General features: G+C 39.0%; 3 protein-coding genes across 6 annotated transcripts in view; 1 reads left to right on the plus strand and 2 right to left on the minus strand.

Moving 5' to 3' along the window:
- The window catches only part of PXDN (peroxidasin), a 103,244-nt gene extending 88,586 nt beyond the window's left edge, over window positions 1-14,658 (plus strand). For both annotated transcript variants that reach the window (XM_060752735.2, XM_060752736.2), the window contains 3 exons: window positions 5,485-5,617; window positions 7,667-7,780; window positions 9,162-14,658. In XM_060752735.2, coding sequence (XP_060608718.2) covers window positions 5,485-5,617; window positions 7,667-7,780; window positions 9,162-9,287 — 373 coding nt within the window. In that variant the 3' untranslated portion in view covers window positions 9,288-14,658. The remainder of the gene's footprint in view (window positions 1-5,484; window positions 5,618-7,666; window positions 7,781-9,161) is intronic.
- A 78,886-nt stretch (window positions 14,659-93,544) lies between these two features.
- Window positions 93,545-187,195, minus strand: TPO (thyroid peroxidase). The gene is made up of 16 exons (XM_060772190.2): window positions 187,174-187,195; window positions 156,468-156,529; window positions 154,987-155,080; window positions 153,411-153,483; window positions 149,066-149,235; window positions 147,314-147,446; window positions 144,974-145,103; window positions 143,525-143,731; window positions 126,204-126,716; window positions 115,202-115,460; window positions 113,823-113,993; window positions 113,104-113,341; window positions 111,869-112,077; window positions 110,281-110,451; window positions 105,210-105,341; window positions 93,545-93,648 (listed from the first exon to the last, which is right to left on the minus strand). Exons 1-16 carry the CDS (start codon window positions 187,193-187,195, stop codon window positions 93,545-93,547), a joined length of 2,688 nt encoding a protein of 895 aa, XP_060628173.2.
- Window positions 187,196-190,713: 3,518 nt separating this feature from the next.
- On the minus strand, window positions 190,714-454,230 carry SNTG2 (syntrophin gamma 2). 3 transcript variants are annotated; one of them, XM_060752731.2, is made up of 17 exons: window positions 453,696-454,230; window positions 344,635-344,772; window positions 325,917-325,973; window positions 325,754-325,811; window positions 313,899-313,942; window positions 313,747-313,788; window positions 292,425-292,512; window positions 287,957-288,048; window positions 271,222-271,349; window positions 254,177-254,306; window positions 242,678-242,716; window positions 236,206-236,322; window positions 222,744-222,815; window positions 213,714-213,923; window positions 203,944-204,036; window positions 199,183-199,293; window positions 190,716-192,054 (listed from the first exon to the last, which is right to left on the minus strand). In XM_060752731.2, the coding sequence occupies exons 1-17, from the start codon at window positions 453,777-453,779 to the stop codon at window positions 191,923-191,925; spliced, it is 1,635 nt and encodes a 544-aa protein (XP_060608714.1). In that variant the 5' UTR covers window positions 453,780-454,230; the 3' UTR covers window positions 190,716-191,922. The 3 variants fall into 3 exon arrangements, with proteins under 3 accessions (XP_060608717.1, XP_060608714.1, XP_060608715.1); XM_060752732.2 differs by having other exon boundaries at window positions 344,695-344,772; window positions 453,696-454,229; XM_060752734.2 differs by lacking the exon at window positions 453,696-454,230 and having other exon boundaries at window positions 190,714-192,054; window positions 325,917-325,968; window positions 344,635-344,750.
- Window positions 454,231-576,716: the final 122,486 nt, after the last annotated feature.

Consider the following 576,716-nt stretch of genomic DNA (forward strand, 5'->3'; position numbering starts at 1 on the left):
ATTGTCTGTATAATAATGCCCATATAGAAGCACTCGTTGTTGCTAAAGATGTTGTGAAAGCCTCACGGAGAAGCCATAGGAAAGAGAGTCCCTGGAATGAACTATGCTTGTGATGTACAGATGCATTAAGCTACAAAAGTCAACAAGGTTAGAGCAAAGGAGGAAGCTAAGTTTCAGAGAAGCAGGAGAAACCAGAATGGGCCAGTTACAGTAAAATGCACTCATATCTTTGGGATGATGAAGAGAGGCTCCATAGACAAGTATAGTTGAGAGTCTCAGAGAAGACCACTGATTCCCTAAATGGTTGTTGAGAGATAAGAAAGATTTTGTCCATTCCAGATGAAAGAGATACCCCATATGCATTAAGAAATGCTTTGCCTGAATATGATATGGAAAAAAGTGACAGGTGTCAGCTCCTTGTCACAAGAACATCCCTGGACAGAGTGGTCCTGGTGTGAAAAAAAAAGAGTGAATCAGTGCAGGAAAGCCTCCAGCCCTCCAATATGCAAGAGACCCAAAATGAGAAAAAGTGCTGATGGCAGAAGCCTTCGTTCCAGCCCTGAATAATGGCCAGGAAGAGGAGAAGTAACAGCTTGTACAAGCACGCACAAAGAATCCCTATGTACAGAAGAAGCCAAAAAGATTCCTCTTCCCAAATTAGGAGACAGAACAGAGAGAGTAGAGGCCCCCAAATGAAGAAACCATATGTATTTCATAGAATTTGTTTTAGGTTTCTTTCTCTGGTTGGGAAGAAAACAAACAAGACAAAGTACCCTGTGCACATTTATATCATAATTCAGCAAATTACTCAATACATTTTCATAATCAATTTGAGGAATGTTCATAACTACTTAGCCAGCATTCCTTTGAATATCGAGTTTATTGTGCTTCCGGAAAAGACTATAGAAAAATAATTTTGGGTTCTTAGTGCTGAATCCTGTATTTTTAGGACTGTACCATTCTAACATGTTAAGTTGAGCATATGTTCCTAAACCTACTGTGGAAACAGGAAACATGAAACCATGGGTAATAGCTAACCCTACTGAAATGAACACTTTCCATGAGAAGCTACCATAGAGTCATGATCGGGGACCTAGAAATTCTTAGAGAGCTATCCTCTCTAGGAATTTGTGAGGTCCTCCAGGGAGACTCTATGGTAACTTCTGACAGAAACGTTTTGTACAATTTCCCAGAGGATATATTGCACAAATGTGAATAGGGGAAACCAGATATTATTCTCATGGATATGGGGTTGTACTGTATTACAGTAACCTTGATGAATAAAATGTAGTTAACATGTTTAAATACAAGTGTTTTCTAGAATAGGCAACATTCATTCTGCTACGAATCAGGACTATATTTCTCATAAGAGAATAATAATACATACATTATCCCCAAATTAAATGTTTCAAATCTGTGTTCCTTTCTCCTGGCCTGGGCTGACTTTTATCCTTTCTTATCTCAAGTAACCTAGTGGGATGAAAGATTAAACCATTTGTTAGACAAAACAGCGGCAAGTCTAATGAATTCCAGGAACATAATACTGATTTTTCTATTACACCAACAGAATATAATGCATGATAAAAAGAACACATGCCAGCCAGTGTTCTTTTCAAGTTAATGCCAAATCTTCACGGTGTGAAATAGTTCTGTTCTAGATACATCTGTCATCTGGTCTGCACTGTATGCAGTCTTATAATTTATATTAATTTAATCAGCTCAGCATGTTGGTAAGAATTAAAGATCGTGTTATCATTATGGGGGTCGGGGTGGCAGGTTCTATTTCTTTTCCTAACCTTTTTGGTGTCCTCCATTGGGATTGATGCCATTTGACCTGGTATATCATTTTACATTTAATGACAAGGACTAATACTGCAGCAATGCACTCGTTGAAACTGTTATTGTTGGCTGCTGCTGTGTGCCTTCAAGACATTTCCAACTTATTGCGATCCTAAAGCCATCCTATCACAGAGTTTTCTGGGAGTGATAATGTGTGAATCAATGGGTTTACATGCTCAAGCAGGGAATTGAAACTTGGTCTCCAGAGTTCTAATCCAGTGCACAAATGACAATACCACATTGGTTCTAGAACCAACCAAGATCTCCTGAAATAATCGCAAGCAATGAAGAAGAACTGATGTAAGAACTAGACTCATCATATTTGTGCAAGCAAAAGTTTTAAGCAGCACTAGGAAAACTAAGTTTTCCAATCTCTGACTTTAAGATCCTCTTAATAATCTATGCATGAAGTCCTTTGCTGATAATTATATAACCTTGAATTAGATGGTTTTACAAAGGTAGGAACAGATTCCCTTTGTGACAGAAAGTATTCATAAAATATAGATGTATTTTGGTTGAAGTGTGCGTTTTAATATCTGCCTAAAAATAGGTATGTTGAACCGGCAACAAGAATGACATGATGTACATGATGCAAGACATTTCTGTTTCATGCTTTTCCAAAGCGATATTAAAATATATCCCCTGGACTCTATCATGTAAGCCTATGATGTCTCATGAAAGCAGCAGGAAACAATAGAGAGGCAATAGGAGAGTTTGGATGGGCTTCTTTTTCTGGCTATGTTTCAACAGAAAACATTCAGCATTTGAGATTTTCACTCTCCTGCAATGTTCATTACCTCGGAGCTTTATACTGATAAAGCCCCACTACTAATGCCCGTAAATACTGAATTATTAGTTTAGCATCACCCAGTCCATGTATTGAGATATTACTGTAAAACAATTCAGATGCTTAAGTCTGCTTCACTTCCTTCCTTTTGTGGGTTTTTAAAATGCGAGTCAAAATGTCCAGCTTTACCAATGCAAAATCATTTCATTACAGTTTCTTTGGTCTCTGCTGACCAGCATTTTATACTTTCAGCCTACTCCACCAATGTCTTTCCTCCCTTGCTTTCTGCATACCTAAACAAGGTTCCAGGACTGCTTTTTTATCATGTCAGAAGTGACTTGAGAAACTGCAAGTAGCTTCTAGAATCATAGAATCAAAGAGTTGGAAGAGACCTCATGGGCCATCCAGTCCAACCCCCTGCCAAGAAGCAGGAATATTGCATTCAAATCACCCCTGACAAATGGCCATCCAGCCTCTGCTTAAAAGCTTCCAAAGAAGGAGCCTCCACCACAGTCCGGGGCAGAGAATTCCACTGCTGAACGGCTCTCACAGTCAGGAAGTTCTTCCTCATGTTCAGATGGAACATCTGGTGTGGGAGAATTGGCCGTCTGCAGAGACATTGCCCAGGGGATGCCCGGATGTGTTACCATTCTGTGAGAGGCTTCTCTCATGTCCCCACATTGGGAGCTGGAGTTGACAGACAAAAACTCACCCTGTCTTACGGAATCGAACCACCGACCTTCAGGTTAGCAGTTCAGCTGGCACAAGGGTTTAACCCATTGTGTCACTGCAGCTCCAGGACTGCTAAAGGCACATGACAACAAATTCACCACACAGGGTTCTGCTATCCCAGTATGTCTTCGCTGCCAGAGCCAATGAAGAACAAAGAAGGGTTAGGAGATTGCATTTGCGCTACAGCACACAAAGAACTTGTGTGTGTCTTTATTAGACTGAATAGTCATAATTATTACTGCTTCATAATTTTATTTATTTATTTATTTATCTTGCCTTTCTTCCAGTATGGGATGTGTGGCAGCTTACAATATAATTTAAAACAAAATATTAAGTAGAACTATATATAAAACACAAAAGTTAAAAAATGTAAACAGATATACCATATAAAGCAATTAAGCAATTAAAATACATTCAAAACTCAGAAAATATATGTCATATTATTGCTGTCTGCGAAGATCCACATAGTTAAAGCAATGGTATTCCCCATTGTAACCTATGGATGTGAGAACTGGACCATAAGAAAGGCTGAGCAAAGGAAGATAGACGCTTTTGAACTGTGGTGTTGGAGGAAAATTTTGAGAGTGCCTTAGACCGCAAGAAGATCCAACCGGTCCATACTTCAGGAAATAAAGCCTGACTGCTCATTGGAGGGAAGGATATTAGAGGCAAGGATATTAGAGGCAAAGATGAAGTACTTTGGCCACATCATGAGAAGACAGGAAAGCTTAGAGAAGGCAATGATGCTAGGGAAAAGGAAGAGAGGCCAACCAAGGGCAAGATGGATGGATGGTATCCTTGAAGTGACTGGCTTGACTCTGAAGGAGCTGGGGGTAGTGATGGCTGACAAGGAGCCATGGCCTGATCCATGAGATCATGAAGAGTTGGAAGTGACTGAACAAATAAACAACAATAATTGTTGCTGTCATGTGCATTCAAGTTGTTACCAACTCACTGTGACCCTACAACAATTTTTTCTGAGTTGATTTGCCCAGGGTCGTTCAGTGGGTTTTCATGGCTGAGCGGGAATTCCAACTGTTGTCCAGAGTAGTAGCCCAACACTCAAACCACTATATCATACTGGTTTCGTTAAGACATATAACATACCCCAATGAAAATGCTTTATTGGAGTCCTGGAGACTTCTCTTTAAATTGTAGGGATATGTAGTAAGTTGTATTCCAGTGTTCTGGGACCTCTTATTAATCCATCACTGCTATTGACCAGTGATGGACACCATGGTTTCATTCCACCAATGTTCTGGGGAATGTTGCATCCCAGGGTCCTTCTAAATAGCCCTATATCCCAGATTATCAAGGCAGAAAATCCCGCAATATCTGCTTTGAACTGGGTTCAAATAATGTGGGATTTTCTGCCTTGATATTCTGGGATATAGGGCTGTGTGGTAGAGTGACACAAAGAGTATTGTCTTAAATGAGCTTCCTTCAGCACAGTTTATTGAGAATTCTCCTACTCTGCTGCCTGAGAACTGGGCAATGGATTTGGAACAGCCATTCAGTCCTTCTGCTGCTGTTACTTTTCTATGCTTTGGTTTTTTTAGAATCATGGAGATGGAAGGGGCCTCGTGAACTATCAATTCCTAGTAATCAAACAACTCACTGTGCAATACTGGGAGATACATTTACATAGTCATAAGTGGACTGAGGACCTCACCCTGTGGGAACTAGCAGCTTACAATTACTGCCATGCTGATGTACTGAGAAGTGATAACTTCACTGATAATTTTTGCCTCTGTTTGAGAACTGCATGCCTTCCATCTTTCCCAATTATTTTGTCATGATTTCATGCAATATGAAAAATATTTTGGTAGAAACACATTTCAAGCATCTCACAGCATCTGCAGAGAAGAGACTGAACTACATCATCATGTAATTTAGCATTATACTAGACTACACTGGTTTTTGGTCTTTGTATAGCTATCCTCTTAAGACTAAACAACTCTGTCTTGAAACATTCAGCTGTCTCAGCAGGACAAAATTCATTCACTATGGGAAACTGTCCTCATGATGCACAACAGAGACCTGCCAGCCTTTAGAAACTCACATTTTGTAGAACAAATTTGGTGCCTCTTCCTCTGTAACAAACTGGTTACTTTTTCTCATTTCAGTTTTGCCAGAGAGGATAACCTTTTAAATAGTTCAATTTCATCCCTTGTTGAGCGCAAGAAAGGACCTGTAATGAATGACTTCAAAGAATTTGTTGGCGATATGCAAAAAACTATTACAGACCTCAGAAAACAGGTCAGCACCAAAATAACACTATGATAATAACACTATGTAACACAATTTTTGTCCCTGGGTTATAAATGTCATTTCCTAATTGATTCTATCATAAAAATATGGGAAAGGTTTATTAAACTGCAAAAACTTTATTTTTGTGGAACATCCTGCAGGGCATTGTTCTATATTTTTTATGACTATCTCATTGAGTTTTAACCACTTTAACATAGTTTGTGCCCGCCACAAGAACAAAGTTTCTCGAGTACAACAACTACTTTCAAACTTCAGTACCACACTATTAAACAGGAAATAATTTCAAACTAGGAACAGAACATTTTTCAAATTTTGTTACATAGTGTAATCAACCTCGGAAATATTTATTCAGTGTAGGGGAAAAACATGAAATGTGAGCATGCATGCAGAGTTTAAGACCCATTGATTCTCAGGTAAGTGAGTATTGGATTGCCAGTTTGTTTTATTAAAATAGGATAGATATGAAGTTGAAAGGCTGCCTCTTACTAACAAAATATGATGGCATTTTCAGTGATCCCACGGATCTTAGGAAGCTATTCCTTGAGTTAACGCATTGGCATGCTCGCTGATACCCGAACAGGGGATGGGCCGGAGATATCAGTGCCTTGGTCCTTTCATTACTGGCCGCTACTTCCTGACAGATGTCAGGTGGCACAATACCAGCTAAAATGTATAATTTCTCCAGTGTTGTTGGGTGTTGACATCCTGTGATAATTCAGCATGTCTCATTAAAAGCAACATCCACTGTTTTAACATGGTAGAATATATTCCACACTGGGCATGCGTATTCAGCAACAGAGCAGCAAAGCGCAAGGACAGATGTCTTCACTGTGTATGGTTGTGATCCCCAGGTTGTGCCAGTCAACTTTTGTATGATACTACCTCTAGCACCCACTTTTTGCTTGATATTCAAGCAGTGCTTCTTATAAGTCAGAGCACGGTCCACAGTGACTCCCAGGTATTTTGGTGTGCTGCAGTGCTCCAGTGGGATTCCTTCCCAGGACGTCCTCAGTGATCCCACCTTCCCTGTGTCTCTAAAATATGTGCTAGGCACTTGGTTTTCCATCTGCTACTTATAGTACAAAAACAAGATATTATTATTATTATTATTATTATTATTATTATTATTATTATTATCATTATTTGATACACATCAAGATTAGTACACAGCAAACAAGGTCACTATACTGGCTTTTGTATTCTATCACACATCTGACACTTTCCAAGTGTCCAGAACTGTGTGATGTATCAGCAAATGATGTGTTCAGATCCAAGTACGGTGGCCTATTGCAGCTTGCGCCAGAGTCTTTGCAGTTCGATCTTTAAATCCTCATATCGTGTCAGCTTTTCCAGTTGCTTCTCATCAATTCTGCTGTCACCTGGGTTTGCAACATCAACGATCCATACTTCATTTTTTCTGCAATCATGAGGTCAGGAGTATTGTGCTCCAAAACTCTGCCAGTCTGAATGCGAAAGTCCCAGAATCATTTGGTGTGTTGTTGTTCTTGTTGTTACCCACCTCTCCTTGTGACTCATGTTATGTATGCGTTAAATGGCTACAGTTTTATCATATATAATATTTGGCTTAAAACATCCATCTAACTGAGTGGCTCAAGATTTCCATTTAAGATTTTATATTGTCTGAAAAATGCTAGAAAGAAATAGAACCTGAGAGATATCACATGAAATGATCTGGAGCTTAGCAATCAATAATAGATTCTCTGTGGCCCAGAGAATAATCTGGGAGTTTTTTTTAGCAGTCTGAGAACATTGGGAGAAAGATATTTGAGGTACGAAATGTTTCCTCATCTATAATGGTTTTCAGAGTTAAGAGCCTTTATAGCATTGTCATAATGTAATACCATGTAAAGTATCTCTCAGTATGTTTATTGCTTAGAGTGTAGCATATCAGTAACTTTTAAGACTTCAGTATTTAAAAGGATAAAGAATATTTCTTGGGCTATGTTTTACTGCACACAAAAAGCCCTGGAAATCCTTTTAGCATAGATGACTAAACACAAGATTTCTTGTCTTCAGATAAAGAAACTTGAATCACGGCTCAGCAGAACTGAATGCACTGATGAAAATGGCAAATCTTATTCCAGTAATGAGACCTGGAAAAAAGACTCATGTACCACATGTGAATGCAAGGTGAGCAGTCATGACTTTCATGTCAATTGTTTAATGTGGCTTAAAGCACTGGTTGGTCATATATGCAGGAATTAAGCATGCTTACAATTGCAGCCACAGTGGCACAGCAGGTTAAACCACTAAGCTGCAAAACTTGCTGACCAGAAAGTCGGCAGTTCAAATTCATGGATGGGGTGAGCTCCCATTGTTAGCTCCAGCTTCTAGCAACCTAGCAGTTTGAAAACATGCAAATATGAGTCATCATTAGGTACCGCTTCTATGGGAAGGTAATGGCGTTCCATGCAGTCATGCTGGTCACATGATCTTGGAGGTGTCTACGGACAATGCCGGCTCTTTGGCTTAGAAATGGAGATGAGCACCACCCCCTAGAGTCGGACATGACTAGACTTAATGTCAGGAGGAAACCTTTACCTATACAATTACACCTTGCTGTTTTGGCCTCGGCAGTTTCACTGGCAAAGAGGCAATCTACTGTTCAATTTATTGGCTTGCTTCTTCACCAAAATAAGTACTTCCAAGGAGTGTAAATTGAGCACATCATTTGGCTTCTTGAGAATGTCAATTCTTATGTTTTGTTTTGTTTTTTTAAAAAAGGGGGAAGCATAATGGCTGTGCCGATATGCTTGCTGGTGTTTCAGTATTGCTAATGAGTTGTATTACCGATATCAAGTGTGTCATTTTTACCATTTGCAGAAGTCCATTTGCATCAAATATCACATTCAATAACTTGAGTCTGCTTGTGCAAGGCACTGCCTAATTCATTACAGCTTGATTTAGCAAGGCGTTGCTTGAGTAGAACAAGAGTAAGGCTTGTAATTTTCTCACTAGCTCAATGTTTACTATAATCAGTGCTTTAAAAAACAAGGAATAGTTGAATTCATAATGGTTTGAGAGGCACGGTTTTAGTGGCATGTTTGTTTTATGTCACTTTCCCATGACTATGAAACTCAGAATAATTCATATAAATTATAGGACAACTTGTGTAGTTTATATAATTCATTCTGGTTGGAGGCTGTGGTCAATTATTATAAATTTGTTTTAATAAGTTTTCAGGATAAACCAAATACTGTATCCAGAATTTCTATAAAGATACAGAATTTTAGCATTATAATCTTTGATTTCATCGACTTATATGCAAGCTAGGAACAATTATTTTCTCTAGGCCCCAGATTACTAAAATAACTGGTTTAATTTTTTTTATTTTGGAAAGGAAATACATCATATTAATATTTAGAATTGTAGTAATAATGTATTTGTGTCTCAGTAGTTCAAGCCATAATTCCTATCGTGAGGACTTCATAATGCAAATATTGAATCTCTTTTGCTAATTTATTTAGTAATGTTTATATGCTAAACCATTACTACAATTTTCCAAACACAGGTCGGCCAGATAACCTGTTATGTGGAATCGTGTCCGCCCAATGATTGTGCTACACCTGTGAAGCTCAAAGGAGTTTGCTGTCCTGTCTGCTTAAAACAAACTATTAGAAAGGCGAATAAACCTTAAATCTGCTTTGCAACTGTCACATACCAAGTCATATGGATATCTGCTGATGGCAAATACAGGTAACAGTAGGCTTAAAACCACAACAGCAAATCAAGACAATGAAGGACAGCATTCAAATGATGGTGTAACAGTATCGGACGATGTGTCATTTTACTTGCCAACCCACTAAAAAGCCAGTGTGAAAGTATTGAAAGGGAATATAAAATACAGGTCAAGATAACTTTGTGTTAAAATTTCTCAGGTTCTGCAAACTGAAAACTGGTACTACTTTTCAAAAAGAAGCCTTTCTCAAGTAGTTTGAGTCTCCCAGTGTCGTTTATATTTCTGCACACACTGGTAGGCAAAAGCCAGGGACCATGCCATTGAAAGAAAAGGGGAGCCACAGCTTTGTTGTTGTTTTATTTAAATATTCTTTCTGGCCCATTATTGATACCTTTCTTGCCAGCTGTCTTGGATATTGATGACAATGGTATTAAACCTTCGTGAGATGAACATCAGACTAAGTAAAGCAGCTAGTGGTGCTATAATGTCAGCCAGTCAGTCAGTTCCTCTTCCTATGGCAGTTCCACATCTAGGGAGAACACACATTTTGCAATAGATTTTTCCCTGGATTAGTGGCAGTATTAATGTCTTAACCTCTACCCTGTCTTTAATTATCCTGTCTTCCTTTCTTAAAGTAGTGCCTAAGAGACGGATGCAAAACATGTGCCTGATTACAAGTGAGCCGCTTACTGAGCCCTGCCACAAACATTTATATATCAAACAATATATTCACACTGCACACACCTATATAGTGAAGTGGCAGGGAAGGACACTGCTGGAATACACACAATTGTATATTTTTAGCGGTAGATTGTGGAGAAGACCTCTATGGACCAATAAGCAAGATAACTTTAGCCTGAATTGCAAGCCTTTTTGTGGTTATTCTGGATCTCTCTTGATTCATTTAAATGTTAACTCTTTACTATGAGAGCATGTTGTTTGCATTAGTCCATCAAAATGTCCTTATCTTCCACCTCAACAGATAGGAATAGCTTCCAACCTCTAGCACCACAGGGACACACTGAAGTGGAAGGAGCGACCTTGCCCAACCTTGGAGTTTAATTTCTAGAGAAAAGAGTACAGAAGCCAGGTCTGCGGGAAACAACTAAATGATCTTTCATGTTCTGTACAGAGGCAGGCAATCTATTGACCACCCTTATGTTGTTGGATGGCTACCATGAGCTCTAGCCAAAATGGCAAATGGTGAAGGATAATGGAAGTTGCCTTCTACTAACTCCAGAGTAGGAAGGTAGAATCCCCCTCCAGCTCTTGGTAGAGCCCAACTTCATTAATTCATGGCACAAATTAAAACCGCTCCTCACAGGTACAGGTTCTTGGTTCATAACTTTATGTGCTGGACAGCAGTTATTCTGGAGTTACTGAATAACCATGATACTGAAAAATCTAGTTTGGCTTAGTGAAACACAATATTAGCATTCTGGCATTCTTGCCCATATCTGAATCTATCATCCTTTTTCTGGATGGTGCTAACAATTAAAATCAAGACATCATGGATGGTGTCTATACTTCCCACATACACAAACCCTCTTCATGCTACGGACAGTAAAAGCAAACTTTTAAAAAATGTTTTCTAGAAGGCAAATATTATTACAAAGATAAATCAAATGATCATTGAAACAATGACATCTATTGGTTTTAAGGGGGGATCTCACAATACTGTGCAACAGCTAACATCATTAACTTGGGATTATTTGCATGATGACCTCCCATAGTGTAATTTAGCAAACACGTTGCTCCTGCCCCTGGAGCATGCCTTAGTAAGCTATTCAGATCTTAATATGGACCCCAGATTATATCCAAGGTTACACCTATTGCACTTGGTTAGTTGGTTGGAAGGCAGATGCCTTGTACCTTTAATTATTACCTGTCCATGGGTACAGCTTTTCCTGGTGTTGTGATCAAAGAATGGAGAAAAGGCAACTGTCTGTTCTACAGTTGTTTAAAAGCCTTATTCCTGCCCCACTTAGTACAATGCCAACTTCTCATACTACAGAGCATTTCCCCATTTATATGCACATACATATAGCACTCTGTAGCACTATCTTGGAAATGTGAAAAACAGTGTTACAGACCGAAATTTTATATAAAAGATGCAGGCTTTAAAATGCTTTAAATGAAACCATTCAGTTGTAGTCCCTTGGCAAGGAGCTAGTGATGACATTCAGTGAGGACGCAGGCATGTAGCCCCCCCCCCCCCCAAATTCTCATGGTGGTTTGCGAAAAGGCCTTACTGGTGCATTATTTAAACTGTTATGTTTATTCTATCATGATCTGATCACCATACTCAATATATCCCATATGCATGGAGGTATTGGGGTAACAATACAAAAGGTTTGCTAGCGTAGACACTCTTTCACTCAGACTCAGCCCCTCCCGAAACAAACTCAGCCCCCCCCCCCCCCGAATCGAAATCCTGGCTATGGGCCTGAGTGAGGTCTACTGATTTACTCATCACTGAATGTCACCACTACTCTAAAACATAGCTGTTGTTGTGTGCCTTCAAGTCATTTCCAGTTTACAATGACCCTAAACTTTTCTAAGATTATGTGGTTTATCCAAGGTCACCCAGTGGGATTTCTTGGCTGAGTAGAGATATGAAACCTGTTCTACGGTTGTAGTCCAAGCACTCAAACCACTACATCACACTGGCTCCATTCATAGCTATGCAAGGCAGTCCACAAGTTATGAACAAGATAGGTTCTGTAGATTTCTTTTGAAGCCTAATTTGTATGTAAGTTGGAACAGGTACATTTTTGAAATGTAAATCCAACCATATATATCTTTGGATAGCACAGGGAAGAGTTAACACCCCAGTGGTGTTTGCTTTGCTGTCTGTGCCCCTGTTCAGAAGATTTCACCTCACTTTCTGTCCCTGTGATCATTGGATTTTGAAAAAAATGGCTTGTTGTGCAAACAAGGATTGATGAGAAAGCTTCAGTGGAGACACCTTTTCCCCATGATAACTCTTCCAGGATTGAATTTCCCTCCGGAGGGATAGATTTCTCTCACTTCCTGTTGTCTCACCTCCATTCTTAACTATGAGTTGTTTTTCAGTCAGGTGTTTGTAACTTGGGGACTGCCTGTATTATGGCATAATTTAGGAAAAAAATACATGAGAGAGAAGCCTTGCCGAATCTGAATTGGCTGCTCCTTCACATTAAAAACTTACTAGTTTTATTTTTAAAGTTGATTTGTTTTGCATAGTACCAGTTTTCTCCCATTGTCATTATATCAGAAATCATGTTAATAATTACCATTATGTGAATCTCTGTTCCTAATCAAGCTTGTTTGAATGCACTGTCAAATATATGTCTGTGTTGCCTTTGTTTACTTTTAAAAAAATCTTCCATATTGCTTCTTTACAGCCAACAGGTATTATTACACTATGTGAAGGAAAACACTCATACCTCATTTGACAGAAATGTTTGGCTTTGTTTGTGGTGCTTCTTACTGAGAACCAGTCTTGGTTTTCATGGAATTTAGCAGTGTGTTTCCATGAAATCCCAGGATATTTTTAATGGTAAAAATATAGCTGAAGTAATTTGAGTTTAAATCATTAGCATTTAGGAATCAAGGTAGAAAGAATGAATGCCGTATGCAAAAAAGAAATTACCCTTTTCAGATTGCATGTTAACATTTTATGACAATGCCAAACATTTTTCATTTTAAAAACTTAAACAAAAAACATGGGGATAGGAACAGTATCTGAAAATGGCACTGGTAAGCAAAATGTGTTGTGGCCACACATGGAATGACAAATCATACTTTAATGAATTGCTTAGGGCTGCAATTGCTAATGAACTCACTTGGATGTAAGATACATAAAACATGGATGAAGAGGCTGAGATCCTCATAAACATACACATTATAAGGCAATTTCATAGATAATATGCCCATGCATTAAGATGTGCATTTTCAAGTATCATAAATTATTTTAGAGATTATCTCTTTTAATAAAACTTTTCTGATTTCCCAATACACATATTAGGTTTTATTGAAAACGCACATTATGCTTTTGTTTTCAAAACTGTTACATTTCCTACATAGAATAATAGAATCATAGAGTTGGAAGAGACTTTGTGAGCCATCTAGTCCAACCACCTGCCAAAAAGCAGGAAAATCTCATTCAAAGCACCCCCAACAGATGGTTATCAAGCCTCTGTTTAAAAGCTTCCAAAGAAGGATCCTCCACCACACACTGGGGCAGAGAGTTCCACTGCTTAACAGCTCTCACAGTCAGGAAGTTCTTCCTAATGTTCAGGTGGAATCTCCTTTCCTGTAACTTGAAACCATTGTTCTTCATCCTACTCTCCAGGGCAGCAGAAAACAAGCTTGCTCCCTCCTCCCTATGACTTTCCCTCATATATTTATACATGGCTATCATGTCTCCTCTCATCCTTCTCTTCTGCAGGATAAACATGCCCAGCTCTTTAAGCTGCTCCTCATAGGGCTCGTTCTCCAGACCCTTGATCATTTTATTGGCCCTCCTCTGGACACTTTCCAGCTTGTCAACATCTCCCTTCAATTGTGGTGCCCAGAATTGGACACAGTATTCCAGGTGTGGTCTGACCAAGGCAGAATAGAGAGGTAGCATGACTTCCCTGGATCTGGACACATCTAGAGAAGCTTTCAAATGAGAAGCAGTTCTATTATTGAAGCATGTTGCTAGCTTTAGGAAACCAGATGAACTGTAATCATACTTTTATTCCCAGTGCTGTTTTGTTGCAAAGAAACTGCTCAGGTATTGTGTAGCTCAGTCCTATTCATGTTTATTCAAGAAGTAAGCCCCATTTTAGTTCAGTGGGGTTTGCTCTCTGGTTAAGTGGATATAGGATTGCAGCTTCAGTCATTTAAAAGTATCTTTTCCACTGATGCATTAACCAAACATACCTCTGGTTTTCCTTGTTGAAATAAAATGGAAGTCCACATTAGTATTTCTTCAGATAGTATGTAAATTGATATAAATGTCAGCATGTGTTGCTACTAAACATCTGGTGGCAAACTGGATTAGGAAATAGGTCTGAGTCTAAAATTTTAAAAGAAATTGTAATTTTTAAAAATATGTTCTGTGGATTAAAACTGCATATAACATTTTTCAGACAGTGGCCAATGGCTGAATGATCATTTTCTTGGTATTTTTTCAGTTGTGGTGTTTCATATTTATTTTCTTCTTTTTTTAAAAAAAAACCAATCTCCTACCAAAAAATGAAATTTTAGTTAATTTTTATTGTACTTAAATAACTCTACCAAAGAATTGTTTGCACTGTTATGAATGCTTTTCATTTACAATAAACAGGTCACATTTTTAGCTGGAGTCATGTAAATTATTTCAAAAATACTATCACAACTAGTAGTGGGGTGTGTGCATGTGTGTGTCTTCAAGTCACCTTCAAGTGAGGATCCCATGAATGCCCATTGGGTTTCTTAGAGAAGGAATCCTCAAAATTGGTTTTGCCATTTCCTTCCTCTGAAAGATAGCCTACAGCACCTGGGATTCTTTGGTGGTCTCTCATTCAAGTTTTGACTTGTGTTTAGCTTCCAAGAACAATTGGGATCTGATTTAGGGTATTAGAGATTTTCACATGGCCTAAGCCTTCAAGAGGCCCCCTTGCCCTCCTATCATGAGATCTGTAGCTCACTTTCTGCGAAGTTCCCAAAAGGAGAAGAATGGTGACAGTCATCCTTTGCTTCAACAGCATGCTTAAATCTCAAGAGCTTGTACAGTTATGTATAAGAGACACAATGCTGCTAGTGCAAATTTATTTCAAATATTTTTACCCTGCCCTTCTCTATTCCCGAAGGGGGACTCAGGGTGGCTTACAGCCGGCAACAATTCGATGCCCTCCATATACAAACAGGTAAAAAACAGTTACATAATAAGTAAAACATTAAAATTAGATTAAAAACTATTTAAAATAGTGCAGATTGAATTAGTTGGCATATCAAGTCCGAGTTCTACAATCAACAACTTTACCCGAAGCCTGTCCATAGTCCATTTTCCATAGCATTGTCGTCATTTTATTGTCAGCCTGTTATCCGAATGCTTATCCAAATGCTTGGTCCCATAGCCACGTCTTCAACTTTTTCCTGAAGGAAAAGAGGAAAGCCGTTGACCTAATTTCGCTGGGGAGCGAGTTCTACACATTTAGAATGGAACTTGGCATAAACCTTCAAAGGATCCTTCTTCAGATTTTTATCACAGTTCTGTTTAATTTACTTCCAGATAAGTATCATAGCCATATAATGAGAAAGACACAAATCACTAGAAGACAATGATGTCTGGTAAGGTAGAAGGCAGAAGGAAAAGATAAAGACCCAGTTCTAGAAGTATAGAATCATTCAAGGAAGTTATGGACCTGAGTTTGCAAGAATTGAGCAGCGTGGTTGGTTACTGCATTGTACTGCATTAGAATTGTCCATAAGTGCAACTCAGAAAGGAAGGGGGGGGGGTTCACCTTCTAATTCTTCCTCCTTTGTTGATTGTATGGGCTCCAGAGTTACAGCCTCAGCAAATACAACAGGTAACAGCCAGGCTCTCCCAGTCTGCCTTCAAGTAATTTCAAGTAAGGCCATGTTCTAGAATCATTATCTCCTGACATTCTGACTTATTTATTTACTATACTTATATCCTGCTTTTCTCAACCCCAAGGAGGACACAAGGTGGCTTACAGATAGACAAAAATTCAATGCCTTAACAACAATGTACAATTAAAATAAATGTTTAAATTAAATTAAAATCAAAATTAAAATACATTAAAACACTTAAAAAACATTACAGTCAGTATAAAACCATGCTATCCACAATCATCATCCCCGTCATTCCGATAGTTGTGCCAAAGTCAAGGGCAGGTGTGGTCTCAAGAACAAGGAAAACCTAAGAGCTAGCAGTAAGAGCCTAGTCCAAGCATAACATGTCATCATGTCCAAATTTCTGCTTCATAGACAAATTCAGAGCAGGAGCATCCCAAACAAATGCCTGTGTAATTTCTACTTGAAGACTTCTAGTAAGAGATCCCATATTCTCTTGATAAATTTGTCCCATTATTGAACTATTCCTACCATTAAGAATTCTCTCATAGATTTATTAAAAGGATGAGTGGGAGACAATTGCATCTTGAATCAGTACAGAATTTATGAGGGGGAAACCCCGCCAGGACCAAATTAGTGTGTTACTTGGCAAGCAACCTGCAACAATCCATTTCCCATGCTCCCAGTTGCAAGTGGTGGGGATCAGGCCTTTAGCTGAGCTGGGGAAAGTAGTGGAATCCACACAAATCATGTTGGGAGTAAAGACAGCTAAACTTCTCTTCCTCTTTCATTCCAGAACACATTCCTTCAGTTAAAGAGAAGCCGTGTAGCTGCATGCTTTATGCTTAGCCAAACGCTAATTTGATCCTGAGGTATATCTCACTTAATCATTCCTCCTCTTTTTCCTTTCTTCTTACCACAAAATTTACAAGGACTACTGCCAAAAAGTCTAAACCTTCTTCCCTTCCCCCCTTCATTAGCATTCCCTTTGTGCTACTTGGCTCTCTTTCTATGTGTTTTGAACGATAACCTCAGTGTAAAAGTGCTGCTGGTAAACTTCAGAGATCCTTTTCCTCTGCTTCCCTTCGGAATGTCTGGTTTTCTCATAACATGTTTTCCACTCGTCCTGAGAACAGCTTTCTGCTCCAGCTGTTGCCATAGGGATAAGGAAGACTTTCAACAAACCACTGCTGTAGCACGGAGCCAAGCATTTTCTGCACAACCTGGGTAAAAGGATCCCATAACTAGCTATATTGCTGAAAGCCTTACCCCAGGGCACACTTGGATTCATTGCCAAATATGACAAGTGATGGACATCTCTTCATTGGCTTGTTCTTTCCAACCTTTGTCCAGTGCTTTGAAGAAACACAGCTTCAGCATTTTTTGTTCTTACACAGATCTGAAAGCTGAGATTCCCCAAAGGTCAGCTTTCTTGTCTTACCCACAGTGCTTCCTAAGTTCTACCAGATGTTTACCAGGTTTATTCAAGTTTAATGTAAGTCAGCGCTTAATGTAAGTCAACGCTGGACCGTCCTCCCTCGCCTGTCTTCCACGAGCCCTGTTTTGGGAAACCCCTAGCAGCAAGAAAGCCATCCAATCAAAGGTACAGAATTGAAGAAAGCACTCTTCCCTAGTGAAGGCTACTGTAACAGAAAAGCTAATTATAATGGAGTTTTTTTTGTCTAGATTTTTTAAGTGTTGATATTATGGCAAGGGCAGTCAGGAGCTGGTTACATTTGATTGATTGTTGTGTTACCAAGGATACATAGCCTTTGCAGTAGAAATGTATCCATTTTAGAGTAGCTAGCAAGAAAAGGGGTGGGACTAGATAAAAAAGGGGAACATTTTAAAAATAGTTGAGTCTCTAGCCAGTAGCTAGAGGGAAGAGGATTGGTATTTAAGTTTGTAGCTTCCATTGTTATACTGAAGTAAAGGAAAAAAAACTAATATGTCTGAATTCTCACTTAGGTAAAACTGAGAGACAGAGATTCCTTTGGGACTAAGTTTTTAGTCAAATTATTGATGGAAGAGTTGGCTAAAAGTCATAAGCTATCCAGTCAGGAGGCTGAGGAGAAATATATTTTGAAGGAGAAGAAAGTGGCTTAACAGAGTAGAAATAAATTAAACTGTTTTGAAAGTTAAGTAGTAACAATTTTCATGTATTCAAAGGAGTGAAAGACAATTGCAATAACATTCAAGTGGAACTGAAGTAAAGTACTTTGTAACAGATAAGTTTATGTGCAAAAGAATTCATAAATAAACATTTCTTTGCTTCAACATATATATTAAAATCTCGTGTCAAGTTGCAGGACTAAAGTCTCATGGCTAAAAATCAGTTGGAGATTACATTGATGTAACCTGTGAGGAGAAGTTGGAAGCTACATATTGACTCCAGGTTTGGGTTACACACTGAAGAAATATACACAGACATCTAAAAATTGCATCCTGTAACAAATACATATAAAGAAAGGCAACACAGACAGAGATAGTGTGTTTCAGGCATGAACTACAAATCACTGAGTTTGTGAGGTTCAATCCCTCATTCTCCTCGTATTGCCTCATCGCCTCACATATATGTGCAATATAGGCAGAGGTGGGATATCCAAGGTCTTGTTATACAGGCCCTTGGGAATGCCTGCCCTGGCCCGTTACAGCTACCTTTTCAGATTTGCATTTATGATTTATACTCAGTAAAAGGGCACTGCTGCAAAGATAAGCAAGCAGGAGGAGATGCTCACACGAACCCAATCAGGATATGAGTCCAAATACCTCTTGAACAATAAGTTCATAATCAGTTTGTGTGTGTGTGTGTGTGTGTGTGTGTGTGTCAGTCGCTCCTGGTGTGAGAGAATTGGCCATCTGCAAGGACATTGCCCAGGGGACACCTGGATGTTTGATGTTTTACCATCCTTGTGGGAGGCTTCTCTCATGTCCCTGCATGGGAATCTGGAGCTGGCAGAGGGAGCTCAACCCACTCCGACACACAAGGGTTTAACCCATTGCACCACCGGGGGCTCATCCTCATCAGAGGATGGAAGCATTTCTTGCGTTTTTGTGAGGTATCTGCTTCCAAAAGGGCCTACTCACTTCCTATATGGAGGATTTTTGCTTGAAATGTGTCCCAGCAGAACTATTTGGCAAAGCAGCCAAACTCCATATCAAAACTCTTATCTCTCAGAGTAACATTGTTAATGCCTAAGCTAGTAGTCGATAGAACATAAATCAAGAGCAACTGTTAAATCTCTCAATTGTAGTACAGCAAGAAGTGTTTCTAACTCCATTTGTCTAATCCTAACAATAACTGGGGGTTCTTGCCTACCTTGAATTTTGCTGTTGGAAATCTCCGGTCTGTATCAAGACAAATGTATACATAGATCATAATAAGCCTTATTCTAAAATTATGAGGTAGCCTCAGAAGATGGCGTGGGCAGCATAGGATGTGATTTAATGGGCTCTGGTATATTGAAGTAAATAAAATAAAGATGTGAAGAGGAAGAGCACATTAACATCACCCTTGCCATACTCATTTCACTAATGCCTCACATGGAGAATGTCTTCTTAAAAAGAACAGCCTCCTTTGCATATAGAGACTCTCCATACAATTGGAAATGTTGGCTGGAATCCTGTTTGGCAATTGTCAGTATGAAATCTACAGTGACATATTAACAACTATTATGTCCATGATCCCAATGCAGCCCCCAGCTTAGGGGTGATATAGGGACTCTGAAAGTCTCCTGAACCCCACGTACCAATAAACAGCTGCTGGATCAATGGAGGTCCATTCCGTTGTCAATTGGAAAGCAGCCTCCTGATGTTCCCTCCCACCCTTATGCAAGTGATCTCCTATGCACTGGGGACTGCGACAGAGCTAAGTGAGATTACACAGGAATTGACTATGTATTATGATGCCATGTAGTACATAATGGTTGTATAGAATCATGACAACTGAGTTTTCCCTGAGTGTTCCCAATCATGTGGAAAGTCTCCATGCATAGAGAAGAAAGCATTCCACTTCAGGAGAATGATCTGGATCAAATGGGCTTAGCACACTTTCCTTCCTTGTGTGAGAATGCTTGAGCAGGGCTCTAGTATATGATTCATGGAATACAGTGAGTAATTTTCTTGGTCCCCCAAGTCATTCGATTATATGCTTCCGCTGGAAGTTATCATGGAATCGCCTGGAAGACCTAGCACATTCCTAGGTTATATACATTTTTAGGAATGCTCTAGATCCTTATGTAAGCCTCCTCAAGTCCCTTCAGGGAGATTATGGCAGGATTATTATTATTCTTATACTGACACAAAACACAGTATGTCACAACTAACAAGATCTATATGCTGGATTTCATATCACAAAATCACAAGTCGAACACTTCCCAAGTGTCTAGCACTGTGTGATGTGTTTTCGAATGATGCGCACAGATCCAAGTAAGGTGGCCTCTTGCAGTTGACAGATTGTGATTTTATCAATGTTTATTGTTTCCAAATGGCAACTGAGGTCTTTTGGCATGACACCCAGTGTGCCAATGACCACTGGGACCACATGTACTGGTTTATGCCAGAGCTTTTGCAGATCGATTTTGAGGTTTTGATAATGGCTGAGTTTTTCCTGGTTTTTTTTCCGTCAATTTGGCTGTCACCTGTTATGGGGACATCAATAATCCAAACTGTTTTCTATTATTATTATTATTATTATTATTATTATTATTATTATTATGTTGCATGGAAACTTTAAGCAGAAGTCATAATTTTCATAGAGCTTGCTATTATCCAGTCTATTATTTCCATTGTAAGTTCTCAGCCATATCTCACATTGCATGTAAACATAAGTAAAAACCATTACTTAGAAGGGATTCTGCCCTCTGATATGGAACCTAATAATTTATGTAGACCTTGGTAACTACAATGTGTAGGGCTAATAGAAGAAGAGTATCTTGCGGTTATTGTTGCAAAGAAAAGATTAGGAAAATACTGCGGGAAGGAAAAAAATAGCTGTGTGAATCCATTATGTTGCACTGTATATTTTATCAACATTGTGTGGCTTATTTGAATGGGATCAGGGCACTACAAATATCTAGTAAAAAGATGACAGAGGGGATTGCTGGGGAGGAGGGGATGTCAAAGCCCCTGTAGTTGAATAAATAATTGAATTGACATCCCTATCATCCAAATGGACAAAGGGATATTTGTTTTCCTTTCAGTTCTCTTGGTGGCACAGCTTTTACGAGCATTACAGGCCAAGGTTACAGCTGTATGGGATTGGCAGCCAGCATTAGCAGCCAAATGGCCTGAAGTGATCCATGAGAACATGTCAGCCTATACAATGAAGCAAGAGTTACATGATGAATGGCTTTCTGGGAGGTCGACATGAGGAAAAGATAATCAAGGGGATCATGGAAAGGCCCATATAGAAGGACTGACTTGTTTAAATTACACTGACATTCAGAATTAACATCTCAGCTTGAGGAGACCAGAATTCTCTGTGTATGTATGTATGTGCCTTCAAGGATAGAGACACACATACACGGGTAGGGCTGGAGAGAAAGAGAGAATGAGAGAGTGATTACTGGTTGCTTCAATTGGAGTAGTTTTGAAAGCCAGGGCACTCACCCTCTCTTTCTCTCTGCACATTCCATGATCCCTTTGATTAACTTATTACATTTCCCTAGCATTCAGAACTAACTTCTCAGATTGAAGATACCAGGCTTGTAGCCGCCGGCATCTTCCTGTGTGAGAAGGCTTTGCCTTTTCCCATGACCCATAGGATTTTTGGATTAGAAGTCCCACTCCATCTCTTGGTGGGCACAGAATTGCCCATTCTCCTTAACAAGCCTCTCGATTGTTACCCTCCTTAATCCAATGCCTTCTTGGGAGGATCACAGGAAAACAAAAGCAGTGCCTCCTCTGCCATTGAAAGAAATTGGCAGAAAAAAATATTTTGCTTCTAAGGCTCAGGAATTGATACATGTAATACTCCCAACAAACCAATATCCAGAAGCTCATAACTAAATTAATGAAAACCAGATGGTTTTAAAAGTAAGATTTGTAATGATTCTCTATACACTCATCTCCCACATTTGTGGTTTTTCTTGACTTTTGCCAATTTGATTATTCAGATTTGGTTAAAAGTACCTGGAGAATCTAGAAATCTCCAGATCCTTCAGTGTGAATGTATTGTCAATTTCCCCTGGACATACTGAGTGACCCAGATCAGTGGTTCTCAACCTGTGGGTTCCCTAGTTGTTTTGGCCTACAACTCCCAGGAATCCAAGCCAGTTTACTAGCTGTTAGGATTTGTGGGAGCTGAAGGCGAAAACATCTGGAGACCTACAGGTTGAGAACCAGTAACCTAGAGATTTCTCTATGGTCAGCTTCCACTGAAATTCAATCATGTTGGAAGACCCAGTTTCATTGAGTGGTGTTCTCTCAGGTAAAAAAAAATAGCACTTTCTTTATTTGCAGTTTTTCACTTTCATGGACGTTCTGTGCCCCTAACCATAATGAATGTGGAGGGTCGACTATAATTTGATTTATGTGTTGGATATTCCTAAAGGTAAAGGCTTGTATTGACAGGCAGTGAACATACTGGTTATAATTTAAAGAGAACATCTACCCTGCTACCATTTAGGGACTATTCTGAATGCCGATAATTCTCCCCCAATCTGGTGCTTTCAAATGCGTCTAAATAAAACATCAATCAGCCCATATTATCTGGCAGGTAATAGAGGAACCTGCAAACTATCAACCACCAAAAAGAATGCAATTGTTTAGGCAATTGCCAAATTTTTATCTCTTTCCCTCATAGGTTTTCCTAGCTACTGTGATCAAAATAAGTTCTGTGTTGAATGAGCATCTATTAGAACACGAAACATTTGTACTAAAATGAATGTGTGATAACATGAACAATTTACAGAGTCAACCTTCATGTTGCATATCTGCCATCATTGTGGCTACTTCTGTTCTAGAAAACAGCAAGATGGCTTCTGTGTTCCATGACAGGCCCAGGGTTAGACATTTCAGTCTCAGGAGAAGATTCCCATATAAGTTTTTATGACTTCAACAAGCATGTAGACATACCACACACACAGCATTTTCAGGAATGATATACCTAGAGCAGTGGTTCCCAACCCTTTTTTTTTTTTTTTAACCAGGGACCATTCTCCAATATTAGTACCAAAAGGGTTATTAATCAGTTTTTGGTCGACTTTGGATTTGGTTTGGTTATTTGGGGTGCTGATTCAGAAAATTGCATTGGATAGACCACATCAGCTCTAGTTTCTGATACAGAACATATGCCATCCAGTAGTCACCATCTGCTCACCCACAGAAAACCCTATTTAATAAGCCTTGACACTGTAAGAAGGTTTCCCGAGACCAGTCACTCTCATTGCAATGGTGTAGTAATGGTGAGGCTGCAGACCATAGCTTAGTCCTTGCGGACTACTGGTGATCCAGACCACAGGTTGGGAACCACTGACCTAGAGCTACACTTGTTTGTAGTAGAGGAGGAAGGAGGAAGTAGCAGTCTAATGACAACCCAGTCCAAGAGGACAGTGCCATCCAAAGGTACAACCACAGGTCAAAGAGAACACCTAAGATGCTTAGGAATAAGAAAACACATCTACAAAGGTCTCTTGAAGAGCATAAAGACTTCTGGTTTGCTTGCTGCTGGTTTTGGACAGGACTTTGGAGTTCTCTTCCTGAACCTTGGGCCCTATGTCTTACATATGTATGATCTTGGCTACTCTCTTGGCTCTGCCTTTGAAATACTATCACGACTTGATTGCTTTTTCAGATTTAGATTACTCTACTGATCCAGGAGAGCTTGTTACTTCCAAATTCATACAGAACGTTATGGATCTGTATAATCTACAACCCATTTTTCATTTTTATTGGCACTTCTTAGACACAAAGATGAGTTAATTGGGTCTTTCTGTCTACGTGTATAATTTGAAATGTTAGATCTTAGATACACACAGGCAATTTTAATAAAAAGAGACACAGTAGAGTCTTGCTTATCAAACCTTTGTTCATCCAACGTTCTGTATTATCCAACCAAGTCTGCCTCCCCCCCCCCCTCCGGATCCACAGCTGTTTCAATAAATCGTGATGTATTGGTACTGTATTGGTGCAATTACTACATAACGTTACCATGGACTGAACTGGTTTTTCTATCGATTTGTTGTAAAATATGATGTTTTGGTGCTTAATTTGCAAAATCATAATGTAATTTGATATTTAATAAGCTTTTCCTTAATCCCTCATTATTCACCATTTTTGCTTATCCAATGTTCTGCTGGCCCATTTATGTTGGATAAGTGAGACTCTTCTGTAGCTTCTTTCATCATGTAATTGTATTGTTGTAGTGTGCCCAGATCATCACAGGGTTTTCTTTCTACATTTGTTGCTTTTCTCTGGGGCTGAGAGATGTCCAAGGTCATCCAGTGGGTTTCCATGATCTCCAGACTTGTAGTCCAGGGCTCCAACCACTACATCACACTAATGGTGTACGTATGATGGATATACAAGTAAATCTACGTTCAATTTTACTAATAAAATAAATGGGTGCCATTCATTTATGTGCATAATTTGTAACAAAGTGACTGCAAATTCCTAATAGATTCTACCCGTATTTATATACCAGTTGCTAGAGCCTCCTTTTTTAAAGTAAAACAATAAGCACTTTGACAACACAATAAGTACTTTTCATTTCAAGCTGGAAGTTTCATTGTAAGATAGAAACAGTGCACAAACTTAAGATAGTAGCTGCATTTGCAAAGAAATAAATCTCACTATTGCTTCCCGAGCTTGCTTGTGTTTTGTTTTTAAAAGCAGCAGCACATTACATAAACACATGCTGGAAACGGATGCTCCTTTTGAGGAAGGGCTATCGGAGCCTTTGACGTCAGCCTAACATTTTCACTTTGTGTTTGCCAAAATTCTCAAAAAATTGAGATGAGATAAATATTAGCAATGGGCTGAATCCCCATGGGGAACATAAACAGCTATCACATTTCTCTTCAGATCAAGTCAGATCATAAAACAAGGATTAGAGAATATTCTATAAATAGCCTCGAAGTCCTCCCAAACTCTTACATTGGAATTTGTAGATGTTGCTGATGAAATTCTTGAGCTCGTGTGGTGTAGTGGTTTGAGCATTGGAGTATGACTCTGGTAACTACCACCACCACCACCACAACAATCATAATAGTAATAGTAATCTTAATCATACTCATAATCATAATACATTGATAATCATGCTGCTGTGATGATGATGATGATGACCATGATAAAAATGCTGATAGCCATAATATTTTGGTAGTCATCCAAGTTCCAGAGGCCATTGTTGAAATTTCAAATTGTGATGATGGTGGTTTGGGGGGGGGGGGTGTTACCTAGTAAGGCTCCTGGGTTTCTTTTAAGGATGGGAGGAGGAACAAGAAAACAAAAGACCCATGCCCACTGTTTGGGGCCTTAGATACAGTTCTCTGTAATACCAGGTACAATTCAGTTAATATGCAGAAATATAGATATTTCTATTATGCATGTAAAATGTATAATTATTTTGTGGCTGGAATTATGTATCTGCAACTGATTCTTACGTTATCATGACTTTGTTACTGCCTTCACTAATTATCAAGAAGGTGGTGGCAGAAATGTCCACTTCCTCCCTGATTTCCTGTAGATGTCATAATGGGACACCTATGTGGCCAGCAAGGACCAGGTAGATCAATGCCCTTCTTCTTGCTGATCCCGTTGGTACTCCGTTCTGACATCACAGGTGCAGCTGCATTAGCCAGGTGATTGGTTGGAGCTCTGTGACTGGTGGGGAGAAGCAGCAGTGACATAGGGACAAGCCAGCCTCTTTCCCTGTACAGGGAAAGGGTAATGATGTAGTGTCCATTTGAGCAAGGGATCAGGCTGAATTGGACCCAGTCTAGCTGAGAACCCCCAAGATACTCCAGAGTTTACAGCAAACTCTAGATTATCCCCTATTCTAAAGTCAGATTCAGGCAAGAAAACCTGGGATAGTCACCAGAAGTCAACATATGAAACTTAATTATAATTCATATTACCATTCACCATCATGGCCTGTGAACAGGGACAATGAGAATTGTAGGGCCAAACATCTGGAAACAGCTGGTTTAAGGGTATTCACAAAGCTGTTCACTGACTCTCAGGCCCGTAGCCAGGATTTTGATTGGGGGTGGGGGGGAGCTGAGTATTACCCCAATACCCCCATGCATATGAGATATATTGAGCATGGTGATCAGATCATGATATAATAAACATAACAGTCTAAATAATGTACCAGTAAGGCCTTTTCACAGACCACCATGAGAATTTCGGGGGGGGGGGGCTGAAGCCCCCCCCCCCTGCTACATGCCTGCTGACTCTAGGGGCCCTTTCATATTACAGATTCCTAGCACTATAAGTGAGCAGTGTGAAGGAGCCCCTTCAGTCAGAATCCACTTTGTCTCTCATGGCTACAGTGTAGAGCAGGGCTCCTCAAACTTTTAAAACTCAGTGCACCCATTCCTAAACTGCAAGCGTAAAGATTCCATGGGATGTTGTCACTGCAGTAAAACGAATGCTATAATTGCATAAGGCATGTCCCGGCACAGTCTGGCTTTAGGCCGGGACATGGTACCGAGACAGCCTTGGTCGCCTTAGTGGATGATCTGCGCCGGGAGCTCGACAGGGGGAGTGTGTCCCTGTTGGTGCTGCTTGACCTCTCAGCGGCCTTCGATACCGTCGACCACGGTATCCTTCTGGGACGCCTCGCAGGGATGGGTCTTGGAGGTACTGTTTTGCAGTGGCTCCGGTCATTCCTGGAGGGTCGATCTCAGAAGGTGTTGTTGGGGGACACCTGTTCAACCCCACAACCATTGTCTTGTGGGGTTCCTCAGGGCTCAATATTGTCTCCCATGTTGTTTAACATCTACATGAAGCCGCTGGGGGAGATCATCCGGAGTTTCGGGGTACGGTGTCATCTGTACGCGGATGATGTCCAACTCTGTCACTCCTTTCCACCTGCTACTAAGGAGGCTGTCCAGGTCCTGAACCGGTGCCTGGCCGCTGTGACGGTCTGGATGAGGGCGAACAAATTGAAATTGAATCCAGACAAGACAGAGGTACTCCTGGTCAGTCGCAAGGCCGAACAGGGCATAGGGTTACAGCCTGTGTTGGATGGGGCCGCACTCCCCCTGAAGATGCAGGTTCGCAGCTTGGGTGTGACCCTGGACTCATCGCTGAGCCTGGAACCCCAGGTTTCAGCGGTGACCAGGGGAGCATTTGCACAGCTAAAGCTTGTGCGCCAGCTGCGCCCATACCTTGGGAAGTCTGACTTGGCCACGGTAGTCCACGCTCTGGTTACATCCCGTTTAGACTACTGCAACACTCTCTACGTGGGGTTGCCTTTGAAGACAGCTCGGAAGCTCCAACTAGTCCAACGCTCGGCAGCCATGATTTTAACAGGAGTGGAGCGCAGGGAGCATACAACCCCCCTGTTGCGCCAACTCCACTGGCTACCAATCTGCTACCGGGCTGAATTCAAAGTGCTGGCGTTGGCCTTTAAAGCCCTAAACGGTTCCGGCCCTAGCTACCTATCTGACTGCATCTCTGCCTATGAACCCACGAGGAGTTTGAGATCTTCCGGGGAGACCCTGCTCTCGATCCCACCTGCTTCTCAAGCTCGGCTGGCGGGGACGAGAGATAGGGCCTTCTCGGTGGTGGCTCCTCGGCTGTGGAACGCCCTTCCTACGGACATTAGACTAGCACCATCTCTAATGGTATTCCGCAAAAAGGTGAAGACCTGGATGTTTGTGCAGGCGTTTGAGTAATTTAGTGCAATCTGGTAATGGAACATAGGAATGGAACAATGGACGACGAACCTGGACTACGCTTGGATGATGAGAAGATTGGGTACGGTTGTTTTTTGTAATAATTGTGCATTGTAATTGCTTATTGGTAATTTATGGATAATGTGTTAAGTCAATTGTTATATGTTGTATGAACCACTGCTGTTTCTACTGTTTTTACTGTTTGTGAACCGCCGTGAGTCGCCTTCGGGCTTGAGATACAGCGGTATAGAAGCAAAGTAAATAAAATAAATAAATAAATAAGGCAGACTTGTTCAACCCATGGCCCATGGGCTGCATGCAGCCCAGGATGGCTATGAATGCATCCCAACACAAAACTGTAAGGTTACTTAAAAGCTTTTGAGATGCTTTGTGATTTTAATTTGTAACTCGGTTGCGTGGTTCTCAAATGTGGACTTTGTAAATGACAATGGAACAAAATGGAACAATCAGACTATTTTACATCCACAAATAAATTGCCCTTCATTTTAAACACAAGACCTAACTGTTGTGACTTATTTATTCCCCATGGCAATTCCTTGAAATCAGTTTTTTAAACCCTCCAATTAATTTCAGTTATCTTTATTATATTACATCTTTCGATGAAAACTCTGAGTTGGCACCAAATATGTCAACAGGCAGTATTTGAAGTGATTTAGCAAAAATGGACTTAATTACTCCAAAATGTGAAATGTAAAGCTACATTGTTAGTTATTATTATTTTAATCTCCACAGGCTGTGGAGGCTTCCTGCTGAAAGTTTGGGGAAGGGAATTCCAAGTTTGATTCCCTTGCGTATTTTCTGTAATTATCAAAGAAAGATCACAACTCCATTAGTGTTTATGGAAACCAAAGCCGGCCAAGATAAATATCTCTGAAGATATTAAAATGTTGGCGAAAGAAATATTTGTTGCTACATTTGTGGAGTATTTTGAAGGCATAGTACCTTTCCTGAATTTGTATCATTCACTTTATTGTCTGAGCAGTTGTCATTCAATATCATATAGGCAGGATAATACCAGGTAGATTGGTTACGTTTTCTATATACCATACTGTAATAATTACAATGGGGAAAACTAGGCTAAAATACTGTGGGAACTTGGAATCTTTTCTGAACCTTTAGCACAGAATTGGGTAAAACGGTATGATGTATGTATGTTTAGACATCTACATTCTTTTAGTTTGGTGCTTGGACTTTTTATTTCTTTGATATCTTTCTTAACTTTTTCATATTGATGCCATAGCATTTATTTCCTTTGTAATGCAAATACAGATCAATAACATTTTGAAAATGATTAACAATTAACTAAAAGCATCAATCCTTTTCTCTTAATTTCCTTTTTATCTCAATGTATATATCCATGTTGTTGGTATAATGCAGAAACAAAGACAATGGGCCCTTCCAGACAGGCCCTATATCCTGAAATCTGACCCCACTTTTTCTATTCATCTCAGATTATCTGGCAGTATGGACTCATAATCTAGTTTAAAGTAGAAAATCTGGGATCAGATGCTGGGATATAGGGCCTGTCTAGAAGGGCCCAATTTCTTTCCGTCTCTGTAATGTCTTTTTTAAAAAACCCAAAGAATTCGTTAATGTATTTGATGACATGGAATCCCGGAAGGGGTGGGGGATCCTGCCACTTTTAAAGGCTGTTGGTGCAACGTAAGTTGTTTCTGAAAAGGTAGCATGTGTATTTTTGTGCATGAATTAAATTCAGCTCTGTAAAATCCTTGATCTGGCAAAGGTACAGCGCATACATCTGGGGAAGCGGGGGAAGCAGATTTACACTACGGATTACAAAGAAAGCATTGAGTAAGCTTATTCTGTTTAGTGGAGAAGGACTAAGAAGGATTTCAAGACAGGGTATGACTCAGTGCAACAGTTAAACAAACGTATCTCACAGGAAATGCATTGTTTCTCACATATATGAGAGACTTGTCTGGAGTGATAGTGGCATTGCTTACACATGTGGATCTGGAAAAGAATAATGTGCTGAATTTGCAAGAATGGAAACAGTCTCTGTGTGAGATGTCCTGACCATCCTGAGGAATGCAACTTACAAATGAGCCTTCAATTTCATAGCGCTGACTCTGTTGAAATGAGTATTCAATTCTGTATTATTTAATTGCTTCTATTCTAATTTCACATAACTCCCAGCACTGAAAAAAATAAATTAAAGAGGTGGGGAAATCTACAAAAGAACTTGACTTAGGACTTCATCAGGTGGAGCTGAAGAAAATGGGGGAAAATGGGGGAAAATTTATAATCATCTTCTTTGCATGGGATTTTGTCTTTGAAGAACATGGAGAATTTACTTACCTCCATTACACATAATTGCCTTCTCCTGCCTCTAGCTCAACCATCCCTAGAGGAGACACATGACATTGTACTTAAAGCAGACACCCCTTCTCTGAATCCCTCTCCTTTTCCCCCAATCTCAAGGAGAAAGAAAGCATCGGCCTTAAGGCAGACACCCATTGTCTGGGCTCCTATCCTTTCATTCCCAATAGAATAAGGAACACATGAGTGATGAGCTTTCAACTCTTGAATTAAGAACATCCCTTAGATGGAAGCCAGAGCTTAATTATTGCACAATAGAGAGACAGAGAGAAAGAGACAAGGAAAAAAGGAGGGAAGGAGGATTGAATATGATTGAAACCGAGAACAGCAGTTACCATTTACCAGCATTTACCAGGTGTCCCCATCCTTTCAAAGGCTAAGCAAACAGAAAAATCCTCTTTCTCAAGTCAAAATGTATGGACTTCATCCCATAAAGAGGGGAAAGAGGGTGGAATTGCCTTCTTTTCATAGTGTTCTGTCTTTAAAGAAGATGGAAAATTTACTCACTTCCACCACACAGGGTTGCTTCCTCCTGCTTGCAGTTCAACTATCTGCTTTGATTCCCATCACACAGGTGAGCAATGTCTCCTCTTATTTCAAGGAGAGCACTGCACTTTTAAAACTTTTCTATCAATGGAATCTTCCTGTGTGCTATGAACCCCTCCTTAAGGAGACCAGCAGACTTTTAAAACACTTCTTTCAATTTTTCTCCATGTCAGGAGTGACTTGAGAAACTGCAAGTTGCTTCTGGTGTGAGAGGATTGGCCATCTGCAAGGACATTGCCCAGGGGGCGCCCAGATGTTTTGATGTTTTATCATCCTTGTGGGAGGCTTCTCTCATGTCCCCGCAATGGGGAGCTGGAGCTGATAGAAGGAGCTCATCCGCGCTATCCCCGGATTTGAACCTGTGACCTGTCGGTCTTCAGTCCTGCCAGCACAAGGGTTTAACCCATTGCGCCACCGGGGGCTCTTTCAATGGGATCCACACAATCTTTCAATCACTAGTGATGACAGAAAGAGCATTGAGGAGCATTAGCAGATCACCCACATGAACGTCCACACTGAAACATCACAAAATGAACAAATCCACCACTTCCCATCCCAAGAAAAATATCCATTTCAAGTGTTTCAGCATGCAGAAAGAAGAGTGGATTTAGTTACTGTCTGTCTTTCAAATCCATTTCTATCCCTGCTGCGGAAATGGAATCCCAAGGACAATCCACAAAATGGGTCATGGGTCCATCTTTGAAGTGTGTAGAAACAGAAGAAAATATCTGTCTGATGAGGTCATATGATAAGTTATACTCCATTCTGTCTAGAAACACAATGACTTCAATGGGCCTGTTCTAAGGATCGGGCTGTGGCGCAGCTAGTTAGTAGCCAACTGTATTAAATCACTACTGACTGAGAGGTCAAGAGTTCAAAGCCAGCCTGAATCAGAGTGAGCTCCCAACCATTAATAGTCTAACTTGCTGTTGACCTATGCAGCCCAAAAGATGGTTGCGTCTGTCAAGTAGGAAATTTAGATACCACTTTATGCGGGGAGGTTAATTTAACTAATTTACAACAACATAAAAACTTCCAGTAGTGTGTGTAAGAATGGGGAAGTACTCCATCAAGGACTCGGTGTCACAGGTGGACAGTGAAGCGGCAGCTCCCCCGTGGCCACAATTGAACATACCCTTATGAAGCCAGAAAATATTAAATTGCCTCTGTGTCTGTCTATATATGTTTTATGTCCAATGGCATTGAATGTTTGCCATGTATATGTGCATTGTAATCAGCCCTGAGTCCCCCTGCGAGGTGAGAAGTGCAGAATATAAATACTGTAAATAAAGAAATAAAGACTACTGATTGCAAACAAGTGATTTCAAAGGTGTAAATTATGTGCCCATGTTGTACTTTGTGACATATAAATACTCACAGATCAATTCTTGGACTTCTGTGTTGAAGTCTGGGCCCCACAAGGATAGAGGTAAAAGTGTAGCACGTACGGAAGAGAGCAAACAGTTGTGCAGAAACTGAGAAACTTATTTTCTGTTTCTGTGTTGGGGGAGGAGGGAATGTACTGAGCCAACAGCAGAAACAACAAAAAAGCAGAAACCTATTGACACTTAACAGTGCAGGCAGCAGAATGACTTGGAAAGTAGAGGGCATTCCTTCCAAGGAAAGATGTATGTAGGGTGGTAGGTGCAAAAGAGGCCAGGGCTTCATTTCCAGCAGTTATGTAGGAAAGGGACTTCCAGCACATTATGCTTTTCATGCTAGCCAGTTGCTGAAAACCCCACTTCTTCACTGATTAAAAGTGGCCTGTTCTCTTTTAGTTCTTGAAATAAGAGGTTTGAGTTTAATACCCATAAGCTGTGTTTGATGTCCTCACGACACTGTAAATCCTGCACAGAGTTGAGTGTTCAATTAAATGACTTTCAGCTCTAAAATCCGATGAGCGCCCATAGACATATTCTGTGAAAAGGACGACAGAGTCTGTGTTGAGGACTGCACTCCAAAGCACAAGTTCTGCTGTGAACAGAAGGGCTAAAGTGAGCTGTGAACAGATGTGTAACACAAAGGAAGGCCAAAGAAGGAAACAAATAGTTGAGTCTGAACACATGTGGGTGAGAAGAAACTTAAGGACAGTCTGAAGGACAAAAGATGATGTCAAGGCCAGAACACAGGATGTGCAGTCTCAGGAGTATGCCTTAGCTTGGGTTTGAAGAATCTGACGTTTGCCTTCTTCTTCTTCTTAGTTTATATATGCTTCTTCACAAGAACTAGCGTCAGAAAGGGAAAACTAAAAACCATTTCTGACATGTTTACTTATTTTAAAATGCTTAGTGATCTTGGTTCCAAAGTAGTAGGAGAAATATAAAAACCACATGTGGAACACACACACATACACACACACATTGCAAAGTATAACCACGACTGTTGCAGTCTAGAGGAATTTGAGACTTGTTCTTAAAGGGACAGTTCCATCTGCTCTATAGTATTCAGAGTACACTATTATAAAGACAGGATCCCTAACTAGCATTCTGAACAAGGAGGTATTATTCAGAGGTGGTGAAATCTGTTAGTATGCCCTCCAACATTTAATGGGTGCAAATCAAGATATGTTTGACCAAGCAACACCAGACTGTGGCCAAGGTGACAAAAGCTTTCAATAAGAAAGAACACCCAAGAAAAGAGAGGCTCCAGCAGTTTGCTTTTGCCCATGTCAACTGGGAAGGGCTAGAGCTTCGCCTCTCCCCTTTGCTCAATTAATGGAGTGCAAATTACTTTTACACTTTGAATTCAGTTTGCACCAATGGTCAGTTGGGGACAAAGGAGATAAGTGGAAGAGGAGAGAGTAATTTTAAAAGCAGTGAAGAGGTGGGACATCAGAGGACTAATTGGGACTGTACCTGCCAAATTGAGGCATGAAGCTGTCATGCGCTAGCATGAGAAGCATGCGGATAGACTCTAGCCCAGTAAACAGTGTGTGATGAATTGGCTCATAAAAGAAAAATACATGAGACGTTGACTTCAAGTAGAAAAGAAAATATTGTTGTATTGGCAGCATACAAAATAAAGTAGCAGGATTACTGTTTCCACAAATGTAACATAATACAATATCTTCTGAGAGATATCACCACTCAGCTGAGATAAGCAGGAATCCTTGTCCTCTTCTCAAGGCTGTGTCTTCACAGGACATCTGCAGCATAGTCCCCGACAGAACGACACAGAGGCAAACACGCACAATGGCATTAAGGCACAATGGCAAAAAACTAAACACACAGTAGCTATCTTTATACACATTAAAATAATACTTTCAATTAACTCTTCAATTAACTAAAACAGCTGTAACACAAACAGCCTTGAACCTTACAGTAAGTTAAAGGTATAGCACAAACAACATTGATCCTTACAACAACTTAGATAAAGTACGTTGCAACCTCTTAGTAGCAACATGCCCCTTCACTTTATCTAAGTTACATTATTTACAAATTTTGTTTTAATTCTACTAGGCCTAACTTTCTGGTTGCTTCACCATGCTTAGCTGCCGTTAGAGGTTTTGTAAAAATATCTGCCAAGTTATCTTCAGACCTACAATAAACCATTTTGATAAATCCTTCCTTGATTAAGGTTCTTATATTTTGATACTTCACTGCTATGTATTTTGTTGTATTCTTTAAACTTTCGCTTTCTGACATGGCTATACACGTTTGAGAATCGTCATACACAGTAATAGGCAATTTACATTCTACACCTAAATCATCAAATAACTGTTTAATCCAAAGTAACTCATTTGCAGCTTGAGACAACGCCGCATATTCTGCTTCAGCCGTAGAAACTGCAACAGTTGTTTGCTTTCTGGACCTCCAGCAGATAGGAGATTTTCCATGTAGCACTATGTATCCACTTATAGATTTTCTATCTTTTTCATCAGCAAAAGAACTGTCGGCGTACATTACCAGTTCTTTGTCAGCCTCTTTAGAAAAACACAAACAATAATTAGCAGTTCCTTTTAAATACCTAATCAACCTTTTTAATGCTAGCCAGTCACTCATAGTTGGTTTTGATACTTTCCTACTAAGTAAACTCACTGCATATGCAATATCTGGACGAGACCAATTTGCAATGTGCAAAAGACTTCCAACAAAAGAATGATATAACTTTGCGTTTTTTAGTTCTCTTGTGTCTTCCATTCTTAAGAAATCTCCTGTTAAAGGAGTTTTAACAGCATTAGCATCTTGCAAACCTGCTTTGGTTACAAGGTCTAAAATCTTCCTTGTTTGATTTAGAAATATCACCCCTTCATTGTTTACTACTTCGATGCCTAAATAATGTTTCAAACATCCCAAATCTTTTAGCCTAAAATGTTTTGACAAATACGTATATACAGTTTGTATTTTAGAGTCAGTTTGTGCGGCTATACATAGATCATCTACATAAATTAACACAATTATCTTATCTTTGCCTTCACCTAGCGTATAAACACATGCATCGGCCACACTTTGTTTAAATCCTAATTTCACCAATACTTCATGTATACACTGGTTCCACCTCCGGGCCGATTGTTTCAATCCATACAATGCTTTCCGAAGCCGACAAACCTTTCCTGCTTGAATTTCGTATCCAGGCGCTTGCCTCATATATATCTCCTCATTAATTGTGGCATTTAAATACGCTGTTTCAAAATCAAAATGTTTTAACTTAAATCCTTCTTGCTCAGCTAAAGCAATTATAATTCTCATTGATTCAGCTTTTGCTGTAGGAGCAAAGGTGTTATCATAATTTACGAATTGCTTTTGCGCAAATCCTTGAGCTACTAGCCTAGCTTTATATTTACAACTTCCATCGGGTAATAGTTTCTTCCTAAAAACCCATCTGCACCCAATCACTGGCTTATCTATGGGAACATCAACAATATCAAACACTTCTAAATTTAGCAAAGATTCAAATTCATCGTCCATTGCCTTTTTCCAATTTCTTTGTTCTTCTGGACTACAATTATTTAAATCCTGAAAGGTTTCAGGTTCCATTTCAGGCTGACAAATCATTACCCCCTGAATCACGAACCTATCTGGAGGTACACCTTTGTTAGATCTTTGTGACCTTCTTGGTATTACAATTTGCTCCTCAGCATCAGCTTCCTGTAAACTTAATTCAGGCTCTTCTTTTATATCATCCTCACTTTGTTCCTCAATGTGTTTTTCAGACTCAGGTTTTAAATCTATCTTTGATGGCGTATGTTCCTTTAAATGAAAAAACACTTCACTATTCTGATGAACATGTTCCCAACCTGTATTCTTTTCAAAGTTTGCACTTCTTGAAATCACAATTTTATTATTGTCTTTAATAAAACGATACCCCTTGGTATCATCCTGGTAACCGAGAAAACGTAGTCTCTGCCATTTTTTCTGACCTTTTGTTCTAGTTTGTCTAGGTACCAGCACGTTAGCATAGCTTCCAAATATTCTAAGATGTTTTAGAACTGGCCTTTTCTTATGCAACAAATAATATGGAGTATTATTTACACATGAACTCCAACTTCTATTTAAGATATATGTAGCAGTGGAAATTGCTTCTGCCCAATACCTATTAGACATTTTCGCATCTACTAACATGCAGTCTTTCATAGTTTTCAAAACGCCTATTTTTCTTTCTGCCACACCATTCTCAGCAGGTGAATATGGGTTTGTTTTATGGTGTCTAATTCCTCTCTTTCTTAACCAGTCTTGAAATTGTGTCCCCATAAATTCTCCACCACGATCAGTCCTTAAACATGATACCTTAAAAGGAAATCTTCTCTCAACCATGGCTACCCACTCTTTGAATTTACTGAAAGCTTGAAACTTTGATTTCAAAATAATACAATAAGTGAATCGCGAAAAATCATCCACTAATACAAATATAAATTTTGCATTTCCAAGTGAAAGAGGAAATGGTCCTGCTAAATCAGCGTGAACTAATTCAAATGGTCTGGTAGTTGTGTTTAAACTTTTCTTAGGTATTGGATGTGCCTTTACTTTTGCTTTAGAACACACAGCACAGTCTAAATACTTTTGACATGGCTTTACCTCTAAATCAGTCACTTTTGATAATTTTTGTAGATAATTAAAGTTCACGTGACCAAAAACTCTATGCAAGTAATGAATACAATCATTATGTATAGGTTTGTTATTTACACAGGAAACATTTGGTGAACTATCTTTGTTACTCATCACATATACTTTGTTAACTAATTTACCTTTGGCACATAACTTATTTTCTTTCCATACAGTACACCCAGAACTATTAAGTTTGATGTCATATCCTTGCAGACACAAACTTGATGCACTTAATAAACAAAAATCAAGTTTTTCAACCAACATAACATTATCTAAATATCTTCCTAAACTAGGAACAAATGCTGAGCCTACAAGCTTGCACTCAGCTAATGATCCATCTGCTAAAGTAACATGATTAATATCTGGCTTTTTAGTGTCCTTTAACAATTTTAAGTTATTAACACAATGCTCTGCACACCCAGAGTCAAGTAACCATGTGGCCTCATCATACTTAGCCTTTGATAACACAGTCATTACATCAGCATTTCTTCCCCTTGCATTTCTGTCATGCCACCCAGGGTTCCTCTTCATTTCTTCTTTCTTCTTCTTCTTCTTCTTGGGACAGGCCTTGACAAGATGATTCACATCTCCACAACTGAAGCACCTCCTTACATTAGACACAGCAGGGTTCTTTCTGCATCCAACCCCTTCACAAGCTGCATTTTCTGAAATGGTGTTTGTTTCTTTAAGAAACTGCTTTCTTCTTTCTTCCTCAAGAAGCCTTGCAGAAACCAAATCCAAGGTTAATTGTGCTTCAGGCACACTCTGCATACTGAACACAAAATTGTCCCAACTAGAGTCCAAAGAAGATAACAAAATGAAAGCTTTATGTGTTTCAGTAAACACCATTTGTCTATTTTCCAACTCCATCAACAAATGCCTGAGCTTTTGCAAATGCTCAGTTATGTTGTCACCTCTTTTCAGCTTCAAATTATAGAGCTGCCGGGTCAAAATAATTTTTATGCCAGAAGTTTCAGTTTGATAAACTTCCTTTAACTTCTGCCAACAGTCTGCTGCAGATATAGTGTCCCTTAAGTAAATTAATTGCCCGTCCTCAACAGCGAGAAAAATGCTCGCCCTGGCAATTCGGTCTTGTTTTTTTACCTCTTCACTCGAAGCTTCTGTGGGTGGGGTTTCAACCACAGTCCACAAATCTTCTCTTATGAGAAAACTCTTCATTTTCACATTCCAAGCCATGTAATTGTCAGCATTTAAACGCTCAAATGGTAAGCTTGCCATATGATGAGCCATAGCTGCTTACTTTTCTATTTAAGCACAAAAACACACACAAAAAACTCTCCCAAAGTCTCAGAGTTATGGGCTTTGGAGTCCTTATGCCGCTATGCTGGGCCCATAACCTATGTCATGCGCTAGCATGAGAAGCATGCGGATAGACTCTAGCCCAGTAAACAGTGTGTGATGAATTGGCTCATAAAAGAAAAATACATGAGACGTTGACTTCAAGTAGAAAAGAAAATATTGTTGTATTGGCAGCATACAAAATAAAGTAGCAGGATTACTGTTTCCACAAATGTAACATAATACAATATCTTCTGAGAGATATCACCACTCAGCTGAGATAAGCAGGAATCCTTGTCCTCTTCTCAAGGCTGTGTCTTCACAGGACATCTGCAGCATAGTCCCCGACAGAACGACACAGAGGCAAACACGCACAGTGGCAAACACGCACAATGGCATTAAGGCACAATGGCAAAAAACTAAACACACAGTAGCTATCTTTATACACATTAAAATAATACTTTCAATTAACTCTTCAATTAACTAAAACAGCTGTAACACAAACAGCCTTGAACCTTACAGTAAGTTAAAGGTATAGCACAAACAACATTGATCCTTACAACAACTTAGATAAAGTACGTTGCAACCTCTTAGTAGCAACAGAAGCAAGATGCACAACTGGGTCCTTCATCTCTAAAGACCTCTTCACATGGGGCTAAAATTGGCGACATGCGCTGGTTTAGCCCAGGTCATGCATGGAGCCGGCTGACTCCCATCAAACGACATCGGTGTGGCTCTGTGGGTGAAGAAGGGCAGAACCAGTGCATGCCACCTCCACAGCAACATGGGAGGCTTCTAGTGTTGCGATTGGAATCAATGGGAGGAGGACGTGTACTCCATGCATGCTCCACACTTCCCCCCATGTGATTGCCCTCAGCTGGAGCTGGGAGATTCAGAGCATGGAGCGCTGGGTTCCCCACACCCCCCTCCCCTCAATGAAGTGGAGTAACTGACCCCATTACACCCAAATGCTATGATTCTTCCATTCAGTAAACACTGCATTTTGTTCCATCACACTACGGAAAGTTGGCTCCTCCCTAACCATTGGAAAGACTCCATAATCACTCCTTGGCCTTTTTAAAAAAATCTTTGCTGTGATGTAGCCTTTAACTCCTGGACTACCACATTCATGAGATTTGAAAATGTGCTTGTGTCTGTGCAGTAAATCATTCACCTGATCGCTACCTTTTGGCATGAAACGTGGTGTTCTAAATAGGCTTGGGCGGTTTTGTTCGTTAATTTCGTAATTCATTATTAATTCGTATTTAAATTAGCTTATGATCCAATATTGAGCCATGCAGGAATAGTGTGAGGAGTAAATTAGATTCGAAACAATTTTTTCAATTTATTTCGTAATTATTTCGTAATTATTTTCGCATGTCTGGTGCAAGTTTTATAGTTGTTGTTTGTTTTATCACACCAACAAACAACAGAGGGAGAGGGAAGCTTCAGAAGTTCCCCCTGTCCCATTTGGAGGGTTTTTTAGCATATTGCGCAATCGCGTCCGCCATTAACGAATCGATTCATAATTATACGAAATTTTGTAAATTTCGAAAATTTTAAAAGGAAAATTTTGGAATTCTTTAAAAAAACAAAACGCGATGGACCCCTAAAAACGAAATGAGTTTAGAAACAAATTTTTCCGTTGTTACCCAAGCCTAGTTCTAAGGGATCTGATATGGAGTTCTGGGGAATCTAATGCTACAGAGGATGAAATGGAGATTTTAGCTATGTTTAAAAAACTGAGGAAAAGCGGCAATTCTTGATTTGCTTATTCCCAGAGATCTTTCGCCTTTGACATCCCAAACAGAAATGGCATCTGCTCCCAACACAAACAGTGTGGGGTTACGAGACTCCACCCACTCGACATGACCCCTGGTGACGTGATGCATATTAATTTCCTGAGCAAACACAAAAACAGCAGTTCAACGACAGAAAACTCTGTAGTATATCAAATACTACAATTAGAATATCGTCTAGAAAGACTCAATTTCTGCAAGGTTTTGCAGACTGATTTCAATAGATACTGATGGGATAGGGTAAACGCTGGGTGATGGGACCCATTGGAAATCGTCCTCAATCAGAAACTCAGTATTTCCTAATGTGATGAGGTCTTCACAGAACAAGTACAATGCTGAAAAGGGAGCAGGGATTGAAAAATGTCCAGTCTGGCAGCCAATGCACTAGCCCCCGGTGGCGCAGTGGGTTAAACCCCTGTGCCGGCAGGACTGAAGACTGACAGGTCACAGGTTCGAATCCGGGGAGAGGCGGATGAGCTCCCTCTATCAGCTCCAGCTCCTCATGCGGGGACATGAGAGAAGCCGCCCACAAGGATGATAAAAACATCAAATCATCCAGGCGTCCCCTGGGCAACGTCCTTGCAGACGGCCAATTCTCTCATACCAGGAGCGATTTGCAGTCACTCCTGACATGACAAAAAAAAAAGCCACTACACTAGTGTGTCTCCAGTGGATCTATATCAGCACACCAGGGCTTGTCTACACTTGCAAAAATCCCCCAAACTTACTCTGAATTGGAGTTTGGCTGTCCCTGCAACACTCAGCAACCTCAGGTGAGTATAGGAGGTTTTAGATGATAATGATAATAATAATGAGGAGGATAAATATGCTCGGTGGCATATTTATCCAAAGATAACCTGGTGCAGATGAACCAGGACAGAAACAGGATGATTAGTGCTGTTCTTCCTTGCTCTAAGATTTTGAATGGCCTGTTTGCTTCCTATCAGTATTTCTCTATTTTGCCTCAAAGTTTTACTGCTAAAAGCAAAGCGAGCTAAACCTGAATTCATTTTTCTCCCCCGTGTGGTTGCTTTCCAACTGGCTGCACTTGTTTTGGATTAAACAATGGGAAATACTTTTCCTACTGTGCGATTTACTGCTCCTAGAATGTCTGAGAATGAATGTTGGCAGATGCTTTTCCATAAAGATGCCAATAATAATATATTTTTTAAAAAAATCCAGAGGAGTATCCATGTTAGACACTGGTAACAAAAACAACGGAGTGTCATGTAGCATTTCTCAAAGACTGCATGCAGTGTGCATTTTCACAAACTACAATTTACTTTGCCAGAGGCATGAAAACCTGCTCTCGTATAAAACCTGTGTAGAATGTGTAGACACAAGAATCTGTGTGTCTGCTCACTTACTTACTTACTTACTTACTTACTTACTTACTTACTTACTAGACGATCCCTCATTGTCTGAGTAGGATAGTCTTCCAGGGTCAGTGTCCTGGCGGTGGGTCCGTGGGTGACTGTGGAGCCCTATTCTTGATCTGCATCTTCTCCCGCAGTGAGGACATTGGTTTCCAGGTCCCAGTCGGGGTTGGCTTGACATGCCTTCCTCTAGGCACATTTCTCTCTTTTGCCCTCCATTTGTGCCTTTTCAAATTCTACAGCACTGCTGGTCACAGCTGACCTCCAGCTGGAGTGCTCAAGGGCCAGGGCTTTCCAGTTCTCAGTGTCTATGCCAGAGTTCTTAAGGTTGGCTTTGAGCCCATTTTAAATCTCTTTTCCTGCCCACCAACATTCCAAAGAATAGGCTAACTCTACTGTGAACGAATAAGGCAACTGAAGACTTAATCATATGGGCGACTCCCATCTGTGCAATTTTACCAGTCTCCATGGCAAAATGGCAGGGATGAGGGGGACTCTGTTGCCCCACAAGCTGCTTCATTATAACAATGCTTCTCCCATCACATGGGGGAAGCATTACCGAAACGGCGCGGATCTGTGCTGGCTCCATTGGAGCCTCCACAACACAAGTGGGCTCCCATGTTTGGAGAGAAGCTTCCTAGGACACTTCCACTCCTGTTGTGGGCACTGCCTCCACTGGAAGTGTGATGGGCAGTATGCCCATCCATCACTGGACTGGCAGGGAAGTGTCCTATGATGCTAAAAAAAGCCCCGTGTGATGAAGTGGTCAGACAGCAGATGTTGGTGGCTAAGAAACAGTGCTGAGGTGTTTGAGGATGGAGCTGTGTGGATCATATATAGATGGTCAGATTAGGCAATCTAAGCAGTCCTATCATGTTCACGTGACTTGTAACACACTGCCTCATTGTAACTGTTGACATAAGTTTCCATTGGCAAGATGGTTGTCTTTCATATCCTGCATAAACATGCCTTATTGTCCTTTAGCTCAGGTAGCAAATAGCCTTGAGAGGGATTCCACACATGCCCATTTTCGTAGTTAGCCATTTCCTTCTATGCAAATCCATAGAGCATGGGCTGACAGCTCCCTGATTTCTTAATATTGACAAGATTAGCTACAAAGCATGAAACTGGGACATTGGCACTACTGAAATTGACTGAGAAGATACTGCACACAGCATTTCACGTTGTTTACTACACCTTTGTGTACAATGGAACCTGAGTTATGCAGAATTAAATCTTAGGATTTGTCCTGCTCATTGTATTGCCGAATCATCTAAATGTCTGTTTCTTAGCTAGGGCTATACTGACATATAATGCAATTTGAATCTGTGTTATATGGTTATTGTAGACTCATATAAAGCAGTTCAATGCAGTTAAAATGAACTCAAGAGGACACAATGGGTCTTTATATAAATATAAGCAGTTATGTAAAAAAAAAGTCTACGGAGTTAATTTGTGTGCTGATGTTTGGCAACAACCCATCTCTGGACCCCCTCAGGAAGCTAGAAAACTACTTTACATGATGGTATTGCTTTCATATGCTGGTATTGTCACTTCCTGATGGCCCCAGTCTCACAGTAGGTGGAAAGCCAGAAAAACCCCTCAGATACACATATAAGCACATTATATTATCTTAGTTTCTCAGGAGATAAGGGCTGGGCCGTATGAGTACAGATATGGCACATCCAGTTAATGAACATATACATTGAGATCACAATAAATTATGAAGCAGACTATGTGAGCTTTACAAGTGATTCTCGGAGATGATTGATGTGTAGTTTTGAAACTGGGCAAACTCCTTCTGCTAAAGGGCATTTAGTATAGACATAGGAAAGGTTTCAGCCTGGGGTTAGTGCGGTGATTCTCAACCTGTGGGTCTCCATGTGTTTTGGCCTACAACTCCCAGAAATCCCAGCCAGTTTACCAGCTTTTAGCATAGAGTTGAAGGCTAAAAGATCAGGGGACCCACAGATTGAGAACCACTGGGTTAGTGGGTACACATTTTGTGTCTAGCTCCCCTGAGGTGATCTATTTATGAAAGATCAGTTAATCCTTTTTGGTATGTATAGTCTTCCTACTCTTCCTGAAAAGGTTACTGTAAGTGCGGCAAAACGCAAGAAGGAGGAATGCAACTTTTTCAGAATTGCACAACTCTATAAAATGTAAAATAAAATACAATTCATATTTGACTTTGGAATTCATATCAAGTCCATCTTGGCGGGGGGGGGGGGGGGATCCAATTTTTCGACAACATAGGTTTGCCCTAAATTAGCTTGTTGGACTATGGCATTAGATTCAGGAATTTGGCAGAATTCAGATGGAAAATCTGGTTTTGTTACATTGTTTCTAGAGCATACCAATGCAGAATCTTATTTCTAGTAGAAAGACAAAATGTTACATAAATTAACATGTACACACAATACGTTTCTCTACTTTGCTTATATTAAAACATGCCTGCCTCTTCTATCACACGAGGAGCATGACATCTTATTGTTGTGGTCTTTCTTAGCTTATATACTTTTAAAAAAGATAGAACACAACTTTCTAAAGTAAATGCATTCGACAGTATTAAAGGTCAGGAAACGATATTCTAGAGGGAACAACAAGGAAAATAGCTGCTGCTTAAACACTGTGTTTACTTCAATTTGACCCTTAGGGAAAGATCTTTTATGCATTCCTTGTTAAAGGAGTGTGTTTCTTAAGCTGCATTTTTCCTTGCTAAAGCTTCAGAAAAACATTCCTCATTAAGAACACGTTGCCTTCCTTGACCTTCCTCCCTTCCAGCCAGAATCATTTGCAGAAAGAGATAGCTTCTGTTTACCATTTCCTTATCACTTCGAACCAGGAATTTCTTATTCCCGAGCAGACTATGGTTAAAATGATCTCACTTGGGACAATGCGAGTTCTCTGAAAAGTTCACTGGGAAAAATGCCATCATCTCCAAGGCATAGGAATCAAATAGGATTTAGACATCTTCAGCATATGGGAAGCATAAGGCAAAATAATATAGTTTAATTTTGCTGCAGCTGTACAAGTGTTTAAAGAAGAGAGTTTTAAGAAGAAACCAGGGGATGCAGTATATTATTTTTATTATTTTAACTGTTTTTAACTGTCTCAAGTGGTGTTAACTGATCTGTCTGCTTAATTCTATTTTAATATTTACGAGCTTTGGGATCCGGCAATGCCCGGGTTCTTTGAAAAAGGCATTGTTTGTTTTGGGGTGTAAGGTAATATCATTTAGTTAATTAGTAGCGCTATTTATTATGAAAAGGCCAGTCCTTGATTTTGTTTTTTATTAATGTTTCCACTAGAAAATACATAACGATGTGGGTGAACTACAATTCCCAAAATCATGGGTCAATCCTCCCCCAAAACAGGCCTGTATGCACAGTTGGCCAAGTTTGGTCCAGATCTGTCATTGGCTGGGTTCAGTGCTCCTTTGGGAGGGGGGGGGGTTGTCACAATGTTCTGCCATGATGCAGGGTGAACTACAACTACAACTCCTGTTGAGCCAGCCCCCCAAACCCCTCCAGTCTCTTCAGTTGCTGATCAATTCCTCTCTGTTTGCTATGTGCCATAGGAAAGGGTAGGAAAGGGTTAAGGGAGAGGCAATGGGCAGGGTTATGCAAATTCCACACAAGGAACTCTGGGATGCCTGCCGGTCGTGGAGGAAACATGTCAAATCTAGGATGAAATTCTCCCCGGATGAAAGCATTCCTTGGGTGGTGGGCCATAGTGCTTGGGGAGGACATTGGCAGTGTTTGGGCTATGAATTCATGGTGCTTGCTATAACCTGCAATGTCAGTTTAGGGCGTACCTTTGGAGGCTTCTCAGCCCTTGGAAATTTAGTCTATTTGTGGAGGTGGGAGGATGTCTGTGTAATGTCTGTATCTTCCATACACATATTTCACTTTTGTTATGTGTATAGATAGACTTTAAATTGTGTTGTTTTCAAATGGCATGGACTACTTTCTATATTAATCAATCTGTATATTAGATATTTATCGTTCATATTCAGATAAAACCTGGACTGGATTCACAGCCCTGCTGACATGAAAACCTCCCACACTTCTTAAAGTTCTTTTGGAAAGCTCTGACAGTTTAAACTTACATAAGCCCAGTATGTATTCATAGTATGGGTATGCCATTACTGTTTTGATTGCAAAAATGGAATGAGTCGTGCAAAAAGATTATAGTTTAATGTGGTTTTCTACTTAAATAATTGTTAAAGAAAGTGGTGCCTCTTTTTCCTGTCTACTTTTTATGGCTCTTGCTAATAGGTTTATTGTCTAGGGGAAAGAATCTATTTGCCTGCTTGAAATTACTTTTTAAAAAGTAAAAAAAGTGTTATTTTAAAGCTTTACAAAGTGTCCGACAGGAAAAGAAAACAACAATTTTAGGATAGAGAATATCCAATGCACACATACAATCATTCCAAGTTGTACTAAAAACTATTCAGCATCAAATACCTGGAAGTCTGATGCTCCTTTCACATAACTGAATAAAATCCCACATTATCTGCTTTGAACTGGGATATATGGCAATGTGGACTCAGATAACTCAGTTCAAAGTGGGGTTTTCTGCCTTAATATTCTGGGTTATATGGCTGTGTGGAAGAGCCCCGAGAATTCCTAGGCCCATTCTACACAGCTGTATAATATCCAGATTATCGGCTTTGAACTGGATTATATGATAGTGTAGACTCAAATAATCCTGTTCAAAGCAGATAATGTGGATTATCTACCTTGAAATTCTGGATTATATGGCAGTGGAGAAGGGCCCTTGGGCAAAAGTATGATAGCTGGGACCCTACAAACCCTACGCTAGTTGTGCAACACATGCCAAAATCAATGAAGGGAAGTCCGCTTGGACTGTTCCCAGCTGCTGAGGCTGCTTTCTTTGAAGGGCGGAAAGTGTGTTGGCAGCCGGGGAAGGTTTTTACAAAACTTAGTATGAACAGAGTGGCAGGAACAGGATTCTCCTCCTTCCCCTCTTATGCTTTTTCCTGCCCACTTTCTAATAGTGGAGGAGCCAGAGCTCCGGGAGGGCAGGATGTGTGAGCCGTAGATCCTCTCCTCCCTCCCTCTCAGCTGCATCTCTCACTTGCTGCACTGTCTCGCGCATGTCTTCCCTTCATGAATTCTGACCCACGGTGTGCAACCAGCGTAGGGTCCCGGCTATCATACCTTTGCCAGCCCTTGATCAATTTGGTGTGAAAACCCATGCATGGTAGTCTTTGGAAGTTTTTAAGGAGAGGCTGGATGGCCATCTCTTGGGGTTTGATTGGGTGTTCCTGCATGGCAGAATGGGGTTGGACTGGATAGCCCCTGGTGGTCTCTTCCAACCCTATGATTCTAAACACACAAAACTTGGGAAATTTACCATTCTGGCTAATCACGGTATGTGAAAGTAACCATGCTGTTTGGAAGATACAGACAAACTAGCTATGATTCAGAACCCAGGCCACCTTAACATCAGCTGCGTAATTTGGGGCCAATCCACAACATTATTGACAGTGCCTGCAACTGAGCACCTCTTACTCTAGAGTAAAAACAGCAGGTGCCAGGTAAGAAGAACGGAAGCCTCCTTAAAGCACACACTGAGAAGAGGAGCCAGTGAGTGGGGAGTCCCCTCCCCCCATAATGGTCTGATTTTTTGGGGGGGGGGGCAAACCAACAGGTGTCTACCCTCCCAATTTCAGGAGGCTTCCAAAAACATGGTTTGGGGTCCCCAATGAAAGCTGGGACACAAAATGGGACAAGGATTACCCTAAAAGCACCACCCTGTTAACCATTACAATTAGCACTTAGAATTGGAAGGCTGAGTGCTTAGATTCCAAAAAAATGAATCCAACTTCCTTGTTAGAGCCCCTGTTTCCATTCTGTCTTTGCATACAGCGGTTTTGAGCAGTTCTTCGGGTCAGCTGCTGCCCTCTCTGCTTTTTTTGCCTTGTATTTTATTTGTGCTGTACTTTGAAACAGTCATGTGACTGGTCAAATAAATAAATATTAATTATTATTAGTTAGCTGTTTGTATCTCTGCCTTCAGGTTACCCATTGACTTACCACAATCCCATGATTTTCATGTACTTGATATCAAGTTAGTTTATATACCAATGATTTAAATACAGGATAATCATTTATTCCACCACCCCTACTTGCCTTTAAAGCAGGGTTGGAATGTGAAAACTTTCAAATATGGGTTTATGGATGATGACCTATCAGCACAACCAGAGGTCAAGGATATTAGAAATTGCAACTCAGCAACATCTGGAAGCCCACATCATTTTACCTCTGCTGTTTTCCTGTGATTTGTGGAGTAAAAGCAAGGCAGATTATACGTACAAACTATGAACTGTTTAGCAAACATATCCAATTCTTTTAACACATCCATCTTGGCTCCATTCCCCCCCCCCAAAAAAAATGGCACCCAGCCACTGCCACCTACCAACTATTTTGCTTCTTACAAACTCTCCGATTCATCAAATGATTGCTCCATTGACTTTGATTCTCAATGTATTGTACTTGTAGCTAAACTGCTATTTTTCAGTTCCAACAGTGAGAAGAATTACAACTATAGTTCTTGTGTGGGCACAGCACCAAAGCACCAATCGAGAACAAGCTGTTTTGATGAGACTCCAAACAGAAACAAAAGGACCCTTTTTTGTGTGAGGTAGGCAACTGGCCAAAGGGTAAAACTGGAAGCGCCTTTTTGGTGTTTGACAAGGTCTATAGTAACACTCTTGGCAGATGGCCCTTTTCACATAATTTGTGGACAGAAAGTCCACACAACAATTATGGTGGATGTTAAGTCTGTCAGGTTCATTCAATCTGATGTTAAAACATCTATAAAACAAATTAAGAATGAAAGCAGGGCGATGGACAGTGTTATTTAAATCAAACCTCATAATACCTGAAATTGTCACTTTGGAGGTTGGTCTGTTAGAAGTCAGAAAAGTTATCTTTGGGAATGAAAGTTAACTGATGACATTTCTAGTTGCTTTTTTGTGGGGGTTTTTTTTCCGGTGGAGTTTTTTGAGAGAGAAATCCCTAGGAGTATTCAGAACATAACAAAACACTTGAAAAATTATATTCAAAGTGCCAAAGCTTTCCTGTAAACACAATGAGGAAAGGATTACTCATTCCACAAAAATCACTGTAGGATTGTTAGGTGAAATAAAGAGGAGAATTGTACATAGAAGAGGGAATTTAACTGGCTGTAAGTTGTGTGACAAGAAAAAAAGGTAAATGTTTCCTCTGACATTAAGTCTAGTCATGTCCGACTCTTCGGGAGGCGGGGGAGGGGGGGCTGCCCACTAAACCTAGTTATGGGAGTTCTGCATGGCAGTTTTGGTTGGATTCCATTGTTGGGACAGTTCAGAATGCTACTGCAACTCCCACATGTCTGAGTGTGCCAAGTTTGTTTCAATTCCGTCGTTGGTGGAGTTTGGAATGCTCTTTGATTGTAGATTAACTATAAATCCCATCAACTACAACTCCCAAATGACAAAATCAATCCTCCCCAACCCCACCAGTATTCAAATTTGGGCATATGGAGTATCTGTGCCAAATTTGGTCCAGTGAATTAAAATACACCTTGCATATCAGATTTTTACAATATGATTCATAACAGTAGCAAAATTACTGTTATGAAGTAGCAACAAAAATAATGTTATGGTGGGGGGGGGGGGGTCACCACAACATGAAGAACTGTATTAAGAGGTTGCAGCATTAGGAAGGTTAAGAACCACTGATTTAAGTTCTGATGATGGATTTTGCAAACGTTCCTTTCCACATCTCTCATAGAAGCCTGTAGTATATCCAAAAACTCTGGCTAAGAATTGAAATTACTTCCTAGATGCAATAATATAAAAATACTTGGAGCAATGCAGAAAACTAGTTCTGTCTGGAAATAATTTTCTATGTATTAGGAGCGCATTTCTAAATTTTTGTGAAGGGCACCTCAGAGGCACATAAAGCCAATGGTTAATGATGTTCTTTGACTTAGAACAAATAGTTCAGTTCTTGCAAAATATCAGGGGATAGAATTGAGGGAACTGCATAAGCATTATCTGTACAAAGGCAGGTTTGACAGACAGATCATTTAGGAGTTTCATGGGGGTTTTAGGAAAAAGACAAGAATGTAAAACATTTCAAAAGATGTAGCTGAGCTTCTTTTACATACAAATCAGTGTTTTGTGTGCACATGCTCTACGCTTCATGAATAAAAGTGCTAAGAAGGATGCAAAACCAAAAGGTTTGCCATGCAGTTGGGGAATATACATGTTTGATTGAGCAGCAAAAGTCTGCTAAGACAAAACAAAAGAATAGAAACGCCGTCTGGAGATAAGCTTAGGAGGCTACCAGCTTGCTGCATGCTTGGGAGAGAAAGTATCAGTTTATTTAAAAGCGCAGACTGACTGAATAAGACATAGGGGAATATTCAACTAGGTCTATGTATCTCCACCATTATTTCCCCTGCAGACAAAGAGTCCTTGTTGCATACTTTGTTTCACTTTCCCCCTCTTATCACCTAACCAGCCTGAACACACCTGACCTTGTCAGCTTTCAGAAAGTGAGGAGGTTTGGGCCGGTTTAATATTGAATGGGAGAACTTCTAAGGAGGACCTAGGACCTGAAACAAATCCTACCAGCCACTGTTTGACAATGTGAAACAGTGACTGGTTGAAATCGGCATAAGGTAATTTCCAGCTTAATACTATATGTGGCAGAATAAAAATCACACGTAGTTCATGTCTTTACTAACCCACACATTGTCTGGCTAGAGAAAAGATATGTCAAACAGATGATCAGTAAAGAATAAGGTGTTTACTCTTTGGTATGCGGAGCAACATATACACAGTCATCTGAACAGTTGCATTGACTCACACAATGATCTTTGAGAGAGATTCAAATGGTCCTTAAGTGTCCATGTGAAGGATCTTCTTCTAAAAGCCCAGAAGCAAAAATACAAACTGTATTGGTAAGCTCCTGCACAGAAAACCTAAACATGTTGCCAAAACTCCCAGGCTCAGCTAGGTTCTCGGGCATAGCTCAACCAATCAGCTTCATGCTTTGCATTTTTCAGTTAACACACAGACCAACTGATGTTTCCAAGGTCTGACGCAATGTACTACAGTCATTTAGCAGAACAAGAACTAGGCTCAGTAAGTGCACACAGGATTGCAGCCTCACTGAATCCCACATTCAGGTTTTTTTTTATTGCAATACTTCTTCTAGAGAAGATTCAACAGCAAGGCTGAATCTTTAGCAATTGTATATCCACATATTCTTTTAAAATATACTTCTGTGAGGTGGAATTTGACTGAAGGTCAATGTTGTTGGGATCCTACATGATTTTACTGTTGCAAAAAAGCTTTATTCTCTAATGAAGGCATGGGCAAACTTCAGCCCACCAGGAGTTTTGGACCAACTCCCACAATTCCTAACAGCCTACTGACTTTTAGGAATTGTGGGAGATGAAGTACAAAACACCTGGAGGACAGAAGTTTGTCCATGCCTTCTCTAATGAAAAGATCATCTATAATTCAGTAGTCAATAGATCTTCTTCCTCTTCTTCCTTTTCCTACTCCCCACTCCAAAGGGGTGCCTTAGGTACACATGACCTAGTGTTGGATATTAGTCTCATTCTTCTCATGAATTTTATATGACTTGGAGGTTGTGTTTCTCTATTTAATAAATGCCAATTTTCCCCACAGTGAAGATATCTATTACCTTGGAGGAGAACCTTCCATGCCTTTCTGGAAGATAAAATCTCCCTTGAATAGTTGTATAGATGAGCGATTTTCAGCAGGTGTAGCTTGTGTAACATGAGGGCTTTGCTTCTATGACAAGAAACATCTGCTGATGTCTCCCTTTCTACTCAACTATTAAAGAGGCAGAAGCTCTGTTTCTTATTTCAGTTGGGAACCATATGTCTTTTATAGTTTACCTGTTAACTTACTGGCATTTTAAATGGATTGGTGAAACCTCTCTAGATGCGGAAGAAAAGATAGTTGAAGTGCCATCTCATGTAGCACCTCATTGTCTGTTAATGGGTATTATTTAGGTGGTTATGAGATACCAGGAAAGTGCTTTTCTTTTAGCCACATGTTAGCAGTGACTATTAGAGTTTCCCCAGGACAATCTCACTCCCTTCCAGAACTCACTAATTGTCACATTAGTCTCATAGATGGGGACGACATGGGCAGAAATAATGAATATGGCCAAAGGTATCAAGATTTAGAGCTTGAAACCATTCATGGGCTATGAGTGAGCCAGGCCCTCATGTAGCACTGAAACCTGTTTGTGGGCCTTATCATATTGGCCTCTGGAATTGCCATGCATCGTGGCGAATCTGGCAGTGCCTGGTGTGAGGTGTGGAGGACCTGTTGCCCCATGCTCTGCATCGCCCAGATTTCCCCCTACCTGATATCACAGGTAAACGTTCGCCACCTGACTTCCCCTCGTTGATCCCTATGCAACATGGGAAGGCTTCTGTGTTGCCACTATAGAGGCACATGCTGGTTCTCCTCCATTTGCGTAATGGAGTCCCGCCAGAAGTATCCTGTATGATGTCTCTACTTGCAATTCTCTACTCAAGCAACATTGGAGATTTCCCAGTCCTGGGTGCCCTCTGAAGTGCCACTTCAGTGCTCAGTCACATGACCTGTACTTGTGTATGTGTGTGTAAGAGAGAGAGGTGCAAATGTAACCCTCTCCCAATAAACACAAAAAGCAATAACAACTATTAATGACCATCCAGTCACTTCCAATTTTTTCCCATTCATGCTGATTTTGGCAATAGGTTACGCTGTGGTGGGTTCTGTGGTGGGGTAAAAATGTAGGATTTCTAGTTCTGCCATAGTTGCCAAATTTTAAGACTATACTAAAAGGACAAGCAGCAGTCCTCAACGTGGCACCAAGACTTGCTCCCAAGAATAAATCCAACCTCTTGGTATGTTTCTTGAGTAACTGATGAGCATGAGTCACACTCCTCTGTGGCTATCTGCATCCTGTTGACATCTAAAGAAGGGAGAGTTTTAAACTGATTCAAGCATTTTCATCCTTTGACTCTGTTTGTGGTCTGGTTGTGCCACGAAAGCAAATTATGATTGAAAACATTGTTCTTTTATTTTGTTACATTGACAGTATATCCCATAATTTGTACAAAGGATACAGAACACAGTATGAGTGCAAAACATTTATACTATGTCACAAATGTTAATCAAACAAAAACAAATTGGTACTTGTTGGTTCTGTAAGTGTCTACACATGTGCACAGACATTTCCTGAAATTTGCCTAAATTGAGCACCTCCAGATCCCTTACTCTTGTTGAATGGAGTCCACCTGGTTGCATTTTTCAATGCTATATAATCTCACATTAAATAAATTGTTGTTGTTGTTGTGTGTCTTCAAGTCATTTCTGATTTATGGCAACCCTAACACAACCTTTTCATGAGGTTTTCTGGGGCTGAGAGTGTTTGCCTTGCTCAAGATAACCCAGTGGGTTTCCATCACTGAATGGGGAATTGAACCCTGAGCTCCAGAGTTATAGCTCAATGCTCAAACTACCTACACCATAATGGCTCTCATTAACCAAATATGGAATCCCTTGGAGTTTTGTTGGAGAGTATATCAGAAGGGCAAGATGGATGGATGGCATCCTTGAAGTGACTGGACTGACCTTGAAGGAGCTGGGGGTGGTGACGGCCGACAGGGAGCTCTGGCGTGGGCTGGTCCATGAGGTCACGAAGAGTCGGAGACGACTGAACGAATGAACAACAACAACATATCAGAAGTATATCAGTCTCAAGAAGTTATTTACAGGACTTGGAGCTGAAGAGGGGCTGCCTAGCAGTTCAGTGAAGTAATTTAAGACTCACAACTTAATGGTCTGGTAAGGTAAGGTTTTTTAGATAGTAACTTGTATTAATTAGCTGCCTTCCAAGTGCAGTAAGCCAACTCTTTGGACACCCTCCTCTTCCTTTTGCTGACCTGGGATTCTGGGTCTCCACTCTTTACTCGTGCTCTAAAGACGTAACTAATGATGCTTGGACACAGGCAATGGTTACTTCCAAAACTGCCCTGTGGAACTACTAGTATTAAAAGATAAATGCTTACCACTTAGAACTTGTAATGTGAACAGCTGACACTAAAAAAGATCCTGCCCATTGACTCCAAGATAGTACAAAGCTTCTCAAGGGTTCCTGGCTATAAACCTGGGACAGAGGGCATTCCATGCTTGAGCAGGAGCCATTCCTATCATTCAGCACAACTCAGATCACTTGCATTCTGCACATTCTTGCAGAAGATACATGCCATGCTTGTGTTTCCGCCTCCCTTTTTTCAGCTTTTATCCCAGAGTTTGAGACTCAGGGTGGTTTTCCATAGTCAAAACAGGTTAAAAAAATAACAGCATACAAAAGTTTAAAAAATTCAATGATCAGAAATGTAAAAGTTTTCAAACCATGAAGCATTGAAAAAAAATAGCAAACAGAACATCTGTCACATTGTAGAAGGCCCATTCCCCTGAAGCCATCCGTCTTTTCAGGACTCCCAAATTAATAGGATTGTTGCTAGAAATTAAACTCTCCAGAGAATGACAGATGCAATTTAATTTCCCCTCTAAAGCATAATGGCTTGCAGTACTGATAATACATTCAGAGAGAACAAGAGATGTTGGGAAGATAGGGAACATGAGAATATCAGCCCCCTCCCCTTTCCATAATTAATTGGGAAAACCATTCTACAGCATTTATTCTCTCAGCCCCATTGCATCACTGTGGAGGCATCTGCACTGCAGAATTAATGCAGTTTGAGAGCATTTTAACTGCCATGACTCAATGCTATGAAATCACAGGCATTGATGTTGTACAAGGTCTTTAGCCTCTTCTACCAAAGGCTGCTGGTGCCTCACCAAACTATATTTCCCAAGATTCCATAGACCAAGTCATGGCAGTTAAAGTGTTCTCAGACTGCATTAATTCTACAGTGTAGATGCAACCTAGGGAGGGAGAGTAAGGGAGGGAGAGAGAGAGAAAGAAAGAACTTCTGAAACTTCTTAACTGAGGACAATATTATCCTCACTGTTTTTGGAGCGCATGCTTCTTGTGCTTCCCACTCCTAACAGAAGGTGGAGATGTTTGACAAAGAATGCTTCTACATTTGTATCAAACTGATCGAAGCCATGCCTCACTGCACCATTTCCCCCATGCATCACCTTTCCACATTTCACTCCACTGTATTGCTATCCCTTCCACATTCACTCATTTTGACTCCTCTGCATCATGTATTTCCACTCCAATCCACCAGGGACTTAAATTATATTTGGAAATATTTTTGTTTGTCATTTTTCTGCAGGTCAAAATGGCCTCATGAAAAAATTGTCACCTACTGTAAGAGTTTTAATTTTGTATTATATGAGAGCAAAAAGGATAACATTTTTCAGAAGCAGGTTGTATTTGCACAAAATCAATCATGCTTGTGTAAAAAGAGAATTCTGATTTTAGGGAGAGAAGGAAAGAGGCCCAAGCTATGAAAAACCATCAATACTGTGCAATACTTCTCATAATCTCACCTAGTGGGGAGAAAACTTTTGAATTTTGTCTTGGAAGAATGAAATAAACTTAAGCTTACCTCCCTCTTCCATTCTACTGTGTTGCCTTTCCTACCCACATCCTGTTACATCATATTTGTCTTATATCCAACAATTCATCTTCCTTGTGCTACTTTTCCTCTTGCATCCATCACACTTCACTCAACTGTGTCAGTTTTGAAGAGAACAAAACTTCTCAAAACTCCCTAGGCAAAGAACTCTTTTGCTTTGATTGACTTGCACCGCCTGCTTACACTTCATGCTTTCACACACAAGGTGGTGATGTTTGACCAAGAATGTCCATGTCCTTTACTTGGACCAAAATTATGTCTCACTTTTCACTTCATTTTGGCTTCTGAGTGAAAAGTAACATGGATAACTAGATGTTTACATGTAAGCTCAGAAATACAAACTACTTTGGAATTCATTTTTAAAAAATATTTCTATAGTGTTTTGCTCTAGAAACAGTGGTAACATGCCATTAAAGTGCTTAAATAAATCTATTAGTGGCAATTTTCAGTGGGCATCAGAAACACTGTTTACTATTGATCCATTTGCAGTACAATCCTGAGCATGTGTCACTATGTGGAAACATAGGACCAGGCCAAATTCATGATTCTTCTGGATAAAGTAAGGCTAGGGGGTTAGATTAGCTATCCTTGGATGGCTGTACCTCCAACACTACACACACATTGAAAAAAAAATATCAAACTTTTGTTTGAGCTGTGGCAGCCATTTTTCTTGAGGACCTCTTCACATTGGGCTAAAATTGGCAGTATACGACGGTTCAGCCCAGGTCAACCATGGAGCTCATTGGTTCCCATCAAACAATGCCGGCACAGTTCTGTGGGTGAAGGAAGGTGGAGCCGACGCATGCCACTGCCACAGCAACTTGGGAGGTTTCCCATTTGCCATTGGAATCCATTGGGGGAAGCTGCACACTCCATGCATTCCCCCATGTGATTGCCCTCGGTTGCAGTCGGGTGATGGGGGGATTGGGCTGCCAGGTCCCCGTTCCCCCCAATGATGTGGTATGTTCTTGGTGGCCATTGACAAAGTTGTAAATTTTTTTTTTACATTTTGGACCCACAGGAAGTGGTGGCAGCAGACCCGTAGCCAGGATTTTGATTTGGGGGGGGGGGGGGGCTGAGGATCTACCCTAGCAAACCTTTTGTATGAATATCCGAATACCCCCATGCATATGGGATATATTGAGCATGGTGATCAGATCATGATATGAATAATCATAACAGTTTAAATAATGTACCAGTAAGGCCTTCTCATGGACCACCCTGAGAATTTCAGGGGGGGGGGGCTGAAGCCCATCAAGCCCCCCCCCCCCCCGGCTACATGCCTGGGTGGCAGCCACAGAATATGACCTATAGATAACCCACTCCTGATTTAGCTCAATATTGGCATCAACTTTCTGGAGTGTCAGAGATGGGTTTTTCCAAGTCCAATTGTTGTCAATTGAACCTGAGACTTTCTGCACTGAAAACTGCTGAAATACATTTGCAGGTATCAACTAGAATAGATACATTGAATCTGTGAAATATATATATATGTGCTGATTCAGGCCCCTTCTAGAATGCCATATAAAAACTAGATTATCTGCTTTGAACTAGATTATATGGCAGTGTAGACTCATATAATCCAGTACAACACAGTATAGAAGGGGCCTCAGTGATTCTACTCTGAACTCTGTGCCAGAATTTAGATTTCACCCAGCTTTGGTTAATACAGGGCAAGGCATGTTAAGGTCACCTCACCTCACATTACTCTGGGTCAGCTTTGTGTGGCATTTGGCCACCATGGAACCGATTCAACTCTGCACTGTGAGGTCAACACAATTTAAGAATGACACAATTTAAAGCACCCAGCCCTTTGGAGAGGTGAATGCTTAAAGAGCCGGCCTTTGATATAAGAAATGGAATATGGTCATGGCTTTTAACGCTATTTTTATTGATACTGTATAATGTGTTTTACTGCTTTTAGTGATTTGTCATCTGGTTGAATGTTTGTATTATTTATTTGTAATTCTTAATTTATTGATGTATTTTTATGGCATTGAATGTTTGGCTTTTTATGTTGTGAGCCACCTGAGTCCCCATGGGGAGATGGGACGGGATACAAATAAAATTTTGCTTACTTACTTACTACACTGACCAGGCCCATAGCCAGGATTTTGATTCGGGGGGGGGGGGTGCTGAGTTTGATTCGGGGGGGGGGGTGGCTGAGTCTGAGTGAAAGAGGGTCTACCCTAGCAAACCTTTTGTATCATTACCCCAATACCTCCATGCATATGAGATATATTGAGCATGGTGATCAGATCATGATATGAATAAACATAACAGTTTAAATAATGTACCAGTAAGGCCTTCTCATGGACCACCATGAAAATTTCGGGGGGGGGGGGGGGCTGAAGCCCCTCTATCCCCCCCCCCCCCCAGCTACATGCCTGACACTGACCTAAATAATCAGTGTAAATGTGGCCCTTGTTTTCCTGATTAAATTCGCATAATGCAGAAATTTACCACTGGTATTACACACCAATATGTGTATTTTTAGGAATTCTGCAGAAGAAGTTATCAAACGTGTTCTTGGACAATTCACTGATACTTATAAATTAGTGGTTGTGAGAAAGTAGACCAGAATTCTGGCTTATGTTGTGTAGCCACTCCCCCAGATCCCCAGGTATACTCTTTTCCAGAGATCACAGCTTCATGAGCCCAATAGGCCCTGCTTGGGTGGCCCATTTCTGCCCTGCTTCTGGCCATCAATGTTTCATGATTATATTGGGAGAAGAAGCACAGCATAAAGTACTTTTTCCCCCTTGACAGTATTGGGTCAGAGCCTTAGTTTCAATGTCTGAACAATGGCAACTTTAAACTAAATGGCTAGAGTAGAATGGCTTTTTCCATTTAACACAACCATAATCTTATCGAACGATGGCTGGCATCCTGTTGGTAAATTGTGATAGCATGAGTTGGGTTTATGCCATTACAACTCATTTGTGGGTGGTTGTTATGGAAGTTGGAATTGTTTGGGGACTTCATAATGACCTTCTCAACCAACATTTTGTCTGTTGCATCCCCCACTCCCACTCCAAATCCAGTTCTTTTCTGATTGCTGGAGAACAGGGAGAGCAATAAGCACACATCAAGCTCTTTTCTTATACCTGCAGAACAATGTCATCTTGAGGAACCTTCAGAGAATGTCTCTGTGGATGCCTGTCATTGTGTGTCCATATACAGAAGATGAGCCAGATGCTCCTCTGTTGATCCGTCTGCTTTCCACTGACCAGCAAATGGCTTGGTTGGGAAGCTACAGCTGAGAAAAGGTTGAATGGGATGTTATCATAGCTGCCTATCATGGTTATGTCTCCGTGTGCAGGAGCATGACTGATGCTATAAGTCATGCTCCTGCACTTGCTAAAAGATAAGTTGGGAACTGATTGGCAAAATCAATTCTATGGAGTTAATTAAGAACGGGCTTCTGCTTTCATTGCTTTTAAAGTCATTCAGATAACTCTACCGATGCTTATGTGTGCACTATTTTCTAAAAATGCCTGTGTGTTTTCTTTAAATGTCCTTTTATTTATCAGATTTTTTTGGACTAAAGATCCACACATCTCTCTTTTCGATTTGGAGTGTCAACAATCAGCTTTATTATTATTCCTGTAAAATGACATCCTTTATGGAGAGCCGTGTGCCTCTTTGCTTCCCCATCAGAAGGTTAAAATTGCCTAAGTAAAGACCCATTGCAATCAAGGTTCCTGAGTGGGCTTAAACCTGTCTGGCTGGCTATTGATCTATCTATTCCATCATCTGGCACTGTAATAATGTCTGACAGTAATTGCGTTTTGCTGTAATTTTGGTGCTATTGTAAATTTAAGTGTGGGCATACTCCTATTTTTGAAAGAAATTACCTCAGACTAGATTTCACAGGTTTTTAAACTCAGTGTGGAGCTTGCCTTCATTACACAATGCCAGGCACAATATGAATACTCCAGAAGACGTTGGCTAGTTGTAGCTAGTGTGCTATCACACTCAGCTACAAAAGCATGCAAATCTTATTTGGAATGGCATTACACAATTTTACCAAGATACATCCTTGTACGTAGAACAGTGAGTGAATACAAATGGGCAGCTTACTATAAAAGGAAAATGCAGCACTTTAAAGGCAATCATTACTTAAGACAAGAATTAATGACTGAAAGCAGCTATTGGAGACAAGGAGCTTTGAGCTCAAAAAGAGCACATCTATTTAGAAGTACACTACTAATAAGTCTTTTGAATGTGTGTGTCTACTGACATTAAGAGTAAATTCCTAGGCCAGGAAATACAAAAATGTGTATTTATTCCAATCTAACTGTGCATATGCTGAAATAAAAGCTTTTAAATATATTTTGATGATTTATTTTATTATTGCTTATTATTGACATCTTGAGCTGGATGAAGGTATTCTTGGACCTTACCCAAAATGCCACCCAATAGATGTCTTGGATTACAAATCCCTGTATTCCCAGTCATGATTAGAGTGATGTGTGTGGCAGTGCAACACATTTCAACTGGATCAAGATAGGAATGGCTTTACCAACTTAAACCATGGTGCTTAGCAATTACTATATCAATCCCAGCTGCACTGAAAAGGGATGAAGACTGAAGCAAAGTGTGAATGAGGAATCATCTATGTGAATAACAGAATGTGCATGGGTGTATGTATCCGTCTCAAGACTATGAGCAGTGAAATTTGCAAAGGATGTTAAGGAAGTTCTCAGGCTGCATAGACAGGGTTATTCTTTTTTGAGTTAATTTAAATTAATTAAAATTTGTTGGGATCCATCAATATCATCTTCAGTCACTAGGTGATAGATGCCCGCAACCTCGTTAGGAAGAAAGGAGGTTTCAGTAAGATGTGATATATTATTTTTCTAGAGACTGCTAGGCAGCCCCAGAGGCATGGTGGGAAACAGGCTAGACCTCCCAAAATATCTTACATTGAAGATTCCTTCAGGAAAGCAGGCACTGGACAAATAAGTTGATTGAAACTGGCAGTCCTCTCCCACAGCGATTAGTATGAAGAGTTGATGTGTTTATATCTATACTGTAGAATTAATGCAGTTTGACACCATCTTAACTGCCCAGAATCAATGCTGTGAAATCGTGGGAATTTTAGTTTTACAAAGTCTTTAATTTTTTCTGTCAAAAAGTGCGAGTGCCTCACCAAATTACAAATCTCATGATTTCATAGTATTAAGCCTTGCAGTTAAACTGGTGTCAAACTACATTGATTCTACAGTTTGGATCAGTGGTTCCCAACCTTTTTTTGTTTTTGTTTTCTTTTGTTTTGTTTTTTAACCAGGGACCACTTTGACTAGGGACCACTCTCCACCATTAGTACCAAAAGGGTTACAAATCAGTTTTTGGTCAACTTTAGATTCGGTTTGGGGTGCTGATTCAGAAAATTGCATTGGATAAACCACATCAGCTCTAGTTTCTGATACAGGGCATATGCCATGGTCAGTGACAGGAAAGGAATGGCAGGTGGCATGAAAGGAGTGGAAATAAAATAAAATAAAGATGAAGAAGGCTTGTGGTCCAGATTTTCATTGTCGTGTCCCACTGGTGGTCTGCAGCCCACAGGTTAAGAACCACTGGTGTAGATGCACTCTTTGTCTTACTTTCTTTGCAGCAACGATGGCTGTGACCTCTCCTTTTGAAGAGGATGATTTCTTGTTCCTCCTTCCAGCTAGACAACTGCAACTGGGACAAGCGATGATTCCTGCTGCTCTGTTGCTTCCTTCGTCCCTTTAGCATTTAGTGGTTATGGTAGTACTCTACAAGGCCTGATAGCTCCTAGGGATAAGGAAAGGGCACAGAACATCACATGTGGAACATTATACTCTGCATTTGTGATGGAGAACCTTGATGCATGTGTTTTCAAAATGTTTAAATAAAATTCCATATGCTGCATTCCCAATGGTCACACCAGAGCATGCCCATCTATGATTAGACCATCTCTCTTTGTAACTCTCTTGCTATTAGGTATTCCATCTCCATTCTATTCTAGTTGTCCCTGATATATAGCAAGTTGTTCAGAAGTTGTTGCAGTATTAGATATTTTGATGTGGTTGTGTGTCTTCAAGTCATTTCCAGCATCTGGTGTCTCTAAGGTGACCCTATCACAGGATTTTCTTGAAAGATTTGTGCAGAAAGGATTTGCCATTGCCTCTCTCAGTGGCTGAAAGTGGGTTTCAGTGGGTTTCATGGCCAAGCAGGGGTTAAAATTCTGGTCTCCAGAGTCTTAGTCCAATGCTCAAACTGTACCATATGGTTCAATTATCACAGAATTATAGAATCAAAGAGTTAGAAGAGTTTCCAAAAGTCATCCAGTCCAACCCTTTATTATGCAGGAAGGTAAAACCAAATCACTCCTTAAAAGGGCCATCCAACCACTCTTTTTAAACCTCCAAAGAAGGAGACTCCACCATGTTTGGAAGCAGCATATTAAAGCAGTTTTCTCTGTGTTACATAAAATTTCCATGTCATTTAATGCATTGTGGTTCAGCCACACTTTCCTGGTGTCAGTAATTGAAGTTTCCCCTTCCCATGTTAATCTGATCTATTAATACATGACCACATTTGCAATGCTAAACATGAAAGAGTAGTCAAATTGCAAGGCTGTGCCTAATCTGTACCTAATCTGTATCTGCATGGTCATTTGATGATGCAGGTTTCTCACTACATAGGCAGAGAGGAACATTGGTGGATGATGGTGGGCTTTCCTGCCACTCCAGCTGTCCTGCAATTGGTATGCCATAGAAAAAAAATATTTCAGGAAATATCATGGCCATTTTGCATACTCTCCCAACATTTCACAGATGGAACTGGGACACATGTGGCCATCTAATGTCAATTATTCAATGGTGAGCACAAAGTAACATCCTGTTCTGCAGTCAAACCAGTTAAAACACACGGTTCTCATTCTGAACACTTTGCTGCCACCTTCTAGCAACTATAGCCTGAGATGACAACCTGATTTCCCCCCTCCTATGGTAGAGGAGACCTCAGTGCTATTCATTTCTAGGAGAACATATGTACCCAATAGCAAAGATAGCTTTGAAAGGGATTGGAAACTATACTTTGCCCCAGGAGTACAGAGACTGGATTACCATGCTTACATAGCCTTTTTAGCCGAGTCTATTATTATATAACTGTGAGACAAGTGTGGAAACACTACCTCATCCCATCATCCCTCTTTGTTGGAAAAAGGAAGAGAGAAGGAGAAATCAGCTGATGTTAGATAAGCACTGGTACTAAATGAGAATTATTTGCTGAAACAGATAATGCATCAAAATATGCCGAATGCTCTGGCACTACATATAAAAATGTATTTGGTCCCAACGTTTTCACTTATTTATAGCAGACACATTGCTTTCATAAAAACAGGCAGTTTGGATTTATCTGAGATGAGCTCCAAGCTCTGCAAATTCATAAACCACCAAAATCTCAAGGGAAATATGAAGTTAATTCTTATCTTCTTACAGCAAGTGGGGGCTTAAGATTTGTAGTATGTTTCATGGGTAAATGTGGGGTGGGAGCAGTTACATCCTCCCCCTCCTCAATAAAGAATGCATACCCATTACTTCAAAGTGATTAATTGTGAGCACCAGGAGTGTCTATAAATTTGTTCTGCAACACAGTAGGCAACCACTTATATTTTGAAATGAATCTAGAGACAATTGTTGCACCATTCTTTTTGAAAATGTGTCACACTGGTGGAATATGAAAAGCCAAAGAGAAGATCTAAAAGACTATGATGCATATAAGGAAGCTGGGTGGGAGGCACACACATTTGTTCCTTCATAACGCAAAGCTCTAAAGACTAGAATAAAACTCCAAGACGAAAGCAGTTTGTTAGATTTTCCTGCTTAGGTTTAATATTTGAAAGCCATACTTACCATATTTTAGTTAGTACACACTCATTATGGCATTCACTTTAGTGCAGTCTTTCTCAATCTTCCTAATGCTGCGACCCCTTCATACAGTTCCTCATGTTGTAGTGACCACCAATCATAACATTATTTTTGTTGCTACTTCATAACAGTAATTTTGCCACTGTTATGAATCGTAATGTAAATATCTCATATGTAGGATGTATTCACTGGACCAAATTTGGCACAAATACCCGATATGCCCAAATCTGAATACTGGTGGGGTTGGGGGGGGGGGGATTGATTTTGTCATTTGGGAGTTGTAGTTGCTGGGATTTTTAGTTAACTTACAATCAAAGAGCATTCTGAACTCCACCAACAATCGGATTGAACTAAATTTGGCACACAGAACTCTCATGACCAACAGAAAATACTAGAAGGGTTGGTGGGCATTGACCTTGAGTTTTGGAATTGTAGTTCACTTACATCCAAAGAGCACTGTGGATTCAAACAATGATGGATCTGGACCAAACTTGGCACAAATTCCCAATATGCCCAAATGTGAACACTGAAGGAGTCTGAGGGAAGTAGACCTTGAAATTTGGGAGTTGTAGTTGCTGGGATTTATTGTTCACCTACAATCAAAGAGCATTCTGTACCCCACCAATGATAGCATTGGGCCAAACTTCCCACACAGAACTCCCATGAGTAACAGAAAATAGTGTTTTCTGATGGTCTTTGGCAACCCCCCTGACACCCCCTTGTGACCTCCTCCCAGAGGTCCCAACCTCCAGGTTGAGAAATGCTGCTTTAATGGATTCTAGCTCAAGTCATAAGGAGCATGAGGTTATACTGGTTTCTCATGACATGAGGAATCTTCACCAGAGGAAAACCACAAAACTTGTTTTGTTTATGGGACTTAGGACTTCATTGCATGAGCAAGGCAAATCTGTATTTAGTATGAGACCATAGATTGGCACACTTGTGTAAATGAAGAGGTGTACAATAAGGACAATGCTCATTCCTGTATGTATCCAGTATTGGTGATCATGCCACTACTATGGAATAGTAGCTTTGCATGATCATCAGTAGCAGTTCTGTCTTTTGGTTTTAACTATGTGTTGTTGGGAAGACCTAAGGAGAACTAATTTCTCTTGCCCACAAATAGAGGCTGGGAGCTCTTTCACTTCATGTTACACTTGAATCCAGTTAAAGGAAGTCCCATGGGAATAGTGGTAAAACTCTTTTTTAAAAACATCATTCACTAAAGCAACAAATTTGCTTGCAATGAGATAAAAAAGGAAAAAAATAGACTTTCAGATATTTCAGTGCTCTTTAGTTAATTCTGATCCTGAAAGCCATTAGCACATGGATGTTTAAAGAATGTTTGATTCTTCTCCTACCACACTTTAAGGCTTCTGGGGAGAAGAGATTGCAAAGCCTCTGGAGAAAAATGGGAACCATCTAAATGAGTGATGGAGTTAGAATGATAGAGGGAGTTAAAACATGTGCTTTTTAACTGGAAGGAATTATGGTAGGCTCTTTGAAAGGTGAAACACAAGGCATTCAAGTGAGAGTGAGCTACTTCAGAGCTCATTCTTTTAACTGGGGGCAGATTCCAATATTGCAAAGGGTGTTGAGTAGGAAATATATTAGAGATTAGTGCTTTTGAATCTCCTGCTAGCAAGGAAGAGAGAGAAAAATCACATTTCAGTCTTGCAAAATCTCTACTCAGCAGCCTAAATCCAATCACCAGTCCCAAATAGTAGACCCCTTCAATCCATAGAGGGCATATAAGTGTTGGGTTATCAAATTTCCACTATTAGTCAGTCTAGTCTAGCTGGGACTCACAACTGGATTTAAACAACTCAAGTGTAAACATTTTATATGCCCTGAAAAAGAATTAAGAGCAGAATAACCAACCAGGTAGGATGGTTCCAGGCAAAAAGATCCTAGAGCTCACAGTGAAAAGGCCCTCCATAAAAAGTCCAGCTCTGTTCTTGTAGCAGGTATGACATTATTTCACCCTTCAATGAGGTCTATTGGGGACCTCCAGAAGTTTAGGCTACAGGGGCATAGTTATTCACTTCCTTGCTCTCTCAACACTCTCACCGAACATGGAATGATCACGGAGAAGGACTGTAATGAATGATTAGATGGTAGGTCTTTGCTTGGTGCAGAAGAAACAGCAGAAGGAAAGGAATACCAATTTCTGCATCAGCCAAAAAAAGAGGCATATGTAGCCATAACATGAACATATGCCTTGTCTATGGATGCTACTAACATGATACCTGCCAAAGAATCATAAATATTCGTGTGTGAAACATTGGGATGTTTTCTGTGATGTGGGTGGCCCTTTTAGGTTTCATTTGAATTTGTTTCTAAGAAGCTATACTACTGCTGTTTGGTGAATGTTCATGTTGCATAATTCTATGACTAATCTAGACTTGTGGCCAGAATACTCATAGAATTATGAAATCTTAGAATCATAAAGTTGGAAGAGCCCACAAGGGCCATCCAGTCCACCCTCTGCCATGTAGGAATATTATCTATCTATCTGTCTATCTGTCTTCCTGTCTATCTATCTATATAATAAAAGTGAAAATGTGTATGTGGCAGAGATGTCCACTTAAACAGACAGCTTCCCACCTCCACAATCAGGCTATATTTCCAAGAGCTGAGAAGCCTCCAATGGCACTCCCTCAATTGACATTGCAGGTTTTAGCGAGTGCCATGAACATGTAGCTCAAACACTGCCAATGTCCTCCTCAAGCACTACGGGCAACTACCCAAGGAATGTTTTCATTTGGGGAGAATTTAATCCTAAATTTGATGTGTTTCTGCCAGCAGAGGCAGGCATCCCAGGGTTCCTTGTGTGGAATTTGCATGTCCCTGCTCACTGCCTCTCCCTTAACCCTTTCCTACCATTTCTTATGGCACACAGCAAATAGAGAGGAATTAATCAGCAACTGAACAGATTGGAGGGGTTTGGGGGACTGAGGCCAACTTTAAATACTGGCAGGATTAGGGGTTGACTGCCCTTGGCATATGGGAGTTGTAGTTCACCCTTATCCAGAGAGCACTGAACCCAGCCAATGACAGATCTGGACCAAACTTGGTAGACACCCAACATAGCCAACTGTACATATAGGCCTGGTTTGGGGAGAATTGACCCATGATTCTGGGAACTATCATTCACCCATATCATTATGCATTTTCTAATGGGAGCATTAATAAAAATAGCATTACTAATTAATTAAATGATATTACCTAATGCCCCAAAACAAACAATGCCTTTTTCAAATAACTCAAGCACTGCGTGTACCCAAGCTAGTATAATCTATAATATTAATTCTAGTGATTCTAGCTCAGGGGTGGTACAATGCTAAAAGTAAGCTTGCAGGTGCAAGTAACAACTTTATTTGCATACATTGGCTTCTCCTTTTTTGGATAATGAGCATGGTTGTAAGTTTGAAACAGCCAGTAGTGATGTCACAATTTTTCAACTGCCTTGGTTGAAAAATGAATTAGTCAGGGCCGTAATGTTCAGAAGTATTACAAATCCTCTCTTCTTCAAGAAGCTTTTCTCTGGTTTGGAAACTTAAGATGAGATTTGGCACAAGGGCTTTGTGTTTGGTCAGACCAGCCAGCTTTGCATCTTCATGCATAACAGGTTCTTCTTGACACAATTCTGTTGAAACTACCCTTGAAACACTCACTGATGATCTTGGATCAACATAATGTATGTAGGTACTCTTTAGGAACATAGGCATAAATTTGTTAAGTGTAGAGATTAGTTTCTGTGATCAGCAGAGATTAGTTTTTGTGATCAGCAACTAGACCAACTACATAGTAAGCTTAGTTGGTCAAATGTTTGCCCTGGTACATTCAGTATTTTAAAAAGATGCTCTTGGCACTATATTTTACAAATAATAGGGATATCTACTTTTATAGCATTTTCATTTGAGGTAGAGACACTATACGCTTCCAAAGCAGCAAAAGGCCAAATGAAAAACAGTTGTGTCTCATTTAAAAGCTTTTCAGGCAATTAGAAAAGAAAAAGGGGAAAGATAACTAAAGGCTGCCATGTATACATTCCATTAAGGGGATAAAACAAAATGTGATATTAACACTTATGCGCCTTTTTTAGTTTATAAAATAGCAGCTGCAGGTATATGATCACAACTACACTGTAATTAGGGAAGAAATGGTTAACCTTTAAGCTCTATTGTGGGTCCAGATGAGATGTAGAGCTTGATAGTAGCACATTAAAAGTAACCTACTGTATTTACTGATGTATAAGTTGACCCCCTGTATACATCGAGGGCAGTTTTGAGGGCCAAAATTATGGATTTTGATATGACCCATGGTTAAGTCAAGAGTAATTTCACAAAGGACCTTTTCACACGGGCTTGATTTCTGCAGCCACACCAGGCTTTTTTTCTGTTCAGCCATGGAGCCTGAGGGCTCCCATTACACTCCAGAAAAATACTTTCGGGGCAGCTTTGTGGCTGAACTGCAAAAAACAAACAAACAAAAAAATTGCTGGTGGTGGACAATGGAAAGCTCTCTGTCTTTCCATAAGGAAAGATGGGTTGAGCAACATTAAACAGGCTTCCCACCATGTGATGAGGTATGGTGTGGGGCATGGGGTGACAGGTACCCTTGCACCCTGGGTGGGTGCTGCCAGAACGTAGTGAGGGTGACCAATTCTGGTGGCACATGTGACAAGGTAGAAAGAGAGGAAAGCACCGATGCCACCTCAGGAGCCCCTAGCCTCTTCTGCCATTTCCTTCCTTGGACATTCAGAAAGGACAGAAGCCACAACATAGCAAGTATAAAGAGGATCGATACTTCCTTTATGTTCTCCTGGGATGGACCTACCTTGGTAGTGTCTCAGTCAAATAGGTTTCAAGGTACTGCAGTTTGGGCCACTGGAAAGCAATGATGCAGTCTTCTTGTAATTGTTAAATGCATTGAGATGGGTTGATGGAGAGAAAAAACAAAGATGGAGAGACCCCTTAGGATCCTAGCATGGTTGCTTTTTTCAATGAGTACCACAATTAGAAAACACTGCAGTCATCATTTCCTAACACACTGATCAACAGTGTCCTGGATATCCTTTAGATGGACATTGCATGGTGCAATAAGGGAGTCTGGAGAAGATAATGTTCAGTTATTAATGACAAAAAATGTGAATCCCCAAAGTTATGGGAATTTATACAGTCTCATAAATATTGAACAAGATAGCTTGGGTTATTAGACTAGACCCACTGAGTGAAGGGGGCTCAATAAATTAACATTTACACAATTCCCATTGAATTGACTTTATTTGGAACTAACTTCTGGATTCAATCCTTAATGTTTGTTTATATCAAAAACCAGAGTGACTAGATTAAATGCTAGAAATTCCAGAATTGAAGATGAAGATACACAAAGTTCAAGACAATTAAAAACTTTCTCTTTACATTCTCATTCTGTGGCAGAGAGGTAGGAATGAAGAGAGATCTCTTGGCACTTTGAAAGGCAACTGTCATAACAGAGGATATGTATCTAAATTTGTTTTATAAGACTGACAGACTAAAGAATAACATAACTGAACACAGGGCCTTAATGAACAAACAAAGATTACAGGTGTTATGGATTCTTTTTTCACTCTAAAGATAAAGAGGTCTGGCACATCTTTGGATCATTTATTCAGTTGTTCTAATCGAAGTTATCCTTTTCTTCCTGTTACAAAGCACAGCCTCAGGGTGCCTCCCAAGGTGTTTTGTAACAGCTTACATGCAGAGGAGAAGGCATGGACTACTGGTAGGATCCTAAAGGGAAGAAGAAAACAAAAATACACACACATTTCTGATTTAGGTTTGGCCATGCTAACCAGAATACTGTGCTGTTCTGAATCCCTAACAATAACATCAGTGGTCACTTGGAAGGTTAATCATAATACAGAAAAACAATCCTACTCGTATATCTCCAAATCAAAGTATGTATTTTTGCTTTGTGCTTGTGTTATGTCAATCCAGAGTAATTTCATGGCATCTGTGCCTTTTTGACAGCATAAACACAAACTCTCTCCCCGCATCTTCTTTACAGATTGTAAACAGACTCATTTCTCACTCTTTGCCCTGCTCTGTAATAGGTTTCGACTTGACTGTCCTAATAAACCTCTCTTCCAAATAATGGAATAAAATGGTGCCGATTCCAAACACCCATGACAGTATCAGTCAATCACTTATAATCTGCCATTAAGCATTATTTGTTTATTCTGTTTTAGAAGCTAATTCCTACAACTATTTCACTTAATTGAGAGAGAGATATTAATCATCACTCTTATTTGAGTTTCCTTGTCTGGAAAGAGCAACTGCAGGGAGAGCAAGGATGGGAGGGGGCTCTTGCTCCTGTGCTCTGCTTAAGGGAACCTCAAGGGCATTTGGGGGGTCCTTAGGAAAAGGGGGAGCATGACCAGATTGCCCTCTGGTCTGATTCAGAAACATCTTGGTAGAAAACTGTGATGAATGAATGGGTGGTTTTAAAGGTGGGTTAAATAAATTACATACATAATTTTTACATATTAGTTATGATATCTGAGAAGAATTGATGGCTAAGATAATTTCAGTTCTTTCTTGAAGCTGGTGATGGCTGTTGACTTCTATGATTTACAATCTCCCTTCCTCATAAGAAAGTTAATTCCAGAGATAATGCATGAGCCCATCATGAGGTTTTGAGGCCTCCCCTTTTATCTATGTGTGTGCATAGACTCATGGCCATACCACATTGTGATTCGTTTTTTATGGAGAAATTCAAATGTGCATTTTTCAAAAAGATTGAATGGGACACATTGTTGAATGTATTCTCTCATTTACTGAATGTGGGTATACAGTTTTTCTACATGCATTTTGAAAATATACACATGGCTGAACACTTTTATGCATTGCTAGACACGAACTTTGAACAGCAAATCACATTCCTTCTGTAGGGTGTAGGAATTGGTTATCAAAGTATGAACACAGTTTCTTGCCGACTCATATTATTAAACAAAAAGCCAGCACAAGATATCTATGCAGCAGAAAAATCTGGCTAAATTTTTGTTTGTGTTTCATGCATGTTCCCATTTAGACATGATTAGATAATTTTGTTCAAAAAAGAATTATTATATACAGGTCACAGTTGTGTTTGGCACCATTGTGTGTAAATCTGTGTTGGGTATGGACATGCACACACCTTATGCATGGATAGATGTTGTGGATTTCTTTTATTTCTAATAATATTTTCTAATATGTTCCTTACCTTATCAACTGGTTTAACTAGTGCATTTGATTGTAGCTGTGATGCATTCATTTCAAGGCAGTTCTTGCAATTTGCAGCAGAAAGATTTCTTTCATCTTTTAACACATGCAAATTAACTGAAGTGCTTGCTGAGCTGGGCCACCTGTTAAATATAAACAGAAATTAACCCCCTATCAAATGAACATATACATTTGCTTTGCAGAGGGTCACAGTATTGATATGTTGGCATCTCTTTTGCTTTTTTACTGAATTCAATATTCAAGAACACAGACAGATGCATCTGTCAGATCCTTTCATATGAACTCATTGCCATGGGCATGCAAAACATGCACTATATCTTTGAACTATGCATACATTGGATGATATAAACATTTATGCATGTCTTAAACTCAAAAATTAGTGTTCCTTTCACTACATTTTATTTGTTAATTGGGCGCAAGGCCAGAAACGGTGATAAACTGTAAATCATTTCTTTAAAAAATAATAGAAATAATACTTATATAAATAAGTCTGAAATAAGAATAATCTTGGATACGTGTCTCTTCACAAGTAAGCCCCATTGTTTTATTCCAACCTTGGAGCCGGAAAAGTACTGAGTGCCGACCAAGTATTGCTAATTTGTTGCCCAGACTTCCCATTGCAATGATACTATTAATCATGCTGCTCATGCAAAGTGCTCAGTCATTAGTTGAACGGAGGTGTTTCATTGTTTCTTTCTGCAGAGCCTTCCTAATGGAGATAAGGTTTAGACTAACCACAGGGCAACAGAAAAATTTAATCCCAGGGAAGTCTCACTTATCATCATTACATATGATTTGACAGGTGGAATAATGTAACAAACCTCAGTCGGGCAGCGAGTGCTCAGCGGAAGAGATGAAAGAGATGCATTTAGTGGGAGTGCCATGTGAAGTATGCAAATGAGAGCGGAAGAGAGCAGATGCAAGGTTAAAAACACTCCCTCCTCCCACTGTGCAATGTTCATACAGAGCGTACATCATGATATTCCAGAGATGGACTGGGCCTGACAGCTGTTTTCACCTTTATGTGTTAGCCATCTCAAGTGACTTCAGACATCAAAATCAATTTAGCGCACATTCATTTTGCAAATGCCCGTTTCCTCCTCCAGAGAATGTGCTGCTTTGCAGATCATAGGCTTGATCTAGTTTCTGTGGGCACCACATCAAATAAAATAAGTAAATAAAGAGGTGCTGCTCCTAATTCAGAGAAGTAAGAGCATAAAAGAATAGGATACGTAGCCAAGATGGCAGTTTATTTGAGCAAGCTCTGGACAGCCTGTCTGGATGTTCATGTTGAATTGAATCCTGGTTGAATCAATAGAACATATACCAAAATTAGTATTACACTATTTTCACTGAATTTGGAATGTTGTTTCCAAACTGCATTATACTATGTTGATAAACTTCAAAAGATTATGGAAACCTTGAGGAGCACATTAGCTGCCCATGCCTGAAGGATTACATTTCCAAAGGGCAGGCATACTGAGACTGTTGGATTTGTTAAGTGCTAACATCCTGACACTCCATAGACAAAATGTACATTTGCGTTTATCTAATCTTTGCTCTTGACTTTAGTATTTTATTTAGTCCCTCATTTATTAAAGTATTTATGATATCCTTAATACCCACTGATCTCAGAATGAGCTGCAATCATTACAAACATATTAATGGATTCATTTAAAAATAATTTTAAACACTGAAACATTTTAGCAATCTACATAAAATCAAACCAGCACAACGAAAGGTCAAAAACAAAACCATGATCTTGCAAGACCCAGGGTACTTCAGTGATGAACTCTCAGGTTTTTGCTTGGTTCCATAATAATGGCAACACTGGGACTCTTCAACTACAGAAATACAGCCAGGAAATTCAAATCATGGATCTTTACATGATGCACTATGTGGGAGAACACATAGTGCATCATGTATGATCCTATGTGGGAGAACACATAGGATCTAACTGGCACATTTAGGGAGAGGTGTTTTTCTAGATGTCTATGTCCCAAGCCATTTAGGTACAGGCATTCCCCAAGTTATGAACAAGGTAAGTTCTGTAGGTTTGCTCCTAAGTTGAATTTGTATGGAAACTGGAACAGACACATTTTTAAAGCATAACTCCAGTCTAAATTTTGTAGCTTTGGATAGCATCGGGAAGGGTTAAAACCCCTGTGTGGGATTTGTTTGGCTGTCTGTGTCCAGATTTAGAAGATTTCACCTCACTTTCTGTCTCTGTGATTTATTTATATACAGTAGAGTCTTGCTTATCCAACATAAATGGGCCAGCAGAACGTTGGATAAGTGAAAATGTTGGATAATAAGGAGGGATTAAGGAAAATCCTATTAAATGTCAAATTATGTTATAATTTTACAAAAAGCACCATAACATCATGTTTTACAATAAATTGACAGAAAAAGCAGTTAAATACACGGTACCATTATGTAGTAATTACTGTATTTACGAATTTAGTTGTATTGAAACAGCTGTGGGAGGCAGGCTGCGCAAGATAATACAGAATGTTGGATGAGTGAAAGTTGGATAAGCGAGACTCTACTGTATTTACTATATTTGTACCCCGCCCTTCTCAACCCCTAGTGGGTCTCAGAGTGGCAACAATTCAATGCCTTACAAACATACAGTTAGTAAAAACATCTACATTAAAGACAGAGAATTAAAACACAGAAAAACAGTTACATCAATTATTATTATTATTGTAAGAACTGGATTTTGAAAAAAATTGGTTCATTGTGGAAACTAGGATTGTTAATAAAGCTTCAGCGGAGACATCTTTTTTCCATGGAAACTCTTTCAGGAGTGAATTTCCCTTCCAAGGGGTAGATTTCTCTCACTTTATGTTGTCTCACCCCCGTTTGTAAGTCAGATGTTTGTAACTCAGGAGCTATCTGTATTTGAAAGTATATAAGCACTTTGCACTCAGACCAGAATTACGTTGGCAGCCAGTGCAATTCCTTTAAAGTTTGTATCATATCCTTTCTACATAGTGATCCTATCAGCAGTCTAAGTGACTCATAGTGCCCTATTCACAGCCTCTGTGTCACCTGCAAGGGCAATCCCATGGAGAGTGCCTTGTGATAATCAAAATCTGGCATTTTCTGTAGATGGAACATCCTCAAAAAGGGGACAGAAATGTCATTCTTTTCAACTTTCCAAGCTTATATTAACCCCAGAACAGATTTCCTCTGTGTCATGTTCTGATCAAAATGCTTCTTTTCCTTTCTTCTTTGTTCATTCTTCTTCATGTCCCTAACATTTATTAGCGTACCACCTCTATGAAAAGGCAGACTTCTTGTATATAACTAAATTATGCCTGGATCTACATACCTTTCACCTCAAAATCTGCAAGCACCCCTTTGCTAAATTGCCTTCCAACGGTACATTAAAAATAGATGCCCACCCTCAAACTGCATGTAGTGCTCCTGGTTCAGTGATCTATTAGAGATGAAAAATGCAGCAACCACCCCTGCAAAGGGAAGGGCATTCTTCTTGCTGTGGTGATCAGACGTTCATATGGTTGAAAAATGCAGCTATAGACACAAAGTCCTGTATCAGTAGAAAAGTTAACAGGTGATCAAACTTTTTTTTTTCTTTCAGAGCCAGCTGCCTACCTATAATTTAAGCCTTGTTCAACACTCATTTTGAAAAACACACTTTGGTGTCTGAAAAGCATCCACGGCTGCTATGTAAGAAGAGGGTGCTTTGTACAATATTTGAAAGAGAATAAAGTCAGGGAGGTGATTGCAGGCAGAAACAGAACAAGTTGATTCAGTAAAAAAAGAAAGAGAAAGCTAATCTTGTGGACTTGGCAGCTTGTGCTTATTGCACTGGTTCCCTCCCTCCCTGCTGTAGGGCATGAGCTATGGGATGCTGACCTTGGCCTTTCCTCATTACAAAAGAAAGTCACACTGCTATCCTTTGGAAACTCTCAACAGTGTAAATACTTCTTGTATATTTTATTTAAAAAACAGAGGTATGAACTGTGTTAATTTTAGAAAAGGCCACATTTACACACCTGGGGTCCATGAACTCTGTACCTGGACAGATTCTTATAGAGAATCTGGGCTTACTGATTATTTGTTATCAATATGCTTGCTTATTTTTTAAGGATGTGTGTCAGACTCGTAACCATTTTTGATGCAATTCTGCATTCCTGGAATGGGGCCCCTGGAGACCACGGGATTGGTTGGATATTTTAGTTCTTGAACAGAGAAAGAAATTCCATGTTGGTGAACTATGACTGAGAAATTTGGGAAGGAAATTGGACCTTGGATTCATCTTTCCTGCCTCTGCAGAAATATCTGCCACTTTTTGGAGAAAACTGTACTGTAATTGTTCGAAGAATCAATCAAAGTGGCAGGTACTGTACTGTAATTGGGAATTTGTGTTGGGTAAAATTCACACATGGCTGATTTGCATAGAAAACAGATTTTTTTATGAAGAAAAAAGCATTTTCTGCATAGGATATTAAAATTTCAACTCAGAAATATTAATTGCTATACAGAAACTGTTTACTTTGCAAGAAAAAAAGCTGTAATTGGGCATTTGTTCAGGGTAAAAAATTTCACATGGCATAACAAAGAAAACAGTATTTTTGTGTAGGAAATAAAACTTCTGCACTGAAATATTATTTTTTCTGCAGAAAATGCTGTTTCCAGGGCAGAAAATACCATTTTCAGCAGAAAGCAACCACATACAAATTGCGCACAGAGTAAGTTGCGAATTGTGAAGAGTCTTCAAAAAGAGAGTGATTTTTGAATCATTTCTTGCAGTGGGAAAAAATTACTGAAATCATTGATGCCTTCAAGAAGAAACTTAGAGAGGAATTACATTCCTGCCTTGAAACTGATTTGTAATCTCAGCTACAATAGACCCACTGAAGCAATACTCCCCCTTCAACAATTGCTTCTATGGATTTACTGCATTTACATCCTCGCAATCAAAACTAATGGACTGGATGGCCCATGAGGTCTCTTCCAACTCTTTGATTCTATGATTCTATGATTCTAATGCATCAGTTGTGCTTGTTCCTAGAGATGTCTTATCAGTGTCACGATGAAACATACTTTGTTTATATTCTGTCTGGATTACTATATCAGTCCATATGCAACTTCTGAAGAGTGTTCAGAAACTTCAATGGGTTCCAAATGCTACAGCCATTTTTTAAAACTCAGTTTGGTGATGGGGAGCATCTAATTCTACTGCCCACCGTCTTTCTTTCTCGTGCTCTCCCTCCCTATATTATAGTAGTCCTTACTGAAGATGGAAAAGGAGGATGTTTTCTATTAACAAAAAGACAGTCTCTGGTCCACATATTATACAGGGTTAGTCAAAACGAATAGGCCAATAAGAAAATTAATTGTACCCGAATTGGCCTATTCATTTTGACTAACCCTGTATTTATAGCTACATTTGATTTCCATGTTGGTGAACTATGACTGAGATTATGAATCATGACATGTACAAGTACAATATAGTTACATCTCCATAGATATCTCTCTGAATGTTACCCCCCCCCCCCACACACACACCTCAATTCACCTTGCAAGCAATACATTTCTTCCATCCCAAATATGGCATTTTTTGTGTTGTCAGAAAGCAAGGAGATAGTAGGGTTTCATTCAGTTATTTCCTGTATCCCCATATGGAGATCTCTGGACATCTTCAGAATGTCCTTGAAGATGATGTTCTAGTGCAGCATGTTTAACGCCAGGAAAATAGCTGGATGCATTGCCTCGATGGATCCCCCTTCCTCATAAGAACAAATAGCAGCTTATGAAGAAGGTTCTAGGAGTGGTTTTTGTTGTTTTGTGTTTGGAACAGAATTCTGACTGATGACTAAAATGGTGATCTGTGATGGCATATACAGTTGTGATTCACAAACAGGGTGTCATCTTATTTCAGCAAAGAGCTTTGCACTGAGTGAAATAAATCTTTAGCTGGCATGAATATAATTTCGATGGGTCCATTTAGTTCATGAGATTGCCTATCCTAATGTGAGGCAAGAAGTTTTGGGGAAGAATGAAGGAAGAAACACACTCTAGACAAAGTGTGTAAATCTACTTTGTAGAGATAACACTTTTCTACCCATGTCAGAATTAATTTGTTGAACTCTCTCCCAACTATTGATTTTGGCTAAAACTCAAACACTTTCTTGCTCTTATTCCATTTTTTAAAGATTTTTTTTTTTTGCAAGATCCAGACAGCAAACGCTCAAAGCTTATTAGAATGGTAGTTAAGTACACTGTATAACACTTTTTGGAGAGCCATTTTCATACCTCAGGACTACAAAGGAGAGTTTCCTGAGTCACCTTAACTGAAGAGATATAACGAGATAAAGCCACAGCTTATTGTATCTGATTTAAAAAGTGAATTGAAGATATTCTCATTTTCTTATTAACATTATCATGTCATTTGTTCAGTTCTGCTGAAAAGCAAAAAATTGGATTTGACTTTAGACCAATGCAGCACTGGGCATATGGATTTGTGCTGGATATTAATCAAAGCGGATTTCTGTACTCTTTCTGTGAATTGTTTTTTAAGCAAAACAGGTTCCTTAAATCTCTCTTATTTGAATATTCTTAAGAGGTCAGTAGAACAGCATTCTGGTGCCTTATTAAAGTCTGCTTATACTGTTAGAAGTTGAATATTCCAAAGTGATAAGTTAGAAGTTTTTCATGGATGTGGGACATGCAAATGTTAAAGATAAGTTCAGGATTCTTGTGTAACTGAATACATAAATGAAGCTCATTCATTTGAAAACAGATTCCATGGATTTCAATTATTAAATACCAAGAAATCAACTAATTAACTGCACTCTTTATCAAATGTCCCACACACTTCAGTTATGCTGCCCAATAGCTGTGCCTGCCGCAATCTAAACTAATGGTGGGAAATGAGTACTTATTACATGGAAATTCCATCTGTGAACAGTTGGTATAATTAAAACGTTTCCTGTTTATGTATACACTCAGGGCACTCTGCACTGGATTATTTATAAATGGTACAATTTAACTACCTACACATTCATTTGATTTTAATAGAATCATTAATTTTTTTACATTTAAATTAATGGATCATAAATATTAAACATTCTTGACATTGGCTAGATTATGTCCATAGATTTCTCGCTCTCTAACCCTTTTCCGAAGATGCTGTACACTAACATCTATTTAAATTGTAATAACAAACTCTTTAAAATAAAACTCTAAAATATTGATATAAGCACTTTACACATTTCATCAGATTAGATCTTTCTTGACACACATCAGCTTCTAAAATGGTTTTAATATGCTGGGTCTCCAAAATAAATTTAAGATCTCTTCACACACGCCACAAGAATCACCCAATATTGCTGCAAATTGTGGCAATATCAACCTGTTGCCCTGTGCCCCACACCACTTTAGTATCTCATCACATGGGGGCAGCCTCAATAAGCCTCCAATTTTAATGGGAGTCCTGGCTGTTTCTCCCTTCACTCTCCTTTCCTCTAGGCTGCTTTTCTCTCTTGGCTTTCCAAGGACCACTTCACAGGCTCTGAATTTCAGACTGTGTGAAGAGGTCCTTCACTCCCTCTGCTACATTTGTGCCACTCTTTCTGGAGCAGGCTGGCTTGAGGGAGGGAAAAACAGAGAGCCAGGGAGGTGCCTTGCTATGGGAAGCCAGCCGCCTTGCCTTCTGCCTTGCACAGCCCTCATGCCCCGCATGTGGACAGCTGGCCCTGGAGCCCCACATGGACTGTGGCCCCTCATCCTTACTGAGAAAGTGAGCCCCCCTCTCTACACACACATACAAACAGTGCCCCTGCTCAACAGGGGCTGGCTGAGGCCATGAGGTGGCAGGGGACTGGTAGACGGCCGTCTCAGCTCCAGACCCAGGGCCCTTGTGTGAAGTGAGGCCTCTGCTGCCATAGCACCCCCCCCCCTCTTTTGACCTGTTTTGAAGGGAGATGATCGGGGAATGGTAGTTGATAGAGTGGAACCCCTCTCTTTCTGTCTTTGAAGGTGGCTGTGGTGAAGGGACAAGGAAACAGGAAGACGTGCCAGGAGCAATGGAGAGCTGCCACCTCACACTTCTGGTACACAGGGCTTCCTCCTGTCTCTCTCCACTCGCTGCTGTTGCTTCCACTCCCAATGACTTCTTTTCCACTCTTTTTCTCTCTGGAAATAATTCATGTATCTAAGCCCGCCTAGGAGGTATGGGGACCTGTCACCCTGCACTGTCCTGGCTTCCCCCCTACTTCATCACACACAGAAAAGCCTCAGTAAAGCACCCTAACCCATATTTCCTTATGGAAAGACAGGAAGCCTCCCATCATGCCAGCGACCTTTTTTGCACTTTTGCCATGGAGCCCCCTCCCTGCCCCCCAAAGTACATTTACTTATTTTCTGCAACAGTTTAGGGAGAGGGTGATGGCACCAGTGTCCCAGTTAGACTATGGACCAGTTTGAATTGGACCTGATCCAGCTGTGTATGCTGTTCCAAAGCTGCAGGATGCCATAGGGTTTCCAGTAAGCTCTGGAGTATCCCCTGACTTTGCCAGAAGTACCGCACTGGAAAACACACATTCTTGCTCATGTAAACTCACCCTTAGACTTACTGATTTTTTGTTTTTTACATAAGGTTTTGTGAATATAACCCCACTTCTTTGAATGCAGTACTGAATATTCTCATGTCACTTTGATTGATTCTTTGAACAAGTCCCTCACCAAGCCTAGCATCTACATTAAAATCAGCAATCCAAAAGAAAATATAGAACTAGCAAGGGAATGTAGTTGTCAGTAATTAATGAAACAAAGACATCACCAGCATCAGGCATATATTTTCCTACAGTATTTGAATAGTTAAATCATAATGGCACCTTCCTTCCTTAATATTCTTTTATGCAGATGTCCTAAGTTGTTATATAAAAAGACTATAAAAACAGATCAGGGAGGGGCAGGCATTGCTTTGATGTGTGCCCCCTGGGAACCCATCCCAGGAGCAAGGAGAGATATTAAATGAGTTCATCAATCTATCAATAAATAGATTACATAAACAATGATAGGGCCATTCTGATGTAATATTTTGGTATCATTAAAATCAGTATAGCAGAGAATAGTTTTTAAAAAGCATGATCACCACGTTATTGGAAAAGCGAGATGCTAGGAAGAAATGAATGCATTGTGGAGAATGGGATGAATGATCCCATACTCACACTGTAGCCTTCTATTTTTACAAAGCTGTACTTGGCATGGTAAGATTCTATTGGGGGACGTGGATCCTATCTTAGAAGCCCATACCCACAACCTACACAGAAATCTACACCATCCTAGGTTTTAATGTGAAACACTGGTTTCAATAGGAAAAACCCATCCCAAAATGAGTGTGCCACAACATTTGATTGCCCTGTATGGAGAACAAGAAGCCACCATCAGGAAAGCGCATGGAGAAAGTGAATGGTTTCCAGCTGGCAAGGAGGGTAAAGAAAGGTGGCACTTTATCACTCTTTCTGTTTAATTTCTATGCTTAATGTATCACATATTAAACTGGATTAGACTTGGAGGAAGGAGGCATAAAATTGGCGGAAGGAATATTAACAATTTAAGATACGCAGATGACTAAGTGGAGCTCTTGAATACAAAACAGTTATAGATGAGTAGATCCGAGTAACTGGCTTGAATTCATGATGGCTGCTTTGTCAGAATTGTTACACTTCTGCCATGATTCTAACTTCCTTCCAAACCTACTTTACTGAGCATCAACTACATGGGGAGAAGGAAATCTTCTCTGACAGCAACTGGAGTGCAGGTGAATGACATTTCCATCAGTTTGAGAAGTAATTGAAGTAGGAGGCATTATACATGACTTCATCAAATGGGCAGCTGGAATTGCCATGTATCGTGGCAAATCTGACAATGCTCATTGAGAGGCATGGGGAAATGTTCGCCCTACATCTCACATCACCTGACTTGTCCATCACCCTAACCCCATCCCACAGGGAAAACGTTGGATGCCTGTCTTTCTCCTGTTGATCTCAATTGAACATAGGATGCCTCCTGTGTTGTTGCGGTGGTGGCATGTGCCAGTTCGCTTTCCCTTTTACCGTGGATCACCGCCGGAAGTAAATGTGCAATGGGAGTGAGAGGGCTTCATGGCATAAGAGGAAACAATGCATGCTGTCAAATTTACCCCTATCTGATGAGGTCATTAGCTAAGTAGCTGATACAGGATTGCAGCCAATATTATTTTTAAACCATGGTTAAAGACAGTTAAAAACATGTTTTAAAACGTAACTACCAATAAAAAGTTTAGAAATGCAGCATTCAACATACACACATACAACGCACACTACTGCTGCATAATTAAACTTCAAAGACCTGCGGGTACAAAAAGGGTTTCACTTGCTGGCAGAAAGACAGCAGAGAGTAGTTCAACCAAAATGATCAAAGGTCTGAAGACCATGTCCTATGAGGAGCAACTTTAAAAGCTGGGTATGTTTAGCCTGCAAAAGAGAAGGTTAAAAGGAGACATGACAGTTAAGTATAAATATGTGAAAATATGATATAAGGAGCAGGCTTTTTTTGCTGTCATTGGAGCAATGGATTCAAATTACTAGGGGTGTAAAAAATTCCGGGGGTCAATTTGGATTTCAGATAATTTTGGCTATTTGGCAAATGAACTGGGAAGGACCCCTCCAAAGCCTTATCAGAACAAAACACGAACTGCCAAACAAAATACAAGCTGCCAAATGTTTCAGCTACATTCAGGAAGGATGAGATATTTCACCGCCCTGGAGATGGGGCTGCTGCTGCTGCTAGCATGATTGACAAGAAAAGCTGCACACAGTTTTTTTCCTCATCAGTCTAGCCATGGCCAATCAGAAGAAGAAAGTGGATCACATTGCTTTTAGCCAATCTGGTAGTCTATATTATATAATCCACATAGAGCATTTCCATTTTATGACATGGTGGTGTGTTGTTCAGGCCTCACAATCTCTGAGGATGCTTGCCATAGATGCAGGCAAAATATCAGGAGAGAATGCTTCTAGAACATGGCCATATAGCCCAAAAAACCTACAACAACCCAGTGATTGCAGCCATGAAAGCCTTTGACAAAACGTGTAGTTCTGTTCGCTTCTTTTCTGTTACTTCTGTTCCTGTGCGGTGCTGCTGCCTGTGACTCAGGGTTCAGAGTGCTAGCAGTAGCGTTTTAAAAATTAAATTCCTTCATTTTCTTTCAACATCATTCTTATCTTGTCTTCTTATTTCTGCCATTTTGCACACCACTAAAAATTACAGTAAAGGAGATTCCACCTGAACATTAGGAAGAACTTTCTAACTGTAAAAAGTTGTTTAACAGTGGAACTCTCTGCCTCTGAGTGTGGTGGAAGCTCTTTCCTTGGAAACTTTTAAGCAAAGGCTGTCAGGGGTGCTTTATGCTTTTCCTGCATGGCAGGGGGTTGGACTGGATGGCTCACGTGGTCTCTTACAACTATGACATGAGATAGTTTTTATGATTTTAATAGGTATTGATGTTTCATTTTAATTGTTGAACTGTTATATTTTGCATTGTTTGTTGTGTGATTTGGGCATCTAATTGTGCCTTCTTTGTAAGCCGCCCTGAGTCCCCCCCGGGGTGAGAAGGGTGGGGTATAAGTAGATGAAATAAATGAAATAAATAAATAATACAACTATGATTCTAAAGTCAGGATTGTTTGTGCCATCACATTTCCCATCTGATAGCTATGTGCCATCAATTAAAATGTTTCAAACGTCATTACAAAATTAGGGGATGCTGGCATTTAGTTTCTAAAGTGTTTCTAAAGTATGGTGAGTGAAAATTTCATTACTATAACGAGAGTAACAAAATTTTGTTCCTTTTGTTATAGTAATTGCATATAATTATTGTAATTGGGGAAACTTCAGGAGCTTCTTTCTCCCTTGTTTTTACAGCTATTGGGGTGAAACTTGCCAGAATGGTAGAACACATTTACCATTGTTATCTCATTAAATTTCAGACGTTTCACTTATCCACAGACTTTGGGTAACTTTCAAAGTTTTTATAAATAACATTTTTTAAAAAAAACCCACAGGAACTATCTTCTTAAATTTTCTATACATTGATACAAGATAAAAAGGGATTATTTTCCCCAACTTTCAGAAATATTCATACATCTACTGATTTTACGGAATTGTTTAAAATTTTGACATTTTTTTTAAAAGCCACAACAGCTATCTTATTGAATGTCTCTCATTTTAACTAACAGAAACCAATATTAACCAATTATACATTTTCATAGAATCCTAGAGTTGGAGGGGACCCCCAAGGGCCATCTAACCCAACTCCCTTCTTTCAAGCAGAAGGGCACCATTCTTCTGACAGATGGTCATCCAGCCTCTAAACCAGGCATGGGGAACCTTTGGCCCTCCAGGTGTGGTGGACTTCAACTCCCACAATTCCTTGAGGCTCGGCATTCGCCCCAAAGGCTTACCTTGGCCCAACGAGGTTTGTTTGGCTCTTTTTCATGGAGGACGGGCAGCAAAGGGGGAGAGACGAGCGTAACGTAGCTGTGCAGATGGCGAGGAAGGATGCGGAGCCCACAGACTGGCCTCGGAGGGAGAGAGCGGGCGGAAACCCCTGCGGGCAACGAGCCTCCTCGCCGCTTTGGCCCTTAGCAACCGCCCCGTATGGACCCCCTCCCTAGCAACGACGCCGGCTGAGTGACGTAGTGCAGAGCTTGTTGGGGAAAAGGGAAGGCGAAGGCTGGAGGGAAAGGGCTATAGCTAGGGAGGGGGTCCATGCGGGGCGGTTGCTAAGGGCCGAAGCGGCGAGGAGGCGCGTTGCCCGCAGGGGTTTCTAATGATGGGAGGCCATTAATTTAAAGAGGAATGGGAGCCTTTTTAGCTGCTTACCATGGATATTAAACTCCCTTTGGAAGACTTCTGAGCATTACAAAATTAAAATGAAAAAGGTTTGGGTAAGTTTTGATTTTTAAGTTTTAGGCACAGGCCACACCCACATGTTGGATATAGAAGTACAGATTTAACAAATTTTACAAAACTTCCAAAATGTTTGCACAAGCCTAGCATGTATGCTTGTGAAAGCTGGGCAGTAAAGAAATCTAATATGAAGAAAATCAACTCATTTGAAATGCAGTGCTGAGAAGAGTTTTGTGGGTATAATGGACTGCCATAAAAAAGACAAATAATTGGGTCCAAGAGCAAATCAAGTCTGAATTCTTCGTAGAAGCCCAAACCACAGTACTTTATGGTACTATACAATATATACTGACCTTAACACCTCATCCCCAATTATCAGGAAGTAGCTGCTATGATCAACAGCATCTTGCTCCCTTGTTGCTCAGGAAAGAACTGGCTACTCTTTTCACCCACTCCATGTGCTATCTCAGGAACAGTTGACAGAAACAGGCTTCTTGTTATTATTCTCTGTCATGTCAGAGACGCTGTTAGGCATCTACTTCCCAATCCCAATAAATTAAGATCGGGGGGCTTTTATAATGCCCTATGTCACTCCTAAGCTATGTGTTACATAGAGATCATGAATATGGAAGAGTCATGAACACATAACTCCAAGTGGAGTTATGTGTTCAAGATTCAATGGTTTCAATCAAGGAAGCCACAATGTGTTGGCTACTGGAAGCATACAGTAGCCAACACTCCACTGGCTGCCAACACATTTCTGGACACAATTTGAAGTTCTGGTTTTGGCCTACAAAGCCCTATATGGCTCTAATCAAAGTTATCTAAAAGACTATATCCCTTTCTATGAACCTAGTAGACATCTGCTATCTACTGGGGAGGGCCTTCTGTCTGACCCACCACCCACTCAAGCGTGTTTAGTGGAAACATGGAAGAGGGCCCTTTAGTGGCTTCTCCCAGACTGTGGAACTCCCTCCCAAGAGAGACCAGAATGGCCAGTAGACATTTGGGAAAGGATAAGGGGCATGCTGAGGAAGAGTGGGTGGGATTTGGTGGGAATGGAGACTGTGAGTTTTAAAGGCTATTTTAAATGTATTTATTATATTTTAATCTGCTTTTACCACACTGTACTATTTAATTGTTTTATCTGTTATACTTTTAAAATTTTCACTAAAGTAATAATAATAATAATAATAATAATAACTACTACTACTACTACTACTACTACTACTATCAGTACTACTCTCAGTCTGCAAGACCAAAGAAGGACATTGGATAACAGAATAACTTGGATTTCACTCATTTGTAAGATTGCCGTAAGTCAACGTCAATTCTATTCTACTGTAGTTAACAGCAGCAACAAGGCACATTTCCTGCAAGTTATAAAGACATTCCAGGTGGTGTAAGTATTTATGTAGGTAGCTTACTCCTTCCTTTCCAGTTATGATAGTAACAGAGATTCTGGTGAGAAGCAACTAGATTCGATCGAACGTTCTTGTGTTTATTTGATGTATTTATTTATTTCATTTTTAACGATGTTGAATGTTCCTGTATTACTAATGGACACTGACCTATGGAATCATGTTGGAGGACCTAGAAAAAGGCCTCCAGAAGTGATCTCTCTAGGTATCACTAGGTCACCCAGTGCAACTGTCAGGATCCGCTGGATCTTAGAAAGGAAACTCGCACTCACAAGCAGGTACTCGGATTTGGAGTTTATTTCAATCCATACAGAGCGAAAACAAAGCGAGAACTGAAGTTTCCCGCCCAGAAGCCCCAGATCTCCCCTCCTGGCTTTGCCTCCTCCTTCTCCCCCCTTCCTTATCACAGTTTAGTCTAAGATCCCTTTTCCCACAGCTTCAAAGCCAAAACCTATGCCCAGATGTCCTGCCATAAACCCATCCATCATGACTGCCCCCTCTAGTGTCAGGAAGAAGGCTTCGTGGAATCTCAAACATGAAGGCACATCCTGACATATCTCCCCCCCTCGGAAGACGGCCCCCATCTGAAAAAGAAAGAAAGACACAGAATGAGACACAAAATTCAAGGCTTGGGTTTCAGAGGAAAAGCAGAGTGGAACCGCTTCACAAGGCGAGGGGCCTTGACGTGTTCCTGTAACACCCATTCGGGATGGATGGCCTTAGAGGACCACTGGACCAAATAGTAAAGTTTTCCTCGAGTCTTCTTTGAGTCTAAAATGTCCTTGATCTCAAAGTGAGTGTGAGCCCCCACCATGATGGGGACCGGTTGGGAGTCAGCTTCCGACCACTTAGGGGAGGCAGTTGCGGCCTTGAGCAAACTCACGTGGAACACCGGGTGGACCCTCTTCCACGTGTGGGGCAGTTCCAGTCGGACCGCGACAGGGTTGATCACGGCCTGAACGGGAAAGGGTCCAATGAACAAAGCCGACAATTTACGTGAAGGCTGAGTGGATCTCAGATATCTGGTGGACAAGTAGACCAGGTCACCTACTTTAAACTGGGGCTGAGGTGACCTCTTCTTGTCAGCGAATTTTTTGTAATCCATTTTGGCCCTGTCTAGAGTCTCTTTGATTAGTGGCCAAGCCGCTGCGATGGATTCTCCCCACTTATTGGGGGTCTCTCCTGGGTCGGGGGGCGTTAAGCCAGGGAAGGGAGGAAAATCTCTACCCCCCACGATTTTGAAGGGCGAAGCACCTGTGGAGGCATGTTCGCTATTGTTATAGCTATACTCGGCGAAGTCCAAAAGGGTAGCCCAATTGTCTTGCTGATAGGTGGAATAGCACGTTAGGAACTGTTGCAATGTCTTTTGGACCCTCTCGGTGGCACCATCAGTCTCAGGGTGGAAGGCCGTGCTGAGTGCCCGCTCAGTCCCCAGCATAGACAAAAAGGACTTCCAGAATTTGGAGGTGAACTGTGTGCCTCTGTCACTTATAATCCTGCTGGGGCAACCATGCAACCGGAACACATGGTGGAGGAACAACTTAGCCAATTCAGGGGCTGAGGGGAGTCGTTTTAAGGCCACAAAGTGGGCTTGCTTAGAAAACAAGTCAATCACGGTCCATATGGTATTGTAACCCTGGCTATCAGGCAGCTCCACTACAAAGTCCATGGCAATCTCTGACCAGGGTTGTGAGGGGTTGGCTACTGGTTGTAACAACCCCGTGGGCTTTCCCACTTTTTGTTTGTTCCTGGCGCATGTTGGGCATTCTTGGGTATAGTCTTTTATATCTCTGCGCATATTGGGCCACCAGAATTGGCGGGCTAAGAGCTTGAGCGTCTTAGTGAACCCAAAATGACCTGCCAGCAGCGAATCATGGCCCCTTTTCATAATGTCTTTTCGCATGGAGGCCGGTACGTAATATTTGGACCCATAAGTCCACAGCTCCCCCCTCTGGGTTAGTTCCTCTTTGTGGTTTTGCAGCCACTCATCCTTTTCAGCTGCCTCTTTTAACCCCTGTAGCACCTCGGCTGGCTGGCTGGGCGGCGAGGGCTTGTCCCGGAGACTGGCCCGTGTCTGTACTATCAGACCCAACTGTTGTTTGTCAAAGAGCGTGCCTGACTCGGTGGGGGATGAATAGTCTGCCTCAGGCATACGCGAGAGTGCGTCAGCGACTTGGTTTGTCCTTCCTGGGACGAACTTAAGGCGAAAATTGAATCGCTGGAAGAACTGGACCCATCTGAGATGTTTGGCGTTAAGTCTCTGTGGGGTCTGCAGGGCCTGTAAGTTTTTGTGGTCCGTCCACACCTCAAAAGGGGTCTGGGTGCCCTCAAGGAAATGTCGCCAGTGAGCCAGGGCCGCCCGCACTGCGAAAGATTCCTTTTCCCAGACATGCCAACGTTTTTCTGTCTCAGAGAATTTTTTTGATAAATAAGCGCATGGCTTAAGCTGGCCTGTCTCGTCGGCTTGTAACAGCACTGCCCCGTAGGCTGCCTCTGAGGCATCACATTGCACTACAAACGGCTTGGAGGGCTGGACATGCGTTAGGACGGGCTGGCTTGTGAATTTTGCTTTCAGGACCTCAAAAGCCCTTTGGCACTCAGGGGTCCATTCCAGCCTTGCCCCTGGGGTCCTTGCCTTTTTAGTTTCCCCCTTCCCCTTTGTCTTCAATAACTCGGTGAGGGGCAGCGCCACCTCGGCAAAGTCTTTGATGAATTGGCGGTAAAAGTTTGCAAACCCCAGAAACCCCTGCAGCTGTTTTCGGGTACGGGGAGGTTCCCAGGCCAGCACGTCCTGTACCTTAGCGGGGTCCATGGCCAGCCCCTCTGTGGATATTCGGAACCCTAAATAAGTGAGTTCGGTGCTATGGAACTCACACTTCGAGAGCTTAGCATAGAGCTGGTTTTCTCTCAGGATTTGGAGCACCTTTTGTGTGGTTTTTATATGTTGGTCTATTGTGTCTGAATATATCAACAGGTCATCAAGATAGATCATAAGGCCGTCATATAACATCTCTCGGAAGATGTCGTTTATGAATTGTTGGAACACCTTTGGAGCTCCCTTTAGGCCAAAAGGCATTACAGCCCATTGGTACTGCCCATAACAGGTGTTAAAAGCCGTTTTCCAGCAGTCCTCTTCCCTCACCCTCAGGCGGTAAAAAGCCTCTCTAATGTCCAATTTTGTGAAGATCTTGGCTTTGCCCAATTGGCCCAAAATCTCTGACATGAGCGGGAGGGGGTACTGGTTGGTGGTGCATATGGCATTTAGGCCCCTATAATCTACACACAGCCTTAGCGTCCCGTCGGCCTTAGGCCTAAAGAGTACTGGGGCTGCCACCGGTGACGTGGAAGGTACTATGAACCCCCTTTCCAGGTTCTTGTCCAAGAATTCTCTCAAGGCTTTTCTCTCTGGCTCCGACATAGCATAAAGCTTGGGGCTGGGCAGCTTAACGTTTGGCTCAAATTCTAAAGCACAGTCCGTCTTCCTATGCGGGGGCAACTGATCACATTCGGTCTCGCTAAAGACGTCTGCCCACTCCCGATAAGCCTCTGGGATGTTGGCTTCTGAGCCCTCCGGAGTCGCCTCTGCCTGTGCTCCCTGTAACTGCATGGGGGGAGGGGGGCCTTGTGGCCGGCTGTGTCCCTCTGGTTTGTATTCCCCATCTGTGAAGGAAAGCACCCCCTCCGCCCAGTTAATCTGAGGGTTTTGCCACCTCAGCCATGGGATCCCCAATATGACTGGCTGGTGGGCCATGGGGGATATTACAAATTGCAAAGTCTCTTTGTGAGTTCCCATTTCTAAATGAAGGTAGTTTGTCTTTTCCCTTACGGGGCCCCCATGTGCTGCTGTCCCATCCAGTTGGGAGAAAACCACGGGGGTCTTTAATGCCAGGGGCTTGACTCCCAGTTTGGCGGCCAGGGAGGGGGTGATTAGGCACCTGGTGCACCCGCAGTCCAGCATTGCCACAGTTTTTACTTTCAGTCCCGTGTCGGGGTTGGTCAGGGCCACAGTCATTTTAAGCACATCATAGTTCAACTTTCTCAACTCACCGCCTGTCGCCTCCACGATCTTCCTGCCGGCGGTCCTCACAGGAGATCTTGTCCGTTTCCCGCCGAGTAGAAGTCTCGGTCTGCGCCCTCCGGCTCCGTCTCCTCCTCCGTGGGGAGTTGATACGGGGCCAGCGCGGTCTCCACGGCCGTGGAGGCTTTTCCCTTTGCTGGTTTGGGTCCTGGCGCTGGCCTCGGGGGCGGGGGCGTCTTGTCAGGTCTGGGAGCGTTGGGAGGGGTGCGTCCTCTCGAACATTCCGCTGCTCTATGTCCTTCTTGGCCGCACGCAAAGCAGGGGCCCCTCCTCCCTTTCCTCTCACGGCTAGCCGACCTTCCTCTGGGCGAGGGGCGTCGCGGCCCCCCCTGCGGGCCCGCTGCGGGGTGCCGAGATCGGCCTCTCTCTCTCGCCCTGCGCGGCATCTGCTCCTGGTCACACTCGACCCTCCCGGCCAAGACAATCCATTCTTCGAGCGTGGGAGGGTTGCTCCTGTGTAGAGACCATTCCAATACATCGGGGCGCAAGCCCGCCCGGAAGTACTCGAGCTTGGTGGCATCCGACCAGTCTCTGATCCGGCCCGAAATGGCTTTGAATTCCAGGGCATATTCAGAAACAGTCTTGTTGCCCTGGGTTATCCTCTTGAGCTGGCCCTTTGCCTTCTCTTCCGCCAAAGGGTCCTGGAATCTCTCCCGCAGCGCCCTCAGGAAGTCGTCCAATCTCCTCAGCTCCGGTGCCCGGGTGTCGTACATCTGCATGAGCCAATCGGCCGCTGCGTCTTTCAAGTTGGCCCCCACCGCGTGGATCATGGCCCCCTCGGAGGGGAAGGAGTCCCCATAGTCCTCCATATAGTGTCTCACGTTTGTGATGAAATAGGAGAGCTGCTTGGGGTCCCCGTTGAACTTCACACGTAACTCTCCTCTTCCAGGGCCCCCTTGGAGATGGCTTCTCCCTCCCCATCCTGAGGTGAAAGTGGAGGCCCCGGGCGGTGGGTGCGAGGGTTCCCCTTCCGTGGCGAACGCCACTCTCCCCGAGGGCTTCTGGGCGGGAAACTTCAGTTCTCGCTTTATGTCAGGATCCGCTGGATCTTAGAAAGGAAACTCGCACTCACAAGCAGGTACTCGGATTTGGAGTTTATTTCAATCCATACAGAGCGAAAACAAAGCGAGAACTGAAGTTTCCCGCCCAGAAGCCCCAGATCTCCCCTCCTGGCTTTGCCTCCTCCTTCTCCCCCCTTCCTTATCACAGTTTAGTCTAAGATCCCTTTTCCCACAGCTTCAAAGCCAAAACCTATGCCCAGATGTCCTGCCATAAACCCATCCATCATGACTGCCCCCTCTAGTGTCAGGAAGAAGGCTTCGTGGAATCTCAAACATGAAGGCACATCCTGACAGCAACTCTTTGATCAACTACTGTTGGAAGTTGACTATAGAGTCAAGTTGGAAGACATGGAAGAGAGAACAACAACAACAACAATCTTTATTTATCCCACCCTATCTCCCCATGAGGTCTCAGGACAGTTTACAACAGGCAGTGGCAAACATTCAATGCCGTGAGGTGCTAACAAAAAACAAAAACAAAAAAAAACAAAGGCACCCAAATCAAAAACAAATCCAGCATCCACATATTAATTAAAGTCACGAACAATCACATCCTCAGAAGTTACAACCTGCAAATGTGAAGTGTTGACAATACAGACATACACACTGAATCTTTTATCTGCTGAAGTCAAACATGACAAAATGTGTGAATGCACTTCACGTTATTTATTTTTCAAATTTAAATATCTAATGCAAAATCAAAGCTATGTTGAAATATGCTGTGATATGATATGCAGAAAAAATAGTTCATTTTTTTTAAAAAAAACATTTTTAACAAAAAGCATTAAAATTAGTATACTAGCATACTTCTATGAGTATAATGCTAATTTAAAAAGAATTTTAAAAATCATTTCCAGTCATCACCTCCATTTATCACCTTGTAAAATGGTAATGAGTGGATTTTTTTTAAAAAAAATGGAAGAGTGGAGCGATATCACTAGTTTTATATTTTATTGGGCTAGTGGAATTTCTAGGATACTAGAAAAAAAATCTGATATTTGTGCCAAAGACTAGGTTATCTGTCCCCTCTTGTTGACTGGGTTGCTAACCTTGGCAGGGCTCATATAGAAGACATCATAATGGTGGTGGCCGTGTTTGCAGCCTGCTGTGATAAGTCAGGACTGGAGGTAATGCACCCCTTGCTGTGCTCAAAAGTAAAATGTTTTTTTTAACCTTACAGCAACTTCGAAAGAAATATATGATCAGCCTCTAAGACCCGTTGACATAACATTAAAAACAACAGGGAGCAACGATAACAACATTTCCCCCAGACTGAGATATTGACGTGAACAAAAAAAAAAAAAATCCCGCTGAGCTAAAGGAAAGACTTTATGGGTTTCTGTATGGCATACAGCAAGGTATATCTAAATGCTAGAATCCCAAACAAGCGAGTCACAATGCTCTGACGCCAATCCTGAATTACTTCCATAGACTACAGGGTGACTTTTCTATAAGAACAACTTTTAAAAAACTCCAAACCCCCCCCAACTCTAATCCAGTTTGATGTTGTAGCTAAATAGCTTGTTCCACAATTCAATCATATTGAAGTATTTGTTTTGAAGTCTTAGTCCTACTAGCATCAATACGACTAAATTGTCTTTATATAAACATTTCACATGACCCACATTCTATATTGGTCTGAAAATGTACAATCGATCGACTCTATGGTCTTGTTTGTACAACAACACACTCTTCTATATTGTTGATTCCTAAGTGTAGAAACACTGGCTTTATTTTAAGTGATTCAAAAAGATGTTTTTTACTCCATTCTATTTTTAAAAACTGGAGATGTTAGTATCAGTATCCTCTTTATGAACATCTTTTCCAGTTCTTCCAGCTGCCCTGAGCCTCTATATTGTGAGAAAGGAAGGATACAAAAATAAAGTAAATAATTCCATTGTTAAAGAAGGTTGGTTTACTTCACAGTGTATGGTGTTTGAGCTTTGGGTTAACTTGATTTTGGTTTTCCATTTGGTTTGCTTTATTCTGAAAGGCAACCAGCACAAATAAAGTCTCATGTAACAACTGTGGAATTCAGTCATTTGTTTCCATAGTTGAGCATAGCGATTGAGAAAGACTGTTGGATAATGTTTTTCATTGCCCATGAATACATTTAGACTTTTATTCCTATTAGCATGTGCATGTTATTTCCTTTTCAAAACAATATGTCCTAAAACAGAGATACCGACTGGATTGCAATCTTCATGGTAAAGTGAAGATTCAAACTAGAATCTTTTCAGTCCAACTCCACTACACCACCCTGAGTCCCCTAGGGGAGAGAGGGTGGGTTAAAAGTAAAGTTTATTAACATATAATAAAAGTTACCCATAGTTAACCCACAATGTTGTGTTGACTCTTGATTCCGGGGGGGGGGGGGGAGAGCAATTCCTTTCCTGCCATCAGCATGAGGCAGGGAACCACTTTGCTCCCTTCCAGTGAAGGGAGAGGCAAAAGAGTCCTGACTGGGACTTGTTGTGGGTGGGTTCAGCAAAAGAGCACTCCCCGCCCAGGTCATTCCTTTGAAGAAGTTGACCCAATCACCTGCCTCCTCTATAGTGTACTTCACAAGGGTTGCCTATTGGGGCCGGATAGGATTTTTCCCCCCATGTTCTGGGGGGGGGGGGAGTTCAACTTATCCTACACTGTTTAATTCATGGCAAATTGGGTCAGGGTGGGTCCTAAATAGGTTTCACATATGTATAAGGGTGTTAGGTACACATCGGTGTTCACTACAGGAGGAGGGAGATTGATGTTGATGTCTCCACCCATTTACCATGTGAGTTGCATTCAGGGACCATGGTATCTCACCATTGTTTGGGAGTGAGTTGGTCTTGGAGGGCCACTGCCTCATTTTATTACTTAACAAATTCAAGTGTAAGTTCAAATTCAATTTCAAGTTCATTTGCAAGTTGAAGTTTATATTCGTAAGTTTATACCCTAAAATTTAGTTGGTAGATCGCAGAGAGATTGATTGGTAACATATAATAAAAGTTACCCATAGTTAACTCACAATGTTGTGTTGTCTCATGATTTCACTGATGGAAGAGCAAAGGGCAGACACAACAACACGGAAAGAGGGTAGAGAGGTTTGGTGCTTTTTAGGTTCTTCCAGAATGGGCTAAATGCTTGCCCTTGTTATGGTACTTGAGAAGGAGACAGTTCCTTTTTTTAATATAAGAGTTAAGGTACAGTACTTACACTGACCCATGGATTAGTTGACTCACTTTTGTTGGGGGAAGGGAGTGGCAAATTGATTTTTTGACTAAAATTTCTAGAATTATAAATGAGTGTATAGGGTATGTAAAATACAAATATGAAAAAATCATATAATTTTTCAGCTGTATTCACTTCCACCGTTTTTTGTAGAACCCCCAAATCTTTTTGATCATTCCCAGATATCCTATACTTCTCCAATTCTATTTAGTTTTTTTTAATGCAGACATATTGCTCCTGGAAGCTTTGTAGTATAAAAGAATCTACTCTTATTTCAAAAGCTCTGCAAGCCTGTCAGTGAACTCAAGAATTGAAATTGAGTTCACTGATGTGATGGCAAAATGCCTGATGTGACGACCAAATTTGAGGTGCTGCTGCCCACAATGTGCCTATCATAACTGCTCATCCCCGTGCAGTCTGGATGCCACTGGCCCAAATATTGACAATCTTTAGATAAAACTTGAGATGTGGAAACAGTTCACAGTCTAATTTCAATCCGTGGGTGGACATGAAATCCAGGTAGAGAAAACTGCACTGCCTATTCATAATCTGATTTTACAGGCTGTTGATATTCAGATACATATGCTCTCTCCTCTGCTTCCTTCTTCCTTCTCTCTGCCTCTCCCCCTGTCCTCATGTTGTATCATTGCTAAATGTTTTTTATCAATGCCTGGAAAGTTACTTGAAGAAAATAAATAAATGTGATGCCATGATGGAGCTGTCCACAATTCAACAAAAAAGTGATATTATCCGGGGTTTTTTTACATGAAGAGAACAAACATCTTATATAAAATTATTAAAGAAAAATAGTTACGGCAAATAACAAGAAGAACAATAATCACAAATGGATACTTACCACCAGCAGACCACAAGCCAGCTTAACAATGCCAAAAAACTGACGAGAATGGCACCCAAAATGATGGAGACCAGAGAGCCTTTGGAAAGTTTCCCATAATCTGAAATAATAAAATGTTAATTTTTAATTTTCATCTACAAAATTGAATAAAAACTTTATTTCAACAAATTTCAAAGACAGCTCATCACCCATCTTAAAGCTATTTTGGAATATTTTTACTTTTTGAAATTGATTGTGCATAGTGCTGTGAGAACTGTTTTGTATTATCATTCTTGCTAATCTATGTCCAGCTGTGTCAATTTTGCAGTTCAGATTAGAGATTTAAAGAATAGTTGTAACTATACTTTTCCCTGATGGAAAAAAAAGATCTCATTGCACTTCAACATGCTATGGGAATTTTGTATGACTGTTTTCAGGTTGTTGGTCTGAAAGTAAGAAGCCGCCTATCCTGCTGCTGTTGCAAGCTGAGCACCTCAGAATCTGTTGAAAGTTCCCAGAGGGGCCTCCACCGACATCCAAAGACGTGCTGCCTGTGAGTGGCCATGGGAAGCCTCAGATAGGCTGCTGGCAGATCGAGCTGTTGCCAGTCCCAGCCAATCAGAGGGTGGGGTGGGGCCTGCTACTGATTGGCCAGCTGGCTGTGCTGGGAAGGAGAAACCCCCGGCAGGTACAATGGCAAGCAAGAGGACGCTTGCTGCCGAAATATCTCCTCCCAGTAATTCAGGCAGAGCATTGAGAGGTAACAGCATCAAGGCTCCAAAAACCAACCAAACACATTATCCAACTACAATTACTTCACAATTTATTAAATGTCTGTCTAAGCTGCAGAAATAGATTAGTATTGCTTCCGTCTTCCAAAAGCAACCTTATAACAGTAGTCTTGCTTTTTTTCTAGCTTCCAGCTGTCAAACCTCCTACTTAGTTTGGAAGAGGATTCTATAGACAGAAGTATGAGGTTAAATGCTCCTCCTAGACAGAACTTGAAAATATTCTGATTTTATAGTACAACTCCCATAATTTTCCAGTAAGAATGGCCACGGGAACTGGGGAATTGGGAAGATATATCCTAAAAAAGTAATTATTCACAGGCTCTCTTCCTAGGGAATCCAGAAATTGTAGCTGCCAGTCAAAACTGCCATACTGTTGATGAGCACAAATAGTTTCCGAAAGTTAGAAACTGTGTATTACACCTGTTAAAGTACTGGAAATTGACTGAGAAGGCCTAGATTCATAGCTCTGTTTATTTAAAAATATTGGTTAATTGTGTCCTTTCTTTAGACCAAGTGTGGTAACTGTAGTACTCCAGATGTTTTTGGCCTTTATCAGCCATAGCCAGTATATATGATGATATGGGATAATCCTAGTAAGAAAAAGACCTGGAAAGCCACAATTGCCCATTCCTGTCTTCGAGAATTTACCATCTCATCATGGCTTATTTAAGGAAGGTAGTATTGATGGATACCATGTAAGTGGCTCCATGTTCCTTGGAGAAAGATCGAGATGGAATTGTAATAAATAATAATTTAAGTCATCTTGGTAAACCTTATGTATAAAAGGGAAGGAAGGTTATATAAGGCTACAGCATGAAATTTTACTAGAACTATCATAGATTTTGTGAGCACTTTGGTTGGAAGACTGAAGTTGCTTGAATGATGTAACACATGATGAACTGCTCAAATAAACCAGTAATATTTACATTCTGAATGCTGTTTTTAGAATAGTAAGCAAATTACAACTAGCTCAATTTTTTTTTTAGATATTTCATCCAAATCTCCTTTGCTATAATTTTACTTGGAGGCAAAGGTTGATTTCCCACATTGTGTAGGTGAAGTGTGACATTCTTTCTGCAGAGTTCATGCCATAGGAAGGCAGCTCCCAAGTGTCTGGAGTCCGGTGGTAGTATTCTCCAGATTTGGCTATTTACTGTCTCTGATGAGGAGGGAGAGATGCAGCATCCAGCTATTATGCAGTTGGAATAATCGCTCTTCCAGATCTTTAATACTGGATATCTGAAAAGGTGGGTTCAGTACTCCCTGCTCTATCCCTGGTTAGTAAATGGTGTAGCAGCATTTTTGGAAGCTGTCAGGGATGTTGCAGAAGGAGGTATTGAATACTTATCTCTCCATGGCCCAAAAGGGGGCATAGCTACAGGTTATGCATATGAATGTCTCAAACAAGATTCCAACTAATGTGCAGTTCACCAAGCTTTTGTATTGTACTTGTCATTTTAGATTCTTAGATTTCATGCTTTTTAAAACATAACTTAACTGCTCAATGCATTCCAGATGCCATAGTCCATTTGCTTGTCAATGATTGTTTTTATCTGTTTTTAAATGTTAATTTAAGATGTTATTTTATATTGTATGGGACATTGAATGTCCTCCTTGTTTTGGAAGCTGCCTGAGTCAACTTGGGTAGAGCGGGTGGGTTAGAAATAAAATTATTATTATTATGTCATTGTTTTTCAGAAATGTAAGGCCAGAATTTTGAAACTATATAGCTGGTAAATTGCATTTATACTGTAGAGCAGCTACTAACTTGGTAGCTTTACTGGTCTCCTCTTGTTTTTGGTAGCTACCTTCTATTGAAGGAACATAGGATACTACAGTATTCAAAGTCAGATTTGTTACTGTTGGCATTGGCAAGAACAAATATTTTCACATTTTTGCTCCACTTTGAGAGAATCCTTGAAAAATGGGCAGTTCTGAGAGCTATTTGCAGTTTGGAAACTGTTTTGTGAAGAAAATGACACTTTTTGCACATAAATATTGCTTTCTGTGCAGCAAACATGTTTTGTGCACAAAACCCTCCATTTTGTGTGCCATCCCTTTTTGTACATAGAATAAGCCTCACAGTATAAAAAAAATCATTCTGTTCATAGAGCTGGGAAAGGCCTCAGGGTTTTGACCGTATACCATATGCACTCCATGAGAGGTGATTTCATCAGGAAAGAACAGTCATCAGGCTATTTTGCTATAAATAGAATCTAGATTTTTCCACTATTAATCATAATGAAATAGACCTGGATCATGTTTGCACTTAATAACAAAGATAACACATTTTTCAATTCTGTGTAGCTCTAAAATTGTGGCTTTTTGAGTAAACAGCACTAAATAGTTGCTGACTGATTGAATATAGTGTGGTTGAGGCATTTAATCGAGCACAAAGGGATACATGACATATAAAGGAATATGAATGAGCCCCAAGGAAGATTGTGTGGTCTAGCCAACCATTCAGAATTATTAGCAATTTAGAACTTGCCCCTAAGGTTTATATTGAACTTTTATAGTAATATAAGTCTCAGTCCTGAGACCAGGATATGCGTGGCATAATATTTTTTAAAAGTTTGTTCATTTCTCTCTCTTCCTGATGTCTCACTCTTGTTCTTAACTATGAGTTGTTTGTAAATGGGATGTTTGGGACTTCCGGTGGACATGGCGACGGGATAGCCTCGTCGAGAGGGAGCTCCCGACGAGGACCAGCGTGGGTGGTTAGGTAGAGCTAAAAAAAAAGCTCCCCCCTTTGCCGGATTGAGTGCAAAGGTGTCGTGAACCCCAAGGACGCTTGAGGCCCCAAAGATCTCTCCCCCCTCAAGGAGGAGAAATCGAGAGGGTCCGAGCGGGAAGGGGAAGCGAGCCACCCCGCAAGGATCAAGCCGCGAGGCTTGTCTAACCGCCGCCAAAACCACTCAAAATAGAAGAAGAGGAAGACAGAAGAAACCCCGGCTGGGGAAAGGAAAAAAGAAAGACCCCAACCCCAGGTAACGGGAAGGTGTTCCCAAATTAATAATATTTGAAGGAAGGGAGGAACGGAGGGAAGAGAAAGATAAGGAAGGCTGAAGAAGGAACAAACAATAAGAATAAAGAATAAAGAACCAAAGAATAAAGACAATCAAGGAACATAAATTATATATAGGTGATTTGATAACCTGGGCAAATTGGACTAAATTGGATAAGAGGAAATTTGGCGAAAATAGATCAAATTAATGGAAAATAAGCTGATCTATGGAAATTAATCTTTATATATATACTATAATTTACTATAAAAGAAGTAAGGAGGATAAAGAGCCCCTCACGCAATCCTAGTGGAGGTTCCTTTTGGAACTAGAGACGGAAGAAAGAAAGATAAACAATACCGACCTTGACGCCATTATTGTTGAGTCTACCCCTGCCTTCTTTATAAACAATCTGGCTGCATGAAGTAAAGGAAGTGACGGAGCAGGAACAGGAAGGCAGGAGACTCTGGAGGACTAAGAAAAGAGAGGAACCAAGAGGGGTCGGAAAGGAGTGAAGGAGGAAGTGACGGGGCGGAAGGAGAGCTGGCGCCATTTTGGATCATAGAGAAAAAACGCTATAGACTGGCAGAGAAGGAATTTGTGCATTTGGAAGACAGGGAGAATTGGAGGAGCAAAGGAGTGGCGGTGCAAGCATAAGAGTCATAAATAGAAGTGACGGAGAGGAGATACGAGGACGAGAAGAAGACGACGACGGACCAGGAAGAGAAGAAGACGGCGACGGACCAGGAAGAGAAGAAGACGACGACAGACCAGGAAGAGAAGAAGATGACATCGGACCAGGAAGAGAAGTAGACGAAAATTACTATAATTGGGAGGAGAACTGGATGATAAATAACCATTGAAGGAACAAACATAAAGAGGAACAGATAAGTAAAGGACTAACCTAAAATTTTGGTGCCCCCAAGTGGAGGAAAAGAGTTTGTGCTTCCTATTAGAAAGTTTATATTTTAGAAATTTTAGATTGGTGATAAATTGATAACCCATTGTAGTCAATATACTATTACATGAAATTGACTTTAAACAAGATAGTGTCATATCCTTTTTAAAAGGGGGAAAATTAGAATAAAATAAATAAAATTAATTAAAATTGGTGAAAGTATTAGATTTTAAATATTAGTGGGTAGATATACTATGAGTGAATGAATTAACTTTATAATTTGTTAATAATTGAATAATTGAAGACCTTTAAGAAGTAAGAAGTAAGAAATTGATTTATATCACAATTGGCTATGAAATTAAATTAAATTGATGGACTTTTGCTTTGAAAATCAATACTATAATTGATAATAGATGTAATTAGAATAAAGATTTTTGGGAAATAAGAGGCAATTGGGAAATGACAACTCCAGGTAAAGCAGAGTCAAGAAGAGGATCATTGGATATAAATCCTAAAATGGATAATCTTTTAAAAGAGATTAAAAAGATATCAGAGAAACAAGATGCGTTGAAAACAGAATTGAAGGAGGAAATGAAGACTAAACATGAGGAGTATTATAAGAAACAAGAAGGAATAATTACTAAAATGACAGAAGAATTTAAAGTAATGAAAACAGAAATAAAAGAGGAATTTGGACAGATAAGGAAAGATATAACACAGCTGGATGGAGAAGTAAAGGAATTGAAAGCCTCTAAAGAGAAAATAGAAGGAACGCAAAAGGAGATGACACAAAAAATAAAAGGACTAGACAGACAAAGGGAAAAAATAGAACTAGAACAAGAAAGACTACTGCAAATGCAAATGGATTTTCAATTGAGACTCAGAAATATAATGGAAGATGACAAAGAAGATATAAGATTATTGATAATCAAAATTCTGGCAGATTGTTTGGAATGTGAGGGAGATGAATTAGAACAGGAAGTGGACCAAGTCTACAGGATATCATCATTTTATTCTAGAAGAAATAAGACAGATAGGGACGTGATAGTGAAATTTACAAGAAAGAAGGTACGAGATGATGTGCTCTATAATAATAATAAAAAACCAATCTTTTACAAAGGAAAGAAAATTGCGGTTCTGAAAGAATTCCCACAGGCAACCTTAGCAAGAAGAAGAAAATACTTTTTCTTAACAGAAGAATTGAAGAAAAGAATGATAAGGTTCAGGTGGGAAAGAAAAGAAGGGATAATGGTGACATACAAGGAAGAAAGATATTGGTTGACAACAGAACACAAGGCCAAGATTTTTTATGAAAAACTTATGAAAGAGAAGGAAGGAGATGAAGAGCAAGGAGAAGAGGAAGAAGAAGAAGAATTAGGAGAAGAAGAAGAGGAAGAGGAAGCAGAGGTAGAGGAAGGTGAAGAAAGAAGATTATCTACACCAAGGAAAGGAGTAAAGGCAAAAAAGGCAAGATATAAATCACCAAAGGATTATGGCTTTTTAGGAAAAGAACCAAAACCACAGAGAATGACACCACGGAAAAAGGAAGAAAAAGGAGGTCAGAGTTCGGAACAATCGGCAACTGAAACAATGGAATTGGCTTTTGGCGACACAGGATTGGGACCAGATAAAGATAAATAAAATGATGGAGAGACAAATAAAATGTTTTTCGAATAATATTAACGGTATGAATTCCCCCCAAAAACGGAAGAGAGTATGGAGGAGTCTGAAGACACAGAATTTTGATGTAATAATGTTACAGGAAACGCATATCTGTGATAAACATGTGGCACACCTTCCGAATAAAAAATTAGGAAAGGAATATTATTCGGCCTATGAAAAAAAGAAAAGAGGAGTGGTTACGTATGTAAAGGACTCAATAGATTCAGAATTGGCATTTAGAGATACAGAAGGAAGATGTGTGGCAGTGAAAATAATAATTGGAGATTCCAAAATATTGGTTTGTAATATATATGCTCCCAATGGACCGAAGAAAAAATTTGCTGAATTCTTAAATACTAAGTTAAAAGAAACAGAATTTGATGAACTGATTTTGGCAGGAGACTTTAATGGGGTCGTCGATTGTCAGATAGATAAAAGTTTGAAGAAAAAGAAGTTTAAGGGAGGGAAACTCCCCCAGAAATTCATGGACTTACAAAAAGACTTCGATCTTGAAGATGCATGGAGAATTAGAAATAAAGATAAAAGAGACTTTACCTTCTTCTCGAATAGACATCAATCCTGGTCAAGAATTGATATGGTTTGGATTACTAAGAATCTCTCTACTAAAGTGAAAGAGATTAATATTCTGCCACGAGACTTATCAGATCACTGCCCTCTGGAAATTGTCGTAAATCAAAAAAATTATCATAGAAAATGGAGATTAAATGAGAACTTAATAAAAATGGAAGATGACAAAGAATATTTCAAGAAGTTAATTCAGGACTACCTACAAACAAATAGACTAGATTCAATGGAGCCACGAGTGGTTTGGGATGCCTTTAAGGCAGTCATGAGAGGGCACTTTATTCAACAAGGAGCAAGAAGGAATAGAGAGAGAAATAAAAGAATAAATGAGCTGAGGGCAGAAATAGCAGTAAAAGAAATGGAGTTAAAGAAAAACCCATCTAAACGAACAGAGAAACAATTGGTGACACTGAAACAGGAAAAAAACTACGTGGAGCTGGAATTCCAATCAAGACAGATGAAATTTCTAAAGCAACAGGCTTTTGAAAATGCTAATAAACCGGGTAAATGGTTGGCAAACCAGGTTAGAAAAAAGAGGCAAACCAACCATATTGCTAAAATAAGTACCAAGGACAAGGACTTGAAAACGGATAAAGAAATTTTGGAGGAGTTTCGGACTTTTTATACACAACTATATACAAAGGAGGATATAAAGAAAGAAGATATTATGGAATATATTGGACAAATGAAACTGGATAAAATAACAGATGAAGATAGAGAAGAACTGAACAAAGAAATAACAGAAGAGGAAATCGAGAAAGCCATTAGTAAAATGAATGCAGATAAAGCTCCGGGACCGGATGGGTTTACGGCAGGATTTTACAAAACGTTTAAACAGCAGTTGATACCTATTTTTAAAGTTATAGCGAATGAAGCTTTAAAATCTCGAAAGGTTCCAGACTCCTGGAAGGAGGCAGAAATAACTGTGATACATAAAGAAGGATCACCGGAGAATGATATTAAAAATTATAGGCCGATCTCCTTGTTAAATACGGATTATAAACTGTTTGCAAATATCATGGCCACAAGATTAAAAATTTTTTTAAGTAAGTGGATTGGAGAAGAACAAACAGGTTTTCTTCCAAATAGACATATGAAAGAAAATATACGCAACGTTCTAGATCTTTTGGAATATTATGAGACCAATCATCAAAAGGAATTTGCCCTTTTGTCAATAGACGCCGAGAAAGCATTTGATAATTTGAATTGGGATTTCTTCAAGATTTTGATACAAGAGTTGGATATGGGAGAGAAATTTAATAATGCAATTAATGCTATTTATGAATTTCAAAAAGCTAAGGTAAAAGTGAATGGGCAAGTGACTCAAGAATTTGAAATTACGAAAGGCACGAGACAAGGTTGTCCACTCTCCCCATTAATTTTTGTTATGGCAGTGGAGATCCTGATGAAGAAAATCAGAGAAGATGAAAAGATCAAAGGAGCAAAAATTGGTAAATTTGAATATAAAATACGAGCGTTTGCAGATGATTTAATAGGTACAATTGAAAACCCGGAGAAAAATTTACAAAGTTGGATAAACAAAATAGAAGATTTTGGAAAGGTGGCAGGTTTTAAGATGAATATGAAGAAAACTAAACTTTTATTTAAGAATGTGAATAAGGAGAAACAAATAAAGATTCAACAACAGGTTGGAATTGAAGGTGTCAAGAAAATTAGATATCTAGGAGTCTGGATCACAGCCAGAAATGGACAACTTTTAAAGAATAACTATGAATTAGTTTGGAAGAAGGTCCAAAGGGATTTGCAGAACTGGGACCGGCTGAAACTATCTCTCCTGGGTAGAATATCCTTGATAAAAATGAATGTATTACCAAAACTTATGTTCTTGTTCCAGAATATACCGATAATAAGAAGTCAAACTCTGTTCAAACAGTGGAAGAAAGATTTAATGAAATTCGTTTGGAAAGGAAAAAGACCAAGAATTAATTATATGAATTTAATAGATAAGAAAACAAGAGGAGGATTGGGATTTCCCGATCTGAAGACCTACCATGAGGCCTGCGCACTGTCCTGGATTAGGGATTGGATGACTTTAGACAAAGAGAAGTGCCTAAATCTAGAAGGTCATGATTTAAGAGTGGGATGGCACGCGTATATATGGTATAATAGAGAGATGAAGGAGAAAAATTTCGGCAATCATTTCGTGCGAGCCTCCCTATTACGGACATGGATGAGGTATAAAGCTCTTTTCTATAAAACAACACCATTATGGATTTCAGCAATGGAAGCGCATCAAAGAAGACTACTAGGATGGAGGACATGGCCAAGATACAAGGATATATTGGTGAAGGGGACAATAGAGATGAAATCATTTGAACAATTAAAGACTTTATTTAGCAATATAACTTGGTTAAATTACCTACAAATTAAAGACTATTTTAAACAAGATCAAAAAACAGGTTTTGATTGGAACGAGAATATATGGGATAGAATACTAAAAACACAAAGGAAAACGGTTACAATATTATACAATAAATTGCTCCAGTGGATGACAGAAACAGAACAGGTGAAAACCTCTATGATTAAATGGGCGGAAAATATAAGAAGGCCCATCCACTTTGGGGAATGGGAAAGGATGTGGAATAAAAAATTGAAATACACATATGCTATGGACTTAAAAGAAAATTGGTATAAAATGTTTTATAGGTGGTATTTGACTCCGAGTAGACTGAGCCATATGTATCAAAATGTATCAGATAAGTGCTGGAAATGTAGTGAGCAAGTAGGCACCTTTTACCACATGTGGTGGACATGTAAAGAAACAACAAAGTTCTGGTCTATTATTCATGAGGAGTTACAAAAAATATTAAAGAAAAGCTTTAAGAAGAAACCTGAATATTATCTTCTGGGATTTACAGATGATGACTGTAAACTGGATGAGAATGAAGATAAATTATTTACCTATTGCACAACGGCGGCTAGGATGGTTTTTGCCAAATACTGGAAGAATGGTGAGGTTCCGAGTATTGAAGACTGGTGGAAGAAAATTAAAGAAATAAGAGACATGGACGAACTAACTTTTTTGTTGAGAAGAAATGAAGGAAGAGTTTTGAGGAGGACAGATTGGTCCCTGATATATGATTATGAAAAGAAAGCTGAAAAAACAATGGGATGAGAATAGATATTAAGGTGAAGAAATATCTTGAAAAGATCCTGAGGTTGGAGTGGAAGTCATTTTAGAATAGTTTGAGTAGTTGTGTTGTATGTATTAGATGGTAGTTAGATATGGTGGGTTTCTGTGGTTTTTTTTGTGTGTACCTCTCCCTTTCCTACTGTTCTATCTTCTTGTTTTTTGTTCCCCCTCTTTCCTTGTGTGGATTGTGAAAAACTTAATAAAAATCATTTCAAAAAAAAAAAAAAAAAGTAAATGGGATGTTTGTACATACCAGAGATGTGAACATGGAAACAATATTTATCTAGGGTGAGTCAAACTGGAATCTGCATATTGCTAAGTACTGAAAGATTCTTAGGGATCTGGATTAGAGTGACACAAACACTCTATCTCTATGACTGATGCATTCCCCCACAAGCACTTATATAAAGAAAACATGATTGAAGAGAGGAGAAGAAAGAAACTCTGGAGCGTATTTGGGCAGTTCTTGTTTTTCATCACGGTGACTTGTTTTGCCATGGTTTTCCAATCTTTATACTTTATGGGAGAGATGAGAAATAATATATAGTTTAATCCATTTTTCTAGATCTCTCTCTGAAGACTAGGAATGTCACAAACATTTAATAGAGTCTATAGAAACTCAAGAGTCTATAGCCCCAGATGTTTGTTTGGAAAATGCAGCTGAGTGTTCAAGTCCTTCTGCCTCCGGCATTCTAGTCTCCACATCCATCACCCATCCTGTCCTATGGCACTTTCTGCAGCTTTGGTGTTGACTGAGCAGAAAACAAAAAACCTCTAAGATATTTCATTTATTAAACTCCCTAGCCTTTGCACTTATCCTTCTGACATTTTGCTGGTTTCTGGCCTAAGGACAGCCTTATTAAATATCCAATTGTCCTGGAAACTGGATGGAGTTAGGAAGCAAATCATTTCCTTCCTTCAGATTGTACTTCTGTCTCTATCTTTCTACCCATCCTCATAGTTTCCTAAGCAGGGCCACCTCTCTTTGGTCATTTTCCACAACAATTTCCTACAAAGAGGAGAAGGGGGTCTGCGTGCATAGTTTTGAACTCCCTGAAACTGCAAAAGCTGCTCTTTTTTTTTTTTTTTTGCAAAATTCCTTGCAACTATTCTTTTGAAATGTGTCAGATATGAGCCCCACTGGAGAGTCAATTACCTTGCAAATTTCATACCGTTTTGGCAAGAAAAGACTAAATTGTCAGTTTTCCCCTTAAAGCTTCCATCACCACCACAATTTGCTCTAAAGGCAGGCAGCACTACAACCCTGACACCTACTCATATAAAATATAGTAAGCATTATATGTTCTGAAGAGGCTACTGTGACAATACTGAAACATAATGAGGTTCACATGCATATCCATGAATAAAGCATGTGTGAATCACAGATTCAGCCCTAATATTCCATGTAGTTGTATGATTTAAAGCAGGAATCAGAATATGCGGCCCTGTGTTATTGGACTGGAACTCCCATTCAATACTAGTCAGCAAAGCCAATGGTGAGGAATGTAGGGAGCTGCCATTCAACAGCTTCAACCCCCACCCCACTGGTTGAACATTTTTGTCCATAAAGCAATGTAGTCATCTTACCTGTACAACTTTTCCTATCTTCTGCTAGTTCATAGGGATCTGTACAAAGACACTGGAAAGTTCCCTTAAGGTTTACACATTTAGCAGAGGAATGACACGGTGGATTATCTTTGTTTTCACATTCATTAATATCTGGAGACAAACACAAAGGCAATACAATTATAAAATAAGAGTGCAGTCTAAGAACCAGATTCAGGGGCACAAAAAGGCTACAAAGCTCAGTACTGAACACTGCATCCTCCGTTGGCTTCTCTTTGTTATAATGATATCTCCCTTTCCCTTTCTCGCATATCCTACAACCATCCTGTTTTGTACTTTTCACTTATGAAGTCCCCTTGGGGACTTTCATTGCATGTTTTACCTCCCCTTCAAGTAGAAGTGATCAGAGGTTATTTTAGAAAGAAACTCTTCCTGGATCTAAGAAAAGACATCCAGCCATGTTGATATTGTTCCTGTATGATATTAGAGGACGTGAGAGCTTCAAAGTCTAAAAATATCACAAAAACATGTTAGAAGTAGTGCTGGGGGTGCAGGTTTAATAAGGGGCTGCACTGGTGGTCATATTGTACATCCTAGCATAAAACATATAGAGATTATCTCACATGTGCTCAATTGAATTTGATTGTTCTATTCATCTCTTCTGCTATGTGCTACAATGGGAATGCATTGCATAAATACACATGAAGCCAAGAAAAGTGGGCTGTTGTAGGTTTTTCAGGCTGCATGGCTATGTTCTAGAAGCATTCTCTCCTGATGTTTTGCCTGCATCTATGGCAGGCATCCTCAAAGGTTGTGAGATCTGAGGACCTCACAACCTCTGATGATGCCTGCCATAGATGCAGGCAAAACTTCAGGAGAGAATGCTTCTAGAACGTGGCTACGCAGCCCGAAAAACCTACAACAACCCCGTGATTCTGGCCATGAAAGCCTTCGAAAAGCCAGGAAAAGGTTTGATACTGTAAAAACTGGACAAACAGCTACATAAGCAGTGTGCGGTAGCATTTTTCTGGTCTCAGTTCGTACATGTCTCATTATAGTTTTTATTTCCATAGAGCAGACAGATTGCAGCTTATTTGCATTCTTTAGAATAGTAACAGAATTGGTGAGAATGATTCACGCAATTTATTCATTCATCTTGTTTCCAGAGCATTAATCTGCTTGGAAGGGGTGGGATGTTATTAACATTCATTTAACAGCTTTATTCTGTTATGAGGCACTTAGGTGGATCACATTCTGGAGGCCACATAGGATGTGACTAAAAGAGAAGGCTGCAAGGCCCATTTCAATCATACCATTATTTCAATCATTTTCTTTTCCAAGAAATGTTGATAAAACAGGGTTCATCACTGGTAGCTCATGCATGCAAATGAAACCATCGCTTGTTAAAACATCTTGAATATGGGCTTGTTAAATTTCTTCTCTCGGTATATTCATCAGGGTTGAATATGCATGTGCATGCAGAAGCTGGGGGACGCTGTGTACCGTGTACCATCACTTATAAAAATGCAGTGTAAGAGGAGTGTGAAGTGATGCAGTGCATTGGAATGAACTCACACAATTTTCACTTTCATTTGGAACCTGGATTCAATAAATTCTGTCCTGATGATATGTGAATATGAAGAATGAGGTTAGATCGATTCATGCCTCTCTTTCTGGTTTCCACCTTAAAGTGGTCAGGCCAAAGAAAGCGAATGTTCTGCCCTACAGTATGTGCCAAAGCTTGAAATTAGTTCATTAAAAATAATTTTCTATTTGTACTTGGTTAATTTTTAAAACAATGATTAAAACGTTGTTACTTTAATCATTAGTGATTATATTTATGGGTTAAAGGAGGATTAATGGTTCACATTATTTATTTATTTATTTATTTACGGCGCTTATATGCCGCCCTTCTCACCCCGAAGGGGACTCAGAGCGGCTTACAATATATATTTTCATACAATATTATATTCTTAGCAAAGTACAATATCAGTATATATTACTATATTGCACTATACCATTATATTGTAATATTATTAGTAATATTACATGTAATTAAATATATAATTATAATTATAATATTGAATTATTATTACTAGTATTATACTGTATTACATTATAATATTATAAATATTATATGTATATACAATATACTATATTACATTACTCCATTACTATCGAGTGTAATGAGGGGTTTGGCATTTTTAGTGATTTCAATTGGTTTTCTGAACTTTAAGCTAATAACAATGTAATAATTTTTCACTAAAATGGTTAACATGAACAAATTAATTTCTGATTTAACAACAGCATGTCACTGTTAACATCAATGCTCTTTTACTTTCCCATATTTCCAATGACTTGAACTGGTGATCTCAATTCAGGCCACATGAGCACAGTGGCTGAACCTACTTGGACACTGTGCCTCCCTCCTTATCAAAGGTGAATGAAGGATCACTAAGACAACAAGTCAATTGACACAGCTAATTGTTCTGCCACCAATAAGCAGTAATGTAACAACAACTGGTATATAATATCCAATGGCTTTGCCACTGCATTCAGATACTTTATCTCCAACCTATCTTTTCTGTGGTTTGCAATGTCACAACGAGATGTGATGTGGCAAATAACACAAGGCACACCCTCTGTTTAGGAGCTCTATCCAACACCACTCACTACTCAAATATTAATCCTACTGGCTTTGACCCAATAATATTTCCATATGCCATTTTGGATTATTTTCTCCTTGTTCAATGTATTTATTTACTTTATTTATATACCACTTTTCTCAGCCCTCAGGTGACTCAAATGTATGTTTAGGGATGACTGTGGGACTTAGGGTGCTATTGCTGCATTTTTAGGTAGTTTAGAAGATTCTGGTCGATTGGGGGAGGGCAAAAACAAATCAACCCCACCCTCCAAATTTCAATTTATGTTGTATGTGTGAACTTCAAGTGTCTTTTTGGATCCTAAGGATGGTTTTGCCCACCTCTCATCTGGTTGCTCAGCTCTGAACCATCTCCACAGATTGGTCAAAGTGAGGTTCCTTCGAGAACAGGCGGAGGAAAGCTTGGCTAAGCATCCTATTCTTTCCCAACTACTGGTAGTTTGAAGATTGAGAGAAAAAAGGGTTCCAGTTAACGCACCATAAGAAAACTTGGCATAACATTGCATCTAAGCTGGTTTTTAATTTTTTCTTTGAAGAGGTATATTTCAGTTGCATTCATAGAACTTTCTCTTACATAGCTCATGGATAAACGGAGCAGAGTAATTGTTGATGATTATGATCATTATTTTTTTTAAGAATTAAATCTGCCAAACGAGACTACTATGAAATCACAAAGGATAAAGGAATTCAAGTCATAGAAATGATAATTTTATGTGAGATCTCAAAGCTATTCCAGAAATTTAGTGGCGCACATAGACATTTCAAAGCGATCTGCAATTTGCTTTACCTTTGGCCTCAATTAGCTTAATTCTTAGGATGAATAAATCCTAATACTCTATAACCAAGAACTATAAGGATAAGTAGCTAAAAAAGAACATTTTATATGGTAGCATTCACAGTGAAGGACCTTGTGCATTTTCATGATAGAGAAAAATATACAGATACAGTGGGGCCCCCAGTATCTTCTGGGGTTTGGCTCCAGGACCATGAAAATAATAAATCAGTGGATGTTCCAGTCCCATTATATACAGTGGTATAGTGAAATGGCAACCCTTGAACAACATAAATGAGTGCTGGAGAGAGCCTGAGGATCTGTGAAAGGACTGGAGGCTACAGTAGGGTATTTCTGCATATCATCATACTGTTTCCTGTGAGTCAAATCAATGTTTGTTTTGCATTTTTTTCAAATATTTTCAAGCTGTGATTGGATGATGAATCCATTGGTACAGAACTTTTAGATAACAACGGCCAACTGTGAATTCTGCCCTCTAATAGGTGTTGTTCATTCATTCAGTCGTTTCTGACTCTTCGTGACCTCATGGACCAGGCCATGCCAGAGCTCCCTGTCGACTGTCACCACCCCCAGCTCCTACAAGGTCAATCCAGTCATTTCAAGGATGCCATCCATCCATCTTGCCCTTGGTTGACCCCTCTTCCTTTTTCCTTCCATTTTCTCCAGCATAATTGTCTTATCTAAGCTTTCCTTTCTTCTCATGATGTGGGCAAAGTACTTCATCTTTGCCTCTACTATCCTTCCCTCCAATGAGCAGTCAGGCTTTATTTCCTGACTGCTCATTCCTGACTGGTTGGATCTTCTTGGTGTCCAGTGCACTCTCAGAACCTTCCTCCAACACCACAGTTCAAAAGCATCTATCTTCCTTCGCTCACCCTTCCCTATGGTCCAGCTCTCACATCCGTAGGTGACTATGGGGAATACCATTGCTTTAACTATGCGGATCTTTGTTGTCAGTGTGATGTCTCTACTCTTCACTATTTTATCGAGATTGGACATTGCTCTCCTCCCAAAAGTAAGTGTCTCCTGATTTCCTGGCTGCAGTCTGTGTCTGCAGTAATATTTGCTCCTAAAAATACAAGGTCTGTCACTGCCTCCATGTTTTCTCCCTCTATTTCCCAGTTATCAATCATTCTTGTTGCCATAATCTTGGTTTTTTTTATGTTTAGCTGCAACCCAGCTTTTGCACTTTCTTCTTTCACCTTGATTAGAAGGCTCCTCAGCTCCTCCTCACTTTTGGCCATCAAAGTGCTGTCATCTGTATATCTAAGGTTGTTAATGTTTCTTCCAGCAATTTTCACCCTAGCCTCTAATAGGTATGATGTTGAAATATTCCAATATGCAATGGAACACTGGCCATCTCATATGGTAAATTCCAGGCAGTGGTGAATTTAGTGCTCTCTGCTGCTTTGTGTGGCTCTCCAGAATTTGCTATACTGCACAAAACCATGGATAGTTGCCTATCTCTGATACTCCATGTGGAGTCCAAGTATAGTTTTTAAAAAGGAAATGGTTGAAGGAGGGAGGGGGAGAGGGAGAGGGAGAAAGCCTAATATGGATTGCACCCATCTTCTTATAATGTTTTGCTGGTATTCTTGCTAAAAACTAATGAGATAAGTGAAAAATAGAAGCACCTTGGCAAATGGGTGGTTTTGAATTCCATGTTTCTTTGGTACAAAACAATTGTTCTTCTCCTAGTAGCATGTATCCTTGGTCGCATGAATAGGTAACTATGGGTTTTTCTGCTTTGGAGCAATAAACAAAGCCACCATCTTCTATGCCTTTTGGGAAACCACAAGGCAGCTCTAGAAATAAGCAAAGTAACAAGGAAAATTGGTTAAAATACCTTTGGAGAACCTACATGTATAACTTTAGGGAATTAAAAAACTTGTTTAATTAATGTTTAAAACATGGCTGGAAAATCAAGCAGAACAATGTCCAGACTCAAATATAACCTTATGCCCACTGAAACAAGCCGCATGTTGTTGGAAGATGTCACACTGAATTTACAGACTTTCTTTGGTTTAGATATGTATGCCATTGCATTCTCACTCACTTCTACTTCAAGTTTTGATGTACTGATATTGGACATCTAAAATGCCTTTTCTGGTCTGCTATAGGTTTAGGGGCACTTGCTCACCTATAAGTTTTTTTTGAATGCATCAAAAAGAAATCCCAAACTGGATCAGAGGAGATGGACTAACATAAATATAAATACCTCTATTTTAGGAAATGTATGCAAATATATTTGTGTTTTATTACCATAAAAATGACGTTATCATACTATTACAATAGAATCATAGAATCAAAGAGTTGGAAGAGACCTCATGGGCCATCCAGTCCAACCCCCTGCCAAGAAGCAGGAATATTGCATTCAAATCACCCCTGACAAATGGCCATCCAGCCTCTGCTTAAAAGCTTCCAGAGAAGGAGCCTCCACCACACTCCGGGGCAGAGAGTTCCACTGCTGAACGGCTCTCACAGTCAGGAAGTTCTTCCTAATGTTCAGATGGAATCTCCTTTCTTGTAGTTTGAAGCCATTGTTCCGCGTCCTAGTCTCCAAGGAAGCAGAAAACAAGCTTGCTCCCTCCTCCCTGTGGCTTCCTCTCACATATTTATACATGGCTATCATATCTCCTCTCAGCCTTCTCTTCTTCAGGCTAAACATGCCCAGTTCCCTAAGCCGCTCCTCATAGGGCTTGTTCTCCAGACCCTTGATCATTTTAGTCGCCCTCCTCTGGACACATTCCAACTTGTCAATATCTCTCTTGAATTGTGGTGCCCAGAATTGGACACAATATTCCAGATGTGGTCTAACCAAAGCAGAATAGAGGGGTATAAATAAATTAGAGTTAATTTGAAATTTGATGGCAAATCTAAGATAAACACATTTCATGAGACAAAATGGAATTTGGTTAGGTACCTGAGGACACCTCAGACAGTTAACATGAGATTTATGGGAAATGCTAGCTTTTGGAAATGCTCCTTCTTTGCCTTCCAGCTCCTTTCATATGGTGCTGGAAACAAATATTGCTTGTGCCTGACATTGTGTCACGAAGAAGTCAAGATCACTTCCCTCTGAAGCTTTCAGCTTGTTCCTCATTTCCAGTATTGATCATGGAAGGGAAGCCATGGAGATTATAACCCTGTTCTTATTTACCCGAGAGTAATCTCCACTGAGCTCAGTGGGGCTTTCTTCTGAGTGAATATGTCTTGAATTACCTGCTTGTGGGGTTTCCTGCCAGGCTTCTAAATTAATACTGGGTATATTTTCACAAGGCTCAAAATCTTTAGGATATTTTCCAGGTTTGAAGACATCATGAGGTATTTCAGTAATGCCTGTGTTATCACAGATTAGTCTGGATAAAGAATATTTTCTGAGTTCACATCTTTGAGCTTCAGTAAAGACATCATCATTTTCCCACCAAAATCTGTACAGGAAGCAAAGCAAGACTAATTGATTCATTGATCAAATAAATTATAAGCTAGCTATTGAAGCCCAATAGACAATTTGATGTTTTGAAGGCCCTTAAGTTCTCTGTCTTGCTTTTTGGCCAGATAGTTTGTAGACATGTTATCAAACAAGACTGTGCCAAGAAATAACTTCTCACGTATGGACACTATTTCACTATGTATGGAAACCAAATGGAGAATGAACCTCACATACGTTTTCCCAAGTGCCAAGTTGTTTTCTCTGCCTCCCTCTCTCACACTCTTTCACATTGTTGAAAATGCACTGTGCGTCCATTTACCTCCCCATAACTCCCAAATGAACTTCCCCACTTAGCTAATAAAGGAGGCTTGGCCTGGCCATTAGATTGAGGCAATAATGACATTAGGCAACAGAAGCTGGAAGGCAGCAGTGCCAAATCCACAATTTCCCCCACAAATTTTCTAGCCTGTTCTCTCCCTTGGTGGATTGAACTGTGTGTGCTACTAAATCAGTCCCAAATTTCCTGAACTAGCCTGCTGTTTTCAGGTTTTAGCAGAGGAATGTGTCCAATTGCCTGCATTCAACTGCTTGTTCAGCAAACTTCTGTACATATAACAGTGACATTCATGATTTTATACTTTGTCTCAAGTAGAGCTATGTCTTGGACTGCCCCTACAAGGCAGGCAAAGTGGACAGGCAGTGAAAAATGGAAACCTGGGAGGAATAATTGCTATTTTGCTGCACAGATCCTTGTAATTTTTTGTAACATTTCATTTTTTTCATTTTAGAAAAATCTAGTTAGGAGTCCTAGGATATAATGATATGCAAGCCACACAATACCATTGCACTCTGCCTCATGTTGTTGCTGTATTTATTTCCCCCCCCCTTTTCCCCAATAATGAGACTCAAGGCAGCTGACAACGCATTTAAAACAATTCAAATTAAAATCTGTACATATGTACAGTTTTGAGATTGGGAGGGAAGGGTCTAAAGAAGTATTATAAAACACACTAAGCAAACTTACCGATCACCATCTCTCAGTGCTTTCATTTGTTTTCCAATTATACATGCAAATAACGGACCTGTTCTGGCATCTGGAAGAAAGTTTTCCAATATACCCCCAAGCCAGACATCAATGTTATCAGGGCTGCCATACAGTTCCAGAATATTTTGGACAACCTTTTTGTTTTGTATTGCTTCTGTCAGATCATTTTCTGTCTTTAGCATTGGCAAATCACAAAAGTTTCGCCAGTCATTGAAACCTAGAAAAAAATGCAATCATAGTAGTATTAAAACAGGTTTCTGTAATAACCTTTTTTACTCTGCCAACACATATTAACATCTAAAGACCTGAACCCAAGCCTAGATGAACTTTGATTTGGTAACCCTTTTAAAATTGATGGCAAAATCTTGCATGACATCAAAGAGAAAATATACAACATGTTTCATCATAATGCAATCACTTAGTCTATAGCAGGGGTTCTCAAACTTTTCAGTTGCAGATCCCTTTTTAAAGCAAGTTTCTCATGGAGCCCCGACAAATATTTATAAATTAAATTATATATTATATATAATGTGTATGTATATCAGACATGGGCAAACTTTTGGACACAGTGCCAAGAGGAAGGAGGAGGAGGTGGAAAGCAGCATGGTGCCATGGAGCCCCTCACTATCACTTGCAGAGCCCCAAAGCTCTGTGGAGCACACAGAGCATAGATTTTTTTTCTTAAAAAAGCTATTGACCTGGCAGCCCATGATCACGTCCCCGTTGTAAATCTAATGATGCCAAATCCAGTGAACCATTATTGGACAACACAAAGAGCTTCTTTGTTAATTCCTCATTCATCAGTTGATCTTGCAGTGGCAGTTTTGCAGCAGTTGCCAGAGTTCCTCTTAGAATGGGGTCCAGACCACCTTAGAATAGAATGATAAGGTCAGTGCAAGCTTTAGTAGGGCCAATAATTTGTCATCAATCCAAACTTATCTCTAAATATACACTTAAAACTTTGCATTGACTTTTCTTCTCAGGTAAGTCAGTATAGAATTGCAGTTTAAAACATTATAGCAGAGTTGGGAACCATGTGGGCTTGAAGATATCATTGGACCCCAAACTCCTAGCAGCCCTAGGGTACATCCACACAATTTGAAAAATGCATGACCTCCTGCACATTTACCTGAGGTGTCCAACTGATGTCTCAGGTAAAAGCAAATTAATTTGAGATAATGTAAGAAAACCCTGCTTCGTCCCAAATTAATTTGACACCTGTAAAGACCCGGGTATTTCCTGGTGTGGGTCCTGTGTGGATTGGGCCAGGGATTGCGTCGTGCGACTTCCAAACCCAATCCAAAGAACTGCCTCAGGTTTTCCAGGCTCAAGATAGCCTCCATCTCCTCCCAACCCCCCTTCCCAGGCAAAAAGCCACCATTAAAGTGCTGCCAGCCCTCTCCTGGCATGTAGAAATAAAGTGCCAGAAGAAGGAGGAGGAGGAATATTGCTCCTCACCCCGCTTCTCCTGGCACCTCATTTCTACATGCCAGGAGAGGGCTGGCAGCACTTTCATGGCAGCCGGGTATTTTTTACTTTTTTGCCCCCCCCTTTTTTTGGGGGGGGTTAATTTGTGTCTAGACACCCCCCCCTAAAAGCACGAGTCATGGAGGAAGCATGTAAACTTTAACCTATATATCCCCCCCTTTTTTTGGTTTTTAATACCGAAATTGCATAATTGAGCTAAAATAAAACTAATAATTAAAAGTATAGGGAATTGCAATAGTGCAGTAAGGACTGGTTATGAAGGTGTGTGGAAATATGACTGGAAGACCATAGAATGGTGAGTTACCATAACTGCATTATTGAAGTAAAGTGTAATTTTGAAGGCGTTCAGCGCAGTACATATTAACTATCTATGTTAGCTTGACTGCGGTGGAATAATGTGTTGGTGTGATAAAACCCTAAGAGTGTGGATAATTTTTATTTTGCTTCTTACATTACTTTAAAACAAAATGGGACACAGCAGTCAGAACAACAATGGAATTAAAACAAAATATGCCTAGTTTTTGCAAAACTTCAGCTACTAACAGCTTTACAATAATTCATGAAAATATAATCGTATTAAAGAGAGTACCTTCATTAATGAGCCTCCAGGGTGTGAAAAAAACTTCATGCAAATTAAGATTAGGCAGACTTGGGTCATGCTGGTAATGTGCATTAAGCCGCTTTATTGTTGGATGAATTGCAGCATGAGCAAAGCGAAAAGCTGCTGTTGAAAATACATTGGAAACTGTAGGATCAATATTGGAATCATAGCCTTTATAAGGACCAATGTATTGATTGAAAGCTTCTGGGCCAATGATTTTGGGGACATATTCCTTCATGGTAATAATCTGGAAAAAGAAATAAGGAAAACTGAAACACTTCACAGCATTTTCATTAAAATCTTGAATTTGTTTTAAGGCAGTCACTGAATGAGAACAAACTTTGGAACCTCTTTAAATTTCTTTGTTTTCTATTTATTTCAGTACTAAAAAGCTTACTTTCTGAATAAAATCCTGGACTCTTAATATGATACCAAATTATATGATACCAAATGATACCAAATTATATGACACCAAATTATATTTTGTTCTCAAAGGAAGGATCATCCATGTCATTTAGTCCTTGTTCTTGCTGAAGGCCATGCATTTCATGTAGAAGTCTCAGACCCCTTCTACACTGTCCTTATATCCCAGGATCTGATCCCAGATTATCTGCTTATCCCAGATTATATGGCAGTGGTGATAATCCACATTATCTGCTTTGAACTGGATTATATGAGTCTACACTGGATTATATGACTATACACTGCAGTATAATCTGTTTCAATGCAGACAACATGGGATTAGTTCCTAGGATATAAGGACTGTGTAGAAGGGACCTAAGGCTTCCATATATACACTCCAGATTATTTGCTTTGAACTGAATTATATTGCAGATTCATATAAACCAGTTCAAAGCAGAAAATGTGAATTATCAGATGGATGATCTGGATTTTATATCAGTGTAGAAGGGACCTCAGTGAAATCTCATAGAGGAGGTATGTATGGAATGCTATTTTCCAACAGTAAGCATGTTGTCCATTAGGTTACATGCGCACTTGGAAGCCAGAAATGTGAAATATAAACAAACACAGAAATAATATTAATATGCTAATATGATTGGACTTCGTCAGTGTGAGTCAGTGTCAATGAGAAGTATTTTCTTCAACAACACAATTTGAGCTAAATCCTCACAGGTATTCACATTATAGAGAAGCTTAATTCCTGAACATGGAGAAGTCACGTGTGAAATCATTTAAAGAAATGTTTGTTGAGCACATTTAGTAACCATGCAAGCAGCCAACTTGGCACTTTAGGTGTAATTGCAATCTAACCACAGTACAACCTCCATATCTGCAGAATTTATGTCTGTGGTTTCATGTATCCATGTCGGGCAAAATCTGTCCTTTTTTTATTGCTTTTATAGGTCAGTGTAACTCTATGATGCTATTCTTGAGCCAATAAAGTTCATTATTACATGTGCTTCCTTGTATCTACACAAAGCCTGAAAAGGTACAGTATTCTTGCTTCATGCATCCAAGTCCAGATCTGCCAAAATAGTCATAAATTGTTGCTTGTTATCCCTGTAATATCTTACATTTTGGATTCAAAGGCCAAGGCTATCTATATCATCCACACACATGCATGCACCAGAAACTACCTTCTCTAAATAAGATGCATCTTGAAGCAAAGTCATGGTGATGCACCATAAGCAAAAAAATCAACTTGTTGCTTGCTTTCAAGTAATGTCTGTCTTATGGCAACACTAAATCAAATTATCACAGGTTTTTTTTGGTAAGATTTGTTCAGAGGAGATTTGCTTCTGAGACTGAGTGAGTATGAGTTGCTCAAGGTCACCAATCATACCAGATGGCCCAGTGGGCTTCCAGAGAATTCAAGTCTAAATCTGCTGAGTTGCACTCCAACACTTAAACCACTACACCATGCTCACTCTTCCTACTAACAATACACTTTAAAAAATCTGTTCCAGCATCTTGCTCTTGATTTCATCAGTCACACAGGTTTTGACAGCCTGATTCTTTTTTGTAAGTAACATTGGCTAGATTTTAAGATAATGTGCTCACAAAATGTCTGAAGGACCTATTTAGAACTATCTACAGACAATTCATAGTTACCTAAAACTATACAGTTTGTTATAGGAATGCTGATAAGTGTTCCCTGGCAAATGCTTTTTTGCCATAATAGGCTTACTGAAGCATACAGAAAAAGCTTCTAAGTAACTGATCAAAAGAGAGGAAATGATATATTGCGATGGATAAAATGAAAACTGCATTGCAGATTTAAGATTACCTTGGACTTAATAAAGCATAATGGGATAAATATGAAGTATAGAGAACTAATAAAATACATGATAGGTTTGAGGTAATATGCAATAAAGCGAACAGAAAAATACACTATGCACTTTGATATAGTGCATATTGAAAACCGTGGCAAGGATGAAATAGTTTTATCAGATAATGCCTTTCCTTCTTTTTGGGGGATGGGAGGTGGGTTTCCTCAAAAAGGCAAGTTCAGACAAACTACAGAAGATGAGGGCCTTGCTAAGCTGGCATTGCTCACTTTAGAGGGCTGAGCTTGGCTTCCTTGCCTTCTTACTTTTAGTATGTAGTGACGACCTTTGTAAATTATCCATGTTCAATCCTGAAAGATGATAGATGATTAAGAGGTTGCATATGTGCTATTGACAGTCAAGTTTGCCTACCCAGTGCCTGCCAGATCATTAATTTCCTGGAAGTAGGAACACAGATGCCATTTTGGACTCATTTGCTGAGTGTAATAAAGCACTTTGATTCTGATGCTTGCCAGTACGCACTTTAAGATAAAGCAATTTTTCCAAACACATTAAATTTCTAACATCATTCCCAGGACCAGAACTGAGAATGTTGAACTTCAAATTGTGTGCCATGCCTTTTTCCTACAACGCTATAAACTTCTTTAAAAAGTTGGAGGGGTAGCCAGGAAAAAAAAACCCAGAAAGACATGTAGCAGGGAGCAATCTGGGATAACTATAAAACAGTTGTAGACTAGATTTGTAGGGAAACCACTAGGCTTACTGAACCAGATGGTTTTCAAAATATTGAAAGTAGTAATATAGACTGATATTTAATAATTAAAATATCTATAGGTACCTTTGTCCTAATTTTAGTGATTTACATGCACATAAATACAGTGTTAGTCCCTTTATAGATGGGGGATGAAGGCCATTTGCCCCTATTATTATTATTATTGTTATAATTATTATTAACAATAGTGTGACCCTATCTATAACAGGGTACCTTCCTATTTCTAGATCTGTCTTATGGCTGATCAGAGCACCACCATCCCGTCTGGACTAAGCTTCAATTTGTTTTCCCTCATCCAGTCCATTATAGCTGCCAGGCACTAGCATAGCATAAGAACAGTTTCCTTGGATTTAGGTGGAAAGGTGTGATAGAGTTGGGTGTCATTTCGTTATAGCCAAGCAGTCGAACAGGAGTCCCCCAGCATCACCTTCTGAGAACATCCCTTCAGGAAGGAACGGAGCCACTGAAGAACAGTACCTTCAAGCCCCATCCTAGAAAGGTGACCCAAAATAATACCATGGTTGATGGTATCAAAAGCCGCTGAAATGTCCAGAAGAACCAACACGGACACATTCCCCCTGTCCAGTTCTCTATGCAGGCCATCCACCAAGGGAACCAAAGCTGTCTCTGTAACCAGGCCTAAAACCAGACTGAAATGGATCTACAAAATCTGCTTCATCCAGGAACATTTGCAGTTGCAAAACCACCACACGCTCCTTGCCTTGCCTAACAATGGGAGCTTGGAGACTGGTCAGGATGCAGCAAGAGGAGAAACAAACCAGTCATCCCTTTAAATTAGGTGAGTATTTTAAGCTGGGGCTCACAAGTGTCCCTCCAGTGTAAAGCTAACCACACAAGGCACAATTTAAGACTCTGTCTTACTACTACCAAACATCCTAATTCAGCTGGCTTTTGTTGCAAGAAATGGTCTGTATTGTACCTTGGAGACATTCAGTCCAGTTAAGAGGAGAGGAAAAAGTAAGCAGCTTTTACCTTTAACAATATAATTGTGACATGAATTGAGCAGCTCTGGCTGAAAGGGAAGCAAGAAGAATAAGCTGGAAGAGAAACTGTTTACCTCTTGCAAGCGGAGAGTCTCCCCATCAAAACTAGTCAGTGCCTTGGAAATTAAAGAATGATTTGGAAGAAACAGCAAACTGAGGGCAGAGTTGGTCTTGCTAATAAATGAGAAACCAAGTGCTATTAAGATGCTTCCTGAAGGGAACACGTAAAGAAAAGTGAACAGACAAGCTCTCTACAGCAAGCAAACACACAAAAATGGAAAAAAAATATCACAACAGAACAATCCTGAAGCACTGCGAGACTCTGTCTTCCACAAGATACACATGGCTTTTTCAAATGAGCAATATGACATGGTGAACCTTCACACAGAAGATGAGGGAGGCAGGCTTGTGTTGTGAGGGGAAATGGTAAATTGTGGCACTTGTCCTTCCAAGTTTCATTGAGCACCATAGACAAGTGCCTGCTTGGGTGAAGTTATGTATTGCATGTAAGGTCCATGATATACAACATGAACTAGAAATTCATAAACATATATAAGATTGATAGCATGGTAGTGAACAACATTTGAATTCTGAAATTTAACCACAATAATAAAATAAAATGTATTGTTTAAAATATATTTATGGCAATCATAACTTATCAGGATATTGTGCTAGATATCTAAACACATGACAGAGTGCTTTTTGGATGTTATCCAAGTTGTAGGAGTCAGTTCCCAAGATGAATTCCCAAAGGAGGACCTTGGCCATCGATTAGCAACATCCAGTATCCAATCCAATATGTACTGCAGTTTTCTGCCCAACACCAAACATATCTATCTAGGACTCCTATCTCCTTTTCAGATAATGACCTGGCATCTCCATCCCTCCTATTAATCCAGAACATATCTATGTTTGATGGTTTTATCCAACCAGAATCAAATTCTTTTTGTTAGCCACTTCTTTTTTACATTCTTGTTTCTTAATGCTAGACTGTGTTTGGATTAAGTGAAGTTGTTGAAGAGTGGTTTTGTACAGATGGTTCCTTCCAAAGAATGCATAGAAACATGGATATGTTCTCCATGCATTCTTTGGAAGGAACCACCTGTTCATATTTTGCTGGGTTTCTGCCCTATTGACTTTGTGTGTATGTTGTTGTTGCTGTTGTTGTGTTGCTCAACTTCAAGTCATTTCCAAGGGAACCTATTATGGGGTTTTCTTGGCAAGATTTGTTCAGAGGTTTCCTCTGATGCTGAAAGTGGGTAACTTGATCCAAGACAATCAGTGGATTCCTGTGGTCAAAACCCTGGTTGCTCAAAACATTACACCACACAGGCTCTCTTAGGACCTCATCATATTGATGAGGTCCAGTGTCATGACTCACCAGCCTCCATAGTGAATTTGGGTAGCAGTGGGCCAATTTCAGCACCCCAGCTGCCAGCTGATGCTTCCCCATCTTATGTCGGAAAGAGTTGCTACTCTGCCAAAGCCCCATTGTGTCTTCTGTGTTGGCAGTGGCAGCATCCCACAATGCTGCTGCCCCAGTTCACCCATGGAGTCCCAGCAGAAGTCGTCCTATGTCATTTGATGGGCAGCGTGAAGCTCCATGGGTGAATTGGGGTAGAACCATCCTAGGATGTTTCTTTTGCCCCGTGTGGTAAGGCTGTCATTGCAGTGTATTTTATTCTGGCTATCTCAGTGAATTAAGAATAGGTAAAACTAACAACAATCCTCTCTGTTTTTCATCCTTGACATGCTGTCCTTCATCAACCCTCTTTCTTCTGAGATTATTTTCAATTGTGATTTTACATTGTAATGTCTTTTTAATGTAACATAATTTTCTGGGCTATATCTCAAAAAGCTCAGCTTTATTTCCCTTTACTGGGAGCCCATCAGGGACATACCACTATTCAGACCAATTCTGTGCTCTTGCTATTTTGATGAACTCTGCTCATTTCTGGCTCAGTCTCCAGGGCACATCTACATCACTTTAACTGCTGTGGCTCAATTCTGTGGAATCCTGGGATGTGTAGTTCTGTGAGGCAGCAGCACTCTTTGGCAGAGAAGGCAGAAGACCTTCTAAAGTTACAACTCCCATGATCCCACAGCATTGAGCCATGGCAATTAGTGTCAAATTGTATGAATTCGACAGTGACTGTAGATATACCCTTTGAGAATTGAAACTACCAACCATGGGAATTGAGGCTAAAGGATAAAACTTGCTAATCAATAGATTAAGGAGATATGGTTCCAAGAGGCCTGGGTATATACACTCCATTTTAACTGTCATGGATGAGCCCTGTGAAACCTGGGGCTTCTAGGAGATTTCCTAAATGACAAATCCCAAGATTCCATAGGATGGAATCATTGCAGTTAAAGTGGAGTCATCACCTCATAATTATGTTATGTGTTGTATAAATCCTCACTACCATATTGTCCTAGAAGAGCCTTCTCTCACCATTTTGTTACTCTCCTCAAAGCAGCTAAGTCTTAATTAAAAATGTTGATAAATACTAGCTTGCTCACTTTCTAGCTTTTCATATTATTAAACAGAAAATATGCAATGTTGATTAGTCCCTCACTCCTGTCCTCTTCTTTTCTTTTAAATTTACTTGTGCTATTCTATTTTTTTTCTAGCTTCCTGATTTATTGTTTCCAAGGCTGTAATTGCTTGGAAATAAGTTTTAGTATGAAAAAAATGCTTGGACAGCTTCAGTTCTAGAGGCTTTCATTGTAATATTCTATAATGTAAGGAGCCGAGTTGCATACTAGATGGAACGTGTGTCCCTGAAGTGACCCGATCCACTCCAAATCATTTCTAATGTGCCACAGGCTGATCTCATTAATCTGTGATATTCAGACAGATGATGAGTAGCCCAGAGTTATACACAGAAAGTGCCTTTTGGAAATTATTTTGTCTAGGGGCATGAAGTGCCTGGTTCCAGGCCACTCATATGTGAACACCCAGAAGCCTACTGCACATATCCTCCCTCCAGATTTGTCCTCCGTTAACAAGTGCCAAAACTCCCATTCTGAATCTCTCAAGGCAATTATTATAACACAAGCAGCACATTTAAAATACAGGAACATGCATAGTGTATGTTCGAAAGCTATAAGGAGGACAAATGCTCAGGTTGGTTAAAATACCTTTATTAAGACTAAATAAAGTGTGCAATGTTTCCCCTCCTATCTTAGCTAGAATTCTTATTCAGAAATGTGAACATTTTCAAGAAGAGCATCATGTGGGTGTTCTCTGATTGTGAGAGAATACACAGGTAGAGTACAAACTTTGCATGCACAAAATTATTAGAAACGTTGCATAAAATTACCTTAAGGCTATATGTATAAGGTGTATATGAACCATAAATCAGTTTCATGTTTAGACATGGCCTTATCTCCAAGATAGCTTATGCCATGTATATATGCAAATTGTTGTATTCAAAAATCTGAACTCCAAAGCACATCTGGACCACAGTCTTTTTCTCCCAAGTCCTGTTTAAATTAAATTGCACTAGCATTTATTGCTGAGGAGCTTCTCACCATAGATACCTCATCAGGAAATTGATGAGGCATCTATGGTGTAATTTGATCAATATGATTAAGCATGCATAACAATATTTTTAATACAAGAAACTCATCAAAGCCTATGAATCCATCTTTTTCTTAGAGATGGCATCTAACTGTGAAGTAGACTAGATGGAATTTCCAGCTGTCTTAAAATTATTGCAATGCAATTTATCCTCAATGTATCAATATAGTTTGTTTAAGACAATTTCAATGCAGTTCATTTAGGACCTTAGTTAAGTGCAACAATAGTTGGTTATAGTAATCATAAAGTTTGATAGTAATTTGCCATAAGGATTACTTTAATCATATGGAAAGTGTTCTGAGATTATGACACTGTGTGGAGATATTTTGAATAGTTTCCCGATGACAGCCATAATGGAAGCCAAAATATAGCTATAATAAAGTAACAGCCGTGCCTAAACATAGCTGATGCAATACTTACAGCTTTAAGTTCATTTTGGTTGAACTCAATGAAAATAACAGTACAGGCAGTTCCCAAGTTACAAACATCAGACTTACAAATGACTCATAGTTAAGAACACGGGAGAGAAAACAGGAAGCAAGAGAAATCTACCCCACGGAAGGGAAATTCACTCCTGAAAGAGTTGTCATGGGGAAAAGGTGTATCCATTGAAGCTTTATCACCAATCCTTGTTTCTACAACAATCCAATTTTTTCAAAATCCAGTTATCACAGGAACAGAAAGTGAGGTGAGATCTTCTGAAGAGGGCCACAGACAGCAAAATAAACACCATGGGAATGTTAACCTTTTTCTATAATTCCCAAAGTGTCTCTCTCTCTCTCTCTCTCTCTCTCTCTCTCTCTCTCTCTCTTACACTTAAAAATGTACCTGTTCCAACTTACATACAAATTCAACTTAAGAACAAAGCTACAGAACCTATTTTGTTTGTAATTCGCAAACTGCCTGTGTACAAACTTCTTCATGCCACTGAGAAATAACTGCTGACTACTATTAAGCTCAATGTGATTTGTTCCAAGTATGTGGTTCATCATTCTTGCCTGAGGACTTTATTGCATGATGCCGCATGGAGAGATGGCAGACTGGTAATGGGTTGTGCACAGCATCATATGACAGGAACTGTCACTAAAAGTGATAGTCCTGCTTCAGTGCTGATTTACTGCCTTCATGCAATGAAGTCCTAAATCACTGTAATCGTCTTGTTAACTTACTGAGCTATAGACTACAGATTCATTCAACTTTTCATGTTGAACAGAGATGTGGCTTAGATTTTACAAATGTACATAACTGAGAATGGCTCTAGATTTTAACAAACCATATGTATTGAGAAAACTGATTAATGTTAACATTTCTGCTGAAACAGAAAGAGGTTTTCTATAAACAGAATAGAAAACAAGATTTTGTTGAAAAAGCAAAAAAAGACTAGATAGTGCTGTAAATATAATGTTCGTTTTAAGCCTTTAATAACTTCCTATAGTAATTATGTGTATCTGTCAACTTATTTATCTAATGAAAAGTTGTAAATGAATAATGATGAGTCCAAAAATTGCTGAACATCCAGCATAGAAATATTAGCTGGAATTCACTTTGGTCGTTATGAATGTGTAACCACTGATGTAAGTTGGCTATGCAGTGACTCCTGGCGCAATCTGTTCAGTCCTCACTTACCAGGCCGCAGTCACTGCAATCAAAATGGGTCTGTTTCTCTGTTGATTGGGAAGCAGATGCTTAATGGAGCCACTTTCTCCTGGGGTGTGATCTCTGGTGCAAGACACAGAAGCAGGGTCCCTATCACTTCTCTGTCATACCAGAAGTCAATTCTGTGAGGTGAGTACTATTGGTGGGACCATTCGTTAGCTACTTCCCAATGACAGTGCAATGGATCCTGTTGATTGCAGCCTTGCCTTGACAAATGTGTACATGCTGAAGGGTGCCTGTCAACATTTTAAAAATCCTAATGCTTGACAATTTATTCTTAACCAATGAAGCTCATATAACCAACTTGAAAGAGGAAAATATGATTTCCCCCCATGCACAGGCACTGAATCATGTGTACAAGTGGATCAAACTCTATGTAATCAACTCTTAAATTTTTCTTTTTTATATTCAGAATTATTTATTTTGTGTAGTTAAATGACTTTCTAAAAATTTTCAGGTTAAAAAAAACCCCCTGGTTTACTCATGAATTTTAACTAGTTAACCCAATCCCCATGCTAAGTCTATGAGACGCAAAAAATTAAGAGTCCCTCCAGAGCTGCAAGCCCTATCTCAAGCAAATATTGACAATTTATTCACACTGTCATTACTTGCAGCAATAGCTGATGTAGCTAAGCAACCAAGTTGGGGAGGGGGGGGAGTGTTGAATGCTCTTATTAAGGAGGCCAGACTTGGTGGGGGTGGTTGACAGGGGTGGAGCTGCAGGCTATTGAAGGCTGCTCTGCCCCTTGCTGTGCTCTTTGCTTCAGCGTGAGCTAGGAGGCAGGTTTCAACCCCCCCCCAGAAATGTTCAACCCCCCCCCCCCTGAAATTTTCAACCCTCCCTGAAATCTTCAACCCTCCCCAAAAAATTTTTCTGGCTACGGCCCTGATTGCTGACTATTCCAAACAGAAAAATAAATTGTGATAAAGAAAGAAAAACACACAGAAAAAGGATGATGAAAAGTCAGTAATTTTTCCCCCCAAAAAGTTAAACAGTGTAGGTCAACTGTTGTTCCAGGAGAAAAAAAATCACTTTGGAGAAAAGGAGAGTGCATACAGAATAGGATAGGAAGTGTGTAGGAGGTGAGAAATTCAAAAACAACATGGGATGGGCTGACACATAGTTGTGTCATGGTGTGAACATTCAGAAGACCAGGATTTGAACCCCCACTTTGCCAAGCAAATTCATTGGGTGACTTTGTGCAAGTCACATTCACTCAGTCTCAGAGGAAAGGAATGACAACCTCTGAACAAGTCTTGACAAGAAAATCTCAATTTAGGTCCAGACTTTCTGGAAGACTGTAACTTTCTATACCAGCCTTATAGGACCTTGAGATCTACAGGGGAAGGTTTCTCTTAGGCTCGCCATAATCCAGGCTCACTTGGTGAGAGAGAACCTCCTCAGTGACTATTCCCATCCTCTGGAACTCCCTTCTGTGGGAGGCTAGCTTGATCCCTACCTGCTGTTGTTTCAATGGCATGCAAAGGCATTCAAAATGTATTATCATATGGTTTTAATTTGTTTTAAATTGTATGATATATTTTAAACTAATTAATTTGGAAGCTGCTTTGGGTCCCAATCTGGAAGAAATGCCACATATTGCTGGATGAATGAATGAATGAATCCATGGTAGGGTCACTTGAAGTTCACCATAAGTCAGAAATTACTTGAAGGCACACAACAACAACATATGATATAATATGTTAACCTGTTTCATCCTACCTGATGGAGAGCCCCCACAATTTTGCGAGCCTCTTGATAGATGATTTCAGGACTCCAATGCATGTTCCGCTTCTTCAGTTCTTTTGCAAGGCGATTGTGTTCTCGCAACCAAAGTGTATGTACAGCTGTCAAGGAAATGACTTCGCTAGACCTGGTGTCTCCTGCCATAAAGCATTCAATCCTTTCTCCATTGTCTGTTTTGGGGTCCTGAACACAAGCTGAAGGGACTTGGTTGACAAAGGGAAGGTATTCACGACCATTGTCAAAATATTTCACATTTATTCTGAGGAGACCTTCATTGCCAGTCAGATTCCTCAGTTTGTTCTCTGCTGTTGTTGTGCTGCCATAAACAGTAGACGCATCAATGAAGGAGGTTAGACCATTAATCTGTTGTCTGGGATTTAATATAGAAAGATTTCCTATCAGGATGCCCTGAAGACCGGTGGTGCATGCAGGGGATGAACGGTAGAAAGGCAAGCAGTCCATTACAGAGAGTGTGTCATTGGCAAAAACCTGTGAATAAAATTAAGATTTTTCATCTGGGAAGCAATAGAGCGGAATTGCCAATTTCAGAAATAAAGTGTATACAAAATTGTCACATATTGGTAGAATAGAGTTTCATGTCTCCCTCAATCCATTGTGATTTCCAATACTTTGATGCAATTTTTAGTTGAAATTCATGTGGTCGTTATCTTAAGACTTAAAGTTTATTATCCATACTTTCTGGCGTATAAGATGACTGGGCATATAAAATGACCCCCAATTAAAATATAGAGTTTGGGATATACTCGCCATATAAGACTAACACCAAATAAATATTTTTTAAAAATCAGATTTTGTTTCAATTTGGTAATTTTTCTATCATCGTACTTCCTACTCTGCCTCCCAGATCTCACACATGCGCACCTGTGCCACTTCACTGCAGTCCTCAGGAGTGTGATCTGATAGGCAGAAAAGGATGTATAGTAATAGGATACAAGGGCAGGCCGGATGGGTGAAAGAGGTGTGTTTTTCTGGGCACAGCACCCCTCTATCTCTTTTTTCCATACCCCAGGCATCCCGGACACCTGCAGCTTGCGCCGCCCTTCACTTACACCTTCCCAGTGAGGCACCCCTTCACCTTGTCATCAGGACCATACAATACAATACAATAAGCCTTTATTGGCATAACATGGCAGAGAGTATAAAACACAGTACACGTAATAGAAAAGGGGGCTTCTCATTTGCTACACATTCAGTTTGCAGACTTCATTCAGGAATCTTGCCACTGAAAGGCAGCAGCTAAAGTCCTGGCAATTTAAAAGCAAAATCACTTTGTCAGAATCGCTGCGGTTCTTCAATGAATCTATGGCTTGTGTTAGCAGGCTGGATCTTAGCTCCTGGTAGAGTGGACAGTGCAGGAGAATATGCGGTATGGAATCTAGCTGTCCTGTGCTACAGAGGCAAACCCTCTTGTCGCTCGGAAGGCCGTTGAGTCTTCCTCTGTGGAGCGGCGATGGCATGATGTTAAATCTAGCCAACATGTAGGCTCTTCTGTAAGAGGGGTTGGTGAGCTCTGTGATGTAAAAGGCTGGATTTCCCTGTGTGTATGGAATTGCCATGTTAATGGGTGAGCAGGATTTGTTTGCCAAGCTCAACAATTGGTTGTGGTCCTTTTCTAGCAGCCTCCTTTTGATGAGGGTAAAAATCTCGGAAAAAGATAGTAGGGTCAGGAAATCGCTGTCGTAGCCCAATTCCCCGATCTTTGCTAGGACAGTTGAGCACCATTTGGAGTGGTGGAGTTCGCTCAAGGTGAGTTGAGTCAGAGAGTCATCAGGACCATGTTAAGTCACTTCTTTTCATGAATCCTGATGAGTGGATGAGTGCATACTTGTGCAATGCCACTCTTGCTGCTTTCATACGGTTGCCACATACGGCAGGGATGCGACCGCAGCTGTTTTTGAGCTTCCTCCACCATATGCGGCGACCGCAGATTTTCTAGTCCGGCTTGGAAGTTTCAGCACCCACCCTATAAGACGATACCCAGTGTATAAGATGACCCCCGACTTTTGAGAAGATTTTCCTGGGTTAAAAAGTAGTCTTATATGCCAGAAAATACAGTATATATTTTGCATTTAGGCAGAATGGGTTGGAACCAGGGGCATTCTGGGAGAACCAGAAAGGTCAGAACTACCCTCTTCTCTCTGCCACATCACTGCTTCTGGCCTTTTTGGATGCTGCAGCTGGGGCTGCCGATCCCCTGAGTCAGCATTGGTGTTTTACCTCTTGTGGAACTGTTGGGGTTCAGCCTGAGTTTGAACTTGAACCTGATTCTCTGTTTGTTCCTCCTGATGCTAATGAAAATATATTTACTGATGCTAGTGGAAATGTACCTTTTGATGCCAATGCTCCTGAAATTAGTGAGGAAGAAACTGCTGTAGGTTTGGAAAATGCCAATGTTCCTGAAATTAGTGAGGAAGGAACTTCTGTAGATTTGGAAAATGAAAGTACCAGTGTTCATGAGAATGTTTCAGAGGGAAGCCTTGACCTTTCCCTCCCTTCTGCACCTGTTAACTGTAATGACAACAGAAGGGGCCAAATTTGGGAAGACAGAAGTAAATCACTCAGTTTGCGTCGATCCTCCCGAATTCAAGAATTAAAAACATTGGCTTCAAAGAAGAAGGGCGGTTCATGGAACCAATTCTTGAGCTTTAATTGCCTTACGCTGGGCTGACTGTCTCAGTTCAGGCATCGTTTCAGAATTGATGAAGACCTTGGCAGTTCTCCCGGTTCCCTGGCCATAGTTTGGGAAGATTTCTAGGATATCAAGTACGGTTAGTGGATTGCTAACAGGTTCCAGTATTTCACAGTGAGGCTTTTGGTTTTGCTTTGTCCATTTAAATTCATGTTTGCTGATTTTGCTGTGGCTTTTGACTTGCATTTTTCCTTTATTTTGTAACCATTTTTCTTCAATAAAAAAGGATTGTTTTTCACAGTCAAGTGTGGTGGATAGTTATCTTAGGGCCTCGTTCCCTGTTCTGGATTGCAACAGGAACGGCCATTGAATTATCCATTATTTATTTTATTATTTAGGGCATTTATATCCTGTCATATCTCAACCTCCGCAGAGGAACTCAGGGCTGCTAACAACCAGCACAACATGGGGCCCACAACAAAAACACACAGGTATACATCTATATATATAAATCTGTAAGGGGTGTTAAACAGGATAGCAAAACTCAAAAAACCCCCAACGAAAATTAACCAAAATTCCCATGCACATACCTCAACCCACAAGGTATGAACAAATTGAATCAAAATAAAAAACAACACAACAACACACTCACAAAAGGACAAAACAACTGAGCATGCGCAATGGCGCAAAGTCCCCGGCGCACACACATGGCCAAACGGCCAACACACCCTCTGCACCTCCCACCCCCCTCCGCCGAAGCCCCGCCCACACCCACCGATGCCCCACCCCTGCACTCCTCCTCCTCCTCCCACCCCCTCTGCTGAAGCCCTGCCCACACCCACCGACGCCCCGCCCCTGCACTCCTCCTCCTCCTCCCCACCCCCCTCCACTGAAGCCCCGCCCACACCCACCGACACCCCGCCCCTGCTCCTCCTCCTCCTCCCACCCCCTCCTCCGAAGCCCCGCCCACACCCACCTACGCCCTGCCCCTGCACTCCTCCTCCTCCCACCCCCTCCGCCAAAGCCCCGCCCACACCCACCGACGCCACGCCCCTGCACTCCTCCTCCTCCTCCCACCCCCTCTGCTGAAGCCCCGCCCACACCCACTGACACCCCGCCCCTGCTCCTCCTCCTCCTCCCACCCCCTCCTCCAAAGCCCCGCCCACACCCACCTACACCCCGCCCCTGCACTCCTCCTCCTCCCACCCCCTCTGCCAAAGCCCCACCCACACCCACCAATGCCCCACCCATGCACTCCTCCTCCTCCCACCCCCCTCCACCGAAGTCCCCCCACACCCACTGATGCCCCGCCCCTACACTCCTCCTCCTCCTCCTCCCACCCCCTCTGCAGAAGCCCCGCCCACACCCACCGACACCCCACCCCTACACTCCTCCTCCTCCTCCCACCCCCCTCCACCGAAGCCCTGCCCACACGCACTGACGGCCCGCCCCTACACTCCTCCTCCTCCTCCTCTTACCCCCTCTTTTATAGCTGCTGGGATTTGTAGTTTACCTATAATCAAAGCATTCTGAACTCCACCAAAGACGGAATTAAACCAAACGTGGCACACAGGACTCCCATGACCCAACAGAATTATGAGAAGGGTTTGGTAAGCATTGGGAAGGAAGAAAGGAAGGAGCGAAGGCAGGAAAGTAGGAGGTACCAAAGGAAGGAAGAAGAGAAAATAGAAAGGAAAGGAAAATAAAAGGAAGGAAAGGCAGGAAAGAGGTAAAGAAGGAAGGAGAAAAGAAAATAAAAAGTGAAAGAAGGAAGGAAACAGGGAGGGAAGAAAGGAGGCAAAGGAAGAAAGGGGGAAAGAATGAAGGAAAGAGAGAAGGATGAAACCAAGGAGTGAAAGAAGGAAAGAAAGAAAGAAAGAAAAAGAAAGGTAGAGAAGGAAGAAAGGAGAGAAAGGGGGAGAAAAAGGGGGAAGGAATAGGTAGGTACCTCTCTTTCATAATACTCCAGATATCTACCTCTACTTTGAAAAGATTTCCTATAGGCCACAGCAACGCATGGCAGGGTACAGCTAGTATTATAATAAAAACATTATAAAACATTAAAAACAATTGCTGATTTGAAGCATTATCCTAAAACCAGTCCATCCTAGTCCATTAAAACCATAACTTGACCAGCAACTCAGTCTAGTCTGTGAAGGCTGATCATATAAAAGCCATAATTTTGGTCTGCAAACCTTCCCTTGACCTATACATAAAGTCGACGTATGTGAGTATATACAATATGTAATAATCTTATCAGTATCTTACAAAGTGTATTATAAATCCATAAATTTAATTCCTTGTTTGGGGTATTTTTGAAAATCAAAGTCAAGAGACACAAAATCTTACATTGGTGCAGATGAAGAAAGAGAAAGATAAACATCTTGAATGGGGGAGATGCAAAAGGTGAAGAGATGAAATCTGAGATTTTAATGAGCTGATGAAAGCCAAAGGACACTAGTAAAGGAGCACTAAAATCTGTGACCTAACAGCATTTTTGAAACACTTATTCAATAGGCCATCTTCTCTCTCTCTTTAAAACAGCACTGAGAAGCTCATTACTGCAAAGAATGTTATCAAGAAGGCTATTATGTTAAATACTTGCATATCATCTAAGCTGATTAAAACTTGTTTGATTAATAAATGTGCCCACTCCTTTTCTCATTATTTGAGTGGAAACAGTCTGCAGGAGTGATCTTCTGTTTTGAAAATGAATATTACATGGGTAACTTGTCGACTTTGTTGCTTCTGTTGGGTATGCCAGTGTTTTCTTTGCTTGAGGTTCCTCTGAAGTAGCATTTGCCTCCTTTATTATAATTTTCTTGTTTAGATAGATCTTATTTTAAATTTCAAGAGAAGGGAAGGTACTGTCAGGCTCCATTCTAAGCCTAAATACACGTAACTGCAGCTGCTTATATTATTCTTTAAGTACCCATGCTTCTTTCTAATCCCTTTGTGTCACCAAAACCACCAACAAGCATGGGGATCTAAACTATATATCCTTTAGTGAGCTGCATCTGTAGTTTTAGTCTTCATCCATATTTCTGTGGAGGAGGTGTTAATAACAAGCCCCAAGGAGCAAGTGGGGCTGCCTAATGATGTCTCCTCATTTCCTTTTTGATGGGATGACAAGGGCTCCACTATGAGCTGAAAATGCAAATGAGGATTTCCCTGTGCTGTCTTATAAGTGACATCAGCATGACCCATCTTTTTTTTTATTGTAATGCAAAACAATTTGCCATAGGATTGATGAAGAAGCTTCATATGAAACCATTTTCTTGGCACTATATGATTACAGGGGAGTACAGCTATTTTAGCACCTTTAAATTTCCAGAATTATTTCTCTTCTAAATCTGTAAAGCATAATGCAATCTGCTCACAGAGAAGGAGGAGAAAACATGCTAATATAGTTTGGGAGGAAAATGCTAAAAGACTCAGCTGCATCAAAGAATCAATAATGAGAATTATATAGCTTTCTAATTTTTGTATTCCCATTCTCTTCTCTGTTTGTATTTACAAAAGCCAAGATCACTTTCTAGTTGACACCACTGTGCATGTGGCTATGTGGCATCCCCCTACTCTGAGTATATCGGCAGAGACTTCCGCTATGAAGCTTGACAGTCCAGAATGAAGCAAGGACGGCTTTTTTTGTTGCTCTTTGACATGTCTAGCCAGTATCACATCATTCTGAGCTTCGATTTTCTTTATATTATTCCTGCCATATCTGCAAAGCATGATGTAAACTGCTTACAGAGAAGGAGGGAAAAGCATGCCAATACAGTGGGTTGTTGTAGGTTTCTCAGGCTGTATGGCCATGTTCTAGGATACAGTTTGGAAGAAAAAGTGCTCTGGGCATTTGTGACTGGTTATGCCTTCCATTCTTTATACATACTCTTTTTTTCTTTCTCACTTTGTCTTTGAATTTGCTGAGCAGTCATATTGGCTTTTTAAAAAGATGTTTCCCATTTTTCTTCTTCCATGGGTTTGTTTGTGATTGTGCTTTTGACAATTCCTTCTTCAAGAACTCCCATCCTTACTAGCTGTCTTTTTCCTTTAGCATGTTTAGACTCCATCCAGTTTTCCCCTGAACTTGTTAATCCATGAGAGATGCAATCTACCATATAGTCTCAGCCATACAAAATGTGATGCTGTGTGCAGATTCAGAAACAATTCCAATGCCTTCATGAAAAAAGCACAGGAGGGGTCTCTGCCATGCTGAAAAACATATTTCCTAGCGGTCTGGGAGACAATGGTCTAACAGCACAATGTGCAGGTCCTTACCCATACATCCAACTGAGGAATAAGTTCTTCACAAATTGATAAAGGAACTCCCCACAGACATACAAGATCAAATCCACATGAATGTACCTTAACAGATCCAGTCCATAATGATCTGGAAAATACTTTCTCAGTACTTGTATTCCAAAACCCATTTTCTACCTGAGATACTTCAGTGATATCATTATCATCTGGTGTCAGAAAAGAGTATCACTTGAAATTTTCTACAAAATTTTAAAAGGTTTCATCCATTCATCAGATTGAGCCTGGAATAATCCACACAACACATTACTTTCCTGACAAAATAGAATAAATATGTAATGGACATATAAGAACCATGTTCTACTGATAATCATCTGTGCTAACACCATTCTATCAGCAAAGCTATTGTCTTCAGTCAAGGTCTCAGCTACAACTTTGTCTAATTGTATTCTTGGGTTAAGAACTCTACATCTGGATGTATAGCATATATCAGTGGTTCTCAACCTATGGTCTCCAGTTGATTTTGGACTTCAGGTCCCATAATTCCTAACAGATGGTAAGCTGCCTGGGATTTCTGGGAGTTGAAGCCTAAAACAACTGGAGGACCAAAAGTTGGGAACCACTGGCATACATACCTCAAACTAAAATAGTCATGCAATGAGGTGGGGGGGGGGGGAACAGATCAGAAAGATATGATTGTTACCCAGACATAAGCTACTGCAAGAGAGAATTACAAAATATAATTTGTTGCCACCTATAGCTCTCTGCTGAGAGAACTCACATTCATCATCAATGAATCTCATGTTTTTGGGCGGCAGGCCTATACTTTATTTATTTATTTATTTATTTATTTATTTATTTATTTAAAACATTTATACATCATCCTTCTCAATCTCTGCAGAGGGACTCAGAACAGCTTCCAAACAGGCAATAATTTGATGCCAAACATAATATAAAACACATAATAAATGCTTCCACAAAATTAAAATAATTCTAAATATGCATTAAGAACCCATTCGCCAGATTGAAATCACCAGAACTAAAATCGTCATCCAAAGCAGTCCAAGTCTGGTCCAATAAATCTTGTCTTTCTCAGTAAACAAACTATTCTGTGAATGCCTGATCCCATAACCAGGATTTCAGCTGCTTCCGGAAGGTCACGAGGGAGGGGGCAAATCTAACCTCATTGGGGAAGGAGTTTCACAGCCAAGGGGCCACCACGGAGAAGGCCCTGTCTCTCATCCCCACCAAAAAATTACCCTGTTAACGACATGTATGAAAGTACAGGAGACATACCCTGCTACAAGCCCAGAGGCCTGCTTTGGTCCCATTTACATGGGCTACATTTATCAATGCTGATCTAGAGTGGGGCACTCCAGATCAGTTGCTGAGCTAGTTGCTGAGCTGGTTCAGTGTCTTCACTGCACTGTACTGCACAGAGCAGCTCCAGCAGGTGGATGGCCCAGTGGTGCTGAACCTTGTTCTGCATTACTGGACCACCATCCTTATCCCCTTTCTCTCATATTCAGCTGATTGATTATTATGTAGGCGGTCTCTTAGTCTCCATGCCTATTTTGGCAACACTGTTACAGGTCCTAATAATGTCACTAACATCATGGTGCAGCCACTTTTTCTAATGTGATATATACCATCCCCTGCCAGCAGTGTTCCTCTGCCATCTACATAGGGCCAACATTACAGAGCATAATAAATGGACACACATTGCTAGAAGTAGTAACATTCAGAAAACAAATGTCAGAACCCTCCATTCTCCCAAGATGCTTGGCCAATCACCTTCTAAAAAAGATTGGAAAGGGACATAGCTGCACAGAAGTACACTAACAAATTCCAATCTCTTAGCAGAGATTTCAATTGGCATATTAATAAAGACTTTATAATAACTTTATTTTTATATCCCGCCTCCATCTTCCTGAGGGAACTCAGGGCAGCTTACAGAGGGACAAGCCCAAGGATCACAAATAAAACAGACACAGTAAAAACAATAAATAACAACAAATAATAAAAAAAACATTAAAATAAATTAACATCATAAAATCAATACCCTGGCTGGCCAATTTGAAACTGAGTTCAGGCTCAGAGTAAGTGCAATGATTCCTTGGGAGAGCTGAGGGAAAGTGCAATAGTCAGAAGGTTGGATTGCTAGGATAGTGCCCTTGGCCATGAAAGTGTCATAAGTACAGGAAAGGGGCCAACCAAAGTGCCAGAGCTTAGATAAGGTCAGGATAATTCTCAAGTGAACCACCTAGTCAAAGGTACAACGGAGCAACCAAGTTTTTAATTCCTTGTGGAAAATGGAGAGAGTAGGGATCTGTCTGGTCTCCCTAGGAAGAGAGTTCCAGAGCCGAGAGGCCACCACAGAGAAGGTTCTCTCCCTCTCCCTTGAGACGGTGGTGGGAGCGAGAGAAGAGCCTCCCCAGAAGATCTTAGAGTATGTGCTGGTTCATAGGGGAAGATGTGATCATGAAGATAGGCAGATACTGAACCGTTTAGGGTTTTGTAGTTGATCATCTGCACTTTGTATTGGGACCGGAAACTTATTGGCATCCAATGGAGCTGTTTGAACAGGGGGGTTGTCTGCTCCCTGTAACTAGCTCCTGTTAGTAATCTGGCTGCAGATCTTTGGATGAGTTGTAGTTTCCGGGCCATCTTCAAAGGCAGCCCCACGTGGAGTGCATTACAGTAATCCAACCTGGAGGTAACTAGGGCATGGACCACCATGGCCAAGTCAGACTTCATGAAATACGGGCACAGCTGGTACACAAGCTTGGCTTCTTTGCATTGCTTCTATCAATAGGCAAGTTTTCATTACAGTTGAATATACATATAGAAATAAATATGCAAACTTGTATATTAGGTCACAAACATCCGCTTTTAAAAATTGTTTACATTCTGATCCCACTTCCATAACTATATACAAATACCTGAAGCTTGGATTGCAATCCATGAAAGGCTATGCTAAAATAAACCGGTTAGATGGCAAAATGTTCCTTTCTCTCTATTTCCCCCCCATTCCACTTATTCTTTTCTCAGCCAAACAGACTACTATAGTTGTCTCTTTGAAAACCACTGCATTTTCTATCTTTGTAATAAATAAGGAGATAAGAAGGGCTTGACACAGTTAGACAAAATCACAAGCTAGTTAATGCCTGTGAAGAGCATTGCTTTCAATTTGCCAACACATATCTGAATGCTTAAACATCTTTCCTGTGCATAACTGTATGGATAACATCGCCACAAGTGAAGATAAAGATATGTCTGAGGTGAAGATATAGCTCTGTGCCAACAATATCCACTCCTTGAGGTGACTACCTCCCTTTGCCTAAGAGTAAAGCCAGTCCTGCTTATTCCATGTTCACTCAATATCAATGGATGACAAGGAACTGGTATTAATGGTTATTGATTGAAAGAACCATACTGAACAGTCTTCTAGTGCAATCTGAAGGGCTCAGAGGTTGACTACTAGCCCTCCAAGTGCAACCAGGGATGCAGAAGAAATGTCATTGTTTGTATCCCCAGTTGTGGTATGTTGAATATATTCAAAATGACATACAAAACTCTTGCCTATTTTGCTGATAATAATAATAAGCCCCGCACTAGCATTTTACTGCATTTTAAGCAATCCAGGGTTGCTTCTTCTCTTTAAAATTAGAGTGAGCATATTCATAAGATGCTTCACACTTTATAATCATGAGCAGAAAATATTTCCAGCAATTTAATTATATTTATCACCAGGGCTATTTTAAATAAAATATCATGACAATGCTGGCTTTTTAAATTAATTATTCCAGGGGCCATCAAATAGCTACCAGCTATTAAAATCATAATTAGCATCCTCAAGAGGGTTCTTCTGTTTGGAATAAAGGAATCCATCACTCTGAGGGTTATTTCTTTTTTCTTAAACTTCATGAAACTAGCATAGGGAAATAAAAGTTGGATAAAACAAACTTTAAGACCTGAATTTTTGCAGTGGCACAGAAACCTTTTCATGTTGTTTCTTCTAGCATCTTTCAAAACACAATCTATTCAAAGGTCTTGATCAGATCAGGAAATAACTTTTAAATTCCCAGTCATGTACCACTGCTTACACTTGTGTTTTAAGAAATATAAAATAAGAATGTGTGTTTGTGTTTAAAATTGTGGTAGATCACTGAGGGACATTTGGTTTGACAAATTAGCAGAGTAAGTGAGGAGGGTTCTGATGGCCTTCCAAAAGTTATTTTATTTTACCTACACCAGTCCTTTGAAGCATGGAAGGAGTGGTATTTCTGAATATCTCAAGGATTGCACACCCCCACCTGAGAAGAGCAGTAGAAAATTCCTGAGTTTGATACTGAAGCACTAAATCTAATTTTCAAAGAAGTCATGAAGAACTTATTACAACTATCCAATGATTAGAGTGCTGTCTTGCCCCTTGGTTGTTCATTCCCATGTCCTGATGGTCTTCCACCAGATCTAAGCCCAAATTTCAAAGACGATCTTCACAGTGATGACTCCATTCCCAAAACAGCACAATGGATAGCTCATTTAAAGTTCAGGTTAAAACCAAGAGCAGATTCATATTTCTTCCTTCTGTCATGGATGCTACCATTTAGGAGCCTTTCACACTACAATGTTCAACATTGTTGTTGTTATTGTTTATTTATTCAGTCGTTTCTGACTCTTTGTGACCTCATGGATCAGCCCATGACAGAGCTCTCTGTTGGCTGTGGCCACCTCCAGTTCCTTCAAAGTCAAACCAGTCATTTCAAGAATACCATCCATCCTTCTTGCCCTTGGTCGGCCTCTCTTCCTTTGTCCTCCCCCCCCCCCAGCATCATTGTCTTCTCCAAGCTTTCCTGTCTTCTCATGATGTGGCCAAAGTATGTCATCTTTGCCTGTAATATCCTTCCCTCATGTGAGCAGTCGGGCTTTATTTCCTGGAGTATGGACCGGTTGGATCTTTTTGCGGCCCAAGGCACTCTCAGAATTTTTCTCCAACATCACAATTCAAAATCGTCTCTCTTCCTTTGCTCAGTCTTCCTTATGGCCAGCTCTCACATACATAGGTTACTACGGGGAATATAATTGCTTTAACTATGCCAGTGTGATGTCTCTATTTTTCACTATTTTATTGAGATTGGCCATTGCTTTCCTCCCAAGAAGTAAATGCCTTCTGATTTCCCGGCTACAGTCTCTGTTTGCAGACATCTTTGCACCTAGGAATACAAAGTCTTGTCACTGCCTCCACGTTTTCTCCCTCTCTTTGCCAGTTATCTATCAGTCTCTGTTCAACACTGTAGTACTCTTATTCCATTTTAACTACCTTGCTGACATCCTATGAAATCCTGGGATCTGCAGTTAGGGAGCTCCAAGGCCTCACTTCCAATGATGGAACCATGGCAGTTACACTGGAATAGTAGCACTGTAACTGTGATAGGCCAGAATTGTGTGCTCTGACTAACTAAAGAGTTTCACATTGCCTTCTACCAGGAAGTGAGCCTCGGATTTCTATATGCAAAGCAAGTGCTCTATCGCTGAGCTGCAGCTCTTCTTCAGGGTACACAACTTATAACAAATGAATCCTAAACGACCTTGCCTCCAGCACATTTCTCATACCTAGTTCTTCCTGTCTTCCTTTTTGTATGATTTGTAAAATGTATGTGTTTACTGTCAGCAGCTCTTAATTCTGTCAGCATTTATTATTCAGAGCTCATTTGTTTGTTTCAGAAAATATGGTTCAAGTTCAGTGGTGGACTTCTCCCACAAGGAGGTGGTTAACTGGCTCCTTTTCTAAGCTATGATCCAAAACACATGAAAAGGCAGCAGCAGCTTGTGGTTTCCATGTAAATAGAGTGGGAAATCTGTTCTGGATTCTAGTTTGAACTTTAAAGGAGACATCTAAGGCAGAGTTTTCAAACTGTGATTGGACTTCAGCTCCAAAAATTCCTAACAGTTGGTAAGATGGCTGGGATTTCTGGGAGCTGAACTCCAAAACACCTGGAAGAGCAGAGTTTGAGAAACACTGATCTAAGGTGATCAGCCCTACCCTCAAAACCATGTAGCATGTAGCCCCCTTCTACACTGCCATATAATACAAATTATCAAGTCAGATAATCCACATTATATGCCTTGAATTGGGTTATTTGAGTCTACTCTGCCAAAAAATCCAATTGAAAGCAGATAATCCGTATTGTATATGACAATGTAGCAGTAGCCTTTGACAGTTCTGTTAAAGCTTGAATTAAAATTCTGATCTGATTCATTGCAGCACTGACATGTGGTCAATAGTTGCCATTGTGTGAGGTTGGTAATCACTTTTTAATCCATGTAAATCAGGTCTGCATAACTTGCAGCCCTTCAAATGTTTTGGACTTCAGCTCCCAGAATTCCTGGCCATTAGACAAGCTGGCTAGGGCTTCTGGGAGTTGGAGGCTCACAAATCTTGAGAGCAGTGAGTTGTGAAGGCCTGATATACATGTTTGATGTAGTGCAAGATGTCAGCTCATCTTTCTGTTTCAACAGAAAAATGCTCCTGTTTTCTAAGGTTACTCTTAGCATTACTTCAGAAAACTCGGCACTACCTTGACGGCCCCAGAAATAACTTGATTCTTGGAACTTGCTCTAATCTTATCATGAGAAATTTAAAGGAGAACAATTCATCTTTGAAGCATTCCTGGCTCAGTGTCAGCTATATTTCTTGTTGTGGCCCAATGACTTTCCCAATGATACAACAAATGTGGCTTTCATAATCAGTCTCTTATCAGGACCTGTGCCTAATGAGCAACTCTCTACATGATCCAAGATAGCCATTTCTTAAATGATTTTCAGTTTTCCGTCCAACAAATGAGGCAAACATGGGATGACTCAGCAAAGGCAGAAACCAATGATAGGAAAATCAGCTAGCTGAATCAAGGCAAGGGTCTGTGGTAAAATATACTACATCTTTGAGATTGATGGCCCAGGATCTGGAATTGAACGATACTTCCATAAGTGACCACTTCAAGGGCAGTTTATCAGAGGAGCTTCTGGATGAGCAAGCTCAGTCAGTTCTGCCCACAACTTTGGATTGAGATTAGTCTGTGCTTAGGTGGGCATCTGCAAACATGCAAGCTAGCTCATGGGCAAACTTGCTGAAGAGTTGCTTCCAGGGAAATCAATCAGTCTGCAAGTTTGGCTTCCAGAGCTCTAGATTCCTACTCTGCTGGTCATGGACTTTCTAATGAGTCAATGCAATTTGAAAATGTTTGGTCAATGGACTGTGATTGCATTGCGGCAATGTTGGTCACTAGACAAAGATCTGTCCAGCTAAGGGAAGGTGACCTGTCCCTTTGGGAAACAGATGTTCCAGGCTTGAAGGGGCTTAAAAGCCTGGTTGGAGGAAGACTGGAAATTGCTTAGTCCCTCTGTGATCCCAGATGGGATGTTGGCAGAGGCTTCTACATTGAGGCAATGATAGACAGTGGGGCATCCAACAATTTCATGGACTTTGCTTTTGCCATATCTGGCAAAATTCTGATAAACGCCTTGCTTGAGTCATATCTGGTCAAGAGCTTTAATGGGCAACTCTTGAAATCAGATCCTGTGACTCATCAGACCTGCCTGCTAACAATGGAAATCCAGGGCCATGTAGAACAGCTTTCCTTTTACTTGGCAGTGGTGCCTCACTTCCCGCTAATATTGGGAATGCCTCAGTTAGCTCAATATGATCCCCGCATCTCCTGGTTCTGGCATGAGGCCCGTTTTGTTTTGCAGAGTTATTGGAGTGGTCATGCAATGATCAGGTCTTCACTAAATTGGACTCGCATGGGTCTTATAATTTGATATGGATTTGGGCTGGAGATGAATGGAAGACTGTTTTTCAGACCCACTATGGACATTATGAGTACATATCCATGCCTTTTTGACATTGCAGGGCCTTTGCAGTCTTTCAACTAATCCTGGAATGATGTATTTTGGGATAACTTAGACAGGGTTTGTTATCATCTATCTTGACAACTTCTTGATTTATTCCCTAAATCAGCAGGTGCATGACATGCATGTTTGGGTAGTCCTTCAAAAGCTGCAAGAACGTAATTTGTATGCCAAGCTGGAGAAGTTTGCCTTTGGCCTCTCTGACGTGGGCTTCTTCGAGTATTGCATTTTGGCAAAGGGGATAGGGATGGACCCTGCCAAAGGGGAAGTCACTGTCTTCTGTCTAAGAACCGGAAATAAATCTGGCATTCCTTGGCTTTGCTAGCAATGATTTATCCCCAATTTTGCCAAGCTGGCGGACCTATTCAGATAACTTGTGTGAGGTAAAGTTCCTTTCCAGTGTACTCCTCAAGCACAACAGGCTTTCCAGCAATTGAAGGATCAGTTCATCTCAGAATCAATTTTGAAGCTTCCAGATCCTCTCCCCTCTTTGTAGTTCAGATGGATGCTATGGATGCATCTCTTGGAGCCATGCTTCTGCAGCCTTCTGGAAAACACTTCATACTGTGTGCCTTTTATTCTTGACAGCTACCTGCATCAGAGAGGAACTCAACCATGTGGGAGAAAGCACTGATGGCCATTAAAGCTGAATTCAAGGATTGGTGGCATCTTCTCAAAGGGGCCATGCCTCCAGTAGAGATGCACATAGACCATCAAAATCTGGAATATTTACAGGTTGCTTGGAAATGGAACCAATGACAGAGACATTTAGCCTTGTTTTTGAGAGGTTTAATTTCAGGGTAACAGATGTCTCCCACACACAAACCAATCAGGCAGATTCCCTATCTAGAAAACTAAACAATCTGTGCCAACAACTGGACCAGGCAGTGACATAGGGGAAAGAAGGCAAATTTTGCCTAAAAGGGCTAAGATCTACAAGGGGGCTTCTACAATAACTGTCTCTCTATGGAGTAAATCCTTCCCTGCTATTTTTTCCACCTGGTCAAGCATTCTGCAAGAGGCAGGGATGGATGAACATTTCTCTCATCTCTCATCATTTAAGCAAATGGAAATTTTACCAAACACCATCTTCCAGCTTTGTGCTACTTGGAAATCAGTCATAATCAGCATTGGAAACCAAGACTACAAAATCTTTCATGCAATTACAGTTTCCACAATCTGAATTCTGCCTTGGGGATGAAGAAGAGGCAATTAAATGATTGGCTCTTGTGGAGGCAAGAGGGAGTTCCTGACTGCTCAGGCCCAGCAGCAACCCTTACCAGAAACCATTGTGATATGGAGAATGAGAGGGAACAGTATGTTCCATCCTATGTCTATGGGCCACCCAAGCCCAGGTAATATGGGATGGCAGTGCAGACAGTTGTGGCCACTTCCATCTTGGAACCAGTTCAACTGTTCAGACAGGCGCAAAGTCAGGAGATACTTAAAAACTGTGCCAGAATTCAGAGTATCCACAGTCTTTGGTGAATGTAGGTCCAGTCTGCATTAAGACAACCTTGCCCTGTGTTACCCTGGATCTGCTCCAAGTGTTTGTTCACCACATGACTGACCTGAGGCCCTTCCACATTAAGTGATTAGTACAGATGTGATCCTGAAGCCAACTATGTATATTAACTGATGACAGGTGGAACAAGGTGGTGAATATTCCCCCTCAACCTATCTTGAAGCTTTGGGACATCTCTTTTGTTGGCCACTGGCTTTAAAGGGCAGGAAGGTCTTTGAGAGGCAGAAACAAGAGATTAATTCATTCATGGACAATGTAGGAGAAGGACAATCTCCTTCTCCTGCAGATGATGCTATTTCTGTCATTTACCACAGTTGGAAAAAAATTCAATGTGTATATCCTTATTTTAGATCTAGTAATACAGCCAATATTATACATTGATTAGATATATTATTATAATGATTCAACATCATCATAATAAAGTTTATTTCAATAAATAATTGAATAATTTTGCTGATGCCTATGTGACCTATTATGCTATGGAACTTTATATATATCTAGCTATGTAGCTGAGATGGTAAGAAACCTTAATGAGTAGCAAAGAGGTAAAACTGGACACAAATGTGCATTAGGTCCAATGCTATTCACATCAGGAATAATGTGATGACCGCATTGATCCCACTGTGTTCAATTGTTCATCAGGCACAAGTGTGCATAGGGCATTTCACTGATTCAGCTACAGAGTAAAGTAAAAGCAACCTTCTACTGGATACCAATATACACAAAGAATTTTTATTCCTGTATATGTAGGCGAATTTTTGAAAGCACAAGTCCTCAACAAGATTCCTAACATATGATCTGCTACAATGCTAAATATTAGTATCAGCAAAGTGTAAGGAGGTCTGCCTCTGGCATTGCAGAAACGGTCTACAAATGCCAGGACTGGCATTTTTTTCTCCTTATCCTCCTGTTTTCACATTCCCTAAAAACAAAACAAAAATGAAAAAATACCTGTATTGGAAAACATGGGTTTCTGTTTTCACATGTCATACTGCAGTCTGCTTCTCCTAGGATTGGAGGTCGGTTTATACTCTGTGGTGTGAAGGCAAGATCATGATCTATGTATTGTCCCCAGACAGTGATCATATCAGAATATTGTTCGTCTTCAGTGACAGCCTCATTAGAGACCTCAATAATTGTTCTAGTAACTTCACGTACCTGGAGAAACAAGAGTTCAATCTGTTGCCATGGAGCACACTCTTTGCAACTCATATAATGACAAACTAGTGAAAAGGAGCAAAAGGAGCAAAAGGAGCAAAGAACTCATCACTTTTGCCAAAGTACTTAATGTCACAACATTGTTCTAAAGGAGGTTTTGTTTTGCTTGCTGCTCCTGGCTTTTTTCCTTTAAGTTTTTGACAGCCTGATATTTCTGTTTGGAAATTTAAAGCTGAGATGCCATTTTCTCAAAGGCTGTTCAAATAGAGTTCTCTTACTATTTTTTTCATAACTTTGCTAAACTAGAAACTGATGTTTTAACTTCCAGTGAAGTAGCCTTGTGTCTGCTTAAGTAGCAGATCTATGAGATGTGAGTTCAACTAGGAGAATTAAACTTTTCCTCTGCTTACTTATACCTGAATTCATAATTTGCATGTTTCCTCTAGATACTTGCTTTAACATTAGATATAAACTATACACTATGCAACAGATGCATTCATGGATCTGTGGGTGCCAGCAGAACCGAACTACTACATTAGAAAAGGAACAATATATCTATGGATGCTCCTAGCCACATGCAAAGTGCACTCTAGCCTTAGTGATGCAGGTCAATGCAGTCACACCTCATATATCCTATGTGGATGAATGTCTATAACCTTCCAAGGCCTACACAACCATTCAAGTCTTGGCTTCAGGAAAAGAAAGATATTATCTGCTGAAGGTCTATCTCTTTTTAAAACAATCTTTTGTGAGCCTTCTACTTTCCCCTACACAGTTCATTTTTCTTAATAATGGTGAGGAGAAATGCTCTTTGTTATCAGGGACCCTGATAAAGCAGTGTGGGCATCCAATTTTAGATTTTGCATTCAATGCAGCAATGGCAGGAACAAGAGAGGCAGAGGCATACATGCAAGGACATTGGGGCAGGGGATTCTGCCCCTTACAGGTACTTCTGCGCTGCTGAGGTTTAATGCATGTACAGGGCTTTTGCAGAACTGTTTTGGATGCCAAATGAAGACATCTCTGTTCTCGATGACTTTTGAAACTGCTTTACATCTTTTTATGCTGCTTCTGGTTCCTGTTTAATTCCAGTTTGGCTAACATATATAAAGTTTTATTATTGAATTTTGCTTTTCATTGTGCTTCATTATTTCTGCCTGCATGAAAATCTTTGTTGAAAGAAGGCATAAAGCTTATTAAATAAATCAATAAATAATTTTAATAATTGCACAGTCTACTGACCGGAGGCAATGGGAATCCATTATGTAAGAAACCAGGATTCCATCCTTTTGGTTGACTTAGTCCATCTTCATAAACTGGAGGAAGCCATCTAGCCAGAGCTGTGTTAGAAGCTCCCCATCTGGGATGGTCCCTATATAAGTAAAAGATGATTTGGAGCAGAAAAAGTTGTCAACATGGTATAATGGTTTGGGTGTTGGGTAGACTCTGGGAGTCAAGGGTTTGAATCTTTGCTCAATCATAGAAACCTATTGGATAACTTTTGGGCAAGTCCAGTGCTATTACCTTTAGGCGAAGGCAATGGCAAACCTCCTTTGCATAAATCTTGCCAAGAACATCTGGGGCTATGGTCCCCTTAAGTCAGAAGTGACTTGAATGGTCCTCACAGCAACAAATAAGTAAAAGAGTAGCATACCTTCCAAATGTAACAGTTTTAAAATGTTTTTTGTTCATATGTTTGCTTAATGAATTTGTTTGTTTGGCCCTCAAGGGAATTTCGGACTCATCTGTCTGTAGCTAGAAGTTAGTGAGATACACCTGAGGGAACATACATGACCTGTCTCTTGTGTAGGGTAATTTCACACTTGTACATATTTAGTGAAATGGTGTCAGTGTTGCAACAAAATTACAATCTCTTCATATATTAGGGCAAGGTTTATCAAGCTCTGGCAACTGAATAGTGAGAAGGGAGACGGCATAGGGCAAGAACCATTGCGTTATTTCATCTCCTGTTCTCCTTCACTTATCACTCAGCCCTTGGATATTGCCTCAGGGCCTCATTCCTCTTACAGAATTGTAGTACTATTACTCCACTTTAGCTGCCATGGCTCCATCCTATGGGGTCCTGGGATGGGTAATTTGGTGAAACATAAAGCTCTCTAGCTGAGAATCCTTAGGCTTCCATAGGATAGAGTCGTGGCTGGTAAAACTGAATAGTTATACTATAATTCTGTAGAGGAAATAGGTCCCTTTTTCTCTGCTGAGAACCTCATGTGACTCCTCAAACGATAGCAAATGAACCAACTAAACATACAGCAAAGTACTATGAAGCGTGTTGAATGAGGGACCTCATAATTCCAATCAAGCTTCTCTGAGGCTTTAAAGATGACTAATGGAAATGTGTGACTTGAATAGTACTGTGAAAATTCAAATCTTGGTAACTGATGTTTACTGGAGGATATATGCTAAGTGAAAAACATATACTGGGGGATGTATGCAAAGCACAGTCGAATACATAATACTTTTGGTATATAACAGTTCAGAAAGGCAGAGAAAGAGAAAGTAGATATTCAGGCTGTTGGTCCTACACATACATTGCTGTGGGACACTAAATAGGGAACAATTAATTTATTAATACTTCATTGATTTTCAGTATACCAAAGGGCTCAATTTGCAAAGCCATGTGAGACAGTTGTATGTTTAATTAATGGCAGTAATTCACACTTGAAGTTTGACGTACGCTTAATAAAGCATTCAAATTAGTTACAGTTGATCGTCTTTATTGAAATGGCATAAAGTACTGCACATAGTGTTATTTCACTCAATTAAAAGTAATGATATGTTAATTTAACAGCTTAACCAGTGCTTTTCTTCCTGATTGCTTTAATATTTTAACAGATCACTGGAATGTTACTGGGTCTTTCCATGAATTTCTCTAACAAAAGGAAAGGAAATAGGAAAGGAAAGGAAAGAAGGCTTTCCCATTAATTCACTGAGCCACCAGTACAGTAGTTACATGCCTTGTGCAGATGAATTTGTTTCCTCGTTGAAAATGGCATGACGATTTCTAATGGTCTCTCTTGTGAGGATCGAGGGAGAACTTCAGAGATACTTAGGTCAGGTTGGGAAGATAACAATAAGTGAGGAAGGGGATGTCTGGATCTACTGTGTCCATAGGTATTCCTAATAATCCCCATGACATAGAGATAATGTGTTATGTCCTTTATTTCCAATGGAAGCGTTGCAAAATGAACCGAGATATTGCAAAATGAACCCCATGGGCAAGGAAAAGGAGCCAATAATTATTTGACTGCAACTTCCACCCTGGAGGCAAGAGTTCATTAAGGCTTTGGATGAAATGGAGCCTCCAAGAGAAGATTGAGCTTGCATTAGGAACCACATTAATAGATGTGCAGTGAAGCATATCTTGCTAATTTGAAATTTCCTTGAGCAAACTAAATTTTGAGCAATCTCAAATGACGTAATTCTTGAGAGTTTCAATGAGAAGCAAAGCAAGACAATGGAGAAGAAGAGAGATCAAAATAGAAGTGAGGAAGGCAACCCTAAAACCAAATGTTTGTCACTCAAGGTGATGCAGAAACATTCTTAAACTATACGGTATACCTGTTATTGCAAGCTCCAGTGATATGTCTATATTTACTAGTCATGCAGTTCTCTACACATTTTGGTGGTAGCATATAATGAAGGCATCCAGACACATTAGAAAGCATCATGAGAACATCAGTGGACAATAGGCCTGGAAACAAAGACAAAGTTTTTAATGTCCACATTTGACTAACTGGGTCACATCTTGAAGTGGATTTGATTGTCATTTCTTTAAGGTAGCAGATTGCACCTGGCTACATCACTGCAGGATATAAATAACCTTTCTCTGCAAGCCTGACATGATGAAGTGTCAACACAAGTGGTAACTAAGGACAAATAATCCATCATCATCATCACCATCGACTCTCCGTTTGCCCCCTCCTGTTCCTGGTACCCAAGTGCAACCAAGAAATGACCAACTTAGGTCTTAAGAAGACCTTTAGTTCCTTCCATCCCTTTCCAGCTGACTCTTAACAGTAGATAAACAGTATCAAAAACTATGTTTTTGAGCACATTCTTCATGGGGATATTAATGCAAGTATGTGTGCATTACCAAATTGCTGTTGTGCTGCAGTATACACACAGTCCCCAAGTTGCAAACAAGATAGGTTCTGTAGTTTTGTCTTTAAGCTGAATTTGTATGCAAGTTGGAACAGGTACATTTTTAAAGTGTAACATAAAGAGAGATAGATGAGAGAGAGATGTATGCAAGTTGGAACAGGTACATTTTTAAAGTGTAACATAAAGAGAGAGAGATGAGAGAGAGAGAGAGAGAGATTTTGTGTGTGTGTTTTGGATAGCATAGAGGAAAGGCTAAAACCCCTGTGGTGTTTGCTTTGCTGTCTGTGCCCCTGTTCAGAAGATTTTGTCTCACTTTTTGTCCCTGTGATAACTGGATTCTGAAAAAAAATGGCTTGTTGTGGAAACAAAGATTGGTGATAAAGCTTCAGTTGAGACTGCTTCTCCCCTGAAAACTCTTTCAGGGATGAATTTCCCTTCCGAGGGGTAGACACTTCCTGTTGTCTCTTCCAATTTGTAACTAGGAGTCGATTGTAAGTTGGATGTTTGTAACTTGGGGACTGCTTGTATACACATACAGGGTCTGGTTACGGTATCTTATATCTTTACTTTTTTATTCATTCATTTTTTTTCAGTTATGAGGATAAGATCACATCCTGTGTTTTTATTCTGAATAGTTTACATATTGTCCTGGTATTTTCATGGAAGAAGTCAATACATTTTAATTTGAGGATGTTTTGTTGCTTTTATTGGACTATTACAGTTGATTTTCTTTTATCAGACAAAAATGCAGATGAAAGCATCAGTTACAGAAACAGCTTTAGCAGCTCAGAATGCTGATTTGCCTATTTGCATGAATTTTCCTGGAAATTGATAGAAATAGAAGGTGTTCCTAAAGCCAAGTACCTAAGGCATCAAATATATCTGTGCAAACTTTAGTTTCTAATAAACTGTATAAAAACCTAACCAACCATACAGTTTTAAATAGTCTCAAGAAGAAGTTGAGACTATTTTCATGACTGACACATGGATACAAGTGTCCTTATTATATGGAGAATCTGAATTTCTTTTCTTGAATGCCTTTTTTAACAGTTCAAATGTGATCTGGGGGTTTAAAGCCTGCATATGAATTTAAGTCCTACCTGAAGCAAAATAACACTAAAATAAAACTGGGTCTGCCTTCAATCTAGAAGACTAATTTCCAAGAATTCACAGGGACCATTTCTAGCATATTTTTGTGTATTTATTTACCATTTGGTGGCAGTGAACGTTTATACTTTGAGTGAAGTTTTTCTTTCAGGTCTTGTATTGAAGCTTCCATTTTTTCAGCTGCTTGAGAGATAGCCCGAGTCTCTTCTTCTAGATATTTGGGAAAAGCCAGAAAGTAGCTGGGAGCCTTTGTTTCCTGTCTTTGGAGAAGACTGCAAAAACAGATGGAAATACTATTGATTAAGGAATGGACAAGTCTTCATTACACTGACATCTGATTTGCATGGGGAAAAGGAAGAAGGAGAAAGGGCTTACTTTGTTTGCCTGAACAAGTGCTGTTCTATTTCCAATAGAAAGGATGAGATGTACTTGCCACTTCATTGCATACCTGAATAGCATTTGGGAAAACGAGCTATTGCTTACGTACGTCTTATCAGGAGTCTATGTCTTCTTTCCATGATCTTTGGCACCATTTCTGCTGATACTAATTTTCTTTTCCTTGAATGGAATATTTGCGGTGGATATGTGGAGTTATGACAATCATATCAGAGAAGCACAGGTGTTGATGGACTGGCACTGAACAACTCTACAGAAAATGTTAAGATGTCCCTTGCATACCTAAACATAAATATGCACATACACCCACCTGAGTTAAAGTATGTTTCTCAGAGAGGTACTAAAGTATGCTTCTTTGAGATGTAGTAGTACTTCAGAGCGTTACTAAAGTATGCTCTTTACAAAAGTGTTAAGGATCTGAATATGCTCCTTGGAGATATATTAGTACTTCATGAGGTACTAAAGTATGCTTCACAGAGAGGTGCTAAGTACCTTGGAGGAGTACCAAGCCTCCTTCATGGGGGAATGTAGATCGGATTCTTACTATCATGGATCTAGGGTGCACTGTGCTGGTGGGCAACATAACCTGACTAAAATGTCCAAAACTATATGCCCCTGTCCCTGGGCCCAAAAAATAGGAAGCAGATGGACATTTACTTCTGGCTTTGGATTTTATGTTTAATGTTAAGCAGAGCCAGGATATCTATTCACAAGGTGAATCAGTACTCTTGGGGACTTTGAGGTGGTTTACTTTTGGGGGCTAGAAAAGAGGCAGTTGAGTGGCTAAGGCCACATGAACAGCCTAAGAGAGCTGTATGTGGCTCCAGGATTGCAATTTGTATGTTGGACTTTTCCCATTCATTTATTTCAGTCTTAGTGATTGTGTGGAAACTGACAATGTTTACTGACATTCTCAAATAGTGGTTTCTTCTCTTCAATTTCCCATTTCTTTAAATATCATATAGTCACTGATTGCCTCCTGCACCCCATCCATTCCTCAAAATATTCCACTGAGCACTCTACTAACATGATAGGAAGCAACATGGATAAATTCAGCCCATACAACTGCAAATTTGGGGCCATGTACATCTAAAAAAAAAGAATAATGATACACATACATTTATTTTAAATCTGAGGGCCCTTCCACAAAGTCCTATATCCCAGAATATCAAAGCAGAAAATCCCATAATATCTGTTTTGAACTGGGTTATCTAAGTCTATACACATATAATGGGGGATTTTCTGCCTTGATATTCTGGGATATAGGATTGTGTGGAAGGGCCCTAAGTCACATTCTTCCTTCAATTACAAGTGAGAAAATTCTGCTTAGGTATCATTCAGATAGGACTATGTCTGCTGCTGGCATGTTATTTCTAGAGGATTATTTAACCTTTCAACATTGGCAGTGTCTATGATTATTGTAGCAAAGGCAGTGTACTACCAAAGAACTATGGTTTGATGTATGAAAGGGGGGCTAAAATAATTAAACGACTGGAAAAAGGCACGTTTATTCACATGACCACTATTCAAGTTCAAACATAGGTCACAAATGAAATCTAATTTTGTTCACTCAGGGAAAGACTTTCAAAACTTAGTTCATAAAATCAGCAAATATGACCCCGAAACATAACTGTATATGGAATGAGTAAGAGTTTCCCAATTTAAACTGGATGAGAAACTGCCTCTTGAACGGAGAAGTGCTTTTTTGTTCTCAAGGACAGCACTACAGCTCATTTGTATTGGACTGCCACTTTCTTCAATTATTTGTGAGCTAAACATTTGAGTGTTCACAGTGCTGGGAATGAGGTTACTTTTTCAAGATCAAATCTTCTGAAATAGTACATATTTTCTCCCTCCTTCCCATTCACACTGCAGCATTTGGTACTGATTAAATTCTTGATCCCAAAATAGCCTTGATGCTTCAGATCACAGTTTCTCAAAATTTGGTAAAGCAGACTTTTCTAGGACTTAAATGTTTTGGAAACTCTTACAAAGAACATTCTTGGTTATAAAACTGATGTTTTGTTGGATAGCCTGAGATTACTTCAAACTGTATACTGCAAAGTGGAAAAAATCACTCTCAGATGTAATTAAAATTGTTTGCAAGGAGTGAAGCAGAGATGATCCCAGATGGCATACTGCGAGCTCCAGCAATCAAAAAAGCATTGTATACCTATGTTATCTTTTCCCTCTGGTATTTTTTCCTGCTGAGAAAAGAATGGAAGGAACAATAAGAATACATGGAAGAATTAAAAATGGAAAGTCAAAGCAGTGTTGACTTGTATAAAATTCTGTGTCTGCAGGAAGAAGGTTGTACTGGGAAGCGTCTTTAAATATGAGGACAATGCTGTACTTGAGAACAAAGCAGAATGATAGTCATTCAGTTTCTGGTCCATATGATATTCTGTTCCAGGGGTAGGAATCATGAGACCATCCAGATATTGTTAAAGTGGAGCTCACAAGAGCTTATCTGGCATAACCGGTGGTGAGAAATGCTGAATGCTACAGTCCAACAATTTTGGGCAGGCACCATGTTTCTTAACTGTCTTCTATTCAGTGTTTTATGGGCAGGATAAAACCAATGAGAATAGATATTCCATTATATAAACTGAACCCTTTGCACAGTTGTGGGGTATCTGAGTACTCCTTGTATTGTTCTGAAGACATCTGAGTAATTGATTCATCTATGGTTAATTCCAATCTAATCCAAAATAAGACTGGTGGAAAAGGAAGTAGCTATTTTCTGGGATGTTCTCTCTGATGGTAACATAGCAGATTCCAGATATACAGATCCTACCATTCAGTATTAAAATGCTATTCTACATTTTCCCCCTTAATAGATTTTCCCTGGTAAAGAAAATACATGGGGAAAACAGTGAATGCACACAGGAGTCTCCAAATAGAAAACATTGACAGAGACACCCATTCATTTCTATGAATGAGTCAATGTAAATGCACATCTCTGTGTTCCTATTTTCACTCACCTACTCTCCATTGCGTTCCACTGCCCAATTTGCTTTAATTCTTCTTTTAATTGACCTCTGCCTTATTGCTCATGGAAGTCTTTAACAGCCTTTCACTCTTCCTCCCTAATATTTTCTTTAATTTTATGGTCTTTCAAAATATATTTATTTATTTATTTATTTATGGCATTTGTAGCCCGCCTTTCTCACCCTTATAGAGACTCAAGGCGGCTTACAAAAATTGGCAGAATTTAAATGTACATTCATAAAGTACAATTAAAAACATTCAATCTAATATGATAAAAACCATATAAATCATTAAAATCATTAAAAGCATATAACCAGCAATGTCGTCATGTTAAAATCATTGTCCAGCAGCATTGTCTAGTCATTTCGTGTTCATTCTTCCTGTTTCATAATTATTTATTCTGCTGCATTTCCAAACGCTTGTTCAAAGAACCAAGTTTTACTCTCTTTCTGAAGGTCAGGAGGGAGGGGGCCGATCTAATATCCCTAGGGAGGGAGTTCCACAGCCGAGGGGCCACCACTGAGAAGGCCCTGTCTCTCGTCTTCACCAGACGCACTTATCCACAGTTTCCTTTCCCACTGTGCCCCCTTTAATTTTAACAAAACCCGATTATAATCAGAGAACAACCTGGGTAATATTTCCACCTTTTGGTATTAATGGCCTGCTTCTTTGTTGCATTTTGTAGATTTGAGTTAATGAATTTTAGGTATGGGAGACCTCTGTTCATGTAGCCTGCAAGTAGCACTCATCTAAAACTAGCCTGAGATATTTTGCTGCCTGAGCTAAGGGACAAATGGCATTCTTCCCATGTTCTGTACATGTATACCATGTACAGAACATTATTAGGATGAATGTTAAACAACACTTCAAAACTGGCGATGGACTGGGTCACTCATGACTGGATAGAAAAGGCATGCTTATTGTACACAAAGACACACAGAGCTCTATCCTCAAATACTTTCTGTTGTGCTTCCTATCTTCCAACATTGACACTCTAGTTCAATTGGCCTTATATGCCACTTATTTCCCCACTTATATACCTCTTATTATTATTTTTTACCTCTCTTTGCCTTTGTTTGTTTCTTCTTCTGTTTCCTGTGCAGTCCTTTTAACTTCATTTTCTTTTGTTTCTCCTACACATAGAAAAGTAGAATTAATACAATATTAGGGCACATTTGTAATAGCAACTGCATTATGCTGTGATAAGGATAAGATTAATTTGGATTTATGGAATGAAAAGCTAGTGTCATGTGATTGTATCAGAAAATGATACGTTTTTCTCTTCACATGTTACTCACCAAAGTATCCATTATCTGAGATGCTTAGAACCAGAATTATTTTAGACCCCCCCCCCCCATTTTGGAATATCTGTATTTCCATATATATACATAATAGGATAATTTGCAGGTGGGATCCAAGACTAAACAAGAAATTCATTTATGTTTCAACCGCACCTTATATGCATAGTGTGAAGGCATTTAATACAATATTTTAATAATGTTGTGCAAATAATAAGATAGGTATAGATATAAACGTCAGAAGGCAAAGATGTCATTACTCTAGCCACCCTTCTGGATAATTTCAGAGTTTGAATTACCAGATAAGGGATACTCAACTTATCTAGAATTCTCTGTAAACAAGAGCCAATATTATGCAGAGGAAACCAGGAAATTTCAAGTAGGATGATGAGTTTCACAAGATATCAGAAAAAAGGTAAACAACAACAAAAAAAGCATCTTCTTCAGTAACTCTATAGCAGTGTTTTTCAACTTTGGTCTTCAACTCCCATAATTCCTGACTTTTGGCAAAGCTAACTGGGTCTTCTGGGAGTTGAAGCCCAAGGTTGTGTCTACACTCAGCAGTTCTCTGGCAGAGCTTCCTGGTGAAACCACACTTCTGATAACATGGCACAAGGCCTGGCATGACATCACAGAAATGCAATATCACAAGCAAGTCTTTGGAAGAGAGCATATTGCTGTTGTTAATGTAGACAGTGGCTCCGGGGGAGTCAATGCTCTAAATCCAGTTGCCAGTTAAAACCCATAGAATTTAGGAGGCTTGCATCCATGTCAGTTTTCTATTTAGCAATTTGCAATAGCAATTGTTATTTAGACCTGTGTCTTTAATATAATAGCTGCAATGCTCCACTTATTTGATAACACAAGTGAACAGAAACAGGAATGTTACTCTAACATTAGGCCTGCTTAAACCCGAAGAATGACATCCAACAAACTGCAACCATTACATTTTACCCCACTCCCAAACTGTATAAACATGCTTTATAGCCTGAGGCTTTAATATCACTCTGTACTGCATCCAAAGAAGTAGGTTTATATCCTCAAAAGGTCACGTTAAAATAAACACCAGTTAGTGTCTCTCCCTCCCTTCCATAGTTACTTCTTTGAAAATTAAGCAAGATACTTATATCTTTTAAATGTTCTAGGTATGGAAAAGAACTTCACTCCTCCTGCTGCAAAACCTAGGAAATAAATCCCTTAAAAAAATCTCAATAGAGAAAAGTTTTATTTCTTGGAAAAATTGAGGTTTTTGCAAATATATTGATTGCTTCCTATGACACAGTATTCTATCGCTGCCCCACTGCAAAAGATATGAAATATTTTCTTTTTTTAACTTACCGAATAACTCATTTCTGCCCTCTGGAACAAAAGCAAGGAAAACAGCCATGGTGGCCATTGTTATTGAAATCATGAAGAAAATGAATACTTTCATCTGAAAGATAATGAAAACACTACAGCAAATGTCTGTTAGGATTACGGTTTAGCAAAGCAGTATATGCATGCATGCAAATTGTTTTCTGGTTGTGTACAATGTGATCCTCTTTCAGGCTCTTTAAATATTCAAATAATCAGAAGTTTAACATTCTCTTTTCAATGTCTGTGAAAACTCAGATCAAAAGAATTTACGACAAACAGAGTCTGGGACTTGGGTTTCATCAACATAGGAATCACAAACACACAGGGGAGCTCGAGTGACAAGCCATGTTTCAAGTAAGAGGCTTCCCATTTTCACAAGAAACTTTTTACAAAGTTTAAAAGGTTAGTTCATTATGTCTTATCTGCTTTAAAATTGCTTGAAAACTTTTTAGATTGGAAACTCATACAAGATCTCAGTTCTAGAGGAATCCCATTAAAGTTAATGAGCCCATCCTTGAAGAAGTAGCTTACAGATGGCAGTAAATAAATAAAGTTCCAAATGAATTAACATACTTACTGCTAAGCCTCAAGGTCAGACCAAGACACATGGCAGCCTGAAGCAAGGTCCAAAGTGACATTGTGGCCCCTGCTTTCCACCAACAGAAACAGCTGGACTGGCAGATGAATTTTCCTTAAATTTTATTAATGGAACAATGCGCTGCATCTCACTTGAAGGCATCACCCAGCATCTGTCTCTCGACTTGTCCACCTCATTCCAACTAGCAGTAGAGCTAGTTTTGCTGAACATCATGTACATTATATAATTAAACTTAAAGATGCTTATCTTTGAAGGAAAATTGGTTCACACATGCATTTTCATCATTGGGGTCCATTCAACATCAAATAAGAACATGTATGTCTGAATAAGCCATCAAAATGATAGATAATACTACAGTCAGACCTCTATTGCTGTCTGAAATGCTTTTCAGGTGAGCTCATATATGGAAGTATACATTGACAAGTCTATAATAATTATGCTATAATCAACAAATATAGCAACAATTGTACCAATCTGAGATTTTCATTTTACAGTTACAGTCTATCAGCCTCATTAAATCCACTTAAAATCCAGTTTCTGCCTCCTGCAGAATTCTGGGGTTTGTAGTTTAAGGAAGAACTTTTAACAGCCTCACTAAACTACAAACCCAAGAATTCTGCAGGAGGCAGAAATTGGATTTAAGTGGTTTTTTTCTCTAGTGTGATGAATATGACATCTATTTGCATATTTATTTGAAGAAAGGGTACAATCAGTCTTGAGTAACTGCCAATAGAAAACCCAGTTATCAGAAATGAAAATCCCTAAATTTTATAGTGACTACATAAAGCATAAGACGCAGCACAAAGTTCATGTAAAAATATAGACTTTCTTCCAGAAATTGAAAGCAAACATGCTGTAGTCTGACCTTTTTTTTCTTGCTGAGGTTACCTTCTGCGGTTCTGTCATTTATCACTGGTACTAACTCTCCTTAAACACCACCGTGCAGTGCTTTCCAAGGCTCCAGTCTTCAGTATAAACTTTCTCCTCGCATGAATACCCATTCAAAGTGATTTGAAACACTGCTTTTGACCCCACACATTTTTCATATACAGAATACAGCATTTCATCTCGGCGGTTTTAGTTCTGCTAGTATTTCTCTTCTGCCACCGTACCGTTGCATGGCCAATTTTGTTTCTATTTAGAATTCTGAATCTACCAAGTGACACAGTTTGGGCCGAGGTGTTAAACCCAAAGCAAAATAAACCTTAAATCGAGCATTTCTCCCCACTAGAGAAAAAGTATACCAGAACAATACTGGATCTTGGGTAACTTGATCTGTTGAGATGCTTTCAGCTTACCATTGCATATAAAGTTAAAGACCTTGCAATAGCTGTACATATGCAGAATATTTTCAGTCTGTTTTCATCCATTTCCCTTTCCTTTGAATTAAAATATAAACCTGGACAAGGTACAGAGAATAGTATGGACAGTCTGACATATGTCTCTGGCACAAATCTGTTGTAGGAATGTATACAGTTAGGTGCTGGAGGACCTAGAGATTCCAAGAAAAGTGTTCTTTCAGGTAAAAAAAATAGCATTTTTTATTTGGAGCTTCCCCACTTTTCCCACTCCTAAATAGGCCTTTGTATGAATCATGAAATACAAATGAGCATATGTGCACCCTAACAATAGGGCTGAAATGTGTAAGATATACTTTCAGTTGATATACTTAAAAGACCACAAAACATAGTAAGAAACCCACCCACATATATCTGCATCAAAGCATTCTCATTTTAGCTAAAGGAGTATTTTTATATGTGTCAAGCTTTTTGTCTGCTAAGAGCCTCGGCTCCTTCTTTATTGTTTGAGGCTGAAATGTGTTTATTAGTTCAAGAAGAGCTCAAGGGGGGAGGCTTGACATGGCAGCACTAGGCACCTGTTTTTAACTAGTCTTGTCAGGCCCGTAGCCAGGATTTCGATTTGGGGGGGGGGTGAGCTTTTTCAGGGGGGGGGGTTGGGGGTGAGTTTCGGGGGGGGGGGTCTGAGTCTGAGTGAAAGAGGGTCTACCCTAGCAAACCTTTTGTATCATTACCCCAATACCCCCATGCATATGAGATATATTGAGTATGGTGATCAGATCATGATATGAATAAACATAACAGTTTAAATAATGCACCAGTAAGGTCTTTTTGCGAACCACCATGAGAATTTCGGGGGGGGGGGGGGCTGAAGCCCCTCAACCCCCCCCCCCCCCCGGCTACATGCCTGAGTCTTGTGGAATGGAAAGCCTTCCACATTTAGTTTCTACTGGAAGACAGCAAGGAAGACATAAAAAGTAAACTAATTTGTAAGTTTTATGATTCAAAACCAGCAAGGAATGACAACAGGTGTAGAGCCCCCAAGAAATGTATTGTGGTTTTGGGCTGTTCCAACTGATCACCTATTATTCTCAGGTCTGTCCTGAAAAAAACGTTGTTGTGTGATCCAATACGATAATTCCTTCCCCATCCTCTAAATCCAAGTTGTAAAATGAAGCAAATTATTTTGAATGATTGGGGCATAAAATTCCTCAAGGACCTCTCCCTTCTCCTTAGCAGTAAAAGCATGATAATTGCCAATTATGCAAGAAAAAAAATGTGTCCTTACATAACACTGCCTGACAACTAGTTAGGTACATACACATGTCTAAATCACACATGGGAGATAAAAAAAAAATCACCATTGCGCGATAGATATAAATGGAAGTGGAATTACATGGACAACATGTTCCTCTTGTCTATGCTTTCACATTGCATTTGCACATTGTGAATTGCATGTTGTGCATTAAATGCGATTTATTATGCACTCCAAAAAAGTACCTATTCATGGACCGGCATTGTTCAGTGTCACTGTTTTCGATGGTAGTTGCATAGTAATTGTGTCATGCTTCTCTCTGTGTGGACATTTACATTATTCTGAAGAGATGTTAGATTGAAAACATAATATATTCTGAGGCAGATGATTCACTCTGCCTAAAGCCCTGCAAGAAACTCCCTTTCCCACTGTTTTTCTAACCATGTTTTTGACTATTGAAAAATTAAGAGCCAAATCTCCCCAGGAACGTACTTTCCCACCCAGGCCAGCTAATCAAATTTGGTTTGAAACACAATTTAGCTCCTCAAGTAAGCAGTGTATTGGAAAGTTTGCCCTTCAGGTACTGCACATTGATTCATATTTTATAGTTTATTTTTTAGCATTCATTTTGAAATATGATTTATATTTGAGTACATTCTAATGTTTTGGCTTTGGTTATTAGGATGAATATGTGGGACACAATTGCCAACATTTCATTGATGGTAATTCTTTATCTTTTCTGATTGAGGAGCAGAGTGTCATGGCTAGACACATAAGTTTTGCTAAAGGATGGATTCACTGCTTCTAATGTTGTAGCCCAGCAAGCATCAGAGGATTTTTCTAAAGGTTCATACGATGAGGGGGATGATGGGTTTCAAAGTGAAGAGTCTGTGAGTGATCAAAGAGAATTGCAGGCACATGAGGCCAATGTTTTGGATTCCTGTGCTCATTCAGGGGAAAGCAAAAATTCCAGTTCCCTGGGCAGATGGGGACGTTTCCAGGAATGCTAGATTAGATATTTGAATGCAGGGAGTGAAAACCAAGCAAACTAGATATTCCTAGCAAATCTGAAGTCCAGACATGTCAGGCATGATCTCCTGGGTGACTTTGGCCCCTTCTACACAGCTGAATAAAGTCCCACATCATCTGCTTTGAATTGGAATATATGGCAGGGTGGACTCGGATAACCTAGTTCAAAGCAGATATTGTGGGATTTTCTGCCTTGATATTCTGGGATATAGGGCTGGGTAGAAGGGCCCTTAGAGGGCTTAAATTAAGTGGTTTGGTTCCAGGCCCCTCAGGAGACAACATTGCTAGAGAAGATAGTTCTTCTGTTTCTGCTCACAAGTTCTTATCTAAGTATTCTCAAGTTTCCTCTCTCTGCTCATGCCTGTGTTTCCTTGGAAAGTTTACCTTGGAACAGTTCCTGTTTCATGTTCATGGATTTATGTTGGCAATACTGCTGTGGCTTTTGGTTTCCTTGACTTTATGATCCTTGTCATTTTTGTATTACCGCTATTTTGTATTTGCTATGCTACCAATCTTTTTGTAATTGCCCTTTATCCCTTTTTTATCTGGTTTCTTTAATAAACATTTTTAGATAGAATTACTGGACTCTGATGTGGTGCTGGGTAAGAAGGTGTTTCAGTGCTAGAGTGCAACACCTGCTGCCATGGATACACTTTCTCCTTTTCCTTTCATGGCTTGATCTTCTTGCAATAACTGGTTAACTGGGTTTTATACAAGTTCTGGGCCTATTTACCTAGACTGTCATCATGATCATTACTGCAATCAGAAGCAATTCTGGCCCACCCATTTAATCCTTTTCTTCCCCATTTCTGTGACATTACAAGGATTCATCTGCTGGGATACTTTTGTGCTATACAGTTGCAGAGCTATGATCCCATTTTAACTGCTGTTCCTGCATCCTATTGAATCCTGGGATTTGCAGTCTAAAGAGGATTATTTAGAATTTCCAATTAGAGAGCTCCTCTGGTGTCTCCAAGATTCAGCCAAGATCTTTAAAGCAGAAACATTGTGCTGTAATTATTCAGTGTGAATTGACCTCGGATTTCAAGGTCTTTCCATGAGATTTCAAAAATAGGATACTGCAAATCTAGCAACCTTTTGTTACTATATGCCTTCAAGGTTTATGACTAATGTATTATGGGCTGTCTTGATGAGATTTGTTCCGAAGGGTTTTGCCTTTGCCTTCCTCTAATATTGAGTGACTGTGGTTTGTCCATGATCACCCAGTTTTTTTTTTGATCACCCAGTTGACTTCCATGACCAAACCAGGATTTTGAGCCCTGATCTCTCAGAGTTCTAACCCAACACTCAAACCTTATCGATTTACATAGTTGGATTCTGAAAATCACTCATGTTTATGTTCACATTTGTAGCATTTTTGATTTTTTTTCTTTCTGACAAATTCTTTTCTTTTCAGGACTTCTATGATTGGCTCAGAAATAATGTGTCTACAAATTATCTGATTTACAGCTGTGCCTTCCCTATTGTTTTTATATTGGAGATATAGACAATTGAGGGAAGGGTTAACCAAAACTTCTTTTAAAAATAGCTGAAGAAGCCAGAGCCATGGGGTTTCTTTAGCAAGGAGATAATTCCCATGTAGGTTAAGTAATCTCTTTTTCAATGCTAATGACTCAATTTATTTTGGAGCCATGTATTGTTCTTTTTAACATTCTGTTTTCTTTTGCCCTGTGTACTTTAATTGAAAAACATTGATTCACAAAGCACAAACTCCTGCAGCTGTTAATGGAAAGTTAGGGTGCAGGAAAAAAATCCTATGATGAAAATCAACACCTAGATTTGTGTTGTGGCGAGACAGCAGACATTGATACCATGCTTCTCCTTATTGCTCTGTGCCTTCAGGTCATTTCCAGCTTATGGAGACTCTAAGCAAACCAACATGGGATTTTCTTGGCAAGATTTATTCAGAGGAAACCTTTTCTGGGGCTGGGAGAGTGTGATGTACACAAGGTCACCCAGTGGGTTTCTGTGGCTGAATGGGGAATCTTACCCTGATAGAGAAATTGCGTAGTACTCAAGTGCCAGTTCACCTCTCAGAATACCACACAATTCCGATTCTTCTTCATTCTTATAACAGGTGGGGGGATGAGTCTGAGAAATAAAGAGTCATTAAACAGTAAGGATTTTAATACTGAAGTTCTTTCAGCCAATGCATGTGTGGGTGGAGATGTGAGTGAATACTTTATTTCAAGAAAGGAGTAAATGGCAAATCCATTGCTTTAAAAATAGAATCAATGAAAGAGAAGCCATCAATAGCTGTATATCCAAATGTTACTCTTTAGGACTGCGTTTTCCAAAATTCTCCAACCAGCCTGTGTAATGTTATACTGGCTGGGGAACTGTAGGAGATACAATCCAAAAAACTCACCAACACCTTCATTTTGCTTTTATCTTAAGATGTGAGTCATTAGAAAATACAATTATACTTGTAAGGGCAAAAGAAGGAATACCAAGAAACTTCTGGACACAGGGGCCACATTGCATTTTAAAATTTGACAGATGGACTGAGTCAGTGGCAGATGGATGTTTGTGTGAACAAATTGAAAAAAAAATCAACAAATTCCTATGGACACTGCACATATCTTGTTTCTTGTGCAAAGAAAGAAAGAAAGAACAATACAAAACAAAATTTAAAATGAAAAACAATTTTGATTAATATAAACTTAACAGTTTTTCAGTGGAAGGCCCCAGGGGCTATCCAGTCCAACCCCCTTCTGCCATGCAGGAAAAGCACAGTCAAAGCACCTCCCAACAGATGACCATTCAGCCTTTGAAATAAAATAATAATAATAATAATAATAATAATAATAATAATAGCAACCCAGTGGCCACCCAGACCTATCTGCTTTTGCCTTGCAGGAAAAGTGCATTCAAAGCAGCAGTGGGGAGGGCTTGTTGGCTGGACCAGTGGTGGGGAGGCCCCATAGGCTGTGCCAGCCACAGAGAGGCCCCACAGGTTGCACAAAGAGCAGCAAGGTTCCACAGGCCACATGCTTCCTAGGCAGGGGAGAGCGGGGAGGTGCATGAAGCCCCCCAAAGACTCTGACTGTGCTTTGCAGAGCCCCAAGGGCTCTGCAGAGCACAGTTTGAGAATCACTGCTCTTATGCAACAATTAAATGAGGAAAGGTAAGAAACCAATTTTTGAACCCCAAAAGAGGTGTGTGGCTACTACATGGTGGTAACTATTATGCAGTGAAATATGGTGTGTACCGGTAACTAGGTGTGCATGATCCTGAAGGATGCCCAGCAGATCTCATTGCTGGGCATCCAGCTACAGACATATAGCTGGATATGTCTCTGATTTTCACTGACCAAGAAATAGAAATGTCAGGGGAGCATCATGGAAAAAATAGTTTTTGTGAAAGTTTAAGCTATTGTGCAAGTGAAAGAAAAAAAAGAATTGAAACCTCTGAAACAACTCCTTGAATGCCTGTATAAATCATACACTTGTGTACACCACTAAGAGCATACCAGGCAGAGTCCTTCATAGTGGGGAGGTTAAAATCTCAGTCCATGTTTGAATATTCCTGTATCCTTTACTTTGTGACAGACATAAACTAAAATCCACAGTTTAAACTTTAAATCCATTTGCCTCCTTTTATTAGGCTGAGATTCATCCATCAGCATGAATGTTAGACCTGTATGGGCATCATTGATCCTTTAATCATTTCCTTTCCTAAAGGGAATTTTGTACTGTCAGCTTAAGGTTCACGATGATGGGAAGAGGAGGGGAAAGCGAACACATGTTCCTAATCCTCTTTCAAAATCCCAGACTTTGTAACAGCATAAGAGAATAAAGATACGAGTGGTTACTTCAGATGAAAAGCTATGCAGTCCTGCCATTATTAGCCTTTCTGCTGTTTTGCTCAGCTTTTCTCGAAATGCCAACCCTGAGATATCATGTTCTCTCAGACTGACTGTTTCCGAAGGTAAAGGATCTATAAAAGCTGAGGCCAAAATCCCCGGCATAATGACTTGACAAAAGGTGCTGCTTAATCAATGAGATCCATGCCCATGTAATTGGCCTCTTGCAACACACAGTGAAGTATGATTCAGTCAATATGACTTAAGCACACTTACTGAGGTGCTTAGGACTGGAGAGGAAATGTGATGCTATTCAGATGCTAGAACCGTACATCACAGGCAGTCTCTGGAACACTTACTGCTGGAGTGGCCTTTCTAAAGGATAAACAAAATAGTTTGACGTCATGAAACTCTACAAAAGCAGGACTGCTAGTTTAATGCTCTGCTGCATTTGCAATATTTCTTCTTGCTAATACTCTCCTGTACTGAATGAATAAGCAAGAACTGTTTGATTTTTTTTACAAAGCCCAGACTAAACAGTATTATGTATTAACAAAGAATAAGCAGAATGTGTATTTTGAATCAGAATGTATTTATCTGAAATTCAATAAACAATGTGGATGCTTTGACGGGAAAGATGCTATTATTAAACAAGAAAGAATGAAATGCTTCCTGTCAAATGCTAGAATGTTGAGTACATTTTTCAAGTAGATGTATTTACGTTTATGGTGACTCATAGTTAATTTTTCCACTCTGTATTGTTGTGCTCCTTATTGGCTGGGGTGTCATGCAGTAGGGTGCTTTGAACATATAAGATGATCAGACCTAAAGAAGGCTAAGGAGATATTTTATATGCAGCCCTTTGCAATCTCATGTTTAAACATTAAGTTTCAGTGGTATGGGTGTGTATGTGTTGTGTATGAAAAAAGCAAGCTGGTACTCCAGATTATTTCTTTGAGGGGCTTTTGTGGCTAAATGAGTATTTTAATAGAACTGCACACAGCTGGACTAGTTATGTGTTGTCGAAGGCTTTCATGGCTGGAATCACTGGGTTGCTGTGAGTTTTCTGGGCTGTATGGCCATGTTCCAGAAGCATTCTCTCCTGATGTTTCACCCACATCTATGGCAGGCGGCCTCAGAACTTGTGAGGTCTATTGGAAACTAGTCAAGTGATGTTTATATATCTGTGGAATGTCCAGGGTGGGAGAAAGAACTCTTGTCTGCTTGAGGCAAGTGTGAATATAGTAATCGGTGACCTTGATTAGCATTTAATGGCCTTGTAGCTTCAAAGCCTGGCTGGATGCTGCCTGGCTGGAATACTTTGTTGGGAGGTGTTAGCTGGCCCTGATTGATTCTTGATTTCAATACCCTTGCTTTTTGAGTGTTGCTTTTTGAGTGTTGGGCTAGTTATGTTTTTAAAGATTTAGGGAGAACATCCTATGCAAGAATGCCGCACGAAACACACTTTGCTCTTATTTCTGTATTGAAGAGTACCAAATGTATTTTCATAAGCAATTATTTAATTTTTAAAATTAATCTATTTAGTCAAGATCCAGAAAATCCCTGTTTCTCCTGGCTGTTAATTAGAAGTTTCAAAGTAGCTGCATTGATCTTTCAAGTAGTGGAATGCCCTTTAATGGGCAAAAGCACATTGAGTCATAAACAAGAAACCCCTCTGTTAAATGTTATGTACAAAAACCCTGTTTCTTCAGATGCTGTTTGGATTAAGAGATACCAAGAATATGGTAAGAACAAGCCAGTCCCTTCTTCCGAGGCCCAAAGATTATGTATTGGAAATCTTTAAGCAATTCTCCAAAGGACTGATTTGGAGAAAGTATATTCAACTGGTATACATCCTGCTTCACACTGCAGAAAAATCAGTAAAAAATATAACCCAACAGATTCTGGTGTGCAGGTGGGAACACCTCAAAAAATACTTCTGTGGCCCCATTTACATTGCTATATAATGCATTTTGAAAAACTTCAGGATCTCCTGGGGATATTTGACAAGACTTATGTCAGAGGAGAGGAACCCCCGCTCCTTCCATATGGCTCCATGGGCATGAAGAATGTTGAATGCAAATTTACAATTAGTGAAAATATTAACAGTTTCCCCAGGTGCCAACTCTGCATTTTGGATATGGGCTATGACCTTAGTCTTCTGGGCTGAGGTGCCAGGCGGAAGCGGTCCCAATTCGACTGTGTACCACGAAGTAACAACCATATAACCTGCTGCCCTTTGCCCTTGGTGCGCATCGCTGCTGCCATCAGTAAAGCGCTCTATATCAGCCTCATACAGAGACAATTATTTGAGATTGAGGCAGCTGGAGTACACCTGCTTAATGTTGGAAACACAGTCACAAGAAGCCTCTTCTTTCTCAATCATCATCATCATCTTTATTTTTAACCTGTTCTCTCTCCCTGGAGTGACTTAGGGCGGCTTCCAAAAAAGAAAAATGGCAAACATTCAATGCCATGTGCAATAATAAAGTAAAACCATTAAAGCAAACAATGAATAAACAGTTAAAAATAGAACAATTGAACAGCCTTGGCTAAGACATATAACTCAATAACAATTCAATGCAGCTATAATATATTATATGAGCCTACACTGATTATATAATCCAGTTTCAAACTGCATTATTTGGCATTGTAGATCCAGCTTGTTTCACAGACATGACCTGGATGATCCACCCAGAAGCGTGGCCTTTCAAAATGGCATTAAAATCCCTGTATTTCACTAACAGGTGCTTATGAGAGAAAGTAAAATAGGAAGAAGATGATTATAGTTCTTTAATGCATTCAAGGAAGAGGAGGTAAAGGAAATGTGAAGCCCTTCACATTTTACTATGAGAAGAATGCTGATTTTTGTTATGTACAGGAATTCCTGGCTGTTTTAGAAAGTAGGAAACGGAAACTGGTTGTTTTCATTTCTTGCGGAATAGAGTCTCTGTTAAAGTATTACAATGAGACATTGGAAGTCTGGGATTCTGATCCTGATGGACTGAAAGGTTCCTTGGGTCAGTCACACTTCATTAGCCTGACCCACTGCTTATATGAACCAAAACCAAACTCCTGATATATAATACATACCATGCAGAACTGAGTTATGTGGTTTCACTTATCCACAGTTTTACTTATTAACTTAGGCCACCTGTACAAGCTATATTTTCCTCTCAGTACTTCCATAATTTGTCTCACTGAAAATAATAGGGTTCGCTATTACCCACTGTTGCATGTATCCATGCAAAGTCTTTAAATGTATCCCCTGTGGATAATGGAGGTTGTACTGTATTAAACATTTCTTGACCTCACAGTGGGTAATTGCAACTCAATTTGCAGTAGAAACAAACAAACAGAAAATGTTGACATCCTTTTTTAGTTCATCAGCAGCATTAAACTTTGGGTTTTCATATTCTTAAGCACTTTAACAATTCTGGGGAAAAGTCCCTCTGATACTTTATGTTTTAAATGCTCTGATTATTGGTTAAATGTGTTTTCATTCAATGAAAAAAAAGCCCTTTCCTCCCACGGTTCCTGCCCAGTATGACCTCACATTGAGCTTCACAACAAGGCAAATCAAGGAAAATTGTATTTAGAAGAAGGAGTCCATAACCAGAATAATCATAACATTTGTGGTGCCACTGGGAAAACAATAGTTTTGGCATGTGTAATGGAAAACCACATACTATCTGAGCAGAATGCTTCTACTGCCTGCTTTTTTTCATTGCCTATTTCAGTTCAAATTAAAATGCGCCCTTAGCTATGGATGTGCTTTCTAGCTTTCAAAGCCTTTCATCTGTTCCGTGTTCTTTTTAATGCCATTCACCAGGCCGCCAATGGTACATGAAACAAACTTTCAATTCCATCTTTCTCGTTTCTCCTACAAAGCTGCATTTTGCAGAAAGACTCCCACCTGTGCACTTTCCAAAGCATTTGGTCTTTAATTTAATGGATGTTTACAGAAGGAGGAACCTTTCTGAATGAGCTCCAGACAACCATGTTTACTGCCCAGTCACTTTCGTTTAAGAAGCACTTGAAATGAAATAACTGTGAGTTGTTGAGGCATTTTATTGTCTTCTACTGAATATGGCAACATTCAGCAATGCAGTCATGGATTTTAAATCTAGAATTATGGATTTTTTACTGCTCTATATACATGCATAGACTTCAAAGTAAAGCCCTACATGGTTTGGGTATAGGTTATCTACAGGATCACCATTTCCCATACAATCCATCCTTCACATTTAGGTTCTCGGGGGAAGGGGGACTACTCCAGCTACCAGATCCCGACTGGCGACTGTCACCCAGAGGCTCTTTTCATCAGCTGTCTCAAGACTGTGGAATGACCTGCTGGAAGAGTTCAGCAGCTAGACCAGCTGTCGGAATTTAAAACTGATCTAAAGATCTATCTGTTTCAGCAGGCCTACCCAGCCAGTTGTAAGCATGAATTTTAAACTCATGTCCTGTGTTTTAACTTCTGTCCTGGGTATTTAATATGTATTTTATAGAAATACATTTACTATGTTTCTTTTGTAGAACTACATTTTGCAATGTTTGTTGTGCTTTGACTGTGTTGTGACCCACCTCGAGTCCCAAGGAGAGACTCGAGTCCCAAGGAGGGTAAGAAATAATAATAATAATAATAATAATAATAATAATCATCATCATCATCATCATCACCACAATTATCATTAACATCACCATAAACATTATTTGCATGTTCTTCACTGCTGCCAATGTTCAGAGCCATTTATTTATTTATTTCCAACATTTCTACCCCATCCTTCTCAACCTCCTCCCAGGGGGGAGGGGACGGGGGACTCAGGGCAACTTACACTTGGCATATATTCGATGCTGCAACATACAACAAATACAACAAATGAATCAATTTTAAAACAATAGATAAAAACATTGAATTAAAACAAGTTAAAAACATTATTGCCAAACCATTTAGCAATTTCCAGTCCAAATCAATATCCAAAGTGCTGTTATCCCTGCTGTCCAAAAGCCTGATCCCAGAACCATGATTTCAGTTTTTTCCTGAAAGACAGGAGGGTTGAAGCTGACCTAATCTCACTGGAGAGTGAGTTCCACAGGCGGGGGGCCGTTGCCGAGAAGGCCCTGTACCTCGTCCCCACCAAACGCATTTGCGAAGCTGGCAGGACTGAGAGCAGGGCCTCCCTAGATGATCTTAAACTGTGAGGTGGGATGTAGAGGGAGATGCATTCAGACAGGTAAGCTGGGCTGGAACCATATAGGGCTTTATAGGTCAATACCAGCACTTTGTATCCATCTAGTGGATCAGACAAAGGAGGTTTGTTCAGCTGGTGATGGGGGTGCCCTCTCACCATCACATTTCCTCTTACCAACAACTGAAATCCCTGTCACAAGTTGTTGGGTGCATCTACTCTGTTGAATTAATGCAGTTTGACACCACTATAATTGCCATGGCTCAGTACTATAGAATTAATGTTATTTGAAAGAGAAGACTAAAGGTTTTAAAAATGACAACTCCCATGATTTCATACTATTGAGTCATAGCACATAGGCCCCATCCACACAGGCACACACACGCACAGCCTTTATTGGCATAAAACAACAAAATCACAGAACAGGCATATAGAAAAGGAAGTCACAGATAAAAAGGAAAACATACTTAATAGTTACTAACCTCAAGAATAACATTTGCAACAGTCTCACAGATGAATGCATCAGTATTGTTCAGAATATATGGAATTTTTTAAACACCGTTGCTATTTAGAACACTGAAAAAAGTGGGATTCCTGTATATTATCATATTTGGGGCAAACAAACAGAATGGTGAAAGTGTTTCAACAGAGACCAAGTCACAAGAACAAACCCTTTTGGAATGCTCCACATTTTTATATCTTGCAGTTGCCAAAGCTCTCCTCTGGGTAGGATTAATCACATTGCAAAGATACGCTGCCATGACTCCACGCTTGCATGAAATTAATGATGTGGTAGGGGAACAAGTTGTCTTTGCTGCATAAGTCAGATTATTAAAGTCAAGATCCAAAAATCTGCTCTTGACTGAGTTGTAGGGTTCCACATTTGTAAGCATTAAGAGTGCTTACAAAGACAGGGCAATTGGTGTGATCTTTCTAAGAGCCAAAGCATACCATTCTGAAATAAAATTATCTGATAACAGAGAGAAAATATAGCTATCGGTGTCCGCTTGGAAATGTGAATGCAGCCAGAATTTTATAGCTCTCATCCATGCCAAGATTTCAGGAGTGGATTGATTTGCCACAATGCATAGCATAGGTTTAAGGCACTCATCTAGGGAGCCCAATCTTAATCTCTAAAGCTTTGAGGACCAATCTTAATCTCTAAAGCTTTGAGGACAGCAGGGATATATTGGTTACTCTTATGGTAGAAAAATGATATATTAATGCAGTGTTAGTATGTGCAGAAGCCATTACTGATTGTCACTGTAAGAGCCATGACAGGCTATATCTGTGGCAAAAATACCAAGATATCAAAAGTAGCTGACCTGTTCAATTTTGTGGCCCTTGATCTACCAAGACATGGGATTACACATTTTGACAAAAATGAGAATTTTGAATTTAACATAGCTAATTTCGTGTCTGTTTATTGCATGGTAATGGGCAAAGCAATGCATTACGGGTTTAAGGCCGATACTAGATAAGGATAATAGTACAGCATCGTCTGCATATAAGTTTAAAGGAACATGGCTAGAATGGAGCTTAGGACTATGGGCATCCACCAACAGTAAAGCCTGAGGTAAATCATACAGGAAAATGTTGGACAGGTTAGAGCCAGTAAGCAGCCCTGCTTGATCCTATATGTAGCATTAATTCTAGAAGTTAGGTGGCCTTCCTCAGAACATCTAATTTGGCAAACAGTATTGGTGTACAATTGTAAAATTAGAAACAAAAGTCTGGGATCAATTTTCAAAGACCTCAACACGTCCCACAGCAGGTTTCTTGTTACAGAGTCAAAAGCCTCTTTGGCAAAAGTATGATTGCTAGGATCCTACAAACCCTATGCTAGTTGCGCAACACACATCAGAATTAATGAAGGGAAGTCCACGTGGACTGTTCCCAGCTTCTGGGGTTGCTTTCTTCGAAGGGCGGAAAGTGTGCTAGGGGCCAGGGAAGGATTTTACAAGACCCTAGTGTGAACAGAGTGGCAGGAACCAGATTCCCCCCCTTCCCCTCTTCTTCTGCTTTCCTCTTCCCGCTTTCTAACAGTGGAGGAGCCGGGGCTCTGGGAGGACAGGGCATGTGAGCCGTAGACCCCCTACTCCTCCCTCCCTTCCAGCTGCGTCTCTCACTCACTGTGCTGTCTTGTGCATGTCTTTCAGGAATTCTGACCCGCAGTATGCAACCAGCGTACGGTCCCAGCTATCATTCTTTTGCCACCCCTTTTAGATCAATGAAAGCAGCAAATAGCTTGGAAGCTTTATGTGCATCTACACAGGCACTATCTGGAAGCCAGTTCAAGGTCAGGCTGCTGCAAAATGTTAACCCCCAACGTGACCTCAAACCCACATCCAGCCAAAAACCGTGTGTCAAAAAGCTCACCAGAAATTCTGGATCACACCATAAAATTAACTGAAGCAGAAGAAGCATTTGGAGCACTTTTCGTGAAAGGGTTAAATCTGCAAGAATCACAGACAGAAGCAGATAAATAGTTCAGAGGAAATGTAAACAAGCCCGTCCTCCAACAAGGAAAGGGCAGCTTTCTATTGTTTGTCCTTCTGCAGAAAAATGTTGCTATCAACCAGCATATTTGTCAGAGGAGCTGAGGAGAAAAACCTCTTGGATTATCGGAGTTCTGTGGACTCTATGGGAGCTTGCAGTTTGTTCCCTGGGTACATATGTAGGTGCTCCAGAGCAAAATGGATCTCTTTCATCCACATCCTGAATAAATGGCTATGTAGATGGGCCCTTAATGTGGTTTCAGACTGGATTAATTCTACAGTGTAAATGTACCCACTTGTGAGGTTTATGTGGAATCACAGATGTTACATTTCACCAATGTGGTATGTGGACAGAATTTCCAATCAACAGAAAACCATATTTGAATTGGGAGCTGTAGGAAATTCATAGGTAATATGAAAAATAATCTGCAAGGCTTCAGATAGGTAGTTAATCTTTTATATATATAAAAGAATTATGCTCTGTGGATAACAATATATTACCTATAGGGAATATTCATATAAAGTAATGTAAATCTTACCTGGTTTATTAAAACTGTCTCTGCATCGAGTCATAGAGTGTAGAAGACCTCTTGTTTAAATTATATTCTCAGACAGTAAAGAATTATTAACAGCTGTGCTTCAGCTTTGGGGAACTCATAGAAAAGTCCCAGTTGCATTACTGCCATCTGCAACAGTCTACATAAAGGTCAGAAGGCATGTGAAACTGCTCTTATTTCTCTTCAGAGAATAAAATATATACAGGAGAGGAAGAGATCTGGACCTTGTCTGACTCAACTTCTGTTCCAATGTAACAGCAATTACTGCCTTTGAAGGAACCATTCTTTTGTCTGCCCAGAAAATGGTTGTAGGACCCAAAAGGATTGATTAGGATTCCAGGGTGATATTGAAGAGATCCTTTCACACATGGAGTTAGAACACCGGTTCATATGCCGCCTACTTTGATTGGCCTCAGGTTTCTGGAACATCCACTGCTTTAAGCAAGGACTTCTCTGAATAAATCCTACTATATATATGTTGTTTGAGATGCACTGGATTATTATTATTTTGTTTTAAACTATTTTTCCTGCTTTTTTCTCTCCTGAGGACATATTCTTCACTTATATGCTTGGAATGGCTAAGCATCACCTTGAAAAAATTAAACCCAGGAAAGGTGGACAGGGACTTTGAAGAATTAGGGAAGTTAGAATGATAAACCATATGCTTCATGTTCAAAACTATATTAAAAGGAGATCTGGCAGGGTGCAGTGGTTTGAGCATCCTAATGCCATCATGGATAGCCATACTGGCCTAAGACATTTGGGCTCCTTTTTTTTTGCATCTTGGTGTTTTTTGATGCTCAGCTTCATAGTCTGGGTAGGAGCTGCTCTTCAGTGGCTCCCATACCATTAAGGTAGCCTGGGAAGAGAGCTCTGCAGGTTGTGATTAAGATGTCAGCAGCTCTTAGTAAATAGCTCCAGGCTTAGCTTTCATCTAAAAATCTACCTTTCCTGTAGCAAAGTTAACAATTGATGCCACCGTTTCAGAGTACTGAAGCCAGTGATGACCGGTTTATCTGTTCTTTTTCTATTTATGATTTGCTCTGTGGGTGATCTGTAATACCTTATTCATGAATTCAGAGTTTAAACTGCAAAACTGGAAAAATCAATTTCTTTAGAAAATGCATGAGTGATGCACTTTCTTTCCTTTCAAAAAGTTCTGCTTTTGGTTCTGGCATTTATTCCCCCCCCCCAAAGTATTTCTGCACTTTAGCTACCCAGCACCTTGTTTTTCTTTAATTATGGCAGGAGCTGGGACTCTGTGGTGAATCACCTTAGCTTTTCCACTTCAACAAATTCGTTCATCACATCTGCCTCCTGTTCGGCTCATTTTCCCTATTGCATTCATCCATGCAGCCAAGTAAGTGATTTTGCCCTTTAAGAAATTTATTTGTTTCTTTCTTCTTTGGGTTTCTGTGGGAGGGTATTGAAGAAGTTTGTGCTTTAAATAAAGGGACCATAGGCCCCGCCAAGCATATAATGTCACTGCCACCCAAATTAGCTGCAATGCATACCTAGGACCCAATATGTTTCTGCCTGTGTTGTACATCTTGTATCTACATATATACAGTAGAGTCTCACATATCCAACCTCCACTCATCCAATGTTCTGTACAGCTGTTTCAATACACTGCAATTTATTGATGCTATATTCATAAATACAGTGTATTGAACGGTTTTTTTCTGTCTATTTGTTGTAAAACATGATGTTTTGATGCTTAATTTATAAAATCATAACATAATTTGACATTTAATAGGCCTTTCCTTAATCTTTCCTTATCAAACATTTTCACTTATCCAACATTCTGCTGGCCTGTTTACGTTGGATAAGCAAGACTCTACGGTAACTATTTTTCAGTTAGTTCAGTTAGTTTAGTATTTCTACAAACATAAGAGTGCAATTTAGGGCCCTTCTACACAGCCCTATATCCCAGAATATCAAGGCAGAAAATACCACATTATCTGCTCTGAACTCGGTTATCTGAGTCCACATTCAGACAATTGTAGCTGTGTTCCTGCTCTGAAACATGTTCCTGGTCTGGTCTGCATCTTAACTTTTCCCTCACTCAATTTTTAGTTTGCTCGCACCTTTTGATCTTCTGCTTGTAGATCTTAGACAGTAGAGTACTCTGTCAACCAATCTTCACAATCAGTAGAGGAGTTCTGCTATCACAGAGAATATTTTTACTGGCTGAAAAGACATCTGACAAATCCTAAACCCTCTACAGTCAGCACACATTTGCATTAGGAATATATTGTCTGTGGACCACAAAAAAAATCACCTACTTAGCTCAATTTAATTTAGTTATCATGTCAATATTTCTCCACCACTGTTTTGACTTGCTGGCTAAGAATTTTAAAAGGGCACTCTGTGAATCAAGCTAAATGATCAAAATGTGATTCATTCTTGACTCCTGTATCAATCAGTTAGCATAATAGTTTCTTGCATCTTTCCATTGTGTCTGCTCTGCGTTGTCCATCAGAGCTGTTTGCAATCATTAAAGGCTTCCCTGGTGAGGGCCCTGGGATAGAGCAGCTGAAGCCTTGAAGGCCCAGTGTGACCAATTTGCAAGACATTGTGCAGGTAAAACCACTGGTATTGGTGTTGACCTGAATGTGATTTTTATGAGAGGGTCAGAGATGAATATAACTAGCAAGTCTTTTATTACGGAAACCTTTTGCCTTGTGCAAACCAAACTACTGGGAGGGCCACTTATAATCTCTGGATCACTTTCCCCTTTTAATTAATTGATTGGTTTAATTTTAACATTCTCAATACAGTTCGCAAACAAAACAATATACATTCAGATAAAGAAAATACTGGAAAAAAAAAGAAAAGAGGGAGGGAGTAGGAGAGAAGACATAATAGAGCTCTGCATTCTAACTGTAATGAGAAGAATAAAAATAAAATTTATTGTTCTATATTTTTAGATGCAGCTATAAAATCATACTAATTACTAATAACAGTAACTACTGTTATGAAATGGCCTAAAGTAAGTGTGGCAACAAAACCGCTGGCCTACAACATTTTCACCTTAGACCAAAGCACATGTGAAATTAAATACAATCGGTCTTCCATGTCCATGGATTCTGCATCAATGGATCCAACCATCCATGACTTCAAAAGATTGTTTATGCATTTGCGGAAAAATAAATAACAAAGAAAACTACAGTAGCTAATATATGACAGGAAAGGTATATAGCCCGATTTTCTAAAAAATTCAAATGATCACATGAATATAGTGATTTAATTCATTTTATATGCATTTGTTTTTTTTATTTTATTTATTTTATTTATTTTTATTTCATTATTATTTATTTTATTTCACTTATTATTTATTTTATTATTTATTTTATTATTTTATTTACTATTTTATTTTTATTTAATTTTTCATTTTATGTACATGCAGCCTGCTCTTTGTCCTTATGTTTGGTTCTTATGTTCTATATATATTATTTATATGCTTTGATGTTTTATATTTTAATGTTATATTGTTTATTTTATTGTAATTTTGTATTTTTGTATTATAATCTGTTGTTCAGGCTTGGCCCCATGTAAGCCGCTCTGAGTCCCCATTGGGGGAGATGGTGGTGGGGTATAAATAAATATTATTATTATTATTATTATTATTGATGCTGATCAAATAATTCCACTGATTTTTTTCCTGTTTCTACCTGACTCACACTGACTGTAAACATCATAGTGAAAAAACTTAATTTTAAGAGGCTCACCCCATTGCCTTTTGCTTTCCACTATTCTGCATATACCAGGTCATTAGCATAATGTAGCTAGCTACTCACCATTGTTTTAACTGCATGAGCCTTCTGAAATTCTTATATCTCAAACTCTATCTTTGAAGAAGAAGCTCAGGGCAGTAATGTTCCATGAAAGGAAAATTGCAGAAGCAGAAAAATATAAGCCATGTTGAGGCTGTGTGTGTACTGTGTAGATCCTGCTCTAACAACTAGAATTGAACAGGCAGCACTAGGTGATGGATGGGACTCAAGAGTACCATTGCAGGAACTATGTGTGGGTGCAATTTCAAATCCAGTGGAGATGTTTCCTTGGATGCCTGATACATATGAATATTTCTCTTCATTGAGTGATGATTTTGTAACATGAGATGTGTGTGTGTGTGTGTAAAAGTATGGATTCTGTAATGAGGTGAGCAACATGTGGTCTTCCTGACATTCTTGGAATACAACTGCTACCATCCCAAACCGCTAATGGAGAGTTTGTCACAATTCTGCACAGGGAGCTGGAGCATAATGTTCTGCCAAACTAGAGTTGCCTTTCTTCTTCTTTCCTGTACCTTCCTCAAGTGAGTCCCATGTAGTGGCTGGAAGTGGTGGCTTGGAGCAGCCAAGTATCATCTGGTTATGTGCTTATAGGAGGACACAAGAACAATGTCAACCTCTAGGACTTTGTGTGATTCTTGTTGCTTGGCTCACTAAAGGAACCCATTTGCCTTCCATCTGCTTTAATCACTATTTGGCAGTCTCGGGATAGTCCCTGCAGAGTATGGTGATTCTTGAAGAGGTGGGGGGCTATCGCATAAGGGAGCCAGTGAATGCTTCTCTCCATAATGACCATAAAATACACACATCACTGGAAGAATGCCATCTAGTATCTGAAGGCATTACAAGTTGCCCATTCTTGCTATAGAAGTATATGAATTATGCTTTTGGATGTGTTATAATGTTTAATAAGGAGGTTGAAATTATCGTTGAATTGAGCGTCTGTATTGTGTAATTTAGCCCTTGGAAGAAGTTCCTAAAGTTAAATTGTCCTCAGAGGCAGGAGAGAGGAGTCACGCCATGTGATTTTTCTTTTTGAAGAATCGCTAATACACAATTTTCAATACTTTGGAACTACATTGGGAAAGGAGCCCAACTATTATTCCCCATCCCTCTGCTGTCTGATGACAAAAGACAAAGGACACCCAATGACATGCTAATCAATGTGCTGCTCATCTGTTTTATTTTTAGTGTTCCTTTGGAATGGGCAATCTTTCTTTCTTATGGCAACATTACTGTCATACCCCCTATGTTAACTAGGTATATTAGACTGTTTTCTTTTTTTCCACTCAGCAGTACTACTGACTAACTCATGAAAATATAAGTACTTCCTTTCCATTCTAGCTGTGGGAAAATGATATAAACATTGCATCTAATGCAATTGTCCACTTAGAAAAATATTGGCTGATCTACCAATCATTCCGGATGCTTGCTAACCATACTTCTTAAGTGCTGTACTGTCTCCTCTTCTCTTTACTTATTCTCTCTGTTCATACTAAAATAAATCTATAGGGTAATAAAATATGTTTTATCACAGGCCAATCACTGGCTGCAGTGTAGCTATAGCCACACTCCATCTGTTGTAAACTGCAAGAGTGAATACATCGTATATATAATTTCACTGGTTTTTAGAGTGTCTGGCAGTTTAGAAATTACTGTCTAGGGAGAGTAGATGCAATCCAGAGAGATAGAAAAATAAGATACTCTTCATGTCTTGAACATTTTCACAAAAATTCTACACTGGTTACATATGTGAAGGTAATTGGACAAAGGAAGTCCTTTCAAGATTATGTTTCTTGTACTGTCCCATCAGGAAGCAAAATTGAGACAAGGAATTCTAACTGGGGTTCTGTTTCAGAGTGTCACAGCTTTGCTCATTGGTATGAAGGAGCTGAAGAAATCCTATTCCTTGCAATCTAATCAACAGCAGATCTGCTCTGGAGCAATCCTGGAGTTTCAGATCTGGCCCAATCCACTGTCCATACTTGTAATGAACCCACTTCTCATCACCGCCAGCAAGCAGCTTTCTCCCAGAGGCTTGATGGTGATGTCACATCAGAATGCCTAGAGATTTGACATCACCATCAAGTATCTGGGAGAGGACTGCTGGTGGTGATGCAGCAGTGGTGGCAATAGCCTCAATGTGCCCTCTGACTAGTCAGCCATATGTATGGCCAAAGAATTCTGGGGACCCCCCATGCTGCATAGGGGCAGCTCCAGAATACTTTAACCCAGTTTAATTCAGTAGGCATAGTATGCCGTCTCACCTGGGGGCTATAGATCTTAGTTAAAGAAACATGGACGTGGCATCTTTTCCCCAGGGGATTGTTTCTTGCCATCCTTTAGAGAACTGGAACTCTCAAGGATCAAAACACTATAGATAACTCGAAATAGTTTTTATTGTTCACAATGAGTTATCTTCCTTAGGCATAAACTTGATGTTTCAACAGGGGCAAAGAAAATATACGTTACAGTCTCTGAAGTCTTGGGTCCAAGGAGTTTTCCAGCTGAGAAGCTTTCCAAGTTTCCTCTTTCTCAATGGCTGTGAAAACCTGAACATTCACAACCCCAGTCCAATGACCTATATTTGAAACCACAAAGTCTTCCTCTTGATGCCAAAGGATTGGCTTGAAGGCGCTTAAGATTCCACAATGTTGTCCAGGGTGAACTGGATATGAAGAATGACATGAGAGAAGCCTCCCACAATGATGGGAAAACATCAAAACATCCGGGCGTCCCTGGGCAATGTCCTTGCAGATAGCCAATTCTCTCACAGCAGAAGCGACTTGAAGTTTCTCAAGTCACTCCTGACATGAAAAAAAATTGTTATTGTACATTGTGCAACAAAATTAAATGCTTTTCCCAGCCTCCACACTCCAACCACCACCACACTCCACACTCCAACCACCTCCAATGCCACATCAATGTGAAACCATGGAATTCAATATAGTTACAGCTCTAGGATAAAAGCTATCTCTCAGCCTGTTTGCATCCCTGTACTGTCTTCCAGATGGTAATAATTAAAAAAAAAGTATATGCTAGGTAAGATGGATCCTTAAGAGTGCCTGAGCTTTTTTTTAAGGCTATGGGACTTCCAAAGAGGGAAGAAGGCAAACAATAATTCTCTGTACACTAGTGGTGACCCTTTGGAGTGCCTTTCTATCTTCCACTGTGCAGTTACCAAACCATATGCAGATACACTCTCTATAGCACAGTGGTAGAAAGTCACCAGCAGTTTTTCATTCAGTTGTTGGTTCCATACAAGTGTCAGATAGTACAATTTTTGCTGGGCCCTCTTAATCAACACTACCATATGAGTGGCCCACTTCAGATCATCCATAATAGTGACACCCAGAAACTTAAAATTGGTCACCTGCTCCACTCCATTTAGGACTATTTAGGATCAAGGGCCAGATCTACATTATTAGTCTACAGTGACCAATAGGGCTGGGTAACCATGGAAAATTTTGTTTCTAAACTCGATTCATTTTTAGGGGTTTTTTGCATTTCGTTTTTTAAAAAAAATTCCGAAATTTTCCTTTAAAAAAGTTCGAAATATACGAAATTTCGTAAAATTACGAAACAATTACGGAACGATTTCGAAACAATTACGAAACGATTTTGAAACGATTTTGAAACAATTACGAAATAAATTGAAAAAAATCGTTTCGATTTTTAATTACTCCTGCATGGCTCAATATCGGATCGTAAGCTAATTTAAATACGAATTAATAACGAATTATGAAATTAACGAACGAAACCGCCCAACCCTAGTGACCAATACAAATGCAAGCTTTATTATATGATAATGTAGAATCTACCTTAGTCAACTGCGAGTGATTATGGTTTCCTAAAGCATTGAAGGAGAGGTCTTTTTAGCCATGCTGCAAGAAAAACTTTGTATCGAGATGAGCACATAGAGAAGGTAGCTCCAACTGAATGCAGAGGAGGTTGCATACCAACTATCCCCAACATCACCAGGCCATTCAAAACAGAGGAAAATAAATACTGTATTTTATCTTTAATGGGTATCTTTAAAGGAAGGCATATCTTACTTCTGATAATGGAATCCAAGCTGGCACCATAAAGGGGTCCTTGGGATCCCCTAAGCCTTATGATATTGGACACATTTGGCTCATGTTGGCAAGCCAATACTGCTGTCACTGTCTGCACAACTAGATGCAAGATTGCTGTTTCAATGTGGTATCTCAAACAAAAAAATCTCATCACGTTTCCCTGTGTCTTAAGCAAGAATTGGATCAGTGTTTAATCAGGAAAGGATCACCTTCCACACCTCTCTCTGTATTGTTCTGAGTAGAAAAGTAAAATTGATCTTCCAATGTAATCTTATATAAAGGTGACAGTTCTGCTTCCGTCATTGCTGCAAGGAGTTGCATTTTAGTCAGCTGTAAACTGATGTTACTTTAAAAGCAATTCCAAATCAAATGGAAATATCATCCCCAGGGCCAGGTTATTTTTTCAAGCCTAGTCCTGCATGCCGAGTAAAGCACCATTAGAAAGCCACTAGAGTGCTGTGACTAAAAAGCAGGTGGAGCGTGGAAACTGTCAGACAACCACTCAAACAAGGGGTTTCAAGCAGTTATTAACACTTGATTGGTGGAAGACACCCTAGATCGAGGTTATTGAAGGTGGTTAGAGATAGAATGGGAGGTTCTGGGCATTTTACAGATAAAGACTGGGACACATGAAGCCAAACAAGATCAGGCCCAAGAGCAAGACTCAAGTAAGCCGAAGGCACAAGGGGAAAGAAGCTAGGACATTTTACATGCAGCAGGACAAGTGGGACAACAGTGAATTAGTGGGTCGGAGAATCCACTCAAGGCTTTATTCTGAACTTTAAAGGTGCTATACAAGGTGCTAAATCGATTTGGAGACTAAGCTTGGTTAGTTCCTTCAAACGTCATACTAACTCTTAGAACAGATTAACTGTCCAACTAAGGAAGCCCCCAGTTATCACTGAGTTCTGAGAGGTCTGTGACACAATAAAAGGGCACAATAAAAATGAGACGAAATAAAATGAAATGGGGCTTAGTTCCTGATCTTTTGAAGACCTAATAATAGCTCCAAGTTGCAACTAACAAGATGCAGAACTTGGAAGGCAGACTGCTGAAGAAGGCTCAAGGGAAAGGTGTCAGAAGCAGTCTGATGAAGAAGTCTGGAAAAGAAAGCTAGGGACTTCTGAGAGATATGAACAAGTATTGTGGAGGAAGACTGCAAGAGAGTCAGCATTAAATGAAAAAAAGATATCTCAAGTTTGGAAAGAATTGAGGCTAAGAAGACTTCCTCAAAAAGATCCAATGAATCAGAACATTGTCTGGAAGGAGAAATTATTCCATAGAAGGGAAGCTCTTTTAGTAATATTTCAGAACTGCCAGATGTAGTTGACTTAAACTTTATTTTAAATTATCTGCTCCCAGTAACATTGCCCAAGTCTGATAGAAAAATGTCAAATTCAGTCATTGCTAAAAACTTTTAAATGAACAAAATGTGGCCATTTATTGAGATATTTCAATGGAGTGTGGTAAATCTCTACTCCTAGTTGGAATCTGGTACATTATGCTTTGCTTGTTACCAGTCAACAAGAAAAAAATGATATACTGGAGAACAGGCATTCATTCATAAAGGCTATGATAAGAAGGGGAGAGCCACAGTTAATGATTCAAGCTGAATCTGCATAAAAGTTCAACCCATCAAGAGAGAGAAAGAGAGAGAGAGAGAGAGAGAGAGAGAGAGAGAGAGAGAGATAAATACAAAAATTCAAGTGACGTTCAGGTTTAGCACAATTAAATGAAGTTCTTTAGAAGCTTACAGAAATAAGTGTTATGCAGCCACTCTTCCAGAAATTATTTTGTTTACGACTGCACAAAAAAATAGTGTGGATGTTTGGAACATGAGGCAAGATATAACAAGGGAAATATTCTTGAATTTTTGCAATCCCTGAATCTTGGCCAAGAGATGTACTCTATCATGCAGTGCAAACTGATCCAGTTCAAGCTACATTATTTGACACCATGAGGGAAATTGTCCCAAAGTCAATTTCTCATGAAGTAAAGGAAGCTGGCTTCTTTACCTTAATTGCAAATTAAACTAAGAATGCATATGAGTAACAACAAATGTCAGTAGCTTTCTGTTATTGCTACAGTAGCAGCAAATAGGAGCATTTTGTTGGTTTCTATCCATGCCTTTGACCTGATGCCCTTCACGAAAGCATCCTATAAGGAAGAGGAATCGAGTGCCACGTATGAGTATAGACCTATTATGGTGACAGCGAAAATGTAAATGATGCTGCATGAAACTTTATTCAGTGGACACCTGGGATTCAAAATTTCCAGTAGCTCAGTGATCATTTCATCCCATATTAATAAATGTCAGTGATATGTGAACATGCTGAACATGTGAGGTGTGTGTGTTCACGTTAACACCATTTAATAATATCGGACATGATTCATGTGCACAGTGAGTCCCACTGTATGCCCACTGTTTCAACAAAGGGCGGAACTTAATTATTATGGAAATTCATTAGGGCATAGAAATGGTTAAAACCTTCATTAGTCTTTTTCACCAATGGAATTTATTTATATCCTCCTTTTATGTTCCTCTTTCATTGAATTGCAAAGACAAACAGGGAAAAGTATAATTGGACTAAAAAGAGTGTCAGACACCCGCTGGATGCATCACATTGCGTCAAACTTAGCTGTTAAATCAGTTCTTCCTGTAATTTTATTGCTCCTGAATATAATCAGTAATGAATCAAATTCTGAAAGAAACATAGAGTCTTGCGGTGTTAGTAATCAAATGGATGTTGGCTGTTTTGTTTTGCCTGAATGCTTTTAGCTATGTCTTTCTTAAAATGGCACCAGTCTCTTTACAAAAATCGAATTATGACAGGTCTCTAATTTTCTTCTCACTGATTATCTGATTCATAAATTGCAGTATGTTTGCAGAAAAATGGCATTAAAATAAGAACCAAGACAAAAGCTATGATATATATATATATATATATATATATATATATATATATATATATCTCCATCCATATCCCTAAGCAGTTTCAAAGTTACGATACTTAAAGTGTCCTATTATCAATCACACTTAATGATTTTAAGATTTACAAACAATTTTAAATGGAGTTAGTCCTTTCCATCTCATTCTTGATCCAGAAAAACTCAGACTATTAGAGACACCATGGCTGAATGGGAAAGACAACTTACTTTTCCAAATTTTCCACAAGTTATGAAAAAGACAAACAAGATTTCGCAGAATGAAACAAAACTTTAAGCACTGAAACACTCTTTCAGTAAACACCACAGATTCATAATAATTCCACCAGATGCTGATTGTGAACAAGCACTCTCCTATGTGTGGCAAATTAAGACTTATTTGAGGAGCCGTCTGGGTCAATAATTCTTAAGTAAAATCACTTTACTGGCATTGGGAAAGAAATTATCGGAAGACTTTTTGAACCTGAAAGTGTTTTCAATCATTTTGTAAAGTGCATAACAACAGGCTCATTCAGTTTCTTGAGATCTTTATATTCCTCAATTCCTTATCAACAAGTAACAACCCAATCAACCAGAAATGGTTTATTGGAGACACCTCAACATGAACTGAAAGTACAGTAAACAGGAGTCTTTTACTTTTCTTACCCTAAGCATCTGTGCTTCTGTTTCTACCTACTCTTGTTTTGAAGTAGTGTTTCTCAACCATCCTAATGTCACCACCTCTTAATACAGTTCCTCATGTTGTGATGACCTCCAACCATAAATTATTTTGTTGCTACTTCAGAACTGTAATTTTGCTACTGTTATGAATTGTAATGCAAATATCTGATATTCAGGACATACTGGATTAAATTTGGCACAAATACCTGATACACCCAAATTTAAATCCTGGTAGCGTTAGGGAGATTGGTTTTGTCATTTAGGAGTTGTAGTTGCTGGGATTTATAATTCACCTAAATCAAAGAGCATTTTGAAGCCTGCCAGTGATGGAATTGAACCAAGTTTGGCACAGAGAACTCCCATGAGCAACAGAAAATATTGGAAGGGTTTGGTGGGCATTGACCCTGACTTTTGGAGTTGTAGTTCACCTATATCCAGAGAGCACTGTGGGATCAAACAATGAGGGATCTGAACCAAATTTGGCATTAATACTCAATATGGCCCAAAGGGAAAAATAGACCTTGACATTTGGGAGTTGTAGTTGCTGGGATTTATAGTTCATCTACAAAGAGCATTTTGAACCCCACCAATGTTAGAATTGGGCCAAACTTCCCACACAGAACCCCCATGACCAACAGAAAATACTATGTTTTGTGATGGTCTTTGGTGACTCCTCTTATACCCCCCTCATGACTCCCCTAGGGGTCCCAGAACAGTGTTGAGAAACACTGTTCTGAAGCAACTGCTTTCTTTAAAAAGGTTTTCTGTTGAATGTGGGTGCCAAATTAATGTCTGCATAGCAATTTGGAAATAAAAATAAATAAATAAATCTGTAGCAATGGCTTGTTTGAAACTTCCTTTACTCACTGCAAGTAGGATCAAGACAATATATAATATATGTAAAACTAATTTTTAAAATTAATCAATATGATTTATTTTAGAGAAAACGTAAGTTGATGGTTTTAGAGCTCAGTCTTATTCAACAGCATAACCACCCTAGCAGAGCAGAAAAGGAGTAATGTTGCTTGGTACTGAATGTGACACATAAACACTGGGGAGGAGGAGACCCAAGGAGGGAGAGAAACAGGAGATAGTTCAAAAAGGGCTGATGAAGGAGGAGTAGAATATTCAGGTACCATCAAATTTAAAAGAATGGGAATTTCTCGTGTGTGGTTGATCCTGTCTATTCTAGCAGCACTATTCTGCACTTAGCTGACGTTTCTGGGCCCATATAATTTTCAAGGGCCCATGTACAAAAGACAGCAGTAGTTCTACTTAAAATTCATTAATGCATATGGGATCATGGCAAAGCCTGCAAACAACAGCAGCAGAAAAAGCTGGCGCAGAAGCTAAAGTCAGGCAAAAGCTAATGTGTGTAGGTCTAATAACAGGGACACATGATCTCTTAAGCTGCAAATCTGATCTTTCAAGGGGAGTGCATCCCATCCAGGTCAAGATAATAGTCTGTTTCCTAGACTGGCAGGCTTCTATCTTATTTGGATTTAATTTTAGTTTGTTTACCTTTGTCCAGTCCATCACAGATTCAAAATTTTCTCAGCATCCCCAGAATATGAAAGAGACGTAGAGCTAGGTATCTGAAGAAAACTCACTCCCTATTCCCTGATTACTTCTCCCAGTGGTTGCTGTTTGAATCCCAAATCTTTCATTTCTATATTTTTCAATAAATTTCATGTTCACATACAAATACCATGGAGACAAATAATTAATTACAAAATCCACAAAAATAGAAACTGGGATCATACAATGCTTTTGTGGGGCAAAGATTGAGTATAGCCTAATGTTTTGTGCAAAAACATTTCAGACTTTTTATTTTTTTTCAATGTGCAAACTATCTTTATTAGTAAACAAAAATGTTACAGGATTTTTTGTAGGTACTGAAAAAATCATAACGGTTTACAATAAACCTCTTTAGAAATGCCAGATATTCCTTTAAGGAAGCCAGGAAAAGGAAAGTCTTTTAGAATGCATTGCTTTGGATAGTTAAAACATGTAGTAAAGGTGAAAAGCTGATTTAGTGGTAAAATATTATATCTGAAGATAAGAGCCCTGTTTTATTCTTGGAGTAAATAAAACAAGTGATGGGGAAGCATGCCCATCACCTGTCATTTGTATTCATCACCTTCCACATATGGATTTTCACATGGAGAGTCTCCCCAGACAAAGGAAGCTCTCTCACTCAGAAAGACACCCTCTGGGAAAAAAATAGAGATGCACAAGTACTGTTGGAACTGTGTTTTTTGTCCCAATAGTATTAGTCCTTGGTACACACCTACTGAAGAGGTCCTTGCAGCATGTCAATCTGCAGGAAAAAGCTCACTCATCTCCCTGCTCTCTGACAACACTGAATTGATCATATGATTGCACTCCTACAAAGATTTTGAAGGGTTTTTTGATCATTCCATGATTGGGACAGTATTCTTAACCCCTGTACTAACTGAAAATGGGATTTGGAATGGTGCAAGTCTAATTTATGTGAAAGGATAAAAGGAGATTCCTGAACAAAGATCTAAAACAGGAATTTCCAATAGTGGTCATCTCAATGTTTGAGACCTGTAAATCCCATCTGGACAGCATAGGCAATGATGCAGTCCAAAAACATCAGGAAAGTTCTAGCTGCGCATTCCTGATCTGTAAGGGTCCTTCAACACACCCATATAACCCAGACTATCAAGGCAGAAATCCCACAATGCCTGCTTTGAACTGGGTTATCTGTGTCCACACTGCTATATATTCCAGTTCAAAGCAGATCACCTGGGATTTTAATTCAGCTGTGTGGAAGGGGTCTAAGACTCTCAGAGGAAGAAAACTGCCTCTTCAGTTCTTCATACAGCTCTGTACTTTTGAACTAGATGTGTCGTAGTGAAGCAAATAGTTTCTACTTTTTGATGAGGAAGAACTTCTACGAGCAAGCTGAATTATATATGCAAAGTTTATATTCCTTATACAAGTTTCTATCATGAGCTTCTTGCATGAGAAAAACAACAACTCCCTTCTGAGCAATTGACAGCTTCCTCATCTTGTTGAAAATCTCTCAATCTTAGCCCAAATCTCTAGGTAAAATTGAGAAGAAAAACAATTTGAAATAATTTGTTCTTTTATTTACTCTTAATTATTTCATCAGGGTTCTGTAGATAGAGTGGGATTCCTTACTTATTTTGACATGTTTTAAGAAGCATTTCCAAGCTATTTCAAGAATTGAATATTTTGAGCTGCATAATGAACAATAAGTACTGCAGCAAAAAGGTGATGTAAGTGCAGTTCCTTTTACTATGGCCTCATCACTCATGTACACTGCTATATAGTGCAGTGTAAGTCTCATATTGGCTTGGGTGTCCAGATGATACACCCAGGCTAATGTGAATAAATCTGTGATAAACATTTTAATCCGGTTTACCCTCAGGTTGATATAGCACCTGCAAAGACCTGGATCTTACATGAAGGTCTTAATTTCTGTGAGTGCCAAGGCAGTGGAGACTGCCCTCTGGGACTACCATCCATGATCCCAGGTGGTGTCCCAAGAGCCCAGGGAGCACAATTCTTTCTCAGCCTCTCATTCACCCTGCTGCACCAAAATGTAGCAAACACTTATTTACTGTTAAAGGAGGCTCTCCATACCGTCGACTGCCCTCAGTGATGATTGACAGATCTTTGGAGAAGTGGGGGGGGGGGTCCCTCTCCAAAGCTTCATCACATCATCATTGAGCATGATCCAATTAACTGAGAACATCCTGCAACAGTTGGGAGGTTAGGGAGGCACCCACATGTGACCAAGATGTGGTCCTGAACCAGGATTAAAATGCCAGTTCATCCTGCATTTTGTGTCAGTGTGGAAGAGTTCTATATTACTGAGCACAAAGTTTAAAAAGAAAGGAAAAAAAACCCAACTACAAACCCAGTTGACTCTTCTGGATGCTGTAGAGAGAGTAGACTTTACAGTCCCCCCTGTAAAATCTATACCATTTTTAGAGATTTCAATCTCTGCTCTGTTTCTGTGCCTCCGGGGAAAGAAATAACATAATATTTCAAGAAGCCTAGATTTATCTACTATCTCATCTTTCTTCCCAAGCAACTAATCAGCACATTTCCTTTTTTCCTATAGTGCTGTGGTCATGTACTGATGTGGTTCTTAGTGCTGTTGCCATGTACTCTTGTGCTAAGCTGGTTAACTGACACATTACACTATGTCTCCCGCCTGCAAAAGTCTAATGCATAATCAAGCAACAATTCATATTTTACAGTTCTATGTTCAAGTTCAAGGTCAAGTTCACTTTATTATGTTCAATGACCAGCTCATTACAGTTCTATGAAAATGTAGATATGGTTAATTCACCAATTCCTTTGTTGAAAATAGGAGCACATCTCCCAGGGTTAATAGTAGGTGAGGAAGAGGAGATTTTCACTGGGACCTTAGATTACCTTCTTGCCCATCATACGTCATAGTTCCATATATAAAATCTCAAATTTAATAAATATGAATGGTTCCATGAATAAGTACTTGTTGCATCTAGGAGACAGAGTCTTATTTTAGTTCACAAAATACATGTAGTCCTCAACTCATTCATTGGAAGGGAATATAGTATAGGGCCTCATCCCACTTAATGTGCTTACCTAGTAAAAGCCCAACCTGGTATTACAATTCTAGTGCCATGCAGTGAAATGTAATCCAGGCAAAGCAGCGAAGAAGCATTCCAGAGATATAATTTGCTTGTGTTGATGCTGTAGTCCTCAGCTACCCTAGACGAAAACGTTGGCTTGAGTTGTTTTTCTTCAGAGTCACAGTGAGAATCCATCTCGATGATTAAGCAACTCCTCCACCCGTCTGTGTAACGTATTCATTTTTATTTAAGAAATATCTCCTGCTTTTTATTTTTGCAAAAAATAAAAAGAACTTGTGGTGGCTTACAATAATACAGTAGCATTTTTTAAAAGCCACAACATTAAACCACAATTATAGTAGAACATAAATCAGCAGAGGGAGCTTTAAAAAACACACACAGAGACAGCAAGCATCAAAAGCAGCAGTCCATGATGCTGCTCTAGGAGACTGTGATTTCCAGTGAACTAGGTTGTGATTTGAAGATAGTAGTCTCAATATCCCATGACAGTGATTCTAAAATTTTAGCCCCTACATGCAGACATCATGTCCCCATAAGGGATTACATGAGGACTCTTATTGGTGGTTGAGGAGCATCAAAGGGATGTGCATCAAGTGAGGAGGTGATGTGGCAAGGCAGACCCAGTTTAAACAAATGAGTTCAATAGGAACTGCTTCCATAAAATGATTTCATGATATGAAATAACAATTTAATATTTTACCTCTTTCTCTGTAACTACCATGTACCCAAGAGTTGTCTCCCACAGTTTGTGAACTGCTGTCCTATGGCCTATCCTTAGCCCCCCCTTTGCTTTTAAATATGTCCCATCACCATTATGTTTCCACATAATGGAAGTATCATAAGTTCCAAATTCATATGCTATCAATTTGGGTTTTTTTATGTTATAAAAGCAATAATATAAAGTTAAAGCAATATATTTTGAACATTTTAACTTTTAAAAATAGACTTAGGTTTGTGAAAAGCATAAATATAAAATGAACATGGCATTTAAGAATATTATATAATCAATACACTTACTTTATATAAGTAAAATTTTGCTTTCTTTATTACCTTCTGTGTTAGCAGTTTCTTAATGAGTGTTAATTATTGTATCATTGCCTACTCTTTTGGCTTAACTACACAAAATCTGTACATAGAAGCAGGCTCCCTTGTGCACATCACTTCTCAGATTAGAAACTGGGAGCATAAAACTATGCATAATCATTGCATTTCTTCACATCCTGACTTAATTAGCTTTACCTGTACAAAATTAGAGATGAAATAGAGCATTATTTCAGGGGCAGGAATCATGCAGTCATCCAGAAGTTGGACTGCAGTTCCCAATATGCAACCCATCATTGGTAATGCATGGTAGGAATGCTGGGATTTGAAGAGTTGCAACAACCCCCCACCTTGTAATACTGTATGGTACTGAAGGTACTGAATACACCTTCTGGGAGTACATGGTCATGGTGAAAGGGGATGATAGGATTTGTAGTCAAATGCATCTGAAAACCACCCAGATATGAATGCTATCCTGTGTAAGAGTAGGATTATTCAAGTCGAAACCATATTCTTGCACTAAACTGTTTTCTTTAAAATCCTTTTAAAAAAGAAGCATAGGGTGTATTAGAGAGCCGAGAGGTAAACTAATGTTGAACATCCTTGGTTCAAGTATATTTTCAGCCACAAACTTACTGAGTCACATTGAACAGGTAGGCATCTTCTCCTTGTCACCAGTGACACCTCACTTGCAATATACAGGGAAAGAAATTAAAATGGATCTTTTTTACAGGGTTTTCCTAAAAATTACTGATAAAGTATTTTGAAACAGATGCTGATAAAGATACAGATGTGTGATATGAATGCAGGAGGCACAATAAGCTTGAGGCGCAAGTATTTCTTAAACATATGGCCAATAGTTGCTGGTGCTTTCCATGCCAATAGGGCACTATATACATTCTAGGTTTAAGTCTAAACTTGAAAAGGGATATCCAAAGTGCTACATGCTATTGCCAAAATATCTTCTTTGACATTTGGGACTAAAACTTAGAATGGATTAATTGTCCCATTGATATGTAAGCCACCAGTTGCCATTGATCCTGATGTAGTTGTTTACTGACGAAGATCATGCTTTATGCAGCATACACTACTTTCTGCCTTTACAACAATGGGAGTTGCTGGGGTGAATGGACCAGCCTGACTATAGTTTTCTTCTGCCAATGTCTATAGATCACTATATGTAACTAAATAGGCTCATAAACCTATCTTTAGGCTCTATTAAACTGCTTATCTTAGAACAATAATTAACAAAGTTATCTAAAAAAAGGATTTTGATATTGTGGCTTTAAATCTTAGTGAAATGCTAGATTGCCTGTGAAAGTGATCCAGTAATATTTCTGAGCTATGGCAACATTGCTGATAAAGAGAATTAAAGTTAATATAATACAACTTGTAATGCCCAGCAGTGTGTGGATTTCGGTAACATTGCATTAAAGTGTAACTCATTGTTGAATAAATGCTTGGGGGGGGGGGCCTAAATGGGGTAAATGAGATTTGAAATGCACATATCTTGAATGCAATCTTCAATATTTCATTTTACATGGGACAGAAATTAGGGATGAAAAGAATGAGAAAATATTCAAAAATGGTAAAATAAAACCTATTTTTTAATCTCAAGAAACTCTGATAAGAAAAATCCTGGACTGATGGGTATCTTCATAGTTCATGGTTTTTCTGGGCAAAACTTACATGTGATTGTTTGGCATAGGAAATAGTATTTTCTGCATGGAAAATAGTATTTTGACCCAGAAATGTTAATTTCTGGACAGAAAAGCATTGTTTTGTGTGCAGAACAAAAACTATCCTGGAAATTTGTTCCATCTAAAATTCAAACATTTTGCATAGAAAGCAGCATTTTCTGTGCAGGAATTGCTATTTCTGTGTTGAAAAAGTATCATCGATGCGGAAAATCCGGTTTTCTGTGAAAAACAATCTCATGCAAATTTTGTGCAGAACAGTCACCTAAGTATACCTTTTTCTGTGAAGAAAACATTTTCCTGTGCATGAATTGATATTTCTTCATTGAAATATTTTCCATGCAAAAAATGCTGTATCCTGAACAGAAAATACTACTGTATTTCTTCAATTACGCTATGTAACAAAATTTGAAAAAAATCTTTTTCTGGTTTGAAAGTTATTCCTGTCCAGTTGTGAGGTACTTATTTTAAAGTAATTGTTGTACTCCAAAAATTTTATTATTGTGGCTGCCACAAAATATGTTGAATTGGTTGAGACTTGCTGAGATATTCATTGAAAAAATATAGCAAAATGCTGTAGGATGTCCCACAAAGTTTTTGGAGTTTAATTAATGTTTCCCAAGTTTTTATGCTAGAATCAATTAGGAAATGATATTCATAACCCAAGAACAAAAGTAGTGTGACATAGTTATAAAATACAAATCAAATTGTAAGATGCACCCTAATATCAATACTTCAGCCACCAATACATATAAGATACACCGATTCTCATGCACCCATTTTAGAAAGCTTATGTAGAAAAAGTGTATCTTAGAATTAAATAGAGTATTTTTGCACAAATCAAGCACGTGCAGATTTGCACAAAATAAGTCACAAATTGTGAACAGCCATAGAAAATTGTGTAATTTTGGAGACTTTCCCACAATGTGAAGAAACTGCTGAAATTACTCATTTCTGCCTTCTAAAAAGAACTGAGTGAACAATTATATCTCTAGACCGAATCTCACATGGTAATCCAAGTTGACAATTGTGTGTTATGACTTGCAGTCCTCCTAAACAACTCTGTTAAATACTTTATGTAAAAAATTTAACGAAAGACAATTGCCTGTATGTGATTTGATTTTCATGTCAGTGATTACCAGAGCAAGTTTATGTATAATTGCTTAGAAGTAACTCCAAGTGGATTCAATGGGATTTATTCCTAGATAGGTGAGTGAGCAACCCAAAATGCATAACACTGCTTAAAGATCAAACTTACACCTCTGGCATGAAAAAACAAATGAACAGTCAAATGCAGACTTTTCAGATCAGTAAATGTTGATGTAGCAAGGCAGCAGGTTGTTTTACTGGGAAAGTAAGACTTTTCTTTTCAGTTTCACATCAGTTTGAATAATCATAAAAATTAATGATAAACAAGACTCAACATGAGAAGTTTATGTTCCACTGTATTCTCAATGTACAAATGTAGTTTCAAGATTTTGAAAAAAATATTGGTTATCTGGTTTTATTATTATTATTAAAGTTAGTAATGTGTAATGCTGGACAACGAGATTTAAAATAATAGTACAGTTTTATTATAGCGTGAAAATACTCATTTAGGCATTTTGGCACAAACTGATTCAGTTTGAATAAATGCTTAACTCATCAGTTTTAACAATGATGACTCAAATGTGAAAACTAGTAACTTTTATTTGTAACACAACTATAGATCTTTTATAAAATCACATGGAATTGCAATATTGTGCATGAAATAACCTTTTTTTCTTTAAGAAAATAATTTAATTTTTTTATAATCAGAACATACAATTCTCTCAATTGCTGTAGGTATATTTTCTTGCAATGCTCTGGCCCTCTATAAATAAGGGATCCACTGAAGCAACTTTAGCAGCTATAAAGGAGTGGATGCAGTTTAAAACTGCTGTCAAATCCTGGAATTCTAGTTCCTGAAACAAGAAAAGGAGAAAAAAACACACTAAAATAAGATTTCACATATATTATAAGTCAAAATGCATTAAAGGCCATAAATAATAGTTTGTAGTCTTGTAACCTGGGATTCAGCCTATTGTAACAAATGTGACATTGTAATATCTTGATCCTTCAATATTTGCTTCATCCAATGACAGCAGGTGCAAAGAGAAATGGCTTTTCACTTGTAGATCTGCCATGCCGGCAGTGCAAAATCTGCCATGGAAAATAAAGAACTTGTATTTTGCCTTCACCCTTCCAGCACATTGCTAATTCAATGCACCTGGTTCTTTCTTCTGCTTGTCTAACTGATGTTTAAATATTCTTCAGAGAGAGAGTGAGAGCTTCTATAGAAACGTCTTGAGTCATGATGCAGGAAACTGTGGCTAGAATTTAGTCAGGGCAGCTATAAATATATAATCTAGTTGTGCATTCATAGCTGCGACATTTTCATGATCTCCACTTAATCCTTAATGTGAAAGTTCTCTAAACCTTACTTATTGATGAGCAGCCACTGGGCTCAATGGAGGTCATAGAATCATAGAGTTGAAAGAAACCACAAGGACCATCCCTTGTTGATCAAGAAGCAACTGCCTCATATTCCCACCTCTCTCAGGTGAATGATTTCTAGTGTGAGGGAGATTTGCAACAGTGATTTATTTTGTGTCTGATGTGCTACAAATTACTTATAGAGGTGGGAATATCAAGCAGCCACCTTGAGCTCTATCAATCCCACTGGCTGTTTATCAGAGAATTGTATCGGGAAGCCACTGTTGTAAAATGCGATCTTTCTGAGGGAGTTTTCAGCACCTTAATCCTGGTACCGTATTTTCCCCACATAAAGATTAAACTGACTGCAGAGTTTTGTCTTCTGGCAAAATATCTAATACATTTCAAAAGATGCCAAAAACAATTTTAATAAGCTCGCTAAAAAAACTTTGGGAAGTTTCTCACATCCTCACTGCTTATATTCATTTTATATATGACTTCTTCATCTCAGTTCTTCATAACATGGTGATTAAAAGAGAATAGTTCCTTTGTTCCATGGATTCCCAAATTGCTAAGACTGGGCCATACACAGTTAGATAACTATATCACACACACATACATACACATTGGTTGTATGTATGTGATATATATATATATATATATATCACAAAACAAAACAAAGAAAAAGCCAGCTTACTGTTCCTGAACACTTTGGTCAGTGTGGAGGGGCTCTTAGGCTCAGTCTATATTGTCATATGATGCAGTTTGAAACTGAATTACACGGTCAGTGAAAACTCATGCAATGCAGTTCAACTGCACTGAACTACACTATACAAGTCTTCACCACCCATATAATGCAGTTTCAAACTGCATTATATGGCAGTTTAGATGGGACTCAAAGTATTCAGAATCATTAGACCTAAATTTGAAATGCTTATTTCTCTGAACAGTGGTTTTGCAAGCTATGGAATTCTGCAAGTTATGGTGCACCTTATAGTACTTATTCTGAAAAATGGAAACATTTACTTAAATTGGGGATGATATATGTGGGGATTGTTTTCCTTTAAAACACCAACATGCTCCACCTCTCAGGCATCTATTGATGTTCATTAATGTCACCCTAATCTTCCTATCTTATGCTTTGCTTCTGTCATGGAACATCACTCCCTATGCAAATTGACCTTGGTGATAATACTGAAAAAAGCAGAAAAACACATCACAGCATGAAAATACGCTTTAGATTTTGTTAGACATACAAGAACTGTGATATCAGTTCAGCTGCAATAAATATTTTTCACATTAGGAGGAAAAAACTTCCATTTTTAAGAGAATCTCGATTATGCATGCTGGCAATTTCATCAAGTGGTTGCTGTACACAGCCCTTGATTTCTACACAAATCAATATGCTAGCAAATTGTTTTTCAAACAACCATATTTCACAAATATTATCCTGCACAAAATATCTCATACAATTTGTTTGTAACTCAAGGTTAGTCATTCTGGACCAAACTAATCAACAAGCTTATTTTGTATGGGGCGACACATTATTGACCTTGAAAACATGCCATATTTTACAGCTGTGCAATCAAAAATACAGAAATCCTCTTTATTGTGAAAAGTCCCAACTATTTGAGCACAATTCTAGTGATTTTATTGATCCGAGAAGCCAAGTTATGAATCAGAGAGTTACTACCGATCTTAAATGATATACATATGTGAAATAAAAAACATATTAGCAAGTTAAGCACAAACTCATGAAATCAGTAACATTTTCTATAATAGCAGGAGTGTGAGGCCAGGGTTTCACAAGCACCTCAAAGCCAGCATGCAATCAGTAAAGCACAGTTTGCTAGAAACCTGTCAAGAAACAATGAATTCTATAGCATGCTGCAAGTAATGTATGATTGAAGTTATATTGCCAGTCTTAGGGTCATCTTCTTGGTACAGATTAAAAGCACTGAGAGAACAAAACAGTTGTCATAATACTTGGCATATCAGCAGATGAATAACAACACTTGAAAGTTTGTCTGATATTTAATCTAGTTTGAACTAGCAGCAGTATTCAGATTTGGATGCACACAACTGTATTGTCTGAAGCAGATGTCTTCAATCCATCCTCTTCCTTATGGCACTCCCTTAAACATTCTTGAAAATGGGTCAGGGAACCATGGTGAATGGAAAATGCTTTAGTGCAGAGAAAGTGGTTATTGCCTAAACTGGCCAAAATCACCTGTGTAATACTTTTTTAAACTTCTCAAGGGTCTTATGCCGATCAGAACTGTCATAACTATCCAATTATATGCTTTGAATTATGTGATTTTTGTCTGCACATACTACAATCATACAATGCTGTGATCATTGCTGTTCATTTTTTATAGTTACTGATTTTGTCAATTTTTTGTGAGGAGGTCCATGCAGGTGACACTATGACCAACCACACTGGGGCCTTTCCCCACAGCCATATAACCCAGCATACCAAGGCAGAAAATCCCACAATATTTGCTTTGAACTGGGTTATCTGAGTCCACACTGCCATATATTCCAGTAGATAATGTGAGATTTTATTCAGCTGTGTGGTAGAGGGGCTGGGAGAAATCAACCCTAGTGATGCCACTGATGTAATAAAAATAGTGTCTTAGTTTTTGGACAACTGAAGTAGGATAAAAGAAATTGTAACATTAATATGGATTTTAATCATTGCCATTTGTAGATTCTGTTTTCAGCATTATTCACATAGAGTCAAGACAAAGCTATTGAAAATGTCTTTGATATCTTGAATCACAAGAACTTTCCTTTTTTTTCTGTAAATTAGGGCTGGAATTGGCTTGGGCAGTTAGAAATGTGTAACCTACAGTATTTGTTACTGTTTTTAAAATTCATAACCCTGGTTTATGGGATAGTTAGGGACCTCCTCCTGTGAGCAATCTCCATTCTGTCAGCCAAAAGCAGTTAATACATAGGAATCATGAATCATAGAATTGAAAGAGATCTTGTGGGGCATCCAGTCCAACCCACTGTGAAGAAGCAGGAAAATTGCATTCAAAGCACCCTGACAGGTGGCCATCCAGCCTCTGCTTAAAAGCCTTCAAAGGAGGAGCCTCCACCACACTCTGGGGCAGAGAGTTTCACTGCTGAATAGCTCTCACAATTAGGAAGTTCTTCCTAATTTTCTTCGTAATACAAAGCAATCACAAATTTGTAGTGCTAAGTCATGTATTCATATGTCTTAGTGAATTCTGGAATGGGGAATCAATCCTGTATCTTCTCTACCTCCTTCCTAAAAGCTCTTCTGAAATGTCAGTGTTTTCCCAAAGTTCTTTCATTTCCTGCCTGCAATTTTTTAAGAAGAATAAGTACATTTGGAATAATAGCATTTACCTTTACTAAAGTAAATGTTGGTTCCTGAGGTTGGGTAATAACCATATTTTATAGAAAACATAAGTGCACCGTGGAACTACCGTATTAATTTCATTTGATACTGACAGCAGAAGCCTGTTGGCATTAGTAAGTAGAGAAGGCCTTTTCAATCAATGACATTCACATAACTATTGACTTATCATTCAGGGGGTGATTTACTGCAGTCCTATTCACCCTATGACATTATTGAGTTATTGCAAGGGACCGCTCTGTGCAATCCTGGGTTTTGCATTTCGGTGAGACACTAAAGGACACTGGTTGAGAATTATAAATGTTTCTCCTCTAGCTGCAAATCCTAGGATTCTATGGGATGGAATGACGACAGTTAAAGTGGAAGGATAGTGCTATAATTATGAAGTGTGAATGGACCCCATGTCTACTGCAGTTGGGACTACTAACCGAATTTAGGCCAGGGGAAAATACAGTCTTTGAGTACATTTGGATAAATCATCTGAAGCTGAGATAATAATAAAACATCAAGGGAGACAAGAAGTCCAGTGAGTTGGAGTTGAGATATAAAATTTACAGTTGAGTCAGAGAGCTCTATGGGTGCACCTACATTGTAGATTTAATGCAGTTTGGCACCACTTTAAATGCCCTGGCTCAGGATTATGCAATTGTGGAAATTGCAGTCTTACAACGTCTTCAGCCTTACCAAACTACAAATCCCGGGATTCCACAGCATTGAGTCATTGTAGTTACAGTGGTGTTCAACTGAATTCATTATACAGTGTAGATAGATACACCATCTGTGTTGTGAAAGGGCCCCGGACAAATGTTGTAGCAAAGAACTGTTACTGATTTCTAAAAGAGAATTTCAGGAGAACTGGGGTATCTTTTCCCATTGCTGCTTTGAGACACGTTTTTGTTTTGGTTCCCTCTTTTGTCTCAACAGCATGACACAAAATATTCTTTAATGCAGGCAAACAATGATAAAATCAGAAGCTTTTTCATTAGAAAACAAATAATGAAAAACTGAATCTCAGCAGGGAGATATTTTTTCCCTATATATAAAAAAATATCAAACTGGAGAAATACTCATAAACTTAAACATGGTGTTTGCTTCCAAGTAAATGCCGAAATACTTCTCTATTAGGCTACTCTTGACATTTACTGGCTTATCTACTCAAGCAGAATGAAAGTTGTATTATTTGATGACATTTTGTGTTTCTTACTGTTGGCCACACTTTTCTATCCACCACTATCTGCCTTACTTGCAAATCTTTCATCCATATCTCAGACTCAGTCATTGCTGTACTACAAACTGCATCAATAATAAATTTTGAGGTTATCAACCTTTCTTTCTCCCATATTCTAGCAATGTATCTGAATCCAAAACTGTTCTTGAAAGCCAAGTCTTCTTTTGCCCCTCAAGAGAATCCGTTTTATTTCATTTCGCTCTTCAGGCAGAATATTACATTCTGCATGTACATGAGCATTTGGACAAGGACAAATATTTTATAACACTCAGGGAAATATCAAATTACTTTGTAAAGGTGATGAATACCTGTGTCAAGGAGGAGGGAGAGGAAAAGGGGGGAGGAGGAAGTGAAGAAGAAATGGAAGAAAGTATGAAATGATTACTCAGGAAAAACTACCTCTTGAAAATTGAAGTCAGAATTTTAAAAATATAGGATTTTTATGAATGTGTATGAGATTGGGATTGTGTTTTTTGATTACTTCCCCAATTTTATGAGTTGCAGTCTGTACTGTGTGTATCTGTGGTATATGAAAAAAAGGTATGATCATTTTCTTTGAAGGCTATTTTTCTCAGTTCTCCCTGAGCTGCTTCTTTTGGAAGTGAAAGATATAGTTGAAAAGCTCCATGAAGAAGTGATTCAGGGTTTTCATAACTTTCTACTGGAACCCCAAAAATTAGTGATGAAAATCCCTAATAGGGAGTGGTTTCCATGTTGCTGAGGTTGTCTGGGTTTTAGTCCACACTTTAACGATGTGATTCAAGATTCTCAATCCTATCCCCAAAATGGGTTCATTGTTTTGGATAGCTCCTTTAAATGTCTGACTAAAATTCAAAGCCTTCCCATTGACAAAAAAGCTACTAGTTGCTATTCAGGAATATAGCTATAGCACTTCATCCCTAAATAAAAATTCTACTCCTGCCATGAATTTTCCCTCTAAACTGCAAATTTCTAGCATTATAGTAACTTCAAACTTCAACTATTTAGGCCTCCAGAGAAAATGGACAGACAAGTTTACTGAAGGAAATAAAAGAGTTTGAGACATGAGCCATTTCCTAAAACTCATTTCCTGCAATGCTAGAAAACTGGAACTGAAGCAAAATTTAACTGGGGGGGGGGGGGGGGGGGGGTAGAATTCCTATCAGAATTGTTCAATGCTTTCCTCCCTCTCATCTTTCGTAGCTACGTTCCTACTACTACTACTAGTGAACAGGGATGAAAGGGGACCTAATGTTAGGTGTATCACATGGGCAATATTTGCCTTGATTCAATAGTCTGAATGACATCATCGTTGGTATTGCTAGGATTGCCTACCTAGTGGTCAAGATATGTGCCTTCAATGCTGACCCTATGCATTTCAAAGGGCATTATAGAAGAACTACTCAGTGGTGGTTTGGCCAGTTCCTTCCTCTGAAACATTGCTTAATCATCTGGCATTTATTTGTGGCCACACATTCAAGTTCTAACCAGAATTGCTTAAATTCCAAGTTCATATGGGATTTGATGTTACATATATACATATTAATGACACAGCAATGTTCCCATCCTCTTTCTCTAGGGCAATATGTGATAGCTGTGTGTCATACACAGTTTCTGTAGACATCTCTTAGATATCTTTTGAGGGAGTTTTATCTAAAGCTGTTTTGAATTAATAAACACTTTATCTGTCATTTATAATGGATTTCCTTTTAAAACTATTGTTACTTATTCACAGCACTCAAAATCCTTTCACTGTTCAACTAAGTGCTGTACACTCAAGGCAGGAGCGTTTGAAATTGTTATATATCACAGTTTATCATAGCTTGGCTTACCTCAATAACAATCCCAGGACATGTCTAATAAATCTTTGAGCAGAGCGGGGTGGTTATTTGTGACCCAGCTCATATGAGACAGAAAAGAGATAATACAAGACTGCAGAATACTTGTGAAATGTTAATCAAAATCCTAGATATACTTGATATAAATTCAATTACATTTAGCACACCAATATGCATTACCCACCTTTGTCTCAATTTGTTTTGTTTCTGTGTTCTGGAAAAGCAGTTTAACTCGCGTTTTCCCATCATCTGATGACCCCTTCAGCTGAGAAAACTTGAATCTCCAGAGGACATTCTGGAAAGAAATGCAAAATACAACAGTTTTGTTCAAATTGCTCTATATTTATAGGCTGGATCCATATAAATATGCTTAAATGGGAACTGTAAGAAGCAGGTTTCCATCCTCTTCTCAACTTAAACGGTTCTCCAACTACTCAAAAGCTTACTCCAAGGGCCAGAAGACTCTATGGAATAGATTTGGCTATAAGGCAGAAAAGGGGCCACGAGGAACCCAAATAAATAAATAAATAAATAAAAGCAGGGAAGCTGGCTCCCACAAGCCTTCTTATGCATGTATTTCTCTTTGCATGGAACTCCACATATATGGGTTTTTATGAAAATTGGGTCTAATAATAAAAAATGCCATAGAAATAAACTGTGTGCGGTTATCATTTTGGAACTATGACAGAAACATGGAATTTTGTGTATGTAACTATATTCACCTGGAGCCCCCGGTGCTTAAACCACTGAGCTGCTAAACTTGCTAACCGAAAGGTTGCAGGTTCGAATCAGGGGAGCGGTGTGAGCTCCCGCTGTTAGGCCCAGCTTCTGCCAACCTAGCAGTTCGAAAACATGGAAATGTGAGTAGATTAATAGGTACCGCTCCGGCAGGAAGGTAATGGCACTCCATGCAGTCATGCCAGCCACATGACCTATGAGGTGTCTATGGACAACTCCGGCTCTTTGGCTTAGAAACAGACTTGAACACTGACCCCCAGAGCCAGACACAACTGGATTTAATGTCAGGGGAAAACCTTTACCTTTAACTATATTCACAAGATATTAATAATATAGCCAGTTAAATAAGAAGCATTTTTTTTAAAAAAAATGCTTCAACTTTATTCAGCTTTATTTAATGGAATATTGCATACCCTTATTTTCTGTGTGAAAGTTCATTAACAGAATTTAATGAAGGAGGGTGAATTGAAAAACCACTTTTTTCTAAGAGAATCATAGGGATAGTTAAGCTTATAATTGTTTTCACTGTATCCAGATAGAAACTGTATTTTCCACAAGTAAAATGGGAGTAAAATATGCCGCAGCTGGGATGCCTAGCAGAAAAAGAAATGTAGGAGAGCCTAAAGTGTGGCATTTGGATAGTACCTAGGTACTAATCCCCTTCTGAAGGCAATGGAGGTGGTCATTCAGAATAACCCAAATATCCTGGTGTCTAGGAGCAAAACTGATGATTAGAAAACAAAATTTCCCCTGGACAGCATACATGAAGATCAACCGCACTGCAGAATTATAGCAGTTTGAAACCACTTCACCTGTTGAATCCTGGGGTTTGTAGTTTGTTGTGGTATTTATTTATTTATTTGCTACATTTATATACCACCCCTCTCAGCCCGCAGGCAACTCAGGACAGTTTACAGTACCAGAGTTTTCTGACATAGAATGGTAATTATTTCACAAAACTACAAAGCTCTGAATTCCAAAGCATTGAGCCATGGAAGTTAATGTGGTGTCAAATTGCTATAATTTTGCAGTGTAGATATAGTCTCGGTTAATTAAGAGAGACTAGATACTTTTGTTTGAATGAGAACTCTGCCTGAGCAGACCTGCTTATTGTTCACAGCAAACAGATATGGTGAAAATCCTATTATCTAAACTAACAGAAGGTCGATCTTCACAGTATCTCTCTCAATGTCCTTTTTTCTTACTGCCATAATGTAGTCTCCACTTCCTCCTTCAGTTTTGTTTAAAGTTTTGTTCTTCCTATTAGAGAATCGATATGAGCAAATTGCTGTGCTTCAGCACTTCACAGCATTTTCTAATAAATGGATTTAGTCATAGCAGTATGTTATTGATCAAGTGTTCAGTTCTATCATTAAACATTGACAAAGGTAATGTAGATGTAATAATCTTCTCTTCCTGAGTGTAAGTGTATTGGCTAATTTCACATCAGTAAGCCTTCTTCCCTTAAATCAAGTTTGCAGTTTTAAAATCTAATTGAAGCTGTTTGAGGAAGGCTTACTTAATAGGTGGAGCCATGTTTCTATGAGTTTTTTTAAAAAAAATATTTGGTGTTTTTTTAAGTGTTGGTTTTGTGCTCATTATATATTTTTCACCCCTGGGGAAATTGCATACCAACTGACATGTCAATTTATCATTCAATACATATTCAGTGCAATACTCATGTAATTCATATGGATGCATGATTTACTTGATTTACAGAATGGTGTTACCAATGGTAGATAAGACTGCGTTGTAGCCATAACTGAGTTCTAATCCAGAAAATTTATCCAAAGCCTGTCTGCCAAAAGATTTTCCTATCCTAACTTGTCATTGTTCCAACAGGAGGGACATTTTGTATGCTTGGTTTTGATCTGTTATACATTTTCAACCTCCCTTCCCAACATGTTTATATCAACAACTCTGATTAAAGTTCAAGTTTTTGGCTCCTGTCTGATTCATATTAAGCATATTAAGTTCCTGGATTAGTTATAAATTGATTTCATTTGGGTATCATCAGTACATCAATGAAACTTTAGTGTAAATGTTTGATGACTGCACCCAGTAGTTGTATAAGATAATAATCACCATCATACTTTATTTATATTCTGCTTTATCTCCCTGAGAGGATTCAGAGCAGATTACAACACACACAGATAGACAAACATTAAATGCCTTTATTACAGTGGAATAACAATGACATACAAATACACCAAATAAAGATAAAGGTTTTCCCTTTCATCTCCGGCTTTCTGGAGGCGGTGCTCAAATCTGGCCATAGGGAGGTGCTCTTGTTCCATTTCCAAGTCAAGGAGCCTGTTGTCCGTAGACGCCTGGTTGTGTTGCAGGCATGGCTGCATATGTGCCTTTATTACCTTCCCATTGACGCAGTGCCTACTGATCTACTCACATTTGCCTGTTTTCAAACAGCTAGGTTGTTAGGAGCTAGGGATAACAGTGGGAACTCACCCCGACCTGCAGCTTTGAACTGCCAACCTTTAGGTCAGCAGATTCAACAGTTCAACACATTGTACCACTGCTATCCCTGTATGTACCTGTTAGATATTATTGGAGCAGCAAGATTAAGCCCATGAGGTTGAGATTGCAGTTTACTAATTCCACCTCCTATGAAAGCAAGAGCAATACTGTCTGAGATTGGCTTTCAAATCCCAACTACTTAATTTGGATTTAAAAGAACACATTGATCCAGGGTTTGGAACCATGTGGCTAAAGAAATGCATGCAATTTGAACCTCGAATACTCACCCTTGTTGCTAGAGAGAAAAGAAAACATTATTTAGAAGACCAAAAGACCAGACACCTCTGTTTTCATTTTCTTTTCTTTTTAAAAACGATTTTGGGAACAGTTATTGGGGATTAGAAATTGCTCCCTGTATGCTTATCCACCTGGTCTAACGAGTAAAAAAAGCCCACTAAAAATTCAAATTATATCCACAGTATAGTGCCTAGGGCTGGGCGGTTTCGTTTCGTTAATTCGTAATTCGTTAATAATTCGTTAATTTTTTCAATTACAAAACAATAACGAACCATTCTGGAGCAATTATTTAAAAAAACGATTTTTCAAAAACGTTTTGTAAATGCTTCGTATTTCGATATTGTATTCGTTTCGTTATTGTTTTGAGGTCGTTTCGTTATTATTTCCGCATGTCTGGGCCAGTTTTATGGTTTAATTAGTGAAAAAAAAATTATAATATCACACCAACAGTCAACAACAGAGGGAGAGGGAAGCTTCAGAAGGTTTTGGAGGTTTTTTAGCGTATTTCGCGGTCGCGTCCGCCATTAACGAATCGATTCGTTATTGTTTCGGAAATCGATTCGTTAAATTTTTACCATTTACGAAATTTCGTAAATATTGAACTTTTTAAAAGGAAAATTTTGTAATTATTTTAAATATCGAAACAAAAAAAACCCCCAAATACAAATCGATTTTAGAAACAAATTTTTCCGTTGTTACCCAGGCCTAATAGTGCCTCCTCTATTTGTTTTCCCACATCGACAATACACGTTTTTAAAACCTGCAGATTCCTATCCCCTAACCTCAAAACTGGTTGACAATCTAGAAATGTGTTCAAATTTGGAGTTGTTTTATCATTACCTGCCCAACTGGTTTGCCAAGAGAAGAGCATTAAAAATAGATTTCAATACTAAAGGATACAGAGCCTTCCTATCAGAAGAGGGTCCTTTGAGTGATCTTTGGCATGAGTTTCTGCTGCAAAGTGTTTGTTGTGATAATGAAGAGGGGATGCTGTCACTTGTCAGCTGGCCTTCCCCAGAAAGATAAGATAAGTGACACCTTGTCCACTTTTCCAGACAACAGCAGTTGAAACTGATCCAACAAGATCAGATAAATTCCAGAAATGACAGCATTTACATTAGATGTGACAAGAGTGTTTTAAAGGGTAAATACTTTTAAAATGTATCACAGTTAGCTGTCATGAGTTCATCATTATTAATTGACAGGCACAGTTATACAATGTCCTTTACCAAGACAATTCCATTGGTCAGCATCCTGCTGATGGGCCCAAGGCTGTTTGCTGCCATCACTACCAGAGAATATAAATTTAAGTAAGCTGCAAGATGTTCTTGAGCTACATTTATGGAATTCCCTATAAACAATAGTGCTATCTTTCTTAAAGCATCAGTATGTATATCCATAATATGTTCTAGATTTGTTTTCTGTTTTTCCTTACCTTTGTTTTGTTGTCAAAGCAGGTGAATCCCAAAGTAAAGTCTAACGTAAAACATAAGCTTTCTCCTTGCCAGCTACATGTATAGGTTTTAGACTAAGGAAAAAATAAAGACAGAATAGATTGTAGTAAATAGCATGTTTGTGTTGTTTGAAATATCAGTCAATGTGACCTAGAATAAACGACTGTTAATTAATTTAACCTTGAAATTTATCTACTGTTACTCAGAATTAAATTATTTCCAATGAATGCTAATTGTTAAAATCATGGGTGGAAGCATTCTAACATAGCTTAAAATTGTATGCCCAGTTTATAAGGAATTTGCAAAGAGTAAATACATAGTGACAGTCCAAGCAAGATTGAAAGGCAATACTAGAAAAGAGCAAATACAGAGCAGGTGCAATGTGATGTAAGCAGGTATCTGCATTATCATGAAAACCAAATAGCATTATATTGCTGCAGTAGATTATGAGTGAAACTAAGGGTGCATCTACAATGTAGAATTAATGTGGTTTGACACCACTTTAACTGCCATGACTCAATTCAAAACTTATGGGAGTTGTTGTTTGGTTCCTACACTCTTTGGTAAAGAAGGCTGAAGACCTTGTAAAACAACTCCTATGATTCCATAGAACTGAGTCAGGACAATTAAGGTGGTGTCAAATTGCATTAATTCTACAGTGTGCATGCACCTGGAATCTCTAGATGGCAGAGGACCAAAGCTTCAGGAATGTGCTATCTTGCACAAATGAATGGTGTCCGTATAGGAGCGCAACATGTGTTTATGTGAGTCTTCTAGTGGCATTCTACTATATTTTATTATAACCCAAAATGTCCTTAGGAAGTATCCATTTCAGCACTCAGTTGAAAAAGCCATCCATTCACACACCGTCTTTGGATCTTCTTGACTGTTGGAACTACTTGAGGAACAATTGACATTGTTCCTCAAAAGCCACAGTCAGCCCAGTGAAGCTATACTTCTTTCTCAGGGCTCCGAGGGAGGATGGCATGGAGCAGGTGAGTGCGGCAATGCAGCTTACAATCTACAGGGCTTAGCAACATCACCTTGTGGGACGGGAGGAGAACTTCTGAGTTTCCTGCACCGGGAGGGAGAAAATTGCCTATCCAAACAGCTAGGCATTGGTCAGCAAGTGTTATTCAACTGCTTTACAGGAAATAGAAGAAAAATGTGGGGGAGAGGTTTGGTTATTATAAAGTGGGCAACCTAGGAAAGAATGAATGTATCAGACATGGCCCAAACCTGGATCCATGCTGTGGTCATGCCTTATTTATCACCCAGTATACATTTTATGGAATCTTGTGGCCTTTTATGATGAATAATTTATTATACATTTGTAACCAACCCTCCCCTTTGCTGGGATCTGCTGCAAGACTGGTTATGTGTGCAGACTATTACTTAGCCAGGCACTTGCAAAATAGACATATCACAATGGAGTTAATTGGGCCCTGACAGCAGGAGGCCAGGTTGGGAAGCTTATATTGAGTTTACAATAGCTTCTTCTGTATTGACAATTTAGGTCATGGGATTCTGTTTGCATCACCCGTACAAATTACAGCATAAGTGCTCCATTTATACTGAATCTTATTCCTTTTGGAATTGCCACTGAACAAAGTGAAGAGCACAAAACATAGGGGCCAGAGTTTAGGGTGATGGGGTAAGGAGCTTGATAGCTACTTCCTAAAGGTGTCCATTGGGTTGGATATGCTAGTTTCATGGTACATGTCTACAAGGACATTTCAGATGTCAATATATGGGATGGTTTTAAGCTTTAGTATTTCTTTGCAGATTTTCCATATCACTCATTTATGTTTATGGCAATTCAAAACCAGTTAAGCTTATAAAACCCATAGTTAGGTAACAGATTGATAGGGAGGTTCATCTGGCAAAGTTTATCAGGCTTAGAGAAAGATGATTCCAAGCAGGTCTTTTGCTTTCTCCTAGTTCATATCAAAACATTTTAAATATTTGGTTTGTCACTGGGTGGTCACTTCTACATGTATCAGATGCCCCTGGGGTGTGTGTGTGTGTGTGTTTAGTCCCATATTCTGCTTTTGCAAAGTTCAGTGCATGGTCCACTTACCTTACCTGTTGAGGTATACAAATGGCTATCAATTAACAATGTTGTTATCTTGCAAATGGCAAATTATAGGAAATAAGGAAAGTCACTGCACAGCTTGCAGGAGCTAGCTGACCATCTGGTGAGGCCTTTCTGCATGTTTTTACTGATGCAAAGCCAGGGTGCATAAACCTTAGGCCCTATCTATACTGGAACATTTAATGTAAATCAAAGCTAGCTCCAAACTTCAGAAGAACAAACTACCAGAAAAGTATGAAAAAGACCTTAATGTCCATCAAGTCTCCATAGTTTGTGTTATTAATCCAGGTCGCAAACTGGTTTTAGGATTTCTTAAGTAATGATCTGCACAGCAAAACCACTTTCTTCAATACTGGTTTCGAATTGCATTAAGTAGTCAGTGCAGATGAGACCACAGTCATAGGTTTAGGTCCCGTCCCCCCCAATGTATTGGGCATTGAAAATCTTTAGCTTTCAAGATATATAAAAATCTATCAAGATATATAAAATATATATTTCAAGATATATAAAAATATTGCTACTAACTAATGCTTTTTAGTGTTAGGTTCTAGGGACTATTTGGAGAGACGATGGTCTTGATCTGCAGCCATAGTACGGTTTACCAGGTTTCATGACAGGCCCACCATTGCCATATTGGCACTCAGCTAGGGTTCAGTGAGTATGCCACAGTGGCATGGCTTTATCAAACAAATGTGTTGCTTCTTCTATTTGAGAAGTGTACTAGGCTTCTTTCTCATGTTTTAATCATTTGCCTCAGTGGGAATGACTTAGGCTTTCTTATGGACAAGTCCTCATTTCTACAAGATCTATGTGATATTTCAGGACATAAAGAGTAGATGTTCAAGTGTTGATGACTTTGTCATATCAAGTTGGTCAAGGGAAGGGGATTCCAGATGCCTTGACTTTGCCTGTAGAAATTAAGCAAGTCATGGATGTTATGAATAAGAGTTGGGGCACCTTCTATCACATCTCATCACCTGAGCTCTAAAGAGCTGATTATATTCATTCCTCAAAACAGGGTAACATGCTATTCTGGGAGGATTTGCAAGAAGTTCACATTTGCTTTATAAACTGAATAAACTGGTCCAATTTCTTTGTATTGTATAATAAATGGATTGAATATTGCCATAGTGGACGTGCAAATTGCGAGGCCCATAGCCCCTCACAATTGGTTATGTTGGTTAAGGCTAATGGGAACTCTAGGCAAAGCATTTCTTGAGGACCACTGTTGCCCACACATGCCACATTGAGATGTGCTACAAGAGATCCATGTGGTCCTTAAGATTTTGAATTTCTAAAATGAGATTTTAAGTGAATTGGACCTGGTGAAATGACAAACAATGACCATGAAAACGAATAATGCAATATGTTCCAATACATAATGAAAACAATCTACATCTTAATTGCATAATTAAAACTGTTCTTCTGGTAACAAACAGATAATTATCTTTTAATGACCCTATAAATCTAGCCTAATTTAACTGCTATTAATATCTCACTTGAATTTATAGAGCCCATTACAAAGACCTTTTTTCTTTTTTTGTTTTCCAAGAGAAATCATCATTTTTTAAAAAGTATAATCAGAAGAAAGAAAGAAAGAAAGAAAAGAAAAGAAAAGAAAAGAAAAGAAAGAGAAATAATTTTAATTATTGGGTTGCTGTGAGATTTTCAGGCTGTATGACTTGGTTCCCACCTGAAAAAACTCACAGCCACCCAGTGATTCTGGCTATAAAAATCCTTTCATAATTTTAATTATTGCTTGGATTTAAAGGCTACTTCCCATCAGCAATTGTGGGCTTACTACTGGATTACATGTGGAATTCACTGTGACATGATATAGTGATGGCCACTAGCTTACATGCATCAGTCAACCATATCCATGGAAGATAAATGTGGATTTTCCACATGTTGAGCCAGAATGTATATATGTGTGTGTGCATGCACATATGCCATGCTGGGTGATATATACAAAAATATCTATTTCTGTATTAACTGATGTCATGTGTTGTGTTATTTGTTATTGTTCTCTATTTTGTCTCACAGGGAGAGGCTGGGAAGTTTTTCTTGTGGATGTTGTTGCCTTTGACTGTGTTAGAAGTAGGACAATGTGCCATGTTGCTCACTGTCATTGGGTGGACAAGAATAGACTTCATATAGTTCCTGTATGTGCAACTAATGCATTTCAGTAAAGTATGTTTCCTGGATTGTGGTAACAGTGTTATGGAATGACTTCAGATGTAATATAATATAGTTGTGTTGACCACAGTAAAGTACAGACATTAGATATAAGAGACACTCGCTGGAACACCTCAGCAAGCGAGAGTTCAAAAGTGGCAGGCTCAAACCCAGAACCTCAACCAATGGCTGACACCAAATGAGAGACTCCCCCCTGGGCACACAGAGGACTGGGTGACTTGGAAGGCGCTGAACAGACTGCGCTCTGGCATCACGAGATGCAGAGCCAACCTTCAGAAATGGGGCTACAAAGTGGAATCCCCAACATGCGAATGTGGAGAAGAGCAAACCACTGACCACCTGCTGCAATGCAACCTGAGCCCTGCCACATGCACAATGGAGGACCTCCTTGCAGCAACACCAGAGGCACTCCAAGTGGCCAGATACTGGTCAAAGGACATTTAATTAACTACCAAACTCACAAATTCTGTATTTTGATTGTTTGTTTGCTTTGTTCTGTTAGAAATGTAATATAATTGACTGGGTGCCCTGACACAACAAATAAATAAATAAATAAATAAATAAATTAGATATAAGGAATCGAAGCATGTTTTAGAATTGATTTTCTACTTGGATTTCCCATCTGCTGAGGACTCTACTTTGTTAATTCACAAACAAAACTTTGTTTTGTACATCTGGAGGACCATGTTTTCTCGCCATCCCAATTTATGGACTAGTTTAGTTTAATAAGACAAGGCAAAAGAAAACAATGGATAGTGTTTATATTATCTCCTATATCCTTGCATATGGCCATAAATTGGACCTAATGTTTCAAGAGGTCTCTTAAATAAATCGTGTGGTTTATTCAGCATTGTATTTTGTCAGAACACCATTCTGTGAATGAAGCAGAAGGTCAAGTAGAAGGGCCCCTTTCCATAGCCTCTCAACCCCCAGTGCCATAGTCTACAGCAATCAGGAAATCCCCTCCCATCTTACAATATCATCATACGAGCAAATTTCAGTGTTGTAGGATGCTCCTGCCCCAGTTGAGCCATGAAGTCCCACACTACTCATCAGATGACGTAGGCTCACTTCTGGTGGAGCTCCATGGCTCAATTGGGGCACAAGCATCTACAATGCTGCAATGGCAACACAGAAGCCTCCCCATATTCCATTAGGAATAAAGAGGCCAGTGTGGAGGGAAGCAGCATGGCAATGCTTCTCCACTTGTGATGGGGAAGGGTCACTGCCAGTGAGGCAGGACACTAGCATTGCCACGCTGCCCCACTGATTCGTCATGGAGGCTGGTGAATTGGAACGTGGGACCTCATCAATGTGATGAGGTTCTAGAGAGAGCATGACTGATGGGAGAAGAAGAGGCATAAAAATGCTTCTACATGCCCCCACCCCTACATTGGCCTTTGTGGACAGATATCTAATTTAACCCAATGTCTGCAAGTTATACAGAATCCTTTATTCAACTATGTTTATGTTTTTGTGTTATGAGCTGGTAAGATTAGTTACAGTGATTTTTTTTTGTTAAAGCATATCTATATGAACATTTCTAAATGTTTATGAGTATGTAAGAAAATATAGCTATTGTATTTTATAGAGGCAACTTTAAATTTTTTGTACCACTAGGTGATAGTATAATAATATGCAACAGTGGAAAACATCAGCAGGGGTATATAATTTAGCATTTGATGTGCTCCAAATGGGGCAGGCAGTTAAAAGAACATGATTAGTACAGACCATGAAAATGAGATCAGCAACAGTACTCTGGAATAGACCTGCAGGGAAGTGATGTTTGTGCCAATGAAGTTGCGGGGGGGGGGGGGGATATATTAGTCAAGATGGTTATGGATATATCCTTGCCACCTCAGTGTTTGCGCTATATGAGAATTCAGATTAAAAAGTTATGGGACATAAATTTTAGCTTTCATGTGTGAAGACTTTTAGATTGATCTACTGGGTTTGCACAATCACAATTAGCTTCTTTGGTTTAAAGGCTGAGTTTTTTGTTGTAGAAAGTTATGTGTAACTAGTTTGAGTTCATAAAAATATATACATCATTCACACTGCAAACAAGTCATAGGGAAAATATAATGTCTTCACGTATATTTTCAAGCATGCAAGAAGTGAATTATTTCTTTTTCCTGGATGCTAGATGCTGTTGAATGCATGGGTCCTTCGGCACAGCAACTTCCCAGAATGCCTTTAATCTTGGTAAGACCTGATTTAGAGCCTGACAATTATATGAAACTGTCCAATCCTTCTTGGTTGGTTCATGCATTAAAAAGGCACTGTATTTGGGGCAGGAGTCCCTTTGCCTAGTGACTGAAAATGGCAGCCTTGGGGTGCTAGGAAACATTGGATATCTAAATGCCAAACAACTCATCAAATGTAATTTGGCTAATTGCAGAAATGAGTATAAAAGTATAAAAAGATGGATAACATTTTGAGGGATAACAATCTAGCACCTCAGTTCTTGTGGGTTTTTTCGGGCTATATGGCCATGTTCTAGAGGCATTTCTCCTGACGTTTCATGGTGAAACAGAGCCGTGATGTCTTCTGGGAACCTCTGGTTGATGAGTGCCATGGTGTCTGCTACCGGGACCATGGTAAATAGAGATACCACATCGAAGCTGATCAGTTTGTCGTTTGTATTTAGCTTGAGATTGCTGATTTTTTCTATGAAGTGGGCTGAGTCCTTGATGTAGTGTGTAGTGAGCCCAATATGGCTTTGTAACTGTGCAGCAAGAAATTTTGCTAGGTCGTATGTGGGGGATCCAATGGCACTCACGATGGGTCAGAAGACATCACGGCTCTGTTTCACCATTGCCTCACCACCAGTTACTTTCAGTGGGACAATGAATTCTACGAACAGAAAGATGGAGTAGCTATGGGGAGCCCTCTCAGCCCAGTCATAGCTAACTTCTACATGGAACACTTTGAAGAACAAGCCCTGGAGACAGCAACCAAAAAGCCCACGATATGGTTCAGATATGTGGATGACACCTTCACCATTTGGAGCCATGGAGATGAAGAACTCAACAGGTTCCTGGACCATCTTAACAGCATCCACCCAAACATCCAGTTCACCATGGAAAAAGAAAATGAAGGAAGACTGCCTTTTCTAGATGTCCTAGTCATCCGCAAACCAGATCAACAATTGGGTCACACCGTCTACAGAAAACCCACACACACAGATAGATATCTACATAAAAACTCCAACCATCACCCAAGTCAAAAAAGAAGCACCATCAAAGCCTTGGCAGACCGTGCAAAAAGAATCTGCGAACCCCACCTCCTCCAAGATGAACTGAACCACCTCAACTGGGCTCTCCAGGCCAATGGATACTCCACCTCAGACATCAGAAGAGCTGCAAGACCAAGAACAAACCACGAGAGTAAAGATGAAGATCCACCCAGAGGAAAAGTGTTCCTGCCATACATCAAGGGAACCACTGACCGCATAGGGAAGCTGATGAGGAAACACAACATACAAACTATCTACAAACCCACCAAGAAAATCCAACAAATGCTACGTTCAGCAAAGGACAAGAGGGATCCTCTCACCTCTGCAGGAGTCTACCGTATACCATGCAGCTGTGGACAAGTCTACATAGGGACCACCAAACGCAGCGCCCAGACACGCATCAAGGAACATGAAAGGCACTGCAGACTACTTCAACCAGAGAAGTCAGCCATAGCAGAGCACCTGATGAACCAGCCTGGACACAGCATATTATTTGAAAACACAGAAATGCTGGACCACACCAACAACCACCATGTCAGACTACACAGAGAAGCCATTGAAATCCACAAGCATGTGGACAATTTCAACAGAAAGGAAGAGACCATGAAAATGAACAAAATCTGGCTACCAGTATTAAAAAAACTCCAAAATTATAACAGCTAAACAACAGAGAGGAAGAAACCAGGCACAGATTAACACCTCCCAGCAACAGATTTTCCCAGGTTCAGGCAGGCCTTCAAATGCTAATGAAGGTGATTAGCTAAACATTCACACCTAATTGCAGCAGGGAAGAGCTCCTTGCCCCACCCCAGCCATTCCACAGATATATAAACCCACTGTCCTAATTCCAACAGACCTCTACCTCTGAGGATGCTTGCCATAGATGCAGGCGAAACGTCAGGAGAAATGCCTCTAGAACATGGCCATATAGCCCGAAAAAACCCACAAGAACTGAGTGATTCCGGCCATGAAAGCCTTCGACAATAAATCTAACACCTAATAATTAAATGAGAACTACTGCACTGCTGTGCTGAAAAATACTAAGTAAAATAACTATTTATATTGTTATACTAAAAAAAAAATGCTTATTATTAGGTATCCTCATGTCAACTCCGACTGAGAGATATCCTTTCATTGGGTTTTCTTAGCAAGGCTTATCTAGAAATGATTTGTCATTGTCTTCCTTTTATGCTAAAGCAGTGCGACTTACGACCTCATCACATGGACAAAACTGCCCGTCCTATGATAGTTTCACCTCAGTTCAGAGATGAAGCCCATCAGAACCCAATGATATAGGTCTACTTTCAGGGGCTCCGTCCCTGAAATGAGGTGAAACTGTAATAAGAGGGAGCAAAGAAAACATGGGAGGCTTTCCATGTTCTCATTAAAAAGAATGGTTAGAAAGCCCAGCAGCAATGCTTCCCTCCCCCATGGGTTGAGGTAATGGGCAATGCTGAACATGGGGTAATGGGTTTCCCTGATTTACCTGATTTGCCACGAACCATGGCGAATCCCCCCACTATCACCTAGCTTACTGACTTCAATGTGATGAGGCCCTTACTCAGGGTCACTCAGTGGGTTACAATGAATGAACAGGAATTCAAAATCTGGCCTCCAAATGTCCTAGTTCAACACTTAAACCCGTTACTTAGGTTGGCTCCCTCCAAATCTCACTTTACTTTCACATCATACTTTTTGAATCAAAACATTGAGAGGTCACCACTAATCCAAGAAATGTAGGGACATGAGTACATTAGATTAGACTTCTATACCTTTACCTGGGAAAAGTTACCAACCTTTGTTTGTCCTTAATCATTTTCACAATTATGTACTTAGTCACAATTGTGATACTATTACCACAAACTCTGGCCTGTGGGACCCTTTGAAAACCATGTTCCAATGAATGCAAGGAGGAAGACATAGATATATATTCCCCTTTCCCACTCAATAGATGAGTGTGTTTTCTATGCGCAATTGTTTCCAATATAATGTTATATATTTTTTAATTATGGCAATAGTATTCACTTTCAGAGCTTCAGAGATAGTCACATAGCAGGATAACTCCCCCACCCCCACATAGTCTGAGCAAGCTCACACTATTCCTAGGTACATTAACATTCTCATACAATTTTAATATTGAACATATTCAGAATGCATTATAAAACCAATTATAGTTATAGAAATTCTAAGTGTTTGAGCCATGTACCTTATATTATACTTACCCCTGTTCTCTGTACTTCTAAAAAAATCGCTTTTTGAAAGGATTTTTCCCATACGGCCAGCTCACTTCCCAACTCTACATTGAAATAATGACTCTTGCAATGTCCAACCACGACACTGAAACAATATGGTCTCTGGTCTTCAAGTTCATAGTCTTGATGGATACCTAAATATAAGTTTGCTTGAAGCCAGCAATCATCATTAAGCCAGAGCTGAAATATACAGTTCAACAAAAATTGATTAGAATGTCATCAGAAATTGATATTTTTCATACTGATATGATTCATATGTAATGGAGGAAGGAGGATAATTGATCAATTGGATAGTTGGAGGTCATTTTTGTTATTTTAGATTTTGATAAAGAAGCTTAGTTATTTATAATTGTAGCTTGCTTGCCCCCCCACCCCCACCCCCCATTTTATCACATCATTTATGTTTATGCAATATTGTCTTTATATGTTTTATATTATACACATTTTGGTTGTTAATAAAAATATTTTTAAAAAGAAAAGAGTGACTGAAACAGAGTCATCAGTGGAAATCATGGCCAAGTGGAGTCCATCTTGAACCGCAACCCCCACTTTGCTAGCTTTAATCATATTGTGTTACAAGGTAATTATTTTATGTGTATCTGTTGGTAGGAGGATGGCTATATTAGAAAGTATTCTGATGTAATAAAACTATTTTGTCAACAGTCTTAATTGACTCTTCTGTGCTAATGTATATATCTTTTCCTTCTGGTCAGCTTTAAAAGGAGAGGTGGTATTAGTGATCTGCCCCTCTCTCACCTCATAGCTCCTTCCTCTTTCTGCCACAGAACGACTTTTCTAGTGTATGTTGTTGAGCCATCACTTATATAGTTACCACATGCTAAGATTAATATGAGCACAGCATCTGCACCAGCATCTTTCAAACTGTCCAGATGCTTATTGAATGAAAAATCTTTGCTGACCTAGCTGTCATTTATTCATACCTATGACCCTTTCCTCTAAAAAACAACCCAATTGGTCTACATGCCAGCAGCCATATGCTTCGATGGAAATGCCTTGGGGTGGAAGCAGCTTTTTTGGTAGGTAATCTGCAACTGAAGGGCACATTCTGTTTATTTGTCATTGACACATTCCATTTATATTTATAGGTAAATTTTCTCAGAAATTCCACTTCACGGGGACATCATTATGGATCCTTCTCTGCCCAAAGTGGAAAAAGGAAGAAGCTTCCTATATGCTATACCATGATATTGAATGCACTGACTAAGGGCACATCTACATGGGCATCAAAATGGGTCAGAGTTGTCTCTGTGGTTATTCTATTATGCACAAAGCAATCTCACCCACAGTTGTGTCCCATATTAGGAAACACCAGGGAATGCTCCTTATCTACCCCAAACCTCTGGAGCAGTCCTGCACTTTGGGCTAGTTATGATCTGGAGCCCTCGGTGGCACAGTGGGTTAAAGCACTGTGCCAGCAGGACTGAAGACCGACAGGTCACAGGTTCGAATCCGGGGAGAGGCGGATGAGCTCCCTCTATTAGCTCCAGCTCCTCATGCAGGGACATGAGAGAAGCCTCCCACAAGGATGATAAAACATCAAAAATCATCCAGGCGTCCCCTGGGCAACGTCCTTGCAGACGGCCAATTCTCTCACAACAGGAGCGGTTGCTCCTGACACAACAAAAAACAACAACAAAAAAACAAAAAAACAGCCCCATTATTCACATAGGCTAGTGCTGCCATCCTGTTTCCCCCATATTCGGCAGAGTGGGGAAAACTGAGTTACACTTACCTGTGTATGTCCTTATCATTGCAGTGGCAGCTGCAGAGATTAGAAAACCTCCTGGTGGTAATTGGGCATTTTTGCCCATACAAGCAAAGGTGCCTATGTGACTCAGAGAGTGAGAGGGAATGCTCCCTCCTTTCTCCTTCTGCTCTCTGAGTCGTGTGGGCACCTTTGCTTTCCTTGGCAAATGGTTCCAGAAACACAGAGCAGCTCTTTGGTGCTCTGTGGCAACCACTATGGCGATGACAATGTGATCATAGTGGTCATCCAGTGGCTGAAATGGGTTCAGCCCTGCTAGGTGGTCTGGATTCCATTGTGTTACTGCAGAGGAAACAAGCAATGTAGCTGCTCCCAGGGATGGTCCAGAATACTGCCACTCTGGACTGATTCCATGTTAATTGGTCTGTGTAAATCAGAGGTTCCTGATTTACACAGACCAATTTAAAAAAAAACAGGGACCACTTTGACCAGGGACCACTCTCCAACATTAGTACCAAAAGGGTTACAAATCAGTTTTGGGTCAACTTTAGATTTTTGGTTTGGTTATTTGGGATGCTGACTCAGAAAATTGCATTGGAAAGGTCACATCAGCTCTAGTTTCTGACACAGAACACATGCCATCCAGTAGTTGCCATCTGCTCGCCCTCAGAAAACCATATTTAATAATCTAGAGCTGATGTGGTAGTAGTCATCTTCCATGGCTAGTCAGCCCCTTCCCTCCTGATATCCCTGTTGCCTCGGCACTACAAGAGGGTTTCGCGAGACCAGTCACTCTCATTGCCGCGTGGTTTTGAGGCAATGGTGTAGTAATGGTGAGTCCATGGACCATATTCTCATTCTTGGGGACCACAGGTGTAGATGGGCTCTGAATTTAGGCCAGAACAAAATAGTCTTTGTGTGTATCTATATTACAGAGTGAATGTAGTTTGATACCATTTTAACTGCCATGATGCAATGCCATGGAATAAGGTACTTGTAACGTTTATAAAAACTTTAGCCTTCTCTGCCAAAGAGTGCTAATGCCTCACTTCAGTAAAACTCTCATTATTCCATAGCATTGGTAATGAAATGGGTATCAAACTGTATTAATGTTACAGTGTAGATGCACCTTAATGGAACAATGCAAGTGTAGAATTTTAAAGGGGGGAAAGGATTAACACTCATAATTCTTTCTTTACATTGCATTCAGCTTACAAAAAGATTTAATAGTACTGTGCTAAGTGATTTTCATCTATATTTTGTAGTGGTAGCAGTGGAGTGTGCATGTAAATGTATGAACAAAAGGAGTGGGAATGACAGGACATGTATGTCACTAGAGCACATTGTGTGAGAGAAAAGGGGACAGAGGAGCATCGCATCTATGTGATCCTTAATGAATATGGCCCTGGCGTAAAAACTTTCCCAACACTGATTTAAAACATTCTGCTTAAAACAGCTTAACATTAGGGCCAGTTTCTAAAATGATATGCAACTGTTGACTTCAGGAGTGGGTGACGATAGAAAACGTGGAAGATTATTGCTATACATGACAATGGCATCAAGAACTATCTATGCTCAAAGATGGAAAGACGCAATGATTCTGACACAAAAGTATTTGCTTATGAAAATAAGTGAACTTGCAGAAATTGATACACTTATTATGTTTAATAAGTTCAAGGAGAGATCTCTAACCAACTTTAAGAAAGACTGGGACCCATTCATTACATTCTGCCAGCAAACATGGGGTCAGACCTCCATCAGTGGTTTTGGGACTAGTAGAGTATTATTATGGGCAAAGGATGTATCAATGGTTCTTTTTATGTAATGGGTGTAGAATATTGAGAGACTATAGCCATCAGACAAAGAATGTAAAGCCCTTAGATTGGATTGTATGTAGTGAATGTTTTCTGATGCTTTGAATGTAGCAGCAATGTGTTCTCTTTTATTCTAGAAAAAGTATTGTAACTTTTTTTGTTTGTTAGTTAGTTTGTATGTTTATATGTAGGTTTTGAATTAATTTGTTTTAATATAAATTAATTATATAAAAAGGGATGGGTGACTGCAACAGGGAAAGGAGACAATGTTCACTTCAGTGTATCTGAGATAAGTCTTCCTGATCTTTTGGGCCAAAGACTGCAATCAGAAGTAACTCCTGGCTTCTTTACACTATGTAATGAAATTAGAAGAAAAATATGGTCCTGGTTTGAAAATGTTATTTCCTGTTTAATTGTATGTTACTTACTTGGAAAGTAGGTGTTATGGCTCCAGAAACTTCATTTTTATGGCCGAGGGTAGTCCTATTATTTCCTTCAGTCTATGCACTTTGTAATTTTCCTTAATGAAAAGATGCCGTTACCCTTTCAATGGGCTTACCGCAACAAAGTTTTTGCAGTTTGATAAACTTTTTCCATTTTTTAATAATAGAACTAATTAGGAAATGACATTTATAACCCAGGAACAAAAAATATGTTACAATGTGTTGTCTAGGAGTTTTATAGAAGTTCTAAGGCTTTGGAAGAGTGTCTTTAGCAAATCTAGCACACCTGGAGATAACTGATCTTTTCAAATGTTTCACCTCACTTTTTGATATGTAGGTCAAAGGTTTGGTGCAAGGGGCACTTGGTTTACAAAAAGCAGTTGGTGAGTCACTTGTGGGGCTAAAGATCAGACTTTTACCAGCCTTGGTTTGCTTCAAAGTAAGTTTCCCCCTGAAGCTCAAATGCAAGGTATATTCATAGGCTGGAACAATGCCAGGTAAGATAATGTCTTAAATGCTTCTATTTCTTATCATTTAAATGAGAATTATGATTATCTACTTGACATCTGTGCTGTGAAGAGAAATGTGATAAATATTATTTAAAAGAATATGATCACCCAAATTGTGATACTTAAATGACAATGAGAACCAGCAACATAAATAATGATGTACCCATACCCATGTGTGTTTGGTTTATTAATGTTGACTGATGCAAACAATACTGCTGTGCTGATATATTTCAATAAAAGGTATCTCGTTTGAAAATCCTGTAAGCCACAATGTACAAATCAAACAAACAGCAGTTTTAATTATGGGCTCATAATATTTGTTTTATGCTTCACAGGTTGCTTTGTTTAAATATCTTCATAATGACATCCCCATGAAGCAAAAGAGCCAAGGAAATTTACCACTGATGAAAAAGCTATTAATAGGAGTGGAAACACAAGAGAGAAAATATAGCTTAATTATATTTTAATTGCACATAGAATCATAGAATCAAAGAGTTGGAAGAGACCTCATGGGCCATCCAGTCCAACCCCCTGCCAAGAAGCAGGAAAATTGCATTCAAATCACCCCTGACAGATGGCCATCCAGCCTCTGTTTAAAAGCTTCCAAAGAAGGAGCCTCCACCACACTCCGGGGCAGAGAGTTCCACTGCTGAACGGCTCTCACAGTCAGGAAGTTCTTCCTCATGTTCAGATGGAATCTCTTCTCTTGTAGTTTGAAGCCATTGTTCCGCGTCCTAGTCTCCAGGGAAGCAGAAAACAAGCTTGCTCCCTCCTCCCTGTGGCTTCCTCTCACATAAACACCATACTCTTGAAAAACATATACAGAGTTACCTTTTTTAATTAAAAAATATAACTGAAGATATGCTTATTTTGAAAAGTCTAAAACATATTTGATTATAATTATGTGACATACTTGATTGTAGAACATACCAGTTAAAAATATCAAATGAATCCAAAATAAAACTTTGTCCTATAATTATAGTGGATCCATGCTATAAACAATAAGACAAAGATGTGCTAAATGCAATGGTATCTGGGCTCACTGCATGACTACATAATCTCAGGAGGATCGAGACAAATGCACACATTCCAACAGTCATAATTTGACAATGACAGTCCTGATTAATCCTCTGTTGTCCTAATTCATGTCCCAGTTTCTCTCTCCTCTTCCCATCTTTCCATTTGTCCTCAGCCTTGTTCATTTTCAGCAAACTAAGTTAAAAGTGCAAAAATTGTTTACATTACTTTAACTCAACAGCTGGGAAGGAGATTGTAGGGGGGGGGTAGCATCTTGCCCTTGCTAATTAGGCCCAGGAAAAAGCAAATTGCTGCATCTTTTCCTAGCTTGTGTGTGTTTTGTCATTAGTCATATTTGCTGTCTTGACTGAGGATCTCATCGGATGGTGGTCCAGTAGCCAGGAGTCAGCAAAGGAAACCATGGGCCAGTGGGGGAAACCATGGGGCAGCGCCCAACTTTGCCCCTTACCATTCCATGGTGTTTCTCGGCTGTCCCTGTCTTGTCAAATGAAGCTACAGGTAGTCACCCATATACTCAGGGCTTCTTCTGAGCACAATGTTGAGACAAATCTGGGATGGAGCTCTGCATCATATAATGGGCTCTGTCGGGCTCTGTCCTGGCTCTGCTTCGGCAGCAATCTAGGATGGGGAAAAACTCTGTCTGATGAGGCCCCATATGTAGATGTTGCTTGGCCACATATGTCTTGGTTTACACCTGAGAAATGTTGGATGGTATGCAAACCCAATGCAACCACTATTCAACACTTCAGAGTCATTGGCTGAACAGATAAGAAGCAATTACTTGCACTAGGTAGTATTGGTAATTCCAAAACTTTGGACAAACATTTTGATTCCTGGCCTCAGATTCTATTTAGCACTTTGCCCAAAAGTCCTACATTGCCTTCCATAGGTGCATGAAATCTTTCTTCTTATTGTTGTTTTAGCTGCAGTCAGAACCTCACTCTGTTCGGCCTGGTTTTATGATTCCAAAAATCACAGTTTTTGATTTTTCTGACAGGGAACAGTCTGTGTCCAAGACCTTGAAAGATTTTCCCATTGCTCCTCATCCTGTGCTTTAGGATCTCTATTTCATTTGCCACACTAGATACAAAATCAATGGCAGTGAAAAGAATAAGCACTTCTGAATGCCAGTTTCTGACTCTCATTCCAAACCGACACATACACAGCATTCCAAAGTTCTGTAAAAAGATATATCCTCAACCACCCATTGAATTGAGACCTGGCTTTATGGTTTCTCAGACAATTCTCAGAGGAATTCCATACATACAATATTTAATCTGTATATGCAGATACCTCTTTCATTTGGGGATTTGCATTTTGCTTTTGTTTACACACAGTCCAAGATCTCAAGTTCCAGCTGGCTAGCCCGTCATGTTTCTCAAGGAAGGCAATCCAAAACTCTTCTATGTATTGTCGAAGGCTTTCATGGCCGGAATCACTGGGTTGTTGTAGGTTTTTGGGGCTGTATGGCCATGTTCTGGAACCTTCTAGAATATGGCCATACAGCCCGAAAAACCTACAACAATCCAAAACTGTTCTGTTTTGGAAGATTGGCTGTTTTGGAAGATTGGCTGTTAGGGTCGTGGCCTCTGGGATTTTTCTTTTTCTTTTTGGATGCTTATATTTGCTTTAATGTAGTGATAGCTAACACAAGAGCCTTTATGGACTGACTGACAAAAGAAAGGGAAATAAAAATAAATGCATATTCATGAGGTATAAACTCTCTATTTTAAGGGTCTTCACCTTAAGAATTTTGGAAACTGGAAGTGTTATGAGTAACAATTATTTTCAAAACTGAAGAAAAAAGTCATTATTTTTTCCAAGACGGTTTGGTTTATGGTGCTTAGATGGAACAGAGAGACAGTTAGGTATGGTGCTTAACGGCATAATAGGTTTTATCAAAACCGAGTCCTACTCTATTCAGTTTGGCTCACTCCAGCAAGTGAGTTTAGTCTCAGATTGTTATATAAATCTTTTTGTTTTGTTCATCTGTAGAAAACATTTTGAAATGATTTGCCTTTGAGTTATGTTCTCTTTTCTTCAGACATGACTAGCTACTAACTGTTATATCTTATATAAATGAATGGCTAAGCAGTAAAATTGACTTTCTGTCACAAGGGTCTGCCACCTGGTTCTGCTCCAGGAATAAACCAGGGCTACTTAACCTTTCAATCTTAAACATATCTCAATGATCACATATTTTTTGAGGAATCAAGTGAGGGATGGGAAAGAAACCACGCGGTATTCTACACTGGTGGATTGGGACCAAATATATAAAATGGTTCATTTTCTTTTAATTCAGATATGTGATGACAAGATAGTGAAGAAAAATATTCTTGTTATAGCAGCTCAGAAGAACATTTTCTGTAAAGCAAATTGAGCTCTTGAATTTGTAATGGAGAGGCTTTAATCTCTTCTAAAAATTAAGTTTACTCCAACATAATTGATTTGCTCTAAGTTTCCTTCATTATCATTTATTCTGAAGTGTCAACAGAACAGAGGGTGTAGTTGTACACTGAAGCTTTTGTGTTTCAGTTAATGTATTCATCAAGAGTGGCAATTAAGTGTTCATTTATTAAAACGTCAGGAACATAAAGGGCTGAATCTTGGGTAGATCATATTCAACCTTTCCTCTCACCCCCTGAAATGCAGCGACAAAATTGTTCTGAAATTAACCTTGTTAGAAATTTAAATGAGTGGGGGAATATAAGAAAATGAATAAACATGAATATTTTGACATTGGCTAATAGTCAAGCAAGGTCCATTGCACATAGTCCTTAATATTCAAACAAAAATGGAATTGAAGGTACTTGTGCCTTAAGAGTAAATGCTAGATATACATTTCTCCACTTATAGATTTTGGGTAATTCGAGAAAGGAGTACAATCCCAAAACCAAAGCATGAAAATTCTTCTTCTTTACAGATTGAACTATTCAGGATTTTCGGTGAATCGACTTTTGTGCATATATATCCCATTTAAAATGTGGACTTATGTATACACTCGGACATACAAAACTGCCTTATGTCTGAAACAGTCTGCTGAGCCATCCCATCTTACTGTTACCAAAACTACAAGGATGTAGTTACCAAAACTACATGATCTTTTTTTCTGGAGATCCCTAAGATTAAAACTGGGAATACATGTGTGCAGAGTACATGCTCCTGCATAAATCTACAGATAGACACACTAGAGGGAAGAACCAAAAAGGTGCAAAGTCACAGATATCAAATGTATCAGAAACAAAGTTAATCAGAATTGGTTCAGAAAGTATCAAGACCGAGTGGATGAGTGCTTATAGCAATTATTGCTATAGTTCACTGCTATGATCTATTTTTATAATTTTGACTACATTTCAGCTGACTTGGCTCTCTAAACTGAGATTAATCTGAATGCATCATTGATTCTGTTATTATGTTAAATGTAACCTTACATACTAAGATGCTTTTGTTCTAGTATTTGGGAGACTTACCTTGTGGACTTTAAAGAGAACCTCACAGAGGTTATAGATTTTTTCAGCCCGTACCCAGTCTAATGTGCTTACCTATAATGACAAAAGAAAGTATTATTAAATGTATTTAGGCCAAGTTCTTTTTGCCCAGCAAAAACATTGTCTTGCCGGTTCATATTTTTGTTCCTTTTTTAAAATCTTAATTTATTTTTCATTTTTATTGGAGGCTATTGTATCTACTATCAGTACTATAGACTGACACAGACATATATGGGTTTCTTAAGCAGTAAACATTTGAACAAAGAAAGGCAATTCCCTCTGTAGCCAGATGTCCCTTTCCTTTTTCATCACACAGAGGTGACATATTATGCTGCTAGAGTACAAATAATAGTGCTAAGGGGAAAGATCTGGTCTTTTGAAATGTATTATTTACTACACACATCCTACTCTCCTTTTGGGAAGTTTGTGGTAGTTAACATAAAGCTCCCAGGTGGTCTCCCAGCTGAATAGGCTGCGGCTGACTTAGATTTCACAATTGTCGGTATTGTGCTTCAAAACACTATTTTCTAGAAAAGTTGTAGGTCCTGATTCTGTGTCTGGTGCAGACATCACCCTAACTAAACAAAGGAGATGAATTTGAGGAAACTTGTAGGCTTGTAGTTACGTATATATTGAAATGTTTAATGAAGGCAATGTGGTTGCAAGTCTTAAAATGTTTGCCAAGCTTCTGCTATCAAAGATACAAGCCAGAATTTAAGGTAAAATGTTGCTTGCCTCAGCTGTTGACAGAAAAAAATTGGGAAATATTTCTCATAACAACTCAATTACAGGAAAAAATAATTGTTATTCAGATAAAATAAAGCCTCACTTTAGTACTTATTTTGGCCAGTGGCCTAAGATGCAACAATACACACACACACAAACATACATGTACAACATTAATCGCTGATCAGGATCTCATTATTATCATTGATCGGATCAGGCATTTCCATTGTGCTTGAAATACCACCTATGCTTCCTTTAGCAAGAATGCAGATGACTGTCTTCTATCAAAAGAAAATGTTTCTGTTTGTACTACTGTTACTACTCAGCCAAACTGAAAGACAGTTCCTAACTTGCTTTGGGAATGATTTAATAAAACTGACTTTGATCCAAGGGATCTCACTCATTGGTCACCAATTTAGAATTTTGCAGCTTTTCCTCTAGTATTTTTTTTTGCTTTGGTTGAAATATCCTTTTGCCTTTTGGCTCTTGATACCAGAGCTGAAGTAGAACAAGGAGTGACCTTCTGTTGTCACTAAGCCTTAGGATTCTCCACCTCCATCCATCATATTCAGGACTGCTTTTATTTGTCTGGGTCTTTTGCAACCACCAATGTCTTTTTTTCCTTTTTTTGTTTGTAGCAAAGATGGCTGGGGATGATAGATCAGAAAGGACACACAGTGTACTCCATTACAAAGAAATACTAAGATACCAAAAGCTGTATAGAAATTTGTCTGTGTATCCCAGCATGCAAGGTCATCATTAGAACACGAGTGACATTTTATGGTCTTTCAAGCAGCAAAGCATTCACAACACAAAGAGCTACAGAGGGAATTGCCAGTATTTGCAGTCTTTTTATGATCTCTCACGCGACATTTAATGGTAAATACCACCCCAAATCACTGATACTTTACAGCTTTCTTTAATCTAAAACAATATTAACTATATATTGTATGTTTATAATTGACAAGGACTTGTTAGAAAGCATGAAGTACATCACTAAGATTGAAATGGGGTACCCACTTACATGGAAGTAAACCTGATTGTACTTAGTGATATTTACATTTGAGCAGACATGCACTGTGCTGTCAATGCAGATTAGTGCTTTTTGAGTACTTGCTTAAAATCACAGTGACTGTGTCCAAATATTGTCATAAATGGCATGCCTCTGTTTCATGAGTCTAGTTCCATCTCAGTTACATTCAGAGCTGCTACCAAATTTTGCACATAGCTAAACTCTGAGATGAAGCTGAAAGTTCATTCATGGATAGAACAGACAAGGAATTTGGAAGGAAACAAAGGGATATCATGAAAACTCAGGGCCCGTCCCGACAGGGCCTTTATTGCAGGAACTCCCGCAATGAAGGAGTGGCTGTAAAGGAAATGAGATCCCACCTAAACATTGGGAAGAATTTCCTGATGGTAAGAGCTGTACAGCTGTGGGACATGCTGCCTTGCCATGTGGTGGAAACTCCTTCTCTGGAGATTTTGAAACAGGCTAGATGGCCACCTCTTAGGAGAGGTTTCATGATCTGTACCTGTATGGCTGGATAGGCCTTGTGGTATCTTTATGTGATTCTACGTTGAACAAAACAGCATGCAATCCATGAGAATCATGTTTTTGCACTCATGAAAAGGTCGTTGCTTTAGCCACATCTGATTTATTCTTAATACCTCTGACTAATCAGGGCATTCACATTCAAATAAAATTTTCACCTTTTTTTTGACTCAACAAACTGCCCAAAATCTGATTTCTGAAACTCTAATGAACATTTAAAAAATGAACATTTTTTTAAAAAGCAATCCCATGCTCATACTCAGTGTATGGAAATATGAGATTCCAATTTTGAAGTTGGTGCCACTGGAGGATTATTAAAAACAAGCTGAAATACCCCAGTATCAATTGAACATTTATATTAAGCATCCTTCTCAGATATAGAAGCCAAATGAACACATTTTTATTTTGATTGAGACTACATTGTATTTAGTAACCATGTAATCAATTGATTTCTATAGGTCTGTTCTAAATATGATTAAAATTTGGATCTAGCTCATTATATACTAGTAATTTGATTTGTGCTATGGTCATCTTTACAATTTCAAATCTGACTGGGGGTGGGATTCAACTTGGGCAGCCTTTTGTCATTTATATATATATATATGTGTGTGTGTGTGTGTGTGTGTGTGTGTGTATGGAGATTGTTATGATTAATTTATAAACAGCTGGTCTTTCCAAATTCTTCAATTGCCATCAAATTTGAAATATTCAGAAAGTCAGTATAATTAAAATGAATTAGAAGTGGGGAATGCCTATGAATAGCTTAGTGAGAATAATCTGTAATCACATTTGTTTACTATTTATTTAACGTGGTAGAGTATAGAGAACAATAGCTCAAAAGACCTTGTCAGCAACAACACAAAAACATAATTTTCACTCTCTAATTAGCCTCTTGAGCAACCATGGTTACAACATAATTGCCAGGGCCTACGCCTGCCCAATTGTTGAAAAATTATTTAATTTCTAAAGAGACCTCTTTGGTTTGTCCTATCTGTAACTACTTCTCCTGAAGACAGAACAAATCCTGACGTCTCTAAACTTCTCATACTTTGTATCATAATAAATCAGAGTCTTGTAAAAAAGCAAATTATAGACTTTTAACTGATGGGGGTAAAATTACACAGTTAAAGACGACTAAATGCTGAAAAAGCAGAGAATGATACTAACAACAAGAATTTATCAATATTACTACAAATATTTACTATGCTTGGAAAGTTAATAATTATAGTTACAATTTCTGCCTTTTTTTTAAAAAAAATACCACCTATCTGCTTTCTTGTTCTTCAAAGGTAACTAAAATAGTTGATTTTGAATTACAGAAATATTTGAATGCTACCAGTTTCAACACCCACAACAGAGATGCAGGCAGCAAGATAAAATACAACATGAAACAACACTTAAATACTGTGATGTTCTTCCTTTATCATCTAGTGAACCCACACTAAAAAGCAATTAATATATGACAGTGCGTAAAAAGTAATACAGTTATTCCTTCTGAAGTTATAGTTGTAATATAATGAAATGCAACATTCATGACATTACACAGGCTGGAATCCCATATGGCAGTTACAAATGCAAAAGCACCAGCCTATGCAGAGAATGATGGCCTGATCCACCCAGACTCCACTTACTGGGCAACAGCCCTTTGGATTGATGAGAGATCATTTCCTTGTCACTTGGGAAGCAGCTGAATTAACTTACATACAGGATTCTGGCTATATTTGTTACTGGAAGAAAGAGCTGATTACAAGTATATAATGTGTAGCTAGTTACATCAATTTCTGAATATTTTAAACCGCCTTAAGCATAACTGATCAGAATGCTACATAAACCCTGCAGAAGAAGGATTAACTTCCATTTCTCACTGGATCCAAACATGTGACAAAGTAATAAACACATTGCTAGTTTTCTCCAGCCAGTTTTATTACTTGAACTCATCGTCTGCCAACACAATCTTGGAAAATTAAAGATTTACAATCTTATAAAGTTCAGTATTTAATTACATTTGCATTACTGCAATACACTATGAATCAAGAGAAAAGAAGCAAGACTTAGCCTGTCATTCCACACATATTTAGTAAAGAATAAAGTTTCACCCATACATTTAGAAGCGTCATTAGAAAAGGTGACAATGCTTGCCAAATTGGAAGGTAATAGGAATAGAGGAAGACTGCACTACGGAGAATAGACCCAATCAAGAATGTCACAGCCCTGAATTTGCAAGACCCAGGAGATTATGCTTCTGGAACATGGCCATACAGCCTGGAAAACTCACAACAACCCAAACAAGGCTGTTGATGACAGTGGGTCTGGAGAGAGGTCTCTTATTTATAGAGTGCATTTGTATGCATGTATAGGGTTGCCAAGCTGGACCTGATTTGATGGCAATTATCAGCAGCAAGAAGAAGAATTTAAAGTTCTGTAGAATTTAGCAAAACCAAATTATATATATATATATATATGACATGAGTAAAATTCTTATTCGTCTGTGTGCAATGACTGCCAATTTGGTTTGAGGCACAACTGAGGCAAGAAGAAGAATTTAAAGTTTTGCAGAAAGCAGCAAAACCAAATTATACATGGACTCAGTAATATTTTTTAGTGTTGTATAATAATAATATTTTTTAGTGTTGTATAATAATAAACGTCAAAAAAACCAAGATTATGGCAACAAGAATGATTGACAACTGGAAAATAGAGGGAGAAACCGTGGAGGCCGTGACAGACTTTGTATTTCTAGGTGCAAAGATTACTGCAGATGCAGACTGTAGCCAGGAAATCAGAAGACGCTTACTTCTTGGGAGGAGAGCAATGTCCAATCTCGATAAAATAGTAAAGAGCAGAGACATCAGACTGGCAACAAAGATCCGCCTAGTCAAAGCCATGGTATTCCCTGTAGTCACCTACGGATGTGAGAGCTGGACCTTAGGGAAGGCCGAGCGAAGGAAGATAGATGCTTTTGAGCTCTGGTGTTGGAGGAAAGTTCTGAGAGTGCCTTGGACTGTGAGAAGATCCAACCAGTCCATCCTCCAGGAAATAAAGCCCGACTGCTCACTGGAGGGAAAGATACTAGAGACAAAGTTGAAGTAATTTGGCCACATCATGAGGAGACAGGAAAGCCTAGAGAAGACAATTATGCTGGGGAAAGTGGAAGGCAAAAGGAAGAGGGGCCGACCAAGGGCAAGATGGATGGATGGCATCCTTGAAGTGACTGGACTGACCTTGAGGGAGCTGGGGGTGGTAACGGCCGACAGGGAGCTCTGGCGTGGGCTGGTCCATGAGGTCACGAAGAGTCGGAGACGACTGAACGAATGAACAACAACAACAATAATAATAACAATAAACATTGACAAAATCACAATTTGTCAACTGCAAAAGGCCACTTTACTTGGATCTGCACGCATCATTTGAAAATACATCACACAGTCCTAGACACCTGGGAAGTGTTCGACTTGTGATTTTGTGATACGAAATCCAGGATACATATCTCATTTGCTGTAACATACTGTGTTTTTGTTTCAGTAAAATAATACTTTATTTATATATCACACTATCTCTCCAAGAGGACTCAAGACAGTTTCCAACATAGGGCAAAACATTTAGTTGCCAAGCAACACAAAAACCATACAGAAATGAAACATTATAAAACAACAATCACAAATCCAACTCACTAACTTGATTCATTACAAATCTTCCTGCTCTATGCCAGACTCAAAAGGGACTTCAAGGGAGTGGCGACGCGGGCGTTGCAAAGGGCAAAAAGGTATTGACCCTGAATCAGGAAAACCAGATCTGTTCTGGTCCCTCTTGAATCCCTGCCCTTCGGTGTTATTTATTATTAACAATACCAGATATGGTTAGAAAAGTAGTGCCTTTTGGTATCTCTTTGCCTCTTAGGTAATATTGAAAACTCACCTTCCCTCTCTGCCATGTGATCTACTCAGCTAGATTGGAACTCCCAGTGTTTCTTTCCTGTTTTCCTTCTTCAGTCAGTTCTCAAAGCATAGAAATGGATATGTCTCCAGAGTTTCTCCTTAGATTGCCCTGGTGGTGACACTGAAGCTTTAGAACAAGATAAGTCTACGGGAAGCTTTTTTTATTACTAGACAGATCAACTTTTTAAAAGAATGGCCTTAAAGTACCATAGTTTTCTGGCTGTGGCTTGTGCATCAGTGACATAATTCACTGCAGGTAAGTAAGACAAAAATCTAACCATTGCTTCCATTAGAAAACCGTAGTTCGGTGTTGATTATATTCTGTGAAATTTATTTCCAGTGATGTAATAAGTCAACTCATGAAAGGATAGATTTCTTGTACAAAGCACCCAACCGAACTCTACAAAGGCTACAGAACCAAAGCAGATAGATTAAAGCTCTCTGATATATCAGTAGTGCTATAAAGGTACCCTTGTGATAAAGGGATTTAAACTTTCTTCGTCATTGAATGCTTTTGCTGCCGTCTTCATACAATTCTTCTTGAATAATAGATTCGTTTTTAAAAGCTGGTTTAACTTATCAAGATTGACAGTGCTGATATTCAGCTTTGTCCCTTTAATTCAGCATTCATGAATGTGCTGCTGCGGGCACGAAGGGCTCCTATGACACATAGTTGCCAGAAAGTTCTACACTGAAGTGAATGACTTTTTCAGAAAAAAAAATCAATGGAACATAATGTCATGGCAAGTGTGTTTGAAGAGATTTCTTCTTTATTGAAATGAGGAAGTAGAAACTTGATTAGGAGAGAGTGCATTTTCATTTTCCTATTCTATACAACTAAAAATGAGGAAAGATCTGGAGAGGGTATCTTGGATATTACATTTGTTTCCTTTCCCATAAACACCAATACTTATGCATGGCTTGTAGAACTTATCTTAATAGATGGCTCTGCATCTCTTAAGTGCATATATTTGCATATTTGGCCAGTGGGATGGAACAAATAAAGATGGACGGTGAATGGTAATGAAATTAGACATCAGTGTCATGAGGAATTGTGTATTTCCAATCCATTCATTTTTCTGTTCACTCAAAAATGTGTCCCAGTTCACGTCACCATGTTTCACTCATACAATTGTTCAATTCATTCTTCATGGAAATCTGCAGTCTGCTTAGCAAATCCCTCAAAGCCAAACTCTGAAATGTCTCTCCAGAGCGGCAGAGGCTCTATCAAGATGTAGCAAGAAAATTCACCACTCTTGCAATGAAGTAGCCACTTGCTAATCCATGGGAAGGCTGGCCCTATAGTCTCTACAGGCAGTCCCCGAGTTACAAACATCCAACTTACATACGACTCATTGTTAAGAATGGAAGTGAGATAACAAGAAGTGAGAGAAATCTATCCCCAAGAAAGGAAATTCAGTTATCATGGGGAAGTGGTGTCTCCTCTGAAGCTTAACCACCAATCCTTGTTTCCACAGTCAGCCACATTTCTCAAAACCCAGTTATCACAGAGACAGAAAGTGAATATAGAGAAGTTGGTATGCCTCCCTCTCAAATATGAGCAATGCGATAGTATGTGGGGAAGGGCTCAACAAACATGTAATTCTTCCAGGCAGGCCCAAAAACCTGTCATGAGTCCAAAGAACACCTCAGGTAAACCCAAATTAATCCAGAGTAAACTGGGATTTCCCAGTTTTCTCTGAATTAAACACCTGGAAAGGTCTGGACTTTGATGTAAGGTCTGGATCTTTCCAGGTGTGGGCCCTATGGGGATCGACTCCCGAGATTACTTTCATGATCCTGGGGGTCAATCTCCACTGCAATCCTGGTTCTTTGGGCTGCAAGCGCCCAAAGGAGTGGGATGGCACCTACACCCTCTCTTCCAAGCCCCCCCCCCTTTAATCCAAAAACTTACATGAGGGGCTTGGCTGCATGCACAGGCTTGGTGAAAGGTCCTGGCAGTTGAAAATGATGCGTTGGGAGGTTGGGAGGAGGGAGGAAGTGTCTGAGCATTCAGCCAGATCCCTTATATAGGTCTTTGGGGTAAAACGGGAGCTGGGAGTTGACTCCTTGCCCTCTGGTTGACCTAGGAGAGCATGGAGCTATGCCCCCAAGAAAAGCCCAGGGTTTGGGGTGGGTGTGGCACCTCAATCTTGAGAGGAATTGGAATAAAATATCCCAGTTCCTGTCAGGATTCAGATTTGTCTGGAAGGGCTCTCCAGGCATTCTCACTGAAAAGTCAAACACTCTACTTAAGGAAGGCAGCAAACACTTTTCAGGCACTGTGTGTTACTCACTCCATGGGAAAGACATCTAGATCAGCTTGAAAACTGCCTCAGTTTCTGGAAACCTGCAATTGAATGTTGGCTATTCTACTGTGTATCCCTCTGGCCTTGGTTTTCTCAGCTTGATTTCTCCACTTCTTGATCTTCTTGCCTACACACCTTTTCTCTTTCTCTCCTCAAAATGAATTATAACTGAAATATTGTCTGGTTTTCACCAAATTCATTCCCTGCTACAGTATATCCGGTTAAAGATGGTCCCTTCAACTTCTGGTGAGATTTTTCAAGGGCTTGGGGAGGAGTGCTGGGATGACAAGGAGTAGAAAAGTCACTTCTGTCAATTCTTATCCATCAGCACTTCTTTGGATTTAAGCTCATATCAAAGGACAAAAATGAAATGGATACTTTCAAGATAATAAAGAAAAATGCCACAGTAAATAGACAGCATTGCAAAATAGGAAGAAATTAAATAGTGCCTTTGTCTGAACATTTTTAATCATTTTGAATTTGATCAAAGGGAACTCCTCCCAAACATGTTTGAAAGCCATAATTGAAATACATGATTTAATTTCATTTTATGGATATATAATTTATTGTTCTAATATTTCCATTCTACTTTATTTAAACATATTAAACAACACAGAGAGCCAGTAGAAGCATAATAATTTTTTTAATGTTTTTGCAACCATTTGTGCTGGCAGTGAAATTTCAGTCTTCCAATTACTGACTCTGTCTGTCCTAACAGTACTGATCTCAATGGGCTCCTTCCAGAGTACAAAATATGAAAGTCTTTATGTGACAGTGACTGAGAAAGAAGTGAAGTTCCAAGATTTTGCCATTACAAAATTTTACATTGTTAGATTTCTAACTTTCACTAACGTCACACAATTATTTCTGCAATAACAACTGTGGCAGAATTAATGGATGCCATAAAAATCCAAAGTACTGGAATACAAATGTGGGAATGTATCACAGCAAGCAACTTGGAAAAAAAACACGAGGAGTCTATGAGTTTTAGTAGAAGAAAAAACATATTTTATACAATCTATTTAACATCCACTGATTTGAGGGTGGAGAGATGTGGACTTGGTGGCGGCTCACAGACTATGCAGAGGGGCAAGGGTGGGCAACCCATTGAGATACAAGATGAAGAAAATGGGAAAAATACAACTCCAATGAGTTCTATACACTTGGTGCTTTTAATGTGACTAGATGTGACCAGAATGTTACCTGTGGTTTTCTCAAAATACTATTTATTTATTTATTTATTTACTGTATTTATTTACTGTATTTATACCGCGCCCTTCTCAACCCTGTAGGGGACTCAAGGTGGCTGACATAGATAGGCAACAATTTGATGCCAAAAACACACATAATAAAAACATATACTGTACATTAAAACTATCTTTAAAAACATATAAAATCTTAAAACCACTTATTTAAAATCACACAATTCAATAACATAGTCCACAGCTGTTCCAATTTGTCATTGAACTATTCCATTTTTTCACACTGATACATTACTCAATGAATGCTTGGTTGCACATCAACATCTTTAGCCTTTTGCTATCAATTGTGTGTGTTACAGGGGAGGTACGATATAAATAGAGAATCACTCTGTGTGGAGGCCTCTGGAGATATAAGACTTCAGTTGTGGCTGAATATTATTTGTGATAAGAAGCCTCTGAGGCTCATTACTATAAGAAATGCCCCCATGAATCAATAGAGTTAACTTCTTGCTTTAAAGAATGAATGATCACAGATACGCCCCATTTTAGACCCTGGGACATTATGCCATTTTTATAGTAAGAAATTTTAATGCCTTCCGTTCTGCTGTTATTAATGCTTTCCTGCTGGTGGTTTTATCCAATTTACATTGTGTTTATTACAATGTTTTATCTTTTTGCTGAACAGACTGAGCTCTGGCACCACGAGATGCAGAGCCAACCTTAAGAAGTGGAATCCATGTCATGCGAGTGTGGAGAACAGCAAACTACAGACCACCTGCTGCAATGCAACCTGAGCCCTGCCACATGCACAATGGAGGACCTTCTTGCAGCAACACCAGAGGCACTCCAAGTGGCTGGCTACTGGTCAAAGGATATTTAATCAACTACCAAGCTTGCAAACGTTGTGTTTTGTTTGTTTGTTTGTTAAAAATTCAATGCAACTGTTTGGTCTGCCCCTGACACGATAAATAAATAAATAAAATCTCTTTGCTTGCTTAATCTTTACCACTTTGAATTTTATTGCTAATTATTAGTTCAGAAAACACGAGTTGACATATGGCTTGCCAATAAAACTGATATTCAATTGAACTCCCAAATACCAGTTTAGGTTTCTTTTCCTCTGATGGCACTTTCTTTAACCCTTACCTACAGCCTTGCTAGGTCCAAGGATCACCAACCTCCCTGTCACATTTGCTCACTTGTGGCTTTAACTGGTGGCTTTTCAGCTCACTACCATGTTGCTGGAGAGTTAAGCCCAATCATATCCAGGACAAATGCCAAGGTTGACTAAACTCATTTCACTTGAAGTAGACAAGTACTAGCGAATGATAGCAGCCTTATGGGACACGTTCTAGAGCCCCATTAGCAATAGGGCTGTCTTTGAGGTAAGTATGCGTAAAATTGAAGCAGTCAAATAAATGTATATCATATCTTCATGGAGTATTTGCTTTTATGATGTGATTAAACACAGCTTGCTCTTCTTGTCCATTCTTCAAATTAGTGGTGCTAATTAGTGCTAATGACAATGTGGCTTTTGGTGATAACCACACCTGTCTATACAGAAGCTGACTGTCTGTCAGCACATTTTATTTAACAGATGCTGTTAAGAACACAGCCCAGCTGGTGAGCTGACAATCCTAGGATACAAAAATGCAATAGGAAGTTTTGCCCCATCTCTGCACTCAAAGTTATGTTTCCCTATCTGCTTATCTATTCATACAGAATGTTCAAAGGACAGATGTGTGTAAAATGGATTGGATTTTTTATTGTTTTATTTTAAAATAATAATATTATTTTGAATTAAGAAACAATAATATGCAAATTAAAATTAATTCCCTTGCCATGTTCTGCCATATTTGGTTAGCATTAATCTGTAATGATATCCCTATGATCCAATATTCTCTTTCATTCATAGTTTAGCTTTCACATGCTTTGATAATATCCTTGCCTACATAGTTTTGAAGAACATAAACAGAAAAAAATATGGAAACAATAGCCACAACTCTACCTTGGGAGACACATTCAACATAAGCATATCTACAAAACATTCTGTCCTCTTCCCTCTCCAGCTAATTCACCTTTAAAGCTGCTACAGCTCCTTAATATGACCATTTACTAGTGCTAAGGACAGAAAGTGACAGAGGAGCTTCCGGCTATATTCCTTCTATAAAGCCGAGCACACAGGAAGATGACATCGATGTGCATATAACTATAAGAACATGGTTTGAAGGTTCTCTGCCACTCACCATGCTTTTAATTGGACAGTAAATGGTTGTGTTGGGGCTGTGTGTGTGAGGGAGAGCAGTATGGTCAACAGAGGATTGTGACCACCACTATATCTGAAAAAGTGAGTTATTCAGTCACTTTTTCAGTTTAAAACTCATTGATAGGATTCAACCCACTGTTTTAGGAATCACTACTTGTGTCTTCCTTAATTCTAACCTTGGCAGTCATATCTTTCTACCATACAGAGTGTTCTATACACATACCTCAGCTAGAGCAACACACATCTTCTCCTTGCTTCCTATTTTTAATATATTGATAAATAGCTTAAGAATAAAATGGCAGATTTATTAAAAATGTGCATAATAAACACAGTTTCCACAGACCATTTCCTGAAGATTAAAAGTTTCTTAAGGAAGATATTTATCTGTAAGGCAATTTCATTATTCAGAACTTTTGGGTAAGGGGAAGAAAATTCCACAGATTGAATAGTATTTTCTTTCTATTTAGCAAATTGTTTCCAAAACTCCCTCAGTTTTGCATTAAGTGGAAATACTATAGATTCAACATTCAGCTATTTCCTAGTCCTCTGAACTCAGTACCTTGGTCCTTCAAAACCAGGAAGTTTCTCAGTCTTATCAGAGGTAAGGGACCACACTGAATTTTCCCCCAGACCACTGGGAGTTGCCTCTATTGGTACATTTATGACTGTTAAACTCTGGTTCTACCCAAAATCAGGGAAAAGACACCCAGAATATTTAAAGAATGATGCAACCATATTTTACCATCGCCATGATTGCTCTGCCAGATGAGGGATTTCAGTCAAAACAGACTGATGGGCATAAAAACTACAACTAAATAGAAGCAGTTGGCCACAGATGGCTTGTGTGCTCTGTAACCCCTTCCTTAAATCATATGTTGTCAGACCTCACAAAACTAAATTAAATGGTAAAACAAAATGTTTTCTTCAAGAGGTTCTGCTATTATGCAAATTAGTCTGTTATAATAAAAGTATGTATATGATCTCCATGGACCACTGCTTCTAATGATAGCTGTTATAGTTACTCCTACAGATGCAAGGCAGTTCATAGAGAAAAGGGTCAAAGGTTCTGCTGTTCATTCCAAAGTCTTTTAAGTAGTGTTCTTAATCTGGCTGTTCAAAGCTAATATCTTTCTCAGCATCTACTGTAATGGCATTTCATCCATAAATTGGAGATATCCAAGATCCTAGGTTCAGGCCACCAGGGCCTACAACTAAGCTGAAAAACAAAAAAGTTTCCAATGCCATTATTAAAACTCCAGACAGTCTTTGTGCCCTCATCTTCACTTCAAATCTCAATGTTTTAGGCAGTGGAGAGAAATGATCAAAGGTGTCTGAAAGAGTTCGTGTGAACTTACTTTTGAAAATTCCACTTCATTATACAACAGGAAGGGCTACCTTCTGTCCTGACAAAAAGGATTTCAATATGATCCACATCCAAAATGTTTGCTTACCGGTGGTGTGCTGAAAATGTAGAATGACGAACCCTTCAGCGCCAGGAACTTGCATTTATAGAGCTGCGGAGAATCTGCTCCCTGGAGCCTCTCATTCACCCACCCCATATGTATCACCTGCAGAATAAAACTTTGAAACTCAGTCTACCAGCAATGACATACAAACATATGCATTTTTATATGTCTGGGGTGCCATCTTTTTTGTATTTACACATTTACATATTGAAGTATTTAATGAATAAATCCTCCATGCGTGTGTAGATTATAAAACATTGTTTCTCAATCGTGGCTCTTCTCTGTGTCCATAAAATGAATTACACCATAGAAATTGTGCAATGTTTAACAGAACTATAACAGTGTCACTATGGGAAATTAAATCAAGCTGGTCCACTTTCCAAACTGAGTAATTGGCAGTTGAATTTTTCTTCAACACTGACTATGAAACAGAGTCTTCTTCTCTCTGAAGGTAAAAGGGGACCAAGGATAAGCTATGTGGTGCCCAGTTTTTCCCCCTAATACCCTTCTACCAGTTTCCAACATATGCCTCTTGATGCAATAGCCCCAGTTTTGCCTAATGAAAGTTCCAGCCTCATTGCAATGGGAAATGGTGACTATTGGCAAGACTCCTATGAACATATGAATGGTTCTGGCCCAGTTTACCTGTCTGAACGTATCTCCTGCTATGAACCATCTTGCAGCTTAAGATCATCAGGAGAGGCCCTGCTCTCAATCCTGCCACTCTCACAAACACAGTTGGTGGGGACGAGAGACAGGGCCTTCTCAGTAGTGGCCCCCCGTCTGTGGAACTCCCTCACTGAGGACATCAGGTTGGTCACCTCCCTCCTGTCCTTCAGGAGGCAACTGAAGACCTGGCTGTAGAACCAGGCATTCGACTAGAGGCATTGACCAGAGGACAATGGCAGCTTGGAAAGGAAACTTGAACATTACGACATTGGATTTGTTTGGCTGGATCTTGGTTTTAGTTGAATGTTAAATGATTTTTTCATGATTTTTATAATGTTTTCATCAAGCTTTACTGTTTTTAATTGAATGTATATGTTGACAGCATCACTGACACGCCCTGAGTCCCCTTGTGGGAGAAGGGTATATTAGATTCCTATTGTTGGGAATATCACATCACTTGGAGCCTTTTCTCTTACTATGGCTGATGATGGTACAACAAAATTTGTGTGTGCTTTATTGTATTGCACTTCCAGGTGAGTGCTGTCACTTGAACTGAAGTGAAATTGCTCCTAGCTAAAGATTTTTATTTTTATTTTTATTTTGCTTCTGTGATGAATGGTGACAATATGTTTATCTGAACCATCCAGACATCATCATAAAAGAATGGATGGATTTTAGGAGTATAGAAATTGTGTGTTAACCATTCAAAACTCATATGATGCCTATCACAAAGAACTGAAGGGGGGGGGGTGTTGTCTGTACAGCTTCTAATCACATGTGTAAGCCCAGATGCTTAGGAAAAAAAATGAACATTAGTAATACTGAAGTTCTACAGAGAGGACACAGATAATTATCTACCTTTTTCATTGGCAGCACACTATAGGTATGCAAATCATAGTAATGCTCCTCACAATTGTTTGATGATACCCTGAGACCTGTCATGAACTTATGGAAATACAGACACTGAAGAATTATCAGCAGCAAGCCTTTCTCAGAAAAGCATAGCCCCAATACAAAAGACAGGCATGTTAGTAGGAGTGTGTTCAGTTATTTCTTGCCCTGTAAGAAATTGTTGCCTGCTGCAATTGGTGGTGCATCTATACTGAATTAGTGCAGTTTGATACAACTTTAACTGCAATGGCTCAATGCTATGGAAGCTATAGTTTGTTAAGGCACTTCTAGAACATTTTGGCAAACATTGTAAAACTACAGTTCCCATGATTCCATAGCATTGAGCAATGAAGTTAGATACCTGAAGGTCAAAAAGTTGAAAGTACTATAGCTCACAGCCCTGTGTGCACAGAAATCATCTTTATTCATACAAGGAGTGGATCTGATTCCTGACATTTTTTTATCATAGCTATGACCCATGTTCTATCAAACATTGATTTGAAGAGAACTCCAATATATACAAGTGGACTTTTGGAAAGTACAAGAGGTTGCAGTGGAAAAACCTGGTAACATCATATTCTACTATTAAAGTCTAAGTAGAGCCTTATAACCACTCTGATGGCCGAAAGCGAGGAGGAGCTGAGGAGCCTTCTAATCAAGGTGAAAGAAGAAAGCGCAAAAGCCGGGTTGCAGCTAAACGTCAAAAAAACCAAGATTATGGCAACAAGAATGATTGACAACTGGAAAATAGAGGGAGAAACCATGGAGGCCGTGACAGACTTTGTATTTCTAGGTGCAAAGATTACTGCAGATGCAGACTGTAGCCAGGAAATCAGAAGACGCTTACTTCTTGGGAGGAGAACAATGTCCAGTCTCGATAAAACAGTGAAGAGTAGAGACATCAGACTGGCAACAAAGATCCGCCTAGTCAAAGCCATGGTATTCCCTGTAGTCACCTACGGATGTGAGAGCTGGACCTTAGGGAAGGCTGAGCGAAGGAAGATCGATGCTTTTGAGCTGTGGTGTTGGAGGAAAGTGCTGAGAGTGCCTTGGACTGCGAGAAGATCCAACCAGTCCATCCTCCAGGAAATAAAGCCCGACTGCTCACTGGAGGGAAAGATACTAGAGACAAAGTTGAAGTACTTTGGCCACATCATGAGGAGACAGGAAAGCCTAGAGAAGACAATTATGCTGGGGAAAGTGGAAGGCAAAAGGAAGAGGGGCCGACCAAGGGCAAGATGGATGGATGGCATCCTTGAAGTGACTGGACTGACCTTGAGGGAGCTGGGGGTGGTAACGGCCAACAGGGAGCTCTGGCGTAGGCTGGTCCATGAGGTCACGAAGAGTCGGTGACGACTAAACGAATGAACAACAACAAGAGCCTTATAAGACCACATAGCACTTCACAAAGGAGCCTATTAGATTAATATTGCTTTGGTGACATCCTTTGTATATGAGTTGTAGCTTCCATTTTTTAAAAAAGGTAGAAAATGTAATAATAATGTGAAGATTAAAAAATGGGCATCACTTTAATGCATAACTTATTTTGTAAGCTGTAAGTATCCTTATAATAAATATAAGCTGCTGAGCACAAAAATTGGGAACATTTTGTAAGATGATATGGTTGAAAATGAAAACAATGATTTTTCCGGAAGCATGTTCAGCCTTTAAGTGAGTAATTAATGGCTTGCCATAAAAAATTAAGAAGGCAAAGGAAGTCATAGCTCCAGGCCTCTTGGGTTGTTTATTTGGTCTATTTATTTATTCAACTGCAAATGAACAGTTGATGGCAACAATTATATAGAATGGAAGAAAATCTTTAAAAAGTAAAGCTGTTAGCAGATTCTCCTTCTATAGAATGTCGCATGTCTCATATGAATAAATAAATGACAATCAAGGTTTTCCAGGTTAAATATCTTAAATTCTAAAACTAGTTTGCATGGTAATTATATGGACCATTTTAAGTGCTGAAAAATCACCTGGTCCAATTGTCCAGCAAGTCATAGATATGAGAGGAAAATTAATTATTAATGACATTGCTTTTGAGTTCTAGAGCTATACTGTTAATTAGAAACTGTGCATTTAGGTGATTTCATTTTATCAACTGTCATTTCACAATTATTCCTCAGAATAGTTTACATCTATGTTTCTCCAGTTCTCCAAGACAAATTAGCAAGTGAGCATGGCCCTGATGGGCAAATAGAAACGGATCCTACACTTTGGGGGAGAACAATCTAGTCCAGGGGTTCTCAACCTGTGGGTCCCCTGATGTTTTCGCCTTCAACTCCCAGAAATCCTAACAGCTGGTAAACTGGCTGGGATTTCTGGGAGTTGTAGGCCAAAACATCTGGGGACCAACAGGCTGAGAACCACTGATCTAGTCTACTGTGTCCACCATTTTAAATCTCCCCCAGCATTCTTCCACAATGACTCACCCTGATGGAGTATTATTCCAGGGTGATTCAAACCACAGAAAAAGAGATTCCACCAAAATATTGGGAAGAATTTTCTGACAGTAAGAGTTGTTCAACAGTGGAATGTGCTGTCGTGTAGTATGGTGATTTTCAGATAAAGGCTGAATGTCCTTTTTTGAGAGTGCTGTAATTGTGTGTTGCTGCATGGCAAAATGGGTAGGATTAGAGGGCTCTTGTGCTCTCTTCTAACTATGATTCCCAGAGGCTAAGATCACAGATGCATTGCAGGTCCATCAAAATTATGAATGCAGCTGCAATCAAAACCAGTGAGGGTGGCTTTTGAGTTGCTACTGGTATCTAGAAGGGAAATAATAACAGCTATCTTAGATCCGTCATTATGGTCCACATGCATAACGGTCCTCCAAGTGAAGTAAAAATAATAACAGCTATCTTGGCTTTAATGGCTGAGGAAGCATGCTTCACTGCTGCCCTTGATGCCACTGCCTGTCATGCAGGGGCTTTCCTGCCTCTGTAACTCAGGGGAGAACTTTTCACCTGAGCGGTATTTGTGTTGTGGGGAGAGGGGCAGGGAGATCTGCTGAGGCCCTGATAAACTTGCTATTGACCATGCTAAGAAGGAAGGACCTTAATTTCATCAGCATAAGCCTGGCAACTTAGGGCCCTTCCAGGGCCCTTCCAGACAGAGCCCAAAATGTGGGCCCTGTCAGATGTTTACCTGTGGTGTCCTAACAATGCCTCAGGTAGAAGAAGATTAATTTGGGACAAAGCAGGAAAACCCTGCTTTGCCCCAATTTTTTAAAATACCCCATTAGACCCAGGCTTTCCTGAAAGTCCTGGGTCTAAAGGGATATGGGCCCTATGGGGACTGACCCACGGGTAGTCCTGGGTCAGTCCCCATAGCCCAATTCACTTCTTCGGGATCCATGAATACTATAGCAGTAAAGACTAAATCTATACCTGATCAATAATCACTTAATTGCTTTTAATATAACTGAAAAACAGAATTGTATACAGTTTTGTTATGCATAGGTTGCATCATCTAATTTAATGTTTGTTTGTTTTTTACAAGAATATCCAGTACTTCAATGTTTTGTGTGTATTTAGAAATTGAGTCACAAATCTAGCTGCCTCTTAAAATGACATAATATTTACTTTCAGTGTTATGTATATTGTGATAAAGTACACACGGCAGAATCAAAAAGTGTTAATATTTGAAGAGCTAGAATGGTAAACATTCCATAAGTTCCAACAAGATGATAAACACATCTCTGTTATCGAGTCAACATACCATTTTCACTCTCAGACAAAAATAAAAATTTAGTGTCATAGGGAAACATTGAAGTTATTTTTAAAAGTTGAAATGGAATTTAAAGTAGAGAGGAAGATAAGAAACCACTTTCACAGGAATGAAAATGATTTTGTCTCATGTTGAATAATATGTATTGCTACAAATTATAGAGAGAATTTTGATTTAAAGATAGGCAATGGACATGTACATGGAAAGAACTTTGGATGTAATTTTATACATGTATAGGGAGAACAGAGAAAGACGCATTATACTGACTTAGATTATTGGTCCCTTTGATATAAGTGAAACACAAACCGCTTTCACACTACACAATTATAGGGCTATGACTCCCATTTAACTGCCATGGCTCCATGCCATAAAATCATGAATTTGCAGTATTTTGAATTCTCAGCCAGATCACTCTGCCTCACCAAACAATAAACCCCAAGAGCCCACAGGAGGCGTTTCAAGTGTCATAATTGTGCGGTATGAAAGGAAATTTCAATAGCTTCTGGCAATTTCATTTGCGATTAATTAAAATAGGAATTTCAACCATGGGAAACAGTTTCAAAAGAATGAAGATGCAGGAGTCCCCCGCTTAGGTGCTGAAAGTATTAATCTCTCTTGCATCCTATATTTCAACAGACTCCTGATAGGATCCATCATTTGTGTTATCTAACTATAAATATACATCAATTATAAAATTAAAATAAAGGTGATGGAAACATTTCTTTTTTCAGATCAATTTATGGAAGCATAATTGGCTAATTTTCTTGTGAGCCACCCACAATTTTCATAACGAGACATTGCTTTATTTAGAAAAATCATTTTATCAGACATATCAAATTCACATTCAATTGGAGTTTTTTGTTTTCCTTTTACTGACTGAGTTTCCATGGTTTACTTGGGAAACCTGGCAAAATCAGCCCCATATTTGCTTGATTAGAAATATATTTGCTGACCAAGCAAATGATATTGAAATGCTCAATTATAGGATTTTTTGAATTTAATGCATACTGTGTGTTCATCTCCCACCCTCCTGACATGAGTTTCCCTTGCAGGAAGCACAAGTTGAATTTCCAAAAAAGTCAAAAACAATTAAAAGGTCATACTCAGCTGAGGACACTGGTATGTGTGTGTGTTTGTGCAAGACTGTGTCTGGTGAACATCATACCTGGTCTGAAGAAGAACAGCATTTATTTGCCATCTTCATCTACAAAAAAGAAGAACATAAATGGTTGCCCGTGTATAGAAAAATCAGATTGTGCAAACAGGCATTCATGAGTTTCAAAGATTGTTACTAATTTATCCTATTTATAACAATTACACATAACAATTACATTTTCAATATTATTTGACATCATTACCAATATTATTTGATATCATTAACAATGGAAAAAAGCATAGTGCACTGGATGAAATGCTCAGAATCCCAGAATGATTAAAATTTTTAAAAACTGGTCATTCATCTACTATTTCCTATGATTTTAAATTCAATGCAGCAAGTGAAAAAAATATGAAAAGATTAAAAATGAGAACATTTTAAATCTTTTTCTTCATGTATTCTAAATAACAGATTAGAAATGTGTCTTTTTGGACTACAGCTTCCCGAATCACCTGGTTGACAGACTCTTAGAATTATGGTTCCAAAAATTAACTTTTCCAAGATGTGGCCTAAAGCACTGCTCCACTGTAGAAATATACAGCGTGACCACATATTTTAAAAAATCAGTATCTCTATTTTTATGCCATACTGTTTAGTTTCCAGAAAAACATCTAATGAAGCAATGGAAATGTACTAAATAAATAAAAATAAATAGCAGTACATTAAATGCACTTTCTTCATGACCCATAAAACATTGCTACTGGCAGGATTCTATCTTGAAAGGGGTGAGATCTGCTTTATATGAATCATTCTATACTACACAGCTAATCTGAATGACTTCCAAAAATTGGAGTTGCAGGCTGTAAAAACAACCCTAGAAAGTTACTTATGGTTGCAAGGCCACACTTTTCTCACTCCGGTCTAGATATTCAGGTAAGGTTCTTCTAGATACCTTGGATGGTTTCCAGTTCTACCTGAAACAACCTCTAGTATTGATGAGATGAAAACATCATATATCAAAACAATGGTTGATTCCACAGTTTTGCAATTATGAAATCCAGCTGTTACTCAGAATTGTTTCATCTCCAGGCAAAATTGGAAGATAAGAAGCAAAGACACAAAGTAACTAGACACAGTTTTAAGCTTAGCAAAACTGGAGGTGATTATATGTAGTGCAATGAGTAAGAAAATAACAAATCAGCCGTTTCTGTATGTCAAAGAATCACTCACTGGGTTTTTTAAAAAAATAATTGGCTGTATTTCTGATTGCATATTTTGTGATGTGCTAACACCCGAACAAGTATGTTATAGTTGTATTTAGGTCTGGAAGTCTTATTTATTTATTTGTGTGTATCTATGTATGGCTGTATGTGTATATGTGGGAAAGATACCATAACTTCTCATTACAATATAAACTGTGGTAGATATTAAAACTGTATTTCAAGAAAGGGAATAAGATTTCACTAGGGCCCCTTCCACACAGTTGTATAAAATTCACATTGAACTGGATTATATGGCAATGTAGACTCAGATAAACCAGTTCAAAGCAGATATTGTAGATTATCTGGGTTATATGAAAGTGTGGGAGGACCCTTAGTGACATACGGAACTACATAGCCAGTTTAGAATATTAATGTATTAAAACACTTGTTAAAATATGTGGTTGTCTTGAGTACTCTGAAAGTTAATATAATGGTTAAAAGACTAGGGATCATATCACATTAAATAAAGTATTCAAATCTGTTGGGGTCCAGTGGGGGGCATGGGGAACCCATTGACCCATGCCCCACATTTCCCGGTTTCCCCCCATTGCTGCCAATGTAACACAGGAAACTTCCTACCAGAAGTAGATGTATATTGTGGGATGAGAGCTGACAGGGTCTGTGGCAAAAGTGAAGAGGAACTTGCATACGACAGGCAATTTGGCCTGTCTGATTAGGTCATAAGGTACCAAATAAAGGGTTTATTTTTTCTTTCAAATAATGACCTCATTAAATGGGCTCTTATCTTAGGATAATGATGCTTTATCCCAAAGATGGGAAGATATTGTTCAAAGGATAGGTGATGTGTTTTGAACACTCTAGTGTATTATATTGAAATACTAGAAGAAGATACTTGCATCATCTAGAACAGTGGTTCTCAACCTGTGGGTTCCCAGATGTTTTGGCCTTCAACTCCCAGAAATCCTGACAGCTGGTAAACTGACTGGGATTTCTGGGAGCTGTAGGCCAAAACACCTGGGGACCCACAGGTTGAGAACCATTGATCTAGAACTATTCATAGGGTATAGGTGCATTTTTAAACAGCTATTTCACTCTTTCTGTCCTGCCTCATGTTTATATGTGCTCAGCTGTCCTTATACTTACATATTTTTTAATTCCTGAGTTGAATGAAGTAATAAGTAGATAAAAAATATTAATCTTTCCAAGCTTGGACACCGGAATTCCTTTATGAATAGCAAACTAAAGGAATACTGCTTTAGTAAATCTGTCTAATTGTTGTCCAATTTCTCGTGCGGAAAAACCGTTTTAGTTAAGTAGCTTGATAAGGTTATTAAAACTATTTACCCCCTATTGATCCTTCTTACAATCCATACTTTTCTGGTGTTAGTAGTGACCGTTCCCATTCCATTTTCTATTGTAGACTTTTAAAAAACACTAAGTTGATAGAGGTTTTGTTACAAAGAATCAGTACTAGTAAAGCTATCACATTCTCAGTAGTCCAGTGGATATAAGTTATACTAATATTCAGCATGTTGAAAAAGCATCACTTTCTGAATGGGACAGAGGTAGAACACAAACTTATTCCGAAAGTGTATTTTTAGAAACTATTCCTATTCTTCTCACTTCAGTCAGTGAATCATTTATGGATAAATGTAAATAATTGATGAGCAGGATAAAGAAACACCTTTAAAAAAGATCACAACAGCAGTTCCTATGCACACTTACCTGCCATTAAGAGTCCTTCCACAGAGCCCTATATCCAGAATATCAAGGCAGAAAATCCCACAATATCTGCTTTGAATTGGGTTATCTGAGTCCGCACTCATATAATGTGGATCTTCTGCCTTGATATTCTGGTATATAGGGCTGTGTGGAAGGGCCCTGAGTACCACTGATATTTGTGGACTGCATTTCTACATAAACAAATATAACAATAATAATTTTCCTAATCATTAAAATAAATGCTATCTTGACTTCATTGCTCTAGTGACTGTATGCTGATACAGATATACCAAAAAAACAAAAACAAACGAAGGAACTTAACAGTTTTTATAAAGTAACAAATGCTCTATCAGTACAGTGAGAATGTATTGCTCTTTAAGAAATAACACATGTTTGACATAAAGTTGAAGAGTCAGGTTTGCTTTCTTTATATGGGAGTAACATTTAATTCCACTAGAGGTTTGCCAGCTCTGCCATTTGCATAAGGGGGAATCAAAAATCCCTCTGTGCACCTGGAAGAGCAATGGCGTGCAATTCCAGCCATACACTGTATTTCTATGCTTCCACAAGAACAGGACACAGACATCTGTCACACCACATCTTCCTAGAAATATACTAGTTCATCTGTTCCAGACTCTTAAGGGTGTCTCAGAACGAAGATGTTATGAGAGGCATGGCTTGAAAACTAACCTGTGTGTTTTCACTCGGACATTTCACTTTAGCTTGACTGGCTGTATAAACATCATAATTTTAAATGGATTTTAGATTTGTTTAAATGTCTGTGGTGCTTGAATGTTAAATATACAATGGTTGATTGGTTGCATTATCATTTAATTTTGTTTACCTGTGATAATTTTAAATTTTGTTATAGTTGTGAATTTTCTTTTGGGATCTGGGGGTTTGTTTATTTCTCTTTTTAGTGTATTCTGGCATTGAGTGTTTGCCATTTTTTGTTGGAAACCACCCTTAGTCCCTTTGGAGAGATAGGACAGTATATAAATAAGGTTTATTATTTTGAAAAGGTAATTTCCCAAGGCACTCCTCCTACAAATCCTTTGTCTTGTGACCTCATCACAAAGGCCCATGGATTCGCCATACAATGTGGTAAATCCATACGGTCCCAGTGGGGGTGAGGTGGGCATAGAGAACCCATTGCTTCACACCTTGCATCGCCTGGCTTATCTTGACTCCCATCCCATGGGGGTATTCATCACCATCCGTCTTCCCCATTACTCCTAAGGCAACACAGGAAAGCTCCTGTGTTGCTGCAGTGGAAGCATGTGCTCCTTGCTCTCTTCTTTCAGCATGGAGCCTGGCCAGAAGTATATGTGCATCATGTAATGAACTCCATGTCAGAAGCTGAGAGAAAGTGGTGTACAACAGGCAAATCAGCCACTCTAATGAGGTTGTTGAAGAATCCCTTCCCCTCGAGAGCCAGGCATTGAGGAAATAAGATAATTGAGATTGGGCTGTAGACACACATTTGGGTGATTTGGTATAGCAATAATTGTGAGGTGTTCTGGTTTACCACAAGTTGCTAAGAAACTCAACCAAATGCTCCTGCATCAGTCCACAGCTCTGCACAGACTGCTGTTTTTATTATTTTAATGACCTTTCACTAGGGCTGAGCAGAACTTTAAAAGTGAGCAATGTAGTCCTGATGGATCAGACCAAACGCCTGCCTAGATTAGTGTAGTACCCAGTTTCCTACATGACTAGCCAGATGCCTATGGGGAGTCCACAGCCAGGACGTGGACCATTTCTCTTGCGGAAAAATCTTTTAGTTAAGAAATCCCTCTTTCAGCATTGTCTCCCAGGATATGGTCCTCTCTGTAAGCTGTGGAAGAGACACAGAGAAAGAATATGCAGTATTTCATAATAGAAGAGGCCTTCCAGACATTTGAGGGGACCTGTGCAATCTCCAGATAGCTAAAAAAGATCTGGGACAAAGACGCTCCTCAGCCTTCTGATAGTGAAACCTGTGCAGTATTTGAATTATACGTGGAAATCTGAACTGAAGTCCAAATTATCTGAAGGAGCACAGTTTGACAAACCCTATTCTAGACTGATGTTGAGATCTTCCTCCTCCTTTCTCTCTCCTCTTCCCCTCCTCCTCGTCGTCCTCCTCTCCTTTTTCTTCTTCCTCCTCCTTTCTCCCTCCTCTTCCCTTCCCCCTACTCCTTTTTCTTCTACTTTCTCCTCCCACCTCCTTTCCCTCCTTCTTGTTATGGCTTACTGTGGAAGACATAGAATTTAACTAGTAAGCTGCTTCTTTCAAAAATTCCTCTTGAATATCATTTTTCATAGAATTTCTTTCCTTGCCAGAAGAGCAGACTTCCATACAAAAATCCAGATGGATGGATACTGAACTCATGCATGCTATCCCTTTTTATCTGAATGATAGTGTAAAAATATGCAATTGAAGGGAAGCACATATTCAGCTGGTTTCTCTATTGAAACAAAGGTGGTAGCTTTGGGGCCCTATATGTGTAAATTTAAGGAGTGAAAGGAAAGAAGAAGGACCATACAAAGTCACTGTTGTTCCAGGGTTGTTCTGGGTAGAATCTTGTAATAGATCATCTTTCTGTTTATCTGAAAGCTGTTCCAGACGTTCTAAATTAATTATATCTGCAGAATAAAACATGTACACTGTTTATCCTCATGCAAACTTTCCTACACATGCATAATTGACTATAACATATGCAGTTCAGCATATGCAGTGAAGTGACTCTTGCCTGGAAAGAAGGTGTATTTTGCCACCAGTGGCCATGGTAGGAATTTGGCAGGCAGCAGGAAGGCACCATATGGCTTGTCCCCACTCTCTGCACATGCTTAAATACAATATTGCAAAATTCTTACATAAATACTCTCCCAGGAATCCCATTGTGCCATCTCATTCTATACGATACAACACTATAGTCTTGGAGCTACACCAGCTGCTCCTGCCTTTAAAAAAAAGCAGATTGTCTGCCTATTCACCCCACTCTTCCTCAAAAAGTCAGACCAGGTTACAGAAATGCCACAGTCCCAAATCTCTCAAATAAGCAGCATGTGATACATTACCAACATGTGGCTCACGCAGGGGGCATGGCTAATGGAATTGGAAATATTTCAGGGCAGAAGTATTATGAATTATAAAGAGAAACCCTGCTCACAAGCAAGCAGTGGTTGTTTCCTCAACCCCTACCTTCTCACTCTGATGAGCAACTGAGAAAGAGGCTTTCTAGAGATTTGTGGTGTACTTTTTAACAAATGGGTTTATGAATGTATTTAATTGCATAGAATTTTAATATTATAATATATCATATTTAATATTAAAATTTGTGTCATTGTGTCATAACTTTATAATTTCTGATTTAGACAACCATAAGGCAAACCTATCATTTTCTTGGCAAGATTTGTTCAGAGAGAGTTTCCCTTTGCTCTCCTCTGAAGTTGAGTCACTGAGACCAGCTTAAGGTCTTCACCCTGCTCTGCCAAAAACTGTAACATCCATGATTCCACAGCATTGACCCATAGCAAATAAAGTTGTGTCAAACAGCATTAGTTCTACAGTGTAGATCAGGCTTGGGGGCAAATTTTGGCCCTCCAGGTGTTTGGACTTCAAATCCCACAATTCCTAACAGTTGTGAATTTGAATTTGAAGTCCAAAAAACCTGGAGGACCAAAATTTGCCCAAAGTTTGCCCATGCCTGCTGTAGATGCACCTTTGGCTTAGCCAATCCTTGAAATTCACTTCATGATGGCTACTGTTTTCAACTCACAAATCCCATGTTGTCTGAAGATCCTGCAAAGTATAGTTTGCCAAAAAAAAAAGTGGATATCCAAGATGATTGAGTGCACAAGTGAAATGTGTGGTCGATTTTGCATGTAGTCATGTGGATTTTTTTTTCAAACACAAAAACAATGTGCTTAATGCTTATGATGAAAAATGGCTGTTCAAGGAATGTGAAATTTTTATTCATGGAAAGTATCAATATTTTAAAGGGGAGTGAGTTCAATTCATGAGAAAACCAGGTGGGGTATTAAACATGACTGGTCCCAAGATGCAGTATGGATGATATCTCCCTCTTGTGTGAATATAAATAACAGATTGCACAAACAAAAGCCTTAATTCAATGTTACCAATGTGGGATATTTTCATCTTTATTGCTGCCTCTCTGCTTACTGAAGAGAGTTAAAAAAAATGAAATGAACAAAGTTTATACTTGTAGCAGATTCTGTGAAACTGGTATTTTACGATCAAATCTATATATCTGCGAAGTCAATGCCATAATCTTTTAGAGCATTTGCTATGGTCACAAAGAGATGAATGAGGCATCAAATTAAAGCTCACTACACAGCAAAGCTGCAGAAAAATAGTGCTTTTGCCAATTTAAACTGCCAAATCAATAAATTCAACTAAAGGAAAAAAAGAGAGGTAAACAGAAGCTACAGTTTTGAAACCTGCAAAGGGACTGGATGTGGGCTTTAGTTATTGATGTGGGAGCCTCTCTAGTCATTAGTTCAGCTGGTGGTATTATGGAATGTTAATGAATACTCCAATCATGGAGAAGTTTTAAATCCTGCCAGCCCATAAAGCCAAGGATCAGGAAAGCTGTGTGCTTTTGGCAGGAAAGAATTAGACGAAGTACAGAATAGGAAATGCTATGCTTAGACTATATCAGTGAAAATTTCTCCCAATCTAGATCATGGCTCCATGTCTATTATGTCCTGAATCGTACTTTGGGATAAAGACAGATCGATAGAAGTCAGTTCTTTGCAGGAGATAGATAGGCATGTTGTCCCAATCATTATTGGGATAATGTTCTGGAATAGGTCCCCATTCTTGAGATTTCTTTAAACTCAAAGTCACAAGATTTAATTCACCTTTTTGGAAAAATATAAATACCTTAGTATTCTGTATCAGCTACTTAATTAATAGGCCTGGGTAACAACGGAAAAAATTGTTTCTAAAATGGATTCGTTTTTTGGGGGTTTTTGCGTTTCGTTATTTAAAATAATTACAAAATTTTCCTTTTAAAAAGTTCGATATTTACGAAATTTCGTAAATGTGAAAAAATTACAAAACATTAATGAAACGATTTCCAAAACAATAACGAATCGATTCGTTAATGGCGGACGCGACCGCGAAATACGCTAAAAAACCTCCAAATGGGACAGGGGGAACTTCTGAAGCTTCCCTCTCCCTCTGTTGTTGACTGTTGGTGTGATATTATAATTTTTTTTCACTAATTAAACAAAAAAACAACTATAAAACTTGCCCCAGACATGCGGAAATAATAACGAAACGACCTCAAAACGATAACGAAACGAATACATAACGAATTACGAAGCATTTACAAAACGTATTTAAAAATTCGTTTTTTAAAAAATTGCTCCAGAATGGTTTGTTATCGCTTCGTAATCAAGAAAATTAACGAATTATTAACGAATTACGAATTAACGAAATGAAACCGCCCAGCCCTATTAATTAAGTATACCACTTAGTCATGACTGTGGCACTTTTCTCATAATTCTGGATCAGAACGTCTTAAACATTTTCCACTCGTGACCCCTTTCTGCCTAATATTTTTTTCGGTGACTCCAGGTGAGCAATATAATAGCAAAGGTATATAATAGGTATAAAAATCAAACATTTACTTATAATAAATTTACATTTGTAAGACTTGCTAAACGGGATGGTTTTTCTTGTGGAAAAAAAGCTGAAGGCTGTAAATGATACACATTATTGTGAACAGATTTGTGTAGATGGGGAGCAAATTTTTTTGCAACCCAAAATTGAGCTAAGGGTGTTGGTGTTGTGACCCACAGTTTAAGAAACAGTGATCTACCAGCTACTATTTAGTCAGGACTGTGACGCAGTTGTCAACGTATTGACAAAAGCATCGTTAACTAAGTTACCTTTCTTGATCTGAGGCTATATATTCTTATAGAAACATCATTCACCTATCCCCTGATCGCCACCAGAATTGATATCCTTCTCCCTATGCAGCTAATGCTTGGCAAAACTAGTTGGGGAACAATTTTGATTGTAACAACAGCATCATTATCATGACTGAAGGCATTATCACACCACATCTTTATGCTGCATTGATCAGTTTGAAATCCATTCTAACTGTTCTTGTGAATTTAGCTGATTGTTGTTTTCTATCACACTCTTGTCACATTTGCAATTTAACAGTGTTTTGCATATTTTTTCATCCACATTAACGGTGTCATTACTGATTCTTCTACTATACACCCCTCATTTTATCTTTCATTTATTTTTATTGTAGCCATAATAGCACAGCATTGCTATGATGACAACATCATACAACTGTACAAAACCATTATGAATCCCTCTACAATTGTTGAGATCTTTTATCAGAAGATCCCTTTTACTTGACAGATGACACCTGAAAATTAAGTGGTCATGGCATCTATAACGATCAGCCTGAGCTCTAAGGAATAATACTTCTAATATATTCCCTAGCACACACACTCTCACGTTCCTTAGGCTGTTATATTGCTCACAGCTGGTCACCAATGTGAACTAGATTGAATGACCCATTCGGCCGTTAGTATCAATTTGAAGGAACGGAGTAGAAGACTTTGTTTTCTAAGGTTCCAACTGGACACCTGTCACAAAGCTCGATGTGTATTGAAGAATCACTGCCACCACTCAAATGGATTTTGAGAATTTAACTTGATGTTATGTCTGAGGTAAAGCTTGTTGTGCCCCAGCCCTTCCTTTAACTCCCTCTAAAGTGTCTGAGGCGAAAAGATGTTAGAAACCACTGGAACAGGCTTAATGGAATGAATCACTGTGAAGACTTTATGTAAAGTTGAACTAGAACAAAGTTTATTTATAATTACTAGAACAAACAACTGGATTCTTCTTTGAGTTACAAAAGCATGTATGGTTAGCACAGCACAATCTTCTTATATAGTTCCTAAGTCCTAACAAGCTTACTGAACTTCCCAACTAGGTATCTGTTCTTCGACGTGAGCAAATTCCTTCTGACAGACTGAACCTATCTGTCCCCTCAGCATATCTAGCTTTCCTAGAATACTCTGTCCTTTAGAGTGTATAACAACCAGTGTGTTTTCCCCCACAACAGTTCACAGGCGGCTATTGACCCTTCAGGCCACTCTGTAGCCCCACCTGCCTTCAAACACTCTCCCTCAGGAAATCTTCAGCTCACTCGAAAACTACCCTTTCCCTTTGGCTTAAAATCCAATCTCCCTCTTCTGCTCTTAAAACCCCCCTCTCTCAGATGTTAAATCTCCTTCTCTCTCTCTGTCAGAAGCTGCCTGCCTCTTTTCACTGACAGCTCCAGCTTCTCCCATCTGTCCTAGCCAATCCTGGCATAGCTAAACTCCTCCCCTCTGCTGATCTGACTTTCCTTGCATTTCCCTCACTAAGATGGAGGCCGGCTCACTGTCTCTAAAGGCTGTGGCCTAACCAGAAAGGTATGAGTCCATTACAGCATCTCTTGCCATTGTATTCCTTTCTCCTGCAGAGAGAAAAGAGGCTGCTGTGTTTTTGACCATGCCAATTTTGCCTTCCTTATAGCATTGTTTTTCACTGGAATGGGTCACAATGGAATAATGCTATTATGAAAATATATCCAGAGTTTTAAAAACTAGAAGAAAGGGTGAAGAAGGCTTTAAATCCCCCCCCCCCCCCAAGCCATCTTCGACACACAAGCACTGGAAGTAATCTCAGACATTTTTGCAAAGATGTCATTTGAAATCATTGAGGAAGAGACAATCTGACCCTACCCACATCATTACTACTAACGGATCATTCATGGAAGAAAGTGCTGTGAAATATTCATTTCCAAGGTGTTACTGAATTGTTGAGGCCAAGGGGATCATTAATGGATATTTTCTTTGCAATGTGACAATGTCTGGAAAGTAATGATGCCATGTGATGCGATTGAGAAAATAGTGGGAATGTGTTACCACAATGGAATAATAGCATGGTGTAATAATGTTCTAAGCAGCACGAATAATGAACAGTTACCATTACATGTTCATGTTGGTTCTTTAGTCATGCCTGAGACAGTTACCATGGCTGTACCTCCCCTGCCCAACCTATTTTACTAAACAGCTGATGTAGAATGCTGGCCATAATGTGCAGCTTGGTATTGACTACAGTAACCTTATATAGGTATATAAGATGAGGTGGGAACATAAAGATGAAGTTTGCAGTATTTCTATGATTCTTCAGTTGTTACAAACACATCTGAAAATATCCAAGCTACTACACTTCTCTTATTTCAAAGAATGTTTGCAGGAGAATGCAATTTGGAGCATTGACACTGTCACTTAAAGTATGACTGTAGTCACTATACTAAATGCCCTTTGTATGTTTTATCTTTGAGCTTCTCTTATCGTGTAATAAGAAAAACAGCAATCTTTTCTGATCATTACGAAATTTGTTTGGTCTCAATGATTTTGCAGTCTGGAAGGCACAGTACAGTTTGATGCATGATTTCCTGGCCATTATCTGCCTCTTAAAATCAATATCTTGTTTTACATAAAAACACACCATGCTAATCTTTAACAAGCACAAAAAATATTTCAAATAAAGGGAGAAAGGAGGAAAAAATGAAAGTATATCTAGAAAACATACATTTTGTAGTGTCAAATCACTGATGTTAGTTGATAATGCTCTCAGCCAATCAGCACTCTCCTGGGCTGTACAATACTGAAGTATCCCAGTGCTAACTCCATCGAGTGCCAGTACTTCAAATGCATTAGATCTGCAGCAAGAAGAAATATATATACTGTCAAGGAAGCTATTGTTAGTCCTCACTTGTTAAAGTTCCCACAATTAGCATTTACTTGTTATCATTTGCAATGTGTTAGAAGTGTGTTTGTCTGTGTACCTTATAGGAGAATTGTCGGAAGGTAACAGAACCACACTTTATTTCTAGCTAATCACTACTAGGTTTAACTTTTTTTAAAAATCCTATTTTTATAGGTTATGTATATGCAAAATAGCGTCACATAAGAAAATTGCTATTTGGATATTGCAAACCCTCCAACATTTCAGAGATGAAAACAGGGAGATGTGTGGCCAGAAACATTAAAGTGTTGTGAAAATAATTAATGAAGAACGCATAACCTAGGAAAGGCTTCAGCACTTTGCTTTCACCAGACCAACTGAGAAGGACTTGATTCCACCTCTTACAGTCCTTTTATTCTGAGTTAGGTGAATATAAACTACTTGTGTACTTTTAACTCAGTTTGTACAACTGAAATAAAGTGGAGACAAACAAAGAAAGGGGGGGGGGGACTGGAATATTTAAAACCATCTAAAAAAGAGGGATGACAGAACATTAATCATCACTGTTTCTGACAGTTGGAGGGGATAATTTTGAGATTTTGATCCCAGGGTGAATCCCCCCGGGCAAGAAAAACCAGGGCTCCTCTGGAATGAGGTTCTCTGGACAAGCCCTAGGGCAGGTTACACTGCCCACTTCCATCTTACTGTGGTGGCAGGACAGAGTTGGTTCGTCACCCTTACCTTTGTTGTCTTGTGGCTATCATAGTGGCAGCCACAGAGCTCCAAAAAGCTCCTGGCCATCCAGAGGCAACATTGCTGAGTTTTGCAAGGGTATAAAGATGACTTGTAGAAAGGAGGGAGGCGGAGGGGGTGATTCCCTTTCCCTGTTTGAGTTGTACAGATGTTCTTGCTAACATCAGCAACAGCACTCAAGGACAGCCAGCTTGGATGAACAAGGTAGGTGCCATTCCCTTGTATTCATGCCATGGAGCATGGAGAAAGCAAAATGCCCATGTGAACAGCAGGGCCATTTTCAGATCAGAACTGGCTCAATCCATTTATACTACCCCAAAGTTCAGGGCTGCTCTTGAGCTTCAGAGAAACAGTGGAGGATTCCTTGACATTGCCAAACATGTGGTAAAACTGCATTAAAATGGCCTTGATGCAGTTTGGGAGTGAGAAAGCCATGGAGTCAATTTTACCTGTCTAAATTAAACTGGGAGAAAGGACCTCATCACGTATTCTGCCAGGATTGTCATGGATCATGGCAAATGTGGCAGTGCACAGCATGGGGAACCTGTTGCCCTGCATCATATGGCTTCCTCCTTACCTCATCCATAGGGGAAAGCACCCACTGCATGGCTTCCCCCTGTTGCTCTCAATGTAACATTGGAACCCTCCCACATCACCCTTGTGGTGGCATACTCTGGTTCCTCTTTAGTTTTGCTATGGAGCCCCACCAGAAGTAGATGTACATTGTGGGATGGGAGTCAGCAGGCTGCATCACAAAACTAAAGAGGAATCGGCATACGCTGCTGAAATTTACCCCATCTGATAAGGACGAAAGATAAGACAGAAAATAAGCAATATGCTAGAATGTAGCTGTAAATGTGTCTGAATAATAAACAGTTCCCTGGCAAACAATTAGGGAGCAAACAGCAGGCAAAATAAACAAATAAAAGAATCATATTCAAATCACAACTCTGCTATTTGCTATCTTGTTAGCCTTGTCTGAAACTGGGTTCTGGTGCCTGCCTACCTTAGTAACAAGGTAGTTGTGTGGTTCATGTAAATGCCTGTCATTGTGCAGTCATCGCTCTAGCAGTCTGCCGCCTGGCTGCACTTCAGGCAATGCCCAGGAGAAAACAGCAGGAGGTAATTCCTCCCATGGGGTTTCTTTAGATTAGGAAATGCAGGCAGCGGCAGTACAGCTATAGAAAGAAAACAGACCTCCACAGTCTTCACACAATGGTAAGGTACACTTCAAAAAGACAGCAAAAAAAAATAATCAAAAGAAAGCTTAAAGTACCTTGAGAAGGAAGCATGCGTGTGTTCTTGAAAAGTATACTTTCTGTAGAGGAAGAACTTTGAAGGAAATTTGAGGGCAGGTTTTAGCAACAGACTAATGGATCTTGCAGTGATCTATATGGCATACAGTCAGATAAAACTGAATTACCATGTCAATGGAAGGCTACTCCAGGTGGGTCAAATGGAAAATGAGATTTGAATGGTCAACTACTCAGTCCACTCTTGGCTCTGAACAGTGGTTGTGTGGAATATTAACTTGCCTCAGTACATGTGGTTGATAATCTAGCTAATCCTGATAGCATGGACACATCAAACTACCTAATAGTTAAGCTATGGTGAGGGGCAAAGAGAAGCATGGATATCATTCTCAGGTAGTTCTTAAACTATTAAGAATGGTAGTTCAAGGTTGCAGTCCTGTGTACACTCCCTGGGAATAATCTCCATTGTTCACTGTAGTGGTTTATTTCTAAATAAACACGTATTTTATTGGTGGTTAGCATATGCTAATATTTCTACTCAATTGCACTTTATTTCTCTGGGTGATTTTAACACTGTGACACAAAAAGCTTCTGGGTACATTTCATGTATGCCGTACTTAGTTACTGATGAAATTATATGCGCTTGAGTTGCCCATCCTAAAATCTCGCCACCACCCAAGATCAGATTATCCATGGGGAGGTCAATGAAAGAGTTTCAGCCCTCAATGGGAAAGCGTGTAGCACTGCTGGCTTTTTTCCGATACTCATGAAACTGCACTTGTAACAATAGTCAATTGAATTAAAATGTACAAGATCAGTCAGTTAAATGTACTTGAAATTGCACGGCTTTCACATTACTCCTTTTGCCTTATTAAACATTCAGTAAGTGTGTGAAAATGTGGAAAGAACAAATAACTAATATGAAAGAAAATCTGAATATTTCACTTTCTTACATTCTTAATCTTGATAAAGATAAAATTTAACAGATATTTAAAATGAAACTGCAAGGCTAATGGTGGGCTTATATATGAGGATGCTTTTGATATAGTCTATTGTATTTTGTATTTTCATGAGTTTTAATTTAATTAATTAGTTTCTATGCTATGTTTTTTTTAAATAGCTCATGCAATCAGAAAGCAGCTCTTTTCTTTGGCTCTATACTGTTCAATAATAATAATAATAATAATAATAATAATAATTCGACTAAATAAAACTTAACAGGATGTACAATGTATATACAGCTATCACATGTGCAAAAAAGTCTTAGCTGCTGATTCTACAAAGAATTGTAGTTGGTATACCAGCCATAGCTGTGTTAAGCCTCTCACCACTCTGAACAGTTCAGCTGGATGTGAATCTGGAGACACAATGTGTGCAGAAAAGAACGTTTCCTTTGCTGCACGTATTGTTACCTTAATAGGAGCAAAGGAAGATATTCTGTAATATCTTTCTTGAGGAATGGGCAAGGGGCCTTTTCATATTACGTAGTACGTGCATCATGTTCCACTGTAACTTCCATGAAATCCGTGAATTTCCAATTTAGGGACATGTGCAATTCTCAGCCAAAGAATTCTAGTGGCTCACCAGTGTATAAGTCTCAGAATTCCCTAGGATGTTGCCAAGGCATTCAAAGTAGAATCACAGCACTATAAATTTGTAGTGTGGAAGGACCGTTGGAAGGGTTGCGTGCCTGCAAAGTTTTGTGCCTATTTAGTTGGTTTAATAACAGTATTATGACACCAGAGAATCTGGAATTTGTCTTATGGCCAGAAAGGTTACCCTTGGTTTTTTGTGACATCTTTGTCTAACAGAGCCTCAGGGATGTTCTCCAAGCATGGGCAAACTTTGGCACTCCAGGTGTTTTGGACTTCAAATCCCACAATTCCTAACAGCTTACTGACTGTTAGGAATTGTGGAAGTTGAAGTCCAAAACACCTGGAGGGAAACGTTTGCCCATGTGTGTTCTAGCCTAATAAGGAAGTCTAGATCTGGACTGAATTGTGATTTGTTATTTAAACATAAAAGTAGAACATGGTGCTAGGTTCCATAAGCTGACAATTCACAATGCACAAATCAGATCGCAAACTAGAACTTTGGTCTTAAATGCAAATACTTCAAGAGCACCAAGATAAAAACACTATTATGAAACCCCTTACCGGTTGGCATCATCAACTATTGAGTGAAATAGTTAGTTCCTTTTGCCTAATTATATTTATTGTAAATACATTCATTGGCCCCTTCATTATGGTTCACTTGACAAAAGAGAAAAATGCAGGATTTTCCTTCAAACTCATCATTGTGCAGTCTATTGAACAATTTGTGGGCAATCTGTTATTATCTCAATAACAAGTATTCATGCAGTCTGTGGACCACACGGCTAGCCAGAGTCACATTCAGTTCACAATTACCTTACTGTCCCAGCCATAATACAGCCAGGTCAGATACGTTTAGATTCCCTGCCCTAAAGGAATTCTGTGACATAAACTATAATGATGAACATGAAAAAGTAAGACTCATGCTCTTTACACTTAAACTATGAATGCCCAACTAGCTACTGAAGGCTTCCATTTGGTCATGCTATCTGTATATGTGAATTCTGTTTATATTGATTAGTACTAATATGAATAGTGTCATGTTATTCATATGGCATAGAAATGTATACATCCATCATCATGGAGCTAGATTCATACAACAGGACCTTCTCTTTTCACTTTTCCTCTCTATACAGAGAATTTCACAACCTCCTCCTAAATTTGCTTCTGATGTTCTTCACAATCCTCCCAGCCTCGAGCATTTTATTCTTAGCCATGCCAAGCATTCAATTTACTTTTTAGTTTGCAAGGAGAATGTAATGTTTTCATTGGATATGGATATTCTCTTGCCTGCACAGAACAAACATAAATAATAGCATGTAATATCCTATGGTACACAATTCAGATTGGAATACAAAACTCCAACCAGAATATGCATGATGGTATAAGCTTGCATTTCTGGACTCTACAATATGTATCTCTCTACTGTTTCTAAAGTGTTTTCATTATCAGCTATTCCTTTCATTGTCATCTCCCTTCATATCTTTGCCCAACATGGCTCAAAACCCATCAAGTTACAAAAAGGACTTACATTGAAAGAAACAGAAACAGTCACAACAGACATTGCACACACACACACACACACATTATCAAACATTTACAAAGGTGGATAATGTGCAAACAAAATAATATAATCTGAGCATTTAGAACTAGGCAGAAGAAATCCTAACAGATAAACAGGAAGAAATAGATCATTCTACTCAAAGGCAAAATGAGATTTTCCATAATCTTGTAATGTTGGTGAACCTTCGCTCTTATCTTAGTCCTTCCCCATAACTTTCTGTTGAGTAGAAATAATTGTCAATCCCTTTTGAAGCATCAAACTTTCTCACAAACAATATTTAAGTTCTCTCCAGTAGCATTCTACTACATTGTCTTCAGCTATCATGTTGTCAGAAACTTCTCTTGTTCTGTCTTAAAACACAGTCTTAAGAAAGCAGACCTCATTTATTGTGGGTGTTTATAAGTGAATGACTTTCAAAATATGTCTTTCAAACTTCAGTTACTGTGCTATGTTTTTAATCACACAGGTGAGACACAGACATTATAGGAAAACAAGTGCTTTATCCACTGATGATATATTGATAGTCTCTATACTCAAATATTTTGAAGAACAGCAGAAGACACAGGTAGGGATGAAGCTCAACCTTGTTTTTCAGAGGAATGATGGACCGAGTCCGACCACCATCTCTGACTCAAAAGATGTAAGGAAGACTTCAGTCAACCTAGGTCCCTGCCAGGGTTGTAGCCAGAAAAAATGGGGGGTGGAGTTGAAATATTTTTAGTGAATCATGAAGAATAGTTCCTTAACACAAATTAATTTAAATTATATGATTCATTATATAGTATATTTTATATAGGCTTATTAAATCAAATTTCTATTTTAGTGACAAAGTTTCAAGTCTTTAAAAACCTGAAAATGACTCTTAATCAGTAATTTAGTGGTTACATAAGAATGTAACATTGTAGGAAACACTTGAAAACTGTGTCAATATATTTTGACAGAAATCAAGCTCCGTCGATAAACTTTGGTGAGCACTTGAGAGTGCAAATCTAGTCAACCTTTCTTGCTCCATTGTGCTTCTTATGTATGTTTTCAAAGTTGAAAACAACCTTTCATTTGTAGCTGTTGACAATGGAAATGTTACAGAAATCTGAAGAAGTTTCTTTACATTCAGACAAAACTGTCCATGACAGACAAAATATGCTTCCACTGCACTGACAGCTTCTCTGCAGGTGTAATCTTTTTCCATTTTCTACATCACATGTCAAATTCTTCCATCAGTGTGTCAGTATCTTTTTTTCAAATATTTTTATTAAACATTTATTAGGAGAGTGGGGGTGGGGGATGGGGGGGATAAGGGAAGGAAAAGGAAATATTTGGGGATAATAGATTAGTTATTGGTGAGTTACATCTTTACAATTGTTTTCCATCTACAACTCTTGGGTTCAAAAACTCATCCAATTTAACCAAATCATTCAGGATGATAATATTCTTATAGTCCATTTGAAGAACTTTCCCTGATCGCTCCTGAAGGTCAGATCTCTCAGGCTTCTTTTTCTCAAGGTTTTGTTCCCACTAGCCTGTCTAGCCTTTTAAAATATCAATCTCTCTCTCTATGTGTGTGTGCGCGCACTTCTGTAATTTCTATATCATTGATATTGTGCATTTTTCTATTATAGCTTCTTAACAATTGACCCATCAGATAGCATCCAACTCTTAAGTTTTAACATACAAAATTCAGAAGATAATCATATATCATTTATCTTATTTTTAGTTATCAAATCCTGTTGTGGTCTTTTCTTTTGGTTCTTCACAAGAGCTACAAAATGTTTCCATTCTTCTTGTAGATTCTGCAAATTAATTTGCTGTAGGACTAATGTTATTTTATCCACTTCTGCCAATTCAAAGACTTTTGTAATCCAGTCCTCTGTTGTGGTGTAGCTTTTTGTTTCCACAATATTCAATTCCCGCTGCTGTAATGTAGAGAAAGATTATTTTTGGTGTTTTGGTATTTACTTATTTAATAATCCTAACAAAAAATAGTTTTTCAAAGTTATTTTATTTTTTTAAATATAGTTTCCATTTCATTATGAATTTTTATCCAGAAATCTTTAGTCTTTGGGCAGGTCCACCACATATGTTTTTTGTTTACATTTCCAACCTAAGTCCAAACTTTTATATATCTTTGTGAGTTCTGGAGTTGTGTACCATCTATACATCAAAAGTTCTATTTTTACGGCAGAAGGTATTATAAATTGTAGTAGTTTCTTCCAGAAAAACAGTGTGAGAGCATATTGAAGGCATTCATTGTAAAGTTCTGTGCATTTGTTCAAGGTGGAATTTAAATGGTCACAATAAATAGGAACACTTGCAGTTCCTAAACTACTTCCGTGTGCCTTATCAACCATTCTTGAATCTGTTTGCAGAGAAAGTCCAGAAATGGGATGTACACATATTCCATTGGTGTTTGTGAAGTTGCCTGGATGTTGCTTTTACAAGTCAGTCTTTGTAACGGGTCTGAGAGGACGTTTGGGAGTGATTATGTCAATAACCCCTGCTAGATTTTGATTCCATTTATTGACCAGGGAACCCAACGGGATAATCTGTGATGGCAGCCATAGAAGCCTCTAAGGCTTCTTGGAATCTCAAAGGATTCATTAGCCTTGGAGGGTGGACCATTTTAATAGGTCATCCAACCTTCAGGGGTAGGTTGTAGCTGTGATATTAGCCCTGACCAGGAAATGATCTGTTCACAGCAATTCAGAAGTATTGATCACCTCTGCCCACAGATCCATATGTTTAGAGCTGAAAATTGCATCAATGGTATGACTTGCCAAATATGAGCCTTCCTGGGTTGTAAGATCATCAGGGGATGCTTTCTCCTGATCCTGCCATTATCACAATCTTATCTGGCAAGCATACATTAGTGAACATTCCCAGTATCTGTTCCCAGCTTGTATTTCCTTCCCAGGATAGGCCAAACTACCCCCACTTCTACAAATAAGGAAAGATCTTTTTTATTTAAACAGACACTTGGCTGTTTTCTGCTGGTTTTTGTAACTTTCTTTGTTTTTCTTCTTATTATGTTTTAATAGAGTTTATATTAATTTATAATAATTTCATGTGATAGTTTAATTGCTTTAATTTTATCACTATATATTTTAGGTGCATTTGGTTTGATGAGCCACCTTAGGTCCTATATTGGGAGATAAGTTGGGAATAAATTTAGTAAATAAACAAAAAAAACCCCAGTGGCAAGGGATGTTGGGTGTTGCAATCTAAGAACACTTAGAATGATAAAAGTTTCCCATCATAATGAAAAGAAAAGAGAATAATTTGACACCCCCTCACTCTCAAGGACCATTGAAATAACTGAAGAATTCTGAGATGGGCTTCTGAAATCTGGGTTGGTAGAGCAATGTACAGGATTAAAGGAAATAAAGACTGAAATTAGGAATTCCATTATATAGCTCAGAAAAGCAGATAGCAAGTAGTAGTGTCATTCATCATTCAGCTCACTGGTGCCTTTTGGGGGGAATTATTTCAGTTGAGCTGGCACAACTCACATTTGAGTCAAAGTCTCTGATGTTTATTGATTAATGAATTGGATAACTGACAAACATATATGTAATGAAAAAGAGATCATGATTAATTGGAAAACAGATTCATCAAACGTTATTTTAAAAACAAGTTTGTAATATCTAAAGATAGCAGTATGGGCTTATGGGATCTCTTTTTTCTGAAACAACATTTCCATAACATACATAATTTCAGTCAGGGGTAGAAATTGGGTAGTTTTCTTCTTGTTATTGAACAGTTGAATAGCAACTCCCATCAGCCCCAGTCAGCCTAGGCGAATAGTGGGGAATGCTGTAAATTTCATTTCAAAATCATCTGAAGGGATGTACAATTCCCATTCAATTTGTAGTGTTAACATGATTTGACCCATTAAATGAAACTTGGTCAGTCAACAGTGATGTAAATAATACCATTGATTAACTAGAATTTGGGGCTAATGTTAGATTAAGACTGAAGAAAAGAGACTTTTTATAATTCAGATATTTTTCTTTTACTTATTTGTAAACTTGTTCAAGTTTAATGATTAAGAGTTTACATGATTACAGTCAATTAAGATTCCTTATCTCAGGTGATATTATCATGAGCAGCTCTCCTGTGATTTACTATAGTCACAATCAATATATAACAATTACTTCTTATATCCATGTAATTAAATTGCTCATTAATTTAGGTTGAACAAGCATCTTGTAAAACAGTAACCATCTTAAGTCCTAGATCTAGCATGCTGGAGGGTGCCAGGATTGGGTGGAAGTACTGTTATAAAAAGGCATCCTAATGGGCACAGCAGTATTCTTACATGCCGCTTCTGACAGAAATTCCTAAAGAGAGCCATTCTGAGAGTGGTAAAGACAGAAGCTGGCATAGAAACTGATACATCAAAAGTCCCTACTGCTACCTTGAGGGACTTCAGCCTGAGACTGGTATAGTATTTTTTCCTCTCTTTGTAACCAGTGGGATGGCTTTTCAGCATTCAAATCTGCACTGTTAGAGATGAAAAGATAAAAACATTGTGATTCTGACATGTGTTGGCAGGGCTTTTGATGAAATAGTCAATTCACTTCTTCAGTCCACTATATCTCACCCCACTTTTCATTGTATCCCATGAGATGCCCCCAAAAGGTCAAAACTAATGTGATGAAGCAGATGGTACTTTAAGCCTGGAAGACTGAACGAGGATCTCTAATCAGTTTTGATTCTCATTACTTTGAATATAATGCTATTTATAGACATAAATTACTATTATTCAGGATACACATATTTGCTCTGTGAATTTTTTTAATTTAGTAAACCAATCATATTTCAATTCTAAATGTTTGCATTAAAATTCTTTTTTCTTGCACACATTTGTCTTGAAATATTTTATCACATGAGTTGTGATAAAAGCCTTGAAGGAGCTGGGGGTGGTGACGGCTGACAGGGAGCTCTGGCGTGGGCTGGTCCATGAGGTCACAAAGAGTCGGAGACGACTGAACGAATGAACAACAACATGAGTTGTTCTAAAGGTTCAGTATCTTGGGCAATAGATATGGAACCTTTCAATGAATGGGGGTCAGTAAATAAAAATATTATGACCCAGAATAACAAATCTACCACAGATTTCAATGTTAATGTACAGATTCTGTCAATCAAGAATCAATTGAACAACTCTTATTAGCCCAAATATTAAGTTTCAATTCCTGTACAAAAATATTATTTTGGGATTGAGTCTTAGGTATCAGTTTTAATAATGTCAGTTGTTCACTGAACAGGCAGCAGTGGGATATTACCTTCCAGTTAATGGTTGTCAAGATGATCCAAGAAGCCTCATATGCTCTGACTACGACTGCTGGCATCACAGGCAAGGAGCAAAGAGAAGAAACTGAAATAATTGTGGATATGCTCCTTCAACATCTCTCCCCAAAGCATTTCAGCTGAAGGGTTAAGTCATTCCCTCATTTAAAGCTGAACTTGTCAGTCCCAGAACCGTACCTTTACTTCCCTTACAGTCTGCCTGGAGTTTTTTAATTATACAAAGTTGCAGAACTTTGTGGAAATTTGTAAATGCATTAGGTTTAACTCAAAACAAACTCTTAGTGGCTCCAAAGTCTCAGAACCAGTTTACTTTTCCTCTGACTGCTTTGGAATGGAGAATCGTGAGTTTCCAAAGCATCAGTCTCCCCTGATGAAGAAACCCTTGAGTGCCAAAAACTTTGTTGTGTGCCTTCAAATAGTTTCTGACTTACGGCGGCTCTAAGATGTAGCTATCTATCATAGGGTTTTCTGGCAGAATTTCTTTAGAGGGCATTTTGTCTTCTTCTGAGATTGAGAGAGTGTGATTTGTCCAAGTTCACCCAGTAGTCCTCCATGTCCAAGTGGGGATGTGAACCTTGGTCTCCCAGCACCTTACTCCAGCACTTGAGCCACTATACCATGCTGGCCCTCAAAGTTAATATAACATATTTTGTGCTTTTTGGTTGATTCATAAAAAGTATCACGGCAATGTATAGTTTGGACCTGTTTATGCTTTGCTGCTTTTCCCAATGTCATTTGACTACTGCTTCCTCCTCTATGACTTATCATATGTTGATAATCAAATCTCATGAGGCAGATAATAGTGACAGAATTTGTAATATCTTTTTCCCCACAGAAAGAACTTGAATGTTGTAGAGCTCTGCAGAGGAGGAAAGCTTTAAAGATGTTTTCTTAGTAAGCAATCCTGTCTACGTGGAAAATCTTCTAAAGGAGTAGTTTCCCTCTCAAGCTCAGTCACACATGACTTGCATAAACTGAATCCCAATTTAATATAGGTACACAAGAATCTAGCTCATTCCATACATTTTCTTTCTCTAACCAGCACTGTGAACCCTGAGTCCCCTTCGGGATTGAAACACCGTAAATAAATAAACAAAACTAATTGGAGCTTTTAATAGGCAGGGGTAATCCTGCAATTTTCACAACCCCGATTCCTTTTTCTGAATGGACATGGTGAAATAACGTTGAACAGTAATAGATCCTTATGGCTTCATGTTCTGTCATTCTCTCGTGGCTGGAAAATTTGATCTTGTCACTGAGGTGATATTTAGTGGCAGCACATCTGATTTGCCTTCCTCACTAGTGGAGCAGCTAAATCCTTTGCCTAAAGCACTCACAGGAAAAATATTCTAATTTCTTCAGGGTCTGGCAAATTGTAATGTTGAGAAAGTGCTATTCAAAGTGGTGGGCCACAGAAGTTACTGGCCTCCAATACATAGTGAGCTTCCAGGGAAGAAAGAAGAGTTAGAGTCAATGGGTTCATGAAGTTCCTTATCAGTCCTGAGGAAGATGCACTGGTGCCCCATATTAGATATCTTACAACTTCATCACACTGTGGTTTAAATGGCTCCTTTTGTCTCTTTTGTCTCTGCTGAGAAGCATCAGATGATGCTGGCTTGGTTCCGCCCCCATTCCTCCCAAAGCAGAGAGGAAGCCTCATAAGACATTTCCTCTGCCACCACAGAGAGGAAAGTGTATTTTCACAGAGAGGGAAGGGCAACATTTTGTTGCCCTTTCCTCTATCTGATGGGGGAAAGGCCAAAGTGTGTTGCTGCCTTTTCACCCATAAAATGGGGCCTGGGCAGCCCCACCATGAGATGGAGAAAGAAGGGAGGATGTGCGGTGTGCCATGAGACAATTGCCAGTGAAATAGTACAACCCCACGGGCCGTGTAAAAAAAGTCCTTTAAAAGCATTGGTTTGGGATATGCAAACAGACAGAAAGCAATGTTGCAATGCAATTGGAATATATTGACACATATATGACATAAAATATCAAGCTTAGTCTGCTAAACCTAGAGGGAGAAAACCACACAGAGAGTTGAGCCCACAAAACAATTTCTGTACTGATTTATGTCTAAGAGTCCTTCCACACAGTCCCATATCCCAGAATATCAAGGCAGAAAATCCCACAATATCTGCTTTGACCTGGGTTATCTGAGTCCACACTCATATAATGTGGGATGTTCAGCCTTGATAATCTGGGACATGTGGTTGTGTGGAAGGGCCTTCAGAATACATGGATTCAATTAAGAGAGAATTTCTGAGTTTCTCCTGGAATGATGCTGAATGCCCCCTTCTCCACAGTTCAGTCATCGGTACTTTCTGAAAAGCTGGTCCTGGCAATCAGGAGGACTATAGGAATAGTAAGACATATGGAACACAGGCTGATACTGGAGAACAGAGTCAGCAGAATCCATTTCCGTTGCTCCAGCCTTTAAGCAAATGGAAGTACCAGGTCCCTCTCATTTCATTTATTTTAATGGTTATACGTTAGGAGTCAGCTATTCTAATAATGATAATTATTATGGGGATGTTCCAAAAACATTGATAATGGCAAAAAAATTGGCAAAGATCCTATTTAAAGGTGATGGAGTGCTTTAAAAAAATGACAATACAATTGCATGTGAGCATGATACCTATCTGGGAAAAAGTTCAACAAGATGTTGTAATCAATAATGTCAGAAACACTGACATAATTTAGTTTATAAGAACATTAAAGCAAGTAACAAGGATGAAAAACCACTAGGATAAGATAATTTATTACTTCAAGATAAGCAATGCCTGTTTTGTGTAGAAAAAAGGAAGCTGTGAGGAACTATAATCTTAAGAACTAGCTGTCGCCTGCCACACATTGCTGTGGCCCAGTCTGTGTATATGTGTTTTGTGTGTGTATATATTTGTGTATATGTTTGTGTTTGCGTCTATATATGCGGTTTTCCGCATACGTTGTAATGTATTTTTTATTTTTTATTTTTTGGCCTTTTTTGAAGCCCCTTCCACTCTGTTTTTAAGTGTTTTTATGAGCAATGATGGTCACTCGTTGGCCTGAGAGGTGTTTTGTGTCCAAATTCGATGTCAATTTGTCCAGTGGTTTTTGAGTTATGTTAATCCCACAAAAAACATTACATTTTATTTATATAGATGAAAACAAAAATATTATTTAGAATAGCTGACTCCTAACGTATTATTTAGATCATGTCACAAAACAGTTCTCCATCTAAGACAGTAGAATAGGACTAGGAGGAGCACTTATTGTTCTTGGCTCACTGCTTAATGTGGCAGAAAGCATGAAATTCTGTTTTGCATGTGCTCCCAGGGGATGTTGGCAAGTGTAAGTTGACATCCTGTTAGTGAGATACACACGCATAATATCTGCTGTGAATGTGGGAAGAATTATTTGCTATAGTACAATGGACTAGTTTGTTGACAATGGTGGGAGTGGAGTTTCCTATAGGGAAACACTGTGCATTGTGCCACAAAATACAATCATAGAGTTAGAAGAGACCTCGTGGGCTATCCAGTCCAACTCTCTGCCAATAAGCAGGAAAATTGCATTCAAAGTACCCCTGGCAGATGGCCATCCAGCCTCTGCTTAAAAGCCTCCAAAGAAGTAGCTTCACCACACTCCAGGGCAGAGAGTTCCACTGCTGAACAGTTCTCACCAGTCAGGAAGTTCTTCCTAATGTTCAGATGGAATCTCCTTTCCTGTAGCTTTAAGCCATTGTTCAGCGTCCTAGCCTCCAGGGCAGCAGAAAACAAACTTGCTCCCTTCTCCGTATGACTTCCCCTCACATATTTATACATGGTCTTCATCATGTCTCCACTAAGCCTTCTCTTCTGCAGGCTAAACATGCCCAGCTCTTTAAGCCGCTCCTCATAAGGCTTGTTCTCAGACCCTTGATCATTTTAGGCCCCGTCCTCTGGACATATTCCAGCTTGTCAATATATCTCTTCAACTGCAGTGCCTAGAATGGGACACAGAATTCTAGGTGTGGTCTGACCAAGCCGGAATAGAGGGGTAGCTGGAGGACAGCTGTGACCAGCAGTGCTGCAGAATTTGAGGAGGCACGAGTGGAGGGTGAAAGAGAGAAACGTGCCAGGAGGAAGGCGCGTCAAGCCAACCCCGACCGCGACCGCCTTCCACCTGGAAACCAATGCCCTCACTGCGGAAGAAGATGCAGAGCAAGAATAGGGCTCCACAGCCACATACGGACCCACAAGGAAATCCATAATGGAAGACCATCTTACTCGTCCAACGAGGGATCGCCTAAGTAAGTAAGAGGGGTAGCATGAGTTCCCTGGACCTAGACACTATACTCCTATTTATGCAGGCCAATATCCCATTGGCCTTTTAAACTGCTGCAGCACATTGTTGGCTCATGTTTAACTTGTTGTCCACAAGGACTCTAAGATCTTTTTCACACATACTGCTGTCGAGCCAGTCATTAATATGTGTAGCATTTTGTTGTTATTCTGCAGAGGGTTTGTGTAGTGCTAGTGCAAATTATCTCCATATATAGAGCCTTACATTATGCTGAGGGGATGTTGGGTTGCAACCACACTCTCTTGGGATTTAATAAGGCTATAGAATTGTTAACAGAAATTATTCAATTATTTCAGGAAGAATTTTCAACCAATATCATTTGGTGGTATTAGTTCCTCACAATGTGTCTGACTTTTTCCATTGTTTGAGACCTCTTTCTTTGTTTGTGTGATAGAAAGGAGCTATTATCATGACTATCCCTAGTACCACACACACACACACACACACACACACACACTGCCTGTTGTGAACAGCCATGGCATCCATAGCCCATTGTGACAACCAATCCCAAACCTCCACAATTAAAACATGAAGAAGAATATTCACTATATGGTTTACTCATAACTTTTCCTGTAAGCTAAATGTTCTGTTTCTCAATCATGAGATGAAGAAAGAAATGGGTCAGCCAAAACCATGTCTAGGATTCTGTGAATAATATTTGGAAGAGACAGCAAAGTCCTTATTTCAAATAAACAAAATATTCTTTTTTCCTCACCTGAACGATTTAATTTTTAAAATGTTTATAACATAGTTTTTGGCTGTGCTTTTTGCACTTTAATTATTGTTATTCATTTTGTTGTTTCTGTTTGCTTTCAAGGTGACCACATCACAGAGTTTTCTTAGAAAATACACTCAGAGGAAATTTCCCTTTGTTTTCCTGAAGCTGAGAGTGTGTGACTTGCTCATGGCCATGCAGTGGGGTCTCCAGAGTCATACTACTAGGTTCATTACACCATACTGGGTCTCATTAATTAAATGAATAGAAATTTTAGTATTTCATGTTTTATGGGCTATTTTTGGTTATTTTAATACATTGTTACCCAAATTGCATATAAATTAACCACAATTTCCTATTCAATGAGGTCAATCAACATTCTTGGCATTCTACCAATGCTCTAGTTCTATGTTTGCTTAAAGTTTCACAGCATATTAAAGAAGGACATTTCAAACATCATCAGCATAATTAGCCTAGGAGAATTATGCTTTCCCAAACTCTTACAGGGAAAACATTGCCTTGTGCTCTCTCTCTCTCTCTAAGGAACATTGGATGGAAACCAAGGCTCTCCAAGGCTCTCCTACGTCTACTTAATACTCACAGGATTATGCAATAAATATTAATAGTGATTTTGGATTGGACTCTGGCATTCAAGATCATTTCTCCATTTTATGTTGCAGTCCTAGATATATTTACCTGGTTGAAATCGCCATTTGACCCAATAGGCAGTACTTTAAAACAGGCATCCTCAAAGAGCAGCCCTCCAGCTATTTGGGCCTTCAGCTCCCAGAATTTCTGACAATTGAACATGCTCATTAGGTCTTCTGGGAGTTGGAGGCTCAAACAGCTGGAGGGCCACAGTTTGAGGATGCCTACTTTAAAAATTGTCCTCTTTATCTTGCTCATACTATCAGTTGTGTAAGGATATGAAGTCAAGGAACTTTCATATCAACTGTTTTTAAGCTACTCTGGGAACCTTTTGGTCGAAGGTTGTGGTATAATTATTTTGAAGACCCGCCATGGAAACCAAAATTGTGGATGCTCAAGTCCCACTATAACCAATGGCACAATGAAATGGTGTGACTTATATAAAGTGGCAAAATTAATTTTTTCTTTTTGGATTTTTGGAGAGTTTTTTCAAGCCATGTATAACTGAATCCACGGATGCAGCATCTGTGGATCTGGAGGGCCAACTGCATAAATAAATGTATCATTACCCATTGCTGATTGTTATTTATTCATTTTGGAAGAACCCCGATCGTTCTTGAATGAATGAAAGTCATACACCTCCACCATCAATATCAAGTAGCAATTTTTTCATAGGGAACAAAATGTGTGATACAGATAATGTATTTTTTTTATTTCACATTACAAACCTTAATTTATTTGTTCCAGCTTTGTACCTCGAGATTCGAGCCATCGACAGAGGAACGGATAAGGTGTCCAGCCAGCGCTTCTCATATTTTGGTTCATTAGCTATAGGTGAAGAAGGTGATGATGGAGCCTGTACAATAATAAATGAGAATCAGTAAGCAGAGTTTATTGGATCCTACAATGAAAAAAAAACCTCTAATGAATATTTATGTGAGGATGAGCTCTTTTTCTAAAACTAATAAGGCAGGAGCAATACTATTGTATTGGAAAATCAGAGCACAGAAAAGAAATAAAATAGTAATTTATTTCAAAATAGAACTTTTGTTGACTGTTTGAGCTCATTTCCCCTCATTATGTGTGCAACAGTAGAATAGTTTTTATTTCAGAGAAAAGCAAAGTCTCACATCTAGTTCACAATATAAATAATGCTAACTTGCTTGCCATGTTTTCGCAGAAGTCTTATTCATTTCATTAACAACAATGCAAGAGGACAGTTCTGAGCACGAAACACTTATTTGTTGCTCTCACAGTGTTTGAAACACATTAAACTTAAAATGTACATACCATAACTTGATTTAAAGGACTATTAATACATAGTCTTTCACACAGAAAGCAATATCTTTGCAAGACATTATTCAGATTGATAACTTTCAGAACATGCATCCTCTGTAACAGGGTGGGTGAGTATCAAGTACCCTTCAAATATTTTGAGACTTGACTTCCCAATATTCCTTATCACCAGCTATGTTGGCAATGGCAGACAGGAGCAATAAGCAATAGGCCTGTGCAATCAATAAAAAAAAAATTATTCAATGAGGGGGACACAGAGAATAGTTTCTGAAGTGTTTCTAAAATATTGTTAGGGGTCTGTATTGTAACTATAAGAATATAACAAATTCTTCATTACTTTTTGTAATTGTGCAAGCAGGGTAGTCCAACCACCATTTATTCTGCCATGTTGCATGATGTGCATTGAGCACTTTGCTGGCTCTGCTATATAGTAATGTAACAGCAGTTTTATATTGAATATGGATATTACACGTCTGCACAAGTCATATTGTTGCATACTCCACTTACAAAAAATTAAATACCTACAAGGACTTAAGCCATGATCTGCTACAGCATTAGATATTAGTATAGGGCTATATCAGTCCATTTAGGGAGCTGTGATATGCATACAGGATTCTGATCATTATTATTTTCAACCATTTTCTCCCTTGTCCTGATACTCAAAGTAGCTTAAAAAAACAAAAGCAGAAGAGAGAGCCAGCATGGTGTTGTGGCCTGAGGGTTGGACTGGGACTATGGGAAAGCAGGGTTCAAATCTGTGTTCAGTAATGACAACCTATTGTGAGACCTTGACTAAGTCACACTCTTAGCCTCAAAGAAAGGCTAAGGAAAACCCCTCTTTGAAAAACGGTTGCCAAGAAAGCCATGTGATAAGATTGCCATAAGTCAGTAACTACCTGAAGACAAACAACAAGAAACAAACAAACATTATTTGTTCTACAAGGACATTCTCAGTCAGCATCTGCTTATTCATCAATCCAGTACAAATTAAACTCATCCAGTTCTGTACTCAAACACTGACATAATTTAGTACAAAAATATTTTCTCCATGAGAAACAATGCCAATGTTGGTATTTTATTTGCAATACTTGTTTTGAATCTCACAGAAATGCTCACTAAAAAAGAGAAACACCTAGTTTCTTCTGCTCAATCTATCAAAAGCTTGTTTCGGTTAGGGTCCCAGTTCCTTAATCACCACCACCCCTCACAAGTGATGGCATTACTTGCTTATAGCTGAGGGTAATTTAAGAAGTTTCAGTCCTGTCTCTGAGGCCCAAATCTCTAACCACAGCAAAAGCATTACTATGTTTGCCAACTTTTGTGATGTGATTTTATATGCTTTTATGGCTTTAACCCGTATTATTTAATACTGTTTTAGTATTTCAATATTTGTATATTTTAAGTTGTATTGAAATGCTTTTAACTGTGAGCTGCTTTCAGTCTCCGGATGGCAAGAAAATACGGGATATAAATAAACATTAACAACAACAACAACAACAACAACAACAACTAAGGACAAAGCAAAAGAAAACATGTTTTCAAAAATCCTGTCATATCTGAAAAAATACATGACATATAGCAAAAAATGAGAATGGTAGATTGTGATAACAGAAAATGTAGATTTTTGACATTCTACTTTTAGCATGTTCCGTTGGAAATGTTGCATAGAGTTAAAAGAGGAACATTTCATGTCACATTCATCAGCTATTTTCTATAGGCAATTTTTGTGATGATACAAAACTTGGTAACCATTACTATGGTTAGGAAATACATAATAAATTCAAATATCTCAGAGCAAACTTTTCCACTTTTCATATAAAGTGTTAGTACATTGCTCTTTCCTTTGCCACATGAGAGAAAATGAGACATAACATGAAAAAATATCATGTCTTTTTAAAAAGAATATATTGCAGGAAACAGAACAGAATTTAAAGTTGCAGAATTCAGTCTTGGCTCAGGAAGTGCAGCAGAGGCATGACTGACTCGATTTTGTAAGGCCATCAGCTTGTTCATTGTAAACTCTTCCCCGAGCAACCAAAGATGTGACTATATAAACACATGGCCAGCACAGAAACCAGATAGATTATATAAAAAAGTAGAATATGGACATGCTTCACTCTCTGCAATAACAAAACCAGGAGCAGATTTTGGCACAGATTACGAACAGCTAATAAAAAAATTAGAGTACAGCTAATGAAGAACACTAAATCAACCATCAGGTCAAAATACATGAAAAATATCCATGTAGAATTTAAAGAAAATGTAAAAAAGATTGATTTTCACTATTAAGCCTAATTAATTGGAAGGCACATCAATCTGGACTGAAACCAGGAACATTATGGGGGAGGCATGCAAAAAGACACTATCTGCTGCCAAAAAGAAGAGAACTATCAATGGATGGCAGATGAGATCAAGCAGTTAAAGACAGACAGAAAACCTGAATGCAACTGTTCAGCAACTTGTGCACAAAGACGAGAACTACTATAATAATCAATGCAAAGAAACAAAGGTGGCAGCAGAAAAGGAAGAACAAGATGTCTCTTCAATAAGATGCACAAAATCACAGGGAAATGTAAATCAAGAGTAGGGATTCCCTATGACCATCAGGGAAACATATTACATGACCAACAGAAATAAAAAAGTGAAGGAAACAACACACTGAAGAACTATATAAAAGAGATGAAAGGATAAAAAATTCAAGGAAGAACCATTTAAAGGTGAAATTACAATTATAGAAAGTGAAGTGGAGGCTGTACTTGGGAGAAATAAATCATGAGAAACAGAAAGCAAAGCAACTGAGTTGTTTCAGTTTGTAGAAATAATCTATTCTCTTATTAGTAGTAGTAGTAGTAGTAGTTGTGGTAGTTTTTATAACTTTTTCTTTCCCGAAGAAAACTCAAAGTGGCTAACACTAAAAATGACAACAATGTGTAAATTGAAACCTAAAACATATATACATTAAAATAGACTATTAAAATAAATATATTTAAAACCAATAAAACTACTTTAAACAGATTAAACTACATAAACCACAGTATCCCCTAGCTTGATCTTAAAAACTTTCTTCTTTAAAAATTCTTTTAAAATATGAAAAACAAAACAATGGCCTATAAACAGAAAATACTTAATATACTTTCTAATCTCTAAAAAAGGGGCTACTGGGGACTGCAGTAACCACGGGAACATTGCATTATTTTTCCATGCAAGTAAGTGATATTCAGAAGGTGTCACTATTTTTAGAATTCTAGATAAGAAATACTCAACCTCTGCCACATATTTTTGTTGTTGGTTCAAAGCACTATTTACTAGAATTTCTTCAGTTTCTAAATAGTCTTATTAGGCTCTTAACACATTTCAATCCAATCTTGGTTTGAATCCAGCTATACTTTTCCCAGAATGTCGTTTAGAAGATAGAAGAACTCTTCAAAACAACATGGAAGACAAATTGGAAAACACATGTGGTGAAGGGGAAATTCCTCTCCCTTTCATATGCAGAGGAATATGTTTAATCAGGAAAAGCACATGCACGCACGCACACACACACGGCATGGCACAAGAAGATTCAGCATTTTTATTTAATATTTTTCATACATTTTTCACAATACTTGATCTTGTTGCTGTGTGTTATCTTCCTTTCAAAATGTCAGTTAGGAAAGTCAACTTGTTATTACACACATATTCTATAATGTATTGTATATATTATAAAACATACCTGAAATGTTTAACAATGATTTTACCAGTTTCTGTAATTATAAATTTTATGGTAGCTTTAAATATGATGTGACACTAAAGTATGAATTATTCAAGACTTTGTGTCTTGTCCGTTGTTGTCAGTTGCTGTCAAGTCAGCTTTGACGTATGGTAACCCAATGAATGAGATACCTCCCAAGACACCTTGTTATTAACAGCCCCATAAGATTGTGAATGGTTTACACATTTCTCTACAGTAGATACATGTGATCTTTAAATTTTTGAAATCATTTTGCATTGTGGTGAAGTGAAGCATGCTTGACTCATTCTGGCACAAAATCTATGTCTTGGAACAAAAACCCCTTAATAACCAATTGAGTTCTAAAAGGAAAACTGAAGTTTTCCATGACATTTCTCCCTTACCAAACTGGATAAAGAGTAAGCCTTACAAATATGGTTTCAATGAGAGCTACCAAATTATAATACCTGATTATTCAACCATGTCCAAAAAAAAAAGAAAAGAAAAAAGGATCCACTCAGTAGGGCTTGCTAATAGTTGCCTACTGCTGATGGACTCAGAGGTACGGCCATTTTGATATACGTGTCACACACATTTACTCTTTAAGCCTTTCTGTGTTTCAGAAGACTGGTTTGGGATTAGCCAAGGCAAAAAATGTGTCACTTATGCTTACAAAGGGGTCTTGTTCTTGTATCACCTTAGAGACTAACAGAGAGAATGAAGTCAATAGCATAAGCTTCTGTAAACTAAATCTACTTCCTCAAATGCATCTGAATTAGTCAATTCAGAGCCCTGGTTGAAAATAAAAACTCTATTTATGATGCCCATCTCTACCATAGAACATATTATGAATTGTTTATAGCTATTGTGACTAGGAACCTACACCCAGTATCTGTAAATGAAATCATTAATGAAGGATAGGAGCAACAAAAAACATATTTTCTCTGTGGTATAGAAAAAAAACCCTTCCACAATATTCTGAAGGCTTATACAAGTTGTCCAATAGGTGGTAACGAATGTTTAGCCCTTCTTGATGAACTCCCAGATTATGAATGTTCCTTTCACCTGTTTTCTGATTGTGCTTTTTAAACCTCCTGTTCACCCTACATACAGCCTACCCAGTGTTGTGTATAGTCTGAATTTGACTATTTGTATGTACACTTTTGACACTGCTTACTAAATTCCCACTGCCTTATGGGAGAGTAATTCCTCACAACTCCACCCTTCTTATATTCTTTTATATTTCTTGGTTTTATATCTACTGCAATTGCTGCCACATATGCCACATGCAATTACTGGAACTTATCACATACACCTCAGAAAATGATTTTTAAAACAGGAAAGCAATTATTGAAGAATGCTAGATGAGGACTGGATACCTACTTACCCATCTTATAAGCTTGTGAGTTTTAAAGGCTATTTTAAGTGTATTTATTATATTTTAATGATTTTACCACATTTAATTATTTTTTAACTTTTGTATTGCGCTTTTTAAACTTTGACTAAAGTGTGAGAAAAGTGGGTATAAATAATAACAATAACAATAACAATAACAATAACAATAACAATAACAATAACAACAAGAGTTTCCTTTCATTTCTAATTCAAAATGCACATCTTTTATTTGTTTATTTATTTATTTATTTACAGAATTTATATACCGCTTTTCTCACCCCTAGCGGAACTCAAATCATCCTTTTACACAGCAGATGGATGACTCCTCCCAATGTCTTGTTCCTTTATATCACTGTCTTCCTTTTGTTTGTTTTTGTGTGCTCTATGTTCCAACAGAAAAATGAAAAAAAAACATATTTTTGTTTCTACAGAGCTGTACAGTTCTGATTTATTTATTTTTTTTAAAAAAAGAAACAATAATGGGAAAGCAGAAAACATTTATGGCTTTACTCATGGTTTTTCCAAGCCACTAGAAGTGTACTGTTGGTCATTTCGACAAAGGAGAACCAAGGGGGTTAAAAAACCAGCCACAAAACACGTCACTGGCAGACAAGTCTACCTATCAGCCATAAAAAAAAAACAAAACCTGTGCTTCTAATTCATGTGGTGAAATTGCAAACAATTGGAGTACACTGTTTCCTATTTTTCCAAAAGTACTCATGGCAGATTCTTTGCCCACAAGTGCCTATGAATGTCTGATGAAATAGACTTTGCGTCATGTGATAAAACCCGTAGGCAAAGAGCATCAAATACACTATTTGTATGTGATAAGGTCCTCATATTCTCCATGTGAAGCATCCACTATTCAGGCCCAGCAAATCGAACATTTTTCTTCTTGGCTTCTAGATATTTTGTGGCAGTCTTAAGAATGCTTCCACATTTGGGAGAATAGTTTTTGCACAAGTTGGGCACATTGTGAAAGCTGCATAGTTTAGCTACGATAGTGATTGTCTTGAAGCACTGGATGGGTTGTCTACAACTTTATGGTATATCAACCTGTTGATCTTCACTTCCTGTGCAATCATTGCTTCATGAAAGGAAAAAGATGTTTGTTTCATGCAGAGACTTTAACTAAATTCCAGAATAAAGAAGGGGAGCCAGGAGGACGTTGCCATCTTGTCCCCTGTGACATCAGCGCCCCTCCCCCAGCACCAACGGCCACTCTGGGGCCAGAATTGTTTTTATACTCTGTTTTGAATTTTGTTGTTCCTATGTTGTACACCGCTGTGAGTCGCCCCTGGGCTGAGAACAGCGGTATATAAGCAAAGTAAATAAATAAATAAATAAATAAATAAATTCCAAGAATGTATCCCCACCCACAAAGCACTTAGCTTGTTCACAGGCTGGAGGTGATATATCTTGTGGACATTTACACACTCTTGACAGCCTGCCTCAATCTGTTGAGATAATTGGCTTTGTCAAAAATGAGCAATTTAGAAAGATTTCCTCACATCTGTGCCATCTCTCCTTCACATTTCCCTATCCAAATGATGTACTCTATATAGGTATTTTTCATCTCTTTGGGAAAATATATAAGACTTTTCCAAACAGGGCAAATGACAATTCAGAAATGTTATTTAAATCAAGAAAGAGGAAAGGTATCTCACTAGATACTTGAAAAGACCTAATTTACTAACAATAACCTCATTACCCCACTTTCTTTATCCTTCTTTCTTCCCCTGATTTTCCCATCCCCCCTTTTTGTGGGGAAAAATGGGAAATGTTCAATAAAAACATTTGAAAAGAGGAAAGGTAGATAGGAAACCACCACTCATATGACATTAATCAACTGAAATTGGTGATCTTGTATTTCCATTTTTTAAAAATATAAGTGGCAGAAGACTCAAATCTTTTGGACTCTCTTTAGTACCCCCAATGCAGCAATAAAGATCCCCGAGAGTATCAAATAACTTAGTTTAATCAATACTGGGGCACTGTCTCAAAATGAATATATGAATCAATATTTACAACATCTAGCCTCCAATTTGCATTGGACATACGTTTTATTTGAGCCAAACAAAATTAATGGTGAAATAGTGAAACAAGAAGTATGTCAGACAATTAAATCAACTCAAAGAATTCAGAATGTTATATTCCCAATAAGAAGTAAGGAGTTGATATGTCTTTGCTAGAAGAATTTAAATGATTAGCAACTCAGGACTCATGGAAATGCTCACTTGTCATACTTAGAAACAAAAGTATTCTGTCAAAAGAAAATCTACTGTGGACTATAGCTGAACCAAATATTTTAGTATAAGATAATATGGTCCCAAATAGTGAGGCCAGAATCCTGCTGGTGTTTTTTGTATATTTAAGATCTGCACAGAAATGTTTGACCATTTGTGCCCAAGGCAGAATGTTGAAAGTTGTTAGAGATGGATGTGCAATTGTGCATATATGATATTGTTGAACATTGGATTGTGCATTGGGCTGAATTTTGGAGTGTGCATTCTATTGTGTAATATTGTCATGTAATGTATTTGTTGCTTAATACAATGAATGTGTAATTTCAAATGCAGAAATTTCTCCTACACAATCCAGATGTAGGATCTCTGCCTAGAAATTTACTACTGTATCCATACATTGAGATACAATTGATCATCTGACCTGAATATCTAACTAGAAAGCTGGGGTGTTTCACTTCACAAAGGAATAATAACAAAACGACTGAGATCTGGATATGTTTCTTTAAGAAACATATCCAGATCTTCCCCATACGCATGGGTTGGATACTTTCTAATAAGTTATGTTCAGGTAGAGAACTATGTGAAGAGAGGGGAACCTTGCAAAAAACAAAAAGTCAGTATATGTGTAACATTTGGCTTGGCTATACATTCTGCTCCACAGAGATTTGGAATATTTGGAAACAGAGGATTGATACTGCTGTGCCTGGAGCTATCTATAATACTAAAGAGAAAAATGCCTGTTGGTTAGCACAATGAGTTTCTGCACATTATGTTAAAATAAAGATCGTTTCCATACTCAATGCCTCCAGAACATAATGCAGCATATCACAACATTGTGGGGAACTAAGGAGTAAAAACTGAGACCATTGTTATACCCTTGAATGTCCCTAGAATGTTTCTACGTCCGTATATAGCATGATTCCGATGCCATTCTTGGGAGGGATGTTCCTCCAACAGCATTTGAACTGAAATCTGCCTCTCTCTCAGAAAAAAAGTGAAGTCATAACTCTTGGCTTCATTCGGTACCTGGAAATGAACTGAGAGATTTAGAGGGAGAATCTCTGCCAGCCTCATGCTGTTGTATAAGTGGAAAGGCTGAATTTAGTGGGTTTATTTTTATGAAATCACTGCAACTTAGCTTATTCAGTGAAAGGTTCTTTAAGAACTCTGTATTTGAACAGGATATGCTTCTGGCTGGACTCCAGTGATGTGAAACCATGGAAATGACTATACACAATTGAATTACCTCTGTTTCAGTCCTAGTATACCATAGAGCTGAACTGGAGGATCAAGGAATTCTTAGAGAGGTTCTCTAGAAATTTACTATGTCCTCCAACACAGCAATAGGTTAAGTTCCAGGTGAAGTATACCATAGAAGTATACCTGGCAAATTTGCCCTCGTGTGGGTAAGTGAAACCATCGATTTCCACAGTTACATGAATCTTTATATAGCCTGTATTTTTAATGTGCCGTGTATTAGAGCTTTCTCTCAGGCAATAGCAGCTGCCAAGAATCAAGAAATAAGTGCAATACTATTCAGTTGCTCAAAGTGGGGTCAAGCAACCAGTTCTCATGTAAGTGGCAAAACTAATCAGCCAGCCTTTCTGCTGTATACATGAGGAGCATAAAGTGGAATCACAGTTGGTTAGAGTGGTCAGGTTTTCAAATTCCTTGTGCTTGGGCAAGTTTCGATTTTAGTTCTGTCAATGATTGTGCAACAAGAAAAAGAAACAAATTCATCAGGTATTTTGCAGTTATTTAATTTGAGTTTCAATTAAAGTTATCTCTGGAAGAATAAACACACAGTCACACAGTCACACATCAGATGTTCAGATTTCTAAAATGTTTGTTGTAACCAATGGACAATGAATGAAAATGTTTTTGGTCTTTCATCAAGGAGAACAGAATGCTTTTGGAAAATTAAACATAGGAAATAGTCCAACCCTAATTCCTCTGATTCTCTCTGCTCTTATAGATACACAATGCTGTATCAGTTGAGTGGTGAATCAATTTCAGATTTCAAATTGAAGTTCAAAGGAACTATCCAATGTATTGAACCTTAGGCCCCAAACAGAGCCCAGATTCCTCATATAAAGTTCAGAAGAAAACCTGGAGTGTATTTTCCATCCCACTGACTTGGAAGCCTTCAGCCATCACTGCAGATAAATATTGTAACAACTTTGCTATTGTATCAACAGTCATATTCAAAGCTCTGACCTTTTCACTATGTATGACATATGATAGTAGGCTTTTCTTTTCTTTGCTCTCTATTCAGACATTCTATGCTTGCTTTAGGCGGTGGATTCCTTGGATGTATAATTGTCACTAGTTCATTTTTTTAAAAAAAAACATTTTCCAGTTATTGTGACAACAGATGGCCATAGAATAGGTGCAGAAGCAAAACAGCAGGACAGAAAGTCTGAGATATTAGTCTGGAATAAGAGCTGTACATCAAAATGAGGCAAGGCTATTAATAGGCTTACAACTGTTTGAAAGAAGACAGTAGAGGCACTCAAAACCTTGACATATGCTATAATTAGTGAATAAACCCAGATGTGGAGTGGTTTAAAAAAGAAGTGAGATCAAGGTGTGATAAAGTAACAGAGAGCATGACAAAGTGTGGTACTCTAAGTAAGACAGGAAAAGAAGCAAACAGGTAATTCTGAAGTGAAAGGAAGAAGGAAGAGCGAATCAATGTAGATCAGGCAAGGATGTTTTAAGGACAGGGAAGCACCTGTGAGCAGAATATTCAATGAAATTGCAAAGTGAGATGTTTATGCACAGGAAATGGCCAGAAATTCTTTTTAGAAGTCTGGGGAGGGGAGGAATTACCGTTCAGGCACTGAGAGACAATTATTGTGCGTATAGGAGAAATGCTGTGATTGACTACTATTTAAAGTTATTATCAAGAACAGGCACTGGCATTAAGTATAGTTTATGCCTGGTGCAGATGTTTTGTGCTCGATAGAAATACTGATTTATGGAAATGGCACAATTATATGAACACTGCACTTCGGCACGCATTTCATTTTTCAAGCAAGAGAAATTGGGGGAAAATGGCTCAACTGGATGCAAAGACCAGAGATGAAACAAAGGAAAATATGAATAACAAAGAAAAGGACTATATACCGCAATCCAAGCGTTACACATAACCCTTTCCTTTAAAACCAGACTTTTCTGTTGGATTTTAATATAGTCTTTTCTTATTATCTTCCACAATGCAGTGCAGGTGGTGCGTAATATTTTGATGGCATGCTGTAGGATAGTTAGTAGTTTTTAAATACATATTATTTTTATTATTCTTTTTTACTTTCAAATTATAACACAGAACAATGACCATGTGTTCTAAATGAAATGTTGTAAAATGAGGGTCTTTCTCCATTCTTCTGGGGTAATACAGGCAGACATAGCTCCATGAAAAGTCCTCCATCCATCCTAACTGCCACTACTGTGGCTTCTGAAGAAGAGGAGAGTAGTCAGAATCTGATGGACATATTATCTTCCTGTATTGTCATTTTTTCTTTATGTGTCATGTCTTTTTAGACTGTAATCTTGAGGTTAGGGAACTGTTAAGTAAACAACTGTAAACTGCTCATTTAAAGTGCTGTGAACACTGGCTGTACTGTATGAATGAATGAATGAATGAATGAATGAATGAATGAATATCAGGGGAATCTTGTAAAGCGTCTCTCCTCCCTGAAGCTTTATCTCCAGATGCTGGCAGGAAAAATGGTTATTGACATTTATCTCTGATCAGAGATTGGAGATAAGAGCCAGATTTCTCTGTAGCATTATTTCTATCTCAGTTACCTCACAGAGGGATTCCCTTTGTATGCGGCTTTCATAGTGGCAGAGACAGGAAGTAGAATGGATCAGTCAGTATTTACAGAAACCTTATTTTCAGATGTTATTCAGTACACCAGATTTGTTTGAGGGATCATTCCATGCCCCGGGACCACAATATTTTCCTGCCTTTATACAAAATATGTTCAATCATTTCCCTCTGAAACATACATTATTGCACTATAGTTTTCGATAAACAGTCTGGTGTTCAATAGATCCAACATCCTCTACTCTAGGAGGACCAAATCTTATGCCTGAAATATCCATCACCCTTTTGGGTTTAAAATACGTGAAGGACCAGACTTTATTTTTAGAATAAATGAGCACAACACAGAGCAGGTGATGAAAAGGTTGCAACCAGGTGGAAATTTTTATTTTTTGTACTTAAAAAAATGAAATTTGAATAAAACAAGTCATTTACTTGTGGCACAAAATAGATTATTCTCCTGGCCACCAAGTCATTAAATCAATTCATTCAATGCAGTAGGAGACAGCACTTGCACTACAATACTCTCCTCCTATCATTTGGACAAGCTCCATTTCTATAAATGTAAGAAATCAATTTTTTCCTTTGCCATCTTGAGAAATGTGCTTCCTAATGGTCTCAGAGCATGGTATGTAAGTGGGGTTGGGTTTTTTTCTTTTTGTGTGTGTGCATGCGCTATTGATGGAAAGAATATTCAGAAATATATACAAAATGGTTGAACAATGTGCTTTCCAGGTATTGGAGAAAAATGACTGCATCACTTTACACTGGTTATCAGAACTTGACCAGTGATCTGTTGGGTTTAATATCAGAAAAACCATCTGCCCCCCACAGTATTAAACTTAAAAGTCCAGCTGAAGTCCCCTTGAAGACAAAATAACACCAGGGTCACAGTAGACTTCTGCAAAAGAAAATACTTTACTCTTTCCAGCAGAGTTCCAGCAGATAAAATAAAACAGTCTTCTTCAAACGTAGCAGAAAATACAATCCTTCAGTACGCAAAATAAAGTACAGCTTAATTCAGCTTTGTGAACTTATATGCAAAACAAATGGTCCTTCCCAGAATGCATAGTACCTACAATCTGCAGAAAACACAGAGAGCTCATCACCCACAGTAAGAGTTTGTAAAGAGCTCCAACTGGTATACTGTAACCTCTGTTGTTATACTCTACTGATTGTAGTAAGAGAAATTACTTGCCTTTATTGTCACATGCAATGAATCTGCATGTGGATTTTTTCTTTCTTTACACACAGACATCTGTGATAATCTTAGTGCTGATCCTCACAAAAAACTTACCCAGTTTTCTATATACCTTAACATGATCATTCAGTGATCATTCTTGGGGAAGATCCCACCTCAACCATAACAAAAGTTCATAGTGATTGGGGGGAGAGCAGGGCACAGACAAGGGTAATCACCAGCTCTATTCTGACAGTTGATTCTGATAGCTGGGAGATTTCCAGAGATCTTAGAAGATGATATCATCATTATGCACTAGCTGTTAAGACATTAACCAGCAGTGATCCCAGCTGCTCTGATGTGTCCTGGGCCTTGCTTGTGCATTTCAGAGTGGGGAGAAAAAGGGTGAACCTGGGTGGACCATGGGAGCAAGAATAGTATTTTCTTGAAAGAATTAGAAAGAGGGGCTTCAAGAGCATTCTTCTCACTGACCTTCATTGACAGTGAGAAGCCCTTTTTGATCTCTCTTGTTAGAAGTTTGAGAAAAGCTGAGGGAGTTTGAGCTGCCCAAGTCACTCAATGGGTTTCCATGGCAGAGGGGAATTTGAACCCTGATTCCTAGTCCAACATCTAACTATACCACTCTGAACTACAATTATCTTAGACTAAGTTAAAAGAATAACATATTTAAACTTTTTTATTAGGAAAAGGAGACAATTGGAAGTTACTAGCTATTGGTAATTAGTTACATCCCTGCTATGTCAACATCAACTTTCATACTGTAAGTTACTGATCATTATAATGTCTTTGACAATTTCCTCATTTGATCAAAAGGCTGTCAAGTATTACAGATAAAATATTGCTGTTAGAGATTTTCATAGACTACTAAAGTAATGACTGACACAATACAGCTCCAATTTCTAAAGTGATTTTAATAAATTTAAATTCTGTGTCTTCAAGTGAAGAATTTTCCATATGGCTCATGATACAAAATAGCAGAGCAGATGGATGCAATCACCTTTTCTGTACGGTGATCACAATTAATATGGGATAGGCAGGTTAAATGGATATTTACCACATGCTAGCTTTATCCTTGATAATCCTTTCTTCATGCACAGCCTGTGATGACTTTCTTCTTATACAATATTTCTTCAGATTGATATATGGGCCCACTAATAATACATAAGATGTGTGAATAGGAATGGATTCTCACCAGCAGTATCTTTTATATTTAGGTAATACCTTTAATGTTCAATAATGGAATTATTTGCTTGAGAATGTGATAGACTGTCTTTTTCAGGAATATTTTGAACAGAGGCTGAATGGCCATCTGTAAGAGTTGCTTTACCTATGGATTGCTCTAGTTGGAAGTCTTCCAATTCAACATCTCTATTCTTTTTTATGAAGTTATTTACAAACACACTTTAAAAATGGTTTTGACGAAAATGTATATAACAGTTCTGGTTTTCTGAAAATCCAGTGGAGAAATAATTGAAGGGGTCCCAAATCACAGACCCATATGGTCATGTAAACTCTTTAGGCACCTGAAAAGTCTTCTATATTATAACTGTCTATATATTTAAGAGCAGTTTGTTTCCTAACACAAATCATTCAGCATGGATCTTTACTGTGTATCATGGTTAGAGCAATAGCAAACAATATCAACAGAAACTGAGAGGTGCTATAACTTCTTCAAGGACAAGAAGTGGCAATAAGAAGCACACTGAGTGCTTCATCAAAGATATGGGGGATGCATGGAAAATAAATGACTGTTGTATATTTAGAATTTTTTTCTTTTTCTCCCTTGCTTTTTGATTCTGAAAATATTTTTACCTATTTTCCCCCCTGGAATGTATTTATTTTATTTATTTACTTTGTTTTATTTCCCACCCTCTCTTCCTCACAGAAGGACTCAGAGTGGCAACCAAAAGAATTTTCTTAAAATAGTAATCCAAAATAGTATTGACACAGAAATATTATTGAATAGTAGTTAGAAATAATGAACTAGTAATCAAATGGAGGGACCATGCTCATCACCCCAAATCCATGCCATCTTCCATTGCACCAAGTTCCATGTAGGACTGGTGCAATAATCTTTGAAAATGTTGTGAGATGTTGCTTTAAAATCAGATCCATTTTTGGAGAAAATGAATGCAAAAGAAAGGACAGACACTATATCATTTTGACGAACAAATGACATTTCTTAGGGGAAAAATCATTCTCCCCTGACATTTTTAACCTCCTCATATGCCCATTTTGATCACAGTTCAATCTGATAAATGCTACCTCATGCTTATGCTTTCAACAAGCCACCTTAGAAGCTGAGGCACTTTCTTTTTCCATGCATTTGAAATCTTGTCTTTTGATCTCTGAGATATACACATCTTCCACTTGTTCAAATCCTTTTGTTTCTGATGAAAATGGGTTATGACTTTTCTACAAGACTAGATAAAATATGGACTATTTTTGATCCCATTCTGCTTTCTTTTCTTCTTCTTCTTTTACTATCCTTAAGTGCACACACACTTGGCCTCTCATATAAAATTGTGTCATACATCAAAAGAATTAACTTCAGTACTATTTGAAAGGCATTGTCTCTTTCCAGACATTCAGCATACTTTTTCTTCTTTCCTATGCTCCAAATCATCAGCATTCTGAAATACTGGTTAGCTGTCCCTTTCTGTAGCAGATCAATAACATTTAGCCATAATGCATAGCTATTAAAAACAGAGGAGTGAGTTATTATAAAATAGTAATACATTACTGTAATTGCATTATTATGCACTTAATATCTGACAAGGTGAAGACAATATATATCCTGAAGTAAAACAACTAATGTTTATAATAAACTTGTTCTTATGAGTTACCGTGCTTAATCCACAAGATGGACATTTCTGATGCAAAGAACCAAGCTATTCTAGTTCAAGAAGAATAAGGTTTTTATTTTTAAAAGAATGAAACTCAGTTGGATTATCAACCCAACTTTGAAAAACGAACAACAATAAGGGACCAGACAAAAGTGTTTCTCTTTCTTTTTCAGTGAGGAAGAAAAATCCAAACTCATGGATAGCTTATCCTGGTGATTGTTTTGGTTCAAAGAAAGCACAGCTCAAGGAATTGCTCTTCTATCAAGGAGTCTGCAATCCGCTATGCTTAGTTGCTCAAGTACAGATCCTTTTTGTCTTCCAGGTCCATATTCTTTCTTACAGACCACCCTTTGAGGAGATCCTATCTCTGCCCCAGCACCTTCACAAATATGCTTAGTAGGGAAGACAATACATGGCCTTTCCAGTTGTATACATATGTATGAATTAGTTTTAAAAGGGGATTTTCTGTTTCCCTTTTATCAGTTCCTCTATAGTTTAACATTTTTTACTTCCACTTTATGCTCAGCAAGTTATTTACCTCCACTTGTTTATACATTGACAAATATAGAATATACGGCCTCGGGCCATGGCGGAGTCTCCCCCTATGGAGGTAATTAATTAGAGTCTGCATGGCCATCTGTCAGGGGTACTTTGATTATGTGATTATGCATGGCAGCTGGTTGAACTGGTTGACCCTTTTGGTCTCTTCCAGCTCTATGATTATCTGACTATTTCAACATGTTATCATCTGAACCCCCATCATCTGCATTGCTGTCTGGTGGCAAAGACCCAAATTTTATTATCTGATTGTCCCCTGGGAGGTATTAGTGGAATTATCCTGGATATTTGTAGGATAGCAATGAAGACACTTGTTCTCTTTTTATTACCCCTACATATAAGCCACTTTTAGAACTAAGATGAGTTAATATCAACTCACTTACTGTATTTGTTGAATTTCCATTTAAATGCAAACCACTGTCAAAGAGAGGGGAGGAAGCACCACTGCTGTGATCACTTGATGGACCAGGGGAACCTGAAAAAGGCAATGTAAAATGTATCTGATAAATAATTTGTATTTGGAAGAGAATGATTAGAACGACAATATTTAAGAAGACTTGCATGGTATGTGTACAAAATTGTTTGCATGTCTGAATAAAAAAGGTAATATGCCAATCAAATAGCTTTCTTTTAATTTCTGCCTTGAGGTCCCCTAAGGCCTAGAGCTGGTGACTGTGACAAATACAATAAATGCAAATTACACTGTTTAATATCTCCTTTGCTGCTAAAAGTTAACCTAAACAGAAAACATCTCCAGAAGGCATCAGGCTGCTGCTGTAAATGCTCTTCCGTCAGGGATCAGCCTCACACTACGGGATTGATTTCCTAGTAAATAATATGTGTAGCATTGTGCTAACAAACCTCTACTTTAGTAGACCTCTGAGGATGCTTTAACAATTCAGAGCATGGAAACAATGCATTCATTACACATAATAATGTCACTTGTAATCTGTTACTTTGGGAAGACTAATAAAGTCAAAACAACATTCTTCTTCCAAATAGTAGAACCACTAGTAATGCCATCTGTGTGTGTGTGTGGGGGGGGGGGGGGGGGAAGTCCTGTTTATTTGAAACACTTTCTCATTAACTTAGGTAGGGTAGAAATCCTTTCTTTGGGCATTTTGCTTTCTTTTAAGTATACTCTTCCAAAAAAACTAAAAAAGCACAAGCAGTGTTAACAACCAATGAAACAAGATATTGATTCCCACTTGGACCATTAATGGTAAAACATTCCTTTGGGTGTGTGTGTGAGAGCTCTTTCAATAAGCAACAAAACTATAAATTCATTAAAGATATAGCTCAAGACCTATATCTTGAATAGGAACTCATGAGGAACTAGAACAAATGCACTTCACTATTGGAATCAGAGCATATAGGAAGTAATCTAAGCAATCAATATCATCATGGCAAACTATGCAAGAGCAGTATAAAATGAACAAACTTATCAGATTACAAAGCTATGGTGTTCTTCAGATTCTGCTTCAAGTTTCACAAATCAACAAAGATCATCAGATGCATTATTCATGGAAGAACTGCCCAAGGAGTTTTGGAAATCATTCCATTTCTTAGAACACAGCAATTTAACTTGCCCTTCATCCCATATGGATTGATAGTTAGGAGACCAGGGATAGATGCTCCCAGAAGGCAAACCTGATGTTTACAGCAGGTTAATGTTAGATGCAATTTGGACTGAATGCCATGTGCATATTGCCATACTGGTGAGGCTCATTAGCCTTTAGGAGTTGCCTATAATGAGCATGGAGATCTAATGGTCTTTAGCATATCCTGAAAGATAAGTACCTAGGCACCAGGAAAAAAGATATGCTGGACACGTTATGAACTGAATACTGAATATGCAATCATTCCTTGTTCACTCTCCTTAAAAACTACATTATTCCTTAGTTGGTGACCAGGCGTATCTAATTAATTTAGTTTGTAAGTCTCATTCAATGACAGTTCATTCCTCTTTTTCCTAAGCGGCTAAAGTTACCCAAGGCCTGGAATCAATGAAAGTAGCATGCCCTCTCAATAAAGAGTTTTTTTTAAAGCTGTACTTTGTTTTAATTTGTTATAAGCTTTTTTGAGCCTACATCAGGGCAAAGGCAGGATAAAAATATGAATGTAAATAAAGAAGACCTACATCTGCAGCCATTCAGAGACATTAAAAACTATTCATCAATGTATGCCCTCACAATTAAGTTTTTTTCCCCAGAGGTTAGAATTCCATTCCAACAATGTAACAAAGAATACTCCACTCACTACACCCCATAAGCAATGCAGCCCAAGCCTCCAAATGTATATTTACATATTTCTGGAGAGTGGGAGATCAGCAAAGTGACTTTCAGCTTTTTTCTTGTACCTGGATATGCCATATGAATGCCAGTTGCACAAATCTTACATGGAACCTGTTGTCCAACAACATGGAAATGGCTGTGTTGGGGACTGTGCAGCTTGCAAGGTTGTTACCTGGAGAATAGCATTTTGAGACAGATACATTTCCTGATGTAGGATCTTGGCCATTCATTTCTTTTCAGGCATTTTCACTTTTCTACTAAAACAACTAAAAAGATGGTCTTCAACATTCTAAATGCTAGGTTTCACAATGAATTAAGGTGGTTTCGCACTATAGTGCTACCACATTATCATTCAAATATATGGGGAAAATGCAATGTGATTCATACGGAATATGTTGGGGCTAGAGTTGAATATAAAGTGAAATTCTCCATTCTAAAAGATATCCCCACTTCTGAAGTATGGAAGTCAGGAAAACAAAGGAAGTTTCCACTACACTGAAAGTACACCAGTAGCTTCAAGCACTACTTTAGTGCAAAAGTAAGGAGCCCGCAGTGACGCAATGGGTTAAACCCTTGTGCTGGCAGGACTGAATACAGACAAGTCAGAGCTTCAAATATGAGGAGAGCGTGGATGAGCACTCTCTGTCAGCTCCACCTCCCCATGCGGGGATATGAGAGAAGCCTCCCACAAGGATGGTAAAGCATCAAAACGAACAAGTGTTCCCTGGGCCATGCTCTTGCAGACAGCCAATTCTCTCAAACCAGAAGTGACTTGCAGTTTCTCAAATCACTCCAAATACACAAAAAATGCAGAAGTGCAAATGATTTGCTGAATTCATGTTTAAGACTATCTGTCCCCGTCCCCGTCCCCCCGCCCCCAAAATTTTTACAGGACTACATGGAGGGTGAAAGCAACATCACCTTCTTCCCAAAGTTTTGTAAAATGAAGCTTTGTCACACCAAAATAGCTATAAGGCCAGTTGGTAGCTATCAAACATTACACTTTAATTCAGGCTGTATCCCATGTTCTGAAGATAGGAAACATGTTACTATGAACCTGGACAAAAAGTAGACCCCTTCCCTGTGCCAAACTGTGAGGGAAAGGGATACTATGGCCAGGAAGATTCAGGTAATGATGTTCATTGACCAGGTAACTTAGCACCACAGTTTCAACAAATTGGCTAGCCCTGTTTTATAGCTGGAATGCATGCATGAATAGAAATGCATGCACACAAATAGACAGTGAGGTTTTATCATTAGCTGATGAATTTGTTAGTATTAGCTTAAACCAACTCATCTATCCTAAAAATGGTGGTACACAAATGTATATATGTGTTATTTCTTAAAGGCAAACATTTTATTGATTGATTGTTTCTTTTACACAGATTGATAGCTAAACCAGGCATGCCTGATTTGTAATCTAAGATCTTGTGTTTGATAATGTTATGCGTTTGCCAGATCAACCATCATTCATGCATGATGGGATACATGACTCTTGATGAGTCTGATTCAGAACTTTGTCATATCTACTTTTGGTCTGATGTCCAAAAATCATAGATTGAAATTTATGCAACCTTATTTTCAAGAACAGACGCTTAATCCAGACGATTGAGAGAAATAATAACTTCAAAACAATGGTGTTCAAAAATGTAACTTAAGCCTAGAACAGAACATCCTATTGCCAAAGAACAAAAGGTTTCCCACAAGGCTGGCAAGATAATCACTCTGTCTTGAATGATGATATATATGATAGAATACTTTCCCCAATAGTCCACTTTTAATTTCTTACAATTAAAATATAATTTATGTATAGAGAGAGTTTACTTTTTATAAAAGGGATAATCACCACTCCATCTCCAAAGTCTTGCAGTATTTTTTCCTATCCAGTTTTCACAATTTTCCCTGTCTTTGGCAGTGAAAGCTAATTAGCCTTGCTTAAATCAAATTCCAAAACATTTTAAGTAGCAGACATGGCAATCCATACTTAATTTAATATAGGATGATCATGATTTTTGGAAGGCACTTGTTAAAAATGAGTTTGATGCAAGCACTGCTATACGAAGGCAATTCTTTCTACATGAAAAGCACTTATGGCAACACACATAATCAAAACATTACTACTAGTAGGGTAGCATTACTGTTAGTAGGGTAGGAGGAACTTCCTCATGAAGTTATCTTGCATGACGGTAGTATATGAGTCACTACTGATATTAGATCCTTGGGTCTTATTGCATATAGGCCTTTCCTATCCAATCACATTACTTTCACTCTTAGAGCATGACTGTTCAATAGGAAAGACTCTATCATAAATCCTGATCATGCTTACGTTCATATATTTCAGCCATGAACAACAGCAGCACAGGGAGATGACTTCAACACAGTTAGGCATATGATTGAAAGGGGCATGTATAAACATTAAATAATCTCATATTTCATTATATAATCTTTCCTGACATAAAACACTTGTGAATGAAATCCTGTGAGCAAGTGCCTGTTTGTTATGAGAAATATTGCAGAGAGGAAAACATTTAACTGAGATCCATTAATTTCCCCTTACCCAATGGGAGCTTTAGAAATGATGGAGCTTCCCTGAGGTACTGAACGGTGATGGTAACTTCATCGCCAGCATTTCGCAGTAGATGCACCTGTCAGTGTGACAAATAACAGCTACTTTATACCAAAGAAGAACCAGCCAGAGAGAGCAAAATGGTCTAGATCAAAAACGACACATCTCAGTAGTTTTGTCAGGAATCCAATATTCATGTTTTTTACTGAAATGAAGAATATCTTGAAGGTCAGACCACAAAAATACATAATAAAAGCAAGCATGTCCTCAGTTGTGGGAGAGTCTGAAAAATTAAATGTTGAAGGGCAATCTGTATTAGTATTCTTCAAGGAACAAAAGCTTGCAGTCTTACTGATAATACAGTAGGATCCAGCCAACATTAGTTCATCATTTCCTAGATTTGAAATTGAGATGAGGCTGCAATTTAGGAAGTTCATACTTTGTCATTCCTCCACCTTGAGATTTAATAATTACCTCATCACATTGATGAAGACGTGCAGGCAATCTGTCAGCCTCCGTGGCAAATCAGTGGTGCAGTGGGGCAATCCTGGTGCCCTGCCTCACTTGCAGTGACACTTCTCCATCACATTTGGGAAAGCATTGCCATGCGGCTTCCCCCCGGACTGGCCCTGTTGTTCCCAACAAAACACAGGAAGCCTCCCGCGTTTTGGGCAGTGTCGTAGGATGCTTGCACCTTTATTGATGGACAGAGCCCAGCGGGAAGCAAGCATGCATTGTGTGATGTGCAGCTTGGGGCTCCATCAATCAACTGGGGTGCAAGCATCCTACACACTTGCAGTCCCCCTCCCCCATGTGATGATGTCCTTAGAGTTTCTCTAATCTGGACACTTGCATTTTAGTGGTCTGTTTTCTGTGCTACAATCTGAATCCTAGACTATAAATAATGTAGGAACAATGTGTGGTATGCCACAACTTCAACAGAAGACAGGAGAAAATTATGTGCATTAATTAGTTATAAATGATATTTATGATGTGTCATCCATCTGTTCAAACAAATCAGCAGCAAACTACAATTATAACTTAGCAGGATCCTACCCTTAAAAAGAAATAAGCAACAAGACCTTTAAAAACACTATATAATTATCAATCAGGAGCAGAACAAATGTGTCATAAAACCAAAGTCCTAAATATAAAGCCAAGGGCTAAAAGGTTACTAAACATAGCAGTAAAAAGCAGATACTGGGGACACATATGGAGGAGACAGTAAAATCAGCATTTTTAGTATGTTTTCTTCTTTCTCTGTTATCCACATTATAAATCTAATTTCAAAATGAAAGTCCATGTTTAAAAAATGAGCAGTAAAAGTAACAGGTCTCAACTGATACTATTGTCACTATTATTGCTTTCATTTAACTTCTCATAAATGCCTTTTGCAAAAATTATGTTTTTTCTCACTCACACAAGAGTGCATTGAAGTAATCTAAATGGCAGTTTTCCAAGGCATGGATAACAAGGGGTGAAACTTGATCTGAAGGGAAGAGACAAAGCCAATTTACAACCCAAATTTGGTAAAATGTGCTGATGTTTGATTCAACCTCATCAGTATTGCTCAGATTGGAAACCTGCTCCTTTAGGATGATGGCCAGGCAAAGCATATGAGGAATAACCGTTTCTTCCACAAATTGACTATCAATACTTTCATTTGGTTCAAGCTGTTTCAATAAATTATCCTTCACAGTCTCCCAATCCCCTTCCACAGTGCTGAATAAAATCCTACAATATCTGTTTTGAACTGGAATATATGGCCTCAAATAACCCAGTTCAAAGCAGATATTGTGGGATTTTCTGCCTTGATATTCTGGGTTATATGGCTGTCTGGAAGGGCCCCCACACAAATTTTAATGGATTAAATTGCTGCTCTTGGATTAGATGAAAAAGAAAATGGAATTGGGTGTTACTGGAAAATGACACCATGCTCCAAAATTCTGCATGATTACTCTCCATCTCTCTGTAGTTGCATAAACAATTAAACTTAAGGGAGCTGTGAACTCAGAGCTGGCCCATGTGGTGTCATATCTCATTGGGTTATCTATCTAGTTTACAGGAAGGGTGACAGCACCCTTGACAAACCCTAGATACAATTAATCCACCAACATAATGGTGTAGAGAAAAAGGGATACTGGACAGGGGACAGGACGATATAGATCAAAGCTTTGCAAACATTTCATGTTGGTGGCGCACTCTTCAGACCAGTGGTTCCCAACTTTTGGGCCGTGGCCCACTGGTGGGCTGCAGGACCTAAAATAAGATTCACAGCTCTAGATGATTAAATATGATTTTCTGTGGGTGAGCAGTTGACGACTACTGGATGGCATATATTCTGTATCAGAAACAAGAGCTGATGTGCTCTATCCAATGCCATTTTCTGAATCAGCATCCCAAATAACCAAACTGAATCTAAAGTTGACCAAAATTTGATTCGTAATCCTTTTGGTACTAATGTTGTAGAGTGGTCCCTGGTCAAAAAAAGGTTGGGAACTACTGCTTTAAACAGCTTTACTTGCAAATTAGACGTTAAACCAATCCTTTCTAAGAAATAAGGGCACCTACATAAATTGTATGAACGAAATGTATGGAGACAGAACATATCTCATGAAAACCTTTTTGCAAAGCTCTGATATAATTTTTTGTGACCCAACAGTTGCTCCTTTTTTCCTGTTAGCCATTGACATGTTGGTTTTCATGCAAGCACACTGCCTTTTCTTCATATGGTGCTGCGTAACATTAAGTTAGTAACTAAGGAGATATTATAATTGATAATAATAAAAGCATGCATGTTGCTTAGATATGGCTAAGATAAACTAGCTGAACACTCATTTTTGCGTCACTCCATAACAGTGCAATCATAGTGTGTGTTTTTGCTCTGCAGACAATCTTTTTTTGTCACATTGTGTATTTTTGCTTTTAGCACCTGACCTTATTTATATTTTAAATTGTGATCCTAACATATATGAGCTAATTTCTGTCTAATTGCTTTGCTGCTAAGACTTATATGGTGACTGAAAGAAGGAATCTCTACTCTTCTTTAATGTCAAAACTGTTTGGAGGCAGAAAGAGAAGCATTGTGTGGATACAAATAATTCCCACTACAGGGAATGGTAACATCAATATAGTCAGAAACAGAGAGCTGATTGAAGCAATAAAGTCCTGCGGGGGGAAGCTACCAAATTATGTTATTGCCTCCAACTGAAAATCTGCAAGAAGTAATATTCTGCACAGGGATCTCCATAAAGTACAAGGTATTAGGAATTCCATGAAAAATCGTAAACTCATACCACGATTGCCTAATAAGTTAGAAGGCAGTTGACTATAACTCACTGCATGTGTTCTTAATATATACTCAGAACGGATGAAAATGTACCTTCTTTCTGACTGCAGAAGAAAGAAAAGAAAAAGAAAAGCAGAACTCAGATCTGCAGTAAATGAAAAGTCAATATTAATTTAGCCTTCTCACACAGTAAAGGTCTAGAAGGAACAAACATGAACAAGTCTAGATGACAATTTTAAATTTAAAAAAGTGGTATATTTACTTTCGTGGTATTTGATCAGGTACTTTGGAAGCAGCACAGGGGACCCCCAGGGAACCTTTGTGCACAGATGAATTTTGTAAAGAAATTGAGTTAAACTGCAGATTGTACATTGTGTTCACTATATTTTCATTGAGTTTATTATATTATGCAATGCTATGAATCGGCATTATTAGCATTCAAAGGTAACAATGACAGAAATGCAACTTTTTGTTTTGCAGTATTTTTACTCATTTTACAATTCCCTTCAGTATGATTTAGATTTACTTATTTTCCTACAAATATATTTTATACAAACATTTCTATTTCATTATTTTGGTGCCTACATAACACTCTAGGAAACAAACAGCATAAACAAAACCACATAAAATGCAATGGCCTACATCTGGTTGCTCATCCCAATTACAGAACGCCCATTGAATCAATGGAAGTAACACAAGTATTGGTTTACTCAGTTCCCGTTGGCTCCATCACTTAACTCTAGTTGAGACTGGCAATTGGATTCAGGCCAGGATGAAATTGTATAATATAAAATGGAGACTACTTACATTTTTCTCTATTAGTTATTTTGTTGAATGGCTTAAAATGTCTTTTATCAAATTGTTTTTTATTATAATATTTTTATATGTTTCATTAGGTTAGGTCTTTTGATATATACCATAATAGCCACAAGGATGAAGATTTAAAACTATTTTACTACAACTACAATTATTACTTGTACCTAAAATGAAAATACAAAGATGGGAATAAAAGATTATAGGTCCTCCTTTGCCAGTATTATCTACTGACTAATATCGGTTCTCCAAGATAGATATTGTTTTTGGCAGTGCTATTAGATCACTTAATTGCAGATAGTCAACGATAAGATCTTGGATAGACCTATACTGCACAGTAATAACACTTCAATAGCACTTTAATCTTGGTATTTGTAATTCTGTGTAATTCAGAAGTCTCGATTTACTAGTCCTAGGGTTTTCATTTCCATGAGTACATCACCAAATTACAAATGCCAGGATACCATAGAATGCAGCCAGGGTGATTAAAACAGGTTATCAGAGTGCTATAATTCAGTAGTGAGAGAATGAGAGCCCTGGATTATCATGCATGCAAGGTATGTGATCTTTTACCTGAACAATGTAACAAAAGGGAATGATAGACGCCATTCTTCATGCCATATAAAGTGATACCACATACAGTGAAGCCAAAACCTCCCATATGTCTGAAATGCCATTTTAAATTCAATTGGGAATTAAACTATTTGTTTCCCAAAGTCTGTCTTTTGGACAATGCAAATGATAAAGGGGACACAGGGATGGCGTAAGGAAATTAAGAATACTTACTACTGAATAGGGTGGCTGGTAGCCTCATTTATATTTCAAAATAATAGTGATAAATATTGTAGATATTATCAGTAAGCCAACATGATTCAAACCACACCAAGCGAAGGTTAACAGAATTGCTGGTTGGGTTTTTGCCCATGTTTAAACAAGAGATGGGATGTTGTAGGTTTTTCGGGCCATATGGCCATGTTCTAGAGGCAGGAGAGAAAATATCTCTTGTTTAATTTATTGTCGAAGGCTTTCATGGCCGGAATCACTGGGTTGTTGAAGGTTTTTTTGGGGGCTATATGGCCATGTTCTAGAGGCAGTAGAGAATGCCTCTAGAACATGACCATATAGCCCAAAAAAACCCTACAACAACCCAGTGATTCCGGCCATGAAAGCCTTCAACAATAAATTAAACAAGAGCTATTTAGTTTCTAATCTTTTTCAGATTGACAAATGTGACTTCCTGAACTCCATTAATATCCACATTAGAGACTGGAATGAACTGATGTCTTTTTCCCAGACCAGCCACATCACCTCATGACTTTGCTCTCACTCTGCTAATCTGCATGATAATAAAGCCTTCATTACTATTTTTGATTTTTTAACAAAAAATATTCTAATATTGAAAAATTGCTTTCCAGATTTTTTGTTGAATAACCAAGAATATCATAATAATGTGGAAATTTCCATTAGTATGCTGCAGCAGTGAATTATTATTTTATGGTAATTCAAATCACTAATTTTATCAGTTAATAGTGAGGAGCTTGTCTTTTTTTAAAAAAATGGACTTTTTGTTTGGTGGAAACAGTTAATAGAATACAACTTCTATTTAGATAATATTAGTCTCTGAGAAGGACAGTACACAGTGTTTTCAGATATCAACCTTATGCTCTGACTTATTTACTTAATAGCATTGCACGCTGAACTTTGGGATGATTTGCAGCATGTATCCCATAATTATAGAGACTTTGGATTGCTAATGTATTTAGTCATTTTTGAAATGGAAGGAATAATTAATAGCCCAGTTCTCAAGTCATAATAATCTGGATTCTAGAGGAACTCTACCTAGTCATTCACTGGTGAATGTAGCACGATTACAGCCATTTGCAGAGGTGTGTGCTACACAAACAACTGTGGGGTTTCACAAACACAGCCAGAGTGCAAGCTCTTGCCAAGTTCTAATGTCAGGCTACACTAGCTATAGCCCAACGTTTAGTTAAATGTTACTGATGCAAGCTAAAATGAACTTTAGGGATGTGTAAACACATGACTTATCAACTACAAAGTTGAATTATAGATAATTTTACCTTGTCATGATTTCCACTTGTGTTCAATGTGTTTGTAATCCTAGTGGTGCTTGTTATAAGAAAGGTGATACGTTGGTTTTGCATAAGCAGCTGTTTTACAGTCAGTTTTTAGAACACAGGCTTGATGGTAATGTGTTTGTGCTGCCTCATTAGCTTTGGAAGAAACACACTTTTAACATCTAAAGCCAGTAAGTATTACTTAAAAATGTGGTGAGCCAGCCTTCTGTATTTGGGAGCCTCCTGCTCATTCTGATGTGTAACACTAGACTGTCTTCCTCTATGCTTACTCTGAGGACATCAGTGATTATTTACTCCATACTCTCTATTGCCAACATGAGATTGCAGCTCTGGGGCCCCTTCCACACAGATGAATAAAATTCCACATTATCTGTTTTGAACTGGAACCTATGGCAATGTGGACTCAGATAACCCAGTTCAAAGCAGATATTGTGGGATTTTCTGCCTTGATATTCTGGGTTAAATGGCTGTGTGGAAGGGCCCTGGCTGGGAGAAAGGAGGCTATGAACAGGAGGCAATAACAAAGGAGGGCAAGAAAATTATCCCTTCTGCTACCGATACCCCCACCCATTCCCGAAATATCAATTAACAGCCATGTATGTAATAGTGCAGTTGGAAAGTGCAGCTCTATCCAAAGATTTAAAACAGTCCACCCCACATGTGTGTTGCATGACCTCAAAATCAGAACTTATTTAGACTAGAACTTTTTAGCCTTTTGAAAACAGCCTGTAACATCATCTGATAAGCTTGGAGGACTTTCAAGCATCACCAATAATGCAAAAAAAAAATGTCTTCACTAAATTCATGCTTAAGGAAGCGCAGATATTCATGAATTTTGTCCATGGCGAAGAAAATATTTGGCTTCAATTAAATGCATAACATTTAACATTATTGTAATTGCAATTTCTTATAAAATGCTGCTACCAAGACACCTGAATTGCATCAATGTTTGAAACTATTCAACATATTTAAGAAATAGCACTGAATATGACAGAAGAATAACTACAATATATCTGACTATAAAAATCTGGAAAATGGCAAAACAACAAAATAAACCTCATTGTATTCTGCAGTAGAGAAAGAAATTAGAATTAAACGCAATAGAGTGCTAGAGTTCCCTAAAGGCTAACAAGATTGGAATATATGTGGAATGAACACCATCAAGTTTTGGTTTGACGGAGATTATCAATTTTTAGGTATTAACGTAAACCCTTCATCTTGCTTTGACAATTCATTAATGGTGGTTTGGTCACACCCATTCAAACTGATTTTTTTGAAAACATCTTATCTGCATTACACCTCAAAGAATGAGAACATTTTTCATTCTCCCACATTGGCCTAGCATTTGTCCTATATGTTATTTCTCCATTAGTGTGGCTGGACATGTCTGCATAATGTTCTGTTATATATAGGTCAATAGTGGATAAACCACAAATGTTTATTCAACAATAAACATCTCAGGCTTCATAACACCACAAAAGCCTTCAATATTAACTGTAACACATTAGCATCAACGCATTCGCTATTAACATTAGAGTCCTCTGGGTCTTCATTCAGATGTAAATTTACACTTACAGGCAATTGCGTAAAAGAGAGAAGTCCTTAATAAAGGAAATAAAATTGTAAGCCCAAAAGCTATAAAAAGCTCCCGGCTTTGCTGTGTCTTCTGTTTACTTTACACATCCATGTGATGGTTAGAGGGCAGGCTCAGTAGAATTTTCCATTCCCCCAAAATGTAGAAAATCAATTCCCGTTCCCATAAGAAAGAATTAATGGTGCAGAAGGTCATTGAATAATAGATGCTTTATGGCAACAGAAACTTTTAATATAAATCCAATAGAAAAATAAAGATGCAACACAAACAATATGTGCATTCTGCAGGTGCTCTGCTGTGCTCTCAGAAGAAAAGAGATATTAAATGCAGGTCTCTCCCACCCCTAAAATATTCTAATAAGAATATATTTCTTTCTTAACAAGTGAAAAGGAGAAGACAGATCCCAAATATATAAATAAAGTTGTCTGCTTTCTGGGTTAATTTTTATTTTGAACCTTCTGCTTTTGAAGCTTGTTCTGAAGCAACTTTTATACAAATGTGGAAAACATTGTTTTCTCTAATGAAAATCTCACCACCAAGTCCCTAAGGATAAGGCTTTGGGATTCAATTCCAGATCTGTACCTTTCCCCTCCAGTGTTATTTTACCTTTGAGCTTTCAGTTTAGGATTCATACTTTCCACTTTAATGTCGAAATGGGCTAACTTGCAAAATATCCTCACAATTTGCAGATAATTGGGCTAGCTCACAACACCTCTCACCTCCACCCTCCTCAGATTTAAAAATAAGGTATTTAACTCATTAAATCACATAGGTCTTTAAAGTAGGCTTCAAGTAGAGGTATGAATGACTAGTAAAAATTCCATTTTCAATACAAAGGTAAAATATTTGGTTGGTCAGTTCACAAGGATCAATAGCACACTTTCCATTTCTCAGTCTGTATGAAAGTTGGTCTTGGGCATCATCCACAAAAGGACATCCTCTGGAAAGGGCGGGGGGGGGGGGGGGGGAGGAACATTGTATTAGTATGAATTACATATTTGGCTGAGAGAACAGCTGAGCAATGCTACCTTTGAATTCATGACTGAGAGAGGAAGATAAAGAAGTGTGTGGGTGGAAGTGAAGGCAGCCTGAGAGTATCAGCCTTTAGGTGAAAAGGCAATGGAGCAGGCAAGACAAAAAAGAAAGACAACCAAAAGGTACATAGTCATTTGTGTAAGCCTCGTTGCACATTTTTCCACTTCCAGCATTTTTGTCACTATTGATGAGTGCATTGCTCTGATAACTTGTGAGCAATTCCTTGTCCGCAAGCACTGATTAAGCTTTTAAAAAAGTATTTTTGGTGTAAATCAAGTGAGAATAGCCATCTCCCGCTAAGAATATTATTAGCCAAGGGTTTCCATGAAGAAATTTCTCCTATAGCATTGTGGCAACAAATGTCTACATCAGATAAGCAAATTGGCAAGCAGAGAAGGTATTCTCTTCTTCGGCAATGACTAGCACAGCCTATTCCAAAAAGGTTATATCATTAAATGTTTAAACATACACAACTGCTTCCAATAAAATCAGTGATGCTGTCTGCTGCAAAATACAGGAAGAACTAACAAGGTTTCATCCCCTTTCATACTCTGCTGTCTAGACTTGAAAATGGAACTAAGCATTATGCTATTTTCAAGTCAAAACACAATTCCCTTGTGTGATCAAAGACCCCCTTTATGTCTTCAATAGGAAAACAATGGCAAGAAAACTATGCCACACAAAGAAACATGGTAGAAGACTGTATGACCAGCAGGCATCTTGTTTGCATGTGCAGGGTGACCAATTCTCTGCTCCCAGAAAACATGACACCAAACACATGAGCTTGGAATAACGAAGGTCACAATTAATTTACTAGTTACATCTGATAATAGGGCTGGCAGACATGCATGGGTCCTGGATCGCCATGTCAGCCACCCAGATGCTGGATCAAAGACACCATAGAGGTTTGTGCTGGAGCATGCTAGGGTAACAAATCTTCTTATCACATCAATTCATTCCACAAGTGCTTGAAAAAACTTGCAAAAGCTTTTGGCTTATCACAACTGCTGGGACTTATCCCCTCCCAATCCATGCATCAGACTGTACAATTTTCATGAAGCCTAGGCTTTGCAGTTCAAAGTGATGCCACTCCATTCCCACAATGATATGTCACAATCACCAGCCTTAGGATTGCTGTGCCACCTGTAAACACTTTGAACATAGATTCAAAGCACTTTCAGCTGTCTTAAAACAGGAGTGTCATTTTTTTGTAAAGTACTCTTTGACATGAGTTGAGATCTGGGCTGAGTTGAGGATAGAATAATGATGTCATGTGAGCATTTTCATTTGTGGCTGAAGAGCTTCAAACCCTTAACTGCAGCTGTGCATGATAATATCCCAAGTTATTTATGAAGGTCCAAAAGATGGAGCAGCATGATGTACACACCAAATTCCACCTTCTGGTTGTTTTAATTTAGTATTACTAGTGTGAGCTTGATTCAAAATAATGCAATGGTTCTTTTACGGCACCCTTTTGTGAAGACATCGAAGACAGGTTCATAACTCCTATGCACAGGGAACAAATATCTTCTATTTGTAAGTTGATATTGTACAAGGCTTGGTACACCACTTACTATTCAGAATTTTCCCATATTGATCAAATTCATTAATTTCCTTGGAATTATCTTATATACAGACACTGGCCCCTCTACACTGCAATATAATACATTTCCAAACTGCAATGTAGATGGGACCTCTATTTTAAATAGTATTTATCTAATTAAAAGACATATTCAACCTCCTGGGAATTGTTTACAGTAGTAAAACGAAATCATACACATTGTGCTGCAGTTTTCTCAATGTGAAGGGATGTCTAGTAGTTATTCTAGGATTTTTGTACTTAATCTGACTTTCTTTCATACTTAGCAAAGTTGAGAAATATGCCAGAGTTTGCAGGAAACTCCTGGATATCCATAAGCTTCCAGCTATTTGGAGCACTGTATTGGGTCCATTTTTTGCCAGATCCATTGCCCAAAGAACGCTGCCTAATCCTATCATTAACTGCTGACACTGCTATCGCCCTTTATCTGCACTGATAGAAGCAAGGGAAGTGGATGCATCATTCTTGTGTCACTGCTGCCACTAACCACTAGTTTGTGGGAAGCTGGTTGTCATGTTTGCATTTATTAAGTTCCAAATGGGGTGCCCACATGATCAGTAACAAGAAAGGGTTGCTCTCATTGTTCGATCTTGATTGTTTTTAAAATAGTTAATAGATTTTACCTGATGTTTACATTACTGTCTTTCCTGCACTATCTTTTTAAACAGCTTCCTATGATCTAAATGCCTCTTTTGAGATTTACTTTCCTATATTTGTTTGTTGGCTTTACTGATTACTTTTTTTACAACCATTGTTTAGCTATACCTTTTGTCAAAATGTAGTTTTTCTGGAAATTAGAATGGAGGGTGGAATAAAGTCAGGTTAAGGACAAAATTCCTGGGATACTTACCTGACATACCTGCACATTGTGAAGACACAGTGTGTATGACTTTGTTTCACTAGTATAAACATGACCCAAAAAGATTAACTTATCTTTTAAGACCTCTTCACATGGGCTGAAATTCTGTGGCAGTGATGGGTTTTTGCACCTTTACCCTGAAGCCCACCGGTTCCCATCGCACACAGTAAAAGTACTTCTGGAGCAGGTCCATGGCAAAACTGCAAAAACCCCTTTGCTGCCACTAAAAAATTGCCAGTGGCACACAATGGGAGGCTTACCATCTTTCCATAAGGAAAGGTGGATTGAGTCATCATAAAGAGACTTCCACCCATGTTATAAGTGGGAAGCAAGGATGGTACAGAATGAGGGTACTGTCTGTATTGCTGCCTCTAGCAACATGAAACCCAGGCTGAGGAAAGAAGGGACAGTGAAGTGAGAAATAGCCAGATCTCCCTTTTTAAAGCCTGTACCCAGCTGGGTTACTGAGGCTTAGGCTTCTCTCTGTGTGATGAGAGGGAAGCCTGGACAATGTGGGCTGCAGGTTGACAGGTGGGTACTACTGGCATCACCTTGGTGATTCCGGCAGCGCATGTGAAGAGTTTCTTAATTCAATAAATACTAGTTAAAACAGAGGCCTCGTCTACACTGCAGGTGGAAAATGCATTATATGGTAGTATAGATGGGGTCATAGACTGCCTATGCCTATGCTCAAAAAAAGTAAGTGAAGTGAAGGCTGAGTGGAGTTTAAGGGGAGACTGGACAAAGAGCATTCTATCCAAACTAAACATAAGTAGGTGCATTTTCCTCTCTGAAATTTTAATTGCTGCTTTGGAAATTAACATTAAGAGTCTGTGAAATCACTTCAAAGAGCATTGCAAGATATGGACGAAACAGTGCAAAACAAAAGTTTCTTCCAGTGAAGTTGAAGAGCAGATTTTCATAATTCAGTACATAAAAAGATGGAACTGTTAGAAACCTTAAGGCCACATACTTTGAAGGAGGATAGCAAAAAGCATCTTCCTGTGAATACTTGGCATAAAGTATTAAAAAGCTATTGGTACTAGCTTTGCTCATTTATGATTTTTTTTTTTACACAATTGAAATGGGATATCTCATTTTGCTTGTTCTTTTCTCCTGCCTTGAATAGGGGCACTTCAATCAGGGTCTAATTTCTAGTCTCCATCTTTTTTGCTACTACTGCAGGTATTGCTGGATTTTCAAAATAACAAATGACAGTCAACATTCATGTCTTGTATGAATTAAGATTCAGGTAGGACAGGTTTGTGCTATACATAAATACTAAATTAATTCCCAATAACCTAGTCATCCATTTCCTTGTAAAATTGACATGTATCAGTGTTTCTCAAACTCTGCTCCTCCAGGTGTTTTGGACTTCAGCTCCCAGAAATCCCAGCCAGCTCACCAGCTGCTAGGAACTGTGGAAGCTGAAGTCTAAAACATCTGGAGTAGTAAAGTTTGAGAAACTCTGGCCTATATTCAGAAAATGTGTGATGCATGTACAGGCAGTCCCCAAGTTAGGAACAAGATAGGTTCAGTAGGTTTGTATGTAAGTCAGAACAGGTACATTTTAAATGTAACTCCAGTATAGCATTGGATAGCACAGGGAAAGGCTAACACCCCTGTGGTATTTATTTTGCTATTTGTGCCCCATTCAGAAGATTTCACTTTACTTTCTGTCCCTGTGATAATAGGGTTTTGAAAAAAAAATAGCTTGTTGTGGAAACAAGGATTGGCAAGAAAGCTTTATTGGAGATGCCTTTTCCCCATGAGAACTCTTTCAGGAGCAAATTTCCCTTCCTGGGGGTGGATTTCTCTCACTTTCTGTTGCCTCACCCCTGTTCCTAACAATGAGTCATTTGTAAGTCAGATGTTTGCAACTTGGGGACTGCCTATATTTCTATCTTTATGAAAGGCATATTTTCAGTTTTTACAAAAGGAAAAGTTTTTGAGCTCCAAACAGGAAACATCTCTTATAATAATAGATACCTCCCAATCCGAAAAGAGGGAATCTTTCTGCACCCCAGGTTTGGAAAACCCTTTGTTATAAAGTGACACTTGTTAAACCTATTTGCTATACAAGAGAAAGCTATAATAAAATTATGTTGCCAAAGAATTCACAATATCAGTTTCTACATTAGTAGCCTTGGTCAGACATTGTATAAATCCAAATCTTTCTCTGCTAGAGCTTCCACCTTGTACAAACCTTTTCATGCAGTCCAGTAAGAATTTGTATGTGAGGATGAAATACCTGAAAATTTACATTTCTATCACATATAATGATTTGTGTTTTTTGAAAACTTGAGTCCTTGAGACACTATACGAGATTGTTAAAGTTGAATAGTCCTTGATGTTTAGCGACAGGTCTTCCACAAACTGATAAGATCTTGAGTTGACATAGTAAGGAACAGTCAGTTGAACTAGACTATAGAAGTAACGGTCTAAAAATGCTAACTCATTTGAGACTTTATGTTTTCAAGTTAGCAAGGCACTGATACAGCTTTAGATACATCTTTAGATAAAAGAAGTTCTCTGAAGCTTTCAGTCCTCTTACTGCCTATTTCAGGGAAAATCGGCTGATTCCTAATCCATCTAAAATGCAGACATGTGCTTTTCACCTTAAGAACAGACAAGCATCTCAAGCTCTGAGAATTAGCTAGGAAGGAATCCTACTGGAGAATTGCAGCACACCAAAATACCTGAGAGTTAACCTGGACCATGCTCTGACTTACAAGAAGCATTGCTTGACTATCAAGCAAAAAGTGGGCGCTAGAAATAATATCATATGAAAGCTGACTGGAACAACCTGGATCACAACCAGACATAGTGAAGACATCTGCCCTTGAATTTTTCTACTCTGCTGCTGAGTACGCATGCCTAGTGTGGAATATATCTCACCCTGTTAAAACAGTGGATGTGGCTCTTAAAGAGGCATGCTGCATTATCACAGAATGTCTATGCCCCACATCATTGGAGAAATTATGGTATTGCACCACCTGACATCAGCCGAGAAGTAGCAGCCAATAATGAAAGGACCAAGGCATTGACATATCTGGCCCACGCCCTGTTCATATATCAACAAGCACAGGTAAAGGTTTTCCCCTGACATTTCTTATCTCCTCATCTATAAAGCTCACATCCATGAGCTTCTCCACATCTACTCTTTGCCTGTCTTCTTTGGTAACAGGAAGACTCTGTGTTACTGTTTTTACGGACTGACATCCATCATTTTAAAGTATACTTCCTCCCAATTTTTGCACATTGCAAAAATCTAATTTTCCAAGAGAAGTTGATAACTCTGAAGGAGTCTGAGGAGAATCTATTTTACAATTGTTCATCAAGGGCCATCCACTATAGCTGACATCCACAATTAATTTTTGAATTAACACAGAATTCTTCATTGTCAGCTCAGCAGTGGTGACAAAGGCTGCTACGACAGTCTCTACATCATTACTGACTTTGCCTTTCTGGCTGACCTGGATTTTCTGGTGTGATGAGCACTTGGCACTTGTTGTTGATTTGGGGGATCATTCAAGCATTCTAGCTGAAATCCAGTGTCATAGCTCACACACAATGGGGCATCTCTGATTTTATTATCACCTAGTCATCCCAATTTATTCTACAAAATTACCCAAGTCTCTGAAGCACATTTTGACACAGAGGGCTGCAAGGGGCAGACAAACTACCTTCTCTTTATTTCTCTGAGAGAAGTAATTATGTCAGTAAGAGGACATAATTGAGCATTACTCTTACAAACTGGGTAAAATGACACAATTCAGGAATTCACATAACATATTATTTATACTTATCTAAATGCGCATCTATCTGTATTCAGCTTTATGTGTATCAAAATGAAAGAGGTACAAGGAATCAACAGTGTTTAAGAAAAAGAAAGCCTCTTCACTTTGGGTTGAGGAGAGACTAAAGGTTCATGCAAAAAGAGGGAAAGGTTCTTGAAGTGTTAAGGCTTTCCAGTTCTTTCAATTTTGATTTTTTGCTTGCATATTCTCAGATTTACATCCAAATGCTTTCTTGAAATATTTCTGAGTTCCCTTCACTCCTCATTTCCTTTTCCTACCAATCAAGTGTCTCATATAGACTCATGCTACATTTCAGAAATTGATTTTCATCAATTTCCACAGAATCTTCATTAGTTGCAGAATAATACCAAAAGACTGCAAAGTAGAGAAGTATTGTTTTTGTTCATTCGTTCTGTCATTTCCAACTCTTCGTGACCTCATGGACCAGCCCACGCCAGAGCTCCCTGTTGGCCGTCACCACCGCCAGCTCCTTCAAGGTCAATCCAGTACTTCAAGGATGCCATTCATCCATCTTGCCCTTGGTCAGCCCCTCTTCCTTTTTCCTTCCATTTTCCCCAGCATCATTGTCTTCTCTAAGCTTTCCTTTCTTCTCATCTTTGTCTCTACTATTCTTCCCTCCAATCAGTCAGGCTTTATTTCCAGAAGTATGGACTGGTTGGATCTTCTCGCAGTCCAAGGCACTCTCAGAACTTTCCTCCAACACCACAGTTCAAAATCATCTATCTTCCTTCGCTCGGCCTTCCCTATGGTCCAGCTCTCACATCAGTAGGTGACTATGGGGAATACCATTGCTTTAACTATGCGGATCTTCGTTGCCAATGTGATGTCTCCACTCTTCAATATTTTATCTAGATTGGTCATTGCTCTAATCCCAAGAAGTAAGTGTGTCCTAATTTCCTGGCTGCAGTCTGCATCTGCAGTAATCTCTGCACCTAGAAATACAAAGTCTGTCACTGCCTCCCTATTTTCTCCCTCTATTTCCCAGTTGTCAATCATTCTTGTTGCCATAATCTTGGTTTTTTTTTATGTTTAGCTGCAGCCCAGCTTTTGTGCTGTCTTCTTTCACCTTGGTTAGAAGGCTCCTCAGCTCCTCCTCACTTTTGGCCATCAAAGTGGTATCATCTGCATATCTAAAGTTGTTAATGTTTCTTTTGGCAATTTTAACCCCAGCCTTGCATTCATCAAGCCCTGCACATCACATGATGTGTTCTGCATACAAGTTGAATAGGTTGGGTGAGAGTATACAACCCTGCCATATGCCTTTCCCAATCTTGAACCAGTCTGTTTTTCCATGGTCAGTTCTTACTGTTGCTACTTGTTCCTTGTACAGATTCCTCAGGAGAGAGAAAAGAGAAATATTACCTTTGGCAAATACTTAAACTGATCTGGGATGTAGAAATGAAAAGTCCAAAACAATGTTGAGAATTTGTAGGAAATATTTTGCAATGAAGAAACCATCATCTGAATTTCCAAAATATAATTGCATTTAACAGGAACGAAACCTGCGATTACCGGAGATCTTTTCTTCTCCTCTAAAGAGGATCTACATTAGCTCCACCTTTGTTCTCTGAGAAATCAGTGGTACTTGCCATTTTTGATACCTCACTGCATTGTTGTTGTTTTTTTGTTTTGTTGTGTCAGGAGCGATTTGAGAAACTGCAAGTCACTTCTGGTGTGAGAGAATTGGCCGTCTGCAAGGACGTTGCCCAGGGGACGCCTGAATGATTTTGAAGTTTTTATCATCCTTGTGGGAGGCTTCTCTCATTTCCTCGCACGAGGAGCTGGAGATAGAGGATGCTCATCCGCCTCTCCCCGGATTCGAATCTGCAACCTGTCAGTCTTCGGTCTTGCTGGCACAGGGGTTTAACCCACTGCGCCACTGGGGGCTCCCTCACTGGTTGCACATGGAACAAAGGCCGATGAATTTAAATTGGATTTTGCTAAATACTTTTCTTAAAAAGAGATATCACTGCACTGTGTGCATATATTCAATAACTTCTTTCCTTTCCCCCTCTCTCACACATATGCACACATGGCCCCATTAATATAGATATAACATTGGTGAACTAATTGTCCATTTTATAAAGAAAAGATTACTTCACATTTATTGGCAATTACATGAGAACATACAAAGGTATTTTGATGTTTTGTTAATGCTGCATTAGTCATTCAATTCACTCAAAAAGCCTGAAAAACTACTCTCATTTGTAGGTTCTTGTGGGTTTTTTCGGGCTATAGAGCCATGTTCTAGAGGCATTTCTCCTGATGTTTCGCCTGTATATATGGCAAGCATCCTCAGAGGTTGTGAGGTTAGGAGAAAATCCTCAGAGGTTGTGAGGTTAGGAGAGGTTAGGAGAAATGCCTCTAGAACATGGCTCTATAGCCCGAAAAAACCCACAAGAACCTAGTGATTCCAGCCATGAAAGCCTTCGACAATACATACTCTCATTTGATTAGCATTACTTGCAAAAAGCAAAGGAATCCTAAGCAATCATAAAAATTCAGATATTGAAAGAATAGATGATTTAATTAGTGACTATGCAAACAATGTAATTACCTCTTCCATATTAATTTTAAAGAATAAGATAGTTTACTGAAAATATATACACCAATTCTTGCTTATTTTTCTCATTTTTCCCTGCAGCAGTAAAAACTGTTATTCATCTTCCACTGGTTTGATCTGGAGCATGGTACTTGTTTATTCTGCACAAGTTCATATTTCTCCCCTATGTGTTTCAGCCTTGCTCTGCATACAAGCTTTTCGTTTAAAGTTGACAATAGCATTCCATAAAACACATTTGTTCGTATCAACATTCATCCCTCAGGGGCGAAACAACTGTTTGTTTAAATGGCAAAACCTTCCAGTCAGAAGAAGTAAACTCAGTAAAGGTAACCCTATGATAAAGTGTCACTTTCAATCTAAGGATAAGTACAAACATCCCAGTTCACTCCGAGCATTTCTCATTTTCTGAAGTGCACTTACAACACTGAAGAATGAGGAAGCAATTTGGCTCGAAATGAAGAATGTCTCGATATTCAACTCCTCTTTTGTAACTTTCAGATGTGCGTTATTTCTCTATTTGCTTCTCCTTTATTCTGTTATTGTATAGCATCGAATTTTTGAAATCCTTCTTTCGGCAAATAACATGTATGAAAGTTGAAACTGCACATTTGAAGTAACAGGGAAAATTAGTCACTGTGTTCAGGAAACAAATAGAGAGCATAAGCGTGTTTTAGAATAGGGGATGGAGTATCCTGAGGATCATGGTGTTCTTTTTGACACCTCCTGATGGACCGTATCTTTGGAATTGATTTTAAATGGTCTTTTACATCATTTACAAAAAAATCAGCAAATAACTGAACGCAATGGTTACGGTAAGTGTGTACTGAGTACTGGAAGGAAGGGAGGCTCGAGAAACGCAAACATCGAATGAGTTTCTTCACAGTTACTGTTTTGTAGAAGATTATGCACTGTCCTTATATAAATGTGGATAAATCAAAACACAGGAGTAGCAAAATGCAAGAATATTCTGTTTTCTCATTGTGCCTCTGCAGTTTGTCAGTGGTTTTGATATGATATCTCCACCCACTTCCATTGGTTTAGGAGAGAAGAAAAATAAGCTTTACATTAATTGCTACCTTAGACTCACTTTCACACACATAAAATCATTCAATTCACTTGAATAACAGAAGTACACAGCATATAAAGTTTCAAATTAAATTCTTGCTAATGGTAAGTGTAATCATTTTAGCTTCTTATAATGAGACAAAATTTTCATGAATTGAGCATGACTTTTGTTAAGCTATTAAGTGCTTACCATGTCAAGTGAAATGACTTGCAATAAAAAAGCTTCTATTGGATTTTCTTAATCCTTTTTGCAAAGCAATGTCATGCAGCCTAATTTTTCCCCATCTGAATAATATTAATGGTTGGCATAGTACATCCACCGCAGTAGATGATCAACCAAAAAAAGAAATTCAATAGAGAATTGGAAATTAGATTTCACATATAGAAGTGACATTTGAAACATGGGAAGTTATGCATTTTGTTTCTTGGTTGTAGGTGTAACTTTAACATTTCAGCTACTGATAGTTCCTTGAATACAATACACAGGATAAGAAGTTCATTTGTACCAGATAAGAAACTAGAAATCTTAATTTCAAGAGCTTCCTTGATTGAAAAAAACTGCAAAAAATGAACATATATGAAATTAAAGAAATTTAATTTGTTCAAGAATTAAGGATTGTAAGAGGGGGCTCCTTTACACCTCACCAGTATAGTCAATACATTATGTGGGATATGGGAGAGGACCAACTCAATTGTTGTACGCAGCTGTGGTATGCCCTCACCTCCAGCAGTTTAACACTGGCAGACAAACCAGGGTGGTTCCAGTGTTCAGGACACCATATCGCCTCTGCATGTCTGCATGGTGGATCAGTTGGGGCTCCCTGAACCACTGCAGAGGTGGTACGGTGCCACGACTGCACTGCTAGACGGTCAACATATGGTACCCCCTGCACTCCCCTTCCCACATTACAACTGTCTTTATCTTCAACACGACCACCCATGTCACCAAGTGTAGTGTTACTAATTAAACTGGGAATGGAGAGGGGAAGAACCTGCCTTCTTTCCCTTTCCATCTCACTCACAGAGTGGGCATTCTGGTTGACATTAGCCAGAGAAGCCATGAGAAGTTAGGTGAGGATATTGCAGCTGGCTACAAACACAATATGGGGTGGGGTGGGAGGAGTGACAGGGGATTTCCATCCTACAACCCAGGTTGCCTAAGCCTGGGGAACACAGAATGGCAGTCAAGAGAGCTGCCACCAGTTATGGTTAGGAATCAGCTCAGTTGTTTTGACTATCCATCACTTGAGGGAGAATCTGAAATCTGGGTCAAGATTCAAGATTTCCTAAATTTGGAGCAAATTCATGTTAAAACAGCCTTGCCCCAGGTTATGCCAGATCTGTCTCTTGTGGCTTTTCTGCACAAACACTAACCTAAGTGGTCAATGTAGATGTGCCCCTTGACAAGTGGTTCTCAACCTGTGGGTCCCCAGATGTTTTGGCCTTCAACTCCTAGAAATCCTAACAGCTGGTAAACTGGGTGGGATTTCTGGGAGTTGTAGGCCAAAACATCTGGGGACCCACAGGTTGAGAATCACTGCCCTTGACAGCCCAGTTGGAGTCAACAATGGGGCCATATTAAAACAGACATTTGCAAAGGTCTTTGGGCCAAATTGATTTATCCCAAAATCTTTATGCATTACATGGTTTTAACTGTGCTTTTAACTTGTCAACTTGCTTTCAGTCTATTTAAATTATTTCTGCTGTTTTAAATTGCAATCTATTTCTGTAGAGTTTACTTATATGTTGCCCTGAGATTTCATGATACGGGGTGGGATATAAATATTGAAACAAATAAGCATGTAAATAAATAAATAAATAAAAGCATTGATGGGGTATAGAAAGCAAGAACAACTGATTTATTTAAAAAAAAAATTAAAACCTCCTAAACCCTCTCTTGGTCTTCCTCTCTGTAAAAAACATTATAGACTTTTTTTTTGCCAAATGGTGTTGGTACCTCCCCACACCACAATTCCTAAGATTAAATAGCATTGAGATATGGCAGTCGAAGTGGTGCCAAACTGCATCAATTCTACAGTATAGCTGCACCTGAAGTCTTCAGTGGTGCAATCTACACTGATAACTTATGCTGGTATAGATGAAATGATCTATAGGTTGGTATAGATGAAGCCCTGAATGGTCAAACCTCAGTATGGTCTTGGCTGGCATTACCCAAAGTTGGGGAAAAGTCTGAATTCTGTCCAAGTATTTGTGCTTTTCCCTGACATAGGGCTGGTTCCCAAATGCAACTGGATGCAAATGTCCTCACTGCCACACCATGTTTTTTGCACTTGGGCAGCCTGGGAATACAGTGTGGCAGTTCCCCCCCCCCCCCAATTCCTCATTTTGTGGTGGTCTCTGGCTGTGACATAGACCTACCTGTTCTCCATCACTTATCCTTACAACAGCTGAGGAAAAGAGCGAGCACTTGAACTGGCATATGTGAAGAACTATACCAACTCCTTGTTTAGTAATGTTTAAAAAGACACTGAAAATTAGATCTAATAAGGCAACAACAATACATGCTGCAAAGCATAGTACACAGGGAAAAAACAATATAAGATAGAGAACTTACCACTTCTTCATGGGTAGCACCTTCTACGCTTATACCATTCACCTAAAAATGTCACAAAATCATTATTTGTAACTTCAGGTTAATAACAGGGTTGAATAAAATAATTAAAACATTGACGTATTTGGGAAGCAAGATTGTAAGAATAAACTGACCTGTATTACTGCATCTCCTATAAATAACATTCCTGATTGGTCCGCTGTAGAGTTATAAAGAAAATCACACATTAATTGAGAGACTTAAATTAATGGCATATTTTGCTACAGCAATTGTACCAAGTACTGTCCTTGTAACAGTTATTCCTGAAACTGCCTCTCTTGTAAAAATGCCAGGAGCATAGCAATCATTTGGTAAAGCTAAATAGATTGGTAGCAATTCTAAGGAAATTAAGAGAGCGACTTTCCAGTCACAAAAGATTATTTAATATGAGACACAAGTGTCGCTTCTTGCTAATGATGGATTTCATTAAATTATAAAGGAAGTGTGATTCATATTTTTCATTAGGCTTGGTAAGATAGTGAAATAGAAATGTCCCCCCCCCCCCCACCTTCTTTCTTACTGAGATGATGTGCAGAGACTGGTATAATCAAAGAGATTGCAGAAAGAATGTAGTAAGGCAATTTAGTGTGAACTTTGGATTTACTCTATTAAACAGAGTAACACAGTATATTATTTCAACCAGTAATTTGCAAAGTTTCTGCAACATACAATTAATGTTATCTTGCCAACTGAATTAATAGTAAAGTGTCAAACTGACTCTTTTAGGACTTTATCCCATATTGCCCCCTCCTCCCATTTCTAAACACTTAGAGTCCATTGAGGGTATGATTTATGACAGAGCTCTTCTCATTACGCAGAGGAACTTCCTGTCAGTTGTCATGCTTTGTTAGGGAAAGGTCTGAAACAGTCCAAAAAAAATGGGGGGGGGGGCAGCATCTTCTAGACTCAGTAACTGAGATATAGCTGGAGAAAATACCCAAAAATGCATGGAAGAAGACCTTGAATTTGCCTAGGTTGAAGAAGGGATGTTCCTTTGGGCAGTTTGCTAGCAAGCCTTAACATACCTCCCAAAAGCCTGCTTCATGAACCTGGCATTGTATTTTTTGACATTAATATAATCATTTGATTTAATCATTAGGGGCCTTCTGGTGGCACAGTGGGTTAAACAGCTGAGCTGCTGAACTTGATGACCAAAAGGTTGATGGTTTGAATCTGAGGAGCGGGGTGAGCTCCCACGGTTAGGCCCAGCTTCTGTCAACCTAGCAGTTTGAAAACATGCAAATGTGAGTAGATCAATAGGCAGCCTTGGCAGGAAGATAATGGTGCTCCATGCAGTCATGCTGGCCACATGACCTTGGAAGCACCTATGGACAACATCAGCTCTTCAGCTTAGAAATGGAGATGAGCACCACCTCACAGAGTCAGACACGACTAGACTTAATGTCAGGGGAAACTTTTACCTTTACCTAGTCCTTTGAAATACTGAGCTTTTTAAATCTCTGCTAGCTTTTTAAATCTCGGACTTCTGCAAGGGAGAGTACTGAGATTGGAGAAAAACCAATCTCTTTAAATCAGTGTCTTTTTAAATGTATATCTCTTTAAATCAGGAGCTGTGGTGACACAATGGGTTAAACCCTGGTGCCGGTTGAACTGCTGACCTGAAAGTCAGCTGTTCGAATCCACGACACTGGTGATCTCCCATCTGTCAACTCCAGATTCTTATGTGGGGACATGAGAGAAGCCTATCACAGGATGGTAAAACATCCGGCCATCCCCTGGGCAATGTATCTGCAGACGGCCAATTCTCTCATGTCACAAGTGACTTGCAGTTTCTCAAGTCATTTCTGACATAAAAAAGGCCTCTGTTCTCTTCCAAAGCAGCTAAATGGGAATGAGGGAAAAGTCCTGGTGTCCAGAGTTGATATAAAATAGGCCAGAAAAAATTGTAGTATACATTAGGAACTGCAATTAGTGTGATTCCTGTTATTAGATAAACAAAAAAACTGACACTCAAATGGAACCCAAACAATATCAGTATTTTTTTTAAAAAAAGATTGCATTTTCATATAAAATGGGAATACAATTGAATGCCACACAATAAATACCAAGCACCATAAATTGTACACTTGAAAAGCACATTATTCCCTGGGCTAAAATGGTACAGTTGGGAATATGTAAGCTAAGATGATAAATAGCAAGCTTTTGAGGTAAATCAACATAACATTCAACTGGCTGTCCACCGTCTGGAAGGAATGCTATGATTTCCTCTTAAATTCTAAGGTGATATATTATCCAGCTTATGTTTTTCTTTGTTTTGTCTCACACAATAATTTTAAAGCACCACAATATGTTCAATGGTAGTACTTCTGTTGTGTTGTGTTCCAAGAAATTACTGTATGCAAACACTACAGATGGTAAAGAAAGCAAAATCTGGTGCATGTTAGAGGGGAAATATGAGTTCTGAAAATGTGATTAGCAACATTAAGTCTGATGGCAGAGGACAATGTTTTTCTCTTACTCTGGAACATAAATGTTATAGTTAAAGATGAACACAAGAAAGTGTCTACATCTGATGTTAGGTCATGGGTCCCCTTAACATGATCCTACCAACATCAAGAGAAATGGCATTCCAAAGCTTGCTTTCAAAACGGAGTACTGAGACGTTGCTCTTCTATAACGAGAAGCAAAATCCAAATTCCTGCAGTCTCTAGTACAGTATTACAGAAAACCAAACTTTTAATTAATTGTTTCTTAAATTCTATTTCCCCTTAGCCATTGGTGCTTCTGAAATCAGTGCCACAGCAAACTGCTTCCTCCTTGTGGCCAAAACATCATTTTTAGTGTAAGAATAGAACAAGGCCATGCGAAAGGCAATAGCATATCCATCTTTATATTGAACCCGCAATTATAGCAACTGCAAAATGTATCCCAAATCCATTATGTACAGCAGGAAATTAAATCTATATACAGATCTTGCATTGCTTCATAATTCTTCAGAACAGAAATTGATTCATCATATATTTCCAGAAGAAGGGTAATGATATAACCATAGGCTAAGCCCTTTATGTTCCATTAATTCCAATAACAAAGTTTAGATTTAACAACTCAAAACATTCCCTATACAGAGCTGTGTCCTTCCACACTGCCCCTATACTCCAGAATCTGATCCCAGATTATCTTCTTATTCCAGATTATCTGGCAGTGGAGACTGATATAATTGAGTTTAAAGCAGATAATCATGGATCAGATCCTGGGCTATAGGACAACGTAGAAGAGGCCTTACACATTATTTGTACTTTGGCCTTTGACCTAAGACTCAGTTTTCATTTCTCCCTCTAACTACATAGTCAAAGGAATTACAGGACCACTGATAAACAGGAAAGTTCAAGGTCTCCATATCCCTTATTCTGCTTCCTATCCCATTAAATTTTGGCTGCTAAAGGAAGATTAAAACCTGAATGTAAGCAGAGAAGACAAAACTGCTTGTACCAGTAAAACTATCATGGATTAAAAGGATGATGTTTCTCCTGTGATTTCTTGATATCTCTGGATAATGGAAAAACACACACTGCCAATCTGATCATTTTATCTTAAATGTATTTTATCTTGTGGCTATGCTCTGCTTTTCCCCAGATGGCACATCAATCAAATCTTAGCTTCATATTCTTTATTTACAGCTTTGTGGTTATTATACTGGCATGGTACTCAAACATAAGCTTGCTACAGAAGATGATAAAAAGACCGCAGTATGAATTTGCGATACCAAAATATTGACTTGAAACAACACGCAGGGGAAAAGGGCAAGAAGTAGCATCAGGGGTTTAGTTCCTTCAAGTTAATAAACTCTGAGCATAGAAAGTGTAAAGTGAAGCTTATAAATGATTTAGAAACTCCTAGAAGAATATGGTTTTTAAAACACAGTTTCACAAACATTTCCTTCTTGGGGATGATCAGAAAGACTTATATGGCATTCTCTAATCCCAGCACAGCCTAAAATAAGGCCTGCTACTATGCTTTGCAACAGAACTGTGTAATCTACCTCAATAGTGTGGGTTATGATCATTCTACTTCCTTATATGCACTGTATTTGATACAAAGTTATTTCTATCCCCCCCCCTTCTATTTATCTCAGGGCCCTTTCACAGAGCCATATAATCCAGAATATCAAGGCAGATAATAATCATAATGAAGTGAGTTATCCAAGTTTACAATGCTACATAATCCAGTTCAATGTGGATTTTATACAACTGTGTGGAAGAGGCTTTAGAAAAGAAGCATGAAGGATGCTTGATAAAAACAATATAAATGTGTACTTGATATCTTTCTTTTCTTTATATTTTGCATTTCTTATAACAGCTTTCTTCATCAGTTGATTTCCAGATGTTTTCAATAATCATATCTGGGACTCCTGCTCATGGGCCATGCTGGCTAGGAATGATGGGAACTTAAGTACAAAACATTGGGGGGAGGCACTAGACTGGGGTTGCATTCTGCATCCTGGGCACACAGAAAACTGGGCAATTTGGAAGGCGCTGAACAGACTGCACTCTGACACCACGAGATGCAGAGCCAATCAAGAAATGGGGCTACAAAGTGGAGTCCACAACATGTGAGTGTGGAGAAGAGCAAACTGCCAACTAGTTGGTATAGCTACAAATATTCTCTATAGTCATGTTCAAATGTAAAGTCTTCAGAAATTCTCCCATGGCAAAACCTTATGTTTCATAACTAAAATTCCACTTTTTATATAAAAAAATTAAAAGAACGGAAGCTTTTAAAATATTTTTTCCAAGTTTCCAAATCCATTATTTGAACAAGGTACTAAATCCAGTCTTTAAACATCCCTCCTCTCAGGCACCTGCAATATACTCTCGTATCTTACAGCAGCGCAGTTAGTACCAACATGGATATGATTAATATTACAGGTAAAAGGCTTACTGAGCTGAATAATATGACACTGAATCCTCTGAAGTAATGAATATTTAAAGTATTATAAAGGAATAAAAAGGAAGGCAGGTTGCTATCGTCAATCTTTCTATTCAAATATAGCACCAGATGTTTCTTGCTTTAAGACAATGTGGAGAAAATATATGAAAACAAGAGGCAAAACCGAACATTTCTAGGTAACAGAAGAGATGCTTTTCTGTTGAGGTCTGTAGATGAAAAGGAAAAGAAGAAAACTATCACATAAAAATGCAATCCATTACCAAAGAACATCAGCTCTAATTTTCTTCTACAGTAATTTGCTGCTGTGAAAGATATAATTGTGCTTGCCCATAAATGGCTGTACATCCCAGAGTATGGTTACTAGAGCACAGATTAAGCTGGGTCCATTGGTGGACTTCCACTGCTAGAATGGCAAGATCCACTGGAAGTGTGGATGGATAATTTTTCCTTCCCCATACCATTTTCCTCCAGACCCTCAAGACTGACTTCGGGGAAACAGGACCACCCTACCCCCAGTTTTGTACTGATATAAAGCACTGTAGGGGGGGAGGGGAATCATGCCCCATGGTAATCCACAGAAGGTTGGATTTAGGTGACTGGAAGCATTAGAGGGGGTTATGATGGAAAAGCCATTATGTCTGGAAGAATGGGATTGAATGTTTTTGAAATGCTTTGATGAACCACATTAACAATCCTTCTTCAACAGAGACCATTACTTTTCCTGCTTGTACAACTGTACATAGTATAACTGTAGAACCATGAAAGGATGGGCAACCCTGCAGCTTTTGCAGAAATGGAAAGTCAGGCAAAGGGCATCATCAAAAAAGCTGTCAACATTATGTGACTATGAGGCTTGAGAAAAAAAGTCTGAAAAAAGTCTTGACCAGTGTGCATTAGAAAGAAAAGTACATCTCATAAAAGCAAACATCCCTAGGCTTTAGACACATAAAATGTGAGTTTCAATATATAGTAGGCATTGTATTTAATTTAAAATATTCTGAAGATCACACATGAAGGGGACTTCACACAAGGAAAGAACCAAATCAACACTGACTTTGTTGTATTGTTATCAACTCATTTCCTTCAAAATGCCACTAACTTGAACTCCATAAATTTAATTGAAAAGGTGATAATGGGAATGGAATCCAAGTCTCCTTGTGTCTTTGAGCGCTTCCAGACAGCATCAAAATGCAGGATAAATAAAATCATGGAACCTGACAGCAAGTCCAAAGACAGACCTGTCAGTCCTGATAAATGGCCCCCCTGCCACCTTCCTTTGTAGCTGATCTTTGAAATCTCAAGATGGACAGGGGACATCCAGTGGAAGTTTACTCTTTTTTAAATTGATGCTCCAAGACGCGCTGGATCTCATATGTGCTCATGTACATATCTAAATGTATACACAAGCAGATTTCTTATTTTCTTCCTACTGTAAATTCAAGCTCTCTTCAAATTCATAAAGATCAGAACAAAGGAATGATTGCAGAGAGTTCTCATTGTAATTGCTTTCCATTTGTTCTTTCATTTAGCCTCATGTGTGTCCGTGGATCCATTTGCTCAGCTGTTTTGGCATTTTAACATGCACATATGCCGGAGCTGTCCACACCAGAATATACAAACAAAATCAGGTGTTTTCCTTGATTGCAGAGGTATATAGCCATGCGAAGATGTACATTTTTGGCAGATATTGGATTTTAAGTATACTTTTTTAACATGTGTGTTTCAGATGTTAATCTGAATTAGCATGTATTTTTGCGAAATGTCATTTAGTCACACATTTCTTTTATCTCGGTTTCTTCTGCATTTTAGGGCATGTTTAGCAAGGCTCCCCAAAAGGCTCTGATTGTAGGTTATAAAGAAATACTCCGCTTTCTCTAAATACAACTGTTATCTGGAACAGTCACTTGCTCAACCTATTCATTTTAGCTGTCCATAATCGTATCCAATTAGTCTAACTATTTTGCTTACCCTATCCATTATAGCTGTGCTGTTTAAGCTGTTCTAGCATTTGCTGTAGGTTTGGCTACCCAAATCCTCTGGTAAAAAAGCAAACATACCACAACTATTGCAGGTGACTGCAACAACTTCATCACAATCCATACCCAGTAATAGTTATTTTGGCACTGAAACAGAATTCTGCCTCCCCAAACACCACTGTTAAATGCCCACATGAAAATGCCTGTTGATTTTATTGCCTGTTTGCCAACCTCCAAGGGTTTAGGCTGCAATTATATTTAAAGCTAGTGGCTGCTAGCGCCTCTCCAAGAAAGCCTATGTGCACAGGTAGACACAACAGAACAACAGAATGCTAACGAGCACACAGCCAAGCTTCACTCAGCTCACACATACAACCAGCTTTAAAACAAGAGACACAAGATCTTTGCTCTTTTGGGTTGTTGTAGGTTTTTTCGGGCTATATGGCTATGTTCTTTGGTCTTTTCCTCACTCCTATAGTTATTTGGGAAAAGGACTGCTGGACCTAGGTGACATTTTTAGACTTGGATAAAACAGCTGAGACCAAGGAAAATCCTTGGAGCGTATTTTATAGAGAAAGCAGCAAAACGGATCAAGAGGGCCTCACACAGCCCTGTTCAATGGCTCTGTAAGGATAGGATTTATAGAAACCCTGAACAGCTTCCTTCATTCTCAAAAGAGCCTTTAAAGGAATGGTGTCAGATTATATCTCCAGGCTGGATTTGTGCTCCCTGTGCCCCGCTCCCACTGCAGAATGTTCATACAAGAATGTTTATTGTATTTCCACACAAACTAAACCATTTCAGCTTTTTTCTTCCTCCTAAATAAGTATCTAAGAGCTTCTGAATAAATTTTGAATATGTGTGTGTTTGTGGAAATCCATATTTGCACAAAACATACATTTTCTGTTCAAGAACATGTTTTATGTGCTGAAAACTACATCGTTTTCTTGGGGTGGTACCAAACATACATTAAACCTACTTTGGAGCAGACCAACTTTGAAGGGAGTTTAAGTCTACACAGCCAGGGGGGAAAGGGGCTTTGCCTGTTGGTTGTCCACATGCCATTCCAAAGAGTTTCAGGATGGCATCTGGCCATCCACCCCTTCCCCCCGAAAAACCCCTTAAAATAAAAATAAAACTTACATGGCACCATTAGGCTCCTCTTCAGAAATTATGGAACATGCTAATGATGTGCGGGGGGGGGGGTCACTCCTGGCTCCCCTGTCTTCTGGCGCATCATTCTATCAGACCTGAAGAGAGGCCTAGTGGTGCCTGGTAAGTTTTATTTTTATTTTAAGGGTTTTGGGAAGGAGGTGGGCACCATCTTGCATCTTTGGGCTCCAGGAGCCCAAAAGGTGAGAGATGGGTGCGTGAATAGGCCCCCACAGGACCCATAGTCCAGTGGACCTGGGCCTTTCACAAAGCCTTCCCAAGTTTTGAGCTACACAAAAATGCTAGGCAATTTGAAAAAAGTAAGACAAGGACAAATCTAGATATAGATATTTTGAAATATTGTGGTGGAAAGAAGACTGCCATGTGATAACTTACTTTAAATTGAAAATATCCAGTCTCAGAAATTCTATTGATTTTTTTAAATCTCCGAATCTCCCTTAATTCAGCCAGGATTTTTGTATCTGTTTGTACCTCACTAGTTGCTAGTGAAACAATGTCCTTGCTTTTGGATTTTACTCAAAACTTTCAAGTAGCTATCTAAAGCCCCTTTTACACTGCCATATAAAATCCAGATTATCTTCTTTGAACTTGATTATATGGCAATGGCAATGTAGTCTTGGATAATCCAGTTCAAAGCAGATAATAAGGATGTCAGTGTAGAAGGGGCCTAAAATATCAGATAATCCACATTATCTGCTTTGATCTGGATTATATGAGTCTACACTGCCATATACTCCAATTCAAATAAGATATTCTGGATTTTATATTGCAGTGTAGAAGAGGCCTCTGTTTCCATTTCAGAAACTTGTTACTCTTTCCAGGGCTCTTTCCCAAAGCTGTAAGTGTCTTATTGCTAGGTTCCTTCTCACACTGTTGGAGTAAGTGAAACTAATGAATATTCACTGGAACCTTGCTGGTCAGGTGTATGCATTATTGAATGGTTTACAGTGCTATAAACACTGTAAAGGGGGGGGGGGCATGGTAGCGTGTAAGTTCTAAGTTAGAAAATATTACAGTTATTCAAGCCTGAAAAAACCCACATTTTTATCTAAGCCTGAAAGCAAAAGTGACAATCAAGATAGAAGTAGCATGCCAATAGCTGATATTTTTAGCTCCAAATAAGTACTATCTCCTTGCTAATGGAATAGCTTTATCTTTACTGTATGAAACTAGAGAGTATTTAATCTATTGTGGTGCCATTTCACAGAGATATGTTAAATATGCAAAAGATGGGTGAGCTGTGTATTTTCTGCATAGATCCTAAGGGAAAGAATGCATATTTCCTACAATATTCTACTCAGTTCTGGTGACATAGAATTTTCATGACTGTGGGAAGGAGCTAATGTTATCATTTTTGGGGAAAATAAGTAGAACCAGAGTTTCAATCCCATCTACAGCCACCCCCATATCTTCAAAACCGAAAACATGAATGTTGGAAACCCTCCAGAACAGGTTTTCAGGTGATACTAAAGACTGCAGGGGAGCAAGAAAGTAAATACCACTGTGCTAGAAAATGTCTCTTGGCTCAAAGGTGGGTTTGAACCATTCTTTCTGCTATCATTCTGTGTTTATTCTCACTGCTGTCTTCAAATTTTAAAGGAACTAGTCCTGCTAGCCCAAATCCAAACCTAACTTGCTGCTTCAAGTCCCATCACTGGCCTGTTATGGTAATTGTAGCAGGAGAAAAAGAGATTATTAAGACCCACAGCATACAAGGACTGATAAACATAGTGAGTTAGGGCATTCTAGACAGTGTCAAGCTGATAATAATGCTCCTGCTTTGAAAAAAATCAGAGGAACAGCCCATCTAAATGGGCCATAAATGGTACTCCGGATCAGCATTGCTACTTAGTCAACTCATGGGCTGGCAGGTGTCCATAGTGCATGACCCTAAGGTAGCTCATTGATTGGATGGCAGCCACATGACCCAGTGGCACCAGAACCGTTTTTGCGCTGTTGGGTGGAAATCTTTACCTGCTCCAACATTCTGTTTTTTTGTGGTGCCTATTAAGCAAGAAAATGGGATTGGTCACCACTGTGGCATCTGTGAGCCACCCTGAGTCTCCTTCGGGATGAAAAGGGCAAGATATAAATGCAGTAAATAAATAAATACATATATTGGTAATAGCTGGAGTTACAAAGTGAAGCAAGATAGTGGTGGGTGGCAGGCGGAGCAGGGGGTGGGGAGACTCGAATAGCATTACTCCAGGTGCTGAGCAATGAACACTGCCAGTTTTGGGCAGGAAGGCATTGCAAAGCCCAGAACAATAGTGGCAGTGTCGGTGCTACCCCACATCCTCAGGCTAATTGGGAAAAGTAAGATGGCAGTGTGTAAACAACTACAGCAGCTTCCTGAACAGGAATTGGTCCAACTGTTTCCATTGTCTAGTACACGGCCTTCTCCTGCCTTAGGCAGTCTTTTCTCGGTGTTATGGTACAACCACAACAGAGTTCATTCACCCCGAACTGACTCATATGGCCTATGTAAATGGGTTAGAAGTTGAAGAATCCAGCAGTAAAATTATGTGTGTGTGTCCCCCCCCCCCCCCTCAAAAAAATCAGCAGCAAATGAGCTATATTTATGCAGTTACAAAGACACTGGGCAAAAGATGAAGGGAAAAGAGCAAAAAAAAAAGGGAGGGGAAAGGTTCAAAGCTTAGTTGTCACTGCTTTTAAAGAAGATGTTACATATATATTGTAAGAAAAACCTAAATATCATTCTCCCCCATATCACTAAGTACATGGAGCACTTTTCCCCAGTATTCTATCTTCTATTTACGAGGAGAAAGGGACTCTGGAATCTGGAAATAATGTTCTAGACAGGGCACCTTTAGTTCTTCAAAAAGTACCTTAAAGGAATAAAAGGAGTTTTCATCAGCATAAAAAAATGAGATATCACATTAATTGGTCACAGTGATTTATTAATCTTTGAACAAGAAATTTAATATTTTCTTTTCATTCTAATGTGCAAGAATAAAGAATTTACAAAGATTTCTCCCTAGTGGGTGAGATCAGAGGAAATTTTGTTCATTGTATAACTATTTCCTCACTTTTTGGATTTTTTTTTGAATGTTTTATATTTATGCTGCCCATGTCCAGCACATTATTTCTATGAAAAAAAATGTTTTAGGTAAAATATACTTTTCTGCAGGAACACATTTTAAGCAAAAGGCAATGGTAGTGTTTGTTTATTCTACACAAACACTAGGGGAAAATGCAAAATAAATAAATAACTACATTTAAATAAAAATCACAAAGTAGCATTTTTAACGGTGTCTTAATGTGTCAGGATACTTTTTCATCAAGGATGAGAAAATTATGATGATTGTTTATAGTTTTTCTTCTGAGTTGCAGTTTCTTCATTTTAACTCTCTGCCCCAGAGTGTGGTGGAGGCTCCTTCTTTGGAGGCTTTTAAACAGAGGCTGGGTGGCCATCTGTCGGGGGGTGATTTAAATGTGAGTTTCCGACTTCTTGGCAGGAGGTTGGACTGGATGGTTCATGAAGTCTCTACCAACACTATGATTCTATGATTCTCTTAGGACTTGACCCCACAATGCCAACAACGTAACAATGTTTGCTATTGGGATATACATATGTGTGTGCGTGCGTGTGTGCTTGGTCGTGTTGTCAATGTTTATTCTAACATGATGACAGCTCTTTTTCATGATTTCTAACAACTGCTGCTGAGCTATTTTATGGGCAGCAGCATCTAAAAAAGCCTGCCTAATGATGGAACTGCTGTGGTCACAGACAGAAGGTAACTAAGTACATTCCCCATTGATATTGATAGGAAAATGGAAATAAGGCCATACTGAAGCAAGAATAAAACACCAAACAGTACAGTGCCACTGAATGAAAATTAAGCAAGGGAAACATCAAAAGCTTCTATGGGCAAATAAGCATTTGTTTTTACCTGCTTGGTCTTTAAATATTTTTGATATAACTACAGGCACTTTGTGCTCAGCACCACCCTGAAAGAGACACAGAATGATAATATCAACCTTAGTTGATCTGCCCATCATCTTGATTCATGCATTACATAGAACAAAGAAATATAAAGACAGAATTATGCATACCTTTATACTTAAGCCCAAGCCACCAACTGGTTGTCTGTGAAGTTTAACAGTTCTGTGCTTTAAAAAATGGTAGAAAAAATAAATTCAGGTGAAAATACAATATTAGATGCATGCATATTGCGTACATGCTAATTTTTCATGTTTACATAGTTGGCTGGAATTCAGAGTTAACTAGAATTACCCATCTATACTCATCCTTGCTCACAGTCCAAACACAGACACCCTTGCCACGAACATAACTGCCCCCCCCCTACTTTAACAGACATCGGTCACACTGAGAGTAGGAGGGTGAGGAGTGGTAACATCAACCACTTATATCATGACTCTCTTTATGTATCTGATGCCCCATAAAGTAGAGTGTTCAGATTGGGATGTGTTACTTAATTGTGGATTCCTATGCATCAGGCCATGCAGAATTCCAGCAGTTGCTTCTAGGACATTGAGAGGTTATGCCTGGAAAAGGGAATATGGTATTTGATCCAGACTGATCTGATTACTACCGAAAGAGGACTCTTTGCTTATTCACTTATGAAAGAGAAATTATTAGATTTTTTTTCTGTATATACCTTGAATCACATAGTGTTCTACCATGCCCACAGAACTTTTTTGATTTGCCATTGTGATCCCAACTGAGATCACTTTCTACTTTCCGATTAACAAAAAACATCAAGAAGAATGACATGACCCCTTTCTGCTCTTGCAAAGCTAAAAATGCAGGGCAAAACTAAAAATGCAGGACATTGCTTCAAAAGCATATGTTTGTTTGGCTAGCTGCTATCATTTATACTCTTGATTTCCATTTGTAGTTTTCAAATGGATCCTTTTCCAAATACAGATGTTGTTCTTGTAGTAAATCTCCCTACCCCCCCCCCCCCCATTAATCCATTTCTGTTGGTTCAATCTTCTTTTTTAAAGACAAGTACGTGAGATAACATTTTTATGGACACTTTCCAAAGCAATTTATCTTCTATTTAATAGCACCTTGCATTTTCTGACGTATTATTCATGCTCACTTTTCTAGGTACTTGACATAGTAATAGAACACAAAGAGCCTCATTTTATCTATTGACACTAAATGTATAGTAATACAGCTTAGCAACATGCTGAGCACAATTCTACCTACAATGTCATCTCTCATCAGCAGAAATGGGCACTGTTGGATACATCAAGGTTATATTTTCCCTCCTAAACTTGTTTCTCTATGTGGGTACATTATTATTCTTATTTTTAGGCATTTTGTTTCTTTGTAATGCCTTTAAAAAATTCTTGGGAGGTTGGGCTTTTTCTGAGGAAATTTCCATAACATTAATTTTCATGGAGACTTTTTCACAATTTTATATTTCTTCATTTAGAAAGCTGGCAAGATCTCCTTAAGAAAAGGACTATACCATAAAAATCTTGTTGATGCTTTAAGAAATCCCAGTTTTGCTAGATCACTTGCATTTCCTTTGCTGAACAAACAGTTCATGGATTTTCAGAGGAACAAATACATAGCTGTGTTCCCCATCACAATAATCCTAAGCAGATATTCAATGTAATGAAAAAGAAAAAAAGAGAGAAAGGTCCTTTTGACAGAAATGCTGAAATTTCTCAGAGGCACTACATCATTACTGAACATTTAAAAGGTTTCTCCAAATCCAAAATTTTCATTTGTGTTTATAAGCTTATAAGCTTGTCCACCTGTGTGTACAACCAAATCCTGGGCAAAAAAACCTACAGTTAAATATTCCTCATCGGAAATGCTTAGAACCAGAAGCATTTTTGATTTCAGTGTTTTTTAGGAATTTGGAATACATGTGTTTGCTTATACATACACAATGAGATATCTCGGAGATGGGACCCAAGTCTAAATTAAAAATACATTTATGTTGCATATGTTTCTTTAACATATAGCTTGAATGAAATTTTATTCAATATTTTAAATATATATGTGCATGAAACAACCATAAGACAAAGGTGTTACTGTCTTAGCTATCCACGTGAACAATTATGGTGTATTTCAGATTTCAGAAATCCAGATAAGGAATGCTCAGCCTGTATTTTTACTTTTGCAAAATAAACACCCCCCTTAAAAATTAAGTAGTCATCTTTTTCAAAAAAGGAAGATTTCCATATAGAAATGGAAGGCTATGCCCATTTATTGATCAGCAGCTGAGCCTTCTTTGAATGTTCACAATATGTTTCTTCTCTTTACCCTCCTTAAGTGCTCCTTCTCTGAAATATCAGCATTTAGTCACTATGACTGCATACCTGTGTCTTACAAAAATGTTTGTTTCCTTTAATTAAGGTCTAGTCTAGATAAGAATCAGATAGTGTGAGGTTATCCTATTATCTCAAGATTCTCATTTATTCCATTTCACATATGAACTGGATTTTAGCTACCTCATAACACATTAAAGTACTATGACATAATTAAAACATTAGTGGAGAAAATGTATGAGTGAAAAGATTATAATGATAACTCAAGTTTAGATAAAAATTCACCTTTTAAAATCCAATCTAATGCAAGTAATTTACATGAATTCTTCAACTAGTTCAAATGAATTTTGGTCAGTAAATTTATGTAGGATTCCAACCTTTTAACAGTACTTTGGACATATTGCTTACAGCACTTTGAACATAAAAATGATACTATGGTTCTGAATTAACTTTTAACTCAGCAATTTGATTGTCTAAAAACTGCAAACAACTTCCAAGTGGTTGTTAAATTAACATTCCATTTACTTTTACAGTAACATTATCTCAGTTAAAATTTTCAGTTTGGAGACACTTATAAAAGGAATGAGGTGGAAAATGTGCCTCTGAGTATTTCAGATTTTGGAATTCTGGATAAGGAATGCTCAACCTATATTTTTTACTTCTGCAAAATAAACTTTGAGCTACAAGCAGGAGCTCTCCTCCATAGAAGTAATATAAAATCTTTACAAATGAGGTATCTAGATCTCCACCTGGAGAGCATTTATATGTAGAGCACTCTTTCCTGTGAAACCCTGTTTGTAGGCAGATGTGGTCTTCGTGAGACCTTGATATGATCCTTCTTTCTTCATACCATCCAAGGCAGCCTGTAAGACTTCTCATCAAAAAGCTGGTCAAAAGTGTGTTTCTTCACAGACCCCAGATAATGCACAGAAGAGATCTTAATAAAGTTACAGTTTTGTGACCACAACTTTAAGTGCTAGAATATTAAACTCCAGATTTTTTTGTGGCTGTCTGAAGAGGCCTTGCAGAAAGGCAGATGGAACTTAAGTTCTAAATATTTATTATCACACTAACAGAAAAAAGTATATCCTGCATTTTTAGTGCAGGATATACTGCTACTGCAGGATATACTACATCACCCTGAACTGCTAAATAAGAACAATGAAATCAAACAAAATGACAAATATAATAAGAATAACCTGGGCAAAATGTCCTTCAGTATGCTAGAATTAACAGGTAAACATGGAATGGATTTTTAAACTACTTTTCTACAAATTGAGAATGAGATCGCCATCTGCAAAGTTCAGTTTACTTAGATTATATTGCTACCAAGTGAAACCTGAGTGGCATGTTTGGAAAAGTTTCTGTACATTTATACAGAGGGAACTGTTATTGAAAGTACCAGAAGAGAAGTATGTCTGACAAATTTGGTTTGATTTCAGAAATGTCATATGCTTACCAAGCAATAGGTAGAAATCTAGTTTATAGGATTCAAAGTAAGGGTTGCTTACCTGTATAAATACTCTGTTCTAAGTAAGAGAGAATTCACATTCTTTGTGTGGCAATGTAATTGGAGAGAGTGGGGAATAGGGTTCCCAGATATCATGGCCTGGTCCTGTGTCTCCTGTACTTGTGTATCATCTCCAGGCAGGGTCCAAATTCCCCAGTTTTGGTAACTTTATCTCCAGACAACAGGAAAGGACTGTGTGGAAATCTCCAGCTAGGCTATAAAACATTTTGCTACTATCTTAAAGTCTGAATTGATTTTTTTTTCTGCAACATACAAAGATTCTCCAGAAGGTTTATATATTTACCTAGTTTTTTTCATTCTCTTCCAATTATGATCTGCATCCACATTCTGGCTAGAGACAAGGAGGCTAGATTAGGTTCCTTATTCCATCTCCTAAAATTAGTGGGAAGGAACAATCACCTCGCTTCATCTTGCTTTGGGAACAGTCCTTTAGCTACTTCTTCCCTAATTTGCAGGTAGAGATATGTTTGTGTTTGAATGTCAAGCTGTAAGCAATTATGGTTGATACTTAATGCGTAAAACTTAATGACATGAACAACAACCATCCCTAGATCTAAGGTTTTGACTTGAAATATGTGGGAACTAGGACAACCATAGTGGTGAGCTAAATCAAAGACAGTTAAAGTTTACCATAAATTAATGTGCAGATGAAGGTTTGTAAGAATTCATAGCCTTAAGTACATGTCAACTGGCAGGAAGGGGCAGAGAGAAAGGGAAAAGAGAAAACAGAATTTGAACCAAGGAGGTTGGAATTTGTCCAAAGGAATTTGCAAAGTGAGGAATTATGGCAGTTTTTCATGGAGAGAGTGCTTTCTTTAAGTAATTGCCCCACTCAAGGCAATGAAGGTGTGCTCGTAAAACATGTAAACTCTTTGAAATTTGTTATGTTTTTGTGGAGACATCAATGCCTGTTGGGAGGAGATATTGGCTACCACTGAACATGTAAAAAAAAAGCCCATCCACACAACTGGAAAAGCATTGCTGTGCTTAGCACTTATTTCACTGCCCATTAAAAAAAATTATACCAAAATAACCCCCTGAGCCTAAAATGACATTTCCTTGTCACTGATTGCTTGTGAACATTTTAGGTTGAATAATAATATTAAGGTATTTTTCAACTGAAGGAAAATTATGAGTTTCAGATTACTAATATGTATGTTGCAATTAATCAGTCTGGAAAGGAAAGAATAAAAAGTAATGTAATGAAAGTTGCCTGCAATTAATTTATAATGAATATGTGCTTGATAATAAAAAATGACAGTCTTACTTAACTAATAAATCTGATTAACCAAGATGTACACTATTTATAATTGTGAACAACATCAGAGATCAAAAGTTACAACTGACTTCAATTTTTGAAAATGTTCTGAACAATACTCATTATCAATATGGTTGACTGGCTTCAAAACATGTTGAGATAATATAAGAAACAAGATATTAAATCGTCATTTATTTTAAATGCCAACTACATATTTTAATTAAAGCATTCATGAGGAAATAAAAATAAAATATGGGTGGCTGACCTGCAAACTTTCAAAATAGAGTTTACTTCAGCTTGCAAATAGATTATATTCCATAGTTTTTATGAATTCAGGGATTCTTTGAAGCTTGACAGGTTCACAAAGAGTAAGTCATGCAAGTGACAGTTTCAGCTTCCATGGGCTTATTTGGAAAAAAATCTAATGAATTTGTTTAATCATATAAGTAAGATTGAAGTGTAATGATGCACAAAGATTTCCAACTTCACAGAATCTGATGTTTTCATCAGATCCACATACGCTTTTTATCCTTGGTAATGGTTTCCTTTGTGTTTCAGATTAAGTATGATCAGGCTTCAAAAATTTCAGTAGCTAAATAGGGTATGGATGTTAGAGTATAGAAATGGTTGTGCCCCTGGAGAAGCTGTACGTGTTCATTGACACAGTGCCTTGGCACAAGTGCCTCCATTGTGGACAGGCTTTGATTCTATACATTGCTCCAATCTTCAGAAGCAGATTTTCCTCTACAAGATCTCACAAATAGACAAAAATAGCTATCCCAGACAATTAAGAGACTGAGTGTTGATTCCTCAGTGGGAATCTTACACATTGCCACTAAAGGCAAACTGCACTCAATGATAAACATAACTCTTAGAATCATATCAGGGATTTATGTTTGTTAACAATGAAAATCATCTGAAGTGACAAACTTTTTTCATATGGGGGTGGAAATGAAAGCTGTACCTCTTTTCTGTCCATTCATCATCATCATCATCATCATCATCATCATCATCATCATCATTTCTAGACCACTCTCTCTTCCCAGAGGACCTCAGGGCAGTTTACATGTAAAAGGCCAACATTCAATGCCTCAAAATGGGTACAAACACATCAAAAATACAGGGTAATGGATGGTAAATTTACAATGAAGGAATTAAACATCAAAATGAAATGAAATAAAAAAATAAAAATAAAAGCATTGAAATAAAATAAAAGCAAGGACAATCCACTAAGAAATCTTTTAATGCATTTAAAAAAAATCCACTTGGCCAAATTTTTATCCTTTTTAATGTTTTTTCCCCCGCATGTTGAGACATATGGGAAAAAATAAACAAAAAGGCTTTATGTGCAGGAAGCTCTTTTCTTTGCATAAAATGCAATGTTTTGAACAAAGTATCTGTTGCACAAAATGCTGGAGGTTATGACACAACCTCTCCCCCACCCCTAAAAAAATAACTTTGGCAAATTCTTGGCCAGAAATAATCCTGAAGTGCAAAAAGGTCTTGCAGTATGGGAAGGTAGGAACTGGGCAATCCTAGCGAAAGGCAACCAATCTTAGCTCAGGAAGTGCTGTGAAAAGGGATTACAGGTAAAAAGAATACCACACATACAGAGCCTTGCCTCTGCGAGAGCCAGATAGGATTTAAAGTTCCTAAGATATTGTAAGAAGAAAAACATTACACCTACACTTGTTTTAAATGTCTGCTATTTTAATAAAAACATTCATTAGGACAGAAAAAGACAATATGGCTGGATGATTTGCAGACTTTTAAAATGCAGTTTACTACAGATTACAAATTGATTCCATTCAAGAATTCAGGAACTCTGTGAAACATGAGATATTCACAAAGAGTAAGTCATGGATTTGACAGAGACAGAAAAAAGATGACATAGACATACAGTTTGGGTCTGAGAGATAAGAAATAGATGGGACAGAGGAACAGAAGAAATGCCTGTGGGATTAGAGAGCTGTGACAGATGGGAGAGTTCAAGGGTTAATATAATGACATATATCTTTTAAAACTTGTAATTGTTCCTCTGTTTTTTACTACTGTCATTGTCATATTGAGACTCTGCAGACAAGAAAGGAAAAATAGTTATGTATTTTCCCTATTGTCCAACAACAATCTGAAGAAAACCTTTACTCCTTTACTCTTTTCACTTTCATTGGCCAGAATTACATGCAGCAATGTGCGATCGTTAGTTTAGACTACTACAGAACAAAAACATCTAGGTGAGCACATTATGGATTTATCACCATGTAGGGAATATTTTGTGAGACCAGGGCCCATTCCACACAGCTGAATAAAATCCCACATTTTCTGCTCTGAACTGGAATATATGGCACTGTGGACTCTGATAACCCAGTTCAAAGCAGATATTGTGGAATTTTCTGCATTGATACTCTGGGTTATATAGCTGTGTGGAAGGGTCCCAAGTGAAGTCCTAGGACCATATACTATCTTCTCCAGGATATAATCAGGATTGAGTTTAACTTTCTAGGATTTCTGGTTTGTTGTCATGTATGAAACAGGAAGAAAAATTTGCCAAACTTTAATTTGTGAAAGACACCAGGGAATTCCAGTGTCACCTTTATAACACTTGTCATTTGTGTCATTTGTAGGAATGATGAGGGCAATGTAAAGCTTTGTAGAGGCTAGTTCAGTTGACACTCTATCCGGCATTATGTGCACACAGGACATAAGTAGCAAAATTTGCTCTTTTTTGGTAACACAATATGTGTAGTCAAGAACAGGGCTTGACATTGCTTGTTCATTTGCTTTTTCCCTGTAAATGTCTAAATAGTCCTATTATGGCCAAGAGGCCAAGACGAAGTACTTTGGCCACATCATGAGAAGAAAGGAAAGCTTAGAGAAGAGTATGATGCTGGGGGGAAATGGAAGGAAAAAGGAAGAGGGGCCGACCAAGGGCAAGATGGATGGATGGTATCCTTGAAGTGACTGGATTGACCTTAAAGGAGCTGGGGGTGGTGACAGCCGACAGGGAGCTCTGGCGTGGGCTGGTCCATGAGGTCATGAAGAGTCAGAAACGACTGAATGAATGAACAACAAACACAGTTACAATACCAGAAATACTATCCTGTTAAAGACAGAATATTGCAAAGTCTACTATAAAATGTTTACAAAGCTTTGCTGATGGCAAAATCTAAAGATATGTGTCCTGGACTTATTCAGCTGCTCTCCTTTCTAGAAAGAATTTGAGGAAATACACTCATGCAAGTCAAGATACCTCTCTCAGTTTTAGTGGGAATAGCATTAACATAATGACTTAACATTATCCATAGAAAACACCTCCATTGCATCCTAAATCTACTGAATTTTACATTGAAATAAAGGCCATAGTTTTATTACTTGTGGACCCAATAACTCCGATATATCTACTGAGATGGAAATCATATTTAAAACTGGCAGTGCATAGTATCCCATTTGGGGCAATGAGGTTGCATTCATTGCCTTTTCCTCTTCTTGCTACTGCTGAAAAACTAGGTTAAACCCTTTCAGAAAAAGAGACTTCATATTTCCATGTGCAAAGTCCACAAAAGTTATACTAGTGTAATGAAAATGCTTCTGGCATAAGAGCATTTGTTTTCATTTTAATGAAAGGGGAACTCTGTTCATAAACATCCCTCCACTGAATTGAATGGGAAAACTCATATAAACTCGTATAAACATGGAACTTGATAGTACACAGTTTAGAGCACAACTAAGGTTAGATGGGAGGTGGGAATTATTAGACTTCTGGTACAGGAACCTTTGCAGGTAAATTTGCTACTTACTCGTATGTTACTCATTTTATAGACCCATATTTGAAACAAAACATTCTACAGTTATGCCCATTGTAGAAATGCAAATTGTCAAATTATGCTAAATGTAAGTGATACACTCTTTGATATATATTTGATTCTGAACTATTCTACAACAAAGATTCTGAGTATCATCCCTTTTGTTATACCTGTGATTCTGCAGGCAAACCACACAGGCACCCAGGCTTGAAAAACCCTTTGAAATAGTTAATTGTTGTTCTGAGTAGAAAAACTGCCACAACATGAAATCAACATTTCTGTGCTTTTTCAGCTGTGGCTTTGATTTATTCATCAGATTAGCTAATCGGCTCATACTTATTAAAGCCTTACCCTGAAGTATTCATGGTGGATATTGAACTGATACAGAAATTGCTATTCTGACTGGGAATGTCAAAGCAACTGCAAAGTGCAGGTAGAAAGCCATCAGGGATGTTTTGCTTCCTTTCATCTATTTTGGGAAGGGAAGGTACTCTGTACGTGTCAATGCACAATGCAATAAACTGAATGGGGCATATGCTGGTGAAATGTTTGGGCAATACAGCATATGTCACTGTTCTAGGCTAAGGGAAATTTGAAACCAAAAAAATTAGAATGATCATTGCAGATTTGTTATAGGAACAGTATATGACAGGTTGTCATAATGGTCCAATAATGGATTGCTCTAAACCACGTCTCATAGTAATAAACAACACTCCAGGCCTATTTAAATTCATTATCTTCCACAGACATTTGTGGAGCTTACTTTTACAGAATATGAAACAAATTTGGAAGGTCAGTTCTTTCTTCTTGTATAGCAATCACTGGAGTCTTTTACACCAACCCAAATTCTAGAAATTTAGCTTTTTAATCACATACCAAGAGAATCCTAACATGAGAAGGAATGTTTTGTGTATTATTATTATTTATTATTATTAACTTTATTTGTACCCCGCTAGCATCTCCCGAAGGACTCGATGCGGCTTACAAAGGCCAAGGCCTCAAAACACAACATGACAATACAAAACCTAAAGCAAATTAAAACAGTTAAAGCAATATTAAACAACAAGCAATAAACAATACATCAAGACACTATAAAACTGGGCCGGGCCAGAGTAAAGGGTACAGGATTAAAAGTGCTGATGTGACAGGTGATATGTAAGGATTATAGGGTAAGTGCAGTGTGCAGTGTGCAGCGATCTTAATTCTAATAAGGTGCTTCTGGGACTTGTTATTGGAGTTTTCCTAATCTGGAAAAGCACATTGGAACAGCCAGGTCTTCAAGTTCTTTCTGAAGACTGCCAATGTAGGGGCCTGTCTAAGATCCTTTGGGAGGGCCTATCTCGCATCCCCACCAAACGCGCCTGCGATGCAGGCGGAATCACGAGCAGGGCCTCTCTGGATGAGTGCGTGGGTTCATAAACGGAGATGCGGTCACACAGGTAGGATGGTCCCAAACCGTTTAGGGCTTTGTAAGTAAGCACCTGCACCTTAAATTGGGCTCAGAAAATAAATGGCAGCCAGTGGAGCTCCTTGAACAGGAGGGTTGACCTCTCTCTGTATTGTGTGTAGTGCACATGTCTGTCCATCAATAGATGCTGTGATGTGACACAGCATGTGAGTAGTATATTTTACAGAGACACACTTAACTTTTATGAGCAGCAATACACACCAACTATGAGAAAAGTACCAATAAAGGAGAAATGACACATTTGGGAAGAGCATGACATTAATGGTAATTTACTTATATAACCAACATCTCTCCCACGGACATCTCATCCTATGGCTTGATGAAGCTATTTTCTTTCTAGAGTTTTGTTTTCAGAAAAGTGGTATCTTTTTCTAAGAGTTTGGGACATTATATTTTGGATCTACAATTCCAATTAGTATTCCAAGTTCCACATTCCTTTGGCCACAAATCACTAGTTATGGGAAAAGAGGGGCATATGGACTCTTCCACTCCTTTACGCACTACCTCCTTTCTAAGGTAGCAGCACTCCCCTTTTTCACAGCATTTGAATTAATGGAGGAAGAGCAGTGTTTTTACCTACGTTTTGTTTCCTTGCCTACTTCATAACCAGGATCAAATTGATGAAAACTACTGTGTGTGTTAATTTCTGCATCTCTACTGTTACCCATATTCTTTTCTTATTCTGTAAGCCATACTCCTTAACCAAATTTTCATTCTCAGAACCTTCCTCTAAAAGCTATATATTCTGAATGAACGCTGGGAATTTCTGACTCTTCATGTCATACGCTGTTCGTATGTACAGATTGTAATTCTACTTTCGCTAATTAAGTTCTAGTGAAGAAAAGGGAATGCATTTCTTTGTAGATATGTATAAGACTGTGCTATTATTCACAAATATTGAAATATAATGATTTGTCTTCAGCTGTTTTTATGTCATCTTCTTGTACATAAAAGATTTTGTACATGTAAGATAAAGTCATCATCACAATGAGAGAGCACTATGTCTAACAAACAACAAGATGTAAAGCATCAATAATATATTTAGATTTCTAAAGCACTAGACAGACAGGAAAGGTAGCAACAGTGTGGTTTGGGCATTTAGGCATATCTATCTACATGGGCTTGCTTTAACCTTGAAGTCCTGATTTAAATAATGAATATTTGTCTACTCTTTCATCTCTGCCCTTCTGTTTCATTATTCAGGCATGCCATACTTCAACGGACAATAAATGACTATGGTCTGATTACTAATATGAAATGCTATGGGCATAGAAAGTCAAAGGGGAGAAGGTATTTGTTAAACATAAATATTGTTTTTTCTTCCAAGCATGGTATCAAATATTGCCCTTTTGTAACCAGAAACAACACAACTAAAACATTTAATGATTTTGGTGATATTATTTATGCATATTTCAACTTGCACAGATTTGGTAGAATCCATTTGTTTCATGGTGGAATTTGAAAAATAGAGCTGTGTGTGAATCAAGTCTTGAAGGGAGATGAAATCATGCTTTTCAAGTAAGGTATGAGCAGAACTCCATACATGTGCCTCCTGTCAAGAAAATTATTTACACAGCCAGCCCATGACTTTTTGCTTCCTGGGATAGAGCAGCAGGTGGTGTTCCTCAAGTCATCTCAAGGCATATAGTACCCAAAGCTAATCATGCCATTTAAGCACCTAAGGCAGAAGATCTCACTTTTCCATTCCCTGGAATAAAAATACAATTATAAATAAGGAATAATTTCCTGACATCTGTGACAGTCAACATCAGCCGCCTACGGCCCATGGTTGCTGGTGTTGTTTGAATCATTCTGGATTCTGACACTACTTGATTTTCTCTTTGACACATGAAGAAATGTTTGCTATGATATGCTTTTAGGCACAACAGCAACTTCATTAAAACCTTTGAGTGTGATCTTCAGCATGATTTACACACAGAAGTCTTTCTGTTACTGCTTTTGTGCTCAGAGCAGTTGTTCTCAGAGACAAAAAGGGGGTGCTCTTGTACACAGAGGGCTATGGGCTGCCATCATGATTCAGGAAGGCCTATTGTTTTGCAGAATTCAGCATCAATATTTGTAATGGGATCTGAATTATATGACAGTAATTTGCCAGTCCTGAAAGAGTCAGCAGACAGTCACAGATCAATTCTACTTTTATTAATGATTTATGCTTCCCTGCATGGTCTATAAGCTAGCAACCTTAATGATATGCTACTTGCTTTTATCTTTGGGTAATAATTGTATTCTTTCTCAGCTTGAGTATTGATGAAACTGCATGTGCAGCTCTACACTTCTCTCTAGTAACCTGCAGCATCTATTCTGTCATCCTCCTTTGTGACAGTCTTCATAATAACTTAAAAATATAAAAGTATAATCATTTATCTATTTTAAAAAAATATTTTTAAAAAAGATATTCTTTGAAATAATGGGTCTGTATTTTGGAGAATGTGTTTCAAAGAGATACCTATGAGTTCTATATTACAAGATTATAGTAAAAACTGCTGTTGGTCAATATGAAGACCCCAGCGGGCCTGATCATAACAGATTGTGTAGCAGTTTGTAGTCTAAATAGCACTTCCAGACTGAAAAGGGAAATGTGCCCCATCTGTTTATGGAACACGCTGTAATCTTTTGCAGTTTCACTCTGGTTGACAAGCCAATTAAGCTAAACTGGTGTAAATTTACTAAATCTGTGGATCTGTGGATAATATTGTTGCTGCTGCTGCTGCCCTCCTCTTCCTCTTCCACCCCTGCCAAGGAAAAAGTAATTTTTGACTTAAGGCAATCCTTAAGACAAAGCTATAATAAGATTTTCTTTGTTCAGATAACATGTGCCCTTGCCTTCCTCTGAGGCTGAGAGTGGACTTGCCCAAAATCATCCAATGGGTTTCCATGGTTGAACAGGAATTCCAAATGTCCTAGAGTATCTTAAACTAGCTTGTGGAAAAATCCAAATTCTGCACCAGTACTCACACTTTCACTTGAGTTAGGGGCACATAAAACAGGAACCAAGAGCAGTGGTCTTGATTGCATTCTGATTTTCTCTGGGCTCAGGTGATATAACCATGTAGGATGGTAGCCCCCTGTTGTCCCTTACTCCATGCCATGGCTGTCATGTTGAGTCATCAGCTACAATACCCTCAGCCAACCTCTCAAGAATGCTTCCCCTCCTAGCTTCCTTAGCAACAAGCTTCCTTAGAATCAGAGCACCCTGAAGAAGGTAAATGGGGATGTTGTGACTGGCAAGAGCAACAAAACAGGGTGGAGGGAGTCCCAGAAGATGTGGTTATACAGCTGAAACTCTCTGCTGCCTCTGGGGCAATTTGGGGAGTCTCAATCATGCTGCATGTGGGACCAATCCAATGTTCAAGATGCTGAATCAGCCCCATGTTCTCCATCAATGTAGAACCACATCTAGCCCAACGCTTAGGGTACTATGCCATGCATTCTCTTGTACACAATATTTAAAATGTTCCCACTTTATCATTTTTTATTTTATTTTTGCCCCTTACTCCTTTTAGCAATCTAAAGGGAGAGGTGGTATTTAAGGTAAGTGCAATATGTTGCAATTGAGTCTGATAATTAAAAAGTTTGAGCACTTTAGATTAGCAGACGCTGCCCTCATAACCACCCTGAAAGCACTGAAAAACTGGGATCATTTGCATACTGGCATATCCTCCAACTATCTCAATTTTGCAGGGAGAGCCCAATTAATACTCTGTCATTTCATTTTTGACTACTTTTAAAATGTCAAAGTTTCCTTTTTCTCTTCTCACTTTCTCCCTATCTTGTTGGCGTATTTCCATTGGTGTTGAATTCCATGAATTCAACATGGAAAATAAGTACTTCAGAAGTTAGCTCAGCAGAGAGGAGAGGAAATGCAATGAAGTCTTGACTGATTGACTCAGGCAAAAGCAAAATTCTGTAACCTCTCCTAGTTTGTCTGTTCTTCCTTTTTAGCAATCACACCTGATTTTTATTTTCATCTGTGAAATGTCAGTTCATGAGTATGTACTTCAGCAATGGTCTCTTGCACTTTATAGATGGTAACACCGGGTGTTACACACTTGGGTGCTATGGAAGCAGACAAGTACATTATGTTTAGTACTCCCATTTCAAACTTTCACAATGCACTTCCTTACATAGTAACAGCATGTTTTAAATACCTTCTCTTATATAATGTAAATCTATGTAAGATTTGGGGAATCCTTCCTGAGGTATCTACAGGAAGTCAGGTTGAAAATCTTTTATATAGTTTCATGGAAATATTAAAAGCATCCATAACAAATTTACAGGAAAAACGTATGACTAATATTAAACATATATAATCAATAAATGGTTAGAGATGGTGGGAATTTTCGCTTTGTATGTTCATTCACACCAAACGACACCTCAGGTAAAACCAGATTAATGTGGAGTAAAGTGGGATGATATATTTCCCAGTTTACTCCACGTTATTTTGACACCTGGAAGATCTAGATCCTAAGCTAAGGTCTGGATCTCTGCAGGTTACGGGCCTGTGAGGATTAATTCCCGGGACTGCTTCCACATTCCCAGAGGTCAATCCCCACAACCACCCTGGTTCTTCAGGCTCCTGGAGTCTGAAGGAGTAGAAGGACACCCACTCCCTCCCCCCAACCCCCATTTCCCACACAAAGTTATTCAGTAATGACAAAATAATTCAGTAATTCAGAATAACAGATTGGGACCCCGACTGAAATCCGAGACACGGAAACAAATAATGCACAAACCTAGTACATTTTAAAAGTCACAGCAGAATCTGCAGCAGATCTCAATATATCCCACATCCCAACATGAAATCGGGTCTGTAGAATGAAAAACACATTGTAGATACCCACCCTTGCTGAAGTGCTTTGTAGAATTTGGAATGAGGGGGTGAGGGGGCTGCCAAAAATGCTTCAAGGGCATGGCTAACTAGCAGGGGAATAACTCAATCTCCAGAGATGCAACTGATTTCTTCCACTTCTGTTATTTCTCTCTTTTTTACCACCTAGATCTCTGGAGCACCAATGTGCATCTCTCACTGAAATTGGGACAATGACTGTAGTCTGAGTTCCAGATCTCTCAGTCTAATCACCCACACAGTAAAACCAGTTCCTCCCAAACAATTTCCAAGTTGCATTGTTGTGTCAATGTAGATGTGCCCTAGGGCTTGTTCTATATTGACCTCAAACTCAGATTTAGTGGCATGTGTAGATGTGTCCTCAAGACTGATATTCTTGCTAGGATTTATGGCATGTCCTCTCCACATCTGTTTTGCTCTTTTTACTGTTTCTAAGGCCCCTTCCACACAGCTGAATAAAATCACACATTATCTGTTTTGAACTGGGATATATGTCAATATGGACTCAGATATTTCAGTTCAAAGCTGATATTGTGGGTTATTCTGTCTTGTTATTATGGGTTATATGACTGTGTGGAAGGGCCCTAAGATAAAACTAACATAGGGCTCATCCATTTACACCAGTTTACCCTGGTGTAAGGAGCCCCCGGTGGCGCAGTGGGTTAAACCCCTGTGTGCTGGCAGGACTGAAGATCAACAGGTCACAGGTTCAAATACGGGGAGAGTGTGGATGAGCTCCCTCTATCAGCTCCAGCTCCCCATTGCAGGGACATAAGAGAAGCCTCCCACAAGGATGGAAAAACATCCGGGCATCCCCTGGGCAAAGTCCTTGCAGACAGCAAATTCTCTCACTCCAGAAGTGACTTGCAGTTTCTCAAGTCATTCCTGACAGGACAAAAAACAAAAACAAAAAAAACCCTGGTGTAAATCTGATCTGTGATGTGTCCAAATTCTGCATGTCGTGCCAAATATATGGCTGTTTTCTAGATGGCCTGTGAGCACTTCTGCTCCACTGGGATAGCCCACATCTCTCCTCCTCCAAGCTCCAGCCTCCACCACTCCTTGCTAGCCTTGGTCATTCATCTGAATTCCTGGCCATTGCAGCCATCTCTGCTGATTCAAAAAGTTGCAGTGGTTCTCTAAACACTAGCCTTTAAGCTTTGATTTCAAGATACTTAAAATCTGAAAATAGACTGGGCCTTTAAATAAGACCATTTGCAACATTCAGTTGTCCCTCACTGCTTGCACCAAGATCAATGAGAGTGATGAAGGTCTGAGTAATAGGCAGAAAAACAAACTGCTTATATTGCTGTTTCCAACAAACATATCCCATTTTCTATTTCCATAAATTGGGAATACGATGGAGTGGATCTTGCTTCTCACAAATCTATAGATCCTCAGGGCTTGTGATTTCTTCTTGACCAAGAAAAAGTACATACTAAACTATGTATATCTTTGAAACATAAACAAAATTTAATAGGCATACTTTTGAAAATCTTTAACCTGTGGTAAGAAATGTACAAAAACTCTATGTACAAAAAGCTGCACTTGGAAATAGGAGCTAGAACAGGAGCTGGCTCTGTCCACTCCATTAAAAAAAACTGCAGTCTGAACAAGGCAGAAATATAATTATAAATTTCCACACAAGAAGAAAAATATTGCAAACAAATATGTTACCAAGGTATAGTAAGAATGATAACATGGTTCTCAGAAACACAACAAAAACAAGATTTATGGATTTGAATAGCCTTGCCTACATTCACTTTGATCCTGTGAGATATTTTCCCCAGTTCAGTACTCTTAAGGCTAAATATAGGTTGAGTTTCCCTTATCTGGAATTCTGAAATATTCCAAAACCTGAAATTGCCCTCATGAATGGCTGAAATACTTGCACCTTTGCTTTCTTACGGTTGAATGTATATAAAAGTTGTATACACAGATACATGGGGGAGGGGGCGGAGTTGTTAAGTATATATTATGCATTTAGACTTGGGTTCCATCTCCAAAATGTCCCATTATGTACCTATATACAAATATAGGTATTCCAAAATAAATTTAAAACCCCAAATCAAAAACATCAGCTTTCAAGTATTTCAGATAAGAGATATTCAACCTGTAATACATCTTGTAGAAGGGAAGTAGAAGTAGAAGTAAAAGTAAAAGTAGAGTTGCCCATGCCCACTGGGAACAGGGATTAAGTACTGTGCAGCATTTACCTCTACATTCTAGACCTGGTTATCAAATTCTCCCAGAAGCTGGAGAAGATGCCCAGAAAGGGCCCTTTTCTGCTGTGTTTCAGTAATGAGGTACTTGGCCTTGGAGCAGGAAAAAGACAAAAACATCATCCCATTTTTGATGAGGATTCACACTAACAATAAAAAAGGTCATGGAAAAGCTTCAACCCATAACTTGGAGTACAACAGATGTTGTACTGCAATTCAAAAGATTCCTCTCTGTGAGAGATGCTGGCCAAGGATTATGGGAGTTGTAGTACAGTAACATTTGGAAGGCCATACTTTGCCAAGTCCTGCTTTAACCTTTTGCATGCAAGCAATGTGATAGTTTTAATATCTTTTCTTTCCCAAGTACTCCAAAATCTGATGTGAATAGGGGAAGATATGTGGTCATAGCTGATAGCAAAAATGAATGAACAGCCATTTTTACCTCCATTTCATTTCCTCACACGTGCAATGGCATCAAATTCAATCCAGAAAAAGCAATTACAATTGTTCTTGTTCTCATAATTCCCATGAAGTTTTGTTTTGGTTTTGTTTTTTGCATGTCAGGATTTTACAAAAATACACATACACAAAGTTGTATAGAAAACATTTTTGCACATAAAATGTAATATTTTTTGGTAAACTATTGTTACAAATAGCCTCAATTTGCTAATTAATTTCCTTTTGGTATAACTAAATAGAAAGTTTAAGAACCTTTGGAATATAACAAGAGATGATTTCATTCCTTCTGTAATGTAGCTATAGGCGTGAAAAGTCACTGACATAGTTTTAAGGAATGTGTGGCCACATCTGTGATGGAGAGACATCAACACTCCTTGGCAGAGAAGACTAAAGACTTAGTGAAACTGCAGCTACCATAATTCTATAGCATTTAGCCACGGCAGTTAAAGTGCTTTCAAATTGCATTAATTCTACAGTGTAGTAAATGTTGCTGCCTAAGTGTGATGAAAATCTGAGGTGCTTAATAGACACCAGAACATCAGTATATGCTACCTAGAAATGAAGATGAAATATTACAATGGGGACAAAACCGTTTTTTCAAGGAGATAAATACTGGTGAAGATAAACACTATTTCCAGTTCTTGTATATATTGCAATTGATCCCACTTTGTAACTTTACATTGTTATATTTTGTAAGACTCATAGAGGAAATACATTTCAGAGGATGTGACAGTATCTGTTTTGCAATACTATCTACTGGTGGTATAAAACGAATCTGCTTTATTTGACAGATAATTTTTACTTAGTAACATACCACTGAAATTACCTGTTTAGATTAGCCTACTTTTAGGAAAGTTTGCAAAATTAAAAAAAAAAATACAGTTGGGAGCCAAAGTTATAGAAGCACTTACATTTGAACTGTGATCACTTCCACTAACACAGATGACATCTTGTTTTTGAATTGTTAGTACCTCTTTTGTAAGCTTCAGTCGGATTTCATAGGTATTTCCGGATATTTCATCGTATAGCAATGCAATTCCAGTTTTTATCTGCAGAATCAAGTAATGAGAACAAAAATTGAAAGCATTAAATATACTAGGTATTTAAAAAAAAACCAAAGAAATAGATTAAATGACAAAGATGCATACACATGATGTCCATAAAATATTTCCCCAAGTCTTTGTACAATGTTGTGTAGTAGAAAAAATGATTTAGTAGCCAGCAATGTACCGTTCTGAACCTCAGTCTAAATTAGGCATGCACAACTTGACAGTAGTAAGGGGTCAAAATTAAGTAGACTAAACATCTTCAGGCTACAGATAGAGTTTTAACACCTCACTTTGGGTTTGTGAGAGGACACTTTCCCTCAGAGTAAGCAGCAAAACACAAACTCTGTGTAATTAATTTCCCCCATTTGTGAGGAAGAAACTTAGTTGCTGTGAAGACTTCCTACAAAAACTTCATGTTGAAGCTACTACACTTTATCCTCATAAGTGAGGGTAATGAATGGAGAAGACCTGGTGGTTTTTCCCACCAGAGGAGGAGAAAAAACCCAGAGGCAAACTAAAAAGAAAAAGTAGTATAGTCAAGTGTCTCCCTCATAAGCAAATGGTGCAGAGTTGGTGGTTTTCTCATTGAATGAGAAGGAGACAACAGAGGCAAAGAGAAAGAAAGGAAAAATGACAGAGACAAGAACTGAGGCCCTTCTTTACCGCCTCCTTTTCCTCTAAAATTTCCAATCTAATGTTAAATTTTAAAATAACCTGAAACCCAAGATTTCAAACTCCCTGAATAAAGGTCTGATACCTCTTAAAATTTCTTCCCTGTTCACCAGTACTCTAGCCTGAGTTCAAGACCCTCCCAAACCATGCTTTCAACTGAGACCAGCACTTACAGCCTCCTGACTGGATCTATTGGTGGTGCCACCTTTGTTACTGGTTGGTTTGGTAACTTTGGTGCATGCAGAAAGGAAACGTGTAAGAGGTAAAACACTTGGAGGAGGGAATGGTGGGTTCCAATTGCTACTCTGCCATAACATTGCAGGTGACCTTCATCTCTAAAGCTTAGGGTCACAGAGCCTTTGCAGGCTGCACCAAATTCTTGTGAGGGCTGCATCCAGCCCCTGGCTGCATGTTGTGTAGACCTGGTTTAAATGTTGCTGGATTATAACTCCATTCATCCTTCATATTGATCATGATTGTAGGAGTTCTGCGGGTGTAACATCATCTGCGGGTGTAACATCATCTTGGATCGTCTGGGGAGGTCCTGCTCTCGATCCCGCCTGCGTCACAGGTGCGCTTGGCGGGGACGAGAGACAGGGCCTTCTCAGTGGTGGCCCCTCGGCTATGGAATGCCTTGCCAGCAGACATCAGACAGGCACCTTCGTTGCTGGCGTTTCGGAGAATGGTCAAGACCTGGCTTTACGAACAAGCGTTTGGCTAAGCAATGCAACTAACTAAGGAAGACGGTAACTGAACATAGGAACGGCACAATGGCTATGAGAATGGATCTGACTTTAACGGAGGCATTATATATGTTGTTTGTTGATTTGTCTGTCTGATGTTAATTGTTGTGGAGCGACGTTGTCGTCCCGGTTGTTGTATTGCTGTATTTTAATTACACTGTAAACCGCATTGAGTCGCCTGTCAAGGGCTGAAATATGCGGTATAAAAGTGAAGCAAATAAATAAATAAATAAATAAATACAGAGGGTGCTCTACACTTTAGTATTAGTGCAGTTTGACACCACTTTAACTTTGATGGCTCAATGCTATAGAATGCTATCAACATATTAAAAATCCAATGATTCCACAGCATTGAGTCAGGGCAGTTAAGGTGATGTCAAACTACATTAATTCTACAATGTAGATGCACCTACAGTCTCCATTCCCTACCTAATCCTATAATCTGTTATCTGCATACAGTCTTTCATTGCAACAGATAAAGGCTCATCCTGTCCTGGGTTTGCTTTAACAGTCCTGTGCAGTTCTTTCAAACACATTTTTAACCACTGGTGGTAAAACTTTTCAAAGTTTTCTGGAAATGCAACAGATTACTGCAGGTTATTCATGTTTCCACAAATTATAGTCCTTTGGACCTTCTACAAGCAATGGTGCTGAGGCCAAGGAATGGTCAAATCTTCCTCAAGATGACAAGGGAAATCACAAAATCCTTTCTTTGCACCAGCACAAAAAACAACTCTACTGGCTCCGAATTAAAGATACAAATTTCCAACAAAGTTATTATTGTTTTCAGAGCAGGATAGTATTGATAACACTGTACTGTTATGCATTAACTAATTTAAATGGACTAATTTATATATTGTCATATAACAATGGATATAACTTGGAAATATGTGTCTTTCTCTGTGTGTACGTGTGAGTCAGTTATTTTTTATTACTTTATTCTAAAGAAAATAACAAAGAAAAGAGTGAAATACCAACTACACCATAAGGCAGTTGCCAAAGTACTCCATTTTATCTGTCATTTTATCAATCATAAGTAAAAGTGTCAAGAGACAACATGTGGAAGCAGGAGCACAATAACAATAATAAAAACTATCAAATGAAGTGAAAGGAAAGGGGGGATTTGGTCACTTGAAATCATAAAAAGCAAGCAATTTATATACTGAACAAGGATGGAAGGGGAGGAGGGATCCCATAAACTTACAGCATTTTCACAGAGCACTTGAGAGTTCTAAAGAAGGAACAATTTTTCAAGTCGATGATATGTCCTCTGTGAAAACGCAGCTATTTTCTTTCAAATAGAAAAGAGCAGGGTTATCTGGGAAACTGCTTCTTGTCTCTTGAAATATTCACTGTGAAAAATGGTAAAATAGAAGTTCACACTGCTTCAGAAAGAGGCAGAAAGCATGAAAATGTGCCAGTGGCTGTAAGCAATGGCACAAGACAAACAATGGGCAGATCAATATCTAAGTAAGAGCATGGCAAAAATATCAGGAGATCACTAATAGTAAAATCAATCATTACTTATATACATAGACTCACTCAGTTTATCTTTTTTCAATTCAGCCACAATGATTAGCATACCAAGCATTTCAGCTCACGCATCTACACCAGATAGGGAGGACATGTTGACTTTTAGGATTACAGAATTGTTGAAGGGGGAATGCTTCCTAAATTCTTGATCCCTTACTGTTTTTTGATGGTCCTGCCACCTAGAGATGGTTATCTTCAGAAGAACCACAGTGGGGGGAGGGAGTTCTCTCCATTCCACCACCCTCACAAGCACAGCTGTGGTTGTGGTGATGGCCTCCAGCTTAGAAGTGCTCTCCTTAAAGAAATCAGACTGGTGCCCTCTCTAGCTAACTTCAGGAAAGAGCTAAAAAATTGGATGTGGAAGCTGGCTTTTGAAAATGGTCGACTACTTGCATTCTGATGGTGGTCTTTTAGACTTGTTAATACCCATTGGTTTTGCCTCCATGATGCAACATGTAATTTGATTCTGTTGTGAGCTGCCCCAAGTCGTTGTGGAGAGGGGACAGGATATTAATAATAATAATAATAATAATTATTATTATTATTATTATTATTATTATTATTGGCACTGCACCCAGTGTGCCAATCACCACTGGGACCACCTTTACTGGCTTGTGCCAGAGTTTGCAGTTTGATCTTTAAATCCTCATATTGTGTTAGCTTTTCCAGTTGTTTCTCTTTAATCCTGCTGTCACTTGGGATTTCAACATCAACGATCCATACTTTGGTTTTTAACATGATCATGAGGTCAGGAGTGTTGTTGTTGTTATTGTTGTTATCATCATCTATGGGCAAGATTCCACAGTCTAAAAATGGTTCAACTTATCGCTGTCTTGCGTAAAATATCAAGTCTTGCATGTTCATCAGTTGGAATCATGCGCCTGTACAAGTATTGGTGAGTGGAAAACAGCAGAAGCCTTAGCCCTAGTCCAGGAACACAGGATGGCACTTCCTAACCATCCTCGTCCTCCAACACAGCTGTCTCTGGCTATGACATGGGCCCTACCTATCGCCTTTCACTTGCAGTGATGTTGGCCTGGGCAATAGGGCAAATGGGGAGGGAAAGGGGGAGAGGAAAAGGCAATTCTTCCTTCCTCCCCTTTTTTGTTAGATTGCAGGTGGTATGTGGCTGGAAACTGTAGTGATAGTGAGGACAAGAGTGGATGGTAAGGTGGCTGTCTAGTGGAGCCAAACCATGTTCAGCATCACTGGGTAATCACGACACTGATTTAGCATATGCCATGCCAGATTTGCCCAGTATAATGTATCAGTGTAGATCCAGCCTCAGGTCGAAATATGATTCTTAACACATTCATATCTGCTCTAGAAACTACCACAAGAGACAATTTCAGCCAAGCTTATAAATTGTGCACTGTCTACTCCTGAACTGATTCTGTTTGTTCTCTTTTAAGATCTTCACATTCAAAAAGGCTTCAGAGAGAATGACATGCTGCAGCTACAACCCTCTAACAACTTAAAAGAGTAACTACTCCCTCCCCCCACACACACCAGTAAATTGACAATACCATTTGTAAGAGAAATTGGTTATTTTAACTAGACTACTGAATAATTCTGATAATATCTATATACCACGATTAATCACATCCTGACACAATATAACATTAGATTTCATGTAAGAATATAAATAAATTTTATATAAATGTATGTTCTATTTGGGTGATGGGATGGAAAGTAATAAATAATATAGAACATAAAGTGAGATCACAGCAACAAACCACAAATTGTGCTGGCATTAGGTTGAAACAGTATTGTGATTTTTTTGTGCTCTCCAAGCTTTTTACCAATTTAAACTGAAAAAGAGATTAGAAGAAGAAAGAAATCATATGCTGCTCACTCAAAAGTAGATTCCACTAATTTAAATGAGACTTACTACCTGTTTACAGCAGACATAGGCTATACATTGCAATTGAGATATTTTGGACTATACCTCAGTTTAAGCATTCCCAGGAACCAGGGTGTAATGTACTGGCCTACTTTGCAGGGCTGGTGTTTAATTTCTTTAAAAGGCCAAAAGCCAGGCATCCATTTTGTTAGTACAGAGCTGAGGGGGCGGAGCCAGCAGGCATCCATTTTGTTAGCACAGATCTAAGAGGCGGCGGAGCCAACAGGCAGGGTATGTGGTGCCACCTGATTGGTCAATAGCCCTGGAGGCAGAATGTGGGTGGAGCTAAGATGAGGTAAGGAGAAAAAGGAACCATTTTAAGTCAGTTGGAGTTTGGGTTTTGAAAGAAGAAGGGAGGTTTGGGTTAGAAGTGGAAGTTCAGCTTGTGTTTTATTCTTAAATAGTTACTTGTGATTAAATAGTTACTTGTGATTGTGATTAAGGAACTGCTTAGTGGAAGACTAAAAGTTTCTTGGGTTTTAAAGGGTTGACTGGAACCTGACGTTTTAAGCTTTGAACCACTTCTGAAACCATAACACTTCTGTACCTGTATACTGCAACCATGAAGTTTCTGTGCCTGTTCTAAATAAATAAATAAGCAACTTTCTTTGTTCGTACCAAACAAAAGCCTCTGTGTGCCTCACATACACACTACACATATAAGGAGGTAGCCTGTTGAAGTGATCTATAGTTGGTGGCAGCAAAAATTAAACATCACTGGTAATCCTAGGACAAGGCAGGATTGCAGTTAAGGTCCTTTATCTTGCTCTATCCACTTCAATTGGTGGCAGCGGTGGGATATCCAAAACATTGGTGGGATATTATTGTCGAAGGCTTTCACAGCTGGAATCACTGGGTTGTTGTAGGTTTTTTTTGGGCTATATGGCCATGTTCTAGAGGCATTCTCTCCTGACGTTGCACCTGAATCTATGGCAAGCATCCTCAGAGGTTGAGAGCTTATGACCTCACAACTTCTGAGGATGCTTGCCATAGATGCTGGCAAAATGTCATAGAATCATAGAATCATAGAATCAAAGAGTTGGAAGAGACCTCATGGGCCATCCAGTCCAACCCCCTGCCAAGAAGCAGGAATATTGCATTCAAATCACCCCTGACAAATGGCCATCCAGCCTCTGCTTAAAAGCTTCCAAAGAAGGAGCCTCCACCACACTCCGGGGCAGAGAGTTCCACTGCTGAACGGCTCTCACAGTCAGGAAGTTCTTCCTAATGTTCAGATGGAATCTCCTCTCTTGTAGTTTGAAGCCATTGTTCCGCGTCCTAGTCTCCAAGGAAGCAGAAAACAAGCTTGCTCCCTCCTCCCTGTGGCTTCCTCTCACATATTTATACATGGCTATCATATCTCCTCTCAGCCTTCTCTTCTTCAGGCTAAACATGCCCAGCTCCCCAAGCAGCTCCTCATAGGGCTTGTTCTCCAGACCCTTGATCATTTTAGTCACCCTCCTCTGGACACATTCCAGCTTGTCAATATCTCTCTTGAATTGTGATGCCCAGAATTGGACACAATATTCCAGATGTGGTCTAACCAAAGCAGAATAGAGGGGTAGCATTACTTCCTTAGATCTAGACACTATGCTCCTATTGATGCAGGCCAAAATCCCATTGGCTTTTTTTGCCGCCACATCACATTGTTGGCTCATGTTTAACTTGTTGCCCACGAGGACTCCAAGATCTTTTTCACACATACTGCTCTCGAGCCAGGCGTCACCCATTCTGTATCTTTGCATTTCATTTTTTCTGCCAAAGTGGAATATCTTGCATTTGTCACTGTTGAACTTCATTTTGTTAGTTTTGGCCCATCTCTCTAATCTGTCAAGATCGTTTTGAATCCTGCTCCTGTCCTCTGGACTATTGGCTATCCCAATAGTTGAACAGGACCGGGCCCAGGACGGAACCCTGCGGCACTCCACTTGTTACTTCTTTCCAAGATGAAGAGGAAGCATTAGTGAGCACTCTCTGTGTTCGTCCACTTAACCAATTACAGATCCACCTCACCGTAGTTTTGCCTAGCCCACATTGTACTAGTTTCCTTGTCAGTAGTGAATGCTTCTAGAACATGGCCATATAGCCCAAAAAACCTACAACAACCTATTAGTGGGATATCTGCACCGGTTGGCTGCCTATCCTTTACACAGGTATTCTGTGATCAGCTCTCAAAAACATCTGGGGGACACTGATTTAGCTACCCATGATGTATAGTATAACAGCCTTCAAACATTCTTCATTTAACACGTTATTTCTAATAAAAATTCTACTAAAATAAGAAAAGATTCAGTCCCCGCACTTAAAATAGGATAATATATGTTTCAGAGAGGTCAGACTCTTTTACATTTCTGACATCTGAAAGCATATGCAATCTCATAAACCTTCTCATCAGGTGATTATAGATGAGTGATATTCAAAGTACATGAAAACTTATATTTCATACAATGAAATATTGATCATCTTATAGTTCAGCTTGCCAGCATTCTCAGCAGCTATACCCACTTTTTGACAAGAGTAGCCATAATCTTTTTGAGGAATTACGGATATGTAAGCAGTGCACTGCAGTTACAGAGATGAGCACTATCTCCATTTCATGAGCAATCTCCAATACAATAGGGAGAAGTATGATCACTGAAATTCTCCCTCATACCAGAGATGACTTGCATAATGGAGATGGGACTCTCAGTCAGCTGCTTGACAGGGGAACAGACTCCCATCAATAACAATGGCTGCTGCCATAGAGTTGAGGACTGGAGGACTTTCACAAAAGCATCTTTCTTCTGTGCAAAGAAAAATAAGAGAGATAGATCTCTACATCAGTGTGTTTTCCATTGGGCTAAGCCCACTGGGTAAAAGAACCATGAGTATTTTTTACTATGTATCCCTTAAACTTAATAAGGATTGTGAATACAAAACAGTCATGAGTGCATAACTCTAGGTCTTGCATTTGTAACTACCCAACAAAATTCCAGTTTGTAGTTAATCTCAGAACTGAGAAGTAAAACATTTGGCTAATAAGTTATTTTAATAATGAATTACTTCTTGCAATAATTAGCTGGAATTATGTTTTTGTTATAATACATACCAGGTTCCACTACTTTTGAGCAGATAAAAATGAATGTCTGCCTATGTTCCCCCTGTGTTTGTGTTGTCTAATTCTGAGGAATGGGCGGAGGAGGAAGTGTCAGATGGATGGCTACCTCCATCTTATAGGTTCAGCAAGCAAGAAGTAGGAAGGACAAGAAAACAGTTTGCAACAGCAGGAAAGAAGAGGCATACTAAAAACATGAATTGCATTAGATACTCAGAATAATTGCCTATGCACACACAAATATTTGATAAAATATTTTGCCTTTCTGCATTCCCCTATAACATCCAATTGAAGAAACCGAAGAAATAGCTCTTCTTACAAAGAGTTTAGGAAAGGGTATTAAGCCATCTGATGTACGAGATTTAGAGCAGATAGCTAGCAGTATTAGAGAAGAATTAACTTTGTTAGTTCAAAACATGGCAGCCATACTAGTTACAGGAACATCTAGGAGTGAGTATATTACACCCATATTAAAGTCACTCCACTGGCTGCCAATTAATTTCCAGGCAAAGTACAAAGTGTTAGTTTTGACCTTTAAAACCCCTTTTCTGTACAATTTATCTTGGACACTGAGGTCCTCTGGGGTGCAGCTAGTCTACTCCAACCAGACAGAACCAGATTGGCAAATGTCACCCAGGGGACAGGCCCGTAGCCAGGATTTCATTTCAGGGGTTTGGGGGGGCTGAGTTTTTGGGGGGGCTGAGTCTGAGTGAAAGAGGGTCTAGTCTAGCAAACCTTTTGTATCATTACCCCAATACCCCCATGCATATGGGATATATTGAGTATGGTGATCAGATCATGATATGAATAAATGTAACAGCTTAAATAATGCACCAGTAAGGCCTTTTTGCGAACCACCATGAGAATTTCGGGGGTTTGGGGGGGCTGAAGCCCCTCGCCCCCCCCCCCCCCCCCCGGCTACATGCCTGCCAGGGGAACACAACATCTTGCCACCCCAAGACTCTGGAATGACCTGCCAGGAGAGCTCTGACACAGCGAAATAAGCTGTCAGAATTCAAGACACAGCTGAAGACTTATCTCTTCCTGTAGGTCTACCCATTTGTGGATTTTAACCTGCATTTTATCTGTGTTTATCTTGTTATATGTATTTTAATAGTGTTGTGTTTTCTCCCTCTCTTTTAACAATGTTGTACACTGCCTCAAGCTGCAAGGAGAAGTGGGTAATAATAATAATAATAATAATAATAATAATAATAATAACAACAACAACAACAACAACAACAACACATCCCCCATAAATATAAGCCTTTCCTTTTTTGTACATTAAAAGCTTGTTTAAACAAAAATGTTCTTGCCTAACAGTGAGAGGAATTCACTTGGACAGGTACAAATGTATAAGCACATATGCAGTAATGGGATATTAGAGGATACACTGAAATCCTTAATATCACACAGTTACACATTGGTAACTTATTGGTTGCAGACATTTTTCACATATATGTTTCCGGAATCAAACAGACATCTTTCCATGATTGCCAAATCATAAAGGCCCCAGGAATAAACAATTGCACCTCTCATTGCTGGGGTACTGGTTCAAGGCTCCTACAAAAGTAAAAACTCGCAAATAATAAAATTGCTAATTTTTTTAAACTGAGAGAATGTCCCTCTAGGAATATCTAGAGAGACTTTTCTTTAAAATTCCCTTTAAAAATCCCCAGGTTCTCCAGCACAACTCTACCATCAACTTCTGCCAGAAGCCATGCTGGTGGACATAAAGACTCCCATAAAGAATATTTAAATCAAATCCATGAATAATCACATCCACAAAAGTCAAATCTGCAATTGTAGAGGGCCAACTGTACTTTTTGTTTTTCTTCAAATATGACTTCATGCAAAAAGCTGCTTAAAAACCAGTGTTAGTGCCATATGTGGGAAATGAAATTATATTACTGAAAGACTACAGCTCTTTCTGCTTTCCAGCTTAAGAGCAGGGGATAAATTCAAGAATAAGTGGGAACTTATAACTAATGATGACATAATCCTCTCAAACTCTTCAACTATACAGACATTTAATGTGTTTCATTTATTACTTATTTCTAGTCTTTCATCTAAAAGCCTTGTTAAAAATAGCCCTAGGTTATAATGTAGGCATTTTCTGTTAATGGCATTAGCCTTGGAACAGGAGTGATTAACAGCTGGTTCTCAATCTGTGTGATCTTAATCATGAGAAAGTAAGCTGTAATGGCGTGTTTAATTACTGTAAACACAGTGAGTCACCAGCTAATTAGATATGATTGATTATTGTCAACCTCATTCTTTGCTCAAGACATCAGACAAAAACATGTGAATTCAATAATGCACGCTTGGAATGAACTTCCAGAATGTCACTTTCAGGTAAAACAACAGGTATTCAACCACCCCCCCCCCCCAAAAAAAAAAAGTTAGCAGCACTGGATATATGCTTGATAAATGGCGCGGAACATGGTCAGTGGCATTCTCCTGGATTGTATCAGGTAACACAAATTTAAACAACAGAAAAGAAATCTCAGGCTATATTATTTAAAATTGGAAAGTAATTTTGAATAGCATAGAACTTAATGCTTAAAATCACTGCAGACAAGAACTTTGATTTTGCAGGTAAAATGAGATAAAAAGAAAATAGTCATAGTACTTATTTGTTTTTTAAAAAATACTCAGATCACAAGAAGTTATTTCAGAAATTTTGAAGAATGCCAACATTTCAACTCACTGGCCATTTACTATTGGCATTCTTATTTATCTGATTCTTAATCACAGACAATTAATACTTTCCCATAATCACTTATACTGATGCCATAGAATATTTTATATAATTAATTAATACAGTTTGTTTGATATTTAATAACTCAGTGCACTCCAAACTATCTGTCTACCACTATTGTGTGTACATTTGCAGCAGAGATCTCTGAGCATCTTACAACAAAAATAATCTTTAAAGCACAGGTTTATAGGATCCATAGTTTGATCCTATAAAGTTGACACTCTGTGAATAGAATAGCTGGGTTTTTTGTGTGTGTCAGGATCCAGAATTCAGTGAACGTTTCTCATTGGTGGAAGGAAATAAGGTGATGATTTTAACAAATTCTCTTTGCTCTAGTCCAGTGTTATTTTCCACACTGTTAGGAAAGGTCCTTTAGCTACCAGTAGAGGTTTTCAGAAGTCATAAAAGACTCAAAGGGGAAGGAAAAATCACACAGAGAAATCTATACCTCATTTTTCAGACTGAACAAACCGTCTTTGGCACAAATCTGGATTTAATCCAATACATATTATCTATGAAATCCAACTCAACAAACCATATAGCTTGAGTATCCCTTATCCAAATTGTTTCAGATGTTTCAGACCACAAGTGCTTTAGATCTGTAGGGAAAAGGTCCGCAAGGCTAAAGCAAAAAACGAGCTCAGACTTGCCAGGGACATTAAAAACAATAAAAAGGGCTTCTACTCTTATGTCAGTAGAAAAAGGAAAAACAAGGAGGCGATAGGACCTCTTCGAGGAGAAGATGGGGCAATGCTGACAGGGGATAGGGAAAAGGCAGAACTACTTAATGCCTTCTTTGCCTCGGTCTTCTCACAAAAAGAGAGTCTTCATCCTCAGCAAGATGGAGTGGATGAGGGATTGGAGGACATCCAACCCCAAATTGGGAAAGAAGTCGTCCAGGAATACCTGGCCGCTCTTAATGAGTTCAAGTCCCCAGGGCCAGATCAACTACACCCAAGAGTATTGAAGGAACTAGCGGAAGTCATTTCGGAACCATTGGCAACCATCTTTGAGAGTTCTTGGAGAACGGGAGAAGTTCCAGCAGATTGGAGGAGGGCCAATGTGGTCCCAATCTTCAAGAAGGGAAAAAAGGACGACCCAAACAACTACCGTCCGGTCAGCCTCACGTCGATACCGGGCAAGATTCTGGAAAAGATTGTTAAGGAAGCGGTCTGCAAACACTTAGAAACAAATGCAGTCATCGCTAATAGTCAACATGGATTTATCAAAAACAAGTCATGCCAGACTAATCTGATCTCTTTCTTCGATAGAGCTACAAGCTGGGTAGATGCGGGGAATGCCGTGGATGTAGCGTACCTGGATTTCAGTAAAGCCTTCGACAAGGTCCCCCATGACATTCTGGCAGGGAAACTAGTCCAATGTGGGCTAGGCAAAACTACGGTGAGGTGGATCTGTAATTGGTTAAGTGGACGAACACAGAGAGTGCTCACTAATGCTTCCTCTTCATCTTGGAAAGAAGTGACGAGCGGAGTGCCGCAGGGTTCCGTCCTGGGCCCGGTCCTGTTCAACATCTTTATTAATGACTTAGATGAAGGGCTAGAAGGCATGATCATCAAGTTTGCAGACGACACCAAATTGGGAGGGATAGCCGATAGTCCAGAGGACAGGAGCAGAATTCAAAACGATCTTGACAGATTAGAGAGATGGGCCAAAACTAACAAAATGAAGTTCAACAGTGACAAATGCAAGATACTCCACTTTGGCAGAAAAAATGAAATGCAAAGATACAGAATAGGGGACGCCTGGCTCGAGAGCAGTACGTGTGAAAAAGATCTTGGAGTCCTCGTGGACAACAAGTTAAACATGAGCCAACAATGTGATGTGGCGGCAAAGAAAGCCAATGGGATTTTGGCCTGCATCAATAGGAGCATAGTGTCTAGATCTAAGGAAGTAATGCTACCCCTCTATTCTGCTTTGGTTAGACCACATCTGGAATATTGTGTCCAATTCTGGGCACCACAATTCAAGAGAGATATTGACAAGCTGGAATGTGTCCAGAGGAGGGCGACTAAAATGATCAAGGGTCTGGAGAACAAGCCCTATGAGGAGCGGCTTAGGGAACTGGGCATGTTTAGCCTGAAGAAGAGAAGGCTGAGAGGAGATATGATAGCCATGTATAAATATGTGAGAGGAAGCCACAGGGAGGAGGGAGCAAGCTTGTTTTCTGCTTCCTTGGAGACTAGGACGCGGAACAATGGCTTCAAACTACAAGAGAGGAGATTCCATCTGAACATTAGGAAGAACTTCCTGACTGTGAGAGCCGTTCAGCAGTGGAACTCTCTGCCCCGGAGTGTGGTGGAGGCTCCTTCTTTGGAGGCTTTTAAGCAGAGGCTGGATGGCCATTTGTCAGGGGTGATTTGAATGCAATATTCCTGCTTCTTGGCAGGGGGTTGGACTGGATGGCCCTTGAGGTGTCTTCCAACTCTTTGATTCTATGATTCTATGATTCTATGATTCTATCTCCATTTTCTTTGGATTTTTGAAATACCTATATTTGAAATATCTTGAAGCTGGAACCCAAGTCAAAACACAAATTTAATTTATGTTCCATATACACCTTATACAAATAGCCTGATGGTAATTTTATATACAATATTTTTAAAAAATATTTTATGCATGAAAGAAAGTACATCCAAAAAAAAAAAAAGCAAAACTATCATATTCACCCATGTGAACCATTTCAGATTTTGGAATATTTTGGATGTTCAGATAAAAGATTTCAAGCAGTTCAGGATTTTATAACATAGTTTCTTCCTTAAACATAACATAAAATTTTATAAGAAACATTTTTCACTTTTCATCCCCCTCTTACTTGAAAATGGGCATTATCATGGTGAAACTTTCTTTGGATATGCCCATTCTAACAACATCCAAAACATTCTTCTACATCAAGACATCCCCCGAGCAATCAGCTATATCAATTTCTGTTTCATTTTCTGTTGAGAGTAATGCCTGTCAGGCCAAAACTTTTCATTAGCAGCATGAAACATATGCACCACATACATGTACCACAACTCATTCTCTACAGCATAGTTCTAATCACAGTCTCCAATATGGCATTGCATTTTAGCCTTCCTTTAAACCACTCATGAACTCTACTTTGGAAAAACTCTTTCAGAGAGTTCATGGTCTAGAGCAGGGGTACTCAAACTTTTTAAACAGAGGGCCAGGTCACAATCCCTGAAACTGTTGGAGGGCCGGATTATAATTTGAAAAAAAAAACCATGAATGCATTCCTATGCACACTGCACATATCTTATTTGTAGTGCAAAAAACACTTTAAAACAATACCCTAACCCCAGACGGTTCCTGTTACTTTGTCAAGAAGTGAAGGCAGGCCATAGCTCCAGATTACACTATAGAAAGAATCTGATACAGAGACAGATTTTGTAGTTTTTTTTGGTCAGAGAAATCAAAAGGTTTTGTGCAACTGTGTTTCTCTGACAGGTTGAAGGTAGGAGTGATGGACTGTTAGTTTTTTAAGCAGAAGTCAAAGACAAACGTCTGGGAAAGTTAATTGAACTCTCAATATCAGTTCTACGTGCATTTGATCCAGTAATGTGGAATTTATGCTATCCTTTTTATAATTTCAAGGTGGGATTGTCAGAAGTATCAATCAGCATTGTTTGGGAATGCAGTGTAATTTTAAAGGAGGGATTCAGCTATTTAGAAGAAGAGGACAGAAAACATCCAATGGTGATGCTGAAGAAAAAAGTAGAGGAAATATTTTCTTAGATGCTGCCATATCAAGCTAAAAAAGTAGGAAGTATTTAAAAGATATTTTGGGGAAACCATCTTAATAATTTTTTATTTCAGCATTTAGCTAGCTGATCTACTGAGTTTTTTCCCTTTGCCTATATCATTTTGGGGCATCCAAAATTTAAAACCCATCGCTTGATAGCTGAACGTTGTGATCATTTCCATTTGGTTCTATACCTTAGAAAGAAGCCATGGTTCTCATTAAATACCTGAACTATGGTGTTGAGCTGTTTACAATATATTTTATTTGCATCCCTCTCAAGCAGTATGTTTGCTAAATAAATCTAAATTTGCAATTAATACTGGATTGTAGATGCCATTAAAACATATTTGATCCCTTAAAAAAAAAAAAACAATACCCCAACCCTAACCAATTTTAACAAATATAAACTTATTAGTATTTCAGTGGGAAATGTGGACCTGCTTTTAAGATAGGATTGTTGTTGTTGTTGTTGTTGTTGTTGTTGTTGTTGTTGTTGTGGTGTGCTTTCAAGTCATTTCAGACTTAGGTTGACCCTGAGTGGGGGCCATGTAAATGACCTTGGAGGGCTGTATCCAGCCCCCGGGCCTTAGTCTGAGAACCCCTAGTCTAGAGTGTCTGATAGTGCCTTTCATTGTGAGGGAGAAAGTCTTTTTGACTGTGGCATCCCTGTTATGAAATAACTGCCCCTTGAAGGTCTGGTTGGTGCCAACAAGTTTATCACTCTGGTGTCAGGTCAAAACATTTATTTCAAAAAGCATTTGAGGTGTAAATAGTTTTCTTCTGTTTCTTCATACACTATAGCTGCTGCCATTTCCATGGCTTTAACTAGTCTTAAATGACCTAGTTTAAAGCAATGGGTGATTTAATGCATTTTCAAGCTTGTAAAATTATTGTTCATTGTCCCAAATTGATTTTAGCATACACATAGCCCCAAGATTTTCAAATGTAGGACAAGATATAAATATTTTAATAAAATAACCAAAATTTAAATTAAAAAATCACTAACCTAGTAAAATTTGATGGTCTACTGTAGCCTATATATCTATTCGACACACTAAGGAATCTCTTAGCAGGTTAGCTCCTTAGTGGACTGGCAAAATAAATAAATTCAGGCTAGTTGCTTTTAATAAGGTAGTTAAAAACACAACACAATCATGGTAGAGAAATATCAATTTACTATTGATTTGTGTCTAATAACGTCATATGGGAACCCTTAGTTTACCTCATTGTCAAAATGAGGATATATGATGAGGTTTTTTTCCAAGTCAGGATATAGAAAACAGCCCTGGTTTGTATAAGCAAGATCTGAATTCCATTCTGGAGTGTTGTAATTTCTAATATATCAAAACGTTTTGCTTTCATTCCTTATTTTACAATTGTAACAGGGATTCTCCCTTTTGTAGCCCCTAGGTTTGTTAACAATAAATAAATGCATGAGAGCTGTTTCAATATTAAGGCCTTCTAAGTATTTTCATAGATTAAGAACAGCATAGCATGGATTTGTGCTGTGGATGCTATTAATGGAAATGGAAGGAAGTTCTTTTAAATCTCTCAAAAATCAGAAAGGTAAATAAGAGACATGGAAGCATTAGAAGCCCAAGGTTTCAAAACCAGATGCCCTTGAAAAGTATCACACAACAAACATGAAACCTATTGGGGGAGGATTATAGGAAAGTCAGGCTAGTAATTCCAAAGAAAGCAAGCAAAGCTAAGACATGATGGATAAGAGATTACAGTATGTCAATAGAAAAATACTCAGTGCTATTCAACATAAAGACAGCTCATCCATATATATGACACAATTCATTGATCAAGAGAACTGCATATTTGCTATAAAAGGGCTACTGAGAATTAATTTCCAAAGTGCCCTTTCCTTCTAATACTATGCAACCAACATTGCTGTATTTGCACAGAATCAAGATAAATACAGGCAGTCCTCAAGTTACGAACAAGATAGGTTCTGTAGGCTTGTTCAAGTTGAATTTGCATGTAAGTCAGAACAGGTACATTTTCTAAGTCGAACTCTTTCTCTCTCTACACACACATATGCACACACAAGCTTTGGATAGCACAGAGAAAGGTTAACACCCCTGCGGGGTTTGTTTAGCTGTCTGTACCCCTGTTCAGAAGATTTTGCCTCACTTTCCATCCTGTAATAATTGAATTTTGAAAAATGTGGTTTGTTGTGGTGATGAAGCTTCAGTTGAGAAACCTTTTCCCCATGATAACTCTTCCAGGAGTTAATTTCCCTTCTGGGGGGTAGAGTTCGCTCACTTCCTCTTGCCTCATTTCTATTCTTAACTATGAATCATTTGTAAGGAGGATGTTTGTAACTCAGAGACTGGCTGTTCAAATTTATCTCCATCCTCAAGAGCTAAGATATGCCAAGATGTATACTTCTTTGTACTATTAAGGTTATAACAGGGTGATAAATAAAGTTTGAAAAAATATTGCCATGTAAATTGTTTGTTTGTTTGCTTGTGCCTTGAACTATTTATTCTACTATTTTTTCCTAATTATTATAAAATATAAACTGAAATAAAATTCTTCGCCCACCGGACTAACCAAATTTAACTCTCAGAATGGAGGATTGTCCTCTTTCCTGTTGTATAAATGTATGACCTAAGATACCTCTCCAGAAAAAAAATCTTAATTTGGCCCCACAAACCAAGCTGAATACACAGGATGTGAATGCAGACCTTGTGAAAGTCAAATCGCTCTGCTCCAAGACACCCCCATGCTAGATATGCTTTAGGGCAGGCATGGGCAAACTTTGGCCCTCCAGGTGTTTTGGACTTCAGCTCCTACAATTCCTTACAGGCTATTAGGAATTGTGGGAGTTGAAGTCCAAAACACCTAAAGGGCCAAAGTTTTCCCATGCCTGCTTTAGAGTTATCATAAGTTGAAAATTTCATGGAAGCACACAGCAATGACAATAAGATGCAAAAACTGTTTAGAGCTCAGGTTGCATTATGATAGGCATACTGAAATATACAAATAGTAGAATCTGTTTCATTTCATCTCATCTTACCACCCCCACTATTGGATAATGTGGAAACCACTGGTCTTAGTAATCTGACTCTGGAAGAACATGATGTTAGTTTGGTGGGTTATATTAGAGACAAATATTTGGGCACAGGTGTTAGGAGTAGGGGTGTGCGAACCCATTCTGGTTTTGTTCTGTTTTTATTTCAAATTTTGGGTTCCCTCTGTTCTGTTTTTGTGAAACATCCAGAAGATTGGGGGGGGGGGATTTGGATATGAAATTCGGAACCCTGAATTCAGTTTCCATGTCAGGAAGAATCTTCCTGAAAACAGGAAACAGAATGTCTCTGCTATTTTGCACACCCCTAGTTAGGGGGTTGGGCAAGATAGTCCTTACGGTCTCTTCCAACTGTATGATAAAATTAAATCAAAACAGTAGAATACCACCATATCACAGACACCAGCATCAGACATAATTTCAGGGGGAAGGAGGGAGAGATACCAAGGTAGGTTTCATCTATCAAGATTACATCTTTCTGGATCTGGTTCCTGATTTATATCAGGGGTGATTACTGATTATTTAGAAATTGTGCAGTCCCCACTGTTTTTCAGCAGGCAGTTGTGCAACTGCTGAAAAAAATCAGCTTCAGTTCATTGATTTGTGACAACCATTATCCAGTTGAATTCATACTGAGACAGGAGTGTGACTGGTCTTACATGCTGTTGCACTCCCTCTAAAGGACCAACTGCACATTATAGAAGCTCTCCAAAAAAATTTCAAGTTTTTGAAGAGCAGGTAGAATTGGTGAACAGGTGTATCTCCTGCCAGCCTTATTAGACTCATATATTAATAAAAGAGTCACAAATAAAACTGGTCTCCGCAAGGCCACCTCCAGTTATAACACTCTGGGGATTGTTTGTTTGTAAAAGACATGGAAGACAGGGGCTCTTAGAAAGTAAATCAGGCTTTCCTACAGCTTCCAGGACCATGACTCTAGGAGCTCAAAGAGTTAGCAAAATGGCTAGGGCCCCATTTTAGATAATACTGAGCTAAGGCAAGGTTATTTGACTCAATAAGCTCTTAATACACAGGTCTTTTAGTTTCCTAATTTAAGAATTGTATGAAAACTCACTGGCTTAGATGTCACAAGATGAAATCATACTCCAAGGTTTATTTTGTTTAGTTTTATTTACTTTAGTTTAAGAAGAGGCTAACAAAAGCTACCAATTATGAAAAATGACCATCTGGATGTCGCACAGTAAGAAATCATGGAAAAGAGAAGACTGTATTCAGTCAATCAGCAAGTACATTTATTCAGTCTGTGCCCACTTTTATAAATAAGTTGTCTGAAGAATTATGCTAGTAGTAGGTTTTTTTTTAATAGACCAACATCTATTTGAAAAAAAATGATATTCTTTTAAGCACTGCTCAGAAATTTTGGTAAATAAAAAAGAATATGTTTACATGTGCTCTGTTGAAACGTGGGTTGCTTTTTTAAAAAGAAGCTATAAAAATCAAACTTACATATGCATAGCCTTCTAAACTTAGAACAAGAGGAAAAGAAAAATTATCAAAACTTTCAAAACATGCTATTGTTAGTATTTGGAGGTTATTCCCACAACATAGTGTGACAACTTTAATGAAAATCACATTCTGAAGAGCTTGACAAGTGCCTCTTTCAATATAAGCACTTTAAAATGTGTATTACCTGTCAAAAGTGCCAAGAGCACAGGTGAGAACTCAGAAGGTGAAAAATGATGCAGATAGAATGCTAAAATATTAATTTTCAGCTTAAAGTATTTTTAAAAGCAAAAATATATTTTGTGTTTGAGAATACATTTGAACAACACACATCAAGAAGATGTGGTTTTCTAAGTGGGTGTAATTAGGAAATTGCTGTGGTAATCTGGTCCTGTTTTTTTTAAAAGAAGATTATTAGCACTCTGACAATATTGCCATTATTATTGCAATTCAGTTAATAAGCTTTCTGAAGACCTTATTCTCCTTTTGAAAGTCTTTCAAAGATATAGGGCATCTAGTATTTTCCTGTGTGCTTCTGTGCAAGTCATCATCCATCTGTCCTGTGGCTCATCTACACAGATCACAAAATCTGGGGCTGGTCTAAAGCACTGCAATCCCACTCCCATCTTCAAGTTGTGTGGATGCATTTGCCAATATTGGGAAAGGTATAGAGTGATAGCCAGGAGCTTTCCATATCATAGTTCCATGGCTGCCACCATCCTACTCTCCTCACACTGCAAGCACAGCAAAAGTGGGGTTGTGACACTAGCATATGTGAAGTGTAGGGCCAGCTTGCAATCGGCTGCTAATGTGGGGCATTAAGCATCTTTGCCTTCCCTTAAGGGCAAGATGACCCTGTGCACATCATGTAAACACCACAGAATGGCTTTTTGCCCACTTTAGAGAATGTTGCTTGTGTAGTTTGGCCCTTGATAATCACTAAGCATTTTGCACACATAGAAAATTTAGAAATAGAAGGATACATTTAGAGTAGAGCCATTATATTGAGTGGGACTTTTTGTTACTATTGGGGTGCATTTTTCACTTCACTGATTCTCAAGTGAAACAATGTGAAATTTTAGCGAACGTTTCCCTCTGAGTGAAAGTCTTCAAAAATGTATAAGGTTTGAAATCTATTTGGAATTTATACTATGCAAAATTGGCATGTTTCCCCTTATTTTGCACAGAAAAGAGTCTTTTTACGCAGATAATATTTCTAGATTTCACCTTCCCAGATTGTAGTTTTAAAATTATTCAGAATTATGTTTTACAACTTCCCCAAAATTTCACCACCTAATAACCTAACATGGTGCAACATCTGTTCAAACAGTCATTTTTGGCAAAGTTAGAAATCTGAGTTTTCCCGTGGCATCATAAAACCATCCCCATCAATTGTTCCCATCTTTTTGCAGGCAGTTATCTACTGCACCCAAAATATGTTACATCAAAATAGAAATAATACCAAACTGTGTGTGTGTGTGTGTGTGTATGTGTGTGTATATACACGCACACACACACACACACAGTTCAAGCTCATGCATCCCCTGAAACCTTTCCACAGTCCTTCAAGAGAGTCTTGGTTAATAGCCTTTGATTTATAATTAATTATGAAACAGAATGCGCACATGTTGACTATGACTCTGAACTGATTCTCTGCTTGCCTGTGGAAACCCGCTGGGTGATCTTGGGAATTCACCAACTCTCAGCCTCAGATCAGGTCTTCTTAGGGTTACCTCAAGTCAGAGGGATCTTGAAGGCATACAATACAACAACGATGAATTAATTTGATGAGCATAGATCAATTAAGGCAGAATACAGCTTCTGTACAGCCATTAAAAAGTTCTTCACCATATTCCAAAAAATAAAAATAAATAAATGTGTAAGTAATTTGCCAAATACACAGAACATTAAAACAATTGGGGCTCAGTTAGCAGTATTCTTTGTTCCTTCACTTTAGAATACTATTTCTTATTGTTGTGTGTCTTCATGCCATTTCCAATTTATATCAACCCGAAGGTAAACCTATCATGAGGTTTTAGTGGCAATATATGGGCAGAGAGGATTTGTTGCTGCCTTCCTTCAAGATTAAGGGTCTCATCACATTGATGAGATCCTCCGGATCGATTTGCCAGCTTCTGTGGTGAATCAAGAGGCAGCAGGGCAATCCTGGCACCCCACCCCACTGGCAGCTGACACTTCCTCATCACACACGGGGAAGCATTGACATGCGGCTTCCCCTCATGGCACCCCTGTTGTTCCAAATGCAAAATGGGGAGGCTCCCATATTGGCGGCACAGTGTTCCACTGCTTTCCAGTTGAGTCACGGAGCCCCACCAGAAGTGAGGCTACGTCATGTGATGGGTAGCATGGGGTTCCAAGACTCAACTGGGCAGAAGCATCCTAGAATGCTGATATTTCATCATGTGGCAAGATCCTAAGAGAGTCTGACTTGCCTAAAATCACGCAGTGTGTTTCCATGGCTAATGTGAGATTGATGCCAAAGTCTACAGAGTCATAATCCGCATTCAAACTACTACACTGTACTGGCTTTCTTAGAAGGCTATAGAACAAAATATAGTATAATATTATTTTGCAGCTCTTTGCTATAATCAAATAGGAACTGGTCAGCTACTTTTGGGGGGGGGGATTTGCTTAGAAGACTGATAGGATCAAAAATGTTTTACTTCTTTAGGAAGGTTAAGAGGTTTTTTTCTTCAAGGAATTCAAGCTTAAATGAAAAGATAGAGGACAAACTTGAGTGGAATCCTTCCTTTGGAAGAAGAACTAGTATAGTCATGGAATATAACACCAGAATCCCAAGACTGTGAAATTGCCTGGGGACTCCATTTTGACTTGAGAGGTAGGTTAAAGCAAAGTACTCACAAGGCTGGAGCAGATTAGTTTATGAAGACAGATAATTAGCAGATGGTCAATATTCAGGCCATTCAATGTCTGGAGATCACTACCCTAATATGGGGTGCAAACCAAAAGCCTTGACCTTAATAATGTCAGGAGGTAGTTTATTCATTCAGATCTTTCAAACTTGGTTAATAAGAAATTACATTAAAACCTTGGGGGAATTATATTTTCAGCCAAACTTCCTAGACAGCCAATGTTCACCCAGAGGTGTAATTTTTCAAAGCTTTGAGATCTCCAACAACATACATGCATGGATTTTAGATGAGGCATGCATATCTTTCTTTTAATAATATGTGGCCTGTTGTTTCCAATATTTTGGTGACTATGGCTCCTTCTGTGCTGACATACAATCTAGATTACCAAAACAGATAATCCATATTTCTGCTTTGAACTGTATTATATGAGTATACACTGCCATATAATCTTGTTCAAAGCAGATAATCTGGATTATATATGGCACTGCAGAAGGATCCTAGCTCTTTCTTCCTACCATGGCAAACAATGTATCACTTCTAAATGCCAGTTTATTGTTCATAACTAAAGAGTTCTATTCCAACTCTGCACTGATTTGTGGTTTGTGTTCACATGTAGGCAAGCCCTCAGTTTCTCTTTTATATCAGATTATTTTTTCTTAAAAATCCATGTAAACATGAGAGGTGAAATAGAGTATAGTCACCATTCAGGCACTCTCTTCTCCAGGTTATCTTTGGCTGCTGCTTTTCAAATGCCTCCTTATGCTTCTTATACATGAAGGCTACCTTTTAGGCCAGTGTTTCTCAACCTTCCTAATGCCACAACCCCTTAATACATTTCCTCATGTTGTGGTGACCCCCACACATAAAATTATTTTTGCTGCTACTTCAAAACTGTAATTTTGCTACTGTTATGAATCGTAATGTAAATATCTGATATGCAGGATGTATTTTCATTCACTGGACAAAATTTAGCTCAAATAACCAATATGCCCAAATTTGAATACCGTTGGGTTGGGGGAATTAATTTTGTCATTTAGGAGTTGTAGTTCCTGGGATTTATATTTAACCTACAATCAAAGAGCATTCCAAACTCCACCAACGGTGAAATTGAACCAAACTTGGCACACCAAACTTCCATGACTAACAGAAAATACTGGAAGGGTTTGGTGGGCATTGAACTTGAGTTTTGGAGTTGTACTTCAACTACATCCAGACAGCACTATGGACTCAAACAGTTATAGATCTGGACCACACTTGGCACAAATACTCAATATGCCCAAATGTGAACACTGCTGGAGTTTAGAGAGAATAGACCTTGACATTTGGGAGTTATAGTTCTGGGATTCATAGTTCACCTATAAATCAGAGAGCATTTTGAACACCACCAATGATAGAATTGGGCCAAACTTCCCACACACAACACTAATGCCTTGAAGGGACTCGCTGACATGAGCCTCCCTCCAGCCTCACATGTTTTCCCTCACCCACACATGTGCATCATGCTGCCATGCACCAAGCACACCTGCTCTCCCCTCCCTGCTTGGAGTCTCAGAAACAGCCCTCCCTTTGGCTGAGAGGCTGGCCAATCACAGCAGAGGAGGGCTTTTGCTAGGAGGATTCGCCGTCTGATTCCAAAAAGGAAGAGAAGGACAGGCGGAGAGATCTACAGCCTTCTCTGCCAAAGGGGTTCCTAAGACCATCAGAAATATGTTTTCTGATGATCGCTGGAGACCCCCCCCCCCCATGAAGCCCCTCATGAATCTCTCAGGGGTCCTGACCTACAGGTTGAGAAATGCTGACTTAGGCTTAAATAAATACCTGACTTAAAATGAATAGGAATCATAAAATCAAATGAGCCATTTTCAAGCAATTTTCTATTTGCAAAGCAAAAGGAGGCCTAACCTGTAGGCAACATACATCGAGTCAGATTTTCCTGTTGATATTGAAAACTAACAAAAGTTTGTGTTTAATATAGTAGAATTCAAATCAGACTCAATTTTTGGCAGATGTTAGAGGCAAAGGAGGTTATGGTGGATTCAAAAAGGTTGCATAAACAATCGAGCCCAAGAGTACCAAGAAGCAGAAGGCAGCAGTGTTCTGACATCACACCTGAATCCTAACTAAACTAAAGTTGACCTTTTCTTCCTTCTTCCTCCAGAGACAAATTGCTTTATTTTGATTTTCTAAAATATGTCCATATTTTGTTTAGTTTCTCAAATACAAAATGTGCCAGCATTTTCCACTGCTCCAGTAAAAACATTTTGCATGCACGTACATATAGTATATCTTACTGCTTTACAAACATTGTTGTATAAAATGTCCAAAAAACCCAGAAATTGTTATGTTTACATTAATTCCTTTTTAGTTATGGCAAAACTAAAGCTTTGTTATTATTATAACTGAAACCACATATAATGGTTGGTAGCCTGTTAGTGGACACAGGTATAAGTGGACCCTACACATTCATATGTCTGCTTTTAATCACTGAAAATCTAGGTATTCCTTTTTCTCTCTGCAGTGACCAAAGTCCCTCCAACTTACCCAAAGCCACTGAAGCCGATGGACATTCATGCTTAGAAGAGAATTTGCATCACAAAAGTGTGTATATCTCTAAAGCCAAATGAAAAGTGATTACATGCTTTGTTGAGGCCCACTAAAGTACTCCAAAGATTTCAATGACCCATGAAATCGTTTAGTGTCTGGCTATGGGCTTCAGAGTAGTGTAGGAGTTCCACATGTGGAATTATACTATACTGAACCATTTACCACCTACCTTACCTACATCAGATTTTAGCTGCTTTCTGCCAATTCTCGGGTGTTCACTGGAAGAAGGGAATAGTCTATACAAAAGGGAATTTTTGGAACAGAAAAACCTTATACCTTGTTTCAACTAACTATGGTGGGAATACTGTTTAGTGAAGATTTCACTGTTAGTGTGATTGATTCAATTATGTGATTCAGCACAATATGTGTATCTCCACTTGGCTTTATAATAGACTCAATTACAGAAATGTTGCAGACTTCTCATTATAATGAACAGCCCCAGTAAATGTAAGTTCATCATATCATTTATTTGCTTTACATGTGAGGCTTGAAGAATACCCAATCTGTTTTATGTGCCAAGAGATGAAAGCTTTTAAAGTTAATGTTAGATAATGAAGAATGGAATTTTCTCATACTTTTTCAGTTCCTAAAAATAATATGAAGGAGACTAACACTGTATAACAGATTAGCTTGAAACCACAGCAACAGACACTTCTGTTCCATACAAATTCTTTAGGCTTTCCTTGATGCCAGTCAAAGCCGTTAAATATTTCAACAGAATTTAAGAGTGGAAAAGAAATATAGACTCTTAAAACAATCAAGTAAAAATTATTCAGCTGCAATCCTAAACCTACAAATCAATTTCCCAAAACAGGCAGTTTTAGAAGCTCAAAGTGACCTACCAATTGGTTATACAGTTTATGAGACACAACTAACAAACCATTGGCAAGCTGTTCAAAATCAAAACTAACTTGTCTTGCACTGCTTGTTGATCAGAATAGCTCTTTTCATACTTCACACACACTGTTAGCTGGCAAACATTTGCCGTTTAATTTGACTTATACAGGTGTTGTCTTTTCAAATACTGCATATAACTTCAAAGCAGAAGGAAATGCAGATAAAAATGTGAATACATAAAAGATAGTATGGTGCAGATGTCACTTTCATATACAATAAATATGTATATACAGAATGAGTTGGGATGATTTACTTCCACTGTTCCCATTCCAGTATATAAATTCTGGCTTAATATCTGTGGAGAGAAGATGGAATACACATGGGTAAAATGAATACAGAGTTTTGAATCATGCGGATAAAATCAGTGCCCTAAATTTGCACATGAAAATGTTCTGCATAGACTTTTTACTAACCACATTCAAGGTTGGGTCTACACATGATTGCACTTTCCCTTTTGTATACATTACCTTGTGCAAGAATCAGATCCATTCTTATAGGATTCGAGAAGTGAATTTAACCACCCTCCTGAAGGCAGTTTTGAAGAGTCTACAATAATGTTACTAACACCATTTCAACCTTTTGAAATGTTGGTAATTTCCTTATCCATAAGCATAAGAAGTCCGAAAAGCAAGAGAACCATATTGATTTTGAAAAATATGGGAAGAAGTGATGTCCATCAATTTATTGCAAATTGTTATTGGTGTTTTGTGTTAGCCCTGTACAAAAGCTGGTGATTAAATTATTAAATCATCTACTTTAAGCAAAGATCAAGCTTTATCAGACAACTATGTATGTGGGAAAGAGGGAAAGTTGGGCTCTGCTACCACTGACAACATGACTGAGATAGAGAGGAAGTGATGTTGCGGGAAATATGTAGACTATATAGATAAGGATTCAATAGAGCAGAAACACCAACAAAGAACACACCAGGGAACCTGAACAATTGGTCTCAAATTCAATTGCCCCCTGTAGTTATATCGTTAATTGTGCAAGCTGGTTGTACATTTCTCCACTTTCAATATACAGAACTTGGATTCTATAGATTTGAACTCTTTCTTTGTTCCGATGCAACATAAAATGAATTGCTTCATGCGCAAAAGCAGAGCTGTTTGACACAAATGCATCTGACTGTAAGCATTAAATTATAGGGGATTGACATAAAATCCATCTGCAGAAAATAGAGCAGAAAGCTTTTTTTTAACCACTTTGTTGACACATTACTGGAAAATGTAATGGTAGAAAATTAGTCAAACTCACTTACAAGACATCAAAATACACTTTTGGTAAGGGCTGGGTTTGTTTGTTTTTACATATTTGAATAACTTCTTTCAGTTTGAATTCTATTTTGCTGAAATGTGGTTTCCTGTCAGTTTTGATGCATCTTCAAAATATGCATGATACCCACAAAGCATAGCATTGTAGAATAAAGCCTCAATGCCATTTCTCAAAAGCAACAAGAATCATGGCTCAGTATAACACTGAATCACCAGGAGAGATTCACTGGTGTTGTTAAACTGAAGGTTTTGGACAGGAAGGAGTTAATGGAGCCAACTAGAGTGTTGAAACATCATTACTAGCTGTTGGGCACCTATTTTGTTTAAAAAATCTGCAAGTATGTTATTCCAGAAAGCTAGAAATGGAAATGATTCATCCTTATGCCCCCATTTAGCAAAGAAAAGAGCAAGCTAACAAAATGGAAAACAACAAAAGCATCTTAGACAGACAAGTAAACCCGGAGAGATATTCAGAGTTTTCTACAAGCTCTGCAAACACCTATACCTGGTACTCTGGTGTGAAACAATAACTTTCTTTCTTTTTTTTTTGAAGTTCTTAATAACTGAAGGTTTTAAAAAATTACAACATATTACAATCTAGCAGTCATCTCTTTGGGAAAGGTGCTACACCCATGGTAGGGGTGTACACAATTCCGATTTTGGGAATTTCCTGGAAAACAAAAGAGGGGGGGGGGGTAATCCGAAAACAGAAACAAAAATTGTACAGTTTTTGGGTGTTGTGCACACCACTAACCTCTGGATGGTTCCACCATTTAAGGGAAAAAACACTATAATCATAATGCAAGCATCTTTACACTCACAAAAGACTAATTCTTTCTGTTCTCCTCTCAAGCCCCTAAGTCCACTGAGGTCCACGTCTATTCAAGTTTTCTTTTTTAAAAAAACCCCTGCAAAGGTCTGGATCTTACTGGAATATCCAGATCTTTGCTGGTATGGAGGCAGTGGGACCTGTCTCCTGGGATCGCTATTCATGATCCCAGAAGACAATCCGTACGGTCATCCCTCTTCCATAGGATCAAGCAGCCTGGGGAGGACAGGTGGCAGTGCCAGCCTCCTCCCCCTCTCCCAGCTCCCTGTTTAACCCTTAATGGGAGTCAAAGCCTGCATAGGGAGGCATAAGGCTTGCCTTAGCTTCCTGAGGTTTGAAAATGAAACTAGAAGTGCATCCAGACAGTCCTTTAAACCGGGAACATTCGTGTTTTAAAAACATGAATGTTCCCAGAGCCTAATCCCCACATGGCCCAGAAAGTGCATACTTTCTGAGGCAGGTGTCCAGATGTGCTCCCGGAACCTCCTGGGAGAACACTCAGACACCCTAGCCCCCTTCTCAAAACCCCTTTGAAAAATAAAAGAACTTACCCTGCCTCCATTAGCATGGTGCCAGAGCTTTCCTGGCATGTAGGAATGATGCACCAGGACAAAGGGAGGCTAGAAGCAATTTTCCTTCTCCTCCCTTTCTCTGGGCATGTCATTCCAACATGCCAGGAGAGTTCCAGAGCCACACTAATGGAGGCTGAGTAAGTTCTTTTATTTTTCAAAGGAGTTGGAGGGTTGTGAGGGGCTGGTGTCCTCATCATTTTCCGGACTAATTTAGCCTGAAAGAATGTGGGACTACAGTCTGGACTGCCTCCTCAAAAGTCCAGAACTTTTGAGGAAAAAGTCCAGACAGAGGAAGAAGTGGGTTTGTCCTGCATCTTCCAAGAAGGCACAGAACAAACCCACTAACAAAATAATTCATGACAAACCAGGGTTTTCCTGGTTTGTGGCGAGTGAATTTGTTTTTCTGTGGGATGTCATTTGGACGGCCCACTTTAAAGTACTGGAACTCCCATTTTAAATGGCTGTGTGGGTGCACCCTAAGAAGCTTTGGCGAGGGAATTTCCACGCCAAAGTCTGTAGTTTCATTTTCAAGCACCAGGAAAGTAAGACAATCCTCCTGCCGCCCTAAGGAGACTTTGTCTCTATTTTAAAGGGCTAAACAGAGGGTGAGAAGGGGAAGAGGATGATCCCCATGCTTACTCTTTTCTGTTTCAAATTAGCATGGGTGGGTATCTTGCTACTCCTCCAAAAAAAGGAGAGATTTTGTCCCCCATGTGGCCAAGAGATGCAGAGAAAATTGGTATTTTAAATGCCATTTTTCTCTGCATTTTCGACAATGTGGAAGGCCTGGAGAGAGGGAGAGAAAGAGTGAGAGCTGGAAGGCTGCGGCAAAAGGCACAGTTGCAAAAAACTGGAGCAACACAATTCATTACCACAATACCACCACAACAAAGGAATGCAAAGGCTCCCTAAACACGTGAAGAAAACCTCAAGGGGTTTTGTAAATGTTGTCAGAATTTATGCTGAGGACCTCCATTGTATAGAAAATGTGATTTGGGACCATTGTGTGCTGAAATTATGTTATGTATCTTATGCTTTAAATGTATTACAAAAACTGCTGTAACATATTGTGTACTTAACAAGCTAAACTGGAGATGGGAATTAGAGTATAAGGCAGTTTGTGGGAACTGACACTTATTACTGCTCGACACTTGAAGGGAGTCAGGGAGAAAAAGCTAGGAAGAGCTAGAAATCAAGATGATTTTGTCATGTGAAATGGAATTCGGGTAATGTTTTGATTGATTAGCCAATTACTGTTCAATCGTGAAAGATGCAACAGTAGGATGTTGTGAACCAATAAAATTATATGCACTAGAAGTCTGAATGCAAAGCTTTTATAAAAGATGTAACTTATAGCAAAACTTTTGTCCTAACAAAAATTCTGCGTAGATCCTTTACTATCTTTTCAATAAGGTTATTCTTTTCCAAAAAATAAGATGAGTATTTGAGTGACAGATTAGTTTTGTACCTGACAAATACTACCTTCAGGGTAAAGATGATCAACTATGAACTATGAGCAAACATGATTTATTTACATTTTTAAGACACTAGAGAATAAGGTGCCTAAATAAATTCTATTCCACTCTATATTACATTCCACTGGATTACAGTTGCCCCTCTTTATTTGCAAGTTTCACTTTTGTAAAGTTGATTATTTTCAAATTTGATTAATATGCTCTCTCTAGGGACCCATCTACATTGTCGTATAATCCAGTTTCTGAATCCAGATTATTTATTTTGAACTTCTTTATATAGCAGTACAAACATATAACCCAGATAATCTGGATTTAGAAACTGGATTATATGGCAGTCTAAATCCAGTCTAAGAATCTCTAGATCCTTCAGAGTGATTCAGGCTCCATCTACACACTAATACTAATTTTTCTGATTTCTTTAGGAAATTTGACTTGAAATGAACCAGTTTTATATCAGAGCCTCTTTTTAATGGTGAAATAGACAATGCTATAAATAAAATGCTGACTACAAATGTATTTGGGAGGAAACAGGGACACAGAAAGATAAGAGTGAATTTCTCTTCTAAATAATATTAAATTAAATTAAAATAAATAAGCAACTTAAGAAGGAAAGTGATTCAAAGAAATCTTTATAAAACTACATCTCTAAGTGGGGGGGGGGGTCTGTTTTATGTCTGAGGAAAATATATTGATAGTGGATATGACAACAGAGACATGGAATGTTTCTGTCATGTAAGTTTAAAGTTGTTTTTCAAGTGAAGCATAGAAAAATAAGAACTGAAAAAACAAATTGAAAGTAATCTGATACACCACATATATATTTCTTCTGTGTTTGCGTATAACTCCCACTACAGCTCACATTCAATATATAAATTATATCTGTATTAATTCAATTCACAGCAAAGGATCATTACCTTGTCACGGTGCTAGAGCTTGAGCTCCTCAATGATGCCACGAGCGAAACTGTGAAGGGACACCTAAGATGGGAAGGTGATGGCAAAGAGGTCAGACAAACCCTGGGGAAGGGTAATGACAACCCACCCCAGTATTCTTGCCATGAAAACTAAATGGATCTGTACAACCTGAGATATGTCGGTATGCCATCAGAAGATGGGAAATCGGAAGATGGTCAAAATGCTACTGGGGAGAAGCAGAGGATAAGTTCAACTAGCCCCAGATGTGATGATGCAGCTAGCTCAAAGCCGAAAGTTCAGATCACAAACTTCTTATTACACAATTTAGAATCAGACTAAAGAGATTAGGGAAAACACAGAGACCAGTTAGATATGAACTCACAAATATTGCTAGTGAATATACAGTAGAGGTGAAGAATAAATTTAAAGAACTAGATTTAATAAATAGGGTACTAGAAGAGCTATGGACAGAAGTCCGTAACATTGTTCAGGAGGCGGCACAAAGATGGTTGTCTGCTGAGACACTGGAAGTTGCCCACGAAAGAAGGAAAGCAAAAGGAAACAGTGACAAGGGGAGATATGCCCAATTAAATGCTCAATTCCAGAGGTTAAACAATAGAGATAAGGAACTATTTTTAAACAAGCAATGCATTGGATTGGAAGAAGACAATTGAATAGGAAGGACAAGGGACCTCTTCCCAAAAATTAGAAACATCGGAGTTAAATTTCAGGTAAAATGGACATGATCCAAAACAAAGATGGCAGGGACCTAACAGAAGCTGAAGAGAACAAGAGAAGGTGGCAAGACTATACAGAAGAATTGTGCAGGAAGGATAATAATACTGAAGATAGTTTTGACAGTGTGGTGAGTGAATAAGAACCAAACATCCTGAGGAGTGAGGTTGAATGGGCCTTAAGAAGCATTGCTAACAACAAGGCAGGAGGAAATGACAGGATCCCAGCTGAACTGTTTAAAATCTTGAAAGATGATGCTGTAAAGGTGATGCATGCCATATGCCAGCAAATATGGAAAATACAAGAATGGCCATCAGAGTGGGGAAAAACAACTTATATCCCCATACCAAAAAAGGGAAATGCTAAAGACTGCTAAAACTTTCATACAGTGGCCCTTATTTCTCATGCTAGTAAGGTAATGCTCAAGATCCTGCAAGGTAGACTCCAGCAAAAAAAGGAGAGAGAGTTGCCAGATGTACAAATTAGGTTTAGAAAAGGGAGAAACAAAGTTACCAATATCTGCTGGATAATGGAGAAAGGCAGGGGATTTCAGAAAAAAATATCTATTTCTGTTTTATTGACTGTTCGAAAGCCTTTGACTGTGGATCATAATAAATTGTGGTAAGTTCTTGGTGGTATGGGGATACCAAATCACCTTGTCTGTGTACTGACTAATCTGTATAACAACCAAGTAGCAACAGTCAGAACAGACTACAGAACAACCTACTGGTTCGAGATTGGGAAAGGTGTACGGCAAGGCTATATACTCTCACCTGGCACATTCAACTTGTATGCAGAGTACATCATGCGACATGAGGGGCTTGACGAATCCAAGGCTGGAGTTAAAACTGCTGAAAGAAACATTAACAACCTTAGATATGCAGATCTAAGATACCACTTTGATGGCCAAAAGCGAGAAGAAACTGAGGAGCCTTCTAATCAAGGTGAAAGAAGAAAGTGCAAAAGCTGGGTTGCAGTTAAACATAAAAAACCTTAAGATTATGACAACCGGACTGATTGATAACTGGTAAATAGAGGGAGAAAACGTGGAGGCAGTGACAGACTTTGTATTTCTAGGCATGAAGATTACTGCAGACGCAGACTGAAGCCAGGAAATCAGAAGACATTTACTTCTAGGGAGGAGAGTAATGACCAATCTCGATAAAAGAGTAGAGACATCACACTGGCAATGAAGATCCACGTAGTTAAACCAATGGTATTCGCCGTAGTAACCTATGTGTGGGAGAGCTAGACTGTAAGGAAGGCTGAGGAAAGGAAGATAGACGCTTTTGAACAGTGGTGCTGAAAAAAAATTCTGAGAGTGCCTTGGACCGCAAGAAGATCAAACCAGTCCATACTTCAGGAAATAAAGCCCGACTGCTCATTGGAGGGAAGGATATTAGAGGCAAAGATGAAGTTCTTTGGCTACATCATGAGAAGAGAGGAAAGCTTGAAGATGATAATGATGCTGGGGAAAATGGAAGGAAAAAGGAAGAGGGGCTGACCAAGGGCAAGATGGATGGATGGTATCCTTGAAGTAACTAACTTGACTTTAAGGAACAGAGGGTGGTCACAGTGGACAGGGTGCTCTGGCATGGGCTGGTCCATGAGGTCATGAAGAGTAGGAAGAGACTGAATGAATAAACAACAAATCAATTTAATTATAAACCAGAAATAACTGAACTTCATTATGATCAGGGGGCTACTTCGGAGAACATGAAACAGTTCATGGTTATCCAAGGATTATCTAATTTCAGTGTCATGGTCAAATACATATGTACTAACTTCAATTGTAGAACTTCCTTAGCATGACCAAATAATTTGGTTTGACATGATTGATTTTAAACAAATAATCATGCTTCTAGGTGTTTCCTAGAGGATATCTGAGATGCTATCCTCCTGTTCTAGAAAAACACAGTTTACACCTGATTTTTTCCCCCTGCTGCTGGGATATTATTCCATGCTACCAAACTAATTTTTAAAACAAAATATGTAGTGGAAGAGAAGACATAATAATTGATTAATAATCTTTTCTTTGAAAAAAATATTACAGAGAACATTTCTGAGATGCCATTTTTGTTTGAACATAAAAGGAACCTTACAGCAGAAAGATTAATTGTCATGGGCAACTCAGTTAGGCAAGTACATTTTCAGAAGATTATGTTTGTGGATGATTCTATGGCCCATTTATCACTGCTTGCTACAGTGCGTTTTCAGTGTGGGCATTGTGGCAGTCCCTGTACTGGTTAGTGATAACAGAAACGAACAGCTGCAATCAATGCAGGCGACAGGGCAACTATAACAATTTGAAATACAGTAAGCCCTTTACATTTTCTGGTTTAACTTTGCTTCAATTATGCATTAGGACTGTGCAAAATTATCTTTACTCCTCGCAAGTCTGATCAAATCCATTAAATTCATACTTAGGACGCAATATTCGACACATGGGCGTGGCTCGCACCAAAAACTTAAGGCTCAAAACTTACCCAATACTTTTTCATTTGAATTGTGTAAATCACGGAAGCCTCCCAAATTCAGTTTCTTTTTCAACACAAGCAAGCAAAGCCAAGCCAAAAAGGCTGCCATTCCTCTTTAAATTAATGGCCTCTCACCATTAGGAGAGGGAAGCAGCACAGAAAAACCACAGTTCTTGCAGAGTTGAAATAATAACTGTGGAGTTTAGTGGAGGCTTGTTCTTTGAAGGCCTTTAAAGGGAGCTGGATGGCTATATTTTGGGTTTGTTTTAATTGTTCATAGTCTGGAAGGGCCCCCAGTCCAAAGCAGATAATCTGGATTTTATATGGCAGTGTAGAAAGGGCCTTATTTTCAATATTTGCCCAGAAGACCCATGACATAGATTCCTATTTAGGTATGCACTGTATTATTAAATATTATTAAATATCATTGTGATTTCTCTACCAGACCACTCCATGGTGCCCTGCATCATGGTTGATTTTATGTATTTTCTAAAAAGAAGACCAAGTAAAGAAAATGTTGATAATGCCCCACAATTTGGAAATACTTTGAATCTATCCTAGTTCTGTAATGCACATGCTAGCATGTATATACCAATCCAGTTTAATTTATACAAAACAATGTTATCCATATTCTTAGGTTAATAGTTCCATTTACTTTACTGAGAAACAAGAGTCATTTTAGCCTTTGTTTCCTGCAATCATAATCATTCAGAGGTATAGAGCAGAGCTACCACCTCTTGTGTTTCATTCATGGGAGGGTGTCTATAAAAAGGAAGCTGGTGATATGCATGTAGGTGCCCTTTGTAATTTGGATGCTAAAGATAATACTGCAGATCTTTGGGTAGGAGGGATAAAATAGTTTGAAGTATAACGTTAATTAAAATAATAGCACAGCTTCTCTACAAGGCATAATTGAAAGGGTCAAATACTCCATTTTGGTAAAGTAGCACTTTCTTTTTGAAATAAAATGTGTATATTTTTATTTTTAGTATGGAGCAATTCTCCTTTTGTGCCCATCGTTAACAGTGTTGATCAGAGTATCAGAATGCCAGAATGACATTAGTGGCAGCAACCATTGCAAAGATTTAGTTCCTGTCTTGGCAAAGAAAACTGTGATTTGCTATTGTAAAAGAGAAATGAAGGGCAAAACAATAAAACAGGAACAGACAATGAGGAGAAACATTTCACACCTGTCTATCCACTTTCCCAGAAAGAGTGAGAAAACACTACTTTTGCATTCAGGAGAGGATCAATAGGGAACATGCAACCCTCACGATTTTGGTCTACAGTTCTATCAGTCCTAAGAATTAGCAATGGTAGGGGCAAAGATGGTTGCAGTTCAAAATTCCAACTATCCATAGCTGTCATGTTTCTTAAAATTATGCAGAACAAAACAATCCCAATGGGAACAGTGGAAAGTGTGTGTGTGTGGAGAAAGAGAGAGAGAGAGGAGAAAATCTGTACATATTATATGCGATAATAGACAAAGACCCTACCTATACATCACAACAAGCCATGGTTCTGATGTAGCTTGAAAATGGGGAAAATAATCATATAGAACAATGTATAAGTTTGCTGTGCTAATAAACCCTAGTCTTCTTGTTGGTCACTTCAATTTTGATGGATAGTCATTTGTACTTCTCATGGAAACAAGGAATAACTGGTGCTATCTTCATTAGGGGCAAATATATAACTGCATCGACCTTTGTGATCATTTCAGTCACTACCAGCCCACAAAAGCTTATGCCACATCATTAGTCTTTGCACGGCCAGTAACTAGACTAAAGGCAGCTACTACAGCAGAAAAATACTCCAATAAACCTTGTGTTAAGACCAGAGTTTGGGACTACTCTTACACTCCCCTTGTTAATATGTTTTATAGTCTAAAAATCGATTTTCCAATACCTGCATGACCTCATTGGAACCAGAACTTTAAAATGATGATCAGCATAAAATTCAGTATTAATGCCTCCAAAGTGCAGGACTTGCTAAGTATTTGCAAGCTGTTCTGCAGTCCATCCTGTCTTGGGATTGCTTTCCAGATCTTGCCTGAAGCATAAGACCAAAATAGAGTGTTGGAAGATGCAAATCTACACAAATTCTTCCTGGAAACAGCATGCATCATCTTAATGATTTATTTAGAGTGCACTTTCTCAATTTTTTTTAAAAGGAAATCAAAATTTGTTGGCTGCATTAGGAAACTTACAGAGTCTGGAAGCTTTATACCTCTTAAGATAATTACTCTCTGTGATTCATTTTAAATCAGTCAGAAAACAAGGCAATGTCTGCTTAGCTCTTCATAGCAACTCCTAACCTCAAGATAAAGTGTATGCATCTTTAAATATTCCACTCAAGAGATAGCACCATGCAGTTATTTTCCTTCTGTAATTTATACCAACACGTTGCATATTATGTATGTTATCCTTCTACAAAGAATATTTATGGTGTCATTAACCCATAGAAGTGCACCAAATCCATTATTCTTCTCTGATCACCTTACAGTACTCTGCATAGAGCATGTATAATGAATGCAGCCATAAAATGCTTGTAGTACAAACAGGCAATGGTTTTAATGAGTCAGCTGTTACACGACGAGTAGATGTTTTTGAATGCTGTAACACAAAATAATATACAGTGAAGCTGACAAGTACCATAGCAGTTGGAGTCCCCTCTGCATCATTTGCTTGCCATACCATGAATACATGGTTTATGCACAAAAATAGCATGTGTGACTTGTATGACTTAAGTTCCAAACTGTGAATAGACTTCACAATTTGGAACTTAAGTTATGCAAGGCATACAATGTTCCCAACTTGAAAGCATTATTCCTGTTTAATTATGTGGTACTTACTTTGAAAACAGTTGTTATGCTGGTTGGTTGGTTGAGACTTGAGATATGCATTGAAAAACTATAGCAAAATGTGCTGCAGGATATCCTACAGAAACAAAGGTTTTGCACTTTAATGTTTTCCACGTTTTTATGATAGAACCAATTAGGAAATGATATTTATAACCCCAGAACAAAAATCGTGTTACACAGAGTTATAGGTAACTTCAGAAATTTTGGAAAAAAAATGTATAAATGTGCTGACCACAGAAATGTGGTACGGTATTACATGGGCCCATTTGATTGAGCAATGATTTGTTAGTAGCATCCCGTCTGCAAGCTAAAAGCCATCCATTTGTTCTTTTCCAACTATCATCTGTTGAATGGACTGAAAATGGGAAGGGGACTGGATTGTGCCTACTAATCAGGCTTGCTGATTATCTCTATGTATATGCTGCCTATGTATGCATGTACATATTTGTACACTCAAGGCTATCCCCTATGGTGGTGTGGCTTGACAGACACCAAATTTAGCCACTCAACAGTTGTATCTTATTACTGGTAGGAGAGGGGTTTATCCCATTTTATAGCAAGGCTTTATTTTCCTGGAGAAGAAATGTTTGGTTTCTAAAACTTGCACATTTTTAACCTTTTTGTTTGGTTGACTAAAGGTGTTTCCACAGTATAGGTTTTGGCAAGCAATCTCTATTCATGTGATTTGGAATGTCACTTTTTAGAATTCCTGATTATGACAAGGGAATTTAGGTATAATTAAAAATGTTTAATTTGGCAAGTTATAATTAATTAAGCAATTGATTAAAATGGTAGAAGTTGGCAAACCATGGGATAATGCAAGCTGTCACTGTTGTATGTAGGGAAGCACATATTTTACTGGCTTGTTCAAAAGACCTATTTTTGTTCCTTTAAAATTGTGTTCAGACTATAAAGTTCATAATACAGTGGCCCTGTGATTTCCACTGGGGCTTCACTCCAGGACCACCATGGACACCACTGGTCTACCATTTTTTTTCTTTATACCTGAATCAAGGCTTTTTGGAGTGGGTGGGAGAGATATTTTCAAGCCACACATAGTTGGATCTGTGGACACAGTATCCATAGATGCAAAGGGCTGACAGTAAGTTTGTTCCAGCACATCTGGGAACTGTCAGGTTGTGAAGGGTGTTCCAGTAGTTGCAGAAGTCTGTTGAGATTCTGTTGCCCTCATAGTCTACTAGTCCCATAGTCTACTAAACTTGAGTATATATATTTGAAGGTAGGCACCCAGAATGAAATAGGAATTCTGTTGGTGTACAGCCCACCTCATTGCTAACAGGTCTCTGTTTCTGAGGTGACAGAGTTGGTTTTGTCAGTGATATTGGAGTCCCACCATCACCTTGTTGAATTGTGAGACCACATCATCCATGCTGGGACCAGTCTGAAAGGAGCTGCTCAAGCCTTCATATCTTCCATGACAAATAATATCTGGTGCGACCTGGAGGAAGTTCCATTGTCATGCACAGATCACTCCATGGTGGGATTTAACTAGCTGGGACTCAGATTCTCTCTAGGAGAGGAAGGCCCATTAAGATGGTTTGACTATTAAATATTGATAAGCCACCATTTTAGGGCAAATACTATTGCAAGATAGTTTTATATAAGATTAAAATAATAGGTATAACAGGTATAAATCCAAATCAGTAAAAATTAATGATAATATACAACCAAGGTTGTTCCTCTCCTCCTAATGTCTATTTATTTTTTTCTCTAGAAAACAAAAGGAACAGTGTTCAGCACCTCCCTTGTCATACAGGGAAAAGGCAACTTATTTTTTGCATCCAGCCTTCAACTCAAATCCCTTTTGCCCAGATATAAATTGGATGTTTGCAGGCAACAAAAGACCATGCTCCTCAAAGCTAAATATTGTTAGGATTAAGATATATGTCTACAAAGTACAAACTATTTCAAAGTTCAGATAAAATGAAGTTGCGATAAAAAAAGTTACATGTCCACACTAACCTATGTTAGTAAAAACTATCAATCACTGAACTATGCCAAAACCAAAACAGGCAAAATATTTTTTAAGTACTGTATTAAAAGAGAATTAATTTCTGTAGGAAGAATTGCCTTAATTATCGTGTGACTCTGGGAGCAAGGGTGAAACAACTTTAAACATCCACACTTTCTCTCTTCAAGCAGCAAGCACAACAGACAATGACAAGTAATCATACTTCAAGGAGGTCAAGTATTTAAAATTCTTCTTTAATTATGATATTGTTTAAAAATATAATACTGTTACACGAACTAAGGCTTTGGCAATGACATCTTAACCAATTAGATCTGTTTCATGTTGGTATTTATGACTGAATAACTTAGCTCCCACAAGAAAAACTCCTTTTGAAAAGAATATTTAATAGTTCCCCTTAGTGAAAACATTTAATGAAATTGAGACAGAAAAGATAACCAAGGAAACCCTACTGAAAATAGCATTCTGGCAGATACTCATCAGAGGTCTTTCACACCTATGGAAAGTAATACTGGTAATAGAGATAATAGTAAAGACTATTCAAAAATATTTAGAAAATGTCTAAAGTCATGTTTCTCAAGTGTTGGGGAAAACCTGACAAGGAGAATTCTCAATCAATGAGAATCTTATTCTGTGCAAAATCTACGTATTTTTTGTGTGCAGAAAATGGTTTTGATGTGCATAGGAAACACCGGATAAAATCAAGTAAAGTTATTCTGTAGTCAGCACTTAAAACTCTGAAAAAAGCCCTTGTCACAACATCCTAAAACAAATAGATGTCTCAGAATTTTTATTTTGTTTTAGATGGGTTTTGTATTCCAAAAAGGCAGTGGCTGAAATACAGAGAATGGTAGCTGAACCACCATCCTAAAGTAGAATGAATAATCAGGGAGGATCTTCTTTCTCTCTAAGACAGTGGTTCTCTAACTGTGGGTCCCCAGGTGTTTTGGGCTACAACTCCCAGAAATCCCACCCAGTTTACCAGCTGTTAGGATTTCTGGGAGTTGAAGGCCAAAACATCTGGGGATCCACGGGTTGGGAACCACTGCTGTAAGGCAAGCTCCCTCTGGGATAATGTGTCCCACAACCACTCCCAAATAAATAAATTCCTTTCAAGGCAGAACTAGATTTTTAGGCAATTCACGGCTAGTTTTTCCCATGTAAAGACAGGAGAAAAGACGTCTGATTTGAATCAGAAGAGAGAAAAACTGTGGTGAGGAAAAGAGCAGCAGAAAGTTTGTTTTTACAAATCTCCTTTTTGGATTTATAAGTGAAGGCATCGGGTGAATTCAAGACACAATAACAGAGTTTCTCAAACTGTGCTCCTTCAGATTTTTGGACCTCAGCACACATAATCCCTAACAGCTGGTAAGATGGCTGGGATTTCTGGGAGCTGAAATCCAAAACACCTGGAGAAACACAGTTTGAGAAACACTGACATAAAAAGACATAGCACCAAGCAGAGTCATTCTCAGAGCCTATGAGGAAATGGGCAAATAACGGGCATTTCATAAATCTGAAATCCAAAACACTTCTGGCCCCATCCATTTAGGAAAAGGCATATTTAACCTGTAGAAATGTTTGGATTGTTATTGGGCTTATTTTACACATATTTAAAATTTACCAAATATTCTTACAAACACTTTCATGCACTTTATTTCTGTTTAACAATACTATTTGCATTTTCCCCATGCAACAAGCCAGATCTAGTACACAAAACATTATGTTTGGTATTTAAGATATTATCGGATCCTGAAAGTATGAACAAAAAAAGAGGAAGAGGCACTGGGAGTGGGCCCATGGGCTACTTGTGGTCTTTGAACTTGGTCTGAGCTACACTCCAGGTCCCTCTCCCAGCACTGTTGTTCTGTTGTCATCATCCTCAATAATCACATTTCCCTAGAAAAAGTCTTCTGTAAAGTGATCAAAACCCTATTTTTGGATTTTGCTTGAAAACAGTTCTATTTGAGCAATACATCTTCACCCCTCTGTCATTAGTTATTTTAATCTTTTCTGTACTTAATCCTTAATACTTCAAAGTGCTAAAATACCTACTGTAAAATAGTATTGAAATATATTCGTTGACTGAACTCAGTAAGAACATTTCATACTCACCCATATCATTTTGATGCATTTCTATCCATTTTCAATGTGTCACTTAAAATCAGGTTTACCATTTATCAGCTTTATTAGGAGAATTGGGAAAAGTAATGATAGCTAGGAGCCAGGATATCACTTCAAAGGGATTAAATTAATATATTGGATGCAATAATATACAGCTTGCTTTCCTAGAAACACATTTCAATAAGAACAAAAAAAATCATAATATGATGAATGTCAACACTTTACTTTAATGATCACACTTCCCACAAGACAGCATAGAGTGCTTTATGTTAAGATATAATAATTTCCTGAATTCCAATCAATCCTACCTGGATGCTGCCAAGATCAATAATAGCAATTATCAATGCACACTAAAAGATGTATTATTGTATGATGGTTGCTCATCCAAAACCTCTACAAACAACACCATTTCTAACATGAAAGGGGAATAAAACACTTAAGTGTCAAGCAAACAACTTTGGGGTTATATAGTTCAATGCTGCAAGCTCTGCTCAGAAGTATCAAGTGAAAAGATATATCAGTGTATACCGAATTCAGAATCATCCATGCCATCATATTTATGTATGGGCGTGAAAACTGGACAGAGAAAAAAGCTGACAGAAAATCAACTCATTTGAAATGTTGTGCTGAAGGAGAATTCTATGCTACTAAGATAAATGGAGGAAATCAGGCCTGAACTCTCTTCAGAAACCAAGATAACTAAATTGATGTCACTGTTTCATGACATGACTTGCTGCAAAAGACAATATGCTGGGCAAAGTAGATGGCAATTGGAAAAGAGGAAGACCACATCACATGTGAACAGACCCAATCAAGGAAGCCATAGCCCTGAATTTTCAAGGTTTCAGCAGAGCAGTTAGTGATCCACCTTCTTGGAAGTTCTTTGTTCATGGAGTCACCATAAGTTTAAGTTGACTTCAAAGCAAATAACAACAACAGTTCAGAGGTAAACCCCATTTGTGTGGCTTTTAATTAATTCTTGTATGGCTTTCACTTATACGGGTTTTAATGCACTCACTGTATTTAAATAATATTGTGAGAACCAGTGTGGCATACTGGTTTGAGTGCTGGCCTATCACTCTGGAGAACAGGGTTGAAATCCTCATTTGGCATGGAAACCCACACTTCTTCAGCCTCAGAGGATGGTATAAGCAACGCCCTTTGAAAAAATCTTGCCACGAAAATCGAATTACAGGTTTGTTATAAATCAGAAACTGAAACATGCCTACAATAAATACTAGGCCTGGGTAACAACAGAAAAATTTGTTTCTAAAATCGATTTGTATTTGGGGGGTTTTTTTGTTTCGATATTTAAAATAATTACAAAATTTTCCCTTAAAAAAGTTCGGTATTTATGAAATTTCGTAAATGTGGAAAAAAATTACAAAACATTAACGAATCGATTTCCGAAACAATAACAAATCGATTCGTTAATGGCGGACGCGACCGCGAAATACGCTAAAAAATCTCCAAAAACTTCTGAAGCTTCCCTCTCCTTCTGTTGTTGACTGTTGGTGTGATATTATATTTTTTTTTCACTAATTAAACAAAAAACTTGCCCCAGACATGCGGAAATAATAACGAAACGACCTCAGAACAATAACGAAACGAATACAATAACGAAATACGAAGCATTTACAAAACGTGTTTAAAAATTCGTTTTTTAAAAAAATTGCTCCAGAATGGTTCGTTATCGTTTTGTAATTGAAAAAAATAACGAATTATTAACGAATTACGAATTAACGAAACGAAACCGCCCAGCCCTAATAAATACCATTCAAATGTAGATCATGCCTACAATTCAAATTCTATTTATACATTTCAAAGTAAGCGTTTTCTAGTTTTCGGAGGCACAAACAGTAATATGACTTTGCAAAATATAGAGATATTTTTGTCAGCAAGCCCAGAAGTTAAATGGTGCTTATAAATATTCCTGTAATTTAAACATTAAAATGAAAAATAGGAATCAATATAATTAACAAATCTACTGATTGAGGCAAACAAACTGAAACAAAAAGCACTTAAATTGTTATAGGGCATGCGACTTTCTGCATAGGAAAATTAAATGAGTACAACAAAATTAACTTGTCTGTGCATGGCTGGACAATCTAATAACAGCAAGGACAACTGCAATTACTGGTGAGGCATAGGCTGTGGCTGAACTATGTGTTCTCCAAGCAACAGATGTTCCTGTCATTTAATGAAAGCAGCCTGCTGTCCAAGTCGAACTAGTGGGCTTTACACTGACAGTATTTTGGTGAGAATACAGATGTGAATCACTCCACAGGTTCTCCGTATCTTTCCCCCTCCTATTCCTCCTCTTCATTGTCACAGCAATTAACTGAAGGACATTTACCAATACATTCCATTTTGTGCTGCCAAATTGTGGTAGACGGCTATGCATTTCTGACATTTAACAACTCAAACAAGCCTTCCTGTCGAAAGCAATTCTCAATTCTCTGTCAGGTGTCATAAAGACTGACATAATAATGTGTTGTTCTCATTTTTTTAAAAGGATAAGCACGCAGAATGAAATTTCCATCTCTTTATAAGAAAAACAAAGAGCATATTTGTGTGTGTGTGGGGGGGGGGTTGAGAGCAGACTTCAGCAAAGTTACTTATTTGAACTATAATTTCTAGTGGGTAAACTGGCTGGGCAAGGGAGAGATTTCTGGGAATTGTTGCCAAAAAGTAACGTTTTCATGGTCTGCTCCAGGATTGTAATGACTCCATCCACAGGATGATATTGCGAACAAAAACTATTTTTGTCAATTTATCCTTCTCACTGCACCCTCTTGTAAAACTGCTCCAGAGATTTAAGGAAACCCTCTCTGTATTGATCCCTATCTATTCCTCTGTCTAAAAACAGCATATATATCCCAGAAATACTTGAAGTCAAATCAAACATACATTAATTGGCATGAATCCCCCACATCCCTTTAGTGTTTGTTTCATTTTAAAATCTTGCTTTCAGCTCAATACAAATGTTTAATGTTTCCTGACAACATTTTTTAGTGAGAACAGCACATTTCCCTGGTGTTGTCAATTAGTAAGATTTAATAAGAAATTCTAAGCCAAAATTTTCATTACCGGTATTTAAAAAAATATCTGTGGGAACTGTTCATAAGTTTAATGTGACACAAAGACATCTGTAGACTAACACAAGACTACACCTGACCATTGTCTTTGTTGTATAAAAAATTGTTGTTATTACGTAATTTTAGTTCAATAGCAGTTTATAGCAACCCTATAATACATGACTTTTTCTGAGGAAGTTGCCACTGTCATCCTCTAAGGCGAAATAACGGTAACATATTCAAGGCCACTCAGTAGATTTCTATGGCTGAGTACAAATTCAAGCATAGGACCGTGTCACATGTGCCATCAAAATTGGCCAGTTTCGCTGCACCCTGGTGGCACCCATCCATGGGGCATAGGGACCATCCCAGCTTGCCCCCTACTTTATCACATGGGACCTTGAGCCATCTTGACCCATCTTTCCTTATGGAAAGATGGGGAGCCTCCTGTTGTCCACCGCTGGCAATTTTTCAGTGGTGGCAGGCATTTGGCAGTCCCAGAAGTACTTTTCTGGAATGTGATGAGAGCCATTGGGCTCGGTGGCTGAACTAGGCTGCCCTGAGTCCCCTTCAGGGTTGAAAGCGGGGGGGGGGGGGATATAAATGTGGTAACTAAATACACTAAAAAAACACGTCATCACTGTCCATGTGAAGAGGTTGCAGGTCTCCCAGAATCCTAGTCCAAAACTGAATCCAACACAACATGCTGGTCCTTTGGTGCTACATTTTAGTTTATTGCCTTATAGTAAAAAAAATAAATTTAGCTTATCCCCGGGTTTTAAAAGCACTAGCAAATATCAAAATCTTCCAGGAAAATCTAAATATTTGCAGGTGCTGTGGCAGTGGTGACTGCCATCTGGAATTTCCATGTGCAATCCCAGATGGTGTCCTCACAGCCATCCTCCCCCTTCTCAGACAACCCTGGGAGGTGGGATGGCAATGCCTCCCCAAGACTCCCAGCACCCCGATTTCTTGCCCTTACCATCACAGGAGGCTGTTCTCTTCCTGGATCACATCACTCAGGTTGTAATGAAACTTTGCACCCCTGCTCCTGCTCCAAAGCTCAGTTGCATCCTGAGTGACACGATTCAGGTAGAGGACAGCCTCCTGCAAGGATAAGGGTGATTTACCATAATTTTCACAGGGAATTCAGATGCAGAGAGACTCAGGAGGCACTACCCATGCCTAGCTCTTCTGAATTGTTGTTGACACAGTTAGGCTGTGGCGAGTTATAGCAGCCATGTGTAGCCACCATGAATTTCCAGACCAGCACTTTAATGCCAGTTTGAGATACAGTTTTGTGGCAGTGTAGAAAAGCCTATATCTACTAGTCTGATAGCAAAATGTGTATTGTACACAAGCTCAGGTGAATATTTGAAAATATTAAAGGTTTTAGAGACAAAATTGCAATGGTAGCAATGTCGGGAGTTTTCTTTTATTCGCAATTTCTGGCTTTTTCAACTTATAGTCTTGGTTATCTATAGAGGTAAATTACTCAAAGGTCAATAATTCTTTGTATTTCATTTCTTACCATTTTACTCTCCTTTGACATCACAGAAACAAGTTTCAAAGTCTACAAAACCAAATAAGGTAAAAATTAAAATTGTTCCAGATAAGCTCAAACATTCACTTAATTCAACATAAGAAATACACAAATATAATTAACTTTCACTTTGAAATCAGATTATAAATGATACTCATACCCACTCTCCACCCCCAACCCCACATAATTGTGCCGACTCCATCTCAACAATATGTGGCTTTGTAACAGAGCCCAATGACATTCCATTTGTATAATCTTATATCTGGAATTCCAAAATCAGAAACATTCTGAAGTCAAAAACTGTTCACATAGGTAGATGAGATAGTGACACTTACTATTTCTGATGTTTTAGTGTATACAAAATGTGTTTTATGTGCAAAATTATTTAATATATTGTATAAAATTACATGCAGCCTATATGTAAAACATATACGGAACATAAATAAATTTTGAGTCATAGATAAGACTTTGGTCCCATTTCCAAGGTATCTCAAATGCAGGTGTTCCAAAAAAAAATAAAAAATTAAAATCCCAAATCCAAAACACTTCTGACCCCAAGCATTTAAGAAAAAGGATATTCAATCTGTATTTAGGCCTAAATCCAGTAGGTATTCTGAACCAGGCCAAAGCCATTGAATCTAGAAAAGATGCATTAAGAAGAGTTGACCACTCAAATCCCCACTGACTGAATACCGTATTTCATTGCATGATAGTCACACTTTCCTCCCTTTTCCGCCATGCCCTTTTATCATACCATTGTGGTGCAACTGTTATTTGGTGGTGACTATAATATGATTAAATACAGGTATGTCTACTCTAGTTTACACTAGCAGTTGGATTTTGTTCTTTATTTTCTTCCATCTTGAGAAAAAATAGCAGGCAATGTAGTCGGGTATTTTATGTTATTTATATTGTGGTTTGTATTTTATACAAAGCAAAAGCAGGCAGTCAGCCAAGCAGTCCTCAAAAACTGTCACCTATGAATAAGTTACATAAGGAAAGCCAAGTGAGAAATCTCTCTGAAGGCAAACACTGAAAAATATTCCACTGATTTCAATGACAGCTGTGGTTTTGCAAGAAATGTATTAACGCATAAGCCACAAGAGACATCTGCATTCTTTCCTAAGTATCAGTTCCATGTTAAATGAAGTGAAATTTAAAAGGAGGGGGAGAAGGAAGGGAGGGGAGGAGGAGAAAAGAGGTAGTGGAGGAGAGCAGAGGAGAAAGATGAAGAGAAGAGGAAGAGGAAGTAGGGAAAGAGGAGGATAAGAGGAGGAGGAGTTGGGAGAGGGAGTGGGAAGAGGAAGAAGAGGGGATGCTAGGTTTCTCCTCTTTGACAAGGTTATCTGTTGGGTTATGGGTATCCAAACCCTTGAATTGTCATATGGGACAATTGCCACCTGTTGCATGGCCCACATCCTCTATATACAACATCTTAAAACAACTCAATTACCATGGTTAACATTTCTCTTTTTTAAAAAAAGAACTCTACTGTGTCAGACAAGAAAGCATAAAGAAATGTCAAAAGAAAGGGAAATTCTTACATTTAGTTATCTTTGAAATGTTATTGCATCTGAGATCCTTTCACTCACTATTATGTTATTATTATGCACTGTGTTGGATATCATACTAGGAGACAGACAGGCTATAAATAAAATAAAACCTTATTGTTCAGTAGCAAGCACAAGGTCCAGATATTGCTGCTGGCGTTATGGTCACTATGGTCAAATATTTGGATGTGTTCAGGGGGATATTTGCATGTGTATGTTTGTGTGTACATGTAGAGACATGCCTTTGTTTTCTAAATTGCACTACACCATGCCTCAGTCTCCTTCTACACTGCCCTATATCCCAGGATCTGATCTGAGATTATCTGTTATCTGGTAGTGGAGACTCATATAATCCAGTTCAAAGCAGATAATCTGGGATCAGATCCTGGGATATAAGGACAGTGTAAAATGTACCTCATTTACCACTTTTAATATTGCTTTTGGTGCTTGCCTTTCCTGATGGCTTCTAGAATGAACTGAGGTTTCGCAAAAGCATTAACATATTTATGAAAATGTATGCAATATACACTCGTCTCTTGATGTTGATGCACATTATCCATTCAGTTTAATATCAAGAGCAATATTAAATCAGGAAGCTATGGACAAAGATAAACACATGCAATATTAGTAGCAGTGATACAGAAGGTGACCCCTTGCAATTCTTTTCTAAGATGTCCATATAATCAATACATTATTTTATCTGCCTCTGTGTTGGTTTTAATTTTTTTGTAATTTCTTGCCGCTTTATGTCCCATACCAAGGCAAAGGTGAGAAGAAGAAAAAAATAAAGTGGCAGCACTATCATATTCATAAGCAACACATCTTATTTTACTTGTTATTTTCCATGAGCTTTCAAACAATCACAAATGTTTTTCAGAAAAAGTATAAGCCTGTTAATTTGGGAGACAGATCTTATAGGAACCCAGTCTTTGGTTGCCCTAAATTTCAGTTGAAGACTATTTCAGATAGTATCATTTAAGAGATGGCTATAATACACTCATTACTTAAAGTTTCTTCACCTGATCTGGTGCATGCTGGCAACTTTTTTAAACATTTGGCAGTCATGCAAGCTTCACGGGAATGTTGCACCTCAAGATATAAAAGTGTAGGACTGCTTGTTTTAAAAGTGCTTTCATCTCAAAAACCCTCTCCTTGTGCAAAGCTAACAGGTGAAGTAGCAAGCTTTGAGCTAACCACTTTCTAATGTTCTAGTTTTACAAATGGACTGAGACTTTGATATGGAGACACTTTGAAACCAATGACCCTTCCCTCCTGTGTAAATGAGGCAGAGCATACTGTTCCTTGGTCCTTGCTCAATATCTGAACTGATTCTGAGGCCTAGGTCAAATTTCGTGGATAAGGGAATGCACAAAGAAGCCATTAAAACTTAGAAGTTGTAGCAATGCAATAACCTTTATTAACACTTATCAAAGTCCTGAACTGTTGTTCCTTTCTGTTGTGTGTTCCATTTCAAAAAGACTGTATAAAATTTGGAAAAATGTTATTTTATTTTAGTAGTTTTCAAGAACAGCTTAGTCTCTTATACTGGCCCTCTTCACGACATCACTTCGCATTAACCTCCGTCCTTGTTCATGACAGAGGTTGGCAGAATTGAAATAGATTTCTAAAATGTGTCTTGGGTTTGAAGAAACAGCAAGAAGGAAATGAGAGCCAGTGACTCACCCCATTGCTGACCAACAGTCTTAATAAAGGATGGTCTGGGGAAAAAATGTTCAAGAAACTACTCTAAAAGGGAGCTTTGGTAAGTTATGTACAGACCAAAATGGGAAAAAAATATATCAGAAGAGCTCGAATAAAAAGATAATATTACTGGTATATATTTCTGCGATTAGATATGCTGTCTGTGAAGAGGAGGGAGAGATGAATATAATATATATTTTTGTATCCAGTCTCCTATTATTGAATGGGCTTTTAGTTCGAGATAACTGTAAAAGAGATTTTTCCACCATTATCAACCTCAAGTTGGAATGCATAAAAAATGATACCTGCCAAATTAATAAATTGAAGCTTGGCATCCACAATCTGTTTTATGAGAAATGCAGCACATTTCAAATTGATTGAATAAAAGCTGCCACATGTGTGGGTTGCACGGTAACTCTGCTATTCCTATTTTTTCTCCTGCAGACATATATTTAATTCAAATTTCAGTGAAAACAGCAGAAAGAGAACAAATGCATTTCAAAGAAAACTACTGAAGTGAAAAGGCATCCTTTTTGAGGCTTGTCAAGGAAAGCTATCCTTAAATAGCTCTACAGCATAGTTAAGACGGGAAGAGAACAATGGCATTTGCAGTGTTTTCTTGATGTCTTAACCTCGGTTGAAAGATCAGCTGCACTACATCTCCACTCAGGCAAAGCATTTTGGACTTTTCCAGTTTCAGGCCTAACTTACCACTGAAAGTTCACTTCTTATTCAAAGATTTGAAGAAAAGAAATGATAACATGTGATAGTTAATAAACAACCAGGTTTGTTACATATTTGCTAAGAAAGGAAAGAGGGCAAGTTTCATTCTGTGGCGAATTTTGATCAGGAAATTAGAACATTTCCAAGTATGCTGCCTATATTATCCCCATTAAGCAAACTTAGTAGAAACGGTATGCCAACTACTTCCCTGAAAAAGCATACTACTTTATCTGCATATGTTATTGTCTGTCTTTAACTTTTTGAGTTGAAGCCCTAACTGGTAATGTTTGAAGCCAGTAGCTCACCAGTAAGTAACGTAGCTAAAGAAGGCATCCCTTTTCAAACAATACTATAACATATATATTAAACATGAAATCTACAATATAATAGTTTCCAAAAATTACTAGGTGGATTACAGTAACATATTAATAACATCATACATGCCAGTCTCTCTCTCCCTTTTCTCTCTAATAACCTCATCATAAAGGCCCATGGAATTGCCCTGCAAGGGGGCAAATGCATGGGTTCCTGGCAGTGGGCATAGTGAACCCATTGGTCCATGCCTCACATCACAAGAATTGGCTTACCTCTAATCCTGTTGCTGCCTGGTTTCCCCCTATTGCTGGTAAAGTAACATGGGAATGGTCCCATGTTGCAGCGGCAGCATACGCTGCCTTCTCTACCTTTTGATATGGAGCACAGCTAGAAGTGCCTGTGTGTCGTATAATGAGATCCATGCTGAAAGTGGAGGGGAAGCAGTGTATGATGGGCAAATCGGCTCATCTGAGGAGGTGATAATGTGTGTGTATTCCATCCATTGTAGACATTAGCACATTTTTGTAATGTCTTATGAAGCAGAGATTATTTTTTAAAAAATCTATATTATACAGATCGAGTCTACCTTATCCGAAATGTTTGGGGTCAGATGTTTTTTGAATTTCATATATTTTCCTGGATTTTGGAATACTCACTTTTACACACACACACACCCACACACCCACACACACACACACAGTGGACAAAGACAAGAAATAGGAGGAAAAGCTCACTAAGTTTTTTTTCTCAAGGGCTGTGAGCACATTTTTGTCATTTTAGCAAGCAGTCAGGAAAGGAGGGGCTACTCTCTCCCATATGAGTCTTGTTCATATCTCTGGCTGGATACAGAGATATGGCCAATGGAGTCCTCACCTTTGCACCCATTTCCAGGGTGCCTGCACTGCCACACAATGCTATGGTCTGGTGTAAGGTGAACCAGAAGCATCGGGAACATCTGCATTTTACAGCAGCCTTGTGTATGTGGAGTCTTTCACTCCTTCTCCTGTTCTCCTTCGCCATCAGAGATCCTTAAGATAAAACTCAGCGAACATTGGATATGTGATTAGCTCCCTTTCCCCAAAAGCAGAAGTGGGTGGCTGGGGGGGGGGGGTGTTTTGGTTTTTGGAGGGTTTTTAATTTCTAGATAAGGGAGACTCAATCTGTAATGACATCCATATTAGAATCATAGAATCATAGAATCATAGAATCAAAGAATCAAAGAGTTGGAAGAGACCTCAAGGGCCATCCAGTCCAACCCCCTGCCAAGAAGCAGGAATATTGCATTCAAATCACCCCTGACAAATGGCCATCCAGCCTCTGCTTAAAAGCTTCCAAAGAAGGAGCCTCCACCACACTCCGGGGCAGAGAGTTCCACTGCTGAACGGCTCTCACAGTCAGGAAGTTCTTCCTAATGTTCAGATGGAATCTCCTCTCTTGTAGTTTGAAGCCATTGTTCCGCGTACTAGTCTCCAAGGAAGCAGAAAACAAGCTTGCTCCCTCCTCCCTGTGGCTTCCTCTCACATATTTATACATGGCTATCATATCTCCTCTCAGCCTTCTCTTCTTCAGGCTAAACATGCCCAGTTCCCTAAGCCGCTCCTCATAGGGCTTGTTCTCCAGACCCTTGATCATTTTAGTCGCCCTCCTCTGGACACATTCCAGCTTGTCAATATTTCTCTTGAATTGTGGTGCCCAGAATTGGACACAATATTCCAGATGTGGTCTAACCAAAGCAGAATAGAGGGGTAGCATTACTTCCTTAGATCTAGACACTATGCTCCTATTGATGCAGGCCAAAATCCCATTGGCTTTCTTTGCCGCCACATCACATTGTTGGCTCATGTTTAACTTGTTGTCCACGAGGACTCCAAGATCTTTTTCACACGTACTGCTCTCGAGCCAGGCGTCCCCCATTCTGTATCTTTGCATTTCATTTTTTCTGCCAAAGTGGAGTATCTTGCATTTGTCACTGTTGAACTTCATTTTGTTAGTTTTGGCCCATCTCTCTAATCTGTCAAGATCGTTTTGAATTCTGCTCCTGTCCTCTGGACTATTGGCTATCCCTCCCAATTTGGTGTCGTCTGCAAACTTGATGATCATGCCTTCTAGCCCTTCATCTAAGTCATTAATAAAGATGTTGAACAGGACCGGGCCCAGGACGGAACCCTGCGGCACTCCACTTGTCACTTCTTTCCAAGATGAAGAGGAAGCATTAGTGAGCACTCTCTGTGTTCGTCCACTTAACCAATTACAGATCCACCTCGCCGTAGTTTTGCCTAGCCCACATTGGACTAGTTTCCTTGCCAGAAGGTCATGGGGGACCTTGTCGAAGGCCTTACTGAAATCCAGGTACGCTACATCCACGGCATTCCCCGCATCTACCCAGCTTGTAGCTCTATCGAAGAAAGAGATCAGATTAGTCTGGCATGACTTGTTTTTGATAAATCCATGTTGACTATTAGCGATGACTGCATTTGTTTCTAAGTGTTTGCAGACCGCTTCCTTAACAATCTTTTCCAGAATCTTGCCCGGTATCGACGTGAGGCTGACCGGACGGTAGTTGTTTGGGTCGTCCTTTTTTCCCTTCTTGAAGATTGGGACCACATTGGCCCTCCTCCAATCTGCTGGAACTTCTCCCGTTCTCCAAGAACTCTCAAAGATGGTTGCCAATGGTTCCGAAATGACTTCCGCTAGTTCCTTCAATACTCTTGGGTGTAGTTGATCTGGCCCTGGGGACTTGAACTCATTAAGAGCGGCCAGGTATTCCTGGACGACTTCTTTCCCAATTTGGGGTTGGATGTCCTCCAATCCCTCATCCACTCCATCTTGCTGAGGTTGAAGACTCTCTTTTTGTGAGAAGACCGAGGCAAAGAAGGCATTAAGTAGTTCTGCCTTTTCCCTATCCCCTGTCAGCATTGCCCCATCTTCTCCTCGAAGAGGTCCTATCGCCTCCTTGTTTTTCCTTTTTCTACTGACATAAGAATAGAAGCCCTTTTTATTGTTTTTAATGTCCCTGGCAAGTCTGAGCTCGTTTTTTGCTTTAGCCTTGCGGACCTTTTCCCTACAGGTGTTGGCTATTTGTTTGAATTCTTCTTTGGTGATTTCTCCCTTTTTCCACTTCTTGTGCATGTCCCTTTTGTGTCTTAGCAGAGATAGAAGTTCTTTGGACATCCATTCTGGCTTCTTTGCACTTGTCCTATTTTTCTCTTTGTTGGCACGGTTTGCAATTGCGCCTTGAGTATTTCACTCTTGAGAAATTCCCATCCATCCGTAGCTCCCTTGTCTTTTAGTATCTGTGTCCACGGAATGCTGCTCAGCGTTTCCTTCATTTTTTGGAAATCAGCTCTCCTAAAGTCCAAAATGCGGGTTTGACTTGTCTTAGTTTCAGCCTTCCTTTGTACCTCAAATTGCAGGAGCACATGGTCACTTGCCCCTAAGGATCCTACCACTTCGACCGCCTCGATCAGGTCCTCCGCATTTGTTAGGATGAGATCAAGAGTAGCCAATCCCCTTGTTGCCTCTTCTACCTTCTGGACCATGAAATTGTCTGCAAGGCAAGCGAGGAATTTGTTGGACCTTGTACTCTTGGCCGAGTTTGTTTTCCAGCAAATATCGGGATAGTTGAAATCGCCCATGACTACTACATCTCTTTTCTGTGCCTGTTTGGTCAACTGTTGGCAGAAGACTTCATCAAGATCTTCCTCCTGGCTTGGGGGTCTGTAGTAGACGCCTACAACGACATCTTTTTGAGTCCCAGTTCCCTTAATTCTTATCCAGATGATTTCAAGCTGGTTTCCCAGATTGCTGTCTTGAATTTCTTCTGCAGCATAAGAGTTTTTGACATATAAGGCTACTCCGCCTCCTCTCCCCTTTGTTCGGTTTCTGTGAAAGAGGTTATACCCCTCGATATCTACATTCCAGCGATAGGAGTCATCCCACCAGGTTTCAGTGATGGCTATGATATCATATTTGTGGTGTTGTGCTAGAAGTTGGAGTTCGTCTTGTTTATTTCCCATGCTCTGTGCATTAGTGTAAAGACATGTGAGCCCCTGGGATCTTCCCTTGAGCTGTTTAATTGGGATTATTGTGCTTTTGGTACTTGGTCCTTGTTGTGTTTGTGCAGCCCTCCGTTTAGCCTTCTGGCGATTCCCAGACATTATGGGTAAAGTAGTGTTCGCAAGGCTGTTGTCCCCCTCCCCCGGTGGACCTAGTTTAAAGTGCGTCTAATGAGGTTTGCGAGTCTGTGAGCAAAAAGGTGTTTTCCTACTTGTGTGAGATGCACCCCATCCCTTGCCAGTAGGCCATCCTCCTGGAAAAGCAGGCCATGGTCGAGGAAGCCAAAGCGTTCCTCCTGACACCATTTTCTAAGCCAGTCATTGACCTGTACTATTTTTCTGGCTCTTGTGGGTCCGTGTCTTACAACAGGGAGGAGGGATGAAAAGACCACCTGTACATTACATTCTTTTAGCATTGCTCCTAGAGCTCGAAAATCATTTGTGATCTTTTGAAACGTATGCCTTGCAGTATCATTGGTTCCTACATGAATCAACATGAGGGGAGGACGGTGATAGGGCTTGAGGAGCCTGGTGAGCCTCTGAGTGATATGGTGTATTTTTGCCCCCGGTAGGCAGCATATTTCTCGAGCCATCCCATCCGGTCTGGAAATGACAGCTTCCGTTCCTCTAAGGAGGGAGTCGCCTACTACCAAGACCTGTTTACTTTCAGGAATGACAGGGCCCCTTTTGTGCAATGTAGTGTGTAGGTCTCCAGAAAAGTGATCCTGTTGGTGTGAATTGTGTAGGTGAAAAGTGTTGTCCTCCTCCTCGACATCCCCGGTGCATTCGTCAAGGACAATCCATTGAGATTCGTCCAAGAGCCTATGGTTCTCCTGTATGTGTTCCTGTTGCTCCTGGTCTATGGTTGGGGATGGTACACCTGCAGGATTGTGCAAGTGTGAATGTTGTGAAGTGTTATGTCAATACTACATTGGAAGGCATTTTATATAGGGCTGTTGTTAAAATTATATGTGGTACAGAAAGTAGTAGCTTTGTTATTGACTATGGTACTTTACTTTCAGTGTGTTACACTTGCATCTAAACTGGCCACCAGTCTGCTACTGAACTTAGTTCAAGGGTTTGTACCAGAACACAAAATCTAATACAATTTAAATTCTTGTGTGTTATTGTCTACTTGTGAGTTATATTAATTGTATTGTTTATTTTGTTTATTGATTGTTATTTTATTATTGCTTGCTGTTTTTGATGTGTTGTTGGGCTTGGCCTCATGTAAGCCACTCCAAGTCCTTTGGGGAGATGGTGGTGGGGTATAAATAAAGTTGCTATTATTATTATTATTATTATTATTATTATTATTATTATTATTACTGCTACTACTCAGGATTAGAAACCACTCATTAATTTCAGTTGAGCAGAGCAGAACTGATGAACCTTTACTGCAGTGTCATCACTTTGAAATTTTCTTTCTTTTGCACTGGCATGTTTTAGAGGACTGTTGAAAATATATATCTTTACTTTTACTCCCTCCTCCCTCAACAGTTGAGATTTCACCAATCTTTCTTTGTACAAAACATGTAGAAGTGGGGCAAGCTGCTGGGGAAAATGAATTGGGTGGTAGGAGTGAAAAATGCATGATAGTAAAACCATATTTTCATGCTGTTGTGCAGAAATATTTGTCACAAAGAAAATTTGATTCCAATAGATGTGGAGGCCCTGCCAAGAATGAGAAAACCTTTAAAGAGACCTTAAAAATGTGCTGCTGGTTGAAAATTAGACTATTTTCAGTCTGTATCTTTCTCACACTTAAGGCACTCCTTAGATCTAATTTTGATATGTATGATCTGTCTGAATATATTTTCCCCCTCTCTTTCTCCGCCCCACCGAAACATACATACATACTAGGGCTGGACGGTTTCATTTCGTTAATTCGTAATTCGTTAAAAATTCGTTATTTTTTGTTAACGAAGCGATAACGAACCATTCTGGAGCAACTTAAAAACGAAACGAATTTTTCAATTTGTTTCGTAAATGCTTCGTATTTTGTTATGTTTTCGTTTCGTTATTGGTTTGAGGTCTTTTAGTTATTATTTCCGCATGTCTGGGGCAAGTTTTATAGTTGTTTTTTGTTTAATTAGTGAAAAAAATTATAATGTCACACCAACAGTCAACAACAGAGGGAGAGGGAAGCTTCAGAAGTTTTTTTAGCGTATTGTGCGATCGCGGCCGCCATTAACGAATCGATTCGTTATTGTTTCGTTATTGTTTTGTATTTTTTTTTACCATTTACGAAATTTCGTAAATATTGAACTTTTTTTAAGGAAAATTTTGGAATTCTTTTAAATATCGAAACACAAAAAACCCCAAAAAACGAATCGATTTTAGAAACAAATTTTTCCGTTGTTACCCAGGCCTAATACAAACAAACATACAAGACATACAAAGTTTTAGAAAAAGAGGAGGAAATGTTTTATTCCACAGACTGCACAATTTCAGTTAATTACACTGCACATTAAAGAAACTGTTTTAATTTATGATTGTCATACATACAAGGATAAGATTAAAACACTTATTAAGTTGCAAAATATTACACTGAAAATTGTATTTACCCTTTTTCAACATGGAATTTATGAAAAGGAAGCAGTGAAGGTAAATGGATAATACTTCAGTTTTTCAGAAATCAATCAAGTTTAACATACAGCTGAGACTTTCCTTTTAAGGTATTTTTCTCAGTTCATAATACACAGAAAAATGACATTTTGCATTACTTTTTTGTATAAATTTTTATTGTGATATATGAGAAAAAACATACTATCTTTGAGATTCAACCAGCAAAAACAGGTATTATTTCCTCTGTCCTGCCACCTGTCCATTTCCACCCGCGAACCACCACCCATGACTTCCAACATCACACCATATGGAACTAGCATCTAACAAAAATGCTGGGATGCTGGGAATGGTGCAGAGGACCCAGAGAGAAATGTTTTGAAATCTCCTGGTGAAGGCCATTCCCATGGGAACCTGGAATCTCCTGGTGAAGGCCATTTCCCTGAGAACCTACCAGAGATGCAGACCAAAGGAGAGAGATGTTTATCAAGGCAAGAAAGATGTGAGTTGAGACACCAGGGCCTCCAATTAAGGACTCACTTCTCCAAGCGGCTTCAAGATAAGGCCCCAGAAAGCAAGTGCAAAAAGAATGATATCATGGGAGATAATTCAGCCTTTTAAAAGTGGTTCATGCTGTTGCAATCAATGTGAGAGCAATGCCTTGTTCAAGTATCAAGCTGTTCTTGTGTTCTGGTTTCATGGGGTATAGTTTTGCTTGTTTGGGATTCATGCATCTTGTCTTAGAATGGCATATTTTTGCCTGCCTTGGATTTATGTATCGGCTGTTAGAAATTGTAGGAGTTGTAAACACCTGGAGGGCCGAAGTTTCCCATGCCTGGTCTTCACAGACCATATCATGCAGTTTGAAACTGCATAATAAGGTAGTGTAGATCCAGCCTATGACATTTTTAATTTTACATATGCTTGTGAAAGCTGAACAGTGAAAAAATCTGAAAGGAAGAAAATAATCTCATTTGGAATGTGATGCTGGAGAAAAGTTCTATAGATACTGTGGACTGACAGAAAGACAAATAAATGGTCTTAAAGCAAATCAAGTTTTCACACTCTATAAAAGCCAAGATGACAAAATTTGGGTTGTCATGTTTGGGTATATCATGAGAAAGCACAATTCACTAGAATAGATAATAATTCTTGGTAAAGTTGGCAACAGAAAAAGAGCAAGACAACATAACAGATGGATACATTCAATCAAGAAAGCCACATCCTAAGTCTGTATAGAGTCAGGATAGAGTGATTTGGAGGTTTTTCATTCATAAGTTCATCATAATTTGAAGTCAACTTGACTGCAACAATAGGAATGTTTAAAAACCTTCACAAGTTTCTGATACTTCATCATCAGTAAGCTCTTGAAAATATTTGGTAAGTTTCCTTAGCAATCTTCAGGAAGTTTGGAGGTCATTCTGAATACATTTTGCCCCAGTCCTCCTGTTTCCTTTCCCATCATGGATTCATCATAGATCTTTCTCTTTACTATTACTTATAAAAATATTTCACATACTGTCTTGTTTCAAAGTGGGGTTGGGAAGCTTTTCTTTTCCTAATTGTAACTCTTTCCCTCCTTAGTCTTGCTTAACATTAATCAGATCCCATGTGACAAATAGATTCCTGTTTTTGTTTTTTTAAAAAGCTATGGAATTGGGCAATACTATTAAAATTAAATATAACAGTAATTAGTCTTTTTCTTTAAAAAAATATTTTAAAAATTCCTGAAGATTTCTCAAGCTTTTTTAGCACTCAGTGGTTAGGTTGTCCAGACAATTTGCCACATTATAGCAAAAAAGCCCAGGGCGGCAAAAGCAACCATTATCTTACAAACTCTACACAGTAATTCATTTGTTGCTAGGAAACACTAGCAATCTGAGAGGATACTATGAATGAATGTGCCTAAGCTTGAAAAAGAAACAACTTTATTAAGAACTTCAGTGATCTATAAGGAATTATAAAGCACAGTACAACATTACAGACCATAGTCATTTTGTGCAAATATTAACAAAAACAAGAATTAACTTGCCCAGTCGAGCCAAAGTTCAATGATTTTTTGCATTTATTTTAATGGTGGAGGAAAAAATGCTTTATACACTCATGTATGTCTTGAAATTTTAATCAAAAATTTAGATCTGAAAAGTCTGGGTCAATTTATTCACACTAGTAAGTACTGTGCCTTAATTCCTATTTAAAAGGGAACCAGAACCACCTTTGATTTGAGTAGTGAAAGACAAAACATCAGTGTTTTTCTGGGAAAAAAACTTTAAAAAAGCACATAACCCTTTGCTGTGGTTCCACTTCTGTCCTTTGAATGCCTGGGCAGGAAAATGTCCAGGGGTAACTGGCCCCCTGAAGAGATGCTAGAGCTTTCCCTTCTCTGTAGGAATGATACTTTACTAATCCACAGGTCATATCAGAATTCATCGTTTTGGCCCTAAAACCCTCATTTGACTTATGCATGAGGTCGACTTATGCATGAATACAGGCAAACCCTGAGTTACAAACATCCAATTTACAAATGACTCATAGTTAAGAAAAGGGGTATGACAACAGGAAGTGAGAGGAATCTACCCCTAGGAAGGGAAATGAATACCTGAAAGAGTTATCATAGAGGATAAGTGTCTCAACTGAGGCTTTATGTTTATAGTTTTTATTCCATCTCCATGAAACGTGTATTTTAAGATCTCCATGAAACATGTATTTTAAGATCAGGCAGATGAGTTTTAACCACATAAGGGTATTAAAATGATGAGAACCTAAAGATTTGGGATGGTGCTATCCTAATCTCATGGTCATTTTAATGCTTTTCCTAACCATTTACACTTTACAGCATATTTATTAAAAACACATACATTCTAATTACAGATAATGCCAAAGACTGCTGGGGAGGCAAGACAGCTCCTTCTCCTCTTCCTTTTACAGCAAATCTAATAGCGACTGGTGGCTATTGAGCACTGAATTCACTTTGTATTTTAGTCCAAAGTTGAAAGGTGTGATTCAAGGTGCTGTACATATTTATAATCTATTTCTGAATTTTGCTGCATTGGGATGCATGAGGGAGGAGTCCTTTGGTGGTGGTATTGAACCTTTTTTGTCTTTCTGTTTTGACAAAAAAGTTTCTAAAAATGAAAGGGGGGGCTCAGGGACTTTGGGGACTCTGCACTTTTCCTGGATTAAAGCAAAGCAAAGAAACCAATTTAACTCACAATTTTTGGAATTCCCTAAATTACAGCTTCCAGTCAGCTTCCAAGTTTTCCTTCAGTTAAAGAATGGAGTAAGCAGAATATCTGCTGAAATGAAAGATCTGCTGGCACTTGTTAAGTGAGTGGCATAATAAACTATAAGCGCAATTTGGCACCTCTAAGATTTTCTAAACTATCAATCATTGTTCATTTTATGTCAAAAAAAATCAGAGGAAATCAGATAGTAGCTGGAGGCCTTTGCTAACGATATAATACAATGCATTTTTCTTCACTACACCTCACCTAGCTTAGTGAGTGTTCGTTTATAGGTTCAGTTTAAATATCACAATGCTATTATGAAGCACATTCTAATTTACTACAGTAAGACAACCCCCCCCCCCCCCCCAATATCCGTGCAGGATAGAAAACAGAAAATAGCTGGATGCTTGTTCACTGCTCCCCACCAAGCAGGAAGTGGATGGTTTTGTGGATAAGGATGCAGCTGAGAAGCTTTTTTGGGAAGAAGAAAAGATGAAATATTATTTTAGCTATATCTCATGGGTATGTCTCCTGAAACAGGATTGTAGCTAATTTTCTAAGACTGTACGTGAATGAAAATACTGATAAAATGTTAATTTTGGTAAAACTCTGACCTCTATGTTCTCATTCATACCAAACTCAGAGAGGATTTTTTCTTATTGGATACTCTAGAGCTAGTATATTCAACATTTGTGTACTTAAACATTACTTTCATGAGAATTGTTTAATTAATGTATTGTTACAAGGGCTTGGTGTGATTGATCTGAGTGACTGCTAAAAACATTTATCTTGTGAAGCAAATAAGCCATTAGAAAGAAAGTAGTGTCAGTCGGACATATAGATTCCACGTGGCATGATAAGATATAATCATTATCTAGGGTTGCTTATGTGTATGTTTTACATTTAATGAATGGAATCCAGAGAAAGCCTTGCCTTGAAGTAACACTGCAGTCAATAGACTGGAAATTGACTTACGACCTCATCACACAGGGCTTACTTCGGTGGCATATGTGGGTTCAGCCCTAGTTTACCCACAGAGCTTGCTGGCTCCCATCTCATGCTGCAGAGGAACCTCTAGTAGGGCTTTGTGGGCCAACTATTGTGGAGCCGGCATATGCCACTATGGCAGCAACATGGGAGACATCCCATGTTTCACAGGAAGCAATCAGGGGAAGCTGCACAGTCAGTGCTTCCCCTATGGGATCTGCTTCCTGTCAAGCTGGATGATGCACAGTGTGGGGGTATGAGTTCCCCACACCCCAAACGATGGTCGATGGCAGCCAGATTTGCTATAATGCTGGGAGATTCTGGCACCTTCTTTGACAAGGTCGTTAATCAAAGTTTTGAACAGGTTTATCAACAACTTGAACCATTTACTTCAGTAGGTCTGTTCTAAATATAGGCAGCCCCTAAGATAGATTCTGTTGTTTTGTTCTTAAGTTGAATTTGTATACACATGCACACTTTGGATAGCACAGGGAAGGGTTAACACCCCTATGGTGTTTGTTTTGCTGTCTGTGGTCATGTTCAAAAGATTTCACCTCATTTTCTATCCCTGTGATAATTGGATCTTGAAATTTCTGGCTTGTTATGAAAACAATGATTGGTAATAAGCTTCAGTGGAGACACCTTTTCCCCATGATAGGAATTTCCCTTCCTAGGGGATTATTTCTCTCAATTCTTGTAGTCCCACCACTGTTCTTAACTACGAATTGTATGTAAGTCGGATTTTTGAAACTCGGGGACTGTCTGTACAACTAAGGGTGTATCTATACAGTAGAATTAGTACAGTTTGACACATTTTAACTGCCATGGCTCATTTTACAGAATCTTAGGAGTTACATTTTTACAAGGTCTTAGCCTTCTCTGCCAAAGAGTGCTGGTGCCTCACCAAGCTATATACAACCCAGGATTCCACTAATATAGTTTATTTCATTGCCTCATACTATCAAAAACACCCAAGTGGCACTCTATAACTAAGGCTATATTGATTTTAAAACTGAATAAAGAATGCAGTTTCTCTGAAAAGTATATTCCTGCCTCACCACAAGTATTTGTAAGCATAGGTCTTATTCATTAACACCACTTTCCTTTCACCACTGACCAATCAGCACTTCATCCTAAGGTGCCCTTGTATTGCTTCCAATACACTGCCTTAAGATGAAGTAGATCTCGTCTCCTACTATATCTCAGATATCCTGAACTATAATGGCAATATTTTAACCTGAGAACATGTCTCCACTAGATAGGAGAAAATATACAACTTTTCCTTCTACATCTTCAGTATAAGGACCCATCCAGACACAGGCCAAAATGTGCAGGCTCTCCTGGAGCCCAAAGATGACAGATGGCACCCCCCCTTCCCCTCCCCAAGCCTTAAAAATAAAGAAAACATTACCGGACCACCATTAGGCGTCTCTGGAGCTTCCTGGAATGTACCAATGATGTGCAGGAAGCACAGAGGGGGGGGGGATTACTCCTGGGACCTCAGGAGACTTAACCCCACTTCAGAATGGGTTTTTTAAACCCACTCTGAAGCGGGTTTAATGTATGTCTGGAAATTCCCTAAATCAGCTGATAGCAATCTTTCACATTGTCCCGGGATTATTTTTCTCCCTTAAAAGAAATCAGTGTGTTGTTCTTGTTTATTACTCTTGTAATACCTTCAGTTCGGCTTCAAATCTGTAAGTACTATAGATAAATATTGTGACTAATACTGCTAAAATGCACAACATTATCTAGAGAATGACATTGAAAAAATGAGCTTATCAGCCAAAATTTCCCTCTAAGAGTAATAATAAACAAGGTCTTTATGTTAGTATCGTGCATTTTGAATAATTTTTAAGGGACTAGAAATCTAATTCTATTTTCATAACTAAGATTCTGTTAAAACTTCTTAAAACAGAAATGCCTTATAGAAAAGACTGCATCTGAGACAATATGAGAAGCTGTAATGCAAATTTTTGGTTTATAACTAGGAGAACGATCTAGTTGCTCAAGTTACACTATGGATGGAAGGGTTCAAACAGGCAGAAACATACACCCAGAGTAACTTGTTCAAATACATATGGGAATGTTTTTGTTAAAATTTATTTTCTCATTAGCCATTGGTCACCAAAAAGAGAATGAAGAATGCTGGTGTAAGACACAAAAACAAATGCCCACGTTTTGCCAGAAAACAAGTTGGCATGGATGGAGTGAAATGAAGAATATGACATAGAGTGCAGAGCTTCGAAGTGCGACTCCCAAAAATAGAAATGCATACATGTCTCCCATTAAAAGCCACAGCAGACCATACTTTTTCCTTTTTTCAAATGGTCAAAGAGCCACATGTATACATTTTATCAAATATACAAGAAGGAACTTCTAACTATAGAAGACTGAAGCGCACATACCTGTCCGAAAACAGTATTCCTGCACAAAGCAGTGGGATAGGATGCGAGTCTTGAGCTTGATGGAACTGCGAGTGGTGGCCTTAGGTGGCACAAACAGTTGTGGAACGTAATTCTGATCATGTGTTTCTAGGGGTACCACCACTCATGGGAAAAGTATATTTGAGAAAGTAATCAAGGCTCTTCCATGAATAGCTTGTGTGAATGTATTAATGTAGTCATCAGATTTATATCCCACCTTTCTCACAAGATGATGAGAAGATTCACAATTTACTATATTGTTGTTTATTCATTCAACCAAAACTGAAAATCAAGGCTACTTATGAAAATATTAAATAGATAAATAGATAGAGGTAAATACAAAGAAAAAAAAAGTAAAAACATATATAAAGTTATTATCACGGTAAAGTTAGATTATCTCTAGAAATAAAGCTAGTTAAAGTCAACAGTATCAAGTCTTTCCAGTCAGTTCCTAAAAACCTTTGAGAACAGAAAAATGTTCATGCGCCAATGAAAAGATTGTTTCATGTCAAATAGCAATGTAAACCAGACTGGGACCAATATTTTGAAAAGAGAAATATAAATAATTTAAATATCTAGATAAGTAAATAGATACCATTTTGTGTGATGTGACCCATGCTGGGTTACAGAAGCCTGAGACTGTCTATTATATCCACAGAACTGGGACAGGAGATTCTCAAGGACTCGTCGGTGCTGAGGTATGACCAATATTATGCTGGACCCTGAAATTATTTGACATCATTGTGCAGTATGTGTTCATGTATCTTCACTAAGTTTCAAAACAGAGGAGAGGGGAGGAACAGAGAGATAACATGGTAATGCAACATCTCCTATCCAGGGTTAACCGATGCAATGAGGAACACTACTCTATTTAGGAGAGCAGCTGGATATTGATGGTCTAACTACATAGTGTATAGATCTAAGGAAGTAATGCTACCCCTCTATTCTGCTTTGGTTAGACCACATCTGGAATATTGTGTCCAATTCTGGGCACCACAATTCAAGAGAGATATTGACAAGCTGGAATGTGTCCAGAGGAGAGCGACTAAAATGATCAAGGGTCTGGAGAACAAGCCCTATGAGGAGCGGCTTAGGGAACTGGGCATGTTTAGCCTGAAGAAGAGAAGGCTGAGAGGAGATATGATAGCCATGTATAAATATGTGAGAGGAAGCCACAGGGAGGAGGGAGCAAGCTTGTTTTCTGCTTCCTTGGAGACTAGGACGCGGAACAATGGCTTCAAACTACAAGAGAGGAGATTCCATCTGAACATTAGGAAGAACTTCCTGACTGTGAGAGCCGTTCAGCAGTGGAACTCTCTGCCCCGGAGAGTGGTGGAGGCTCCTTCTTTGGAAGCTTTTAAGCAGAGGCTGGATGGCCATTTGTCAGGGGTGATTTGAATGCAATATTCCTGCTTCTTGGCAGGGGGTTGGACTGGATGGCCCTTGAGGTCTCTTCCAACTCTTTAATTCTATGATTCTATGATTCTATACTCTGGAATGTCAAGGCAGACAAAAATTGTGGAGATGTGTTCAAAACTCTACACAACTCTTACAATCTAAAGGAAAGAATAGCTGCTTCCTGATTACCATAAGAAGATGGTGGCTATAGCTCTCACCATAGAAATCCAGAGTGGTTCAAGGGGTATATGTGAGACTATGCACAACATCATGACATCTTCTGATGCTATTATCATCTTAGATAGACTCAAAATGAGGCTGACAAAGACCGGCAAGAAACCATCACCTGCTGCAGGCCCCAGGGCTGTGTTTTACTGAATTCATAAAAATTTAATATAACACTGTATAGTGACTTGTTTGGATCAAAAATCATACAAAATACCATTGGACATTTGGAAAATAGCTGTACTCTACAGCTTTTCTTGTAGCAAGTATTTGTTTCCACTTCGTGACCAAATGTGCTGGTATTTTATATGACAATTTTCTTATAGATTTCTCACGTAGCTTTTGGCATGAGATCAAATATCTTCTGTCAAAAAGAAAGAAGCATTTTTCTGAAAATGTTTGAACATTGTTTTTTCTGCACTATTTGTCACACAGTAGGAGGCAAGAGACAATACATACCCTACTGTTGTGCCTTTCTTTTTTTCTTGTTAATGTCAAGTAACTTCCAAGCTGCCACTGCAAAAACCTCAAACAACAGTATCATCTTTCCTCGTGAATTAAAGGTACATTTATCTATTGTCTTCTATTAATTTATAGTTTAGTGAGAAGTAAAAGGGAAAACATATACCAACAGCAGCAGATTTCTGATTTGGAAGTACTGCATTAATCCAGCCTCCCCCCAACCCCTTGGCACAGTTCAGAAAACAGAGCATCTTTTTAGTTGTATAAAGGTCAAATGTAATTCTTTCATCCATAATAAAAAATCTTCTTTCCACTAATCAGAGCTTAAGTAATAAATAAGGGGAAATAATCCATGGCTTTCTTAATTGAAGGAACATACTATTTTCTTTCTACAAATCAAAAGTAAAATCTCTTCAGAAAGAGGATTTTTAAATGTGAAAAATAATAACTTCAGAAGAGCATTGTTTATTTTCTAGATCAGGTCTTGCATAGAGTTTCATCCTATTCCCTAAGAATGATTTAGTTTCTCACATAATACACACATACACATACGTGTCATGTAGGTAACTACAGAAACCTTGGCACAAATAGATGGATGGAAATAGATATATTTTATACATTCTATTTCCTGAAGCACATACCTTAAATAGTTAACAAATGTTCCTTTATACAACTCTGCCTGAGAACTGGAATAGAGATGAGACTGTCCCCACATACAAACCAAAACTTTTCTGCAAGGGAAACAGCATTTGACTATGTGAAACATGTTAAAAATCATACATGAGAAGAAACATGTTAATATTTGAGTCACAGATTTTGGACATCTGTTGTCAGTTAATGTGGTCTTAAGGGATATCAATAAAAGCAGAGGCCACTTGCTTTCGTTTCCATGTGGGGACCATAGACAATGGACAAAAAAGCAGACAATAAAAATTCAAATCCATTGACAGTAGCAAAGTAACTTCCATTGAAATGTTACTTTACCTATACTTTTCTCTTTACTCTTACTTTATATCCACCTACAAGTCTGAGATGTCCCAAACACACTTGTATCCACTCACCACTCATAATGATATATGCATATACATCCATACATCTCTATGTATTAGGGATATTATCTACACAAGACAGTCAGGTCAGTGCAGTGGTTTTAATGTTGGACTGGAATGCTGAGTGACTTGGATTCACATTTCTGCTCAACCATGAAAACCCACTGGGTGAACTTGGACAAATAACATATTCTCAGCCATTGGGGAAGGCAAGGCCAAATCCCTTCGGAACAAATTCTGTCAAGAAAATTCCCTGATTGGTTCACCTTAGATTTGCCATAAGTCAGAAATGACTTTAAGATACACAGCAATAACAACAATAACAACAATAAGCACAATCTTCTTTTACACCATGATCTCTATTTGTGCTCCAAAATATTCACATTGACAGAGATGGCTTTCAAAGAAGAAGGTTTTAAAGATCAATTCAGGGAGTACTGTGGTTTTAAGTTTGAATATGCATTGAACATGTTTGGTTTTTAAACTGTGAATTTTTAATACTGTTTATATTTGATTCTGTTTAAATGTTTGTATATTTGTATGTTTTAAATTGTGTATTAAGGCTTTGAGTCCCCTTTGGAATATATAAAGCATGGTATAAATAATGATGATGATGAGTTCTGTTGTGTGTTGAGGCCTCGGCCTGTGTAAGCCGCATCGAATCCTTCGGGAGATGCTAGCGGGGTACAAATAAAGTTTAATAATAATAATAATAATAATAATAATAATGACTCTGCAAAGAAGCAGATGAAACAATAGATCACATCCTCAGCTGTTGCAGGGTCGCGCAGACAGACTAAAGCAGAGGCATAACACCATTGCTCAGATGATCCCTTGGAACTTGTGCTACAAATACCATCTGCCTGCGACAAAGAACTGGTGGGATCACAAGCCGGAAAAAGTTACAGAAAATGAACACGTCAAACTCCTCTGGGACTTCCAAATTCAGACAGAGAGATTTCCAGAGCACAATACTCACAATCATGTTAAAAAAATAAAGTATGGATTGTCGATGTTGCAATCCCAGGTGACAGCAGGATTGAAGAGAAACAACTGGAAAAGCTGACAATGATATGAGGATTTAAAGATCAAACTGCAAAGACTCTGGCACAAGCCAGTAAAGGTGGTCCCAGTGGTGATCGGCACACTGGGTTCAGTGCCTAAAGACCTTGGCCTGCGCTTAAATACAATCGGCACTGACAAGATTACCATCTGCCAGCTGCAGAAGGCCACCTTACTGGGATCTGCACGCATCATTCACCGATACATCACACAGTCCTAGACACTTGGGAAGTGTCCGACGTGTGACCCAATACAACAGCCAGCAGAGTGATCTTGTCTGTTTGTTGTGTTTCAAATAATAATAATAATAATAATTATTATTATTATTATTATTATTATTATTATTATTATTATTGGTGGTGGTACAAATATTCATTTCCTTTGATGTGACATGCCCAAAAAGGTTTGGTAAAACTCCAAAGTTAGATAAGTAGTTGAAAGGAGTCCACCTATGTGTAGGAAAGGGAAGGGTAGGGTAGGCTAGGGGAAGGGGAAGGGAAAGGGAAAGGAAGACATTAGTCATAAAAACAAATAAGAGGCTAATACTAACTCTAAAGAAAATCTACAGCTAAGATAGGATAACCCATGCATGGGACAATTCTAATGTGGAAGAGCTTTGTGGAAGAATTGTATGAATGAAGATGAAATGGATTCACATCAAAGCTCCTTTGAACTTTACAAAAAAAAAAAACCATGTGGGGAAAGTTCTGTAGTCTTGGCAGATCGAAATGGAACTTTCTGGCCTTACCACAAAATGCTATCTGTGGTGTAAAACAACAGCACTACTTGTTCTGAGAATACTATCCCAATGGTGAAGCCTAGTGGTAGAAGCAGTATGTTGTGGGGATGTTTTTACTCAATAGGGACTAGGAAACTGGTAACAAGTGAGGGCAAGATAGATGGAACTGCATACATGAGAAGTATAAAAAGATTTTTTTTCTTTCTGCAAGCAAACTGGGGAGCCAGGATAGAGCTCCATTTTCCAATTGAACAGTGATCAGCTTTAGAAGCTTACTTTCCAGTAGGACAGTGATGTTAAATACACAGCTATGAAACACTGAAGTAGTATAAAAAGAAGAACTGGAATGTCTTAGAATGGGCCAGTCACAGTCCACACAATTGAGAATTTGTGAAAGGACTTTTGTTTGCCAATAGTCCCAATCTCAGATGACAGAGCTGGAACAATTTTGTCAAAAAGAAAAGCCAAAATTCATGGGGTGCATCTACATGACCCATAGCCTGGAAATGACACGGCATAGGATTCATGTCATGGTTGGAGATTGCTGTGAAATGAAAGGTGGAAATGAGAAGACTGCTCTCCCTTATCCCTGGAAAACATGAGATGACTGTGGGGATGGTTTTGGACAGATCCCACAGGCCGTAAGTTAGGGGAAAATCCAGATTCCAGGGTAGAATTAATATATGTCCTCAATTTTGGCTAATATGAGGGCAAGGCTGTGTTAAAGTGGACTCACCCCAAATTACTCAGATAAGCCTCATGGGGAATTCAGCTGCCATGGGTTTGATCCACCACTACATCAATGACAGAAATTTTAACAAAACAGCTCACAGCTATAATTGCTGCTCAAGGTTTTTCTACTGCATATTGATTTGGGTGCTTGTGAGAGTACATTCAGTCAACAAGTGCTGGTTTGACTTCATTTATTTAACCTTTGTGCCACAACAAAAATATTTGCTGCCTTCACAAGGTTGACCATTTTGCATGGAGTGGCAACAATCCATATTCTGTGCAGTTCAAATTCAGGTTGTAACACAGTAAAATGAGGGAAAGTTTTACAAAGATGTGAATACTTTTACAACACACTTTATGCTGTTATCAAACTAATCACTGAAGACAGTAATTATCAAAGGAGGGAAAGGTTAAATCTGAACTGACTATTTTGCTAAGAAATTTCCACAACATGTCACATTCTATTTCCTTGTTTTCTTTTTTTACTGTCTATTATGTGTGTTAATATATCCTCATACAGCTGTGATGAAAATGATTATGAACTAGCTACATAATTGCTGAAATCTTCCTTTGCTTCTACTAAGCTAAATTATGGGTGTAAACAACACTGGAACATATTTAATTTCCAAGATGTCACACTAATGGTTGAATAAGCTTTTGACCTAAACCATATGAGGTTAAACAGTGTTTGCTTTCATCTAGGAAATCTTATGTGAGATTCATGTGTATTTCTCCTAACTGCATACAGACTGAAATTTAGAACTAAAACTAAATGAACCTCATTAAAATTTCAAATGACTCAGACTTTAAAAATGCTATTAGTAAATATTTTTGACAGGTTCTACCCGCATTTCTTTTATTATATTGGCAATCATTTGAATCAGGTCTTTTCACACTGTGTGTAACGATGGGTTAGTGTGTCAGCTGTAATACTCGTAGTTGTGTCACATGAACATAACAAGGAACCTCTGAGTCTATATGAAATAATCAATACCAACTTGCATGCATTTTATGCAGCAAGGCTGCTAATTAGTATGATACACTAGTATAGTCCCCTTCCGTCATATCTGTGTATGCATATCACAGTCGAAGGGTCACACAGGTATTGCACAGTATGTGTAATCAGGTCGGAAGAGCTGATTCCACATAACTTCTGGTAAAACTGAATTACTGTGGCATTAAACAATACATTTCTAAAATGAAATGTTTGGAAAACTATGGTCTAAATATATATGAAATACAACTTTCTTGAAACTAAGCAGGGGTCATGTATGCCTCTTATAGTTCCATGGAGGAAAAGCAAAATATAAATAAATAAAATGGTGCTAGATTACTGCAACATCAAGCTAATTGTAAAAATAAACAATGTCAGGCATTCAAACAACAAAAATAAAAATACAGGAAACATGGTTTCAAAAACAAGATGGTTAACAAAACTAGGAATATGAGAAGCTTCTTTATAGTGATTAAAACCATTGGTCTATCTTGAGCAGTATTGTATACACTGGGGAGGACAATATGTGGCTAACAGGCTGCGTTGGGGCCCTCAATGCCCCTTGTGTATCCCCAGGGTTACCATACACTCAACTACAAGTGATTGAATTTATTTAATTATTTATTTGCCTTCAAATGGCCACTCATCTCTACGATTTGACATTATTGGGTTTGTTTAACTGGATTTCTTCCTATATGGGTTCTTGCCTAGTTTCAAAATCTACCTGATTTCAAGGAACAGAATTAATATTCTTTAATGTAATCATCAGACCACAGTGCAATTAACTTCAATTAGTATTGGAGAGAGGTGTAATTAGGAAACAATATTCCATACTGCCAATTACTACATTTATATAAGGATCCATAGTTCTATCCAAATGGGAGGGATCGAAATATCTACTGAAAGAGGATGTAGACTGTTTAGCAAACTTCAGAATTGTATCTACTATTTCAACTGACCTTGTATGATATGTGATCAGCAACAGTGACATTAAAGAGGAAAATAATATTGTATTATTATAAAAATAGCCCATAACCTTTAGCTTCTCGGTATCACCAGAAATTATTTGATATACAATTTTCAAGACTCTACATTCTTACAATTTTCAGGGGAAAAAGTCTCTATAAGTTAGCTTAGAGAACGGCATTGGCTTAAAATAGTCTTCATAGCACCCACGTAAATCTGTTTTCTATACATATCATCAAAATCAATACTGTTTTTCCTACCATTTTATACCTTATCAAAAGAAAGAAATGCCAGCTGGTACAGAAACAAATGTAACCTTAGGCAACAGCTTAAGTAAGAAAAAATTGGCCACTTGCCACAACTAGTTACTACCACAGCAGGAACTTGATTCAAACTGTCAACAAGTGCATTCACTCTATTCCTAAGAGAAGTATGTTTTGTGAAAATCTGATAATATAATTAAGCTATTCTAAATGCAAGACCAACTTCATATGAATCATTTCCATCTGCAACAACACTTAAACAGCGTTTTCTCTATGTGGCTAATCTTTCTAGCTAATGAAAGGAAGTAGACATTTAAAAAATAAATTCTAAAGAGCATTCAATATGTCTGTTATCAGCAGTATTCCTAACAATATTCAGCAATGTGGGGCTCTCTATATTTTATAGCTATATTTCTCTTTAGCTTTCTCTGATACACATAACATATACAAAAGGTCAGATGAGGGCACCTAGTTTTGCTCTTCCTAACCCTATATGTGCATGGAAGAGGCAGAAGGAACAAAGCATTCTCAGGGTAGTTTTATACAGGCACTAAATCAGAGTTAGGAAGTGGATTAAAAGGAACAGGTTCAATTGCAGTGCCTACTCAATCGCCCTAGGAACTGGTTTGATGTTGGGATGGTGTCCACAGCATTTGCTTATTGCAGATTGCTCAGCTTCTATTTCAGTTTTGAGTGATTCCTAAATTTTTAAAGAGGTTTTACTCCTTTGTTTTTTCTTTCAAGTTTGTTTTTAATAGTCTCCTCATTTCAAAGATGTTTTCTCTTTTGAAGTGACATGTAATCATGTTTGAGATGTTTTCTCTTTTGAAGTGACATGTAACCACAAGGCAATATAAACTATATTTTATATCCCAGTGGACATTGTTTTTCAATCAGTTTAGTGGTTTCATATTGAAGTAGTTGCTGGGCAGCACCTATGGTTCTGTTCCCCATAAGGATATTATTCTCAATAATACTTTAACTAGCAACCATTTCTTTTTAATTCAGGAACTCCCGTCCATGTGATCAATTATTCCTGAGTTTAAGCAAGCAAACCCTTGTGGGGACTGCCTTCAAGCTGGAAATCAATATCCTCATTGTGATAGACCATGCGGCTCCAGAATAGGTCTCTACTTACGCACCCACTGCCAACATTCTACTTCTGGAAGACAATCATACCCGGCCACAAGAAATCACCAATGATGATGACTAAAAATATTTTCCAATTGGACAGTGAAAACATCCTCCACACTTTCATGTGTACAGTTTTCAAGAACATTTGTCAAAGCATGTGGAACCTGAAGGAATATTAAAGGCAAAAATAAATATAACTCATGATGGGAAAGCAGAACTTTTGCATACACTTCAGCATCTCTTAAATAAGATTATATATTTTGCTATTCACGACTCGACACAACAGAAGTAGTAGATAATGAATCTAGTCATCTAGTTGAGTTGAAATATGTGGAAACATAAATTTCTCCATCTCTTAGAAAGCAATGATAATGTTATAATGTAATAATTATTGGAATCCTGTAATATCACATTAAATTAATCATAAATTAACTGGAAGGGTCCAACATGAAAATGTTTAAAATATGCAATTAATTTCATCTATGGAGAGGTGGATACTGTGCCGTAACATTATACACTACACATCATTTACTAATTTAGTCAAATTTATTAATTAGATATTTAGCTACAATTATTTTACATAATAAAATGTGTGTTTAGCTGCGTCTACACCGAGTGAAATACTCTGGAGTAATCTGCTCCAGAGCTCCTCAGGATACACTATGAGGAGTCCATATCAGCTGTCATGGAAAGAGCAGATATGTTTACAGTCCACATGGCCAGCCAGGTTGACTATTTATTTATTTATTTAGAACTTTTGTATCCCGTCCTACTCTACCTTCGTGGAGTGACTCAGAATGGCAACATATCAGCACTGATGCCCTGTCCCTCAGAGGCTGTTGCTACTATCCTGCTGGCTAGAAGCAGGTCCCCAGCAGGGACTTGCTGGAGACATCACTTCTGATGAGGTCACAACAGGATGCCTAGCCATATGATCATCAGAAGTGACATTGCCAGCAAGGCTCTACCAGGGAGCTACTTCTAGCCAGCAACACAGAAGTAGGTCTGTTTGATGCATGAACACTGTATCATACCGAATTCAGCCCAATCCAGCTGCCCACACATAAAAAAACACCAGGGGTCACTTCTTATGATGGATTAATGGCTGGAAGCAGCACTTCTGCTGCAGAACCGGCCATACATCATGTGTACTGCTAGCAGAGAGTTCCAGGTAAGTACATTTTATTTGGCCTGTGTAGACATGGGTTTGTGTACGTGAAAACATCTGTGTAGCAATACTATAGAAAAATATACAACAATATTTGAAATTATAGATATGACTATGCAGAGAATAGAGGTACTGCATAATAATAATAAACTGCAAGATTCTTTTTTTCCTCCCAAAATGAAGCAAGTTAGGTCACTTTTCCTAACTGCAAGATCATTTAGCTCTCCTGCAAGGAGTCTTATGAATATATACCAGAAGAAGAAAATGTGTCAAGCCTTATGGCAAAAGTGAAGACCTTCTGTTAGATGACTGGCAAAATAAAACATCCCATAATATTATGAAGAACTGACAATTTACTCAAGCAATTTTATTCCGTTTTTGACATTAGACATAATTAAACTGGTGAAGTCATGAAATCAGTCATGACCCAGCCTAAGTATAATATAATCTTATCTGAAAAGCATGAAATTGTTCTGGCTATATCAATTACTTCACTTCTTGACATCTATTATAGCCATTCAATAACCTAATGACTAAAAATTAGGTTGCAGAAGACAAATGACAATGAAAACCAGCCCTTTGTGAATGAACATAATTTAAAGAAATTATTAGTGCACTGGTAGTTTATCCATTTTAAAAATGTGCGGAGTGCTTTAGACACTGGAGATAAAAATATCATTTTCCCCTATTTTTTTTAATAATTTGATTGCAACTGAACTTTTCCCAAACTTAGGAGTTGGAGCAAAACATTTGTTAAAAGACTAACAACAACAACAACAACAACAACAACAACAACAACAACAACAACAACTGAGAGCTAACAAATTGAAATTGAATCCAGACAAGACAGAGGTCCTACTGGTCAGTCGTAAGGCCAAACAGGGCATAGGGTTACAGCCTGTGTTAGACGAGGTTACACTCCCCTTGCAGATGCAGGTTCGCAGCTTGGGAGTGATCCTGGACTCATCGCTGAGCCTGGAATCCCAGGTCTTGGCGGTGGCCAGGAGAGCTTTTGCACAATTAAAACTTGTGCACCACCTGCACCCGTACCCTGGAAAGTCGGATCTGGCCACGGTGGTCCACGCTCTTGTTACATCCTGATTAGATTACTGCAATGCACTCTACCTGGGGTTGCCTTTGCAGACTGTTCGGAAACTCCAACTAGTCCAACAGGAGGCAGGCAGACTGCTCACCGGAGCGTCATACAGGGAGCATACCACCCCCCTGTTATGTCACCTCCACTGGCTGCCGATCCAATTCCGAGCACAATTCAAAGTGCTGGTTTTGACCTACAAAACCCTATACGGCTCTGGCCCAGTGTATCTGTCTGAATGGATCTCCCTCTACGTCCCACCCCGGAGTCTAAGATCTTCTGGGGAGGCCCTGATCTTGACCCCGCCTTTATCACAAGTGAGGTTGGCAGGGACGAGGAGCAGGGCTTTCTCGGTGGTGGCCCCCCACCTGTGGAATTCGCTCCCCGGGGAGATTAGATCGGCGACATCACTCCTTTCCTTTAGGAAAAAACTGAAGACATGGATTTGGGACCAGGCATTCGGTTAATCGGGCAGATAAAGAAAGGACTTTGACAATGGTCAGGAAATGGCTAATGGAATGGAATTATGGATCTCTGAAAGACGAATGCTGAGCATGTGAATAGTTTTTATATGATGTGTTATATACTGATTGTTTTGATTGTTTTAACTGTGATAACTGTTTTAACTATGTTTTTTGTACATTATGTATAACTATGGCTTTTGTACATTAGGCATCGAATTGTGCTTTTTTTGTAAGCCACCCTGAGTCCCCCCTCGGGGGTTGAGAAGGGCGGGGTAAAGGTACCTGAAATAAATAAATAAAATAAAATAACTTTATATACATCCTGCCCCATCACCCCAAGGGGACTCGGGGTGGCTTACAGAAAGCAACAATGCAAACAAAGCACATAAAGTGTACAGTGAAAATTAGACTAAATCATTAAAAATTACACCAAGGAAAATAAAATAAACATACATGTATGATTTAACATAAAACCCTTCAAATTAAAATTAAATAAGTGATAAAACGTAAACAATAAATAGTACATATGCCCACCCTTCAAGCAACCCCCATTTTCCCAAAGAAGGATAAAGGTTCTCATTGTACTAATATTCTTAAATGCAGAATTTTACTTTTATTTGTTATTTATTTTATTGATTTGTAATAGTAATTCAGAACTATCCCCATACCCATGGAAGATATGTTCCAAGACCCCTCATGGATACCTGAAACAGTGAATAAGAGTGAACCCTATACTTGGGCCAGAAATATACCCGAAAATAGCATTTAAGAACCTAAAATGGTCCACAAACACTTCCAGGAGGGAATATCTTTTGGAGTGCGGGGAAGTAAAACCTTGGATAGCAAGTGCATGGATAGGAAAATTGCATTGCAATGAATTCTGGCTGAAGTTCTAAAGATGATTTACAAGACCAATGTAAATGGCTGAGAACCGACAGCAATTAACTTTTAAATAAACTTATCCTAAATTCAATTTTATTCAAAAATTTAACTGAAGAATTTTATAAAACAAAAAATGATAGAAAACAAAATTGACAGGTTTGTCCACTCCTAACATAAGCATACAGGTAAGCAGTTTAGATGACCAACTAAACTTAATAGAGCATTAGTTATCTGACAAGTTAGAATGTAAATAAAATGTATTCAATATTTCAACATGTTCATATTCAACTGGTAATCAAAGATTTCCCATATCATCATAGCCGGATGCAAGGCGGACTGCACAAGCAAGGCCATCATCACACAAATATTTTTCAGGGCATGTCTCAGTTTGAAAAGAAGTCCCAAGCCTCCTGTAGGCAATATTGTTTCACAGTTCCAAGAAATTGTTATCCAGCTTAGGTGACTGAACATTTGACAAAATACACACAGTATTCCAACACTCTGAGAAAGTGACAACTGGATAAAGAGAAGGGTGGTTATTAACTACAATTCACATTCTCCAATCATCACTGCAATCGCTATTTGTTGTTGCGGTTTGTTGTTGTGTGCCTGCAAGATTTGTTCAGTAGGGGATTGCCTCTGCTTTCCTCTGAGGCTGAGCGTGATTTATCCAAAATCACCCAGTGGCCAAGAGGGGATTGAAATTCTGGTTTCTGTTTTCTTATTTATCTATTTATCTATTGGATTTATACCTGTATTTCTCAAAGAATCGGATTCAGTGAGGTTGTACGACATTGGCTCATACACTGTCTCTTTGTGTAAACACAAACACACAAACATACTTTGCAGAAAACCGGGCATTTTCCACTAGTAGTGTGCAATCAGTTGGTGGATCACATACTGTAAAGGGGAGAAGACATTCTGGACATTTTTGTGCCCTTGACATATTTTTGACCTTGCAGCTAAATCTAGAGCTACTAATTATAGTGACAACAGATATTAAAGAAAATATATGTCTTATGACACCTAAAATATCAAAAATGTTTTTTGTGCCAGGAGCCGCTTCATACATCTGTTAAAATTGCCTTTGGTCCACAAAACTTGATACCACTATCAATTTGGTGCTTCAAATTACAAAAAAACAATTGTTTGTGAGTGTATGTGCCATGCTGCAAATTACTAAAAGCATAGTACTCTTAAATAAAATGATAAGCAGATATCTGGAAAAAGTATTTCTTTCAGTAGCTTTTCCTCAACCATTCTGAACATCCACAGTATGTTTCTGAAAATCTATTTTCCATGAGTAGTGTCCACTTCTTAGAAATCAATGTATGTTTACCTTGGAGCAAAGAAGGTCGAGAGGGGACAGAAATGTTTAAATATTTGAAAGGATGTCACATTGAGGAGGGAGAAAGCTTGTTTTCTGATGATAAAAGTTTTCTGATGGAAAGAGCTATTAGTGAAATATGCTGCCCCAAAGTATGGTCAAACCTCCTTCTCTGGAGGATTTTAAGCAGAGGTTGGAAGGCCATTTGTTGGGACTGCTTTGATGGTGTGATTCTGCATGGCAAGGGGTTAGCCTGAAAAGTCCTTGTAGTCTCTTTCTGCTTTATGATTTCATGATTCTATAAAAATCCCTGGGGTCACTCTGTCATATTTATGATACCAGAAGATCACTGTATAAAATTTTACCTTAGGTTACTGTTGATAAACAATTTCCTTATTCTGGCTCACTTCTTCACTTTATGTTAGTAGTGAACTACTCTGTTTTCTATCAAAACCTGCAAATGGCTCAGAGGTCATGCTCTAGAATGGTAAAAAGCCTCACAAATGCCCTTGAGGATGGTCTTAACAGTTCTGAGGGATAAACTGTTTTCAACCAAGTTGTTTCACCTTCACCTTCACTTCATTTCTTCTTTGCTGTCACGATATCATCAACAAGGATACAGAAAAGAGGTCCATACGTTACATCCACCTAAAGTCATCCTTTTTATTTTGAAGGCAGATTGTTCTCTTCAGAATTGCTCGAGAGTCTTTCAGTGCTGTCAGATGTGCACAACTTCTTCCTCCTGTAATATCCTCTTTCTTTAACCTTGCCTTTTAAACCAGAAACAAATAGGCAAATATAGACCCTGGACTTCTTTCAGCCCTCTCCACATGGATCTCATCAATCTCCTGGTGCCTTCCCTTGTCCTCTGTTTTCTCCTCCCCTAGTCAATTAATGTAGGAGGTATGATTTGGTTATTTTGCCCAATTCTTTCCCACCAGTTTTGTGTCCATGGGGGAGGGAGGTTAAAACTCCCACACAGGTCTGTTAATTAATTGGTCATGCTGGATGTTCCCAAAATTGAATTGAGACCTTCTGAACTCCTAGGTGGATGTGGGACCATGGACCACTTGAAGTTACCCTTCACCAGCAACCTTTAATTTTTAAAAAAACTGTATAAGAGAAAAATATGCATTTTTTAAATAAAAAGGAATGAGATAACTGATTATGCCTACTACTTTATGAACGAAACACTGCCATTAATTCTTTGTGGAATTGTTAGACATTTGGATTTTTCTGCTTATAAAAATTCTGAAATTCATTAGAGAAAAGTTATTAAATGTTAATCTTAACTGTGTTCTATAATGCAGAGAGTTATCATTATCAGAAACTGATTGAGCACTTTGAGAAATGGCCTGATTTGTCTTGGAGGCCACACCTACATAAATATAATCCAGGTTGAAACTGCATTATATGGACAGTGTAGGCTCATATAATGCACTTTCAAACTGGATTATGAGGCAGCGTAGATGGGGCTGAACTGATTCCAAGACCACCAAGTTTGAAAAACACTTGTGGATAAAGTTTCAAATATGTATACACCAACACGCAGAGTTGGGCCAGGAGGGGAAAGATCATCTTGAAGTGCTAATGTAAGATGGTAAATATGACCTTATGGACATAATAGAGACTTTTTGGGATAACTTCCATGATTGGAATATTACAACTGAATGGTATAAGATATTAGAATAATACATATGACAGAAAAGGAAGTGGAATAGCATTACATTTCAAAGATAAATTCAGCTGTACAGGAATGCATTGAAGTGATCAGAATACAACATTTGGGAGTGTTTTATTAAAAAAAATGGAGAAATAGATAATGCAACATAATGGTGGGAGTTAACTACAGGCCACCAAATTAAGATAAAATGGTGGGTGATTTCTTTCAGATATAAATCTCAGGAATCTGAAAAATGCAACTTGGAAACTCTGCTATGTATAAGATCTCCAAAAAATTCCTGGTGCGTCATACAAACAACTTCTTATTTCAAACCCAGCAATGTGATGCCGCAACAAAAAAGGTGAATGATATTTTAATCTGCATTAAAAGAAGCAGAGTTTCCAAGTCGAGAGAAGCAATAGTCCCATTATATTCTACTTTGGTAAGCACTCATTTGGAATGTTACATTCAGTTCTGAATGCCTCATTTTAAGAAGGATGTAGACAAGTTGGAGGGGATACACAGAAGTACAGGGTGGTAAGAGTATTACTGAGAAATCAGACCCTCCCCCCCCCCCACACACACACACTTATGAATTATATAAAATTTGAAATGGTAAACGCGGTTCTGTGATACCCAGTGGGTTACGTCTTTTTCCTTAACCTTTGTTACAAAATAACTTCTGAAATGTTGTCTTGTCATGGCCAGGACTCCTGCCTCAATCTCCATAATCTCCTCACAGTGAACTGGGAGATGATAAGGAAATTTCTCAATGGAGGGATTGTGCTGTCACACCCAGACCCTATAAAGTTAAAACTAAGATGTCCTTCTCTCTTTATGCGGGTGAACTGCGGGTGCCTTACTTAGAAATTTAGGATTCTCAGCAACTGAAGCCACTCCAGATTTGAACATCAAACAGAACATTTATTTCTCAAAGTCCTTGACAGACTTGGCACAGCTTGTTGAAGTTATAAACACAAACAGTCAACTTGTGAAATCAGATAGATGTTCCTTCCTTCTTTTTTCTTCAGCCGCTGAGTTAACTTCCCCAACGGTAGAAAAATCCTGGGATTCTTTACCCTAACCCTGAGCTGCTATTTTTAGAAAGAACAGGTATTTCCCTATCTAAGCTCAAGGTTAGTTAGGGGATGAAGTAATAGAGCCTCTCCCAATGGCAATCCTGAGATATTCTCGGCTCCAGCGCTGAGCTGCTATCTTTAGAAAGAGCTGGTCTTCCCCTATCTGAGCTCAGCACCAGTTTCAAAGGCAAGAGAGTAAGTACTCACAATGGCCTATATGAGCTGCCTAGCTTGACCATAAGCACATCTTAGGCTTTTTCTAAACTGAAGAAGGCAGGAATGCTTCTCCAAAATGGAGATCTCATCCCCAGGAAAAAGGGCGGTCTTTGGACCAAAGAGATACTTTTTAAGCCAATAACAGCAAAAGGCTTTGCAGGGTGGCTTTAAGCCCCTGTTAATGGTTAACTTTCAGGGTGCTGCTGAGACTGTAGCAACCCTGGGGAAAATGCAAAAAGATGCTATTTCATGCAACTAAGGGGCAATACAAACCAAGCTCCTGGAAGACGGAACAAGGATGTCAGAGTGTTTCCTGCTCTCATTGATGAGATCGGGATTATTTGCATAAAGGATCTGGCGCTCACAAGAATCCATTGTGCATACTGGACTCTCTCTATTGTGCCCACTAGAACTAACCTGTTAAGCTCATCACAAGCTCTTTTGCATATTGCCACACCACATTCATTTCGGTTGCACCCGTCTTGGGGGAGGACCACTGAATGGGCAAACACTTCAAAATAACCCAGTGACAGTTTATTGAATTTTGCACCATATGAAGAGCCAATCGACAAAGGCACTCCACAGAATCCTCAGCCACTCAGCACACAGATCCTAACTAGACTGCTTTTAAGCCAATCAGGAGCTGGCACAGGTTTTCTGAATAGCTGTCAATGTAAATAAAAATGTTATGTATTTTTTATTGAGTCATGTCAGTACTTTGGAGTGCCTTTCTCTGCTGACATTTTCTCTGGCCAGTGAGAATAAAAATTTCTATGATATCCTTTCCAAGATTATGAGTCTACCTGAGGTAAGACTCATAAATGTTCATGGCTCCCATTGGCAATTTTTAATAACTAACTTGATGTAATGTATTTTCTCTGGATGCAACTGGATGCAATTTGTAGACATAATGATACTCTTAAATAGGTTTGCCCTGGCAAATTTCAAGCAAATAACAATGAAGGCTTTTTGTCATGTTTTGTTTGAAAGTGTACCTTCTAAAAACAGAACTGCCAATTACCATTTTTAAATCTTGGCAGAATTGGAAGCAATCTGCAGGTATAATGGCCTCCTCTGATGAATAGATGCAGAGATATTGTGCAACACCACACATACTTTTTAAGATTATTGAAAAAGGATGCACTTATCTTCCTGTGTTTCCCTCAGCACCATTGTTTTCACAGTGACAAAAAGGATAGAGATGGACCTAAATAAGAAACCTGTCAGCTTCAGAACACTAAGTGCCTCATTTTCTGTGAAAGGGGAGTCCTCACATTTGATGGCTTGAGTGTTTCATTTTTTTCTTTGTGTGTGTGTGTGTGTGATTTGTATGAAAATAGCATTAATCATAGAGCCATTTCTCAAACATGCAAAGTTTCAAAGAGATAGGTGAAAAGACTAGGAAGTTAAATGATTAAAAACCAGTTATGAGAGCTGACATCTCATAAGTCCATTTTTATATTACCTCACATAATCTACAGTTCACCACTTATCCTGGGAAGTATAGTATTTAAAAAATTGCTATGCTGTAGATTGGCTGGTAATGAGCTGGCTGGTAACCCTTGATCAAGATAGATTTGGCCTTGGAGCTTTCATTTGCTGTAATCAATGTGAATGACTTCAACATAATATTATAATTCAAATGTATACTTTGTTTGTCCATGGCTTAGCTACATATTGGAAACATGAAAAATTAATCTGATCACCTGAATAATATCACTGTAGTTGGATACAAACAGGATTTATAGATTATCACACTTTCTTGGGTTCAGAAGTTATTTGAATTATGGTATTTATCAGGGTTTCTCATTCAGGGTGCCCTGGAACCCTAAGGAACTGTGGGATCTTGTGACTGATGTTTTTATAAAACAAATTGTAGATAACATTTTGAGGAAAGCTGGTATAAAAACTGCACTGTATAGCTGTGCTTTCAATTTTTGATCACAAAGTCTATTCTCTTTATGAAATATATATATATATATATATATATATATTATGTTTATGTCAAGGAATGAGAACATAACTGAAATGAGAATATTTGCTTCCACAGAAGAAAAACCCATAAACTTATTTCTGCATCATTTTTTTTTAAAGTAAAGCTTCATTAAACCTAAGATAATGAGTTTGTGCCTTGGTTCCATATAATACAGTGAGAATCTGATTACTGATACGTAATTTTGTTTTGCTCTCTAGTGCACTGGGAAGGTATCCTAGTTGTCAAGACCACTGTCTAACCATATTGGTGTACCAGATGCTACAGTAATTACTCATTTTTACAGTGAACAGCCAGACAAGTGGTTGCATAAAATTAACAGAATATGTTGATTGCCAATAATAATGACACAAACCATTCATGGTCATACATTGCAAAGCATCGGCAAGTCACAAATAGAAAACAAAATCTATCAGCCTAAGCAAATTCTAAGTCTCTGACGAGCTACAGCTGCTATCCACTAAAAAACAAACTACAAGCAACTGTTATATGCATTATCATTACAAGTTTGGCTTTTTTACACAAACACACAAAATCCTGCAAGAACTCAAACTGTTGTAGCATCAGCAGTGTTGCATATTTTCTTCCTGTTCTTCTACATGGGGGGCTTCCACACTGGCTATCTATTCTGCCATGTGTCTGCTATGCTATGCTTTGGCTCATTAATTTTTAACAGCACGCCGAATTTCCTTGTCACCTCCTGACACTTCACCCTACCACTGTATCTTGTGTGCTCCTGTTGCCTTGGTACTGCCTTTCAAAGCCTTCTGAAGCTTCATCATAAATTAAGAGAATTCACCAAAATCTTGAAAGACCATAAGAGATGACTGGTGGAAACATGAAAGAGGTTTATACAGGTATACTCCAGTTAACAAATGACAGTAGCAGTGTTCCTAAGCATTACATCTTCAATGGAAACTTTGACACCAGAGACAGAAATAACATAGGGCCTCAATACAATGGCCAGGCAAAAGGAGCAGCAAAAGGAGAGGAACAGCAGTGCAAATCTGTTGCCCCACATGCAGCTCCCTCTCTGAGATGCTTTCCCTATCACATGGGAAGCATTGTCGTCCCAGAGAGGACAAAACAGTTCTGTGTGTTGTGGAGGAAGCCTCCAGCAAAGCTTTCACCCTGGTTGGAGGCAAGGCCTCTACTGAAAATCACATGGCATCATGTGATGGCCTGCATAAGGCTCTATTCAGAAGCTAGGGTGAAAGCGTCCTAGGATGCTAAATTCCCCACATCTGATGAGATCCCTATAGAGCAGGCATTGGCAAACTTAAGCCTGCAAACTAAACACAGCTCCTTGGGCTCTTTCCCTCAGTCCTCATCTGCCTCAGCCTTCCTCTCAGCATGTACATGCAGTGGGCCATCACCTTCCTCAGGCTGAGAGGAGAGCCAGGAGAGAAACGCTGCTACCAAGAGTTCCCCGGAGAGCTCTCAGCAGCAGCAGAGCTCTCCTCCTCTCAGCCTAGGGATATGGCAGGCTGCCACCTTCCCCAGACTGAAAGGAGAGCCGGGAAGAGACATGTTGATGCTGAGAGCTCTCTGGGGAGCTCTCAGCAGTAGCATGTCTCCTCCCAGGCTGAGAGGAGGTTCCTCCCTCCAGGCACCAACTGCCCAATGCCATGCCTCCATGCCAATCATTCCCCTCATGCCAAACATCCCCCCACACCAACTGCCCCCCTGGTGCCAACTATCCCCCTACTGCCATCCGCTCCCCCTGCAGCAACCACCACCATGCCAACTGCTCCTGCACCCTGAGCCTCCCCTCCCCTCCCAGTCCAGCCTATCCCACCTGCCCTGCCCTTCAATGCCACCCCACCTAAAATGGATTGCCCATACCTGATATAGAGAAAATAGGGACAGTTCCTGCACCACAAAGAAGAACAGTTCAAAACGTTCAAAGCTAAGAAGATGCACATGTAAAAAACATGCCAGGTAAGCCTTGCATAAGTAAACAAAACATTTTGTATCTCATATTTTGTAGCCTTGAATCTCCCTGAGACTTTTATTTATTTATTTATTTATTTTTATTCCACTTTTTTCCCATGGTGGGATTCAGGGCGGCTACAATGGTTAAAAGTGGCAAAAATTACATAACATAAAAAAAATCAGCAAAAACATTACATAACCAAATAAGCAGATTACAAGCTACATAAGCCATATATAATAAATTAAGAAATTAAGAAATTATACAATTAAAATTCCCTTTAGATCAGTGGTTCTCAACCTGTGGGTCCCCAGATGTTTTGGCCTTCAACTCCCAGAAATCCTAACAGCTGGTAAACTAGGAGTTGTAGGCCAAAACACCTGGGGACCCACAGGTTGAGAACCACTGTTTTAGATGCACCCTTGGTCACATTCTCACATTTTAAGAGGAAAACAAAGATAAATCCTTTCATATAAATTGAAGTCAACCCAAAGGCACATAACAACAACAAAATGTGAGCAAATAGATCAAAACATGTTCTGTCCATCAACTGTCCATCCATCAACTATTTTACTTTCTCTTGAATAACGATGTTAAGATTAACTTTATGAACCAAATTTGTGACCTAACTTTGACCACACTAAACATTTACACGCATATCAATATCATGAATAATTTCTGTAAATTTATTACTGATCAGCAGATTTCACAATCTTCAGGTGCAAAAAAATCTTAAGAACTGTGGGAATACTGTCACTCAAAATTTTATATCATTAAAAGCATAAATGAAATAATAAACAATAACAATACAAGATAAATTTCCTGGTATGTTGAGTGTTGAATATTGCATATAATTTGATTAAAATACTTTGGTTCCCTTAGTGCAAGAACAATGTAAATCTAAATTGAAGTTTTGTGTGTGATAATCTCTCTCTCTATCTATCTATCTATATATCTATCTATATATATATATTAATGCATTTCATAATATCTGTACTAGTTAAAATCAACCCAAGTATTTTAATATAATAGAGTGTTTGCTAAATCACCCTCCTCTGAAAAAGGCATGTGCTTCATTTGTGCTTTCCAGTCAGTGAGCAGATTGCTGAATACCTCTAACTGATGCAGACAGCGCACTTGCCCCCACCCTTCTTACACTAAAGATGATAAATGTGGGTTTTTATTTAAAGAGCATATTTCAGAGTTGATCGATATCATCACATTTAAAATTTGTGTAAATGGAGTGTGTGTGTGCCCACAGGGATAACTAGATAACTTATCATACAGGAGAAATAAAAAGTAGAATACTGAGGAAAATGAATTATCTACATATTACAAATTCTAATATTTCTGATAACAGCTGCTAAGAGATTTTCCAACAAATAGAATGTTTTATTGCATTTGAGGGTTTCTATTTATTTTTAAAATCTACTTTAGCATAACATATTTTAGATATGCAAAAGCATGTACCATTTAAGCAGTATATCGTATCTCCTCTGTACATTATAGATCACAAACAAATCCCCCTCACTTCCCATTAAACACTTGTTGGTTTGCAATATGTAGTTGTCATTTTCCTAGTGATTGTTATGTCTATTTGCATCCATGTTTCCAACATTTTTATATTAACATGAACAATTTAAATTCCCCCCCCCCCCAAAAAAAACAGTTAAACGTGTACTTTAATATGTGCTTTCTCTCAAAATACAGGCTTAAATGCATATTCTGAAATGTTCAAAAGAGAGTGCAAACTTTTATAGATAAATTTCTTTCTGTACACTAGTAAAGAATTTGGTTTTAATTGGACAAGAGCAGAGGCTTTACGTGACTGGGCCCGTGTAGAGACCATCCTATGGCTTTGAGAGTTTAACTACGCCTAAAATCAAAGTCAGAATTGTTTGATACTCCTGGGTTTTGTACAAAGACTTTACTACTTTTACTTGTTTAATTTATTATTTAATGAATTGTTAATGTATTTTTAATTATTATTAATGTTTTAAATGTAATTTTTGATTGCTTATATGTTGATAGCATCATATGATGCTGTGTGAGGCCGCCCTGAGTCCCCCTTTGGGGGGAGAAGGGCAGGGTAGAAATGCATGAAATAAATAAATAAATAAATAAATAAATACAAGAACATATCATATAACTGAGTATAGAAACTCACAAAAACTCTATGCTTCCTGTGTAGTGTATTGCCCAAACAAGTAGGCCACCAGCCAAATGGTCCAGCATTAAATGATCCTATTCAAATGGCAGACAGCTATACATGCACTTTTCCAATGTATTCCATTTTCCAACCTATCCTGTTTACCTTATCAGGAGCTGGTCATCATGTTATACACAGTTAGCATGTTCACTCTTCTATGTTATTTTTTGGGGAGGGGGGCTCAGTTCTCCATAGATTTATATTCTATTTCTATAAACATTGACACTTTGTAAGAGTGTGAGGAATATCGAGGGAACCACCCTTAATGAAAAGAAAATATAAATTGCCTAAAATGTGGATATTATGTTTACAATCTGTAAAGTTGGCCCATAAAGGCCAAGGACACAGGCCATTATGGAACTGACACCTCCAGACGATAAGGCCCATCGAGTCTTCCACTCAGTCCAACATGAGATCCACCTAGAATCATGGTACTGGAAAGGGGAGCAGAAGCAAGCCAAGGACTGATGGGTATCCAAAACCTGAACTGAACATCCCACCACCTCTCGACTCGTCAGGTTAACATCCCTCTAGCTCTGGGATGTTGCCATCTGAATCAGAATGTAAAGGAGGAAGAGGGACAAGGGAGGAGATGCCTGTAAATCCTTTCTCTGAGTATGCTGACCTACCTGCTTTGTTTATGGATTATTTGACTGAGCTTTATTAACCCACATAGCAAAAGGGCTGCTGCCAGCATGGAAGCTGAAACTTTTGCCACTTGTCTTTCAGGGGAAGAGGAGCACCCTGCAATGCACTTGTTGCTATCTTTCATGTGCACATGGTGTGTTACATAAAAAGAGAAACCAGATGGGGCTTATTGCCAAAAGTTGATTTGTATCCAGGGCAACACACTTTCCTTCTGTAAATACAAATGATGATCTCCTTGTCCCAATTTGTTCAGCCTTAGTTCCCAGCACCACACATAGTTTGTTCATGCTGAGATAAACCTGACAATTTAAAAGAAAACAGGTTGCTGCAATGCCATTTGCTGGTGTGTTTTCTCCAGCTGAAAAATATTGCTTTGAGGAATTGAGTATCTCTATTGTTCTGTATAGTGACAACTAGCCTCCTGTACCCTTTTCTCCAATTCATTATTATGATTTCTAGTGGCCTAATAATAGCAATCTACTCTGATCTACTCCAGCATGGTGACAACATGGTGCCATGGTAAGGCCATCCTCCCATATGATTCACAACGCACAATACCACAACAATAATATGCATAAAGTAGGAGATGCATAAAATTGGGAAGGAAAAAGAAGAAGTAGGTTTTCCAAAATTGTGACTCCAGCATTGAAATGGGAATGTTTTGTTATGACAAATGTTATGACTGCCCAAACATATTAAAATTAAATTAAATTAAAATAAACTGCAGTACTTCACAGTAGTGGAAGAATAAGAAGTCAATGTCTTGTAGCTTTCCCCCTCTTTTAAAACAAATTGACACCTCTGCTCCCCTGTTTCAAGGAAGTTTGGTACCCGTGCCATGTCACTGCTCTACAATTGGAAAAGCAGTACTACTTTCTATAATATGCCATTCAGCAATGTTTTGTTCTCATGTTTATTCAGTTGATTACTCATGCCCTCCCCTTTCTTTCTGCTAAGAACAACCTCGGGGCTAGAATTATAGAACTGGAAGAGATCGCATAGGTCATTTGGGACCTCTTTACATTGCCCTTTCAGGCCATGCCATTGCACTGGCAAATGGGAAGGTGCATGGGGCAGCTCAGCCCCCCCCCCCCCATGTCTTCCCCTTATCACATAGAGGTGATGGGAGTGGGTGCTTTGGCACCCTTTACCTCTCTTCATCAAATGGCAGAAAGGGTGGCAATGTGCATTGCCCTGCCCCCCTGTCTAACATCACACGGCAAAAAGTGGAGGAAAGTGCAGGAAGCTCCATTGGAATTACCCAAATTACACTTTCCTCCACTTTGGGAGGAATGTTGACGGGGCCTGGCATGCATTGTGTGATGGTACACAACAGGCCCCGTCTTTGGCAACATTAAAAGTAGTAAAATGGGGGGGGGGGGGTATGAAGTCCTTTGTCCAACCGTATGAAGTCCTTTGTCCAACCCCATTTTGTCAGGAAGGAACAATTGAAGTACTCCCAGCAAATGGCCATCCAGACTCTGTTAAAATACTTCCAAGAAGGAGACTCCATCATGCTCTGAGGCATTGTATTACACTGTTGAACAGTTCTTACTGTCATGAAGTTTTTCCTATTCTCTTTTACTGAAATTTAAATCCATTGTTCTGTATCCCAGTCTCCAGAGCACAAAATCTTATCCAGTCTCCAGAGCAGCAAAAATCAAACCAGCCCCCTCCTCAATGTGACAACCTTTCAAATATTTAAAGCTGGATTGGTTAACATGTCCCCTCTCAGAATTCCTGCTTAACCCCTCCATAAGCAGGAAGTGGGGAGAGAGTACAGGGAGGTCTCATGGTGAGCTATGGAGTAACAACTGGGGTGGAGAGAAGGCAGAACATATATTTATTCAGGGGGAGTAGCCAAGCAGGACCCCTTATCCGCCATTTTGGTTACATAATTGCAGAACAAGACAGACAGACTGGGTTGCTGGTAAAGGAATCATTCCTTTGGCTTTCCATTAAAGAAACACTAGTAAAACACTAGTGCAAATTGTTACCTCCTTCATAAAACTGTTAAAAGTTGGCACACTTATTAAGTAAGGCCACTGCAATCCTGGGAGTTATGATACCATATATACATTATGCCACGAATACATATAAGGATATATACAGATCTCAAAACTAGTGTGAATAGACAACATATCTCTTACAACAGTTATCTGGCCTTACCCTGTGAACAGGCCATCATCTGTACCAAAAAGAGTACTGAAGTAATAATAAATAATACTAAAACTGTTATTTATATACCGCCTTACCTCCCTGAAGGGACTCAGGGCCGTTTCCGACATATAAGGTAAACATTCAATTGCCAGAAAGAAAACCACATAGACAAATTACATCAAAATAAACACATTCGAAAATATAACACAACCTAATTTAACTTAACAAACAAAATAACAACTAAAAGCATCATAAAATACAAAAATCCTGTTAAAACACACTAAAAATATTTAAAAGATTAAAAGGAGACATGCAGTCCTACCAAATTGCCATATGCCTATGCAGAATAGCATATTACTTGTCGAAACAAGCCCAGGGGATTCTTGTCAGCATCACACCAATAGAGTACAAAACAACTGTGAGTTTTACTATTGATTTTCCTGCCCAGAAACTTTTCTCCCTAAATGTTACAAATGCATTTTTGTCCCCACTACAATCCATGCTTCACAAGGAGATGACAAATGAGGCAATATCGATTAGATTGGGGTAAAGAGCCCCTGTATCTCAAGGTTATATCCTTTGGAGAGTTAGTAAATCCCATTATAGAAATCTGCCTGCTGACATATATGAATAAGGAGAATGGCAGAGGAATTCCAGCATGATAGCATCCATTGGATAGTCATGGTGTTCTCAAAAAGGAAAGCTCAGCACAAAACAGATAAAAAATTGAAAACCTGGAGGCAATCTGTCAGATTTCATTAAGAACCAAACATTTCTCAGTGCCCTTATAAGGCCATATACAAACTAGCATTTTGTCACCAGTCTGTTTTCAATTTTTTTGCACTTAAATATCCATTCTCTCTTGCTATGGGTGACTGCAAAGGTAAATCTTTAAGCTGTCACATTCCAAGAAAATGTGGTAGTAATACAACAAGCTCACTGCAAGGTTGTCTTCTGTAAAGAATGTTTGTAATAATCAAACAAATATAACAAAACACACACTTCTGGATTTTATTTGTGCAGAGCAGTCATTCCATTGAGGAGAATGAAAAAATATATTTTCCATGAAAAAGAAAGAGAGAAGTGAGATAACCAGAAATGAGTATTTTAAATTTCTTTGAAAATTATTTTAACTTAAAATTAATATTTCATAAACATTGCAAAATAACTGGAGTCTGGAATCAGTTGTAGAAAATAGGACCAAACCAAGCAGCCTGAACATAAGTACATGGATAAATGTGGCCTTACCATGAAATTTATATAGCAGACAAAATCTTATCCAATAGTTTTTATAATGCATGCTTAGTAAATGTCTAACCATAAAAATATCTACTAATCGAAATCTGATTTTATTAATTTTTGCACAATTTGTTTTTATTTGTTCCATTGATCTCTTCTTCAAACTTACTATATACAGAATAACACAGTATTGAAATATGATTTACTGTCACTCAGTAATATGCACTACGTGCTAGCATTATATACCCATTATAAAATGTCTCACTCACTTGTTCTCTCTGGTTGTATGAGTGATAAAAGCATTGAAGGCTGGAAGCTTTGGGGCACTGTTCCAGGGTTCAATTCAAACTTTAAATAAGCAATACAAGGTGTCTCATCTGTTTGAAAAAAAGTTTCAGCATCTTTGATAGAAATTCAGGATGGCCTCACCAACCTAGTAACCATCAGAATCAGCAGTAGCCATCAACATCAACTGCTTAAAAAATTAATTCTGCAATTTCAGACAACTATGTGAAAGTGCAACTATGCAAAACTTCATGAAGGATTAAGAAACAATAGCTAAGGAAAACTCTGCATCATTTAGACATCTCAGGAAAGAGGAGAACAGCAAGTTCAAGTTTGAACTTGCTGTTTAATGCTAACAGAGTTATTTTGACATAGACTTATATGGATCATAGTCCACTTTTTCAAGTGATGTGGATTATATTTCATGATAATCTTATACTGAAACTAGCGGTCCCCTGCCACGCGTTGCTGTTGCCCAGTCTGGTGACCTGGAAAATAACGTAATGAGAAAGTGCTGGTTTCTAATGTATGTAATGACTTTCTGCTTGTGGGTAAACAGTATTTCTTGCTGTTTCTTTGCCAGTGTTGATGTGGTGAGTGTCTGGTTTGCCTACTCTGGAAAATGCAACATATCATTGTCCTTCTTTAGGGGGTCCCTTTCAAATCTTTGATACTGCATCTGTCATATACATGTGTGTGTGTGTGTGTGTGTGTGTGCGTGTGTGTGTGAATGGCTAGATGGCCCTTTGTCAGGAGGGCTTTGATTATTTATTTATTTTGCCCTGGTGAAGTGAGTCAGACTGTATGACCTTAAGGCAGCATTTCTCAACCTGGGAAGTCAAGACCCGGGGGGGGGGGCGCTAGGGGGAGTGCCAGAGGGGTGTCAGAAGGGTCACCAAAGACCACTAGAAAAAAAGTATTTTCTGTTGGTCATGGGGGATCTGTGTGGGATGTTTGGTCCAATTCCATCGTTAGTGGAGTTCGGAATGCTTTTCGATTGTAGGTGAACTATACATCCTAGTAACTACAACTCCCAAATGTCAAGGTCTATTTCCCCCAAACTCCATCTGAGTTCACATTTGGGCATATTGAGTATTCCTGTCAAGTTTGGTCCAGATCCATCATTGTTTGAGTCCACAGTGTTCTCTGGATGGAGGTGTACTACAATTCCAAAATTCAAGGTCAATGCCCATCAAACCCTTTCAGTATTTCCTGTTGGTTGTGGGAGTCCTGTGTGCCAAGTTTGGTTCAATTCCACTGTTGGTGGAGTTCAGAATGCGCTTTGATTATAGGTGAACTATAAATTCCAGCAAATTCATTGGTTCTTTTGTTTTTAAGGTACTAATTGCACACAGAGCATTTTTATATAGATAGATAGATGGGTCTGTTGGTTGTAAAACTGACAAGATTCCCCTTTTCAACATTGAACAAGCAAATGATTACTTTTGAGAGAACATATTTGAGAGGGAAATGCAACTGTCTGAAGACCTTGGAGATTTTCATGACACTACTAGAAATGTCAAAATCCTATCCCCCATAGTTAACTTTTCCACATCATTTACATTATATACCAGTTGCAAATTCAATATTGTTCACAGCATAGTCCTATGGAACATGCTGACACTCATCATGATTCATGGTTTGTTCTAAATTGCATAATGGTTCCATGCTAGGAATAAAAAAATAAGAGAACTTAAAACAGATTTAGTAGAATCTCTGTATGAATTTCTTTTCCAACAGGCTGAATTGTAAAGACAATTTATTTATTTATTTATTTACTATACTTGTATACTTCCTTTCTCAGCCTATCGGTGATAATTCAATGAATCTACCCAGAATTCAGCCATTAGCCAAATCTCCAAACAATCCTTATCAAAAATGTTTACAAGTGATGAGATTTCCAGAGAATCTGTGCTAGCAACAGAAAGTTGTAATGCTGATTACATACTGTGGAACTATTTGGTCATAAAATACATCCAATATACTGGCTTCCCATAGAGACCAGGAGGAAGAATTGACTTGATGCACTTTAACTGTCAGCAAACTGGATTCAAAGCAAACAATATTCTAACTCGCTATGGAGAGAGAGAAATCTAAAGGTTACATGTAATGTTGGCTCTTATGCACATAGGAACACACATAGATCATTAATCCTATTTACTTGTTCTACACCCCAGAACTACATACAATTCTGATGAAGAATGTTTTTTCCCCTCTTTGCTAGCAGCAAGGGGAAAGGGAGATTTCTGGAAAATTGGCAAGAAATCATCTGAAAAGAATGTGCCATTTTGACAATGCAGGGTACCTTTGGAGACTGCCTTTAAGGCTTTAGAGGACTGTCAGTTGTAAATACATATGCCAGAGTAATACTCCCAGTAGAAAATCAAAAACTACAAGATAACATTTGAAATACCCAAAGGCATTCTTAGTAGAAATGATTAGGAAAAGCCTCTATGACACTTTGCCTAGTAGATGGCTAGCAGGGTGTCCTTTTCATATCATGTCATGTTAGACACAATGACAAGTTGTTCCCTGTCTGCACTACATTAAGGAGATGAACTAGAGCAAATGTACAAATATTCTGCTTCTTGATGTTGTTCAGGTACATATGTAGCCTCCTTGACTTCCACATATGCACATAACAGGAACATGGCGCTTATGGCTAGTATTACTGATAATATCCCTCTTCCTCTGTGCAGCATAAATTATTCTTTATCTCTGAATTATGTTCACATAATTCCTATTTTGATTGGCATCCCACATGCTTTTGAAATTCAAGTCTGTCCTGAACCTCTCAATGTTAGAGCTAAACCATCTTTGGAATGCAAAAGATCTGAGGAAATGTTAACATATGGAAATTCATGCTTGAGAAAGAAAGGGAAAAATTCCACAAAAGATCTTCTATCTTTTGTGATAAACATGTGACCCCTCCCCCTTCAATGTGTGCCCTTCGATTCTTGGTTTTTCAACAAAATAGCAATGTGGTCGTGTTTGGAATATGTGAGCATGTAACAAGATTCTGGGATAAGCATTTTCTAATTCTAAACTGCCAAGATAATGTTACTAATACCTATTCCTAGTAAAGGCACAACCATCTTCCTGTTTCTCGTGGTTCACTTACAAGTTGCAGAACACATAGATTCTGAAATCAGATTTTCAGAGCAGTAACTTATTGATGTATATGTTGCCTTATTCTCAAAATCGAATAACAAATCAGAAAGATTTCCAGATATATGGCCAAATCTGCTATTCTGTAGATCATGGCAGGCTTCACCTTTTTGGGTTACAACTCCTAGAAGAGCTAACTCACATAACTAATAGTGAGGAGAATTGCAGTCCAAAGCATCTGAAAAATACTAAATTGATACAGAATGCAATACAATTTCCATCTGTCAGGTGATTGCAGCATATCTAGATGTGGCAACCTTATGTAATACTCTGGGGAAAAGTACAAATTCTCTTTGACATTATGACTGAAAAGTGCTTAAATTTCTAAAATTTTGAAAATTTTGTAAGAATGGGGAGATTGGCCTTTTTAAGTATCTAGTGGAAGCCCCAGTTAGCCTTTGAAATTGTAAGAATATTAGTTTCTAGAAAAAGTCAAAACCTATTTGTTATTAACCAGAATAGTTACATAATGTATTTTATATTAAGCTATTTCAAGTGATTTGAATTTATGATCAATAGTAATCTCAAAGTCTCTTCACATATAGTAACACTGTCCCCTATCTTATGCATGTGTATTTAGTTTTCATGATTTAAATCTAGAATTTTATATTATCTCTGCTCAATTTCATTTTATGAATTTCAGCCCAGTTCTCTTGTTTATTAACATCCTTTTCAATTCTGTTCTTATCCTCCAATGTGTTGGCCACTACTGCCATCATCTATTGTACATCATTGATCAAAACAGTAAACACTGTCAGCTTCAGGACAAAATCCTGCTCACTCCACATGAGACTGCCTTCCAGTTTGAAGCACAGCCACTCACAACAACACAGGTTTCCAACCAATTATGAATCTATCTGATGGTGTTTCTAATATTTTTCCTGATCTTAAACTTAAGCTAATTAGCCTTCAGTTTCTCCAATCTTCTTTTCTGAAGAGTGGTACAACGCTTAGCTAAACACCTCTGTCTTCAAATGCACTGCATTGGAAAACTACATGTATTACACAGATATATCTCTGAAGCTTCATCTTCCACCCCTAACCTCACCTTACAAACAGTAAAGCCTCCACAGCTTTTTCCATATTGTTGAAGAGTGAAAAGATCAATCAGGAAAGTGTCCAGTTATTTTTCTTTAGTTGGATGGACTGCAATAGATTTCAGTAGAGAACTCTGGGGATTCTTGTGAGCTCTCTGTAACTAACATTATTGCAGCATGCCCAGCAACAGGAAACTAGCTGAACACATCCCTGCTCATCCCTTTTGCTCTTCAAGAACATAGAAATGGTTGAGTTGGATTTGAGGTGTACTGCCTACAAGGTAGGCTTTGCTGGGAATTGGGTGGTAATGTGGTCAAAACAGAATTTCAACCTCCACCACAACCATTGAAGTGGAGTGCATTCCATCAGTTCAATTTATATCACATCATCATCATAAATACATTTATTTATTCTCCACTTTTTTCCTTTTTGAGGATTGAGACTCAAGGCAGTTCACACTTAAAAAGAAATACAGCTAAGAACATACAAACTGGCAAGTTTGAAATGGAACTCAAGTTGTACAATTATTAAAATAATTAAATTAAAATACATCTAAAATGAATACATATGTCTGTTAAAAAGTAACTAAACTAATGATTTGATCTTTAAAAACTTGAGAGGGGGCCATTCCTGCATCCTTGGGAAGGAGGGGTTCCAGATTGCAGGGGAGCCATCGAAAAGGCCTGTACAGAAATGTTTATTATAGAGTGTTTATTATACTGTATTTAAACTGTATTTATGTATTACATTTATTGCCATGGCCTAGCTGTGAGGGATAGGTTGCCATGGTGACAAGACAAAGCCTCAGAGGAGGTGGGCGGAGCTTAAGGAGGAAAAGGTTTGAAAGTGGCAGTTAAGCTCCAGTCAGGCGGAAGAGACCCTGAGGAGAAGAGGAGAGCCAGTTAAGGGCTCTGGGAAATAGCAGAGTCAAGAAAGGACTCTGGGAAAAGTAGTTTAGTCCGGTGGAAGAGACCCGGGGAAGAGGATAGCCAGTTAGGGCTCTGTTGTGAAGCTGTGAGAATTCAGTAGTTCCTAGAATTTGTGAAATTTCTTCAGCAAGAAAGCTGAAGGTGTTACCTTGTTAGATTGCTTAGGTTAAAGGAATCTAACAGAGGGGGTTTTCAGGATTGCCAGTAAGGAAAGACTGGTGATCAGTGGTTTGTTCCGAGTATAGGGCAAACCGTGTGGATATTCACAATAGGGAACTCTGAAGTAGTATAAGCACTTCACTAAAGAAGAAGTTTGTAGAATTGTATCATCAGAAGCATGTATCTCAAACCAGCCATTTTGTAACATCAAGCCTTGTGCCAAGTTCAAATTCTCAAAACTGCAACAATTACGTTCTGTTAACAATAAATCTTGTTCTCTTTGTATTTCAAACCTGTCTCCTCGATTGCTTTCATGCTTGGTGCATTCCACACTACCAAAGTCACCTCACAACACAACTAAAGATAAACAGAGACATAATCCAGCGTCTCTAAACATATTGGTGGCAGCTTAATTGATATAGAAAAGAAGGTTCCTCACAGAATTTTAGTGGCATCTAGCAAGATTAGCGCTGCTTCTTTTCATTTTTGTTGACAAGCGGTGAGATTAACGCTTCTTTACAAGGCCCTTCTTTGAAAGCATTTAAACAGAGGCTGGAAGGCTATCTGTCGGGGGTGCTTTGAATGCAATTTTCCTGCTTCTTGGCAGGGGGTTGGACTGGATGGCCCATGAGGTCTTTTCCAACTCTATGATTCTAAGGGAGTTATAAATAACTAACAGAATGGACATAAATAATAAAATGCCAGCTAATGTTTGCAAAGAGTATGAGTTCAAGAAAGACAAGAACCGGTACTGCTAACAAAAAAATAAATAAAATAAAACAAACCCTCATTTACAAGGATTTCTGATAAAACATGTCATGTCTAAAATTTCAGCACATTGTAACTAATGGCCACAGTGAAGCTTCTACTAAGGAACGGTTATCATATTACCCTTTAAGCAATATTGACAACCACATCTACAGAAACACTTTTGTTGTCCTATTGTCTTCCCTTGTAAACTTTAAAGTATTGATGTCTCAGTAAATCAGGTTCTTTCATCAAACTGCACCACAAGGGCATTATCACCTTGTATTGTTATGAAAACTTAGCAGGTTGCTTGAGATGAAGATTACCAACTGCTCATTTCTGATTTCTTTCATCATTTAATCATTTCCAGATGATTCCTATTGCTTTTGTGAAGCTTTTCTCAATAGATTATGCTACCTGTCTTGTGGGAAGAGAAGAAAAAGTTCATTTGTTTCAGCACAATGAAACCATTATTTTGGAGAGAAATATTTCTGCTTCCCATGAAAAACACCACTTTAATTGCAGTGTAGGTTTAGACTGCCTATTTGGAAAATGCCTATGGTGTTATACTAAATGTTTTTTTATCTTTAAAAGGTTTAAATATAACATTTGTAGTTTAGGGGGTTCATCTACACTGTAGTACTAATGCAGTTAGTCACCCTTTAACAGGCTCAATGCTATGGAACCCTGGGATTTGGAGTTTGGGAAGGCATCAGCACTCTTTGGCAGAGAAGGTGTAAACCTTGTAAAATTACAACTCCCATAATTGCATAGCATTGAGTCATGGCAATTAAAGTGGTGTCAGACTACAGTGTAGATTCACAATTACTGAAAGAGGCTCATTAAAACAATGGAAGCTAACTTAATTGATATCAATGACTTCAAGTATGCTTGAGTCTGGATACAACCTAGTGGGTGCAGAATAAATATTTTCTATTTTTTGGTTTATTATTTGATGGTTTATTATTATTTAATATTTGATAAATATTTGGGTGCATCTATAATGTAGAATATGTAGCTTCTGTATAATACATTGGCGAACATTGTCCAATCTTTGTGGGCACCTCACCTTACAGTGGGCAGGATGCTCAGACCACAGGCTACAAAGATGGGCAATCTGAGATACCTTTATATATAACTAGCTGTACCGACTATGCATTGTTGTGGCCAACCTTCCCTCCCTCTTTTTCTTTCTTTCTTTCTTTCTCTCCTTCCTTTTTTTTCTTTCCTTCTCTCCTTCCTTCCTTCTCTTTCCTTCCTTCCCTCTTTTCTTTCCCTTCCCCTTTCTCCTCGTTCTTCCTTTTCTACCTATTCTTGGGCTGTAACTCCCAGCAGTCCTCCTGATCGATCTATCTACCTAGCTATCTATCGCTATCTAATCTATCTATCTGAAGGATTGCTGAGAGTTGCAGTCCAGGAATAGGAAATTGGAAATATGCAGGGATTGGGATGCTCTCACAGAAAGAGAAGAAAACTTGCCTCTTGGAAGTGGTGCATTTGGATCATCCTCCTCTCCTAAAGGGCCTGGTCTAGGGGATTCTGGGAGCTGTAGTCTGGAAGAAAATGTGGATATGCTATCTTGTGGGAGTTTTTTTTGCCAGGGAGTCGTTTTTGTGCATGCGCTGTAGCATTTTTTAGTCCCTTCTGCTGTGTTTTTCAGTGTTTTTATGAGTGATGGTCATTCATTGGCCTGATAGGTGTATTGTGTCCAAATTTGGTGTCAATTCGTCCAGTGGTTTTGAGGTTATGTTAATCCCAGAAACTCACATTACATTTTTATTTATATAGAAGTGCAATGTGAGGTAAAACCTTTGTGCTACATAAAAGAAGTGCAGAGACTTTGGGTGCATCTATAATGTAGAATATGTAGCTTCTATGATTGAAAATGTAATTGATAAAATGGTGGAACTTCAAAACTGTTAATCATTTCTTTTTAATAAAAGGGACATCTTGGGCCTTCTGAGACAATTTGTCTTTCAAGCTACAAAAGTAAAAACACCACTTGAAAATGAGCTAGATAATAACATAAAACCAAGAGAGACAAATGCGTGGTACAAGTTACTTCAAGCAGAAACCAAAAACTTATTGAAAAATATTGTTGCTTGTGGCATTAATTCCAGGATGTAATGGAGCAAATATATGCTACTGTTTAGAAATAATAAACTTCTACCGCACACCATTAATAAATATGTCTTTATCACAGGCAGATGGTATTTATGGCACAAGTTCCAATGAATCATCATCATCATCATCATCATCATCATCATTACTGCTACTACTACTATTATTATTATCTCTACCTCCTCTACTTTTTCAGGCTAAAAACCCATGATCCAGATTTTCTCCAGAGGGAATCCTGACCTCCCTGGAGAAGATGTGGAGGCATAAAATAAAGCCATAATGCAGGATGAGGATTATAACAGTGGGTCACCATTTGATGCAACTTGGGCACTCTGGGCTGAAATAGAAACCATGCTGGTTTCAGATTGCCTGTACCATTTCTACAGCCATGGCATCTGCACAGTATATGAGTAGACTGGCTACATGTAGATACATTGTATACTTGATAAACTCTGCTTTTTTATTTTGGAGGGGGATTGCTTGCTATGCTTGTAGTGGTGCAAAATTGGTGCAGACTTTACATATAGTAACATCGTTAATCCATGTTATCTTCAGTGCAAATTTGCTATAACACCTGTTGTGGCAATAAATCTGTGCTGAGTATAATCTCTGCAGATTGGCTACAAATTGATTGATTGCTTAAATAAGAATTTTCTTTTTTTATATTTGATATAGATTAGCTGTAGCACCTGAAATGATTGAATAAAACAGCATTGGTTGGGTCAGTGCTGAACAATATAGGCACGTGTTTTACGAAGATATGAAATAAAATGGGGAAGTGTCTTGAGGTGTCTTGAAGGAAACCCGCAATTCATCTGCAACTCGAAGAATATAGACTTCTTGTTCTATCACTACCACAGATCACAATATCTATGGTCTGTGATACGGACATTGTCATTGTCCATAACCCTGGTGAGACAGAACAGAATTCCTGAGTTCATACCCACAAAAGAACATTTCAAAAATCAAAAATTGTGAGTTTCACATAGACTATAATATGGATATTTATTGCAGTTATAGTGACCCTATTTATGAAGTACCATAGTTGCTCACCATAGTTACTTATTGTCTAATTGTTCATTTTTATCACATGTCAGTACATGGGTTAATCTGCAATTTGTTGTTGTTTTCCCATCAGTAAGTGAATTCAACAATAACAGGACCTCACAATAGATTGATAGACAAAACAGATTTTTTTTAATGAATGGAATAGATTATGATTATCTTTTAATATACAGAGAGATTCTAAGGACACAATTTTTTCACCCAGATACTTAAAATTAAGCTGCTATGCCGCAATTCAGCAAATTGAAGTAGTGTGTGAGTTGATTAGAAAGACTCTTGACTATATTGCTTGCTATAGTGTACATAATCAAAAGGTACCTGCTGATATGATTTCTCCAAAATACTTCAATTTTGTTCATATGTATCAGCAACATAAACAGGGGTTTTCACACTCACCAAGAAATGCAAGCACTTCATTATTCTTGTAAAAGGCATTGGGACTAGGGTTGAACTTTCCCAGCAGGGACATGAGAAGATATTGTGAAATTCATTTAAAGTTGAATTCCACTGAACAGTAGTAGTTCAGGTCCTCCAACTGCTTAACCTGCACACATTGATCTCACTTCTGTTTGGAATGCATAGATGCAAAAATGTGAGGCTCTTACTGTAATGTCAGCTTCCTTTGTTGGGAAAAGGCCGCCTGCAGTCTTTTTTCCTTCTTTGGGGCAACAGCACTAGCTTTAATTTTATTTATACCATTTTATTTGTATTGCTCTTCAGTTCATGAGAATTCCCATAGTGACTTAAATGTTAAAACATAAACAAAATAAAATGAATATAACATTTTAAAAGCAACAAACCTGGAACACCTGGTAGTAAAATAATTAAAGACAGCTACAGTCCTACATCTACCTTTCTGTATGAGAACACTCAGTGACAACCTTCACCTTTCACAAAGAAGTATTTCAAATTGCCATCTATTTTCAACCCACACAATAAGCTAACATTTGAAGATAATTGGTATTTGAAATTTAAGAATAGGGCTCTCTTAAATGAAAATTTCTAGAATAATACATGTAAATGAGCTCAAAAATTATTTCTGGGATTTGGTCAGCAATCCTATACCCAAATATCTGGAGCTTCTCTACTAAGCTCAATGGGACATGCTTCTGAGTAGACATACTGGACCTCATCACATGGAGATCCAGAAGCCTGGGGACTGTCCCCTTACCATGGTTGGCCGTGGGTGCAATCCATGTTTCCTCATTGTCCCTGGCTTATTCAATGGGGAGAAAGATAGTTGCCAGTCTCCTCAGGGCTCCCTCTTAGAGTGCTGCCCAATGGGGCCCAATGAAGCCCCACTGGAAGTAGCCCTACATCATATGATGGGCTCTGGTGGACTCCATCCTGGCAACACTCTGGCAATGTGCTAGGATGGGGAAAAACCGCCATGTGATGAGGTCTTTAGTCAGAGTAGACCGAATATGATTGTATGGTCGGTGCTCTTTAATGCTTGTGTATATTTTAATGTGGGAGAAAGAAATTTGAATACATAAAGTATCTTTATATCAAAAGGTTGTCTTCAATGCATTCTTTCTTATGAAAAGCAGAATTTCTGAGTGCTGTAAATAGTTTTTAGAATGTGATGTGATGTACTAGGATTCAACACTTCAAGAAAAAGACATCTCCTGCCTCTGAAATCTTACTCTATCTATACAATTCATTGTTGAAGAAAGGACACTTTCTTTCTTAAGAAAGTTTTAAAATCCCAAAGATAGAGGGAAGCCAATCTAATGAAAAATATGAAAGTCTTGAGCTGCATTTTATACATATTTTTCTGTAGCAAACATTTTTGAATGAAATGAGATGTATTCCTGAGTAACAAGAACTGATCTTTAAGTATCAACTATAAATAAAGACTTCTTGTAAGGTTAAGTACAACCACACAATGCAATTACATTTACATTGCTTTTGCCATCAAAGATCTCGATTGCCTATCCCATTTTTAAAAAGATACATTATCCAGTCACCTATTCCTTATGGGAATTTTTAAATGTCTGGATGGAGATTTGAAAGCATAGCAGTTCCTTTCATTACACTTTCCATTTAGTTTGTTGACAGAACATCTCAGGATTGGACACACTGTGGCCTTGAAGCCCCATATGGCTCTGAGATTTTTTTTAAATGTAGGCCTTGGGAACTATATGCTATCTCCGCAATGCTATTCCTGCATTATCAAAAAAAGTGTGGTGGTAAAAATAAGGGTTTTTTCTTCCTGAGTAACAGTTTGCTCTTTAAACAGGCCAGGAAACTAACTTTAACTATTATCCCCCAAAATAGAAGGGAATGTCCAATCACATTTGGGTTTATTTCCCTATAATTTACCACCATCTTTTTTCCTATCTTCAGGTTGGGTGAAGATGTCCACCCATTTCACATATGACCAAGGGCTGTAAATGTTACTTTGGGGGCTTTAAATTCCAGAATGCCTCAATGCTCTGTGATATTTCAAACCTTTCCAGGCTCTACACAGGAAGTGACTGAAGCATTTCATGTTCACTGAGGGCCTGTCCAGAAAGTACCTTTATCCCAGGAGCTTCCACAGCAAACAGGGGAGTGGCCAGACGCCATTCTCTGTAAACGTGGAAGTAATCAATACAAAAGGCAAAAAACGCAGGAATATTGTAGTTTTTAGATGAATACGTGGATCTTCTCATGTCTGTATATCACTCCAATCGGACAACACATGATTTTTTATCTGGGTTTCTTTCCCAGGTTTTAGATGTTTGTTCCTGATTGGTCGGTTTCTAAAAAGAAGGTGACACTTGAGTAGAAGTCAAAAACTTTGTTTGTGTGCCAGAAACTTTATGAAATGTGTGGAGGGCACATTTTATCTGGCCAAGACAAAGTTGTGGCCCCCCAGTTAGTGTTGTACATCTTTTCACAAGAAGAGCAATCAGGAACAGCCATGTATAATCCAGGAACAGCACTCTGTTGTTTGATGTTACAAGTACATAACCAAATTTGTCTGGACAGACTGCCAGGCAGCCAGGTTCTAAAAAGTATCAATAGTGACAAGGTTTTGTTCCTGGCTTGAATGTATGTGTTCCTGTTTGATTGTGTAGTGCTGACTTGGGCAGAAGTGGTCTTACCCCGTAAATTTTGTTAGTATGGCAGATACTTCATTAAATGTATGGAGGGCACAGTTTCTTTCATCAGGACAAAGAACTGAACTTTTGCAGTAATTCACTGCAGTGATTCTCTACATATCCGCATATCTGCATCTTGAGGTTTTAAAAAATGCTGAAGTTTCAGGCAAAAGTCCCACAGTGGCCATCTTGGGGAGCATCTATATCTTGTAACAAACCATCAAGTCTAGACAACAGAGGCAGGAATCCCAGGACCAACATGTCTGTACGTGGACCTCTTGTGAAGTCCTGGGATTTTTTGCCGCTATTTAAAACCCATGATTTAGTGCTGTATGGAAGTGGCCAAAATTGGTTGATCGCATAAACATGACCTCACTCGTCAGGGCATGTAATCTAATTCTACTGAAGTATTTTATTTTTCTATTTATGGACAGACCTTTTAGGTGAGGATGAAGATTAAGAGCAACAGTTTGAGGAAGGCTATAACAGCATTCACGTCAAGGCACTCAATTCTGTGGTACTAAACAGTTTCTAAGAGCCAACATGTAGCTCAGTGAGAGACCTGGAAAGTACAGAACTAACTATAGAAGGTACCTTTCTGCTGAAAATCATCCTCCACTGCAAGTAATTTGGTTAGAACTATTTGTAGCAAAAACATGATTCACCTTATTATTTGTTGCACAATCATAATATATTTCCACATTCTATGAGGAGTCCATTCTTCAGTTCACATAACATCCTGGAAAAAATTTTTTTTTTAAAAAAATTGCATTCTTTTAAAATGCAACACAGGTTTTTTTTTTTTTTACGTGAAATACTTTCCAGTTATATATTGGTATGGCAAACAAATCCTGGCTGACTCTCTGTTGCTCTTCACAAAACCCAAATATTTCAACATTTCTTTATTTATTTTCAAGAATCTCTCAACATTTCAAAATTATTGAAGCTTTAAAAAGATAGGAGTATGTTTGCTACTCCCTTTAATAATAATTACACCAATTTCCCATCTTGTTGAACTCAAGTAGGTGGAAGAAGTTCTGTTTGCACAAAATATTAGCAAGAAAGTATAAGATTAGCTCATTTTTTCCAAACTTTATATTGAAAAGCTGACAAGTCAAGGTGAAAATTAACTCCAAACAATAATTATGAGTGACAAAAAGAGTAATTACTATCAGCAATAGTTAGTGAATGCTACGCTTCTTGCTAGTGGCAGCTTGACGATACATAGAAACTCTCACTAAAACAGATAACTCTTCTTCCCCATGACATCTAACAAATGTATGTAATTACAGCTACTTACAGCACAGATAAAACAAAGACAGAACACTATGGAGTACATAAATGCTGGCTTGACTTTAGATCTTTAATAAACTCAAGCCAAATTGTGATTTATTAATAAGTTATTTTAAAATCTTTTAAAGTAGTCATGGCATCATGGCCTAGACCCTTGGGGTAGATTCATGATAATATTACTTTTAAAAACAGTTTCTTTACAAGGTTTCTGTACATTCCCCAAAAATTGGAAAAGGCTAAGTTTTAATGGACTATTTTTACTTTAATATCTGATTTGAGAAATAACAGAAAAGCACCTATCAACTGCACATGAAACTCTCTAGGTGTTTGCATGTGTGTGTGCACGTCCAAGTTGCGCCAATTTATGGTAATTTTATAAGGTTTCCTTAAACAAGGAATATTCAGAGGTGGTTTTTGCCAGTTCCCCTGAATTATGGCCTACAACACCTGGCATTTGTGGATTGTTCTCCATTGGATGATAACTAGAGTTCACCCTTTTTAGTTTTTTTTCCATGCCCTGCATAAATAATACCATGACCTCATTTAACTAATATAAAAGTTATAAGGCACAATTTGAAACATCCATGCTTCTGCTTTTAAAGAGTATCATGGTGTTTCCAACAAGTAAATGAGAATGTCTATAAACAACAAATGAGCAACTGTGACTATACCAATATTGTTGGATTTCAACTTGCATAGCCAGCATTGTCAGTAATAAAGAATCATGAGAGTTACAACCTGACATAGTTAGGTGATGCATGGTGACATACTCAAAGCAAATAAAGCTCCTTGAAAGTGCACATGTTTTGTGTGCCTAACTTCATCAGATCAGTCCCTCCTGTGTTAAGTCAGTGGTTCCCAACCTGTGGTCTATGGACTACCATTGGTCCTCAAGAACTAAAATATCATCCGCCGCCTCAGCATTACTACACTGTTGCAACAAGAGTGACTGGTCTCGCAAAACCCTCTTATAGTGGCTGAGGCTTATTATATATGGTTTTCTGTGGGCAAGGAGATGCCAACTCCTGGGTGGTATATGTTCTGTATCACGAACTAGATCTGATGTGGTATATCCAATGCAATTTTCTGAATCAGCACCCTAAATAATCAAACCAAATCTAAAGTTGGCCAAAAACTGATTCGTAACCATTTTGGTAATTATGTTGGAGAGTGGTCCCTGGTCAAAGTGGTCTCAGGTCAAGTGGTGCCTAGTAAGAAAAAAAAAGGTTGAGAACCTCTGGTCTAAGTACATGGATCAGACAGCATGTTATATATCTCCATATTAAATCTGCCAATTAGACTGGAATCTATTGAGTAAATGATACTGGGTTAGACTAACAAGTGCTCTGACTTGGCATAAGATAGGTTTTTTACAGTGCTTTGTGCCACTTTTCTGTGATTTCTGAAAAGATGTCCAATTGCAACATAACTAGCACCACTTTCTAACAGTTAAATACCAAAAAAACCCACCCTCAAAATGAATCATTATAGTATAATTCAAGACAGCAATACAGATAATGGGCAATTCTAGTAAATGGTTATGTGCATATATATTCATTTCCCATTGAAATCGATAGCTTAAATACATCTAACCGTTACTGTTAAACTCTGACTGCTCAATTACGTGTTAGGCATTCTCTCCCCCTCACCATCAACTAATGGGATGAAATTTTAACCTGCCACTTGGAGTGAAAGAGTTGAATTAATTGTTTTTAATGCTGGGGAGGAATGAAAAGATTCCCTAACAGTCTTCCTTGTGAACTAAATGATCTGAACACATCAAAGTAAGATGGAATTTATTATTTAACAGAAAAGGTATCTCACACTTTACAAAATATTTCAAGAAGCTGCAGATCTAGCAAAACAGCTCTGAGGATGGGAGCAGGGAACTCAATATAAACTCTATTTAAGCTGACGTAGTGATTAGATTAGATTAAAAGAAAAGGGGAGAAAAACATACACACGCTCATCAAAGACTGCAATCCTAAACAGGGCAAGAGAGATTGAAGTGAGCTGGAGTGCAATTATTAACAGTGCAATCTTATGCATATCTTCTTGATGAGTTAAATGAGACTTATTCCTAAGTGGGCAGAATAGTGCATTGCAGCATAAGAGCATATAGGGTTACTGTTCAAGAATGAAAAACTTTAACTGATATTTCAAATGCAGGTTTACCATCTCTTATTCAAAATCCCAAATACTCCAAAACTGCCACATAGGTGGCCGAAATAGTGACACCTTTACTTTCTGAGGGTTTCGTCTATTCAAACTTTATTTCATGCAATAAATTATTTAAAATACAATGTATACAATTGCCTTGTGGTTGTGTGTGTGTAGTATATGAGTTATGAAGGTATATACAAATACAGGTATGCCAAAATCTGAAGAGAAAAAACCCACAATCCAAAACACTTTCAGATAAGGGATGGTCAACCTAGAATCATAGAAACACAGAGTTGGAAGAGACCTCGCGGGCCATCCAATCCAACCCCCTGCCAAGATGCAGGAAAATTACATTCAAAACACCCCCAACAGATGGCCATCCAGCCTCTGTTTAAAAGCCTCCAAAGGAGCATTCACCACACTCCAGCGCAAAGAGTTCCGCTGCTGAACAGCTCACAACCTGTTGTGAAAATGAGGATCACCTTATTGTCTTGTCCTGCATGCACATACAGAGAGGGAGCAGTTACACTGGGGAATAAATGCAGTTTGGCCTCACTTTAGCTAATAGCGTAATACTATGGAATCATCAGAGCTGAAGTTTTAGAATGTCTTTAGCCTTGGCTGTCAGAGATTGCTGGTGCCTCCTTTGACTACAACTCCCATGATGCCTCAACCATGGAAGTCAAAGTGATGCCAAACTGTATTAATTCTGGGAATTTTAAGTGGGAATTTTATAATACTTATATATTTAAGCCTATTTTAATGTCCGTATATTTGTATATCTTTAAAATGTTATGCTGATGCTTTTATGTTAAGCCACTTTGAGTCCTTTTTGGGGAGATAAATTATTTATTTATTTATTTCTATCCGCTTTTCTTCTGGTTCAGGACTCAAAGCGGTGAACAACATATAGAAAGCAAAAACATAACATACAATAAAAGTAGACAGCACCGTCATAAACACAGTCATATCTAATTAAAAAATTACAAAAACCGACATCAACGTAATTAGTGACTAACAAAAAACACAATTAAACATTCAAAAGATTAAAAACCCTATCTGGTATCAATTTATTTAGGCCATAGTCAGGTCCATTTTGTGGTATAAATAAATAATTCTACAATGTAGAGCAGGCGTGGGCAAACTTCAGCCCTCCAGGTGTTTTGGACTTCAACTCCCACAATTCTTAACAGTCTATTGGTTGTTAGAAATTGTGGGAGCTGAAGTTCAAAACACCTGGAGGGCTGAAGTTTGCCCATGCCTGGTGTAGAGGCACCCATGCAGGACTGAAAGAAAAGCTCATGGTGGGAAAGGGAAGCTCTGGAACAGGGAAAGAAAACTGAAGACTGCCTAATCTTTCTTAGCCTCCTTCAAACAAAGATGGAATGATAGATGATAGATAGATAGATTTAGATTAGATAGAGTAAATAGATAGATTACATCAGATAGGTTACATAGATAGATTTGATAGATTAGATCAGGCATGGGCAAACTTCAGCCCTCCAAATGTTTTGGACTTCAACTCCCACAATTCCTAACAGCCTTAGATAGATAGATAAGATAGATACACAGACAGATAGATAGATAGAGAGATAGATCAGCTAAACAGATTAGATAGACAGATTATAGATAGACAGATTAGATAGATCAGATAGACAGAGTAGATAGATATATTAGATAGATTATAGATAGATTAGATAGATTAGATAGATCAGATAGATAGATTAGATTGAAAGATAGATTAGATAAAACAGATTATAAATAGAATAGAATAGATAAATCAGATAGATAGATAGATTACATAAAAGATAGATTAGATAGACAGATTACAGATAAGATTACATAGATAGATCAGATGGAATGATAGATTAGATAGATAAACAAATTATAGATAGAATAGAATAGATAAATCAGATAGATAGATAGATAGATAGATAGATAGATAGATTAGATAAAAGATATATTTGCTAGACAGATTATAGATAGATTAGATAGATTGATCAGATATAGATCGATAGATAGATAGATTAGATAGATTTGATACATTAGATCAGGCATGGGCAAACTTCAGCCCTACAGATGTTTTGGACTTCAACTCCCACAATTCCTAACAGCCTTAGATAGATAGATAAGATAGATAGATCAGATAGATAGATAGATAGATAGATAGATTAGATAGACAGATTATAGACAGAGAGATTGGATAGATCAGATAGACAGATTAGTTGGATAGATTAGATAGGCAGGTTATAATTGATAGAAATTAGATAGATAGATAGATCAGGTAGATAGATTAGATAGACAGATTTTATTTATTTATCGTATCAGGAGCGAACCAAACAGTTGTACTGCATTAAAAACAAACAAACAAACAAAACGCAAAGTTTGCAGATAGACAGATGATAGATAGGTAGACAGATAGATCAGATAGATCAGATAGCTAGATATGGATGAACCAGTGCCAGGGAAGGGCAACCTGCACTCCAAGCAAAAAGTCAGTTTCCAAGAAGGCTAACTTTTCTTGACACAACTCTCTCCCCTCCCTCCTGCCAGATGGACCTTGAATGCAGGTCTCCTCGCAACAAGAGCAGCAGATGCTTCCATTCAGAAGGGGTTTTTCCTCTCGGTTCAGAAAGGAAAACCCAAGTCCTCATCCCTGAGCAATCCCTTCCTCTTCCTCCTCCTCCCTCTCTATAAGTTGGAGAAGCTTTCCTTCAAGCCCAAACCCGAGCAACCGAGGAGGGAAGGAGGTCTGGGCGGGCAAAGGCGGGCATGGATGCAGCTGGAAGTGCCCCAGCTCAAGGCGAGGAGTAGGGCACTGGCTTTGCTGAAGGCGCCTCTTCCGAAGGTTCCCCGGCCATGAGCCACGGCAGACACAAGCGTCCAGAAGAGCAGGGGAAAGGGGAGACCCAGAGGGAGAGGAAGCACCCGAGAGAGAGAGAGAGATTGGGAGAGAGAGAGAGAGAGAAGCTACTTGCCCAAGTGGGGACGAGGAGGCTGTCGGGCCGGTCCGGCGCTTGCCCCGGAGGAGGGGGAGGAGACGGCTTCCCCGCCACGTTCATGTCCTCCCATGCAGCTGGGTTAGAGTCCCTTCTGATCGGCGAACTCGGCTAGAGTCGGGCCAGGCATTGAAGCTCCCTCCCCGCCTCCCTTAGAAGTAACAAACGCAATGATTCCCTCCGAGAGAGAGAGAGAAGGAGAGCCAGGAATTAGGGCCGAGCAGGGCTCTCCAGCATCCTCTCCTGCCTCTGCTCCACGCGTGCCTCGCTCACTGAAGAGGAGGAGGAGGAAGAGGAGGAAGAGGGAACGCTAGGTGGGGATGGAAAGGAGGTTGGCAGGGTCCGTCCGCGCGCGAGGAGAGCGCGAGGGAGGCTGCGGACCTCCCTCTTGAACTTCTCCTCTTCCTCCTCCTCTTCCTCCTCCTCGCGCTTCCCTTGGGAGGATGCTGCTGCTTTCCCCCCTGTTTCTAGTCAGATCTGCTTTCTCGCGCGCTTTCTCGCGCTTCTCTCCTCGGGGGGCAGGGGGGTTAACATGTGGACGCTCTGAAGCAGGCATGGGCAAACTTCGGCCCTCCAGGTGCTTTGGACTCCAACTCCCACAATTCCTAACAGCCTATCGGCTGTTAGGAATTGTGGGAGTTGGAGTCCAAAGCACCTGGAGGGCCGAAGTTTGCCCATGCCTTCTCTGAAGGAAAGAGGGTCTACTATGTGAGGTGAAGACACACACACCACTTCGAGGGAGACACACACACACACACACACATTGTACATACACCCATTCACATTATTATTACTAAGACCTACAAGCCACTCTAAACACATTCACAGAAGCATAAGAGAAGCTTGGCCTGTCACTGAACATCAAGACAACCAAAGCGCTCTTCCAGCAGTCACCAGCCAATCCCTCTCCAATGCCAGAAATACAGTTTAATGGTGTAACATTAGAAAATGTTGACCATTTCCGCTACCTTGGCAGCCACCTCTCCACAAAAGTCAACATTGACACTGAAATACAACACCGCCTGAGCTCGGCGAGTACAGCTTTTTCTGAATGAAGCAGAGAATGTTTGAGGACCGGGACATCCCTAGAGAGACCAAGGTGCTTGTTTATAAAGCTGTTGTTTATGAGTACCTATAAAAACAAGGAAGAACCAGAGTCTTACTGGAAGATTAGTACTGGAAAATTTATCTTAACAAACATTAAGGGGAAATATTCGACAGGAAGAGGAGCCGCAATTAGAAATGAAGAAACAAATAAAGAGAAGGAAAAGAGAGGAACATCGGAAGGAAGATTGGGAAGTCAACATCCCACCCCCCCCCCTTCACATCACCCTTGTCCCTTCACAACCCTTAATCCACACACCCCTCTTTTTTTCTCCCTTCCCTCCCTCTTCTTTTTTCCCTCCCTCCCTCCCCTCACCTCCATATCCATACCCAACACTTCTCCCTATTATAAGGAAACTTCAATAATGAATTATTTTTTTAAAAAAAATAAAGCTATTGTCCTCCCAATCCTGCTACACGCTTGTGAAACTTGGACAGTCTATAAACGTCACATGCAACTCCTGGAATGATTCCATCAGTGCTGCCTCTGGAAAATCCTGCAAATATCTTGGGAAGACAAGTGGTCAAATGCCAGCATGCTGGAAGAAGCAAAGACCACCAGCATTGAAGCGATGACCCTCCACCATCAACTATGCTGGACCAGCCATGTTGTCCAGATGCCCGACCACCATCTATCAAAGCAGTTGCTCTACTCTAAACTCAAGAACAGAAAATGGAATGTTAGCAGGCAGGAAAAGAAATTTAAAGGTGGGCTCAAAGCCAATCTTAAAAACTCTGGCATAGACACTGAGAACTGGGAAGCCCTGGCCCTTGAGCGATCCAACTGGAGGTCAGCTGTGACCAGCAGTGCTGCAGAATTTGAAGAGGCATGAATGGAGGGCGAAAGAGAGACATGTGCCAAGAAGAAGGCACATCAAGCCAACCCTGACCAGGACCCCTTCTATCTGGAAACCAATGCCCTCACTGCCGGAGAACATGCAGATCAATAATAGGACTCCACAGTCACCTACAGACCCACCACCAGTACACTGATCTTGGAAGACTATCCTACTCAGACAACTAGGGATCACCTAAAAAAAAACATTATTATTTATTTAAGATACAAGTTTGGATACCCAGCGTTGCCCAGGTTATTTGAAAAAGTCTATTTTTAATTGTACAAAATGAATAAGGTTGTGTGTGAACTACAACTCATATCATGCTAGGTTAGCCCTGAAAAATTCCATCAGTACTTAAAGTTTGTTATGTTGGGCAAGTTTGTTCTAGACCTGTGGTTTTCAACCTGTGGATCCCTAGATCTTTTGTCCTTCAACTCCCAGAAATCCTAACAGCTGGTAAATTGGCTGGGATTTCTGGAAGTTGTAGGCCAAAACACCTGGGGACACACAGGTTGAGAACCACTGCTCTAGATACATCATTGGTGGGGTTCGTTGTGCTCTCTGGCTGTAGGGCAAACTATGGTAGTTATCCAGAAAGTAAGGTTACAAGTTGCAGGGGAAGTTGGTATCCCCGCCGTGTAGTGGGAAGCTAGCAGAAGCGAATGAGCAGTGCTAGTCGTCAGGGGCCTTAGGATCAAAGAAATGCGGTACACGCACATACACATATACATCTCATCCTATGGGTATTTGGGACTCCAACCCCCAGAAACCCTAGCCAGTTTATCCAATGACCAGGAATTCTGGGAGCTGAATCCCAAAACACTCGGAGGGCCACACGTTTTGTAGGCCTCATCTACATGCATATATACATGTGTATATATATTATAAACGTGTATACATTGGTGTGGGTACAAACTCTGACAGTTTGCCATTTAGAACCCTTCAGCATGGAGATTTGAAGAAGCCTCACAATTTCCCTCATCCTCAAATCACCTCTGTGGTGCACAAGCCCACACTGAAACACACCTGCATGATTTTCACAAAAAAAAAAAAACCCAACCAAAAAAAAACACATTGAAACATAACGAGGTCAGGCATGCTTTATCCAGAATTCTGAATTCAGAAATATTCTAAAATTGACAATTGTCCTCATGGGTGGCTAAAATAACAACATGTTTGCTTTCTTGTACACTGTACACAAACTTTGTTTCCTGCACAAAATAATTAAAACAAATTGGGCTTAAAACTACCTTCAGGCTAGGTGTATATAAGGTGTATATAAAACATAAATGAATTCCATGTTTAGACATGGGGCCCATCTCCAAGATATCTCATTATGTATATATATGCAAATGTAGGTATTCTAAAATCTGAAATCCTAAACATTTCTGGTCCTCAAGCAGTTCAGAGAAGGGATTCTATTACTTTCAGTGTGAAGCAATCTGGTCTTCATATTTTAGGAGGGCAAAACTACTTCAAAATGTAAAAACCTGTCATTCTTCGAGGCATCTTTCTTGCACAAAATTTCATCCCTTATAATTCCCTATTAGAAGGATGGATGGGGGAGAGGAGGTTGGGGAGATGCGAGGAACAGATTGGAAAATGACACTTGCTTGAAATTGCATTGTGGATGTGCTTTGAAAGTTTCAGTTAAAATAGTCCTAAGTAAAAGAAAGCTTAACTGTTTGAAGGAGAGATGGGCCATACATGGAATTAATTATTAAGAAGGATGAGTTTGTGCTTGACACTTGATGAATAAAAACCACCCTGTCAGATTGAACATCATAGATAGAGCGTTAGGATCATGTGTGTTTTGGGGGGCTGCCACTATTGGGAAGCTGTGGTCAAGACATCTGGAGGATGACTGTTGCCGTACCCCCCCCCCTTTCATATTGTATGTCATTAGCTGAAATGTAATAATTTTAGTGACTCCAGCCCATTCATTGAGTAAATATGTATATGTGTCCTTGTGAATTGGCCTTTATGTATCCTGCTATTGCTTCACAATAACTAATTGAAATCAAATACTGTATAGTGTGCCTCCTGTATCTACAAGGAATATGTTCCCAAACTTCATGTGGATATACAGAACTGTGGATAATAGTGAACCCTAATGAAAAAAAGGACTTTCAGCTGCAGGATACTATAGAGTCATGCTGGAGGAAATTAGAAAATGTCTAAAAAGGACATGGACATTTTGTTGGACATGGATAGATGAAACCATGGATATTGGTACAACAGATATTGGGGGGGGGGGGGGGGTTATACTGTAATTCAATTTCCCCTGCAAACTGCCACTAAAAATATATCAGAAGCCACTATTTTGAAAATCTGATTAATGTTATTTGCATAGGCATTATTCCCAAACCTGGCCACAGTTATGAATATTGAAGTACCATCCTGTTAATCAGAAGAAGGCAATGGTAAACCACTTGTTGCCTTTTTTTCATTAGGGTTTTCCTGCTTTGTGGCAAATTAATGCGTTTTTACGTGAGGTGTTGTTTGGATTCCCCACATAAAAATCCAGAATGGCACACATTTTCCACCCTGTATGGATGTGCCCAGAGTCTCATAAAGAAATGTGCAAATTTATTTGTCTACAGCCTAATTAACAACAAAGGAATACTTCTAAGTATTGGTCTAAACTGAACGGATAATTCTTCCTAGAGTAAACCCACTGAAATTTCCCCATTCTTGTTTTCTGTCAATTATTTGATTTTGTGCCAAACATACCAAATACTATTTAGTTTAATCAGAATCCTGTTGGGGAGTTATGAATGCATAACCTGGAGTTATGCATTCATAACAGTGTGGTATTCACTGCCTCTACATAAACGCTAAAGTGTTTGAGGACCGGGACATCCGTAGGGATACCAAGGTGCTTCTCTATAAAGCTATTGTCCTCCCAACCCTGCTATATGCCTGTGAGACATGGACAGTCTACAGACGTCACATGCAACTCCTGGAACGATTCCATCAGCGCTGCCTTCGGAAAATCCTGCAAATCTCCTGGGAAGACAAGCGGACAAACGTCAGTGTGCTGGAAGAAGCAAAGACCACCAGCATTGAAGTGATGGTCCTCCAACATCAACTCTGCTGGGCCGGCCACGTTGTCCGGATGCCTGACCACCGTCTCCCAAAGCAGTTGCTCTACTCTGAACTTAAGAATGGAAAATGGAATGTTGGTGGACAGGAAAAGAGATTTAAAGATGGCCTCAAAGCCAATCTTAAAAACTCTGGCATAGACCCTGAGAACTGGGAAGCCCTGGCCCTTGAGCGCTCCAGCTGGAGGTCAGCTGTGACCAGCAGTGCTGCAGAATTCAAGGAGGCACGAGTGGAGGGTGAAAGAGAGAAACGTGCCAGGAGGAAGGCGTGACAAGCCAACTCTGACCGGGACCGCCTTCCACCTGGAAACCAATGCCTTCCCTGTGGGAGAAGATGCAGGTCAGTCAGCTTGCTTCCTGAACAACAGGAGAATGGCCCTCTTTGATCCTAGTGATTGTTTCCCAATAAATGGGGATTAGGAGGTTACATTGAGAGCTACTATGTAGTGCCACAATTGTGGTAGTAGTTATACATTCATAATTGCCCAATAGGATTCCAACTTTTATCTTTAAAAGGCAATGTAGAGCTTCTAAAACAAACCCAAGGAAAAAATGAAATGAACATGGGGCCAAAAGCATTGTCCTGATCAAGTATGGTTTCAGTGTGTCATTATACTATTCATTCTTCTTAGAAATAATTGTCTTGGTTCTACATTCAAGAAAGTATGTGTGTCGCTGCACAGAGCCATATACTAATAGATTCATAACCTGAAGGTACAGATATATGAAATTCTTTTTCCAAACTTATATGGTTTTTCCTGCTTCATCAACACTGCCGTAATTGATACAAGTAAAACATGATAATGTCAATAAAATTTAAACAGGAAAAATAAAGGTCATTTTAAATTCCATTATAATAATAATAAAGAGGACCAACAGAAAATGTCTCAAAGATAAGGACAGTCATTAATTTTCAGAATGTTTCTATATGTCTATACTATTTATTTTTTTAATTTAAAAACTTCTCATCAATTGGCTAGAACAAATGAGACCATGTGTACGCATGCATATAAACACACACAATCTTAACTGTATCATTTTTAATTAAAATGTTAATACCATTCAATCAAAATTGGTTTACATTTCTTATATAGTCTAGAAGTCTCTGACATTTACATATTCTGATATTATGTGGAAATATCATTAAACTACTTTCTCTTCTCAGTTTCCCATGTATGTGGGCATATAGAGACAAAAAGAGTGGAGATAAGGGTGCAATAAGAACAGTTATTAGTCATGGTTAGCAACAAAAAACACAAAAGTATTTTGAAATATTTAGGAAATATTTCCTAGGTATGCCTTCTATTATCTAGCTCATGCCAGTTTCAACTTTTCCCTTTCCACCAACACACTATCTCTTCTGCTGAGGTTCATGTTGTGAAATTCTTTCTCCTCTCCACCTGTGGATTGCAGTCTTTTATCATCCACCTTGTACATTTTCAAATTTAATTTCTGATTTTGATTCTTGGTTGATTTCTTTTCTCTCAGATGATGTTCCCACTCTTATTATGGCTGATTTTAATATTTATGTGGATGATTCAAAATATCCTGCTGTCTTACGTTTACTTTCTTACTTACTTTTGGATTCAAGCGTTGTTCTGATTTGCATACATGTTCCCTTGACCATTGCCTTGATCTTGTTCTTATTATTATTCTATCTCTTGCTTTTCAGTTGTTGAATTCCTTTTGTCTGATCAACATCTTGCTTCTTTTGCACTTGTTCATAAACCACCTCCTCCGTTTTCCGCTGTCCATTCCTTTCAAAAGCATCATTCTGTTGATTCTGAGGCCTTTTCTCTGCCTTCCTTTAATTCTGATGGTTTCTTGGATCCAGCTGTTTCTTAACTCAACTTTATCTTCAATTCTTGACAGTTTGTGCTTTTGTCAATGCATACAGTTCCTCTACCAAACCTTACTCATGGCTTATTCCTTTTATCTGGCATCTTTGTTCTTGCTCTCACACAGCTGAGCATTTGCAGAGGAAGACTAGGGAGTTGGCAGATTACATTCATTATAAATGCATTCTTTCTTCTTCCTCTTGTGCCATCTCCTTGGCCAAACAGAAATACTATATTTCATTGATTCATGCTAATGCTCAGCACCTGCAACATCTCTTTCCTACCTTTAATTTTCTTTTAAAGTCTTGCCCTCCACCTCTCCCTCTACCTGATTTTGCAACTTTATTTAATAATAAAATCAAAACTGTCCATTCCGATATTGCTGCTCTTGAACTTCCCTCATTAACAACATATCAAATGTCTGTTTCTTCTATGTATTTTTTCTTCTGTCTTGTTACATGAATTATCCAAAATGTTGATGTTTTCAAATCTTTCTACCTACTCTTTTGATCCTCTCCCTTTCTGTTTAATTATTGTGACCCTGCCATTCTTCCTTGTCTTCTCCATATTATTAATCTGCCCCTTTCTACTAGTTCATTTCTTCCTGCATTGTAACATATTACTGTTCTCTAATTCATAAAAAGCCTTCACTTCACCCTATTTCTTTGTTGCTTTTCTGCTTAAAATGCTGTTTATGAGAATTACCTCAATCTCCCACCCTGTTACACCTCATCAGTAGTTCACCTTGCTCACAGCACTCACCAAGAAACCAAACGTGGTAATAGACAGTTTATTGATAAAAAAAATGTATAAAAAGGGCCAAAGGTAACCCGAGCAAATAGAAGAGTAAAAACCCAAAAGTCAATAAAGGAAGCAAGTCACCAAAGCAATAAGTAAATCCAGAAAACAATGGTTAAAACATGTACATTAATCCAGGAAACAAGGAGCAGAACATGAACATGAATCCAAAGGTAAATCCATAAAACAAGGAACAAAACTTGACCATGAATCTTGGGTCTTGAACTAAGGCATGAACCAGGGACAAGACAGGAGTTTCTCACTCCAGTAGCAATGTTGCTTGATCTAAAACCCAAACAGCTCTCTCCCTAATTTAAGGACTGCAAAACATGAATGTATTCCTTTGACCTTGAGAGACCTGCTTCTGCCTCTCTTTTCACAGGTTTCCTTGAACCTGATTCTCTGTCTTCTCAGAAGCATCCTGGTAGCTCTGTCTAAGCCAGCTGCCTCCTCAGATGAGCTAATGTTATCCTCCTTTCCCTCCTTGACTTCCAAAACAGTTTCACTCTCACACTTTATCTCAGCAACAGCATCTTGCTCCCAAACCCCCTCAATTCCCTCAGCTGGAGAACTATCCTGCTCTAAAATCCCCTCTGTTTGCTCACTTAGAGAACCATCGGGCCCTGAACCCCCAAACCCCTTATCTTCATCTGGATGAACCACAACACATTCCCACCCCTCATTACATCCTAATGGGCAGTGAATCACCTCCATGGTGGATAAATGGCACATGAAGCAGATCTGAGCTAACACAGGCCAAGACCACCTTAACACAGCCTTGAACCAGTTAACCAAAGTCTGGAGACCAAGAATCTGGAGCAAACTGCAATTTTGAGCCTTTGAGAACAGATCCTACAGTTCTCAGATGGAACTGGCCACAGCCTTTTTACGGTAATCCATATTTCATGGTCTGAGATAGTACTTATTATCACCTCTCCTGTTCTTGTTATGGCAACTAGCAGGCACAAAATGGCCTAGAGCAATATTGACTGGAGTGACAAGACAACTGGAAAAGGGAGGGGGAGAGGAGGGGGTTTCACTCTGGCACTCTGGCAACCATCACTCCAAGGGAAAGAGAAACTGTCACTAGCCAGTTGTGTCTGGTGGCCGCCTCAATGAAAAGACTCAGGACAATGACACTGGTAGCCATCTGATGATGCTGAACTAGGTTCACCACCGTGGAACAGTCAGAATTCCTTCTTGCCTCTGCAGTGGTTGGAAGGGTGGCAGGCAAAACCATCCTAAAGCTAATTCAGCATTCACCACTCCAGCCCCAAGGATAAGGGGTCTTTGTAGATCCGTCTATGGTCATTTTAGGCCTTGGTTAATCTTCCTTTGGTCTGTCATCTTAGATTTCTGGTTTCCATTCACAAACTGTAATTCCAAGGTTATCTTTTTTGCCCCATTGTTTTGATCATGATACCCCACTTTTGATATCTCTTCATTGGCTCCAGGATACAGTACAAGCCTTTGTTTTGATGTTCAAAGCCCTACACAATTTAATTCAACCCTATCTTTTTGTTCATATTTCTTTTTTACTGACCTGCTAAAATCTAGGATTCTCCCTAACCAAAGGATTTCCTTTTCCCAGGTTTAGCTTCAACCTTTCCCACTTGCATCTCCACAACTTGAAATTGCCTTCCTGAACATTTCTAGGGTGCTCCTTCTCTTGTTGTTTTTAAATCTCTAAGGTTTTGGAATTTTAATTAAATATTGTTTTTATAGCCATACATATTTTGTTTACATATATTGGTCAGTTTGCTTTATATTTTATTGTATATTATCTAGATAATTTGTTTTACACTTGTTTGAATAAGTTTATATTTTATTCTTCCTTTCTTCCATCCATGTGTTTGCAGTATTTTAAAAATATTTTTGTTGAAGTAACATAGGACAGAATAAGCATAAACAAAGGAAGCAATTTACAATCTATATTAACAAGGAAAAATGAAGGAAAAATAAAAAGCTGAAAGAGAGAAAAGGAAAAGCTTGGTGTCTTCCAGTCTTCCAAAGTTATGATGACTAAATTGTAATTAAGCCTCCTCTATCTTTTTTTAAATGCAACAAAAACATATTTCTTTATGTAATCTCTCAGTTTTATTACCACACACATAGATATTTAAAAAGCAACATATTAAAATTGTATACGTCTTTCTATAATCTATAAATTCCATTAAAATGCTTGTAAAATGTAATGTGCCATATTAACTAATTGCTCTACAGAAATTTAATAAAAGCTCCAATAACTATCTAATAACATTAATTAATGGTAATGGTTACCCCTATTTGACCAAAACTCATCTTCCACTCTACTAAATTTTTATCTATTTGATGTTTAAGCATTAGAATTAACAATTAACACACCCACAATCTATTCTTCTAGAACTATTGCCTTAATACCTTTTCTATAACAAAAATCATTTATCCTTTGTATCATTTAAGTTTTACCCATAGTATATCCTGAACATAAAATCTATATATGTCATCAAATCCAAAGTACTTTTCTCCTTTTAACTTTAAAGTGTTGTATAAAGACAAAGAAGGGACAAAAATCTTCTAAATCTTCCTATGATCTTCATAGGATGCACCTATACTGTAGAATTAATGCAGTTTGACACCACTTTAAGTGCCATGACCCAATGCTATGGAATCATGGGAGCAGAAGTTTTATATGGTTTTTAGTCTTCTCTGTCAAAGGGAGCTGGTGTCTTGCTGAACTACAACTTCATGATATCTTGGAACTGGTGAGTATCCGCAGGTGGTGACTTCTCCCTCGAGAGCTTATCAGGAAAGATGTCTGTAGTCTGTCATCTTTGCCTGTCTTGACTCATTCATAATTTGATTTGCCATATGTAACAAAGACCAGGGCAAAAGAACTGAGTAAACCGGACAAGGGACAGCAGTTAGAAGACTGTGACATAGTGAGATGCTTCTTTCTTTCAGGAGAGTTTCATTTTTTCTCATCAGAAACAAATCTGCTAGAAACTATATGTGAAAGGATAGTGTTTGGCAGTTAACGGATGTCCTAAGATTATTCTAGACACATTTCAGCCTAACCTTAGACCTGGATGCATTACTAAAGCATTGCTGGTTTCACAAGTGAACCAGGGTCACCTACGAAGAGCTGGAGGAAGCATTGCCCTATTGATTCTCCTCGATCTCTTGGAACTTTGCCATAAGGTTAACATTGTTATCCACTTGGAACAGCTCAGAAAGCTGGGAATACAAATTAAGAATGAGAGTGTGTTTCTGTCTTTATTGTTGTTTAATGACAGTTGCACTGAGTAGGCTTTTGCCATTTTGACCACACTCTGATGTTAGTTGGTCACATGATCCCAATGTTTATTTGTGAGCTGTTGGAGTGTATGCCAAATTTGTCTGCTTCAAAGACAAATCTCTGGGTGCACTGTTGCTCAGAGGAACTAGGTAGATGGCCAGTTCAGGAGTGGAATGTGAAATTCTCCTGTGGAACAGATATGTCTTTTGAGAATATTTCTCAATTCAAAGCTGTTTCTTGAAATCCAAGTGGCCTTAGTGACTGACTCATCAGCTGTGATTGTTCCTGGAGTTAGAGAACCTCACTTCTGAATCCACCTACTCCAAGGTCTATAGGGTTGCATCTACTATGTAGAATTAATGTGGTTTTATACCCATTTAACCATCATGGATTAATGTTAAAGAAGTATCCCCAGGATGAGAAGAGGAGGAGACAGGCAGGTATTACACCGTCTCAAACAAAAGATTATCCTTCAGGATCCAGGACTTCCATTAATATAACCTACTACCATCACCTAACTTTTTGCTTTCCTCTGTAACCCATATAATAGGTGGGAGGAAACTGGATTTTACCAGGAATGATATAATTTAACATATTACATTTATTCTAATCCAAAGTAGTTTGGAATAATTTGTTGTCAAGACCTTTCTGTTTTTCAAAAGTCTTGCTCCCCTTTAGACATGCAATTGGAAGAGGTATTATAGAGCAGATCTTCATAAACCTTTTCCACTTGTAACCCCTTTCCACTTGAGAATTTTTTATGTGATTCTGGGTATATGGGTGTATAAAATAGGTACAAAAATCAAATGCTTACTGATAATAAATCAGTATTTGTAAGGCTTCCGAAACTGGCTGTTTTTCCTTTTTTGCAGAATAAAGCTGAAGCATTTTCAGTAGAATCCACTGTAAACACTACAAGTTGTTGCCAACAGATTTGTGTAAATGTCTAGGTGCAATTCAAAAAACCTTTTACTGTTGCCATGGTTTTTGTGACCCCAATATTGAGCTACAGGACTAACAGTTAAGGGCTCTTCCACATAGCCATATAACCCAGAATATCAAGGCAAATAATCCACAATATCTGTTTTGTACTGGGTTATCTGAGTCCACACTGCCATATAATCCAGTTCAATGTGGATTTTATACAGCTGTGTGGAAGAGCCCTAAGAAGCAATGATCTAGAGTGTCTGCATTCGTATGTCACTACACTGCTGCAAGTGAACTATAATTTATGCAAATGGAATAATGCTATGCAGACACACAAAACGCACTTGTAATACACTCCATTTCACTTGTATCACTTGTTCTCTAGGTTCAGACTGAATATCCAAAGTTGGGCCAATTGTCCATCCCTGGAAAAAAAAAAAGCAGCCATGGCATTTATATTTGAAAATGCTCTGCTTGATTAATAAAAGAGTAAATGTGAACAATTGACAGAAGAGAACAGTTTTATTACTGATCTTTATAGTCTGCAAAATACTAAGCAATTTTCTACTTTGTGGTAAGCCATGTACAAAGGGAATAGCAAATAAAAGGAAATGTTCAATGCCTCTTTAATAATCCTATTCCATTTGTCAAACTCCAGCAGCATACATAAAGTTCTTTGTTGTTCAGTTCTAAGAAGTAAAAATAATGGTAAGAAAAAGAAAAAAATTGATCTGCATACATTTCATTGTGACATATACCTCCAACACAGACTGCATTTTCAGTATTTTATAAGTTATTATAATCTTTCTCAGCAAAAATGCCCGGCTCTATTTGGGTTCAAACCTACTATTCCAAGCAAGTATATTTCTTATTTAAAAAGTATTACCTTCACTGGGTTAGAAACTACTTAGGGTGAATCTACACCATAAAATTAAAACTTTTGGACACCACTTTAGCTACCATGGCTCACTGCTATAGAATCCTGGAGTTGTGGTTTAATGAGGTGCTAACACACTTCGACAGAGAAGGCCAAAGACTGTCCAGGAATTCAATAAGAGAGAATAATGGACTCTGTGATTGAGAGCTGTGAATAAATAGGACATTCTGAGCTTTAAATGTTGTTTTCTATGTCTTAAAAGACTTCCACTTGTTTGTTTGCTTTACAGTTGTCCCTGGCAGGTCCAAAATGTTTTGGATGCTCCAGCAACCATTTACTGTTTTGAACTTTAACTCTAAAAATCCCCAGCCAGCTTGATTACTATAATGCTGAGATCAGTAGGTTCCTCCAAAATTTTACCCGCTCTCATGCCTCAGAATGTGGTTTCAATCAAGAAAAGCAGTAGCAGTTTGTAGCAGTGTAGACTCATACAATCCAGTTCAAAGTAGATAATATGGATTATCTACTGGATACTCTGGATTATCTGGCAGCAGGCATGATGCTGGGGGGGGGGGCTCGGGGGGCTTCAGCCCCCCCCCCCCCCCGAAATTCTCATGGTGGTTCGTGAAAAGGCCTTACTGGTGCATTATTTAAACTGTTATGTTTATTCATATCATGATCTGATCACCATACTCAATATATCCCATATGCATGGGGGTATTCGGGTAATGATACAAAAGGTTTGCTAGGCTAGACCCTCTTTCACTCAGACTCAGCCCCCCCCCTCGAAACTCAACCCCCCCCCAAAACCCTCCCTGAAAATTTTTTAGCCCCTCCCGAAACGAAATCCTGGCTACGGGCCTGTCTGGCAGTGTAGATTATCCGCTTTGAACTGGATTATATGAATCTACACTGCCGTATAATCCAGTTCAAAGTGGATAATCTGGATTTTATATGGCAGTGTAGAAGGGGCCATAGATCCAGCTTTCTATTCACACTTTTTCCTTTTGGGTCCATCTCCACTGTCAAATGAATGCAGTTTGACACTGCTTACCTCAGTTAAATGTTATATATTCATTGGAGCCAATAGCTGCATCTACACTACCATATAATCAAGATTATGACTGAATGAGGTAAGATCCGCTCCCTTCCTCCTGGCTTTTAGAAAAAATTAAAATCATAGTTCTGGGAGGTTCCAGTGTAGGCTGGATCTACACACCCAAATCCAATCCCAGATTATCTATTTATCCCAGATTATGTGGCAATTTAGATTCATATACTCCCTTTCATAGGGTTGGAGAGCCTATGGCTCTTTGGTGGGCTTGAGGGTTACAGTTTTCACCACTCTTAATCAGAATGCCATTGGGTGATTGGAAGTCTAGTCAAAGAACATCTGAAGAGCTATGGAAGATCTGGGCATGATGATGAAACTAAAAATTAAGCAATAACTCCCTCTCCTTAGCCCTCAAGTATGGAAAACATGTTTTAAAGTTATGTTCCCTGCAAACTACCAATCAGGATTCTGATTTGTTTTTTAGGTCTCTGTGGCTTTTCCAAAAGAGCTTCTACATGTCAAAAGTCATACAGAATGTAGAAGTAATCCCATTGCTGTAAGGAATATAAATATATTAAAGCTCCAGGCAGCAATTACAGCAAATGTCCTGGCAGCTATTCAGCAGATAACAGCTTTCTCTATTACTTGCTACAGTACCTACTCAGCCAACCAACATCTGTGGGACACATCTGGAAAAGGTAACATGTTTCCCAAACACAGCAACAAGTGTTATAACTGTCTAGACAGAAAATTAAAAAGACGAGGCATTCCCAAGTCGCTTGTTACATAAGCAATGAATTTCTGCCACAAGGAGAATTACTTGTGTGAGTCTGCATACAAACTTGCATTGGGGAAATAAGTACCCCCTAAGTGATAATCATCAGAAATGCAACTAGTCACAGGAGTGTTTTCATAAATACAAAATTAACATTCCCCTTTCTGTTGCTGACGTATATGATCAGATGACAATGTAGACAACCGCTTCAGTCCCTAGTTTCCCTTTAATAATCTACTCTCGCAACATTTTGTATCAACCAAATTTAATGTACCTAATAGAAGTAAGACCGAATGTACTCAAACCAGTTAATGCAGTTCGCAGTTAGCTTCAAACTGTGGTAGTCAGACAACAGACTCCCACAAAAGTGTACGAAAGAAAGCCCTTAATTCACATTCATGCTTTTTGGTTTGTGTAATCACCATCTAAGCTTCAAACTAAGTAATCATCTGCACAGTGAAATCATTTTCATCAATACCAGTTTCCAAATGGTAAGTGTAGATGTGCTTTCAGATACACTGCCATTCTGTCCAGCCTTAAATAAGGAAAATCAAAGCATGTAGTTGTGTGTCAGGTGAGAAAGAGCTAGGCAACTCATGGGAGAAAGTCATCATTTTAACCCATTTTTGCTTTTTCTTCTCTTCCATGTGCTTTGCAGAATTTGAGATGTTCTGGGGTAGATATCCTGAACCATACATTTGTGGATGGCTTGGGGTCATTTGAGTCTGCTTGTTCCCATCGGCTGCACTTTCTCCACCCAGTCTAGCATTATGGCTCCCACTCTGGATTAGAGTGGATTTCAATTCATATTCTTTGGGTAACTGTACATTTCTGTTTTCTCTGGATGCCTAAACAGAATTTCTAAAGGCTGTAATGAAGCTTTTAAATATATCGCAGTGCTAGAAATGTGAGGAGAGAAGAAACAAACAATCAAGGCAGAATTCTTATTGGGGGAGAACATCCTGTTGCTACATGACTGTCCCCATTCTTTCTCCTGAACAGCCAAGCAGCAGAGCTTTCTACATAGGAAACTCCAGCAGCCGTATGCAGTACCATGTTTCTGTGCACAGTCCCTATCCCAAGCTTGAGAGATGCATGAGTGAAAATCCCAGAGTTTCAAAAGAATTATCATTCCCAGACAACCTTGTGACTATGCTGGCAGGCACATACTGGAAGCTCTAGTCCCCAAAGTACATTTTCTACAACTTTCCTAAAGTATTTTCTCTTGTAGTCTCAGGCTGGATCAACACTGCCACATAAAATCCAGATTACAGGTTGGAACTCGATTATATTGTAATGTAGGACCCTTCTACGGGCCCTTCCACACAGCCTTATATCTCAGGATATCAAGGCAGAAAGTCCTACATTATCTGAGTTAACCCAGTTCAAAGCAGATATTGTGGGATTTTCTGCCTTGATATTTTGGGATATAGAGCTGTGTGGAAGGGCCCCAAACTGCCCTTTATCAAAGGATCTGATCCTAGATTATCTGCTTTGAACTGTATTATGTGAGTCGATATGACCAGATAAACTGATAATCTGACATCAGATCTTGGTATATAGGGCAGTGTAGATCCAACTGTAGACTAATATAATCCAAAATAGATAATGTGGATTATTTGCTTTGATAATCTGGATTTTATGGCAGTGTAGATCCAGCCTCAAAGTAGATTTTCTAAAACCTTTTTGAAGTAACATCTATGGCCAGAAGTGGATCAGAGTGTTTACACTTTATTGTATGATCTTTCTTTCTATCATTCCAGCCACACTTCTTTGAAATTCATGAAATAGTTCTCTTTGTTCCTTCTGACAGGCTTGCAGTTCATTACATGATTATAATTGGGCTCTCATCATCATTCATTGTTACTCATTCTATATTATTCTTTTCAATGCAAGGGGATGAATTAATTTGAAACGAATATATGTTTGCTGTTTCAGAGAATTGTTAACTTGCCTATTATAATGGACTGGATTAAATCCCAGTTTAAAGGTCAGCATTTGCAATGGAAATTACAATAATTTACTGTAAACATCCAGGCTCTGTGACTCGACTATGATTAAGTACTATGCAATGATGGCTTGCGGTTCCCATGTCACCGGAGCACTGAATTCCTTCTGGGTAGACATGTAATTCTTCACTAATTTTGTTCCTAAAGGAATCAATTAGTATTTTTATCAGTTTTCTTTTCACTGTGAGAAAGTCTTTGAAAACTGCTCATACTTGTTCTGCATACAATTTAGATGTCGTTGGGGTGAAGCGGGGGGGGGGGGACCTGCATTTTCTGCACCAGAAAGTGTGCAGGAGCTGCCACATGCAAACTTTGCACACCTAAATTACAAAGATTCTTGGCAATCTAGGTTTTTTATTATGATAGTTTTCTGACACTCAAGAAACATGTTTTCAACCATTTTAAAAAAACTGATTTTTCAACCTCTACTCCTGAGTTTTAGTTCAAACTTCTAAGGAACCGTGCATGGTACTGATCCTATATAGAGGACGTGTTTTAGCTGCTTTAAATCAGGACTAAAATGTTGATTGGATTTGGCATTCCATCCTCACAAAAATCCTAGCTGCTACTGGTTCTGTGTGAATACAAATTGTTTCCTTTTATTTCCCCTTTCCACCCCTGGTACAACTGAAAAGACGAGACTAGTAGCAGTGATTTTCATCTTCAGCTAACTCTAACCATTATCTTCTATCTGAGACAGCCTTTGGTTAATTTCATATATGGTTATCCTGTCGCACCACCTTGCTTAAGACACCAAAGAACACACCATCTTTGTAGTTTTATTAAAATAAAAGATAAAAAGTTCGAAAAGCAAAAGTATATTTCAAAAGATCAATCCAAGGTAACATAGGCAAACAAGATCCATGAAGGCACAGGCAAGGCAAAGTCCCATAAGTACAAGGCAAAGTCCTAAAACATGAACATCGAAAGCTACAAGATAAATCCCAAAGGCTCTTGGTTAAAGTGTGAAGTTGCTCTGACACTGAGGCACATCCAACCAGACTGTTTAATACCCTTGGGCCAGCATGAAGGTGTTCCTATGGCCTTGAGCCTTTCTCTCTCGCCTCCCGGCGATCCTGACACTCCTTCACACTTTCAGTTCCAAGCGCTCAGCCCTATCTATTATTTATTATTTACTTATTAACTTCATTTATACCCCGCTAACATCTCCCGAAGGACTCGGTGCGGCTTACAAAGGCCAAGGCCTTCAATAAAACAACAGCATAACAAATACACAATACAACTCAAGCAAACCAATAAACATTAAGCAATAACAATTAAACATTAAACAATAACATCATGACACATCTAACTCACTGGCCCCATCAAGGTCAACTCCCTCGTTAGCTGGCTAAGAACTATCCTCCCTAATTCCTTCATCAGGCACCTGGCATTCAGTTTCAGTAGTTTCACTTTCCCCATCTTCAACTCTGCCCCCTGATCCTGTTCTTCCTTGTCTAACACAGGCACATCCTTGGTTTGCATCTGACTCTGAATCTGAATCCCATCATCCCCATCAGAATCATTGACACCATCACTCTGTGATTCCAGCTGAGTCACAACAATCCTAACGAAACAGTTGCTGGTTTGTTTGGACATAAAATATCTCATCACATTAGGAAAATCTCTTTGTTACTGTTTGACAACAATTCAGATGAGTCCCATCACATGATGTTCACCCCATCCCATGAAAAATCCACTGAAATCCATCTCCAAAATGTCGCAGAAACAGATTATTTTCACACAGGATTCTATTTATTTATTTACTATATTTGTATACTGCTCTTCTCAGCCCTCGGGCGACTCAGAGTGGTTCACAATAGCAAAATAATAGTTGTATTTGAAAAATTACAGAGTTTTCCATCATTGAAGCATTATTTTTTTTTGGGGTGGGGGGTGGGGAAACCAGTATGCATCTTATCACAAACTATATGACTTGAAATTCAGAGGCATGCCTGGGAGGCAGAGACTTGTGACTCCAGACCGTTCATGATGGAAGCAGTTGCTATTTCTGTTTGGGGTGTTGAATGAGTCCACACAGCCCAGCAGCACCAAACTGGTTCAGTGCTACTGGACCTACTTATCATCATTACCATGGCCACCACTGGGTACACTGTTGTTGGTCATAGCTCATCACATCCACTGATGCTGGCCAGAGCAGCAAAGGAAAAAGGAGGGTAAAAGGAGGAATTGCCCAAGACTTTTGGAAAGTGTCAAGTTAGAGAGTGCCGTTTTCTTCAAATTTTATTTGCCCCTCCTTACACCCCTTCTTTCTCCAATCACTCTGGTTCTCCAGTTAGAATCAGTATATGTGACAAGTGATGACCACCTGTATTTGCATACCTGGTGCTTGCCGCCAAAAAGTACACAAGCAGGGCAGTAAGTGTCATTCCCTGTAACCAGTTCAAAATATGACTCAACTGGTTGCACTGCCACAAAGTGTAGGACTTTATTTAATGTGGGACAAGGCTGTGCTAAGCAACCTTGACAGGCATTACAGGCCTCATACATCATGTGGATGACACTGACTCTATTCACCTTTACCACACCCTATTTGGCAAATGTAGATGGGCCCAAGGTTGGGCTTAATGGATTTATTTAAATAGTATCCTATACAAAATGGTTTATGGAAGCATGTACAAAATTGTACTCCAACTTCCTCCCTCCCGATTCCAAATACTACTATTTGGCTAAAATAAGAATTTTTTAGTCACATTTTTTTCAGTCATGCTCTATGTGTCATTTCTAATTTTAAGGCCAATGTTTCTTGGATAAATAACTCCAAAAGAAGTGGATTTGAATGGAGGTTTTTAAAAAATAGAAATGATAAACAGATGGATATTGCCATCACTTGTCATGGCATTGGACACATATTTTAAGACATCCATTTACTATAGTGACTAAGAAAAGTCAATGACAGCCTTCAATCTTCCATGAGACATCTATATTAATGAAAACAGAGTGCTAGATGTCAAATTTCAAATTGCTAGTAATGAGTTTTCCTCTTTTGTTTAGTGAGGAGACTTTCCAAACATTGTATTGCCCTTTGGAAAAATATGAATGTCACAACCATACATGTGTAGCTTAGAGATGTAGGTCCTGTATTCATGCAATTTCTGCTGGCATCGACTACAGATTACACTTTTGGTCAAAGTATCCAATAGGGTAAACGCTTTGCATACTTGAGAGGTAAATAGCAAATACTGAAATATAAAGAAAGAAATTATATTGGTGCTGATGGGAATAGCGTCTGCCAGAAATATTTATTCTTTCTCACCTAAAAAAGTTTTGGCAAGTGTTTCTGTATATTCAGCTGAATATCAGTCTCCGGTATCTTAACACAGTTTTTCCTGGGTGTTCTCATTGAGAGTGCTTTGTTTTGTCTTCTGTATTAACTACCTCACCACACTGAGATTGTTGAGCCAGGTGAGCTGTGGGTGTTCTTCCTCATTAATAACTTTTGATATTGTAACCACACTTTAATGTTGGTTGGCTATATGCGCTCTGGTTGTCATCTGTGAAATATTAGAGTGGAACAAAAGCTATTCCACAATTAGTATTTTAGCATGAAAGCTACGTCTAGTTATTGACAGCAGCAGAGGTATGGCAGCATTTGTGTTGTCTTTCAGGAGCCAGCACAACATAAGCTGGGAATCATATATTTCAGCAGCATTGAAACATTCAAGCATTGCTGTATTTTTATGTTTTATGTAATTTATCTTGTTATTGTGTGTGTTTTGATTTCCTTTATTGTATTGTATTGTATTGTGTTGTTTGGCTTGGCATCACCGAATCCCCATTGGGGAGATGGTGATGGGGTATAAATAAAGTTTATTATTATTATTATCATTCCTCAAATGCCATCAAATCTTCATAGATCTCCTCTGCATAAGCTTTGCACAAACTAACAGAGGTCTAGCTCCAAGCAATAGATGACCAGAGCTCTAGCAATCAGTACAAACCGATTTTATGCTAGTTCCTATTCTGTAGACTGTTTCAGTATAATATATACATTTCCTCCTTCTGGGAGCTTAAGCAAAGCCACAAATGTTGCTTTTGGCCTTCACAGTTTACTGAGGGCTAAACTGCATGCTCCTTTAAATATGCAATATCCAGACGGATCTCAATTTTTGTTATTGCAAAGTAAGTCCACATCACAGGATATAGTTCTCACAGTCTGAGGTCAGTGAAAATTCCCTTGTAGTCTTTTAGATCCTCCTTACCCACATTTAAAAATAACACTCAATTTAGCCCCTAGGTCTTCAGTTTGCACACATAAAATAATGAGTATAGTGTGGGGAGATGATGGCTAAGAAGTCCATGAACCCTCACCTTGAAGTTGGAAGTGTCTCAGTTGCTTAAATTTGACACACTTTGGAACTTTAGCATCTTGAGGACTGTGTAATGGGGTGATTTTGCAGTAAAAGAAAGTACTGTTAGTGCAAGGTCACTTGTTCAAATATTGTATTTTTCCCCTTCCCACTACAGATTTCCCCATCCCAGGGCCATTCCACACACCTATATAACCCAAATATCAAGGCAGAAAATGCCACAAATACCTGCTTTGAACTGGGTTATCTGAGTCCATACTGCCATACATCTCAGTTCAAAGCAGATAATGTGGGATTTTATTCAGCTGTGTGGAAGAGGCCTGACTAACACATTTCCAGATAGACAGTTCTCTGGAATAGATTAGAATGGAAGGGTGGGCATCTGTAGAATTGCATTCCATGATCTTGATTCTCCTGCTTATTTTTTGAAACCGCTTATAAGCAATCACCAATGACATTTACATCTAAGGCATAAGAAACTGTTTATCACAAATGTGAACAAAATATTGTATGAGCATTTTTGCTGTCTTGCTGTAAAAATACTGTAAACGAAGAATGTGAACACTATAATACACCAATGAATTCTTTACTAAAACCTTTGGAACGCTCCCCATAATAAACATTATACAGCAGAGACTAGGGATACAGCTAATTTCAACTGAGTGGAATGAGACACTGTCCCTGTCATATTGAAGTTCTTCTCACCAGAAATACTGGTAATGGGGATGAACAAATATTTTCAAAACCTAGCAGTAATTTGAGCCATCCTATAGCAGCCAAAATGAGTTACTGTATTTATGATTCCTGACATTAGTTTGGCTCCTTAAACTTGTTTGGGGGAAGGAATCCCAATTGAATTTAGGCAACCTTTGGGCAACATTATAGACCTTATGTGCAAACCTGAGACTGATCATCATTATGACTCCTAAACAGAGGCGGCCCTAGGTAATTTTCAATGGTAAGCAAACAGTATTTTGCCCCCCACCCCACCCCAACCAATCATTGATATATATTTTCTGTTCGTTGTGGGAGTTCTGTGTGCCATATTTGGTTCAATTTCATCATTGGTGGAGTTCAGAATGCTCTTTGATTTTAGGTGAACTATACATCCCAGTAACTACAACTCGCATATGTCAAGGTCTATTTCCCCCCAAGAGTGCCCCTGGGCAAAATCAACTATACTGCAAATGCTTACTTTGCGTAATGGGTTGAGCCGCCCCTGCACCTAAATTCAAGACATTCAGATTTAAAAAAAAGAACAATGTCAATGCAGCTTACATAGGGATGCAAGATGGGGCAAGCTATTGAGTTAAATTAAATTGCTAACCTTTCTCTCTGTTCCACCAAGTGTTATAATTAAAACAAACATAAGGGGTGTTCAGTCAACCATTTAATTAAGAAACACATACACACTCCAACAATTGCACAAACCCTCTTGTGCAAATTTAGTCTCTAGTTCCCACACATTACAAGTGTAACCCAGACCTTAATTTCAAACCTGGAGCTACTCAAGGAAACAAATAATTATAGATCCTGGAGGTGGGTGAGAGAAAGCAGCTAATATACATTTATGTATATGTATATATGTGTGTGTGTGTGTGATATAGATACATATATGCATCTATATATCAACATAATTATTCCCATTTGTGTCTTTCTTTACCCATGAATTATTTAAAATTCTTAGGATGAACAACAGCCACCTAAAAGAGCCAGAGCTCATCTGATCTTGGACACTAAGCAGGGTCAGCCTTTGATAGTTCCTGGAAGGAGGGCTACCAAAGGATACCAGATGCTGTAAGCTATATTTCAGAGGAAGGGACTGGCAAAGCCACCTCTGACTATTGCTTACCTGAGACTATTTCTTACCTATGAAATTCATGGGATCTCCATTCACCTATAGCAGTGGTTCCCAACCTATTTTTGACCAGGAACCATTGACCAGGGACAACTTTGACCAGTGACCACTTTGACCAGGGACCACTCTCTAACATTAGTATCGAAAGGGTTATGAATCAGTTTTTGGTCAACTTTAGATTCGGTTTGGTTATTGGGATGCTGATTCAGAAAATTGTATGGATAGACCACATTGGCTCTAGTTTCTGATACAGAACATATGCAATCCAGTATTCGCCATTTACACAACTACAGAAAACCATATTTAATACTCTAGAGTTGATGTGGTAGTATCAATCTTTCATGGTTAGTCAGCCTCTCCCCTCCTGACATCCCCATTGTCTCGACACTATAAGAGGGTTTCGTGAGGCCAGTTGCTCTCATTGCTGTGTGGTTTCAAGACAATGGCATAGTAATGGTGAGATCATGGACCAATTTTTTGTTCTAGGTGACCACTGGTGGTCCATGGACCACAGGTTGGGAACCACTGATCTACAGCCAACTTAAAGGCATGCCAACAGCAACCTTTTGATGGCAAGGAAGTAATTTTGCTGTCTGGTGTCCCATTTTCAGTACTCAGCCAGGATAAGGGGAGCATAATTATTTGCAACAGAAAGCACAGTCTTCTTTACATTCAGAAGAAGCAAAGATTGATGGGGCTTGGAACTAATCCACGTGTATTCTGACACCACTGGTAACTTTACCTTTGTTGCGAACACAATAACACAAGAACTACGGGAGGTGTTAGTTGGCCTAAAAGCTATGCTAGTGCTGTGTGATTCCTCATGACTATATTTCTTATGCAAATCATTTAAAACTGCAGCTGTCCAGTGCTGAATACCTGTTCACAGTTTTCTTGGATGTGTTTTGTTTTAGCAAGCACATTCAGAGAAGACTAGTGCAGTGTGAACTAACTGTCTAATATTTTGTTTTGTTTTACATTTTACTTTATTTTTAAAAAATCTAATTGTTTAACCTTTAAAATTTTGCAAACTGACTTCAGTGAGCTTTCCGCTCAGAAAAGCCATATATGTATGTAAATAAATGCCACTTCTGGAAAATGTTTAAGACATTTTAATAGACATTGCAGCAACTGAAAATAGTAAGTGAGTTAAAATGCCACCCAGGAAACCAAAAAGTGCAATACAAAAAAGAAAACAATACAGCAAGAAATTGTATAGTTATTATTTCTGGGGAGGGGAAAATTGAGGGTCAGGTGTAATAGAACAATTCCTCTGATAGAGCTGTTCCTGTCAGTATAGTGATGAGTACATCTATACTATAGAATTAAGGCCGTTTGACACCTTGTTAACTGTTGTGACTCAGTGTCGATGCACCGTGTATGTGTGTATGTGTATGAGAGAGATCCTCAGTTCCTTTCAGCCCGTCTTGTGCTGCCCAACCCTGCACTCATACACCAGAAAACCCCCCAAAGTCAATTTCTGAACAGTGCAGAGGACTTATTCGGGGAGGGTGAAAGGAGAGAGGAGAAGGGAAGCAAGTTTCACTGTGCTCACAACGGTGTGCCAGCTTGATGCTGCATGTAGGTCAAGAAGTGTTTTAAACCCAGAAGATTTCGATTTCATTGCATTCACAGCTCAAACTTTATAGAAAGAAATGTCAGGAGCAATTTGAGTGCTGGGGGCAGATCCATAGATGTGTGCCAAAGTACATCAAACAATTCCCCCAACTGAGGCTTTACAAAATTTTCCTATTGATTTTAGCACAAGTAAACAAGACTGTTACCTTAAAAACAATTTCTGATACTGTCTGCGAGAGAACTTGTAAACATTTCTTCTGATTTTATTTCCAGAGACAGAAAATATGGGTTCTCGTTGTGCTGCATTTTTAACCATGAAAAAATGAAGGTAGCAGAAAAGACTTGGGCCAGACACCAAGATATAAAATTAACAAAGATTGCATGGACAGGGAGTTTCATAGGTTATTCTTGCTTTATAGATAAAAGTTATGTGGAGTCTGAGGGCCTCTCTACACAACATGTAACCCAAAATATCAAGGCAGAAAATCCCACAACATGTGCTTTGAACTGGGTTATCTGTGTCCACAATGCCATATATTCCAGTTCAAAGAAGAAAATGTGGGATTTTATTCAGCTGTGTGGAAGGGGCCTGACTAACACACTTCCTTATGTGAAAGTATCAGAATTATTAAAGTGCTTATGAATGATCTAGAACTCCCAAATTTGATGCACTATACTCTGATTGGAAGGAAGAGTCTGGGGGAAATTGACATTTTTATACCAATACTATCACCCAAAGCTGGAGACTCAAAGACAACTCCTGTGACTTTTGAACAAGCCATAGTCATGAAATTCAAAACTATAGGTCAGTGGTGCCCAATCTTTTTTTGACAAGGGACCACTTTGACCAGGAAACTTTCTCCAACATTAGTACCAAAAGGTTTTTGGTCAACTTTATATTCAATTTGGTTATTTGAGATGCTGGTTCAGAAAATTGCATTGGATATATCACATCAGCTCTAGTTTCTGATACAGAACATATGCCATCTAGTAGTTGCCATCTACTCACACACAGAATACCATATTTAACAATCTAGAAATAATGTGGTGTATCCACATCCTAAATAACCCCAGGAACAGGCCTAAAAACAAAGATACCAAAATATTTTTCAGTTGGGTTGTGTTATTATCCATAATAGTAACAGTAAGACCGCGGACCATATTTTAGTTCTTGTGGACCACTGGTGGGCCACAGCCACAGGTTGAGAACCACTGCTATAAATCCTTGAGTCCACATGTGAGATGAAACTGTGGTTAATTCTAGAGCAAGGAGAAAGGATAAAATAGTAGTCAAGATCTTTCATGATTCACTCATATTTCAATAGGAATTTAGCTGAATAGCTGACTAGGATATTGAAATTAATATTTAGGTTGCTCCTACACTGTGGTTGATAGCATTCTGCTTATTGAAAAAGTTGAATAGAAAAATATCTGTAAATCTTTTCCTAGAGACTTGGGAGCAGCTGTTGTTTTTCTCATTTTGCCAAAATATAAGATCTCTTAATTTGTAATGCAGGATATATTATTGATTACTAGGGAAATCTTAATTTGAGACTATTTTTACACCTAAACATTTGAACTTGATACTAAAGAAATTTCTAAAATATAAACACTGAGTAAAAGAGCGCAGCCTTGTGAATCACATAGTTTTATGATGATGATTTAAGTTCTTCTAGGAATATTAAAAATAAATTAGTAATAAGTTATTGTCACCATTGTCGTCATTATTTTAATCTGAGGGGAAAAGGACTTTCAATACAACTAAGTTCCTGCACTTGCAAGTTGAAAGCAAATTTCTTTACCCAGACTCTGCTTCCAGAAATAAACCCCTCTGGGAGATCATCAACCAAGTCTGCATAGAGAAAAGCTGTATGGGGGGGGGGGGGGGGGTGAGAGAGGTCAGAAACCCCACTGCCTACCTTTTCTGCACTTGAAAGATGAAAGTATTTTCAGAATGAAAGGCATAGAGAATGAGACTGCAACAAACTTCTTTTTTCCCACAGACTTGAAATCTGTTCAGTAATTGCAATTTCTCTAACTTCTCTTATGACATCATAATTACACAATTCACTTGTATAGTAGGGTTGTGATTTCAGGGTAAATCTTGCCCCGTTTTGTGTCCCGGCTTTTGTTGGGGGGGGGGGGCAATCCATTTTTGAGAGCCTTCCAAAATTGGGAAGGTTGTTTTCTTTCAGTTTGGGGCCCTGAAAGTGGACCATTATGGGGGGGGGGGGAGTTCTACCCACTGGATCCCCTTCCCAACATGTACTTCCGTTCTTCTTACCTGGCACCTGCTCTGCTGTTTGTAATCAAGAGTAAGAGGCACTCAGCTGTAGGCAGTGGCAGGCACGTGCGCTTTCCGGACATGCCTGCACACCACGCCACCCATGCACTCTCCTTGGAAAGAGTGTGTGTGGAGTTGGGTGTGCAGGCAGGCCCAGAAAGCATGTGCACCTTGTCATGATGAAGATGAATGTAGACACTCACAGATGCAGAAGCCTTTTGCCTTTGACCAAGGAACAAACTCAGTCGTTGTCTTTTGCAGAGTTTATAATAGACCATATATACATACAGAGTCCAAATGTTCTCTTTGAGACACAAGCCTTGTAGAACAAACTCCTTCCAGCGAACTCCTCCAAAAACACTTCTCCAACAATCCAACTCCAGCAACTGCCTACTCCAACGACCCATCTCCAACAACCCACAGCAAGGAGTAGTACTTTCGTTCCTTCATTTTCCTTGCAGCTGCCCCATCCTGGCTGTAACTACACAGTGTTAGCCAGGTGGTTGGCTCATTCCCTGCAGCGTTGATCCTTGCACCACTTACTGCTTGCTACTTCAGAAATGAACTCTAACACTTCTATCAGTGCCTGCACATGAATGCCTCTTATTCTACAGTAAGAGGCGTTTAGTTGCAGGTGTGCTCCAAATCTGCCTGCATGCCCCCCCCCCCACACTCTCCGGGAGTTTGTGTATGGTGGGGTGTGAAGGCAGGCCTGGAGCTCACCTGCAGCCAAGCTCCGAGCCTGCCTACATGTCTTACATGCACACACTCTCTTTCCAAGGTAAGGAGGCAAGTTCGGATGCACACAAAAGCAGGCTTCCATGTCAAGCAGATTTTTGTGTGGGAAAGGGGCTTCTCACTTAATGATTCTGAAGAAATGGAAGACACAAAAGAAATGGTAGAAATGATAGGAACTAATTTCGCACAAAACTCTATTGTATAGTTGCATCATTGCAATGGCAAAGGGTGCCCATCTTTTAAGCCATGCAGCCCCCACTCCACAGCAGGGGAATAGATGAGGTACTGGAAAGCAGGACAGTGATCCATGATGCATCCAGCCCTCTTCCCACTGAGAGATGTAGCTATGTCTCCCAAAGCAGGATCTTGCCCCTAATTTATTCTTTTTACAATACTTCCCTTTTTTACTTCTTAAAAATATTTTGGCACAAAGACATTTTTTGGGGCAAAAACACATTTTCAAGCCCCATAATGGGAAAATTCTCATGGCACGCCTCATGCTAAATGTTGTTGTTTTTACATGAGCATGAGAAAATTTCCAAGTATACTGTACACTACTGTACACCCCAATACCTGGGCAATCACTGGCACTCTAGTCCCACTTCCACACTTATTTTCTTGAGTCCATATAACTGCGATTTCATTCCGTACAAATGAGATTTAATACAATTATTGGGTATCTATGTGATTTCATTTAGGTTAAAATGAATCAAAAGTTCTACACATTTTCTCTGTTGTTTGCTAAAATAAAAAAAAAGTAAATAAATAATAAAGTAAATAAATAATAAAGATTTCCATTAGTACTTAGGAGTGTCATTTTACTTCACATTGTGTTAAAATTACCATTGTATTATTTTATTTTATCACAGAAAAGATTGAGAGAGTCAACTGTTATGGTTTTCTGTTTCCACTTTTTAAAAACCTTAAAAGGAATTACTATAATATAACTGTCCCAAAGTGGGCTGTCCTAATAGGACATGAACAACTGCATTTACTGTTCCAGTGTTGATTTTGTTCTAGCAATATTTTGGTCCTTTTGATAAGTGAAATATGTCCAGATTAAGAATCTGCATATTATATTAATTCCTAGTAAATTCACCAGTGTTTGGACTTTGATATTAACAGCAGGCTTCATGTATTGTTACCCATTGGTAATACTCTTGTTTTGTTATGCAGGACTCACAAGAAGTCAATAACAACTCACTCCACACCATGTACCAATCTATATAGCTGTTCTGTGAATTCAGTTCCTTCTTCAGATTGACTAAATTCTGGGAGATAAAATAGTCAGAGTGGACAGAGAAGACAGACAGAATGACACAGAAGACTGACAGATATATAATGGCACTACTAAGGCTAGAAATATTGAATCAAGAGTAACTTGAAGTCTGAGCAAAGTTGATGGATTATGAACTACATGAAAATACTTTAGAATATAGCAACTATTTCTGTCATTTTCATAAATATACTGGCACATTTTATTTGGCACAATAACAAACAATTCTGATTTCAAATTATGTTCACACAACTTTTAAAAGCAACTGCATGTATTCATCTGACAAACTGTAAGTAAATAGCTATAGGAAATGCAGGATGTGCAAGATGATGCTAAAGAAAGTAAACCATACAAGCCCATATCCATAGGTGATAAGTATAGTAGTGAGGAATATGATCTTTAGAATTCTAATCTGAACTGACCTTGGTGTGATTTTGAACAGATTTGTGTATTGGAATTGTTTCTGTGCCACATGAGGATAAGCACTGCTGGAACGAAGACTTAACTGTCTTTCAGTTAGAACCGACCTATTCATCCAGCAGTGGAAAGCAGCTACTAGGGATGTGCTCCCCTCCCATTATCTTCCATTTTGTTGTTTCCTGAGGCTGTCATAGGCAGCATACCCAATTCTGTGGCCCCTGCATATCCATGACTGCCCACTCTGCAACTCCAAGTAACAAAGTCACTAAGGGTATGTGATCCATTAAAAAAATGTTTGCTAGTCACACCCCCCAGTGCCTTCCTTGTGGTGATCAGATGAAAGAAAAAGGATTGATTTTTAAAGCACTTTATGTTCTCTTAGCTTTACCAAAGTTGCTTAATGCTATTATTGAAAATTAAACTGACCTTGAGAGGCATCTGAATGTTACAGAATCTGCATGAGAATGATTGGTGAGTATTTCAATTTCTAAGCTCCCCACCCCCTCCTTTCCTACATGTTTCTAATATTGATTCATATGCATGAATCTAACAGATTTGATCCAAAATACAAATTAAAAATGAAAATTTGCACATCCCTAATAGCCAGATTCCACTGCTGGATGAATAGATCAGTTCCATCCTAATCTTACTGGCTAAGTGGGCATTAGGACTTTTATGTTAATGACAAGTCATTTTAAGGTGGCATCACTAGAGAGATGGTAGTGCAAGCCACTCTGGGTGATACCATCAGTGTGGGTAATACCAAAATGACTTTCTATAATATCTTTGTGCAGTGTGTCAGTATAAATTTATTGTTTTTTATATGTAGTTAAATATAACTACAAAAACTTTCTTATACGCCTATCTTACATGTACAGTATCTATATACTTGGTCAGAATTGTCATTATTACCCAATTACAACAGTGTTTCGAATCGCATAGTTTCATCTGTATCTGCTATAAGCAGGCATTGTTGTGTTTGTTGCAGCTGTTTTTTTTAAAAAAATAGTCCCCAATTTTATCAATTTTTCTGATATTTTAGCTACAATATGTCTGGTTTGAGAAGGGGTCTATGAGGGTGACACTGAGAGTTCCCACACTAGTCGATACTAACCTGAATGACACCTCTGAACCTTTGACATTTTCTAAGTGTAGTCCTCAACTTTAAAAAAAAACCATACCAAATGAATTTCAAATGAGTGTTTGAAAGCATGAAAATAAATTTCAGAATAATATTCAAAAACATTTTTCAATATTGCATCTATTTTATTGTGCAACTTATTACAGAAAGAGAACAAGACAGATTTATAACCAAATACATCCCCAAAGTGTTACAAGTTAGAAATAAACTGATTCATTCACTCAAAAGTCTTAAAACTAAATTGTGATATAGATGTAAGCATGAATACGAGGTTGTTACCCATGTCATTTTGAAATATTAAGGGTTAATATTACTTATGTTTGATAATCCAGCATCATGCAGAGCCATTTCCTGGCTGCCATTCATGTATCTTTACTTCTTATGTAAAAATGCTATATAGTAAAACAAAATGAGACAGTGAAATTAAAATGTCAGATACAAATTGGCATATAGATCATATAGAACCTGCTGCTCATGTATTTGTGTTTTCTTATTTTCTTTTAGAAACATTATTCAGATTTGAGCTTCAAAGTTTTTCATAAGTTTTCTTTAAACTTTTTTTTAAAAAGACATGAAATACTTTGTTTCTTAGATTTGTGGTGAAAAGTTTAATATCCGTACATTGTAATATTTACGGGATAATGTTTTATTCTTCCTTTTCCTTCAAGTTCGCATATATCTAGCTCATAGAAAAATTAAAAAGAGCAAAAGCCTTTTACAGCCTTTTGCACAGCAAAAATATAAGTAATGAAGAGTTTGCTCTCTTCCCAAGGGACACCATCCCAGAATTTTAAACTATTGGAGTATGTTAATTTGACCAATTATTGAAGGGACATGGTAAGGATGGGCAAGTGGTGCCAAACTAATGTGGATGCTCTTCATACCTGCTGCCTCTATGCAGTATGGATAACCTTGCATTCTCTTTCACCCTTACCTATCTGACAGTTGTTCTGAAGATACCGTGGTGAAGAGGGGAGCTCGTTGAAGTGTGGACTGGTTATAAATATAAATAACAAACAAATAAAGAGATAACTCAAAAGCTTTCCTTTCATTAAGATACTTAAAGTAATTTAGTCGTTCATTTTTATTAAAAATATATTTAGATTCCATGGAAAGCAGTAATAACATTTCCACCCTCCTGATTTGTAAATGCTTTCTAATCAGGGCACAGCAGCTGGCCTCTCAAGAAAAGATACCCTGTAATTAGCAGTATTTGTAAGGAAAAGTTAAAAAGAGAGTCTCCTGATAGTGAACAGCCTTAGATAATATTTTTGTCATGACTAGTTTTTCATTAGCAGCCTTTTCTTTAGCCCTGTTTAAAAACAACATATATTTAAAAAATTCTTTTTAGCTGAACACGTAAGCCTAAGATCAGGGAAGCAGCATGAAAACCACAGGGCTCCCTATCAAATAGTATCTCTGAAAATTACAAATATAATCCAGTCACTGTGAAACTCCATTGATTTCAATCTGTGAGATAAGAACTCATTTAGAATAATGGGATAGATTATGCACATTATTACTATTTTTGGAGCTGTAAAATGCAATTTTGGACAATGCTCATAATTAATAAGCAGTTAGGGTATTTAGAGACGTGTGGGCTAAAAGGTAACCTTTCCAGTATCTTGTTATGAGATATTTCTCATAGAAATGAGAAACATCTCAGAAAGGGTAAAAATGTTGTGTTGACTGTATAAGAAATGTTAACACTGGGTTCAATGCATCACTTAAAAATTGTCCCAAAGCGACCCCTGAAAGATATTCACCTGAAAAGGGAAACTTCCACTAGACTCAATGACCCTAAGGTTAATATCAGCTCATTGGCATTAAATACTGTTTTTATGGGGTTTTATAACTTTCAACCTTACTGTATATTTATGCTTATATTGCTGCGTTATTTTGTTTTATTAATCAATATGTGATTATTTCTATGTATATTATTTATTGTATTCATTCGTTTTGCTGTAAACTGCCCCAAGTCTCTCCAGGGAGAGTGGGACTTATTATATAAGATTATTATTATTATTATTATTATTATTATTATTATTATTATTATTATTGAAACAAGGTTGCTAACTGAAACTTTAATGATGGAAAGAACTTGTATTTGAAAATACTCAAAAGAATTGATCTCAAATGTTGTCAATGTGACCGATTTCGTGTCTTCCCATGTCATCTTGAATACCCAGTCCAATCAATTCACAGTGCAGATTTGGCAAGCTGATGTTCAAAGTTACTTCTATTTTGCCACTACTGTCTTTGTCTGGATCCTCCACATAGAGCTCATTAACTACTTCTGTGGCTATGAATCCAGTGAGCTCAGATAGGAGGAGAAACAGTATGAAGAAGCAGCAGCAGACAGAGATAATTGCTCCTGTAAATGTTGGCTGCGTAAGGTCTTTTGGCACCTTCCTGTTGATGTCAAACCTCCTGAAATCAAAGGGCATGTTGGTGGCACGGGCAGGCTCCCCGCCCCTTCCTCCTCCTCCTCCTCCTCCTCCTCCTCCTCCTCCTCCTCGCTGGTGCTGGCTGGAGGCGAAGGAAGTGACGGCCCCCACCTCGGCCCGGCCGGAGGAGGCGCAGCACCCAGCCATTGGCCAGCAGGGACCGCTAATCTCAAATGTTGAAAAACACCTATGAGAAGACTCATGGACAGATGAAATCTTTTGCAATGCACAACTTATTTTATGTCAAATTTATGCATAGCATTTTTGTGTAGAAAAACAGCTTTTTCTATGCAATAACAGCATTTTAAAAATTAAGAACAATATTTCTGTAGAGGAATGCTATTTTCAATTGAGAACACGTTATTTCCTGCACAGAAAATGCTATTTTGGGTGAAAAACCAGACCCATGTGTTTTGCTCAGATTGCATTTTCAACTGCAGCCTTTTCCAAACAGGAAAAAAAAAACATTTTATGTACAGAAATAGTGTTTTTCTCATAAAAATTGCAGTTTTCTTTGCAAAAATACCAATGTGAATTTTGTATAGAATAAGCCTAAACTGTGAAAAATCTTGACACACTGTGCACGACTTTCTTACAGTGGGACGAAATGTTTAAAATGACTCGTTGCTTTTTTCAAGAAGGTAGTCACCAAAGAATCACATTTCTTCAACCCTCCACTCTTTATATTGTGTTTCTTGTCCTGCTTCTGTCCTTATCAGGGGCAGTTAGATTAATAGGGACTCAGCCGCCTTGAATCTTTCTGCGCAGTTTGAGATAGGACAGGATATAAATGTCTGAAATAAATAAATAATAAAAAGAAATCATCTTAATTGCTTTTGCATAAAAATGTAATAAGTATGGTTTAAACCAGGGGTCTTCAAACTTTTTAAACAGAGGGCCAGGTCACAGTCCCTCAAACTGTTGGAGGGCCGGATTATAATTTGAAAAAAAAAAACATGAATGAATTCCTATGCACACTGCACATATCTTATTTGTAGTGCAAAAACACTTTAAAACAATATAATAATTGAAATGAAGAACAATTTTAACAAATATTAACTTATTAGTATTTCAATGGGAAGTGTGGGCCTGCTTTTGGCTGATGAGATAGGATTATTGTTGTTGTTGTGTGCTTTCAAGGCATTTCAGACTTTGGTTGACCCTGAGCGAGGGCCAGGAAAATGACCTTGGAGGGCCGTATCTGGCCCCCGGGCCTTAGTTTGAGGACCCCTGGTTTAAAATGTAGCTTCAAAACATAGTTGTGTCTAGGAAATTAGTTGTATAGTCCTGCAATAATTTGTAACCACAGTAAACCACACAGTCATAGGATATTTTTCATCCTACCCAACCCCTTTGGTGGTCAAATTGTCACTCTCATTCCTGCAGCTGACTAAAAGGATGAGTAGCAACATTGTTCCAGCGTGGTTGTCCAAACCAGTATTGTATATGTACCAATGAATGCATAAACTTTGCTAAACAGGGAAGCATCACTGTTTAATTCAATTGATCAGTCAGGTTTTTAAGAATAAAGTCTTTTATGATCTGAGCTCAGCATGTGAAAATGTTACTTTTTTGGTCTACACAATTCCAGAATCATTATCAGTCTGACCCTTCTCTGAACTGTAGTTAAAAAAAAGTTATCCAAACTCTGCTTGAGCTGTTTCATCCACTGATGTGAGCTGGTAAGCCTGATTTAACAGAAAACCCACATATTTTCTCTAGTTTATTTCAATTGAGACTGTAGATTGCGGCAGCTATTGAGAATTCTACATCGGAAAACTGAAAAGATTAATACACACAAGGAGATTTGTATGTCAGAGCTTGCAGAGCCCTGTTAGTGTTTTTGTTTATCTCCTTCCATAATTTAAAGGCAAGGAATGCCCAGTGGCATGGAACAGTAAAGGAATGAGAACTTATAAAAAGAAGACAATCTAAGAACACCCATATAATTAATATATGTATTGGGGAAACTGTTCTGCCGAGGTTAAGATGTCCAAAGCATTGAAGAAATATTGACAGGGATAATGAGACCATCTGTAATAGCAACAAGCTGGATAAGCTCATTCTACATTTGTCTAATATATAGAACACAGAAGATAAACTCTTTTAACCTCAGATCATAGGGTAATCCATGTTTTCAAATTTTCTAGCATTATCAGATAATAACTGCCTCCTGTTCTTTTCATTTTGGTTATTTATATGGGGCTCACTGTTAATTTTTGCATGTTTTCTTTTTTAGATCTATCATTCATCCAGTCCATGGTGGCAGAGGGCAATATCTCAACTTCATGATAATCTTTTCAAGAGGTAAAGCACCTTTCAGGGGCCACACTTGCCAATATCTTCCTTGTCTTTGCATATGTGTGAAGTGAGAAATCCTTTCTAAAGTCCAACTCCATTTGATCAAGATTTTCACTAACTGTATATTCTACTTCTTTCATTTCTAGTTATATTATATCATCTATCTGAATATCTGTTCTAAAAACTGATATCCCCCTTTGACCTCATCATAAAAGGCTTAATTTGGTGGCATATTTAGCCCAGGTCATCCATGGAGCCTGCTGGCTCCTATCAAACGACACCAGTGAGGCTCCATGTGAGAAGTAGGGTGGAGCTAGTCCATGATGCCACCGCAGCACCATGAGAAGTTTCCCATGTTGCCATTAGAAGCAATGGGGAGAAGCCACACAGTCCACACTTCTCCCATGGTATCAACTTATGGAGGAACCGAGCTATGCGGGGCATTGGGTGCCAGGTTCCCCATGCCCCTGACAACGTGGGGCGATTCTGCTGGCCATATGACATTGTCGTTTGTTTCATTTATCCCTTTTAAATAGCATTAGCCATTACTTTTAAATAGCATTAGCCATCTTTTTTTATTTTTAAACCATTCTAAATATTTTTCCCAGTATAACTAGCACACACATGGTTGAGAAAACAATATATATTATTCTCCCTCTAACCTTAGCTCCCATCACACCTTCCTAACCTTAGAAGAATGCAGTAAATAAGTAACAGAAATTGCAAGCAATAATTCTAGATAGCTGTGAAAATATTGTTTTGCCATTTTAGGGTAAGATTTTGCAATGAAGTGTTGGGGGAAGGGGCAGGCATCATTTTTATCCTTTATTTTTTCTATTAACTCAGTTCTTTTTCAAAATCATTTTTTATTTTTATTTAATTCATATCCTTTTCCCCTCATGATTTCAATACATACTGCTTGCTCCATTTATAATCAGGTTAATGCTATATTTAGCTAGACACATGTTGTTTAGTGGTGGAGCTCCAAAGGAGCATTGGCTAGTATATGCAACATTTCAGTGAATTTGGCAAAAAACAATCAACCTTCTTGAATAGGAAAAAGAAATATTTCTATTCTATATATCTCTTCCAGAGCTATTGATGGATGATTGTAGTCAGCTCATAAATTACATTACATTTTCACCATGGAGTTGAACTTAAGGCCTTAGAATCTCTGTTGTCAGACAAAAAGGATTGCATTCAAGCCACATCAAAGCAGCTGATGGTTTGGGAAGATTTAGATCATCGCTCTTAAATGTTTTTAGACCCTAACACCAAGGATCACAAGAATAGAACACCAGCCTTGCTGATTCATGTCAAAGGTCTGTCTAGTCCAGACTCTTGTTTCTGTGGTGATCAGTCCCTTGCATTTGGAAAGTCCCAAAGCAGGGAGGACATCAACCTTTCCCACTATTGTTCCCTTTGCTGTTTCTGATCTTGTAGACAGAAAGTCCTCATGGCAATTTGTAGGTACTGATAATCCTTACCACAAATCTATCTCATTTCTTAGACAGTCACAGATAAACATCAACACATAATTTAAAAACAAATTCATAATTTTGAAACATGAATAAATCATGTTCATTGTACAATGGAATACAACAATGTATATAGCATTTTTTCAAACAATGTAATAAATCATTAAAAGCATTCTAAAAATAATGCTATTTTGCTTATATTTTTAACCATCTTAAATTTTGTATAGGTATTCTTATTAATACTTTTAAGGGTAAATTAATACAGATAAAATTGTCCTTCAGATATTGATATGAATGCAAAACATCCTTCGGACATTGTTAATTACCTTGAACACTAAGCTTGAGACTGGATATAACTTTAATAAAGACATATCCCATCAATTCCAGTGGCAATGACTATACTTATCATTTCATGCTTAGAAGAACAGAGGCTCAGACTGTAATGGATAAAAAAATCTGCACATATTCAAAGATCAAAACCCCTAATTAGTTAGCAATGAAGCTGACAGAAGAATTGTTGAACTGCTGCAGGAGATATGTCATGACACAGAATCAAGTGGAGTAAATGAAAAAGGCAATGAACCTTCAAAGATCTGAAAAAAGGAACTGTTGTCATGTTTGTCAACCCACAAACTTGGCACTTTTATACAAAGTTGTTATAACCTGCCCGTTAGTTTTGAAGGCATGATATAAAATGAATGTTTAAATAAAAAATCTCAGATCTGATTAATTCATATAGGTTTGGCTAAAAAGAATAAGTAAACATTTAGGTTAAAAGAATTAGTGTAGACCAGACTTCTTTTTTTCCTTAAAATAAACTTCCACCAGTTCTTAACATTTATTTAGAAGTAATTAAGACTGAATGCCTGTTTTCATGCTAATGTAATGGTGAATTTGGTTTCATTATCAGTTTTAAAACAACTATCCAAGGTGTTGAATTCTATCCCACAAATAGAGCCAGAATTGCTTTGAAGTACAGACTAAAACTGGAATGGATTCACCAGCTGATGCGTGTATGTATGCATGTGTATACATATGTGTACATTGTATACACACACACACACATATACATAAGCATACACACATGTGCACACACCAGGCCCGTAGCCAGGATTTTGTTTCGGGGGGGGGGGGGGGCTAAAAAAATTTTCAGGGGGGGTTTCGGGGGGGCTGAGTTTCGGGGGGGGGGCTGAGTCTGAGTGAAAGAGGGTCTAGCCTAGCAAACCTTTTGTATCATTACCCCAATACCCCCATGCATATGAGATATATTGAGTATGGTGATCAGATCATGATATGAATAAACATAACAGTTTAAATAATGCACCAGTAAGGCCTTTTCGCGAACCACCATTAAAATTTCGGGGGGGGGCTGAAGCCCCCCGAGCCCTCCCCCCCCCCCCCCCGGCTACATGCCTGGCACACACACATCCAATTCTTGGAAATAAGTACTACCATATACACTTATGTATAAATCAACCTCATGTACAAGTCGAGGGCAAAATTATGGATCTTTATACGACCCATGAGTAAGTTGAGAGTCATTCCATGAATAGAGGAAAGCACCAGCACTGCCTTGAGGGCACAGCCACCAGTGTACTACTGCCACTTTTCCCTTCCCAGGCATTCAAAAGGGCCTTTTTGCCACCCTACTCAGAGAAGGGAATGATTGCTGATTCTCCACCACAGTGCTGCTTCTCACCCTTTTAAATGTCTAAATAGGGACATATCAGTGGTGGCAGTGCTTTGGAGCTTCTTTTCAAGAGAGCATTGAGAGTGCAGAGGGGACTGGAACTTCTTTTTAGTTCTCCTGGGACAAATGAAGCTCTCACTTTTTGCCGCTCTACTCAGAAAAGGGGATTAGCTTTTTTTAAAAAGGTTAAGGTGCCGTACTTGCATTGACCCATGGATAAGGTGATACAAGTTTTTGGAGTTGATTTTTTGACTTCAATTTCAAGATTTATCCACGAGTATAGTATGAACCTCATCACACTTACCAAAAGAAGCATCCTAGGATACTTCAGGCCTTCTTCAGGGATGTGGCCCCATGCCAGCCATCACACATTTTGCGACTTCTGGTGGAGGCCCTACTCCAAACAGGCCAAACACGGGAGCCTTCTCATGTGATGCCGGCTCCAATGGAACCAACACACTTCTGTCCTGTTTGGTTGACACTTCCCCCATGTGATCGGAAAAAAAGTTACCACACCAACACATGGGGAGACAAATGGCAGGCCGTTGCACCTGCCATTTTGCCACATTTGCTGGCAAAACGGCATGGGTGTGTGCGTGTGTGTGCCCTCCCCTATGTGATAAGTTTGAAAGTCTTTTATTTATGTCTGTCACAGTCCATTTGGAAATGTATAGTTGTCTTTGTATGTTACTATTAAAATTAGCAAGCTCTCTTCCTTAATCAGTTTATTGTGTTTTTGTGTGATTTCTGTCAATTATATCAGTTCTCCAAACAAAGAATGTATAACAGTGGGTAGATAAAAGAACAGTGAATTGACAGTTTCTACTTTCCACTACAGCTGACATTGCAACTCCTTTGGGGGGGGGGGGGTTGGAAATATCCCTCCTTATTTGATTTTTAGGTGTCTTCCAGAGTGCAGGAGGTTGAGAAGGCAGTTTCATCATCTTAGAACTATTATACAAACATGTTGTTGAATTTGACACAAACATTTTGCAGCACAGTCCCAAAGATCATTCCTGCTTCTTCTCCCATATAGTTTTCCTCATTTTGGTACTGATATCCTAATTTCTCCCATTTTCTGCACAAATCTTCTTTTTGCTTTGCCATTTCTCTGAACTAAGGTCTTGGCTGGTATTCAGGTATATAATACCATTTACCACTTAGAATAATAGAATCATAGAGCTGAAAGAGGCCACAAGGGCCATCCAGTTCAATCCCCTCCTATGAAAGAATATAGTTACCACTTGCAAAACTTGTTATCACAGTTTGCAGGAAAACTGCATTTCCTTTGCTACTTTCTTGAAGAAACCCTTTAAATTAGATTATCAAATGGCTTTACATTTTTAAAGTTCTGTGGCTGCATCTTCAGAAAGAGAAAGCTGTCTGTGGGAGAAATGCAGTTAGTGTACTGCAGAAAATGTTATTCATGCCTCTGTTTTACTTTAGAACATGAATTTGTATCTGAATTGTGTTTTTAAAAGACAACTGCTAGAACATCTATTTTTGTTCAGCAGAGTAACTCAAACATAATTGAGCTGATCATGTTAGCTAGTATCTGAAATAGAAAGAAAAAGATGTGCATGCACAGGTACCTATTTCTCTAACCCAGTGGTTCTTAACAGGTGGGTCGCGGACCACCAGTGGGCCACAATAATGAAAATCTGGTCCGTGAACCTCCTTCCTATTTTATTTTATTTCCACTCCTTTTGCACCACCTGCCACTCCTTCTCTGTTGCTGACCAGCCCCACCCCTTTGGATAGACCACATCAGCTCTAGATTATTAAATATGATTTTCTGTGGACAAGCAAATGGTGACTACGGGATGGCGTATGTTCTGCATCAGAAACTAGAGTTAATATGGTCTATTAAATACATTTTTTCTGAATCAGCATCCCAAAAAATCAAACCGAATGGAAAGTTGACCAAAAACTGATTCATAACCCTTTCAGTACTAATGTTGGAGAATGGTCCCTGGTCAAGTGGTCCTTGGTCAAAAAAAAGGTTTGGAACCACTGCTCTAGCCAGATCATTGTCTTTCTTAGTGACATTCATCCCAATATAACAGTTGAAATGTAGATGGTCACATTTATCTGCAACTTGGATGTTGCTCTGCCCACAGATTTATACCATGTGTGGGTAGCAACGGTCAAGACCACATGTTATGTTATATGTTAATTCAATTATTTCCTGTTTGTTTAGGTGCCTATAAGTTGATGCTCAACCTAAAGCTTCTGCAAAATCTACCTCAGATAAGGAAATAAAATACAAAAAAAGGGAGGGGAGCAGTCTTTGACATAGAAGACTGTAATGTTATCTATGCCACCTTCTGTTCTTTTTCTTTCTCTATACAATAAATTCTTAGAAGAAAAGGGAACTGCCCTGGTAATTAAGTGCAAAGAAAATAATCTTAAAGCACTTCAGGTAAATTATATTCCTGTCAAGCTATTAAATTCATGTTCAAAAGTGTACATTTTTTATGAATTCAGTGTGCCAGTTTGAAGACTATTTATACTCAAAGTACTGAGTTTTAGACAATAGGCCTGGGCGGTTTCGTTCGTTAATTTTGTAATTCGTTAAATATTCGTTAATTTTAGCAATTACAAAACGATTACAAAACTTATTTTTAAACCCGGAAGTGTTTTAAAATATCGAAACGGCAGGCGCCAAAAAATTTTGTATTTCCGTCCATTTCGGAAATACGTAAGATGGCCTGGCGATGCTTGCTGGGAGCTCTCCTCTCTCTCCTCTCTTAGCCAGTCAGAGGCAGAGCCTGAAAGAGGAGGAGGAGGAGGAGGAGGAGGAGAGGGCGGGGAAGGCGCCGGCTGAGCAAGCGAGCGAGAGGGCGAGCGAGAGGGCGAGCGAGAGGGCGAGCGACCATCAGCGGGAAGGCGGCCCGTCCCTCCTTCCTCACCTTTGCAGTGGGTGTGCTTCATTCTCCCAATTCCTTAGCGGAGGGCTGTGCTTCGTTCTCCCAATTCCTTAGTGGAGGGCTGGGCTAGATGGCCTTTGGGGAGCCCTTCTCCCAATTTCGCATTGCTTCGGAGGAGCCGGGCCCGACTCGGCGGCAGCGCTTGAGGGCCCGCCAGAGTGAGTGCCTGCCTTCCCTCCTTAATAATAATTTCTCCTCCCTATTCTACTAAATTAATAATTAAATTAAAAAAATATTTAAAAAATATTGAAAAAAAAGGGCGCCATCTTTAAAATGTTTTGTAAATATTAACGAAATTTCGTAAATACCGAACTTTTTTAAGGGAAAATTTTGTAATTATTTTAAATATCGAAACAAAAAAAAAACCCCAAATACAAATCGATTTTAGAAACAAATTTTTGCGTTGTTACCCAGGCCTATGACAATGTCTACCTCTGAGGAAACAGCATCTGTTTAAAAGAAAGCTCTTGCAGTAATTTACAAAGTGTAACTTTCATAAATCATCACAGTATAGCCAAGCAATATATATTAGAAGAAATGCAAGTTTCCAAATTTCAAAAGGGCTGCTTCTGACATAATATCCTGACATAATATCACAACAGTTTCATCTGTTGTTTCCACAAGGCTCCTTGTTTGGGGCTTTTCTTTGCTGTGTTTAACATCCATATCAGAGATTCTTAATTGAAAACCAAAGTGTTTGTTTTTATGCATTCGTACTCTGCCAAAGGAAAGAAACCATGAAGGCAGTGGGCTTATATAAACGTATCCAAACTAATGCACTGTGATCAACAGATTCTAGAACACTCCAGTCTTCTTTCTGAGGAGAAGCAGTGTATATAATTTAAAAGTTGAGCTTACATCTCATCCACAGATTCCTAGCTTTATATTAATCTACAACAAACAAACAATCCTTGAACTTAAACATTTTGCTTTGATTTATCAGTTACTTTGCAAGATAAAGATTTTTTTTGAGTCATTTGTTCTACAAAGGTAGAAGGAAAACAAAAGCCTTGTCAGGACTTTATAGCTGACATTGCAATGTAAAACAGTAAGCATATCATGGTAGATGCTAATGAAGGATATGTGGGAGAATGTTTTTGTTCCTTGCAAAAGGGCCTACATTCGAGGAGAAAAAGCCAAAAGCTGGAATCCTTTATGACAGTTATGAATGTGTAATCTGGAGCCATGCACTCATGACTGTTATGTATTCATGGTCCCTATAGCCCCTAGTTTTGAGGCTACATAGGGAACACAAAAATCCTCCTGTTTTTCTTACCAACAAACAGCTGCTGCGAACTTTGGGGGGCTGTTTCCATGCAAATAAGGGAGTATCTGGCTGCTGTTACCACCACGGCCCAGTGAAAACTCACACACAACAACAAAGAGGTTCCTAGCTTCTGGCTAGCACAATGGAGATAGCAGATGAGCAGATGAAAATGATAGTCATCTGCTTTGCAACTGACAGAATAGACCTCCATTGGTTGCAATGGATACTTGCTGTTAAGTGATCATTAAGAGTGCTTCCAGACATGACAGAAATGTGCACCAAAGCAAGCTTCTAAAATCTGCTTTGGTGAGCATTTCTCTCCGCCCCACCCCCCAAACCCAGGCTTTCCCGGGAAGGGGGTGTCCTCATGCTATCCTAGTAACTACTAGGGTGATATGTGACCATCCCAAAGTCCCCCAAAAGAAGCACTTAAAAGAAAGGAAACTTGTCTGAACACCATTAAGGTATTGCTGGATTCCTCCTGGGATGTAGAAATGACATGCCAGGAGATGGGGGGAGGGCAAGGAGGAATATAATTCCTCGTCCCACACTCAATCTGCTGGCTCATCATTTCTACTCACCAGGAGGACTCCAGTAGTACCTTAATGGTGGATGGGTAAGTTTTTCTATCTTTTAAATGCTTCTTTTGGGGGGGGGGGTGCTTTCTTGGTTTTCTGGACTCTGGTCCTTGGGCCCAATCCACACAGGGCCCGAACCTGGTAAGACCCAGATCTTATCTAAGGTAAAATTAGATACTTATCAGGTATCTAATCAATTTGGGAGAAAGCAGGGTTTACCTTAAAGGAGATGTCTGGTTTTTCCCTCTGTCCTTAATGAAAAATAAATCCTACTAATAATAAAGAAGGATTGATGGTATTTTAACTACAGAGTTTATTGTAGCACAGGTTGCAACTTATTGCTTGGGATATTCAGGCCCTTCTACACTGGCCAAATGGCAATACTAACACGGTCTCATTGGCAGAGAGGGGGGTTAGCCATACACATCACTCGTACTGATGCATTCTCAGCACAGGCAGCCATGACCAATGTCTCCCTCCCCTCCCTGCTCCCCCCCCCTCAAATAAGGAAGAAGTCCTTTCCCTTTTCCAGATGCTCTGTGACTCTTGGCAAGCTGCAACAGAAGCTTTGGAGCAGGATGCCCTCTCCTTTTCTGTAAAGCTCCTGTCTTGCTGATGCAGAGCCAGAAGTGACAAAGACCCCAGAGAAGGGCCTTTTTTCTTAATTTTGGGGAGGCATGGAGGGCAAGGGGGAGAGAGATGCTGCCATCCCCCCTTCCCAGGGAGCTGGAGCCTGAGGATGTGAGATGGCTGTGAGGAGTGCCATCAGGGTTCACACATAGTGCCTCTAGGTTTGCTCTCTTAAACCCATTTCCTTTTGGCATCACTTGTTTGATACTGCTGCTGCCCACTGTGTAATTTCAAACTCAGATTCCTTTCAGCCATCTTTGTGTTTGTGGCTCCATTTGTTTTCTCTCCCTCAGCTGTTTTGGGATTTTAAAATGAGGATAAGTGTTGGAGCTGTCTACACCTGTGTACTGCAAGTAACACTCATTTTGGGGGGAGTGCTGGGACATACAGTGCTCAGTAGCAACACATTTTTCACCCAATATTGGATTTTATAGAAACCTTTTTATCATGTGTTTTTCATGCCATCCGGCAAGCAAGCTCACATTATGGGTGTGCATTTTGTAGCCACACCCTTTTATACCACTTTCTACTGGATTTTCAGGCCTGTGTAGATGGGTACTTGGATGCCCAAGGCTAATGTGCCATTGTGCCATCGCGCCTGGGGGCTATTAATAAAGGAGGGATGGACGTGGCATCTTTCCCCCAGGCTTCTTGCCCTCCTATAGGAAACTGGAACTCCCAAAAACCCAAAATGCTGTAAATAGCTCAAAATAAGTTTTATTGATCACAAAGTCATTTCTTCAAAGCAATGAGCTGGAAAACTTTAGAGGGGTGAAGGAAAACATACATTACAGTCTCAATAAGTCCTGGGTCCAAGGGGTTTGAAGCTGAGAAGCCTCACCAAGTTTCCTCCTTCCTCAATGGCTGTGAATGCCGGAGCAAACCACAACCCCAGTTCAGATGGCCTATGTCTTGAAGATTCAGGATCTTCCTCTGGTGCCAAAAGAACTGGCTTGAAGGCGCCTGGGTCTCCTCAATAATTGTCCAGGACGATCTGGACATAAAGCATGAGTCCCAGGGGTAAAAAACCTCAGAACTGGTGCTAAGAGGTAACTTAAATCAGGGTCCTTTAGAGTCAGGTCTCTTACTCACGTCCATCTGGTACGAACTCTGAAGGCAGAATGAATCAAAAAAGGAAGTTCTCCCCTCTTGCAGGAAGAGGTGGAGCCAAACAGTACTGATTGACAGCTACAAGCAACCAATCCATACAATTATACATAAGCAGTGTAAAAAGGGGCAGGATTAAGCATGATACAACAGTTTAAATCTTATAACTAACAGTTCTATACATAGGTGGCGCCACTCGCGCCGTCACAGCCATCTTGCATTACATGGCGGTGTAGATGAACCCAAAGTTTTGGACTGCAGGATCTTTGCAATAGTATTCAACTGAATATCTACAGAGCTCTCTTCAAACCTTCACACTTCTTCATATTTCACGTAAACCTTCATATGCTATAGTTACAGAACTCTCTTCAAACATTCATGCAAAGACTTACTTCTGAGTGCCAAGGCAGAGCTTATATGGCCCCCTCATTACAGTTTTAGCCCTGTGTGTATTCAAACAAATGCCCAAACAGGGCTTTTGAGGCTCTGTAGCTCCTTGAATGGTTGCATCTTTGTCGTAATTGCCTACACAGTATGACTCCAATATCATGAAAAAAACTGTATTGTAAATATCAGTTACTGTGACTTTTTTAGAAGCTGGAGTGTTGTATCATATAATTTGATTCTCATGACCTATCCCCAGAGAAACCATTTCTTGACAAATCTGTTTTATAGTACCACCTACATCTGGTGGAAGCCAAAAATATATTAGAATCCACATAAACTCAACAGTGATTAGTTAAGGCAGAATTAACTCAGTTTTTTCAGCATGGAAAATTTCCCACTCAGGAGCATTAAATAATTTTGTAGTAGCTCTAATTTACATAATAAAAGTTGGCAGCACACCCTCCACTATTAATTGCATTTTCACTTGTCATAAAACTTTCATTCTTGTTCATGATAGAAATTATGCATATAAATTAAATTCCTGATTATTTTGTTGATGTATTTTGATTAGTTAAGGGGAAAACAGAAACAAAAGAAGATATGAGAGAAAACATAAAATGCTTTATTATGAGTGGAAAAACTCAACGTTTGGCTCTTGTTCACCTCAAGTTTTACAAAATTATTTACACTTATGACCTCATCAGATGGGCCACTGGAATTGCCACGCATCATGGCATTTCTGGTGGTTCCTGTCAGGGGGTGTGGGGAATCTGTTGCCCCATTGCTCCATCCCATGGGGTGGAGCTCCAGATGCCTTCTCCCCCCCCCCCCCCGGTTGATCATATACAACACGGGAAGCCTCCCGTGTTGTAGCAGAAGTGGCATGTGACTGTTCAATAGGGTTGGATAGGTTCGTTTGGAAGAGCCTAAAAGTCATAAAAAACTTCTGATTTTTGACTTCCAAAGCAGTTTTGAACCATGAAGGAAAGGCGGGAGGGGCAAATCCGAATTTGAAACACTTACCCCTTTTTCGGAAATATTCCATAATGTTTGGATATCTCCCAAGTTTATTTTAATTTTCATAACTATTAACCAACTTTAGTAAAGCCTAAAAAGTTTTAAAATCTCATGGTTTCCCTCCCCCAGTGATACAAAGAGGCATGAGGTGGGGTCCATTGCAGAAGTATAGACAAATTGGCACATGCCACTGAAAAGTTCCCCATGTGATGAGGTCATTTTTTTTTCTAAAAAAAACGCCATGCATTAAAGATACTGATCTTAAGTAGAATTTCCAGCTAAACCAATTTGAAAGAAAAGTACCTCTTTTAATGCACCTCCCAGAATCTGGGTCCTTCAAATGTCTAGTATGTCATCCAGTGCAGATTGTTATGTAGGCTGGAGGATGGTTGGAAATAGCTATATCATGCTAGATATCAGATTCTCTCAGTATGTAAAGTTTTATTCATAATGTTTCATCTCAACTGCTTTAGGTAGCTGGCCTCTAAACTTCATAAACAATTCTGCTTTCACTGTAAATAAACAAACAAAAGCAGAAACTGTCATTGTCCTTCTATACTGAGATGTGTTGAATTTTCTGCTCTCTTTCTGCCACATCATTACGTGTAACACAGCTGCTTCAAGTCATAAAAAGGAAAATCCAGTTATACCCAAGCTGCCCATTTTTTAAAAAAACTTATTTATTTTGTGCTAAGTATTTATTCAATTACTGCCTATGAAATATATATGTTCTGAAATGCATACATAGTGCCACACAATAGTATATTATAGATATAATGCACATATAAAATATGTATTATTGTGGTCATTATTATCCATGAAATATATATTAGAAAATATGTAGCACTTCTTTGGAGCAGAACTGCATTAACAGAGGCAAAAACACAACCTTGTTATAGTAGTGGAAAGAGCAATCTTTTTTTTTAATTTCAAAATTAGTATTCTAGTGATTTAATTAAGCAGCATTTTCCTAATATAATATCTTAAAACCATTTATATGGACAAGCATTTGATAACAGTTAGAAGGCTGATGAGAACATTGGTTGTAATTCACCTTTAAAAGCATGGGAGAGTAGTATTAGGGGATTACATCACTTTTGTGCTCTTGATTTTTTAAATAAAAAAAATGGATTTTTCTGCAGGTAAAAAAGATCTAAGATGATGCATTGGAAAACAAGAAAAGAATGAGAAATGAATAACCATGCTGTGAGGACCTCACTCATCCAAAAGGGAGGAATGAGTAGTGCTTTCACACTAAAGGCCGACTGGAAGCAGCCCTAGACCTTACATGAAATAAGGCTTGTTTGTTTTTTAAAAGCATGAGAAACTTTATGTGTACCGTTTGATATTAGCAAGATGAGGATAAGGCTCCTGTAACAACATAATTTAAAATGAAACTTGTTTTCATTTTTGTACATTAGCTGATATTAGACATTGATGTAAATTACACCAAACAGTTTCTGGAAGCAGCTCGAGCCAAGTATAGTGACTATTTTCTTGCCAAAAGAAATATTTCCCAACCACCTTGTGGCAGTTAGTTTATGGTGTAGATGTCAGTCAAAAGCCATTCTATTAAATTGGTTCAGCATGTCAGATAATCCACCTCCACTGTCTGATAAATTTCACAAACAATGGTCTCCATGGACATCACAGCCACTTCTCATTTTATTCAATTTTACTTTTATTAGCAGTTTAGATAGGATAATAATAAATTACTCTCTCCCTACAGTCCCTCACCGCAAATAGCACTCCATCATTCAAAATATAATTACACCATTACTATCTAAGGCTGCATCTACACTTACCAAAATAAGTGTAGTACTGTAAATAAGTACTGTAAACCGGAGTTGTCCCAATGCAGCACAGGACTGTCCTCAAAGCCCTTTTGGTGACTGGTTGGATTGAAAGTGCATTGGGGCTACTGCCACTGCCTTATCATTAACCAAAAGCAGCTTGCTCTCAAATGCCTTCTGGCGATATCACATCTGCTGGTCATTTGGCAGGTCATCCTATTGTAACCACATCACCAGCAAACCTCTAAGAGGGAGCTTCTTCTGGTCGGTAACACAGTTATGGGTTTATGGGATGTGTGGACACTAGATCAAGTCAGATCCAGCTCAATCCAGCTGTCCACACCTCAAAAACACTGGGATTTCAGGAAGCTCCAGAGTTAACTCTGTTTTGTCTTGGTTCAGATTAATGACTGGCAACATTGCTTTTGCTGCAACATTGGGTAGATTTCCTACATCAGTTGTGAGTCTGCTCTATTTGAAGTATATAGGCATGGCCAAAGGGGGGGGGGGGGACAAAATGATAATTTTTATACAGATTTTAGATTATTACTTTTTTTTTTGGTCGTGTCAGGAGCAACCGCTCCTGTTGTGAGAGAATTGGCTGTCTGCAAGGACATTGCCCAGGGGATGCCTGGATGATTTTTGATGTTTTATCATCCTTGTGGGAGGCTTCTCTCATGTCCCCTCATAGCTTTTAGATGTTTTCAAAGATTATTTTAATGTTTGTAAAATTATTTTTTCTTCTTTGCATTGCCTTAATGGATGTTATTTATTTATCACAGGAATTCATGTGGGCTGAAAGGTAATGCAGGAATTATTTCAATAAATGAATAATACATAAAGAGACCATAAGCAATATCTAAAGGGAGATCATCATTATAACTTCCAAAAAAAACATGGTCTATGTCTAGAATTTGCATTTCCATTCATATAACTTATGAATGGGTGCCATCTTGTCTCAAAAAAGTTTTTTTACCTGTTTTTGACATAAACATGTCTAATATGCAAAAGTAGAAGAAGTGGGCAATATACTGTACTAGTATTTATGATGCTAATGATTAGAGCCAGAATTTTGTTGGGCAGTTATGATTGCCAATTGTAAGGTGAGAAGGATGGGATATAAATAGAGTAATAAACAAACAAATAAATAATATACTGGAGTTATATCCTTGTGGCTGTTTCATACCCAAGTTCTCCAGTTCCCATTTACCAGGAAGCAGCCACTGTGATTGATGAGGATCTGTTCCCCTATTGATTGGGAAGCAGCTGGCTGACAGTCCTAACCTCCTTCACACAAGTCCTATCCAATGTGAAGGGGAATTACTATGGGGTCCTGCTCATGGGAGGTGGTGGGACAATCAGCCAGCTGCTTCCCAATTGAAAAAGGAACAGACACCATCAATCATTGTGACTGCTTCTGGTGCAGATTTGGGATGATCTGTACTTTGACTTAAACCAAGAGATTAAAAAAATGTGATTATAATAATGGGAGAGTTATATATATATATATTGTGTGTGTACTACCGAGAAATGTTTCTCTTTCTTTCCTGCATTTTGCATGCTTCCTATTTACTTTCAATTATATCTCTATACCTATAAACTTGCTCCTGTTGCAGGTATTATATTGTGTACCTTGTTCTTTTATCTTGGATGGGATTCAAAACTCATCAAATGCATTTGTTGAAGCTCTTTCTCAATAATGTCCAATGGAGTCTCAGTTATAAAAATATAAATCTACACTGTCATCTGGTAGCAGATGCTCCACACCTGGCCACAATTTTGAGATCTCACATGCTCTAACAGGTTGTCATGCCCTGTCTAGTTGTTCATTTTGTAACTGTGTTTAACAGACTAGGAATGTCAATAGAAAATACTTTAGGTTTTTAACAGATGGAAGCTTATTTTGATCTTTTATCCAATTTCTCATATTCTAACAACAATAAAGAGAGCTTCTAGTGTGAAGGAAAAGAATTCAAAACAGAACAACAAAACACCACTTACAAAGAGAAAGAGACATTAAGTCTATTTGTTTTGCCTTGTTGTGACAAGACTCATGGAAGCACCATGTCAGTTTAAAGCAGCCTTGCTATATCTAATCTAACAACAAGCCCATTAAGAAATGTACCAGTCTGTAATTTATATTGCTTACTTGTGGTCAAAAACACACATGGGATATGGTAGGTGTAAAGAACCCTTACCTTATTAGAAGCCAGGGTGCAGGGCCTGGAAAAGCCTTTAGGTCTAGAAGGATAATTAATGGGCAAGGCGAAGCATCAGCGGCCATTTTAGAGTAGGGAAGACGCCATCTTAGAAAGTTTCAGAGAGGGGGGCATGTCTTAGGCATTAGACAGCAGGGAATGGCCAGGATTGGTGGAGAAAAGGGGGCGGAGTTTAGGAGGAACTGCGAGGGAAAAATGAGTGTTTTAAGTTATAGAGAGTTGTTGGGAACTTGGGGTTTGAAGAGAAGAGGTGTTTAGGAGTTTGGTGTCAAGGGTTAGAAGAAAAAGGCAAAGGCCTAGCCAGAAGTTTGCCAGCAGGGTAGCTAAAGCAAACTGACAGCTATTAGGAGTATAGCTGGGTAGTAGCAGGTTAGAACTAGGATTAAGTTTATCTGGGCTACTGAAGAAGTTCTGACAGAGATTCAGTCCTGTTAGGATTCTTGTTTTGTTTTGAGAAGTAGAAAGATAGATCCAGGTTAGGACTATCTGTGCTGCTTTAAGGATTACTGTCAGACAAACTATCCTGTCAGTATCCTTGTGTGGAGGGAGAGAAGAAACTCTTTTGTAACAAAGATAGAACAATTCTTGTAACCATCACGGTTTTAAGACACAACTTTCCGTAACAGCCAAGATATTGAAGCATTTGTACCCATTCTAAATAATAAACTTTGTTGATTATTGTTCATCAAAACCTGACTCAAGTGTGCCTCAAAGTTTGAAGATCACAAAAGCATACTTTCAAAGTAAATAAGCCTTTTAAAATTTGGGTAACCCTTGACAATTGATGGTCGCTCTTAGTATTGATGGCAGCATTGATTAGTGATCTGAATAGATCTTTATAATTTGGTGGAAGCGAGTGAGATTCGATTGGCTAGATCCGTTATAGTAAGCTGTAACGAGTTGCTGAAGGTGTAATGTTTTGTATAACATGACTAGTGTGCAATGAGTTTGCACAGGCCTCATTCATACTGCCTAGAACAGTCTTCACATTTTTAGTCAATCAAATTCTGCAATTGTATGCGTCATATATTAGCACAGCAGCACAACTTGAAAACAATGCCTGAGGATGCATATTGGGGCTGTGAAGTGTAAACATTTCCATTTGAAGTTGTACATTGACTCTCTTCTGCAAGCCATGTATTGAATGGCAAAGCTGAGGAACTAAATGCACAGGTGAACAGCCAGTCGAATGCATAGGTCCATCTGCACACATAAGTGAATTGCATGGACATGCATGCCTGCATGTATAGGCACGGCCTGTGCCATTTCATTTCCTTGGCATTGAAATGAATGTAACCATTCTGAATCAGATGAAAATGGCCAACTACTTTTGAAGGGGAACATGCATGTGAATAATACATCAGCAGATTTCCTGCCAATATATCAGAAGAATGGCGTGTGTGTGCTGAAAGTCTCCAGGCTGGTGGCTGTGTAAAGGTGCTTGGAAAACATCAAGCTCTACAGACAACTTCATGTTTACAGACAAAACTTTATTGGATTGTTGTGAAATCAGTTGTGAGCCCTGGTGTGGCAGATATCTCAACAAGTATTGATAATTTCATTTCTTTCATCTTTTATCATTTTCATTGTAAGTATACCTTAAGCATATTGATGAGAATTTATTTTAGATTTAAACATTTATTTATAGGTCACATCAAAACAAGAAATACAAAGCTATTGGCATGACAGATATCTTGCAATGGTGAATGAAGTATTTTGTGTGGGAGCTATTGAGTGCAACATATTTTGGACTGTGGTTAAGAACATCAAAGGTGATTTGCTTTTGATTCTTTACAGTGGTCCTTCTGGATTCACAGACTCTGGATCCATGCATTCCATCAACTGCAGATAATCCTAACCCCTATTTTAAAATAGTGGCAACATAAACATGAAACACTCTCATCCATGTTGCCATTTCATAAAATGTGGTGGAATCCTTCACTTTTACTTTTGTATTCATGTGAGCTGGTCCATGACGTCACGAAAGTTGAAAGTGACAGAACAAATAAACAACAACAAATTCATGCGGGATCCTGGAATGGAACCTTCATAGGCCCCTTCCGCACCACCCCATATCCCAGGATTTCATCCCAGATTATCTGCTTTAAACTGGAATATATAAGTTCCCTCTGCCAGATAAACTGGGATAAACAGATAATCTCGGATCAGATCATAGACTATAGGGGCAGTGTGGAAGAGGACCCACTCTATTTATATATTTATTTAGATGATTATACGTTATTATACCCAATGTGAACTTAGACCTTTGGTATATAAAAAGTGTAGGAAATTGAATATTTGATCTCTGTATCAAGCAGGGTGCTGTGTAGCAAATTCAATATGATATTGGGGTAGAAAACAGGAAATAACTGCTCCGTATACTATTGTAAGATTGAAAAAATAAAACTTTTTCCATCTGGAAGAGAGAAAGAGATAGCTTAAAGAAGATTACTTGTATTTTGGTAGAAGAGCCCTTAAAGCTGACTCTCACGTGTGAGTATAAGCCATCATGGTTGCTTGTTTTAAGGAGCAGATGACCTGAACATGCAGGGATCAAAAGGGTTTGAGTGCATAGTTCAAAGAAGAACAGACAAAACAAAAGGGCTTGCATACTGTATAGAACTTCCTCTGTAACCATTTACTCTTTAAAAGTCTTGAGATATCTCATTAAACTTTATGAATGAATAAATTCATTTTATATATAGGATTCTTCAAAATGTTTCCACACTATCATGGTAGCCATGATATTTTCAAGAATGTGCTTGAAAATATCATGGCTACCATGTTTTTCAACAATATTCCTTGCAGACATCAACAAGGATTTGTTTTTATTTTTTCTAATCATGTTTTAAGTTTAAAACAGTCTTCCCATCTCTTTGATTTACACAGAAATCAATGAGGACTTCCAGGGCTTAAACAAGACTCATTTGAACTAATGCTTACCCCAGAAAAGACTTGACCTTTTGAAAATGTCTGATGAAAGTGCTTCAAAAGCTTGATAGTTTATTAGTGTTTTGTGTTAACACTTGCAAAATACTAATAGTAACCTGAAGCGCCACTTGCTGATTTTGCTGCCATGATTCCCTGACCACCCTTGTCCCTACTTTCATTTGTCTATTATACCTAGATAGGAAAAGTTGGCCAAAAGAAAGACTGATAACTTCAACCACTCTAGAGAGCTCCAGCTCCATTTTCTTAAAGAAGAGGAAACACTAAAATGTAATTTAGAGGCAAAATGTGCATGTTATATGAAATCCATCTAAAGATTGGATACTTATAGAGCGGTGGGTCCCCAGGGTCCCCCTACTGCTTCCAGAAATCCCAGCCAGTTTACCAGCTGTTAGGATTTCTGGGAGTTGAAGGCCAAAAATCTGGGGATGCACAGGTGGAGGATACGACGCTAAGTTTTGTACAGGGAGGGAGGTGAATGAGGATGGAAAGAAAGGGGAAGTGAAATCCTGAATTTCCTTTTTATATATTTGGACCACGTCTTTCTTATAAATAGCCTTCACAGAGAAGAGGTCCAGTAGATACACAGGAAGCCCCCAGGTGGTCCTAACTATCTGTCTCGATTGCCACTGCCCCCTGCAGACTTCCTTGGTTCCTTGGGCAATGCAGTATTGAACTATACTCCATTTCAATGGGTCCTGTTATGCTTAGAAAGAAAACAAAGCCAATTATAGAATATTAGACAGTAAAAATGTGGGAAATAATATAAATGGACAAATTAACAATGTTGTTGAAGGATAAGTCATTGGACACATTCTTAAAAGAATTGAAACCATGTTATCAATATATATCTGAGCAAAAGGGAAAGATTTTATGTACAGGTTTGGAGACATACAATGTTGGTATATTCACCCATAAATGTTAAAACAAATAGATGTAAACAGTTTACTGGGTAGAAAGTTGAAAGAAAATGGTAAATTTATAGAGAAACTGATAAAAGAGAAGCTGGAAATACACTTTGATGTATATGTTGGTAGTTTTAGAATTATAGGTCGAAATGTATGTTTGTTAGGCAGTCATTGTCTAAGTACGACTATGTGGTTGTACTTGTTGCTTTTCTTTTTGTGTTTTTTACTGTCAAAATTTTTAACATAAATATTGGAGGGAAAAAGAACGAAAATAAAACCAATGCCATCCATATATATATATATATATATATATGAAAGGGTAGAGGTCCCCCTTGTAAACCAATTATAGATTGGTTTGTGCCTGTAGGTTATCACATTGCACTGAATCTATTATTATTTTTTCTTCTACTTGCTCTTGAAAGTTTTAGAAAATTAATTAAAATCTGATCAGAAAAAAAGATTAAAACAAACTAAAGTGTATGATATATAACTATAAGGTAGGCACTAATGGATTGTAATAAATTCTGCACAATTATTAGGATATTCTATAATTTTTCTGAGAATAAAAATGTAGGAAGAGAATCAGAGTAGCAATTCTCAGTAATCAAGAGGAATATATAATGAACAAATGAGAGGAGCACTGCTCTAACAAGGGCACTTAATCATAATTGTGGAGAGTCCTCATTACTGATCTAGGCCCTGCTTAATTCTTTGTCACCTCTCCCAAAGGCCAATTCAGACTGTGACAGTACATTTCCAGGCATGATCTTGTTATTGACAGAATTGAGCTACATTCAGAGAAGAGCCGTGGACCACTCTTTAGATAAAGGCAACCACGGTGAGATGTAATTGATGTAATGATGCTTATTATATTACTGAGGTTCTGCAGATAGCCTCCGTTTTATTGCTCTGACACTCTCCTTAATGGTCTCTGCTTCCCAGTGGCCTTTCTTTCTGCCATGAATTATGTGGCAAAAATAGTGTTAGTTTGTAAAATGCTGTCAATAAACTGCATGATGTGTTTGCTAAAGATAAATTCTTACAAGGATAGATGTGAAAGATTCTGGTTAGGTACCAATTTATTTTCTGAAAACTCATTACAAATGTGGAGGACTTCTTTTTTATCTCCTTTACTTTATCTAGTGCACAGATGCACACTCAGTCCAGTCGCACTTGTACCATTACTTTATCCACAGTTTTACCTTCTCCAGAGAAAATAATGGAGGCTATAATGCAGAAAAAGGGAAGTCACAATTACAGAAAATGTTTGTCTAAAATATGGATAGCTGATGTCTCTATCTACGGCTAAGTTTTAAGTTGACAAATACCTGTATATTTGTATTTTAAGAGGACTAGATGTATGTTGTATGTTGTGTCTGTATTGTCTGTTTAGATAACGGCCAACTGGCTAATCAATCAAAATCATTTGTTCATATATATATGTATGTATTAGGCCTGGGTAACAACGGAAAATTTGTTTCTAAAATCGATTCGTTTTTTGGGGTTTTTTGCGTTTCGATATTTAAAAGAATTCAGAATTTTTTTTAAAAAAAGTTCAATATTTACGAAATTTTGTAAATGGTTAAAAAAATTACAAAACAATAACGAAACAATAACGAAACAATAACGAATCGATTCGTTAATGGTGGACGCGACCGCGCAATACGCTAAAAAACCTCCAAATGGGACAGGGGGAACTTCTGAAGCTTCCCTCTCCCTCTGTTGTTGACTGTTGGTGTGATATTATAATTTTTTTCACTAATTAAACAAAAAACAACTATAAAACTTGCCCCAGACATGCGGAAATAATAACGAAACAACCTCAAACCAATAACGAAACGAATACATAACGAAATACGAAGCATTTACGAAACGAATTGAAAAATTTGTTTCGTTTTTAAGCTGCTCCAGAATGGTTCGTTATCGCTTCGTTAACAAAAAATAACAAATTTTTAACTAATTACAAATTAACGAAACGAAACCGTCCAGCCCTAGTATGTATATCTATGTAGTGTGTGTGTGTCTATGTATACACACACTACATATATATATATATATATATATATATATAGAAAGAGAGAGAGAGAGAGAGAGAGAGGATGTATATGTGTGTGTGCATATATATCTGTATATCTGTCTAAAATATGGAGTTGATACAAACAATGTAGATCAGTTGGAGATGTATAGTAATGCAACCAACTTCCAGTATACATATGGCCTGTTGTGCCTACACAAGAACCTTCATTGTTTCCCCTATTTCAGCCCTTTTTAGTTAGAAGGAATTAGCATTTTGCGTATAGTTTTTTTTGGGGGGGGGGGAGTCTAGATGGCCTCTTCCCCTTTGAAGTCTCCATTGCCCTGCCCTTTTAAGAATCCTCTTGGGGGCGGGGGGAGCCTCAGGCAAGGCACTTCTGGTTCTTGGAAGAGTCAGCTTTTTGTGACTGGAAGGTAAAGAGAGAGGAAGGTTGGAAGGTCTACAAATAGCACATCCAGTCAGAGCTGTATTCAAGTCCAGTCAGAGTTAAATATAGAGACAATCTTAGAGACAGTTGAATGCCATACACAAAACAGACAATAAGAACAAATAAAGACTTAAGAGCCTCAGTTTGGCCAGAACTGTGTCTATCTCTCAAAGACTTTACTCTCCTCGTAAAGACTTTGTAGTGAGACTCAGGAGGAGAGAAAGTCTAAAATTCTTGTCAGTTAATAAATTCTTGTTTGATTCAACTATATAGTCTCCAGTCTGTTTCCTGTGCAGCCAGTTCACCTTCCAAGTAGTTAAGATAGCATGGAGGCAGAACATGGCCCTTTTATTTATCACTTTGACCATTCATGTGGCTTAAGCAGGAAACTTAGCAATAAATAAGTTCTCACAACTGTAGATAAATAATATACCTGCAGTAAAAGATTTTCCATGTTGAATGATCTTACTGAAATTACATTTTTGTTCTCTTTCCTCTTTATAAGATGTATGTTTTCTTAATGGAATTGCTCTCTAATGTTTGGCTTAGTAATAATGGCATAGAAAGAATTCAATATGTCTATAGTCTGGTCAATTTATATCGCAATCTTTAATAGTATTCTTGGTGAAGTGCTTATTTCTGAAGAATTATCTTTACTTACTTAGGAAATACAAGTAAGCATCTGGTGAACACATTTTAAAAAATATTTCTTTTACCAGATTTTTGTGACAATTATTTTAAAAAACAAATAATTAATAACTCTCTAGTAAATAAAACCAGCTTTATTGTGTTAGTCTTTTCTCATTTTCCACTTCCATATTCAATTATGATGATATGGCTGAGTTCCATTAGATTCAGTGGTACTTACTCTTAGGAGCCTGTCTATAGTATTGCAGCCTTGTCTACAAATTGTAAACATTCACAAAAGTAATATTCTCCTCTCTAGTCACTTTCCAAATACCACCATCTGCATTTTCCAATGAAGTCTCGTCTAGAGTACAACAATATTAATTGATGTCCTGTGCAAATGGATTCAAAACTGTTTTCCACTGGCACAAGGATGGCACTTCTTGTTGCTCTTTCAATGCTGATATGCCACTTTCATTTTACACCATTGTCTAAGGGCTAATGGGGACTTGAATTCAACAATATCTAAAGCAGGCCTGTACATATTGTGGCCCTCCAAGTGTTTTGGACATCAGCTCCTAGAATTACTTACCATTGGACAGCTGGCTAGGGCTTTTGGGAGTTGAAGTCCCAAACACCTGGAGGGCCACAGGTTGTGCAGGCTGATTGAGAGAGTTCCCTGCGCCAACAGAAAGCTTCTTCTGCTTGTGGATTAAATGTGTAGAAAAAGTGAGTAATGCGACCCTTTGGCTATAGAAAAGTGTGGAAGGAAAAAGTCCCCACATTCTCAAGGACTTCAACTAAGGAAGTCCTGTGCCTTCCAGATTGCTATCAAATTTCAGCAGCTCAATTTTATGGATGCTGTGGAGGACTTCAAGACTGAATTTAGCCTGTAAGATAATTTTGCTGACCCCCACTGATTGTGAGCTATGTTGTATTATCGTGAGATCCTGTATGCTACTTAGCTGAATATAATTAATTAAGCTGGACCTTCTGATCTGATCCCACAATCTGCTTTTATCAATTATTGACTGTTATGAGTTTTAGAGGTCTGTTTCCTTGTCAATCAGGGCACATCAGACTGACATTTCCACTCTCATCTGGTGAACAATCTATGATGAGAGGAACACAACAGGGATCCTGCTTCTGATTGTCGTACTGGAGTTCTCTCAAAGGAAGTGGAAATGTCAGTCTTCTGGGCCCCAGTTGGCAGAAGAACATCGCTTGCAAGCATGTATGCCTGGCAAAACAGAATTGGAGGGTTTTTAGAGATAGTGCTACAATGGTGTGACATGTAGGTTAATAAATCTATAACCACAATACTGAACTCTCATCAGAATCCTCAGTTATCTTTATCAAAACGCTCCCTACTGGAAGAAAAAAATGGTCATTTTGATTATTTTTTTATGTTTTGCATAGCTGTCTAGTGACATTCACTGCTCTCATTACAGGACATTTCAGTATAGGATGGAGAAAAAAGAATATTCACGAGAATTTAAAACAAGGATTGACATGAATTTTCAATCATGAATATTTTCAGAGTAAAAAGAAAGTTAAGGTATAATGTTACAACCCACACCCTAGCAAAAGAACACTTTTTGTTGATAGATTACTTAGTGTTTCATAGCCATGGTGTTTCTTGGATGCTCTGTTGGGCATCATTTCCACTTCCCTCTCACAGTATGACTCCAGTCAGTATGTAGTCTTGATGTAAGCAAGATGTATTTATTGTATAGATTCAGCTATTTATATCCAGCCCTCAGACTACAAATTCTTCCAAGGCATCTCAAAAGTAAATCAAAATAGATTAATTAAATCACAAGAAGCCGTACTAAAGAGAAAATGTTAGAATCCTTCCTACAGGGCTCATAGAGATAGACAGTGCTGTATAGAGAGAAGAGGCAGTCAGGGCTGGATGAAGATGTGCTGAGTCCTAAACTACAACATGCAATAACATCAATCTAATAAATAATCAGCCAAATAAAACTGTGGAAGTAAAGTGATTGTCTAGGCAATAATAGTAATGCTATTCATGTAGAATGGAGCAAGGGGATAATGGGAATTATAATACACATCATAAAAGTGTTCTGTGCATGGTTAAATAAAATACTTCACTTTGGGATCTAGATTTCTCCATGAAGGGAAAATGTTGTTTGTAGCAGAAGACAGATCAACAATGATAAAACTTACACCTGCCTCTGCCATTCAGGATGTCCCCCCCCCCCTTGAAACAGCTGTTTCCCTTGCAAATTACTCAAAAAACTAACTTGAAAATGACCTCAAACATTCAGAAATTATTTTAAAAAGAAATTAATATAATGTCAACCCATCAAAGATGCAATTACTCATTGAAGATTGAGTAACTTCAGAATGTACTTCAAAATAAAAAAGAAGAAAGCTTATCTTTGAAGGGTTAGTAAGTCCTCATGGAGTAATGGCGGACAATGAGAAATTGAGGGAAAGCATAAAGACCATCCACAAATACACATCATAACATGGTTTTACTTGGGGAACTCCAACAGTTCTCATCACACATGAAAGTTCACGTTTTTTGCTGCTTCCACACGCATAAAGAAAAATTGAGAAATTTAACTTTCAAAACTCTATGCTATTAGGAAAATTAAAAATGGGGTCCAACCGGTAACCCCCAGGAGTAGATTTGTGTCATATGGTCACCACCACAAAACTTCATTTTTTTGTGTAGAAATGTGGAAATTTCTACATGTGATGAGGTCCTGTGTAAGTTTTAAGTGAGGTCATAGCACAACTCACCAAAGTGCAAATTATTTAAATCCTGAAATTTAATACATCCTGGTATTTTTTTCTATTCAGAGTCCGCTCATATTCTGAAACTCTAAACTGTAGCTTATTTAGTTGGGTATTAATCTGGCATCATGGAAGCAGGTCAAATGGAGGAGGTTCTGATGTCTTCTTTGCTGCCCCCCCCCCCCTCTTTCTCCCTGGAAGCCTTCCAAGCAGATATTGGTGATAAACAACACTGATGTTTTTGTTTGTGTGTAGTGTACACATAATTGATCAGGAGCCTGCATTGAGAATAACTTACCATTATTGGCCAGAATCCTTTTTCCACTGCATTGCTGCTTTACTTAGCTTTGTAGTGAGTCACAGTTCAACTCTACTAAATTCCCACTACTGTATCTGTTTCTCAGTCACCCAGGAGTTGACTGGCTGTTTTCCTCCTCCTCCTCCTCCTCCTCAAATGCACAACATTCAATAGGATTCTGACAAGTGGCACAGGAAACAGGTGCTGGGGTGCAAGAGCTGTCAAGCAGTTAATTTTAGTCAGTCACAGGTAATCCAACATAATGAAAGATGAAAGAAGAAGTTTGTCACCAGGAAAACACAAATGCCCAATATTAATGTCAGTCATCAGGAAGGGACGATATTGTCAACAGAGAACCTCATCCAATGGAGATCCACAAGCCAGAGGACAACTACTTTTTCAGTCTCCAACTCCCCTCGGAAGGACCTCCATTATCTGGAGTTGCACATTCCTGGACATTCAATTCCTGCATATCTGAATCATCCAACTCAAGAAAGGAATCTTGTCACAGGACAGGATTTCTTTCTTTATGAGGCATTGCTTGGCCAAGGATCGGACTATACCTGTCTTCCCATATTCTGTGTTGTGCCATTTTCATTCCTGATCTTATGGTCCATTTACATGAACAATACTGGGATGTAACTCCTTGTCTTGAACTGCGAGGGTAAATAAAAGGTCGTCAGCAAAACATGGCCTTGCAGATAACCAGACTTTCTGAAATGGCTTCACTGTCTGACCTTCTAGAACAGTAGTAATATATAACTCTAATCCCTCCACACACCAAAACTCACACATTTATCTCACAGACACCTCCACCCTGAAACATCACAGAAACGGAGTACCTCTTTTTCATACCCAAAAGATGGGCTTTCAAAGTTAGAATGCTCTTTGGTGGGGGGAGAGGGCTTTTTAAAACATCTAACAGTCTCTCATGCATTGAAAATATAATTCAGTTAAAAGAAGGAGGAAACAACAATGAAGCTAAAAGCCTGAATTCTATTGAAAATCAATTACATTTTTGTCTTTCATACAATTAAAAAAGAAAACAACTAAAATGTTTCTGCCAAAATATACCCATCTGTACAAGAAGAGAGGCATAATGCAGATTCTTTTTTTTCAAAAAAGAAAAGAAAAAAAAGAAAAAGGCTGTGCATTGAAAAGGGCTACACATACAGGCATGAACATTCAAATGCCTTGGTAGTGTCAGGATTTAAAAACATGGTGGAATTAAAAGTTCTCTGGAATTGCAAAACCTTGACTTTTTTAAAAAAAAATGTTCCAGTGCCATGTGGAAATATGAGCAGATATTTTCAAAGTCCTCTCCAATAAAGACAACAACTGGTGCATTAAAAACTGGGTGGCATCCTCCTCATCTCCAGTACATTCAGTTTATACAAAATAGACAAGAAATGAAATGGAAGGATATTTATGTGGAATTCATCTTGCTGTGGCTGAAAAATGAAATTTTAATTCAGTGTATTGCACTATGTGTTATAGCTTCTAATATCATAGATCTACTGCCCTCAATCAAATATCCCCTTACTGTAGTGTAAATAAATACCTGCATATGGTCATATCTCACAGCAATGCTACACAGCCCCCATGCAGAATAGCAATGCTGTGCAACACATGCAGTGCCAGAGGAGGTGACGGAGGTATCTGCTTGTCCAATTTTGTGGGATTCTTTTAGGCTTGTTCTTCCTGAGACCGTAGAAGAGGTCCTTGGGGCTGTGAGGGTGACCACTTCGGCGCTAGACCCTTGCCCATCTTGGCTTACCAAATCTGCCAAGGAGGGACTAGCTGATTGGTTTGTATTGATCATTAACGCATCGTTGGAGCAAGGGATTTTTCCATCTAATTTGAAACAGGCTGTGGTTTGCCCACTCCTTAAAAAGGCTTCCCTTGACTCCACGGTGCTGAGCAATTACAGGCCTATCTCCAACCTCCCTTTTTTGGGTAAGGTGCTGGAGCGGGTGGTCGCCTCTCAGCTCCAGGGCTTTTTGGATAACATCAACTACCTAGATCAGTCACAGTCTGGTTTCAGGCCTGGTCACGGCACCGAGACAGCCTTGGTCACCTTGGTGGATGACCTCCGTAGAGAGCTGGACGGGGGGAGTGTGACTGTTGGTTCTCTTGGACATCTCAGCGGCTTTCGATACCATTGATCATGGTATCCTTCTGGGTCGTCTTGCTGGGATGGGTCTCGGGGGCACGGTTTTGTCGTGGCTTCAGTCATTCCTGGAGGGACGAACCCAGATGGTGAAGCTGGGAGATGCCTGCTCGGATCCCTGGCCTTTGACCTGTGGGGTCCCGCAAGGCTCTGTCCTGTCTCCTATGCTCTTTAACATCTACATGAAACCGCTGGGAGAGGTCATCCGGAGTTTTGGAGTTGGATGCCACCTCTATGCAGATGACACACAACTCTACTACTCCTTTCCACGTAACTCCAAGGAGGCCTCTCGAGTGCTGGACGAGTGCCTGGCCGCTGTGTCTATCTGGATGAGGAGGAACAAGCTGAAGATCAATCCCGACAAGACAGAGGTCCTCCTGGTCGATCGTAAACCTGATCGGGGTATAGGGTGGCTGCCTGTGTTGGACAGGGTTACACTCCCCCTGAAGCCACAGGTCCACAGCCTGGGAGTTCTCTTGGACTCATCGCTCACGCTTGAGGCTCAGGCGTCGGCGGTGTCCGGGAGAGCTTTTGCACAACTGAGACTTGTGCGCCAGCTGCGACCGTACCTCGCGAAGGCTGATCTGGACGGGGTGGTCCATGCCTTGGTCACCTCTAGACTGGATTACTGCAATGCGCTCTTCGTAGGGCTGCCCTTGAAAACGGCTCGGAAATTCCAACTGGTCCAACGGGCAGCAGCCAGGATGTTAACCGGGGCTCATTACAGAGAGAGGTCAACCCTCCTGTTCAAGGAGCTCCACTGGCTGCCGTTTATTTTCCGAGCCCAATTTAAGGTGCAGGTGCTCACCTACAAAGCCCTGAACGGTTTGGGACCACCCTACCTGCGTGACCGCATCTCCATCTATGAGCCTACACGCTCACTCCGGTCATCTGGAGAGGCCCTGCTCGTGATCCCGCCTGCGTCGCAAGTGCGCTTGGTGGGGATGCGAGACAGGGCCTTTTCTGTGGTGGCCCCCCGACTTTGGAATGCCCTCCCAAAAGATCTTAGACAGGCCCCCACATTGGCAGTCTTCAGGAAGAACTTGAAAACCTGGCTGTTCCGATGTGCCTTTTCAGATTAGGAACCTCAACACCAAGTCCCAGATGCACTTTAGTAGAACCACGATCACTGCACACCGCACACTGCACTTATGTTATAACCCTATATTCCTCCCTCAATATCAGCACTTTTAATCCTGTACCCACTACTCTGGCCGGCCCAGTTTTAATAATTGTCCGATGTATTGATACTGTTTTGTTTACTTTGCTTAACTGTTTTAATTTGCTTTTGTATTGTATTGCTGTATTGTTGTTCTGAGGCTTCAGCCTTTTGTAAGCCGCATCGAGTCCCTTGGGAGATGCTAGCGGGGTACAAATAAAGTTATAATAATAATAATAATAATAATAATAATATGTTAATGACTAGGTGTCTTTCTGCAATTCATGCTTACAATGCAAAGTATAGGATGCACAACCACAGTGGAAAGTGTTCTCATAATGGAAAGTACAGGGTGCACAACCACAATGTAATGTATGGGATACACAACCACAATGCATCATCACAATCATGATGCAGGTATAGCAATTTTCTACTGCCTTAACTGTTGGACATCATAGTTTGGAAAGGGACTTAAAATTCTCTTCCAGAGAACTGTAATGTTGTAGCTAAGGGGAAATTACTGCAGAATCTTAAGTACTCACCAAACTACAAATCTCAGGATTCCATAGGGCAGAGGTGTAGCAATTAAAGTAATATCAAATTGCTATAATTATGCACTGTGAATAGCAATCCTAAGTTATCTTTTTAAACTAATGCAAAATGGAGGACAAAATCACTTGACTGGTTAAACCAATGGATTCATGTTAATTTGTAGAATCATGACCAGGGAGATTCTGACAGGGATTTTTAAAGTGGTATGGCATTATGGGATTTTTTTTCAAGCAATAAAAAAGCAAAAAAAAAAAAGTATAGCAAGTAACATGGATTTCTTTTTAAAATTATATTGAGCAATAGTGATAAATTCTCAAACTCTATATTGAGTAACAGGGATTAATTACCACAAACACATAACTTTGCAAGCTCTGCTCTGTACATTCAGCAGAAGTCATGGAAGGAGCCCCTGTTTTGAGTGCTTTCAATTGATCAAATTTTTAAGAGCAAACTAGAAGATGCAAATGAAAACACCAATGGTTTGTACCCACAGTTTCCCAGAATGGGGAAACTGTACCGACAGTTTCCACACATTTCCACCAGAGAAAGAGATTGCAACCATGACTTGAGACAGGAATACTGCTTTTTTATTGTCAAAAGCTCACTTGTTGGAGCAAGGGGGAATGTAAACATCCTCCTCTTGCACCTTGATCACAAGCTGAACAGATCTCCATCTCCTGATGTAGCTGCTTCCTGATGAAACAGGTTTGAGTGTGACAGACCAGAAGACATTATTTAGTATGATCCATAACTAAACAGGAACATATGACCCTATGTTTGTAAATGCCCATTGACATAAGCATGTTAATATTCCATCTTTTTCCAATCATGAATTACAACAGTCATCTCAGCTGAATACTAGGTACTTCACTTGTATGGTTTGGTTACTTGGTTATATAACTGGAATTATGCTAGTTTAATTTCACTGTTTTGGGGGCACCAATTATCAATTCAGCTCCCCCTTGTTCTGTTAATGTAGCTCATTACATCCTGAAGAGAAGAAATGAAAAAGAAAAGTAAGGTTTGGCAAAAAGAAGTCATCTCTTAAACATGCACTCCTTAAATTCACAGTGCCTCGTTACATTGCCACTATCTAAGAATGAAAGATTTGATGAGACAGAACTAACACTTTGAGATACGTGAGTCTTCCTTGCTGAAATATGCTAAATATTTCATCACTTAGTACATTTTTATCAGTCAGATTATTTCCATACTGTACCAAGACACAAGAAAGACATATGTTGGAATGAAGAGGAAAGAAATGAGCAATTTATTTATTCATGTGTCTAGTCAGCAAAAGTAAGGGGGTTAGTACTTTGAACTTATACAGTTTGGCATAAGAAGTGATTCAATTAACATCTACAATGGAACAGGTCATTTCAACCTAAAGTTAACAATTGGCAAGGATTACATACAATATGATGTGTAACAAACTGAGCACAGACCATTAGTCATGTATGGCTTGATATGCTTCCTAATTTCAGTTGTTTGCCTTGGACTGCAAAAATAGAAGAATTGTTAAAATACATGGCAGCTTACAATACATGATTGTCTTTTCCTGATCTTATGGCTCCAGAAGTATTTCGGTACACATTTCCCAAGCTATCAGACGTGGAAAAACCACAGTCCTTCTCCAATTTGCCAGGGACCAGTGCCATACTTGTGCTCATTGACTACAGCTGTTTAGTTTAGTTTTTCTTTTGTTTTCTTTCATTCCAGGCACCAGGTGATGGCTCATGATCAAGCACAAGTCTATGGACCATCACTCCAATCAATTGGGTTTGGGCTGGTTGGAGGACCTAAGTGTATGAGTGGGTTATACAGGAGAAAGTCACGTTGGCCCAAATCATGTAGGGTGTTAATGGTCAGAATTAATAGTTTGTATTTTGCCTGGAAATGAATTGGCAGCCAGTGAAGTGATTTCAAAATAGGTATAATATGATTACTCTTAGATGTTCCCGTGACCAATCTGACTGCCATGTTTTGAACTAATTGAGTTTTGGAACTTGATATAAAGATAGCCCAATATCAAACACTTTACAGAAGTCCAACCTTGTGTACCAATGTGTGTACTACCCTATTTAGTTCTCAAATTTTAGGAAAGTGGCACAGCTGGCATATCAGCCAAAGCTGGAAATAAACACTCCTGACTGTCTACCTGAGCTGGCATTTGGAGAGGCAGACCCAGGAGCACTCCCAAACTGCAAACACTGTCTTTCAAGAGGAGTGTAACCCTATCCAGAGCTGGTTTATACACCTCTAACCCAGGTTAAGACCCTTAAGGGCAAGCACCTGTGTCTTATCTGGATTCAGTTTCGATTTGTTTTTCTTCCTCCTTACATCTTTTTTTGTGTGTGTTTTAAATGACAGTTCAGAAATGTTGTTGTTGTTATGTCATCATAATGCACAGTGCTTTGCCAAATGAAAGAATAACCAAATGGTTTCCTACCCTCAATCTTGCAATTTAATTAAGACATGACACAAAAGGAAAAAGGGAATGGCAGACAATCAATACAAGTTTGTAAAGAGACTGCAAATGATATCAGGTTCTATCATCTTGCTGCTGGTCTGATGAAGATTGTCAACGAAAAGATAACATCTTGCAGTTTCACTCACTCATTCCATCTACATCCCGCCTTTCTTCTAGCATGGTACAAAAGTTGCTCATGGATGAATAAAACCATTTGTTTTTGTAGTAGATATTGAGATATTGCTCAAATTACTTTGATCTAGAGAACCCAGTCAAACAAAGATGGGGTTACAGAAACTGTCAGTGCAGTTGTTTAGATTCAAGCATTGCCTTTTAGGAAAGAATGCTCCAAATTGCTTAAATTAATCAAGGATTGGTGCAGCCTAGGATATCTGACCTACTGCACCTACTCATACAGTTTATAAGGATCTTCAGTGCGGCTCTTCCAATCCCTGAAATCCTTACTTGGAGAAAAGAGTAGGTATGATAGTTTATCTGGAATGGCTCACCAGCTTGAGGAGCACTTTGTGGGTTGATGGCTAACTCTGCTTCTCTTTCCAGTCACTTGCTATCACAGTAGGAAACAAATTGGTTGAGATGAACTAACTCTGAGCTTCACCACATGTTATAGTAGCAATTTTTATCATTTATAATTAGAAGAATTTATCCATAATGGAATTCTTTGCTCAATGAAAACTTTTAGGTCACACTCATTTACTGTTTTCATCCAATTAAAAATTGTCCCGCTATCAACTGAATTTCTTCTTGAGAAATATTCCTGCAACAATGTTATTGTTCTTTATGCTGCTGATCATGATGATGGTTTGTATATCAGCAATGTTTATAGTCATGCTATTCTGAGTTTATTTTCTTATAGGCTTTTAACATATTGGCCCATTAGAAGATAAGCAAGATATGCTGCTGTGAAGCATTTGCACTTCGTTTTGCCAATAAAATCTTGTTCCTCCTTTCTGCCTAACTCCAAAACAACTTTCCCCCCCTCCTAACTCAATATCTAACTTTGGTAGTCTGGTAACGACAAGCAGATAGATAGAGGCTTAATTCAAACAAGAGAGAGGTGCTGCTGGCCAACTGAAAAACAAGTTAGGGAGTAACAATCCCATCTGTGCAATCCCACCAGAGACACAGCTTGTTAATAGTCTTGAATGCAGTCTGACTCTGCCTGTCCAGGTTTTTGCAAGAACATTTTTGTATAGTTAAAGCTTATGTGCTAATTCTGTTCTTTCTCGTAGATATCATGATGACCCATGCCCTAATTACATCCCATTTGGATCAATGTATTGTGGGACTTCCCTTGAAAAGAGTTTGTAAACTTGAGCTGGTATAAAGCAGTGGTTCCCAACCTTTGGGCCTCCGGGTGTTTTGGACTTCAACTTCCAGAAATCCCAGCCAGTTTACCAACTGTTAGGAACATTGGGAGCTGAAGTCCAAAATACCTGGAGGCCCAAGGCTGGGAACCACTGATCTAAAGAGATGCAGCTGGGTGCCCATAGGTTTATTACTGTTGGAAATAGCAACCTTCCAAGCCTCCACTTACTGTTTGTTAATATATATAATTGTTAGCCTGTGTATGTTGATTTGCCAGTTTGGCTTACCTCTTTGATGTGGGAGGACTTATAAATGTTATTGTACTGAGCATGTGCAAACTCAGGACTCCATTTTGTGTTCATTTTTGCTTTTGGACTTCATTGGAGGTGAGTGTGTGTGCTCATGGACTTGAGTGAGTACAGATATGCTTAAAGACATTTTAAAAGACTATGTGCATGTATACTGAATATATACAAGTCTGTTAGTAAACAAGATATATTACTTTTCAAAGAAAACTGTTTTGTTTTGTCTCTTGAGTGCATTTTTAAATAACGGAATGTATACCTTTTGGACCACTGCTAATTCTACTTCAAACAACCTTTCTCAGCTAGCCAGATATATTTGTGTAGTGACCTGTCTTTATCCTTGGCTGTTTAAAAACATGGTTCCTCAGTTTAAACAGCTGAGCTACCTGTGGTGTTATTACATTAATACTTTATGAATATCACTTGTCTAAGGTTTGACTTCTAACAAGGTCACACCATTCTTGACTTGTGGTCTTCAAGTGGTCTCTATGTTCATAGAGATTCACATTTTGCCAAACAGAGGTGACATCATTTTTATCTTTGCAATAAGGTTATAGTGCACTGGACTTTCCAATAGATTATGGACTTTCTAAAAGTTAGAGAGTCCTTATTATCCCATTGGCTGGCAGTTTGTTTCTGAAGTCAGTTCAAAGCATAAGTTATGACCTAGAATTCACTATAGTCCAAGCTACCTGGAGGACTGTATTTCCAGAGAACACCTGATTACACCTCATATATGTTTTGGTGGGAACACAGGGCAGGTCAGTTTCCTCTCCCAGGTTATGGAACACCCTTCTTAGGGAATGCAGTGTGGTTCGGGGAGTTTGTTTTCTTTTGTTTCAGCAGACCTTTGGGAACTGCTGTGCTGAACTGTTTTTATCCCTTGGTTTTTTAATAAATATGTTTTTATATTGTTTTTAATTTTATTAACACTATACATCACAGTTATATATTTTTGTTTGTTTTACTTATGTTGCTTTATCTGTTATATGTATTAATTTTTGTAAAGCATCTTAAGTCCTGGTGTTGGGGAAAGAGTTGGAAGGGACTCTCCACACCAACGCAGTTGGTGGGGAGAGCGATTTGCCCCACCCCCTGAAGGGAGAGAATAGGAGGTTCCATTAGAACCTCCTGGAAGAGGGGCGGGGGCTGGCTGACCACGTGAGCCAGCCCCTTACCTTCAGTCTTGCTAGACTTTCCGAGAGGCAAGACATATTCTGAAGAGCTCCAGGTCGGTCTTGCAGCTGGTCGGGAAGGAGGGCGCTGCTTCTCCTTCCCCTCGGGAGCCGACGTGGAGCCTTGGCTCCGAAGTGAGGGGCGGGGGATCGGCGGCCGCCGTTTCCCTCGCCATCCGCTCGGGAAAGCCGGCTGGCTCGCGAGTCGAGCGGCGCGCGGTTGCGCGGGGGTATAGCCGCCGCTGACGCCGGCCTTTTAGGGGCTAAGGCTGCGCGATGGGAGGCGAGCTGTGCGCGCCAGGCGCGCGGCGTGGTAATAAAGAAGCGCGATGTCGGAGGGCTTCCTCAGGGCGCCTCCTACGCGCTTGCGCCGGGCGCTTTGAGATGGCGCGCAGTTTTTGCGGGCGCCATTTTGTTATTGTCTGGGATGTTTGGCGGGAACGGCCGCCATTTTACGGCCGCGTTTCAGTTGTGCATTACTGGCCGCCATCTTGGGAGCATCTGTGACGCAGTTTGATTCCTCAGGGTGGCTTGGTGACAGTAGTTTGATCCCTGTCGTTAGGAATAAAAGGGTAACGAGCATACAATTAAAAGCAATGAATGACGAAGTAAGCACTAAGGAATACTTAGTTGAGGGAAGGTTTACTGTGATTTTAAGGGGCATTGGACGCCGCCATAACCCCCCCCCCCCACCACCACCATTTATAGGGGTAACCCCCATACCCTTTCCTCACTTTATGGGTGATGTTGGTCATTTATTGTTGGGAGGCATCAGGCTGTTAATGCCTCTTATGTTCAAGTCACAGAAGCTTCTTCATGCACACTTCTGGGGAATCATGGAACCTGTATGCACTCCTGCTAGTTCATAGCCAATTACACACTCCTGTTTGATTATTGAGGCCATGATGTAGCAGCTGTGGTTAGCAAGCTGAGCAAAGTTAAGAGCATGGTGTCTCTATCAACCCTTGGATTCTATTATCATGTAAGCAGGAGAGGGTGATGGCACATGGTGCCTCTTCCAACTCTTTGATTCTATGATTCTATTATCCTGTAAGCAGGAGAGGGTGATGGCACACGGTGCCTTTTCCAACTCTTTGATTCTATGATTCTAGAGAGGGTGATGGCACACGGTGCCTTTTCCAACTCTTTGATTCTATGATTCTATTATCCTGTAAGCAGGAGAGGGTGATGGCACACGTGCCTGTTCCAACTCTTTGATTCTATGATTCTAAGGCAGCTTGGGTACCATTAGCTTGAGTTGGGGAGTGCCACAATAAAAATGCTAGCATTTATAAGGGGGTAAGGAGTGGCACAGGGTGTTTCTTCCAACTCTTTGATTCTATGTTTATGTGGTGCTGTGGGCGCTTTCGGATCACGGGAGGGGTGTTGCCAGGGGGGCGGCAGCGCTCGGTGTGTGGAGCAGGCTCTCATTGGCATTTTACCCCTTTTTATTTTGTAGGATGCCATCGAAGAAGAACAAGGGGGGCCCTAAGGGGAAGGGTCCCGCGGAGAAGACGGGTCACAAGCGCCCTTTATGGCAGGATGGGTCGTCTTCGGATGAAGAGGGGGTGTCTATGGAAGATCTGGAGGCCCTTCTGCAGCGTGTCAACCAGATAGAGCAAAATAGGGGGGTTGGTTTGGGTGGGGCTGGTTCAGGCCCCACTCGCCGGGCAAGTAAGAAACAGTTGTTCAAATCTCTGTTGTCCCGGGTTTCTATTATAGAATCGACCTCAGCCGCGGCGGCGGAAAGGGCGGTCCGGCTTCCTGAACAACTGGCGGTTCCGGGGGCTGCTGTGGGCTCTTCTTTGGTGTCTTCGGCTGTGCAGACCATTACCGGCTCCGAAGTTCATCCGTCTGTGCAGGCTTCATCTGGCTCCTCAGCGGCTGCTGTGGCCAGACCCAGTCAGCCCACGGCATTGACCTCCACGTCCAGTGCTGTGGCCGGGTCCACTCAGTCGGTCGGTTCGAGTATTGCTGCTGTCGAAGTCGCAGGGCGTGAGCAGTTGGTGACGGCTGTCCCAGCAGGTACTTCCACCACACTCACATCGGCATGTGCCACACTCACATCAGCAACTACTTCTGCCTCACTCACTTGGCCATGGGGCCAGGGTCGGGCTCAACCGGTGGTGGGGACACAGTCACATGTTACAGTCGGGATTCAGTCTGAGGGTGGTTTGGACCCCAAGATAGGGGAGAATAAGGATGATGCCAACGCTCAAGCGGTTAAGCCAGTTACTGTCACCTTAGAGTCGGCCAGAACGGGGGAAGCAAACAAATTTTGGGGGACTGCAAAATGGCCTCCACAGGCGACACCTACTGTTAGCCTTTCAGGTTTGGGTTCCCATTTGGCATCAAAAACAATGGAAAAGATATTAAGAAACGAATATGTGGATATCTTTTCTTTATACTTTCGGGATATGGATAAGAAAGAGAAGGAGGAGTTAGATGAGGACAGTAGGGAGAAGGTCAAGAAGCGCAAGGTTGAGCAGAATTGGGAGAATTGGCTCCCTTGTTTCACAATGTATGCGAACCTGCTTTCTGATGCTGCCCCTGAAAGGGCTACGGCTTTGTGGCAGTATCAGAATATCATTAATAAAGCTTACGTCAGTGGCCCTCCTAACGCTTGGCTGGAATATGATAGGCGGTTTAGAACCGAGGCGGCTTCCCATCCGGACAAGCGTTGGGATTTAATTGATGATCAAATTTGGATTGAAGTGATGAATCCATCTAGGGCTTCCTCTGCCTTGAAAGCAGATAGTGGGCACACTATTCAGAATAAGGCAGGGCAGCCCTTTCGGCAGGGGGCTCCCCAGCAGCAGTCTCAGCGACAAAAGCCTCTATGTTGGGAATTTGTTGCTCAGGGAGCCTGTTCACGCAGGGGATGTCGATATGCCCACTCGTGCGCAATTTGTTATGGCACGCACCCGTCCAGAAATTGCCCTAAAGGGAGAGCTGCGAGGGGGAATCCCAGGGACACCCAATTTGTTAAAAAGTCCTCAGGACAGGCCCCAGTTCCAAAAGGGCCCCAGCCCAGTTAAGTTAGATCAGTTGAAGGTGTGGTTAGATAAGTACCCGAATAGGGGGTCAGCTAAATACCTATGGGAAGGTTTTTCGGAGGGTTTTCAGATTCCGGCGTTGGGTCCCCGGTTTCAAACTCTATCCCCAAATTTGAAGTCTGTTATAGGGATGGAGGAGTTAGTTCAGCGTAAAATAGATAAGGAGGTTTTAGAGGGAAGAGTTTTGGGCCCATTTACGGCGCCGCCAACGCCGATGTTGCGGGTATCACCTTTGGGGATAGTACCTAAGAAAATCCAGGGGGAATATCGCCTCATCCATCACTTGTCCTATCCCAAGGGCAGGTCGGTGAATGATGCGATCCCAGATGAGCAATGCTCTGTTCATTACGCATCGTTTGATTCGGCCGTGCAGCTAGTTCGTCGGTTTGGGCTTGGGGCAGAGCTGGCTAAATGCGACATTAAGTCGGCATTTCGTTTGCTTCCCGTTCATCCGGCGGATTTTGAGCTGCTGGGGTTTCAATTTGGGGGTTTTTTCTACATGGACAGAGCACTTCCCATGGGGTGCTCCATTTCCTGTGCGGCCTTTGAGCAATTTAGCACCTTTTTGGATTGGGCCATTAGGACCAAATCAGGAATGTCTGGAGTCACCCATTATTTGGATGATTTCCTTTTTGTGGGGCGCTCCGGGTCGGGCAACTGCAAGGGGTTGCTCGAGTCATTCCAGGGGTTGGCACGGGAGTTAGGAGTTCCCTTGGCGGAAGAAAAGACAGAGGGCCCAGCAAAGGTTTTGACTTTTTTGGGGATTGAATTGGATACGGTTCAGCAATATTCCAGGTTGCCCCCTTGTAAAGTGGCAGACTTGACAGGTCGGGTTCAACAGTTTTTGGGCCGTAGAAAGGCCACTTTAAAAGAATTTCAGGAGTTAATTGGCCATTTAAATTTTGCTTGTAGGGTGGTTTCCCCGGGGAGAGCTTTTTTACGTAGGCTTTGTAATGCCATTTCAGGAGTTAAGATGCCCCATCACAGGATTAGGGTTACTCGTTCAGTTAGAGAGGACCTGTCCATTTGGAAGGAATTCTTAGATGGTTTTAATGGAGTTTCATTCTGGAGGCAGGAGTTAAGGCTGCAGGACGCTCTTAAAGTGGCGTCCGATGCTTCAGGGGCAGTTGGTTTTGGGGTGTTTTTTCAGGGACACTGGTGCGCCGAAGTCTGGCCGGACAGTTGGCACACGCAGGGGATTACAGCAGATTTAACGTTTTTGGAATTTTTTCCCATACTTGTTGCTGTTACAGTATGGGTTAAGGCCTTTGCCAATTCGACTGTTCATTTTTGGTGTGATAACCTTGCTACCGTTCAGGTTATCAACACGTTGACTTCCAAATCCAACAGGGTGATGGGGGCGCTCAGGCAATTTACGCTGCATTGCTTGAGGCATAACATCTTGTTTAAAGCCTTTCACATAGCGGGAATAGACAATCCTTTGGCTGACGCTCTATCTCGTATGCAGATGGAGCGCTTCAGACAACTCGCGCCCAACGCCGACGTTCATCCACAGCATATGCCGGGCCATCTTTGGCAGGTTGGAGGGACGAGGCGGTAATGGGTATGGCTTTAGCTTTAGCCCCAAGTTCACAGAAGTCTTACCTGAGGGTGGTGGAGGAGTTTCATGATTTTAGGCAGTTTTATCAGTTACCGTCCACAGTACCGATTCCTTACGAACATTTGGCGCAATTTTGTGTGTATTCACACAGAAGGGGCCTAGCGCCGCACACTATTAAATCCCAGCTGTCGGCGTTGGCCTACTGGTCAAAAGCGCAGGGTTTTTCGGATCCCACAAACGATTTCCACCTCCATAAAATCATTGCGGGTTGGGCACGCCAACGGGGTCCATCGCATGATAAAAGGGAACCTTTGTCTCCCACAATTTTAAAGGGATTGAAGGGAACATGGCCCAGGGTGTGTCAGTCCGAGTATGAGCAGCGGTTATTCCATGCGGCGGCCTTGACGGCCTTTTTCGCTGCTCTTAGGATAAGTGAGTTACTTGCCATGTCAAAGAGGGATGTATCCCAGCGGGCATTGGTGTTGTCGGATATAAAACTTACACAGGACACCCTCCAAATTTTAGTACGTTCGTCCAAGACGGACCAGCAAGCCAGGGGCGCTATAGTTACATTAGACAGATGCAGCGACCCTGAGCTTTGCCCTGTTTCGGCTATGGCACAGTTCTTTCAAGTCAGGGCTCAGGCGGGAGGATATTTGTTTTGTCATCAGGATTCCACCCCCCTCACAAAATATCAGTTTTGGGCTATCACTGATAGGGCGCTGAAGATGCTGGGGTTGGGTTCTCACAAATTTGGCACTCACTCCTTTCGAATTGGAGCAGCATCTTCGGCAGCGCACTTGGGTTTCAATGAGGAGGCCATCAAATCAATAGGCAGGTGGAAATCGGACGCTTATAGGCGTTATATTCGCTCGGTACTTGTGTAAGTTTGTTGTTTCTCTTTCAGAGTTTGCCAGGCTGGCGCATAGATGGAGAATCCTTGTTTGTGGGCATAGCTATGTCCACTGGGCGGAGAGATACGCCAAAAACTCATCCTTTGGCCAGCATCTGGGTTGCGCTTCCACTGCATTGGTCGAGTGGAAGGGTGTTCGGGGCCTTCGTTGGGACGGTTTGGTTCCCTTGTTGTTCCAGGACAGGAGCAGGCCCACTCCTGATGTTTTGGTGCTCCATATTGGAGGTAACGATCTTGGCCTGCTTAACGGCAGGGCCTTGTATCTTCAAGCCCGTGCTGACATTCTGAAGATCTGGCAGGCATGGCCCCGGGTTCACATCGCTTGGTCGGCCATTATTCCACGCCTTCGGTGGCCAGGAGGCGGTGATGTCAGGAAGCTCGAGAAGGCCAGAAAGCGTGTGAACCGGGCCATGTGCACGGCTTTAGCACGGGGCAGGGGGTCTTACATTCCACATAAGGACATCACACATGACAAAGCACAGTTTTATTGTTCGGATGGTGTACATTTAACGGATTTGGGCAACGCACAATTTTTAGCCGATTTGCAGTTAGGCATTCAGGAAGTATTAAGGGGCTTGGTGGGGGATGGGGGCGAAATGGACATTTGCCCCCAATCTGTGGCATAAATAGTTCAGGAAAACACTGACATGGAGGTATACACATGGCACCCATTAAGGGTGGGGGGCACTGTACAACAAACACTCACCTAGAAGTCAACAAATGGGTGAGGGGACATCAATTGGCCCAATAAAGAGAGAAGCTGATATCAATAATCGGACACAGGCTTCTCCAGACTTTTACCTTCAGGTTGCCCGGTTGGGGATCCAGGGCACACTGACATCACACACTCAGTAGCTGGGGACGATGCCTCAGCTTGCCACCAAGTTCCTTGACACTTAGTTTAGTTCAGGTAAAGTTAAATAGGTAACATTCAATAAAAGTTGCCCAATTCGAATCCATACCTTTGTTGTCTGTCTCGTTATTTCAGGGGTTAAGGGGCAAATGCATACATACATGCAGTAACCACAACGATGTTAAGCCATCAGTCTACTAGGTCTTCCTGTCTGGAGCTTTGAAATAATAGTAATTTGGGTTCTACATAAGAGTCTCAGAATGAATGAGATCTCATTGAATGTGTCATTTTCCAAGTAATGTCAATTTTATACTTATGCTTATGTATACCTATATGTTTCTGTATGTCTAGAATTGTTTACAGAGCTCTTATCATTACTGGAGCCACGGTTATTTGTTGGTCTCAACATATTTAAATATTTTCCCTTTCTTTGATTTCAATTCTACTATTCTCAAGGCTTACTACATTTGTGATGATGATGATAAGCTTGATTTTATTTTGTTATAAGCCTTTTTGAATACTTTTTCTCAAAAAGGCACTTGCATAAGACTATGATATTATTCATAGTTAACGAGGAATAATTTCCACTGAACACAAAAAACATGACTGGATTACAATCCATCAAAAGAAGCTGATCCAGACTTAGTCTTACTTAGAGTAAAGGTAAAGGTAGTCCCCTGACATTAAGTCCAGTCATGTCTGACTCTGGGGTGTGGTGCTCATCTCCATTTTTAAGCCGAAGAGCCAGCATTGTCCGTAGACACCTCCAAGGTCATGTGGCCGGCATGACTGCATGGAGCACTGTTACCTTCCCGCCGGAGCGGTACCTATTGATCTACTCACATTTACATGTTTTCGAACTGCTAGGTTGGCAGAAGCTAGGGCTGACAGCGGAAGCTCACGCTGCTCCCCGGAATCGAACCTGCGACCTTTCGATCAACAAGCTTAGCAGCTCAGTGCTTTAACCCACTGTGCCACCGGTGGCTCCTTAGAGTAGTTACTTATTTAGAGTAGTTCCAATAAATCCATTGTGATTTGTTGATTTGGCTAACCAGTAGTTATTCTGGTTTATTAAATGAAGGTTAAATGTGAATTTTTTTCTTTTTTTTCTTCTGGATCGACCTCCTGAATCAAGAACTTATGTATCAGAATTTAGGAATTGTTCATGAGTTCGGCCCCATCTATACTGTCATATAATTCAGATAGAAACTATTATATGGTCAGTTTAGACACATATAATGCATTTTAACCACATTGAACTGCAATTTAGGAGTCTACACTTACCATATATTCCAGTTTCAAATTCCATTATATGGTAATGTAAATGAGGCCTCAGACAGGTAGCCTTAGTGAGATTAGTGTAAATGCTGGGGTAATGGTGGTTATTCACTTTGACTGAGAACAGGGTATTCACTGTAGCATGAAGCCATAGGGCAAAACACATAAAGCAAGTAGAAAAGACTGCAGTGTCATTGAGATAATCACATATATCTTTGAAGAGGTTTCGGTACATTACACAACATACTTTTATTGCAATTAATTTAAATGTTGATGTCTTCTGCATATTGCAGTTGGCTTCCCATCACCCCATACACCATCTTAATCTCCAATATTTTATTGACAAGACCCTTAGCATACAGATAATATGTCTGCACTGGAGTCAGCACTGTGTGGCGAAATAATAGACTTCTAGAGTGAGTTTTTAGAAAGCATTGGCATTTAAAAACCCGATGTATTCATGCTTGTAGAGCAGGTCATTATGAAGCTTACTCCAAGAATTTGGACACACTACATGGAAGAAGTAAGCACCATTGCTCATATATACAAGAGAGTTAGAATGTGTGTTCACTCCGAAGAGCTCTGAATTACTGTTTCCCATTACAGCAGCTTTTACTTCTGACCTCAGTATGTCCTCTAGAAAGTGCAAAGTACTTCAAAAATGCCATAAATATAAGAAACTATTTCTATACGTTTTGTCAGTAAAACTGCAATATCGATAAATACAGGCATTCTTCCAGACATTATTCTGAAACCGGGTGGAAATAAAAAATTGTAAAAGAAAAAGCTTTTGTGTTACTCCTCTTAACACCAGCAAGAACCATTGCAGGAACATATCAGTGGGCAGGAGGGAGTCCTTGATTTATTGACCATTGAATTATCTTCTTCATGTGACTTTAACCTACTGAACAGTTTCAAAAACATATATTCCCTCACAGCTTAATTCTGATAGTGAACGTTATTCCTCTTAATAGTTGGTATATCTGGAAGGCCCTTCCTCCTTGCCATACATGCAAAATGGCAATGGTGCATAATCCCCAGCTCATTTTGGACTTCCTCACCCTGTGACACCACTCAAGTTTTCCAGCTTTTATACAAGGTTTTTCCATTCTAAAAGGCTGCAACTCACCTCTCAATACCTAATGACTACCCATCAGAGCTGTAAGGTATTTTTTTTCACTTACTGCCATTTTGCCTTTGGTCCCTTCCCATAATGGAATATACCCCATTAAAATACATCCAAAAGGGGTTCTCTACCATCCTTGCTTCACAGCCACAGAGGACATGCTCACACTTCTTAATTATAGCATTACTGTTCCACTTTATTTGACATGCCTCCACTCTGTAGAATTTGGGGATTTTTAGTTTTGTCAGAGGAAATGAAGCTCCCTGTCTGAGAACTCTAAATATTCCCTTCCTACACTGCAAATTATAGGATTCAATGGGATGTTAGTATGGATGTTAAATCTACACAATTATAGCATTGCCATGATAATAAAATTGTGTAGCTTGAGTGACACCCTGCATTCATGTTATTTAGATTACTGCCAAACCAAGAGTATGTATGGGGCAGAGAAAATTTAGTTCTCATTCAGAGTCAGAGCATGGGCAGAGAGTTTATATGTTGGTTTTGGAAATCAGATGTTCTTGGACCATCTCTAGGGAAAAGAAACAAAATGTGGAGTGGCTGCAAAATAGCAGGATGTATTTTAAGAAGACATTTTGTTTTATTTGTAAAATGTCTGTTGTGGGCCATAAGATCAGGAAGAACCTTTGCTAGTGCACATGCAACTTACTAAGGAAAGGAAGATATGATTTTGCGAATGATTCTTTTTTCCTTTGGAGAATCAAGGACTGCAACATCTAGTCATGGAAGGTATCCGCTGAGTCTGATTCAAAATGGCCCAAATTCAATCCTGGCCCTCTGGCTCATGTTGACCTTATCTACTTCTCATCTTTCCCATTGTCAATCCCTCTCTTTCCGCTGACCTCTCCTTGCAAAGGGACTGGCAGCAAGGCAGATGGCAATTGGGTCTAATAGTAAAGTAACATGCCTACAGCATTTGTGGGAGCACTTGCTAATGCCAGAAAGGACTGGGAAATGTGCTTAGCTTGATTTAATATGTAATCCCATCAGGGCTGGCTGCATCATTGGACAGAAACAGTCACCTCCAGCAGCAGATTCTTGGTATCCTGGAAGGACAGCAAATTACCAGGGAGCAATGCTTTGGGGATTTTCTGCCGCATGTGCCAAAGTGACTTAGCTTGCTTTGAGGACTATGCAAAATGTTTCAGGCAGGAAAATGTCTTTGGGCAACCTTGACTCTCATATATTCTTTGGGAGTAAATACCACTGAACTCAAAGCCACCCAATACTGAGCAAGCACACCTAAGATTGTGTTGGAAGTTTTGAAGTTGCAGCAGAAAATTCATATTGTTCAATTTTTTAATTGTTCAGTTAGCATCTGACTGTGACTGGCCTTTTCTTGGCAAACAGTGTTGTCTCAAGAGAAAAATTGCCATATATGGGGAAACATTTCACATATGTAGGGACATGATAATGCAACCAGTATCACTGTGTCTCAGATTATGTTTTTTTTCTCCTTACAGCAAATGTAAAATAATTAATGTAACAATAAGAAACCTTTTTAAGAAATGCCAAGTGGCATTTCTTCAGTTTGAAGTAAAATTCAAGCAGTACTCCAAAAATGATAGTCTGTGGTATGATAGTAGATTAAACCTTTCACCAAAAATTATTTTTACTTGTCTTCAGGGTAAATTATGACATGCTTATATTTCTATCATTAAAACCAAGCTACCTTTAAGCTAGCTCATTTGGGGAGAGGGGTATTCATGTGTTTTCTAGTCAATTCTGACCTTATCATGTTTTCTTGGTAAGATTAATTCAGAATTCTCTAAAGCTAAGAGAGTGGGACTTGCACTAGGTTCTAGGTTTGTGCATTTTGGCTGAACCTTGATCTGTTTCTGCTAGACAGACCCCCCTATCCATTTTCGCACACCTCTCAAAAGCGGGTGGGTAGCTACATATCCGTTTTTGGTCTGCAGGTGAAAAATATGGCTTGATCCAGCCCATTGGCAGCAATGGGGAACTTATGAGACTCCCTTTTCCATTCCTGAGCCACTTTCCTTTTTTCCCTTTCAAGGGAACCTGTGTCTCAGCAACTCGGTTAAGAAAGTACCCTTCCTGGCACCCTTTCCTTTTTCCCATTCAAGGGAGCCTGGGTCTCATCATGGGATTAAGAAAGCAACCTTCCTGGCACCCTTTCCTTTTTCCATCCAAGGGAACCTGGGTCTCAGTAACTGGGTTAAGAAAGTACCCTTCCTGGCACCCTTTCCTTTTTCCCTTCAAGGGAGCCTAGGTTTCAGCAATGGGGTTAAGGAAGCAGACACAGCTTGCATAAGACATAATCTTTCTGTGTGATACTGAATAGGGGAGGAGGAGCCATGATCATCTGTCATGTGGTCCCATTGCAGATGGAAAAGTGTGATGGTTGGGCCCTTGCCATTACAGCCAACTGGCAGAGCTGAAGAAGCCAGATTGGCCAAAGGAAAACGGCTCAAACAGGAGCCACACACAAGCCTACTAGATTCCCCAGTAGCTTTCCTTGGCTGACCAGAGATTTGAATTCTAGTCTCCTAGAGACACAACACGTTAACCATGAATCCAGACTGGCTCTCAGTTAATCTTAGCATAATTCTTAACCCTAGATTATGACACATTAGTGGTGACAAAAATGCATATACACCTATACACATGTATAATTTCCAGATCTTGACTTGATAGCAAAAGATTGTGCATGTTTTCTCGGAATTAGGTAAATAATGTACAGTGTTTGGGTGCAAACTGTTTCCCATTAGGTTTGTAAAAGATGGCACAATTACTCATGTAACATGAAAGGCTGTTCCAGTGTGATACTGTTTTCTGAGGGCCAACTAGTTATAGGGCAGGTTTTGTAAACATTGGGTGCATCAATACTATAGAATTAATGTGGTTTGACACCATTTTGACTTCTATGGCTCAATGCTATGAAATTATGGGATTCTTAGTCTGATGGGCCACAAGCACTCATTAACAGAGAAAGCTAAAGACTTTGTAATACTACAGCTGCAATGATTCCATAGCACTGAGCCACAGTGAGTAAGATGATGCCACACTGCTTTAATTCTACAGTGTAGAAACACCCATTGTTTTAGTGGTGATGATAATAGATTCACATTTTTTAGGTGGAGCCTACACACAGTTACAATTCACATATAAGTTTCTGGAACAACATTACCAGACCGAAAATAGTACCCAATTAAGCCCTCCCAATGATAATATGGTTTCCATCAGCAAAGGAAGGAGGAATCCTACTCATGTTCTCAAAATTTTCACAGGAGCAGATTTGAAGTGTGAAGGGAAATATATCAGGCAATGAAAAGTGAACGGTGCAAATGTGGGTCTACTTAGACGAAGGTAGATCTTGCCCAATAAGATGACTAAGGCATTCAACATGTCACTGCCTCAATGATGGATCCAGTATGTAGGAGAGTGCAATGACTTATCTTTAGGAAAAAAAACATTAAGTTAAATAATTGTGGGCTTCAAAGGTCTGTTATAATAGAATAATTAATCACAAACACAGCATCTAAATATCATGCAAAACAAGTATTATTAAGTTAATCATGTTAGTATGAATCTTTTAAAATTCAAAGCAGACTACACATGTAGCTTCGTCACTTAATTAGGCTGTGTGTATTTTCCTGAAGCGAAGAGAATTTTTATGGCGTACACATAAGTTTGGCCATAATGTCAGATGGTAATGTCATACAGTTTTAACAAATCACTGCTAGATTTATGGTCTGTTAGCTTTCTCAGTGTGCAGATAATATTTTGCTAAGGTCAATGAAAATGCATGACTGCCTAGAACTAAGTGACTAGAACTGAAGAATTGGAGCTGCTCCGTCCATCAGAGGTTATAGAAATCCAGAACAAGTTGACCTCCCTCTCCACACATGCCCATTTCTTCTTCCCAGTGATGGTTTCTGTATCTACGGGGAGGAGAGACTTATGTGGATCCAATAGGCTGCCCAGCAGCCTATTGTTTGCCTACTGGCTGATCTCCATTAACAATACCAAATTATTGCAAAAATTAACTGAAAGTCTGATCCTCTTCTGTATTGCCACAAGCAGTCTTGATTTGCTGATTAAAATCCTTGTCACCTCCTCCTCCTCCTTACTTCATTTGTGGAAGTCTTGCCTTATTTATTGAAGTCTAGCCCTCATTTATTCAAATGGTTTCTTGCTTAAGAAGAGGAGGATCAAAGATTCTTTTATTTCAGCTAGCTGTTTTAAGGTTTTATTAAGTTTTAGGTTGAGTTCTTGGTGTAAAACATTGCAAATGCACTGCATGGCACACATCTTTATGCATTCTGCACAGTTCCTTGTATTTTGGCAACAGCAGAGATTACGACAAACACCACACACAAACATATGTATTCCCTTTTAAAAACCGTTGCACATTTACAAGAACAGTGGAAGGAAAAACCTCTCCAAAATCACTAGCTAGGAACAAAAACTGATCAAAGTCTTAAAAAACAAAAACAAAAAAACAAAGTACAACCCTGAAATGTTTTCAGAAAAACAAAAACTAAATGAAAAGGGCATTAACTAGACAGATCATCACATCAGAGAAGTCCCAAAGGTGGCTGGTGACAAAAGAATTTGAAAAGAAAAGTCAGAGGAGGAAGATGGAGGAAGGACTGAATGTAAAACCTGCACAAATGGCACCAAAATAACCCCAACTTCACATATAGGCTATGACTACAGAGGAAAGGGTAAAAGACAGATCTTCTTTTGCTGTGATTCTAATATTTCAAACAGTAAATTAAGATTTTAATTAAAAATACTGTAGAGCTTTGATCAGGTGTCAAATATTTATATTTCTTTTCACTATGAAGTTATTTTCTCTTCTTGGCACAAATGCCCAAAGCTGTGTGCGTTGGTTTAATTGAAGTAGCTTGGCTCATCTCTAGTTAAAAATGTCTATCTCCACATGCACGTAGAAGAGAAAAAGAACGTTACAAAATAATGGATTGCATTTTAGCCTCAGCAGGATATCTGCAATCTGTTTCATTTGAGAGATGTCTTGTTTACAGACAAATGACTGCATATGGTTTTAAAGGGCTGAAAGCCACCTGGGACCAAGGAACAGTCAGCTGGCAAATTTACCTCTGACATTTGGGATGTATACAACAAGATGAATAAGTGAATGTCATGTGTTTCGGTGCATGCTATCACTTTTATCACCTGTTGCTTCTGTTGTTCTTGTATTTCTGTTAACTAAAACACCAGGCACTTCCAAATGAGCGCATTTCACAGCATGAAGCTACGGTTGGTCAAAAAGGGAAAAAAACCAAAGCAAAACCAAAATTAAACTAACAAATATCCTTTCAATTGCACATGTCAAAGCTGATGTAATTAATAGTCAATGTGGTATACAAAGTACTAATTGGTAGTTGCATTAGACCCTCATTAATTAAAGCAATCAAACAATCTATGTATCTTGATTCATTCCACAACAGAGACCCATGTTATTTTCAGCTAGGTACTTTAGATTCTGTCAGGTATGATTTGTCATTTCCTAGTGCCTTGGTTTGCAATGCCTTAGAAACATGCCAAGTGGAAAAGGTAGACTTTTTTTTTTCATGAAGGGTGATATTGTCAGACTAACTACAACAATTCATCACCATCTTCATCATCATCTTGCTGTGGTGCTGGTGGTCACTGCTGTTATTTTTATCCTATCTTTCACCCAGTTCAGAATTCAAGGAGGCTAGCAGTATATAGTTATGCTTGACTATGCATAGGCTCACCCTATGTTTCAATTTTGTAATCCATTTTGAGTCCTGGTTCTCACAAAAGAAGGGGGAAATGGGTAAAGATCATCATCATTATTGTGATGATCATGCTGTTTAAGAGTGCTGCATATTGAAATTAAAAGCTAGAGATAGGGAAAGGGTATTACTGAAGCATTATCTTTCTGTGTCATTTTAAGTTTTGCATTTCTACCATAATTCATATTTTTGGATGATGCAGTGATTCACCATGACTCTGAGGACACTTCTATGCATGTCTACAAGTCCTGCTGCAATCTATGGCATTCATTCCTGGGAAATTCATAGGGTCATCATAAATTGACAGTCAACTTGAAGGCACACTCATACATCCAGAAATCAGTTGGACAATAGAAGGCAGACATAGGCAGAAGGATCTACTGGCCGATAATAAAGAGGAAGCTGGCCAAGACAGAACTATATGAACAGGCATGACACATGAGCATTGTTCCTCTCATGGCAAGGGGGAGCACCTTGGTAAATGGCAGAGGTGAGCTATTGGTTCAGGAAATAAGTGGCATGGTTTTCCATCTTGTCTAAAGGCTCATCTACACCAACAGTCTCAGGTAGACAAGACTGTTTCTCACCTCCTTTGTGTCACTACCACCAGTACTCCTAGTTGGCCACAGAGCTCCATTCAAAGTCCTGATTATCACATGGGCACCGATAGTACAATGTGGATCCTGTGTGACCAGAGAGAAGGAGAGAAGATCATGACACTAGCAGAGAAAGGGTGATGGTGCCTGTGTCCGTTCAGAGAGCAGTTTGGTCCTGATTGGAACCAATCTTGCTATCCACATTATCCCGAAGCCCTGGGATATTTTGGGGTTTCTTAAAAACACTGGAGTATCCCTGGACTTCACCTGAAGTAGAGCAAACCAGATTTAAATTTACCCCCCCCCCCAAAAAAAAAAACCTCATTCTGGGGAGAGCCAGAGATACACTCATGGTGAGTCCAGGTTTTTGGGCTTGTGTAGACAAGTCCTAGGACAATTTATTAAGCATGTGGAGACATTGTATCTATTTGTTCTCTGACTAAAAGAAAATTATATTGGGCATGATGGTGAAACAGTTAGCAATATTAAGTCATGAGTTAGGGTGTCTCCGGTTATTCTGGAATTGTGGGGATCAGAATTCACCACATCTGTCAACATCACCTTTAGCACTCAGTCCTTAATATTTGATAATGACAAAAAGAAATGTGATGGCAAGATGGTGAGCAATTTTATGTTAATGACATAGGATCTTGATATAATACAGATTTGTCATGCCATATTTTTTCTTTTAAAAGAACCCTGAACCTTTTCCAAATTGTAGTGCCTTTTAGTATTCATGATTAATTTAGCTTTGAGATTAATGTAAGAAAAATGCATAATGTCAACTATCTATAAATTAAATATAAAGATAAGGAGGATATACATTAACAAAAGTGCTGAAAGAGGGTTGTTTCAGAAAGATGAGAAAATCTACTTCCCTTTTTATTTATTCCAACTATATATTTCTTTTTTCTGTCATGCAGACAAAATACTTGACATAAACTATATTAAAAACAATGACTAGTCCTGCAACAGAGGCTATGATTTGAAACATTGTCATGGTGAAGCAGTGTCTCTGAGGCAATACACATCACTTCTTGTGAATTGCAGTCATGCCCCATTGTGCAATGGGATGGCCTGTTTTATGATGGGTACTATGTAAGATGCCCTGATTTACTGTGGGCACCTCTCTTGGACAAAGTGGCCATTAATAAGATGAAACCTGTTGTACAATGTAACCCATGTAACCCATTGGTGGTTTTGCTTGTGCATTGCTGCTGAAGTTGTGGATAATCTTCACTAACCTAAGAATGTAAATGTTGCTTATTGGCTCAATTCAATTTTCTGTGACTATAAGTCAGTATGCAGTTATATAGCTACTTAACAGGATTTCAATCAGAGTACTATGCATGTGGCCTCTTCTGGGAAACATAACTTGATGTTTGTCTGTCTCCTGCTCCATAGATATTTTTTCTTTTAGTATAGGTAACTAACTCATTCTGATTGTTGTAATGTTATTGTGGTAATCTCTAACTGTTTGATTTTGTATCTGTCTTTTATGTTGCTGTTCTTTCCACAGAGAGAATGGTATAATGGTTTGAGCATCAGATTACAACTCTGGATACCAAGTTTGAATCTGCCCTGAGTCCCCTTGGGAAGATAGGGCAGTCTATAAATAAAGTTTTATTATTACTTGTCCATGCAAACCCAGAGGAAAGATCACACCTCTCCCACAACAAATCTGATAGATTTGCCATAAATCACTTGAAGGCACGCAACAACACACTTCACCATGATATTTTAAAAATATATTTTTAGTTGGTGTTGAAATACAATATTTGGAATTAATATTTTCACTGTAATCCTATACAGACATTGCATACCACGTAGAAGTGTCATGATATTGCTGTGTAATAAATTCCGACATGACCTGCACAATCCCACTTATATTTGGAAACTGTTCATCTAGTCAGTGACCGCAATAAAGTTTTGTATTGTATAATAGAATGTAATCTTCTGCCAGATGGAACACCACCCCACCTGCCTCGGGCCATCTTTCTTCTTTAGTCATATCTGTTCAGTGGCCAGAGAAAGAGGGGAAAAGTTATGCAGCATCTGGCTATGTTTGAATAGTGAAATACATCCTCCAGAACATCCTGAGGGCCTTCCAAAGGTGTTGGAAGTTGATACCATTGTTTAGTCCCTGGTTACAGGGACATAGTTGAGTGTCCCTTTGCTGCCTCTCACCCTTCCCATGGTACGAAATGGGTGTCAGGAGGGAGAAGGAAGATGAATCTACCATATCGGTGGTCATTGTAGAAAGGGTTTAGTAAATCGCAATCTGATATTATGCTTTTGTATATTTCCAACAGGATGCTAGGCAATATTGTTGTTGCTGCTGCTAGCTGTTATGAATTAAACAGGTTGATAGAAAGATGCTGTCATAGATGGAGGACCTGAGACTTAGTATAACAGGTGGCAAAACCAGCCTTACTATTAGACAATGGCTGGCAAATATGTTTTTATTTGTTCCTTTGCTATTTTTATTTTAGGGGGGAAAGATAGGTCATTGTAGGAAATATATAGATAAAAAATATAGAGATGCAAACATAGAAGCTTCAGGTTGAGCTAACAGCCCAAATAACTTGGACTAAAGTACTCTTCCCCTTGATTCATCAGGTTTCCTGTCCCAACTTGGGGCTCCCAGAAGAGACTGATTTTCAGCAGCAGGTTACCTGGAAAGATCAGATCTTATATGGCAATGGGAAAGCAAGATCTCATTGAATGAAACAAGGTCAGGCTGGGTAAAGCAAACTCCCAACAGGCAAGGCAAGGCAACCTTGTCAGGACCCTGGACAGATTACTTTGACAGCTGTTAGCTCAACCAAGAAGAGCAATTGTTTCAGTGACCTGCAGACAAATCTTCTGATGACATGTCTGTGAGCCAATTTCCAGTTTACCCCCTTTTCCCCATCCAGCGGCTCTCTTCCTCTTAATCCTATACCAGTTTGTTTTATCTTCAAGAGAAACAAAGTGACTTCTAAAATGTCCATGAGCCGTTATGCCTCTGATGGTGAATGGCTTGGATCCAATAAATCCCCGAACATAATTAGCTCAGGCAGAGGTTAAACATGAAACATAAAGGCCTCTCTATAACATAAATTAAAACAGACTGGCCAACTAGTCTTTGTCACTAGGGTATGTATCATTTCATAAATTTTCTCTTCTAACAACTTCCACCTTCATTCTCAGATGTCTAAGTCTCACTGTAACTATACAAATAATGATAGTTATCATTCATTTAACTATATTTCTTTCTTTCCAAAGCTGGCTAGAATATCTCAAATCTCTTTTCTATTCTACTAATCTAATCCTTTCCTCAGACTAATTCAATTTTACTATTCTTTCCTTTTCTTCAAAACTTTTCCCCAATTGGCTTCCATTTATCCACATTTCTTTTCAACCCTCTCAGCTAATAGAAGAAGTATGGCCATAGAACATTACAGGGAAGAAAACATCTCTGGCTATCTTGGATATTAATAGAGAGTGCTAAACCCTTGTGAAGATAAGGAACAGAACAGGCAGCCTCCATATATAGTATCACAAAGTGTTTTAGGAAATTGCTTTCATTTCCAAATATGCTTTTTAAGTGTCATGAAAGTCTGTGTAAAAAAAATCCAACAAATCTAAATCCATGGTGATGGCATGCAACTAGGTGAGAATTTTAAATAAAATAGCTGTATCAGGCATGTAGCCAGGGGGGGGGGGGCTCGGGGGGCTTCAGCCCCCCCCGAAATTCTCATGGTGGTTCGTGAAAAGGCCTTACTGGTGCATTATGTAAACTGTTATGTTTATTCATATCATGATCTGATCACCATACTCAATATATCCCATATGCATGGGGGTATTGGGGTAACGATACAAAAGGTTTTCTAGGCTAGACCCTCTTTCACCCAGACTCAGCCCCCTCCGAAACTCAGCCCCCCCCCCGTAACCCCCCCTGAAATTTTTTTAGCCCCCCCCGAAACGAAATCCTGGCTACGGGCCTGAGCTGTATGTATTGCTCTTTGGACATTGACAAGAATCTGCCAATACCTATCCAAACTTTTGTGATGCCTAAAAAGGGAAATATCACTATTTATCCAGTTTTTAGGCAACAAGACTACTAACAAAGATGTGCGCATCTTTTGGTTTCCTGGCATTCAGAAAAAACCACGAGTGTCAGGTTGATTTCTCCCCTCTTTAAATTACACACAAATAAAAGTTGCATCTTTGAAAGATATGTATTAATACAATTTTATTAATTGGGGAAATGTGCAAAAATCCACATATTAAGAAAAGGCCCTTGGTGGCACAGTGGGTTAAACTGCTGAGCTGCTAAATTTGTTGATCAAAAGGTCACTGGTTTGAATCCGGGGAGCGGCATGAGCTTCCACTGTCAGCCTCAGTTTCTGCCAACCTAGCAGTTCGAAAACATGCAAATGTGAGTAGATCAATAGGTACCACAATGGTGGGAAGGTAACGATGCTCCAGTCAGTCATGCTGGCCACATGACCCTGGAGGTGTCTAGGAGTCAGACATGACTAGACTTAATGTCAGGGGAAAACCTTTACCTTAAAAAAAAGTCTATTCAAAGCATTTAGATTACAAAAACTGCATACTAAACTATCCTTAGATTTTCATACTGGAAGCAAAAGCAGAACTTTATAACCTAATAAGAAATTAGAACTGGGTAAAAAGCGGGTGAAGTTTGGAGAAATGCAATGAAGAAAGTTTGGTGAAAGCAGATGAAGTTTGGAGAAACGCATCTTGCCCAACCAAGGGCAAGATGGATGGATGGTATCCTTGAAGTGACTGGCTTGACCTTGAAGGAACTGGGGGTGGTGACCAGGAGGATAAACAACAAACAATGAAGTTAAGCCAGATTTGTTGCATCCCTGGTGATCACATTGCCTTTTCAGCTGTTGGAAGACATGAATGTAAGAAACAAATTTGCATCAAATTGAACCATTAATTTTTCCAGCTCAGGATTGCAATATTTGAGAGGCAGAAGCCTCTCAAATATAGAGTTATAGAGTTTTTCAAGCCATGTCTAGAGATCCCTTGGATTACAGCAGGTATATTTCTGTACAGGATACTGCTTTAGGAATTGAGAACTTCTTGGGGAATCCTATGTATGTTGATTGAAGTTCTCATGTGAAAAGTAAGATTACAAATGTACTAATTTATACATTTGTCAGGAAAAACTGTCTAGACTGCAGTAGCAATTCTGAACAAAGAGATTGTAGTAAAAAGGGGCAGGAAGGCTAACTACAAAGAAGGAAGAGATTTGTGTTTGATAAAGTGTGAGAAGCCTGCAGATTCAATCTGAAAACCACCTCTCCACCCACTCTTTCTTCAAGATAGGGATTTTGAACCCCCAAAGGTTGGAAGGAAAGAATACAACACATCTTGAAGGAGAGCAACAAACCCTTCTTATTGTAATATTGATCAGGTGCTGGGTTTTTTTTTAGCCACACATACAACACAAAATCAAGTTCAGCAAGTACAAGAAAGCAGAGTTCACCTACTTCTTTATTTCTGTATCTGTCAATGACCTCGCAGCGATGAGAAATTAATTTCACTGACATTGTCAGTAATGGGAGAAATGTCAAAGTGATCAATGGAGTTTGAACTAAAGGTCCTTTTATTGAAGGAGGGAAACTATGATGATGTCCTGAAGGGCTTGAGCAAGTAGTAGAGATTCAGTGGTACAGCTGCAATTACCTTTCACCAAAGGGATAGGCTTTTCATGAATCACTGAGCATGTGTCTATTCTGTCTCATTTCGAAGGCATTTCCAACATTGCAATCTTTGTAATTTGAAGTGACAATTATCGAGTCTTTGAAAAGATGCTTTCTGTGATGAACCTTCAGGTCTTTCCAGATTAAGAAGCTGCCATCATTTCTGCCAATCAGTGTCAACACGCTATTAAGCATAGTACTCATGCTATCTTATAGGTTGACATTTATTATTTCCCTAGTGTTAAAACTACCATTGGCGATGGATAATCCCTTAGCAGATATAAAGCAGCAACATGCTAAGATATTATTATTGCTATAGCCGTCTTCTTCTCTCACCAACTGAAATGCAATATTTAATGGCTGGTATGCAAGCCACCTTGTCTCTCTCCTGAGGAATCTGTACAAAGACCAAGTAGCAACAGTAAGAACTGACCACGGAACAACAGACTGGTTCAAGATTGGGAAAGGCGTACGGCAAGGCTGCATACTCTCACCCAACCTTTTTAACTTGTATGCAGAACACATCATGCGGTGTGCGGGGCTTGAAAAATGCAAGGCTGGGGTTAAGATTGCTGGAAGAAACATTAACAACCTCAGATATGCAGATGACACCACTCTGATGGCCGAAAGCGAGGAGGAGCTGAGGAGCCTTCTAATCAAGGTGAAAGAAGAAAGTGCAAAAGCTGGGTTGCAGCTAAACATAAAAAAAACCAATATCATGGCAACAAGAATGATCGACAACTGGGAAATAGAGGGAGAAAATGTGGAGGCCGTGACAGACTTTGTATTTCTAGGTGCAAAGATTACTGCAGATGCAGACTGCAGCCAGGAAATCAGGAGACACTTCTTGGGAGGAGAGCAATGACCAATCTCGATAAAATAGTAAAGAGTAGACACATCACACTGGCAACAAAGATCCGCCTAGTCAAAGCCATGGTATTCCCTGTAGTCACCTACGGATGTGAGAGCTGGACCTTAGGGAAGGCTGAGCGAAGGAAGATCGATGCTTTTGAGCTGTGGTGTTGGAGGAAAGTTCTGAGAGTGCCTTGGACTGCGAGAAGATCCAACCAGTCCATCCTCCAGGAAATAAAGCCCAACTGCTCATTGGAGGGAAGGATACTAGAGACAAAGTTGAAGTACTTTGGCCACATCATGAGGAGACAGGAAAGCCTAGAGAAGACAATTATGCTGGGGAAAGTGGAAGGTAAAAGGAAGAGGGGCTGACCAAGGGCAAGATGGATGGATGGCATCCTTGAAGTGACTGGACTGACCTTGAAGGAGCTGGCCAACAGGGAACTCTGGCATGGGCTGGTCCATGAAGTTACGAAGAGTTGGAGATGCCTGAACGAATGAACAACAATGCTACTACACCCCCCCCCCCCACACACACACATCTCAAAACAATATTCTGCATGTTATAAGAATATTGTGCAGATTCTCAAAGTAAATGAAGGTTGATGGAAATTAGCAGCTTATTTTGGAATGAATCGTGTGTGTGTTCAAAAATAGATTTTAATTGTTTTAGGCAGGTGAGCGAAAAATTTTATTTCTTTTTCATAAGAATTTTCAAAATTCACAGTTTCCTGGGAAAAAATCTAAATGTGAGACAAACTGAAGATGACACACACAAACACACACACACACACACATGTCTACCCAGATAGAAGTTTTTTGTTACTTTATTCTCAGAAGTCTAGGTTTAGGATCCCTGTGATTTCAAATGTGGGCCCTTCCACACAGCCCTGTATCCCAAAATATCAAGGCAGAAAATCCCACATTATCTGAGTTTGGACTCAGATAACCCAGTTCAAAGCAGATATTGTGGGATTTTCTGCCTTGATATTCTGGGATATAGGGCTGTATGGAAGGGCCCTCAGTTAGTATTGAATCAGAGTTGCTACCCCTTTTTCGCTGTTCCACATCTTTAATATTTATGAAGTGAACAATTATAATTTCGTCACCTCTGTACGGAAAATAACTGCATGAATTTGGAGAATACAAATGTAGAAAAGCCAACATAATGTAGCAGTTTGAGCATTCATCTCCAACTCTGGAGACCAGGATTCAGATCTGCACACAGTCATGATCTTAGACAAGTCCATTTCCCAGTCTCGGTGGAAGACAAAGGCAACCCATTCACCCCTGAAGAGAGCTTGCCAAGAAAACCTCATAAAAGGCTCAACTTTAAAGTCACCATAATTCAGGAATGACTTGAAGGTATACAACAACAACAACAACAACAACAATAACAACAAGCAGAAGAAAACAAGCTTACTCACTTCTCAATATGACATCTTTCAACAACAATCTTTCTTCTACCCCCTTCTCTTTCTCCTTCAGGCAGATCTGGCCAGAAAATGTATGTGCCAAATCTGCTCCAGTTTTGATTGTTGCTTTCCTATCACCATCTCGTATTGAAAAAGGGGAAAAAATGATACCAAGGACTATGGGCAATAAACATGTTTTCAAATAAATTATGATAGAAGGTTTTGGAGAAGAACCTCAACTGAATGATCATTGATAATGTGGTCTTTGTAATGAAATGAGTGGAAATGACAACACCAAACTCTGCAGCAGTGATGCCCAAGCTCTGATGTTTTGTACTTCAACTCCCAGAAGCATCAGCTGCCTTGGCCAATGATTGGATTGGGGATTCTGGGAAATTAAGTCCAAAATATCCAGAAAACCGGAGTTTGAGAAACACTGCTCTACGGAATATTGCTTTCTATTTATACATATGCACTTTAGAAAATATTTTATCTTTATCTGACAAACAAATCTGTCAGACATGATCATGGAAGTAACCAAAATATACTCTAGGTTTACTTTATTGTGTTTTGCCACAGCATGCTCTCCCCTCCAGACAAGAAAAACGAGGAGGGTGAAATGAAGTAATGCAATGATGGATGGGTATATATGCTACTTCCTCCCTACTGATGCATTTTATACATTGTTTCATACCATGAAATCTTGCTTTTAATCCTCCCATCCTACTTTCTCACTTTGTTCACATTTTGAGAAACGGAGCTATTCTTTGAACTAAATACAATTACCATATAAAGAGAAACTTTCCCACCAAAGGGAATTTTTTATACATTGCAGATATAGTTTCCTCAGGAAATGAACTGGTTTTTATAGTTCCTTTGTAGACTGTCTTCATCTAAAATGAGGGTGGAAATGCTCTAATTCAGTGTATCCAAGTGAAGGTTTGCTCTGTATGTAGCTGGGAACAGTAGAGGGGGTTTCCACTGAGACCTATGTGTGATGCCATAAGGCCTTGGTTTTAACTTTATAAACCTCATTCTTAGCCCCAATTGGCCAAAGTTAACTATGAATAATATATGCATTTGCATACAGTGAATCTAATATGTTAACGTAATAGCGAGATCAATCTATTTTTTAAACTACTAAAACTTCTTAAAGTGCCAACCATGCTCAAACTAATCCAGGTGTATTGATGGTCATTGGACTTGTGTATACTGATAAAACTACATAAATAATCATGAGTGCACTTTCAAAAGTGATAAAAAAGAACACAGTTGCACTGTGGTTTTGGGCCATGGGATCACAAGGCATTTTAGTTCAGTGGGCTATGATTTCCACAGATTTTCTGGATTTCCACAGAAGTGCCAGAAACAAAAATTCATCAACTTATTACAGATTTTAATTTCTGAATCAACTTCATGTGTGTTTGGATAAGAAGATTTATTTATTTATTTATTTACAGCATTTATATACCGCTTTTCTCACCCCGAGGGGGTACTCAAAACGGTTTACACATAGATCATGGCAAAAATTCAATGCTTTACAACTACAACAGTAAAACCACACTTTAAACATAAATCATATTAAAAACAGTACATCATCAAATATCAAACAGTTATTAAAACCATAAAACAATCCCATCAGTCTAGTTGCCATTCCAGTCCTTGTCCCACTAAAAGCTGCATACATCCATTGTCCGAAGGCCTGGTCCCAAAACCATAATTTAAATTTTTTTCTAAAGGTCAGGAGTGAGGGAGCAGATTTTACCTCCTTTGGGGCCACAGCCGAGAAGGCCCTGCTTCTCGTCCCCGCCAGCAACATTTGTGCTGTTGATGGGAGTGAGAACAGGGCCTCCCCGGATTATCTTAAATTGTGAGGTGGGATGTAGGGGCAGATGTTTTCGGACAAGTAAGCTGGGCCCAAATTTTAACTGTACAAAAGCTTCGCTGGCCACCACTGAAACCTGGGGTTCCAGGCTCAGCGATGAGTCCAGGATCACCCCCAAGCTGCAAACCTGTGTCTTCAGGGGGAGTGTAATCCCATCCAACACAGGCTGTAACTCTATGCCCTGTTCGGTCTTTCGACTGACCAGGAGGACCTCTATCTTGTCTGGATTCGATTTCAATTTGCTAGCCCTCATGCAGTCCAACACAGCAGCCAAGCACAAGCCAAGCAGCCAACACAGCAGTCCAACACAGCAGCCAAGCCTCCTTAGTAACAGGTGGGAAGGAGTGACAGATTTGGACATCATCTGCATACAGATAACAGCTTAATCCGAAACTCCAGATGATCTCCCCCAATGGCTATTTATCCCGTCAGGCAACCAAACAGTTCTATTACATTTTTGACAAAACAAACAAACAAACATATAAAAGACACAGAGTTTGCAAGCTTGGTAGTTGATTAAATGTCCTTTGGCCAGTATCTGGCCACTTGGGGTGCCTCTGGTGTTGCTGCAAGAAGGTCTTCCATTGTGCATGTAGCAGGGCTCAGGTTGCATTGCAGCAGGTGGTCAGTGGTTTGCTCTTCTCCACACTCGCATGTTGTGGATTCCACTTTGTAGCCCCATTTCTGAAGGTTGGCTCTGCATCTCGTGGTGCCAGAGTGCAGTCTGCTCAGCGCCTTCCAAGTCGCCCAGTTTTCTGTGTGCCCGGGGGGAATCTCTCATTGGGTATCAGCTATTGATTGAGGCTCTGGGTTTGAGCCTGCCACTTTTGGACTCTCGCTTGCTGAGCAATGTTCCCCCAATGGCTTCATGTAGATGTTAAATAACATTGGGGACAGAACTGAACCCTGAGGGACTCCACAAGACAATGGTTGTGGAGTCGAACAGGTGTCACCCAGTAACATCCTCTGAGACCGACCCTCCAGGAAAGACTGGAGCCACTGCAGAACAGTACCTCCAAGTCCCATTTCTGTGAGGTGTCCCAAAAGGATACTGTGGTCAATGGTATCGAAGGCCGCTGAGAGGTCCAGCAGAACCAACAGGGACACACTCCTGTCTAGCTCCCGGTGTAGATCTTCTACTAAGGCGACCAAGGCTGTTTCAGTGTCATGTCCCGGCCTAAAGCCAGACTGTGCCGGATCTACCAGTGTCTACTATGTGTCTACCAAGAACCCCTGGAGTTGCCAAGCCACCACACATTCTATGACTTTGCCCAAGTAGGGAAGATTGGCCGAAAGTTGACTAACTGGGTGGGGTCCAGTGATGGTTTTTTTCAACAGCGGTTTTATAACAGGCTGTTTTAGGGTGGCTGGAAGTTTAACCACCATCTTAACCCACTCTGCCAAACCCCCTCTGGCTTCTTTTATCAGCCAGGATGGGCAGGGGTCTAGTATGCATGTGGTAGGCCTCGCTCCTCCATGTTTCCTATCCATGGTTTATAAATGTTCAGTGAAAGTGAATCTGTATTCCAAGACAGTTGCGGCTTTGTCATCGCATTGCTGCTCAGTCCTCAAATTAATGCTATAATTTCTACCATCAAGATGGCCATTTTCACATCTTCAGAGAGAGAGGTGATGCCCCAAACTAATAATCTTCCGGCGGCCATGATGATTTCTCACATGAATTAGCAATGGAAATCATTCTAGACCAATAGGTGTAGCAAACCCCATTGCTTTATAGGTGGACCATATGCCTCACTCCCATAAGCAAACTGTAAATTAGTCACAGCAGAATCCAAAATGCAATACAAGAGAAGGCAATGGATGCTTAACACAGTAGGCAAAGTTCAAGGCAATTAAATATTAGCATAAGGCAAACATTTCTACCATGCTACAACTAATATGCTGAAAAGTATTAATTCACCGGATCTTTTACAGATGCTAAGCTCTTCTCACAAGCAGTAGTGTGATTTGCATGACTGCTCTTCTCATTCTAGACAGAAATTTGTCAACAGAACTTGTCTACAACCTAAAGTGGATCAGACATCAGACAGATGTCAAAATGATGTCCAGAGACTTCCAGTCCTTAATGATGGGTAAACTGGGATGAGCCAGTTCAGCTCTGAATTAAGCAAGGTTGGAGAAGGCTCCAGAGTTTTGCTGAAACTCCAGAGCAGCCCTGCACTTTGGGCAGAGTGTGGAGAACAGACTGACTCCAAAAATATCCAGGCTGCTGTTAGCACACTTTGCAGCATAGGGAAAAGGAGAAGGATCTGGGCTGTGGAGTTTCCATCACTGTGGCAACTGGACACAGAGCTCTAGGAAGGTCCTAGCCATTGTTGGGCACTTTTATTGATGTCACCTGTCACAGTGATGGGGACGATTAACAGTTAAGGGTGAGGGGGCATGGAGTTTTGGGTGGGTGTAGATGAGCCCATAGAGATATTCCCCAAAGTTGAGATGTTTTAATATTCTGCTTTTAACATTCTTTAGATGCACTGGATTTCTGGCCCATTGGAGAGGCTTTCCAGGAGCCCAGGTTGGAGCCTCTAGTGGTGCAACAGGTTAAACTCTTGTGCCAGCAGGACTGCTGATGAACAGGTAAGTAATTCGAATCTGGGGGAAGTGGGATGAGCTCCCTTTGTTAGCTCCAGTTCCCCATGCGGGGCATGAGAGAAGCCTCCCAACCGGATGGTGAAGCATCAAACATCCGGCCATCCCCTGGGCAATGTCCTTGCAAATGGCCAATTCTCTCACACCAGAAGGAACTTGCAGTTTCTCAAGTCACTCCTGACATGAAAAAAAAAGGAGCCCATGGTCTGTGGAGGAATCAGGGGCCACAGGAGATCAAGGATTCCCTTTCTGCACACTCCCTGAAATTAAGTCATCTTCGGATTCAAGCCATAGTTCTTTGAACTCTTCCTCTTTCAAAGCAAGCAACAAATAGAAATGCCATTTTCTAGCATTTGGCAGTCCTTGTCTTCCCTGTGATTCCTGGAGCTAAAATTTATGAGCCTGTAGCAGTAACATAATTTATTGCTCACAGCTGACTACAAAGCGCTTAATGATTCTCCACTCAAGGTTATTATTCACAAGGGAGATAATAGGTAAGCGCTTCCCCTCACTTCAATTAGAAGACGATGTAAGGAAACATACTGTAATACATCCACGCCTACTATACTATTTCTAATAAAATGACCAAATCCATAATCAACCAATCGATGGACCTCTATCAGAAACACAGCAAGATGTGTAAGTGGCCTCTTTCATTCTTTACTGTCATATCTACATGTAATACTCCCTGGAAATAGGCATAAGGTTGCCTCAAGTAGTGGCTTTGAGCCAGAATAAACAACTTCTGTTCACAAAAGGTGGAATACCTAAAACTTGCAGAACTCTGCTATTCACTACGGTGTGCACACATGCAGACCAAAATAACTGAAGAACCTTCCTGATAGCACAGTCATTGACAAACATTGGCCATCCAGGTGTTTTGGATTTCAATTCCCACAATTCCTAACAGTGAGACCAAAACACCTGGCGGGCTGAAGTTTGCCCATGCCTGTGATAGCAGGTGATCTAGCACAGATAGCTATAGCATAGGGCAGACGATAAGCAAAAATTGGATGTCTTGCATGAATAGAAGCTTTTTCTAATCTATTAGTACCGGAAAGGTGGGGGGGGGGGGGCAAAGTGCTGGTGTCTATATCTTGCTTGATTGCAACTCCCAGTATTCCTCACTGTTGACTATACTGGATAGGAGTTGGAGTCCACAAACTTCCCAGAGGGACTATTATTCCTTTTTCTGTGTTTTATTTTTCCATGTCAGGAGCAACTTGAGAAATTGCAAGTTGCTTCTAGTGTGAGAGAATTGGCCGTCTACAAGGACGTTGCCCAGGGGATGCCCAGATGTTTTGATGTTTTACCATCCTTGTGGGAGGCTTCTCCCATGTCCCTGCATGGGGTGCTGTTGCTGACAGAGGGAGTTCATCCATTCTCTCCCCGAATTCGAACCTCTGACCTGTCAGTCTTCAGTCCTGCCAGAACAAGGGTTTAACCCATTGTGCCACCGAGGACTGAGTTAGAACAAGAACAACACTGTTTACAACTAATAGAACTAGACTTGCACACCAGTAAAAACAAGTGAATCCCCCTTTTGGATAATTTACATACTAAGTTTTTAAAATACTAATACTAATAATGAATGCTGACTACATTTGAAGATCCCAGCCCAGATGTAAAGGATAGGTTCAGTTCATGTATCGGGCGCAGATACTGCATCCCTTTTCGGTCTTGTCCAATGTGGTTTCCATAAATCAATGAGACACTGTTGATACTTTACTGTAAGAAATGTTTATATACCTTTTGACTTAGCAATAATTTTCTAAGCACTTATACACAGTACATATGTTTCTTTGGATCTTAGTTCCTGGGTGCTTCTCTACAGGCTGTACTTGCATTACTCTGTCTAGTCTTTTACTAGGAGCCTATAAATTCCCTACCTGACCCTCTCCCACATACTTTTATACATGATGGGTTTTTTTTTTTTGAAACTTCATCAGACGCCTTGCTTTCTTCATTTTATAAATTCTGCACCATGTTGATAATTGAGCCATATAAATTTAGCACAACAAACCCATCTGAAGTTATCATTTTCTTTTAAAGTTTTTTTTACATCATTAAAACTTGATCTTCTACATCATTAACTCTTAATTGTTTGTCTTGATTTGGGTTTTTTAAAAATGCGGCATGAAGAATTGTTTTCAATTTTATTATTTTATTGCTGTAAATATTTAATTCTATATCCTTTTTTCTATTAGTAGAATGTTCATGTTCCTTAAATTAGCAAATATATATCATTAAGCCAAAGTACATGCATAATTGATATTAATTTAACAAATACACTAATAAGTATATTTGCTCGTCTTTCATAAGAAATATATTCAGGAGAATTCTTTGGGAGTATATTAGGCTCATAAATAGTTCCTAAAATGAATACATGCCATAACATCTCTAGACATTAGGGATCAAAGTATTTTGTGTTATTGAATAGCTAGAATGAAATAGTACCAAAGCTAGTATAAATTACTTTATTGGACTACAACTCCCAGAGCTCCACACCTGGTGTTGCCATGGTCATGCCAGAGTTCTTAGGGGATTTTGGGAGCCATTTCAATCTCTGGATCATACTATACTTTTATTCAACCTTCTGCCCTCCAGATGTGCTAAACCAATAGGTCGTGATGATGAAAATTGTAGCCCAAAGCATGGGGAAAACACTGGGAAGAGGAAGGCTGGACTAAAGTATTTAGTCCAGCTTAATTTGGGCTCCATCTATACTGACCATTTAATGAAGTCAAAGTTAGCTTCAAACTGCAGCAGCCAGACAGCATATTCTCATTAAAGAGCGTAAAAGGGACTCTTTAATGTCCACCAGTGCTCTGTGGTTTTGTTTAATCGCAATCTGGACCGCAAGATGGTTTGATGATTTCCTACATAATCATGGGCAGAGTGAAACCACTTCCTTCAATACCAGTTTGAAATTGCATTAAACAGCCAGTGTAGATGGGGCCATTTAATGTCACAAACCTAGCAAGCCTTTCCAAATGGGAACAGCTTTCCAAAGATAGCAATTTGAGTGTGTATATGCAATGGTTTCAATTCAGGAATTTATTAGGAATGTCATTCACTAATGTTCTTCTTGAAGGAAGCAATTATAAATTTGACCAATTTTCTTCTCACTGCAATTTTTTTAAAAAAAACTGTGCAGTTTTCAATGACTGTTTAAAGTTCATGGTTCATTCTGCACAAAAGCATATGGCTGTTTTGTACAAACGACATTTTATATGCAGGAAACAGCACCTTCTGCACAAAAAAAGTTTTTTAACCATTTTTTTTATTTTCTTCCCATCCCTAGGATGTATTATACGGCTCTCATATGCTTACCTTGGCTTGCATGTCAGAGCACAGCTGCCTTAGAAGACACAATCAGACTATCCAGGTATACAGAAACAGGAATTAGGGAAGACCCAGAGCTGGTTTGTGCCACCTAATTATGCTCTTCACATGGAAATCTTCCTGACATATGTTACAATGGCAGGATCCCTAGACCTGAAGCTTCAGAATGTTTCCAGGACTACCAGAAGTGACAATTGCATAATCATATGCCCAATGCTTATGAAGAATTTAGGTGCTTCTTGTATCTTACATTTTCTCCAATATTGCTGGATATTTCATTTTCAAATAATGCCACTGTCAAATGATAGTAATATTTCTTGGGCAACCAAACAGAAGCTCATTATTTGGTGGCAATTTTAGCATATGAGTACCTTTGGCAAATTTTGATAAGAACTGCAGCCACACTGTAGAATTAATGCCATTTGACACCACTTCAATTGCCATGGATCAGTGCTATGGAATTTGGGATTTATAGTTTAATGAAATACCAGCACTTTTTGACAAAGAGGACTAAAGACAATGCAAAACAACACTTTCTATAACCCATGGATGCCAAAGAGGTGTCAAACTGCATGAATTATACACTGTAGAACCTGCGTTTCTCAACCTGAGGGTAGGGACCCTTGGAGGGGTCATGGGGGGTGTCAGAGGGGATCGCCAAAGACCATCAAAAACACAGTATTTTCTGTTGGATGTGGGTGTTCTGTGTGGGAAGTTTGGTCCAATTCTATTGTTGGTCGAGTTCAGAATGCTCTTTGATTGTAGGTAAAAGGGATGGGGGTATATATTAGATAATATATCGTATATAGCCTGGAAAATATAAAAATATTTAAATAGTACCTGCTTGAAAGCTTGAAAGCTTGAAAAGGATTCTGTCTCCATTGATCCAAGAAGAGTTGGGAGGTTTGATATAATGTTATGGTGTTCAGAAATTTAAAGTGGATCTCTGTAATTCTTTTGAATTGTGAAGTTACTATTTTTATATAAGTTAGGCCTACTGAGGACATTGATCTATGTTGCATTATTAGTGAATACAGCTTGAGATGTCTGTAAGAATATGAAGGAAAAGAAGGGGTATTGAACACTAAAGAGTGAACTCCAGCATGATGCCCGTTGATACAAAAAAGAATAATTCCTGGGTAGTGAATCTGGGAAAAGATGTTGGTGGTTTTTAGAAGATATGGCCATAAAAACTGTTTTTCCCCAAGAAGATTGCTTTCCTATGATATTTGTTCAGCTGTCAGGTATTTTGCATTCTGAAAATAAATCCAAAACTGTCTGTTGCATGAATATGGAGGAATTCATGAATACCATGCATATGTTTCCAGCTTCATCCAGTTTCAATTTGAAGCAACGGTGCATCTTGCAATCAAGTCTCTTGAAATGGATATGATTGGTGGTGAACCAGCATTTTGAATATTGGTATTTCTTGAGAAAGTCAATCAAAACTTTATGGTCTAGGAGCTGATCTGTAGTTCTCAACCTTTTGTATCTTATTTCCCACTAATAGCTCTCTGGGGAGAAAATCTACCATGACTGAGATAAAAAGCTAACTTTATGTGATTGGCGCACACATAGCAAACATACTTTATAAATGAAATGTGAAAATTATCTCTCCATAGAAGATTTGGAAACATGGTCCATGTATCTGAACATACCCTTCTTTTCCTGAATGTTCTAATTATAGTTTGCCTCTTTGGCTGTTGTTCCAATTTATCCTTTTCTAGATTATGGTTCAGCACAGCCGCCACCTTGTAAAATATTTCATAGCCTCTGGGATTTAGATCTAACCAAGCTCGACAGGTACATTTGATAATACCAGAATTTATTATTGTGCTGACAACTAGTTTCTCTTTTCTTCGTAAGCTCATTATTTTTTAATTCACAAGAAATCAAGAAAGTGCACTCAGTAACAATAATTACAGGATGTTTCATGCTTCTTTTACATTTGTTTTTTCGCTCAATTATTTTGAACTCCAAGATACTGTAGTAGAGATATGAATGGGGAAATCTGTAAATGGGATCTGACATTAGCAGATAGTGAAATAATAATGAGGGATAATTGTTTGTATTAGATTCTTAGTGTTAGCACAAATTGAAGAAAATAAAAGTAGGGTATTTTCTGAAATAAGTCCTTGAAGTAGGAGGTGGCTCTAGATAATTTTCCAGATGTAAATCTGACAAAATGGAAATGGCAAATAATGTTTACAAAAGCCTTTGTTGTAGAAACACATGCTTCAAAGAACCACATTAAACTCAACAGCAACAAGTTTGCAAAGGCCTGTATTTATAATAGCTATGAGGCAGATCTTGTTTCTCATAGCTGTTGTAGTATGTGATCTGCCCCAGATATCTTCCCATTTATTAGAACAGCTTTAGGAGATTCCCAGAGATGTAAATTTATGCACATGGTGTTTCTGCAATAATTGGGCACATTGTCCCATACATGCCCACTCCCCATGAATACTCAGCATTCAAAAAAGAATATGTTACACATATTTTTTTAAAAAAATATTCCTAATTACTTGTCATCAAAGATTGCTCTGTGTCAAAATAATTTATTTTGATATTGGATTCTGCTGAAAGAAGAGCTCAGCTTTTTGCACTCAAGAAAGTGTATTCAAACTCAGTCTTCATTTCAGAGTATCATCAAACGTACTGACTTAATGAAAGGTCACATTATAGAAATACCTAGTAGTGTTTCTGGTGTGATAAATATTTCAGGATGGAGTAGTGCTAGATAATTGGACACACAATCTTAAAGGCTGCCATAGTTTCAAAATAGAAGTCAGAGCAGCTCCTTCAAAATCCCATAGAATCTGGCTAAAACTAGATTTCATATTTGTTGAACTGCAGTCTACAAAGGTAGCAATGAACTTTCGTCAACTGTTGTTGCCAACCTTAAACAACATAAAATAATCTGTTTCTATTGGTGTAAAATGGGATGGGAAGGGGATAGGATTTCCTTCCTTCTTACAAACCCCCATTTACCACTTCCTTTGATTCTATGGGAACATAGATAATTGTTCAAAGACAATTACAAAAGTTGGAACTATTTGCTGGTTTATATAAACCACAAAACCTTCTTGAACCACAAAACACAACAGGTGATTATGTATTTTTGCTGATTAAGAACATATGTAAAGGCCAATGCGGTTTCACTTGTGGATTAAGGCTCCATTTGAGCTTGAAGCTCAGCCATTGACGACAACTCTTTGAGCACACATTCCAATCAATTATGGATTAATCAGACAGCATTCCCATCTATTCCACATTTAACCACTTTGCTAATCAAAATGATATTGGAGACCTTTCCAAAGGTTTTTGATAAAATCCAGATAAATTAAATCCACAGCATTTCCATGATCTACTAAACAAGTGACCTGATTGAAAAAAGATATAGGATTAGACTGGGATCTAGTTAAAGACTATTTTAAAAAATCAAAAATGGAGCTTATAATCTAGAGGAAGAAAGTCAGTGCAGAAAATAGAAGTTCGCAAGATAATGACTGAAAGAAAGGGGAAATTGAAGAGATAGAACAAAAATAGGACAAGGTCTTAAGACTATAAAACTATGATGAAGATGGAAACAACCACCAAGGAAGTCAAACTATACACTCTCTTTGTGGATTTTTTTTATTTTTTATTTTTTGCTTTTTGCTCCCCCCCCCCTCTTTCTCTCTTCTTATCTATTACATTCTTCCCCTTTTTTCTTTTCTTTTCTCTCTCTCTTTCTTTGTCTATCTGTTTTTTTTTATTAGATTGTAAACCAGGTATGTGATATCAATAAAATATTTTTTTAAAAAGATATAGGATAAGTTTGGCAGGACAGACTATATATTTGGAAGCAAAGGATGAAGATATTCCAGTCTCTCGGGGAAAAAAATCAGGAACAGAATGTGGCACAGAACATGACCTTCTAATATAAAATAAAATTAAATAAAGCTAAAGAGCAACAAATTAATCTTTGTGTCAAACTACAACTTGAGGAATATTCTTGTATAATTTAAAGATAATATAAACATGGATTTGCACTATTAAGACTAATTGGACAGAAGCCAGAAGAACTCTGGGTTGACTACAGGGACATTGTGAGAAAATAATGCAAAAAGTTGCTATCTGCAACCAAAAAGGAGGGGGGAAAGCCTCACTGGAGGATAGATGAAACTCTTCAAGCAGTTAAAGTTGAGGAAATGGAAAAGTAAAAGGTGACAAAAATAGGGTAAGAACCCTGAATGTAACTTTGCAATGATCTGGATCATTTCTTCAGCTCTCGAAGCTGGCAATGCCTATGTTTCTGTTGTTGTGTGACTTCAAGTAATTTCCAACTTATGACAACTCTAATGTGACTACTGGAGACCTTGGCACTGGTAACCTTGGCAAGTTGCACTTCCAAGATCACCAGTGGTTTTTACGGATGAGCGACAAATTGAATCCTGTTCTCTATGACATAGTCCAACACTCAAATGAGTACACCACAAGATGGCAATGATGCCACTTCCAAATCATGTCTTCTGCAGATTAAACATGACCACTTTCTTTGGCACTTCTTCACAGAACTTGGTTTCTAAATGCTTCACCATCTTTGCTTTCTACCTCTGTACCTTTTTGTACAGTGCAATGGTTTTCCCTCACTGATCAGAGTATCAGAATAGCACAGGCACAGTTTCATCCCTAACTAAAATAACCATGGTTTATATAGAGATATTCTTGGCAAGCTCTGTCATATTGCTCTCCAGCTGACCACTTTTATCCTCCCAGACATTTATAATGCCGATGTTCACACAATATAATTCTTAACCAGCTCCAAGAAGCATATAATTCCTCATCTCCTCAATTTTCTGGGAATATTCCTTGAATTAAAATGGGAAAGAAATACTGTGCAGACAGAGTCTAACACAATGATCTTATAGCATGTGTAAATAGTAAGACTTTTTGTGTTTAATGGCTGTTACTCATAGACTAGTGATTAATATAACTTGGGAGGTATAGTCAGTAATTTTACAAGATTTCTAGTCTCCATAGCTTTCCAGTATCCATGATCTTGGCCAATATTTAAGAGCTTCATCTCGCCAGCATCACAGGTATTTTGGTGAGGACATAAGTGAGAACCTTCTCAGTGCATGCTTCTAATTTATGAAACTCCATGCCACATTAGGCTTGGTTTGCTCCCTGTCTGTTGTCTTTAGGTTCCTAGTTTAATTTGGCAGAAGGCTCTTTTACAAGGTGTGTTGTGTTTTTATATTCTTTTTAGATCTTTGAATGTGCTTTTGAACTGTTTTAATTTAATGTTTTTAAAAGGTCTGTGTCATATCACTTTTAATTGCACTTTGTCTCAATTTGCTGTAAACTGCCCCAGGTCTCATATTTGAAGAAAGGTAAAATATAAATTAAATTAAGTAAAGAATTCTTTCCTGAAATTTATACAGTCCATGGCACAACCCAACGAACATTCCTTCCACTGATTTCAGAGGGAAGGATGAAAGTATATGAAATTATCAGGACAATTGTAATATTTTCTCATATGGGTAAACAACATGTGCTTAACTTTTTCTGGATCATGTCCCATTTAATTTGTTTCATACTTACCCTACTTGCTTGTCAAATGATGCAGGTTTTCCCCCTTTACTTTTTCCTGTTTGACAAATGCACCCAAACTATACTACAGGACATATCAAAGAACAGTGAATTGGTAAAAATAGAAAAAGAATTGTAATTATGGCTATCTGCTGAGGCTGTCTCTGCAATGAAAGAAGTACTTGACATATGTAAGCAAGTACATCTGAATTGTGTTTTACATGCCGTTTCCTAATATTAATCCGCTGTTCCCTAAACTGCACAAGGACATTCTGTAATGCAGTTATAATGCTGTCTTGCTTTGATAAAGAAGCAATTCATAAGGAAACCTCTGTTTCCATTGGAGATGTACACAATCAATTAAATTAGGTGTACTCTAAATGAATGAAATACCTTTTTCCCCTGAACATAATACGTGGCACTCTTACTCATTCCAGAATAGGTTCAATTATGGCTATGTTCAGAATTCTCTTAAAATATAAGGATTGAAAGATTATTACTGCTTAATTTAAATCTCACAAGACAGAAAAAAAAATAATTTCCAGATGGATAAACATGTTACCCTTTCACTGGAAAAACAACAATGAGTCCTTAAGACTAATACATTTTATTATGGCATAAGCCTTAATGAATACAGCCACATACCTGTTGTTGTGTGTGGGGTTTTTTTTTTTTTTGCATGTATTCAGCCAACAGTCCATTCTGTCCAATTTCTGCCTCAGATTGCACCTGTAAAAATACATTTTTTTAAAAAATGTGTATATAGACCTCCCTGAAATTTGCATTTTATTCACAACTTTCCTTACTATACCCAGCTTCCATTACCATGGTTTCCATATCCACAAAGTTAACCATCCATGATTTGAAAATATTCCACCAACAGTACCCCTCAAAAATCCTCAAAAGTTCAATTTTGACATTTTGTACAAGAAACACAGTTTTACTACACCATTCCATATAATGGGATATAATGGGATTTGAGCATCCATGGATTTTAGTATGCTTTTTTTTTTTTTTTTTTGCTGGGGGGGGTGCCAATTTTTTTTATGTAGTAAAGAGAGTTTGATGACAGGGACATTCATAAGGATACCAATATGCTTGTTTATGAAGTCATTATCCTACCAACTGTATTCTACCCCTGCAAAACATGGACAGTCTACAAATGTCACTCATGACTTCTGGAAAGATTACATCAGTGTTGCTTCTGAAAAATCCTGCAAATTTCTTGAGAAGACAAGAGGACAAACATCAATATTCTGAAAGAAGCAAAGACCACCAGCATTGAAGCAATGATTGTTCACCATCAACTTCAGTGGACTGGCCACATTGTCCATATGCCTGATCACCATCTCCCAAAACAGTGATCCAGCTCAAGAAATGACTAACTTCATTTCTTCCTGTGTAGGCATCCTGGGTGTTTGATGTAAAAGTGCTTGCTTTCTTCTTCCCCAACCTTTTCTGGGCAAGTGGTTGCAGTAACTATGGTTAGTATGTTTCTTGCATGGAGCTCCTTATAGTCCATATATTGACCTTAGCTGATGTGTTAAAGAGGCTCTGCTGAAATCACGTCCAACACTGTGATCAAACTTTTGTGTTTACAGTTTCAGAAAGCCTAATGCTGTTGCCTTATTCAGAGACGGAGAGAGTGTGACTTGCCCAAGATCATTCAGTGGATATCTATAGTTGAAGCCAGCCTCCCAGTTTCCTGTTGCAGAAGCTTTACCTTTTGACCATGCCCTACCTATCACTGTCTTCACTGGGGAAGCTTCCAGGCAACAAATCACAGGTAATGAGTGAAAGAATCATGGACTATTATTTAACAATGCAATAGCTCTTAGATATCATTAAACACTCTGGGTGTATTCTGGTCATTTGTATACATTACTTCCCTTCTACTGTGAGTGCTTCTGGTGGACGTTACTTTGTCTTTACCCTGGCCCTTACTACCCAATAAACAAATGCCCATATCAGATTGAATCACATGTTTTCTCATAAGGCCAAAAGAAGCCTTGCTTTCAGTTAATCAGCTAAGTCTCTTTTCCTCTCCTTTATTTTTAAAACAACATGCCCCAATGAAAATTATGAACCTTTCCTGAGAAGATGATGTTGAGAAGGATGCTTGCCATAGATGCAGGTGAAACGTCAGGAAAGAATGCCTCTAGAACATGGCCATACAGCCTGAAAAAACCTACAACAATCCAGTGATTCCAGCCATGAAAGCCTTCGGCAATACATTGATGTTGCCAATCTTGTCCTGCTCATCAAACATATTCCCATTCCTCCCCATAGCTATTTAGGGCTCTTTCCCAGCTGCTCTGAAGCAGCAAATTTACCTCTGAGCCAAACAGGAAAATAGGAACAGTCCTTTCGTCACCTGTACCAATTCTTCTTCACTATATGAGTCCTTCTCTTCTTCTTCTCTAGATATAGGTTGAACACCCCTTTTCTAGAATTCAAAAATCCAAAATATTCCAAAATCCAAAACTGTCATATAAATAGCTGAGATATCTTTGCTTTCTGATGGTTTAATATATGCAAATTGGGTTACACACAGAAAATCATGTAAATATTGTATAAAATTATCTTCAGGCTATGTGTATAATGTATATATGAAGCATAAATAAATTTTGTATTTAAACTTGTGTTTCATCTCCAAGCTAAATCAATATATTAGTAAATGCAAATATGGGGATTCCAAAATCCCAAACACTTCTGGTCCCAAGCTATTTAGATAAAAGATACTTAACCTATACTGGATGAAAAGATACACAATCTGAGGGCACCAAGGAAGAAATAAATGCAAGCAATGCAGTTTAAACTTGCTTTCTTTAAATCTGTACAGTTTCTTTTTCCCACTAACATGATCATTCACATTCTTGACTTAACTTTTAATCTAAGGGTTAATTTTCCCCCAACCTCTTGTCTGCTTTTAGTATTTCTTCCCCAAACCTGTTTCAGATCACTGCTCTAAATAATAAATTGATTGTTTGGCTGGATTTTTAATTTGTATCCTACTAGACAGGTTCCTGGCTTCAAGAATTCTTTTATATAGCTTTGGCTGCCTTATTTATTCAAGCTCATACAGAAAAAGAGTTTTCTATTCAACAGAGGGATAAGAAGAACCTGTGAAAATTTGCATCCTGCTGATTTGCATATGTAGAGATTCTTTTCTCTCATTTTAACTGGACTGCTACTATACAATTTTTCTCACTCTTGCAGTTGGGTGTAGAATTCACTTCTTCATAAACAGTTAGCAGATTTGCATTTTAAATGATCTTCCCCTTTGAGTTCTTCTCAAGATATATTGTATAGACATTCCAAAACACGAGAAATGAATATGCAAAGAGAAAAAATCATATTTACGTCAAGATTTAGATTTTAGTTTTTTAATAATATGCTTGATAGTTTTAAAAAAACATATATTTTATGTGAAGGCGTTTTACTGTCCTCTTTCAATAATAATAATAATAATAATAAGAAGAAGAAGAAGAAGAAGAAGAAGAAGCTTTATTTATACCCTGCCACCATCTCCCTATGGGGACTCGGTGCGGTTCACATGAACCAAGCCCAACAACGCAATACAATAAATGCAATCAAAACACAAGCAACAACATGATAAATTACATAAAACATAAGAATACAGCAAACAATATAAAATAACAATAAAATCATTCATGGCACAGTAACAGTGAGCAGGTCGCATGTTCAGAATAAAATATTAAGGCTAAGACCATGGGGTGAGATAGCAATGGAGCAGATTATTTGTGAGGGAGAACCTCTTCAGGAATGGGGTCGAAAGGGGCCTTCGGACAGGAGAGAAGGAGGTATGCACCAAAGACAAATGTTGAGGGATAACAGCAATATAATTGTATGGTTAATCTCCAAAAGCGCAACAGAAAAGCCAGGTTTTGCGATTCTTCTTAAAACTTTCTAAAGTGGTGGCTCACCTAATCTCACCAGGCAATGTATTCCATAGTCAGGGAGCCACTGAGGAGAAGGCTCTCTCCCTTGTTCCCTTGTTTTGCAACTCAATAAAGAAGAAAAGCTACACCTTTCACTGTTTTTCAGATGTTTTGAAAAATCTTAATATTCATGGGGTGTTACAAAGCTGTCCTAATATTGGCAAAACCTTCCATCTTCTCCTTCCCTCCCTTAGTGTGTCAGGATTTAGGCTTTCTCTTGAACTAGCTTCATCTTGGGCAAGGCTTTGTTAGGACAGCTTTGGGCAAGGCTGTGTCGCAGCTTGAACTGGATCATCCTCATGCAGTGTTTAGCCACTGTGGGTCTGAACCAAATGCATACTAACCTAAGCGCTCAGTGTACATGAGCCTCATGTGAAGGGCTCTGCCTTTAAAATCCCCTCAAATTATTTTGAATTTATTTAAAAGCAGAAATTCTAACTTTTTGGAGAGGTGAGGGGAAAGATGTTCAGAAAGACTACAAAGACCCCAGGACCAGGAACTTTTAAAACTCTGTCATTTATGGTGAGAGATGGCAGCCGCATGTTTATAGCCCTCTGCATTTTGTAAATGAGTGAATAGACTACCATTTCAGTCAGCTCTTTACTTGTTTGTTTTTAAAATCTCAAGATCAAGAAATACAGCTAGCTAAACATCTCTAGTGGAAAGGCTGAATTCCATCTTGTTTTTACCGATGTAGTTGAAAACATTTCCTGGCATAATGGTTAGAAATCAAGCAAATTTTAGTAGCTTGTCTGCTTAAATATAATTCAGCAATCAAAGAATGTCATGCAATTGATGTTCCTGACATTTCCTTTGAGTTTCAGCTCACTCACACAGCTCAGTACTCACCAGGGTTTACGATCACATCAAATAGAAAGGAATTACCTAAGAAATATTGACAATGAAAACATCAGAGCATTGTTCTCCTTTCCCTGACCCCAAAACAGAGTTCCCAATCTTTTAAAATTCAGCGGTGGAACTGACACTGAGCTCTTAAAATGAATTGTTCTTAGAGTTTTGGTGTCAGACTTTCAGCAAGGAGTAGATTTCTAGAAATCCAAGGACTGATCAATATAATGTAATTGGGAATTTAAAATAAAAAGGCAAAGGTAGACATAAAATAAAAGCAAAGTAAGCAGCCTGAGACCAGTGAAGGGAAGGGTGGGGAGGACAACAGAGGAGAATTATGTGCAATGGCATCAAATTATTGCTGACATCCCAGCACATAAGTGGAAGTGACCTATTGCACCGAGTTAGATGATGTGAACATAGGGGAATGGGGAGCTATTGGATGAGTTTACATGTCAAGAGTAGGGTTGGATAGGTTCACTCGGATGTGGCATAATTCGGGGAAAAAATATGTTTTTGCTTTCCGAAGGGACTTCCAACACGTTTCTGCGAGGCTGCGGTCCCCTATAGTTTCGACTTGCCTCGCGTGACTGATTTCAGGGATGCGGAAGTGAGTTGGAACCATGATGAAGCATTTTTAATGCAACTAAGCTTGCTGGGCGGCGAAGCCTAAGCTGCTTGCCTCCCTGCCAACGAGGGGTTATGTTTTGAGTAGGGAAGGGGTTTGCAGTGTCCGGCAGCCATTGCTGTATAAACTCAAGCATATGGCTGGAAGGCTCATTGGCAGCCAGGGAAGGGAGAGGGGAGGTTGGACCGTTGTTGTTGCTGCTGCTTGTTGCTGTTGGGTGTGGGGTAGAAAAAAGGGATTGGAGCCAGAGGAAAGGAGTTTTGGATAACGGAGGAAGGCAAGCCAGATGGGAAGATTTTGAGAGAGGAAGGGTTTGGAGCCAGAGAAGAGAGAGAAAGAAGGAAAAGTGTCTTTGGGAGGAAGAGGGTGAAATTAATAAAGTAATTTCTGGAAACTTATTTTTTGCTCACATGTCCTAACATGTTGACATTTGGTATGCTAACAGAGGAGGATGTGTTGTAGCAATATATCAAGTTTCATTAAAATTGGTGTAAAAATGAGGGAGGGAGAAGGCCCTGGAGTTTCCCCAGTGCCGGTGCTGTTTTTTGCATATTGTGCAATTTTGTCCACCATTAACAAAGCGATTCAGGAGTTTTGGAAGTTTCTGAAAGGTCTGATTTTTTTTCGGGGAAATTTGGAAGTGACTTTAGAATTGAACGACCAGTGCCCCCTACATCTAAAATGAGTTTTGAACCATTTTTTTGACTAACCAAGCCTAGTTAATAGCTAGGGATGGGAGAATCACAGACAATGGCAACTCTGTAGCAAGATATACACACCATCTTGCGATAGATATAACTTTTTGTGCAATTACAATCAACTGCAAAAACCATTTTGCCTACTTTGTCTGATGGAGTCCTTAGACAGAAATTTTAAAAATGGATGGCAATTTGATTGGTTAATTTCTGAGGATCTGAGATGAACACATGAAATTTGTTACTGAATATGGGAAATAGTAACAATAGTAACTGTTGTCTACCTAGCATTATTTCACAAACTTGTTTCTCTTCAGTTGGTAATGCTTATGATAGCCACATCGTGAGTTATGGTGATGTAATCCATGTGTTCTTTAAAGCCAGAGCCAAGTAGCATATTCTCAGAAGACATTAAAGAGAGATGGTTAATCAAATAATTGCTGTAAATGTACCAGCATTTTAAAATGCAGTGCTCTGACAGACTGACTAAGATTTTAATTATCTTTCCTGCATGCTTATAAACATGACTGTGGAGGAGGAATGACCCTGATTAGATCTTTTAAAATCTAAAATGACAGGATTCAATATGAACTAATTAAAATAATTACAGAATCAAGGGGTGCATGTGTGTGTGTGTGTGTAAAATGCAAAATCATTTGCTTGTAGCTGATTTTCTGTCTTTGACATTTTATTTCACATTAAGCATATCAGCAATCTAAAACTCAGATGGATGTAAAATATGTTTATGGCTGTATTCTTGATCATCCTTTTCACCCTCATCCATGTGCTATTAATTTATATTGAACATTAAAGTCATCCATATTCCTATATTCCAAACTGCCCATGGGAGGCCCAGTAGCACGACTGCACTCTCTTCCATCTTGCACTCCCCAGCAACCGATATACTGAAGCAAATAGCCTTTGATACTGGAGGTGATATATAGCTAAGCTTACCAGGATCTATTGATGGGAACCCAAACCTCCATTAATTCATCCAGCCATTTTTAAAGCCATCAGAGTTAGCAGCCTTAACTACAACCTGTGGTGTTGAAAGCCACATTTACACCTTGTGCTATATGAAAAAGGTGATTTTTTAGAAGTCCAGACGCTAATAGGAAAACGGCATTGAAATTGGGAGGAGGAAAGCATCACAACAGATCAAGTATTGAAAGAAAGAGCTTTCTAAGTCTGTTTTGACATGAAAAGAAATCTAGTACCACCTTTAAGACTAACAAGGGAAAAGGATTTCGATCATATGCTTTCATGAGCTACAATCTATTTCCTCAGATACAACAGGTCAAATAAAAGTTAGGTTTCATAGATCAGTAGTTAAGAAAAAGACACAAGGAGAGTAGAGAGATATAGATGTGATAATTTCTCATTCTCACTTTTTTCCATTTTTTCAAAGACTGCCAGCATTTTCTTTGTGTCCTTGTGCTTTGTCAGAGTGACAGTCCTGTATGGCAATCATGGGTGCATAATCTGGAGTTGCACATTCATGGCTATTTTGTATTAATGATGCCTGTGTAGCTTCTACTTTAGGGGCTATGTAGGGACCATGACAGTTCTGAATTCTGCACTTAGCAAGAAGTAGCCAAAGTTTCAACCTATCTCCTAAGCAATCAACAGATCAAGAAGGAATTGCAACAGGGGTGCTTCTTCAGCCTGTGGGCTCAGAGATCACTTACCAGAGGGGTGTGAATGGCAGCCAGTTGTGTCCCAAGTGACAGGGAATGGGCTTCCGTCAATTGCAATAGCTGTTTTTTTCTGAAGAGTGGGATAAGGTAGTAATGGTTGGACCAGCACCCACTGTATAACACCATAATGATGGTGCTTATGCATACATAAACATCATACAGGACTCTGTTTTTAATTCTCCCATTGAAATTCATGCATATCTTTGCTAATGTGCATATTGATTTATAATGTGCTCAGTTTTCAGTTAATGTGCTCAGTTTTCCCCATAGATAAAATAAGTTTGGGCATATTTGTTCTATAGTTCACATGTCTGGTCATTCACCTTTGCATTCTCACAGTTTTATATGCTCATTATTTTTCTGAAATGCCCTGCAGCCCTTACAAATCTGTAACTTCTTTAGATCGGGTGTATGGATTGTTGCAAGAAGACTTCAGAATGCCAGAAAGGCCACTTTCATCAAATTTGTCAAACCTAATTGTCAAATGTTTTATCGTCCCATCAAAAAGAGACACAAGGAGCTCTTTGGAGCGAGAAGCATTCCAGACTGTGGTCAAACTAGGTGAAAAGATAGGAAGGCAAAAGACAAAAAATGCTGATGAGATTTGGACCGAGACAGCTTTTCTCAACATGGTGGGATAGGGAATCAAAGAGCTGGCTATCCCACAGAGAATCCTACATCCAGCATCTAGTGTAGGATCAAATATTACATGGTAGTGTCTATGCTTTATACAAAATGTATCTCTGGAAAATTGGCACTTGTTCCCTTTGTGAAATGAAACACACACAGAAAACACAACAAGATGAATGGATTGATCACAAAGAGACACACAATCCATCTAATTATACAATTTTTACTAGCTCATGCAACAGGAAGGACATTACCACACTATTCAGTTTTCCTATTTTATAGAAAAGTGCAAAAAATACTCCCTTAGAGATCAATAAGAATTTTTTTTACTATCTTGTAGTAGGAAGATCCCCCCCACTGCCCCCTCCATTGCATGTTTTATTGCATATGGCTGAATATTCCTTTGAGGGACTATAGTGCACTTTCCAAAAGCTTAAGAGCACCAAGTAGAACCTTAAATGTCCCTTTGAGATTCAGAGCTTTATTTCAGATGTGATTGCTTCCAGAGGTATGAGCAAAATAGAATAACAGAGCTATATTGTTTTTGCTCAGTGGCCTCATCAAGATTAGTGAGACCTACTCTCTGGTAAAATGACTATGAGAATAGAACCTTAACTAGAAACACAATATATATGTTTCCAGAGTTGTTCTTCCATGTAGAACTATAGAAGAATTTCTTGGGGAAGAAAATTTTGGGCTAATATCCTGCATAAACCATTGACTTATATAAAGCCCCCTGAAGGTTAGTTAAGTATCCTCCCTTTTCCTCAGACACCTGACTTGCCTGTTTTCACACTGTCTTCCATGGTCATTCATTAGTCGGGAAGGAGTGAAGAAGATGAGGTATGGACAGGCATAGCCAGCTGCGTTCCAGGGGCTGACTCCAGGAATATGATGATGATGATGATGATGATGATGATGATGATGAGAAGAAGAAGAAGAAGAAGAAGAAGAAGAAGAAGGAGGAGGAGGAGGAGGAGGGAGAAGAAGGAGAAGAGGGCTTCTGCAAGTGAAACAAATGGTAGAAGAAGAGAAACATGCACTGGCAGATTATGTGAAAGGCAGTCAAGAACCAACATTAATGGAAGTCAATAGTAGTAAACTGCTTCAAGTGCAAAAGAGTAAGAGTGAATATCACAAAATTACAATCCAGGGCAGAAGAGAAAACTGGCAAAAGAAGGCTCTCCATGGACAGTTCCTGTCAAAAACTGAGAGCCAAATTGACAAAGAAAAACATGGCTATGGCTCACAAATGAAACTTTGAAAAGGGAGACAGAGGGCTTGATTCTGGCAGCCCAAGAACAAGCTATTAGAACAAATGCCATCAAAGCCAGAATTGAAAAGCCGTCGACAGATCCCAAGTGTAGACTCTGCAAGGAAGCAGATGAAACAATAGATCACATCCTCAGCTGCTGCAAGAAGATTGCACAGACAGACTACAAGCAGAGGCATAACACCGTTGCTCAGATGATTCATTGGAACTTATACCACAAATACCATCTGCCTGCGACAAAGAACTGGTGGGATCACAAAACAGAAAAAGTTACAGAGAATGAACATGACAAACTACTCTGGGACTTCTGGATTTAGACAGACAGAGTTGTGGAGCACAATACTCCTGACCTCACAATTGTGTTAAAAAAACAAAGTATGGATTGTCGATGTTGCAATCCCAGGTGACAGCAGGATTGAAGAGAAACAACTGGAAAAGCTGCTGACACGATATTAGGATTTAAAGATCGAACTGCAAAGACTCCGGCACAAATCAGTAAAGGTGGTCCCAGTGGTGATCGGCAGACTGGGTGCAGTGCCTAAAGACCTTGGCCTACAATTAAACACAATCGGCACTGACAAAATTACCATCTGCCAGCTGCAGAAGGCCACCTTACTGGGATCTGCACACATTATTCACCGATACATCACACAGTCCCAGACACTTGGGAAGTGTCTGACGTGTGATCCAATACAACAGTCAGCAGAGTGTCTGCTGTGGACTCATCTTGCTGTGTTTCAAATAGTAATAATAACAACAATAACTTTATTTTTATACCCCACGACCATCTCCCCAAGGGGACTCGGGGTGGCTTACAAGGAGACAAGCCCAAAAATTACAGATAAAAACAATTACATTAAAATCAATCAAATAAAAACATAACACAGTCAAATAAAAACACAACACCATAAAAACACAACACCATAAAAACAATATCATGGCTGAAAACAAAATCGGAGCTGAGTCTGGGCTCATGTAAATGCAGTGAATTCCTAAGTAGAGCCGAGGGAACATGCAAAACTTCAAATGTGCCAAACTAGAGGGAATATCCTTGGCCATAAAGTGTTGAGATTAATGGGAAGTGGGCCAAACTAAAGAGCAGGAGCTTAAATATGGTCGAGCCAGTTCTCTGGTGAACTGCCAATCAAAGGCACAATGGAACATCCAAGTTTTTAAGTCCTTGCGGAAAAAGGATAAGATGGGTGCTTGTCTAATCTCCCTAGGGAGGGAGTTCCAGAGTTCCATTATTCTTCTGGATCTCTAGAGGACACCAAGGAGATTGAAGGATACCTTTTTCCTCCTGCATCTGGCTACAGAAATGCAAGTAGTCACTGCCTGGCTACTTCCCATCCCCACCCGGCTACTGAATAGTTGTGTTTGATGAGGGTGGGGGAAGGAAAGTGACTTGAAGATAGAGAGGTGATTCAGGAAGGCAGCTTAGAGATGATGAATTTCTCCATCCATCACCATCAAAAAGTACCTATGGAGATGTCATTTTTAGTGATGCTATGTCACTAACAGGATGCTAATTTTAATTGATAATACATGAAAGTGGCATGAGCTGGAAAATTTGTATTTTGGACAAGTCATTATGAACTTCCTTAGTACCCTAGCTAGAGATGAGTGAGGCCTTCACTTATAAACAGAACAAGCAGAAAGTAAAATCTGTATGAGTTACAGAAGGCTCGTAAATAAGATCACTGACAGAGAAACCTTCCCCAGCAGTGTCAATTGAGAACTGATAGTCTGATACCAAGCTCAAAAACTCAATTCTACTGTGTAAAAATATGGCTGAGTCCCAATTAATTCCACAAAGGGATTTAATATCATCTGGATTTAATTTTAAGAACTGGGTACCAGTCTCAGGAATTTGACCTAGAGTTTTGTCATATATGCACACATAAAAAAATATTTGCCTTATGAGACAATACAGTGAGCTTTTGACAAAGTATAAACAGTTGGAGATAGGCTTGATATAAAATGTAAGGACACAGTTTCAAGCTTATTATCTGGAGCTCCAATAATTCTTCTGCTTAACTTGGATAATGGTTCTTTTCCTTCCAGGCACCTCTGTTATGTAGTTTAGCCACTTAGCATCAATATGATTGGCTTTCATTCCAAGAGAAACATTTGGATGCATTTTCTGTGATAATCATCCTGTTCCTTGTATGATTTAGGGACTGGAATGATCAGGACTTCCTGTTACATCTCTTGGAAGCAGAGAAAACACAACTGAAAATTATTTAAATCAGAATTGGAAAGATTTTAATCAAGCAGATACTGTTAGCTTGCAACTCCCATTAGCTAGCCTTGCCAAATGTGAAGGATAACAGAAGTTGCATTTGCCTTCCCTGTCCTTTCTTGAATGAGGATGCCAAGTTCTAAGCCCCAAATCGAACCTTTGAGCATGGCATCAGTAATAGCGACACTGCCCATAGATTTACCAAAGGACATTTACTTGCAGAGAAATTACACACTAAAGACAATTTCACAAGCAATGGATGCTTTCTGGATTGTATATTGAAACAGGAGCTGTTATTTTTCCAATGAGATGACATTGTATTGTACTCAACATATTTTCCTCCCTTCTGTGTTTAGATAACTCTTCCAGGCTTGATTCTGCAGTGCCTTGACCTCTTCCTGAGCTCTTGTGGGTTTTGGTTTGAACAATTATTTTTGCATCATTATGCAACACTGAGAATTTTGGTGTAGCTTCTAAAAGCCACAGCATGGTTCATCAAGTCTAACTGCCTGCAGCAAAAGGATCTCACAAGTAAATATAAAGATAAAACCTACCCTGGACATTCCACAGATACGTAAAGCTCACTTGACTAGTTTTCAACAGAACTCACAACCTCTAGGGATGCCTGCCATAGATGTGGGCAAAACTTCAGGAGAGAATGCTTCTGGAACATGGCTATACAGCCCAGAAATCTCACAGCAACCCAACAAAACAAAACTATTACTAATACAGGCAGTCCCAAGTTACAAAAAAGAAATGTTCTATAGGTTTGTTCTTAAGTTGAATTTGTTTGTAAGTACATTTGTAAGGTACATTTTTAAGTGTAACTCTAGCCAAAGAAATTTAGTTTTGGATTGCACAGGGAAGGATTAACACCCCTGTGGTGTTTGTTTTTCTGCCTGTGTCCCTGTTCAGAAGATTTCAACTCACTTTCTATCCCTGTGATAATTGGATTTTGAAAACAATGACTTGTAGTGGAAACAAGGATTGGAAATAAAGCTTCAGTTTAGATACTTTTTCCTCATGAGAACTCTTTCAAGAGTGAATTTTCCATCCTAAGAGTAGATTTCTCTCATGTTCTATTATCTCACCCTGTTTTTAAATGAACCACCTCAGAGATTAAGATCATCTGCTCTAGGTCCTGCTTCCTTTGCAGATGCATTTGGTGGAAACGAGAGACAGGGCCTTCTCAGTGGTGGCCCCTCAGCTGTGAAACTCCATCCCCAGTGAGATCAAAGCAGCTCCCTCCCTCCTGGCTTTCAGCAGGAAAGGGAAAACCTAGCTCTGGGGTCAAGTCTTTGGAGATCAATTACAGTGCAATAATAGGTATGGAATTATGTGAAATGACTTTTGGAATGCCCTTGGATTACAATTGTGGATGGTGTGATTTTTAATAGTGATTGTAAGGTTTTATATGTTTTTAATGTGCATTTAATTTTAATTTTAAATCTTTAACTTAACATATTTTAATCGTTGGTTGTTCAAAGGCATTGAATAGTTGCCATATATAAAACTACTTTGAGTCCCCTTCAGGGTAGAGAAAGGCAGAATACAAATAGAATAAATAAATAAATAAATAAATAAACAAATAAATAATATATTCCTGCCTTTCTTGTCCCATTAGGCTTAGACATCCCATTGGAAAAATGTTAATTATGGTGATATCCTGCCTCCTGTCCAAGAAAGGAAAATCCAGCACGTTTTTCATAAAAGGCAAAGGAAAGGGGTTAACTCAGTTTCAATATGCAAAAAACATTGAGGTTGAGATCCTGGATTACACTGGCGAGTTTTAAAATTCAAGCAGATCTAGTAGAGAAGTCCTATCCTCCCTCATCAATCACTTGACATACTTCCTTTCTGAGTGGGTACACCTCTCTGTGATCATTCATAGGATGGAGAAAGACAAGGCACAACTTGGCAGCCAGCCCTATTCCTGCAGCCAACTACAGAGCGATGATGTTCTCCTCCTAGATCGCCAGAGGAACCATGAATGATCCAGAAAGATGCCCTTTTTTCCTGAGGGCAGCCCTAAATAAAGCCAATGACCTGCCTAGCTGTCCCCCATCCTCCCCTTTCTTCCTTTGACAACTGGATGGCCATAGAGAGGAACAAGTAGACAGCTTGGGGAAATGTTGGATTCTTTCATCCACCACAGCTTCCAAAGCTCAATATTCAGATGTATCTTTTGAATTGTTTTGGTTGTTCTCACATGCAGGAATGAAATAGGTAGACTGACATCCTAGGTAGGAGAGACAGATCGCTAGGACCTTCATACCAATCACATTATAAAACTAAAGGTCCAGGAACAAGGAGCACACACAAGTCATCCCCGTTCCATACTCCCGAATGCCCCTTCCCATTTTCCTGCCCTCTTAAGTAAGCTGATAGTGAAGCAATAGTGTGTGGCCACTTCTTAATCAATGGGGAGGTGAAAGTGCTCTCAGTGTTCATCCAGACTTTAAAGATACCTCTAAAATAGACTCAGCAGCATATATACCTCCTTTAAAGTTCAAACTAAAACCCAAAATGAATTCACTGCCTTACTACCATGGAAGCGACGAGCCTCCACTGTGCTGAGTCTTTTAATTCAAGGACCAGCAAAGAGACATCTTGCACACACAATCGCTTTAGGTTCCAGGGTCTCAATGGCACGGCTTAGAAAGCTCAGCCATTTCATTTTAAGAAGCTTTACTGATGTCAGTTGAGGTTGTCACTTCGATTTAACAGGCAAAAGGTCCCATCATTGCTTCCAAAGTGTGACCAGTTGAATCATTTCCCTAATATCTTATTAGCAGTTTAACAATGACTCTGGGAATAGTAGCTCTTTTTTTCAAAAAAAGTAATAAACATCATAAGCTTGGAATGAGCAATCACTAATTAAACACTGCATATATCCAAGCACAGGGGGGGGGGGATAATGGGAGATAGCAGAGACTGTGGGTTAAAGGAATAAAGGGCAGGCAAACAGAGCAAAGCTCTTGATAAGGCAGCGGGGAGGGGAGGAGAAAATATAATGTCAAATTGAAAGGCTGTTTGGCATCAGAATAACCCCCATAGAAAAGGATAGTTCATCCCTGTCAATCTCCTCAAAAGGGGAAGGGGAAAAGGGAAAGAGCCAGAGAATAAGACGCAAATGCTTTGATAAAAAGCACCAAGGCCATAATTATACATGATCACAAAGGTGAATGTTTGATAGTGACATTCTGAAGCATTAAAAACTAATGGGAAAATACATCTGTTGGAGAGACCTCCCCCTTTTGCTATGCTTTGCATCCAAGTATCTGCTATCATATGACTCTCAAGGGCATTGCGTCTCAGTTACGTTTTCCAATCAAATCAAACATTTCCCCCTTTATTTACCCCTTTGGCATTTGCAAGGGAAATTTACACATGACGAATGTGGCAGAAATAGACAACATTTCAATCCTCCCCACTGCAGCTTCTTTTCATAGCATTCATTGCAATCCAGAGGCACAGCTCCCCTCTTAGATCTCACAGAAGCTGATGGCAGGTCCTTCTGAATCTAGGACTCCTTGTCACAGATATTGGATGGCCATCCCCATGATTCCTTGCCATTGGCTATGTTGGATAGGACTGATGGGAGTCAAAATCCCACAACATCTGTAGTGCCACATGTTGCTGTGCCCTGGGTTATAATGAGAACGACAGGTTATTTCCTTTTGTACACTGCTAATATTATTTGTGAAGACTCTGATGAAAATGTTTCTCCTTTATTTTTTCTTTAAATTATAACAGAGGCATTGGCAGAAGTTCTTTTAAAAACAGTATCACTAAAGACTGATTATGGGATGTTCCTTTGATTAAGATTTGCCACATGCCCTACTTTGAGATCTCCTGTTATATCCCTGCAATAGAAATTGGAGGTGTAATTCTTCACTACGTATATTCTCAATAAATTTTGGCAATTTCCTTTCTGTTCTCGGGAAGTCTTTAAAAATCACACAGATTTTGAAGGGTATTCACAATTTAAGTCCTGTTTTGCATAAATGCACATGCGTTGTTTTATACAGAAAATGACATTTTCTGTGCAGAAGGAAACATTATCTGTGTGGAAAATCATATTTCAATGCAGTAATATTAACTCCTGTGTAGAAAATGAAGTTTCCTATGCAAGTCAACTAGAATAACAACGTGTGAATTTTGCACTGAATAAGTCTCAATCTATGAAAATTCTCATCAGTCCAGGATTCCCACCATGAGGATTTCTCAAAACTCATGTTTTTCAACAACTTTTCATGTTTGAAAATATTTCTATCTCTAATTGAAAAAATCAAGAACATGATTTCTGATAAGTCCATGTCTCATATGCATGCAATCAACCATTTGTTACAGCCTACCAAGGAACGTAGGCTGTAACAAATGGAACACCGGGATTGTGGCGTAGCTGGCTGAGTGTCAGCTGCATTAAGATCACTCTGACCAAAAGGTCATGAGTTCGAAGCCAGCCCAGGCTGGAGTGGGTGTCCAGCCATTGTGTAGCCCGTTGTCGACCTTTGCAACCCGAAAGACAGTTGCATCTGTCAAGTAGGAAAATAAGGCACCACCTTGTGTGGGGGGCTAAATTTAACTAATTTATGAGGCCATAAAGAAAGAAGACTCCGGGGAATGTGGAATGCGGAAGAACTTCATCGGTGTCGTTGATGGATGATGAAAAGCAGCAGCTCCCCTGGTGGCCAGAAAAAAAAAGTTAAATAGCCTTTGTCTGTTAAATGTTGTTTGTCAAACTGGCATTGAATGTTTGCCATATATGTGTTTACTGTAATCCGCCCTGAGTCCCCTGCAGGGTGAGAAGGGCGGAATATAGGAACTGTAAATAATAATAATAATAATAATAATAATAATAATAATAATAATAAATAATAATAATAACGTGATCTACTCCCATTTGTGACATATGCATTCTCTAAAATGTTTGTAGGTGGCTACTGATCATTTTTAAGCACCAGATTTGGGAGCAAAGGAACCACTGATGGTCACAATAATGGCCTTGAGGGCCACACTTTCCCCACACCTGATAAAAATAATATAATAAATGTATTTTATACCCCGACTCCATCTCCTCGAAGAGAGCTGTTAAAACATAACGCATTAAAACACATTAAAATGTGAAACAACAATATAAAACAAAATAAAATAAAAACAACAATATTATAACAAAATAGAGAACAATGATCAAACCAATAACCAATAGAAAGTTGAA

Source organism: Anolis sagrei, chromosome 1 (assembly GCF_037176765.1).
Source record: "Anolis sagrei isolate rAnoSag1 chromosome 1, rAnoSag1.mat, whole genome shotgun sequence".
Lineage (NCBI taxonomy): Eukaryota > Metazoa > Chordata > Lepidosauria > Squamata > Dactyloidae > Anolis > Anolis sagrei.

Coding starts and splice junctions, on each gene's coding strand:
- TPO (XM_060772190.2), bottom strand. CDS start 187,195: ATGACGTATGATGGGCAAGAAG. Junction 110,452..111,868: donor GCAGGAAACCCCACAAGCAG/GTAATTCAAGAC, acceptor GCTTATTTCTAG/AGCTGCCTTGTGGTTTCCCA. Junction 105,342..110,280: donor AAAACCACCCATTTGCCAAG/GTGCTTCTATTT, acceptor GTTTGTCTCCAG/ATATTAATGAATGTGAAAAC.
- SNTG2 (XM_060752731.2), bottom strand. CDS start 453,779: ATGAACGTGGCGGGGAAGCCGTCTCCTCCCCCTCCTCCGGGGCAAGCG. Junction 325,812..325,916: donor GCTTGGGCTTAAGTATAAAG/GTATGCATAATT, acceptor TGTCTCTTTCAG/GGTGGTGCTGAGCACAAAGT. Junction 213,924..222,743: donor TTCTCTTTAAAGTCCACAAG/GTAAGTCTCCCA, acceptor TGTATATTTCAG/CTCTGGCTTAATGATGATTG.